The sequence below is a fragment of the Aedes aegypti genome, chromosome 2 (assembly GCF_002204515.2).
Source record: "Aedes aegypti strain LVP_AGWG chromosome 2, AaegL5.0 Primary Assembly, whole genome shotgun sequence".
Lineage (NCBI taxonomy): Eukaryota > Metazoa > Arthropoda > Insecta > Diptera > Culicidae > Aedes > Aedes aegypti.
In genome coordinates, this window is record NC_035108.1 from 45,772,930 (window position 1) to 46,333,710 (window position 560,781).

A 560,781-nucleotide genomic window follows, 5' to 3' on the forward strand; every position below is an offset into this window, starting at 1 on the left:
GCATTTTCGCCCCCCCAGAATCAGTTTTACAAATTTACAAGAATTCGCCCACTTTGGGAATCACTGCTCTACATAGTAATTCAATAGTAATTCTTTCGGGGATTTCGTCCAGTAATTCTTCCGGGAACTTCCTCCAGGAATTTTCTTGCTAATATTTTGTCCAGGAATCCCTCCAAGAATTATCGCCACTTATTCCTATGGAGATTTCATGGATTCATCCGGGACGCAGGGGAATTCCAATAGCAATTTATCCGTGGATTTCGATCCAGGACTTTCTCCGGGAATATCATTCACGAATTTCTCCGGGGATTTCATTAAGAAATTCCTTCGGATATTTTCTCCCAAAACTCCTTCGGGGTTTTTTTTTTCAGACAATTTATTTGGAAATTTGCTCCAGGAATTCCTCTGGAACCATGAATCACTTCGGAGATGACTTCAGAATTTCTTCGTTGTTCGTCTAGGAATAGCTTCGCTGTTTATCTAGGAATTGCTTCAGAGTTCCCCTTTAAATTCCTCCGGATTTCCCTTTGGATTTTTTTTTTCAGAATACTTGCCGGAAATTCCTTCAGAGCTCCATCTTTCACCAGGGACTTCCTCAGGAGATCTCCTCCAGGAATTCCTTCGGGGATTTACCCTAGAGCTCTTCAGTGGATTTTCAATAACATTTTCTACGATGATTTCGTCCAATATTTCCTCTGAGGATTTTTACATGAATTTCTTCAGGGTTTTTCCCCAAGAATCCCTTCGGCGATTTCCTTCAGGATTTTTTTCGGGAATTTTCACCAGGGATTCCCCCGAAGATTTTTTCCAAGAATTCTTCAAGGGACTCCCCGAGAAAACTTTCAGGGAAGAAGAGTTTCTCTGAGGATTTTGTGCAGATATTCTTTCAGGGATTTCCTCCGGGATTTTCTCCAGAAATTCTTTCTGGGATGTTTTCCGAGAATTCATCCGAAGTTTTCGTACAAGGAATTTCGCTGGGGATTTACACCAGGAATTTCTCCGAAGATTTTTTCCAAGAATTCTTCTGGAGATTTCAACGATTCCTCCGAGTGAATCCTCAAGCACTTCTCTGGGGATTTTCGCCAGGAATTCCAAAAGCAAATTATTTGGGATATTTCAAGGATTTCTCCGAAGACATCTCTCCGCAAGGGATTTCCAACAGTAATTCTTTCGAGGATTTAGTCCAGAAATTCCTTAGGAAATTTCATTAAGAAATTCCTTCTGTATTTCCTCCAGGAATTTCTTCGGAAATTTCAAGAATTTCTCCGAAGATATCCCCCACGAACTCTTCCGGACATTTTCTCCAGGAATTTTTCAGGGGAATGCCAGTAGCAATACCTCCTGGGATTTTGTTCAGGACTCCGCCTGGAATTCCTTCGGAACTCCACCGAGAATGCCTTGAAATTTCTCCATTCGGGAATAAGTGGGAGCTCCACTGGAAATTCACCAGAAGCTCCGGAGTTTTTTCCCGGAATTTTTCCGTAGTTCCTCCATGAATTCAACCGTACTTCCTTCAGGAATTTCCCTGCGAGTTACTCCAAGAAACCCGCTGGCAGTTTTCTACCGAATTCTACCCAGGAGTTCCTCAAAAATTCTTATCGGGAGTTCCATCAAGAATTCCTAAGTCCGTCTCCTAGGTTATAGTTCCTCCGGAAATTATTTGATAAGTTCCACTACACAAAACGCCAAGAATCCCAGGATGGATGAACTCTGAATTTCTACAGAAATCCCTCCAGGGATTCAGCTGGAATTTCACTTTGTTCAATCATCACCAACATGTTTGTTTTTGTGATCACGTTCGAAATGGATCGGAAAAAAAATACAACACCGGTGCATGCTCGTGTGGTTTGGTCTATTTTTACTGGTCTAATTAATTTTGACAGGTCAATTTTTGGAATATATTTGGAACAAAAAAGAGACCACCGGTGAAGTTGCCCTAAGGATATGTCTGGAAACGGCGATCGATTAACTGCCTTAGATATTAATATTTTATTACGTTTTGATACTTATATGCTTAATGTATCATTGTTTTTTGAGTTTATGGAGAGAGAAAAAGCTCACAAACTGTAGCATTAGCTGCCAAAATAGCGTTTTTTAGTTGTCTGTCTGTTATACATTTCGGACATCAAATATATATTTTGGACACCCTCATGTGAATATAATTTGGACAGGGGCTTTATCTCACTATCTATTCTATGGTTTCTTAAAAAGACGATCATATCATAATGCTTAAAGAGTTTACATGTGACTTATGCATTTTTTCGCTTATTGGATGTGTATATTAGTGATAATCAATAATTTCATTTAATGCAAGCAAATATCATCAGATTCACGAAATACGCCTGCAAGTATGCATGCATGCGACATTCCAGTGCGTTTCATCAGATGGCCAAATTATATCAACTGAACAAAAACCGTAATCTATTTTGGACACCACCTGATTATGCCTTATGTACTCATGTTAAGATTTTAGATGAACTAAGCTTTAATATTAGAAATATTTTATCTTATTGCCGCCTTTAAACTTTTTATGAAAGCCTATTCTGAGCGCTATTATTGCGTTTAATGTATGTTCTTGAAACGTACATCCTCTTGCATTCGTAGGTTTCACAGGTGTTCTGTTGATACAATTTACAATTTTGATGTTTTTGAAGCCAATTTTTAATTGTTATGAAAACGGTTGTCATTAATAAGTAGCATAGTGTATTAATAATGCAATACATGATTTTCCGTACATAAATTCCTCATCATCTCATTGTAAATGAGCATAGAACAACCAGCCTGTCCAAATTATATGCATGTCCAAGTTATATACGTTACCCTACTTGACACAAATAAATCCCGCGAAAACGTTGAAGCAATCGGAGAAGAAAAATCGTAGAGAAGCGAAGTCAAGCAGTAAATCATTTGAAGATAAGAAAAACTGAATGCACCCTAACCGAGGATGTATGATGGTGCGGTAGTCCGGTGAATTTGTAATAAATTAAATCATATTTGAACGGAATTTAGGACACCATGTTTTATTTTTTTGGCTACCGTTGAACGTTGATTGCAAATATGAGTTATATTTTACAAAGGATCGGATTTTCATGTGGTCGGTACATTCAACGTGGAGATGCGATACAAGAAACCAAATTTAGGAAACAAGAAAACCGTTTTTGACCATCGGAAATTTCGGAAAAAATTGTCACGAAAGAAGTACAAAGCAGCTGAAGCCTTTAATGAATAAATATATTTAGATTTTTGAATGTGAGTTGGGCCTAGCCAAAAAGAAAGCAAATTGTTTGTCTCATTTGCTGTAATTTTATCTTGCGGGATTTTCTCACGTATTTCTAAAATATTTTTTTCGTGCATAGACATAGAGTGTTTTCAACATTTCTCCAATATTTCTGAAAAAAATATCCTTGAGAGAGCGAGAGAGCACCAACGCACGGCGCACAGTTAAAATCAAAAGCACAAAAGAATTTATGGCACGTACAGAGGCTCATGAGCACTTTCACACTTTCCTTTACGAAAAGGTCCTCGACCGATGGGATTCAAACCTACGATCCTCAGTTTGTGGTTGAATTGAAAATGTCACACACAAGAATCTTGGAAGATGTCCTTGCGAAATCGATAGAAGAGTAAAAAAGATACCGGAAAATTTAAGGCTTTATTTAAAAAAAATATGAGAGCATCTATCCAGATGAGTGGAAGGAACGATATTATTGGCGTGAAAAGCGGGTTATCTCCCGCCTAAGAGTAGGACACACTCGTTTAACGCACGGGATGTCCATTTTCTTTCAAAGGTTGAACAATCAAGATGTGAACCTTATTGGCAAGCTCTTACAGTGGAGCACATCCTTCTAAAGTGCGTCCAATATGAAGAAGATAGAACTTCCACAAATTTGCCTACAACTATAATATTTTATGCAACGACTGCGATAAAGAAGAAAAACTACTTAGATTCTTAAGAATATCTGGATTGTCCAAATGTATATGAAATTGTAGCGAAAAGAACATGCGCTAGTATCTATGCACTAAAAATCGTTAAAATGTAACGCGAAAAAAAAAAAAAATTATGGCGAAATGCACCTAACGAATTATTTCTCAAAATTGGGAACTATTTTTTGAAAATAATATTCGTTACCTGTTGTTCTAAATGGTAATGGCTACCACGCCTACCAAATATGTTTTTTTTAAATTAAAACTTACATTCACGAAAAAATTGAAGTTAGATGCCTTTTCCCATACAAAATAAAATGAGAAAACTTCTGTCGATCAACTGTGAATATGAAAAAACACGTAATCCATTAGATTTTAAAAATTCTGGACGTCAGGTTGAAAGCCTCTGGACTTTTTGCCATAATTTCTGAGGTAACTTACACAGTTAAAAATAATGAAGATTACACGTCATGTAAACATAATTTATGCGATGTAAACATGACGTCATGTAAATTTCAGTTTGAAATCATATAAAAATGTGTTATATGTCATGTAATCACTCAGGATCCTGCTAGATTACATGACATATAATTGAAGTTTACATGACATATCATGTAAATATCCATGATATTCCACGCTCCAATTATGTGCATTATATGTCTCAGAAATTTACACGTTTCGTTCGACTGTGTAACGGGTAGTCCCTAGAAAAAAATGCAGATTGTATTTTTGAAAAAAATGTATATAAAATATAAAATAAAAATAAAAGTCCGGAAACGAATTATCCAATGGACTCCTGAAATTTGTTTCTATGTAATTTAGGAGAATGGAAAACAAATACCGGAATCAATTTGTGATGCAATTGGTCGGCGTAAGGTCAGAATGAACCAATTGACATTTTTCATATATTTTTGGCTTAAAGTTTAACACTTTGCAACTTTTCAACTTGTGTGAAACTCTGACTGAACCAAAGAAAAAAGTTCAGTGATTTGGTTCACTCTGACTGAACAATTTCTTGGAAAATAACATTAATATCTTAAATTCTTCAAGATTCAATATCTTCAATTTCGAAATCAGCGACATTAAGATAGCATGAAAACTATAGTTTTGTTAGGTCTGGGCATTGAAGACCAGAAATAATCAAAAATGCATTCAATCAGAGTGGACCAAGTGAAAATTCTGAGTACCGATCAAAATATACTTGTTAAAAAAGCGGGTTCTAGGATATTCCATACAGACACTGTATAACTACCAAACACTCTTATTGGACTCTGAATCGACTTAAAATAATTCAATAAGGGCTTATTCACAAATTTCATAACGCTGAAGGGGTTGGGTGGGTGTCCTCACGATGTTACGGCTCATACAAAATGTGTAGAATATTCATACAAGAAGCGTTACGAAGGGGTGGGTGGGTGTCAAAAATGGTAATTTTCAGCGTTATGAAATAAATGAATGAGCCCTAATCAATCATTTTACTGCTTTTTGACTTGGTCCAGTCTGTTTGCACAGCAATTTCTGGTCAACTATCCAAATATGGTAAATGACCAGAAAGTAAAATCAGATGCATCAAATGTAATGTCTATGAATTTATTAATTCCTATTGATGAAGAAGACGAAAAAAATAATATAAGAAATCACTTGAAACGTCTTGCTTTTTCTCGAATTCTTCAGAGCGCAGTTCATTTCTATTGTTAATAAGCATAAGCATTGATGACCGTACAATTCGTAGTTGCTACTCCGTGATTGACCAGAATAATCGAAGTTGCACAAGGAACCAAGAGATGTAGCTTGGGAGTAGCTTTTCATCTTCAATGTACACTTTCGAGAACTCCAGACCTTAAAAAGTCAATAACGGCGCCGGCCACGTCCTTACGGTCATCTGGGGGAAGGAAAGGAATGTTAGGGTGACATCCATTGTTACTAGAGACCGAGATCACCTCTGCATCTCCATGGTTGTCATGAGAAGGAGTTTTGTTAGTGAGGAGGGATCATAGCTGCATGATCAGGATTCACCTTGGTAAGTGATGCGATGCATGCAACCTCAGTTCAAAACATCACCCATCAGTACTCTAATGACAACGTGAACATACGAAAAGTCGACTCTTTTAGCGAACCATTCAAAGGTAATTTTTTGAAATGACAAAAATTAGGTAAAAGGAAAGGTATGGGCTTTTCAATGTTAATGTACAAGAGTCTATGTCAGGCCTGCCCAACGTACGGCCCGCGGGCCGCATCCGGCCCGCCGCTTCATTTTGTACGGCCCGCGAAGAGCTCTGAGATCTTCCTCATAACTGGCCCTTTTGCTGCTCTACCAGCTTGATATTAGAACATTTCAGGACTAATTGTTACAATTTTAGATTCTTTTATTTTGAAGATTCTTCACATTAGTTCATTGAACCTTCTAAATTTACTTGGTGTTAATGATTTAAAAAGCTTCTGTTAACAAATAATGATTTTTTATGAGAAGTAAACACAAGAAATCTTATAATAACTTTCTTAACAATCAAGAAACAAAACTGATTTTATATCAAGTTCCAACAAACATTGTCAATCAAAGTTTATGACCGAACCGCGTCTCACTATATCAGAATCACTATATCACTACATCTTGAGCATAGAAAATTATATCAAATATTAGTCGAATTAATAGGCTATAAAATCATATACAGAATTCACACATAAATTTCAAAGAAAACTCAGGCACGATTCTAACAAAAACGGTAGAGCAAGATTTTATTTGAAATCCCTGGAGGATTACAAAATATTCTAGCCATGATTATCAGCGAATATGGGACATTATTTTTAGAAAGGTAAATCAATTTCTAACAGAATTCTGAGCAGAGCAGACTTCTTCAGTTTATAGAACGAAATTTTAAAATGTGTATATGGTTGGGTTCTGACGAAGTGCTGAGAACATTTTTCACAGAATCCAATGCTTCATTCTTGTACATGTAGGGAATTGTTTCTAAAAAACAAGAAGGGATTCTCAAATAATATTAGATTAGAATCTGACAAAATCCTTTGAAAAGTGTGATTGAATTCTGAGAATGATTGTATAAAATCGTGGACAACATAATTACAGGGTTCAGGGCAAATTTTTCAAAAGAATCCTTGGTTGGATTCTGCCGTAATCAGGAGCAGAATTCTCACAAAATTTAGGGCAAGATTATCTCGTCTATTTGTAATATTTCCAAAAGAATTGTTATCACTTTTATTTGATTTTATTAACAAATTTTGAAATTGCTGTATTAAAAAAAGGTTGGCCCGCCTCGCGATATTGTTTCTTAGATTTGGCCCGCGATTCAGAAAGGTTGGGCAGGCCTGGTCTATGTCGACACTTACAGTGACGAACTGTTCATATTTTGTTAAGTTAATTCATTTAAGTAACATTCCCACCGTTGTCATAATAAAAAGATGTTCCATAATATACTTTTCATTTAAAATAAAAGCATGAAACGATCTCACCAAATTGATCATCATCCGTTCTTGATTGAGAAGCTGTAGCTACTTTAATCAGCATGCTCCTATCACAATACGAAAATATCACTCCGGCGAAGCGGGAACATAAACTCGATTGCACTCAGAACGCGTACGAACTAAAACGAGAAAAATAAAACTCCGGCGATGCGACGACGCAAAAGAAAAACGATTTTTCTAGTGAAGAGGAAACGAAGCCAATCCCAAACCCTCAAGACACGAATTTAGAGATCCAGACAGCATCAGCAAACGAGCATTTGATCACTTGATCCGCTGTCCGGCTCTCCAGACCCGTGTACCCGAAAATTTGAGTTTCCGGCCACGACCTCAAGCTTTAATTCATCTTCTGCTTGGGCTTTAACGAAACACTGCCCAGCAGAACGCGTGCTGAATAACCGTTTGATTTTCGATATAGACACTTTTTCTGCAAACTTCACCAGCCGTTACACTGGTTTCACCAGCCGAATCTAGTCATTTGCGGAGACGATAAGAACGTGACAGATAAATTTTTAACACATCCGTTCGCGCGCGCTGCCTACTGCGATCTCAGTTCATTTCTATTGTTAATTGTTAAATACATAAATGTCATAAATATACTGTCTGATCAGATTTACTGATGAAGCAAACTTTTATTTATTGGTTCGTTCTAGTTTTCTGCATTTTCGTTAATTCTATTTTTTTTGTATCTTTTTGGTCTCTTTTTTCATGTAACAGATCTTTAAAGTTCATATTTTCAACAAACTCAGTTCGGCTATCATGTAATTCAAACCCACTCAGCTTCTCGTAATGCAATGAACCCAATTAACCACTTGCCCGCTAATTCGCCTTTTTGGACTTTTAGAGCTATTACGATTCTTTTGAAAATTTTCCGTTCTGCGGTAGCCGCCAAGTTCTACCGCAGCTGTCAAAGTTCTACCGCAGGCTTGAAAATCATTGTATCATTGAACGAAACTATCTAATCAAAGTATGCTTGTAAAGTTCCAATCTTTGGAACGCGGCAGAAAACAACAGTCATTAGCGTGGTTTCCAAGGTATCATCGCAACCGATCGATGATACATTGTGAAAATCAGTAATGGGACGGCTGCGGTAGCTTTCAGTTCAACCGTAGAACGGAAAGTTATCTCTAAAATTGCAATATTATAGGCTAATAAACTTCGTATGAGCTGCAACATCTTAAGGACATCCACCCACTTTCGTCAGCGTTATTAAATTTGTGAATAAGCCCTAAATTTATGGTGGAATCCCTTGAAGAATTTCTAGAAAAAAAGAGAGAATATAGAAGGATTTATGGTGGAATAGTTGAGCACCAAACAGCGCTCCGCGTTGAAAATTAATCCAATTTGTCACCACCACCAAGCAAGCAATTTGAATGATTTTCAACGCGAACTGTTGTCAGATGCTCCAGTATTCCGCATTTGAAAATTCAAAATTTAGCTTCGTTTTATAATCACCTTAATGCTGACGAAATGCTCGCAAAAGTCTCGTGGGAATAGATTCGTCCTGTTATGTGCACACGCTAACTTGAATGTATCCATTAAATTGGTATCATGTACCCATTTTAATGATCAATATGGAAGTGTCAGAAAAAGAGTATTTTTCAATGACATAAAAAAGGGTACTTAAACCTCATTATGAAGAAATCTCTCTCATGAAAAAAAGAGTAAATATGATAGGTCGGAACAAAAAAAAACAACACCATTACACATACTTGTTTTAATTATGAATCGTGGTTTTACGGCCAACCAGCCGAGTGGAAGTTTAACAACTACCGAAAAGCTAAACATTACATATAATTTGCAATTGGATTAGATGGACAAATTGATGTGAAGATTTGCGAAAAAGTTACACGTCTTCTCAGTGAGAATCGAACTCGGGGAGTCGTGAGTTCGATTCTCACTGAGAAGACGTGTAACTTTTTCGCAAATCTTCACATCAATTTGTCCATCTAATCCAATTGCAAATTATATGTAATGTTTAGCTTTTCGGTAGTTGTTAAACCATTACACATGTTTGTTTAGCTGCCGCAAGAAAAAGTTTCTAAGAGAAAATTACGCGATTTATCGAGGAAACACTTTTGAATCAGTTTTTTATAACTTCAACAAGAAAATTTCTTTCAATGTTGAATGGAAAAATAGTGCATACCTTATTCTATCAATACGTACAGTTGTGTTCAGAATAATAGTAGTGAAAGCTGATTTTCATACAAAATGCTCAACTTTGGCATGCTGTAACTTCGTTTCCATATGAGCAATCGGCATGAAATTTTGGCAGTGAACTACAAATATACTCAATTTCATTATCACAAGTTTTTAAAATTTTCACACTACCGGCTAAAAAGTTAAGCACCAGGTGAAATCGCTCAAAATAATAGTAGTTTTAATAATTTTAATATCTGCTTTATTTTGAGATTTTGATATTTTCTTTATTCATCGTTTCAACCATTTCCACCCAAGCTATGAATGTATAAACAAGCCAATTTTTTACAAAATTGTTGCTGAACAAAAATTTACAAAAGAAAAACTACTATTATTTTGAGCGATTTCACCTGGTGCTTAATTTTTTAGCCGGTAATGTGAAAATTTTCAAATTTGTTCATAATGAAATTGAGTATATTTGTAGTTCACTGACAAAATTTCATGCCGATTGCTCATATGGAAACAAAGTTACAGCATGCCAAAGTTGAGCATTTTGTATGAAAATTGGCTTTCACTACTATTATTCTGAACACAACTGTAAGTAATACCGGAGGAAACATTGTGCTAAGATAGGCCTGCCCAACCTTTTTTAACCGCGGGCCAAATCGCAGAAATAATGTTGTGTCGCGGGCCACATTTTTAAACGCACAAATTTTCCCGTGAAGTCTAACAAAAATCAGTGAATGGAGTAAATTTTATTTAAAGAAATCGTCAAAAAAGAGCCCCTCTCAAAATTATATGATAATCAGGTCCAGAATATTTTTAAGAATCTGCACCAAAAATTTTGATTCTGTGAGAATAATACTCAGGATTTTTTTTAAATCGTATTCCAAATTCTGTTAGAATCCGACCTAATATTATTAGCATGAATAGGAATGTGCTAAAATCCTGATCAAACTTCTATAAAAAAAATGGTCAGAATGTCCAAGATTCTACAAGAATCGTGCCTAGGATTCCTTCAGAATCTCACTCAAAAATTGTTTTGAAATGCTACCTAAAAATCATTGAAAATGCTGAAAAGAATTTCAAAAGAAACCAGCTCAAAATTTTACTATAAATTCGTTTAGTGTTCTGTCAAAAGGTTACATAGCATTACGTTGGATTCTAGAAAATTATGTTTTGAATTCGTTAAAAATCCTGGCTTTGTAATCCTGATAAAAAAAATCTGTGAGTATCTTGCCAATGTTAAGGTCTTATTTGCTGCTGACAAGAAAAGTAATTGCCAATCTCGATACGTGGGAAATTATTTACATGAAATGGTCAAGAAAATCACTTATTTTTGATCCCAATACGCACTTGAGAAGAACTGTCATTTCAAATCAAGTTTCAAATGGGACTATCTGTAGGAAATTTGTTGCCTCATTCAGTCTTTTCTGTAGCGATATAGCATACTTAGCTTTATCCGTAAAAGCCATGTCCAGAATTCTTAAAAAATCCTGTTCAAGATTTTGTAAAATGCCACCCTTGCTTATAATCCTGTCAAGAATAAAAGTCGAAGGAAGTCATGGTAGAAACATTGTTGAAACACCCAGAATTTGAGATTTAGAATTTGAATCATTCATAAAATGAAATATGTAAGAAGCTTAAAAAAAACAAAACAATTTAAATAATCACTAAGCTAGAATATTAGTTTCAAGCTAATTGTAAATTAAATATGCTTAGAATGTTCTAACTTCGGGTTGGTAGAATATTCAACGGGTAAAATATGAGAATAATCTTCGAAGCCTCCGCGGGCCGCACAAAATGACGTCGCCGGCCGGATGCGGCCCGCGGGCCGTACGTTGGGCAGCCCTGTGCTAAGATCAAGGCTAAGATCATGATTTTCACTTATTGGTTTTTCTAGTTGCATATATTTGTATATTCTGAAAGACGCCCATGAAGATGATTAGCTTATTCAAGGCAATACTGAACGTTTATGTTTCCGCAAAGAAAAATGAAGCATATTTCAAAGTCCATTAAAGATGTGAAATAAAGGTCTGATTTTCAGTCTACCAATAGGGTAATGACTGTTTATTTTGTTCTCAAACGCTAACAGTTGGCGCCAGCAGCAAAAATTACAGACAACAACCTTTCGGACATTCAGTTTCTCTTACCGGCCGCCGAGCGACGACACTGTTGTTTGTATGTCACCCACTGATCGCGCTACGCTGGATTCTCGAATTTCTCAAACTGTCAACACAAGCGCATGGAAGAATGGTAGTCGGAGAACTGTCAAAACGTATGAAAAATAATGAAAATCTTAAATTGCTTGCAATTAGGAAACTGGATCAAAAAACTAATGATTAGAAATCAAGTGTAAAGTGAATACATAACTTTTTGTGTTTAGTTTATCTTCCGTGGTGCTTTCTTTGCTTCAGGATTTCGTTTTTACTACCATTGAAAAAGAGCCATCTATTGCCTTTTCAGTTTTGAATATCGCCCCATTACGCTTTTATATATTTGGGTACTTATAGGGACCCAGATAGCCGTAGCGGTAAACGCGCAGCTATTCAGCAAGACCAAGCTGAGGGTCGTGGGTTCGAATCCCACCGGTCGAGGATCTTTTCGGGTTGGAAATTTTCTCGACTTCCCAGGGCATAGAGTATCTTCGTACCTGCCACACGATATACGCATGCAAAAATGGTCATGGCATAGTAAGCTCTCAGGTAATAACTGTGGAAGTGCTCATAAGAACACTAAGCTGAGAAGCAGGCTCTGTCCCAGTGGGGACGTAACGCCAGAAAGAAGAAGAAGAAGATATTTGGGTACTTTCAAGTTAGCGTTTGTCCGAAGATTCGATTTTTGGCCACTTGGATATGCCACAGTGACATATTTTCGTCTGAACGGTGTAAATGCAAAGCGAAGTAAACGGATAACACCACACCAGCTTTGTTTACATTTTTGACACTAAAGTGCATCGCTCACGGGTGTATGTGTGCGTACGAAAGTGCAACCGAGTGCAACGCATACGTTTTGGTTTGACGTCTTCGTATTGTGATCTTCATGATTTGCTGAGAGTTAAGTGCAATTTCGTTGGAGGTGTTTTTCCAATTTTAAAGTTTATCATCCAGATTTTCACGGATTCCATAGGATCCGATAGCCACCGGGAACGATGATCAAGGCGATACTGGTGTTCAACAATCATGGCAAACCGAGGCTATCCAAGTTTTATCAATATTTTGTAAGTACCATTTTGTGAGAACCATTTTCACTATTCTGCGAAGTGAAAGAGGGAAATCGATACTTTTTTTGACTACGCTAGCATATTTTTGTCGTTAATGGGAAATTTAATAAAAAAAAATCGATTGATTTTAGAATGAAGACATGCAACAGCAGATAATCAAGGAAACGTTCCAGTTGGTATCCAAACGGGATGATAATGTGTGCAATTTCCTCGAAGGTGGAAGGTAAGTGTGGGATGATCAGGGCTGCAGGGCTGGTAGCAGGTCCCTCTAAAAGACTTCTTCCTCTTCTTGGCAGTACTTCCCCACTGGGACAGAGCCTGCTTCTCAGCTTAGTGTTCTTATGAGCACTTCTACAGTTATTAACTGAGAAATCCTAAGAAATTACTGGTTGAATTCTGGAAGATGTTCTAACTGGGAATCTTTTAGAAAGTCTCAGAGGAATCTATGAGAGAATCAACGGATAAATTTTAGTATACCTTAGGATTTTCATGCAGAATTTTTTGAAATTTTGTTCAGTGGATTTTTTTATAGAAATTCTGAGGTTCTTCTTCTTTCTGGCGTTACGTCCCTACTGGGACAGAGCCTGCTACTCAGCTTAGTGTTCTTATGAGCACTTCCACAGTTATTAACTGAGAGCTTACTTTGCCAATGACCATTTTTGCATGTGTATATCGTGTGGCAGGTACGAAGATACTCTATGCCCTGGGAAGTCGAGAAAATTTCCAACCCGAAAAGATCCTCGACCGGTGGGATTCGAACCCACGACCCTCAGCTTGGTCTAAATTCTGAGGTTATTTATATGATTATCCATTGAGAAAATCCAGGTTGAATTGATCAACAATAACACATAACATTAATTTCTTGTTAGAATTCTTTAAGGGTTCTGTAAATAAGTCATTAATTGAACTCCTAAAGAAGTCTTTGGACTAAAATGTGAAGAAAACTTTATGCAAATATCTGAATTATTTTATAATGAAATTTCTGGAAGAAATTATGCAAGAATAGACGAGCTTCAGTACTTAATGTTACGAAGAACTCAAAAAAATCTTAGATAAATAAGTATTGTTTGGGGATACAAACTCTTATCGTCTGATTTCTGTTTAGTTTCTTGGTGCTTTTTTGTATTTTTCTTGTTTCTATATTAGAGACACTCAGTCGGTAATAGCCTTGAATAATACTCTTGTTCTACAATTTTTAATCATGGTTTTATTTATTTTAGCCTAATCGGAGGTTCAGATTACAAGCTCATCTACCGACACTACGCCACACTATATTTTGTGTTCTGTGTGGATTCATCCGAAAGTGAGCTCGGTATTTTGGACCTGATCCAGGTGTTCGTCGAAACGCTGGACAAATGTTTCGAAAACGTGTGCGAGCTGGATCTAATCTTCCACGCGGATGCCGTCCATCACATCCTCTCGGAGCTGGTGATGGGAGGTATGGTCCTGCAGACGAACATGGCCGACATTCTGGCCCGGATCGAGGACCAGAACAAACTGCAGAAACAGGAAGCGGGACTTTCGGCCGCTCCGGCGCGGGCCGTCAGTGCTGTCAAGAGTATGAATCTCCCGCAACAGATAAAGGACATTAAATTACCTGATCTTCCCCAAGCTATTAAGGTAAATTAAAATGGTTCCCATTTTGGTAATCCCAAACTAATCATGCTTGACCAATTGAATCTTAACACTTTACTTCCCTTTTGCGTAAAAAAATGCCTGAACATCACTAGTAGAATGAGCAAATTCCTGTAATTTCTAATATAAGAATATTAATATTTGTTATACTGGAATTTAACTAATATAGAATCAAAATTGAACGGAATCTGCTCGTCTTACTAGTGATTTTCAAGTATTTTCTTTTTGCAAAGTGAGTGATAAAGTGAAATGGTAAAATTCAATCAGACATACTTATAACTCTTTCAAAATGAACGTGTAGTAACCATGCTTGCCGAATACTTTCAGGATCTTAAATTCTGACCAAACACGAACTTTGATACGTCGTTACTCACCAAGATAGCTTCCGACTCGTCCTACATTCCAATCGGCAGCAGTGGCCTCGATGGGTTCAACTTTGAATCGTACCAGTCGGAGCAGCCTCTGGCCCTGGCGGCAAGCGAGAAACACCAGCAGCAGAAATCCAGACGAAAACTGAAGAAAGCTGAAAGCCATAGCCATAGGATGGGTGGCGATGATGGTCAAGATCATGAGGATAAGGACGATGGCTATTACCTCAAGCTGGCCTAAAATCGCCGCTTTCCATGGTTAGTTAAAACGCTGTTCTACCCTTTGAACGATTTAAAAACAAAACCAACAATGTAACGTTTGGAATCTGCTACCTACCTGTTCGAATCTTGAACTGCTGCATATTTTTAATTTGGAATCTTATGTTACGGATGTCGGAAGTACTATTAATTTAATTAATGGAGATACATTTTTATAAGGTAGATTTACGGTTTTTTGCTTGTCCGAAAGTTCCATATATGAAACATTCTCGTCTCCATTCACCTGATGCGCAGAAACAGTCTGTGAATCACCATTGATCTGTTTTTCTATTAACCTAATCCATAAGTCTGTGAATCCGTCCTGATTTGAGTGTCACTTTCCCGACCACTTTGCTGGTCCGGATAAAAAGTTAAGCGATTATCCCGGGATTCTGAGATTTGTCACCTCTCCAAAAAAAAACTAGTATTTTCTTTGAAATTGGAGTAAAATTTCAACTTAACAGTGTCTCAACGTTTAGCCTTTCGGTTGTCGCGCAAATTCTTATAACGCGAGTAGTCGCACGTTGTACTTTGTACAACACCTTTGGTTTTTCATGTTCAACATTAAATACCGCGCGATCTACGTTAAATATATAAGAACCATCTTCGACAAAGTTGTTTGAGAGATCAAGGGCTGACATGCGGTGGTCATTGAGGTATGAAATTCCGCCACCAGGCGGCGCTGGTGTGAGTGAAAGTGTTGTTTTGCAAATATCCCAGGACCTGACCACTTAGAAAGATGGCGTTTTCGGTAGAGTTGTTCAGCAGCTCAAGGGTTATCATTCGAGATATTGCCACCAGGCTACGCTAGTGAGCATGAAACTTATGTTTTGCAGATATGTCAGAATCCTGACCGCTTAGATACAGTATTGGACAAAACATTTGCAACTTTTTCGATTTTCCATACAAAATGACCAACTTTGATAAACTATATCTCAGTTATTTATGGTCCGATTTGAATGAAATTTTCACAGAATATCAGACATAACTTGAACTGTAACATATATTTTTGAGTGATTTTTCCAATTACAAGTTAAAAAGTAGTAACGGTTATACTAAAGCGAATTTTTTGACGATTTTTCATAATTGACATAACTTAACATTCTTCTTCTTTCTGGCGTTACGTCCCCACTGGGACAGAGCCTGCTTCTCAGCTTAGTGTTCTTATGAACACTTCCACAGTTATCAACTGAGAGCTTACTATGCCAATGACCTTTTTGCATGCGTATATCGTGTGGCAGGTACGATGATACTTTATGCCCTGGGAAATCGAGCAAATTTCCAACCCGAAAAGATCCTCGACCGGTGGGATTCGAACCCACGACCCTCAGCTTGGTCTTGCTGAATAGCTGCGCGTTTACCGCTACGGCTATCAGGGCCCCACAACATAACATAACCCACATAACTTAACATATTGAAGGAATAGCTTCATCGTATGTTCAGCAAAGTTGTAGATTTTGACGAGATGAATAAGTTTGCTGAAGACAGTTTTTGTGTAAGGCTATCAGATTTTGAGATAAAAAGTTTTGATTTTTTCGTCAAAAATTACACTTTAGTCAAATCGTTATTACTTATAAACTCGTGATTGGAAAAATTATTCAAAAATATATGTTAAAATTCAAGTCACATCTGATGTTCTGTAAAAGTTTCATTCGAATCGGTCCATAAATAACTGAGATCTAACTTACCAAAGTTGGTCATTTTGTATGGAAAATCGAAAAAGTTGCAAATGTTTTGTCCAATACTGTAGATGGCGTATTCGGCAAAGTTGTTCCGTAATTCAAGGACTATCATTGAACGAGCTAGTTGATTTTAAATTTTGCCACCATTTGACGCAAATACCTTTGTTTTGTAAATACAGTCATCTCTCCCTTACTCGATATTGAAGGGACCATCGAGTTAAGGAAGTATCGAGTTACAGAACAAAAAAGCAGTGCAACTGCGTTCCAAGGGACCATCGAGTTAGCCATGAAAACCAACTTTTACTATGGTTCTCTAACTCGATATCGAGATACGGAATATCGAGTAAGGGAGAGTTAACTGTATCTCAGAAGCCTGACCACTTAGAAACTCTTAGGCAGAGGTGTTTAGTAGCACGAAGGCTATTTATTTATATCTTGAAATTTGACATTGATTTGATCCTTGACCAATGAACAACTTTATCTAAGACGCCATCTGGTCAGGTTCCTGAGATATCCGCAGAACAAAAGATACATGCTCACTAGCACCGCCCGCCTGGTGGCAAACATGTGAATCAACTAGTTGATACAATGGTATTCCTTAACTCACAAAACAACTTTGCCAAAGTATGATACTAATAAAGACATATAAAAAACCATGTTGAAACATTGGAACAATTGTCAAATAAAATAATTAATAATTTGAGGCAAAAATCGTTACAATCTTCTATTGCCACGATTAATGCGCTATATATTTAGGTTCAGTTAGGTTAAGTAAATTGAAAACGTGTTTTTTTTCTCTATAAGCAGGTGAAATCAACTCACCTGTAAAAAATCTGAACAGCTACGGCAAATGAAATGTAATATGTTGTTAACAAAATGTTAATAAAATCTTTAATTTGGTTTACCAAATTAGGATGTTAAACTGATATAAATCCACACGTTTGATCCGTGTGTTTACAATTATGGATCAATTCATTAACGTCTATTTCGATTTGTTGTGATTTTCTTACAAACTTCGTGTGTGTTACACATTCAATTCTTTAGTTTTGCTTCAAGGACTGATTCATCAATCGATAACATGAATTCCATAGTTTTCCACATAAGTTCCTGAAGCTTTCCTTTTCAAATTCGTGTGCGTCAGCCTATGGGTGCATAGATCATCACCCAACACGGATTCAGTGTGTTTTACTTATGGTTATCTTGTGTAATGATCATCATGTTCAAGTAGGTCGATTTGAAATCGATGAGCTTACTGTCGATTTCCGTGTTCTAAATTTCTAAATTGTCAGTGATCTACCCATAGCGAACTAAATTGCGGTCGGACCTCGTGTCGACGACAGTTATCATCATGTTCCAAAGAGAAGAAGCAAATTCTGAAGCTGAAAGTATTAGAGGAAAATTTGCGGATTAGTTTTTCTTTCTATAAGTGAAGATGTCCGAGTGAAGATGAGGATTTTATGCTTATTTTCTATAAATAGAATGCATTACTTCAGCATTGAATATAATGTATGGTGTTAGAGAAAATCGGATTCCACTAACAGTTTTTCCTAACTTACAGCTTCGAATAAAATGAAATATCCTAATCCCGGGCTTCCCAAATTATGGATTTGCGGCGCACCGCTTGTTGCTGACTCACTTGTTTGGAAAAAAACATTCAAGTGAGCTTGCGACAAGCAGAGGAGCCTCGAACCCATTTTTTGGGGAGTAAGAGTTATTTTATCAAATTTCTTCTTTCAGTCTTATGACATTCATGTTCTATCTCACGTGACTATCTAAAGCCACTACATTTCGAATTCAATAAGCAAATCAGTTGGGTTTCATGACTAAATATTTAGACATTCATGTTTGTTTCACATGACAACCTAATGTTGATACACATGTTATTATACCGTGAAGTCAATGCCGAAATCCATATGGCTATCACACTCAAGTCATGTGGTTTTCCTCATTGCGCAAATCTATGAGTAAAACACACGACCTTGACGTGTAGATTTTTCTCAGTGTAGTGTTGTCTGTTGTCTAATAACACAGAGCACAGAAATTAAAAAAAAAAAACTGCCGAAGTAGCCATTCTTCTAAATGGTCAGGAACCGCAAATCAAAGTAGATGTTTTATGCATGCTAGTGCCATCTAGCGGTTACATTCCGAATTTAATGAGGTATCATCAGATAGCGCACCAACTCCAGAACAACTTTACAGAAGACCCCAAGTTTTGAAATTATCTGAAATTTGATATATGTGGTAAGTGATCCATTAGTTGTGGGTGTTCCTATAGTTGCGGTAGTGCCGTTTGTATTGATTTCATTCAATGTTTCACATTGACCCTGCCGATAGACGTATTGGCCTGTCAATACACGAAATTTTTCGTTGAAATGGGTTACATGCATGGCCTGACTCATCACATAGTAACGCACATGCGCTAGTGTATATGCACGAAAAATCGCTAAAAGGTAACGCGAAAACTATTTGTATGGCGAAAAGCATCTAATGAATTATTCATTAAAATTGGGAACTATTTTCAAAAAAATATTTGGTGCCGGTTGTACGTGACGATAATGCCTATCAAGTCTACCAAATATTTTTTTATTAATGCTTTAATTTACGAAAAATTTGCAGTTAGATGCCTTTCCCAAACAAAATGAAACGAGAAAAATTCTGCTGATCAACTGTGCCATACCATTGCTTCAAAATTGATGAAATACCATAAAAACTGTTAAACTTTTTACACTAGACAAACAGACGTAACAGCTAGAACAATTATCAATTTAAAATATTGTCTCGTGAACATTCACGCTAAATGCTAAATACCTAAGTAATCATGGAGCATTATATCATTGCTTATATAAAGCAGCTGCGTAAGCCTAATTTTACATTTTAATTATTGTAGAATTGAGAATTGAACCATAATACATTCTAATTTCAACAATGAATATAGTGGATTGACCCATAAAATAATAAAATATGTGTGGACTTTTTGAAGACATTGTGTTCTTGAATATACCTTTTTGACATGCATTTCGCGAAATACTACTTATACTATAAATAAACTATTGTTTTCTCTTTTGATTGCTGGGAATACGCGAACACCATTTTTGCAGGATTGTTGTCCGTAGTCTTGCCACATTCCCTGGCCAGCGCACCCTTCCGGCTTTCGCAAACTTCTGGATACTGGGTTCGCCGTAGAGCCTAGCGAGCTCGTGGTTCATTCTCCGCTGCCACTTACCGTTCTCCTGCACACCGCCAAAGATCGTCCTAAGCACTCTTCGTTCGAACACTCCAAGTGCTTGCAGGTCCTCTTCCAGCATGGTCCATGCTTCATGTCCATAGAGGACCACCGGTCTTATAAGCGTTTTGTACATGGTACATTTGGTGCGGGGGTGAATCTTTCTCGACCGCAGCTTCTTCTGGAGCCCATAGTAGGCGCGACTTCCACTGATGATGCGTCTCCGTATTTCACGACTAACGTTGTTATCAGCCGTTAACAAGGATCCGAGGTAGACGAACTCATCAACCACCTCAAAAGTATCCCCGTCTATCGTAACACTGCTTCCCAGGCGGGCTCTGTCGCGCTCGGTTCCGCCTATCAGCATGTACTTTGTTTTTGACGCATTCACCACCAGGCCGACTTTTGTTGCTTCACGTTTCAGGCGGATGTAGAGGTCTGTCACCGTTCCAAATGTTCTGCCGACAACATCCATATCATCCGCGAAGCAAACAAATTGGCTGGATCTTGTGAAAATCGTACCTCGGTTATAGAATCCGGCTTTCATGCGGAGATACCTTCTAGCGCGATGGTGAACAGTAGGCACGAAAGTCCATCACCCTGTCGAATTTCCCGGCGGGATTCAAACGAACTGGAATGTTCGCCCGAAATCTTCACGCTATTCTGCACACCGTCCATCTTTGCTCTTATTAGTCTTGTGAGCTTCCTGGGAAAACTGTACTCGTCCATGATTTTCCATAGCTCTTCGCGGTCGATGCTATCGTAAGCCGCTTTAAAATCGATGAACAGGTGATGCGTTGGGACTTGGTATTCACGGCATTTCTGGAGGATTTGCCGTACAGTGAAAATTTGGCCCGTCGTCGAGCGGCCGTTGATGAAACCAGCTTGATAATTTCCTACAAACTCATTTGCTATTGGTGATAGACGACGGAAGATAATCTGGGATAGCCATCTAGTTTTCACATTCCTACCAGTTTGTCGCCCTTCTTGTAGATGGGGCATATGATCCCTTGCTTCCACTCCTCCGGCAGCTGTTCCGTTTCCCAGATTCTGACAATCAGCCGGTGCAGACAGGCGGCCAACCTCTCCGGGCCCATTTTGATGAGTTCAGCTCCAATACCATCCTTACCAGCGGCCTTGTTATTCTTGAGCTGGTTGATGGCATCCTCAACTTCCCTCAATGTGGGGTCAGGTTTCGTTTCCTTCATCCGCCGTGCTGACGTAGTCACTTCCTCCGCTGTCGTGACCCTCTGCGCCTGTGTTCTTCGTGCCATTCAGGTGACCATCGTAGTGGTGCTTCCACCTTTCAATCACCTCACGCCCGTTCGTCAAGATGCTTCCGTCCTTATCCGTACACATTTCCGCTCGCGGCACGAAGTTTCTCCTGGAACTTTCGCTTTTCTTGTGAGCGATGCAGCTGTTCCATTTCTTCACATTCCGCTTCTTCCAAGCGGCGCTTTTTGTCCCGGAAAAGGCGGATTTGCTGCTTTCGTTTTCTGCTATATCACTCCACGTTTTGTCGCATTCCTTGCTGCAGCATTGCAGCCCGCGCTGCATCCTTCTCCAAAACCTGCCTGCATTCTTCGTCGAACTAAGCGTTACATGTCTTCCTTTCCACGTACCCGACGATGCTCTCATCTGCGTTTTTGATGGCTGTTTTTATGTTGCTCCAGCAGTTCTCAAGAGGGGCTTCGTCAAGCTCGCCCTCTTCCGGTAACGCTGCTTCGCAGTATGCGGCGGCGACGTTCGGTTGGGCCAGTCGCGCTAGGTTATACCGAGGCGGGCATCGATACCGTAAATTGTTGATGACGGATAGTTTTGGGCGCAGTTTCACCACAGATAACAGATGTTCATGCTAGAACAATAATTTTCTGAAAACCTGTGTAAATATTCAAATTGAAACTCCTTACCATTAATTGTCTTACTCAGTTTTACAATCGGACTTCAACGTCTGTTATCTGTGGTTTCACCATAAGGGGATATGGACATTCCGATTTTGGTGCTTTGGGGCCTTTAATCTAATATGAGAAACTGCAGGATTTAACGTTTTTGTTTAGAACAGATATTAGAGTTTTTTGCGCGAACAATTTTTCGTTCAACAACTCGAGCAAGGAGAAATATTGATTCATTTTTCCCATTTGTCCCTACATTTTTTCATTTTTACATAATTTTGGAGCAAGTCAAAACTTAACTATTTTTAAATAGACAAATCAAAGAAAATAAAAACACAGTTTATTTATTCGCTAAATACAACAGCTGTGTTTTTATTTTCTTCGATTTGTTGATTCAAAAGGAATAAACTGCTCTTTCAGTTTTGAGTCAAAACTTTTGACTTTTGTACCATGGTACCATTTTTACTTGGGCCTTAAGGTGAAGATGAATCGAAGCCAAACCTCAAATTTTCAAGAGCACAAATCTGGAGAACTGAGCATCCGTTTAAGCTGAAAACTTAATCGATTGGTCACTAGCTGGTGGTGACCAATCGATTAAGTTTTCAGCTCTAACGGGAGTTCGATTCTTCAGATTTGTGCTCTTGAAAATTTGAAATTTGGCTTCGATTCATATTCACCGTAAATTCTGAAAACATGAAAGTGGCAGTAGAGATTTCTTGCGGTCCTTCTGAACAGTTCCGCCAGATTTTTTCATGAAACCTTCGCGACTGTAGCGCCACTTTTTCCATGAAACGACGTCCAGTACCTGGTACTAATCGTCCAGCCGGAGCGGGACGCCCGCTCGCATCGTTGTTTTCGTCGGCTGCCGCGCGATGACAGTTTGCATTTTTCACGCGCTTCAGTTGGCAACGGTCAGGAGCCCGGTACTTGCCGTTTTTTCGTTTCATCGCGAACCGCTCGCTGCTCGTCTCGTCGTTCGTTGGATGGTTTGGTTCAGTTACAAAAATCCATTACCTACTCTCGGTTCGTTTGTTGGTCGCAAAATTTTCCTGTTCCAGGAAGGATAACGACAGTGGTACGTGTTTTCCCGGAAAACCGTGTTCGTGACGACAGGGGAAATTGGTGCGGATTTTCCGCTGAATTTTGTGGCTGCAGCAGTGAAGGTAGTGGTGGTGAGTGCGTTGTCTGGTGGCCCAGCCTCAGAAATCTCCGGCATTGACCGCCGGGTGTTGTCTCGAGGAATACGAAGCTTGTAGTTCGGAATTTTGTGGGTGTGGATATTCCGAAGAAGAGGAAAAAGAAATCGGTGTAGTGGAAGAAACCCGCAGCTCAGCTCGCCTACTCTGTCGGCATTTTTTGGCGTGATACTCCAGGGCTGTGTCGCGATCATCGTTTTGTGGAATTTGATCCTTCCTTCGCCAACCAGTCGGTAATCAACCTCCTTGGATTGTGTGTTTGTGCGAAGCGAGGTGGGAGAGACAGAAAGAAGAAACTGGTTTGTGTGGAAGAATGGGCAGTAGACTGGTGCAAAGTTTGGAAATGTTGTTCCCTGATGGTCGTCGTTTATGGTAAATGTCATCCTCCCAAAGTTTAAACAAATATTTCTCGCATACTCTGAGATAACGCCCTAAAAGCCATTGGTAACCACGTGTGTAGCTCGTTGTTTCTGAGCAAATGAAAGAATAAGCATCCAAACCAACATTGCGGGCTGGTAGATAATGACCCTTTCTTCCCCATAGCGTTGTTAAATAACATGAAAATCCATTCAAATGCTCAGAAACAACGAGCTACACACATGGTTACCAATGGCTTTTAGGGCGAGATCAGAAGTTATGCGAGATTTGGACAAAATTTGGCTCTGCACACGTTATTTGAAATTCATATGGAAATCTTTATAGGAAAAGCCAAGCCCTGTAACACTATTTCTATATTTTGTAGAAAAGTTGACAAACAGTTAGGCCCTTTCATAATTTGTTGATTTAATGGATTATTTAAGTGATTCATAATTCTTGAACAAAATCAAACTAGTTTTATTCTTGTGTTCGAGACTCATTATAGTCTATTACGTGGCACACGTTTCAAATCTCATATAACAAAACTCGTGTAAAAATCAGCACTGTTACTTTAATAGGGCCTAAATGACATGAGCGATATCTCTTCATCGATCCTCTCTTTCGCTAATAACTTCGCTAAATTAAATAAATCTGTTATATTTCTTGTTAATGAAGCAAGATAAGTGATTCTTTATCCTACACCACAACAATATGATACGAAAAGAGAATCTGTTTTCTGCAATGATGCAAAGAGAGCAACGATGAAGGGAAATCGATCAATGCAGATAGGCTCTTATATAAAAAAACACAATGCTGACATGGTTAAATTCAAACATCATCGGCAGTTAGCCCTTTTATGAGTCTTTAAACCAGTTAGGCCCCTTTAAGTGAACATGGTTTCAGTAAGGCCCCTCCAGTTTGGTCCTTTATAGTTCAAATTAAGCCGTATATTAGGATATCTACAAATCAAAATTAGAAATATTGAATTCACGTTAATCTACGTTTTAACCCTACACACCTCTCCCCCCATGTGGGTACGTCACTACAATGGTTAAATATGGTAAAAGAGGCAAAAGGAACAAAAAGGCCACTCTGATTTTGATGGAAATTTGCAGTTAGGCCCTTTTAGGTACACCATTTTCTGATAGGCCCTTTTAAAATTTGAATAATATTGCCTCTAAAAATGCGTTTTGCATGTCTTTGAGGGGAACAGTCATACGAATAATGAATAATCGAGTTTGTTTACATTTTGCAACCTTTCCAAATGTTTCGCTAGATTTGTCATATAGACCCTAATCGCAAACCTCTCGTGGATTGTGTTCACTCAGAAAAAAATACTTATCGAATTACTGTATTTTTTACATTAATGACTATTTCCTATCTGCTGTCCTTCTGACTGGGTTCAAGCTTAGCGAAGTTTCAACCCAGGTGAATCGACACATAGCATAAAGATTCCCTGTGGAGTGGAAATAAGGCAGTCTTCTTCTTCTTATTGGCATTAACGTCCACACTGGGACAGAGCCTGCTTCTCAGCTTAGTGTTCTTATGAGCACTTCCACAGTTATTAACTGAGAGCTTTCTTTGCCAAAGTTGCCATTTTCGCATTCGTATATCGAGTGGCAAGTACGATGATACTTTATGCCCAGGGAAGTCAAGGAAATCTCTATTACGGAAAGATCATGGACCGACCGGGAATCGAACCCAGACACCTTCAGCATGTCTTTGCTTTGTAGCCGCGGACTCTAACCACTCGGCTAAGGAAGGCCCCAAAGAAAGGCAGTCATAATTACTAAAATTTAGTAGGATGTGACTGTCCGTATTTCTAAGTGCAGGGTAAATAGCGGGGCTGGCAGCAGGTTTCTTTTCAGACACTTGGGCTATGTATCAATGCAAGTCTCTAAAAGTCTCTAAACCCTCTATTGAAACCAAAAATGGCATTGTTTTATCCGTATTCTGCTGGCAGTGAATCTTGATGCAAAATTCTACAGACTCCAGGGAAACCTTCAGAGATTATAACGTGACTACATATTCAACAGGCTCTTCAAGACCCTCGTCTCAGATTCCTTGAGAAAAAGCTTCTTAGAAACTCCTTCGGGGACCTCTCCAGAAATTCTTCTAGAGATTCTTCTATTAATTCTCTAATAATTTCATCCAGTGATATTCCAAAGGATGCTTAAGAGGAATGTCTCCACAATTTGCTCCAGGAATACTCCAAAGCTACTAACCTCCAATAATTTCCTTAGGTATTATTTGAATTTTTTTTCCTAGACTATCTAGGATTCCCCCCACTCTAACCCTTCAATCGAATCCTCCAGTTGTTACTTTAGGAGTTTTCCAAAAATTTTTACAGAATTTATCCGGAACAAATTTACAAAAGTTTGTTCTAGAGTTAAAACCTACTTCAAGAATTCATTCACGTTTAATCCCAGAAATTTAAAATTCTTTTGGGGGTTATTCAAGAAAGCCTGTTAAGAACTCTCCCTGGCATTCCTCAATAAATTCAACTTGGGATTCATCAAAAAGCGCTTGTAGTATTTTTTTTAAGAATTTCTCCAGAATATCATCCAAGAAGTAATCTTGCTAGTATTTCAAACATTAATCAAGGAGTATTTAAAAAATGATCATGTAGTCATATAGTTTGCTTAAGGTTCCACCACTTGTTAATACTATAGCAATTTTTCTAGTATTCCTTACGATCATTCATACCCAAATTTCTTTAGGTATTCCGTCCGATGTATTTTGATGAATTATTATTATCCCGAGATTTGATTTTTTTCAATTATCAAAGCAATTTATCAAGGAAATTTTCCAAATCTTCCACAAAAGTCCAGTAGTTCTATCAGAGATCGTCGTTCATTAAGGGTGACTTTAGAATTTTCACAAATTTTATCAGAGGTAATTTCATAATCATTCTTTAAAAACATATTTTATATTTTCTGAAAAAAAATCCTTGGCATTTTCCTGGAACCTGAAAGGAACCTAAAAGACAATTTTACAAGTAGTCCCTAAATGCATTTCTGATGGAGTGACTATTGAATTTTAGAAGATGTTATAAACGGGAATCTTGGAGAATGTCCTAGAGAAATCGATGGTAGAATCACTGGATAAAACCCAGGAGGACATTTTCTGAAATGATTCTGTCTTGATGATATCTAAAATAATCTGGGCTTTGATAGATTTTTGATGGATCTTGGAGAAATGTCTGTTAAAATTCTATAAGAATCAAACTTTAATCTTCTGGCTCCTAATAAGGTTTTGTTTTGTTTTCTTGGTCCCTGTTAGGTCCACGTTTACTCCCAGAAATCTGAAATTCCTTTAGGGGTTATTCAAGGAAACCTATTAAGAACTCTTTCTGGAATTCCCGAATAACTTCAACTTAGGATTCATCATGAAGCACTTGTAGCATTTTCACAGTAATTTTTCCAGCATATCAACCAATAAGTAATCCTGCTAGTATTTCAAACATTTCTCTAGGAGTTTCTTAAGATATGACCATGACGTGTTCAAAAGTTTCTTTAAGGTTCCCTACCAGTTAAAGCTCCAGCATTTTTTCCAGTAATTCATCCGATCATTTGAACACTAATTTCTTTAGGGATTTCGTTTGGGAAATATTCTAAAACTTCCTCAAGAGTCCAGGAGTTCTTTCAGAGATTCTCATCAATTAAGGGTGACTTTAGAATTTAACAAGTTTCATCAGAGGATATATCAGGATTTTCTTTAGAATTATCTCACTTTTCTTCCAAAAACTTATAATTTCTGAAAAAAAAACTTTACATTCCTGGAGCCATTCATGGAAGAACTTCTGGAAAAATGTTGGATAAAAGTTATTGAAGATTTCGTAGAAAAAATCTCAACGAATTACTGGAGGAATACCTGAATAAATGTTAGGAGATATCTATGGAGTAATTCCTGAATGCATTCCCAGAAAAATTCCTATCTTAAATCTTGGAGAAATCCTGAAAGACAGTTTGCAAGGAATCCCAGGAGGAGTTTCTTTTGAATGTTATAAGATGTTATACTTAAACGGGAATCGGGGAGGATGTCCTAGCAAAATCATTGCAATAATCACTGAATATAACCATGCAGGACTGAGCAAGCCTGGAACACGGCTATATAAAAAATATAAATTTTCGTTCCAGTCCATTTTTAGGATTGCATTTGGATCCCATAACAACTATGCAAAACTTCTGCTCGATCGTTGAAACTATATTTTAGCGCCAGCCGTTTTTTACCATGGGGAAACTTGTGCAATGAAAAATCGCCGGAGGTCGCTCATTAACCTCTTTACAAATTCTAAACACAGACTTCGATAAGTATTTTTATGACGAAGAATATTGCCGAAGGCCGCAAAGCAATCCGATGCTTGTGAAGAAAGTTATTAACCATTGACTATTCGGAAATTTTTCCCAATTTTGTTATTATTGTTATTCCTTTCAATCACGTCACCTTCACAATAGCTTTTCATTGAAAAACTTTTTTTTTAACAAGTGTCGGATTGTTTCGCGGTCTTCGGCAGTATTCTTCATCGTAAAAATACCTATCGAGGTCTGTGTTTAGAATTTTTATAGATGATAATGGGCGACCTCTGGCGATTTTTCTTTGCAAAAGTAAGTTTTCCCATAGTAATTTCCATACAAACTTTGAACGGCTGGCGCTAAGATATAGTTTCAGAATCTTCGGAAAAAGTCCTGGTAATCTGATAAGTTTTTTCGGTGGTTATCCCGGTTGAATTCTTGAGGTACCCATCTAAAAATATCTTGCAGGATTTCCTTAGGGTCTGTCCATAAACTACGTGGTCTTGTTTTGGAGTTTCAAACCCCTGCCTCCTCCCTTGAAGCGTTGCGTGTATCTCAAATTCTCGTATCTCATGCTCTAGATTTTTCACGCTTGAGTTAAGCATGAGTTACCCATCCGTTTGACTCATTGGCTTGTATTTCCAAAGTTAATTGACAAAGATTTATTAACGTAAACCACTTATTCTTTGTTTTTTTGCAACAAATATGACCAACCTTTTTAATGTAAAAAATAACATTGGGTTTTGACTGATTTCCGATGGGTTTAAACTTCAATCTTCTAGCTCCTAATAAGGTTTGGTTTTGACTTCTTGCTCCCTCTTAGGTCTCTTTATAATCCCTATTTTTCAGAGCAGAGGCTTCTAAGGTCCTATTTTTAAGGCACTCAGTTGCTACCAGCCCTGAAATTGTTATTCATTATTATTAAGTTGGCTTGCATGTAGCATGCTTCATCAACTGCATGACTGTTAAAAGATACGCTGATTTGGTGTCCCAGCAAATTTATGTTAATTGAAAAAGTTAATCCACATCTTCCCATTCAGTGGTGCGAAGTGTAAAGGGGAAGCCTCTCATTTATTCTCTATTTTTGAATAGGTATTCACTTAAACCATTCACTTATTAATTTCTTCAGGTATAATATTTGATTTGTTCCAACAAAAAGCAGTAACATTTTATCTGTGATTGTACAATCCAACTAGTAGCATTCAAAATTTTTAGATCTGAAGGCATTTTCTTGGCAAGGATTAATTATGTATCTGGATACCTTATCAGAAAAAAATGTCATCAAATCACCTTTGAATGCTAACTTCTCTGCAGTAGAGCTTGAAAAATCATTCATGATAATAATCAGATTAGTTAATGAACAGTATTGAACAAAAAATTGTCTGAAATTTCATTTAAAAGCTCTGTAAGCTTGCGCACTGAGTATCTTATAAATCATTTGTTGTGTTGTTGTCTCTTACATTTCCTTTGTTTTATATTAACAAAGTCTTGTGGAGGTTTCATCGCAATTAATCCATAGGTGGCTCCGATCTGGACCTGCAGGATTGAGTATTTTGATGTTGAAAGAGTTTTAAACGCATACTCTAATGTTTTGTAGGGTCGATGTACTAATAGCCGCATAGCTAAGAACAAATATTCGTATATAATCGAAAAATAACGCTAGCTTCATTATTTTTACATCATCTAAAAGCTTTTTATCTTGGTTTTGTAGGAAAAATATGAAAACTACGAAAACTCGTTTGTTTGTATTTATTATTGCTGTGCCACTATAGGACCACATGTGCCTATAGTAGCACTATTTCTAATTTCTGTTCTTATAGTAGCACTAGCATCACGACGTTGGCAAAATACAAATCAAAACCGCATTTTTACAAAACTCTTATATTTTTCATTTAAAGTGTGCAGCAAAAACTTTCGTTTGATGTAAAAGAAGTTCTTAATTCATCAATAATTTCGTATAATAAAAAATAGTTTCTCTCAGTAGTGCTAGTATAGGAACAATGGGTTTACTATAGGCGCAAGGGAGCTCAAAATTTAAGCAAAACTGATTATTATGATTAATTTTCGAACAAAATCAAGCTGTGTATCAATAGTACTTAGATAAATAGCTCCTGACCTTCGCGTCAAAAAATATTGTGAAACGATTTATAGCAAAACGGCCGTGAAAATCCACTAGTACGACTATAGGGGATTGTCTACTAATGAAACACCGACCCTATATATCAATACCACTATCTGGGTAATGAAGTTTTTAATGTTACTTTAGAAGTGCAACAGTTTTAATAATACTCTGAGATTGTTACGACAGTCTAACTCTTATTACCAAAAATAATTAGATTTTGTGACATGAAGTTTCTTACAACATAAAAACGGTTTTCATAGAATGGCATTCATTCCCAACTTATTGCTTTTGTTGTTTTTTCTTCATTTTATAAATAACATATTTTTTTACAAATCCAAAAAGCATCTCATTTTCTGAAAATGAAAGTGTTTGCTTTTCTTTGTACTTCAAAAATGAAACGTCATAAAGAAATATTTGACTAAATTATTTTTTCATATAAAAGCTACCTTCAGTAATGGCGATCTACTCTAGGTTATATTGATCTTTTAAATTGTAATGGTGATCTAATCTACGTGAATATCAATCTACGTAATGACTCTCGATAACATTACCTGTTCATATCCAGCGTGAAGTTAGTTGAATTATCGATAACTTATCGTTATTATCCAGATATGGTCTTCGGCAAAGTTTTAGTAGGAAATATTTGACTTGAAAAGAGTTTATGACCTCTGTCATAGCAGCTATGCCATAGAGAGGAAGGAGTGAACACAAAAGGTTAGCCTTTGCCATAAAAATTTCCATAAAAACTTTAGACGACGTGTGCATAGAGGAGGGATGATTTTTATAATTGTTCATGTCGTTTTTGTTACAAGTTTGTTCGACGAAATTCATTGTCTTTAAGACGTATAAAACCACCATAGTAGTTAGGCTCAAATAATAGTCCTTAAGATTTCGTACTACAAGTGACTCACAGTAAGAACACACATTAGGAACAAATCAGTAACATTTAACACAGAATAAACCCTCGTAGGTCCAAGCTAAGTAACAGTTTGTGTCAATACAGTTTGAACCGCAATATATCAGTTGAGTTTGTGTTGAAGAAAACGATTTTTTAATAAGTGCAATAAATCTTAAATAGACATTTTCTTTCTTTCGACGGTTTGGGATTAAAAACTTCAACATATGCACCAGTCTAATGGGCAGCCAGGTAGGGTGTGGATTCCGCGGAGAAGAAACGAAACGCTCGTCGGTTCGCTGAAGCAGCTTCACACAGTCATGTTTTTGCAGACGACAGTCAAAAGTGCAGCAATTTTTTTTGGAGAAGACATGCGAGGAAACTGCTGGATATAGTTTTACTGTGTTTGAGGTGTGTATCCTACTGGAAATAGTTTGGAAAATTGGTAATGAAAAATCGGAAGTGAAAAAAAAAAACGTTGCAAGGAATCTGTCGTGAAATTGTGGTGTGCCTAGCGGAAAGCCAGAAGCGGCTAGCAGTAGACAACTCTTTCGGAATTGGAGTTTTCTTCCAGGTCGTTTTCTTACTATCAACGTACGTGAAGTGCTTCGGGTGGACTGTGTGTGGAACTTGTTTGTGTTTGCCCCTTGTTAGTAGTAGTTCTTCTTAATCGGAGAGCGAGGAGAAGGTAACAAAAAACATCAAGCCCTTGGCGTGTGACATTCCGTGACAAACAAACTGTATCTGCATCTTGTAAGGATATTGGACTCTGACTTGATATGGTGCACAAATTGATTGACTAGGGCGTGAGCAGATGATTTTCCTCGTCGTGGAGTGGGAAAACATGACTAGACGACGATGGGTGGATCGTCAGCAGGGGGTTGCAGCTGCAACAAAATACACTGACACAGTGCAACAAGCAATGTTGCTTTAGGTGATGGTGTGTGTGACAACGTCGTTCTGGAGAGACAAACGGTGTTTCATTCAAGAGATTTCTCGAAAACTTATTCAAACAACCTCAGAAAGTAGGCAAACTTATGTCGCATTTGTTTTTGAATGTAGGATGGAATTATTAAAACCAGGGTTCTGAATTTTCGTATCAATGATGCTAAATCTACGATTTTTCGCACGTAAGGAGAATGCTTTTTTCGCTTCCTCACGTGAACATCTTTTATCGCTCACACTAATTTTCCCTGGAGCTACGATGGTGGATAACCGAAAATCACTCCACTCCAGGTATAATATATTTTTTACTCCATCATATTTTCGCTCATCAACTGCTCCCGAGAATTATCACTATGTGGATAAACAAAAACTAGTGCCGGCGACGGGATTCGAACCTAGAACATTGCTAAAAACAATCGCGATGCGTACACGCTAACCATACTACCACACCAACTTGACGAAAGGAGTGGTTATTTTGGTGCATAAAAGCAACTGCTGCTTGTGGCCATGCATACAGGAAAAGTTCTCCATGGATCGGAGAAAGAGAAAACAAACTTTTCACAGCTGCGATTATCTATTTTCGCTTTGTTTTGTGGACGGATAAAATCGCAAGGCAGCTAATCGCTGAAAATTGCTGTGAGGGATAAAACCATTATCGTGAGAGTGAGTGAGAATTCGGAAGCCTGATTAAAACCCGTTCTGAATCACAGTTTCAAATCTCAAACCTGTTCACTTTTGAACAAATTTTTCGATACACACTGTGAACAAACTGTTTTCGATACCCACCTTTGGTGCAGCATAGTTCCCGTTAGGCCTCTGCAGTTTGGCCTTTTGAATCAATATGGTTTCAGTTAGGCCCTTTTGCGAATAATGTGAAAAAAATAAAAAAATGCACACAGAGGCCAATCTGGGTTTGATGGAAATTTTAAATTAGTTTCACTAGAAAACCAAGTTCAGACATAAATTGAAATCAATAAACAGATGACGAGTCTGCAAATGATACTCCCGAAATTTATCTAAGATTCTGGTATTCGCCTCCTCGAGCGGTCCCAGTCTGTTGAGCAGGACACGCGACAGTATTTTGTACGCCGAATTCAGCAGGGTAATCTTTCTGTAATTGGCGCACTCCAGGAAGACACAAGGCTAGAAAAAACCCCAATTTCTAGAGAGACATTAAAAAATTTATCCAATTTGTTCCACTGCTCATGATGCCGTGCAACAGCAAACACGTTGAAGCTGTATCACCGATACATGATAGGAGTACCCATTCCACCAACACTAGACCGTCATCATACTCTATGGGCACGACCCGGAGCGATGAGTCTGCTTCTAAACCACAAAATCAGTCCGTGAATCGGTGGAAGCTTGTGTGCTCGTCGGTCGTCGCACAGCAGATTCGACGTTACAAGGTACGATACGGGTCGCCGCTAAATTCAGTGAATCATGCATTTGATTATTATTGTATCGACGATGCGATGTCAAATAGGGGGACTGGGGGTAGTTTGCCCACGTTAAGGAGAACAGCGATTTTAGATGTGAAAAACATTATTTTATGCACTTTTTTAACTATGGTCGGATAGATAAATATGTTTTCTACCAAATAGTAGAAACGGCTATCCATTTTAACTTTTCTGGGGTTTAGAAATTAATTTTTAAAAATTGCTTGCTTAACTGCATATGTATTGTTTTGCGGGGTAAAACGCCCCGCTTGACTTCGGCGTTAGCCATGCTGTAAACGAACGCACACAATCATGCTTGTTTATGTGCTGCATACATCCGGGCGTTTGTTCAGATGTTATTGTTCAATAATAGTATACATGCTGAAGCGAAAAATGTACATTTGTAAGGCTCCAATTTTTGCGTAACTTCAACGTGGCATTACGTTTGGTAGAATTTGAATTCCAACGGCTGTTTTGGTGTTATGAAATAGGGGTGGGCGTTTTGCCCCCAGAGTTGATTAAAGTTTAGGTCCTTCAATAAGCTTTTTGAGGGCAAATTTAACATATGTTTTGGGCGTAATACAAACTACGACAGTGCACAAGTTGGCTCTCAGCAATAGTTTCAGAAATTTGGTTATTTATCGACCTAAAAAATGAAATTGAAAATCGCACAAAATTGCAACGAAAACAGCGAAAAACGTTTTTATACGATTTTATCGATTTGGTTGCGAAAAACACATAAACACATATTAGAAGAAGCATTTTTATCCATTTTCTATGATCTAGGGTGAAAAAAAGCATTCTAAAATACATCGTTCGTCCAAATCGATGGTGGCGCGTTTTGCCCCCTATGGGCATATTACCCCCAGTTCCCCTACACCTCTAGCCTAGAAGTTGCTTTCAAAACTCGTCATTCAGTGATAGACTTGTAGAACTAGATTGATATTACGTATTGATCGAATGCAGCGCGAGAGTGCTCAGCGAACAATAAGTATCGAATCTATCCTGCATACGAGTGACTGGATTTAGTTTCGAAGCATTCGAATGAGACTACGTTTTCCTGCTGGTTTTACGTGCAAATTGAATGGGGAAGAGATAAACCATAATCGTATTCCGTATTCTACACCCGACAGAGTAAACCTTCCTTAGCCTAGTGGTATCGTCCGCGGTTACAAAGCAAAGCCATTCGATTCTCGGGTGGTTTCATAATGCAATTTTCCTTCACTTTCCTGGGCATATAATGTCATCGTACATGTCACACAATATATAAATGGAAAAATGACAACTTTGGCAAAGAAAGCTCTCAGTCAATAACTGTAGAAGTGCTCAATGAATAGTAAACTGAAGATCAGGCTTTGTCCCAGTGGGGACGTAATGTCAAAAAGATGGAAACAGGGCTGCTACCAGGTCTCTTTTTCGAGACATATATATTATTCTACACAAGTCTATAAGAAATCTTTATTTTTAATAGAAGATCTCAAATGTGTCTATATTAACATAAATGGTATCTAAAATCACTATTTTCGTTATTCTGCTTATCGTTCTCGATGGAAGCTTAAGGAATTATTTGAGTGATTTCTCCAGAGATATTTTCAGGAATTCCTCAAGAATTTATTCTATGGATTACTCCATCAGTTCGAGCATTTACTGAAGCAGTTTTTCAACATACTCTGAGGAATTCCTCCACAATTTGCTCCAGGAAATCCTTGAGCACTTCTATGCCACAACCTCCAACTATATACTCTGGAAGTTTCTCTAAAAATTATACCTGGATTTGATCCAGATATTTTCCGCAAACGCTTAAACTAATTTCTCCTGTTATTCTGAGGAATCTTCCATAGATTTGTGCAGGTGCTCTTTTAATTCACAATGTTTTATTCCAAAGATTTTGAAGAATTTTTAACAAAAGCTTTTTTTTAAGAAGCCCTACAATAATTCTTACACCGTTTTTTTCTATTATTTCACCAGACCATTCATAGTTCTCCTAAGAATTGCTCCAAAAATTTCAAGGGAATTTAAGAAAATCTACTAAATTAAATGATAGCATTCAGGAATACTTCAATTAATTTGACTTTGGATTCCTCATTACGTTCTACCAGAAATTTACCAAGGAATCTTTTCATCAGTTTATCCTGCAGCTCTTACAAATATTTCTTGAGTAATTTCACACTAGTGGTCGTCAAAATATGCATATCTGTCAAAAGATAATACAATAAGGGCGGAATCAAAAGGTGGAATACTCTAATCTACTTTTCAGATTCTCTTTATACAAAAGCTGTTACGTGGGAGAGGGAGGAGTCCTTAAATAGTAATTTTTGCGTTGTATGAATGGTCTCAATGAGGCACTATGGGCAGTTTCCATAAATACTAGAGTGCGAACATATTTTTGGCGTCGCATGTCGTATTTATGAGTTTTGTGATAAGCACTTGATGTTTTATTTCTGAAAAACAAGTTTTCTAGACAAACTTTTCAATAGGGTCTATAGTAGAGTAATGAGTTTTGTCACTAATGATGCATATAGGACACTTATGCGATTAACGTCAAGGAACCCATTATAAATTTTAAAACATACACATTCTTGAAAATAATAAATAAATACTGTGGACGTAATTCTTATGACTGAATGACATATGACGTAAGTAATGGAACGTCACAAAACGTGTCCTGAAAGATGCATTGAACAAAAAATATAATTTTTCGTGTTAAAAGACACGAACACGATGGAAATTTGTGATCCTAATTTCCAGAATCAGACACTAACGTATTCAAAATTTGACACCAATTCACGTCATTCGGCTTGCTTCTTTTATGTACATCCCAAAAAAGGGTAAATCACATGATATTTTGGGAATTTGCATAGTAATTATGATAATAATCATTTTACGATATTCAATTATCTTCTGAAATAATTTCTAGCTGCAAATATGTGCAGCTAAATTATTCACGATCCTTTAGTTTACATCTTAAAATACCCTTAAAAATAAATTTTAGCCTGGGACAACTTGGGATTTTTTTATCAGTGTAGTCCTCACATTTCCCCGAACTTATGTACGAATGTCATTTCATTTTATTTTTTCTGAGACTGTTTTTTAGTAAACTTTCTAACAGTGTACAAAGATCTCTTTGATGTATTAGGATTATGCAGTATATTTCATTCAACGTATACTTAATTCTAACTTTGACATACTGTATCAATGAAACTGCAAAATATCTCGCTCTTCTGGAATACTTAATACAAGTATTCAAAAAACGTCTAACTATGAGAGTTCAAAATGTCTTCTAATAGAAATCATATGCAAATTGATACGAACATAAAATGTATACAAATAAACCTTCATCACGCTAAGGGTGCGACTGGAATCCTCTGTCTGAGGTTTATGAAAGAAAAATTAAGCGTAGCACTTATACAACCTTGGGCTCATAAAAACCACGTTCTTGGAATTCCTATGCAAACAGGTAACATTATTTTTGATGAACGCAGTTCAAGACCGCGCACAGCACTATTACTTAAAGGGGGAATTAAATTCGTACCATTGACACAATTTATCACCAAAGATTTAGTTGCAGTTCAAATGGAGATTTCCACAGCCCGGGGTAAAACTGAAGCTTGTATAGCTTCTGCATATTTTCTTGGGGATGTGGACACAGTACCTCCTCCTGAATTGGCAGCTTTCGTAAGATTTTGTAAGAGTAATAATAAACATTTTATTGTCGGCTGCGATGCTAATTCCCATCACACAGTTTGGGGAAGCACCAACATAAATAAACGAGGCGAAGACCTTTTCGAATACATATCTTCGAACATCATCGATTTATGTAACGAAAGAAATCAGCCTACATTTGCAACAAAAAACAGACAAGAAGTATTGGACATATTCTTCTTCTTTCTGGCCTTACTTCCCCACTGGGACAGAGCCTGCTTCTTCTCAGCTTAGTGTTCTTATGAGCACTTCCACAGTTATTAACTGAGAGCTTACTGTGCCAATGACCATTTTTGCATGTGTATATCGTGTGGCAGGTACGAAGATACTCTATGCCCTGGGAAGTCGAGAAAGTTTCCAACCCGAAAAGATCCTCGACCGGTGGGATTCGGACCCACGACCCTCAGCTTGCTCATGCTGAATAGCTGCGCGTTTACCGCTACGGCTATCTGGGCCCTGCATTGGACATATCTATGTGTAGTTCAATAATTTCTACAAATATCAAAAACTGGCGAGTTTCAGATGAAGAATCTTTACCTGATCACAAACACATAGTGTTTGAGTACAGAGCCAGCAAACAAATCAAAGTGACTTACAGAAAGCCTAGGAATACCAACTGGGAGAAATATGAATAAATGTTAAATTTAAGCAATAATATCTTATTGAATGACAATTTAGATACAACAGAACAATTAGACAAAATTGCAGAAAACATAACTGGAAAAATTATTCGTGCGTATGAAACTAGTTGTGGAAGAATGCTCTAATAGAGATGTTCCTTGGTGGAATAAATTTGTGGAAAACTTAAAGAAAAAATTTCGGCAGCTTTTCAACCGCGCAAAAGTTTCTGGGCAATAGGACCAATACAAAAAGGCCCTTACAACTTACAACAAAGAAATAAGAAAATCCCGTAGAAAAACCTGGAAGTTCTATTGTGAAAACATAAAAAAACTCCGGATGTAGCAAAATTACAGAATGTTCTTTTCAAAGACCATTCAAATGGGCTGGAAAATTTGAAAAAAAAAATAAATAAAAATAAACGGTGGTTTTACTGTTGATACAAAAGAAACACCTTAAATAATGATGAAAAGTCATTTTCCAGGATCAAGATTAGTAATGAGTGATAATAGAGAATGTGATAAAGTTGGAGAAAACTCTATGCCTAATAGGACTACAGGCAACAACTTAAATCTACCGGATACTATCTTTACTCAATCTAAAGTTGAGTGGGCAGTGCATTCTCTCGAATCTTTCAAGTCTCCAGGAAGAAATGGTGTTTTCCCTGCACTTCTACAGAAGGGTGGACAACTACTGCTTGACTCTCTCACAACTATCTTCAAAACTAGCCTATGTCTTGGCCATATACCTAAAACATGGGTCTCCTTTATTCCTAAAGCAGGGAAAAGAGACAAAACAAAACCAAAATCGTTTAGACTAATAAGTCTAACATCTGCAATGCTTAAAATCGTGGAAAAGATAATAGACGAATACATAAAGTCAAAATACTTACAAAGAAATCCTATCAGTAAATATCAATTTGATTCAATCCAATAATTCTACAGTCACAGCTCTTAATGAACTGGTTACAAAAATAGAATCCACGCTTCACAGGAAAGAAATAGCTCTTATGGCATTTCTGGATGTTGAAGGTGCGTTTGATAATGCGTCCTATAAATTTATTAAAAATTGTATGGTGAAAAGGCAATTCGATCGTTGTATCAAAATTTGGATTATGAAAATGTTGAATAATAGAGAAGTATCTGCTGAATTGGGAGAATCTTCAATAACAATAAAAACCACTAAGGGATGTCCTCAAGGAGGTGTATTATCCCCTTTGTTGTGGTCGCTTGTTGTTCCTCATTAAACTAGTAGAAAAAGGCTTCGAAGTTATTGGGTTTGCAGATGGTGTGGTAATAAAAGTTCGTGGAACGTTTGATAATATAATCACTGAATCAGGGGGTCCGAATATCTCACCAGGATCGATAATTTTCTACAATGATGGCTCGAAAATGAATGAGAACACCGGGTCTGGAATAACAAGCCCAGGTGTGGATATTTCAATTCCAATGGGAAGATGGACCACTGTTTTCCTTGCAGAAATTTATGCCATTCTAGAATGTGCATCTTTGTGTCTGAGAAGGAAATACAGGCATGCACGAATTTGCATATTTTCAGATAGTCAAGCGGCGCTGAAAGCTTTAAAATCATTCACAAGCCAATCAAAATTGGTATGGGAATGCATAACACTGTTCAAGCAATTGTCCAATAAGAACCAGGTTAAATTATACTGGGTACCAGGCCATTGTAGAATTGAAGGTAATGAAAAAGCTGATTTACTTGCAAGGAAAGGGTCAAGTGTCCAGTTCATAGGACCAGAACCCTTCTGCGGTGTATCCAAATGTTTAATACAAATTGAAAAAAATGGAAGGATCAAATGATACAGTCAAACCTTATTGCAACAGAAACCTTATGGCAATCAAAACTGGTCATTCATAACTCCAAAACGTATATAAACGGGTATACCACAATAGATCAAATTCATGGTCGCAGTGGTTTAAATCCCAACACCAATAAATAAAAAATAAAAAAGTATTTACTACGGAATGGTCTACAAGGAAAACCTATCAGGACATTTTTTAGATTATTGGCCACCTGATCACCCATAGTGTGAAAAGCTTATCCTTCTTTAAAAATTACAAGTTAAAAATAAATAAATTATTCAATGAATTTTCTGAAGCCATCACTGAAACATTTTTAAAGACTTAAAGGTTAATTTCTGTTTGAAATATTTAAGATATCCTGAATCATAATTTTGAAGGAAGAAGAGCTGGATAAATTCCTGTGGGAGTGAGGATTTTCTTGAACAATTTTTTTGAAGAACTTTTTTTTCAAAGGACTTCTTGGCCGAATCCCTGAGGTAATTTCTGGATTTATCCTTTAGCAAATTTAAGGTCGAATTCTTGATGGTATCTGAATCGTTATTTTTAGAGGAACTTCTTATGAAGCCCGTTACATAATCACTAAATGAGCGTCTGAAAAAAATAGCGAAGTAACATCTGAAGTAAACTTTGAGCAAATATCTGATTTTTTTAGTGCTTCGTAGAGAAAATAATGAAAAATACGTACGGTAATTCGATAAGTAATACTTGTATCAATGTAACAAAGAATTTAAACAAAAATCCAAGAAACATCCTTAGAGAAATCGCGCAGGACCAACGTAACAATGAGAGATTCTCACTTCTCTTGGTTTCTTTCGATTATAACAGAGCAATACTTAAACTTTTATGAAGTTATTCACTATAGTTCGAAAAACTATGTCCTTGGCTGCAATAAAAGTGTGGCTCAGTTTTTGATAAAAGAGAAAGTAAACAATGAGAAAACTTCTCAATGTTAGATAGGTCCTTTTAAAAAGCTACGCGAGAAATTTTTGGAGCAATTTTTCTCTGAGAAATTCATTTCTTATCTTTTGATATTTGCTAGTTTTATTGGTTTCTGTTTGATCCCTTTTTTCACGCAAGAAATCTCAAAAAAACGTATTTTCAAGACACACAGTCGCTAACAGCCCTTGACAGACCAAACCTTAAACTACTCGTCCGTGTCGTGAGTAGCGGATGAACATTCTTCGATCGTCCGTCGCCGCCAGGATCACGCGAATACCTTTGTGGAAACTAAAAGGTAAACCGCTCCTCGAAAGGAGCTGCGTATGATGACGAAACGAATTGTGGTGGGATGAACAGCCAAAGGTGGAAGACCGCAATTTGCTCCTTCTTCAACACATTCACCACACCGATCGACAACATCTGTCGTCGTCTTCGTCGAAACGTCCAGCTGCACTGTAGTGTTGTTGCAAGCCTGCCACCAGAGCTCGTTTAGTTCCCTTAAAGTTGACGGATTTCGCCCAAATTTTTATAGTAAGTTTCAAAGAGTCCAAACGCACAAATTTGAAAGTGTTACCGAAGATTTTTACGGTTTGATTCTCCTCATATAAAAATGGACCACCTTAATGATGACGGAGTGGAATCGTATAAGTTCTCGATCGTGATCGTGTGTTGGTCGCGTACCTACGTCAAGACGAGAATCTCCATTTAAGAAATTGTCCGTATGGGGAGGACTTGCTTTGGAAAAAGTCGCGCGCTTGGAATGGAGCGCACAGCACACAATCGCGTTCGGTTCGTTGATTTTGTTCGATGACCGAGCGAGCTTACACGCAGAGAGCTGACTAGTGACGCTGATCACTCCCTCCCACAGAACTACTCGGGAAGCCATAACGAGAGGTTGAAAGTTCGATCGGACAGAGGCGTGTACAGTGAGGAATGTTTTTATCACACGGTCGACAAAACTTCCTAGCCAATCAGATTATGCTATATGTAATTCAATAATTTAAATCCTACGGATTTCATAAGTTCACGTAATAAGTGTAGACGAATTTTCGTTTGATTTGATATGCTAATACATCAAAAGAACTGATTTTTTCGGTATTTTTAGTATCAAAAATTTGAATTTTCGCCAAACAAAAATTTGGAAACCGTTATCACGGGATCTTGTAATGTCAGTTGGTTCAAACATTTTGTCAATCAGGCGATTTTTGACCGAGATACAGCAGGGTAAAATTAGCGTCCCAATAGGCTAGGTGATTATAACGTTCCTGAATCATGCTACTCTTGGAGATAACTGAACACTAGTGTCGAAACACATGAAATCCACACAGAATTAAGTAAATAAGATGGGTCAAAGACCATTGAAAGAAAATCTAAAATCAGTTTACACGTTACTGTGAACCAGTTGCTTGAACATTTAGTTACCACTTCTCTACTATCATCGTATTCCGTGTAATGGAGTACTTATGTTACATTGAAGATTGTATGTAAGTGCTATTACTTCAATATCTTAATGCGAGTGAGTTTTCCAGAAGTTTTTTTAAATGGCAAATCTGGCAAAACAGTTTTTGGTTATCCAATACGCATTTTAAAATCAATTAATCAACTCATAAAACGTGGTGAAGATGGATAAATAATGACAAAAATTGATGAGCTCAGGTTAGATTCTTGTATGCTGGACGAGTGCTTTACCAACTAAGCTACCGAGCGACTTGGTGACCCAATAGCTCAGAAGGCTACAAGTTTTGAATTCAAATCTGAACAGTTCACGCAGATACCTTAAACAAAATTTTTGGAGAATCTGAAGCAGCAGGTGAAACAGTTTGGAATCAAACTTCTGAGATTGCACTAAAACTTCAAAGGCACTAATCTCGCGAAGGAAGCATCCCACAACAGCGTGCATTTTATTTTGACCTTGTGCATTAACAGAAAAAAAATAAGAAGATCGGTAACGTTTGCCTACTATTTCTCCTTTTGAAAACGTGAGTAGGGGCACAAGTCATTGTGACAAGGCCATTGTGACGACCATCTTTGGATTCCGAGATGTTTCACCTTAAGGAATTCAGGCAATGTTTGTCGAGAGATGCTTGATAGATTTCCATTTACATTCATAGTAAATTTTTAATGAGATCTTTGTAGGAATCTCAACAGGAACTAAGGCAACAATTGGCCAGTTTTTTGAAAGATCATTAAAAAGATAATTTGTAGATTGCTTATAAGGTTTTTAGGGGATTCTAAAATAGGTCCTTAGCTGATTTTTTAATTCTTAGTAGATTCGTAGCGGTTGGCAAAAAGATGAGCCAAAAAGAATGTCAAATTTCTTGGGAGATCTATTGAAATTTTGGGCAAATTTATTAAGAATTCCGTTTCATGGTTCCTGGAGTTACCCACGATATGGATTCTTGATGAAGCCTTGCCTGTATTACTAGTTTGAATAGTTATTAATCTATGACAGAGGTTTGTATGGATTTCTGCAGATTTACAGTGATTTTTTCCAATCATTCTCGACAAATGAGGAAGATCTTTAATGGATAAATAAATAGCGAGGTTCTTTAGGTATTCTTGAGCAGATTTTTGCTGAGTTCTTGACGAATTTCTTGGCCAGATCTTTACTATATTGTTTGGAAGATGCTTTTTCGGATCTTCTTCTTCTTCTTTTCTGGCGTTACGTCCCCACTGGGACAGAGCCTGCTTCTCAGCTTAGTGTTCTTATGAGCACTTCCACAGTTATTAACTGAGAGCTTACTATGCCAATGACCATTTTTGCATGCGTATATCGTGTGGCAGGTACGAAGATACTCTATGCCCTGGGAAGTCGAGAAAATTTCCAACCCGAAAAGATCCTCGACCGGTGGGATTCGAACCCACGACCCTCAGCTTGGTCTTGCTGAATAGCTGCGCGTTTACCGCTACGGCTATCTGGGCTTTTTCGGATCTATTGTACTGATTTTTCAAAAATTATACATAGCTTCATAGGGGTATAGTAAAATGTTTTTGACGTGATATAGCCAGAGATAGATCTCTGCTTCGATCGAACATGAGTTTCGCCAAAGGAATTTCTATAGGAGTCATGGCTCACATGTAACGCATAATTCCGAAGGCATTCTCTAAAGAAAATGAGTTGGCTTTTGAACTTTGTCGTTTTGTGGAAATATATTGTGAATTGAAAAACACTGAGCAAAAATTTGTTCATATGATTGCCAGATCTTTTTGTTCATATTTCTACACATAATTTGTATATTATTGTTTAAAATTCTTTTAAAATTCATACCGTTTTGAGCTCACAGTACTTTATAAATTTAATCAAAAATCATAATTTTAAACAATAAAATCCTCTAAACATGACCATTTTGTACGAAAACAGAAATATCAAGTCGCAGGATTATTTTGTCATCAGTTTTTAATTGTTTAGAAAAATCCGAGAATTGAAAAACTGATTTTGAATGGACGCCCTGTCAATGCATTTTCTGTGAACTTCTGAATTACTAGTGAACCACCAGAAATTTTGAAAAAATATTGGAAGGCTTTATTTCTGATTTTCCTTGAAGAAGTTTTGTCAAAATTATAGAAGGTGTTCCTTCCTATCGTATGGCGCGTATTTTAATATATACTTAAAAATTTGTGGCCATGTGGGTAGCGGCGTTAGCTGTTAAGGTTCTATTTAGAATCATGCATTTTCAAAAACAAAAAAGGCAGTTTTCTTCCGAATAGACAACAAATCTTAAGAAATAAAAATGTCCGTTTTTCCATTTTGATAATCACGACTAATGGACGTTCTTGTTTTTAGTGATTTGTTGATCTATCGAAAGAAAATTGCTTTCAAAATTTTGACAAATGCTGAGCCTTGAAGCGTAATGTGAGTGCCACTAAGTGTTGGTTTGATGTCCGTTGAACGAACGGAACGATTTAGTTTGTATTGAAATGATAGGCGCGCGTGTGTAGTATACATGAGAGATGGATGCATGTGGGTTATGAAAAGGGTCTCATGAACTGTGGGGATGTGAGTTCGAAACTTGTAACTATCTAAGTTATTGGGTCACCAAGTGGCTCGGTAGTTTAGTTGGTAAAGCGCTCGTCTAGCATACAAGTGTCCTGGATTCAAATCTCAGCCGAGCACGTGGATTTTTTTTGTAATTTCACCCATATTTTATCCATCTTTACCACGCGTAATGAATTGATTAATTTAAAACTATGTGTTGATCACTGAAAAACATTATTAGCTTGGATGATTACCACGTGATCACTCATTCTGCAGTGATTCTGGTTGGTCATATTAAAGTGATATTGATAGCTCCATAGCGACATTGAAGTTTCAGCACATCAGCCTTCCTTCCTTCCTTTCAGGCATAACGTCCCCATTGGGACAGAGCCTGCTTCTCAGCTTAGTGTTCTTATGAGTACTTCCACAGTTATTAACTGAGAGCTTACTGTACCAATGACCATTTTTGCATGTGTATATCGTGTGGCAGGTACGAAGATACTCTATGCTCTGGGCCCAGACAACCAGAAATCGCACGAAAGTTCATGTTACAACTCGTTTATTCATACTAATTACATCAAACTCGCAAAACACCGTTGATAAACTCGTCAGATTGATGAGCTTCCTCGCATAAAATACTTCTTTTCTGAGTTCATTTGTACATTTTGTTTCGTCCCGTATACTCGTACAAAGTAAGTCGAATCAAACCGTAGCAGCTGTCAAATCGACATTTGTTATCATAAGTTAACTCGCATAAGATCACAGGTTAGTTCGGTGGAATATTTATACACTCGCATTGTATGTTATTATTCACCACATAACATATGCACGCATATCGCCTCCACTTTTGTACGTGAAGGCCTTTTCGCGACATCTTATAAGTGAAATGTTGTACATACAAAGCCTCCAGGTGATTTCGTTATACGTACATTTTGGTTGTCTGGGGGGAAGTCGAGAAAATTTCCAACCCGAAAAGATCCTCGACCGGTGGGATTCGAACCCACGACCCTCAGCTTGGTCTTGCTGAATAGCAGCCATCATCTGATATTCTGATAAGGATTACTCTGGAAAGCAGCCATGAATGCTGAAGGTAACCACCATTTCAACGTGGTCTTCTCGTGGCGTAGTTGGTAACGCGCCAGTCTAGCGAATGGGTAGTCGTGAGTACGATTCTCACCGGGAAAAAAATCTTATGCATTTATTTTTTAAAAGAAAAAATGCATTTTTTTAATTTATGAATGTAAAAAGTATGCAGGGTGTAAGAAGGTTTAAAACATGTTATATAGTTCAAATGTGTCTAGAGTGTCCATTTCTTGGCCATTTTGCTCGTCCCGGGATTCGGGACTAAAATAAATGCTTATCCCGGGAAATCCCGGGATTTATCGAATTTTCAATAAAACTAGCATTTTGGTTGAAATGGAAGTACAAATTTAACAAAACATTTTTTTCAATGGAACAAACAGATAATTTAACTTTAATATATATAAGACTTTCTTATTCTGATGAAGTAACCTAACAAAAATCAAAACTTAGCTTGACTAATTACGGGTTTGTTATGGATTTTTTTTCAAATTCTCTATAACATTTGTGAATGGAAGTATGATAAAAACTTAAGTCATAATTTTAAAGCAATTCGCTTCAAACATTTGAAAAGTCATAAAAACTTCAGAACAAAAGAAACGATTAAAGACATTAAAGATCATTGAAGATATTGTAGATCATGCTAAAAGTTATTTACTGAAAATAATTGACTGAAGTTTACTGCCGTGAATCGCATGTCAGTCTCATCTAAATTTATTAAAACTTTGCAAGCACACAAATTAAAATATGAGTTTCTTACTTGGGGTTCTTGCACAAATTATGTCACGCTTCAAGGGGGGGGGGGTCAAGCAAAGCGTGATAAGCCTTACAAAATTTTCGGAGGACTTATCAAAAACCGTGAAAAGGGGGGGGGAGGCTGTTAGAAAGAGTTGATATTTAGCGTGACATAATTCGTGTACCATCTCTTGGTAAATTGATCTTTTCATGAAAATAATTACTCGTTCATTCTCTTTTTCATTATGCTTTTCATTGTTTTTCATTGATATTTAGTGGTTTTCATCAAATTCTACGTACATTTCGGGAATCCCGGGATGTCAGAAATAAAATCCCGGGAAACGGGAAATCCCGAAATTTGTCAAATCCCGGGATTTTTTGTCCCGGGATGGACACTCTAAATGTGTTCAACGAAAAGTGGGATAAAATGCAAACTTTAACAACCCAGGCACGCCCCTGCCCACGTAGCTGAGCGAACCCATTCTGCGGTTCGCTCTCACTCTCTCCCTATCACACACTGTCACCGAGTGTCTTCGTCATCATCGTCGCGCGCGGGGTCTCTTTTAAGCAGCGCTTTGAACGACGAATGCGACGACGCTTTTGCTTCGGTCGTGGTCGCGGTCGCGGTCGCTCCCCGGCACGATATCGCATGGATGGATACCCAACCCACCCTTTTTTATCCCGAGCCGTGAGCACTTAGTATGCGTGAGCCAGTTGGCCAGAAGAAAAACTGTCGGGTCGGAAATTTTAAATTTCAGTTGAATAAGTGCCAAGTGACCGAGCAGAAGTCACTCTGCTCTCCTCTCGTGTGTTGAAGAAACCTCTGCACTCTCAAACCCTAGGCCTCTCCTAAGCCCACACGGTGACTTTGGTGGTGGCACCAAAAGCTTACAACCTAGACGACGCGTATTAACTTTCCGCTAGCTCTAGCTCTGTTGGTTAACTCGGCCGCAAAGCAGAGACACTCCTCGCTTGTTAACAGTCGGTGTACATATTCGTCAAGTGTTGGACGCGAAAGAGCAGAAGAGCTGAGCTGTGTATTAATCTTTCTGTGCTTCGGAGAAGATCCGGGTTTCCACTACTCCGAGTTTCAGTTCGTTGTTTAATTCGTGATTAATTGTGTTATTTATCGAGAAAAAACATTCTTTATTTCGTGTTATTGTTACGTGATTATTTTATTCGCCAAACGCACATTCTACCGTCTGTTAAGTTTCAGTATTTATACGCAACCGCAAGTGCCTTTAGTATTACAATTCGTTTATTTTCCCAACCTGTGCAACCTGTTTTGGATATTAGTCAGGTTCTGCCATCCCAACAATAGTAATAAAGGAAAAAGTTTCAAACTCAAGTCAACAAACAAAACATCTTTAAGAAGCCCACACCAACACACAAACACGGGCAAAAAGTGATCTATCTACCACTCCACAATAATCCGTATTCGTTGTCGTCGTCGGCCTTTTGGAAAATCTTCCAGACGTCGTCCAGCGTGTCAGTGAGTGCGCGATTGTTATACATTTGTGTGGTTTTTTTACTCAATTCTTTTTCAACAGAAGACGAAGACACAAGGAGAAAGAAAATCGAAAAGAAAACGGCAACGAGCCACACACAGCAAAATAAGAAATAAGAGTTCTGGTGGAATAACAAAAAAAAACCTAAAGTGCGCGAGAAACACCCGAATCAAGGAAGAGCAAGTGAGCAAACCTCCCCAAAGGGAGAAGACATCAGCCAGTGACTTGTTTTCGTGCCTGTGAGCCTCCCGGAAAGCGCGCAGAAAGTGAGTGTCCAGAGAGAAGGAGAAGAATCGTAGAAACCCGTCGTAGGCACAACTTCGAAGACCAAGCACGACTTTTCGGAGTTTTAAGTTTTCGTTGTTCGCTGTTGTTACTGTTGTTATTGTTGCATTTTGTCGCTTTGACCACGGTCAAGTCGAGGATCGCCTCCAACACCACCATCATCATCGCCAACGACAGCAGCACAGATTGAAAGATGGCAGATGATTTGCGGGATCGCAACGACCCGGAGCTGAAGTATCTCTCCGTGGAGCGCAACTCCTTCAACGATCCGGCCACGCAAGCCGAGTGGACACAGAAGCGGCTCGTCTGGGTGCCGCATGAGACACAGGTGAGTTTTTTGTTTTTAGCTTAATTGGGTTGGGGTTTGGAATTCCGAGTCTATTCAATTAATGAACAGGTTTAAAACGGAAAAATACAATGGAAGTAACTTACGACCATTGAAGTATACTCTATAGGGAAAACATTCCTGGAAGAATTTCTAGTAAATTACCATTCAATTGGATAAACTCCTGAAGATTATAAAAAAAATCCTTCACATCTAAGATGGAATCCTTGGTGGCAATTCCATTAATTTCTCAATCATTCATATACAAATTTTTGAATAAATTTCATCGGAAGGTTTTTAAAATTTTCTAGTGAACCTTTTTGTTACGGGTTACTTTTTTATTTTCTCTAGAAACATCTCCCGTTTTTTCACTCAGGTATTCCTGGATAAACTTCTAGAGGACTTCCTCTGGTAGTTTCTCTAGAAACTGCCAAGAAGCGATTCCTGCACAAATTTCTTATGGCTTCCCTAGAGGAATCTTTCGAATAATTCCTGGAGGTATCCTTAGAGAACTTCCTGAAGAAATTTTTTTCGTATAATATCTTGTGGTAATTTCTAGGAAAATCCATAGAAGAATCATTGGATACAGAAGAAGATAACTGCATATTTAGACAAAATTCTAATGAATTCTTGAAGGTAGAATAATCCTTGGAATCTTTTGAATTATGTCTGAAGGAAACTTTGGACAAATGGCTGATATAAATTCCGCTTGAATTGCTGGATAAAATCATGAAAAAAAATACCTAGGATAGCATCGTCACGAGGAATCCATAAAGAAATTATTAAATATGCATTCTGAAAAAAAATCTTAGGTATTGCGCATTTCTTTCACCACTGGACTATAGCAGAAGTTTTTATAAGTGCGGAAACGCTAATGAAAGTGCGCAATTGCATCAAATCGGTTAGGTGTCTTCGGGGGACTTATTCTTCGTAAATCAAAGAATAAGTGCTCTGAAGACACCAGCAGGATTCAATGCAATCCCGCACTTTTATTCACACTTTCGCACTTATGAGGCCGCAATTCGCAGTCCAGTAGTGAAATAAATACACAATATGTCTATAAAAATATAACAGATTTGAAGCGTTCTATAGTTTCTGTTTGGTCTCAATTTGTTTTTTGTTCGTTTCCTGATTAGCCTGTTTTTGATTGGCATTTGGTCTCTTTTTTCAGGCACATGGTCTTTTAAGTTCACATTTTTTTTAGATACTCAGTTGCTGTAAGCCCTAAAAATTGAATCGGTGCAAACTTAGAAAAAAATAAAATAATTGCAACAAAGTTCGTCAATATTTTGCAATTTGTAGGTGACAGGTGTTAGAGTAAGGTGGGGCAAAAGTTCGACCTTAGTGGTATAATCAAAGTTTCCTGGAAAACAGTAGCAGTTAAAACAAAACAAATACCATACAATGAACCTTCAACATATTGGCTATAATTTTGCTGAACAAACTTGTGTCAAAATCAGTGGCGTCTCGTCCTAAGGTGCACTTGGTGCACTGCACAGTCAAAGATTTCAAACTAACAAATTAAATATATATTATAATTCTCAATACTTCCAACATTCATAATGTGTAGTTGCTTGAAAATGTTGTTTGATTTCTTCACCTTCAACTGGTCCATCGCCCTCAGTGAACAAACCGTTTGATTCTCCCCCCCATGGTCCTGCTCAACCAGCAAGCGAAAACAGCGAAGCAAACAAGACAAACTGCCATGCGTCTCCATCGTATTGCAGAGAATGTTCATTTCAGTCGTGCACTCTTTCTTGTGCACGAAAATAGCGTGTATGGACACAGCAGGAATGTGCATTTCTCGCGTTCAGTATCATAAGGGCGTAACTACAATGATCGATTTCTCTTCATCGATTTTCTCTTTGGTCAATTACTCAGCCGGGTGATTGTTTTGGACTGCTATTTTCGTTTCAGTAGAAAAAACTCATTGTCCTTCATCATGTTACATCGTAAAATGTAACCAAAATCGATTGAACTTCGTGCACTAATCAAAAGAGAGAATCGACGAAGAGAAATCGATCACTGCAGATACGCCTGTATGATACTCAACGCGAGATTTGTATTGACATTTCTAGAGCAACAGTGGCGTTGTATAGGTAAAATCTGGTTCACTCCAATTTGTGCACCCGAGAGAGAAATTGCCCATGACGCTCGCATTGGTTTGCAAGAATTGAGAAAGCGCGCGCAATTGGAGTCACGACGTGTGCTGTTGGAAGAGAAAGCGTCAACGCCATACATGCTTTGTGTGTATGTATGTTGCATGGAGCTTCCGGGTGTCGCGCGATAGTAGGCGCAATATTGATTTGAACCAATACTATATGTTATAAACATATTGGCCAAATTGATTATGTTTTATCTTATTAAATACACAAAATTCATGTGGCTTTGAATTGATTTATAAACTATGTGTGAATATAGTTTTTCTTGCTCAACAGACCGGCAACTGATAAATTGCGGTGGGCGTAAAGTGGGTTTCAGCGTTCAACAGTCAGTCATCATTTCACTTGAAAGCTTTGATGTATCCACAAAAGTATACAAAGAGATGTACCAGCGCTGGACATCGTCAAAAAGCTAAGATATCGTGGTACAATTGACAAGCTGTAAATAATAAGAATTATTATATAGAATAACAACGTTAGGAATGATGGAGATTCGGAATTTCGCGAAAGCCACGAAATCCACGGAATTTATCCTTCATCGCGAAACTTGGAAAATAACGCGTAAATAGTTGAATTCTGAAGGTTTATATGATGATGTCAGAAAAGTTCAGGTTTTTGCTCATAAGAATGGTTTATTTATTTGTAAGCCGAGTTTCTTATAAAAAAATGTGCTAATCGTTTAGTTTCAAGTTAAACGTCTTTCTTATTGCTTTAAATTTGATAATATGATATTAAACTTCTTATCTCAGTTCGCAAAATACGAAAAATGATTGAAATTTATGCATATAAAGGTCATTTTTACTGTAAATATACATTTTTATGTCAAATATTATCAAACTATGGGACCGCGATTAATACGCAAAATTTTTCTTTCATCGCCTTGGTATCAGCGAAATTTTGAGAATTTTCCTTTTCCCTAAACATTGTATATTGGAATCATCCAAAATTCTTAAAACTTACAACTAGTGATTGAAACGAAGAAAACAAACAAAAAATACGTCCAATAAGCAACAAATACAATAGCTTCCAGACACTTCAAGATTGCATACAGTATTGTAAATTACATTTTAAGGTGTTAATAATAAGAAATTACAGTTTAAGCTGAAATACATTTTAAAAAATCAATTGAAAAATTCGTATTTATAATTCAAAATAAACGGTTTGTGCGAGTCAGTGCACAGGTAATCAAATTCCTCACGGGACGCCTCTGGTCAAAATATTTACTCATTTTTAGTTATAACAGTTTCAAAATTGATTGTCTTATCCGAACTTTTGTCCCACCGGTGGGGCAAGAGATCGAATTTAGTGTGGGGCAAAAGTTCGCTGGCTAAAACACAAAATATTGATACTTTTATGACAGGCATACTTTATACCAGCCGTAAACTTAAGTTTAACGAAAAATACACACTAAATTTTCATAAAAAATATGCCCAAAACCGAGTTAATTGTAATATACTCAAAAATAGCAGTTTTTCGCAAAACTAAGTGGAAATGTAAAATTTTGGTGACAATTTTCACACGATCAGACATACTTAAAAAAATTTGAAGATAATATGTGGGTTTTAGGCAATTTACAAATTTTTCCGTGATTTTATACATGGGTCGAACTTTTGCCCCGCTGTTTCGAACTTTTGCCCCACTATGGGCCAAAAATTGTTTTCAAGCGTTTATGCAAAAACTAATACACCTCAAAGCAACCTTATTATAGGCCTAGAAACGCCCTTACATAAAATATTGAAAAAGATTTTATCTTCAATTGGTTCCATGCAACGAAAGTTTGACCAAAAATTACAATATTTACGTCGAAAAACAACAAATAGCCATAACTTTTGCAAATCTCAATCGATTTTTATGATATTTGGAGTGAAAGTCTCTTACTTGAATAGCATTCGAACCACCATGACATTTATACAGTGGCGTCTCGTCCTAAGGTGCACTTGGTGCACTGCACAGTCAAAGATTTCAAACTAACAAATTAAATATATATTATAATTCTCAATACTTCCAACATTCATAATGTGTAGTTGCTTGAAAATGTTGTTTGATTTCTTCACCTTCAACTGGTCCATCGCCCTCAGTGAACAAACCGTTTGATTCTCCCCCCCATGGTCCTGCTCAACCAGCAAGCGAAAACAGCGAAGCAAACAAGACAAACTGCCATGCGTCTCCATCGTATTGCAGAGAATGTTCATTTCAGTCGTGCACTCTTTCTTGTGCACGAAAATAGCGTGTATGGACACAGCAGGAATGTGCATTTCTCGCGTTCAGTATCATAAGGGCGTAACTACAATGATCGATTTCTCTTCATCGATTTTCTCTTTGGTCAATTACTCAGCCGGGTGATTGTTTTGGACTGCTATTTTCGTTTCAGTAGAAAAAACTCATTGTCCTTCATCATGTTACATCGTAAAATGTAACCAAAATCGATTGAACTTCGTGCACTAATCAAAAGAGAGAATCGACGAAGAGAAATCGATCACTGCAGATACGCCTGTATGATACTCAACGCGAGATTTGTATTGACATTTCTAGAGCAACAGTGGCGTTGTATAGGTAAAATCTGGTTCACTCCAATTTGTGCACCCGAGAGAGAAATTGCCCATGACGCTCGCATTGGTTTGCAAGAATTGAGAAAGCGCGCGCAATTGGAGTCACGACGTGTGCTGTTGGAAGAGAAAGCGTCAACGCCATACATGCTTTGTGTGTATGTATGTTGCATGGAGCTTCCGGGTGTCGCGCGATAGTAGGCGCAATATTGATTTGAACCAATACTATATGTTATAAACATATTGGCCAAATTGATTATGTTTTATCTTATTAAATACACAAAATTCATGTGGCTTTGAATTGATTTATAAACTATGTGTGAATATAGTTTTTCTTGCTCAACAGACCGGCAACTGATAAATTGCGGTGGGCGTAAAGTGGGTTTCAGCGTTCAACAGTCAGTCATCATTTCACTTGAAAGCTTTGATGTATCCACAAAAGTATACAAAGAGATGTACCAGCGCTGGACATCGTCAAAAAGCTAAGATATCGTGGTACAATTGACAAGCTGTAAATAATAAGAATTATTATATAGAATAACAACGTTAGGAATGATGGAGATTCGGAATTTCGCGAAAGCCACGAAATCCACGGAATTTATCCTTCATCGCGAAACTTGGAAAATAACGCGTAAATAGTTGAATTCTGAAGGTTTATATGATGATGTCAGAAAAGTTCAGGTTTTTGCTCATAAGAATGGTTTATTTATTTGTAAGCCGAGTTTCTTATAAAAAAATGTGCTAATCGTTTAGTTTCAAGTTAAACGTCTTTCTTATTGCTTTAAATTTGATAATATGATATTAAACTTCTTATCTCAGTTCGCAAAATACGAAAAATGATTGAAATTTATGCATATAAAGGTCATTTTTACTGTAAATATACATTTTTATGTCAAATATTATCAAACTATGGGACCGCGATTAATACGCAAAATTTTTCTTTCATCGCCTTGGTATCAGCGAAATTTTGAGAATTTTCCTTTTCCCTAAACATTGTATATTGGAATCATCCAAAATTCTTAAAACTTACAACTAGTGATTGAAACGAAGAAAACAAACAAAAAATACGTCCAATAAGCAACAAATACAATAGCTTCCAGACACTTCAAGATTGCATACAGTATTGTAAATTACATTTTAAGGTGTTAATAATAAGAAATTACAGTTTAAGCTGAAATACATTTTAAAAAATCAATTGAAAAATTCGTATTTATAATTCAAAATAAACGGTTTGTGCGAGTCAGTGCACAGGTAATCAAATTCCTCACGGGACGCCTCTGCATTTATAAGATTAGTTTTGAATTGAGCTAGAAATCTTAAAAAGAAACTCTTACCCCACTCGAACTTTTGCCCCACTTTACTCTACCTAGTTTGTTGCAAATTTTGTATTATAATTACGATTTTCTTCATGTTGTAGAACAAAATAATTCCATCGCCAAATATGCAAACATCGTTTTTTTTTCCAAAAAAAGGCTCAATGATATCATTGCACGGTCTGCACCCGGTTTCGCTGTAGTAATGTAATCTGTCCAGAAAATCACGACAAACGTTACACTCACTTAATTTTCTCTGAACTTCGCATGTGTGTTGAAAGTGTGAAGCTACCAAAGCGTCGTTTTATCTACCACCCGTCGACTATATACCCTCTTGATATCAAGCGATCAGTAGAGTTTCCAAACATTCGGTTCCTTGTGCTCACGATAAGATAAGGGGTAAATGCCGCTAAATGTGCGAGGTGTTATCATCCCAAGCGCAAACATCACTTTCAAGTTATGAAACATCCCCATGAATGAAATGAAACCGATAACAAACACGATGAAATTTTGCGATGATATCGATTTGCTTCTTTCTACTTCGAAATCGGAAGCCACGAACTTGATTGATGAGCTAATTGTGACATTTACGAGTGAGTCGGTGGACAATTTTAAACTTTGATTTGTTCTGCCAGAGTTCGGTCCCAACACGGACGTCCAAGTTTGATCATCAATCGACAAATTGGTTTGAAATGTTCATCCCATGCGAAAAGAAGGGAAAGTCATTGACTAGTCAATAAATTATTATTAAATCATGAGTTGGCGTCTGGTTTGATACCGGCTGCAGTTGAATATTTAGCATTAGTGTTAGTGCCGTCGACATCATCTGGTTGCATTCCTCGGAACGAACAGCAGGGGCACCGGATGCTGCTGCACATGTGCAATCTCACTCTCTTACTCTCTCTTTCCTAGTCGATAGTCAAACAACTAGTAAAACTCTCATTCACCGGCCGGGTGTTCTACTATACAACATTTTATCGCCGGCGTATATTTTCTGTTTTTCTTTTTCTGTAGCCAGGATTGGTAGCGACATTAAGTCTGCAAAATAGGAACTTTAGAGACCTCACGTCCGAAAAGAAACCAGAACAGTAACGGGCGAAATGTAAATGAACGGATTTATCAGAAAAACAGGCAATTCACTAAGGTTTTTTTTAACTTTTTTTAATTTCAATGATTTTTTTCAATAATTTTCATCTGTAATTAAAAGTTCTTAGGAGTTCGTTAAGTAATTTTTAACAGACTTTCTAAGAAATACGTCCAAGAATTTCGTAAAAGACACCTTCAAATATTCAACCTGAAATTTTTCGAAGGATAACCTCAGAAATTGCTCAAAAGATTGCACCCGATTTTTTTCAAAGGTATTATTTAGAAATTTCTCAAGAATTACCCAGTTTCTCCAGGAAATTTGGATTAAGTGTTGTATAATTTGCTGGTATGAGAATTAGAACTGTTGAAAGTTTTCATGAGTTCAAAAGTTTCATGACCAGTTCAAAAATGTTTCATGGATTTCCTGGAATGATCCTTGCTAAATTTTTGGCGCAATCCCTGTGAGAAACCATTGTGAAGGAATTCCTATAAAAAATCCTGGAAGAAAAATTGGAAAAATCGACGTAGGAACTCCTGAAGCAATTCTTGGTAAAATGTCTTAAAAAAGCCTAAACGAATTTATAATCTGAAACTTTGGAATTGACTCTTGTGAATTTTCTCGACAGAATATGTGGAAGATCTCCTATAGTAAATCAGTGGAAGAATTAGTGGAAACTTCTTTGGTACAAAATCTTGGTAAAACTTTTAGAGTAATCCATGCGGAATGTACTGGAATTAGTAGTTTCGGAATGCTCAAGTATTTTCTGGAGCAAATTATGGAGAAACTCCTCCAAGAATCCCTTGAAAATCGCTGGAAGAATTACTGGGTGAGCCGGAACAATATAAAGAATAATTTCTGAGGTGATTCGTGGAGGAGTCCTCAAAAGTATTCCAGAAGAATTTTTTGAAGAAATTATTCAAAAAAATCTTGATAATTTTTCTCGAGAAATCTGAGAAGACATTCCAGAAGCACATCGAGTTAGAGTATCTGCAGGTTTCTCTGAAGCCACCAGAATGTTGGGTCAAGATTTAATTTAAAGACTTGATTTTAGAGAGAATTTTGTTTTAACAAGAGACTTTTCAGAGACTTACATTAACGTAGTGACCAAGTCTCGAAAAAGAAATTTGCTGCCAGCCCTGCAGCAGCAGAACGAAAATGCCGGAAGCAATCTGTTCTCTTCGTTGATGCTGCTTGCTGTTGCAACCGATTTCAGCACATTGACCTAGGTTAGTTTGTATTGGTTGCAACATGATGTTTGACACCACCCCTCGTTTCGGTGGGTGGTTTTCGCATTGCAGGACACATGACCTTTGCGGACAGATGATTTGCCTGCCCAATGCCGGCCTAAGGTATTTCCCCATGACGATGGCCCTGCAAAACTGGACGACGACGCATCGTTTGCTAAAACTCAACCCAAACGTTGTTACTCATATTCCGGTGTTCTCACACGCAATTTTCCGCTGACTTGCCGTGTCTCTTCTTACCGATGTTTTCGCGTTGCGGCTTTCCTTGTTTGCACTCTAGGCCCCGGTTGAAACGTCTGAATCAGCACGGCAAATAATCGCGGCAGCAGATGATGACGCCAACTATACGGGGTGAAATGTACGAAAAGCCGCTCATTTGGCAAAGCCCAGCTCTTGAGGCAGCAAACTGTCTAATTCGTATCTATTCATCGTGTCGAACTCGATTGGTGTGTTGCCATGATGATGAACGCTTCTCGAGTACCTAGCACAACTCTTGACAATTTTCGGATCAAGAGAGGTGACTAGGAGAAAAGTCTGAATAATTCAGCAATATCAACACGTGCCGGAAGATAAGTGGCTGTGGCAAATATTATTCTTCCATGATGCAACTTACGGTTAGAAAGAATGGATTACCAGAATGGGTACCAGAGGATTTGCAATAGCTACGCGATTGAAAAGCGTTACAGTTTTATGCGGAACACTCTATAACGTACTAAGCCAAGCATAATCTCAAATATCACTGAAGCGACTGATGACGTCATCGAGAGGTGTTTAGCACGGCAGTTGCGTGTAGTGTGGTGTAGTGGAACGAAAGCTTATGATGAGTCATCAGTGTTGAATTCGAGTAGCTTTCTTTGTAGTCTGTGCAGTGTGTCCATCCATCCGGAATATCCGGAATTACATATGGAATATAGGAAATACCCGGAAAAGAACAACCCCGGGAAAATATGTATTTCAAACATAAGACTACAGATTTCTTTTAATTTCAAGCATTACGGGCGAAATATCTTCCAGAAGGTGAACATCTGCCTACCACTCGTATTTCCTACTAGCACTTGCTTTTGGTGAGATGGTAGAAAGATAGTTCTATGAAACATATCTAGAAGGGTACCTAATGATTCCTGGCAAGGTTCTTGGCGAGATTCTTGTTAGATTTCTATTCAAATTCAGGACAAATTTATAATGCAATTTTTGCTGGAATCCTAACGCGATTAAAATCGATAATTGACCAGTTTCTTGAAAGATTTTTCTGAGAGATCACTGAAATTGTTATTAGTAGATTGCTAATAAGGTTTTTAGTGGAATCTAGAAAAGATCCTTGGCTGATTCTGAAGTTTTTAGTATATTCGTAGAAGTTGATAAAAAGTTAAGCGAAAAAAATGACTTATTTCTTGGGAGAAATATCTTCTTAAATCCTGGACTCATTCAAAAAAAGTTCCGTTTGGTAGATATCTGAGATTATTTATGAAATTGATTCTGGATAGAGCCTATTTTGGATAAAGGTACTAGTTTGACTATGACGAAGTTCTTATGAGGCCCCTGACAAGTTTTTGTATGAATTTCTGCAGACTCACAATGAATTCTTCCAATCATTCTCAACAAATTTCATCATATTCATCTTCGATGAACAAATAAACAGTAAGGTCCTTTATGTACTCTAAACCAGTGTTGTGGAAAACTCAATTTCTCATAACTCACGCTTGAGATTTCATCACGCAACTCAGCAGTCAAAAAATCACGGATGAGTTGGCTCACCTTTTTGACTCATTGTCTCGTATTTCCACAGTTTACTCATACACGGCAATCATTTCTTGTTAGTCTGGTAAAATTATAGTAATCCTTTCTAACGTAAACAACAACATTCGAGTTTCACGAGTTTTTGATGGGTTTTGCGACTGAATCATTTTTTACGGTTTGGGTTGATTGAGTGATTTTGCATCAAAATCTCAAGCGTGAGATTTGCGAAGCAGATCTCTAATGAGTTTGCTCTCACGGGAGAGCGTATTGATTGAGATTTGAGTGTGAGTCTATCAACACTGCTTGGCTATTAAACTTTGCTCTTTGTGGAACTTTAGATACACAGAGCAGAAATTTATTAATGTAATTCCAAAATATTTCTGAACTTTCTAGGGGTAGACGGCCTTATAGATACTCCAAAAAATATTTTACATATTTATGTCTAAAATTCTTTCAAAATTCAAACCGTTTTAAGCACACAGTATTTTAAAAATGTTATTAATTATAATTTATAAATAAATTAGATCAAGTCAAACTTGTTCACATTTTATGCAAGTCGCAGGATGATCATCCGTACTTTTAATATATTGGGCAGCTTGGAAATATCCGGGAATTGTTTTCCTGTGTTTTTAAGGAGTACTATGAAGTAAAGACATTGAATTTGTTGTTAGGCCGCATAAAACGTATATCAGTCTGAGATATTATTGCGAAAAAACAACAATAACAACAACGCTCGCGTTTTTTTTTTCGAATTATGAATTATTTCGTCGATGACGAGACGACGACCTGCCAGAGTTATTATACGGTGACGAACTTGACGTCAGCCCTATCAGAATTGAATTCGGAGAGAATTGAGAATATCTCTAATTTATCCATCTATGTAACAATCATGATCCACAACACATCATGAGAGTCTGTTAATCATCTTCTGCTACATCTCTGATTAGATTGGGTGGATAACATTGCATGATAAAATCCATCAAACTTGTAAAAAACACAAGGCGATCATGGACCGATACAGATGAGATATTTTTCTTCGCTTGCTTTGATCGTGCTTTAAAATCAAACGACAGCGAATTCCGCAATACCTGGTCCTGGCACAAATGTAATCCAAAAAGTGAACGAGAATCTTAATTTTGTTACACACTAATGTGCAATTTGTGTATTTATAGCCATGGTGGGCCAAACAATACTCTCAGTTAATAGCTGTGGAATGGAGCATAAGAGCACTAAGCTGAGAAGCCGGGTTTGTTTCAGTAGAGGTGTAACACCCGAAAAAAGAAGAAATTCGTTTGAATATTCCTCGTGAAATTCCTCCAAGAAAAGGCTCTTGGAATTTTCGTAGCATTTCATTCAGAGATCCCACAAGCCAATAGATTTCGAAATATAATTAGAGAACTTACTGTGTGAAATGAAGTATTTAGGAATTACTGGACAAATAACTTCCTGAAGTCTTTCATGGGAAACTACTGGTATAATCTCTCAACATTACTAAAGGAAATCCTGAAACAATCTTTGCAACAATTCTGAATGAATGTTCTATGGGAAATCCTAAAAATTCTGAAGAGTAATTTCCAAAGATATCCTTACAGAAATAACAGGTTGAGTTCTTGAAATTCTTGAAAGTTCAAGAAATCCCAAAATCTATTCCTTCAAAAGGTCCTATCTAACATTGAGAGATTCTCTCCTCTCTCGCTTTTTTCGAATATGAAAGACAATGCCTTGGCTAGCGTCCCATACAAAAAAAAAAAAAAACAGCTGAAAAGGTTAATGTGGCTCAGTTATTGATTAAAGAGAAGGTAAACGGATGTCAGATCTTAATATCAGATAGGTCTTTTTGAAAAGTTACGCGAGAATTCTGGATGGGCTGAGGACTTTCTTGAGGAACTTCCGGAAGAATCTTTAGACAAACTTTTAAACGAATGAGGAAGCTAGTATTTTCTGGAGGTATCTTCAAAAAAAAAATCTTGATTGTATCCTGAACGAAAATCTTGGGGGAATTCACTGGATAAATTTCTTCACTGAATCTCTCTGAAGAATCCTCATTAAAACATAGGAGTAACTTCTGGTCCTTTTTGACTCGTGTTTAGTCTCTTATTGGTCTTTTTTTCAGCCTTGAGGTCTCTGAAGTTCCTATTTTTAGACACTTAGAGCATGTTCAGCAGAGCTGCAAGAAATATGTAGGGTAAAACCACCGGTTTAAGCCAGCCCTAAGAAAAAATATTTTGAAAAATATATGGAAAGCCCAATATGTACTGGAAATACGTTAAATGAAAGCTTTCAGTCCATATTATGTATGAAAAATATCTTATCTTAGCATAAACCTTATTTTTAATGAAAATCGCATTAGTCGATAAGTAGTATTGGACAAAAACATTTGCAACGTTTTCAATTTTCATACAAAATGATCAACTTTAGAGGGTTATATCTGAAACCTTCATGGAACGATTTGAATGAAATTTTCCAAATTCTTCAGACAAACATATATTTTTGAGTGATTTTTCCAATCACGAGTTCAAAAACAGTAACGGTTTGACTAAAGTATTATTTTGATGATTTTTTATAATTGATGGTATCTTCAGCAAAGTTGTAGATTATGACGAGACAAACGAGTTTGCTGAAGTTTTTGTGTAGAGCTATCAGATTTAAAGATAAATAGTTTTGAATTTTTCGTCAAAAATTTCACTTTAGTTATATTCAAGCATGTGCTAGAATAAGGGCGTAAATTGCATGATCGATTTTGCTTCATCGATCCTCTCTTCTGTGACAAGATGGAAATTTGTCAGCATTTTTCCACCTTAGGACGCAAGATTGCATCGCTGGCAAGCGATCTGAAGTGAAAAAATGTTAACAAACTTGCATCTTGTCGTTTTTATTCTCAGAAGAGAGAATCGATGAAGAGAAATCAATCATGCGACTTACGCCCTTATTCTAGCACACGCTAGAATTGTTATTACTTTTAGACTCATGTTGGAAAATATATTCAAAAATATAAGTTAAAATTCAAGTTATGTCTGATGTTCTGTGAAAATTTCATTTGAATCGGTTCATAAATAACTGAGATCTAGCTTACCAAAGTTGGTCATTTTGTATGGAAAAAAATGCATATGTTTTGTCCAATACTGTAGACCACCAGAACACGCTCAAAAAATAGTTCTGGAAAACGTGAACTGTCAAAAATACACCATGAACTACCATCAACGGTCACATAAACATGACCTAGTTCATGGTGTATTTTTGCTTGTTGACGAGTTCACGTCTGCTGTTCACGGATACGAGAACGGATTTTTTTCTGTGAACCAATTTCGGCCACATTCTTAACCTCGATTCCTAAACTCGTCATTCATATTGATTTCTTATGATAGTAGTCAAATTAGCAATACTTTGGTCGAATTAGGTAGATTGGAGTTGAAATTATAAGGAAAAAAAATCGAGTTGATTCGGATGAATAAATGATTGTAATTTTAACATGTGAATGTGTTTTTACCAAATAGTTCATGCTAATTTACTGTGTAAAACGGCGAATAATCCAATTAGCGTTATGACCGAAACCGGTGCTTCAACTGTAACTCACCATTCGATTTGTAACTCTGGTGAAGATGGCCTTAGTCGCTGCCTGATGCAGAGAAAAAAATACAAACATGTATGCTTAAACAGCCTTTAATTAAAATTTTTATACTAACGGTTTGCCCAGTATCACACCTGCAGCTAGAAAATTCCTTCTGAGGAGACAATAATTTCCTAATCCACAAATATGGCAACGTACGATTCTCGTACACCAATGTTTCCTTTCCGATACAATCTTCCAATCGATCATTGATTAGCAGATTTGCCAGATTCGATTCCCACCAACCTGCCAGCTCCGGGTAAGTGGATCAGGTCATAGGTGTTAATTAACTCCAGCGAAGTACCCAAATAGCAATCACATCAAGGCTGCTGTCGGAATGACTGGCCAGTGTGACTCATCTAACTTGTATTTCGGTCATCATGATCGATCGTTTCTCGTGTGTACGATTTATGGCCTGGCCGTAAAACCAGCATCGGTTGTGGCTACGAAAGGCAAGCGGTGACATTCGCCCTAACTTTGGCCGTTGTGTGATAACCGATGGCGGAACTAGATTCCTGGCGACGGATATGAGTTTGTTTTTCTCGTTGAAGGTCAATTGGCGTTACTCAGAAGCGCCATCTAGATCTCATTGTGCGAAAACGCACCTAAATGCGAACAGATGTTCTTTCTTCCGAGTGCCCGAGCCTTGCCATGTGGAGTATGCCACGCTCACTGACAGCAGGGTCTACCGTGAAATAATCATCGAACCGTGGATTGGTGAAATCTGGGCACAGGAGGGTGGTACCGTCGAACGGGGTGAATTTGGATGCTCAAGCATGTGGGCAAGTGGCCTTATTTGGCGTGGAGATTTCTCGGCGTTATCTTGTGCTAATTGGTTTTAAAATGGTCTTCATGAAGCGTAGCACAATTTCATGTGAAATTCCAGGACAGGAAATTATTAGCGAATTCAGACATTTTTAAGACTTGCCCAATGCTGTCACATTACCACAGCGCCATAAAAGGAAAAAAAAGGTAAAGCTGACAGCGACGGCGCCCCGTGTCTTGGCTTACGACGCGTCGAGACACATCGAGGGAAGGACGGACATGGAATCAAAACGTCAGAGTAACTAAATACTTCCATACAGGGCAATCTCGCGTGAACTCGCGTCTGTACAGCGCAAGTGACTGAGAGAAGGCCTTGTGGAATCTCGTTTCTTTTTTTTCTCTGTTTGATGGTGCTGCGCCTTGTAGAGTACCCCTCTCGCCGTTGTCTGTTATAACCAACCTGTCCCTGGGCCGTTTTACCCCACTGCCCAGGGGTGGTAGCAGGTCTAGTTTTAGAGGCTTGGTGTCTATTTTAATGCAAATCTCTGAAGGGTCTCTATTTTTAATGGAAGGTATCTAAAGTTTCTTTTTTGATCAAAATGGTTCCTAAAGCAAAATATTGGATCTTTCTCCTTGCTTTGAATCTTAGTGCATAATTCTAGCAGTTCCAGAGAACGGAGACTCTCACGCGATAATCCACCAGGAATTCCTTTTCAGATTCGTTTAGGAAAAAGCTTCAGGAATTCTTCTAGTAATTATTTCAGAGATTTGTTTTGGAATAAAAAAAACATCAAGGATCTTTTGAGTTTTCGAAAAAAAAAAATGGTTCAAGATTTTTTAGGAAAGCCTACAATAATTTTTCAAGGACTTTCTACGTCGATTTTTTCAGTTTTTCTTACAGCCATTTTCATATGAATCTATCACCGGTTGATCTCAGGAATTGCTACAAATTTTCTTCTAGGAATATTCCAGGAAATTTCATAAGAGATTTGTTAAGAAATTTATTTAAATTTGTGTTCATGAAATGCAACGAAATTTGCTTCAGTAATTCACTCAAAAATGTTGCCAGATGCTGTTTCATGATTTTCGGTATCGATTTTTCACTAACTCTTCCACCGATTTCTACAGTAGTTACTCTAGTGGATCTTTCAAAAATTTCTACAGTTTTTACAAAAAAAACCTCAAGGATCATTTTAGTTTAAAAAAAAATGGTTCAAGATTTTTTTAGAAAAGCCTACAAGAATTCTTCAAGGACATTCTACGTCGATTTTTCCAGTTTATCTTCCAGTTATTTTCATATGAATTCATCACCAGTTGGTCTCAGGAATTGCTACAAAATTTCTTCGGAGATTATTCCAGGAAATCTATTTAGAGCTCTTGAAGAAATTCCTCCATTTAGCTCCTCTAGCACTTGTTCTTCGAAATTCACCAACATTCGTCAACGAATTAGTCGTGCGAGTAATTTTTCAAATTAAATCTACTAAATTTGTTCCAAATTTTATCTAAAATTTCACACCAGGATTGCGTTAAATGTTTTTTTAGGTAATCTTGCAGAATATTATCAGGTATTCGATTGATTATTATTTCAATACATATAGTGCAATTTATTTAGAAAATCTACCATGACTTCCTCAGAAATTAGAAAGTTTCTTCATGAGTTCATCAGGAGTTTTTAAAAAAGGTTTATTGCTTTCGGTGTACCTATTTTACCTAATTAGTTTCTAATTAAATTTCTGGAAAAATCTTCAAAAATACATACGGTAATATTTGTCGCAAAATGCATAGAGAAATGTCTGGCTGACTTTTTTCAAAAAACATCTAAAAACTTTTTATCTTACGGTTCTCGTATGGTCTCTGTTTGGTTCCTTCATGGTGTTTTTTAACATTCCAGTTCGGACTCTTTCTTTAAGTATGAGGTGTCTGAAGCTCCCATTTAAGACTCTCAGTCGCTACCAGCCCTGCCACTGCCAGAAGATGTACTTTTACGTGGAGCCGATTTAATCTGCATCCCCCTCTTTGAAAAATTGCTGCGGTGCGTTTACCCGCGTAATGTAGGTCGGAATTCCAATACCACCAAGTTTTCGTACCTATCTTACTGCGTTGTTTGTTGTTTTTGTTAATGGTGATGATGATGACCCCTTCAAAACTGAAGACCGCAAGCGGCGCGAAAGGTTACACGACGATGCCGCACAGTGGTGCCGTACGTTGGCCGAAAATCGAAAATTTGGCTTGTTATTCACTTCCATAACTCATTAGTCAAATATGATTTCCAAAATGTAGACACATAATTTTCAAAACGTCTCTGTCGGATACTTACAGTAAATCATGGTATAGATTTTCCTGTTTTTTCAATATGTGTAAAAATCAAGTAACATCTGCACTTTGTTTTTTTTTTCTTTGTAATCCAAATTCAATTGCATTTAAAACAATTTAAAGTACTATCTAAGCCTTATTGTAAGAATAGTTATTTAATTATCACTTCTGACACACACATATAAAAGTGTTATATGACATCTTTAAGAATTCAACCAATAATTTCTCCAGGGATGCATCCACAGCGTTTCGTTCAGTTCAGGAATTCTCTATGATTTCAACCAGGATTTTTTTATGATTTCAACCAGGAATTTCTTCAGGGATATCTAAGGCTAGCATCCAAGAAATTTTCCGGGTATATCAATGATATATTTTTCTAACTAGTTTTATAGCATTATTTTTGATATTTAAACTGAATTGATTTGTGAATTTCTGATGACGTTTTGCGTCACATACTTTGTTACAGGGTTTATGACCGTTTCGTAGAACAGATGGAACCACCGTGCGCTGTCGCGATCCGGATATTCGAGTTGAAACTGAAGTGTTTTTTTATTATTTCTGTCTTCCAGGGATTCGTCGCGGCCAGCATCAAAGGCGAACGTGGCGATGAGGTCGAGGTGGAGCTTGCCGAAACGGGCAAGCGCGTCCTTGTGCTCAAGGACGACATCCAGAAGATGAACCCGCCCAAATTCGACAAGGTCGAGGACATGGCCGAGCTCACCTGTCTGAACGAGGCGTCCGTGCTGCACAACATCAAGGACCGATACTACTCCGGGCTGATCTATGTAAGTACACGATTGGATAAATTATTTTCTGCAATGAATTCAAAAGAATAAGAACAAACATCACGTTTTGGTCCAATACAACCCTAAGATTGTGTTTTAAATTTTTTGGGTGCCTGCCTCAAATATTACATATTAGAAAAAAGTTAGAAAATTTTAAATTACTCGGCTATTTCAATCAAAAGATGTAGTGGCTTGACTTTTAAATTGTCGAAAACACTCAAAGTCCTCAGTAAGGTGAACTGATGGTATACTATTTTAACGTAATTCGAAAAACAGTGTTGCCAAATTTTCTATTTAATAAAAAAAGATTGAAAATCTTTGAAAAGTAACTGATTTAGCTGATTGATATTCAGTTCATAAGTGAAGAAAAACATTGGTGCCACACTATCGATACCGAATCATTGTAAAATTTCCGTAAGATTTCGAAAGAATTGTATTTAGGTATGTCTTCAACATTTCCTATTGAAAAAACATCGACTAGCTTCAACCTACCAGAGCCCCAAGCAAATCCAGTTGGTATAAAAAATTCCTCAAATTTTAGGAACCTGACACTGAGATCAAATCAAACAATTATGTTTCCTTTTTAGGAAGAAAGCAACCTTTAGCATCGCCAGTCACCCCGTCCGTAACTTAAAGCTAACCTTTCAAACCGGTACCACTCGATCGGTGTGGTGCGTTGTCGAAGACATCGACAATTTTCTTGTTTTTTTTTTCCTTCATCTCCTATCGCTGCTAACACACGTTGTCCGTCGATGCGATTAACCAATTGACAGGTATGGGCTCGCTCATATTATAATGATAGTTAATCCGTATCGCTCGTGTAGCACCAACAACGGCAGCAGCAGGTTAGCAACATTTCAGTCAACTGCTACTTACTACGAGGTACACTCCCGTGAAAAAGTTTGGGGTCACCCCCCAAAAAACATACAAATGTGTTCTATCCATATCTCTGTCGTCACGAGTAATCAAAACTCTCTATGGCTCATTTCATTGGTGTTGACCAATTAAATAGATTTTAAAGCACCACACAGGATAATGGAGCACTACAACAGGTATTCAGTAGAATATTCAAGAATTTTTGGTAACATTCGTTCTTAGAATGTTCAGGAACTTTAAAAATGTTTAGTGACACTACAACAGCATGAAAAGTCAAGTTACTTATGAAACGCAGTCAAAATTCAGGTCAATCAGTTTGCTGTGAAGTGCGATACTTCAAAGTTGACAATTTTGTATGAAAATGGACTTTGTGTACTTTTTTCTTGCCAGTATTGTACATTATAAATTCTAGAAAGGCCATGTATAGTTTCAGCTTCCAATTCCGTTGATATATGAATATAATAAAAAAGACTTAAACCCCTACACTCAGACAAATTCACCTTAAGGAATCGGGTTGAAATTGATAAAGTTGCCTTATGTAAACAAAATTTCGAAACAAAAAAGTCTGATATCTTCTGCGAAATGTTAGGTGCAAACCTTTGCCCCGCATTAGTCTAGTAGAAAGTAATCACAGAGTTATGGAAAAACACTTAAGTATGTTTTCAGAGGGTGTCCCCAAACGTTTAAACAGTAGTGTATGTTCAAATCCGTCAAACCCAATTGGAAGCACCCCGACAAACGCATTGGGGCTCATTCGGGGGTAAACGCGGCTTATCTTCAGAAAACGAACGACCTTCGCCGAACTAGCTTCAGTCACTCACGCGCAATAAATATGAGAGTGAGCCATACCATGCAGGATGACCAGCAATCCTCAAACACGTTTGATGGAATGTGTGCGCCTCTATGGATTGCATTCCTCGTCCTCCGAAAATGTCCGTCTCTCGAGACTATCTTACGTAATACCTCCTAGGACCTCCTTTACGAAAACAATGACGATCGACCGGTCACCATTCGACTGCACCTTATTGTGCCGGCTTTTTATGGTTGAAATGATTATTTAGGACTCGCAGGAGATCCTGTTTTGTTTCGGTCACTTGCACCGGGGAGGCCAGACCCTGCCAGTGTGAACATATATTTTCACATATCGCGCCATAAAGTAATGTTAATTGCAGCCCTTCTCCACTCCTGCTAACCCCTGACTCTGTTTCAGGGACACCTCCTTAACAGCGCACAGAGGTTCAGTTTTCTAAAAAGCTGGCGAAAATCCAATTAGCAAACATGTTACGTAAACATTATCTACAATATCTGATCATTCATCTGCAATACCAGATAGTTGAGAATACAAATGAAAATGTTTAAAGAATCGTTTTTTTATCAGCAACTGTCTATCTGTCTGTCAAACTAAGGAATCGATTGGAGAAGAGTGCTCTTGCCTAAGTTTGCCTAAACATTCGTTTTATGAAAAATTTGATAGCCTCAAAACAGAATCTGCAGCCATAAAACTTGTTCCTCAACACTTTTTATGATCAAAACTTGTGAAATATTGAGCTTGCGTAAATTGTTACCATTATTTCTCAAATCTGGACCACTGCGTAACACCGTTCATTTATTTGGGACCTCTGCTAGGTTGTGACTTTTGTGGAATTCAAGTATCTTTTTTTTCTTGCGCACATTCGTCCATACATTATGGAACTTTTGTCAACTGTTTTGGGCATAAAGGTGCGTCGTCGTAACATACAGAAATCGTACACACAGTGTGTGTCTCTCGGGGGTGATGTAGTAAGCACTAGCCTAGTGGCTACCAACAACTCGGACTGGTTTTGACTGTTTTTGGGTATCTGTGTCGAGCTAGCGGGGGGATAGGTTGCCGGGGTCCCAATTGCCTGGGGACCTTGGGATTTAATTAAAATAAAGTTGCAAAAAGTTTCTGCGGTTGATAATTTATGTGAGATCGATTGAAACGTAAATTGTGAATGAAGGTAAAAGTTGCTGTGCGTTTTCGTGATTGTTGTATTAATGAAGTATGATCATAAAAGCTTTCAATAGTCCAACACTTTATTGTACAATTTTAAAGGAAATATCAACTTTACAACCTTCCTGATGCATGATACAAAGTTACACATTGACCACATTCAAATGTGGCCAATTATTTCGAAACGTTCTCAAAAATCCATTTTTTTGTTGGACACAATGAAATTATACCAGGACACGCAGAATCATTTTCGATTAGATTAGATTCAACAGATAGGGGCCCAGATAGCCGTAGCGGTAAACGCGCAGCTATTCAGCAAGACCAAGCTGAGGGTCGTGGGTTCGAATCCCACCGGTCGAGGATCTTTTCAGGTTGGAAATTTTCTCGACTTCCCAGGGCATAGAGTATCTTCGTACCTGCCACACGATATACACATGCAAAAATGGTCATTGGCATAGTAAGCTCTCAGTTAATAACTGTGGAAGTGCTCATAAGAACACTAAGCTGAGAAGCAGGCTTTGTCCCAGTGGGGACGTAACGCCAGAAAGAAGAAGAGAAGAAGAAGAAGATTCAACAGATCGAAATTCATGATTTTAGAATTTAGAAGTAAAACTGTCGACCAGTAAGAACTTTTAATCGCTATCACATTCCTAAAATCGGTTTTGATAGGGCTTTAGAATTTCTTCTTTCATCCAAGAACTTCTCCTCCAGAGGTTCCGTCAGAAATCCCATTAGGACTTCCTACATGTTTCTAATTCTAATTCCACCAGGGATTCTTATATGAACTCGACCAGACTTTCGTCCCAGAATTTCCAAAGGGATTCTAACAGAAATTCCACCAGGGATATTCTTCGGTATTTCTACAGAAATTCCACCGGAGATTTCTTAAGTAATTCCTCCAGGAATTCCAATGGGAATTTCTATAATAATTTTACCAGAAATTTGCATAGATTTTCCTCCAAAGATTTTCTGAGGTTGTTCACCAGACATTCCTCCAAGAAATCTACCAGGGGTTCTTCCGCTAGGGATTTCTCCAGGAATTCCACCAGGGATTGCTCTACAATTTCCACTAGAAAATTCTTTAGTAATCTTACCACAGATTCTTCCAGTGATTACATCAGGGATTGTTCAGGAATTCTTCCTGTGATTTTCTAGGAATTTCATCAGAAATTTTTCCCAGAATTCTGCCATGAATATCCTTAGGAATTCCACCAGGGCGTCTAACAGAAATTGAACAGGAATTTCATTATGTATTCCACCAGAGTTTCCTTCAGGGATCGGGTTTTTTTTTTCCAGGAATTTCACCTGGGATTCCTGCAAGGAACCAATGGAAATTCTTATGAGAATTCCATCAACTATTTCTTTAGGTGCTCCACACCCTAAGTATATTGACAGCTATAGAAGGTATGCTATTCACGCCTGTGCATTGGTATTAGTAGATAGTTATGAACTTTTACCGGATTTGTATGAAATTTGTTATATTTTAATGCAATTTAAGTAAATTTAGGTATTTAGGATAACAAAATATCAATAATTTAGCAGAATAATTTGTTACGTATCCGATTGGGAGGTCATTTAATGCATTTGTTCTATTTATGAGGAGTATTTTTCATGTTTCTCATCACAACCCATTACCTCTCTCAGAAATAACTAGCAGTGCAAGTTGTTTTTTTTTTAATTTTATATACAAGAATATATTTACTATATGTACATAGAAAGGCCTGATTGTACGGAATGCAGGAGTTGAATCTGATATAATTTGGGAAATTTGACCGAACGTCTTGGTCACATGAGGGGCCCAAATACAAAGGAGTAAGAGTGACATTTAGGTCGGTTTTGAGTTACGTATACTGAAAAGTTTCAAGCTTTACAACAGTGTTTTCGGAAGATTTTCGATAGACCTTTTCGATCTTTTAGATAGGTATAATAAAATAAATAACACAAGGTACATTTGCTTGTTGTTTATTGTTCAGTATAATTTAAATTTCGATAGTTGTTCAAAACTTACATTGGGATTTTTTTTTTATTTTCTTCCGCTATAGTCCTGCTATCTGATTCTCGGAAGTGCTTGGAACATACGAAAAGATTCGTGGTATTTGTTTTCACGTTTTAGCCCAAAAATGTTAGTCATCGGTTTCTCTGCACATTGATCGTTGGAACTCTATGGAAAGTAACCGGTTTACATGGTTCTGTTTTATGATATTTTGGAATATAATTTACTCCTGCATGTCGGAACATGACAATTCGATAGTATGATGGTGAAATTTAAGCGCTTTTCTAGTATCAAACCGGTGAAAACTGGCTCTGCAAAAGTTTTCGTAGCTTGATCGAAAGAGTAGATTTGTCTAAGTATAATACAAATTGATAGCGCTTCAATATCATAATTTTGACGTTATAAATGATTAATGAAGATTTAAATCAGTAGACTCAATGAGATTTCAATTCAGCTTGTCCCGTAGGAACATTTGCCGAGCAATGATTTAAAAGCGATTTCCATACTTACTTCAAATTTATTTTAAAAATAGTTCCAGGGCACGGAAAATTATAACATTTTGGATTCTGGCTCTATTTTTTACGTAGAATCATGATATGTAAAAAATATGGACACTTCTAAACAAACCAATTGAATTAATTGAATTTATATTCCGATTTCAGTACAAATCTGACGGATTTTCATAACTATTTTATCTGTGTGAGTGTTTTCATGTAAGATAGACAAAAATGCAGCATACCTTTAGTAGCTGTCAAAATACGTTGCTCCACACCCACCTGAGATTTCTTCAGGAAATCCATCAGGCAGTTCACCAGGAGATTTACCAGTGATTCCTTCAGAAGTTCAACCAGATATTCTTTCAGACACTACACCAAGATTTTCTCTGAAGATGTTTCTAAAGATTCCTTTAAAATTTCCTTTTGAGATTCTTTCTCAAACCTACCTCAAGGGATTTTTCCAGATATTTTTTCCAGGAAATTATCTTCCTTGAAATTATACAGGAATTCTTTCGGAAATTCCTTCAAGGATTCGTCCAAGGTTACCTCTAGGAATTTCCTGCATGAAATCCTCTAGAATTGCTGCATAATTCCTCCAGTTATACTTTCAGGAATTCCTTCTGACATCTTTCGAAAGATGCTTGTAATTCTTCAAGCAATTATTATTTTATGGATTACTCCATAGATTGGAGAATCTTCCGGACTTTGTTGTAGGTATTGAGGATTTTTGGAATTTAGCAAGAGATTTTATCAGAGATCTTACTTCCAAATTTTCAGATATTCCTCCAGAGATTTTACAAGATGTTCTTCAAACTATTCCTCCTTCGGAATTTCCTGCTTACATATCTGTATGAATTTCTCTAGGTATTCCTTCAAAAGTTAGGGGAAATCCACGAATTCTTCCAGGGATTCCTTCATGAATTCCTATAAAAATTGTTCTAAGCATTACTCACGGAATTCATTCCATTATTTTCAGAAATAACTGAGATTCTTCAAACGTCTCTCAAGAGATTCTCCCAAGAATTCTTATATAAATTCCCCCAGGGATTCCTGCAAAAACTTTCCCAGAAATTTCTCTTTAAGAATGCTTAGCTTAGCTTAGCTTAGCTTAGACTGACTACACATATCAATGGTTGCTATTCCGTGATTGACCGAAGTCAGTGAAAATGCACAAAGAATCAACTAGAAGTTCGGCTGGGATTGGCCATAATCTTCTTCAGTGTGCATAATTCAGTGCCTCTATTTATACAGGGTCAATAACGGCGCCGGCCACGTCCTTGCAGTCAGGTGGGATTAGGGGAAGGAATGTTAGTGTGTAACCTTTGCTATTTGGAGACCGTGTTTGCCTCTGCATCTCCACAAAGGTTACTGGAAAGGATGTTTGTTAATGGGGAGGATCGTTGGGTCAAAGGATTCACTTTGATAAGTGATTAGACCATGATAAATAGTTTTTTGTCAAATATAAATATGCTTTAATGAAAATATAATATTTTCATTTGATATGAACAATTTCTATGTAAAGGAAAATTATGCCGACACTTGATGTGACGAACCATTCAAAGTTTGTTGAACAAATATCTAAATGTAACATTCCTACAGCTGTCAGGACGAAAGCATGTGTTATTATATTTTACTTATTTGAAAAGAAACAAAAACTCGATTGGTTGGAACATCATAGAACACTCTTATTCTTATGCCGACACTTACAGTGGCGAACCATCCAAAGTTTGTTGAAAAAAGTGAACCTTTCGCAAGTCTACACTTGTAGTGTCGAACCATTCAAAGTTTTTTTTTTTATAATTACAAAAATAAAGATAAAAAGAAAGGGGTGTTTCGTAAACAAAAAAAATGTTTAACATATATAATTCATGAATTAAAGTTTATGTCGACACTCCTACACGTCCTACCGTTGTATCGATTAAATGTGCAGTCATACGTATTTTATAGATTAGAAATAATAGCATGAAACGAGCTCACCAATTGATCCGTCATCCTTGACTGAGCAGCAACAATCCACATTCAGCTTAACTCGTTTGCTCGGCTATATAAAAGCACTCAGAGAAAATAGGCGCACGACCCGAGAGGGAAAACAACTGACGACTGCTTGGGCTTTCTTGACGCACTGCCAAGGAGCAATCGTCAAGGTCGAAGATCAAACAGAACTAACCGATCGCGGAACTTTTTCACTTCACTCGACCGACGCACGACATGTTTGATCCTGCCCTCGTCACTCACTCCCGCAGAAGCAAGCGTCAAGGCCGAAAGATCAAACAGAACTAACCGATCGCGGAACTTTTTCACTTCACTCGACCGACGCACGACATGTTTGATCCTGCCCTCGTCGCCCGCTCCCGCAGGAGCAAGCGTCAAGGTCGGAAGATCAAACAGAACTAACCGATCGCGGAACTTTTTCACTTCACTCGACCGATGCGCGACATGTTTGATCCTGCCCTCGTCACCCGCTCCCGCAGGAGCAAGCGTCAAGGTCGGAAGATCAAACAGAATTCAATATGAATTCTTTCCCAGAAATTTCTCTTTAAGAATGCTTCTAAAAAATCCTCCCGAGTTTCCTTCTAGACTCTTCCTGATGGAATTCCTGGTGGACTCTATATTGGAATTTCTATATAAACTGTTGACCCGAAAACTGAAGGATACATTTTTGACCCAAATGCTGAAGATGCGAAATTAGGGATTCGTACAAGAATTCATGGAGATTTTTTTGTAGAACTAGGAGGAACTAGGAGAATACTTGGAAGTATTAATAGAGGGATTATTTGTACAATGCTTTTCTAGAGATCTTTTCGAAGGAATATTTGGAGGAAGCTCGGGAAAATTCATGAGGAAACATTGGACGATCCAATCCATTGGAAGAATTCTTTCATTAGGCACTCATGAAGAAATCGGTAGAAAATTCGCTGGTTGCATTTATAGAGGAATTCTAGTGAAAACTGTGAAATTTTATTGAATGATTTCTTATACAATGACCTGATAAAATGTCATCATTGAATGATCCATAGAAGAACTCTTGTAGAAATCTCTGAAGGAATTGATGGTGGTATTCCTGTAGGATCTCTTGGAGGAATCAACCGCATTTTAGTAGATTGCATGAAATCTATGGAAGAACTCCTAGAAAATATTTGGATAAATTTCTGATAAAATCGGTAAAGTAAATCTTGGAGGAATTCATGAAGCATTTCATGAGTAATTCATGGAAGAAATATAATCTTAAGTTGAATTTTCTAGGGAATCCCTAAAATCATTCACTGGTAGATTTTACAAGAGAATTGGATAATTTACCGAAAGAATCACGGGGGAAACCCTTAAAAATTTACACATATAATCTCTGGAAGAATTCTTGAAGGCCAATCTGAATCGATTCAAAGAATCCGGTTCCGGTCAAAAGTTGTTATTCGAGAACGGTTTTATTAATTAATACTCTTCTATAAGAAATTATGAATTTCGTTGTGTCTAATAATATCTGTGCGTTGTATAACCGAATTGTTCTTACAATTGCTCTGTCGGTCAAGCTACAAAAAACTGTGATTTTTTCTTCACTAAACAATCCAATTCTGGGTATTCAGATAAAACCATTTTTTAACAAAATCGTCCAGGCTCTTGCAAATCGGAATAAAATCATGAAATTTGAAGTGTCGTTGATAGTTTCTTTTTACTCGGAAATGTCGGCCAAAAATATTTCCCATTCACAAGGAAAATTAATGAAGAAAAGTTCTGAATGCCTTCAATATTCCAACACTTGAAAACATGAATACGTACGTAAGTAGAGTAAGAATTTTCGAAATTCTTGATCAATCGCCACCGAAAGTGATATGCCTCCATGACATACTTGATTCCTTTCAATACAGATCACCAGACTATTTCAACCAAATCGTATCGTTTTGACGTTTCGGCCTGAATTTTTACTAAATTTCAAACAAACAAAAATGGACTCGACCCCGGAAATCAAAATTACTCCGTCATCTCCAAGTCCCAGCTTGGAATCATTTGAAACAGCTTCCCCTACTTATACCGAGTGGGAGCTAACCCCGTACCAGTTCACCAATCCCCCTCTACAAGCAATAACTTCTATGGGTCAGGATTCCGGAAACAGTTTCAACGTAATAGCATCCATCCGATTGCCACAGTATCACCTATTGGTCGATCACACTCTGGGAGTCGCGTGGAAGAGCTTCTGCAATCAGCGGAAACACATAGGCCAAATGACACCTCAACAGCTTATTTGGGCAATCAAGGTCATCGAATCGCACCAGAGCAGGCACAGCCAATACTCGGAAGATATGCAAATGGTGATTCAGTATTTGCAGGAGATTGTCCTAGCCATGAGTGCCGGTGGATTACAGATCTCATCCGACAATCCTGAGGAAAGTGGGAAAGATTTATCGTCGATGCTTTTGGAAGTTGCTGCCCCCTTGGAGGATTCCTTTGTGTTGGCGAACATGACGCCGAGAAGTCTTGCAGAAGTTCCTGTCTCATTTCTAACCCCAGCAGCAGCTTCGACGCCGGTGTTGATTCGAACATCAACTCCGACAGTTGGCGGAAGCGGAAATGAACTGGTTGAAAGTTTGAAATCACTGCAGGATATGCTGGTCTATTGGAAGAAGCGACAAATGCGATGGATAAAAATCAATGTCGAACAGCTGAAAGCGATCGAACAGATGCTCACTTCAACTGGTACTGGGGAAGATCAAAATGAACAACGATTGAGTGTAACAAAATCTACTGGTAGTAACAATCCCTCGAAAGGTAGAACTGGAAATGACAATTCCAGCAACAAAATCAAAAGAAGAAGCTCTTTAAACTGTTGGTAGCTTGACTTATGTGGCTTACATTTTAGAATGTGAATTGAAACTAGTCAGAATAAACTATTCACGAAAAAATACAACCGAAAACACAGACTATTTTTCCTTAATCGATATTTCAAAATTAGATGGTCGCCGTAATCCAGGGGAAATTTGGTCACAGGGGTGAATTTGATCAGGTCGGTACCTGGGAGGGAGGCACAGATACTTCACACGAAATTTGATACTAGTAGTTTACGGAACAAGTTGCAGAACGATGATTTTTACAGCACGAGTCGTAAATTTATCCTACGAGGCTTGCCCAGGAGGATACCCTACTAAGGGTACATAACAAAATTATATCAGCATATGTTATTATGATATAATTTTTTTTCGAACATAGGTTGTTATAAACTTGATGCAGGATGTTGTTAAAATAACTAAAATTATAACAAAAAGTGTATGAATAGTAACATAAACATAACAAAATGTGTTTTAATTCTATCAAAAACATATCAAAACAAGTTATAATGTTTGATACAAACTATCAAAATTATAATACTGTTCGATATACGATAATATTGTATATTATTGAAATGCATAACTATGTATTTATTTTGTTATAAAGTTGTTAAAAATGAACAAAAAAATATCTTAAAGGGAAATAAAACACATTATGTTATATTTCTGTTTTATTATGTTCTATGGACAACGGAGCCTAACAAAATTATATCATAATACGATATGCATATCATATTCTAATAAAGTTTTATTATATTTTTGTTACAAGCCTCTAGTCGGGTAATTACGACGAGTGCTGCAAAAATCGAATTCTGCAACGAAAACAGTTGCGTAATGAGAAAGCGTTGTGTAATGAATCATTATTGCTGTTTGCATTTGACGTGCAAATCCAGTATAACTGCGCTTTTTTCAATTTCTTTATTAGTATCATTCCAAAACATTAAATTCATTATTTCTTATATCTAGACGTTCTGTGTTATTAGGCAACACTATCATCCTAATTTGGTAAAACAAATCTAAGATTTTATTAACATTTTGTTAACAACATATTACATTTCATTTGCCGTAGCAGTTCAGATTTTTTACAGGTCAGTTGATTTCACCTGCTTATAAGAGAAAAAAAAACGTTTTCAATATAATTAACCTAAACATATAACGCATTAATCGTGGCAATAGAAGATTGTAACGATTTTTGCCTGAGGAAGCCTCTGAATCATTTTCAAAATTTTATTTATCTCTGCAGAGCTTTCTTCCTGGTATTACAACAGCTAGTTCATATTGGTACAGCATACAACATGGCTGGCCTGAAAATTTGACAAAAATCAAAAGCTTGTTCTTAAGACAAAGTGAAAAGTACTGTTTTAGTAGCACTAAAAAGTACCGTTTTTAATTTTAGCACTGAAAAGTACTGTTTATGTAGCACTGAAAAGTACTGTTTTATTGCTTTAGGTAGTTTTTAAGAAAACTTCCAAGAGCAGAGAGAATTCGTGTACGCACAGCACGAAGGTACGATGCGCACTGTCTAACTGCGCTTCAAACACGGTTTCACAAAGCAACCAAAGGATACTAAGCAACCATGATCCATATCACCGCCAACCTAGCAAAGAAAACCAAACTTTGACTTCGCCTTCCTTGTTAAAAATCTTACCGCATTTGGTGTTCCCGCATTTGATATTTGCATTTCAAATGCACACAGCAATACAACACTGGTTTCAGTTGCGTAATGACTATTCCCGCACTGCATACTTCAATGCAGGAAATTAGGCCGTTTCATGACAGATTGGCGTGAATAAAATCAGCCTATTACGATGAGAAATTGCCAAAAAAAAGTTCCAAACTGCAAGATAACTCCAGTTTGCTAACGACAATCAAGGCAGGCTTGGTGCAAATCTCTAGTTTTCATTTGTTGTGTACCTTCGATCTTCCTGGACAAACATTGAAAAAGGGCCACAATTTTCTATGCGTTCAATTATTATCAGTCTTATTGAAAACAGTAAAAAGAGCCTCATTCCAGTACGTTACATTCAATTAGAATAAACGGTACCCTCGTGACGTTACTTTTGAATGTGCATGAATTGATTCTAATTCGATTTTTGCTACTTTTGATGAAATGCAAAAATATGCTTTGGCTAGTTATGCGCTTTTATCATGTTTGTCCATTGTTTAAGATCCGGGCTCACAGAGACAGTTCGTGACAGCATGATCTCGGCTCACTGTGACGTAGAGAAATTTTGTATTGGTTTCTCCCTCCCAGGTCGGTACCAAACAGCATTTCTTCTAGTTTATAGTTATGTAATGATGATTTTGAACTATTTAATTTTTATTAAGTTCAACTAGGGACCATTAGCTTTACTTCCCTTCTGAAGGAATTCGTCACTATAACCTTTTGCGTCATAAATATGTATGACCTAATAGTTTGAGGGAAAAGATGCACGAAACTTCGAACTACAACTTCCTTAAACTCCAACGAGTTCAAGTAAAGCTCCTATGCATGATCCTCAATATCTCTCCAAGATTGAGAATATCCGGGGGTCACCATCTGGTCGATTTCTTCCGGATACATATTTTAAAAGGATTTGGATAAAGATCAGTCACAACGAGCATAAATCTGTCGATACTCATTCAACAGTTTCGCCAAAGTAGTGTGGTTCGCCAATTAATGAACATGCCATAAGGAATACGAACGAACAATAGGCGAATATATTTTTTTCTGAACATCTTTAAACATTTGACAGTTAAACGGGGCGAAGTTAATCAAAAAATAAGTATGATCAGAGGCGACTCGTAACCTCACTTTCTACTTGTTCTACGAATCTAAAACTGATCAATTCGGGTCATTTAGCTTATGAAGCGAACAGTAAATAATTGGAATCGTCCTTTCTAATAAATCTTTACTCATTAGATGCGGATTTGTTGCTGAAATTCAAGAATTTCTACTCGTGCAACAGGTAGATTTGAGGTTAGGGAATCGCCACTGAGTATGATTATTAAATACAGTAATGACCCGATTTTGTCAGCCCCCGATTTTGTCTACCCCGATTTTAGCACCCTTTTTGACCTGATTTTGTCAGCCTAAAATTTATATTTATTTTAATTAGACTAAACACATCTATACTGGCAATATTGGGTGCATAAAGTCAATTATGACCTTGGCCACGTTTATACAATCATCTAAAAATCGAATTATTGAAATTTGAAATTCTTTTTAATTATCCACGAAACTTATCACTGCTAACTTGGATTACGGTACATAGAAAATGGAAGTAAAAAAATAATGTTTATATTAACAAAACCATAAAACTAAGTCCTTAAGTTAAAATAAAACTTAAAATCAGTCGAAAAATGTTATCCCGATTTTGTTAACCCTCAATGCAGCATGGGGCTGACAAAATCGGGACATTACTGTATAATGTTTTCAAGTCTACCAAATTCTACACAATCTATGACGACTTCAAAGTGAAGATTTTTCTTTTTATCTGTTAGTCCTGATTACGGTAGCTGATGATGTTGTGTTCTTCTTATGTACACTAATCCACATTTTACAGTATTATTGAGTTCATTTATGATTGGATTATTTTTCCTCCATTTTTTTACAGTAGCTTCTGAAAGTCATTAACAACAAATACACGTGGTAAGAGTATGATATCTTTCCACACAAAGTTGTGTAACCCTAATGCACCTATCGCATTTCATGTCATTAGGCGAGGTGCGTGCACTAAACTGTACCCGATTAAACCCACATCGATACACCGCCCTCATGATCAACTGACAGAGCACTCCGAGAGCCGGCATGAATTCAATTGTAGACGCAACAAGTTGTTTGACATCGACTCCAAATGGGTTGAAGCGAGTTACAATATAGCAATTCAATTAGAACTCATCTCGGATCGAAAAGTAACTTGCTGGTTTGGTTGTCAATGCTTCAGTTACCTTAGTTGTAGAGAGGCAGCAAAATTTTGCCTCCCTTGGAGAAACATCTCCACAGTACACCAGTAGCTACCCGAGCAAAGCTTGATATCATATTGATAACTAATTTTGATGCTGGGATGTCGCAGATTTTCATAATTCAGTTTGTTGCCATTTTGATCGTTTTAATGAGTAAGATATCAAAGCTGAGAAAATGATGCTTAATTTTATTTGATGCTAAAAACAAAACATGATTTAGCCTTACTTTCTTTTTGATATCGGATTTTGCTCGGGTAGGTTTACCCTTGGCGAATTTGTTTACACAGCTGGTACCCCAAAACGGCAATTTTCCGTTTTTGCTGGCGATGATCGGGGTGCGATCTCATCATCATCGAGTGATTTCGAGCACGAGTATGTGTGTAAATGTTGAAAAAATAAGAAGTTTTTAAATGAAGCAGCTCGAGAGCTAAGTTTGAGCTAAGCTAAGCGTATTTGTTCAGTACCCCAAGCTGTGCGGTTGCGTCATGAGCGAGCGCTATGTGGTTGCTGTGTGGATGATGAATGTGAATTCGAAGTTCGGGTCTGGAGACGTGATCCGAATGGTTGAAATTCCGGTGACAAATTGTCACCGACAATCGCCAGCAATTCGCCGTTGAAATGTAGCACTCGAATGGGCGTGGGATATGTCGACGATGAGTGTTGAGAACCAATAATCATGACTTGTAGGTTAAATAAGTATGGGTCGCAGATAAAACAGTATTTTGCCCTGTCCACATCAGAATCAGAATGCTGCCTTGGGGAACACCAGCTCTTACTGGACGTCTTGCTGACAGATAACTTTGGATTATTCTAACAATGTATGTTGGAAAATTGGTGTTTTCTATTTATACAATCAACCCTTCATGCCGAACATTTTCAAATGATTTTTCTATGCCTAGAAGAGCAAGACCAGTAGAATGGTTTCAGATTTGTTAGAACGAATTAAATTTGTTACACGTAAAAGTTGATGGGTGGTCGAATAACCCTGTCGGAATCCGAACTGTTTATTGGCTAAAATTGAATTTTCGTTGGTGTGTCCATCATTTTGTTCAAAGTAATATATCCAAAAAGTTTACTCATAGAGGAAAGCAAGCTGATTGTAAGATAGCTAGAAGCTTTGGCAGGATTTTATTATTATTATTATTATTATTATCTTTATTAAAGAGACTTTCAGCCGTTTTTGGCAGGATTTTTGTATGGCTTTAAAATCGGTACATTTGGCATAAATAAATAAACTGAAAACATTTGTTAAATATATCAATAAAAATGATAGGCTGCTTTCTGGAAGTTTCCTGATGTAAAAATTGCATCATCGCTAGGGGTTTTCATATTTTTGAATTTTTAGATAATAGTTCTCACTTCTTCCAAATCAGTTCCCCAAGAATTGTCGAAAACGTTCTCTTGATTGATAATGCTTCCGAAATCTTGAATGACTGGGACTAGTGAGTACTAAATTAAAGTCGAGAGCGTTTCAAACAGCGCAAATTTCCCATATGGCGATGATCATGCATCTGGTAACTTAAACAAATTTTACACTTTAGAAATTTATTAGAATGTATCATCAAGGTACTAATAGTATCCAAACGGCATCGGCAAACATCGTGACCGACTTTAATTAAATTCCGGTTGGTTCAAATACACTGAGCGCATCACTTCCCGTTCGAAACAATCGAAAGCAATTTAAGTCACCGAAACAAGTCAGTATCAAGAAATTCAAACCGAAAGAAACTAGTGCATGACGACGAGTTTATCAGAGTAGAAGTTCTAACTAGAGCTTGCGAAGTACAACGCACACTCCTGTTGTGTCTACGATGGAAGTAAGGCAGCTAGAGAAGTTGGAGGTGGGCCCCGCGTAGCAAGCCATCGGAATGCAGGAATCAATTGATATGACAGAGCGCTGGCCGCTGGTTCAAGATATGGATGGATCGTAGTGTAAAGTGGGGCAATAGTTCGATCTTAGTGGAATAATCAATATTTCCAGAAAAACTATAACAGTTGAATAGAAACCGCGCACTGGACCTTCAACATGTTAACTACAATTTTGCTGAACAATATTTTGTTAAAATATTTGCCCATATCTACCACCAAAATTAAACGTCTTAACCCTCTCTTTCCCATGGTAGCTCCAGAGCTCCACTAGTTTTCGACGAACTGGAGACAACCCGAATTAGATGAATACTTAGTAATAGTTACTAGAATATGTTTATATACTCATCAGATTAATCCAAAAGTAAACTAATTGTTTCAATATTAAAACTATTGATAAACAATCAATTTACTATTGAAAAACAACCAAAAACTTTTTTACCGAATTCGAAAAATTAAGACCATTTGCAACATTGTTTGTTCAAGTACTTTTGATAAAAACGCTTTTTTCGTAAAGAAATAGTCGATCAAAGTCGTGGGAAAGAGAGGGTTAAACGAACTTTTGCACCACCAAGAGGGCAAGGAGCTCGAATTTAGTGTGGGACAAAAGTTCTCTCACTGAAATCCAAAATATCGATACTTTTGTGGCATAAATACCTTTTACTAGCCAAGTTTGCATACAAATACACAGCAAATGTTGATCAGCAGGGTTATCTGTAATACACCCAAAAAAGGCGTTTTTTTTTTTGCAAAAGTATGAAAAAATGTAAAATTTTTATGTTATTTTTTCGCGCCATCAAACATATTCCACTAAACTTCAAGGTAATATGTAGATTTTCAGCAATTCACATTTTTTTTTCGTGAAATGTATTATGGATCGATCTTTTGCCCTACTATGGGTCAAAAATGGTTTCCAAACATTGATGCCACAATTAATAAACCTCAAAGCATTCTTGCGATAGGTCCAACTACGTCCTTACAAAAAAACGTATAAATTACATTTCCATTTTGCTCCATGCAAAGAAAGTTCGACACAGTGGGGACGGGCCTGGTGTAGTCGTTAGAAGTCACACCTCTCACGCCGAGGACCTGGGATCGAATACCATCCCTGAGATAGTCACTCATGACAACAAAGTTATAGTGACGACTTCCTTCGGAAAGGAAGTAAAGCCGTTGGTCCCGAGATGAACTAGCCCAGGGCTAAACATCTCCTTAATAAAGATAAGTAGAACAAAAGTTCGATTGATAATTATAATTTTGACGTCTGAAAACAAAAAAAAAAATCAATTGATGTCCATAAAACTTGTAATGTTTATCTCTTACTTGAATAACATTCGAACCACCATGACATTTGTAACATTTGTTTTCAATTGAGCTAGAAATATAAAGTAGAAGCTTTTGCCCCTCCTTACTCTAATAGCAAAACAAGCAGACTATGCATAAGGTGAAGGAATGTGTGAAAACAAAAACGGCAAACGTGGGGCGGCGCGCGCGTACGTTCGAAGAAATGCAAAAAAGAGTTAATGGAATAGTTTTGTGCAGTCACAAAAGGAAGAAACAGCTTAGTTTGGGACCTATCGGACCGATACACATGCGCACCGGTTGGAAACCACTTTTTGTTGCGTATTCGGTTCGGGGATTAGTAGAGCGAAAGATAGCCCTCGAAGCGACAGAGAGAGAGGAGAGGTGTGATAATGATATTCAAAACACATTCCCCGTTTTCTGTTTGGGTTTCGCTTTGGAGTGTTCTTATATCAGTTACGCTCACACAAATTAATTAGCATAAAACATATCACGTCGTATTCCAGAGAGAGATGGAGTCATGCTTTTGGAGAGTTCGCGAAAAACTCAGGAAACTGTGGCTACCTCAGACAGGGTTAGTAACAGGTATCTTTTTTTAGTCTTGGTCATATGATCCAGAGATATCTTCACAGACTATTACGCGACTGTCCCTCGCGTTCTTCAGGGATTCGTTCTTAAATTATTTTAAGAAAAGCGTAATAAATTCTTCCAGTGTTTACTCCAGAGATTCTTCTGGAACATTTTCAGGAGTTCGTTCAGACGATCATGGCAAAATACATACAGTATTACGAGCAGTAATATTTGTTGTAATATCATGTCTCCAAAAAAGTCTTAAAAACATCCTTGGATAAATCTCGATTACTTTTTCAAATCGACGTAAGTAAGTTTGATAAAAAGAGCCGCTTTTAGTATTTTTTCGCCGTGTACATCGCATAAAAATTTAGCATGCAATCAGCTCGCATTCTAAAAATTAAGGATTTTCTATTACTTTCCCACAAAAATTTGATGATTGTTCTATTCAACTACTTACGACATTTTCGTAACAGTGTAAAACCAACTCAAGTACAATGGATCCTCCAAGAGTCGAACTTCTATGACTCGATGCCGTGTGATGAAACTATACTTAACCCTCTAATACCCAACCCCGCCTTTAGACGGGGTACACTTTGGAATTTTGTGTATTTTTTCGTAGCTCAGAAATCAAAATGATTTTATTTGTGGCTTTAACGGTGACTCATAACATGCATATAAGAAAAGTTTTTTATAACTTTTGAAACTTTTTTCTATTTTTGAAAATTGTTTGAAAAATTGTGTTCCTATATAACCTTCAAATGCCTGGGGTTCATTTAACGTGTAATATAAAAATGCGAACCTTTTTTATTTTTCTACGATCAACCTATTACAGAAGAAGAGCTTGGTGGTATTAAAATAATTTTAAACCTGTTTTTCCGTTGATTACACGGAAAATAAAAAATATCACAGAAAAAAAAATAAAAATTTCATATTTTTAAAAGTACCGTGAAAACTTAAATTTTTATTATTGCCAAAAATCAGTAACCAGAAGAGGCTTCAAGAAAAAATGAAAAAGGATAGGGATGTTCAAAAATACAAATTATAAAAATCAAAAACCAAAATTCACAAATTCGTGAATAAAAATAAATCATTGCCCAAAACGTGTTTAGAACGATTTTAGATAACGAAAAATGATATTTAGATCGAAAATAAAAATTTGGGTATTAGAGGGTTAATCTAAATTTTCATAATTTCTACGAAGGTCCCCTCAATCAGCTTTCCAGAGCATTTCTGCTCCATGAGTCAATGGTCCTTTCAGATATCAACTTTTTGTGGTTTGACTGTAGTATTCTGTTTTGATTCGTGCTTAAGTCGCTTCGTCTCTGCATCAAATAACGGAGTGCGGTGTATGTTTTGGTTAGGTTTCGAAAGATGAAAATCTAACTAAAGTCGTTTTGTAAATCCGGAAATTAAACGTGTGAAAACCGTTTGTTTACAATGGTTACAATTTCGTCTTCGGAATACGATGAATCGTTATTGTAAGTTCGTTTACTATTCGAAGGTAAAGCTATTTCCTTACTTTTTCGAACAATATTTGTTCCGATCTTTTGCTTGTCTTCTGGTTGCTAATTGGTTTCTTTTTAGTTCTCTTGGTTCTAGTCTGGTCTCATTTTGGTTCCTATTTCAAGACACTCAGTCGCTACCAGCCCTGCTATCATAGGACAAATTGCACGCCGATCATTCAATACCTGAGAAGACCCATTTCAAAAACTCTCCTCTTAACAACTCGTGTGTGAGTTGTGTCAACGCTTTCGGCAAGGTGGAGGCGTTAGTCGTTCGCTGCGGACAGTTAACGCAGCGAATGCCAATTAACCGAGAAATCAGCCGATTTTTTACGATCTCTTTGTTGCCAACACGAGAGTGGTTTTGAAGAAGATATGTTACGGTTTTTGGAATTTCCGGGCCTTTTACGACCTATTGTCCGGCTATCCGGCTATCTACCAACTACTCTGTCCTAAATGGTAACCGGACAGTTGATTCTTTTACATTTTTGATGTTCGAAATGTCATCAAGTTTCGGATTTTGACAGACTTTTGACAAGGTCGTCTCGGAAGTCTGTTTTGATCTACTGATTGATACAGGTCACCACAGACTACTATGCATAGCTGTGCATGACTGCCATCTAAGGTCTTACCGTTTACGTAATTAAATTTTGCTCCAAATGTAAACACCGATCCGGCCAATCAGCGCTGCTAAACCGAGCACATTCTTCGATAATGAATGTGTCACCCGCGCGCCATATGTAGATCATCGTCTAACACGGGCACGGTTGTCCACGGTTGGATTTGTCTGATTCGATCGTGCTTGTTAGTCAGTTTAGCCGGTTAGTTTTTCGTTCGCAGTAATTGAGCTGCATTTTTTCACGCTGTGCTAATGGCTTTCAGCAGAAGAATCGTATTACTCTATGCTGAGCTGCACGAAAACGTCTCCGATTCTAGCTCAAACCAAACAAAACAGTTCACAGTCATCGTATAGTGATGGGTCCACAGTGGTCCCCAGACCGTTATTATCAGAAAAACAACTCCATCTAAATTGTGCTCAACAATCGATTTCCATAGCTTAACTGCATATCGGGACGAAATTTAAAAAAATGGGTCTGTTTCGAAGTTTCGCCCTTTTGATGGTATAATTCCACAAATAGACACGGTTACTCCATAAGGGCTTATCTGACTTCATAGATTTCTCTTCATCGCACCTGTATTTTGGTAATAATTTCACCAATGTTCCTAGCTTACGATGCAAGATTTAGCGATACTAAAAAAGTATTACAAAAGGTAGATCAGTATTCTATAATAACGCGAAGAGAGCAATGCTGAAGATAATTCGATTATTGCAAGTAAGTCCTAATGAAAAATCAATGTCGAAATTCTAAGCAAAATAGTAATATTCATACAGTTTTTTGTCTACCGTTATTATCGAAAGAACGTGACGGTAGTTCTCGGTGCATTTCGAGAGTGTTATGCATTCCTTGCATACGTCAAGGTGTTTAGGGCGTTTCAAGTCATTTAATTATTTTTAGATTTTCATACAAAGTATGCAAAAATCTTATGAATGGCTTATATATTATTGTGCTTATTCTGTGCGGCATGTGAGTCGAGACGAGTCGCTCTCACCTCGAGTGACATGAGACGACTAATGTCAATCAAATGGGAGCGAGTCGACAATTGTCACCTCATTCGACTCGTCTCACCACACGCGCCGCGCAGAATAAGCATATAGTGCTAGGTCGAAATTTGATGTTCTGCACATATAAAAAGCAACCCTTATAATTTAGTTATCTCTAACCTGTGGCATTGCTCACATTAATTTTAATAACCAAAAGCAAAATTCTTAGAAGTTGCAAAATTAACAAAGATCGTACTAGCAAAAAGTTGAATGTTCGAGATTCTACAGCTTGGAAGAACTTTGGAAAGATGTACAAGATTCATGCTCGTATTGGATTCAGTTTGAGTTTCCGAAAAATCCACCATTTATTTTTTATTTGGGATTGTCTGTGATGACGGATTCCTTTCATCGTTACTCTCTTAGCATTATTTCAACTGATTATCTGTTTGAAGCATTTTTTGTGTTATATGCTCAAAGACCACTGTTTTTGCTTGATGCTTTGTGAATTTCTTAAATTTGACGAATTACTACTGAAGTGAGTATCGATGAGAAGAAATTTATTATACCTGTACTGGTTAGAATCCCAGATAAACTGAAGATTTGTTTTCATTTCAACATTTCAATTGATCGCAAACTGTTTCTTTCTATCAATATCAACCACTGTAACCAGTTAAGAGAGCAAACTACATTCAACTCGAAAATTTGCTTCGGCCCAGCATTACAGTTAAGCTTTAGAAACTGACTGGAGGGCACAGATTTGATGGAGATTTTTTCCTTCTAATAATGGTCTAGGGAACACCGTGGGACCCCAAGTCAACCTGTCGGCCGCTGTCGCCGGAGGGTGACTTGTGCGATTCAATGGGTCACTTACGACCACCCTTTCGCTTGTCGTATTTTTTTTTCTTAGTTCGAGTTTTGAATTCAATCTTGAGCGCTCAAATTGAGCCAGGTTTCCGTTTTTGGTCATCCTCTAATGACAAAGTCGTTCGAACTGTGGCACCACAAAGTAGGTAAGCCACCGGTGATTTGGCCGAGGGTTGTCCAAACTGGCCTAGCCCACCCTATTGAATGATTGCGGCTACTAAGTATAACCAGATCAGCCAAAACGTTCACAAATATGCCACAAATAACAACAACAACAGAGCCCTAATTGTCTGTCGTTTCTCATGTGATTATCTCAGTTATGGATTCGCATTTGGAACGCCGTCGGACACAAATGCAGCAGCAGAACCAGCAGTCGTTGATCGTTGGTTTTACTGATGAACCATAAAGAAACATAAATACACTCGAGTCTTTAGACTCGGTGATCCATGTATGGGAAGATGGTAAATGTCTACGCGATGATTTATCTGCAATGGCTGAGTCATGTGCCATCGCTATCCAAAACGAGTTGGTTGCGGAGGATTTAGAATAATCGGAAGTGGCTTACATGACGAAATGTTTGAGGATTTTAGTAAAAGAACAAGGCATCATTTTTAGTATTAATTTTAGGTACATGACTGCTTTGACCATAAATAAGGTCAGAGAATTATACGCCTTCAATCAAATATTTTTTTTTTTTGACATGAAGATGCGTGGTGCAAGATGGTATTAAAAATCGTATAGGGTTCTCGAAGTCATAAATACTTCCAGTTAAAAACAATAAGGTTGTGTATATGCTTTGACTGGCTACTACAAAATGTAAGTGTTATCCTCATTTTTTTTGTACAAAACCCCAGGAAAAATATCGAAAATGTTTTTGGAAAACGTATCTTTTATTTTTACTTGCCCAAATCTCCAAAAAAAAGTTTCGATTTTTTAAACAATTTTCTGGATTGTTGTTACAGTCAACTACCCTTAACTCGATATTGAAGGAATCATCGAGTTAGGGAGGTATCGAGTTATAGAACACAAAACCAGTGCAAATGCAATTCAAGGGACCATTAAGGTATCAATGAAAATCAACTTTTACTATGGTTCTCTAACTCGTTATTGAGATATAAAATATCGAGTAAGGGAGCGTTGACTGTATAATGTAGCTAAATAGTAGGATGACTATCTAGAGTTCAATAATGAAGTAATTTCGTGGAAATTATGATTAACGAACTATTAGAAGATCTCCTGTAGAATTTTATGAGAAAAAAACTGAAGAAAATCGGTAATGAAATTCTTGTAAATCTTCAATAAAGCTTGATAAGATTTGATGAGAACCTTAGTACAATAATTTTCTTTACGAATTACTTGAGGGATCATTGGTGGGTTCCTAACGAGATTTACGAATGATCCCGAGAGATCCCCCCGCAGTGGTAAAAGCGCAGTTACTCTGCGATACTAGGCAAATGTTCCCGCAGGTTGAGGATCTTTTTTGATTGCAAATTTTCTGGACTTTCCAGGGCATTTCTGCCCACATGATACACACTTCTTCTTCTTTTTCTGGCGTTACGTCCCACTGGGACAGAGCCTGTTTCTCAGCTTAGTGTTCTTATGAGCACTTCCACAGTTATTAACTGAGAGCTTACTATGCCAATGACCATTTTTGCATGCGTATATCGTGTGGCAGGTACGAAGATACTCTATGCCCTGGGAAGTCGAGAAAATTTCCAACCCGAAAAGATCCTCGACTGGTGGGATTCGAACCCACGACCCTCAGCTTGGTCTTGCTGAAAAGCTGCGCGTTTACCGCTACGGCTATTTGAGCCATGATACACACATGCGATAATAATAAATTGGCAAAGAAAGCTCTCAGTTAATAACTGTGGAAGCGCTTATTAGAACACTAATCTGAGAAGCAGACTTTGTCCTAGTAGAGGCGTAATACCAGAAAAAGAAAAGGATACAAACTTACGATCAATTCTGTTATTCAATGCTGACCACAATACGGCACGCTTAGTATCAAAACGCGTGTTCTGAATTGGTCGTTCGCTGCTCTCCAGTCAAGTGCTTTCATCCAAAGTCTCGAATCCAATTGTGGTGCACCGCATTTATCTGTGCATTTTCCGGACTGCCATCAGCGATGATTCTGATATAGGCGGCAGCAGCCAAAGTCCGTCCGTTTTAAATAAATCAATTCGCGTCGTAATGCAATACAATTTCACGCCACTCCGGGCCAGTGAAAAGCAAGCGCGAGTTGTCTGTCAGCTAATGTGGGTGTGCGTGTGTGTGTTTGTGATGCCGCGCGTAGAAAGATTCGAGCAGCTGATTTGAATAATGGTGCATTAATTTATTCACCCGACTGTCATATTAATTGTTGAATATCGCGGACCGATAGAGCAGACGACAACACAATGATGGTGCAGCACCACCACCCAAGAGTTACTTCCTGTGGAAGTGAATTGAAACACACATAGGATGGACGAGAGTTCGTAGATGTGCATCGTTGACTTGCGTCTTGCATCTTGTAATCGACGACTGCTCAAATGGCTTTCTACTTACTTGAATTATCAGCGTTGTCGGTTTCGGTAGTGTCATGGTCGCACAACCATATTGTAATGCAATTTGTAGAACAAAGAGCAAGCAATACGTCCATGCATGCATATGGGATCAAGACTCCATCATTTCTGCTTCCATTCCTAGCATGGTTATATTACTTTAGAAGTCAACCGTCTGCACATATTTATCTGTATTTACAATAATTCTATAAAAGGAGATCTTTTTCTAGTTTTTATGACATCATTCTGTAAATTTCTTGGACACGCCGTCACAATTCAGAGAAGAATAACATTGTCTGTATTGAAAGTGTAGAAAAATAGTATAAAACGAGCTCACCAATTGATAATTAATCTTTCTAATGTTATTTACTTAACCGATCGCTACATTAGATTCACAATGCTTATGTATCTTTTTCTTTCTTTCCAGGTACGTATTCAATTTTATAACTGATGTAAACCAGGTAATCTTCACAAATATCTTCAAACAAGTTAAATAGATCAGTAGGGTGAAGCTGATCAATGTGTCACAAGATTTCATTTTTTTCCAAATGATTACGTACTTCATTTGAAAAAAATGAAAATGAGAAATAAGCGTAATCTGTCTCACATCTTAACCTTTTTTTATTTTGTTTTTTTTTTTATGCGACAGGTAAAAAGTCGTGATTTTTCATCTAAATCAAAATAGACGCCATGCCAATAATCAAACATAACATTCTTCTTGTCTCTGGCGTTACTTCCCAACTGGAATAGAGCCTGCTTCCCAGTTTAGTGTTCTTAAGAGAACTTATACAGTTATTTACAAAAAAATGATAATATTAAGGAATTGGCATCATTCGGCTAATCATAATTCATGTTTTTACCTAAAAATCAAAATTATATTCTATCGCTGACGTATTATAACTTTTGTCAGGAGTTTCTGAAGCAGTTTCTGCCGGAATGCCTCCTGTGATTCTTACATAGATTCCTGCAGTAAAATCTTTACTGGAATTTATACAGGAATTTCTTTGAAGATTCCTCAGGGAAATTATTAGAAATTATTACAAAGATTATTTCAAGGACTCCTTCAGATTTCTCCAGGAAAATCTGTACAGGAATTTTTGTAAAAATATCTTCGAGGCTTTTTGCAGGTTCTTCTTCTTTTTGGTGTTACATCCCAACTGGGACAAAGCCTGCTTCTCAGATTAGTGTTCTTATGAGCACTTCCACAGTTATTAACAGAGCTTTCTTTGCCGATTAACCACTTTTGCATGTGTATATCGTGTGGCAGGTACGAAGATACTCTATGTCCTGGGAATCGAGAAAATTTCCTATACGAAAAGCTCCTCGACCAGCGGGATTCGAACCCTCGACCCTCAGTATGGTCATACTGAATAGCTGCGCGTTTACCGCTACGACTATCTGGGCCTAGGTTATATTACGACATTTTTTTCTAGGATTACTTCAGATATTTCTTCAGCGGTTTCTCCATAAATTTCTCAGCCAGTCCTCTCGAGATTTCTCTAGAAATTATTAATGAGATTTAATCCCGAGATCGCTCCAGAAATTCTTCCGAAGATTCTACCAAAAATTCGTCTAGGGATTCAACAAGAATAACTTTATTTATATATGGGCATTCCTAACGAGTTTCCTTTAGGAATTCTCACAGGGTAAATTCCTACATGAATTATCCTCAAGATTTTCTCAGATGAACCTGGATTCCGCTTGAATTTTCTCCAGAGATTCGTTCTTGGCCTTAAAAAAAATCCTACGGGAATTCCACCAAGAATTTCTCTAGACATTCTTACAGAGATTCACCCATGAATTTCTCCACAGATTTCACCAAAAATAATCAGTATTCTTCCAGGGTTTCCTCTTTTTTAGAGATTCCTCCAGAAACTTCGTTCCTGAAGAAGTTTTTTGAGAAATCCCTGGATAAGTTCCTGGAGAAATTATCGGACGAACCTCTGGAAAAAATCTAGAGTAATCTCTGTCAAATTGCTGGAAGAATTCCTAGAGAAATACTTGCAGGAGCCTGATGAAGGATTCCCGAGGAAATCTATGGGGGAATTCCTGAAGATATCCCCTGGAACATCAAATATGCTTTTGGGATACCTAGCCTTTAGTTTTTTCAACGGCTTTTTTATAATAAAGACTGTGTAGACGAAAAGTATATTTCATTTAAATATACAGTCGATTCTATACCAGCTCATTCTTGGAACAATTTTTTGAGAAAATTTTGTAAAGATTTTTTTGGAGCAATCATTGGAGAAATTTCTGAAGGAAATTCTGGAGAAATCTCTCCAGGAATTCCTGTAGAGATTTTCCTAGATAAGTCTTCGTAGGAGTTTCTGAAGAAACTTCAGTAGAAATCTCTAAAGGATTATCTAAGTTAATTACTGACGGACTCCTGGAGGAATCCCTGGAGAATCCTTGAAGGTATCTCAGGAAGAATCACAGTGCAGATTTTGCTGGTGGAATCGCTAGAGAAAACCCTGGAAACCCAACCCCCATGTAGAAAATTTTCTGGAGAAATCCCTGGAATAATCCTTGGATAATTTTCTGGAGAAATCCCTGGAATAATCCTTGGATAATTTTCTGGAGAAATCTCTGGATACATCCACGAAGATATTTTCCAAACGGAATTGATGTAGAGATATTACTGGAGGAATATTCGGATAGATTTTCCCAATCTAACCGCTGTAGAAATTCTTAGGATAATTTCTGATGAAATTCCTGCAGGAATTCATGGGAGAATTTTCGGAGAAATTTCAAGAGGATCTGGTGGTAACTCTGGAAGAATTCCTGAAGGATTCTTTAGTTGTAGAATACCTGGAGGAATTCGGAATGAAATCCCTGGAGGAATATCTGGTAGAATCCCTGGAGCGATCCGTGGAGGAATCCCGGAAGAAATCTCCGGAATAATTCCTGGACGAATCTCGAGATGACTACCTGGGGATATCTTTGTATGTATCCGTAGAATACTCGGAGAAAATTTAGGAGAAAATCACTGAAGAACTTTCATGAGTAATCTTTGGAGAGATTGTCCTAGTGTAACTCCTGGAGGAATTCATGAAGATATTCCTGCATGAATCCTTGTAGAAATTTTCCTGGAGGAATCCTTGGAGAAGTCTGAAAGATTTTCTAGATGAATCTCTAAAGGGATATTGTGAGAAATCGCTTGAAAAATCCCTGGAGAAACCTCCGGAGAAATTCTGGAGTATTCTTGAAATAATTCCTGAAACAGATCCTGAAGGAATCATTGGAGAAATGTCTGGAAGGATCCCAGTAAAAAAAATGATGGGAGGAACATTCCTGCAGGAACTCCTAGTGAAATCTCTGAAGGAATCCCTGTAGATATTTTCTTGCGAGAATACCCCTTGTCGAATCCCTGGAGGAACTCCTGGAGGTATTTCAGGAGCCCTATCAGAACCGGTCTAAAATGTCTAAAGCCAACAAAAGATTTCTGGCAAAAGCTCTTGGGACAATCTTTGGAGGAATTTCAAGAGGAACTCTTAGAGGAATCCAAGGAGTATTTTTTGGAGGCGTAGTACGAATTTCGGGAAAAATTCCTGGAGAATCCCTGGAGAGTTATCTGGAGAAATCATTGGAGTAAGTCAAGTAGTGATTTTCCTGATGGTAACTCTGGAAGAATTCCTGAAGGATTCTTGAGTTGTAGAATACCTGGAGGAATATCTGGTAGAATCCCTGGAGCGATCCGTGGAGGAATCCCGGAAGAAATCTCCGGAATAATTCCTGGACGAATCTCGAGATGACTACCTGGGGATATCTTTGTATGTATCCGTGGAATATTCGGAGAAAATTTAGGAGAAAATCACTGAAGAACTTTCATGAGTAATCTTTGGAAAGATTGTCCTAGTGTAACTCCTGGAGGAATCTTTGAAGATATCCCTGCATGAATCCTTGTAGAAATTTTCCTGGAGGAATGCTTGGAGAAGTCTGAAAGATTTTCTAGATGAATCTCTAAAGGATTATTGTGAGAAATCGCTTGAAAATCCCTGGAGAAACCTCCGGAGAAATTCTGGAGTGTTCTTGAAATAATTCCTGAAACAGATCCTGAAGGAATCATTGGAGAAATGTCTGGAAGGATCCCAGTAAAAAAAATGGTTGGAGGAACATTCCTGCAGGAACTCCTAGTGAAATCTCTGAAGGAATACCTGTAGATATTTTCTTGCGAGAATACCCCTTGTCGAATCCCTGGAGGTATTTCAGGAGCCCTATCAGAACCGGTCTAAAATGTCCAAAGCCAACAAAAGATCTCTGGCTAAAGCTCTAGTGGAATCTTTACAGAAAATGTTTTACGTTTGTGCTGGAGGAATTCTTAAATATTAAAGAACGATTAATGGAACCTCTAAAGAAATCTAGGAAAACCTTGAAAAATATATGATTGTATGGATAAATTTGTACAAGACTAACTGGATGTACGTCTGGAGAAATCTTTGAGTCGATCCCTGGAAAAATTCCAGAAAATAATGTTTGAACATTTCTTCAAATTGTGAGCATTACTAAAAGTATTACAGAAAGAGTCCAAGGTCCAATTTTATTTTTAAAAATCCCGGGATTTCCCGGGATCCCGGGACAAAAATCAAATGTTTCCAAAACGACTACAGAACAATCAGAGCGGGTTTTGAAGCAATGTTCAGTTTTAAAGAGTAGTTTTATAATAACCGAACCTGTTTTTAAAGGTGAATTCTTCTTCTTGAATTCTTTTAGGAAAACAACAATGCAATCTTAGAAATTCATCAAAGTTTCACCTATCTGCAATCAAATTTAATGGTAATTTGTTTAAGTTAATTTGAATCGAAAATCAATCGTGATGCATAAGGTGTAGGTAATACCAATCACTATCAAATTTTGCAAAGAAATCTTTTAAAATCCACTCTCACGATTATGCACCCTATTTAGATTGTTGTGTCATATGGAATCTTCATGCTTTTAAATGATTGGCATAATAGCCATGTTAGACGTTAGAGCCACATTAGACCAGGAAAAGTGTAAGGCACTTCGGGCAAAATGAAACGGTTACGGGAAGATAAAAAAAAAATCAACCACCAAATCAATTGTTTACAAATGGAACAAACCGTAGAGAAACCTGTTATAGTTTATTGAATATTACGTAACTAACATGCCGAAGAAACACAAGTTTAAGCATTAGTGGTCTTAAATCTCAATAAAACTTTTGAAGAGTAAGCTGAATGCAATAACTAAAATACATTCTTGCATCAACAGTCACAAAAAAAACATGTCCCTTGTTTTGAGCCATTATTTGAAAAAAAAAAAAATACAACAGCATTTTCTAGTTAAACATGAAATTTCGGGAAATCCCGGGATTTACGAAAATATCCCGGGATTCGGGATTTTTTAGATCCCGGGATTTCCCGGGATTTTTGTCCCGGGATTCCCGGGACAAGACCCTCTAGATGAAACTGAGAAAATTCTTGGTTGAGAGAAGGCTATGGCAGAATCCCCGCAGGATCGTAGAGAGCTACATATTACTGGAGGGATCTCTCAAGAAATGAATTCGAATGTCTCTGGAAAAATCCTTGAGGGTAATCTTTGAAGGAATAGTAGGAGAAACTATGAAAGGAACACAAGCGTTCTTTCGGGTATCTTCAAAAGAATTTATGGGGAGTAAATTTTGGATAGTTTTGATTAATTTGATCAATGAGATTTCTGGAAAAAAATCCACAGGAATCATGGAGTGCATGGAAACTGAGAGATTGAATAAATTTACTGGAGAATTCTGAAAAAAATTTATATGAGAGTTTATCAAGAAACCACTGAAGAACTCCATTAAAAGATCTAGAACTATCATTGAAGAATTTTTCAAGCAATGTTTCTGAACGAAAATTTGTTGGAAGTCCTGGCGGTACTGCTGGAAAAGTCTCTGGATAAATACTTGATCAGCTTTTTGGACGATTCCTTCAAGGAATTGTTGCAAGAGCTGGACAAATTAAAATGTCTCATAGAGAACAAAAGTTCTCTGGCGAAAGCCATAGTGGAATCCTTGGAGAAATCGCTGTAGGGATTATGGTAGAGATTATCTTAGAGAGGATTTTCTGGTAAAATCCCTGAAGTATTGTTCGAAAGAATTTCTGGAGAAATCTCTGGAGACATTTCGAGAGGAATTTTCGAAGAATTCTCTGGAGGTATTCCTGAAAGAACTCCTGGAACCCCATTAGAATTGGTCCCAAAATTGCAATTGACGTTATAGTTTGTCAGCGATAAAATGTCGTTTTAAGATAAACATGAATTATGAATAAACGAAAAAACCGAATTTAGTACTATACCATATCATTCCGCTAGAGTTTGAATCCTTTGTATACGCGTATTTCGACCTCAACTGTAAGGCCGTCTTCAGTGTACTAGACTCGACTTAAGTCGAAAGAACGAATGTCGGTTCAAAAATGATGTTTCAGAGCGTTTCAAAGCCATGGGTCATTTTTGACCCGTAAAGTATAATGTGTAGCTTTTTCTTAATGCATTAGTGAGTTTAAATCAATTGTAATCGATTAATGAAAATTATTGTAGTTCTACCTACAGTATTGAGGGTACATTATAAGGTACCGCTCATCTGACTGGTACGAGACTCCACAATTCGGGTAATTCCAAAACTTGAACTTATTGATATCCCCGAAATTTGCACATACAAACCGTTTGACATCTTCTAACATAAGACAGACATTCTTGACGTGAGAAAAACTTCCACAAATCATGCCTTTAGCATCCATGTGACAATGTTTGGTATCGTGGCCTCATTGCTAGCACCTGCGAAGGGTCCGACAAATTTCACTGGCATGTCGCGACAATTGTCCCAACAATCATCAAAAGGACCTTTTCATGGCGCCTTCGTTGATCTTCTCCAATTTGGCGCCTGTCTCAGTATGCGCGAAAGCGCGTTGTCTCCAATAAGCTGACGGATGAATGACCGCCTCTAAAATGAGGCTAAGCCGCAGGGTAAGTCACGACTCTTGGCGCCCATTGAGGTCCTCATTATTTGCCCTCAAAAATCCACCCAAATGGTCGCATTTATCGTCTTTAGGTCCAATTGTGCTGCTCATTACAATTATGATATCGAACGGCAAACTTGATAACAGCAGAAATAAAACCTTCAATTCAGGTGTGTAGTCCTTCGGTTGAGTTGACCGCGCAAAGTATTGTGGCAACGAATTGAGGACGGCTATGTCTACGCCACGGCGACGATCACTTGTTTCCATATTTGGTCAAAAGCAAATTGTGGCGTGCCTTGCATGGCGTCAGTTATCCATTTTCATAAATGCATTCTCGCGCCCGGGTGCTTTACTCTGACTTGACTCCGGCTGACTACGCTCTCCGAGGGGTCTCGTACTTGAAGGCTATCGATGGCCGCGATGTTGTCGTCCTCTCGGCGCAGTTTGCAGCACGCGTAGTGATTTTATCTGCAAAAATTGATCCATTTTTGGCTCGAAAATCGTACCATTTTGGACCGATAAACATCCACGCTGTGCTCTTCGCAATGCGAACAACAAGCGCGGTGCACGTACAGTGCTGTTCGGAATAATAGCAGCGCATGAACTTCCTGGAGAAATTCTTAGTAATTTGTGTAAATTCAAGTAATTTGTAGAGCGGTTTTCAGATAAATTCTTGTAGCAATGTCTGCAGAAATTAATCTAGAAATTTTAAGGGAAATTCTTAGGGGATTTTGGAAGAATCCCCGTACGATTTTTTGGAGTAATTTCTGCAGACATTCCTAGATTTTGTCTCGAACAGGATCACTGGAAGAATTCATAGAAAACTCTATGGCGCAAATCATCAATCTTTTGACAACTTCCCGAAAAAAAGGTTGAAGCTAAGAAGATTTATGATGAAATCTATGCAAAACCCTGAATAAAACGTTTAATGCAATGCCTGATCAAGCACCTTAAGAAATTTTCAGATATATCTGTAAAGAAACCACTGGAGAAATTGTATCGAAAAAAAGTTACGTTATATAGATGTTATTGTATATTGAATGTAACATGTATTTGAAGTTCTGTGAATTAAAAATCATCTTAATCTCTTGTAAGACAAATCTAGAGCATGTCAAGGTCGATCATTTTGTATGAAAATTGACATGCGCCGCTATTATTCCGTCCAGCACTGTGCATATTTCACGTATCAATTGAACTCTGTTTATATTTCAGCACTCATAAAATCATTTATTTATATTTCAACATCGGCCAAACAACCACGGCATCGGGCGGCAAACACCATTTACAATATATTTATCATGGGTTCGTTCCGTGAAGCAGTTTGAGTTTGAAGCGAAAGAGTGGAATCTTTTTCGGTGGAGGAGGTCGCGCCGATACACTTTCAGTTTGCGCCAAATTTAACAATAAGCGCTCTTTACCTCTCCTCCCCTCCCAAAAAATGCTCAATAGTAACAAGGCGGCGTTTTTCGGCTTCGACTTTGGTATGAAGCGGTGTCCGTCCGAAGATAATTGTGTTATTTATAATTGTTTTATTTGTGTTATTGTGCGATTTTTTTTTCTTCTGGCTTTTCGGAAAACAAGATGAGCAAACTTTCTTGCCGCAACTTCCTTTCTTTGCAGCGGTAGATGAACGAAACGTTAACCGGGCGGCGAAGGAAGTAATAATTTCACGCTTTGGACTGGATTTCAGCCGCCAGGGGGTGATGTCATTCGGTCCCAAAAGTCAGTTTGTCACGAGGTGGATAAACGTCATAACTTTGGTTTTGCGCATCAATTTGTTTCCAACGCAGAATAGATGAAATATGGAATCACTTGCATCTATGTATGTAGAGATATATGCACAAAGAACAGACCCATCACGAAAAAAAATTGTCACATTTAAATAAAAGTTTGTATCAGAAGATTTCATTTCAAAACTCTTCTAACATACACGATTAATTCTCGCATAACTTATGATCTCGCCCTAAAAGCCATGTGTGAAGCCCGTTGTTTTTGAGAATTTGAATGGAGTTACACGCTATTTAACAACGCTATAGTGAAAAAAAAGGATCATTCTCTACCTGCCAATGGTATTGGTTTCGATGCTTAATCATTAATTTGCTCAGAAACAACGTGCTACATACGTGGTTACCGGGTGCACGACGTTAGGCATAAATACGTTAGGCATAAAGACGTTAGGCATAAGTACGATAGGCATAAATACGATAGGCATAATGGACGTTTGGCATAATAGATGTTTGGCATAATGGACGTTAGGCATAATGGACGATAGGCATAATTTTCAAAAACAAAAATAGAAATTAGTTATTGGAAAAGTGTACTGACTTTTTTTTCATAATTTTGAAGGGCTTCAAAGATCAAAAGCATGTCCTTTGAAATGCGATTGCCTTGCATTAATCCCATAGTTATGAATCCTTTGAAGTAAATTTCTAGGACAAAACTAGATTGAACGATCATCATTATGATTCTGTATAGGGCCTTCATTAGCTTTCTGGCGGCTTCTTAACCATAGAACAAAGCCATGCTGAAGGGGGTCGTTTCGTTTTCTTCACTTTCTTGGCCATGAAGCATAATCGTCTATCGTGCACAAATTAGAAAGCAAAATGGCTACTTTTGCAAAGCAATCTATTGGTTAAAAGTTGTGAAAGTGTTAGAACACTAAGAGAAGAATTTGTGTAGTTGAGTAATGCCAAAAATAAGAACGACGCTGTACATGACCTACTACATATCCTTTGGGTTTGGTTCTACACATATAACTGGCAAATTTTTCATTAGAGATTATCCCTTATTTAAATTAAAGGCTGTTCTTTATACTTGCAATGTCTACAAAATTATTGGAGTCAGTGCTGCTAATGTCTTAATCAGAAAATTTCCCTTCTTCTATAAATAAGCTGTTCTTTTGAGACACTAATGTCATCAGTGCTTAAAAGATATCCATCATATATTTTCCCTTCTTTTAATCATAGGCTTTTCTTTATACTGGTGGAAAAGGCTGTTTGAGAAATCACCTTCTTCCAATAATATGTTCTTATTTGTATTCTTGTTGTTTTAATATTTATTGGAATTGTAGATGAAAGTATTTCCATCATAAATTTTCGTTTCGACTTGCTGTTAAATGATTATGTGGAACACTGGGTAATCAGATAAGTTGCTAAAGCTCTTCGCAACAGAATCGGTAATATCATTGTGATCCTGAATGCATGCCATGCTCATTGCTGGAGCTGTGCTATGTTGAATTTGAACTTGACTTTTGTAACTAAAATAAATATTTAATCAAATTTTACTTTTCAATTTCGACAAATTTCGAATAAATTGATTGAAAAGCATCGAAATTTGTTAGCAGAAGAGGCAAAGGAATTGTTATCACTACATTAAATTGATGAACAGACAGCCAAGAAGATGATTGTCATACTATCATAAAATTATTGTTGAAGATAATGTCACCTATCATAACATAAATTCTTGACATGACTCTCGATTGTTGTATTCAAGGTAATCATTTGCATTAGAAGTACTAATACTTATAAGGAAGATTTTCCTTCTTTAGAATTAACGCAATTATGTAAGAGAAATATAACAAAAACTGTCATATACTCACTAAATAAACATCTTTAGAAACGAATAACACATTGGTTGCAAATCGCAAATATAAATTGATACTTACAAAAATGGATGGAGCTGGGTTTAAGAACGATAACAATAACCATGACAACAATTTTCTTCCATATCTGTCATTCGGTTCATTGTCAAATTTCATAACACCGAAAAAAGTAATTTAATACCAGTCTATCAATCCATCCTACGCTTTTTGTATGCACTTTGCACTTATTTATGAGCTGTTACACGTTAAGGACACCCACCCACCCCATCATCGTAATGCAGGCCTGCCCAACCTTTTTGGCTCTTTTTCGACATAAATGGTTGGTGCATTCGCAAGAATAGACCAATATGAAAAAAATAAGTCTCAAATGAATGCTTTGTAGTATATCTGTCTAATCCATGTTGAAAATTTTAATATCAAACTCTTTGCTAGCGTCAGTCCGACCCGCGGGCCGGATCATTTTTTGGACTTAATTGCATCGGTAGCAGAGAGGTCAATATAAATTTTAAATTTCCAGCATGGATTAGACAAATATAGTACCCAGCTTTCATTTGAGACTAATTTGGTTCACATCGGTCGATTTTTGCAAACGCACCTACCATTTATGTCGAAAATAAGCCAAAAAGGTTGGGCAGGCCTGTCGTAATGGAATTTGTGAATGAGGTCGAACGGTTTTCGATATAAGACGTGTTTCAAATGGCACACGCGCAAGTTATTTTATGCCAAACGTCCATTATGCCTAACGTATTTTATGCCTAACGTATTTTATGCCTAACATCCATTATGCCTAATGTCTTTATGCCTATCGTCCATTATGCCTAACATCCTTATGCCTAACGTCCTTATGCCTAACGTCTTTATGCCTAATGGGGTATACTCGTGGTTACCAATGGCTTTTAGGGCGTTCTCCCAGATTATGCGAGAATTGTTCTGAATTATTGATTTGATCTTGAATGAATTAGTGAAGTAATTTATGGTGGAATTGTTGTACAAACATTAGAAAAATGCTTGGAAAAAAAACAAACAGAAAAAAATCTTTGAAAATAACCTAGATGAATCGCTGAATCAATGTCTGGAGCAATGTCTAGGACCCCTAGAAGAATTCATTCATCATCGGAAAATCATTTAATTCTGAAGAAATTTTTAGAGGATGATTCTAGAATAAATTCCTGGAGAAAAATGACCTGCAGAACAATATCTGTAGGAATCTTGGGGTCGATCCTTTGGGATTCTTCAAGAATCAAAGAGAAAGTTTGCTCGGTTTTCAGTTCTTTTTCTTCTTCTTGGCATAACGTCCCTACTGGAAGGACTCCTGTTTCTTAGCTATGTTCTTATGAGCACTTCCACAGTTATTGACTGAGAGCTTTCTTTGCCAATTTATCATGTTTTGCATGTGTTTTTCGTGTGGTAAGTACAAAGATACTCTATGCCCTGGGAAGTCGAACACATTTCCTTTACGAAAAGATCCTCGACCGGTGGGCATCGAACCCACGACCCTCTGTTTGGTCTAGTTGAATAGTTGCGTATTTACCGCCACGGCTATCTGGGCCGCTTTGAATTGAGAATTCTACTGTTTCCAAGCATTTCCATTGTATTCTTAGGTAAATTTTTCATCTAAAAAAAACATAATTAGTTGAAGATTGGCTTGTTATTTAATACCGTTCAATTTGTATGGAATGAAAAATTGCTAAGAAAACTTCGCACTTAATTTCCTCAAAACTAGTTTTTTGGCATGTACATTCCTTGGCGTCTAACCCCCTTTAAGTTATGAACTGGAAGAATTTCTGAAATTAAATCTTTAAAGTACCCTGTAGAGATTATCTAGAGTGATTATGGAAGCAACATCTGGAAAACTTCTACTTGAACGAAATCCTGAAGTTCTGCAGGAGTTTCATTTGTAGAAAGAAGAAGTTTTTTCTACTACCATTTTCGAAGACATTGAACGGAATAAACACATATGCCTGCTTTTCTTATTTTAGGCGTTCTGATAGAACACGATTTAAATTCAAACTAAGTTCAAAAATAACCCCTGTTGAGTTTTTGTCGACTAAGTGAACGACAAACATGATCAAATGTGTCAAGGTTCATATTTGGACTCATTTTTTAAATTAAAGTTTAAATATTATATAGCCGTTGTTTGAGCGGGAAATTTTGCTAAGGTAGTTGCAAGAAAATGCTCTTTTGTGTTATTAAATAAAAACAAGATTTGGTTGAAAATTTCAGGACCCTATTTCTATAATTCTTAGCAACATCCATGGTGGAAAACATGTAAGGATTTCTTAAAGAATCCTTGGAAGGGCTTTCGAAAGAATTTGGTAAGAGTTAATTGCTGGCAAAATATTTATATTAGGAGGCAGAGGCGCCAACTTCATTATAATATTGAGGGAGCAAAATTTTACAGTCATATGTTTGATATTTTTGTTACGTTTTTTGTTTGTTTGCTTGTTGTTAAATTACGAGAATTTATATTTTCTTAAAAAACTATAACGATTTAACTAAACAAATACAGATATCATACAAAAAGAATCCATAGCATTTTTTCGGCTTAGCAATGTTAACCCCTACTAACATTGTAGAATTTGACATTCGACCGTTTCCAATTCGTGTTCAAATTTGACCAATTTTTCAAATAACAAAGATTACATACATGTATTTTCTGAGATCTCTGGAAATTTGTTTGCCGACTACTCGGCTGTGCGAATCTCAGTTAAAATTAGCCGAGATTCAGCATTCTAAACTAAGTGTGTATTTTTTCATAATTCATTCATTTGAATATGCTTGCAATTTTTTTAAGATTAATCGTATTCATCGAGCCTTGAAATCATTTTTTTTATTTTTAATGTTCCAAATATGTTTTTGTACTTCAATAGTTGTTATAGCAAGTTAATAACGAAATCTAAATTTCACTTTTTACAAGACAATTGACCCAATGTACTGTGTTTTATTTTCTCGATTTCATGCGCTTTTTGAATTGTGCCCAAACCGTTGATTTTAGCGATATAGTTTGTTCGGAGAAGTTTCTTGGTATATTAAAGCGCAACTTTTGACGAAAAAAGTTTTTTGATCAATCCACCTAGCAGTGAGATAGAAAAACTATTTTTTTAAACATTTAGATAGACATATGGTGTCTTCGGCAAAGTTGTAGAATTGGCAATTTGAAACAACTTTGTCGAAGGCACGATTTTTCTATCTCTTATACTTTTTGAGATATATGCCGTTGCATGTGAATGGCCCTCAAAAATCATATTTTTTATCATAACTTTTTTCCAAAATTTTTAACATTTTTTGTGTTTTCTACAAAGTTGTTTGTCATAGAGTTTTGCGTCGTCCGATAAATTTGGCTCACGGTTTCGCGCATGTTTTCGTCGCCGGAGATTTTTTTTTTTTTTTCCTGTTTTCAAGCGTCTTGCTGGGTAGTGCTTCGTGAAGCCCAAGCAGGACAGTTCAGTTTTGCGTCGTCCGATAAATTTGGCTCACGGTTTCGCGCATGTTTTCGTCGCCGGAGATTTGTTTTTTCCTGTTTTCAAGCGTCTTGCTGGGTAGTGCTTCGTAAAGCCCAAGCAGGACAGTTCAGTTTTGCGTCGTCCGATAAATTTGGCTCACGGTTTCGCGCATGTTTTCGTCGCCGGAGATTTGTTTTTTCCTGTTTTCAAGCGTCTTGCTAGGTAGTGCTTCGTGAAGCCCAAGCAGGACAGTTCAGTTTTGCGTCGTCCGATAAATTTGGCTCACGGTTTCGCGCATGTTTTCGTCGCCGGAGATTTTTTTTTTTTTTTCTGTTTTCAAGCGTCTTTCTTCGTGAAGCCCAAGCAGGACAGTTCGGTTTTGCGTCGTCCGATAGATTTGGATCACGGTTTCGCGCATGTTTTCGTCGCCGGAGATTTTTTTTTTCTCCTGTTTTCAAGCGTCTTGCTGGGTAGTGCTTCGTGAAGCCCAAGCAGGACAGTTCGGTTTTGCGTCGTCCGATAGATTTGGCTCACGGTTTCGCGCGTGTTTTCGGCTCCTAAGATTTTTTTTCTGTTTTGGAGCGACTTGCTGGGTAGGTATTTGGAAGGCACAAGCAAGACGGTTTGTTTTCGGGACGCCAAGAAGTTTTGCTGTCAGTATCAGTTTTGTGTTCAGTCGAGGATGGATTACCAACTGGTGAGTTCGTTTCATTCTTGTGATAACACATATTTTCTTGAAAGCGTAACTTTTAAGTAATTTTAAAACAAACTTTGTATGGTTCGTCACTATAAGTGTCGGCATTATGTTTTTTTGTTATACGATTTCAATATACATATATTTGTCTCTTTTATACGTTATTAAAAATTATCTTTTGAATTGTTCGACATTGTGAATGTTGACGTATTTTTTAAAACTTGTAACATATCGAGACAAAATGCACAGTAATACTCATATGTAATTTTCAAACAAACTATGTATAGTTCGTCACTACAAGTGTCGGCATTATTCCTGTTTCATATAATTTAAAATATATACATGTAATTTTCAGTTTTCGTCATTAATAAAAACATCTTTTGAATAGTGTAGTGTTTGATCCTTCGACCTTGACACTTGCTCCTGCTGGGGCGGGTGATGAGGGCAGGATCAAACATGTCGCGCGTCGGTAGTGTAGCGGTGAAAAAGTGATCGGTTCGTTAGTAGTGTTTGATCCTTCCACCTTGACGCTGGCTCCTGCGGGAGCGGGTGATGAGGGCAGGATCAAATATGTCGCGCGTCGGTAGTGAAGCGGTGAAAAAGTGATCGGTTCGTAAGTAGTGTTTGATCCTTCGACTTTGACGCTTGCTCCTGTGGGGGCGGGCGATGGGGGCAGGATCAAACTTGTCGCGCGTCGTTCGCTCAGAGAAATGAAAAAGCGCCGCGGATCGCTAGTAGTGTTTGATCTATTGATCGCGTCGCTTGCTCTTGCGTGGGCGAGTGACGAACACTTGTTCGGCGTTTAATGCGATTATCGAATTATTTCGCGAATCCGGTTAGGCGTGATTATATCATGGCTCGCATCACCAAACATTGGTGACTCCCAGATCTTTACCTTATCCCACTAACCCAATATCCTCTCCATGACAACCGTGGAGATGCAGAGGTGATCTCGGTCTCTAGTAACAACGGTAGTCACACTAACATTCCTTCCCTTCCCCGATGACCGTAAGGACGTGGCCGGCGCCGTTATTGACTTTTAAATTTGAGCTCTCGATTTGTGCACATTGAAGAATGGTAAGCTAATCCCAAGCCCCATTCATTAATTCCCTGTGCAACTTCGATTGTTCTGGTCAATCACGGAGTAGCAACTACGAATTGTACGGTCATCTATGCTTATGCTTATGCTTATGCTTTCTACAAAGTTGTTTGTCATAGAAAAACCCGTGTTTTTGCTGAACATATCATACCCCTATCTTTTGAAGTAACAAAGTTATTCATGAATTACTCTTTTTTCAAGGGGTAGTTTAGGCCTGTATAACTGCCTTCGGCGCAAAATGGCGCAGACAACTCTTACAAATCATGAATGTACCATATCTCCCCTTTCGGTATTTGATAAAAACTTTTGTCTATAAGCGTCTTTGCATGGGTTTTTACTATCAAACAAATAAGCCTTAATAAAACGAATTCGACTGATAATTCTTTTACTTTAAGAGATAGAGAGGTGCAATGTTCAGAAAAAACGCGTGTTTTAAGATGTTTAACAACTTTGTAGAAGACATGAAAAATGTTGAAAATTTAAGTAAAAAGTTTTGAACAAAAATGATTTAAAACGAGTTTTTTCATACAAATTTGCAAATTTGTGTACTTTATGTTAAAAAACCGTAACTCTTTTACAAGATTTTTAACATTTTTCATGTCTTCTACAAAGTTGTTAAACATCTTAAAACACGCGTTTTTTTCTGAACATTGCACCTCTCTATCTCTGCATAAAGTAAAATATCCTAGAGCTTACATTGGAAAAGTTTGAATTTATGACTAAAGGTTGAAAGACAAAAGGTCTAAAAGATAAAAACTCGAATGACAAAAATAAAAGAGACAAAAGGTCGAAAACTTTTTTGTAAAAAGGAAAAAAAAATCCACCAAGCAAATCACGGTCAATCTTTTATCCTTTCGACCTTTTGTCTTGCGACCTTTTGTCCTTTCGACGTTTTGTCATTCAATCTTTTGTCCATAAACCATTTCTGATACTTTGGAGAATACAGTACTGACCCGATTTGATTTGGACAAACGAATTTCATAATATCTGGAGTATCAGTAAAACGTGCTTCATTACTTAGCAACCTGACAATTATTGGATGAAATTGAAAAACACAGCCGAGTTCACGAAAAAGAAACTAGGTGTGTAGGTTCATTCATAAATTCCTCCAAGAATTTCTCTTAATACTACTTTGAAAATTATTCTATGAATTCCTGATGTAACATTTTTTCAAAAATATTCATGTAATAATTTTATAAACTATTGTTCCAGAAATAATTGGATACATTAAAGAGATTTTTCGAAGTATTTGTTCAAGATTTTTTTCATGCGTTCCCTCTTGAACTCGTCCAGAAACTACATCCGGAATTCCAATGAAGTAATTTAAATTTTTAAGGAATGACTTCATTTACTTTAGCTTCTTGTTACAGTCTTTCGTGTTTTTCTTCAGTAATATCTCGAAATATTCCTTTAAAATTTGCTCCTAATGTTATATCGGGATTCTGCTATGAATACCTCCATAAGCTTTTGATAGGATCCCTTAAAAATTACATTTTGTTGAATACTATAAGATTTTTTTTAAACAACTCCAGGTTAAATTCTTGATGAAATGTCTGTAAAATTTCTCAAGTAATTCTATAAAAAATCTTTAAACACAAAAGTGTTGATGAATTTTAAAATATTGTTTAGTGAAAATTAATATCTATTAAAATCAATCTCCAGTTGAAACATTAATAGACTTGAAGGAATTCCAAGAAGACGTTCGAGGCAATTACTGATGCCACTTTGAAGAAATTGTTTTATGGTTCATTTCAAAAGGGTGCATAGGCAGTGCATAAAGATCGTTTTGGGAGATTTGGGAATGAAATTGTGAGGGTTACTCTTCTCCCCCCTGATAAACAAAAAACCTGGCTACGCCCATGTCTCTCGTCCCCTTAAATGTTTATGTAGGTTGTAAACGTGGTAAATAAGCAACTAGGGAAAGTGTACCTACCAGTTATGGCTATAGTAATTCCCTATTTGGCCATATTTGTTTTCTCGAAAACTTTCATATTTAGAATATTTTTGAATGTTTTAACATCAAGATTCATTTGATATCAAACTACTAAAACACACAGAAGGATTAAAAATTTGAAAATAATCAAATTATCACGTATGGCGAAATAGGGAACCATTATGTCCATAACTGGTACACCTATCCTATTAATACGTCAAAATTTGAAAAACAGAAACAAAAAATATGACCCGATTTTGTCAGGTTCCCTATTTTGTCAGCCTAAAATTCATCGAGGGGCTGACAAAATCGGGTCCCTACTGTATACTGAAAAAAAAATCTCTATGAATTGAACAAGGAATTTTAAAAGTTTTTCGATGTATTCAGAAAAAAATCTATTGAAATACTTGAACACCTGGATGAAACCCCTGAAGGAATTCCTAAATAAAAAAATCTATTCTCGTATCCGTGAACAGCAGACGTGAACTTGTCAACAAACAAAAATACACCGTGAACTAGATCACGTTTATGCGTAAACATGATGGTAGTTCATGGTGTTTCCAGAGCTCTCTTTTGAGCGTGTATACGTGAATGTGTGTCAGGAAAATAGTCTGGGGCATTACGTGGAGTAATTTCTAGACAGATTCTCAGAAAACTACTTTGAGCAGAGTCTGAAATTGATATAAGTTTTTCAAAGAGTTTCTCCAGGAATACTGGAGAAAAGGCGCTTAAGCCAAGGCTTTTGAGCCAGGGCATAAGGGATAAATACCTGTGTCCAATCCACAATCACATTGGGTGTGCTTTAACATTCTTAGCAACGCCACTCCCAATGATTTTATCTATCCCCCTGAAATGAAACGGTTGGTACGGTCTCCGTTTCTACAATTTTTATTCAAATATTTACGTTTATCACATTATTCATACGTGGATAATTTGATAGCCGTATTGTATATGAATTATCTTCAAACCCAAGTCTGCACAGAAGGCCTGGCCATTTCAATATTTGTACCATATCATGCTGCAAATATTAATGCTGACAAGAAAATACTGGGAGAAGTTTCGGTATTGTATCTAAATGCTTTTCAATATTGTCTGTCCAAGGACTTAGAATAGAATAGAGTTTCTCCAGGAATACTGTCGAGAATTCCTCAAGAAATCCTCTAGAATCCCCCAAGGATGCTTCCAAGAATTTTTGCAGGGATTTGAACAGTCTGAAGTCGTATAAAAATGCGAAGTTTGATAAGTTTCTTTCCATGAATTATATCCAGTGGATATGTTGTCCTGTTTGTCAAAATGTTTGAGAAAATTTTATCTAATTAATTTCGTCAACACATACTTCTGTTCACTAAACTACTTTTTATTGTATTTCTTTCCAGGTACGTACTAATCCTCATTATTGATGTAACACCAGGTAAACTACAATCCCACTCTGGGAGGATACAACAATCGAAAAGAAACGCTTATTGTTGCTTGATTTGTCTACAATATTTTCTATCAAACAAGTCGCACGCTGTCATAGAGGCCTTCCGTTTTGAGTGCGAATACTTTTCATTTTGCATTTCTTAAAACTGAGAATTTTAAATACCTTGAATGGCAGAAAATTTGATTTACACGGGTTTAGGTTACGTCGAAAGCACTTTTGAACTGTTGCAAAATTTTGTCTATTTCGAAGGCAATCAAGATTCTAGTAGGAAGTGCTGAAAACATCTGGAGCAAGTTAAAAATCACTTTAATAAAGAAAAAAAAATCTGGAGCATGAACATTTTTTAGTGCAATCAGATAATTCAGATCAAACCTTAGGAAGTCTGAAATTTGTTATCTCATGTTACAAATTTTCGATGAGCAAAGCATCGGGATCTGATTTTTGGGATCTCTATAGAAGACAGAAAATTGTAAAGCCAGTAACTGCTAGATCTCCACGTCTAGTGTTTTTTTTTGTTTTTTACAAGGGGGAAATCTGCAAACAGATCCCCTGAGAAGATAACTCAGGGAATGCGGGGATGACGCACCAACGACGACCCGCTAAAACCAGCCTATGCACTGTGCATGAGCAATTCATTTAGAATTGCTCAAGTGGTGAACAGTGCATCGACATGACCCTTGGACTCAGACCCTCATCTCCCCGGAACCACCTTACGGTATTTCTTCGGGAAGGGACCAGTGCATATAGCACAAAGCGTGTAGCAGAAGTAGCCTAGGCAAACTGCTTCTCCTAGCCGACTTAAACAATGTTACAAGGGACCAGCCTCGGCAGGGCTAATCCTCTGCAGCCAACTCTTGGTCGGCGCGCCATAGACGCTGCAATTCTAACATAATGTGAGTGACAGCCGTAGTTACTGCATTCCAGCACTCGGCATCCGCACACATTCTCTCTATAATATTGTCGGGGGACGTGTCCCCTCCGCATGTAGTGAGCATGCGACCTCTCACAACAATGAAACGGGGGCAATCGAACACGACATGCTCCGCTGTTTCCTCTACACCAGCACAATTGGGGCACGCAGGACATTCTGAGTGCCCGAACCTATGCAGGTACTGTCTATAGCAACCATGTCCTGACAGAAACTGCGTCAGGTGGAAGTTCACTTCCCCATGGCTTCTACCATACCAATCTGACACATTTGGTATTAGTCGATGGGTCCATCTACCCTTAGTGGAGTTATCCCATTCCTGCTGCCAGCTTCTGAGCGTTTCCTCTTTACACGTGTCGCGGACTCCTCTGGTACCCCTTTGGTTGAAGCATTGAACATCTTCCTTGATGATGAGCCCGATGGGCGTCATCCCGGCTATGATGCACACGGCCTCTTTAGATACCGTCCGGTATGCACTTGCTACTCTTAAGCACATTATCCTGTACGTGCTTTCCAACCGCTTTAGGTTTCTGTTCGTTCTAAGCGCTTTTGACCAGATTGGTCCTCCATACCTTAGTATGGATAGCGCCACGCTTGCCAGCAGCTTGCGTTTGCTGGCAATTACAGCAGAGCTGTTAGACATCATCCTCGAAAGCGCCGCTATAGCCGTAGATGCCCTTTTACAGGCATATTCAACGTGGCTAGCGAAGCTCAGCTTGTCATCGATCATTACCCCAAGATGCCTAAGGGATCGCTTGGACTCTATTGTGCAATCACCTACCGAGATAAGCGCCCGTTGCTCGGACTTGCGGTTGTTGACCACCACCACCTCAGTCTTGTGACGGGCCAGTCCTAGTTTCCTAGACTTCATCCATTACTCAACCAGGGAAATAGAGTGCGCTGCTGTCAACTCTACTTCCTCCATCGATTCACCATAGACCACTAGGGTGATATCGTCGGCGAAGCCAACAATCTTAACACCCGTCGGAAGGGGCAGCCTCAGTACGTCATCGTACATCGCATTCCATAACAGCGGGCCCAGGATTGAACCTTGAGGTACTCCCGCGGTAATTCGCGGTAATTCGGTAACGTCTAGTGTTTACTGTCAGTCTACCGGCCTGTACCCGACAAAAACAGACTGTATTGTCACAATTTCCAGCGCTTTGCCATTCCGTTGCAGGACAGAAACAGAACGTTTAGTACTACGCTTGCCGCACGTGTGGGAGTGGTCAAACAGGCGACCGGCTTCATAGCACGCAAGTTTTCACGTAAAGCGCCCCAAGACAACGATGTACAGTGGTTCAGATAAAAAAAAATCATGTCAAAAATATATTATGTTGCAAGTTTTGATTATGACAAGTGTTATTGTAGAGGGGCCTTCCGTAGTCGAGTGGATAGAATCCGCGGCTATAAAGCAAAGCCCTGCTGGAGGTGTCTGGGTTGATTCCCGGTCGATCCAGAATCTTTTCGTAATTGAAATTTCTTTGACGTCCCTGGGCATAGAGTATCATCGTACCTGCCACACGGTATACGAATGTGAAAATGCTTAATCAGTTAATAACTGTGGAAGTGCTCATTGAACACTAAGCTGAGAAGCAAGATCTGTCCCAGTGAGGACGTGATGCCAAGAAGAAGAGGTGTTGAGGTTGCAGACCCTATTTTGGGCATAATAACTTTTTTGGATTTCGTATAGCAAAATTTCTGTGTTAATACATTTTGACTCTGTTTTCAACTAAAATATGTTCAAAAATAGGATTTCTGTCAACTTTCAAGAAAACTAGACCACTATGCGACGACGACGTGCTTCCATCAATCGTCGCCCAGGGAAAGAGAGCAAAAAAAAAATGCACTTCTCACGTAATTGCATATTTAATGACCACACAAAGGCGCGCGTATGTTTGTCATACCATTCCCTTACCAGTTGGGATAGCAGCATGTTGGTCAACAGCGAATTCTTGCTCCACAAATCGCAGGAAGGTTGACGTCATTCGGCAAGCAATCATTTTAGGATATGACCCCACGATATGCAAAAAATCGAATGTCGGGTTTTTGCTTGGTGATCAGCGATAAGACCTACTTCCAACGGACAGCACGATTTGATAGCGGGAATAAAAAAGATTCCATTCTTCTGAGTGAGTGTGTATATGATGGGCCACTTCCACTCAGTCAACCTCATCGAAGAGTATTTACCTTGTGAGTGTTCTTCGCGGTAAGAATGACTCATCGGGGTGATGATAAATATGGTTTGAATTCCGAGAAGGTCGTACAAAGAAGTCATACATCTCGGAGGATATGATTTGAAATTATGGCACACTAAAACCTCCATTTACGTAATAGGTTGGGTACGTAAAAATAATAACTTAAATGGAACTCTCGCCTTCGAAATTCCTTTGAAATTTTGTAGATTGACATCAAATAGACTAAACTGAGATTTGTATGACACACCTTGTAAAAAACGATGTCACCTCTATGCTAATTTGCTTGGGTGTTCGAAGTCAGCCCTGAACTTCATGAGAAACAATCCGGGTAGACTGATCTACCAAGATTTTGTACAAAGACTGTTTAAAGTTATTTAAAAACTATTTGGAATACAGGTCATCAAATCTACAAGCGCATCAAGAGACTCTCAGAGTTTTGCAAACAAGGATAGTACCCATTCGGGCTCATGTAGTTAAGTTCTACCATGTTTTGAGTTCAACAGCTATTTCAGATCCGACGGATCTCTGGTTCTATCTGTAGATTCGAAGGCCTCTACTCAAAGACGGTTTTGGATAACCGCAAGCAATTGCTGAACTCGAAACTTGATAAGGCATATTGTATTGTGTTCTAGGGTAAACTTTATCCATAAACGTCAGAAAATCACTGGTTATGCGTGTAGAACTAAAGTCATAATACGTAAATAGAGCCTAAGTAAATAGAGGTTTCAGTGTAGCAGACTGATTTAAGGTGTTTTGTCTTTGCCACAAACGGAGTTCACATTCTTGTTCGAAGACTCGAAAGCAAGGTCCTCTCCCGCATTCAACAGCAAATCACAACAAATCACACATCACATTTACTGCCTCCGTCTGACACACGGTGTACGGAAATTGGACTCAAACAAACAAGAAAACTCAATCGAATTCGCTACTGGTCTGGTAAACTGCTTGCTGCGAGGTTGACCCACATTTCGCATTCGCGCGAACTCCTGGCCATACAAATATATTGATGGTCGCCGTCATCATCGCCATACAACCGTGGTGGTGCTTTCCCTTATAAGGAAGCCAGTTTCTGTTGTCGGTTTGGCTCCAGCACCTTTGCTGGGAGCTGTGCATGGATGGCGTTACCATTAGGATCCATTAAGGAGCGTGCAGATCGTCAAGGTTGAACTGTTCTAAGCATATCGACAGTCAATCGTGGAGTCTCTCCCTACACGTTGAGTGATTAACGCCGTGTCACTCCAAGAGCTCTGCTGTCTCCTCTCTATAGGATAGTGATTTATTACTTACAGGAAACTCAAGGCTGTGCGAAATGGCACAGGATCGACGCAGTTCAGAAGCTTCCACAAGTAGCGTAGAACGTGATTTCATTGTTTTCGTCCAGACACTACTTCATTAGCTGTTCTTCCCCCTACGGCACGTGTGTGGAGGTGAATAGCATTGCGCTAAAATATCCCTAAGAACAAACACAGCATTCATATTGCTGTGGCGCTCGGTAGGGTGGTTCAAATAGCAAACATTTGTGATGTTTGAGGGTCTCATCTCGTATTTCCAGGGCTGGTAGCGGGTCTCTTCTTAGAGACTCGGTCATTATTTTAATACAAGTCTCTAAAAAGCCTGTATTGTTAATAGAAGTTCTCTATTAATCATAATGGTCTCTAAAATCTCTTTTTGTGTCTATTCTGCTTGCATTGAATCCTGGTGCAATATTGTAAATGCCCCAGAGTTCTGCTTCTTATTTTTTCTGGCATAACGTCTTATCAGAGAAAGAGCCTGCTTCTCAGTTTAGTGTTCTTATGAGCACATACGCAGTTATAATTTGAGAGCTTTCCACGCCAATTGACCATTTTGACTCAGCTTGATCCTGCTGAATAGCTGCGCGTTTATCGTCACTGCTATCTGGGCCTCTGAACTAGCGTTGGGCGGTTTTAAATCGATGTTGTCAAAATCGATGTTTGCTTTCCGATTAATCGATTTTTTGAATCGATGTTTGGAGTACCTACAATCGGGTGAATCGATTCTCTTCATTCGATTTTTTGATTCGATTCATTTTGTTGAAATCGTCATATATTTCTTAACGAGTTTGTGGAAAAGAAAAAATATTTTGAACTAATCTTGAAGTAGTAAATCTGTTCAATTGATTTTCGAAACTGATCAGATTGAAATAAGTAGAAATCGAATGCAAATACATTTGGTCTCATTTCAACCTTCATAAATGTCAATTGTCATCCGATTCGAATCGATCCGAAAACATCGATTCAAAGGATTCGATTAAATCGGTGAATCGATTCGGCAGTTCAAATGTGAATCGATTCAGTAACATCGATGTTCTGGACAAATTTGCCCAACGCTACTGAACCTTTTCCTATTTCTTGGATTGTTTTTGCTCTACTTTCATCTTTATGATTCAAAGGGTTAATGGACAAAAGGTTATAACTTCGAAAGGTCAAAAGGTCGAAAAATATTTGCTTGGTAGGAGTTTTTTATTCTTTGAAAAAATACTATTGGCTTTTAGTCTACACTTTTTGTTCTTCGACCTTTTGTCCTTTCAACCTTTTGTTATAGAAGAACATGTTTAGATCGGAGGATGATAAGGTTGTTCTTGCATAAAAATTCTAGTATGTTTAGATATTTTTTCCTAATTTCTCTATAGTAAATTCCGTACTTACATCGTCTCTGTACCTTTATATCATAACCGAAATGGCTGAAAATTTGACAAAAACTGACTTCATCATTAATATTATAAGGAAAGTGGGAGATTAGATTTTCAAACTTTTTTTTTTGTAATTTGAACCGCCCTACTGTGGCACACACACACCACACCCACACCGTCATTGATGGCGACTAAAAGAATGAAGTGGTAGAGAACACAGAACCATCAAACCAGTCGAACTGAAAACAAATTCAACATTCCAGTCCGGTCAGTGTCGTTCTCGTTTGAGTCGTCGTCGACCGAGACGTCGTTATGACTCTTACTATACTTCTTGATCGTCGTGGAGAGCACGGAGAGAGTGTGAACACGATAGCGAAGCAATCAACAGCCAATGGATGGGTGTGTATGACTTATTCATATGGGTGCTCGCGAAACTCGGTGTGGAAGCATGTAAAATTCAGCTGGATTTTCGTTCATATTGTACTGGGAAGATAGGCGTCTGGCGTTGTAACAATGTCGTCTGGGAAGAACAATAGATGAAACATTCTGTAAGGCATGGAATGAAGTAGGTAGTATATGGTCAAACAGATTTTTTCCCAAGGCATTAACAGTTTTTTTTTTCAAGACACTTTAAAGCTGGTGCTTAAAAGAAAATACAGTTTCTACAGACCTTCTTGCATAAAACTTCTGTTAGAGGTTGTGTATAGCTTTTGGCCAATAATCTTCACAGTAGTATTTCCCCACTGTTTTGAAGCTGTGAACCCTTTTATTGGGGCGATCCATTAATTACGTAAGGGGTTATGGGGGAGGGGGGGGGGGTTGAGATTTCTTACGCGCCTTATAAATTATTTTTAATTTTCATACAAAAAATCTTACCATGGGGGGAGGGGGGTTGAAAAACCGCCAAAAAGGCCTTACGTAATTAATGGACCGTCCCTTATTATTCCCACATAATATATTTGAAAACGAATTTTTATGATCTGATATCGAAGCATATAAAACGTACGATTTTTCAGAATCATCAGCTTTGTATCGGATGAATTTATTTGAGCTTCTAATTAAAAACTAATCAAACTGACTGACATCACTATATTATCTCAGTAGATAACTGCCTCGATACTCAACAAACATCTTGAAAAATACATCAAATGATCTTGCTGAACATTTATAAAAAATAACGAGTAAGAAACCTGTTCGAAATGTAAGGAGAAACGCGTCAAAGAATTAAGAAGGAATCTCATCAGATAGATAACGGCTATGATACTTTACCAAGACTCTCGGCTCTGCTAAGGAACTTCCAATAAGATTTTTTTCCAAAGATCCTACAAACATCGTGCAAGCCAGTATTTAATAGATTTTCTCAGATATCCTTCAAGGATACATATGCTAAAATTTGCGAAGATGTCATAATTCACCAACTATCACCTTTGGAGTCTTCTATGAATGTGCAATATAGCCTGTAAGTGGGATTCATGACAGCTCATTATAAAAGATTATTCTACTGTAAAAATCTCTCATAAATCCTCCAAGAATCACTACAACCGATGTCTCCTAAAAGACTCACCTGGAATCCGCCCTTTTTGATGAAGAATTCCACTATAAATCTGAAATTAGGTGGCATCTAGCGGTTTGAAACAAATCTATTTGACATTTCTTTTTTTTTTGTTTCTTGAATCCCTTGAAAACTCCACAGAATATTTGAAAGATCCCAACTGGAAGCTGGCAAGCATATTTGGTGAAGTCTTCCAAGAAATGAGTAATAAAAATGCCAGCAATTTCCCTTTAATATATCCAGGATCGATTGTAGAATTAATAATATCCGCAAGTAACCAATTAGTACTTTAATTTGCCCTGCGTGTCAATACAGTGCTATGATACTGCTGACAAGCCCTATATAATATACGGCCTATATAATATAGTCCTATAAGACGAAAAAGACGAATTAGCGAGCTAGTGGTTACTTGGGTCTTTCTGTGAAACTACAATTGGCAGAGAGACATTAAATGTTTGTTATCAGAATTTAGGTATTTGCATAGAGCTGATTAAGGTAAAAGATTTTGCATTGAAATAAAAACCCTCACACATAGGTTACAAAAGCCTCGCGTCCCCTGAGACGTCTCGCGGCGGTGGTCCTTCGACAATCGGTTGACAAATCCTGCTCAACTGCCTTTTCCAAAATGGATGTACAGATTCTAACAGAGAAGGTTCTTAGCGTTTCTAGCAAAGACATGTGCTTTTCAGCTTTTTAAATAGAAGCTTTTCATTTATTACCCACAAACGTATTGCAACGTTTTGCAGATACTAGCTTCGGAATGATAAGATGCCATGTTTTTGGCTGAAAAGCTTTCCAGTTTTTGACCGCTATGTTTTTCAGCATCTGGTAAAAAATCTTCCCAGCCTCTAGTAAAGAAGCTTTCCTGTCTCTGACTTTAGTAAAGCTCTTCAGCTCCTGGAAGGAAGCTTTCCAGCATCTGGAATAAAGTTTTTCAGCTTTTGGTAGGAAGCTTTTCAGCTTCTGAAAGAAAGTTATTTAGTTTCTGGAAGAAAGCTTTTCTGCTACTGTAAGAAAGCTTTTTAGCTTGTGGAAGAGAAGCTTCTCAGCTTCTAGAAGAGAAGCTTCCCATCTTCTGGAGGAGAACCTTCCCAGCTTCTGCAAAAGAAACTTGCCAGCTTCTGGAAGAGAAGCTTCCCAGCTTCTAGACGAGAAGCTTTCCAGCTTTTGGAAGACAAATGTCCCAGCTTCTGGAAGAGAAGCTTCCCAGCTTCTGGAAGAGAAGTTTTCCAGCTTTTGGAAGAGAAGCTTCCCAGTTTCTGGAAGAGAAGCTTCAAATCTTCTGGAAGAGAAGCTTCCCAGCTTCTGGAAGAGGAGCTTCCCAGCTTTTGGAAGAGGAGCTTCCCAGCTTCTGGAAGAGCAGCTTCCCTTCTTCTGGAAGAGAAGCTTCCTAGAAGAGAAGGTTCCCAGCTTCTGGAAAAGGAGCTTTCCAGTTTCTGGAATAGAAGCTTCCCAGCTTCTGAAAGAGAAGTTTTCCAGATTCTGGAAGAGAAGCCTCCCAGCTACTGAACGTGAAGCTTCCAATCTTCTGAAGAGAAGCTTCCAATCTTCTGAAGAGAAGCTTCCAATCTTCTGGAATAGAAGCTTCCCAGCTTCCGGACAAGAAGTTTCCCAGCTTCTGGAAGAAAAGCTTCCCAGCTTCTGCAAGAGAAGCTTTCCAGCTTTTGGAAGCGAAGCTTCCCAGTTTCTGGAAGAGAAGCTTCCCAGCTTTTGGAAGAGGAGCTTCCCAGCTTTTGGAAGAGGAGCTTCCCAGCTTCTGGAAAAGCAGCTTCCCTTCTCCTGGAAGAGAAGCTTCCTAGAAGAGAAGGTTCCCAGCTTCCAGAGGAAAAGCTTTTCAGCTTCTGGAAAAGAAGCTTCCCAGTTTCTGGAATAGAAGCTTCCCAGATTCTGGAAGAGAAGTTTTCCAGATTCTGGAAGAGAAGCTTCCCAGCTTTGGGAAGAGAAGCTTCCCAGCTACTGGACGGGAAGCTTCCCAGCTACTGGACAAGGATTTTCCCAGCTTCTGGAAGAAAAGCTTCCCATCTTCTGGAAGAGAAGCTTCCCAGCTTCTGGAAGAGAAGTTTCCCAGCTTCTGGAAGAGAAGTTTCCCAGCTTTTGGAAGAGAAACTTCCCAGTTTCTGGAAGAGAAGCTTCCAATCTTCTGGAAGAAAAGTGTCCTAGCTGCTGGAAGAGAAGTCTCAGCTTCTGAAAGAGAAGTTTCCCAGCTTCTGGAAGAGAAGCTTCCCAGTTTTTGGAAGAGAAGCTTCCCAGCTTCTGGACGGGAAGCTTTCCAGGTTCTGGAAGAGAAGTTTCCCAGCTTCTGGAAGAGAAGCTTCCCAGCTTCTGAAAGAGAAGCTTCCCAGCTACTGGACAAGAAGTTTCCCAGCTTCTGGAAGAGAAGCTTCCAATCTTCTGGAAGAGAAGCTTCCCAGCTTCTGGACAAGAAGTTTCCCAGCTTCTGGAAGAAAAGCTTCCCAGCTTTTGGAAGAGAAGCTTCCCAGCTTTTGGAAGCGAAGCTTCCCAGTTTCTGGAAGAGAAGCTTCCAATCTTCTGGAAGAGAAGCTTCCCAGCTTCTGGAAGAGGAGCTTCCCAGTTTCTGGAAGAGAAGCTTCCAATCTTCTGGAAGAGAAGCTTCCCAGCTTCTGGAAGAGGAGCTTCTCAGCTTTTGGAAGAGGAGCTTCCCAGCTTCTGGAAGAGCAGCTTCCCTTCTTCTGGAAGAGAAGCTTCCTAGAAGAGAAGGTTCCCAGCTTCCAGAGGAAAAGCTTCTCAGCTTCCAGAGGAAAAGCTTCTCAGCTTCTGAAAAAGAAGCTTTCCAGTTTCTGGAATAGAAGCTTCCCAGCTTCTGGAAGAGAAGTTTTCCAGATTCTGGAAGAGAAGCTTCCCAGCTTTGGGAAGAGAAGCTTCCCAGCTACTGGACGGGTAGCTTCCCAGCTACTGGACAAGAAGCTTCCCAGCTTCTGGAAGAAAAGCTTCCCATCTTCAGGAAGAGAAGCTTGCCAGCTTCTGGAAGAGAAGTTTCCCAGCTTTTGGAAGAGAAGCTTCCCAGTTTCTGGAAGAGAAGCTTCCAATCTTCTGAAGAAAAGTGTCCTAGCTTCTGGAAGAGAAGTCTCAGCTTCTGGAAGAGAAGTCTCAGCTTCTGGAAGAGAAGCTTCCCAGCTTTTGGAAGAGGAGCTTCCCAGCTTCTGAAAGAGAAGCTTCCCAGCTTCTGGAATAGGAGCTTCCCAGCTTTTGGAAGAGGAACTTCCCAGCTTCTGGAAGAGAAGCTTCCTAGAAGAGAAGGTTCCCAGCTTCCGGAGGAAAATCTTCTCAGCTTCTGGAAGAGAAGTTTCCCAGTTTCTGAAATAGAAGCTTCCCAGCTTCTGGGAGAGAAGTTTTCCAGATTCTGGAAGAGAAGCTTCTCAGCTTTTGCAAGAGAAGCTTCCCAGCTACTGGACGGGAAGCTTTCCAGGTTCTGGAAGAAAAGCTTCCCAACTTTTGAAAGAGAAGTTTCCCAGCTTTTGGAAGAGAAGCTTCCCAGTTTCTGGAAGAGAAGCTTCCAATCTTCTGAAAGAAAAGTGTCCCAGCTTTTGGAAGAGGAGCTTCCCAGCCTCTGAAAGAGAAGCTTCCCAGCTTCTGGAAGAGGAGCTTCCCAGCTTTTGGAAGAGCAGATTCCCTTCTTCTAGAAGAGAAGCTTCCTAGACGAGAAGCTTCCCAGCTTCCGGAGGAAAAGCTTCTCAGCTTCTGGAAAAGAAGCTTCCCAGTTTCTGGAATAGAAGCTTCCCAGCTTCTGGAAGAGAAGTTTTCCAGATTCTGGAAGAGAAGCTTCCCAGCTTTTGGAAGAGAAGCTTCCCAGCTTCTGGACGGGAAGCTTTCCAGGTTCTGGAAGAGAAGTTTCCCTGCTTCTGGAAGAGAAGCTTCCCAGCTTCTGAAAGAGAAGCTTCCCAGCTACTGGACAAGAAGTTTCCCAGCTTCTGGAAGAAAAGCTTCCCAGCTTCTGGAAGAGAAGCTTCCCAGCTTCTGAAAGAGAAGTTTCTCAGCTTTTGGAAGAGAAGCTTCCCAGCTTCTGAAAGAGAAGCTTCCCAGCTTCTGCAAGAGGAGCTTCCCAGCTTTTGGAAGAGGAGCTTCCCAGCTTTTGTAAGAGCAGCTTCCCTTCTTCTGGAAGAGAAGCTTCCTAGAAGAGAAGGTTCCCAGCTTCCGGAGGAAAAGCTTCTCAGCTTCTGGAAGAGAAGCTTCCCAGCTTCTGTAGCTTCTGACAGAGAAGTTTTGAAATTTCTAGTAGAGAAGTTTTCAGGTTTCTATTAGAGAATGTTGCCAGCTTCTGTCTGAGAAGTTTTCAAGTTTCTAGTAGAGATAGTTTCCAGATTCTGGCACAGGAGATATCTATATTCTGAAAGAGATGCTCTCCTGCTTCTGGAAATAAAGCTCGCTTTTTAGTGTGTATGAAAAGCTTTGTGCTTTCCTTTTATTATGTGGGTACTATTTTATTCTACTCAAAGACAAAATATGAGATATGGTCGCACAAAACAAAAAATTCCATTGCCTGGTATCGAAACAAGAACTTTGAGATCAGGGCACTCGCAATTCACTCACATGTCCATCGACGCTTTAGAAATTTAAAATCTACTTGGTCAATAGATTAAGCGACCAAACTTGTCATTGAATCCCTCATCCCATCATATAATATGATGAAGCATATTCCGGATTTCTCTCACCACACGTTGTGATGTGACTCATCGAATACTTTCGAAACCAATCATTAGCATCAAGGGTTATAAAATCAGTACCGTTGTAGACGATTGTATCTCTTTCCGAGATTACTAAGCAGTATTGGTCATTTGTGGCTCAAGGCCAATTTTCGCTCTGAAGATTGAACTCTTCACGATAATCGCTAATCTAGTTTGTAATGTGCAATTAGTGGATCATGCAATAAGTGACCTAGAAGTATGCGCGTATTGTGAATTACGTTCAGAATTGAAGATGACGTTAACCGCCTTAATAGCCCATAAGGCACTAAACGCCAACACTTTGTTGCAAATCAAACTGTTCAAATCCCAAGGATTAATCTAGATGACGACAACGACGACGGCGCCAAATTCGGATCAAATACTTCAACCGTAGCAAAAAACGCATTAACCCATTAGGAAGAGGCCCATCAACGGTAGCTCAGAGCGTCTCCATCGGTGGCAGACTTCGCGTTCTGAATCAGTCCAACTTGCATCATTATCTAAGCTAATTGAGCTGCAATTATAGGTGCCCGTTCCCTACCGTGGCCGTTGTCGTCGTCTCGATGCATTTAGTATACGGTAGACAGGGAAGGCGATCGCAGATGGTTTTTGCGGGAGCCATCAGTCGTCACGACAAAGTCCCTTCATGTCCGACGACGCCAACTGCTCTGTGTGGCAGACAGTAATCGCGTACCCCGCGTACCGGTATTTGCACTTCTAATTGAATAATATCTCTATTATTTTTGCCGCATTGCTGGCCGGCCACCAGTGAGAAACTTCGCCAACTGATTGACTCGTCGTCCGTGTCACAATCGCAATCGTAAAGGTTTGATCACGGTGTGTCCTAGATGGTTATTATAAAATAAAATCTCCATCATATCTTTGGTAATCAGTCGATTTCTTATACGGGTAGAAATTTGAATCCCAAAATCATGCTATCATGATTCCAGAGCGTTTTCGTCTCAAGAAAATACACGATGATTTGGACTCATGATCCGACTGATCCCTCGGAATCATGAATCAAATGCGTGAAATCATGTCTCGCGCATCCATAGACAGGCATTGCAGAATTCGTTCTCAATTGATTTCGAAGCACGATCAAAGCAAGCGAAGAAGAACATCGCATCTGTATCGGCCCATGATCGGCAATGTTTCGCAAGTTGTAAAAAGCTTGATAAATAGCAGTAACGAAGGAGTCCCAAAGAAAGAACGATTATAAAATCCATTTTCCCGCTAATTTACCATTGGGGGTAGGTGTTTTATTATACTAGCATGATGAACAATCCTCGAACATCCGATACCAATAGTGTTCCCAGGTTTGAAGCTTGTTCAGATGGGTTTTATCATGCACGGTTATCCACCAATATAATCAGAGCTGTAGCAGTATACGCTAAACATATTCTCATGATGTGTTACGGATTATGCACTGTTACCGAGAGCTATGAGTGAGAGAAACTCTCAATTTTCTCAAAATTCAAACCCTATTCATACATGATCGAAAAATGAACAACATTTATGTCATTCAAGTGTGATCAATGTTTGAACACATTTAAAACACCATGTAATTCTATAAAAAAAATAAATGATTTAGATAATCGACTAGTGAGCACAGATTTGTCAGTGATTTATTTTTAACAATAACAGTCTGGGGAGCACCGTGATAATGCGTACGACATTGAACTCCGTTCGCAAACGTCACACCATCGTCTAGTGTCTAGTGTCTGGAATTGCGATAAAAGCGATTGATTTATCGTCGAATGTGCACACGGGGAACGGCTGTTTGGTCTTTTTTTATTCTGCGATCCATACCGGTTTATTGACATTGATAAAGGAAAGTTATGAAGCGAAGTAAAATATTGGCATTCCTACGAAGAGGAGGATATGGCATTGACTTGGATGGAATTGTTGGACGGTTTTGTAATGTGATGCAATCACGAAGAATTTGAAGCCGAAGAATGAGTGGAATGGATTTTGTTGAAAGTTTTCCGATGTTTGATGCCTAGATTGAGATCTGGAAAGAATTTTCATTTATTTGAAATGTCAATCCTCACCAAGCAACGAACAGATACGCGTATTTCGGCTACTTGCACTCTTCTTTAGTCAGTCGGAAACCGTAGATAAATTGCTAAAAACATCCTTTCTAGAATCCCTCTCGAAAAATCACTTCGTGGAAAAAATCCTTTTAGGATAATATTCCCTGGAGAAGTATTGATGTATCCGTGAAATATTTGGAGAAATCTTCTCGGACCTATGTGGTGGATTCTTTTGGGGATCTTTTTTTTGTAAATGCCTGGACACATTCTTGCAGGACTCGATGTTCGAATTCCACAAGAAATCCCTGAAAAGCTCCTGTGAACTTTACTAAAACTATTACTGCGGAAATGCAGTTAAATATATAATAGATCTTTTGGAGAAACGCATGGAACAAGCTTTGTAAGAATTCATGGAGTAATCTTTAAATAAAGTTTTTGGAATAGTCCTGAAAGAATCTTTGAAGGAATTATTTTTGAACGAATCTCAATAAGAAGGAATTTTGGAAAACATTTTTGGCAGGATATTTAAAGAAATCTCTTGGACCATTTTTTGCCAATTTTACATGGAATAACATAGGTGACAAATGCTACGTCATTTCTGATTGACCCTGGTGATCTTGTAATTAAGCGTATCGTTTACTCATAATACCACCCTTTCCCATTTTCCAATCTCCTAGTATTTTCTCGTGGAAGTGCAGAGGACTCAACGGCTTGCGTAGAGCCGTCAATATTCCCTTCCCATATCAAATACACATGCATTCCGACAATAGAAATATTAGTAGTAGAACGCTAGTAGCGTTGTTGTCACAAAACTGATTTTAATTATGATTACCTTTAATTATGGTTTTTCATTGATTGTTCAATGCCTTGTCGTTGTTTATGTTTTTATAATTAATTTGACACTTTGATGCCCGGTACTCAGGCTGTCAGTTCGTGGCAAACTAGATGTTGGTAACACGAACAGCAGCGACATTGGCATTCTTAGGTTAATGCTTCTACTATTCCGACGCAGCAGACGGGAGTATTGCTTAGTTAGTACAAACAATGGGAACTCCAGTATATGCACATTGAGTGTGGGTGCAACTTATCCCGAGCAGCATCCGTTGATTTCTCATGGAAGTTTAATTCTTGCTATAACAGAATAGCAACTATTAGCTGTCAATCATGCTTATGCTTAATCCTTGAAAGAATCACTTGAAAGATTTCTGAAACAATATCAGGTTTATTTTGTGTAAAATATTTTAGAGGGAACGCAGAAAGACTCGCTAGAAAAACGTATGGAGTATTGCCTGGAAGAAAGCTTAGAATGTGTTTTTGATAAATGTCGAAATTTTTGAACTGCAGAGAACGTCAAAAAATCATTAAGATTATTATACCGGTTTCCATATAAAATTACCAAGTTTGGTGACTTGGGCCTTGGCTCCTAGAGCTCCGATTGGGCTTTTATCGAAATTAGGAAATAACTTTGTGCAGTGAAAAATTCACAGCATTTTGATCACCCCCTTTCAAATTATCGCAAATGCCCCATTTTGTAAAAAATGCTATTTTATTATTTTGAACTATTTTTAAAACAAAAAGATTCAAAGCAACGTACCCTCTGGCAAAAATGTTTGATTTAACGAGAGAAACATGTATGTGTAGAACAAAATGTTCCTTCAAATTAATACTTTTCAAAATATATCAGAAATAGTTTTCAAAATATATCAGATCAATCGGAGCTCTAGGAGTCAAGATCCATGTTTCCAAACTTGGTCCTTGGTAATTTTGTATGAAAAACGGCAAAATGATCTATTTTTCGCCGGTCACTGTAATTTCGCGATAAATCCTTGAGCCCGCAGGTATTCCTAAGGGACCACTGGAACAAATCTTGAAATACCTGAAGTAGTTCATGGAGGGATCTCTGGAACAATTCCTGAAGAAATCTCGGATACATTCTTGAGGAATTGTAAGAGGAATCCCTTACAGAACTGATATTTAAATCCTTTTGAAATCTTTGAGAAATTCCTTCAATTCCTGAAGAAATAGTCAGTTGAATTAAACGATATATCTGTGAAACTCTTCATGACGAACAATTGCCTTAGTAGTTCTAGGATGAATCTCTGGAGGAATTCTTAGAACAATCATTTTTTGGAAAAACTACTGGATTTAGTAAAAAAGTATTAGAAATATTCGTAGAAAAATCAATGAAGATATTTCTGGGGGATTCCTTGAAGAGTCTTCAAAGAATACCTGGTCGTATAGTTAGAGATATTTGTGGAAGAACTCCTGGAACAACCCAAGTCTTTAGGAATTCTTATAGATTTTTTGATACCCTGGAGGTGTTTATGAAATATTTCAGGCTTATTCCCTGAAGAATTTCCAGCCACAGTCTTCGAAAATATATCTTGAAGCATTATCGATAGCAAACGTAGAAGAATTTCAGAAACCCCTGGAGAAATCTCTTGGCGATTTTCTATCCCACCATAACCTAAATGTTTCCTATAGAAATTGTCATATGAATTAAACGATATATCTGTGAAACTCTTCATGACGAACAATTTCCTTAGTAATTCTACTATGAATCTCTGGAGGAATTCTTAGAACATTTTTTTTTTTGTTGGAAAAATTACTGTTGGATGCGTTGGATTAAGTAAAAAAATATTAGAAACATTCGTAGAGAAATCAATGGAGAAATCATGTTTGCGTGACTCAAGAATCAAATTATGTGTTTTTACTTGATGAACCTGATGATTTTTTTTTCGGAAATGTTCCAGCACGTCACAATTTTTAGCTACACGTTGCCAAAGTTGTATAAAACATTGGTTTCATTGATGTTTTCATGAGAGTTAAGGTTTTTGGAAATCTAATGGAGATTATTATATCGCTTTTTTCAACATTCTTGCAGTCTTTGTATAGAGACTTCGTTTTGGAAAATACAATACTCTTTTGAAGCATCAAAAAATTATTTGTCGATTATACTGTAGATGCCCACAGTATTGTGAACTTTGATGAATGCTTATCATGATGTTCGAATTATGTGGAAAATTAAGCAATTAAATTGCCATACAAGCTGATAAACTTGCATGGAAGTTGGCTGAAATAGTTAAATTTTGGTATTCTCAACAGCCAATATCTCAAAATCTAGACAATGTATGATATCTATGAAAACGGCAATTGATTCAGCATACCTTAGGTTGATAAATATAGGTATTTTGGTGCCTTGGAGATAAACGTGTTCCTCAGTGTAATGAATCGGCGGCGGCGCACGAGTCTTCGGTGAAGTCTATGTTACATAAAACCTGTCAACGAATACAGTTCAGCCCAAAGATCGACCAGGTATGATAAGTTCGGCATCGTTTGTTAAGGTGGCATGACAAATCACATCCAATCTACCACGGCTGCGACACACGGATGCGGGGGTAGCTCAAAAGATCGCGTTGATTAAAGATCGGTGGAGGCGTTACAACAGCTGCTGCCGGCCAAATCGTGCGATTCTTGGTTAACTCCAGTATCTATACCATTATTGAACAACCGCTAACGATTGTTCGTAAAGAATCAGAGCAAGTGACTTTTCCAATTATGACTAGCCCGTTAAGGTGATTCCACTTCCGAAACGGTGAGATTGTAATTACGTCAGTCGGAGCTTGTTCTTTTTGATTTAACAGCCCTGCTTAGATAGGGCCTGTGAACACTTCTACTGGCATTCAGCATTTTCGATCCCGTGGTTTTTCTCTTCAACCTCTAATGTAATTCCAACAATTGACATTGACCGTGCCAGTGAAAAGTGACGTCGACAACATTGACCACAGCACGCTGTTTGCCATCGCCCAAACCAAACAAAACATTTCTTTCACACCCAAACCCCAACGCAACGCCACAGGTCTGTCTGTACCACCTAAGGTCGCGTGAGATCATAATTTAGCTCGCTTCCACCGGCGCACGGAGGTCCAGTTTTTAGAAAGCTGGCAAAAATTCAATTTCAAAAAGTTTTTTTTCAGTTGAAAAACAAATTTAAACGTATGTCGAATGAACTAGAATCTTCTGTTCAACCGTAAAACAGAAAGTTATCTCAAAAATGACAATACTAAAACTTTCCAGACAACCAAAATGTACGCATAACGAAATCACCTGGAGACTTTGTATATGCAATATTTCACTTAAAAAATGTCGCGAAAAGGCCTTCTACGTACAAAAGTGGAGGCGATATACGTGCATACATCATGTGTTGAATAATAGCGTACAATGCGAATGTATAATGTTTTTACCGAACTAAGCTGTGATCTTATGCGACTAAACTTATGATAACAAATGTTGATTTGACAGCTGCTACGGATTGATTCGACTTACTTTGTACAAGTGTACGGGACAAAACAAAATGTACAAATGAACTCAGAAAAACAGCGTTTTATGCGAGGAAACTCATCAATCTCACCAAGTTATCCACCGTGTTTTGCGGGTTTGATATTATTTGTATGTGAGCTTTTATCCGATTTCTGGTTGTCTGGGTTGTACCTCTGTGACTCAAAAATAGTTTACAATGCTTAATATGAAAAAGCGGTATGAAATTTTCAAGGAAATTGTTCCTAGATATGCCATAAAATGTCATAAAAAAGGACATAACACGGAATTTCACTAATTTAGGGTTCAAAAAGATGCAGTAATGGTAATAAAAAAAATGTTTAGTTGATAAACAAATGTAAATCTTGCTGTTGTCTAAGCTTTTAAGCATACAATATGCAATATAGTATTACTGAAAGTCACCACATGTGGAGATTTTTCGAACCTCGTACAAAAAAAAACATATTTGGACAACTGTGCCCCGTTGTCGTTACTGTTGGGTTTTGTGATGCTGTAAACATGTGTCGCGGACCGCAGTCAGCATCATGATCATCATCATCATCATCGAATCTAAAACCATCATCGCGTCAAGTTGCACCGCGGAAAACCGGCGACGACAACGACAACGATGGGTGAGAATTCTGACTGACAAATGGATCGAAATGTGGGGATCGCTGACATTACAAATGGAGCGCACGCGATCAAGATCGTCACTGATCCCGGGGCGTGAGGTGGCCGTTTAGCGTAGTCGTTGTGGCTTATGTTTAACGTGATGCTACAGATCGAATTAGATGCTATTTACGTTACTGGTTGGTTTGTTGCGGAAGTTTAGGGCTGATGTCGGTCGATTTGAGGTGATCATTAAGTTCATTAGCTTTTTTGTTTATGTTTATAACTTTAACGAATCGGAATCATAGTTGTAGCTTCCAACTAGAGTTAGGTAATTTAATTCTCATCCGTTAAAAGATAAATCTTCTATTCAATGAGTTTCAGATCAAGTCCCCCAAAGTTCGAAAATTAAGTTAAAATATGAAAGCTGCAGAATATCATACCATTTTGCGGCGAGAATTTGCAGCAGACATGATCGGTGGTCCAAAGGCTTTTTTTCTTAGTCTCGGATGAGCCACTGCGACCATTATTTAGACCTATCGTGGCAGAAAAAAGGGGCTTTGTACTAGCAGCAAAACGGAATCAAGCTAGAAAATTTGTTTAGTTATCAGCATACACGTGAGTCCTTGAATTACCAGTTTAACAGTTTAACAGTCCATGTTGAGTTAATACTCATTATTGTAGTCCTGGCTTCAAATTTACTCTCGGGACTGACAAACTGCGAGTCTTTAACTACCACGAAAAGGTGATCTACCCGCGTTATGACCAATCGCTTAAGGTCACGAGTTCAATCCCAGCCCTGTACTTTCAATGAAATAAGCCTAAACGTTGACCCAACTTATTGTAGCTTCCCACTGCGAACATCCAACGTTCAGTGATGTTTATGAGTGGATGGTAGAGTGTCCATCCCGGGATTTGACAAATTTAGGGATTTCCCGTTTCCTGGGATTTCATTTCTTACATCCCTGGAATCCCGGGATTCCCGAAATGTACGTATAATTTGATGAAGAACAATGACATTTTGACATTTTGAACAATGATGAAGAACAATGACATCAACCTTATTTGATAAAGTAGAAAAGCATAACGATTTGAACATGTTTCGATTTTAATGAAACTTTCATAATTTGCTTTTCACTCCGTTACTTTTTCAAGAAAAGTATAAAGATGACCAAAAAACGATTCATTTTTGTGTTACACGATGCGAAAATCTGCAGTGGGACTGACATTTCGACATTTCGATTTTACTGGACAAAAAGTGATTTCTCGTTAGTGCAGCTGAAAGATCATTAGAAGGTACCTATAATGAAAACTGATATCAACTCAATCTTGAACAAAGTGCAGATGGGACTGACTTGCGATTCACGGCAGTAAACTTCAGTCAATAATTTTCAGTAACAAACATTCAGCATGATCTACAATACCTTCAATGATCCTTAATCGTTTCTTTAAGTTGTTATCATACTTCCATTCATAATTGCTATAGAGAATTTGAAAAAATCCATAGCAAACCCGTAATTAGCCAAGCTCAATTTTTATTTTTGTTAGGTTACTTCAACAGAATTAGAAATGTTATTTGCTATAATTAACATATTATTTTTAGCAAGGGGTCATATGCCCCATCTACAAGAAGGGCGACAAACTGGAATGTGAAAACTATCGTGCGATCACTATCCTGAATGCCGCCTACAAAGTGCTATCCCAGATTATCTTCCGTCGTCTATCACCAATAACAAATGAGTTTGTGGGAAGTTATCAAGCTGGATTCATCAACGGCCGCTCGACAACGGACCAAATCTTCACTGTACGGCAAATCTTCCAGAAATGCCGTGAATATCAAGTCCCAACGCATCACCTGTTCATCGATTTCAAAGCGGCTTATGATAGCATCGACCGCGAAGAGCTATGGAAAATCATGGACGAGTACAGCTTTCCCGGGAAGCTCACGAGACTAATAAGAGCAACGATGGACGGTGTGCATAATAGCGTGAAGATTTCGGGCGGACATTCCAGTTCGTTCGAATCCCGCCGGGGACTTCGACAGGGTGATGGACTTTCGTGCCTGCTGTTCAACATTGCGCTAGAAGGTGTCATGCGGAGAGCCGGGTTCAATAACCGAGGTACGATTTTCACAAGATCCAGCCAATTTGTTTGCTTTGCGGATGATATGGATATTGTCGGCAGAACATTTGGAACGGTGGCAGACCTGTACACCCGCCTGAAACGTGAAGCAACAAAAGTCGGCCTGGTGGTGAATGCGTCAAAAACAAAGTACATGCTGATGGGCGGAACCGAGCGCGACAGAGCCCGCCTGGGAAGCAGTGTTACGATAGACGGGGATACTTTTGAGGTGGTTGATGAGTTCGTCTACCTCGGATCCTTGTTAACGGCTGATAACAACGTTAGTCGTGAAATACGGAGACGCATCATCAGTGGAAGTCGCGCCTACTATGGGCTCCAGAAGAAGCTGCGGTCGAGAAAGATTCACCCCCGCACCAAATGTACCATGTACAAAACGCTTATAAGACCGGTGGTCCTCTATGGACATGAAGCATGGACCATGCTGGAAGAGGACCTACAAGCACTTGGAGTGTTCGAACGAAGGGTGCTTAGGACGATCTTTGGCGGAGTGCAGGAGAACGGTGTGTGGCGGCGGAGGATGAACCACGAGCTCGCTAGGCTCTACGGCGAACCAAGTATCCAGAAGGTTGCGAAAGCCGGAAGGGTGCGCTGGGCAGGGCATGTTGCAAGACTACCGGACAACAATCCTGCAAAGATGGTGTTCGCGTCGAATCCGGTTGGCACAAGAAGGCGGGGAGCACAGCGAGCGAGGTGGCTTGATCAGGTGCAACAAGATCTGGAGAACGTGGGCCAAAATCGAGGTTGGAGAGATACAGCCATGGACCGAGTAAATTGGCGTAACATCGTTAACGAGGTTTTATCAAATTGATTAATGTAACACCAACTAAATAAATAAATAATAACATATTATTTTGAAAAGTTAAATTATCTGTTTAATTCATTGAAAAAGAAATGGATCGTTAAATTTGTACTTCCATTTCAACCGAAATTTGTTTTGTTAAGAATTTGATAAATCCCGGGATCCCGGGATTTTCCGGGACAAGCATAGATTTTTGTCCCTAATCCTGGGACGAGCAAAATTGCCTGGAAATGGACACTCTAATGGAGAGGTATGTACAAATGTCAAGTATGTATCCAACTGATTTATTGAAGTATGCGCCAATCTTGTATGAGAGCTAGAGATTCATCCTAAATCTCTGTCTTAGGTAACAGATCGAAAGGATGCAATTCTCATACATTGAGCTTGAATTGTACCATTGCTCGAACTTGTGAGGCTTGCTCAATACTAATGCTAATGATTCAAGGCGAGACTGCAAAATATCTTGGTTCTTGGCTGATTATATAGGAAATCCTACTTAAGGTGATTATACAACGAAGCCACACCTCAAATTTTCAAGAGCACAAGACTTGAGAATCAGACAGCGCTCCGCGTTGAAAATTTATCCCATTGGTCACCACCAGCAAGCAAGCAATTTGATTGATTTTCAACGCGAACTGTTGTCAGTTTCTCCAGTTTTGTGCACTTGAAAATTCTAAGTTTGGCTTCCTTTTATAATCACCTTAATATTTCAACCTTGCGAAATACTTGCTTGGGTTGTCTACAAGATCCTAGATCGAGCTATGATAGCATATTTAGCGTATCCCTAGCGAGATTTTAGTCGTATTCCGGTGTTGATCCTTGGTTGATTTCTAGGGAGATTCGACGTTTCCACGTGACTTTCACGTAACTGATTCAAAATTTCATACTTTGCCAATTTAGCATAAGAGCTTGTCAGTAATTTGAAAAGGAATTTGTCACGTTCAGGCTTTAGAAAATTTAACGATCATTGACACACGAGCCATAATTTTATTCCATTTAACCGCCAGTATTATTCACATAACACGCATAACATGTATTGTTCGTGGAAGAAAAAGAGCCACGAAAGAAAAAAGACAGACACACACCCATCCACTGTTTGGCATCGAGCTCTGCTGCCCATAACTGCATATTTGTAACATTCGACAAAAGTAGGCATTGAGTAAATGGAGCACTAAGTATGCTTTTTATGGCAGTATGGGAGGAAACCTAAATTTCTAAAAAATACCAAGACCTCAGAAGTGTTTATTTGAAACTGAAACTTTGTACAACTCATATCACATACTGGGTGAATAGTCAGAAAATAATTCTGGTAGAAATGACTGTTATGCTGTTACAATTGCCAATGTGACAAAACAACTTGGAATTTTTTTCGAATTTTCTAGAACAATCTCACAGATTCTAGTAAGATGATCGTAAGTATTTATTATTTGATGACTCTCCCCGGTACTAACTCGAAATTGTCCAAAATGTCGAATGTGACAAATATGTAGTTATGGGCAGTCTGTGTGTCACCACTTGTAACATTTGCTGACACACCGAGCTGTTATGGTTCTCGAACTGTTACACTCTCTGAGTATGATTTGATTAGCTTATTAGGATCAAAATCCAACCAAGTTTCTTAAGAGAAATCCGTATAATACTGCCGCAACTTTTCGTCAAAGATTAATTTATCTTCCAAACCATTTTCTTGTAATTGAGATTCAAATGGATTTCTTTAAATGTTTTCCGGTGAGATTTTTGGAGATCCTTGACGGTTTCTGGGTTATTCTAACTTCTGATGCCCAGCTCAAAAGTGAATACTTAGAAACTGAGAGAGACTCGCGAAGAGGAAAAATATCAACGTCATATGGGTTCATTCAAATATTACGTAACGCAAAATTTGCCAATTTTAGACCCCCTCCCTCCCCCACGTAACAGGTTTTGTATGGGAAGTTTTAAATTTTTGTATGGACCGTAACACTATGTTGCGTTACGTAATATTTGAACGATCCCTATGCAGCCCAGATTCCCCTCTCACGAAACGTCAAATGCAGCCCACCGTTTTTATGGCTGAAAAAGTGCAAAGTATTGTGTTCAAATTAAATTGTTATTAAAAACCTCAGTCAGCGGAGCAGTTTTTACCAAAGTTGCTGATACATCTAAGCAGAAGATTAATTATTTCTAATGTCTGCTACGTTTGCTGGCTTGAAATTTCACTCAAACGGCTATTTATGATTCGATGTGATGCAAACTCAATCATTTTTTGCTGAGAGGTTCATGTGAGGGTTTGAACGGCTTGCGCATAATTGGTATAAACACAAAGGGGAATTAGAAAAAAACTCAGCAATCACAGAAAAAGAAGACCGTCTTCGCGAGTCTCGTATCAGCTTAGAAATGCGTTGACATGATGTACTACAATGTAAAATGTTGTTGTCCTGTCAATCAAATACTGTATCTAAATGTACAAAACCGTACATTTCAATAAATGAAAACGAATTAAGTAGGGTCGATGTACCAATAGCCGCATAGTTAAGAACAAAAATTCGTACAAAATCGAAAAATAACGCTATCTTCATTATTTTTTCATCATCTGAAAGCTTTTTATCTTGGCTTTGTGGGAAAAATATGAAAACTACGAAAACTCAAATGTTTGCATTTATTATCGCGTGTGCCACTATAGGAATACATGTGCCTATAGTAGCACTATTTCTAATTTCTGTTCCTATAGTAGCTCTAGCATCCCGGCATTGGCAAAATACAAATCAAAACCGTATGTTTACAAAACTTCTATATTTTTCCTACAAAGTGTGGATCAAAAGCTTTCGTTTGATGTAAAAAGTTCTTAATTCATCAATTATTTTGTAAAATAAAAAATAGTTTCTCTCAGTAGTGCTACTATAGGAACAATAGGTTTACTATAGGCGCAAGGGAGCTCAAATTTTAAGCAAAACTAATTATTTAGATCATTTTTTGAACAAAATCAAGCTGTGTATCAATGGTACCGTTTTGATTCATATTACGGACAGCTCTACTATGTATGGGAAACATTTCACACGAAATGTTTCAATTTTTGCCGTTCAAAAGTTCTCAATTTCGAGGCTCGTTTTAGTAAGCTTTTTCCATAAATATCATTGACAAATTATAATGCCCAAATACCTTAGATGTCTCTTTAGTGATTCGACGATTTCAATTGATGATTTGACTGTTCCATTTATTCAAGTTGCGGAAGCGTATTCTTTACCCACCATTCGAAAGTTAAGGGCTTCCGACGCTCGATAACGCTAAGGAATCATACAGAATGGTTTATTGTGTATGCTCTATGCTGGGTTATACTTCACTGAGGCCTTAAGTGTCCGTAATATGAATCAAAACGGTACTTATATAAATAGCTTCTGACCTTCATGTCAAAAAATGTTTTGAAAAGGTTTATAGCAAAACGGCCGTAAAAAGCCACTAGTGCGACTATAGGGGACTGTCCACTAAGGGAACACCGACCCTACTATACAAAAGAATACGCGTATACTTTTTAGTTTTGATCTCCGTACTTTTGAACCCCTTATATTGTTGAAACAACCAAATGATCCCAAAACTCCGCCTAGAGTTTTCTTCGTTGAGTTCGAATGTTACGAATCCTACGAACGACCTCAAAACTCACTCGTGCTCTGAAGCGTCCTCGATCAAGGTCGATCAGCAGACCATAGTCTGCAAGTTTACACCACGTGACCCACTTACCACTGGCACTTGAAAATGGAATGTTCTTCTAGAGTCACGACGCCCATCATCCCGGGCAAGATTCCAATCAGAGATCTTCAGATCGCCACCAGATGGTCGATTATATTGCTCTCGAATCACTGGACTACCATAAATGGTCCAGTGCAGCCGTAGACCCCTTTGTTCCTCGGGCGCTCGATTTCTGTAACCATACCCAAACGATCAGCCAAATGCGTTTACCACAAAAACCGGCCATTGAGCGCCATCATTGTCGCCACCGTCGTCGGTTGATCGTTTACACATTTATTTTATTAGCTATGGTTACTTTACACGATGTGGTGATTTATTGTTTCCAACTTTTCACACGTCAAAAGCGGTGGCCATAGACGGGGCCAACTACGCGGTGGCCTGGACAGAGCGGTTGAGTACTCATAGACCGAATCGTCCATATTGTGCTGAGCTAAGCATTTGGCGCGATGTGAGTTGCCGATCGAGAAGTGACGATGACGCGGTCGGTGCGCCTTTTATAGAGAAAGGAATGGATGCATTTGTGTTTCCAGTTCCAGCCGGCTCATGTTGCATAGAGTAAGGTGGGGCAGAAGTTCGATCTTAGTGGAATACTCAGTATTACCAGAAAAACTACGACCTTTGCAAAGATTTAAATAGCGCATAGTAGAACTATTGACAGTCGCAAAGAGCTATGGACCATTGAAGGTATTTCTATTGGCGGTAACCGCATCAAAACTAAGGCGCCACCGTATATTAGATTTCACATTGTGACAGCACTGCTGTTCTGTCAAACACATAAGACTACGGTTGCGCTATCTATGCTTTTCATAGCTGCCGTTTCGATTACTTGAATGGTCTTTTATGGTCGAGAATGGTTTACTCGGGAAACTTACTAGACTGATCATGGCAACAACGGATAGTTTACAGTTCTGTGTAAAGATATATGGTGCGTTATCAGACCCGACGACAATCAAAGCATTTCGACAAGGTGGTGGTATTTTCTGCCTCCTGTTCAACATTTCGCTAGAAGATGTTATGAAACGGACAGGCTTCAACATGGGGGCACGATCTTCAACAAACCCAGCCAGTTCATCTGTTTTCTGACGACGCGGACATTGTTGTAACAACGCTCTTGATAGTAAGAAAAGGTTCGAAGGCAAATACGTCGAAGACGAAGTATCTGTTGGCTGAACTGAGCGCGATAAAGCTCGCATTATCAGAAGTGTGACTATCGACAGAGATGAGGATGAATTTGTGTACCTGGGATCATTGATGATAACAACTGAAACAGAGAAATTCGAAGACGTGTTATTGCTGGAAGTCATGCTTACTACGGACTCCACCTTGCGGTCTGGTAAACTTCACCCCCGTACTAAGTGTACAATGTTCAAGATGCTGATAAGACCTCTACGGGCATGAGACGGAACGATTTAAAGGTCCTGCTGGCGCTAGGAGTTTTTGAGCGACGTTTGATTAGGAAGAACTTTGTCGAAATATGTGAAAACGACGTAAGAAAGAGAAGAATGAACCACGAGCTTACGTGACTCTACGGTAAACCCATAGTATCCAAATCTCCCAATTGATAGGGAACGTGCTTTTGGAGCCGGCCTTCTGTTACTTCTTACATGAGTAGCAATGGAACCACCATATGACATTTATGACATTTGTTTTTATTTGGACTAGAAATGTCATAAAGAATCAAGCCCCATTCGAACTTTTGCCCCATTTTACCTTATAGCGACACCGGTATGGAGATTGATATTCATGGTCTAGCGATCGGTAGAATGACGCTACTGTGACGCTACTAGAAAAGGTTACTGTTGAGTGTAATTTTTCTGCTCATAGACTCTGACTCTCAACTCTCTTCAATCGTTCGTTTGCGAGAGGCTATGATGATGATATCATGTGAAGCGTTCCTCTTGTATGCCTGACTATTTACAAGTTAGTTTGAACCCCGGTAAGGAAACAATGACTTTTACAAGTGCCATCCATCGTCGTGGGGGCCCATGTTCGGTGGTCCGAGTGGAGCGTGACTGCGATAATGATCATCGACCAAAGTCGCGTAATATGTGCGTCTCTAATCATATGCAAATATTGTGTTGCGATGCAAAACCGGACAGATCAACGGGGGAACGGGCTCGCTTTGGGGTGCTCTCCAGGTGAAGTTGTCGAGGTAAAAATTCCGATGAATCAGACGGTTCAGCGATGACCCGCTGTTATGGTTGGGTATGCTGGCAGAGCCGATATTTCTACGATGTTTAAAATAACTGGGTCCCAGAGATCCTCAGAAAAATTCTTAGTCGTTTAAATTTGTTAATAAATTTCTCCAGAAAATCCTGTAGAATCTAGGGTTTCGAGTGATGCTTTTTTTCTCCAAACGTTTTGTAAAATGTCATTGATGTCAAGAGAAAATTCCTCAATAAATTACTCAAGAAAATCATTGAAAGGATACACTTGATAAATTTAAAAATACATCAAGGATCGCAACATGCCATGCGCGCGGGCGGCTGCGTTTTGAAGTATGTGGCCCGTTTACCTCGTCCGCGTTATTTTTTTTTTCTTTTTATGTTCCGCTGGTGAAAATCAGATTCGGCGGATGGTGCTACACCACGTGCAAATGTTCTGCATCTTTCTTAAGAAGGTGTTCAATCAATCATCCTTTCCCATTCCCCAGCTTTCGCAAGGACGTGGCCAGGACAGCTCTTGATTATTGGAGGATGCGTCAATCTTGTCTAAGAGTTAGAGGTTAGTCCCAAATCTCTGACTTTGGTTACGGACGGGAAGGAGGCAACCCTCATACAATGGTCTAGGACTGTACCACCTACGAATTTGTGCAAAATGCTTAATGCTAATGCTAATGCTAAACCCTACGAAAAATACATTAATAACATTGTAGATACCTTTCGGAACGAATCCCTGGAGAAATTCCTGAAGGAATATTTGAAGTTTATCTAGGAGATACATACTAGTTGAATTTTAAAGAATATCGGAGGAATCTGTAAGAATTACTGGATGACTGATGATTTTTTTGAAGAATCTCTGGGGGAAACTAGTAGGGAGTCTTACGGCTTCGGCACCATTCGACTATTATCGGCAACCAAATTTCAAACGCCAAATACACAACATTTTTCTATCAAAACACATCAATGAAAACATTCAGATGATTCTTTGTTCTGCTCGCTTCCCGCTGACGAGATTTCCGAGACTGAGCAAACAATATCTCCAGAGATGTCATCAATTCAAATAAACACGCCTCAAAATGCGACTGATTTGGAGCTGTCGAAGAGATTCACCAGCAGATCTTATGGGAAAGTTGCCGAAGAGAATGAGGCTGCCGACAATAGTCACTGACAAGAGATGTTCGCAGCGTTGTAAAAACTTTTCTAAAAGCATTTTGACAAGTCTGTCGGCATGAATCGATAGAGGATTGAGCAACGCATAAATGTAAGTAGACAAACACGGAATTTGTCTGCTGATGTCCGAGAAAATAACAAAAGAAGCGCGGCATCGGCTTAGACTGCCGAGAATACGTAAGTTCCCCTATGTAATTGCTTATATTTTTTAGTTAAATTCATTCAAATATCCTATACAAAAACTTGGAAGAGTTCCTAGAGGAAACTTTAAAAAAGTTATCGGATGAATTCCTGTGGAATTCTTCAGAGTAATACCGGAGTAATTTCTCAGGGGATCCGACCAGACAGTTCTCTAAGGTACTATCTTATCTTACTCGTTACATGTAGTATTTTTTCATAACTTTTTTTTTTTAGATTTCATAAGAAATTTATTCAGGCTCAGTTTCCTTACGATATTATTCGCAGTGTTTCCTTCAGGTATTAGTCACCGATTTTTTTTTAACCCGTATACTTTTTCGATTTTCCATACAAAATGACCAACTTTGGTAAGCTATATCTCAGTTATTTATAGACCGATTTGAATGAAATTTGGACAGAACATCAGACATAACTTGAATTTTAACATATATTTTTGAGTAATTTTTCCAATCACAAGTTCAAAAGCAGTAACGGTTTGACAAAGTCAATTTTTTGGCGATTTTTTATAAATGACATAATTAAACATATTGAAGGAATAGCTTCATGGTATCTTCAGCAAAGTCGTAGATTTTAACGAGGTGAGCAAGTTTGCTAAAGACAGTTTTTGTGTAGGGCTATCGGATTTTGAGATAAATAGTTTTGAATTTTTCGTCGAAAATTACACTTTGGATAAACCGTTATAATTTATAAACCCGTGATTGGAAAAATCACTCAAAAATATATGTTGAAATTCAAGTTATATCTGATGTTCTGTGAAAATTTCATTCAAATCGGATGATAAATAACTGAGATCTAGCTTACCAAAGTTGGTCATTTTGTATGGAAAATCGAAAAAGTTGCAAATGTTTTGTCCAATACTGTAGGCCTGAGTGAATGCAAAAATACTGAAACCCTCACCGCTCAGCGAATTCTCAACGGATTCAAATGATTTTTGTCAGTTCACTGGCCCACATATCTAGTTTCTGGAAGTGGCCAGAGGAACTCGGAAATATTCCTGAGGCCGGATTTATTCCGGCGAGTCACTGGGTCAGGTCGGGTAAAAAAGGGCTATTTTTTGGGACATGCCAAGTTACCTTTATTTATTTGCAATGACAATCATTCTAACTTGCTTAAATCATTAAGATCTGATATTCAACATTATAAATGAAGAGCTTTGCACCGTTTAAAATATACCTGATGTGGCCATTCGGATGTAATGCCCGGAAGAACCGGCTGTAGATTTGTTGGATACTAAACCGTTTCAACTCTCGAAAAGTAGGAATCAAACTTAATTGTGCTCTAAAATGCGTTCCCATAAGCTTAGCACAGATGTTCAGATACAAATTGGCCACTTTATTGTAAGTTTGAGGCGACCCGGGACCCAAAAATGGCCATTTTTAGGATAAATCAAATGCAGGACTCATAGTTATCCAATTCAATCGTTTCTTAAAAGGTTTACACTGATGCAATTTTCTTGAAATTCCGTCAAGTAGTGGCCACATTATAGCCGATTCCGGAAATTATCTGTGACTTGAAATTTGCCTACCTTCAGGGGCACAAACGCAAAGTACCCCTTTCTCTGACCATTTCAAAAAACTAGATATGTGGGCCAGTGAACTGACAAAAAATCATTTGAATCCATTGAGAATTCGCTGAGCGGTGAGGGTTTTAAAATCGTTTCTGTCATTCAGGCCTATACGGGTTAATATTTCCATGATTCTTTCAATGATTTCTTTTGAATCAATTATTTCTTCTCATCCAAGAAATTTCATTTAGATTTTTTTCCATCAAGAATACCTCAAGATTTAAAATAAATATTCTGCTGGCTAACCCTAAGTCTTCCGGGAATTAATCCAGTGACTCATCCATTGATTTGTATTCCTAGTTTTTAGGACCACTCAGTCGCTCTTAGCTCTTTATTCTTTAAGGTAGTCAACAACAAACTCTGAAATACCGATAACCAGAGCAAATCTGTGCCCCGACCAACCTTCCCTTCGACAGCTATGCAATTAGCAGGAATTCGCTAGCGGCTTATACGGTCTTTAGTGGGTGTGCAAAGGCCAAATAAATTTCTGCTTCATCAATGAACTGCATTCTGGTAAGAAATCAACCAATATTGGATGATTTATCAATCGGCCCAGTCAACAATTTGACAGCTATATTGAAATTGGAAATGAATTATACACTAGACCATTTCACAAAAATCGAAATGTTTGGGATTCAACCAGTCACCCCCTTAATTGCAATACTAAAACAAACTACCAGACAAATTTTCATTCAATTTGGAGAAGATTAGGAGGTGCCTCAAACCGAATTTGTGGTTTTTTAGCTATTTTTTACATTCAACAAATTCTAACGAGAATTTGGAAAAACGAAAATCAAAACAAATACCACCATTTGAACGTATTATTAGTACTTTACAACTTTTGATAACACTGTATGCCGATTAGAGATGGTTTTGACCTCATTAAATTGATTTCTGTTCATTAAAGTACCTGTAAAACATACATTCCTCTACAGTTTTTTTCTGCGGGATTGTTAACCTCATGCCTAATCATAAAAATTCAACCGTAGTATCATTCCTTTGCCATTTCTGAACATTAGTAGTACATCATTTTCGTATCCGAATTACAAATAAATTGTAAAAAATCGTCGGAAATACGACATTCCTCATTTCCCGGCATTTAGAGCTACTGCCAAATGGTACAATTGACATGTTACAAAGTTGAACATAGTAACTTTACTTTTTCAATGATGGATGATGATTGAAGCCAACATCTAGCAAATGTCATCAATGCAGTCGTGCTCACCACCTATAAAATTTCACAGAACACTTTTTTTTATAGTAAGGATGGTAAGCAACATATGGGAGATTGGATTCTCAAACATTTCTAAATTTTGAACCGCCCTAATATACATATCAATAAAGGATTCCGATCAAGTTTATCTAGATATATGATTTTGATTATACATTGATATACGATGTGTGGTTTGCTGGGGGGAGTCTTCATTCAATCTCAAGTAAACCTCGAGATTGGCAAGAAATGCTTCTTTGTCTTAAACATATGTTTGTTTTGTTCGCCTTTTCTTTATGCGAAATCCACATCAACAAACTGTCATCGAATGGATTTCAGAGAGAAGAAAAATGTTCTTGTTCTTCAAACGCCCCTTTCGACATTGGTCGTTAGCAGGAGATTAATTTGATGAGTCTTACACTCAAAATTCGGTGACAGTGATATGCTCGTGAATCAAAACATGTGATTTGCGTGCGGATTCCGAGAGAGTATTCGAATTCCTCAGCCAGTAGGGCGGTATATGGCAGCTACACCCACTGCGCCCGTCGGATTATATTTATAAGTATTATAAAAACAGGGGAAATTGCCATCATCAAAATAAATTAAGTCGCGCGCGGCGCGGACATTCATCGCTCGGAGCGCAGACTTTTTTTTTATTCGACAGAGCAGAGAAGAAAGGTGGAAACGACCAATTTACGAGCAAAAATAATACCACTTGATTAACGCAGATTTACTCCTTAGCAGACATTGTTGTTGTGGTTCGGGACGACGTGTTGAGCCGTCCATCCCGACAAACATCAGGAAGACATAGAATTTCTCCTACCCCAAATGGGCGGGATGAGACGCCACGCTCTATGATGACCCGTTCAGAAGAACATGGCAATCACATATCAAACTCCGCTATTATTATTTGCATAAGTATGAAGGACCTATTAAGTCCATATTATATATCATAATATAATTAGCGATTGATAAGCAATTTTTTTTCTTGGTAAAAATATGATTGATTGTGGAGTTTCCACGAAAATTTGAAAAGCTTGGTTTGTGATTGAATATCATCCTGATAACATGTTTTGCTATTATTTGTGTATTCAATATTTACTCAATAACTTATTGAGCTTTTAAAAAGTACTTACAAAACTGTGTTATACATTTACTATTGAAATACTTCAAATTGTTTTTGTGCAGGTGTTATTTATAGAAACTTATGGTATTGATTTTCAATATTTTGGTATTTAATTCGAATACCATGATAGTGGTATTCGTTCGCGATGTTTTTTCTGCTCGGGAATATTTCGTTGCGTCGCGTCGATCGCGTGCATACCAACGCCAACCGGGATCTAAGAATAGTTGCACTTGATGCTTGAAATACTAAACTGTTGAAACGGCTTGAAATAGTTGCCGGCGACCTTTTGGGCGTTCCATACACACATTGGTAATTTGTACTGGCACTGGATGGGATTTGCAGGCGACGAAGCATGTTGTTTTGATATTAATATTTCACCGCGTATATGGGATGCCTCTGAGTGCGTGATAATTGGCACCCATTCAAGTTCTTGAAGAGTGCTTCGAGTGTGACTACAAATTAGTAATTATATTTTATTAGGTTCGGAATGTGGGAAGCTCAATGCAGGATACTTTGCGCGTTATTTGACTTAGTCACCTGATCGTCCAAATTTTTCACAGTCACAAAATAAATATCTCAATCCTCTAGATCCTTCTTCAATCGTGAATCACAAATCGGTGGGGTCTTACTTGGTTCCCCTTAAACTATGCATTTGATACAAACAGTTGTTTCGACAGTACATTTCAGCGATGTCAACTTCATGACCACGTTAAGAATTTTGAATTCTGTTTTGCTTCGTTCTATTGTGTTTCGATTTCAAATTTGTCACAATATTGTGTGTTGACGTACGGTGACAGACAGATGACAGATTTTTTAACAAGTACTTCAAAAATAAAGTCTGTTTTACATCAGAAGACAATGTATCGTGTGGTCACTGTGGGAAATGGCTAGAAGAGATTTGTCGACCACGCTTCGTTTAGGAGTATTGTGAGTGATGGACATATTGGGTAATGGAGATAAACGCGTGTCAATCATCAGTCAGTGATCGCTGGGACATTGTGTGTTAAGGTTAATTATAGGTACTTACTATGTGCTATGTACAACTAATGCAATGCATATGCAAGCCCTTCCATGTTTGTTGGATTTTATGGAGAAATCGAACAAAGAAGTTTAAGTAGAATCGATCGAACAATTTTTGCAGTTGAATGAGGAATTTAAGAAAAAAAAATAAATCTATGTTTTTTTGTAATTCTTGGGGAAATTTTTATTGAAATCAGTTTTGACAATTCCAGAAGAAATGTCTCTGATAAATCTCTAAAAGGAGTACTGGTTATGCAAAGGTTCAAATCCAAATTCCTCGAGATAAACTTGTCACTTTTTCTTCAAAAGTGTTGACAAAATTTCTGGATTGTTTTCAACACACCAAATTGTTTTCGCTGAAATCAGAAATTCTTTACTAAATTTTGCCGAACTCTATTATTCAGCAATTTTCTGTAAACATTTGAAGTAATTTATACAGACATTTATGTCCTCCTGAATGCCTTTCCAGAAACGACTCCAAAAATATGGTTATTAATTTATTACTAGGAATTGCTAGTTATTACTAAGAAAGTGTTACAGAAGCTTGAAAGTTTCTAACCCAGAAGCTTAATTGCTTCTTTTTTCAAAAGCTTTCAAAGCTCTATCAAAACTTCACCTCCCGAAACTTGAAAGATTTTCTCCCTGAAGCTTGCAATCATTATTTTGAGGAGCATAAGGTACTTTCAGATGCTTGAAAGGTTTCTCTCACATGTTTCTTCCAGAAGCTCGTAAACTTATATTTTAGAAACCAGGCAACTTATTTTTCAGAAGCTGAGAAGCTTTCACTAAAAACCGGGAAGCTCCTTTTCCAGAAGCTGTAAGGCTTCTTTGCCAGAAACTGTGAAGCTTCCCTTCCAAAATATTAGGGTCGATGTACCAATAGCCGCATAGCTAAGAACAAATATTCGTATAAAATCGAAAAATAACGCTAGCGTTATTATTTTTACATCATCTGAAAGCTTTTTATCTTGGTTTTGTGGGAAAAATATGAAAACTGCGAAAATTCATATGTTTGCATTTATTATCGCTTGTGCCACTATAGGAATACATGTGCCTATAGTAGCACTATTTCTAATTTCTGTTCCTATAGTAGCACTAGCATCACGGCGTTGGCAAAATACGAATCAAAACCGTATTTTTACAAAGCTTTTATATTTTTCCTTCAAAGTGTGGATCAAAAGCTTTCGTTTGATGTAAAAAAAGTACTTAATTCATTAACTATTTCGTATAATAAAAAATAGTTTCTCTCAGTAGTGCTACTATAGGAACAATAGGTTAACTATAGGCGCAAGGGAGCTCAAATTTTAAGCAAAACTAATTATTTCGATCATTTTTTGAACAAAATCAAGCTGTGTATCAATGGTACTTAGATAAATAGCTCCTGACCTTCATGTCAAAAAATATTTTGAAAAGATTCATAGCAAAACGGCCGTAAAAAGCCACTAGTGCGACTATAGGGGACTGTCCACTAAGGGAACACTGACCCTAGAAGTTTCTTTTCCAGAAGCTTGGTAGCTTCTTTGTCAGAAGCATGACAATTTCTCCTACACCAACCTGGAAGCCTCTTTTCCAGAAAATGGGAAACTTCTTGTATGAGCTGGAAAGCTTTTATTAGAAACTAGGAAGCTTCTATTAGTAGCTGGGAAACTTCCTGTGTTTCTCTTTCAGAAGTTGAGAAATATTTCTTCCAGAAGCTAGGAACTTTCCTTGTAAGCTTCTCTTCCAGAAGATTGGGAGTGTTTTTTTTCTACAAGTTGGGAATTTTTTTCTACATAAGCTGTAAAGGTAAAGCGTCTATCCCAGAAGTTGGGAAACTTATCTTTCAGGTACTCAGATGATTATTTTCAAATTTGACAACTGCGGTTCCAAAAGCTTGGAAACCTCTCTTCCTGAAGCTTGAAAGCTTCTCTTTCAAGCACTAGGAAGCTTTCTTCTTCATAAGCTATTAGGCTTCCAGACCAGTGGATTACAACAAAGTTGTAACAGATTTTGCTACTGAGTTAGCGCGTTTTTTCTAACAAAATATGTTATATTTTTGGCTGGTTAGTAAATATCAGAAATTATAACACAATTTCCTCTACTCTAAACAAAATATGTTATAATTTAAACACAAATGTTACACAGTTAGATTTTCTTTCGTTGTTCGGTAAATTTTGTTACCGAAAACGTACTGTAAATAAATGTTAAACTGATGTTTCGGTAGTTCAAACGAGTTTTACCGAAAAAACGTAAACAATTAGGAGAATTAAAAGGATATTTGTTTGTTTTCACCGAAATCGTTATTTCAATTACCGAGAAATTTGTAAATCGTTTAGATTCACCGTAGCCAGTAAAAGTTTACCGTACTTCAGTTCCTAGTGCTACAGCGCCTTACCGAACAATTAGTAATTTGAGATTTTTACCCGCCATGTTTATTTGTGGAACCAAGAAAATACTATGAGATAAAAATCCACTGTCGGGCATCGTTGAATGGATTAAGGTAAATAGTTTCGATTATTTCTTTGAAGATCACAACACCTTGCCCTTATTATTATTATTTTTTATCATCCTATCCAATTCTGACTGTCTACAAAAATGAACAATGCATTCGGTAATTGAATTAATATAACAAATCGTTCGTGAATGATTACCGAACGATTTGTAATATTTTGACAGCTGCATTTTGATTTCAATTACGGATTGTTCGGTTATCATTAAGTTTACCGGAAGCATTACCGAACGCTCAGCGGTTTATATTTCGGTAAAAAAATTACCGGAGTCGGTGATATTTTCTAAGTGTGTACTCATTTTGTTTCAAACCAAACAATATAACTCATTTTGTTATTTCCCATAACAGAATTATAACAAAATCTTGTAAAAAAATGTGTTATAATTATTAAAACAGCCTTTGTTATTATATCTGAATTCGTTTTAATTACGTGTAATTTCCTCTATCAACTTGAAGTGCTTCTACCAAAACTGAAACAAAATGTGTTATTTGTAACAAATCATGATATAATTGTGCTAAAATTTTGTTTTATTCCACTGGTTGGGTTTGCTTTCAGCTTGATTCCAAAGAAAATTCCATTAGACTTAATATCTTAAGTCGATGGTCCTTTTAATATCGAATCATCAAGGTTTTCATATTTTCAAAGTAAAAATTATCTAGGATCGATGTACCAATAGCCGCATAGCTAAGAACAAATATTCGTATAAAATCTAAAAATAACGCTAGCGTCATTATTTTTACATAATCTGAAAGCTTTTTATCTTGGCTTTGTCGGAAAAATATGAAAAGTACGAAAACCCGTATGTTTGTATATATAATCGCTTGTGCCACTATAGGAATACATGTGCCTATAGTAGCACTATTTCTAATATCTGTTTCTATAGTAGCACTAGCACCACGGCGTTGGCAAAATTCAAATCAAAACCGTATTTTTAGAAAAAACTTTTATATTTTCCCTTTAAAATGTGGATCAAACGCTATTGTTTAATGTCAAAAAAGTTCTTAATTCATCAATTATTTCGTAAAATAACAAATGTTTTCTCTCAGTAGTGCTACTATATGAACAATAGGTTTACTATAGGCGCAAGGGAGATTAGATTTTAAGCAAAACTAATTATTTAGAATATTTTTTGAACAAAATCAAGCTGTGTATCAATGGTACTTATTGTTGGATAAATAGCTCCTGACCTTCTTGCCAAAAAATAATTTAAAAAGATTTATAGCAAAACGACCGTAAAAAACCACTAGTGCGACTATAGGGGACTTTCTACTAAGGGAACACCTACCCTACAAATTGTTATAATCAATAAGTGTTAAGACATAACCTGTCACAAAATATTGAAACGTCTTCTAGATCCTTATAATACGTGCTCCCAATTTCATCATCCGTTAAATACCCATCGTGATTGTTAGTTCCAACAATTTTGCAAATACGTAGCCTCTGTTTACGAGCTGACAACGATCTTCTTCTGTCCGTTCGTTCGTTCAAACGCGCAGAAATGCTGTCACATTACAACCTACTTGCTAGTTACGCACCTTGAGCATCTTTTCTCCACAGCAGCCTACAAGTTTATTTATTATTATGGTTTCTCCCTTCCACTCTAAGTCACTAGTTTGGCCGTGCCGGAATCTTCATTATAATAATCTACACTCACTCGAAGGGTGCAAATTGCTACCGCGTTGCGCCGTTGTTAGTCGCAACTGCTACTGCAGCAACCTTCAGTAATTACATGCATAGTATAGGAGAACTAGGTGTAAAATGCGCCGTCGGACTGGAATGCGTCTCCGCAATATCTACAAGATAAAATGTGTTTTAGTCAAAGTTGATTATGAAATTATAGATAAAGATTTTCTTTCTACATTTCCTTAAAAAAAAAGGAAAAATCAAAAGCGCTTTGGGCAACCTTGGGAATAAATGATATGGGGCAAAATGCGCCATACTCAATTGTTGCTCTGCAACCATCGGCCGCAAGTTAAGCCGCAAAAACCCAGACTCAAACAAGATATTGAACTGCATAGTATGTGCTGCATACATTATAATTTAGAAAATAGATGGATTTTGCCATTAAAAATCCGTTTAGAGCTGGGCAACGCTATTCCGAAAATCGTTGACTAAGGTTTCCCTTCTTAAAAAATTGACTATCTTAGGTATGATTGATTCATTTCAATTACTGTGTTCAGCAATTACAAGCTTATGTATGTGACTTCCATGTACATCCAATTTATATCGTAATTCACAGCCACAAATTGAGTTTTGCCTTAGGGGGCGCATATTATTCCGTCTTCCCCTAATACGAACGTGCCAACCGGGCGCTCTTTGGCCGCCCGCGCTTTTGCTTTGGGGCGGCCTCTAGGTTGCAAAACCAAAACAAAAAACACAACCTGAAAAGGAGAATAAAATAATAACAAAATGTCCATTTAAATTAATTACGCTTTTCTGTTTGGCTCTCTGGTTAAGCTCTGCACAGCTATGTGGCCGTTTTGAGTCGGATGAAAGAAGGGCCGCCGCCGCCGCTCATCGGTGATAAGCTGGTCCGCAAAGTAGTATTATTCGATTGGAATCAATTAGATCGGTTTGTTTTAGTAAATAAAGTTTCGAGATGGAGGCACATGCCACTTATTGAGCAGTTGATAGTTGGCACTGGGCTCAATTAAATGTTTGATTAATTCTGTTAGTATAAATCAGCTAGTGGTGTAATTCGGATCATTTTATGTGATAAGATTAACGGTAATTGCATCATAGTAAGGAAAAATGGTTCAAATTCTAATTTAAGCTCAACAGCAGTTTACAATGTAATAATCAGGGATTGAATCCTGAGAAAATCGAGAGAAGCTCATTAATAGAACATATAAAAACAAAAAATCAACTAGATTCCCGCTCACGTCTTAGTAAAATCTAGTTAACGCCTGTAAAACCTTTCTAACAATTCTGGAACTCAATTTTTGCCCACATAAAACATTCTCTTATAATAATAATTTTCTTGGGGGAGAGGACATAAATAAATTTGAATTGTTAATCATGGAAAACATTGAGAGGAAATAAAAAATTAAAAACAGGTACATCCTTCCATTGCACCTCTACTGGAATCTGCTATGCCCCTCTGAAAAACTCTTCAAACAGTCCTGGAACTCAATTATTGTTCTATTAAACCCTCTCGGACACTTGGACACAGACAATAAACTCCTCCTGAACTTCATAAGGAAAAAAACCTTCCTATAAATTATTTTTAAAGGACCAGGATTTCAATGTTTGTCTCCTTGAACTCTAGCGGAGATTAATGAATTCCTCCTCCTGGACCTAATAAGGGCATGTCGACAGGGGGTCGTAATGGTTATAACACGGATTCCAGATGATTTGAAACAGAATTTAAATTATTTAAGAGGGTATATAAAAGCACACAATCTGCTAGTTTGAGATTATTTTTATTCTCAAATGTAGAAATGCAGCTTTAAGATTTCATATGAAATCTGTAAATTTATCAGCACAACCATACATGTTTGCTCCTTCGCTCGACCTTCAGAAAAAATAGCCACGGTCCGGTTCGCTCGTAATAGGCACCGTGCCAAATTTAGCCGAATTTGCGCCCCCTAATTTCCAATTACACTGCCCAGTTTAATCCCAACACTTTCGCTAATGAAATACTATAAATCAATGAATCATTCCTTACCGATCGCTTTCAGCAGCCGGTTGTGTTTACCGCATCGCTTTGTAGCTGGTGGAGTTTTTTCCCCACTTAATAGTGAAATTAGTGGGTTTTTATATCCTGAGTCATCCCACCGAGGACAAAACGATATCTGTGATCGCCGTGAAGGAAGGAGACACTTGTAACAAGGGTTACAGGTGTACTTTTCAACGTAGCATCATCATCATCAAAATCAATCACCGCCAATTCTGAGCCAAACCAACCACAGTACAGCGAGACCGACGGTGGTGGTGGCGGCGGCGGCGGCGGCAACGGGTGCGACGAACAGTAGCAACAACAACAGCAGCCAGAGCATCCAAGCACGCCAGCAGTTTCGATAAGTATATTCGATTCGCTCTATTGTTTCCCCCTTTCCTCGTGTATCACGTGGTTGTTGTTTTTCTGCCTAAATTCCCAGTGGTTCTCAAACTACGGTTTACGGACCAAGGTGATCAACCTTTTTTTTTTTTTCACGTTATTTTTTTTTTCGGTTTATTTTTTTTTTCTTTTTTTTTTTTTGGTTATTATTATTTATTTTGAATTCAATAATCCTAATCATTTTGCATCTCCGAACAAACATTGTTGAGTTGAAGGTTGTTTTTCGCTTCGCTTTTGTCTCTCTCCCGCTGTTGTGATTCTTTCGACCAAATAGGGGAGGTGTGTACAAAATAGTCCACTAATCGATTAAGTTTTTTTTTTCACATTTTTTTTTGTTTTTTTTTTCACGTTATATTTTTTTTTGTTTTTGTTTATTTGGTGGCGGTTGATTTATATCCCGCATGGACGAATCGGATGGAGGCGATACGCCTCCTAAAGATCTCGTTGCTCGAACGCGGTTTTATCAACCATCTTCGGCTGGGCCTTGGGTTGTCTATTTCCGGCGCAAAAATAAGATTTTGAATGTGCTCTCGATCTCAAGAGAGCTGACGCGTAAATATCCTGGGACCGTTATTCACCAAGTGAAGCAATCCAAGCTGCGTGTAACTGCACCTAGTTACAAAGCAGCGAATGAGATTGCTCAGCATGAAGCTTTTACTGTGGAATATTATGTGTATATTTTGGCCAGAGAGGTTGAGGTGGATGGGAAAATCATCGACGCGAGTCTGACATGCGAAGACATTAAGACTGGAAAAGGCGTTTTTGAGAACCGGTCCATTCCTGATGTGGCTATACTGGATTGTAAACAATTACAATCAGTTTCCATGGAAGGAAATAAGAAAGTGTTTTCGCCGTCAGCCTCGTTTCGTGTAACTTTTCCTGGTTCCGTTCTCCCGAAATTTGTTTGCATTGATAGTGTTTTTTACCCAGTGCGCCTTTACGTGCCAAAGGTATTCAATTGTACCAACTGCAAACAGCTTGGTCATAGTGCTAGCTTTTGCGACAACAAGCCCCGTTGTGGCAAATGCAACCAAGCTCACTTGGAAGATGCTTGCACACAGGAAGCTGAAAAATGCAGCTACTGTCGTGAGGATCTTCATGACTTGCAGAAATGCCCGGCATACAAAAGGCGCATTCGAAATGAGAGTCGCTCCATTGTGAAGCGCTCCAAGAAGACATATGCGGAAATGGTTAAGTCTTTAAAAAAGTCTGCAGAAGAGTCTTCATCAGCCATCCCAGTTGGTAACTCTTTTCAAGAGTTGTCTTCCGATGAAGCGAACGACGACGAAACCGATGGGGGAGATTCTTCGGAGGTACACGCACCCGGAAAAAGGAAGTCTCCATCTTCTCCAGGACTGCGCCGTAAGGTAATGAAATCTTCCCTCAAAGGTTTGCCTAATCCCAAAGGAAGTGGGGCAAATTTGAAAATACCGAAAAACCAGGTCTTTGATGCTTCCGTCCCGTGTTGCAGCAAAGATCTGCCGCCCCTGCCTCCACCGACTAAATACACTTCGAAAAGAAGCTCTAGACAAGATAGCAAGAAAAAAGCTACCGAAGTCCCTCGCTCTTCCTCGAAAACCCCCCGGGCTAAGCGAGGACTGATAACTTTTACGGCCCTTGTGGATCGCATATGTAATGCTCTCGGAGTTTCAGACTCATTCAGAGGCATACTCGACCTTTTTCTCCCCGCAATAGAAGAATATCTCAGGGAATTGACTATCTCGTGGCCCCTCCTTGCTTCGATCATATCTTTCGATGGCTAATTCATCAAGTGAGGTACAAGATATGATCACTGTGCTACAGTGGAACTGTCATAGTCTAAAACCTAAATTAGACACATTTAAGTTTTTGCTTCACAATTCCGATTGTGATATATTTGCACTTTGTGAAACATGGCTTTCTTCCGAAGATAATCTCAACTTCTACGATTTTAACATTATTCGCCAAGATCGAGATGATAATTACGGGGGTGTGCTTTTAGGGATCAAAAAGTGCCATTCATTCTACAGAATCCCCATCCCGACTCATCCAGGCATAGAAATCGTTGCTTGCCAAATAAACGTAAAGGGTAAAGATCTTTGCGTAGCTTCTGTTTATATTCCTCCAAGAGTTTCAATAAACCGCCGTCATCTTTGGAATACAGTCTCCATGCTTTCATTCCCGGTTTTAATACTGGGTGATATGAACTCACATGGTACTGGATGGGGCGAATCTTATGACGATTATAGAGCGGCTATTTTCTATGACTTATGCGACGATTTCAACTTGAACATTTTGAACACAGGTGAAGTGACACGTATTTCATCCGACGGCAAAGAAAGTCGCATTGACCTATCTTTGGGTTCAAGTTCATTATCATTCGATTGCATGTGGAAGGTTATCGATGATCCCCATGGTAGTGATCACTTGCCCATAATAACCTCTATCAGAAATAATTGTGAAAGGTCAGAACAGTCAATTCAGGTTCCTTTTGACCTCACTAGGAATATCGATTGGCAAAAATTTGCATCAGCGGTAACTTTGGGTATCGAATCATTCAACACTCTCCCACCGTTGGATGAGTATCGATTCCTAACAGAATTGATTTATAAAAGTGCATTAGAATCACAAAAACAACGAGTTCCAAGTGCATCCTTCAAAAGACGACCAGCCACACCTGGTTGGGATGATGAATGCACTCAGTTGTATCGAGAAAAATCTAATGCCTTCAAAGCTTTTCGTAGATATGGTACCTCAGAACTTTATTTAGAGTACTCGAAGCTCGATAAAAGACTGAAGAATCTTATTAAAGCGAAGAAGCGTAGCTATTGGCGACGTTTCATCGATGGCCTCTCTCGAGAAACTTCAATGACGACGCTTTGGAGAATGGCTCGCAACATGCGAAACCGCTCATCCTCAAATGAGAGTGACGAATACTCCAATCGTTGGATATTCAACTTCGCAAAAAAGGTCTGTCCTGATTCAGTTCCAGCTCAACCGCCATTCTGGGAAACCCAGAGAGACGATGCGTTGGACAGACCATTCACTATGCTGGAATTTTCTATGGCTCTTCTTTCATCAAACAACTCCTCTCCGGGACGCGATATGATTAAGTTCAATCTTCTTAAAAATCTCCCTGATATCGCTAAAAGACGGTTGCTTGACCTGTTCAACTCATTCATGGAACACAACATTGTTCCACCTGAATGGAGACAGGTCAAAGTAATAGCTATTCAAAAGCCTGGGAAACCAGCGTCTGATCATAATTCGTACCGCCCGATTGCTATGTTATCATGTTTAAGGAAATTGTTAGAAAAAATGATCCTATCTCGACTTGACCACTGGGTCGAATCAAACAATATGCTTTCCAGTACTCAATTTGGCTTTCGCAAGGGCAAAGGAACAAATGATTGTCTAGCGTTGCTTTCATCAGATATTCAACTAGCCTTTGCTGACAAGGAGCAATTGGCTTCGGTTTTCTTGGATATTAAGGGCGCTTTTGATTCAGTTTCCATAGAAATATTGTCAGAAAACTTGCACAATAGTGGACTTCCTGGAACATTAAATAATTTCTTGTACAATCTGTTGTCAGAAAAACACATGAGCTTCACTCTCGGTCAACTGACAACTTCCAGAATTAGCTATATGGGCCTTCCCCAAGGCTCATGTTTAAGTCCCTTGCTTTATAATTTTTATGTTAAAGATATTGACAACTGTTTGGAAGAACCATGCACGCTAAGACAACTTGCAGATGATGCTGTGGTCTCTATGAAGGGCCCACGAGCGGAAATCCTGCAAAGACCATTGCAAAATTCCCTTGATAATCTATCCACTTGGGCTAGAAATTTAGGGATCGAGTTTGCGCCGCAAAAAAACTCAACTGGTTGTATTTTCAAGGAAGCGGAATCCAGCCCAACTAAAGCTTAAGCTATTGGGAGCAGACATCGACCAGTCTTTGACTTCAAAATACCTTGGGGTCTGGTTTGATTCAAAAGGCACTTGGCGAACCCATATTAGGTATGTAACGGAAAAATGCCAACAAAGGATCAATTTTCTACGAACAATCACCGGAACATGGTGGGGTGCTCACCCGGATGACCTCATAAAACTCTATAAAACAACCATTCTCTCTGTTCTAGAGTATGGCTCTTTCTGTTTTCTCTCAGCAGCAAACTGCCACCTGATTAAATTGGAACGAGTTCAATATCGTTGTTTGCGTATCGCCTTAGGGTGTATGCACTCGACACATAATGCGAGCCTAGAGGTTCTGGCAGGGGTTTTACCACTACAGAACCGATTCTGGGAGCTCTCGCTAAGAATACTTATTAAATGTGGTGTGAGCAACACACTCGTCATCGAAAACTTCGAAGAATTACTTAAACTGAATACTCAGTCGAAATTCATGAGAGTTTATCTCTACTATATGTCATCTGACATTAGCCTTCCGTGTTATAACCCTCCACGTGTACGCTTCACCAATGACAGTTCCTCTGTTGAATACGATCTGACCATGAAACAAGCTATTCATGGAATTCCAGATCAACTTCGATGTATAACTATCCCACGTATTTTTAATGCAAAGTACCAGAATGTCGATTCCTACAGGAGATATTTCACTGACGGGTCCCGTATCAATGGATCCACTGGCTTCGGTGTCTTCAATGAAAACTCTTCCGCCTTCCGAAAACTTCAGGAACCTTGCACGGTTTATGTTGCTGAGCTGGCAGCAATCAACTTCGCTTTGGGGATGATCTCAAACATGCCCGCAGACCACTTCTTCATCTTCTCGGATAGTCTCAGTTCTATTGAGGCACTCCGATCGATGAAACCTGTTAAGCATGCATCTTACTTTCTTACAAAAATAAGAGAGCAGATGTGTGCACTGGTCGAAAGATCATATAAGATTACCTTTGTATGGGTCCCCTCACATTGCCTAATTTATGGCAATGAGAAGGCGGACTCTCTCGCAAAGGTGGGCGCTGAGGAAGGTGAGATTTATGATAGACGAATTTCACGAGATGAATTTTTCCATTTAGTACGTCAAAGTTCTCTTCACGGTTGGCAAAGCGATTGGCTAAATGGCCAACTGGGACGGTGGTTACATTCCATAATTCCTAGAGTTTCCTTGCGAGCCTGGTGGAAAGGTTTGGACGTAAGTCGAGATTTCATTCGCGTGATGTCAAGACTTATGTCCAACCATTACTCGCTAGATGCACATCTACACAGAATTAACCTCGCGCTGAGCAATGTTTGTAATAGGTGTGGTTCCGGTTATGATGACATCGACCACGTAGTTTGGCAGTGCCCGGATATGGACGCCTCCAGAGCGCAACTTTTGGATACCCTTGCGGCCCGAGGTAGACAACCCTATGTTTCAGTTAGAGATGTGTTGGGCACCCGCGATTTCATTTATATGGTCGCAATTTACGATTTCCTTCGCCTGTCGTGTATAAAAGTTTAATTCTCTTGTCTTCTCTTCTCCAGTTTTTTTTTTTGTGTGTTGTCCCCTTTGTGTTGGATTGAGGATCCTGGCCATCCGGCAGACGAAGACCGGCAAGAATTTGGTACCAACGCCATGATACGTTAATCGAGCTACCACAATATACCTCCCGGATGAGCAGCAGAGAACCCTGATCCCAATCCCTACCTTGTCCTTCCTCCAAAATTGTGACCACTAACCTCGAGTTGCCACGAGTACCCTGGCTCCATCCCGTACTAATTTTGGTACTAAAAAGTGAATAAATTGTAAATAGTACAAAAAATGAGTTTCGGCTCCGTAGAGCGTTAAACGCGATTGAGCCTCAAATAAATGAACTAGATAAAAAAAAAAAAAAAAATCAATGAATCAACTTCCCAACGCACATCGCGCGTACCAGCCCCCGTACTCACACCCATGCACCGTCCAATTATCTATTTTTTACTCATTTCTTCTACCACTTTTCCTCTTCCTCTCTTACAGACATACTCCGGACTGTTCTGCGTGGTGGTCAACCCGTACAAAAAGCTGCCCATCTACACCGAAAAGATCATGGAAAAGTATAAAGGCATCAAACGGCACGAGGTACCGCCACACGTATTCGCCATCACAGACACCGCATACAGATCGATGCTGCAAGGTAGGTTCCGTCACCTAGCCCGGATCAACGGCGGCGGTCCATGTCCCTTAGGGTGCGGCTTTTGTTCGAAAGTTCCGGAAACCATAAGTTCGTGTGATCTTCGGAACTTAAATTACATAAAGTGAGCCTTAAAGCCTTAAAGCTTGAGCCAAAAATATTAGGTTTCAGATTTAATTTAAGGTTAATTTTCATGTTTTAAAATATGCGATCGTTTGGTTTCGAAAACTTTTGAAAAATAAGCCGCACCCTAATGTCCCCTTATTGATTATTGACTGACTGAATGACTGGCTGTTGATTGAAAAATCCAAATCCCACTTGACAAACGTGTGCGGGAGGGAGGGCTATCACGACGACAAGCAACAAGCATGGGAACGAAATGATTCGAATCGAACTGCAGCCATTGCAACAGTGGCAACGGAAACAGATATGGTGAATCGAGCGCTACCAAAGAGATTCGATCCCCTGTCCAGGGCTGGTAGCAGGTTTTTTTTTCACAAAGACTTGGTCACTATTTGTCTCTAGAATGTTTTTATTTTCACCGGGAGGTCTATCTGTTGACGAAAATAGTCTCTAAAGCAGTCTTTCCAAATGAACATCGAACACGTTGGTTCAGATGGTTTCGTACTCTCCTTGTACACCCGATTCTGTTTTTGCACAAGGGTGCGTACCGTGCAAAAACAATTTTCGGTTCAAAATTTCAAAAACCGTGCATAGAAAGTAACTCCATTTCTCGACGTTTCATGCAAAAATAAGGTTTTGGCGTAAAAATTTTATGGAAACTTTTTTTACACGGTCGTGTAAAAAAAAATCCGTGCAAAAACAGAATCGGGTGTACTCTGTTTTCGTGTTCAAACCGGAACACTCGAACCTAAACCTAAACCCTTGCTAAGGTGAACATTGGTTTGAACACTCATTTCATTTGTTTCTCGGTTGCAATCGCGGTCCAAATTTTGATACAAATCCTCGTTTGCTTCCAAGGCAGAGAACGATAGCCCAAAACCGACAGACACAAAACAGTTCAAATCAACGCTTATCAATTTCTACTTATCGTGTATGATATAGTTAAATCCTTGTTTTTTTTTTTAAAAGTTAGCCCTAAATCACTATCAATTTGCGTGATTTGTGCTAACTTAAGAACAACACGACATTCACGAAACGCGACGCGAGACAAGACATAACACTTATAGCCCTAAATGTTACTTCAAATATAAATCTTAGTTGATCTGCTTAAGTAAAACATTGAATACATGTCATACATGGCCTCAAGGGTCTTGCAAGTTTTATCAAGAAGTTCCATATATGATTATAGAACAGTTCTCGAACAGTCTGCTTTGTACCAATATTATTTGCACTAAAGTTTGAACCGAAGTACACATGTACCGGGTACAGCCTGGTTTAGAGTTGAAGTGTGTTCGCGGTTCAACACAACTTGCAAGGTTTGAACCAAAGTTGAACATTGGTTTTGTTCATGGGAAGACTGTCTTAAAGTCACTTTTTTATGAATGATGATTTTTTTTCCAGAATTTGCTCCAGGAAATTCTAGAGGACTCCAATACTTTTACATCAAGTCAATTTCTCAGGGATTACACTGAAATTTACTCCAATGTCCATCCCAGAACATTCTCCAGAGATTTTTCTAATAATTCTTCCAGTTGTTATTGTAGATGATCTTTCAATGATTCCTTTACATGTTTATTCGTAAGTTTTTGAAGATTTTCGTTTGAGAACTTTTCCAGCAAACCTTACAATATTAATTTCTGCCGGAGTTCCTACACAGATTTTTTCAGTTATTCTTCTAGTCATTCTCATATAATTTTCCAAGAAATTGTTCATTGCAGGCATATCTCAGGTACTCCTTCACTGATTATTCCAGTAAATTTATTAGGAACTCTTCCAACAAATCCTCAATAAATTTGATCAAGGATTCGTCATGAAGTTTCTTCAGAAATGTCGCCAGCATTTCATCCAGGAATTACTTCTGCAGTTCCTCCAAATATTTCTTGAGTATTTTCTTTTACATGGATTCTTCAAAAGCTCAACTTACTACAGCAATTATGCTAAGGAGTGTGGGTTCGATTCCCACCTCAGGCCGAAAAACTTTTCGAGAAGAATGTTGTTTTTTTTTCTTCCAGCACTTTCAGCGATCATTCCTACACCAATTTCTTCAGAGATTCCGAAATTTCTTTAGAAATTCGTGCAGAATTTTATTCAGGGATTCGATTGATTGTTTTTGCAATAGTGGTATTATTGTTTTATTTTCTGCAAAACCTCCAAGACTTCCTAATGAGTCAGGAGCTCTTTCAGAGATCCTTGCAGTAATGAATTTCTACAGAAGTATCAGCAAAGATTTATTTGAGAAACATTTCTGGATTTCTGCAATCATTCCATGGAGTTCTCCTTGGAAGAATTCCTGGATAATTTTTCAAGGACTCCCCTAAGGAAGTCTCAGTTCTCAAAGTCGAGAGGAATATCTGAGAAAATACAGTAACTCTCCCTTACTCGACATTTTGTAACTCGATATTTTCCCTAACTCGATAGAATGCGCGGTCTCTTTAATCTAGCATGGGGGTCGTCCATAAACCACGTGATCATGTTTCGGGAGAGGGGGAAGTCTGGCCAAAGACTCATGTATCGACATTCTGTACCAAAACTTGATGATGATTCTGTTCAATGTATAAAAAATCAGTTTGTCTCATTTCGAGTTGAAATTGATCATGCATCAATTAGTTGATTATTTGTTTAAGAATAACTATACCCTAAATTCCTACCAATTCTAGATTTACGGAAATAATTAATAATTAAACTTCAAGAATACCGCATACAACGCCTAAATGTGGGCTGGTATTGAACACTATTTTTCTAGAAATAATTGTTTTTCAACGCCAATAAACTTCACAACACACTATTTGACAATAGACGAATTCCTTGCCAAATCTGTCAGTCACAGAACTCGACCATCTTCGGTTTTCGGTAAGTGTTTTCCATAGAAAAATCGATCATTTTAGTTTAGACTCAAGAATAACTTTTGAAAATGGTCTATAAATTTTTGCATGCATATTATTTGAAAAATTCAAACTACGTGATTTTAATGAAAAATGATCTATGAATAAGTTGTAGCAAACCATTTGGACTACAAGAAAAAAATATACACTGAAAACATATTTATTGTGTTTTTCATGAAAAATTCAAAGGTTAATCTTAAATTACACAAAAAATCCATTTTTATTATTTTTTCAATTTTCACCATAGAATCTTGATGAGAAACAGAAGTTAGGGACAAAGTTTCATGATGGAGAAATTTTTAACAAAAAATTTTTCCTAAGAACAACTTTAAATCAGTTTTTTATATTTCGATTTTTTGTCGTTTTGATGATGCAATAAGAACCTTGAAATCCTTCTAAACCAATAATTATCATGATCATTTCTCTAAGAGTAGCCATTTTAGAATTATATCTAGTTCAATGCAAAAAATGTTTTTTTAAATAATAAAGAATCGCGGATAACTCATGAAAATGGCCTTTTCATGAGTTATCCGCGATTCTTCATCAAGAAAAATATGTTTTCAAGAGTATAGACCATATATATTTCGATTTACTTATTTTTCTTGATGGAGAACTGCGAATAACATATAAAACTGACCTATTTTATTTTTTTAATTATTATATTTTTGATATAATACGAAAATGGCTGCTTCTAGAGAATCATTATGGTTTAGAATGATTTCAAGATTCATGTTGTACCATCAGAGCATATTTGTTTTGACAAAATAACAAAATATTGAAAATCGATCAAAAGTTGTTCTTAGAACAACTTTGTCCCAAACATCTGTTTACTATCAACATTCTATGGTGAAAATTTAAAAATATTAAAAATGGGGTTATTGTGCAATTTGAAATTTAAGTTTCACTTTTGAATTTTCCATTCGCAAAACAATAAATAATTTTTCAGTGTACATTTTTTTTCTTGTAGTCCAAATGGTTCGCTACAACTTTTTCACTAGAATAAACAGTTTTGGAGTTAAAATTTTTCAAACAATTTGCATTGCTTATAGGCCTTTTCAAAAAATATTCTTGATTCAAAATGATGATTTTTCTATGGAAAACACTTATTCTCCCATACCGAAAACATGTGCAAAATTTAATCCAAATCGAAGATTATCGAGTACGATTTTAATTTTTTTTTTTCGAATTCTTTAAGAGTTAACCCATTAATATCCAACCCCGCCTTTAGACTGGAGGTACACTTTGGAATTTAGGGTTTTTTTTTTCGTAGCTCAAAATTTAATTTTATTTTTGGCTTGAGTCTTGAACCATAACAGGCATATAAGGAAAGTTGTTTATGATTTTTGAAGCTTTTTTTGTATTTTTCGACAATGTTTCTAAATTTGATTTTTTAAATCTACAAATGCCTTTGCAATACAAAAAATCGTGCCTTTTATATTATTCTACAATTAATCTATCACAGGAAAAGAGCCTGGTGGTGTTAAAATAATTTTAAACCTGTTTTCCCGTTAATTACACGGAAAATAAAAAATGTTCAAGAAAAAAAATTAGTAACCAGAAGAAGGTTCAAGAAAAATGGAAAAAGGATAGCAATGTTCAAAAATAGAGAATAAATAAAAAATCAAAATTCATAAATTTTCCAGTAAAAATGAATCATTGCCCAAAACGTGTTAAGAACGATTTTAGATAACGAAAAATGGTAATTTCAGAGGGTATCCTTAGAAAAAAATCAGGTTGATGTCTTGAACGTATCTCAAAGGAGTAGTTAAACAATTAATTGAAGAGATATTAAGGAAAATAATGAATTAATTCATGAAATAATTTTAAAAATATTCGTAAACAAACATCTGGTCTCTGAGCAATCCTGATGAAAAATCTTATCTTCTGGTTCCCTCCTAATTTCTTGGTTCTTGGTCTCTTCTTATTCCTCTTCTACTTTTTCTTCTTACTGGCGTTATGTTCCTTCTAGCTTAGAATCAGTTACTCAGCCTTCCACAGTTGTTAACTGAGAGCTTCCTTTGCTAATTGGTCATTTTTGCATTCATACAGGAAGCCGGAGCCTACTCTTGGCACTTAAGATTCACTTAGGAAGTGTTTATTTTGAAGCTACTGAGCTTATATTTGGCCACAATTTGTGCCGTATTTAAGTGCTTCTTGTTGCAAATTTTCAGACAATTCGACCGATAAAAACCCCCCATGCCAAAGTGAATCATGAAAGTGCCCAAGTAGCCAATCGAAAAGATCCTCGATCGGTTGGGTTCGAACCCACGATCCTCAGCCTGGTGTTGCTGAATAGCTGCGCGTTAACTGCTATGGCTGGGTTGGTTGGTCTCTTATTGATAACCTTTTTCAGTCATGAAATGCTTCAAGTTTTTTTTAAGATACCCAGTCGCAACCAACCCTGCCTGTCATTGTAAGGGTTGTGGACCAATTCTGCGCGTTTAATTGAGTCGTAAGAATCGTACTTAAATGCTGAAGTTTGCTCTACCTCTCCGTCCGGTGCGGTGTTGTGACGATTTCGCTTGCGTTTGCACAAAGAATCGTTTGTTGGTAAACCGATCTACGTACGTAAGGATGGATGAGGGCACGGGAATTGCTGATCATTATCCGGCGCTTGCCGGTTTTGTTTCAGCATCGACCAGAGGGACTCAGATAGCCGCTGCGGTAAACGAGCAGTTATTCATCTAGCCCTAACTAAGGATTGTGGATTCAAATCCCACCGGTTGAGGATTTTTTTCTGGTTGCTAATTTCCTCGACTTCTCAGGACTCAAAGTAAACGAAGATAATATTAATGCTTGTCGCACAATATACAAATTCAAAAATGGTCAGTTAATAACTACGGAAGTGCTCATGAGAATACGTAAGCTGAGAAACAGGCTCTTCCCCAGTTGGGACGTAAACCCAGGAAGAAACAGAGAAAAAGGTCCCACTTCGGTGACGCGGGAATGGTCACACCGAAACGGTGGAAAGTCACACCGAAACGGTTACGGCCAAGGTGGGCGGTCGCTCGGTAAACAATGGACGGTTTTGCACATTGTAGATATATCAGATAAAGGTGGGTACGTAGTCGGGTACGGATGTACTGTGTTTGATCCGCCTAGTTGACTACGGATTGATGTCATTCGATGCTAGTGACAACAAAGTTGCGATTTGTCTTCCTAGGTCTCGGATATCATTAGCCACATAGAAATCAATTATACATCAAAGTCAGTAATATGCAGTTAAGAAATTAGTTCACAATTTCTTCAACAAACTCGTCATGGAATTTTGGAATTCCGACCGAAATTTGTAGTAAAGTCTGCGTTACATTCAGAATACAGTGGTTTTCAATCAGAATACTATGGACAGTATACCGAATGTTTAGCATAATGTTTCCAATGTTTATCATAAGTTCTCATACCATAACTGTAAAAGTGCTTATAAGGTGAAGGTGAAAAGAAGCCGTAAGCTGATAATTAGAATACAAATTTTCAGTACGAATGGCTTTCTAGTTCTCCAGATTTGTGCTCTTCAAAAATTGGGGCTGTGACTTCGATGCATCTTCACCTTATTGACATTGATAAGTTGAATACCCAACTCTGCCCTAATTAGGATATGATGTCAAGAAGAAAAGGAAACCATTCACGACGTATGCTATATCGCAGTTTACTGTCAATAGCAACTGATTGATGGGGTCACCGTAGTCAGCCATGTCATCCAGGATTAATTTCGGTCATGTTATGCAAACATAACCGCAAACATTCACCACTTCCAAAATAAGAAACTCGTTCCACAATCGAACAGCGATCGATTGCGACCCACTAATTATAGCCAGACAATGCAACAGATTGCATCGCAGCCAGAAACGCATCTAACAAAGACAGGTGCATACAAGCAAAAAACAACAACTTGATGACTTGTCACTAAACATAACTAGTTAATCGTTTAATTGAGCTATCGGTGGACGGATAGCAGCAGCGCGTGTGGTCAATTGAACGAGGGCAACAAGTTCAAATCATTCAATTTCAGAACATTCAAGGCTATTTGGTGGCTTCCAAATAGGGATTTGAATTCTGAACCCCCATAATTAGGAAAAATATCGATATGCATCGGTGTGACTGTCAACGATACGCCCCTTCCGGTCCGGTATCAACGGATCCTAAATTCAATAAACTAGTCAATTAGCTGATTCCGTTTTTTATTTGAGTCAATCTTGTTCAGAGATTCCCAACCTTTTTGGTGATACGCCCCGCTTCTCCAGTTCTTTAAACATTAAGGGGTCTTGTAATGTATGTTCTTCAAACTCGAGACATTTTAGAACCAAATAAGTTCAATACAGCTCAAAATAAGGATCCAATTGAGTTTTCAACAATCACTGCGAAGAGAAATTTTCCAAAATTATATCCAGTACAATCTGTCAAGAAATATGTTGCAAGTTTAGGAAAAGTAAATCAAATCGTAGCAAATCAAAAGACATTCTTACCATTGACCCACTTAAAAGTCACTCTGGAATCCGTGTAAGGAATCGACTATGATCCTCTGTAGAGATTCGTAAAGTATCTTGCCAAGACATTTCCCTGAGATTTCGGTTAGAAACCAAAATCCCAACAGCAATTGGTTAAACTCTATCGCAGGAATTCGTTAAAACCTGCCTTTAGAATCGCATCGAAAGGTTTTTATAAATTTTATTTTCATTGGTGTCCTCTGAGAAGTCGTCACGGTACCCTAGAGGCTCTCGAACCACTGGTTGGGAAACCCCGATCTGGTGTTTTGTGACCATATGTTCAGAAAATAACTCTGCCTGCAGATTTATTGAAGTGTCACGAATTTCACCTCACCACCATCACCAAGTGTCAAGTTGGGGCTACGGATCAACCCCCCTTCAAGGGTTATTAATCGAGAAAAACTATTCCCAAATAAGGTCATTTTGTCATTTGAATAAAATCTGCTCAGGTAAATCCGCAGGCATCATCACAGCCGGGTGAATTACTGTCCACATGAATATTCAAATAGGCTCGAGTTCGACTTTATACTACAGTGACCCGATTTCAGTCGGAATGTCCATACAAGGAACTGCCTTTGCGCGAAAGAAGTGACGTTGCGAAAAGGTTTTGTACATATCTACAGCGAATGTGTCACTTTTTGCGCCGTTTGGCCGTTGACTGCTGGCGGGAGAGACACGTCATAGGAATTAAGCGATTAATTTAAGCGGGTAAACATTAACATCTTTGCTTATTAGTTAGCCCTGTAGCGTGCGCTGGACCTGCTCGAATGGTCGGCTTTGCGCGACTAAAATGATTGCACTATGAGTAATCAGGCGACCAAAATTAAAAAATGGCTTGTTCTGATTGTTTTTTTTTCACATTGGATAATAGTTACTTATACCTAGAGATTCGTGGAATATCAGAACACGATCTTTTGTAGTTCTCTTAATAAAACATGCCCAAGTTAAATTTTGTTAAAAAGTTATTTGTTGAATGAAATCTTCGAAATGTTAGTAATAATTATAACATAGTTTCCCAAACTGTGAGTTTCTTGGGGGAGTCACAAAAACGATCGTTTTTTTTTGGCCCGAATGCTTCTTAGAAACTTGCCAACTGTTTCACAATAGTTACCAAAATAATAATTTCAAATTATGCAAAGCCTCAATTAAATTTACAGGAGAGCAGCAAAGCTGTGTGTTTTACCATAATAATTTTAAGGATTCTGCTGCAATCTTGTCACTTCGAGGCTTTGCAACAATCTCAAGCATGCATTTGAATCTTGATGGTTCGAGTAGAATACAGAAGAATCTTTGAATACAAATCAGCTAACAAGATTTGTAAAGTATTCGACCAAAAAATACTGAATGAACATCCAACAAATTTGAACATTGCAACTAGGTAGCTGTAGAAATTTATCAATAACTCAAAAAATATTTGAAAACTTTCAATTAGCTTTAAACATTTTCATTGGCTTGTTTACTCTCCTAAAATCCAAAGTATTTACCGATAAACCGAACATTTTTTGCCAAACAAACAACGACTTTCAAGCATTTTAGTTATCTTAAGTTTTCTTCAACAATCCTCAAAAGTTAACAAAAAATGTAAAGAATTTCAACAAGTTCAAAAAATGTTAGTTGGTTGAACCGTTTTTTAAGCTCTTTCTGAAGGAACGCTTAAGCCAATAACTATCGAAGAATTTACAACGTTGCAATGGCATTTTAGCAAACTTCGAATTTTCAAATGCACAAGTCTGAAGAATCTGACAACATGTGACTTTCAGTGAAGTCTTCGTAACTCTATTATTTTCAGCCAGGCTGTGTTTAGCATATTTCTTCAGCCAGTGGCACAATTGTGCAGTGCAGACATATATTATTACTTAAAAATTCAGCTTTAAGTCGCTTACGCCTTTTTAAAATAATAATATTTTTCACTCAACCTTTCTCTTTTTATGTGGTATGAATTCAGAAGAGCACACGAATTTTCGGGATAGAAAACTTTCGAAAAATTAGCAGCCCCCAATGCTAGCTCTATCACAGTTGGGACGTAACGTCATAAAGCAGAAAACTACAAAGCGTTCATATGAATGACTAGCTGTTCTAACGTCGAAAGAGAAATTTCGATTAGATGAAATGCGGCATACTGCAGTGGGCTGGTCAGTTATTATGGATGTACGTATACAGGCTTCATTTTAAGAGATATGCTAAACACTGTCTGGCTGAAAGATATGCTAAACACTGCACTCTTCAGCCACCTGACACAATTGTCAACCAATTTCAAGACAATTGTCATTGGCTTTAAAGTTGAATTTATAAAAAGTGTAAAATATTTTTTTTTGGGGATAAATAAAAAATTAGGGGAAGTGGTGGTAAAATGAACACCGTATCTTTTACCAAGAAAAAAACAAATTTCAATGAATTTTTATCACGCACGGACGATTTAGAGCATAAATCAGAGTGTTCGGGTTGATAAGAAGGTCAATTGAAGTGAAAATATCAACTAAAACAAAGATTTTAGAAAACCACGTTTGAAAATTAGAGCTCACTTAACTTTTTGCTCAGAGGTCTTGAGGTTTTTCAGTGATGTAAATATCGTTGTGATATGATGTCAAATTTGAAACTTTTAGATTTATTTTTGAATGGGTTACAAGCATTTATAGATATATTTGCGGGAAAGCAATGATTTTTTTTTAATATTAGTTTTTCTCACGTTTTTTTGCATGATGTTCATTTTAGCACCAACAGCTAAATGACTACCCACATAGTGCAGGTAAAATGAACATTTCCATTGTTTGTTGCTAGCGTTAAAAATACGTAAAAATTTAGCTATTTTAGTCTGAATTCGTGTTGCTGCTTTAGATAACATCCCTAATTATGATCTTATGCGGTAGAACGATACATATTCTTCGTTTTTCTATCAGAAACAAGATGATATCCTTAAGGTGTTCATTTTACCACCCCTTGCCCTACTGGAAAATTACTAAAAAGAGAAAAACCCCAATCAGCAATACTGGGATGAAGATGAAATAAAGATTTTTCTTTGAAATTTTGGAGTCAAATTTGGTGCATTTTATTGTTTTCGAGAATTTCCAGAGATCCTGAAAAATTCCCGAGAAATTACGATTTTATCTCCCGTTTCCTTTGAAAATCTAGCCAAATTACTATCCGGAGATCCGATTATCCGGAGACTCGATTATCCGGTGACTCGATTATCCGGGACTCGATTATCCGGAATTTTAGACTCGATTATCCGGAATATATATATATTTTTTTATATTTTGTTTTTCAGTTTTCATACATAATTTTGATATAATTTAGTATATCAATATACAATATGAATGGTTTAGCAAATTTGGACTTACGTAAGAAAAGCGGGACTCGAAATAAAAATTTTTGTGTATGATGGTCAAAAATTTACTTTTCTTCTAAAGACCCCTAATTGTCCTAAAAATAAACTGCTTCATAAAAATGAAACGATGGAAAAAGATAATATTTAAGTTATTTTATCGCAGATTTAAATTTTTCTTTTAGTGTTTCGTTTACCCGGAGAATTTGATTATCCGGAGTGAAAAGAAAAATCGATACTCCGGATAATCGAGTCCGACCTGCACTACCCAGTTGACTATGTAAAGATCCCCATACAAAACGTCAACTTTGTTTTCTCCTTTAATCAACTTTCCCGGTGGATTTCCACAACAAATATTCTTCACAAACACGTTGCCGTCCTTGAACGATACAAAGGTGAAAGAATTACTTAAATATGTCAACCCTTTCTCAAGCTGATCCGTGACATACAAACACCATTCCATTTTTATTTTTATAGATAGATACCTGTTATGTTTTATAATTATTTTTGCAACGTTAATCAGCTACATGATCTATGTAATTCATTATTTCAATATAGACCTATTATTCTTCTTCTCACTTCTTGCCAACTGACACCCTGGCATAAGTTGTGGTTTTATGTCCGCCTATTTTTGGTACCATAAGGACGCCATTCACCGCGCATTGAATTATTTTGAAAAATCTGAACAAATTTTCGCAATAAAAGTCATCAACATGTATTAGTATACCAGAATGAAATTCATATGATTTAATTTTATATACTACTTATAAAAATAATTTTAGGCTGTTTAAGGCGGTAAAAATGAGTTGAACAATGATTTTATTATGGCAGATCGAAAAATGCTTCTTAGCTGTCACGCTTTAATATGTTGTATACAAAGTATATACTATACAAAGTATAGTACAAAGATAACAACCAGCTAATGCAAATAAATTAATTCCAACTAGTTGTGTATATAGAGCCTCATACTTACAAGGGAAGGTCACGATGGTATTACACGGGGTTTGCAACCGGACTATTTTTGTTAGATTCTACATGTCGAAATATGAAAAACCCCAAAGCCTTTCGGGTGATGGACCAGTGGTGAAGCCAGGAGGGGCTCTGAAAGGGGCAACGGCTTTACTCCTCTTCCAAAAAAAAGACGTAGTTTTTATCAGAAAATCCCGACAGCGTCGACGGAAATTAATACCCGACTGACTGGGATCAAAGGCAATCACGCTTACAACTAAACCATCGACGCTGCTATAGGCCCCATGCTAAATATTGTCTCAAAAACTTGTTTTTTTGAAAACAAAACATCAAATTTGTATCACAAAACTCAGAAATATGTCAAAAAGATAGCAGACATATTTTTGACCACCGAACTATATAAAATCTTCCCATAGTGAACTGTCGGTTTTTTCCTATCTTGAGCTAGACGCGTGTTAAACGTCGTTTAGGCATGCGCTGTTTTTAACACTTTTTGTTTGAGCCTTCGCGTCGACGTCGCGGTGACAAACGGAACGTTTGACGGCCCGGAGGAGGTGCGCAATTTACAGAGAGAGCCCCATTATGCTTGAGACCCCCAGAGCCCATAGGTGCCCCGTCTGAGAGGTGTTGATTGGTTAACTATTTTGCGGCTTGTTGGGAATAGCAACAGGTGTGTCTTTACAATGTTGTGCCGCGGTGCCAAGGCACCGGAGATTTAAAGCAGTTATTAGGTTCGTGACGGATTATGAGAACTCGTTTGAGCGATGAAGTGTGATAAAGGCGCGATGGCACCCTATGGGGATGTTGACGGCGGTATTGAATTTGTGATCTGGTGAATACCGCAGAAATATAGCCAGCAGCCAAAAAACTTTTGAAGCCCAATCAACCGTTGCAGCTAACGGGCAGCATTCAACAACACCATGCTGAAACGGACGGGTTCGAATTCGAATTCGAAGAATTCACATTCCACACATTTTACGAATCAAAGTTCTATAATAATCTAAAATCCTGAAGAACTTCCTCCGAAAACACAAAAAAAAATGTTTCATGACTTGATTGAGCCAGTAAAGAAAACTATCCCATCTGTATCGGTCCATGATCGGCAATGTTTCGCAACTTATAACAAGCTTGATAAATAACAGCAGGGAACGAGAGCCTCAGAGAGAGAGAGCGGTTATGATACTAATTTCTCTCGCCTAATTACCATTGAAGTTACGTGTTCTATTTTACTTGCATGATAAACAATCCGCAAATATCCGATAGTAACAGTGTTCCCCAGGTTTTGAGTTTGTTTAGATGGGTTTTATCATGCATTATTATCTTCTGTAGCTGTAGCAGTAGACGATAAACAGACTCTCATGATGTGTTGCGAATCATGATTGTTACCGCGAACGATAAGTCAGAGATACTTTCAATGTTCTCAGAAGTCAACCCCTGCTCATAACACAGAAGCAGGCTTTGTTCAAGATGGGACGTAACATCAGAAAAAGATGAAAAAGAGTAGTAAAATTAAACTTTCGGTTGATTCTCGAATTTGCCTCGAATAAAACATCAAAAATTCCCACATCCATATCGGGCCGTCAGTGATATTTCCCTCATCAAGGTTTCTTGGAACAAAGCAAAACCAGCACATTGATTGCAGAGACCAATTGCAGAGAGAAACCGTTCATAACTACACGGCCGCAGGGTCCGAATCGGAACAGAAATCACAACGCGAAAGATTTTTAATGATCAAACTCAATTAGCTGAGGCGCGATCGATCGGTCGATCTCGTGGCCGCCTTCGAGGTTGACTCATTTGTCGCCGAGAGTCTGGGACGGATACACCGGGGGCAGGTCTCTCACTACAGTGCATATCTACCCGTTGATGATGATTACTCGAGTCGACGAAATCGACAAGAAATGAGTGTGTTTGCAACGTTTTAATTAAAACCATCGTCATCCGTTGCGGGTAGTGCACAATCTGGCACACAACTAGAGCAGGGGTTTATAAAACGTATGATTAACGGAGCAATTTTATGGAAAAAATATTTTACCCAATCGTGTGACAGGTACGAAGATACTCTATGTCCTGGAAAGTCGAGAAAATTCCGGCCCGAAAAGATCCTCGAACGGTGGGATTTGAAACCACGACCATCAGCTTGGTCTTGATGAATAGCTGCGCGTTTACCGCTTTGTCTCAATCTCTCCCCTTTTAATTTTAAATAATTCTCTGAAAGGTTTTTCTGAAGTGCCGCGGAGAACTTGCGAATGCACCAAGTGCTCCGGGGAGCACTATCTGAAAACCTTTTCTCTAGACGAACGGACATATGGGACTTTATGTGAATGATCTCCGCGTCCGTCCGGCAGCAGCCAGCAGTGAGTACCCAAAGGCCACGGAGGATCCCCATGTATGGAAATAATTATCGAGTTGTCGCACTGATAGACGTGAAAACACCATCATTTCGTTTAGGGGGCAGAATATTGCGGCTACGCGTAGCAATTTTCCAAAGGTCCCCGGCGCGTCGAGCTGCATTTTTCCTTGCGATCTTGGAATCGCTGACCCCCGAAGTTCGAAGCGTATTGTGGCGTTTATCGAGTCGCTGTTATTGTCGTCGTTCTCTCAGTTTTTTACCTTAGGAGGTGAAGGGACGTTTCCCGTTGTTGCCCGCTACCAACATTGTGATGCACTTCGATTAAATTAATGAGTTTTTAATTTGCTGCCATCAAATCTGGCGGCGCCGTTAAGAATGATCGTTTTGCCTGGGGGCGAATTGATTATTACGTACACAGTACGTTTGCCAAACCTGGGTCTTTATATACTTAGGCGGCTTTTGTATTGGTCGAGAGTAAAAGCTGGGTAATCACGGTTCGTCTTCATTGTTATTGCGGCTGCAATTATCTGCCAAAGTCGCGAGCAACCCACCAATTTGATGACATACCTTTTTGATAAATATGGTCAAGGTCAGTGAAGGTTATGTGCAAGTGTGGTGATGATTTACCTCTTTATCTGCTCAAGTGCAATTATTAATGCCCTAAACTTTTCTTCTGTCTACGTCTCGATCCTCGATGATGCCGTAAAACGGGGTTACTTTGATAATACAGTAATTTTTCGATTATATCACGGATCAACATATTTTTGGTTTGATATAATAAAACAATATTTTTGTGCAATATGACTTTTATCAAAATTTGAGCTTTATGTTGCAGAAATAGAGGGAATGAAAAAAAGCACGTGAGAGATGGGTCAAATAGATGTATGTTGGTTGTTTAGAGTTATTATTCAATGTAAAATGTATGAATTTCGTACAATTATTGTGGCGTGATAAAATCGAACAGAAAACCGTGCTTAAATCGAGAGTGATATAATGGAGCGATATTAAAACGAGCAGTGATATAATCGAAAAAACTACTGTATGAGTAACTTCGATAGCCTGGGTAGTTTTCCTGAATCGATTTAGTGACTAGATTCTCACTAGATAGCAAACCAGATACATAAGTAAATACGTAATTGAAAATGTTGACATCTGAGCGTCATGACTATTTGCTCTACGCTCTCTATTAGATCATTTTTTTAAACCAGGTCTGCCCAACCTTTTTGCATCTCTGGCCATATCTCAGAAACAATGTTTTGCTGCAAGCCAAGTTTTCTTAGTACACAAGCAATTCCAATATTTTCGAAACTCAGCCAATAAAAAGGAAATCGAAAAATACCCGTCCACGATTTTTTCAAAATCCCTTACAGAATTCTGTAACGAACTTGCCAGAATTCTATGAAAAATGTTCCCAGGATTACGCCAGATTCTAACTAGATAAGTCCTTTCTGTAAGAAGGATGTCCTTTCTGATGAAAAATATTTTAACTAAACAAATGTCAGAAATTTAACTAGAAAGAAAATGAGATTCGGACAGAATTGCATGAAGTGTTTTTTAAACCCCTGCTCGGGGTTATTGGAGAATGTTTTTCCTTAGTACCGCTACTATAGGAACAATAGGTCTACTATAGGTGCGAGGAAGTTGACCTTCATGTCAAAAAATATTTTGCCTTAGGTACGGTCCATAAATGACGTAGCATTTTAGGGGGATGGGATAGTCTTTTGTGACGAATTATGTATTAGGTATGAAAACATAGGCTACGATGAAGGAGGGTGGTGTCAAAAATTATCCAAAAAAGCTTTGTCATTTATGGAGAGCCTCCTTTAGTCAAACTAGTGTGGCTGTTTACCGTCGTTTGCAAAATAATTTTTATTTTTATGAAAATCAGGATTTATTTTTGAAAGTACCATTGACTCACAGCTTGATTTTGTCCAAAAAATGATAGAAATTAATAGTTTTCAATGTTTTTATTAAAATTTAAACTTCTTTGCACCTATAGTAGCACTACTAAGATAAACTAAGCAAAGGAAGTTAGTTTTTTACATAAATTGAAAGCTTTTGATTTATTTTTAATAGAAAAAAGTTAAAAGAACGAAAAAAATAAAAGTTTCGTATCATACATCGAATTGTAGGATATTTAATCAAATTGTTCGTAGTGAAGTGATGATTCCAGTGGAAAAATCCAAATTTAGATCAATTTTATGGTTCCGTTTAAGAAAATATCTAACATCAATCATCGACAAAGGATTACCTGTATCCAATTCCCGGTGTATTTTATTTTGTACAAGCTATAATCATTCAATTCTTTTGAAATGATCTAGAATGAAAATTCCTAGACACCTTTTAAGGGGGCAGGATCCGTCATTGATTTTGGAATTTTCAAAAGCAGTGTTTTTCTTTCAAAATTAAGAAAAATTTTACAAACATATGTTCACTGTATTAAATTCTCCAACCGAAATACAGTGAACTCGTTTTCGTCGAATAATTTTCAGTTTTGATCAGAAAAACTTTTCATAATTTCACCCATAATTTATCCATCTTTACCACGCGTAATCAGTTAACACTTCAGTCGTCGCGCTGTTGTATTTTATACAACACTATTGAAAAAAAAACTCGATTTTCATTCATAACAGCAGCGCCGATGGTTCTGAAGGTGACAAACCACGCGACGACTGGAAGGATAATTAATTTAATAACCAAGCGGACTGGATTACCGAACATCTCAATATATGTGTCAATATAGAGAAACTGTTTTTGAAGTTTCGATGAAAACGATGATTATAACGACGGATCGTTAATCGTTAACGGTTATATAGCGTGATTTTCAGAACATTCCATACTTTTCTGTTAGAGAGAAATTCCACTAAAATATCAAATAAAATCCGTTCAAAATTTCGTTCAAAAAGATTTATAAACAAATTTGACAACAGTTTACGCATTATTATTATTATTATTATTATATTTATTAAGGAGATTTTCAGCCCTATGGCTGGTTCATCTCTGTACAGTTAACTCAGAAATCCATCGAGAAATCTAGAAATTAACTCAAATATGCCCCATACGCTTCGTAAAGAATACAAAAAAATTAAGTGGGGAAACTGTAGATAAATAGAAACCATTGTCTACATCCTTACTGGAGGAAGGAGTGAAGAACTAGCCTAATGAGTTTAAATTCACACAAATAAAGCCAAAAAAAAAAATCTTACTGGAGGAACATCAAAAAGGGGGCGTTCAAATTAGAAGCGTAATTAAATCTGTAATGTCCATGCACTTATGTACACATGTAAGGCCGGTGATCATTATCTGAGTTTTCACAGATGTCTCCTCAGCGAGTGCAGTGTTTCCCAAAAGGATTTCTAATGTATCATTTACTCAGATGTGTACAAACATTTCTTAAAATCTGTACAAATGTTCTAGAGATGTCTTTACAGATATATAAATCATTATCTTCGAAGATATTTAATAAAGGGCTCCGAAGAAGTCCACTAAAGTCTCCAAAGAGGTATCTACACAAGTTTTCAGAGAAATCTTCAAAGTACCTGATACCTGATACCTTCTGATACCTATACCTTTTTTCCAAATCATTCATTGCGAACTTGATATCTCCGTAACTCGATGGTCCCTTCAATATCGAGTAAAGGAAAGTTAACTGTATCTGTAAAATTGTTGCTCCAAAATAACTTGATTTTTTCCATCAGGCTTCTGATTGATGATGCTTTTAAAGAAAAAGCCTTTTTAAAAATAAAGAATAAAGATTGTCTAATTTTCCAGCCAATTTCTAACAATCATTGATTTTGAAAAACCTCCAAAAATCGATCGTTCTAAACGTTGTTCCTAATTCGTGTGAAATTTAATTATTTTAGTGGCTTTATTTGTATCACAAAATTGTACAACATTAGTCGAACGATGTACAGAAAACCGACTAGAATTTAATTGATAAATTAAAAAAATACAGCATGCACAAGGTGTCCACTTTATAAAATGAACAGTCCTTACTTCCCTTCCGAAGGAAGTCGTCACTGATTTTTTTCTGTGACTATCTCGGGGATGGGATTTGATCCCAGGTCCTTGGCGTGTGTTCTAACCACTACACCAGGTCCGTCCCCCTAAAGTACTATGTTTTCCATTATCAAAGTCGTGCCCATACTTTCTGGGACACCCTATATCCCCAGGAATTCTAAAAACTTGAAAACGAAACATGCTTTTCTTCTTTTTGACGTTACGTTCCAAACGGGCCTGCACTCTTAAAAATAATGAAAATCACTCCGGACGTAATTCACATTATGACTAAATGACGCATGATGTAAATGATGAAATGACGCAAAAATGGGTTCTGAAAGATGTATTGAAAGAAAAATTTAATTTTACATGATGAACGACATGAAAACGATGCCGCTATGATTGACATTTCCCGAATTAGACACCATCGTATTTGAAATGTAACACAAAATCACTTCATTTGGCTCGCTTCTTTTATGTGCATCCAAAAGACGTAAAATCGCATGATTTTTTCGGAGTGTGTGCTTCTCACAAGTGGTTTCCAACCGAACTATTTTTGTTAGATTCTACATGTCAAAATATGAAAAACCCTTAAGCCTTTCAGGTGATGGATCAGTGGTTTAGCCAGGAGGGACTCTGGAAGGGGCAATTTTGTGTGTAAATAATATTATTGAGTTAATTGGAAATTTGTCAAGAAGATTTTTTCCATTATTTATTATGATGGTAGTGAAAAGAACTGACTTTAATATACGTTTATAATGTATTTTTATGCCATAGGCGTAACCAGGATGGGTTTTTCTTGACATACTATTCCTATAGAACCAAATTTATTTTGGTGTCAATATTCCGTTCACTTCATGGATTCTCATTACTTTCATAGCACCTTTGCAAGCACTTTCTTACTACACAACGGAAAACACATTAAGTTTATCTAGGGATCTATGATGAAATGGTATTATAAAACCATGAAGTGAACGGAATATTGACACCAAAATAAATTTGGTTATATTGGCAAAGTATGGCAAGAAGAACCCATCCTGCTTACGCTTATGGCATAAAAATACATTACAAACATACATTAATCTTTGTTCTATTTGCTACCATCACCATAAATACTGGAAAAACACTTCTTGACAAATTTTCAACAAACTCATTAATATTATATACGTACAAAATTGCCTCTTCAGAGCCCCTCCTGGCTACACCGCTGGTCCATCACCCGAAAGGCTTTAAGGTTTTTCATATTTTGACATGTAGAATAGGCCGTCCCTTATTTTACGAAAATGCGAAATGTTATAAGTTCGTCATTGTAAAGTGCTCGTTTTGGTGAGAAAAAAATCAGGTACAAATTTGAAGTCCGTACATGGACGTTAAGGCGTCCCCCAACGGACATGAAGGTATTAGGAGTAGATGACCCCGTGCGCAAAATCGAGCTCGCTGCTCTAGTGCACGTAGCATGAGTATGAAATGCCACCAATAACAAATTGTTCTGCGCGCGTTGATAATCAGCATTGAAGTTTGTTTTCTTTGGGATGATTCAAATATTACGTAACGCAAAATTTGACAATTTTAGACACTCTCCCTCTCCCACATAACAACTTTTGTATGGAAAAATTGAAATTTTTGTGTGGACCGTAACACTACGGAAGACTCCCTCCCTCCCCCTGTCGCGTTACGTAATATTTGAACGATCCCTTTGAAGTTATGAATTTTATGTCAGCGTGCAGTGTTATGAAGATATCCACAGTATAAAATATTATTTAACCTCAAATTATATGCTGATTATCAATTTGTTACTAGTGGCTTTTCGTACTCATGTTGCGTAGGGGGGCTGGGGGCAAGAAGGACACCTTAAGGTATATAGGTTCAAATCATGGTTGATAAGCACAATTTTTGAAGATTATTCCAGTGTAGGGACAAGCTCAGCTCTTGTTCTAAATGATGTTATCGATAGATTTCAAAAATATAAGAAACACATGATGATTTGAGATTTTTAAAAATGTCCCTTCTTATGAGGTTTTTAAACGAGGCACGGGGCAAGAGTGCCACTCGTATGGGGCAAGAAGACCACCAGAGCAAAATGCCACAAATTTTGTATATTATTATTTCTCCGCCTAAAGGATAAATTGTAGAGTAAGTAAAGATAAAACCTGAGGGACAAAAGTTGACTTATAGTTAATAAGTAATTTTACGAAATTAATTTAGTTTTCATCTTATTTGACTGTAACAATAATAGTAAAAATTTTCAGAAACCATTTTTGAATGTCCAAATTGGTTTATTTTGATTTTATTTAGTAGGAAACATTGATTGAATGCAATATTAAACAAGAAAAATAAAAGTTCATTTGATTTTATATGAGAAAATTGCGGTGTCCCTCTTGCCCCATAAGACATACTGTTATTATATATGTAAAATTTAATGTCAAAAGGACTTTTTCGAAAAAAAAATCCTCACAGCTATATTAAACAATTGAAAATCATCAATACTGTGCGGAAAAATCAATATGTTTTGTATTTATTGGGAGTCAAACCTTGTTTTCCAGCCTTACATTCTTATAATATTTCGCATATTTTGTGTTAGTGAGTTAAAGACATTTTTCTAATTGTTTGTACTAAACATTTTCAACTGTAATATTTACACAACCCTCAATTAGTACTCAATTTATACTTATCCTGCGTTAAACATAAAAAAAAATATTTGAACTACGTGAAATTAGAGGTGGCACTCTTGCCCCGGGTGTCCTTCTTGCCCCATGTCCCCCTACACTAGAGCAGCGAGCTCGATTTGGCGCACGGGGTCATGTACACCCAATACCTTTAGGGTCGTTGGGGGACGACTTAGCGTTCACGTACGGGCTTCAAATTTTTACCTGATTTTTTTCTTAACAAAACGAGCACTTTACGATGACGAACTTTTAACATTTCGCATTTTCGAAAAATAAGGGACGGCCTAATGTAGAATCTAACAAAAATAGTCCGGTTGAAAACCCCGTGTAACACCATCGTGACCTTCCCTTGTCAGAGTAGTGTTCTTGTGGGCCCTACTCAGTTATCAACTAAGAGCTTTGCCATTCATTCGATCATGTTCCCATTCATATATCGTAAGTCAAGTAATCTCCAATTCAAAAAGATGCTCGAATTGCGGGATTTGAGCTAACGACTCTCAGCATGGTCCTGCTTCTTCCTGAACAACTACGCGTTAACCTCTACGGCTATTATGCCCGCTCTCAAACATGTATTTGCTACCAAACCTCAAATTTTAGAAAACGGTGCATACTATTTTTTTTTTTTTTTTGATACATTCAACATCTCAAGTATCATACGAAGTGTGGTTATTCCGCTGCACTTTCTGTGCAATTAACATTGAAACATGCAACGCTACTAATCTGACCGACTCACGTGTTCTGAGGTACAGCTTATAGTGTCTCATTATTGTTGAACGTTCCGGTCAGTCTACTGAACCGTCAGACAGTCCATCATTTATAGTTTGTAGCTACGTTCGTGACTGAAGGTGCGATAATGAAAAATTCCATTTCGATGAATCAGCTGCTCTCCGTTTGGTAGCCGTGTTTGCTGGCTGAAACTTGAGGGGAGATTGATGTGCTCTGAATTTATTGCGAGAAGTAGTATGGAAAGAATATTTACGATTGTAGGCTGATGAGACATGGGGTCTAAGCGTGTATCTGAATCTTCGATATGAAATTAAGTGCTTTTTGACAAATATATTGTATCAAAAAATTGAAACTAACATGATCTTTTTAATTAAAGATTTTTAAATATGGAGTTAAACTTGATGCCAAGATTGTATTCAGTTTGTACCTTCTACTTCTAGTAAATTGAAGAGATTTGAATTGGATCTTATAAACTAAACCTCGTTGTTAACTTATTTTCGAATCTTATCCCATATCAACGTCGGAATGCATTGAGCAAACAATGCTCAATAAATCGGTCCAGATTCCACATGTTGTCACTCACTTCTAGTCGTAGAAAGTACCTTCCCCAGCTCTATCATGACACTTGCGAGATAGGAATTTGCAAAACAAATATACTTTGGCATCGTACTCGTTGACTTACTTGTTGTTGAAACTACGCTACTCTTTCCATGTTCTGTAACACATCCCTCATCTTACTATTCCATAGTAACATATTTACTTACACCCACTATTTCTCCCATCTCGTTTCCATTCACAGATCGAGAAGATCAGTCCATCCTGTGTACGGGCGAGTCCGGTGCCGGTAAGACCGAAAACACAAAGAAAGTGATACAGTATTTAGCGTACGTTGCAGCATCCAAACCGAAGGGATCCGTTGCGGTAAGTAGCAGATGGTTTATTGGTTCTATTTTTTCGCGTTCTTCGATATATGATTTCTAGATTCAATTAGCAAAGGAACGTTGGACAATTTTGGGACTTTGTAAGATAGTTTACTCTTTTAGTTAGGTGTAAGATACAGCTCTTAGGCATATTTAAGTAAAACAGGTGTTTAGGTTTTAGTTCGAGCCCTGCAGGAAGGACGTAACGCCTTGTAAGGCAAGTCTTTTCAGTGTAAATAATTCCTATTTAAGGTATGTGCCTTGCCAGATTAGTCTCACCTCTTGAGCATTACAGGTTTGCCTCCGAGCCTGCAGATGTTGGTCACGCTTAATTCAGCTGTCAGGTACTGTGTCAGAAAGCATTTTGCTTACGTGCGCAAATGCTGTCTGATTTATTAGCAGCACCCATCCGTGGTTAGCCATGTTTGGGGATGGATACGGTTTTTTTTTTCGTTCAATTCCAAAAAAGTTCTGTAGTGAGTTTAGTTTTTAAGCTGTCCGAAAGGAAACGAATCATTCGCACGTACTTGTTAATATCAATCTATGTGGCTACATACACCCAAGACTTATTGTGTGGTCTTCCGTGGACTCTTTTTTGGGAAGAATCATCTTCTGATCAAACCACTTCAAGACATCTGACGATAGCTTTGAAGGTCTGTTCAAATAACTATAGATGGGTATCTGTCAATTTCTGATGCACTCGAAGTCGTCATTGTCAATTGTCATCAACACAAATTTAAATTGGAATCGAACTCGTAGGAGCAATTGAGATATATGCATTCTTATTCAAAACGTAATAGATGTAATTGGCGTAATTGTGCTATATCAGAGGTTCTCAAACACAAAAAGGCGATTTAAGACATTTTAAAAGCATACCGTAAATCGGAGTAACTTTGATGATGCGGATAACTTTGACAGTAGGGGACTCACAACGTACTAAACGAAATAGCATAATTTCTGTTAATCAGTTAAGCTAAACAAATGTAGTAGTAAAGAGTATTAGTGTGACACTTCATCTCAGAACTATTTTTGTTGGAAGCGATAACATATGAAGCTTTATTTTCCTTAATAAAAAATGATGAGATTGTAACATTTTTTAAACACTTACAAACAATTTGTTTTACGATCATTATTTGATGAAATTTTGAACGGATCGTCGCTTATCCCTGACCGCCCAGTTATAGTAGAACATGAATTCGGCCTCAAATATCTTTGCGTTAATCATGTTACGAAAAGGAGCAATTTTTGGTATCGAAGTAAGTAAGTTCCAATGCTAAACGCCTAGAGGTATGCAATGCCATATTTGCTCCAAGTAATTCATTCATTTTGTTTGAAATATATTTGTTTATATCCAAAAACGTTTGATTTATGTTGAATTCAATGTCTAAATGTTAATATCAATCGACATTTTTTAACAAATATTATTTGTCACGAATGTTTGAACTAAAAACACTTTAGCAGTCGATTGTTTCTATAAAATCCAATCAAGTTTCAACTGCCATGATGCCAAACAGTAGTTTGATTGTCGATTTTCATGTGTTTACATACCCAGTAACAAAGATACCCCAAAACCTAAAATAGACTTTCGATTATATGAAAAATTATTAGTCAATTTTAAATTAATCGTTAAGCAATGCTTCAACTGAAATCAATAACTGAAATACTAGTACTTGTTTCAAAAATGTAAAATAAAAGGTTTCGAAACCGAATGCAGAAATATTCAGATTTGCTTCCAAAAAACTGTCAAAGTTATCCCGTTTTACGATACTTTGAAGAGCCAATAGGATCTACTCGAGGAAAGTTAGGGTCCGTCCATAAATGATTTAGCGTTTTAGGGGATAGGGAAGTCTACGAGTTTGTTGCGAACCATGTATTAGGTAAAGGAAAATAGGCTACGATGGGGAGGTGGGGTGTCAAAAACTGCAAAAAAATGCTACGTCATTTATGGACGCCGACTTAAGATATTAAGTTTAGGATTGTCAGGAAAATTGAAAAAAAAAAATGATTATTATGAATATTTATCACAATCTGCTAAATATAATACGCGCTCTTTAAACTAATAGACTTTTTAAACAAATTTAGTCAACTAGTTCAGTCTATAGATAAAATCGACTGTTCAATGAAATTAGTGCAAATTCATGCTAAGGAGACTTTAACAAGCGGGTTCTTTCGTAAGCGTAGGGTATTAAAGTATGAAAGTAAACTATGAGAAGAGTTTTGACCTCTCGTGACGTAATAAAATCAAATTATAAATTCTAAGCGCAAGATTGTGGTAATTCGTGGTGATTGGTCATTCGGGTTAAGCGTCCTTTTATTATGCAACGCTAAAGCTTATAATTACTTACCCTCTCTCCCCATCCGTAACGTTTTTTGTATGAAAAAAAAAAAAATCAAATTGTTGTATGAGTCGTAATGCTTGGGCCTACTCTCCCCTCCCCCTAGAGCGTTACGTAATCTCGGCGTCTAATGCGTTTCGGGGAATGGGTCGTTCAGGGTGATGGGATTAAGTATAATGCAATTCGGGATAATGGGTTATTCGGGTAATGGATTTCGGGGATATGTTATGAAGTCCCGGTAGGAATCCTGGAATTCAGTTAGGAATGTTGAGATGGAAGAGAATATCATCACCATCCAGTGGGAATCGATGATATTAGTCAGGATTTCCTCTGGAAATTCCCATATATGTCGCAAAGATAATAGTGATATAATAGCATATTAATTGTAGGCAGCATATTTTTCTTCGGCAGCCATCCCATAAGAACTGCGGGTCAATTTGTTGCTCTATTATCGGCAAATCGCAATCTGCGTCTTTTTGTCTTCAATGGATCATTGAATGTAGTTTTTGCAAGTGCTCCCCGCATCAAAACAAAGGCGCCACTGTATATGGGATTTACCATTGTGACAGCATTGCTGTTCTGTCAAACACACAAGACTACGGTGGCGCTATCTATGCTTTCCATAGCGGCCGTTTTGGTTATTTTAATGATCCATTAATGACAACTCAAAATGGCGAAATCATATGTTCTGTCTTCAAAATTTGATCAGCATGAAGCTGACAGAACAATACATTTATATGAGTGTAATTATTGATGTGTTTTGTTATGAAAACGCAGTCAATTTGAAGTTTCAATTGTGGGGCCCAAACGCCAAGGTGTGTAAGTAAGTGACATTTTGGTATTTTTGGGTGATTTTTCAGTCCAAAAAATATTAACATAATTCGTGGAAGGTTGGTTGGCTTGTTTTTCTGGCTCCCATACATGTTGTATGGAATGAACTTTGAAACTTCAAAATTGATTTTCTCAAAACTAGGTATTTGTCACTAAAACCTCTTTGCTTTTAACCCCTTCAATTGGTTGGATGTCAAAACGTCGAAACACAAAACGTGGAATTTCAAAACGTCGAGTGCTGAAACGTCAAAAGAAGAGGGTTAGAGGGACACGAAAGTTTCTTGGAAAATGTTGTGCCTTGGGATACGAGGTTTTGTCATTCAACATTTTGTCCCTAAACCCATCTGACACGACTCGTAATAAACTGCATAATAGAGAAGTAAACAAACAAAACCTTAATATCATCATCGATGGTAAACAGCTTTGCAATTGCGATAGGCGGATTTACGAGTGAATACTAGTACTCTTGGAAAGTGAGTCAAGTCTCAGTGGTAATAATTCGGTACCGAGTATGCATTTAATTAATGACTGCAAACTCTTGAAAAGGTTCGCATTTCATTACCTAGCTCATTGGGTCTATAGGATGGCCTTAGGCTCAAGCCAGCAGACTGTACTGTATACTGTCTATGTAATGACACAGTTCTATATGTATCTTGATACCATCCCATCTAGATGCTCCCTTCTACATCAAAATGTGCTAAATTAATTGTATTTACTTTGGCAAACAAAATAATGGATTGGACATATAACATATTAGAGTAATATCCGAATATAACCTATCCCTATTTATTTCTTTCTTCCTGAAGAAGATATTATTGAACTCTGGTTTCACTTGTTTGAGAAAGAGTTCATATTCATTTCCAAGTTAAAGATAAAACTCATGACTCTTGTTGCCCATATGGTTATTTCGTGTTCGATGCAACCACAACGAATCGACAATAAATCATGGTCGAACCTGATACTATCAACACGTGAATTTGTAGGCTGCCATTAAAGATCGCGGGATTAGGGGTTGGCCAGATTTTAGTCAACACTATGGGCCCATAATCGTCACGTATGCTTGAAGAAGCCAGTTTTGTCAGCAATATGGAATTTCTTCTTTTGGCAATCGCTGACTTGTTGTGGCATAAATATCAGCTTTTTTCCTAGATATGGTTAGACTACTGCCCCGTCACCATCAGCATCGCATAACCCAGACGGAGAGCGCCACTCGCTTCGGTGCAAGAATACTTAATAAATCACACGGACAGATGTAACCGGACGACGATGCCCATCCACATATGGCCAGAGGGCCCTTCCCTCCATTTTCGGACGGTTTCTCAGCTCAGGCTCTTGTCGTAAATTGAGTAATTAAAACTAGTAAACCTTTTCGGCGCAGCAAAGTGTGATGTTTGTCTTTACTGGCGAAATCGACAATAATTGAAACGATCCATCCAATGCAATGCAATCGAATATGGGACCGGTTGTGGCTCAATCGAACATGCTCGCAAAAGTAAACACTCTACAATCGACAATCGACCGAAGAAGAAAAAAAAGCTCCCTTTCAGCAGTCTATAGCATCAAGTATCACTTGCATGGAATCTAACGATTCGTCTGCGATTGAGAAATTTAATATACCCATCAATGGGATGCTGCTGCAACAAATTCATTAACACGAATGCGTTTGCCATCATCGTGAGATAATGTTCGACCACAACGACGTACAGTGGCTCACTAATATTCTTGCTTGCTTTCTTTAGTGCTGAGTATTATCCGAGTGCTGGATTCATAATATGAATATTTCGATTTTTCAAATTATGTGAACTAAAGACATGTCAGCTGAAATTACACATTTCAAACTTTTTTTTTTATCCAAACCAATGTTTTGTGCTAATTCTGAGCCAATTCTAACTCGACAGGTTTCATACCAACGTAAAAGAATTATTCTATGTTTTCAGTCGTATTTCAAATGTTACCCAATGTTACAATAAATGTGTCACATTGAGTAAGTCTTGTAATTTTGCCCAACATTTGTACGGTATGCTGTCACTGTACGTAATGCGGTGTCTTTGCAATAGATATCACCTGCACCAAGAGATGGAGATCCGAAATAGTAAACAAAGTAATTCCATTAACGCTCCGTATATACATCCCATCTGTCATGTTCACCAGTCTCATTTTCATATTTATTTCGATTCGTCCTGCCTTTACTTGGTTCTAGCTAGCTATCGATGCAATGCGTGTGGCTTCAGTCCAAAGCTTTTAGCACTGCTTCTACAACTTTTCGATGTGTAGAAAACCGCACCGCAGCAGCGGAATTGGAAATCATTAGGAACGAATAATTTATGAACATGTTAAGTAGGTATTAATTGATTCGATAGTAATTGCCTGGTAATCGGCCTATCGGTTCCCACACTATACGATTAGTCTGTCGCACTGTTTGTAACCTACGCGGTGTCATTGGGTGTGAGAGTGTTTTTAGCCCGCAGTTGGATCTTCCTGAGTGTATCCAAAAAATAGGAGAAATTATAGATCTATCAATTACTTTACACACAATTCAAATCGTGGGTGGTTCAAAAACTTGCGTACTTCCGAAAATATTCTTTATGAAAAATGTTCGAATTTCTCGTACATAGTACACCTATCTAATTCCGGAGAGCAGGTTATGTTCTATTAGAAGTGATTGCCAAGAAAGGAAAGGAAAAAAACTGGAAATCGAGTGAGTTGTAAACCTTTTTTGCGGGTCTCGTGGCCGTGCGGTTAGTGTTGCCAAGCATTTAGCCGTATCGAGTCAAGAGGTGTGGGTTCGTTTCCCGCTTCAGTCCGGAAAACTTTTCGTCAGGAATGTATTTCGACTGTCCAAAGGGGCGTTGCATGCTAGTCCGTTGTCTAGTGTGGTGCTTCCTTCAAAAAGCAAATCGTCCACTGGAAGCATTAACGTGTCCTGTCTTTTTAGAAGAAAACCTATCTAATCATTCAAATTAAAATAGAATTAAACTTTTAGCTTGTTCCGAATGGTATTAAAATTCGTCAAAAATGGCAACATCTACCCTATAACCAATTTTCCACTTCGCTACTCACGATATCGACAAAACCAACATCCAAAGAAATGCAACGGTCTTTGTAACAGCTGATCAAGTGCGAAAAACAAACGGTCATCTGTCAAGCTGCGCTTAATTTGCATTATCAGATTTTTTTTGCTTCGCCCACCTCTCTTCAATCTGGCCGCGAACGCGTGCGGGTGGCAAAGTCATCAAACGACACACTCGGACACTGATTAGATGTGAGTTGGTCGATTTGTCGCTGTCAAGTCGATAAATGCAGACCGAAATGGTGCACTGGCATTAGCATGAGACTGGGAATTGCTAGATATCAATTTGAAAGCAAGTGTTGTCCTAGTGAAGTGGAATCTAGATCTTGTCAATTGATATGTTTATTGAATTTGCCTCAATTAGAGAAGTCAACTAGAAGCAGACAAAATGTTTCAAAATAACCACCAACAGTCGTTAAGACAGAGTTTAGATAAAACAGTTATTAAGGGCAACATATCTATTGGTCTGTGTTCAGACAAACTGAACTAAATATCAAAATATTTGCATTATTTGCTGTCATAATAGAACCTTATTTATTCAATGACATATCAGATGCTGTTTTGCATCGAAAAAAATCAGAATTGATGGAGTCCTCAACATATCTTTAGAACGCCAAAAAAATCATGTAGTTCGGTCTGAACACCGATCATATGTAGTTCATAAATCTCCTGATTATGTAGACACAAAACTTGGTAGAACTTGATGCAATGAGCCTGCATATGTATTATGCTTGTTCACAAAGTTGCGCACCATCATCCGTTGCGCTTGTAGACCTATATTCCAAGTATTGCTTGTAGATGTACTAAAAATGTAGATGATTATACTTGAACCAGCCTGTATGGGTTGTTCACAGTCCTTCGAAAGATCACTGGTTACGCTTGTTGATTTGAAGGCCTACACTGAAATAGGTTCTTGAATGACCTTTATCGGTCGTTGAATTCAACTTTGATGGAACGTATTTTTATTCAGAAAACGCTCTACTGATGGAACATACACTTCGTAGTTGCTACTCCGTGATCAATCAGGATAGTGATATTGCACAGAGAACCACTCAGATGGAGCTTGGGGTTTATCATTTTACCATGTTCAATGTCCAATCACACTATCCTTAATATTTCTAGAATGATAACGGCGCCGGCCACGTCCTTATGATCATCAGAGAGAGAAGGGAATGTTGGAGTAAAGTGAGACAAGAGTTTCTGTTTAAGATTTCTAGCTCAATTCAAAACAAATCATATAAATGTTCGAATTCTATTCAAGTAATTTCACTACAAATAATGAACATCGATTGAGATTTGGAAAACTTATGGCTATTTGTTGTTTTTTGACGAGAAAATTGTAATTTTTGGTCGAACTTTCAGTGCATAGAACCAAATAAGGATAAAAGCTTGTTCGAGTTTCTATGTTCGAGCGTTTCTTGGCATATCATAAGAATGCTTTGAGTTGTATTAGTTTTTCCATAAAATCAGCGGGGCAAAAGTTCGATTCATATGTAAACTTGCGGGGAAAATTGTAAATTGCATAAAATCTACATAATATAATATTATTATCTCCAAATTTAGCGATGTTTGCCTGTTCGTGCGAAAACAGTCACCAAAATTTAACATTTTCACTTAGTTTTGTGAAAAAAATTAGTGTATATTTTTCTGTAAACATAATTTTATGGCTGGTATAAAGTATGTCTTTCATAAAAATGCCGATATTTTGTGTTTTGATCAGTGTACTTTTGCCCCACACTAGATTCCGGCTCTTGACCAACCGATGGGACAAAAGTTCATTTTAGACAAACAATTTTGAAACTGTTACAACTAAAATTGGGTAAATATTTTGACACAAGTTTGTTCTCCAAAATTATAGCCAATGTGTTGAAGGCTCACTGTATGGTACTTATTTGTTTTCAACTGTTATTGTTTTTTCTGGAATTTTCGATTATATCGCTAAGGTTCAACTTTTGCCCACCTTACTCTAATTAGATAGCCGTAGTTACTAGGAACCCGGAGAATCTCCTGTATTTCCCACAGCTACCTATTTTGACCTATTTTGTATAAAGACGTTTGGCATAATAGATGTTTTGCATAAAGCAGTTCCGTACAAGAACAGGTAGCAATTTAGCATTTTCTTTATGCGAAACGTCCCATGGGGTACTCGACCGCATGGATACCACTGTGTTTATCGGTTGGGTCGATTTTTTGAATTCTAGCAATTGATAAAACCAATAATGTTTGCTTCAAAATGACATAGAGAGATAGTAAGAGATAGCTATTGAGAAAAAAATGTTACAAATATGAGAAAGAGACGGGCCTGGAACAACCTTTTGTTTGAGAAGCAGAAGCGATAGCTATTAGACGATCATTGACACACGAGCCATAATTTCATCCCTTTTATCCGCTTGCATCCATACAATAAGCATGACATTTATCGCCATGAGCGAAAACAAGACAGACACACACCACCCACTGGTTGGTGGTAATTACTGTGTGTCACCACTTGTAACATTTGCTGACACACTCTAATTCTGATCAAGAAACAGAGGCGAATATTTTCCATTTTCTGTGCTATGTTTGCAACCAGAGTGGTGTTTGATGATCCATGGATTATGATTAGGTTTTTAAAACCTGCATTATCAGAAAATATGAAAGTTATTACAAATTGTATGCAAAACATAAATAAGCCGAATGGCTCGATACTGTTGTAGTTTGTGAGGGTTGCTGCTTTTGAACGCTCTCGCGCCACGTACCAAACGAGGGAGTGAATGTTTACGTTCATAGGGCTCTCCGATTGCTATGTGCCACGAACTGTTACACTCTCTGAATATGGTTCGATCGGCTTATTCGAATCAAAATCCAAACACTGAGAATAAGAATCCTCTAGTTTGAAATTAGTAATTGAGAATTCTAGAGCAATTCGATAATTCTCGAAAACTTATTCTAACAGACTCAAGTCAAAAAAGTATACAAACTTACTTTATCGATTCTACGTGTTTCGCAGACGAAATTCTACACGTTGCGCTCTGAACCAACTCGATTTTTCACTTTTAAAACGTTTAATTTCCGGATTTACAAAACGACGAAAGTAAGATTCTCAACTTTCGCAACCTAACCACTACTTTCGCCGCCCCGCTGTATGGAGAGACAAAGTGACTTAACCACGAATCAAAACAAAACACTACTTGAGCCGATTTTACACTGGTAGAAAAACGTCGAAAGTAACTGAATAAATCGGCTTATCATTTTGTAATTTTTTTTTGTGGGAAATAACAGGAACTCCCTAGTTTTTTTAACGCGAGCTTAATGTATGCAAAATTTAAGCGATGTACACGGCGAAAAAAAATTAAAAAGTTGATTAATTTTAAAACAGTTTTAAAAGACAGGTTGTGATTCTTCTGAATTAATTTTCTCAAAACCATATGAAAGTTACTTACGTCGATTTGAAAAAGTAATCGAGAATTGGATTTTAATGACACTGACGACTCCCCAAGCAGAACAATAAAATTGTTTCCTTTTTTAGTAAAAGTAGGCCGTTATGTTGCTAATCCTAATGATGAAAAGTAGGCTGATAAGCAACGGAATTGCACGGAAATGCGAATTACGCAATTATGGTATCGGCCACGTCCTGGCAACAAGACATCTTAGCGGTCGCAAATAAATAAGTGTCATGGCCTTCAAAAACGACTAAATGGAAATCATCAATTATGATTATTCTGTGTGAAGAGGTTCACAGAGTACAATGACAAATCATTTTCTATTAAATCCTTCTGATATTCCATCCTAAAGTCTTCTGATCAGTTATACGCTTCCAATCGCAAAACGCAACATACTGTTAGCCATCTATACTTTGGTAGCGCAACTAGTCAGATGATGAGAGATTTGATTTTTCACGCATCCATCACATGCCGCTGGGGGAAAAATGTTTTATTTTCCTGATATAAGACGGTTCACAGTGAAACAGTTAGGCGGAAAAGGTAGGAATATCCATTCTCTATGTTCTACATACGTTTGTTTTTTGTATTATTGCACCACTTACATAAAAATTGAGATCCGGCTGGTAGGAGCACTAGTTTGAGGTTGGAAAACCAGGATATGTGAGGTTAGTTTCATTGGAACTTTCGCCTGAGCGATTTTTGCGCTTGAATAAAACACGCTTCGGGACATTCTCCGCTGCCCCTAAAAATACCATTGGGAAGATAAATGAATTCTCTACCATTGGATCTCATTCAATTTCATACATAAGTAAAGTAAGCGGTGAAAATAAATATTTTGTTCCGAATGTTTTGAAACCATGAATGAGTTTGACATTGCTCTCGTCAACCATCATCATGACGACAGCAGCACACCCCACCGGACGAATTGTCGTATTGGGAGCGAATTGTTCTCCATCATTATTCATGTTTGATTTTACTTTTCGCAGCGCAAGCAAGCTCCAGGATTGATGCAATGTTTTTGACGACGACGACGACGACGACAACAACAACCGGTCCTCTCGGGTTTGTCGGTCTTCGTAAAACCGGGGTTGAGGGAAGAAAAAAGACGAAGAAGAGAGAACTGACTCGAGACGAGTACGCGCGCTCCTTCGCTTGTTATATAATTTGTTCCATATCGGGAAAAATAGAATGTATTACCCCGCGCCGGTACGCGTAGTAACAAGGGGGAAACACATGAAGGGAGGAAGGCCAGGAAGGAGGACGAAAAGGGTGAGTCGAGCACCTTGCCTTTTATAGAATCTTGCAAAATCTGGTCGCGCACGGTTGCCTGACGAGGTACGGAAGAGGCTAGGAGAGGAACCACGATGTTTTGTAGTTTAGTGGGTCTCCTCCGCAGCCGCGGTCCGGAAGGTGGTTTCCCTTTTCAATGTTTTTTTTTTGTAAGGTAGCGCAGGCGGCCAGGAGCGTGGCTGGCAACTAAAAGTCGTTATACTCTCTATATCGATGCATGATGCCGCACAAATATGATATTAATAACGATTGGGTGCCAGGCAATCGGGGGTACCAATGAACATGATGCACTTGGACACGGATGGGGGGGTGCTCAACCCTCATTAGCTATGATTGGTGTTTGATTTGATGGAAACTAGCGTAAACTTGTTTGGGATTGGCTCTAATGAGGGGTAGGCTTGTTGGTTTTGTTTTGCTTATTAAGCTTTTGGTTTTTTTTGCTAACAGCAATAAATGTTATGATGTTATGAGAGAATCCAGGTCTCTTATATTTGTTACACTATAAACATTGACGTATGAACCAGAGAATCCATCAGCCAACAACCCCTTCCAAAAATGTTTTATAATGTTGAACATGAAACAAAAAATCAATTTTCATGAGACTTGCTTTTGCAGACTAATCTTAGGCTGATACAAATATTAATTTTCTTTTATGTCACCCCCCTTCAAAAATCCGAAAATTTTGAAGGGGAGAAAAAAAAAGATTCATCATTTATTTGAGATCAGTTAGGTTTTTAAAGTAAAAAACAAGTAAAATAATGATCCAGAGGACGTTTGAAAAAAGTTTAACAACTATCGTTAAAAATTAAAATTCGAAAAAATAACTTTTTTTTTCATTTTTTTTTTTTTTGTTCCTTATTTATTTTTATCCCCCCCTCGAACCTTCCAAGTGGTCTCGGACATAAAAGAAATTTAATATTTGTATCAGCCTTATATGTTGAATAAAAAGCTAACGAATTCATAATGTAAAAAAAAATGTTGGTTGTGAACTTTTTGGGCGATGGTACGCGCAGTTTTTTCATATTTTTTGTACAAAGTACAAAAGCGTGTCAATTGATGGATTAGTTGGTTTCAAATATTTGTAGTTTTTTGAATAATTTTGTTGAAATCTGCGATGGTCGATTACACGTGCTGTGACGCTTGGTGTGGAATGACCCACACAGTTAAAAATATGTTGTAAATTTCAATTTATTTTCATGCACATATCTGGAGCATCAAAATAAACTGAAATGTCAACGACAAATCGCTTTTTTTTTCAATTGAATTCACTTTAAATTTACATGATCATGTGACATTCAAGCATCTTTAGTTGAAAATTAAACGTGATGCTGTAACAATAGATGCATTTGATTCACTTTTACTATACTCTTCTGTTTACGCTCCATTGAAATTTAAATATTTTTATCTGTGCAAGTCCAATCTTATTTATTTCAGGAATAAATTTAGTAGGGTAAAAGCAGGTTCTGGCCATAGGTGGATTATACACCATTTTACAAAGCAGATTAGCATGAAACATGTCGTGTTAATTAGAATACAATCACACGTTAGAGCAACATTTATTCATTCGTCCAAATCGATCCAAAAATATAAGAAAACAAGAATTTTCCAAATCCAAAAATATAATTAAAGTTAAAATTTACCATATACCTAATTTGGCCAGGGTATTCCTTATTTGGCCACTCTCAGGAGAAATCAACCTGATTGGCCAATTTGGGAACCTAAGTTGAAAATGTGGCTGAAACGGGTTCTGGTGGCCAATATTAACCAACGTGATTTTCAATGCAACATAAGGTTTCTTCTTAGTTCCGATATTTTTATACATAATGAGAGATTTCATTTGACGTATTAGCAGTATGGTAACCCGGTATGATACGCCCCCCTTAAGAAAAAAAAAATCTTTGTCAAAAGTACTATCACTTATGGAAAAACAGCACCAATTGACTTATTTTCTTACAAATTGTGTAAGACATGGGTCATTGAAATTTGTACTGGGCAACGATGATTGTGGCTAACCCGTCTCACGATTAAGATTTAAAGAAAGTCAGTCGGTTTTGCTCTAACATGGCTAAAACAGTATCAGCCTGTCTGCCTCAGTGGGGACGTAATGCCAAGAAGAAAAAGGTCCAGCAAACTTTGCCATTGCTCCGAATTGCCGGACACTTCGAAAGCCGGACACTTGTTTTTAAAGGTATTTTATGACTGAACTCCGATATTTTTCGCTTGGGATCTATAATTTTGACGTCTTCTACAAGCTACATTTATACAAGTTGACGAAACAATAAATTTTGGGTGAAGATGGACGGTGTCCGGGATTCGAAGCGTCCGGGCAATTCAAATCGACACGGTATTCTTGAAAAGTGCTTTATTTGAACCTTAATTAACATTGTTTTAATGACTGCAATTTTTCAAATATTCTGAAATAAAACTCTATTGGTAAATCCAGATGTTCGATTAAGGAACTCTCGGTAGAATTCATGGTGTAAAAACTGGAGAATTTCTGTATTTTTCAAGAATTCTTTGGGATAATTTCTAAAGGAGATTCAGGGGGAACTTTTTAAGCAATTATCCTTAAGGTGAAGATGAATCGAATCCAAACCTCAAATTTTCATGAGCACAAATCTGGAGAACCAAATATACGTTTAAGCTGAAAACTTAATCGATTGATCACTAGTTTGTGGTAATCAATCGATTAAGTTTTCAGCCCAAACGGGTGTTCGGTTCTCCAGATTTGTGCTCTTGAAAATTTGAAGTTTGGCTTCGTTTCATCTTCACCTTAAAAACTCCAAAACAAATCATGAACAAATATTCGATTGAATACCTTAAGCAATATTTAGACATTTCAAGAACAAGTTTTAGATAGATTTTTTTCAGTTTTGTCTTTCTGTATAATTGGTAGGGGCGATCCATTAATTACGTAAGACAATTTTTAGGGTTTTTCAACCCCCCTCTCCCCATGGTAAGATTTTTCGTATGAACATCAAAAATAAATCGTATGGCGCGTAAGAAATCTCGAACTCCCCCACCCCCATAAACCCTTACATAATTAATGGATAGCCCCAATGTTCCTAAAAATTCCATCAAAATACCTGAAATACTGCTCATAGCTCGTTCAGATGCTCCTGAAGCTCAAAAAACTTTACATATAAAAAGTCAAATGAACATCTAACTTGAACGCGAATTCAACATGTAAAGCTTCCGGTTAATCTTCGATCATTTCAGCAGGAGTTTCAGAATAAAATCTTTGAAGTATTACGACAAAAATTTCTAAGGAAATTTAATCAACACTTCTGTATGAAATATCATATGAGCCCTACCTTCAGTTTTAGTTCGTTTTACTCTAGGAGTTCTTTGAATTCCTTTCTTCCAGACTCAATCTAATGTCTTCAAATTATGCTTAATACAGTCGACTCTCCATAACTCGATATTCAAGGGACCATCAACTTCATACGAAAATCACTAAATCGAAGGAACAAATTATCGTATTTCCTATGCGTGTTTGATCACTTCTGTAAGAAAGCAAAATTATTTTGTAGGCAGTATTTTGCATACTATTTTTTTTTCGAAATGATCGAAAAATCACGTTATTTTTATAAATTAGACCAAGTTTCCCCAAAAAAGAATGATTTCAAAACAGATATCGGGTTCTGGAGTGAAATTTACCTCTAGTGAGACATCGACTAATGGAGATATCGAGTCATAGAAACACCGACTTATGAAGAGCACGAAGTATGGAAATTTGAAGGGATCGAAAAATTCATCGAGTTATAGAATGTCGAGTTGTGGAGAGTCGACTGTATCTTCAAAAAAGAAATATGTTTGCACATATGACATCTCTTTTGATCAATACTCCTAAGAAATTTGTTGAATAAAATCAAGGGGATATTCTTTCGGTTTCCCGGAAAATCTCTTGACATTACCTTAGAGGAGTTAATCTCGGGGAAGGTTTCTGCAGAGACACCTGATAATATGTATAGAGATATTCTTAAAAAAATTCCGCTGAAATTTTCTGAAGAATTTTTTTTTTAGGTAATTCTCCACTACTACTACTACAATAGATGATTTTCTGATCTGTCAGCTTCCCCCTGATAAATTGTTCTAGACTAAACAACAATAGCACAACAAATTAACCGGCAGTTCTTTTAGGAAAGCATGCTGAAAAAATAAGAAGTTCGAAGCGTTGTAAAAGCGCTTTTTGAAATTGAGGAATGAATACTGAAGATTCTCCTTACGGATGTTTTAAAGCACTTTTTGAAGGAATTCTTGAATTATATCGTAGAAGAAAAAAGGTTTGATGTGAGAATGCAAATACTTAGATTAGATAGGGAAAATACTATTTTTCGACCTACAAGAATTTTGTACCAATTTTTGTATTTCCATCAAAGTAGGCCTAAATGGTATAAGAGGGTTGAAAATTAGTCCTAGGTAGAATATAGTGGCTTTTCCCCTTACAGTTAACAAGACAGATTTTGGATCACCATTGGATAATCGACGACTTCCAAGAAATCGAAGGGGCACATCTGGACCAAAAAGAAGGCTTGCGGTTATCTACCAAATCGGTGGCACCAATAATAAACAGCAATCATCGTAAAATATCCAAACCAAAATGATTTCCTTCGCAATACCAAACATGGTACTGTGCGATATTGCTGCATATGGCGACCCTAATTTACCGGAATGAGAGGCTGCGGACGGACGGATAGATACGAGGGGGAGGCCCGGGCAAAGTGACATTACCAAACTGGCACGCCATCTCACGCATACGGGAAGCCAACAATTAAAAGTCCAAGCCATCAAATCGCGTTGTTTATCTGCTGTAAGACGTGCAAAATATGGTCATTTATGGCAATGCATACGGCGCCTTCAAGGCCCGGTATATGATCGAAAGGACCGGTCATCCGGCGACGACAATGACGCCATCAATCTGTCAAAAAAACGCAACGTCCCGCCAATCGGGTGAAATATGATATTTGTCACACGACGACTGAAATATCCTCGAACCATATGGGCAGGATGATCAAAATCGATTACGAATGCGCGTAAATCGGAGTGGCCCCCGACATAAATCGTCAACTCGCGTCGCACCAACCCATGTCCAATGTCCATATTTCAGAGTTTACATTTTGGGCATGTCTCGCGCCGTAGTTTAAGGCACCGCAATCGGGGAACGGTTATGGATTGGCCGCATTCACAGAAACAGCGTTCAATGGTTTCCAGTAGTTTGTTGGATAAATGGCCATAAATATAAGCTGGAGCAATCGAGCCAAGAGTACAATGTTCGCTATCAACCAGTGGAGGCCAGTTTTTATCATTGTATAAATAAGCCATTGCAATCTGGAAGAGGCCTTTCAGAAAGTACAGTGCACGCTGTTGCATGCCGTGTGTCTCCGCAAGGAAAACAAAAATCAATCAACGCAGCTTAATGTTGGAAAGGACCATTGCAACAGCAGCAACAGATGATTCAGAGCGAAATTTGTCCTTTCCTTTGCATCACTCGTATTTCAAAATGGCAAACAAATCAGTCATTCGGACGAAACGACCGAATAAGACGAATATCTTCTGGATGACCGATCGACGCATTACGATTACCCAATATGGAAGCAATCTTTCCATTGATGTATTAATTGACCCAAATGGCAGATTACGAAAATAATTCCATCTGCAAAGGTTGAAACAATCAGTTGATCACAAGCAAGAGTGATTCACTCATTTTGAGGATGTCCGTAAAAAGTGATGGAATGCCTAATCACATTCAATGTTCCATCCTTTTTATCCTACAAACTAAAAATAATAATAGAATGGATAGGGATAATCGGAGTGGTTTCACCAATGAAGTGTAATAAGCACCCCTTGAAAATCGCATAAATTTTGGAAATTTATTCAAAAACTGCATGTGATCTTAATTCTGACATGTTAATGAAGCAATTAAATCAGTGATATGAACTTACACAAAAAGACATTAACAATCTTCTAAAAATCTGCCCATATGGCCAGCAGACTTCCATTTTTGATTTTGGTATAATGATGTTTGACTTTAATCTTTGTGCAAGTAGGGGGAGATTATGGGTAATGGGAGATTTACCGGACACTTGAAAAACATATTTCCAAAAACATTCGCAAAAAATAATGAGAATTCGACTTCAATTTGTGTGAAAAACGTTATTTAGTTTTTATTTTTGTGAATATTGAGTACAATATAATTTAAACCTGCTGTACGTGCAATGATTCGTTTCTATTTGAATACTCATTTTTGGTCAGACAAATGCAAATGCTATAAACTCAATGCTGCATACTAGTGTAAAATATAAATTGTAATGTCGCCAATGTATATGTTAGATTTTTGAGTAAGTTAAATTTAGTTAAGTGCTAGTCCTACCTACGAATATTTATTCCAAGTGCATAACGTTCAAATTATGTTTTTTATTTCGCTCCTGTAAAATAAACTTATTTTTCTAGTTCACGTAGTTATGTATCTTATAAGTTAACCTTTTTGGTTTTGTTATTCCTATATTTTTTTCTTCTCTTCTAATTTCATATATAATCCCGACCCACGCTGCCAAATCGCACGTCAAAACCATCCTGCACCATCAAAACAACTACAAACACATAAACACACATCCACCAACGATCATCTGTATTGTTTGCTACCGTATTTGAAACTCTTGTTTCACACAACTACTCCTACACTTTTCCCAAATCCAAATTACGAAACCTCCTACACATCTTTCGCATTACTATTATTGTTCTGTTAATGGTTTGTGTGAATGGGCCTGATGGAAACGACTACTACCACCAACACTACCTTTTGAATCTACTACTGCCGCACTATCACAAACGATCTGCCCTGATTTCCGATATGAACAGCCGTCGCCAGCACTTATAATTGTAAGTATAGATTTTTCCTACTATTTTTATCTGAAAAAATATATAAAAATGACCACATCCGTCACTAATTACGCTCTATTGTATTTCCATCTTCATTCTTCTCGTTTTTGGCACCCTAAACAAAACAACAAAATTTTGCAAACACACAAACACATATTCAATTCACATGCCATATGTCTGTCCGCATATCGTTTACCATCAATCGTGTACCACATCACAAAATCGAAACATCATCACGTCGTGATTTATGTCCGCCGTCTGCGCGCGCTGCCTGGCTGTGTAAACCGTAAAACAACCCAATAACAAATGCGCTATTGCTATAACGCTTTCGCCAAAATGCAACACCACGTGCAAAACATTCATACCGCCAAAAAACAACACGCACACAACAACCCAAACGAACGATCGCGAAAAACTACAACGAAAAAAAAAAAAATGAAATCGCTAAACGAACGAATCGGCAGGGTGGTCACTCATCAAGCCTATCGGTAATGTATAACTGTTTTCAGATTCCCACTTTCGATTGGTTTTTCGATCCTGTTTTCGCCTTGTTGTTTATTGTTTCGGTTTTTGTAGTTAGAGTTTGGAGTTCAGCTTAAAAGTTAAACATTTTTTTCTGTTCGTTAGAGATCTGATTAGAAATATTTTGTTAACTAACACGATGGCTTGTCAACAAAAAGATGCACTAATTGGTTGTTGTAAAAAGTCGTATGATAGAAGTGAAAGAAAAAAAACATTGGGAATAGTAGTCTTATATATTGCCTGTACCAGCATTTGCTATGATAGTTTATAACACTTTACTGGACAATTTCCTCGAAACAGCTAAAACATTAGCGTCGTTCCTCAGAAGCTGGAAAGCTCCTTCTCAGAGGCTGGATAGCTTCTCCTCAGAAGTTGGAAAGCTTCTCATCAGAAGCTGGATAGCTTCTCCTCAGAAGCTGGATAGCTTCTCATCAGAAGCTGCTCAGAAACTGGATAATTTCCTCTCAGAAGCTGGATAGCTTCTCTTCAGAAACTAGAAGGTTTCTCCTCAGAAGCTGGTAGCTTCTCATCAGAAGCTGCTCAGAAACTGGATAATTTCCTCTCAGAAGCTGGATAGCTTCTCTTCAGAAGCTAGAAGGTTTCTCCTCAGAAGCTGGTAGCTTCTCCTCAGAAGCTGTTAAGCATCTTCTCAGATGCTGGATAGCGTCTCCTCAGAAACTGGATAGCTTCTTCTCAGAAGTTGCAAAATTTGTGCTCAGGAGCTGAATAATTTCTTCTCAGAAGTTGTATAGATTCTCCTCAAAAGTTGGACAGCTTCTCCTTAGAAGCTGGTGAAGCTTCTCCTCAAAAGCTGGGAAGCTTCTCCTCAGAAGCTAGGAAGCTTCTCCTAGGAAGCTGGATAGTTTCTATTCAGAAGCTGGAAGGTTTCTTCTCAGAAGCTGGTAGCTTCTCCTCAGAAGCTAAGTAGCTTTTTCCCAGAAGCTGGATAGCGTCTTCTCAAAAGTCGGATTCTCCTCAGAAGCTGGATAGCTTCTCCTCAGAAGCTGGAAAGCTTCTTCTCAGAAGCTGGTGAAGTTTCTCCTCAGAAGCTGATGAAGCTGCTCTTCAGAAGCTGGTGCAGCTTCTCCTCAGAGGCTGGTGAAGCCTCTCCTTAGAAGCTTGTGTAGCTTCTCCTCACAAGCTGGTGAAGTTTCTATTTAGAAACTGGTGAAGATTCTCCTCAGAAGCTGATGAAGATTCTCCTGTGAATTTGATGAAGCTTCTCCTCAGAAGTGTAGCTTCTCCTTAGAAGCTGGCGGAGCTTCTTCTCAGAAGCTGGAAAGCTTCTCCTCAGAAGCTGGGAAGCTTCTCCTCAGAAGCTGGGAAGCTTCTCCTCAGAAGCTGGGAAGCTTCTCCTCAGAAGCTGGGAAGCTTCTCCTCAGAAGCTGGGAAGCTTCTCCTCAGAAGCTGGGAAGCTTCTCCTCAGAAGCTGGGAAGCTTCTCCTCAGAAGCTGGGAAGCTTCTCCTCAGAAGCTGGGAAGCTTCTCCTCAGAAGCTGGGAAGCTTCTCCTCAGAAGCTGGGAAACTTCTCCTCAGAAGCTGGGACGCTTCTCCTCAGAAGCTGGGACGGTTCTCCTCAGAAGCTGGGAAGCTTCTCCTCAGAAGCTGGGAAGCTTCTCCTCAGAAGCTGGGGCAGCTTCTCCTCAGAAGCTGGGAAGCTTCTCCTCAGAAGCTGGGAAGCTTCTCCTCAGAAACTGGGAAGCTTCTCCTCAGAAGCTGGGAAGCTTCTCCTCAGAAGCTGGGAAGCTTCTCCTCAGAAGCTTGGAAGCTTCTCCTCAGAAGCTTGGAAGCTTCTCCTCAGAAGCTGGAGAAGCTTCTCCTCAGAGGCTAGTGAAGCCTCTCCTTAGAAGCTTGTGTAGCTTCTCCTCACAAGCTGGTGAAGCTTCTATTTAGAAACTGGTGAAGCTTCTCCTGTGAATTTGATGAAGCTTCTCCTCAGAAGCTGGGAAGCTTCTCCTCAGAAGCTGGTAAGCTTCTCCTTAGATGCTGGTGCAGCTTCTCTTCAGAAGCCGGTGCAGCTTCTCCTCAGAAGCTGGTGCAGCTTCTCCTCAGAAGCTGGTGCAGCTTCTCCTCAGAAGCTGGTGCAGCTTCTCTTCAGAAGCTGGTGCAGCTTCTCTCCTCAGAAGCTGGTGCAGTTTCTCCTCAGAAGCTGGCGCAGCTTCTCCTCAGAAGCTGGTGCAGCTTCTCCTCAGAAGCTGGGCAGCTTCTCCTCAGAAGCTGGGGCAGCTTCTCCTCAGAAGCTGGGGCAGCTTCTCCTCAGAAGCTGGGGCAGCTTCTCCTCAGAAGCTGGGGCAGCTTCTCCTCAGAAGCTGGTGCAGCTTCTCCTCAGAAGCTGGTGCAGCTTCTCCTCAGAAGCTGGTGCAGCTTCTCCCTCAGAAGCTGGTGCAGCTTCTCCTCAGAAGCTGGTGCAGCTTCTCCTCAGAAGCTGGTGCAGCTTCTCCTCAGAAGCTGGTGCAGCTTCTCCTCAGAAGCTGGTGAAGTTTCGCCTCAGAAGCTGGATACCTTCTGCTCAGAAGCTGGATACCTTCTGCTTAGAAGCTGGATAGATCTACCTCAAAAGCTGGACAGATTCTCCTCTGAAGCTGGATAACTTCTCCTGAGAAACTGGATAGCTTCCCCTTAGAAGCTGGAAAGCTTCTTCTCAGAAGCTGGTTCAATATTGAAACTGGGTGTTGCAATACTCGGTGAAGCGATTCCGTACTTTGATGTAACTAGTATCTTTCAAAGTGGGAGCTGATTGGTTTCTATTGTTCACTATTTACATTCTGCAATATATTTCGCCATGGTATCAAGTTGTGTTTTTGACATTCTGGGTTCAATTGCGCCCGACGAACAATTTTCCTAAACCAAACAGCAGGTAAAATGCAGTTTCCCATATGTTTGAGCTGAAAACCCCATATTAACTTTAATTCAAAGCGCCAGCTCATAGAACAACCATATGAGCTGAATTTTCAGGAAGTTTTCCTCTAATCCTAAAAAATGATCCTAGGAAGTGCATCGTGAAATTACGCTACTTTATTTTCCCCAATACTGTTCTGGGCCAGTCTAATCTACACTATCTACACTGTTCGATGTAGTGCCATTTCCACCTTTCGAAAGCTGCGTGCCCGTTCGTTAAGAGGTTCCTATTCTTATGTCTACACATTTCTGTATGGGAAACGAAACTTTATTATAGGTATAGATTAAAAAACAAAGATTCCTTCGTATTTCTCAAAAATGATACAGCAACTCAATCTCTTCGTCCTCCGCCTCTTATATGTTTGTGACACTAGATATTTCTCCATGTCAATAGACGAGTCTGAGTTGTGCCTGAGGCACATCTCGACTACTCTTTTCCCATCTTCAAAAGATTGGCAACATGCGGAACTTATTACAGTTATATAGTAATAAACATTACTAGCAGTTTGATATTATTAGTTTACCGAATGTATTATAATGTATAACAATATGGAGCATGGTGATGATTTTAATACACAGTAGTTGCAATGATTAACAATTATATTTTAACAGGAATGTCTAATATTAATTTTCATTATGATTCATAACAACCCCTTGGTAAATACTTATTAGCTTATAAATATTATATTTTCTAAACTATTCTTTCTTCGTCTACAACAAATTTATATTCGACCCAACAGGGAGAACTGGAACAGCAACTCCTGCAAGCCAATCCTATCCTGGAAGCCTTCGGTAACGCCAAAACCGTGAAAAACGACAACTCGTCGCGTTTCGTAAGTATCCGCTCAACAATTACAAAATGCCCACTAATCTCTTCAAATGCAACCTCCCTTCCCCTCCCAAACAGGGTAAATTCATTCGGATAAACTTTGACGCGTCCGGGTACATCTCCGGTGCCAACATCGAGACGTACCTGCTCGAGAAGTCCCGTGCCATTCGCCAAGCGAAAGATGAACGAACATTCCACATTTTCTACCAGCTGCTGGCCGGGGCCTCGCCCGAGCAGCGCGACAAATTCATCCTGGACGACATCAAGACGTATCCGTTCCTGTCCAATGGTAGCCTGCCGGTGGCCGGCGTCGACGACCACATCGAGTTCCAGGCCACGGTCAAGAGCATGCACATCATGGGCATGACCGAGGAGGACTTCAACTCGATCTTCCGCATCGTCAGCGCGGTGCTGCTGTTCGGTTCGATGAAGTTCAAACAGGAACGCAGCTCCGACCAGGCCACCCTGCCGGACAACACGGTCGCACAAAAGATCGCCCATTTGTTGGGTCTGAGCGTCACGGATATGACCAAGGCCTTCTTGACGCCCCGAATCAAGGTGGGCAGAGACTTTGTCACCAAGGCACAAACCAAGGAACAGGTCGAATTTGCGGTGGAAGCCATCGCGAAGGCTTGCTACGAGAAGATGTTCAAGTGGCTGGTGAACCGAATCAACCGATCGCTCGATCGAACAAAGCGTCAAGGCGCTTCGTTCATCGGTATCCTGGATATGGCTGGTTTCGAAATCTTCGAGCTGAACTCCTTCGAACAACTGTGCATCAACTACACGAACGAAAAGCTGCAACAGCTGTTCAACCACACGATGTTCATCCTGGAACAGGAAGAATATCAACGCGAAGGCATCGAATGGAAGTTCATTGATTTCGGACTGGATCTGCAGCCAACGATCGATTTGATTGACAAGCCAGGCGGTATCATGGCTCTGTTGGACGAAGAGTGCTGGTTCCCCAAGGCTACGGACAAGACATTCGTGGAAAAGCTGGCCACCGCCCACACCATGCACCCGAAGTTCATGAAAACCGACTTCCGAGGAGTGGCCGATTTCGCCGTCGTGCATTACGCAGGAAAGGTCGACTATTCCGCCACCAAGTGGTTGATGAAGAATATGGATCCGCTGAACGAGAACATCGTTTCCCTTCTGCAAGGTTCGCAGGATCCGTTCGTGGTCCAGATCTGGAAGGATGCCGAAATCGTCGGAATGGCCCAGCAGGCCCTTACCGATACCCAGTTCGGAGCCCGCACCCGCAAGGGTATGTTCCGTACCGTGTCCCATCTGTACAAGGAACAGCTGGCCAAGCTGATGGACACTCTTCGCAACACCAACCCGAACTTTGTTCGTTGTATCATTCCGAATCACGAGAAACGCGCCGGCAAGATCGATGCTCCTCTTGTGCTGGATCAGCTACGTTGCAATGGTGTCCTGGAAGGTATCCGTATCTGTCGCCAGGGTTTCCCCAATCGTATTCCATTTCAGGAATTCCGACAGCGTTACGAACTGCTCACCCCGAACGTCATCCCCAAAGGATTCATGGACGGTAAGCGGGCTTGTGAGCAGATGATCAAGGCCCTCGAGCTAGACAACAATCTGTACCGTATCGGTCAGTCGAAGATCTTCTTCCGAGCGGGAGTGCTGGCACATCTTGAAGAAGAGCGCGACTACAAGATCACGGACTTGATCGTCAACTTCCAGGCGTACTGCAGAGGATTCCTGGCCCGCCGCAACTATCAGAAACGCTTGCAGCAGCTGAATGCCATAAGAATTATCCAGCGAAACTGTGCTGCCTACCTCAAGCTGCGCAACTGGCAGTGGTGGAGATTGTACACTAAGGTGAAGCCATTGTTGGAAGTTACCAAGCAGGAGGAGAAACTGGTCCAGAAGGAAGACGAACTTCGGCAAATTCGCGACAAGCTGGACAATCTGTCCAGAAGCTCGCAAGAGTACGAGAAGAAGTTCCAGCAAGCGATAGAGGAGAAGACGCATCTGGCGGAGCAATTACAAGCGGAGATTGAATTGTGTGCCGAGGCAGAAGAAGGTCGGGCTCGGTTGGCTGCTCGCAAGCAAGAACTGGAAGAGCTGATGCAGGATTTGGAAGCGCGCATTGAAGAAGAAGAAGAACGTGTAAATGCCCTGTCGAGTGAGAAGAAGAAGCTGCAGATCAACATTCAGGATCTGGAGGAGCAACTCGAGGAAGAGGAAGCCGCTCGCCAGAAGCTGCAACTGGAGAAGGTACAGTTGGATGCTAAATTGAAGAAGATGGAAGAGGATGTGGCCTTAACGGAAGATCAGAACCAGAAGCTGCTGAAGGAGAAGAAGATCCTCGAGGAACGTGCCAACGATTTGTCGCAGACTCTTGCCGAAGAGGAAGAGAAGGCCAAGCATTTGGCCAAGCTGAAAGCGAAGCACGAATCGACGATTGCTGAACTGGAGGAACGTTTGCTGAAGGATCATCAACAGCGCCAGGAGTCGGACCGCTCCAAGCGAAAGATTGAAACCGAAGTGGCGGACCTGAAGGAGCAGATCAACGAACGTCGCATGCAGATCGAGGAGATGCAACAACAGTTGATCAAGCGCGAAGAGGAACTGGCCCAGACGCTGGTTAGAATTGACGAGGAATCGGCTGCGAAGGCTGCTGCCCAGAAGGCGCAACGCGAACTGGAATCCCAACTGGCCGAGATTCAGGAGGATCTGGAAGCAGAAAAATTGGCTCGTTCTAAGGCCGAAAAGCAGAAACGTGATCTGAACGAGGAACTCGAAGCGCTGAAGAATGAACTGCTGGACTCTCTGGATACCACTGCTGGTGAGTTTGTTGGCTTTTTTTCTAGTTGAATCATGTTTCTTGATGCATTTATTTCTTAAACAGCTCAACAAGAACTGCGCTCCAAGCGTGAACAGGAGGTGGCCACGCTGAAGAAAACCTTGGAGGACGAATCCGCCAACCATGAGGGCCAGGTGTCCGACATGCGCCACAAGCATGCCCAGGAGATCTCTTCCATCAACGAGCAGCTGGAGAATCTCAAGAAGGTCAAAGGTGGCTTGGAGAAGGCGAAGCAAACGCTGGAGGCTGAAAATGCCGATCTGGCTACCGAACTGAGGAACGTCAACCAATCGCGCCAGGAGAACGACCGCCGTCGCAAGCAAGCCGAAACCCAAATTGCCGAGTTGCAGGTATGTAACGTTTTCGAAAATATGCAATGTTTTCCAAATTTTTCGGTTAAGTTTTGCCTTTGAAATCTCTTATAAGTTTCGATTCAATCTATTTTGCATGCAAACAAACGAATCTTCCGTTTTTGAATCTTAATTTCTTTTGGATTTTTGTGGGTTTCAAAGGACGAAGTTGAGTATTTGCACGTACGGTTTCTACTTCATATGCATCTGTTTGTGGCGAGAAGTCGATTGCTAGTGCTTCTAATGTGTCTCTTATTTCACAAGGTTAAATTGGCCGAAGTGGAGCGGGCCCGCATGGAACTGCAGGATAAGGTAACGAAGTTGCAGCAAGAGTCGGAGAACATTACCCAGCAGTTGGACGACGCCGAACTGAAGGCTTCGGCAGCAATCAAGAGTGCCAGCAACATGGAGAGTCAGCTGACGGAAGCGCAACAGCTGCTCGAGGAAGAAACTCGGCAGAAGTTGGCGCTGAGCTCGAAGCTGCGACAACTGGAAAGCGAAAAGGAAGCCCTTCAAGAGCAGCTGGAGGAGGACGAGGAAGCCAAGAAGAACTACGAGAAGAAGCTGGCCGAATTGAATTTTACCATCCAGGAGATGAAGAGGCGTTCCGAGGAAGATTGTAAGTGTTAGAAATCATGTAAATAATGTTTTGGTAAATTTCATATATTCATTCACAGCCGACATTGCCAAGGAACTGGAAGAAGCGAAGAAGAAGATGAACAAGGACATCGAAGTCCTGCAAAGGCAAATCTTGGAACTGCAAGCTACCAACGATCGGCTGGATAAGAGCAAAAAGAAGATCCAATCGGAGTTGGAAGATGCCACCATTGAGCTGGAAACGCAGCGCACCAAGGTGCTAGATTTGGAGAAGAAGCAGAAGAACTTCGATAAGGTCCTCGCAGAAGAGAAGGCCGTTAGCGAGCAGCACGCCCAGGAACGCGATGCCGCTGAGCGAGAAGCGCGTGAAAAGGAAACCAAGGTATTGTCGCTGACGAGGGAGCTGGACGAAGCGTACGAAAAGATCGATGACCTGGAGACCAAACGGAAGGCACTGCAAAACGAACTGGATGAGTTGGCTAATACACAGGTGCGTTGTTAGTAATGAACACTTTTTGGAGCGTTTTATTAATTAATACGTTAATTACAGGGAACAGCTGACAAGAACGTGCACGAACTAGAAAAGGCCAAGCGAGCGTTGGAGAGTCAACTGGCAGAACTGAAGGCACAGAATGAGGAACTGGAAGATGACCTACAGCTCACCGAAGACGCTAAGCTGCGATTGGAGGTCAACATGCAGGCGTTGCGGGCGCAGTTCGAACGGGACGTGCAGGCCAAGGAGGAACAATCCGAAGAGAAGCGACGTGGTCTGGTGAAGGCTCTTCGGGATATGGAAGCCGAATTGGACGAAGAACGCAAACAGCGGGCCGCTGCCGTAGCAGCCAAGAAGAAGCTCGAAGGTGACCTGAAGGACATTGAAGCCACCTTGGAGATGAACAACAAGGTCAAGGAAGATGCTCTCAAGCAGGCCAAGAAGCTGCAAGCTCAGGTTAAGGATGCCATCCGGGACGCCGAGGAAGCTAAGGCCGCTAAGGAGGAGTTAGCGGCCGTTAGTAAGGAAGCCGAACGCAAAGCGAAAGCTCTGGAAGCAGAAGTCATGCAATTGTCGGAGGACTTTGCCAGCTCAGAACGAGCAAGAAGGGCAGCCGAAGCAGAACGGGACGAACTGCTGGAAGAAATCAACTCCAACTCGAACAAGGGCTCCCTCATGATTGACGAGAAGCGACGGTTAGAAGCACGAATTGCCACCCTCGAGGAAGAACTCGAAGAAGAACAGTCCAACGCCGAACTGCTGGTCGATCGCAACCGCAAGGCACAGATTACCATCGAACAAATTACCACCGAACTGCAGGCGGAGAAATCCAACTCGCAAAAGTTCGAAAACGTCAAGACCGGCCTGGAACGGCAGAACAAGGAACTGAAGGCCAAGCTGTCCGAACTGGAAACCGCCCAACGCACCAAGGTGAAAGCTGCCATGGCCAGTCTGGAGGCCAAGATCGCCAACCTGGAGGAACAGCTGGAGAACGAAACCAAGGAGCGGCTCGGAGGGCAGAAGGCGAATCGCAAGCTGGAGAAGAAGATCAAGGAGCTGACGATGAACATCGAAGACGAGAGGCGGCACGCCGACCAGTACAAGGAACAGATCGAGAAGGTAAGGTGTCCTCGGGCAAAAGCGTGAATTTAGATTAACAAACCATATTTTATCCGAATCTCTAGATGAACAACCGTATGAAGATCCTGAAGCGAAATCTCGACGAAGCGGAAGAGGAAATTCAGAAGGAGAAGACCCAGAAACGCAAGGCCCAGCGAGAGTACGAGGACATGCTTGAGAGTCACGAGGCGCTGACGCGGGAAGTGAACTCGCTTAAAACAAAGCTGAGGTGAGTTGTTTCTTCATTTCTTCGAATGACAAATTGATCACTTTCTAAATTTATAATTTCAAAATCTAAAATTGTACAGTGCTAAGTGAGATTCCCCGAAGGCTTCCTTTCGTATATGTGAGGAAAGTAGCGCAACAGTCACCTCTTCTGTATTATATTGAGCAAAGCAAATGGAACATGTGTTCCGAATTCTACGATTAGTAAGCTGTATCAGTGTTGTTCCTGATTTAGTGTGATAGGGTAACTGTTAGATGTTCAGAAGTTTCTTTGGCAAACAAAGAAAAGGTAATTCAATGACCCTTGAGTGAGTTTCGAGTGTGCTTCCATGACCTGTCACCTGTCATTGTGCTTTAGGATATCCTGATACATACTTGCACGAAGCATTTTTTGTGGTCCCACCTTATTAAAACCCTAAAGTTAATTTAATAGCGTATTAATGGAACGTTAACTCTTAGGCTTGCTGAACTAATCCATTGCATGTGATTTTACCCTTATCGTGTTGAGCAAGATGTCCTTTATCACAAATTTACTGCCTTTCTGTAAAGTTTGTGCTTCTGGGAGAAGTTTTCCTAGCTTCCGGGAGTTTTCCGATGTATTGTATAGTACCTTCTGTAATTTCTGAGAGATTGTGGAAGATTTTTGGAATTCCGCGAAGACTTTCGAGAAACTGAGAGAACTTCTCTCAGTTTCTTGAAAGTCTCCGGAATTCCAAAAATCTTATGAGCTTCTGGGAAAAGCTTTTGTAGCTTTCTCAGCTTCTTTTCGTAATTCTTGGAGAAGCCTTCCGAACTGCCTGGTAGTAGTTTTAGAGAAAAACTTTTCCACCTTCTACCTTCTTGGGTCTTCTGCGAGACGTTTTTGAGTTTCTGCTAGGAGATTTTGGAACTTCTGCGAGTCGTCTTTCGAGTTCCAGCGGAAAACTTTTCGAATTTGTGCGGCAAACTTTTTAAGGTCCTCATTTCGAGGTTTTGCAAGTAGTTTTCCGATCTTCAACGAGAAGTTTCTCGAGCTTCTGTGAGAAGTTTTTCGAACTTCTGCGAAAAGCTTGTCAAGTTCCTGGGATAAGCTTATCCGTGCTTGCGAGAGAAGCTTTTAAGCTCGTGCAAGAAGCCTTTCGCGCTTCGATCAAACGCTTTTGGAGTTTCTTCATGAGGCTTTTCTAGTCACTGCGAAAAGCTTTGCGTGCTTGTATAACTGAGATTCAATGAGCAGTCTTTCTTGCTTTTGAGAGAAGCCTTTGAAGCTTCTAAGAGAGACTTTTAAGAACAAACTTCTGCGAAAAAAATCACGAACGAGTTTCTACGTGAAGTGCAAGAAGTTTTTCGATCTTCTGATAGAAGCTTTCCTAGCGAGCCTCTACAAGAAGCTTCTTGAAGTTTTGCGAAGAGTTTTTAACTAAAGCAAGAAGCCTTCTGTACATTTGCGAGAAGCTTTTCGATCATTTCCCGTTTTAGCTAGAAGCTTCACCACCCTTTGCGAGAAGCTATTCCGGATTCTGCGATTTTCGAGCATCTGAGAAAAGGGTTTCGAGCTCTTGGAAGAGGCTCAATGTAATGCAGAAGCTTTCTATTCGAACTTCTGAGAGCAGCCTTTAGAACTTCCGAGAGATACCTTAAGAACGAGCTTCTGCGACAAATTTTACGAACGAGTTCCTACGAGAAGCTAGTGCCAGAAGTTCTGATAGAAGAGCTTCTTATAGAAATTTTCCCATCGAGCTTCAACGAGAAGCTTCTTGAAGTTTTGAGAAGTTTTTTTTTCTGAAAATTAGCACGAAGCTTTTCGAGCATTTCTGTTTCTGCGAGAAGCTTTACCACCTTTTGCGAGAAGCTATTACGACTTCTGCGAGAAACTTTTCGACCTGCTGAAAGGAGATTTTCGAGCTTTTGAGAGAAGCTCTATATAATGCAGAAGCTTACTGAAATTCAATGAGCAGTCTTTCGAACTTTTGAGAGCCTTAAATAAACACCTTAAAGAACGAGGTTCTGCATGAAATTCTTCGACGTGCTTAGAGAAAAATTTCGAGCACCAGAGAAAAGGTTTGCGAGCTTTTGAGAGAAGCTTTTCGAGCCGCTGAGAGAAGATTTTCGAACATCTGAAAGAAGCTTGTCGAGCTTCTGCCAGAAGCTTTTGTAGACTTCTGTTGGAAGCTTATTCGAGCTTCTGGGGGATGCTTATGCGAAAAGTTTTTTTTTCTAACTTCCGTAGAAAGTTGCTTAAACTTCTGTGGAAAGCTTTTCAAACTTATGTGAGAAGCTTTTCCAACATCTGCGGAAAGCTCTTCCAGATTCTGTGATGGAAATCTTTTACTAGAAGCTTCTTCGTGAAGCTTTCTTAGCATCTGCGAGAAACTTTTCGAGTATGAATGAAATGCTTTGCCGAACTGAGAGAACCTTTTTGAGCTTGAGAACATATCTAATAGCTCAGAGAAGTTCTGAGGAAAGCTTTCTGAGCTTTTGAGCTTTCCGACATTTAGGATGAAGCTTTGGAAAAAGCTTCCTAAGCATCTGAACAAAGCTTACTGAACTTTTATGAGAAGTTACTCTAGCTTAGTGCCTTTAGGGAGAAGTTCCTCGTGCTTCAGCAAGAAGCTTTTCGAGTTTTTCTAGAGAATATTCTTGAGTTTCAAAGGGATCAGATTCTTGCGATTCTATAACATTCCCCAGAAAACCATTCCCCCGAAAACCATTCCCCAGAATTCCGTTCCCCAGAATGAACCATTCCCCAGAAAATCGTTCCCCAGAATGAACCATTCCCCAGAAAATCGTTCCCCAGAATGTAACATTCCCCAGAATTCCATTCCCCAGAATGCACCATTCCCCAGAAAGCTATATGAATATTCATTTTTTTTGCCGTAGCGGTAAACGCGCAGCTATTCAGCAAGACCAAGATGAGGGTCGTGAGTTCGATTCCCACCGGTCGAAGATCTTTTGGGGTTGGAAATTTTCTCGACTTCCCAGAGCATAGAGTATCTTCGTACCTGCCACACGATATACGCACTCAAATTACGGCGGGCGTTCCTCAGGGCTCTATTCTCGGCCCGACTCTGTGGAATATCATGTACGATGGTGTCTTGAAATTGAATCTTCCCAGGGGCGTGTAGATTGTTGGCTTCGCGGACGACGTGGTGCTATTGGTAGTCGGTGAATCAAGAGAGGAGGTGGAGGTACTCGCCACCGAGACGATCGAGACTGTAGAAGATTGGATGCGGGACAAAAAGCTGGCGATAGCTCACCACAAAACTGAAGTGGTTATGATAAGCAATCGTAAGGTTGTGCAGCAGGCAAAAATCACGGTTGGTGATTGCATCATCGACTCGAAGCGAGAAGTTAAGCATCTGGGGGTGATGATTGATGATCGACTTAACTTCAACAAACATATCGACTATGTATGTGAAAAAGCAGCGAAGGCGATAGGGGCGTTATCCCGGATCATGGCAAATGACTCTGCGATTAAAAGCAGCAAGAAGCGGCTGCTAGCGAGCGTCACAACATCGATCATCAGATATGCAGGTCCAGCATGGGTGACTGCACTTAAGACCGAAAGGAATCGATCGCGTCTGAGCAGTACGTATAGGTTGATGGCTATGCGGGTTTCAAGTTCGTACCGCACCATCTCATCGGAGGCAGTCTGTGTGATAGCAGGGATGATACCTATCAGCCTTCTTCTCGAGGAAGATCGCGAGTGCTACACGGACCGCCACACAAGAGGAGTCCGAGAAAGAGAACGTGCTGACACCATCAGAAAATGGCAACATCAGTGGGATCAAGCTACGACTGGCAGATGGACACATCGTCTTATCCCAAGTCTGTCGATGTGGATAAGAAGACCATATGGTGAAGTAAATTTTCAACTGACGCATTTTTTGTCTGGACATGGTTGTTTCAGACAATATCTGCACAGATTCGGTCACACAAGTTCGGCATCCTGTCCCGAATGCAGCAACACGGAGGAAACTGCGGAACATATATTTTTTGCATGCCCGCGGTTTAGCCTGGAACGAGAGGAGATGAAAGCCATTCTTGGTGAAGATGTAAACGTTGACAATGTCATCCAACGGATGTGCAACGACGCGGATAAATGGAATGCGGTGAACAGGATAGTAACGCAGATAATGTCGGCACTACAGCGGAAGTGGAGAGTAGAGCAGCGACATGAAGCGTAAAGATCAGTGCTTGGCTTCAGGTCGTCGGAGCGCCAACGAACCGGAAGCCATTCTCCAACCGGAATCGTCGGACCGACTTCGGCACTTGAATGTCAGCCTGACGAAGAAAGAAGAAGAAGAAGAAATTAGTGCGGTATGGCCTTGGGTCTTCGGGGCGCCGATGAACCGAAAGTTATCCCCCAACCGGAATCGTCGGACCACCTCTGCAACCCGGAGACGAAGACTGCGCGTGAAATTTCCCCTGCGATATCCGCCGGTAGACGGGGCCCCACAGTGCGGCAGTTTTCCCCCACCGGAACTAGTGGACAACCTCCGTCGCCGGGGGGAGACAGGAGGACCAAAGAGAGCGAGAGGGAGTCAGCCTAAGAAAGCAAGAAACAGAAGCGGAGAGTTTAAAGTATGGCGGCGTTAAAAAATTGAAGCCCCCGTTTCCCGAAGTAATACCATGAGGTAGTTCCGGGGGACACATAGGCTTCTTTCCAAAAGCCGATTATATGTGGTGTGATTGAGTTTTTTCCCCTTTTTTTCCTCTTTCACAACAACTCAAGCGAGCTGGAGTAGTTATAGAAGACATACGAATGAGAACCACAGAGCCAAATCCCAATCGGCGCCAAGACAGCCGTGGATGGTGAATGTTTCTAGATTTTGCTAGGAGTGCGAGAAATCTATAAAAAAAAAACACGATATACGCATGCAAAAATGGTCATTGGCATAGTAAGCTCTCAGTTAATAACTATAGTTATATAAGTTATATAAGTTATATTGTTTTTGTATTGTATTTTTTATTCGGGTATGGAAGTGCTCATAAGAACACTAAGCTGAGAAGCAGGCTCTGTCCCAGTAGGGACGTAACGCCAGAAAAGAGGAAGAAGAGTCACTTATGTGACAGGCTAAGGTCTGATGTGACAAAACAAATATGTAGGTAGGAGGGTTAGGGACATAATGAACACACGGGGCGAAATGGACACCCCCTTACTCTCTGGGAATATGCATATTTCAGCAAAACTTTATAAACTGTACGAAATCTGTATTGTATATGAACGTTTTGACGGCATAAAAGTTTACGCTTTGCTTCATTTGTCCTCTGAAATTCTACTATATTTTTTTCTCAGCTTCAAATTAGTTTATAAGCAAAGCAGAGGAAGCGGTGGATTTATTTTAGAGCAAAGAAACATATTTCCATTCTATGTAAAATAAGCATTTACCTAATGTGTCCAATATGCCCCTAATCCCCCTATTCATGAGTATTTTGCATATTACAGTCATCTCTCCCTAACTCGATATTGAAGGGACCATCGAGTTAGGGAGGTATCGAGATGCAGAACACAAATTTTTCAATTTTTGAAATTTTTATTATTTTGACAAAGTACATTCAAAATAGTAAATTAAATGTGAAAAATAGTAAATTTTTAGTACATTTAGCAACGTGACACTTTTTGCATAATCTTCAAAAATTCATTTTTTTTATCATCTGGAAATGACTTGCCAACCTTCATTTAACTATCACTATAATCATAATTATCAAATTAATGAGATTTTTTAACATTTGGAGAATATTTGAAAATTTTCATGGAAATATCGAGTTAGAGAGGTAAACTTGCATAGGAAACTGAAACAGATCGCATCGAGTTAGGGAACATCGAGTTAGAGAGGTATCGACTTACAGAGGGATCAAAGTATGCTAGATTGAAGGGACCGCGCATTCCATCGAGTTAGGGGAAATATCGAGATACAGAATATCGAGTAAGGGAGAGTTAACTGTATTATAATACACCCTTTTTTAATACATTCCCATAAAATATACAGACTATATATTTATTTTTGCATATATAGTGATGCACCCTTCTTTCAGTATTATCTCATTAATGATATAGGCAAAATATATCGATGGAGAGCCCATATAGCAAAAGGTCACTTGGCATAAAATAATTTGGTATAAAGCCATTTGCCATCCAGCCATACTTATGCTGCTTCTTTTCAAAGAGGATGTCCTTCATGTCATGCCAAATGGTCATTGGCCAAATGACCATTATATCAAATGGTCCTTGATCATTTAATCAATCATGCCAAATGCCTTCTTGCCATTTGGTATCCTTACGGAAAATTTTGTCTATATCGTCAACAGGATAAGACTGAAAGAAGGGTGTATCACTATTTCGTGCAAAATTAAACAAGTCATTTGTAATTTAGACTTGATGCAAAGAAGGGCGTATCATTTTAATGTGCAGAATAGTAAGTTTTTTTCTGCCGAGTTTACGTAATCATTATATTGGAAACGTATAATATGATACTACGAACGTCTTTATTCTAATCGGTGTAGCCCTAAAAAGTAAGAGATGATGCACCTTCTTAAAACATTGATGAAAAGCTGCATACATCACTACATTTGATAAAAATTGGACATACATGTGAAATTATACATTTGGAATCTACTATACCGAAATAAGGGTGTAGCTCTATTTTGTGCAGAGTAGTGATGAGTTGTATATTCTTTTAAATAAATATTGGATATTGTGTTTCCCCATAGACTGATCTCTCAGTTTTCATAAGTGCCAATAAAAGTGAAACTACTGTGATAGTTCATTTGCAAATGAAATTTGAATTATGCGTAAAGTGTTCATAATTAGCAGCACCAATGCTAATCTTCTCATGTACTTGTAAACAACTTTGTATGGAGTTTAATTTTCAAGTTTTTTAAATAGATTATTTCAAAACTTTAAAGTAGGTATATAATTTTCTGGGGAATGGTCCATTCTGGGGATTGGTTTTCTGGGGAATGGTTCATTCTGGGGAGTGAAATTCTGGGGAATGGTACATTCTGGGGAATGAGATTCTGGGGAATGGAATTCTGGGGAATGTGTTTCGGGGGAATGGTTTTCTGGGGAATGTTATAGAATCATTCTTGCTTATAATTTAATAGTTTTGTTTGTGCATTACAGTTTTTTTTATGGTTTAGTAAAAAAAAAATAATTGCCCCTTCGAAAATGTAAGAATTTGCGTCTTTACTTTGCCAGGCTAAACATCTGCAAACCCCAATTAACAAGGCTGTGTGATACGATTTTCTTTCTTCGAGTTTACAATAACCTTTCGTTATTCTTCCAGACGCGGCGGTCTCGGTGTGAGTTCGACCCGGCTGACGACACCGAAGCGCGAGAACGACTCCATGGTCCAGGATGAGTCGCTCGACGGCGAGGACAACAGCAACTGACGACTGCCGAGTACGTCTTCCAAGTATCTTTCCAACTTTTATTAGCCACGGAAAGGGTGAGGGAGGTATGTAGGTGAACAAAAGAAACGAAACCGGAAGCATGGGTGGGAGAGAAGTTTCAGGCACAATCGCAGCAGCAAAAAAAACGAGATTGAGAACGAATGAGAGCGAGTGTCTTTTTTTAAACTGTGAAAATAAAGAAAAAAATGCGAATGTGCGACAAAAGTTGAGCGATGCAAAAAAAACGTGAAACTATTGGTAGGGAAACCCATTCATTGTTGTATTAAATATTTGGATAAAATCTTATTGAAGTGGGGTCGGTTTCTGTAAGGCCTACCCTTTTTGCATGTATTTAGGAGAAAGTTTATCGAAATAGCAGACAGCGGAGGAGAAGAGAACACAGCAGTAATGAAAATAAGGAAACGTATTTAGCGAATAAGTAATCAACATTTTCCTAAATCAAAACAAGCAAGTAAAACGATTAAAACCTAAAGCAAGCAAAACGTAGACCGATCATTAGAAAACTTCATAAAAAATACCATTTCATAGAATCTACCATTATACCGGTAATGTATCGAACTTACACAAGTGAAGCAAATTCAATCATTATTGGGCGAAACATATAAACACAAATAGCAAACAGCAATTCAGCAGCAGCAGCAAACGGAAGAAAACGAATGGTGGGACATATTTTTTTACAAAATCAGTATGTTTTATTGCTTTCAAAATGGGAGAACAGAAGGATACGAATCAACATTAACAATTGAACCGATGAGCATTTAAATACGTTTATATATGTTACGAAAATTTATTGTTTTTAATTATTATTATTAAAATAATTAATGCCTATTTCTCTACTATTATTTGTCGTCGTCATTAAGTTTTTCGCAACTTATTTCCTCTTTTTTATCTATTTCATTTTTGCGCGATTATGGTCAAGATTTACTTATATATTGAAACGCAACGCAACAGACAACAGACTCGTACACTCTCAGATACGGCCAAGCACGATACAATTCCATTTCTAATAGCACACACACACATACACATTCACTCGTACATACAGAACACGGTATGTTTGAAGAGAACATGCCTCTTTCCGGTTGATACAGAGAAAAGAAAATGTTTTAAAAACGACAGGAAAAACCACGCTGTATCTGCTTAAGTAATGTTCGCTTTTTATATTGATTAACAAGAAACGTCTCTAGTTGAAACAGAAAAATCCGTTAAATAATAATAAAAAATATTGCTATTGAATATAAAAAATGCATTTTTTTTTGTAAATGATGACATTCTTTCTTCTGAAATCAAATGCAGATTAACTTCTGCGTCCATGAGTCCTCTCATGGCGTAGGGGTAACGCGCCCTAACTAGAGATCAGGAAGTCGTGAGTTCGATTCTCACTGAGAAGACGTGTAACTTTTTCGCAAAACTTCACATAAATTTGTCCATTTAATCCAATTGCAAAGTATATGTAATGTTTAGCTTTTCGGTAGTTGTTTGAGGATTTATTTATTAAATTCTTCAACAGGCTTTGTAGCCTCAATGGCAATGATATTGTTTAAAGAGTGTTTTGGTAAGCCCAAGCAAGACGCTTCGTTTTCGGGACGCCGGGAGTTTGTTTTTGTGTTTCGTTTCGCGCACTTTGCTGGGAACAAGAAATTCGAAAAAGAATACTAGGGGAAGTTCTTTGGGTATTAGCTTGGAAACCTGAACGCAAAACTAGGAGAGACCTGGACGTTTCAATTCATTAAGCAAAATGCAATCTCACTTTATAAGTTAGAAGTTCGCGTGTTTGTGCATCTACAAACGAGCATACGATAATTATGGGTTTGAAAAAGGTGGGACTAGTCATCAATATAGAACCGTAACGGATGTTCATGGTAACAAGTAAAGATAGAGGCAGTCTAATTGAATAGCTCTTGCTCTTACTGTGGCTGTCATCAATAGTTATAAAATTGCAGTTCTCATGTTGATGCTGCTATATTTTATGTACTTCTTTATATAATTCTCACAAAAACTGCAAATCTTTCACAACTACACATAAAGGGAGCAGACGATAATTTTTGTAGACGTTGTTTCTACAATTTGCATTTTGGTTGGTTTAATTTATTCATCATATTCTACAATTATTAAGTGGCGTTTTATAGTACTTTCTGCGATTCGTTTCCGTTTTCAGCGTACGTGTCCGGGAGTTGCTTATGGGTATATTTAGAGGGATAATTCTATGAGCAATGCTGCTGCTCAGCGGATGAGAAAGCAATCCAAAAACTCAATCTAAAAACTAAGAAATGTGACCAGCGAATGTTTCGACAGCGACAGAGAGCTTCTGGTTTCGCGTCTTCGTTTCAGTGATGGGGGTTTATAAAATCAATGGCAATGGACGCGTTAATAGCCTATTCTAAGCGCTCGTTAAGTAGTAGGATCAGGTTATAGTCAGTAGTTTAAATCCGCGATAAATGCTGCAGAAGGTTGCACGGCCAAATCGTCTCCAGGCGTTCTTTGACGAAGTGAAACGGCAAGGAGAACCAGTTCAGAGTGGTGCTGGCAAAGATTCCCATAGACTCCGGGTACTGGTGGGTGAGCAGTGCCAAAAGGGCCGTTATCGAGCAGAGACCGGCCGTGAAAAGTATGAAGAAGGGCAGTTCCTTTTTAGGATAGACGGACACTTCGTGAAATGCGGGCAGGAGTTCGCGATCGGCACACTCCGTGCAGGTTGGATACGGGTAGAAAAGGTGGCCACGTTCCAGCGGATATGGAAGCATACGGAAGGTTCCCTCCCAGGTGCAGTGCAGCAGATTGAGTGCCCCTTCGACGTTTTTCCAGTGCTGCAGATGGAAGAATGCGTACGCCAGTGCTTCCGAATCGCCACGTTTTAGGATGTGCTCTGGAGGTAGAATCAGTTGCTTCATCTCCAGCAAGTATTTGGGTACATGAGGATTGAACTCTACCGCCCGGTGAATGGCTTCCACGGCACTCATTTCAGCGGCAGTTAGACCCCGTTTGGAAGCTATGTCGGGTGAAAATTTCTCAGCAACGACTCGAGCTTTTAGCAAAGCTGCCGTATAGCAAATCGTCGCTGATTTCGGCAGTGAGATGTCGTCATATTTGGCCAGCACTGCTTGGCAGTCTGCATAAGCTTGCATTTCCAGCAACGCCTCCAGTAGGTTCTCATGAATGTTGAGCACATTCATGATTGGCGGAATTTCCTTTGTGAGATCACGGAACATTTTGACCGCCTCTTTTAACTTCCCCAGCTTTCTGGCACACATGGCTAGACGCCTCTTAATATAAATCAGTACGTTGGTGTCCCTTCGGAAGATTCCCTCCATGATGGGGCCTTGATGCTGAACGGCTTGAGATTTCTTATAATTCGCTTCCGCCACCTTCAAAGCCGTTCGAAGTATTCGTTCCGCTTCCAGGATAGTGGTTGCTTCCTCTTCGGCCAACAAAATGTACGCTGGGGCGCAGTTCGCATTGAGTTCGATGGCATTGTTGGCGGCTTTGATTCGGACGACCGGATTGCGCTCGCGCCACGCCGTCTGCATTATTTCATATTCCGCCTTGCCGGCGTCTCCTGAAATTCAAAATTTAAAGAACCGTATCAATCAGAGGAACGTACTGTCTACTAGGGAACGGTTATTTTTTTTTTCAAAATTTCTCCAAAATCTCCAAGATCATCTCATTTAGTGACTTTTGTCCTAAGGAATTCATTGCGTTTAAGATATCTTCACGAGTTTAAACTAAAATTTTCCAAGGATAATCACAATTTTTTTTTTCAGGGATACCTTCAAATATTATTTGCGAAATTACTTAACTAACCTCTATTTGAGAAATCACTTAAGCAAACCTTAAAGCTTACTAGAATTCATCCAGTGATTTATTCATTGATTTTTCTATGATTACGTCCAAAATTCGCGTTCCAGACATCTTCGAGAATTCAACTGATAACTTCTAAGGACTTCTTCTAAAATTGTTTAAAAAAAAAACTTTGAAGGTCCATAGATAAATTACTCGAGGAACTAGTAACTAAACAAAATGCTGGAGAAATTCATAGGAAAAAATAGGTTTTGATGTAGAAGATTTCATAATAGGTTTCCTTGAATTTTTAAAGCAATACCAAATATAGCCCGTGTATGAGTTCTTGAGATAATCCATTTGAAATAAATGAAGGAATTTTTGAAAAAATCGCAGAATGAATTTGAAGAAAATAATAAAACTTTAAAGATTTTTTTTATAACACTAATGTAGGATTTCTTGGAAAATTTCGTATAGTGAGAACTGGAGAAATCAATGAAAAATATGTGGAAAAATGTCTGGAGAAGTCCCTGTGGGTTATTCCTGTAGAAATTACTGGAGTACTCAAAGATTTTCTGGAGCAAATTCTGGAGAAGGATGAATTCCATAAATAATTCCATCATTCCTGAAACTGTTCCGCGAGAAATCTGAGTATACATTTCTTAAGGTGAAAGTTCACTGCGACCGCTAGAAGGTATTTCCTAGTATTTGTGATATGAATGAAATATGTCAGCAGTATATGTAGTAGTGATATATTGATATATTTGAATTCAAGATCTTAGAACGTTGTTCAAATACATAGCAACAACCCTAGCAACAGCTGACTGACAACCGCAAAACAAACAAACCGGTGTAATACATCCGATTCCATGGGAACTTTTTACGCGTAGTTTGTTCGAACACAAAAGTGAAAAACTATTAGTTTTCTATGTCTGGGAAGTACTCCAGTCGAAAATGTAGAGTGTATAGAGTATTCCATCAAGAATTTGAAGTGCTGCGGTGTATGGAAGGGAAGTTATAAACGGAAATAGTTTGTGATGTGAGAAAATACAAGTGTTGTGAGAAATTCAATAGCATTCGCGAAGTGATTTTAGTTTTGCACAAAACTAATGAATTATTTATTATAATGATCCAGAATATCTCCCGACACAAAGAAAACTCACTGTTTTAATATGAGTAGCAAAATATGCTTATTCTGAACAGGTTAGTTGGTACATTTTTTATTTTAATTGAACGCTCGCTGTGGCTGTGGTAGAGTATGCATGAGGGGAAGCGTTCTGAGGGAAGAAAGAAGAGGGAGTTGACGGGTGCCATATTTGCTGCCATCTTTGAACGTTTGGGACAATGTCCTTAAGAACTTGTGAAATAGTCGCGTAAGAATTATTGAAGTTTTTCGGAGCCTCTCATTTTGCATCAAGAATGATCGTGAAAAAAGTGCACCAGGTTTGGTCATGACAACTTTTGTGGACTTTCTAGAGAATTTCTTCAAGAATTGCATTCAAGATACCTTCATGAATCCAATCTGGAAATTTAAAAAGGATGAATCAAGCAGTTACTTCAGAGATTCCAATCCCAAGTCCTTCACGTGAAGATACATCGAAACCGAACCTCTAATTTTCAAGACCACAAATCTAGAGAACCAGACAACCGTTCGCATTAAAAATTTGATCGAATGGTCACTCGCTGCCAATCGATCAAATTTTCAGCGTTAACAGTTATTCTCCAGATTTGTGCTCTTGAAAATTTGAGTTTTGGCTCTGATGATCTTAAGGAATTCATGCAGTGATTCTTCCATCAATTTTTTTTAAGTTGCCTCCATGTTTAAGAATTTCAACCATTAATTTCACAAGAGATGCTTTCCTTCAAAATTGTCGTTCAGGACTCCTATAAGATTTTAACCCAAAGTTTCTCTAAGGATACCTTCAGAACTTGCTCCGGAGTTTCCTCCTATAATTCCTTCCAAAATATGTATCTAGAAATTCTTTCAGGGATGTCTCAAAGGGATTTTTCAGTTATTATTGGTGAACTTCCTCTGGGAGGAATTTCTAAACAAAATATTTAAGTAATAATGTGATGAAACATCTGGAGTAATTCCTGGTCAACTCTTGCAAGCACCTTTGAAAGAATTGGTGAATCTTTGAGGACAGGGCTTGTAGCGACCAGACAGCAAAATTATAGTGCCTTCTGTTAGCGTGGCAATAACGACTGGTAACCCTATATACGGTTGATCAGGGAAAACTAGAAATCCTTTATAAGAGAGATTCGCGGAAGCTGACATTTCTGTCAAAGTGTGAGCCAATCGAGCAGCGAGAGCTGTCAAAGTGTGAGCCAAACGAACATGCGTTATGTTTGTTTTGAACTTTTCTTGAGGAGTAATGTAATCCGCTTGAAATTATTTCGGTGAAAGTAATTTTGCATAAAGCAAAATAATGAAATGTTTTACTTTTTTGAATTTTTGTCAATGCGATTTTTAGTTTTTGATTTTTTAGGCTGTTTATTAGTTTTAAGGCTGGTTTGCTACTGACAAGAAAAGGAATCGCCTATCTCGATACGTGGAAAATTTCTTCCAAGAAATGGTCCAGAAAATCGCATTTTTCTGATCGCAGTACGCAGTTGAGAAGAAATGTCATTTCAAAGGGGGCTTTTTGTAGGAAATTTCTTGACCCATTCAGTCAAGGAATTTTTTTACTTTTCTTGAGCGAAACAGCATACTTAGCTTTAATATGCAGCTCAAAGATCTATAACGAAACAAAATACACTTTATAGCAATGAGGAAGTCATGTCCGTGTTACAATATTATTCTCGACGCCGAGCAAAATCACACTCAAAATAATCCAAACGTCATTGTTACGTGAAAACATACGTGGTTTTTTTTCCATCGCACTTTTCACGTAGCTCTTACGTTAATCATAGGTAGCCCAGAATGAACGCATGAACTTTTGAACTTCGTTCATTCCACTGGCGCTACATGTAAGAGCTACGTGGATTTTCCGGTAGCCTTTACGAAGCGTTTCAATAGGACCTAGATGGTTTTGCATTAAATTAACTAGAATAAAGACCAACCTTATCTCTAATAGGCTTTGGAAGCAAACTAATTCCCAATTGGAAAATGTAAACAAAACTAAAAGATTGTGATATTTTTATATTCAATCTGAGCATTGTCAATCTTGTTTCCCAAATGTAGTGAGTTTGTTCTGTTTTGTTGCAGCCTTCGCGTGCTATAATTGATAGAGGTTATAAATCAGGTGTAAAATATGAAGTAATAGAGGGGTTCTTCGGTATTCAAAGCATATTTACCTTAAAATCAATCTAACACAGGATTTGAAACTCAGCAGCTTCTGAAATTCTGCAAAAATCGAGCGGGCGCCATCTTAGGATTTGCGCTCAACACCGAATGTACGTACAATATGCAGATGTCAAAATGAACTTAGGCACCTACGTGAATTTCACGTAAGTGCGATAGGTAACCTTAGTAACAATAACCGGTTCATTATTTGATAGTTATGAACGGCTTAGTGATCTTTATGTTAGTCAGATGAAGTGGAGGCAAAATGAATTTGGAATGATCTACGTGATTTTTCACGTAGCAATGACGTTTGGATTTTTTTGAGTGCAGCACTGCTGGTCTGTTGCCAAATCATTCCATTTTACTTCCGCTTATCTCTCTATAAAGGATCACTAGGGAAAACGTTGAAGAAAGGTGAGCGGTAATGAGAGTGAAGTAGTTAGAAACAGGTCAGTTGGACAGACGGTTTGAAACCTAGCGGAAAGAAGCACTGAGAATTGTAAGTAATTATGCAATATTGTTATGAAAATGAATTCTAAATAAATCTGTTCTAGTTTAAGCTGATCAACAAGAAAAACCCGACTTTCGATCTGCTCTAAAAACAGTGTTGTGATTGAATCACCCTTAGCGCTCCAACACCTTCAGTGACTAAAATAATCAAAATACCGGGGACGTACCATATTTGACGCGGTTAAGAAAATTCTAAATTCAAACTCTTGTCAAATCGTCTAAATCTATCCGATTTTGTTGAAATTTGAACCTATGCTAGCTCAACTATTATAAAATTAGGCTAAAATCAATAAAAAAACATTAAACGATTTTTTCTTCATGTTTGATTGACTTTTTGTGAAACACATTAGGTTCCTTAATTGACGCATCAATTCTTCAATGTGCCTAATTTGACGCACTATGTTCCTTATTTGACGCACTTACAAATAATTGCTAAAGTTTAAAATATACAAGAGTTTCAGTATTCAATAGTTCAATTAAATGAAAAAAGCGTTTTAGAGAGGACATAAAAGTTAGAACCTTCGGAAAATGTTTTGAATGACGTCATCCGGTACTCACTTTTGCTATGCGTTTAGTTAGTGTAGAAAATAAAACCGGCGATTGAGTTCAATCTATAGTTAAGCATTATTGTTTAGTTTAATGTATTTTCGTCGTGATATCAAACAATGGAAAGGTTTGAAAACTACGTTGCGCTGGAACGGGGAAGGTAGTTGCTAAAATAAGGACAAATTGGTCAAAAACTAGAACGAAAACAACCGGTTCCAAAAATTACCGTTTGATAATCTTCGTTACTTATAACACGTGAACTACGCCTACTTGTCCCATGTTCTATGTCACCCTTATGGACCCCGGGACAAATATGCGTAGAACCAACGGCAGTATGAGCCTCGAAATAGATCGAGAACCATATATGGTTCTCGTACGTCATGTTATTAGGGGGAAGGAGGTGCTCTGCAAGATGTGACGAATCATACAAGTTTTTGAAGGCTCCATATAAAAAGTGTGAAGTAGGGCGGATGGGCGGGGTTTTTGTAGAAAATAGTATGTTTTTGTGACACGTATCTCATGGACACCCCCTTGTATAAGTTATACGAAACAAACCATTGAACCTACACCTCACCTCTTGACGCATTTATTGAAGCTTCCTTGAAACATTAGGGGACACCCATAAACCGCGATAAATTGTACAATTTTCAACCCCTCTCAACCTTGGCCTCATTTATTTTATGAAAAGTGCGAATATTTTGTATGAATCGTTGCGTTTCCCTGAACCTCCTCCTCTTCCTAAAAACGTAATCTATGAATGACCCTTTACATGTGATTACATAAAGCCTTGGGTTGTTCTGCGGACGGTTTTTTGAATGCAAGCCCCATAAATATTTATTTTCCTATTTCCGATTCAACAAAACATGCTGAACAAAATAGCAAATAATTAGGAACATTGTGTGCCTAACTTGACGCACAAGATTTTCATACAAAAATATGTCTTAAAGCTTAAAAGTAGAAAACTTTCGACGTCAATTCATGAATAAAAGAATATTACTGACTGTTGTTGATAATATTGGTGTAAAACAGCACAATAATTTCACGAAAATTGATCAACAATAGTTAGCATATTCACTAAGGAATGAAAAAATTGACGCACTTGTCAAATGCATTTTCAAACAAATTTTATTTTTTAACTATTATCAATGAAATATAAACTTTTTTCGATTGGAATCCATCAATAACATGTAAATAAAGATTAAGCAATACATTTTCGAGTGCTAGTCTGATCTAGAATTAATTTATGATAACATTAATTAGAAAATGCGTCAAGTTTGGACCCGCGTCAAATATGGTACGTTCACGATAGTGACCTCAAAACTAGTAGTTCAAAAAACGGGTCTTAAAAGTCGATGGATTTGGAACTCCGAAGAAAGAAACTTACGAATGAGTAAATTTCAATCTATTTAACAGGCTTAACAGGTCAATTTTTGCTTAGCCATAATCATGAAGGCATGAACTGTGCAACAGTTTGCGTGTTTTTTAACTGTGCAGTTTTTTGGTAGTTTACCGTATAACGCATAGGTTCCCAAACTTTTCGAGTGCACGACCCACCTAGCCGTCAGGCATATTCCTCGCGACCCACCAGGTGCAAACTGTTGTGAAATAAGTTTTCCGCTAAAACTTTCGAAGTCTATGGTTGATTTGTCGGATAAGGTATGCATCAAGAACATTTAAATTACAGAGTTTACTATGTTGCTCACTTGCCCATGTCACTAATTCTAATGTAATTCACCGTAATACATTTTTGATGGAAATATCAATGAACTTTATAAAGAAATTCATGAATCAAAAAAATAAGTTTTTAGACTTCTCAACTGGAAAGTTATCAATTCTGTGATATGTCTTCCAGTAATAATGATAACATTTTTTAAACAAATATTTCCAATTCCACTATTGGCTAAATTAAGTGTATGTTTCATAAGTTTGACACAGAAATGTAGTATGTAAATCTCGATTTCAATCAGTAGTAGCTTGTGCAGTAGCATTGATGTGAAATGCTTCACAGTATACGCACAAAACTTTTCTTCGTGAAAAATAAGGTTTATATTTAACAAAATATTTTGACAGCTGGGTGTTATATCGAAGGAGTTTCTATTTTCTAACATCTTTCCAATAAAAATTTAAATGTCACATTTAGTGTCTTGATCATCAGTACCTAACGATAGTCAGGCATTCTAACAGAAATGCTGAAATAAATAAATGAGAATAATTTCAAACTGTTTAAATCAATTCCAAGAGACATTTTAAAATGTAGTAAAAATTTCTAACAAAATTAATACACATTGAGATTTTTTTCGCGACCCACCAGAGAGCAGCTCACGACCCCCCTGGGGGTCGCGACCCACAGTTTGGGAAACTATGGTATAACGAATTTATTGCCCTATGTCTATGCCTCTACATTTTATCAGGCAGGGAAGAAGTGCAAAATAAATTTCACGAAAAATTGCTTTTGGCATGGCTGGACACATTCTTGAAAGAGTTTAGGGGGATATGTTCGATGTTGGTTGCGTAAAGGTTTTGGTATTGTTAAAAAAAACATTGATAAAATTCAGATGACAGAAATTGCTGGCACTATACAAAATTTGAATAATCAGACAAATTCTTGGCGCATTTGTTTCGAATTTTCAACTGAATTTTTATATTACTATTAAAATAACAGAACGTAACTAGTTGATTTAGGGGCCCAGATAGTCGTAGCGGTAAACGCGCAGCTATTCAGCAAGGGAAGGAAATTTTCTCGACTATCCAGGGCATAGAGTATCTTCGTACTTGCCACACGATATACACATGCAAAAATGATCAATTGACACAGAAAGCTCTCAATTAATAACTGTGGCAGGGCTCATAAGAACACTAAGCTGAGATGCAGGCTCTGTCCCAGTTAGGACGTAACGCCAGAAAAAAAAGATGAACTAGTTGATTTTTTGTTAAAAATCCTGGAGTATAAAGAATTATTTCGATACATTTTGGTTAAAATTATAGTTATATTTCTGGCTTATATACTGAATGATTCTGTATAAATTACTTCTTGAGGAACTTTGAAATCTATTTTAGATTTCAGCTGAAGACTAGAAATCCCATGAGCAGTTCATAAACAGGTCTTACATGACATTCATTCTTTTTTCGGCTAAAATTTGTCCAAATTGAGCTTAAAACCGATTACGAAATTTTGCCAGAACAAATTTCTTCTAGCTTCCTATTTCTACACAATATTCTCCAGAAATTTCAACATAAACGTTCTCTTTTCTTGATGCTTTAAATTCGAAAAGCAACTCCAGCTTTTTTTTTCTTTTTGTCATTACCAAAATAGTTACTTTAGTGACCTGTTACCTCTAAGACCTGCTACCTCTAAGTAGTAATACTTTTGACTCAAACTTTAAGGTCTCTCTATTTATGTGATTTTAATTCAGAAGCGCAACATAAACTTGGTTTTTGAGATCTTTTGAATAATAAACCTCACCCTACTGCCCACTTACCTTCACAAGTGAAGAAAGTCTGATGATCCTGCGCCGACAGATTCATATCGTAGAACGTGAGCGGTTCCTTCTGCGTGGCCCAATAAAACCGCTGATACTCGGCACCCCGCAGCAGGTTCAACGGATTGCGCCAAACCTTACATTCCGGCATGTTCTGCGTGGTGGGCGTCGTGTTGCTGGTAACACTTTCCGATGTGGTCTCCCCGCCGCCGATCCATGGGCTGATATGATTGATGGACACTTGCTCTGCAAATCAAGGAAATCCCATGAAATTCCGGCAACAGCCTGAATTTGAACAGTGACCTTACCGATGAAAGATGTTCCATACTTGCGAAAATACCACCATTCAAAAATCAGTATCAGGCCGGATATCAAGCTGGAAGTGCCGGTGAGAGCCACGTAGAACTTCGGTGTTACTGTAAAATATGAAAGGAATTAACAGAAACAAGGTAGTGGCCAAGACATTCAGATACTTACACGTACTGAGAAACACGGATGAGTCCCACATCCTGCAACCGGGAGCTTCCCGTGAGGTTTGCCTAACGGGAGCAGCAGTAAAATGCAATCACGCTTTACGATCGATATCAGTCCGAAAAGACCAAACCGCTTGCGGCAACGGTTGATACAAACACTAAATCAGCACTATTAGAACTGAGTACTCGAAAATCACCGGTAAAAATGCCAAATTTGTTGAATTATTCGAAGCACCACAACACCGAGGGTGAAAAGTTTTCGGGAGAAAAGCGAGAATGCAACTTCCCGAAGAGATTGTTTTCACTGCCTGATGCAAATGTGTCAACTGATGCAGCTGGTATGCATTTTCTCACTGACACTGGCGAAGTATGATGAGAGGTGAGATTGGAGAGGGATTTTGGTAAAAAGAAGTTTGACGTTTGAGAGTGATGCCGTGTTTAAATACTGCACTCTTAAATTGATTTGATCAAATTATCGAACATTCATCCAAATTTTATTCGTCATCAAACGTCAACATCCCACCGCAAAATCGCTAGTGTTTGGAGGGGATTTTAACCTCCAAATTGCCAAATAACCTCCAAATCATCACCTCCAAGTTAGTTAGCGCGTCGATCGTCGCAAGTTTATCGTTAAACAGTCAATATCGAATTCGTTTTGAACCTAAAGGTGTCGGCCAGAGTAGACGCGTAACGCGAAGCGACGTGAAAATCCTTTGGAGTTTGACATTTCATTATTAATAATTGTTATTCCTTCCCAGGCAATTTTCGCGTCGCTTCGTGTGACGCGTCTACCCTGCCCGACACCTAACACGAAAACACAAGCAAGAAATGTTGGGTGAAAAATATTCAAGAAGTAATAATAAGTAATTTTGTAGAAGTCACTTGACATTAGCTGTAACGACGAATGCAACCATGATAAATATCTTTACTTCTATAAAAGTTGAATTATTTTACTACTGTTGGCACGAATATCCGGTAAGTTGGGGGACAATCCATTCAAAATACATATTCTATGCTTTTCACCACTAATTGAAATACAGTTCGTTTAATTATTTTTGTATTGTACAACAATACACGAATTGCTAATCAAGACAATACATGAACAATATATCGTATTGTATTTTCAAAATGTATGTATGAGTAAATATCTATATTTGTATTGTTACGATACTTAACCGGCCACACATTATATTGGCAAAATCTCATATACAATACAGTGAACTGATCAAAACAATATATTATACTGTAATTGTATTGTCATTTTACAATATACTGTATTGTATTTCCAATATATTGAATGGTACTGTTTCAATACGTTATATTGTTTTTGTATTGTATTTTTTATCCGGGCCGCACCATCGCGTCGTGGTATGGACCTATGCACAGGATCACTATTTGATGTTTGAGTGGTACCCAATTATGTGACCCGCAATGTGACGATGGAAACCAGTGAATTCAGCACCGCTTAAACGTCAAATTAGTGAACTCGTGCATCGGAAAAATTGCACCAATGACGCAGCACGCAGAAGAATTTCTTTATGTTGAGATTATCTCGTTAATTACTTTTACTTACGCACAGTTAGTTGTTTCGAAGTAAAATTAACTTACGCCAACACTAAATTAACGTCAAATCAAATACACACACTTCATTGATTCAGCGATCCACTTGTACCTATTCGTGATCAAACGTCATCATCCCACCGCAAAATCGCTAGTGTTTGGAGGTGATGTTAACCTCCAAACTGCGAAATTATCACCACCAAGTTAGTGCTAATACCCTCCGTTATATGAATTATGGTGGCGTGTCGATCGTTGCAAGTTTCTCGTTAAACAGTCAATATCAATTATAACTTGGATAATTACCACTATCCGAAAACATTCACATCCCTAGACTTTAAGTCATGCTCACAAATCTACTTACTTTTACCTTGTAAGGATTAGTATAGTTGATAAGATGACCACCTCTCACTCAGGGGACCACGTATCAAGTTTGCCGACGCGCACTTTATTTTGATTGTTGCAATGTTTTTTTAAGATCGATAAAGCAGCAGCGAATCTTTTCAGATATGTTGATAAAGCAGAACAAAATGCTGAGTGAACATTGCAAAATATTATAAACTCAATTAAATTTACTTTGAGTCAACTAAATTGGGTCCTAAAATTTTTAATGAAATATTGTTTTTATTTAATAACACGAAAAAGCATGTTATTGTAACTACTTTAGCAATTTTTCCCGCTCAAATAATGGCTATAACATGTTTAAACTTTAATTTAAAAATTTGATTCATAAATGAACCTTGACACTTTTGATCATGTTTGACGTTTGCTTAGTCGACAAAAACACCACAGGGGTTTTAGTTCGACCACTGGGGTTGTTCCTATCTGACATTTCGTAAGGGACACGGAAAACAAAATACACCCAAAATTTGAGTTTAAGCCAAAGGATGGGACAAAATCTAAAAAAATATTGTTTGGGCTTAAACCAACGGAAAACATTAGAAAATTGAGTAAACATGTGTTTTTGGCCTAAACTTAAGCGTTTGGCACTAAAATTGGGACAGGGCTTTAGGACCCTATTATAGTTGAATTTTGACGTTTGACGTATGTATATTCAATAAAATGTATAGTTGTTAACAACTATACGGTATAGCTGTTTTTAACAATATGCTGTCTAATCAACTATAAGCCATTTTACGAGACGTTCGAATGACGTTTTCTGGCGGGCCGCTCATTGTTGTTGTTCAAAAAACTAGCCTGATATCTGAATGGCGCTGGTCACATTTTTGTTGGCGATGATGTCCCCGTCTCTTTCAGCGCATGTTTCTACTCGGTTTACATGTATTATGTTACCTGTAAATAAAAAATATTTTCTCTGCCTGCTGATTTCAATTTTACATGCGAAAATTAAAAACTTTGTTACACTGCCACCAGCGTCATTGTTGAATAAGCTCCTTCCAAATGTAGCGCTAGAAGAATCGTAAATAAATCGGCCCGTCAGAAACTTTCAAAGCTGGTAAACAAACGGAAACCTTATGATTCGAAACGTCTCATAAAATGGCTTATATTTATAGTTATCTCTAGATTAACCGTAGAATATAGTTAACTTGACCGGAAAAATGATTACGAACACTATATTTTGTTCTCCGTGAACACTACTTAAAAAGTGCTGGTGGAAAATATAAACAAAGATCAACTGTTCCCAGCAAAATCAAACGGCAGTATTTTCAACCAGCAAATTTACGAACGTGTTCGTGACACCGCTCGGCGAGAGCTCAATGGGAAGAAAATTGAGTAAATTAAATGCAAATTATGGTACATTTTTACTTACGTGTAGTGGAACTGAAAATAAAGAGGAATATTATTTTCCGTGTATTATTTTCAAGTTTCTTTTGCGCAGCTTCGCGTCGCTACGAAAAACAAAACCAAAACAAAAAGTTCGTCTCGTCCTTCCGCCGTCTTACCAACACCCGACGCGTGGAGCAAGAGCCTCTTCTTCTTTGGCCGGGTTTCTTTTCCCATCATTCGTTTGTTTGTTGCGCTCGCTTGATTCGATTATTCGATATCAGTCTTTTGAGATCCGTTATTCGGTCCAGACGCGTTTGCGAGTTTCCCGTGCGTTTTTTGTGTCCACCCGTCCAGTGTAGTAGGTTCTTCGAATCTTTTCGGTCCAGATTCCTCCGCTTGAAATCCCGCGCGATATCTACCCGGCCAACCAAGCGTGTTTCCCCCGCGGATCCGCCCGGTGTCCATCATCGTGAGTTCAACAGTGTTTTGTGCAATCGTCGGTTTTTTGTGGTGTCTTTTTTTTGCTACTCTGCTATTCAACGCGAGTTTTGCTTGTAAAGCTTGAAAATCGCTGTGTCTGAAAGCAATTAAAACGAAACGATAAGGAAAAAAACCAATCCGGCCGGGTTGGAACTACCGCAGCGTTTCAACGCAATTACACCGGTGTGAAGTAACCCAAGTTTGATTGTTGATTTCAAAATCAGCAGTTTTTTTTTACTGTGCAAGCAATAGACTTCTGGAGACATCCGATTCTGTCCGCGGTTGAAAAGTGTTTTATAGGAGAGTTGCAGTTCCCGGTTTCTGTTACGATCAAAATTTATATTGTTTCCGAGAAATATTGAAAAGTAAGCATAGTTTTAAGGTTTTCGGTGGGCTAAATCGATCCATTTTAGGCACTCTGCTTCTTACAGTAACCAAAATTCATATTCGTACAGGGCACTGATTTCACATCAAGTTACAAGGCTGGTAGCAGCACCAGGTCTCTAGGAAAGGTTTAAAAAACTCTAGCGAAACATTTGAAAAGGTTCTATCTGCAAAATGTAAACATTGAGAAATTCTCGATTGAAGATTCTGTACCATATTTTTTGTTCCTATTTCATACCCACTGACTCTTTTACTTTTTTTTATTCTTTGTTAGTATCATTCTCAAATTACGTCCATTTCTTATATCTAGGTGTTCCGTGTTATTAGACAACAATATCATCCTAAGGGGCTGTCCATTAATTACGTAAGGGTTTATGGGGGGAGGGGGTCTGAGATTTCTTACGAGCCATACAATTTATTTTCAATTTTCATACAAAAAATCTTACCATGGGGGGAGGGGGGTTGAAAAATCCCGAAAATTGTCTTACGTAATTAATGGACCGCCCCTAATTTGGTAAAACAAATTTAAGATTATATATGAATTTTGTTAACAATATATTACATTTCATTTGCCGTAGCAGTTACGAATTTTACAGGTGAGTTGATTTCTCCTTCTTATACGAAAAAAAAACGCTTTCAATTTACTTAACCTAACTTAACCTAGATATACAACGCATTTATCGTGGCAATAGAAGATTGCAACGATTTTTGTCTAAAATTATTAATAATTTTATTTGACATTTGTTCCAATGTTTCAACATTGGATATTCTATGTAACTCATTTGTACCATACCAGAGAGGAAGCTTCAGAATGATTTTCAAAATTTTATTTTGAATTCTCTGCAGAGCTTTCTTCCTGGTATCACAACAGCTAGTCCATATTGGTAAAGCATACAACATGGCTGGCCTGAAAATTTGTTTGAATATCAAAAGCTTGTTCTTAAGACAAAGTTTTAATTTTCTATTAATAAGGGGATAGAGACATTTTTCATATTTATTACATTTGGCTTGAATGCACTCAATGTGATTTTTGAAAGTTAAATTTTTATCTAGCATGAGCCCTGGATACTTAACTTCGTCTGACCAATTTATTGGAACCCCTCTCATCGTGACAACATGTCTACTTGAAGGTTTCAATTAAAGAGCTTTTGGTTTATGTGGGGATATTATTAGTTGAATTTTGGAAGCATTAGGAGAAATCTTACATTTTTGCAAGTATGAAGAAAAAATATCCAATCTTTTTTGCAATCGACTGCAGATGACACGCAGGCTTCGTCCTTTGGCGGAGAGGCCTGTGTCATCCGCAAACAAAGATTTTTGACATCCCTGAGGTAACTCAGGTAAGTCAGATGTGAAAATATTGTATAATATTGGTCCCAAAATGCTGCCTTGAGGAACACCAGCTCTTACAGGAAGTCTTTCAGACCTGGAGTTCTGATAATTAACATGGAGATTTAACAGATAACTTTGAATTATTCTAACAATGTGTGTTGGAAAATTAAAGTTCCTTAATTTTACAATCAAACCTTCATGCCAAACACTGTCAAATGCTTTTTCTATGTCTAGAAGAGCAAGACCAGTAGAATAGCCTTCAGATTTGTTGGAACGGATCAAATTTGTTACACGTAAAAGTTGATGAGTGGTCGAATGTCCATGGCGGAATCCGAACTGTTCATTGGCAAAAATTGAATTTTCGTTGATGTGGGCCATCAATCTGTTCAAAATGACCTTTTCAAAAAGTTTACTGATGGAGGAAAGCAAACTGAATGGACGATAGCTAGACGCTTCTGCAGGATTTTTGTCTGGTTTTAAAGTTGGTACAACCTTAGCATTTTTCTATTTGTCAGGAAAATATGCTAATTGAAAACATTTGTTAAATATATCAACTAAGAATGATTAAGCTACTTTCTGGAAGTTTTTGAGCTTTTTCTCAAATTACTAACTAATTTGTTTTCCTCTTTCAATAATGGTATTGGCGTCTGAGGTTTTTTTTTTCAAAATTTCAGATAATTTCCAAAAGGGCTTAGAGCCAGGGTCCAATTGAGAAATTTTATTTTCATAATTTTTGTTTCTTAATTGTGAAAAACGTTTCTTGATTTCTTTCTGCAAATCCATATAATTTTCATAGCAGGATCGCGAGTGCGTTGAAATTGCCTTCTCCTCACGTTTTTAAGACCGATCAAGAGTTTAATATCATCGTCTATAATCACGGATTCAAATTTTACTCCACATTTTGGAATTGCAATGCTCCTGGCTTCAACAATGGAGTTTAAAGAGCATTGTCAATATCAATTTTTGTTTGTAAAGAAATGTTATCATCAAGATTAGTGTCAACATATGTTTCATATATATTCCAGTCGGCTCGGAAATAATTGAAAGTGGAGGATTGAGAATCGCTTCATAGGCTATTTGAAATGTAACAGGGACATGATCAGAATCAAAATCAGCATGAGTAACTAATTGGCTACAAAGATGACCATATCAATCGTAGATGGATTTCTAGAAGAGGAAAAACATGTAGGGCTATCAAGATATTGAATTGAGAAATATCCTGAAGAGCACTTATCAAGTAAAATTCTGCCGTTGGAATTACTTTGAGAATTATTCCATGACCGATGTTTGGCATTAAAGTCACCAATGACAAAAAATGTGACTTATTGCGAGTCAATTTTCTCAAGTCAGTTTGGAGCAAATTAAATTGCTGTCTAGAGCATTGAAAAGGCAAATAGGCAGCAATGAAAGTATATTTACCAAGCTGTGTTTCAACAGAAACACCTAATGTTTCAAATGATGAAAACAGTTGATGTTTTATACGCCTATGAATGATAATTGCAATCCCCCAACATGCCCCATCATGTCGATCATTACGATAAACAAAAAAGTTAGGATCGTTTTTCTAGTTTTGATCCAGGTTTTAAATATGTTTCAGTAATAACTGCTATATGCACGTTATTAGCTGTAAGAAAATTAAACAGCTCGTCCTCTTCACCATTCAAAGAACATGCATTCCAAGTTAAAATATTTAAATTATTATTTATTTCATCCATTAACTTACAGAAGATGATTATCTAAAGTCTTACAGCTATCGAATAACGCACGGATACTTCAATTTCAACTTTCAGCACACTAATTTTTGCACCAAATTTTCTATTTATTTCCTATATACAAAATTACTACAGTAACGAATAATATATGTTCATTATACGAAATGAAATTTTTGAAACTACAATTGCAATGTGTTAAAATGAAAATAGGGCAACAATATTTCATTTGACGCAGAATTTAGTTGTTTTAAAAATATACCGAATTAGAAACAAACCGCCAGATTGATTGATTCAATTCAAATTAGGATTGTTGATTCTAATCTGTAGATTCTTAGATTCAAGTCGACAATATTATTCGGCGTGTGTGTAGTATTATTTTTCAACGTTTTTCGTAAACGACATTGCAATTTTGATGTTTGTTTGAAAACTTCCAGCTCGGTTTCGGTCAAATATATTTATGTGGCCTTTTTTATTTTAAAAATGCTATACATATTATTTAATTATTATTATGTGTTTTGATAAGAATATGTTCTTATAAAATAAAATCAGCAGAGAATTGATTAGTTTACCTTATGGACTTGAACCTGGAAAATCAAATTTATAGGGAAACTTTCCCTGGGAAAGAGTTAGCTCATTCTACAGCACCATAATATAGGTAAAATCTCCAAATTGTCTGGCCTCGGGGCCCCACATTTGTAGATCCGGCTCTGAGAGTCTGCAATGCTAAAAGTTCTTGTTTTGCACTATTATAAAAAAATGCATATTAAAATGACGAGTTCCAAAATCAATACAATACCAATATCAACACGAAAGCTTGGTAGAATTTCTGAATTAGACCAGACAATGCTGAACATTGACGCTTTCAGATCAATTGATAAGCATTACAGTATTTCGTAGAAATTAAATAAAAAAAACGCCTATATTTTTCTGCTTACTTACTTAGAACAAAAATGTGCGCTTCAATCAGATAAGTTCTTTCCGAATAATGAATGATTAAACAAGTTTTCAAAACCGTGATGGTTATGACAAATATTTGGAAGCGTTAATGATCATCATGAAATGGAAACCAATTTTAAAATTAAATTAGATATTTTGGTTCAAGTGTTTCAATATTTTTTAAGTTTTAGTCATCGAAAATTAACTATTCCCTATAACTTTTCATTTATTTACTTTAAAGTGTGTATTTCTTGAACCTGGAGTACAAACCCTATGTTTTTTCTAAAAATGTAGGATTTTGATCGACTAACTGGATTTTATAGCAAAAGCTTTGAAAAAATGGTATTTTAAATATATTGTTTTACACTCTAAATATTTTCACTTATCTTCTTCTTCTTCTTTCTGGCGTTACGTCCCAACTGGGACAAAGCCTGCTTCTCAGATTAGTGTTCTTATGAGCACTTCCACAGTTATTAACTGAAAGCTTTCTTTGCCGATTGACCATTTTTGCATGTGTATATCGTGTGGCAGGTACGAAGATACTCTATGCCCTGGGAATCGAGAAAATTTCCTTTACGAAAAGATCTTCGACCAGCGGGATTCGAACCCACGACCCTCAGCATGGTCACGCTGAATAGCTGCGCGTTTACCGCTATGGCTATCTGGGCCCCAATTTTCACTTATAAATTGTCTGAATAGGGCAAATTTTAGACACCAATTCGATACTTTTTCAGTGTTCCAAGAATTGTTTTCTTGTCTAGTGAAGCGTGACATGGTTTGTGTATGACCCCAAAAAAATTCTGGCTCATGTCAAGATCGTTTGAGAATATCTATAGATATTCGACGAGACGTTTTTGAACAGCTGATCGCTTATTTTATGAATGAATTTTTGACAGAAGGCGGTGTCATAATGTGTGAAAGTAACAGCAATATCATCAGTGTTGTCGTTTCGTAAAATGGACTATAGTGAAAATCTTGGGAAACTAACTGTAGGAAATCACCACATGACTTTATCATAATGAGCTTTTATTGGCTTTTTTCGGTGAAAGCGATACTACTCAAAGTGGAAGGGAGCAAGGAAAGTAATGAAAAAATATGATGAATAGAATCGCAAGCGAGCGATGAGAGAAATGAATAGAAGTTGAAAACGAACAGAGGGCCATATATGAACAACACAATCGAAACGACAAATCGTTGCCTAACGTCCTGGTCTTGAACGGCTTGATGTTGTAGCGTTGGTCACTACTAACACTAGACAGGCAGAAATTTGTCGCCTCGACCTGTTAACTATATTGTTCGGCGGATGTTACAGTTCTATCGATCGGTGGCATATTTTCGGGGATTCACATGAAAGTCGAGAGGCCCAGATAGCCGTAGCGGTAAACGCGCAGCTATTCAGCAAGACCAAGCTGAGGGTCGTGGGTTCAAATCCCACCGGTCGAGGATCTTTTCGGTTGAAAATTTTCTCGACTTCCCAGGGCATAGAGTATCTTCATACCTGGCACACGATATACGCATGCAAAAATTATCATTGGCATAGTAAGCTCTCAGTTAATAACTGTGGAAGTGCTCATAAGAACACTAAGCTGAGAAGCAGGCTCTGTCCCAGTGGGGACGTAACGCCAGAAAGAAGAAGAAGAACATGAAAGTCGCGTTACTTATTGGATTTTTCACGCCTCGTCGCATATGCCCCAAATTCGCCCAAGTGATTTTATTCGAGCCGATGTTTTGTAATTTCTTCGCCAATTGGATTTTATTTCCAAAGTTTAATCACCGCATAACTTTATCATAACGAGCTTATATTGGCTTTATTCGGTGAAAGCGATACTACTCAAAGTCAAACGAAGTTTCTCTCATCGCTCGCTTGCGATTCTATCCATCATATTCTTTCATTACTTTCCTTGCTCCCCTCTTGACAAGTTTCTGGAACTTCCATAGTAATTTCTTGAATACTCTTTGGATGACCAGTCCCATCGTGTTATATAAAGCACGAGTATGGTGGTGCTAGTGATTTCCGAAAGTACGATCACTCTTGATATAATCTATCGAAGTATAGCGGAATTTCTTGACAATTTTCAAGGAAATTCCTTAAGAACTCCCATAGTTAGTTTCTGAAAAATGATTTGATCAAATTCCCTCTGATATTTGTGGCATCAATCATACAATTAGTAAGAGCAGATTATGACGATTGTCTGAAAGTTATTTTTGCAGGATTCTTAAAGAAATTCCGGTCAAATATTTGAAAGAATTTTTGCGCGATGAAACCATTTTTAAGAATCTTCAGTTTCGTCTGAAAACTTTTGCTATTAGTTTCACTGCGATGCAAAAAAAAAACTGCACAAATTAACAAAATGTTGGCTGTTTATCAATTTGTTATCTAGGAAAGTAGTATCTCACTGGTTGTAAAGAAAAACAGTTTGGTCTATTTTTGTCAAAAAATATAAATATAAAGGATATTCATATATTTCAATATGAATGATGATAAAAGTTGATCCAATAAATGATTCTTAAGACAATAGTAGGTTTCTTTTTAGAGACTTGGTTTCTATTCTAATGCAAGTCTCTATTTTTAATGGGAGGTCTCTTTTTCCCAATTCTACTTGCATTGATTCCTGATGCAAAATTTCACAGGCTCCAGAGAAACCTTCAGAGACTATAACGGGTCAAACAGGCTCTTCTAGAACTTCGTCTCGGAGGGAAAGCTTCAGGAATTATCATAGTGATTTGATTTAGATTTTTTTTCAGGGTCTCCTAACGGGATCTCTCCAGAAACTCTTCTAGAGATTTCTCTACCAATTCACTTACAAATTCTTCCAGGGATTTTTCAAAGGATGTTTAGCAGAATTTCTACTGAATTTGCTCCAGGAAATCCTTGAGAACTCCAAAGCTACTACCTTTTGGTAATTTGCTTAGGAACTGATTTTTTTTTCCAAAACTATCTAAGAATCTCTACCAGGTATTGTTCTCACTAATCCCTCAACTGAATTCATTGCCTCACAGATTTATTTTACAGAAAAAAAATCCTTGGCATTTTCCTGGAGACATTGCTACAAAAAAAACCTTTAAGATTTATTTGAGAAGATCTCAAAGTATTACAGGAGGAATTTTTGCAGAAACTTTAGAAGAAATCTCTGAAGCAATTGTTTAAGGTATTTCTAGAGAAGTCTTTAGTCGATATCTTATATAAATTCTCAACGACAGTTTTATAGGAATCCCTAGAAATTCTTGGCATTTCTGGAGAAGTCATTGATTGAATTTTAGAACATGTTTTGACCGAAAACCTTGCAGGATGTCCCAGGGAAATCGATGGATTAATAAGTGGATACAATTTTAGAGGAGTAAGGACTTTTTGAAAGAATTCTGATGATTCTTGAAACAATCATTGGAGAAATTCTATTTTTGTGGTTCTCCTTGGGGAAATCCAGGTTAAATGCTTGAGGCATCCAAAACGTTTTTTTTTTTTTCAAGAAATTGCCTAGGGGTATTATTTGAACATATCTGAATAAATTTCAGATGAAATTCGTAGAGAAAATCGAGAAATTCCAAAAAGAACTTAGTTCTTGAAATGTCTGCTCCGATGCTAAGATGAATAAAACTCTTATCTTCTGGCTCCTATTGGGTTTCGATTTTGTTTTCTTGGTTTCCGTTTGGTCTCTTTTTCGGGCTTTTAGTGGTTCCTTTTAGGTCTCTTTTTTCAGGTAAGAGGTCTCTACTTCCTAAAGACGGAACAGTCTTAGAGGTAACAACTGGCATGCAAACGAGGAAGTTAGAAGCAAAGGGGTGTCAGTGATAAATAACCTAGTTTTGAGAAAATCAACTTTGAAGTTTTTCAGCAATTTTTCATTCTATACAAATTGTATGAAAGTCAAAAAACAAGCCAGTCTTCAAAGAATTATGTTGTTTCTTCTGATGAGCAGAAAGGTCACCTGAAAATATCGTTAGAACTCTTGGAAACAGTAGAATATCCTCAACAAAAAACGGACACATTCCTTTGCGTTTGAGCCCCTCAAATATAGTAACTTTAAATTTCCAGTATAAAATTTAATAGCGGTAAAGCTTTTCTTAGCTTCACTGTGCACAAAATATTTACCAACGTTTGTCATACCCATGGTTTCGACGCGCCTCTGATCTTCGTTATTGATAAAGTATTTTGAGGTCGATATAGGTATTATTTGATAGCTAAAATTTTTACCAACATGATGTGAAAACAGCGTTCTTTACTAATATTAATTTAAGTCCCTGTAAGTCAAGTATAGGTAAACTGTCTACCCCCGAGCTCACTCGAAGGAAAATTTGCCCTTGAACTTTCTTCTTTCGTGTTTGGCTGTGCCCGTTCCCCATTGTAATCACCATATCGAGCGAAACGCGACGAAACCCACGAAAACAAGGCGCCCAGTCATCGCCCAGACCGAGTCAAAACATTGTTTGTGTGGGTGTGTGTTCGTGATCCCCCCGGTGCGATTATGCTAGACGAGTCCAAATCGGCGAACCTGCTACTGCTGCAGACCGCGAGTGATGGGAAAACTGTGCCACCACCGGACGGAGAGCCAAAGTTCTCGCTCTTGAAGCAGCAGCTGGAAAGCCAGCCAGAACTGGAGGCCAAGGGCGGCACAATGACGATGACGATGGCTACATCAATCACGACCACTTCGACGACTGGAAACAACAATAGTCTGATTGATTCGCGAGGCTGTGCCAAGCCACAGAAGAAGGTAAGAAAGACTTAACGCAATCTTATAATATGTATGAGATTCTGCTTTTCTTTCCATGTACACTATACAGTATTGGACAATACATTTGCAACTTCTACGTTAAATCTGATTTATTTGAATGAAAGTTTTGACGAAAAATTATAAATGATTTATCTGAAAATATGTATGCTCTTTAGAAAACTTGTTCATCTCAACTAAATCTACAAAATTTTTAAGATATCATGAATCTAACTTCATTTTTCTCATATCTTGTAGTTATCTATTATGTGATGGTTAGCTTCATTTATTGCTTTTAAACTCCTGACTGGAAAAATGACTCAAACATATATGTCGAATAAGTTATGACTGAAGAATCGTAAAAAATCATAAAAAATCGGGTTATAAATAATTCAGATCTAACGCTCTAAAGCTGTCTACTTTGTATAGAAAATCGAAAAAAAATCAAATGTATTGTACAACACTGTATGTAGCAGTTTGGTAGGAGAAGTTGACCTTTTTCTCCGCTCCACATGGGATGGGACATGGGGTATAACGGGATCCAGAGGGTGGGAGACCCTACATGAGCCCGATGGTTCTGGATGAATGGATGTGGAGCTAAAAGGTGCACGAGAGCGTCAATGTAGCGAAATGTTTACTCACTGTCTGGGTGGGAAGACGGTGAAAATAAAAACGATGTAATGATGAGCAAACATTGATACAGTTCTTCTTGTTAAAAAAAAAACAATTTCCAACGAGTTGGAACTATGCAGTTTTCTATCGAATCGATGAAAAAACGCAAATTATTGGTATACATGATCACTAAATCTATTTGCAGGATTTGAGCGTGATAATATCGAGTTATTAAGATATAACAATCAAATCGCCGAAGCTGTTTCCCTTACCTTGGAATGATTAGCATTCTACCCTATTTGATGTATTCAATTCAGTATACATATATCTAAAATCACATGCATCATTATGAAGTTACCGTTAATAAACGCTCAAGCATTGCTTCTTGTTCGATAACTATGATAAGCGAGGACATGATTCCTTTTATATCTTTTTGTTGTTAAATATTGATGAATAGTTAAATACTCAAATTGGCCGTCACGAGCCTATTTATGTTTCATTCATGCAACAAATGAGGCACCAAACAATAGACGACGGCACGTATGAATACCAAAATCAAATCGAACCGATTTCATTAATTGAATATTCATTTTTCCTCACGCCAAAAAGTAACACCCAACGAGGTGAATTTGCATTCCAACTTTATGAAATCATCCGATAAATTTAGTGTTTTATCAGAAGAACATGCTCGCTGATCAGCTGAATACCCCGTCTGATGACCTTCAACCGCTTCTCTGGGACATATATCCACCGAATCTGTCAGTTTGAAATTAAAGTCTCACATTTTCGTTTCATCGCACCCGGTGCGGTGCGGTAGTTTTGTTGATGCCGTAGTTCCGCGGCAAGTGCATTTCACGTGACCGATGCATCCAGCATCCACAGCAGCAGTAACCGGTTTTGTGTTCCACCTGCACCGAGCCGCATCAAATAAAACGCGAGCATAAAGACGATTGTACCCCTATAAAATAGTACAGAGCTGGTAGCGGGTCTCTGTTCAGGGACTTCATTTCTATTTAGATGTAAGTTTCTTTCTTTTCAGTTTTCTCAAGAAAAAACTTCAAGATTTCAACTAGTGAGTTCTTTTGAACTTCCATATGAGCGCCCCCTTAGTGCAAGCTTAGTTTAGTTTTTTTTTTGCTATATTATTGCATATAATGGTTTCTACAAATTTACTTCAAATGATCATTTTGGGTGATGAAATCTTCAAAAAGTATCTTGGTGGTGAAGCTTAAATATTTACTTATTTAATAAACATTATATTATAAGGTTATTTTCAAATCCTGTGGGTTAGCATTTATTTACTGTAAAAATAAAGAAACATTATATATCAGTGTATTTTCAATATTTTGATATTTTTGGTAGAAAAAAGTTGAGGAAAATAATTTTCTGTACAACTTCTAAGTTGTCTACTCTGACAGTTTCAAATTGAAATAAAAAAAAAGTTAGAAATAATTTGACGTAGACCTAAAAATAACTAAATTTAAACATCGTCAATTTGCGAATCACGTGGGGCAAGTGAAAAGTTTCTCATTAAAGATTGAATTTGTGTTTGCTCTTTATTTGCTATAAGTAAACAAGGTTCTTAATTATCATAGAAAAACAGAACGTGTTGATAATTCAAGAAACACTTTACTCAAAGCGATACAAGTTTTCATAAATCATAGAACTTCTTTAACAGAGGTTGCCAAACATTACGATATTAGTGTGTCTACTTCGGACAGCCAAATGAAAGGAAGACGTTGATTGAAAAGCTGCAATATAAGAGAACGCACAGAAATCCCATGGAATGTATAGACATTAGGTAAAGCTAGTTTGGTAAAGCAATACCAAACTAAGGTATTCCATACCACATAATTTTCAATACTTACAATCTGAATGAGGTATGAATGAGCCCTGCATAAGAGGTAAAATACCACAAATATTGCCTTCTGCATATTCTACAAACACCAAGCTGATAATTAGATCAGGTATTGTAATACCTACACACTTAAATTATTTTACGGATTCCTGTAAAATCTCAACAGCTGAACAGTTCGGTGAAATAAATTAACGGAGTACGGTAATTTTTTACAGTTTTCCGTGAAAAATCACCGGAATCCGTAAAATTTTGACGGAATTACGGTGTTTTATTTCACCGAACTGTTCAGCTGTTGAGATTACGGTGAAATTCGCCGCATGAGCTTAGTGTGTAAATAATACATTATGGATTTTCATATTAAAGTGAAATTTTTCAATAGTAGTTCAATACCTCAAGCAGTCCTCAATGGCTATCAAATACTAAAATGAAGTATTTTAAATTTGTTTTTTCCGATACTATTTTTTTTTTGTTTAGAAAGACTTTACCCAGAAGAGGCATTTGTCTCTAATACCATTATAATACCAAAATAAAATATTGACAACTGAACAATACCTAAATACGGTATGATACCAAAATATGGTAAGGTACCCCGGGGCAAGTGAGAATAATTCTTCTATATTTTTCAATTATTTTTGAAATACCAATTCAAAATAGAACAAACAGAGATGAAATTTGAAATGCATCATGAGAACGATTACTTTTCTATTTCAATAGAACTTTATATGTTATCTCTATCAAATTTAGTAGTTATTCCACCCCATTAAGTGGTTTTCTTCCATGCATAAAAATAATAACAGAACATGTTTATAATTTCGTCAATTATTGAAAGTTTGTGTGCTACTTTTATTCAATAACTTATAAATTATATATTTTGAACATATTTTATTCTTTTTTACGCTTTTATGGAGGAAATTTCTGTTAATATTAAGTGCGATGTGACATACTATTAAACAAACATATTCTTTTTAAAGCGTTACGTATTTTATGGTTGATCCCTTATGTACATCAAAAATGTACTCAAAATTAAAAATCTATGATTTATCAATACTATGACTGTAATGGTTGACGCATGAAACTGAATGTGTCCCACTTCCCCCGTTTAGCGAGGTGGCTGCGTCTAATGGCTCATTCTAAAACTTTCTTCTAAAGTTTTCACAATTTCGAAATTATTCGATCAAATTCATGCACACACCAGCAAATGTGTTGATTGTGTTGATTTGAGAAATATTGACATTTGAAAATGTTATTGAATAATTTGTTTGAACTATCGTTTTTTATGTCCCACCTGCCCCGGAGTACTTTATGCATAAGTTATTGCAAGTTATTTTTTCCTTCTCGGGAAGTCACGCCTCTTCAGCTAACTGTTCCTTTTATTGTGGAATTACATGCATTGCGTATGCAAAAGCACACCGCAATAGTAGAAACAAATCAATTAAAGGTCGTATCTATCAACTTTTAATGGAATTCATAAAATAAGTTTCAGAGTTGTCAACATATAATTCATAACTTAGTCAGTAGTTAGAGAAATGCATGACCCGCTGACTGGCTTCTTCTATACTGTATTATGACAAATGTTTGCACAATCTAAATTACACTTTATTCTCAATAAGACCAAAAAGGTGTTATCCACCGGTGAACTGCATTCACTTGGTCCAATATTTTGACACTGACGGAACACGTGGGGTGCATTGAAAAAGATACCCCGCTCAAGTGCCAATATTCCTGGACCGAATACATGCAGTTCACTGGTCCGGTAGATAAAGCCAAAGCGTGTGGTGAGATTGAGACGCGGAATACTTATGGATATCATTTGTATTTTTGAATACTATTCATGGCAAAATTTTGAGGATTTTGAATAGTTTTCTAGCGGAACTCGAAGATTGCTAGCGATATTCTGGTAAGTCCTAATATACTTGTGAGAATTTCCATCGGAGACTTGAGAATTTGCAGCAATATTCCAGCGGAAGCCTAAAATTATAAACGAGATCCTCAAAATTCCTAGTGAGACTTCAGGCAGATGTCAATTTCTATCCGATCCCAAGCAAGATCCTGAGAATTCTAGACAACATCCAGCGGATTCCTACCAAGCTACTTCAGAGTCCTAAGTAGCGGATTTCTGTGGGTTCTTAACAAACATCTAAACATTCTTATTGGATTATTAGGGTTTCGTTGCAGGATCCTGCGCAAGCTCAATTTCTAAAACACAATTTAAAATCGAAGTGATAAGAAGCTTATTTGTACGGCAGAGGTCTTCCTTAGCCGAGTGATTAGAGTCCGCGGCTACAAAGTAAAGCCATGCTGAAGGTGTCTGGGTTCGATTCTCGGTCGGCCCAGACCTGCCATACGATATACGAATGCGTAAAAGGCAACTTTGGCATAGAAAGCTCTTAGTTAATAACTGTGGAAGTGCTCATTGAACACTAAGCTGAGAAGCAGGTTGTGTTCCAGAAAAGACGTGAAGCCAGGAAGAAAAAGAAGAAGAAGTACTATATTTTGCTTGGTTTTGAATTTTGAATTCTGTCAAGATTTTATTAGAAGGTTTCATTCGCGATTTTCACCACAATGTTGTCAACAATCAAAAACCTTGATTTATTCCACATATTTGTTAATATATGCATCAAGTAATTTGTTTCGTACCTTTACTTCAAAATCTTCAATGCATTTTGCCAGTAAGTTCCCTATGCCATGTAGTCACAATAATCCTATATGATCTTAAACTGCTCAGGATTGTATATTTATATCTATGAGTCAATCATGTAATGATTTATTCGCAGTTTTAGGGTGATGAAATGTATTTACTGTTGTGTATCCTGCTTTAGAAGCCTCAGGTATCACATGAGACCTTGGCCCTATTTTGAAACAACGCCAGTTTTCGAAATTATTCACGTTTCTCTGAAAACTATATTAAAATCCTGATATAACCGGTTGCTACTACAGTATTGCCAGATCAGCAGCACTCACACAAGGTATTAATCAGACGACTGCTTGGGAATAACAGACATCCTCAATGTTAAGTGCTGATGATCTTCTATTTTTAGGCAACAATGGTGCCTGCCACGTCAAGATGCAGACCAATATCAGGAATTGATGTTGCATTGTAGACCGTGGAGTCCTCTGCATCTATGCATGTTCATGTGGGAGTGTATGGGTGTTAGAATAAGGTAATTTTATGGCAGAAGGACTTCCTTTGGTTAACAGATTGCCTATGTATCAGACGTAAGGAAAAGCGTGTTATAATGATGGAAAAAATAGAAGCATAGGAAACCAGTTTTTTGTCTGTCTGTGGTTCTACGGATTAGTATGAACGGAAAGATTAAGTGTGATAGATTGAGAGTGAAATATAGAAGAGTGATACGAGGAAATGGACGAGTCTAGTATTGAACCCATGACCAGAAGCGATCGCCATTAGACCACCAATCCCTTCTACTGAATTAAACAGAATCCTAAATATACACATACAGCAATACTTGTCGCAATTCAAAAAAAAAAAAATACTATAAAAATGTCCATACAAATAAGTCTGACCGGAACTTTTATGACAAATCCTTACAAAAACTCTTATCTTATGATTCCAATTCGGTCTCTTTTTGGTTTCTTTTTTTTCAAGCATGAAGTCTCTAAGGTCCCGATTTTTAAGACCCTAAGTCGCTACCAGCCGTGAAAGTAGAGATATAGGTAGGCATCTACCTACAATCGTAAAAAAGAGCGGAAGACCGCGGTGCCGTCTCATGTGCCATCGTGCTTGTGATGCGGGTCGTTCAAACCTTGCTGCATAGACGGTAAAGTCGGATGCGTTTATGCTCGTTTAGTTTAGTTCCAGGAAAATCGGTGCACGCGGAAACGTGGACCCGTTTTGGGTGGCACATCACTCGGCTGGAAAGGGTACGGAAAATGCAACCCGTCGTCGTCGGATTGAAAAGTAAATATAACTTAAAGGTTGGTTATATCATGCGAGAATTGTTATTTTTATGTGATCTAGTTGAGATGTGAAAACAGATGCTGTAAAAACGTATGATTTGAATAATTAATTATTCAAACCGTACGATTTAACTTTAAAGGATTTTTTTTTTCAAACCTCAATTTTGTTCGTCTATGGACTTGCTGTTTTATACAAAGCTGTGGGCGTATAATTGTAAATAATAATTTTCTCTTCTTGTATCTTGTTTTTGTTTTGCTCCATGTAATAAAAGTTCGATCGAAAATTACAATTTTCACGTCTAAAACCAACAAATAACCATAATCTCAATTAATTTGTATAATGTTAGTATCGCTTACTTGAATTGAACCACCACTATATTTTTTCTTCTTTGAATCGAGCTTGAAATCTTAAAAAAAGAAACTTTTGCCCACTTTACCATGATAAGAATAGTATATATACAGTTTTTGTAACACTCACAAGTGAGAACAGTTTCTTGTTTCTAGATCTTAGATACCGTATTGTAGAATTGTATGAGATATTTTCATGACATGATAATACTATATTGTGAAAGGTACTCTTTGACATTGGTAATGCTGCTCATATTCGATCTTTCTTGAAACGAACTGATACCAGATAACTTCGCAAACAAATATGAAAATCAAAACAAATAAAAACAGAGCTTGAATAATCATTATAATAATTAAGCTGATCCATAGCACAGCTAATACATTGAGGCACGTATCGCCTACATTAGGGATCGGTGCATTAGTTCAGCTAAGCTGCATATAATCCCTCGCAGCAGAGATAACAATCACAAAAGATAATACCAGAAAGGCAAGGAAAAAACGCAGAGTTGAATGATATTTACCTGCCAGCTTGGCTCTGCCAGACAGAAAATCGTTGAATGGGTGCTGGCTGATGCATGGATGGAATAACTAAAGGAAAAGTGTTTACCATTATTGCTCTGTCGGGTAATAATTTCCGAGTAAAATGAGGCATTTTCGATGCAACGTAAGTCTCCACGGATCGACTGACTATCTGTGAGAGCTCCAAATTGCATCCAATAATCGAACCAACGCAACGTTGTGCAGATTGCGATAGTGTGGCGTTGGCGAATGACATTCATCATCATCACTCAGTCAAGCGGAAGAAGACGACATCGAAACTCCTTCGGAGAATGGTTAACATTAGGGAGGTCCATTTTTATGTGTGAAATATAAAAAAATAAAAATCTTAAGGAACACAGTAGCTTTTGGTGGTCCAAATGAACAAATTTGGGGACGTAACTCCAAACGTTAGTAGTTATGGGCCGCCCTAATAACCATGTTTCACGCTCCAAAAAGACCATAAAGCTACAGGTATGTAATCTGGGCATGTGCATCACCATTATATCGATCGATTCATTTCGATTCGACAGCACTACGCTATCAGCTCTCGGTATACCTATAGGCTAGTTGAAATGTCGAATCAAGTTGTTTAGTTCGATAAGATAACAAACGAAGGCGACGGCGAACGACTGAAATATGTGATAAAATGTTCAACAATGTCATTATCACTTTCTACTTCACTCCACAGACAACGAGGAGTTGCTCAAATCGTAGAAAAGTGTGATCTCACTTGCTCCGTAAAATGATGCGTTTATCACGCTTCTAGAAACGGTATTCAATGCGAACAAAAATGTTCCTCTTCAGAGAGAATGAAGGCCATTTGCATATACATTATTCGCCCCAAGCGTTAATTTAAATATCCACAGTTTTTTTCGAGAATAAATCCCTTCTCACCTGCAAAAGTACACAGTGGTGTACTTGCACCTTTGGAGCAAGATGCTTTCTTACAGCGGCCCAAGATGAGAGGTAACGATTACAGCAGCGTGTAGAAGACACATGTTGTACGTCGCCCTAGGCCATAAACTAATCACAGAGCGGCGGCAGTGAGCACTTCGTCAGGTTTTAAGTTTGACGCGAATCCCCTGATGAGTCGAAAGCAATTCATATGTGGGCTGCGAACAACATCAGCGAAGAGCATCCATGGGAGGCAATTCAGCTTCAAATAGCCTGTGACAATACAAAAAAGCAAATAGTGAGAGATGTAACCGGAAGAAAGTGCACACGGTGTCATGTGTTGATGACACCAAGGAAAAAATACGACATTTTTGAAAACATAAATATAATTTAACAACTCTAAATTCACTTCTATAGAGAATGATTTCCCATTACAACTTAACTTAAAAGTATGGAAATGTTGTGATTCTTTATATTTAGGTGTTCACTACTGTAGTTTTTTTCTGTGTCTATCTGAAATGACAAACCTACTAGAGGCATACCCTAGTTAAGTTGTTCAAGATGAGGATGATACTGATTTTAAATTTTCAAAGTACTCACCGAAAAGATCCTACAATTTCCGATTTGATGTGTCTTGAAACATCAGTTTTACTCCAGACTCATAAATACCTGACTTTTGTGGATATAAATTTTAAGATACCTAAATTATAGCCAATGACCGGATTTCCTTTTTCTCATAAACAAGCTTTAAAAAGATTTACCTTAGAAAAACAGCTATAACTATTGATATTGCATTCAACCTATTTGGATAATCAATGTTCGAACCTAAATATTATAATGACTGCTATTTTTTTCGGAGAAATGGCAAATCTAATAGTTTCGACTCAAGTTACAGTTTCACATATTTCTGACATAGTAATTTGTGCAAAAACCACACAAGCGGATTTTTTTTTCTAACCTACTTGCAAACGTACCCCGTAAACGCTTTTACCATTGTTATAAAACCCCTTGTAAATCTGTGTTATTGTTGGTAAAAATAAGCACTTATTTATTGATAAAAAATATAAAGCATTTCTCGAAAACTTATTCAAACAAACTCAAGCCAGAAAAGTTAACAAACTTACTTTATCAGTCCTACGAGTTTCGCAGACGAAATTGTACACGTTCCGCTCTTAACCAACACTATCGTTCACTCATAGAACGTTTAATTTCAGGATTTACAAAACGGCGTAGGTAAGATTTTCAACTTTCGCAACCTGGCAAAGGACGAATCAAAATGAAACACCACTTGAGTCGATTTTACACTGGTACAAAAACGTCGCAAGTAACTGAATGAAACGGCTTATCACATTGTCATACAATTTCTGTGGGAAACGATAGGAACTGCCTAGTGTTTTAACGCGAGCTGATTGCATGCAAAATTTAAGCGATGTCCACGATAAAAATAAAATTAAAATAGGATTCATTTTAAAACAGTTTCAAAAGACAGGTTGTGATTCTTCTTAATCAACTTCCTCAAAACCATATGGAAGTTACTTACGTCGATTTGAAAAAGTTGTTACTTACGCAAACATAGTTGTTTTGAAGTATAGTCAACTTACTTCAACATTAAATTTCTGATTCTACTTTTATTTCTTAGTAGATTCGTAGTGGTTGGCGAAAAGCACAGCCATAAAATAGTCTGGGGAATTTCTTCGGAGATCTACTGAAATCCTGGATAGATTGATTAAGAATTCCGTTTGGCGGATTTCTGAGGTTATTGATGATACTGATTCTTGGTGAAGCCTTTTCTGGATTACTGATTTAACTAGTCCTTGCTATATACGAAAGTTCTTCTCATACCCCTGACGCGATTTTGCATAGATTTTTGCAGAATTACAGTGAATTCTTCCAATCAATCCCTGTAAATGTATTGTAAGATTATTCATGATTTCATGGCAAGATCTTTGATGGATAAACAACAAGGTCCTTTAGATATTCTTGGCCAGATTTTTGGGTGGTAGGACATTTCCCAGAAAGCCAAACCCCAAAACGACGTTCCCCAGAATGAAGTTCCCCTGAATCCCATTCCCCAGAATGGGACATTCCCCAGAATCAATTTTATGCATTTTTAAAGAGCGGTCATGGCCAGACCCGACCAAAATATTAAGGGAAAAAGCTGTTTAACAATTTTACAACTGTTTGTGCTACTTTTCCTCGAATTTAATTTTCCCAAATGCCAGCTATCCGAATGACCTGTTTCACCGAAAGCCATTTCCCCGAATGACCCGTTTCTTCGAAACGCAATGCAGTTCAAACAGATGCAGTAATAGTCCTTAGGGACCGGGTGCTGAACTAGAAAGAATGATAAGCAATCAAAAGAAGGAGATATCATAGATTAAAAGATCATTCTCGACTACACACATATTGCAAGCATCGCCAATGAAGTAAAGAAGGGTGCATATCAGATGACCGGTTCGTTCAACACCTTGAACGCAAATACTTATGACAATTATGAGAGCTAAAAACTTTTCAGGGATCTAGGATATTCGGGGAGCTTTAATTCGGTAAACTGACGTTTGGAGAGACGACATTCGCGGAAATGAAATTTGGGGAAAAGTAGCAACACCGCTTAAGATAAGCTACTCTTACTGTTACATATTTCATATGTTTTATGATCAAACTTGACTCAGCCTATTGGATTTTTTTTTGTTTTCATAGTTATTCTGCCTTCTTTTGAAATTGGCTGTTCTTGTTATTTGTATTTTCGAAGGGTGATTTGTAGTAATATTCCCTATATTCACAAAATAATTTTATGGAATTTGTTTTGCTTTCATAGCATATTCTCCCTTATTTTGAACATTGGCTGTTCTTCCTAGGTTTATTGTCTTCGTAGTTATGCAGAATGAAACACAATTACACTAGAAATCTTCCATTGACTTTGATTATTTATTTTTACAGCAAAACTTAATATGTACAGAATATCATAGTCTATGTGCACTAAGGTGGCCCATATTAGTAGTTTATTGTAGACTACTGTGAAAATTTCCACTCTAAAGAGGAGATAAAAGAGCTTGGAGTTTGTAAGAAGAAAATCGGTTCTAATTACACTTTCGACCAGATGTGGCAATGTCCCGGTCCCATTCTGGGGAATATCCCATTCTGGGGAATGGCGTTCTGGGGAATGGGTTTCTGGGAAATGTCGTACAATCAGATTTTTGTTATGATCTTGACGAGATTCTTGACCAGATGTTTGATAGATTGCATGGAAGATCAAATTTGGATTTATTTCAAAAAAATTAGCCAGTTTTATTGAAGAACAATGAAATAGTTTTGGAAATATCGTTCCTATTAGAAAAGCATCTCCTCAGATCCAACATGAGTTTCATCATATCGAGAATTTCTTCAAGGACCAGCCATTGACCATGTCTAATGCATAATTCCGAAGGCATTCCTAGAAAGTATTAGGTTTGTGCCTGAGCTTTGCCTTTTTTTGGAAATTCAGTCTACGTTTAGATACACAGAGCAAACATTTGTTCATATAATTTCAAAATCTATCTGAACTTTCTATAAGTCCTAGGAGGTGGACAGTTTTTTAGATATTTCAACAAATAGGTGATATATCTTTGTCGAAAACTCTTCCGTAATTCAAACCGTTTGCAGCTCGCAGTATTTTGTATATTTTATCAAAAATTATTTATAAATCTCATAAATAAGTGTGATAAGTTTCTCCAAATGTTATCATTTTTTTGTGTTTATATAAAACGAAATAACCAAGTCACAGGGTCATTTTGTCATTCTTTTTTGGATGAATGAGAAAGAAGCGGGAATTGAAAAACCGATTTTAAATGAACACCCCGAACTTGAAGACATACAAGATTCAGATCTGATTCACCTTATGGTTGAGTTTTGAGTCTGATTCACTTCATATTCAGGTGATTGCGGTCCAATTCACTTCATATTTAAGTGATTGCGGTCCAATTCACTTCATCCACAAGTGATTCTGAAACGACATTCAACATATTGAAATGATTTTCATATCCCAGGCTGGCTCATTCCATATCAGGCCATCTAGAACTGACTCACTTCATATTCCAGAGACTCAGAATTGGCTTACTTCATATTCGAATGATTCAGGTCTCATTGATTCACTTCATATTCAAGTGATACAGCACAAGCTAACGTATGTACAAGTGGCTAAGATCTGATTAACTTCTTATGAAAGTGCCTCACTTAATATTCAAATGCTACACTTTATATTGAAGTGATACAAAATTGGCGACGTAGCGGCAGAATTTTGAATTTTTATTTCGGATATCCTCCTGGAAAACGTTGCCGAAGACTCGAACCTCCTATTGTCAGAAGACCGAGATAAATCTAGTAAAAAATGCTCAATTTTACGTGTTTACTAGGGTTACGTAGCGACAGAATTTCTAACCCAACTTTTGACCTTCCGGATGTTCTTGACTATTTTTTATCAGTGTTTATTAGAGTAGCCTTTCGCTCTTGGCGAGTTCGCCATATTTTCTGAAACTTTGCAATAAGAAGCAATTAAATATGTCGCACTTTATGACTAAATATGAGCTCCTAGCTTTTTCAAAACCCTCCTGACGAAGTGAATCAAAATTGTCAAGATTTGGAATCGGTTCACGGATTGAGATTCCGAGGACATTTTAAAATTCACCTGTTTTAGGTGATGCTAAAATAATCCATCAAAATAATTGCCTCAAAAAAAATTGATCTTCGTCCGAAATTTTTGAGAAATTTCCTGATTTCACCAATCATCTGTTTAAGAATTTGACTAATGAGTAATGATACCTCAAGAAAAGTCATAACAATTATCTCGAAAAAAAAACTTTGATCTCCTTAAATTTATTCAAGTATTTCACCTGACATTTCCCTATGGATTAATTTGTGGATACCAAGATTTCATAGAAATCCTGAAACAATTGGTGGGACAATAGCTGAGAACTCTCTGGAGAAGTTCAAAGTACTCTCTGTTTCTTCTGGTAAGATCTTTAAAGTAAAAATGGACAGGTTCGTTTTTGGCAGATTTTTTGCAAGATCCGTTGCGAATTTTTCCGCTGGCTGTACAAGCTACTTCTATTCCTTAATAATGTGGAGAAAAATCCAAAAGTTCAAATAAAATCGATTTTTCGGCTTCTACATGGCGACCGTGACTTACCGCCTTCGTATATTTCAAATATTTCCGATAGATTGCTCATATTCCTAGAAAATTATAGCACAATAAAGTCATTTTCAGTTCAAAATTAAATGCTTGAAGTTACGCAAAATATAAATAGTTCTACAGAAAACCAAAATGCACTGCCGTTACAGCATGAAACCTATGAATTCAATCCCAAAACCGCTGCGAGTAAAACTAATCGCAGTGATTGTGGTGACTATCCATCAATCCACAGACTCACTTCAAATGTTCATGTGAGGCACTAAGTTAAAAGGTCGTAACCCCCCGCGGCGGTCAGTTGGTCAGTGCAGTCAATCAGTGATCACCATCTGTGCCACCGTAGTCTTCGTTGCCGTCGTCGTTGTCGTCTTCGCCATGCCCACCGGTCGCGTAATCTAACCAAGAAGCCCCTTCCTTTTCTCGTTCATCAAGCGTGAGCTAATTGTATGGGGCAATCGGGAAAAGAAATGCAGAGAGGTAGAGCTAGAGAGAAGCACCGTACTCATTAGGGCGGTTCAAATTTCAAAAACGTTTGAAAATCCAATCTTCCATATCTCTTTTACAATTCTTACGTTAGAATTAGTCTTTTGTAAAAATTTCGGCTTTTTCTGAGGCCGTTTCAAGGTGACCATAAGACGATGTAAGTTTGTTTTGAAATTACTATGAAGAAATTTCGATTTTTTTACCCGGTTTCTTGAGGTGACTTTCCGTAAGGGATTCCTATGTATTTCTATAATCCATTTGTTTGACTGGAAGTATTAGTTTCTTTTGCAACTTTCTTTATTAAGGTCTGAAGTATGAGTTTTTACTATGAGAAATAAATTACATTACAATACTAAGGGCTGATTTCTTCACCTTCACTTAAGCTGTAAACCACGTTTACCCATAGGGTTAAACTAGGTTTAGGGCCTAAGCGGTGGTGAAGAAACCGCTTATAAGGTGTATGGAAGATTTTTCAAAATTTCTTCATAGTAATTTCCATATAAACCTTCACGTTCTTGGGCTACCTTCAAATCATCACCGAAAAACCTGAAAATTTCACAGAACACTGTTTCATCGTAGTGATTTGATTTTCAAACTTTTTTAATTTTTGAACGGCTCTAGTACACATTGTGATGGGCCGTTATTGGTCGACGACCCGTGGCGGTACGATTCGGACTCGCTCGCAGTCTACCATACAAGACGGGGAGTGGTTTTTTGAATTATAGTTTAGATGTGCGCTCGATTTACATGAGGTCAGGAGTCATGATTGTGGACTCCATCGGAGCTATTGTAGCAAATCGGTTTTTTCGGAAGCAACTTTCGTTCGTGCGATGCTCATGATTACATCAATCATCGCCATTATCGTGACGAGTCGGGTTTCTATGAACTCGGGAAAAAAAGATCGGCAAAAAAAAACTGGTCAAGATGTGGAACTGGTGAATCGCCGATAAACTGACCTAATGAAGACTACAACGTACACTAACACTGTTCCTGATAAACTTTATCCATCAACTCGTATCGACAGTTGACCAGACTTCAAGTCCTGTCAATTTGACGCAGACGGTCTGACGCCAGTTAAGTTGTGGCCTTCTAATAGCTAGAACTGAATGATTCCGTGTTAGCACTGTAGCGTGCATCAGTTGAACTCGTGGCAGGAGTTCATAAATGTACTAGTTATGCAATTAAATGTAGAGTTATACCGTGCCATCGTACCTCTTGTAGCTATACTGTATAGCGTCGTTGGGGATACCATTATCATTTATGGCGCCAGTCATCGATTTGTGATAATAGCCTATGCAATAGTGCAACAAAATGGTGGTTCACGACCATAATATCGGTTCACAAGCTTGTCTATACATTAGCTAGCTTGGGTAAAACAAAATCGTGTTTAGACGCTCTATTGATTGCTACTGTATCGAGTTAGTGCGGTCATTCTTCTGTAACGTCTTGCAACCTTACGTTGCTGGGCTAAAGATAAGCATGTTGCATTATGGATTGGCCACATTTGTCAATCAACTTGTGGGCTACTTTATTCCATATGATTGCATGTTTCTAATAGAGTTGTTTGACTTTTCGGATGGTTTCAATTTTTTTCTACATTCTTTATCAGTAGGATTTATGTAGGCTCAGTCATTTGTTGGAGAACCCTGTGTCAACCTCAAACAAAGATTTTTGACACCCCTGAGGTAACTCAGGTAAGTCAGATATGAAAATATAGTATAATATTAGTCTCAAAATGCTGCCTAGAGAAACACCAACCCTTACTGGAAGTCTTTCAGATTTAGAGTTCTGATTATTAACCTGAAGTGTACGATTTGACAGATAACTTTGGATTAGTCTAACTATGCAAAGAAAGCAATGAAAAGTGCGCAATATTGGATTGCCTAAATTTATCAATCAACTTGTGGGTTACTCTATTTCATATGATTACATGTTTATTATAGTGTTGTTTGACTTTAGGTAATGATTTATCTGTTTTCAGAATTCATGGCTCATCAAATTGAATAGATTACCGCCCAGCTAGACCCTAATTCCGTCGCAATCTAGTTTTTGAAATTACCTCCAAATCCATAAAAGAAGCTCCCAAACCGGCTGGATCGGTATTGTTAGACGTCCAATCTTCTCAGAAATCAGCACCGAAAAGCACTATTACAGTCCACATTTAACGATCAATTTGTGTATTTCCATCATCCGCAGCAGCGGGTAATGATAGGAATTCCAAAACATTAGCCCATCTGGCTGCTACTTATGACCACCAACCAACCACCCAACAATTCCATAACAGCACCAGACGCGAATACGATACGCACAACAGACCGCGCAGAAGAGGAGATGGTGATCTGCAATCACCGCCATCATCATCGTCGTCATCATTATAAACCAGTGATTCCTAACTTTTTGGAGAGGTTGCCAACAAACTTCCGAAAGAGGATTTCGTAGAAAATCTAGGCATCCAGCAGTCAAAAACTGTGGAAGTGACCTAATTTCCATGCCAGGATTTCGTTAAATTTCTACAGGAGATTATGTAAGATTTTATTGATCCTGTCAAAGATACCAGATATCCTTCAAGATGTTGGAATCTTTGGAAAATTATGCCATGCATGTGTCAAAAAAGAAAAATAAACAAAGATGTGACTAAGAACTCATTGATAATCTGGAAAGTTATTAAAGAAGATCTTTGAATATCGAAAGAAATTCGAGAATATTTTGAAGGTCAACAATACTTCGTCAAGGAACTCCTCAAACATTCTTGAAGAACCTCGCCATGAATTCGGCAAGTATTTCGTAATAAAATTAAAAAAAGTGCCTTGAGTAAAAAGCTTGGTGATGATACCTTCTTTGGCAGAGCGTAATTGACAATAAGATTGATTGCTAAACAAAGCAAATTTTGACTGTATTAGGGTGCCGGTACCAATGGTTGTAATGTACCAGTAGATTGGACTATGGAATAAAACGTACATTTTTTGATAAAAACGACATGTGCTATTTTTGGTGGATAGATCGCCTCTAGTTTAGTCGATTTGCCAAATTTCAGCTTTTTATTTCATCAAAAAGTCATATAAATAATCAAGTTTACACAAAAAATTTGCTCCCTTGCACCAATAGTTGCCGTCGTGCTCCAGTAGTGGATCAACGGATGGAAGCAGTTTTTAAAATGGATGTAAAAAAATGAAGAAAAGTCCCAGAGATGTTCTTAATGCTTCATTCGAAAGATATTAGTTGCTGTTTGAAGGGAAAAATGTTAAACCTGTGTAAAAATTTGCCTTTTTGTTCAAAATTCCTTGTATAATTCCCAAACGTCTACTACTGGAGCACTAGCGCAACTACTGGAACACGTGTACCAATAGTGGCTCAAGCGATTTTATGTTAAAAAAATAGTTTTATCACTCTTTTTATATTTTTCCCATATAGTAGAAGTTGAAATCTTTCTGTTGACGCCAAAAGATCTCTGCTAAGGCTTTTCGTTATTTTGTTATGATTTTTTATAGCTTAGGTAGTCCACTAATGGCACCGGCACCCTAACAAAAAAAAAACAGTTTCCACAAACTTCGAAGAAGCTGTATAGCTTTTGAATTTGATTATCAACTAAGAAAAATAAACTTTTTGGTAATGCTGACCCCCTGAGAAGTCGTCACGTCTCTCTAGTGATCCGCGGAACCGGTGGTGGTCCGCTAACCGTCAGCACCGAACGGGGTGCGTTTTGATCTTCGGTGGGGTGATCGACGGAACAGCTGCTGGGAGGCTTTTACACCAAATTTAAATAAACTCAAGAAGGAAACGCCAATCCACCATTTACACGTTACTCGCCGATCACACGTGTTCATCTCGTATGGAATGATGAATTCAAAACAAACGCCGTCGTTTGTTTGGCTTTCTTGTACAACAACTAGTTATTCTGAAAGGTTCTCGTTTCACTTTGGAATCGAATGATGTCAGTCGAAACAACTTGAAGAGTTGAACTAATGACTGTCTGTAGTGAGGTGTAAATATTCCAGTCATTAACATAATTTTGCCTTCATTACAATGGAACAGTTAGTGTCCAAATTTCGGTCTTTGAATTAATTTACGTTCAAAAGATATTCAGAAAAAATGGAATATTGATCCTCAATTGCCGGTGAGTTCGGAAGGGTGAAATACCTCTATTATATAGATAATGATATTAATAATATAGTCACAGTTGCTATTCGTCTAACCTACAAGAAAAGTCATATTTCCCCTTATTGGATTAATCAATGTTGTTTGTTTCACTTCGGTACCCTACTCATCTAAGAGAAGAATAGCTAGATGGACAGGCATTCAAAAAAGCGATAAAATTATTGAAGTTAACGAATGCAGTCCACGATTTGCAGCGGTGAGCAGGGGAAACAAATCGGGCTTCAATAGTAGACGCAAAAAAAAACTACAAAACGCAAACAACGAAGAGCTTTTATTTGAGAGGCTTGGTACATCGCATTTAAATCATAAGAAAGGAAAGATCAGATACAATGGTAATCGCTGCATGTGTCCCCTTTTGAGCATGATGATCTGCGTAACATAAGACGACCTCTAAAATACGTTTTGAAGAGTATCCAATCTTATATCTCTCAGTGATCTATTGTATTCAACAGCACTTCAACACAAACGCTACTGGAATTGGACAGCTTTTAGAACTGATCCCTATTGTATTTAGGCCAATCAAAATGATTAAGCTTTCCAAGTATGTGTAATTTCACATTTCCATAGCCATAGATCCAACTTTTGGGATTGCCTTTCACACAAATGAATTGTAGTGTCTGGTATCAGACAGATAAACGAGAACGTTTATCGTACCCGTACTTCTGAAGGCAGAATCTCCCAACAGTTTTCATTCTTAGCAATCGCTTATTTTTGAGGAATTTTCGCAATACAGTGAATCCACAATTAAGAATCACCCACAATTTATGAATCAGCTGCCTTTAAAGGACAAAATAACAGTAAAAAATAGCACAAAACATCACGGAAACATTTTCGCTTATAATTTATTTTGAGTAAAATTGTTTACGTGATGTTTTGTGTTGATTTTTGTTGTTATTTTGTCATTTAAAGTCAGCTGATTCATAAATTGTGGGCGATTCTTAATTGTGGATCCACTGTACTAGCAAAGCTAGAAACTTTCACCTAACCCAGCCATATGAGATGCTAATACGGTTTAGGCACTATGGTCTCACCCTTCGGTCTAATACGGATGTCTCGAGTGTGGTATAAAGAAAAAAAGGGGACGACTTTGCACCACGTCACTTTTATTTGGCTTGCTCTACAAGCCCGATGCCCCTGGAACTACTTCAAGGGACTGGGGACTTGTTGGTGCCTCAACGCCTTTTCGTCACCTCTTGAACTGGCTGCGATTTGTCTCTGCCATGTCACTTGCATTTTGGGGCCGGCCACACGCCTGGGCCATGTGAGACTTTTTTCATGATAGATGCTCCTGTGCTTGTTGGTTCTCTGGACTCCACTGGCTGCTCGTTATGCTCTTCGGGCGGACCGGTTGGATGCCGAGATCGGTCTTGCGATTCCGGTTGAGGGGTGACTTCCGGTACACAAGTGCCCGTCGACCCAAAGCCGGCGATTCATCGTGATCGATACTACTCGACTTAGTTCCCGATGGTGGAGCTAGCGTATGCCGATGGAGAGTTCCTCAACGGAGGAATATCGAAGGGAAACTTCCGGTTTACAGGCGCCCCGTCGACCATTTGCCGATGTATATTCGCGGTCTACTCAACTAGTCTACCCCGACCGTTAACTCGATGCTGGTAGATTTGATGCCGAAGTCAGTCGTGCGATTCCTATGGAGGAAGACTTCCGGTTCGCAGGTGCCCCGACTACCCATTACAGATACTACGTGACGGCGTCTACTCGGTGTTTGGGTAATCTGAGCAGTGTGGCGACTCTGCGTTCCCGAATCTATGGAGATACTTTCAGAAACATCCATGACCTAATAGGAACTGTGTCAATAGAAGTTCACCTCTCCATGCTTCCTATTCATCCACGTCGACAGCTTTGGGATGAGCTGGTGAGTACATCTTCCTTTCTCCGCGTAGTCCCACTTGTGCTGCCAGTTCTCCATAGATCCAACTCTGACCATCTTCCGTAAGTTTCTGACGTTTCTTCGTTGGTAGCACTCGATATCCTCCGTCAAAGTGATACAAATGGGGATCGTACCGGCTATAACGCATACGCATACGTACTCGCAACTCGCACTGTCATCAGTCGAAACGCTCTGTTCAGCTTATCGCGATTCCGCTATACTTCCAGTGCCTTGCCCCAAGCAAGAACACTATACCGCATTATCGATGACGAGACGCCTCGTACTTCTGCTTGGACCGCCTAAGTTTGGTATGATTCTCCCTATTGCATTCATGGCCTTCTCGGAGTTTTCGCTTGCGTGGATGTAAAAATTCTTTCCAGGAGTTTTCCAAGCGTATCCAGCAAGCAAATGGGCTTAAACGAGGCTGGATCTCTCAGTGACTTCCCTGGCTTTGGCAGCAGTATCAGCTTCTTGATCTTCCATATTCCTGAAAAGTTACTTTCGTCAAGACACTTCTGCAACATCTTCCTGAACATGCCCGGATGTGCCAGGATGGCAGCTTTCGGTTCGGTATTCCGTCTGGACCAGGGGCTTACTTCGACTTTACGTTTTTTGTCGCTTCTACATGCTCACTATTAGACACTTGCCGGTCCTCGTCTTCGTCGTACGGCTTCGGTGACCGGGACGTTGGATCGTGTTTCGGGAAGAGTCCTTCCACGATCACCTACAGCTTGCCTGGGCTCATCTCATCTGGCGTCTAAGGGCCCTTGATCTTTGCTTTGCTAAGCTTGATATCCCGTTTGAGTGCGATTCTAGCTTCTCGAAAAGCCGTCCTTCGCTCTCTTCTCTCCATTTCCGTTCCTGCTCTCTGGGCCCGCCTTCTAGTTCTGAGACAAGCAGTGCGAAGTGCTTTGGGTGTGTCTTTCCATAAGCAAGCTGGTCACCGTCTGTCCCTCAACTACAGTTTTGTGACATAGTCACATCACAAGCAGGTACCATCATATATGTTAGTTCGGTGGCGTCGATATCTTCGTTATTGCCGTCTTGACGAAGTGCCTCAACGAATAGTTAAAGGCTTTCGTCTTCCACTCGCTAGTTATTCTTCTAATTGTTGCCCCAGGGTGACCGATGCGTTAGAGAATCGCTTGATCGTCGCTACAAACTATCCAGTTCATATTCACCGACAATGTAGGACTGCAATACGTAACGTCGATGATAAATTCCCTTCCGTTTCTCCAAAATGTGCTCACGGAGCCTCCGCTAAGGCTTCCTTCAGGCGTTGTTCACTTTACTGCCCCACACCACAGCCAGTGTTGATAGACTCACACTCAAAATCTCAATCAATACGCTCTCCCGTGAGAGCAAACTCATTAGAAATTTGCTTCGCAAATCTCACGCTTGAGATTTTGATGCAAAATCAACTCAATCAACTCAAACCGTAAAAAATGATTCAGTCGCAAAACCCGGCAAAAACTCGTGAAACCCGAATGTTGTTGTTTGCGTTAGAAAGGATTAACATAATTTTACCAGACTAACAAGAAATTATTGCCGTGTGTGAGTCAACTGTGGAAATACGAGACAATGAGTTAAAAAGGTGAGCCAACTCATCCATGATTTTTTTGACTGCTGAGTTGCATGATTGACAACTCACGCATGAAAAATCTCAAGCGTGAGTTGTGAGAAATTGAGTTTTTCACAACACTGACCACAGCTCAGGCATTGAAGTCTACTGATTCTTATCTGAACGATTGCCATAAATGATTGATGCAATAATCAAAACCGCAACTACAGCTTAGGCCAGGGTTTCCCAACCGGAGGTCCGCGGACCCCTAGGGTGCCGTGACGACTTTTCAGGAGGTCCGCGAAGCCATCGAGAATAAGTGCCGGTTTTCTTGATTAATGAATAATAGTAAGATACCTTTTTGATTCATATTACGGACACTTAAGCCCAAGTCGAAGTGTGAGCCATCTGAAAGCATATAAATTAAATCAATCTATAAGAAATCTCTGCGTAATTATGCTACCAGAAAACTTACCTCTCGAATGGTACGAGAAGATTTGAATTCCACAACTCCAATAAATTTAAATAAATAGAAATGTGTGTCCTCTTCGTGATTCTAATTCCGGACACCACCTCACTTTTGCTTCTTATTCCGGTCGCTTCGATCCGAATTCCGGACAGCTCGTGAAAAGCAAAGTTGGAAATGTTAAATCGTTAAATAAACACTAGCAGCCGTTAGAAAAACGTCAAAACTAGTTGAGCATTGTAAATTTTCATGGTTTGCTTGATAAAACGAGTCTCCAAATTGTGAGCTTTTGAACGGAAAATTTTGAAACATTTCAATTAAAACCTTTCCCATACAAAGTTGAGTATCCGGAATTTGAAGCTTTCCGGAATTTGAATCAGAACGGTATCTCATACAAGAAAGCATATGATGTATCAAATATTGTTGAAATATTACTTTTTTAAACTACGCAAATATTGATAAACTACTTTTGAGGTCATCCTATCAATAAGATATTGCACACGAGAATTAATTAAAATTAATTCTGCACGTAGTCGGTCTAGTTCTACTTCTTAGACGCTGCTCAATATTCCTGTAGTGTGAGCTTGAAAGTGCAATCGGGATCGTTTCTAGAGGTATTCATAGAAAATTTTTGAATAACAGTCAGTGACAAAGAATAGTTACCAAATGTTGTTTCCATACAAAACGCTCAAGTGTAAGGATCTGTTTCTCAGCTTCTGGTAGTTAAAATTAGCTGAAATTTGAATGGCTAACTACAAAAAAATTTAAGTTCTGTCTGTTGTCAATTCATTATACTGCAGTCATTTTCCTAAGAATTTCAAAGGGTTGTTCAAATAAAAAAAGTAAATAACCTAGAGATTTTTTAATTTAATTCAAAAACGGTGTGTCAAATTAAATTACAGAATCTCTCGGTTACTTACCTATGTCTTTGAACAAACCTCTGAAATTCTCAGGAAAATGACTCCAGTATAATGAATTCACTACAGACAACATTTCGAGAAATTTGAAGTTAGACATTCGAATTTTAGTCAATTCAGAATAACAGAACCTGAGATACAGAGCCTCGAACTTGGGCATTTTTATGGAAAGCAGCATTTGGTTGCTAACTTTTGGCACTGACTGTATTTGCTTGCTAATTCTTGTCAGTTATAATTTTCCAATTTATTGGTGAGATCTTCGAAAAATGTCTCTGAACCCTGTCAATAATCGGCCGGATTAAAAAAAAAATCATTCACTGTTTCCATTCAAACCACTTCGGCTGATATTTGTAATAGTGATCATTGGTAGATTTCTGCGAAGTTACTTGACGGATATATGAGATTTTTTTTACCTAATTCATCCTACGGCCGATAAGTTGCTCCTGAGAAGCCAATCAGAAAGTCCCTTGAAATATCGATAAATACCATGTTTTGCGAGGTCTTCTTGAGCTTCTGATGAAGTCCCTGAAAAAATCTTGTGGAACTTTTCAGACAATCGTGTGAAACTCAAGACAATCTTTAAAGAACTCCTGTGAATATTTTATTACTTATTTCCGGCACTTATGATTTACTATGGCAGGAGATTTTTGGAGATTTATTGAAAGCTACAGGGCTCATATTTGCAGCAGTGGTATTTGTTTATAAATAAATCATACTGCCCTGTTTCAAACTACCGAGAAACCCCCAATGTCAAAATAAATTATGGAGTAAACAAAGTCCTGCGTCAAAAGATGTGTGATAGACTGTTGGTGAAAAGAAAATCTTACTAAACTACTCCAAAGAATCATAACATAATCTTTACATTATCTGTGGAGAATTTCAAGCGTGATAGTTTGATATGCCTGCCAAGTGACAAATACATATATCTGACAAATCATTCTGAGATCTTGGGGTCCGCGGTTTGTTTGTAGAACTTCAAAGGAGGCCGCAGCTTCAAAAAAGTTGAGAACAACTGGCATGAAATTTGTTAAAATTGTCAAAATTTTCAAGCCTTAAAAGCCGATTCTGCTTGAGAGAAGAATAAAATAATGAAGGCACGTATAATTTTAATTGTCACTAGTTCATTTTAAAATCAAGTTGCTTGGGAATTCGAAAGCATTCTCAATCAAGAGAACGTCTGAGATGAAACTTTTGGTACCGTCGTTGGGGGTGACAATGGGTCAAAAAGGGATATGTGCGATTTATTTTTTGAATAACTATCGCAATTTAACTCCAATAAACTTCAAATTTGGTGTGTATGTACTTTGATGGTAAATTAACAACTGTGCAAAACATTAAAGACAAATGTTTATTCACAGCGGCACGACAAGTGAATGAAAAATGACCCAATCTCACCCCATAGAGGGGGTGACATTGGATCACTGTAATTGAAATCACTTGTTTTTGAGAATATGATTTCAAAACCATTCACAACTAAAAAATATTGACAAAAAAACTATGCAAACAAGACAAAAAGATATCTAAGATGTTTTACAAGTATGATAAACCCACTTAAAAGAAAGATTATACTGAAAATTGAAGAGCTATGAGAAAAAATATGTAAACCCAACATTTATCGTCAAGTTTACATAAATTTTCTTGGTTTTTCCCTCAAATTGTCGTCAAAGTCTCATCCCCATTGCTATAAAGCCCATTAAGTTTCCCCAAAGGTGTACTGAAACAGTGATTATTTTAAACCTTCGCAAATAGTTAAATTTCAGTGCGACATTCCACGATCAATAATTTTCAGGCAGAAATTGACGTCATAATCCCAGTATTTCAGCGATCCAACTCATTTGTACTCCCGTGAGATGTGTCTATAATATGAAAACACTGATAAATAATCAAATTTAGAAAAAAAACACCATTTTGATAAAAATTTACGATGCTGCTGCGCACGAAACACAGTTGCTGGTTTGAAAAGTTGTCAAAATGCGTTGTATTGTTATTCAATGCACGGAATACTCAATTAGACTTGTTTGATGTTTCAGAGATGCTTATTTAGAAAGAATAAACACATCTTAATGAAAAAAGAGAACACCCGGCACCGTAAAATGTCAAAAAAGTGAACTTGGAATTTCATTTACTATCGTTCTTGCTTGACCCAATCTCACCCCCATTTTCAATGTTTTAGACATCGTACCGAAAAAAAAATGATTTTTTGTGGGAAAATCAAACAGATTCCGGAAAATACCTGTGATGTGTAATGAAAAGACTTTCAACATTCTACTAATACAACGATAGAGGCTAGAGTACATGCGTGATACTTTGTACAGGAGAAATTTAATGTTGTAAATTTTATCTAGTTTCAACATGCCAGTTTATTGATGTAGTAAACAAAAACTACTATTTCTAAAATTGTTTATTGTTATGAATTATGTGCAATAATATGTTCCCTAACATATGAATTATTAATTTTAGTAATATCAGCGTTATTAGCTGAAATATTTCACAAAACATATTTTTCCGTTTTGACCCAATCTCACCCCCTAGACCCATTGTCACCCCCATCGACGGTATTTTCATTAAGTAACTTCTAAAATCTACCATAGATTCTAGCTATCATCCAACTAGCTTTCTTTCCTTGATCAGTTACCAGTTAATAAAGTATATTTGAAGAGAATAGTAGCATTCGACAGTATTTGGCATAGAGGTTTGATGTAAAAAAAAAAAAAAAAAACATCATAATTCAAAGTTTTCTGACAAATCGTACACTTCAGGTTCGTCATTCTTCTTCTTCTTTCTGGCGTTAGGTCCCCACTGGGACAGAGCCTGCTTCTCAGCTTAGTGTTCTTATGAGCACTTCCACAGTTATTAACTGAGAGCTTACTATGCCATGACCATTTTTGCATGCGTATATCATGTGGCAGGTACGAAGATACTCTATGCCCTGGGAAGTCGAGAAAATTTCCAACCCGAAAAGATCCTCGACCGAAGGGATTCGATCCCACGACCCTCAGCTTGGTCTTGCTGAATAGCTGCGCGTTTACCACTACGGCTATCTGGGCCAGGTTCGTCATCACAACTCCAAATCTGGCAGACAGGAATGTAAGAGCTGGTGTTCCGCAAGGCAGCATTCTGGGGCCAATAGTGTACAATATTTTCATATCTGGCTTACTCGAGTTGCCTACGGGATGTCAAAAATCTTTGTTTGCGCCAAAGGACGAAACATGCGTGTCATCGTTCCTGATCTTCTTATTTCAAGCTTTCTGCTAGTGCACAAAGCCAAAATAAAAAGTTAATTCTTGTTGGATGCTTCCTTTGCGAGATTAGTGCCTTTGAAGTTAGAAGTTGTTTATAATAGCTTAATTTGATATTGTTATCCAACACAGAACACCTAATTAAAAGAATATATGTAATCTTGGAAATGGTACCGATTAAAATAAAAAACAATGGTTTGTCAATGAAAGGACCACAGAAAATAGTTGAACCAATTATTGGTAAAGTCAAATCAATTGTGCAAATTAAATTGTGATAACGAACCTCAGAATAATTTACTGAACTATTCAAGTTTCTCCGTGATGGCTAAATCTCTAAGTGGGTTGTAAGAGTCATATTAAAAAAAAAAAGTTTTATTTGCACCATCTTCCAAATTTTGCCACGAAAATTTGTTTAAGCATTGAATTGATGTCATAACAATCATTTTGAAATGGTATACTATTATTTGTTGTCCTTGTATTATTAGTTGTACTATTATTAGTTGTCCAATCAACCATAGTGAGACGTGGTCCATGCCATTATAGCTCATAAGAAATAATGCTTACTGATAGTTATTCATAGAAAGTGAAGAAGCGTATTCCAAGCTCTGCGCAAGTATAACTAATTCTGGTCATGCACGACATAGCGAATACATCAGGTACATACTTCAATCCAAGCTATTCCTCTACGCTGACACCTTTCACTAGGAAATAACCCTTAATAATTTTCTTTGACTCTGTCACCTACCCCAATAGGAAAGCGAATGACATTGTAGTAAAATCATCCCTGTCGAATTATGCTCGGTCGGTAGGCAGGGGTACCTGTTGCTTTCACATGACTAAGCAGTACCGAGTGACGCCAGGCGCCTTCACGATTTAATACCCCTCGATTCGTGCAGGACGGGTCTATGGATGAGTGTTGCATGCAAATTAGGAAGAACCCCGAGCACGACTGCAACACCACTTAGTTCATAAACTGCAACACGCGAAAGCATTTCGTGACGGTTGTGGAAAAATTTGACCAAGACCATATCCGTCATCATTATCATCATGATGATCATCATCGTCGCCCTCGGCATTATAAATTGGTCACTGTGTTGTGAGGCTTCCCAATTTGAAATGCATAACATTATTATAACGAAATTTGACCACCAATTGGGTTTTTGAGGGGTGTTGAGATTATTTCATTTTCAGATTTTTCTTTCAAAATTGGCTCTTAAACCAAATTTTCAATAAATTTTGATCCCCGGAATTGTTTTTGAAAAATATTTGAAAAGTTTAATCCAAACAACATGACGTTTACTGCACCATGTTCGTTCAGACAACTTAGTGTTTAACATCGCACCATGGCGCCTCATTTGAAATTCGTAAACGAACTGTGCACGACAAACCGAAACTATTCAGAGTTATGGTTAAAGGCGATCTGTCATTATGTTATCCGTCTTTCAATGAGAGAAATTTTATTTTGCGATTTTTGTTACTTTCTCTAGATTTAGAGGTGCAAAAAAATCTGAAAAAACAGTGTTGTGCTCGGCAATCGTGAAGTTACCATGTGGAAACGAAAATTGACAACTTTCGGAAAATTTCAAAAATGCCAACGATATCAAGCGTTATTTTTCAAGAGGTCTAGAAATTTATATCAAAATTATAACAAAGTCAATTATAATTATAAAAAATATGTTTGCTTGTTGTTTTATACCAGAATTATAACAAAATCTGTTTAACTTTTTATAATGTAACCAAATTTGTTATTAGATGTTTTACATCCTGTTTATTCTAACAAGTTTTGTTATTATTTTTTCAGTGTAACTAAGTTGATTGTATCTCATTTTGTCTTAAATATGTTGTGCACTAATGATCGGGATGCCCATCGTCACTCTTTAGCGATGGAACGATTGGAAATGTTGTGTGGTTTATGTATTCATTCACGTATGATTGTTTCTGATTTCGAAAATGAAAACAGAACGGTGGGCTCTTTCTGGACCGAACGAGAAGTGAAAATTATGAGGATGGCACGTTTGTTATGTGATGATGATTGGCGTTGCTGGTTCAGTATGCAAAACTGCACGTGGCGATATGCTTGCATCAGATAGAACAAGGTTTCTTATGTTTTTTGCTTGTGGCAAACGATTGCCAAGTTTTGGTTTTGGTTCCGTCCAGGTAACAGATGATTCGTAACCTTGACACAGTTTTTTTTTTCAATTCTTGGTTAATTTGCGATTATCTCCGTAGCATATCCTCCTGGCTCCATTTAATTAGCAAAATATAGGGAAGAATGATGCAAGTTTGCTGCAAAAAAATGTTGGGTTGTGAATTTGAACCTTTTCCTTAAAAATGATAATTGGTAAATTGCTAAAAGACAAAAATTCTAATTATATACATGTGTGTTCATCGAATAGAATGGCAAAAGTTTATTGCCCCTTGAAGGTTGTTACAGTTCTTTGTCCTTCTTTTCGATTCAAAGTTTCACATTTCTTCATCGTGTTTCCACAAATGGTTTCGTGTGGCGAATCTTCTTAACTTCCATACTTCATTCGGCAGATTGTGCCCATTCCCAAATTGTCGAAATTCAGTTTGCGTGCAACTTTTCTGCTCCCGAATAGTGCAACCCCACAGCAGGTGGCATCATTTTAACCCATTAGAGAGAAGAAATAACTTTACTGCTGCGTTCTCGCAGTTCAGACGAGAACAAAAGTCAGAGCTCCAAGAAGCATTTTCGATGCGAGCAAGTGGCTGTGCACGAGCCATAACCGGGCATATATTGTCTGGTGAGGGAATCGCATTTCGTATTCCGAGCACATTCGTATTAATAAATATTTTAATAAGCGTGATAATATTCGATGCGATGTGGGCTGGCTGACCACAGTCTCGCACTCAGCAGTGTCGAGTGGAGTTCGTCTGATTACGTCAAAGCACGCGCCGTTGCGGAATGGTAGAATGGGAGATATTGTTGAATGATTGCGTACACGAGCATTGCAGTTGGTGACATATTAAATCCACATCGGACATATGTTCGACATGTAATGAACCTAGTACAATAATAGTGTTCGTAGAAGTATGAAATTATAATTGTTAGGCCTGGTAAAAATACTCGTAACGATAGATATCCAGAGGGAGTTATTCATTCCATAAATATCAATTTAGAACATAAATGTTTCGAAGAATGACCTAAGCAATGCATAGTTCCTAAAAATGACCGAGGAAGATCTATATATAAAGCATTGGAAAGATCTATTTTAGTGCTACTGTTACATTTCTTTAGGCAGATTCAAAACTTCTGACAAACTGCACAGCACGGGAGATGCACACTGAATATTTCAAATTGCGACGGCCTGGAAAAATACAAAATTTACTGGAATTATTGGGACTAGTTACACTAAGTATGGCAGTCAACGACAGGAATGATGTGTAATTCCCATTATTTCAGAACTGTGTTAAGATCCGCTTCATAATGACATCTGTGTAACTGAAAGAACGTGGAAAATGGGAAGGTTTTGTGACCGCTAAAATCAGTGGCGTCCTTGTATGCAGTTGTTACAAACATCCAAAGTGGAAAGTGTAGCAGTTCAGTCAGATGTTGGACCAGGTAACCAACTAGTTAATTAAATGAATACCATTGCATGAAACTTCAATATCTAGATAGTAGTGCGGATTTGCAGATTATCTATTGCAAGCGGATATATCCTGCAGGAAACTGTAGCAAACTTTGATGTACGATTTTGTTACTAAAACTTTCTCAGCAGACGCTCCCGGAGAGACGGGAGGGGTCATATATTCGACCTGACGTTCTACAGTCGTACACTGAAGGTGAACATGAGTTGGAGAATTTGCGAGTAGTACACCCATAGTGACCACCAGGCCATCCGCTACCGCATAGGCCAAAGAAATCGGATGGTAACACCGAAAACGATGACCAGTAAAAAGAAGTGGAAGACGGAAGTCTTCGACAACGAATTATTCGTTGGTGACAGCTTGTAACACCATAAAACCACGGAAATTGGAGTCAAAGAGCAGACGACTTTCAGCTTACTTAATCAGCATTGTATGGTCTGCTTGTTTCAGAACTGGAAGACGGACTACAGAGATTTAAGAGCTGACGGATAGAAGAAGTGAGCTGTCCAACAAGCCATCGCCGCATTCAAACAGAAGGTTAATCAATAAAATCGCTACCTTATATTGTACTGACTGTGAGGTAGATACCAATCAGTTATACCGTTTTGATTCATATTACGGACACTTAAGGCCTCAGTGAAGTATAACTCATCAGAAAGCGTATCAAATAAATCATTCTGCATGATTCCTCCGCGTAATCAAGCCTTCAAACCAATAAACTTTCGAATGGTGGGTGAAGATTTCGATTCCACTACATGAATAATTTTAAATAAATAGAAATGTGTAGACATTTCATGATTCTTATTCCGGACACTTCCTTACTTTTGCCTCATAATCCGGACACTTCGATTCGTTTTCCGGACAGCTCATGAAAGTCATAAATAGAAAAGCCAAACCATCAATTGAAATGGGCAAACCACTGGAGAGGCATCTAAGGCAGTTTAGCATTATAAATTTTCAAAGGTATCTATGGATAATATTAACTAAAACGAGCCTCGAAAGTAAGAACTTTCAAACGGCAAAAATTGAAACATTTTATTTTCTTTGCTGTCTTTATAGAGCTCGGAAAAAAAAAATTGAAACATTTCGTGTGAAATGTTTCCCATACAAAGTAGAGTGTCCGGAATAAAAAGCTATCCGTAATATGAATCAAAACGGTACACATCAGCAATCAGCTCCGCCCAAATCTAAGGAACCTCGGAATCGATTTGGTGTTTTCCAGCAGAGACAACCAGCTAAAGACTTCGTTTTGGCTCTACCAAAAATCCGGTTAACACCCTGAACAAGGCTGGCGTTTGCAAAATCAATTGTCCTCACTGTCCTTACAATTGAGGTCGCCCGCGTATCTGTCAAAGGATACAAACTGTGGTGAAATTAAATGATATAGTACTAAATTCGGTTTTCATTTATTTAGAATTATTTACACTAGAAAGATGAAAGGTCGTAGACAATGTGTTAATATGCTTCTTCATGCATACTTGTGTTCTCTGCAAAAAATCGTGAAAGCCGGAAAAAATGTTTTTATTTTTCATTGCAATCTTGTGTGATTTTTAAAGGTTTTTTTCAAGTCAATAATAATAACCAAACTTCTGAAAACTAATACCGAGAGCCACCTTGTGCACTCCCATTGCTTGTGTTTCTTGCAAAAAAGGATTGAATTTATCCATTAAAAAGCTTATTTAAAGATCTAAACTTAGATCAACTCAGTCGTTTGAATTCAATTTCTACCAAACGTAATGCCACACTGAAGCAGTGTTGTGAAAAACTCAATTTCTCACAACTCACGCTTGAGATTTTTCATGCGTGAGTTGTCAATCTTGCAACTCATCAGTCAAAAACTCATGGATGAGTTGGCTCATCTTTTTGACTCATTGTCTCGTATTTCCACAGTTTACTCACACACGGCAATAATTTTTTGTTAGTCTGGTAAAATTATAGTAATCCTTACTAACGTAAACAACAACATTCGGATTTCACGAGTTTTTTGCCAGGTTTTGCGACTGAATCATTTTTTACGGTTTGAGTTGATTGAGTTGATTTTGCATCAAAATCTCAAGCGTGAGATTTACGAAGCAGATCTCTAATGAGTTTGCTCTCACAGAAGGGCGTATTGATTGAGATTTTGAGTGTGAGTCTATCAACACTGCACTGAAGTTACGTGCAATTTGGTTTGGTGCGGTATATTTGGCTTCACATTTTTCATCACTCAAAACCTGAAGTATGCTCGGTAACACAGCATAACAAAATTGACATTTTTGCGTGTCTCAAGGATCAAATATGTGTCTCTAGTAGATTTGGGGTTGCTGAATCTGACGCCATTCTGAGAAATGTTCCAGCACGTCACAATTTTTAGCTACAAGTCGTCAAAGTTGTATAAAACTCTAGTTTTATTGATGTTTACATAAAATTTAAAGTATAATTCATCAAGCTTTTTTGTGATCTAATTAATCAAGTACGCAAGAAAGGGCTCAAACTTTCATTTTAGATATAATTTGGTTAAAATTACACGAATAATTAAAGATTTAATCGATTTTTCAACATACTGCTGTCTCCATACAAAATTTTTCTTTTCTCTTATATGGGAAAATATAATACTTTTTTAAACCGTAAAAAAATAACTTTTCCGCATCGAAAGTATTATAAACTTTGTTGATAAGTATTGTTATACACATAAAGTTTGAATTCTGTATCAAATAAAGCAAATAAATTTCCTCACAAGCTGGTAAACATACAAGTTGGCTATAATAGTCATATTTTGCATTTTCAACAGCCAATATCTCAAAAACTAGACGTGCTATGATATTTTTGAAAACGGCAATGGATTCATCAACTCTTAATTGAGTGAATAGCGGTATTTTGGTGCTTGAGACAAAAATGTGTTCCGCTGTGTAATAGTTGGGACGTAACAATAGAAGAAAAATACCTATTAGAATGCACGAGCCTTCTTTTTGAACACACAATTCATATCTTCTAGCATTGATTAGCACATGAAGGAGTAGAATTTCAGGACCCACTATTATATTGAAATCAAACCCTCTTTCCATCTGCGATTTCGATCTGAGATGCTCACGCCTTTGATATTTGTGTGCACCACTGCATAATGCTCCGAACAAATTTACGATTCAATAATGATCCAACAATCATTCAGCAAAAAAAACACGAAACAACTCATCTCTCTAACAATCAAACAGCACTCGAAAATGATTTGTGACAGGTGGTCACTAGACGCCTAGAGTCCTGATCCATTGAAAAGGAAAATGAAATTTGAGCTCAACACACATCAATAATGCCGACGAGATGAAATTGCTTTGCTAGAATAGGTATAGGAACGAATTTATCGAAAAATGGGATACGAGCTTAGAGTCCAGCCCAAATTTGGCGTGACGGATGGTTAGACAATATTTTATTGGGCGATGTAGGATTATTTGCTTCAGCATGGAAACATTAGATCCTTGTCAGTTAGGTCAGGAGGTTGAAATTAAGATAAATTTGATTCAAGACATTTAAGTATGCTCTGTTCCGGATAATAATGATCTGTTTTAATTATGGATGATTGCCAACATTAGGATTGAAATCCTAATAAGATTAAAATTAGAGTAGGGGACCGATCATAAGCAGAATTGTGTAGATGAATATGATTAAGCTTTAAGTCAGAAGTTGGCTCAACAATGTTATTATAATTTCATTAATTCTGTGAACGTACCATATATATCCATGATAATAATGCCGCCGTCAATGTTCAATAACTGCTGACATCCTTCTTGGTACGTCCGTCAACAAGACATTATATCTCTACCAAATTATAATAAAAATCATCGCTGTCAGCATCTGTAAAAATCCTTGCCCTCGGGACTTCCAGATTTGGCGCTACAATTGTCTCCTTCGCTTGAATGCACAATAAACGAATCGATACCCATCGTCACAACCATGACACCCCTGTGTGTACTTGAATTGGTCACTTTCGACGACGATGGAGTGATAATTGCATTTTCTGTACAACGACACTGCCAGTAGTCACGATGTCAGAACCCTGAACGTTCAATTTACCAAAAAAAGCCTAACCAGCGAAAAATTCCACTGATGTGATCGACGAACTAAAGGATATTTGGCGAATCTAGCTGGCCAAAAGTTACTTTAATAATTCGTTCAGATTTTGAAATGGTGTTCTGCATATGACATATAAACAGTTGTGGAATACTTAGTTTTTCATATTTCAAGTCTTGTCTAGTCTGTGCACGCGCTGAATCACCTAAATATCAGAGTTTAATTTCATAATCTAAAATGAGCTTAAAGAATGAGAACAATGTTCCGAAATAGTTTTGGGCAGTTAGATTGTCCGAATAACCCTTAGTGCAAACGTGTCAATATCCAATTCAACTTCAGTTGTCGAAAGGAAATGATTGTCGTTCGCAAAACGTTCACATCCTGTATGAATACCAACCCGCTTGAGAATCGAAAGCAGTGCACTTGCAACTTCGATGCGAGGATTATTTTTTAAATCATTTATCTCGATATAAATGGGTGGCGATTTATTGGTCTGATGCCGGTCGTCTCATAAACCGTAATCGGATCTGATGATGATATAGTAGACTGACTACCCGTTGATTCGCTGCACTTTTACGCGGCCGATCTTTGCAACCGAGCAGACGACCACGATTTTCAAGACCATTTCGGGGTTATTGCCGGACCATTGGACTGGAATGACTGATGATGCGGCATCTGTTGCCATTGTTCATTGCCAGTGTCAAGATCATGCAGGATTTATTGCTGTTCCCTTTGGTGGAATCGGCTTATTGATAATTCCAATCGTGGCCTTTCGATGGAGTATTACTGAATTGACTGTTGGAAAATGAGTCATTTTGAAAAGATAATTCGTTTTTGCTGGTTGCAGAAACTATTAGCACGCAACGTGATGGAAATAACAAACTTGTTCATAGACAGAATATAGATTGTGAATAGGTTCATTTCAATAAACAGAAGTTCGAGCTTAGATAAAAAAGTTTTTGTTATAATAGTGTGTCCAATACTCTCAAATAATATTGTTATACCTAAAATGATGAAGATTTCCAAAAGGTTTGATATAATGTTAATGTTAAACATGAAAATGAAAATTTGAATCATTTTTTACGTTTAGATTTCAGTGAAACAGATTAATGTGAATTAGCAAAGTTTCCAGAAAAGTCGGTAGACCAGTTTTGACAATAAACAATAAAAAGTTTTTCAAATGATGTTTTAACGTGAGAGCCAGTCACTATTGAAGAACATTTCACTTTAGATATGTCTGGGAACAGTTCGTCCCCTTAATGCTACAACTAGATAACTCGAAATTTGGAGTTTTTGATTTGAGTACAACAAAATATTGGTCTTAACTAGCTCTATACCTGTGGTTCAAAGCTTATAAACCTGTGGTTCAAGACAAAACAGTTATAGTGTGTTGTTCAATCTAAATATCTCAACTTAGAACAAACTTATTATCTGCTAAAACTAGGTAACTCGAGTTGGGTAGAGATCCTCCAGTATCTAGATCAGGCCTGCTTAACCTTTTTGAACCGCGGGCCAAATCGCAGAAACTATTTTGTGTGGTGGGCCACATTTTTAAATGCATTCGCATGAAATCTGACAAAAGCCAGTAAATTAAAAAAAATCTTTTGGAAAAATCGAAAAACAAAATATCCTGCTGGATTTCAAATTTCTTTTTGAAGTTTAAGTTCGTTTTGGAATCATGCAAAAATCTTGCCAAGGATATTGTGAAGAATCTTTCCCAATTTTAGATAATGTGAGAATAATGCTCAGGATTTTATAAAAATCATGCTCAGAATTTGCCAGAATCCCACCTAGTAGTACTCGAAATCCTGCATAGGATATTTTGAGAATCATGATCCGGAATGTGTGAAAATCCTGATCAACCATATGCGAAAATCTTAGTCAGGAGAAGTCTGTTCAGGATTTTATAATAATTGTGCCTAGGGTTCCTGCAGAATATCACCCAATATCTTACTTTGAAATGTTTGAGAATGCTGTCCAGGATTTCAAAAGCAAACTGCTCTGCTCATAATTCTATGATAATTTCAGATTATATTAAAAACTTACCTTGGATTATATTGTAACCTGACCAAGATTTTTCCTAGAAGCCTATGGAATCCTATTAAAGATCTTAGAGGATCCTGACCATGTTATCGGTGAAACTATTAGTATCTTATCGAAGATTTTGTTATAAATACACTAGGCTTTTTACACAGGGGTTACGGAATCCGTGTAAAAAAAACCGTGTTAATTCTGGGATCCGTGTAAAAATAACCGTGTTGATTATGTAATCCGTGTAAATAAGAAAAAAAGCCGTGGTAATTCCGAAATCCGTGTAAAAAAATACCATGTAAATTCCGAAAGTCGTGTAAAAAGAAAACGTGCAAAAAACAGGTTACATTTTTTTTTAATCCTGCCAAAAATTCTGCATTAATCTCTTTCAGAAGTTGTTAAGCTTCATTTCTAGGAATTTCTGAATATGTCCGGAATTGATTCCCTATTGGTCCAGGACATTTGTATAATGAAAAAAAAATAGAAAAAAAAAATAAAATAGAACGTGGAAAATGAAAAAAAAACACCGTTACTAAGTGGTGTCGAAATAGCTATGCTTAGAACACTAAGTTGAGTAGCAGTCCCAGTTCGAATTTAATGCCATAAATAAAAAGAAAAAGATATCGAAATTAGTTGAAGTCGATATTATGAAAATCTGCAATAAGTTTCGAAATTATTTATGAAAAAATGCACTTTTAGTTAGGTCAGTTGACATAAAAAAAATCAAATATATCTCAAGTTAATCACGTAGGACAAAACATACTTTATCCATTTTGATTGTTTGCTGAAACATCTGGATTAATGGCAAGTGTTTGATTTTCCATATGATTTCTAAAGGAATGCCTGATGGAATAAAGCAGAAACTTCAAGAGTTTATGAAGAAATTCCGTCATAAATTTCCAAGGAAGTTCGTCACACATAAAACTAGTTGGTGGGGTTTGTAGCTGTGCAGTCAGTGTCGTTATACACTACATAAAGGGTGTGGGTTCGATTCTCGTTTCAGTCCGAAATACTTTTCTTAAGTAAAATTTTCCAACTGTGCCACTAGTCTCTGCAGGCCTGATTCACAGGTTTATGTGCTTCTAGTGATCCAATTGACCCGAATTATTTATCGGAGCTTGTAACTTTGCTCAGCTGGAAATTCGCAATTCATATACAAACAAATCTTCCGGATTATTCTTCCGTTTCCGGATATGCAGAAGTCTAGAGCTTTTGGAAATTCCGAAATAATTGAAACAAAAATTACTTTAAGTTTTTTGTATTTCCAAAGATTCTTTTATTAATTCATTTTCATGCGCAGGATTTTGTAAGAAAAATACCATGTCGTTTCTTTTTATTTGTTTTTTTATTGTTCTTCAAGAATTTCTCATTAATATTCGTTTGAATTCGTGCCTTCATGAATGCCTTCATAAATTCGTTTTAGGATTCTCAGAGATACTTTCCAGGATTTTCTCTAGGAAAATGATAAATCATTAGGGCAAAGTACCTCAATATTGAGTGTAGTTCATTACTTTTGAGCAGTGTTGTTCAGACTCATTTACCCGAAAATAACATTTTCCGAACTACGAAGCCACGAACTACTACAACCATGCTCTATCCTCCTAAGATAGAAAAGCAGATGGTTAAGCTTGAGTACTGCACACAAAATCGATCAAATTTGATCCCAGAGAGCCACAATTCAATTTTCGGTGAAATGAAATGAGTGAGTGAGTGAGTGCGAATCATTTCACCGAAACTTGAATTGCGGCCCACCGAGATCGAAACTGTCGGATCCCATGTGCAAAACTCAAGCCCAACCACCTCTCCCTCCATCTCAGGAATACAACGCACAGTTATTACAGTTCATGGCTTCACAATTCGAATTTCGGGGAAATGAGTCTGGTCAACACTGCTTTTGAGCGGTTGCGTTCAATAAGATCTGTTGTGATGCATGTATTAACATTCAAGTATATTTTTATTTGAAACTGTACTGGTTTATTTTTATCAAATTAGGTATATAAACAAAATTTTGACAACATGCTATAATAATAACAGTTTTAAGATGTCAAAAAATGCAGTTTTTGATTTCGGAGTGAAGTTGATCAATCATTGCGATAGGTTTCCAAAAACTAAAGTGATATGGAGGAGATTTCAATGTAAATTTCAGCGTAAAATCATGCACATTTACGGAACGCTACACACTAAGAAAAAACTTATATTACACATGCAATAAATTGCAAAATATAGCAAAATATACGATGTAAAAATTAAATGTCGTTAATTTTATGGTATTTGAACTTAAAAATACATTATTCTTGTAAAATTACGTCCTATGTGACTACAAATGTGTGTGATCCAAACAATTTTCAGTTCAATGCGACGGAAAATTACGTTATTTGTATTTAAAATGTCGGGCACATTCTTCTTCTTACTGGCGTTACGTCCCCACTGGGACAGAGCCTGCTTCTCAGCTTAGTGTTCTTATGAGCACTTCCACAGTTATTAACTGAGACTTACTATGCCATGACCATTTTTGCATGTGTATATATATCATCGTGTGGCAGGTACGAAGATACTCTATGCCCTGGGAAGTCGAGAAAATTTCCAACCCGAAAAGATCCTCGACCGGTGGGATTCGAACCCACGACCCTCAGCTTGGTCTTGCTGAATAGCTGCGCGTTTACCGCTACGGCTATATGGGCCCCATATGACGTAGATTTCAATAATATTTGAACATGTAGATTTGTCGTACATTTACACTACAATCATGTAAAATTACATGAACATCATGTAAATTTTCAAACATCTTGAAATCCACTATGAATTCTAACCGATTACGGGACAATTCGCATACATTTACATGCTGTTGATGTAGTTTTACACGTAATGTTTCTGTGTACTTACTAGATGGTAATCGAATCTGAACCAAGACTCAAACATCTTGTCGATAAACATCCCAAGTAACAATTCCACAGCAATTTGGCATTCGTGTGGATTTATTAATGTTTTATGACAGTTACGTGAATGCTAGGAAAGGTAGAGGCGACATTTAACGTTGCTAGAAGATTATATTTTGTGAGTCAGCTGTAAGTTGTTTTCAAAACCTTTTGGAGACAAACTATAAAGTTAAAATTTTGTTGATACAAGACCAGCTTTATTGCAGCATATAATACCTCATTTAAACTGCTAGTGGTGGCTGAATGACACTTATTTGTGACGGCTATGATAAAAGATTGATATAATACACCTTGTTGTCATAAAAGCTGTTTTTCAACTGATTGACTTGCACTTGAATATTGATAACTTACCTTATTTATACCTTTGAAATCAGTATTTGGGCTCTTCAGATGTATTGCGAATGCATTGCGATGCATTGCAAACACTTATTCCTGATGGAAAAACGACAAACTAATGTCCGTTTCATTGTTTTTGCGAATATTCTTTATAATAACATACCCAAACTGTCAAACTTTGTTGAATGCTGCTTAGTTGCCATAAAAAGCCAAAAAAAGCTGAATCATCTTCAATCAGCATTTATAAAGGCAATTTTACATCCACAAATTCCGAATGCTAACTATGTGCCCTTATTTGTGTATTTATGATGATAAAACAGCATTTGTCGATGGCAATCTATCAATTATGGTTCCGCCATATTAATTTCACTCCGGTTGCCACAATTTAATTTTTTCTTATCATGTTGTCTCCATGAATTCGCTCATAAGATGATATGGTGTGATGATTAAACTGACTGAATATAATTTAAAGCACAATAACTGACCAATCAAACCAAAAAATATTGAACCCCTTACCTGGCGATTTATTTTAGCAATTGCTAAATTACTAGAAATATTCCACTTTCAAAGGGGCATAGGCAAATTTTCTTCTCTTCCATCACATTTCACAGTAAATCTCACTCGGCACTATATCCAAAGAAATCACTTCAAATAAAAAGCACTACGAAATAAATTATCACAGACGTTTTCATTCTTATTTTGTTTTGTTTACGTTGTAAGATCGACGTTATGATAAAATCATTTTCAAGATGAAGCCACATTCATATATAACAGGTGGCCTCAAAATTGCTACCATTAATGCTGTTTTGCTTTATTTGTGTGACATAAATATGCACTTCATAGCCTCTATCAGAGTGGGCCAACTAGTCACGTTTTAATCTACAAGAGGTTTTGGGGGATGCGATGAAGGCAGCAGTGCCTTGACCGTGGTTTTATGGGCGTTCATTTATAGCACCCTGGAAGTAATTCGTAAAACTAAAATTGTTACTTGGGATTAAACCTCTAAAAGTAGACAATTTTCCTTTAAATTGGCGGCCTGTTCACGGAACAGAACATTTTTTCACTGAAAATTATTTTTTATCCTCAATTTAAATTCGCAAATGGGTTCAGAAAACAAGTCTGAAATGTATGGGACAGTTTATTTAAATGAGGTCTTTATATGGCCTTGGCAATAGTCGATTGTTTGGAGATGAACCCTTCTACAGTTCATCAAACATTTTCTAAAAGGCCTTTAACAAACTTTAAGAAAATCAAGAGTAGCTATCAGGCATCGCAGACATTTTGATAATTGAAATCGAACTTTAACTCTCTTGGTCGACTATGTCAGTATACGTAAGCGTAGTTGTGGTATGCTTCATAGATTGCATACTAGCAACAATCATATTTCATTTAATTATTTTATGCAGATTATGCAAAATCTACAGATGTACATATCCCACAAAGATATCAGGAAATTTATATATTATCATTGAATACCTGTAGACACATTTAAAAAAGAAGATTGGATTCGTTGTATCACTCTTTCTGTAGATTAGTGCTTTTCAAACTGTTAGTAGAAGGCTTGATAGAAGTAAAACCAATCATTTTGATAGCAATTTTTTATCTCTAAATACAGATAAACAAACGTCACACTTATAACGAATAAAGGAACCAGATTACCAATGATTAAAATCGACACAGATATTTAAAATAGCAGTTTTTTAAGAAGTTGTGAAACAACAGTGAAAAATATCGAAAAAAAAAAACAAAAAAGATATTGTGATTTAAATAAATTGCGGTAGAAAAAAAGCTAATCGTAGTGGGTTTTATATTAAGTTCATCATTGGTGAAGCCTATAGGTTACACCGAAAGCTAATGGGTCGACCAATACAGTTTCCGCCTTTGGCACTCCATCGGAAGAAGAAACTAACATCCAATGGACTGAGGCAAGCTTCACGCTCTACTAAATTTACAAACAACATTCATTCGGAAAAGATCCCAGAGAGCAAAACAAATCTACAATTGACTGAAGTTGCCCTTGCTGCCACTGCTGAGGTTGTAAATTGAATTTCTAATCAATGACACTTATTCAGTAGCAGTAGCACTGAAATCCAACGGAAGATACTCAATTTCTTTCTTTCGCTATCTTTTCTGGCTAAAGAGCCTCCCACCCACCGGACGTATGAATGGATCAGTTGCAAATGTGTAACAATTGTAGCATTTGCAAGCTTCTCTCTCTACATACACTGCCCACCAAAAGTATGGAATCGCATTAAAAAAAGGGTTGTAAATTCAAGTTCTGTTTTAAAACAAAAAAAAGTTGAAATTTAAGAAAACAAAAACAAACTGTGTGTGAAGAGCGTAGGCTAGTCTTCGTGCGTTCAAATGTCACTAAGCTCTGCATGTTGGAGCGATCCATTACTTTTGACGGGTAGTGTAAGGCAACATCAACAGTAGGTGATGATGGCGCTGTCCGTTTGGTTGTATGTAACCATCATATACATATCATCATCATTTGCCCGGGATGGGGGCCTACATTTGAATCACACTGACAGTGCTTCCGAAGGGTGAAAGTGCTTGATACTTCCGGTGATCGAAACTGCGAGATTGATATTAGTGCTGTTGTGCTGAGCGGAGGCTTAACAAGTATATGTACAGTTTTGAAACAATCATAAACCTCTCTTTGTTCGATTAATCTGGTGAGGGGTTCACCTATTCGAAATCGCAAAATCCGGAGCTGAGGATGCATTTTTATTAATTCAAATTTATTGTTGAAGAAGATATGCATTCTCGTTGAAATAAATTGAAACATTCATTTGTTTTTTTTTTCAGAAGTTATTTAATCAAATTGATTGACCCCTTGTCACACAAATTGAGATTCATAGCAATGATGACACCGAATGGATAACACCTTTCAGTCCAGCTCGAAGTTCAATTTGCACTTTTAATCCATCCCATTCATATTCAAATCCTAATCCAGTGTGCTATTTCATTGTGTTTTTGCTACCTCCTACTCGAATAAGTTTCTTACAATCTGACCATAATAAATCGCAATCAGCTAATTTTCCGTTTCTGTTTCTATGTTTTTGTTCCAGGTAATTCAGCATTAAGAGAAATCGCGAGACTAAACTAGAGCAGACTCATGCTGCTTGAACTGTTGGATAGAAATCATTATCGAGACCTAACGACCTGTCGGGTGTGCCCATGGTGAAAATCAGTTTCGACCAGTTCAAAATCATAAATCACTGTCATGTTTCTACTGATGACAGGCAGCGGCGTTGGGGTTGGTGAAAGATTTCGGAGTCTGTTGATGACAACTTGGTTGATGTTTTTTTTTTTGTGATCAATTACTCTGAATAATCATGGACGAATGCGGTTTCCAATTGGGCACACATAATTGTTTGAATGCACAGAAATATCTAGACTTAGAAAAAGTTCAATCTCTTATACAATACGAACGCTAGATTTACATTTATACTCTCTTAACAAAGTTGCATAAAATTGGACGCTACTGGACCAATATCGATTTTCATAAATTTCTTGTCACACTGAAATCTCTCATATTACGAAGCATCTTCGAGTGTCATACACTTTGCGAAAAAGCAATATAACTTAACAAAGGAGAATTTTTCATAATGTGTTGAAATTGTTCAAATTGTTGGTCCACAAGACGTGTAGTCGAAGTGCGCTTTAGAATTATAACATGTATTTCAAGTTTTTTTTTTCGTTTATGAATTCAAAATCAACAACAGTTTGCCGCTACAGCGATTTTACTAGGAATTTCGCTACCATATTTTTTAGGCCGGTTCCGATAGGTTTGTAGGAATACCTTCAACAATTCCTCCAGTAGTTCCCCCAGGGATTCGACAAGGTATTCTTCTAAGGATTATTATTAAGAATTGGAACATCTCTACGAGAATACCTTTAGAGTTTTCGCGAAGAACGTGCAGGAATGCTTCTAGAGATTCCATCATAGTTCCTCTAAGTAGAATCTTCCATGAATTTCTCCAAGGATTTTTCCAGAATCTGTTTCTGTTTTTCTTCTAGGATTTTAAAGCAATTTCTTCTGGTATTCCTTCAGAGATTTCTCTAAAAACTCTTCCATAAACTTTTCCAATGATAGCTCCAGAAAAAATCTCTACAATGATTCTTGCTGAGATGTCTTCAAGGCTTCCTTTCAGGGGTTGCACGAGGACATGCAGGGATATCCCTAAGTAGTCCTCACGAGATTCTTCCGGAGATTTGTTCAGGAATTCCTCCAGATATTCTACCGGGAATTCCTCTTGATGTTCTGCAAGAAATTACTGCACGAATTCCTCATGAATTTTCTTCAGCAATTTTTCTAGAGACACCACCAGTAAAAAAAAAATTACATGAATTACTCTAAAGATTTCTCCAGATATTCCCCAGGAACTTCTCCAGAGATTCGTACTGTGCCTCCATAAATCCACCTAGGATTCCTCAAGGAGTTCCTCTAGAAATTTATCCAGCCAATTTATCACAAATTATCCCAAGAATATCCAGTGCTTACATTAGGACAATCCCTATATAGATTCCTCCAGTAAAACCTCTACATTAATTCCATTTGAAAAATCTCTTCATGGATTTCTCCAGGGATTTCTCTAGAAATTTCTCCGTGGATTCCTCCCAGGATTATTCTAAAGGTTTTTCCATGGATTTCTTCAGAAATATCTTCTCAGGGTTTTTTTTAATTAGGGATTCCTCCAGCAAAACTTTACAGTGATTCTTCCTGGGAAACATCAAAGAACTCCCCCAGAGATGCCTCCAGCGAGTCCGTCAGTAATCAACTCAGATTATCATTGAGAGTTTCCATCAGCACCTAAATAAATTCATGGAATAGTTTATGTAGTGATTTTCCTGAACTTACTGAAGTAATGTTCTGAGGAATTTCTATAAGAATTCGTGAAGTGATTTCTTGTAGAAACACTGGAGGAATTTCTCTTGGAATTCCTTGTAGAATCTCAGGTGCGATCAACGGAGAAATCCCTGAATAAATCTCAAAAAAATTCCTTGAGGAATCTCGAGAGGACTACCTGAGGAAATTCCTGCAAGTATTTCTGGATAAATATCTGGAGTAATCCTTGAGATAGTCGTAGTGTAAACTGGAGAAAACCTTGAAGACTTGTTTGCGAAAATCACTGTAAAGATTTCCCTGGAGGAATCCTTACAGGAGTCTCTTGAAGGATTTTTGGAGTAATATCAGTAGAAACCGCATGAATAATCTTTAGAGGAATCTCTGAAGGAGTCCTTGGAGTCATCTCCGAAAAAAATCTTGGAAAAGATCCCAGAGGAATGATTGGAGAAATTCATGGAGAAATCTCGGTGAAAATTTTACTTGAGGAATCTATAGAGGAATCACTTGTGGCAATGTCTGCAGGTACTCCTGAAGAAACTCCTCCTGAAATCGCTAGAAGAATCCCTGTGGAAATTCCTGGAATAATCTTTGGAGGGATCCCTGGAGGTACTGGAGAATTGCTGAAGGTATTTCTGGAGTCCTATCGGAACCGGTCACAAAAATCGAGTGACGAACAAAAGTTCTTCCTGGAGAAATCTCTGGCAAAATCCTTTTTGGAATTACTCCCGAAATTGCTATGCAGATTACGGTAGAGATTATCTTAGAGGAATTTCTGGTAAAATCCCTAGACGAATTTTCCGAAGACATCCTGGAAATATTTCAAAAGAAATTCTTAAAGAAACTTCTGGAGGTTTTACTGGAGGATTTACTTAAGCCCTATATGAACTGGTTCCCAAAATTGTGATTTCAGCATTTTTCAGCAAGACCAAGATTTTCAGCAAAACCAAGTTGAGGGGCATGGGTTCGAATCCCATCGATCGAGGATTAACATTTACTAATATGGAATAGTCTCGTTAGAATCTCTGGAGTCTCACGAATATTTACCAGGGTTCACTGCAACGAGAAATAAGTGACTGTAAAGACCATTTTGCTAGACAAACAGACTATAGAGACCCTTCATTATACACAGAGACTTTAAAATAGTGACCAAATCTCTGCTACCTTAACTCTGTGAGTTGAACACAGTGAAATTCAATCTTATCCTATATCAGAAACACTAAGGTTTAAACATGTTCCTTTTTATTTCGAAAAAAGTTAAAACGACTTTGCTTCAACGTAATTAACCACCACCATAATTACACGGTTTTAATACGACTGGCAAAAACCGCTGCAGTTTCCTCAACCATAATTCAAGTATCAGCCGGCTGCTGTGTCGTCTTCAGGTAAAGATCTTGATCTTGCACAGCAAGCTACCAGACCTTGTCCATTCCTAGTTGCATGCATGTCACCCTTTCGATTGCGTTTAACCACGCACCCAACACAATGAGCGACGAAGGCGGAAATCGCTCTACAGAGCCAATTCAGACGACGACGACACTGACTTCTTAATAGAGTCTCACTTAAGCTAGAAGCTGTAGAATTGCAGCGCTCAGCTGCTGCTGCTCGGTCAATGGACGTTAATTAGACATAATTAAATCCGCTTTGCATCATATGTGCGAATGTGATTCTGTTGTCGCTGAAGACAGCGAAGAAGGTTATTTTGAAATCCTAGGGGACATTAACAGATCTGCCTGATTGAGGTTGTGAACTGATACTGAAGCTACTTTTAGAAATAGTTTCACTTTGTTGTTCAAGTTTTATTCCGTTTTCTGCACTTGGAGTATTGTATTCAGAAAAATTCATTATAATACAATTTAACATGAAAAAATGTTCAGTGTTTGGCAAATTCTAGCAATGATCAAGTAAATATTTCTTGATTGAGATGTGGCATTTAATGCTTGTTTATTGTGATTCATTTTACTAAGAATGTAAAAACATACTTTTAAACAGTTTTTCATAAAAAAATAATCAAAAATTTAAGATTACCTCACTTAAATGTCTCACAATCGCTTGATTACTGTTTCTGGCATATTGTCATTAAGTTTTTTATTTATTTTCAATTGCGCTTTACTATTCAACATGTAAATAACGTATTTGTAGAACAAGTCAAAAGTGCAAACATTATTTACAGGAAAATTAAAAAAACTAAAAAAAATGCTAATGACTTCTTGACGAACATTATTATTTGTTTCTCGGTGGTTTTTCCATGAGTTTTCTCAAGAATTTTCAAGAGTTTCGTTATGTACTCCCTCTTAAATTCTTTAAAAAACTCACTCGTAGCTCGGCCAGACAACACTGTAAAGAATTTTGCAGAAATAACTCGTGGGTGAAGAGCTACTGCTAATACTAATAATACTGCGTAAAAAAATATTTTCGCGGGTCCTAAGGACCACATTATATGTCTCTAGTAATGGATAATAGATCTAAATTCGTTTTTAGAAATGTTCCAGCACGTCACAAATTTGTGCTAAAGATCGCCAAAGTTGGTATTACTGATGTTTACATGAATTTTCATGTATGATTAATCAAACTTTTTAATAATCCACCAAGTATGCAAAATACGACTTCAACTTTCATTCAAAATGAAATTTGGTTCAAATTGCTCTTTTTGATTATGACTAAATTAATTTTTCAGCATGCTTGCAGTCTTTATACTAAAATTTCCGCTTCTCCTATATACCATACATTCTAAATCAGTGATTCTCAACTTTTTTTGAAGCTGCGACCCCATTGAAGTTCTACAACCAATCCGCGGACCCCCAAGATTGAATGCTTTCGAAACCAATGCTCATGCAAACCTCCCAAAGATTTCAAAATGGATTTGACAAATCTTGTAAGTACAAAAAAAAATCATCAATAGTTCACCAAATATGTTTTGACTTAGGATCATGTTTTTGTTTACTACCGTCGTTGGGGGTGACAATGGGTCAAAAAGGGATGTGTACGAATTATTTATTGAATAACTATCGCAATTTAACTCCAATAAACTTCAAATTTGGTGTGTATGTACTTTGATGGTACATTAACAACTGTTCAAAACATTAAAGAAAAATATTTATTCACAGCGGCACCACAAGTGAATGAAAATTGACCCAATCTCACCCCATAGAGGGGGTGACATTGGGTCACTGTAATTGAAATAACTTGTTTTTGATAATATGGTTGCAAAACCATTCACAGCTGAAGAATATTGATGAAATACGATGCAAACAAGATGAAAAGACATCTAAGATGTATCACAAGTATGATAAACCCACTTAAAAGAACGATTATACCAAAAAAATGAAGAGCTATGAGAAAAAATATGTAAACTCAACATTCATCGTCAAGTTTACTTAAATTTTCTATTTTTTTCCCTCGAAATGTCTTCAAAGTCTCATCCCCATTGCCATGAAGCCTATTCAGTTTCCCCAAAGGTGTACTGAAACAGTGATTATTTTAATTCTTCGCAAATAGTTAAATTTCGGAGCGACATTCCACGATCAATACATTTCAGGCAGATGTTGACGTCATAATCACGATATTTCAGTGTTCCAACTCATTTGTACTTCCAGGAGATGTTTCTATAATATGAAAACACTGATAAATAATTAAATTAAAAAAAAAAACAATCCATTTGATAAAATTTTACGATGTTGCTGCGCACGAAACACAGTTGCTGGATTGAGAAGTTGTCAAAATGCGTTGCATTGTTATTCAATGTACGGAATCATCAAGTAGACTAGTTTGATGTTTCAGAGATGCTGTATTCAGAAAGAATAAACACATCTTAATGAAAAATAAAACTACCGGCACCGTAAAATGTCAAAAAAGTGGACTTGCAATTTCATGTACTGTCGTTCTTGCTTGACCCAATCTCACCCCCATTTTTTATGTTTTAGACACCGTACCGAAAAAAATAAAATTTTTGTTGAAAAATCAAATAGATTCCGGAAAATACGTGTGAAGTGTAATGAAAAGGCTTAAAACCTTCTACTAATATAACGGTAGAGGTTAAAGTACATGCGTAATACTTTGCACAGGATAAATTTTATGTTGCAAATTTTATCTAATTTCAACATACAAGTTTATTGATATAGTAAACAAAAACTGCTATTTCTAAAAATGTATATTGTGATGAATTACGTGTAATAATATGTTCCCTAACATATTAATTATTAATTTTAGTAATTTCACCGTTATTAGCTGAAATATTTCATAAATCATATTTTTCCGTTTTGACCCAATCTCACCCCCCAGACCCATTGTCACCCCCATCGACGGTATATTGGGGTGCCCTTTGTGAGCACGGAGATTGGGACGTGAAACAAAATTGGAGAAGATTTTGAACGTTAATACCATAGTTGTTTATGAACAATAACGATTTTAGTATCAATGGATCAGAAATTCATCTAAGAATCGACACTATTTTTGTAGTTTTTGAGTAACTCAATAATTCATTTTGACAAGGTTTCCTCGGTGAAATAGGTTGAAACTTAGCAGTATGATTTATTTATGAACGGTGCATATTGTTGCAAAATATTAGCCCAGTAGCATTGAAGAAAATTCGTTTATCAGACGGAGTGGTTTGAATGAAACCAGATAAGGTTTTTTTTAATCCTGCCGATAACTGCCAGGGAACAAAATAATTTTTTGAAGGTCTCACCAATAAAATTGCAATCATAACTCACAAGGATTAAGAAGCACATTTTTTTATAAATTTCCTATGGATACCTCTAGAAACGATTCCAGTTTCGTTTTCAAGCTCACACTGCAAACACATTGAGCAACGTCTGAGAAATAGAATACGAATGACTGCGAGAAGAATAATTAATTCTCGTATGCCATCTATTATTGTTGAAATTACATCATATTTGCATAGATAGTTATATAAAAAAAATATGTTCAATAAAATTAAACTCGATACATTGCATGCTTTCTTGTAACAAACTTAGTATGAGGAGATATCTCACATAATGTGAGTCACATTTATTCATCAGTCAATAAAAACGCTACTTATTCTTAAAGTCTTCACGGACCCCTAGGAGTCCGCGGACCATCGGTTGGGAAATCCTGATGTAAACCATCAAAACTCTTCTAAATCATCAAAAAGTATCAAAAGTTACTTCGAAAGAAGCATCGAAAGCAAAATTAAATTAAGTTTCGTTTAAACACATTTTTGGTAAGTGCTTGGAGGTGCTAAAATGAATACTACCAACAGTTTTTGATGGAATATATTCAAAGACTTCTTCAAAAGAGTATTCAATGATAACACTCAAAATCACATTAAAAAAAAAAACAATTTCTAAGGTATTAATTCTCACTGAAATTCTCTCAGAACCTACACAGGCATCATCTTTAGGATTTTTGCTAGTGCTTCCTTGGAGGAGCTCAACAGAGTTTCCTGCCAATTCTACCAGTTTTTTGGCATAAACTCCTTGAGGATTTCTTTCTTCCAATCGGGCGAAAACCATTTATAAAGCTTTTTCATGCTTGTTGAAATTTAATTTACACTCGAATTATTTTTTTTTTAGGATTTTTCCATTATTCCTACAGGAAGCATTTCAGGAATGCATCAAAAATTATATCACGAATTTCACTAACAATACCTCCATACATTGTCCCCCAACAATACTCGAAAAAATACATGAATTTCTCCTTGTATTCCTTTACGAATTACTCCAAGGATCCTTTAAGGAATATGTCCTGTTGTTTCAGGTATACACCTCAAGTGTTATCCAGGAATTCCTTCTGGATTCCTTCAAGAAGTTAACAAGAATTCCTCAGATTACTGGCAACCTTTTACCTGTAAATTTTTTTTCAAATGGTTCTTTCAGGAATTATCTGTTTTAAGAGGGGTTCAGGGGTCCTCAGAGATTTTAACCAGAGTTTCCTCCTATGATTTTTTCTGGATATTGCTCATCCAATAGCATTAAGTGTTTAATCAAGCATTCTATCTTCAGTGTGTCCTGAAATAATTGAGGTGTTGGCTAGTAATATGTAGAAAAAATTACAGCTGTGATTTCTAATAGCGTTTTGGCTCCAATTCCTTAAATGACTCATATTTCAAACAGTAGTGATTTCAAAGTAAGAAATTATATTTACGCTACTTTTAATTGTGGAGGACTTAAATCATAGAAGAATTGATGTTTCTGTGAAAAAAATCGAAGGGTTTTCTTAAAAAAAAACACTAAATCGAATGTTCGGAATAAAAGTCATGTTCGGAATTTGAGACATTGAGACAACACGAAATTTCTTTAGTTTTTTTTCCTTTTTTAATTAGGAATTATTATCCAAGATACAATTTTGAATAAATGACAAAATTCTTGAATTAATCTCTAGATTACTGTATAGTTTCTGGAGTAATTCAAAGTGGAATTTTTCGAATAATATTTATAGGAATTACCGATGGAACCCCTGCAGACATTTGAAAAGAACTGAAAAAGTCTAGGCTTCACCAGAATTGGAAAAAATCTACAAGGAATATATAAAAATATCTACTCCAGACTCTCCGGAAAAACCTCTGTAGAAATCATTAATGCAATTCCTGAAGCAATTCCAGATGAAATCCCTTGTGCCCATCACTCGAAATATGACTGCAGGAGCTTTGTGATGAAGAGCATAACTTTTAGTTATGCGTGGAGGAATCGCAGGTCCAAACTCTGGAAAAAAAACCCATGAAGTAATCCTGGAAGAAATAGATTGAAAAAATCCTGGTGGAATTCTTGTAGGAATTTCTAAGGAGATTGTGGGACGAATCATTGGTTTCTCTATAGAAATCCCTTGGAGCAATCCTCGAAAAATTATTGTAAAAGCTTCTGGACAAATACCCAGAGGAGTTCTTTCAGGCATCTTTGGAAGAAATAATGTAATGTAGTTCATGTGGGTTCCTGAAGATATTTGAAAAGTATCTGTTAAAGTATCAGTAAATCCTGGAGCAGTCTTTACAGAATTTTCATTGAAAATATTCCTCTACATCATGAAGAGATATCTGGAAAAAAATCCTGCAAGATTTCTACAAAAAAATGAGGATATGCAAAGAGGAATTTCATACAGATAGTTATAATAGTGGAATCTCTTGAAAATATTCCTTGATGAAATTCCTGAAAAATACGCCTAAATGAATTCTTAGATATATTTGAGAAGCACTGTGTGAATTCCTATAGAAATCGGACACATCCTGTGGAGACTTCTTGAAAAAAGGTCGCAGGTGTAAACCTGAGGGATATTTTGAGTAATACAGATGAACATAAACAAAAAAATAATTGTAACAAATACATAAATATAAGATACATATGGAATCACATAAAACTGTTTAATATGGACATTTTCTATGTAATTTTATTTGAAATTTTTCTAACATGTCTGTTGCGTAGCTTTAGAGACCAAATAGAACTTTTGGTTAGGAATGCAAAATAAGTTTCCCTGTGGATGTTTCTATATAGTAGTACTATGTAATTTAGAAAATAATGTAAGTTGAGTGTAAATTTTACGTTTTTCAGTAAGGAATCCATAATACACAAAGGGCCTATTACTGGCATCGTTTGCTTATATGGCCAATTACGCATGTCAGTCCCATGTTTGTAGGATTGCCTATTCATATTGAAAAACAATTTGTTTTTGCGTTCATAAGGCATGGTACAATGAATCTGTTCAGTCAAAACTGTGCATGTGTTTTGCTGAGATGTAGATTCTTTCAGAAATGTTTAGTTTCTAATATGGGCTTTATCCCAAGATCTTTTTCAGCCCTCTTCAACTCTAGCAACTATCAATAACGGAGACGATATCTTTGAATAGCGTAGCACAACAGATGCAAACGATTTATTCTAATAAAAACCCAGAACATACAATTATCCACTGACTGGCGGGCGACAGACTGCCGACAAATATAACAACATAATAACATATCTACGCGAGCGCAGCTGCAGAAATGCTTCGACAGAACTGGTACGGAGTATTCACAACGCATTCTGAGTGCACTACGTACTTTCTCTTGCCCCTACCATACCATTTCAGCGCAAATTAATACGATGATGTTGTCCAAGACCCAGTTGCTCACATTAGGTGTCAGCCGGGTTCAGTAAACAACGGCGCTTAAATGAGTTTTTTTTATGATTTCATTTGTCGTCCATTAGTGGGATGATAGTCGGGTTTGAGTCATTCTTTCGTTTGGGTGGGTCAGAGGATTAGAGCAACTAAGCAAATCTTACCAACATGGATTGAATGGATTGATTCCTGTTATAGGTATCATGGACAAACATTCTCGATTACTATGACCACAGGAATGAAGTTCCTTTTTATTCAATTAATTTATAGTACTTACCCGATTTTGTTAGCTTATTTTAGCATAGTTGCCACCTTCTTCCAAATCAGTGCCTCAAGAATAGTCGAAAACGTTCTCTTGATTGAGCATGCTTTCGAAGTCCTGAGTAACTTGATTTACAATTGGACTAGTGTGTTCTAAATTAAAAATATCTGCGCTTCCAAACTGCAGAGCAAGTTTTTGAATTTTTTCACAATTAGTTAGTAATGGTTTGTTTTCTCCTTTCACAGTAGGAATTGGCTTTTTAGGTTTTTTTTTTCTAAATTTCAGATAGTTTAAAATAGGGCTTAGAAAATTTTTGTTTCTCAATTCAGAAAAACGTTTTCAAATTTCTTAAAATGTAAAAATACTCAACTCGTAAGACCCACTCAGCTGATTTGCCCAGTTCCATCAATTTCCACACACATTTGGCTCCAGTAGTCACTTGTGGGATCAGCAGCTACCGGCAGTGAATGCCGGAAGGTGTCTTCCACATCTACACACGTTTCCCATTTGCCCGCTCAGTTCGCAGTTATACCCCATAACGGCCAACCAGCATACCGCCCCGGCATTACTGTAAGTATTGTCAGTGAGTGACTGGATACACCATTACATTCGACACCAGCGAGAGCATCAAAAGCCCCATAAACCTCTGCACGGGAACTTTCTCACCTCGTACCCGATCGTAAGCGTTTAACAAAAGTATTACAACCTTAGATATTTATTTCAAATCGATGAAAAAGTTATGTAAATAGCTGGTAAGATGTTAAAGTTATCCTGTAACAAATTTAGTGACATTTTTCATATGCTATGTACATGAATTCTCGGAAAATATAACCATAATGTTATAATGTTGATATAAAATAATCAACAAACATACTGTTTATAATTACAGCCGACTTAGTAATATTTTTGATATGACGTTTACAGTCCATTCAAAAGCAAAATTTAAAAATATAACTTTTTTTTTCATTTATTTATTAGTATCATTTCAAACATTATAAATGTAAATGTATATCTAGGTGTTCTGTGTTAGACGAAATCATGATCCTAATTTGATTAAACTAAATTAAGCCTTTATTAACATTTTTCAACAACAAATTACATTTCATTTTCCGCAGCAGTACAGAACTTTTACATGTGAGTTGATTTCGCCTGTTTATAAAAGAGAAAAGAAGCTTTCAATAAACATAACCTGAATATATAATGCTTTTATCTGGGCAATAGAAGATTGATTGCAACGAATTTTGTCTAAAATTATTTATTATTTTGTTTCGACATTTGTTCTAATGGTTCAACATTGGATACTCTATGTCGTTATGGAGGAAGCTTCAATATCACTTTCAAAATTTTATTCTGAATTTTCTACACAGCTTTTTTCATGGTATTACTACAGCTTGTCCATATTAGTACAGCATACAACATGGCAGGCATAAACATTTGTTTGAAGATCAAAAACTTCTTCCTAAGACAAAGTTTTGATGTTATGTTAATAAGTGGATAAATACATTTTATGTATTTGTTACATTTTGGCTTGAATGTCCTTATGTATCAATCCACTATAATTTTGTTATTCATTTCTGTTCGGGTACCTAGTCGTACCCACAGTCGTTGTTTTACTGTCTGATTGTCTAAATCAGTAAGCACCATGTACACGACTGGAGCGCAAAGTGTATTTCGTTCCGTACCAACCTGCTTCTTTTGCTCCGGTTTGTTTTTGCCATTCATTGCTTTATTTTTTTGAGGTTAGTCTGTTATGATGAACTTTTGCAGTGCAACGGATCGGATTTGAAGATCGGAATTGCGGCAAACAGTCAAGCATCAACCAAAGAACCAGCCCAACCAAGCTACCGACCGAAATGGCTTAATGATGTACGGGACCCTTTTTCTTTTGCTTCGTTGTAATTGTAATAAAATCGTATGGGCACTTCGAATTAATGATGCATGGTTGATTCCACAGGGTCGTTTAGATGGGAAATCGCCCTGAATATCATTCAAGTTATTATCAGTTAATTCGAACTCCTTTAATGTTTATTCGAAACGCAAGTTTTTATAATTATTATAAAATTAACAATTATTCCACGTTAATGTAAAAACAAAATTAAATCAAACTAACAAAATCAAAAACACTGATGTAATAGTTTAATGAATTACTCTTGAAAAAGGTCTAATACACAAAGTGCTGCAGTGTCGAGCAAAGCAAAATTTATCGTTTCAATTTCCCTAGACTAAGAAAGTCACATTATCACTGTTGTGGCGGAAATTCTTTGTGAACCCAAATTGCAACAACTTGTTAATATTGGTAATACTGAATAAAGGAAATAGTCAGTAGTGTTCCATAGAAGAGAAGAGTTCGGGAGGCCGTTTCTTTGGTAGTGCGGAGTGAACACCAAAATGTATGTTATTGTATAAATTAATGACCAAATAGGGAACCACTATGTCCCTAACTAATACACTTTCCCTATAATTTGTTAATATCTGTAATGAATAAACAATTTTCAGTATTGAAGCTGTGAGCATGGAAGCTGCTGTCAAGTTTTGCGTGTTTCTGTCAAAGGTGACTCTCCCCAACCATAACCGTTTCAAATCTTCCAGTTAAACACCTAGAAAAGAATTTCGTCATGTTACTCCAAGTAACACGTAAAAAATTTTCCCATACCGGGAATCGAACCCGGGCCTTCTGGGTGAAAGCCAGATATCCTAGCCACTAGACCATATGGGAGAGGCGATGGAATGGTAACAAAAGACCAACAAAAACCTTGCCTTCGAACTTATTTACGCATCAATCATATCCATTCAACGAACTGCATGCACAGCGGAATGGATGAATGAATCAATTCGTAGAAGAGAATCGAATGAACGTGGGAGAGAACGCGCACGCGCTTCTCTTCTTACCGGTGTTTCAAAATATTACCAACGCTGCACAACTGTTAAGTGGATGACTAGTTCATCTACTCGCGAAGCAGTTTCTGATGTTTTTATTCATTCGGATGGAGGGGTAGCTTCTCAGGTAAAAATATAGAAAAGGAAAAACTGAAGGAACTCAACCAATAATTTATGGAAGCTGGGTAGTAGGTATTTGGCAAACATGTTTAAGTTTAGGTGATTGTTCGATTTGTCAGTAAAATTTTGGACTTTATTTTACTATTACGTCATCTGAATGTATATTTTGGTTGTGACTCTTATCTTCAATAAATGATTTCCAAATTACAACAAATTCTTTATATTATAAAACTGAATCGAAAAATATTTTCCACTAATCATTATCTGTCAAACTATGCCAAATATTGTCCTTTAAATTAAATCATGACCACTTATAATAATCATCATTGCAAAATTATTGACTTAATAATGTCACGACGTAATATAAAGAAGCATATTGATTTGAAATAACATCAACGAGTTACAATATTGAGAAAGCACGCACTGATAAATCTAAGTTTTAAGGAACAAATGCATACCTTTGCATGTAGTATACATAGCTTGACGACATAAATAAATAAGCATTATTCTTTCTTAAAACTTGCTCAAAGTCGACTGATTAAGAATTCTTCTTTGTATTGTAATTGACGCGATTGAGTTTTATTCGACTTTGTGTTTTGATGCTCTGCCTCTGATGGGATTTTGGCTCTCGGTAGCCACCAGTCCCATATTGTCTAGTGGTTAGGATATCCGGCTCTCACCCGGAAGGCCCGGGTTCGATTCCCGGTATGGGAAACTTTTTGTTTGAAACAATCCTTTTTCAAATACAGTCAACTCTCCCTAATCCCATATTTTATACAGTCATCTCTCCATAACTCGATATTGAAGGGACCATCGAGTTAAGGAGGTATCGAGTTATAGAACATAAAACCAGTGCAAATGTGATCCAAGGGACCATCGAGGTACTCTTCACTGATGTAAACATCAAGTTTGGTTGAAAACATGTGACGTCACTCCTATCGTACCATATACCATCCGGACCACTAGATCATTTTTTTTGAAAATTTGTTCGAGGTGGATAGGAATGACGTCGTCAAGTAGCTGTCAGTTTTCGGAATATATTACCTTCTTAAATATAGTGAGTTCTCTACCTCGATATCGAGTTTCAAAATATCGAGTAAGGGCGAGTTGACTGTATCTCGATATCAAGTTAGAGAACCATAGTAAAATTCGATTTTCATGACATCTCGATGGTCCCTTTAACCACAGTTACACTGATTTTGTATTCAATAACTCGATGGTCCCTTCAATATCGAGATATGGAGAGTTGATTGCATTAATTTTAAGAATCAATAATAACCTGTTGGCATCGGTGTCATGCTTTTTAATAAGCATTAATAATTGATTTCCGAACTATTACCTTCAAGTTTAAACTGACATCAGTTCGAACTGATCAGACCCTTATAAGTATTCTTCGTTAATCCAATATCAGTCAAATGTTGGCATCGTGTTCTCTACTAGAAAATTATAGGTATTGATCACTGCTGTTTCTTTAAATCTTCAAGTCCTGATTTACAAAAGTTTGATCGTTCTGAAAATACACACATAATAAAACATTCATTGATACTTCAATACTTTTATTGATCCTAGAAATAGAAATAGAAATAGAAGTCCAGTTGTGAATCAAAGATAAGGCGATATCAAAAGAAATATCAAAACATGCTTTTACTAGTACACCATTCGTTTACCTCACAGATAAATTGCTGTTGTAGTACTTTGATCCATAGCATTAATCTGTTTGATTCATAATAAGGGCTCGCTGATCTACATTTGCGGGAAGGATAAACTTTAGAAAACTGTTAACTGTCAATCGTATTTGTACCAAAAAAGTTTCCCATACCGGGAATCGAACCCGGGCCTTCCGGGTGAGAGCCGGATATCCTAACCACTAGACAATATGGGACTGTTGAATTGTAGTTGCCAAAAGCTAAATATAAATTGAGAGCCTCTCACAAGCGTTTGTCCTCGATATATCGTTTCGTCGAAAAAAAAAATAGGTGTGGAATTGGTTACCATTGATTACCGCCCTACAGAATAAATTTGTTCACACCTCTAGAAATGAATACCTACTCGCACACTCCAAGAGAGTAACTCACCGAATGACGAAATCACGACGAAGCCAAAGGAAACACGCTAAAAATGGGTTGGACATAGCTTGTGTGGCACATACATAAAACAAGCGAAAATATGTTGCTTAACTGTATGCAACGCATTGCCTTCCGCAGTAATTTTATATTGTTGAGAATTCAGTAATTGAACAGATTTTATAAGTTGACCCTCAGTTTGTCTTGATCACCCTAACTATCCATTTCTAATATTTATTCAATACAATATTCTTTATCACGCCCGTGTCTATTGACACTCTTGTAACTTAACACATCTGATGTCATTCTTCGTAACTTTACAGCCAACAAATGAATCTTGAAGTTTTGCTTACCGAAACTGCGCCTCAAGATTTGCTATAACCGGTCGATGTAAGTATAAAGCAACGGAAACAGTGATAGCTTACCCCTTAGCTCTTGATTCGCCATAGACAGCCACACCTTCCTCATTCCGTGTACAGTCATTGACGAACCAAATTCTGTTTTTCCATATAAAAAGTTAGGGGATCTGTATCACAGCCTCTGGTAATCTAAATTTGGTTAAAATTAGAAAATGACTGAAAATGAATGAAAAATAACTTAAATTTAATGAATTCACTACTGATAGAACTTAAATTTATTTCAATTTCGTCATATAAATTTAAACCAATTCAAACTAACAGAATCTGAGATACGGACCCCCAAACTTGGGAATATTGTATGGAAAACACTTTTTTTTATAAATAATGTTTATCACTGACTGTAGTATTGCACAGCTTAAGCCAGTCTGGTTCCCGTAGCTGTGCTGCGGAAAAACGATTTCATGTGTAAGCAAACAGAAAGGTGGAAAATTGAAACCCACCACCCGAGTCAGCTTTGTAGCGAGAGGCACCTGCCCTGAAATCACAACATAATTAAAGCGCGGTATTTTTTTTATCTCATGGACATGGGCTGATCAAACACGGGGGGAGACTAGTTCGCAACTCCTCGCGCGATTTCTGTGTCCATCGCTATCCGGTGTGCAATGTAGTAATATGCAGTTCGAATGCAGGGCTGGTAGCAAGTCTCTTTTTAGAGACTTGGTCACTATTTTAATTCGAGTCTTTAAAAAGTCTCCATCTTCCCATGTAATCAGTAGCCCGTTGATTTGCCTTTTTGACCTTATATGGCTATTAACCGATTTAATTAATTTTAATTTAATTTTAATTTTAGCGTTGCGTATTGCAAAATTCTAAGGGCTTCAGAGACTCTTAAGCGACTGTTTGACAGATTATTCAAGAATTTCGAAGATTTTCTTCGATAAAAAGCTTTTGGCACCATTCTAGTCATTTCTCCAGAGATTCCTTCTGGAATACTTTCAGGACTCTCTCAGGGATCTCTCCAGAAATTCCTCTAGAGATTCCTCCACCAATTCTCTCTGAAACTACTCCAGGGTTTTTTTTCTGGAATGACTAAAAGAATTTCTTCTAATTTTGTTCAAGGAAAAACTTGAGCACATAAACGCTACCACCTACAGTTATTTCCACGGCATTTAATCTGAAAATTTTCTTAGATATCGCGCAAGGATCTCCTCAAGATATTTTCTCTCTACCGTTATTTTCTCGATTATATCACGGATCCAAAAAAATTCTGCGTGATATAATGAAAATGTTGTTTCTGCCATATAATTTTCATCGAAACTTGAGCTTTAAGTTGCAGAAATAGACCGAATGAGATGAAACGCACGTAAGAGATGGGTCAAATAGATATTTGTTGGTTGTTTGGAGTTATTTATCAATGTAAAATGTATGAAATTCATACAATTATTGTGGCGTGATAAAATCGAACTGAAAACCATTCTAAAATCGAGAGTGATATAATGAAGCGATATTAAAACGAGCAGTGATAAAATCGAGAAACTACTATATTTTTTCAATTTCTCCAGTTGTCACTCTAGGTCCTAAGAGATTATCCTTAGATTAATACAGGAGCCCGTCCAAGAAAATTCGTAAAGATTTATTCAATTTTAAAGAAACTTATTTAGATTTTTTCCGGGAAAGTTTACAAGAAATCTTGCGTCGATTATTTCAATTATTCTTCCATGCATTTTTATATAAATTCTTTCCCTGAAAATATAATTCATTTCAATCGTTCGTTAGAATTACGTAATCGTTCGTTCTACGAAACAGTTTCTTGTTATGTATGTAATCAGCTTCGTTATTGAACTCATTCTCATTCATTAAAGGTTTAAGAACAGTAAATACTATAGAAAATAATCTAGTTATACTCAAATTTCTTTCGGAGCTCCCTTTGATGTTCTACAAGGAATATCAAACAAAATTATAACAGATATTGTCCATTATAACATGTTTGTTTTTATTTTCAATAATTACCTTAGCAACTTATCTAGAAAATCCTCCCAGAGTTCCACAATAGTTCAAAACTTGTTTCAGAGATGCTTAAAGGAGTTCATTACCTAAAATTACTTTAGAACTTACAGAAGTTTCATCACAGGTTACTTTTAGTAATAGGTTCTGTTTTATTTCTAATTTTTCCGATACTATTCCAAAAATTTACACGACGTTTCTCTAAAGACATCCCTGGAAATAATCTTTACAGAATTGCTTGGGATAGTTCTCAAAGAGTTACAGGAGTAATTCCAAAAGAAATCTTCAGAATCTGTGGAGTTTTTCCTGAAGGTATTCTTAGATAAATTATTGGTTGAAGTATGAAGAGAAATAAACGATAGTTTTGGAGGAAATTTCTGGTGGAAATCTTGGAGATAAGAAAAAGAATCCTAGGGGAAATCGATGGAAAAAACATGAGCATGATCGACCGCCCGCAGTTGCTACTCCGTTATTGCAAGAACAGCTGTACTTACACAGAGTACCAACAGATGCTACTCAGGATCAGTAGCAGTGGCGTTTCGAGGCCCGGTGAGGAGTCATATTCTGGGGCCCTTTAAGTCAGTGGCTAAGTGTCTTGAAATATGAACTTTATAGACTCCATGCATGAAAAAGTTGATCACAAACCACGTTTTAATAAATATTCCTTAGAGAATCCAACCAGACATATCTCAAAGGGTCTTCTTAAACATTTGTATGGGGGTTCATTGTGAAGTTACATCAGGTACATGCATTTAATGTTTTTTTTCATACATTTTATCAGTAGTTAACTCATATATCTAATTAAACTTTCTTTCAGCTATTATTTTGAAGATTTCTTCAGGAGTTCATTGAGCAATTCCTTCACAAACTCACCAAGGAATTCTTCTCAGACTTTTGTTTGGGATACTTTTAGGGATTAAATAATCTTTACTTCAGAGATTTTTTCAAAGATTTGTTCATAAATTTCTCAAGGAAGTGATTTTTCACAAACTCATCCATTCCTCAAAAATATTCCGAAATTTCCCCGATTTTTTTAATTATTTCACTTGAAATGTATCTAAATACAGTATGGCCCATAAAAAATGCGAAAATTGTTTGAAAGTGAATATAGCATCCACAAGCGTTATTTTCATTGTTTTTGATAGTGAATGTAATTTCTGATTATTAAAGTATATTCTGACACAACTTCGCTATCCTGGACAATTTTTGTCATATTTTTCTTACTGTCCTAAATAATATAATAAAGCAAATAAGTTCAAAAGTTTTGTCCGCCCAAAGCTAGAAACAGCGTCTGATTGTCGTATACTCTGGTGATAAACTTTCCACCTTCAAAAATCACACTTCATTGTTGAAAATTTTAGTTTGTTTGGTATCAGAGGATGGAGGAGTTCTTAGAGAACGTGTTTTTCATGATCACAATAAAATATTTTGCCAGGGTCATAGTTTTGAGGCCATTTGCGTCTTATAGGTTTGATATGCCTTTATTTTTTGCTAAGGTTGAATAAAAAATAAATACGGAGGCCTGTAACAGATTTTTGAGGATGAAATTTGTTCCTTCGGTTAGAGACAACTTATATCAATACTAGCTCATAGGTTTTGAATAACACGGAGCCGCTTATCACACTTATATGCATATTCAATATAAGCTCTCCAAAATGAGTCGTTTTTTTCAAAACATGTTTTAGTCCTCAATTACCCAGGTATGAACAAAATTTATCATTTTATTTGGGCGTATGCTGGAGACAAGGTCTGTGAAGTATCTCAAGCCATCGTTGATGTTTTAGAAGCTTTCATCACACATATATTGAACTCGACGTCCACATGATAAAATTTGAAGGTATGCTTCAAATTCCTCTCTGGTAAGGTGAAAGTAACAGATAAAAATCATGTCCAAAACGAAAAACTGATTCTTAATAGATTGAACAATACAAGTAATTAATAATATTTATGTTTCATTCACATTTTCTATGTAAAAACTACCATATAACATGATATGAAGATTTTCGCATTTTTTCATGGGCCATACTGTATAGTTTTACGGTAAAAATAAGGGGAATTCGGGAGCTCGCTGACAATTTTTTCAAAGCAGCTCGCAAACTTCGTTGTATGAGTGCGAATCAGCTTAAAGATAGAATCTATTCTATTATTAGCATTACAATTACAAACAATTCTTCACAGTTTACTTACATAATTTGATTTTAGGCTCACTATTCAATTCACTCGTAACATCTGCATGGATTTTCCTGTGGTAGTAACTTTTAGGTTAAAATATAAAATTTCAATAGTTTTTACTAATTTATTTTTTGAATTTGTTTACCGGCAAAATAGACCGATATACCGGTAAACAAATTCAAAATATAATTATCACTGTCAATACCTTTGTAAGTTTACTAATTTACTGTGATGACTGTTGTGATGATTAGTTTATTTTTGATAATTTAATTCATTTTAGTACTTTGAATGGTAGCTGTTAATTGATTTAAAGATATTAATCAATTACTTTAATTATCACAGTGCACAATCACAAATTAGACTGGCATGATTCATTCTTAATAGAATTATTAATCCTAGTGCTCAGAATACTTATATCTTGCTATTTCAATGTTCAATTTTAATCCTTAGTTACAATGTCATCACTGGGCATGTTGGCAGCTATAGATACCTTGAATAATTTCTCCCATGTTTCCTCCAGCTATTCTTCAACAGTTTCTTCCAAAAAATTTTGAGAGAATTCTCACAGGATTTCTCTATAAATTTCTCCAAGAAGATGTAAAAAACTATTCAGAAACAATTGGAAGAAACTTCTGAAAAACGGGAGAAATTTATAAACTAAACCCTAAAAATATTACTGATCTTAGTGAAATGCACGTTGAAGTAAATCCGTACAAGGGAGAAGTATTTTAAACATCTTCAGATTTATTCTGGATACTTGAAAAAGTTTTGGATGGGCCTCTAGAAAAATTCATAAAATGAAACCAAATGAAACCCTGCAGGATTTCCTAGAAGAAACCCCTGGAAAACCTCGAGCGGAAGAATTCCTATTAAAGTTCGAGAAATAAACCCTGAAAAAATGGAGCGATTCCTATGATAATCTGTGGGGTAGATCTTAAAGAAGTGGTTCTAAAAATGACTGGAAGTATTGACAAATTTAGATTGAAAGAATGTTAGTATGATTTTTTGGATACATTTCTACATGAATTTATTCAACCCTTGAACGAATCATTGCAAATATTCTATGAAGTAATCCTGTAGGTATCTTTCTCCAATTATTTACCTAAAATAGTAATAGGTGAGGAAACCGACAGAAGAATTTTTGAAAGAATCTTTCTAGTAAGAACTTTTGGGAGAATTTGTGGAGTACAAACAAAAGGATGTTAAACTGCTGGAGGATTTTTTGAGCGAATTCTGGAAGAATCCCATTAAGCATATCTTGAGAAATCATTTGAAGATTTTCAAGGCGAATGCCTGGAATCATCGGTATAGGAACCTTCATAACACCTTTAGGTAGGATCCCTGGAAGAGTCTCAATCAATCAATAAAAGAATCCCTGAAGCTTTTCCGTATCTGTTTACCTGTGGAATCAGTGTTTGGATTTCGATAAGAATAAGCCGATCGAACCATATTCGGAGAGTGTTACAGTTCGCGAACCATAACAGTTCGTGGCACATCACATTCGGAGAGCCTTATGAATGTAAACATTCACTCTCTCGTTTGGTACGTGGCACGAGAGCGTTCAAGAGCATCAACTCTCACAGACTGCAACAGTATCGAGTCGTTCGGGTGATTTATGTTTTGCATAAAATTGGTAATAACTTTTATATTTACTGATAATGCAGCCTTTAACAACCTAATTATTATCTATTGGACCATTGAACACCCCTTTGGTTGCAAACATCGGGGCCAAACAGTGGGTGGTGTGTGTCTGTCTTGTTTTCGTTCATGGTTCGTTATCTTCCACGAACGATAAATGTCATGCGTGTTGTATGAATGCAGGCGGATAAATGGGCTGAAATTTTGGCTCGTGTGTCAATGATCGTTAAATTTTCCAAAGCCATAAACTTTGTGTGGAACAATAAAAGTAATCGCTGTATAAACAAAAGTTTACATCATGATTCATCGCAATGCGAAAGAAGAAAAAAATGGCTTTAGATACTGCTTTCCGTAAAAAAAGAACTTTCTAAAACTTGTATGCACTTTATCAAAATATGTTTTGGTAGGTACTTTTCAAGAATGTATAAAATACTGTATACAAACATACGTTTTGAAAGGCATGGGGACCAACTTGGTTCAGAATATGGCTCATTATGAAATGGTTGCAAACGATTTCCTAGCTTTCTCAGGTTGGAGTTACAGAGGGCCCCCAGATATTCGATGATTAACAGAATAATGTATTCTTGAATCCAAAAACACGATGTTCTTTTGAAAGCTATTGTTCTATAAAGTTGAAACGCTACCTCTATCAATATACTGGATGCTGTAGGGGCTTCTACAATTCCCAATTCAGGTCTTCTTCAAACCTGATCTTCCTTTGTTGTATACATTTTTGTTTATGCGGACCGCACCTACTGCACCCCCCTATCTACGTTACTGATCAGTAGCATCGTCAATATGTAAGTACTGGTGCCCTCATTATTATAACAAACAATAACGGCGCCGACTGCGTCCGAATGCAGGTCAATTTGGGGATGGGAGGAAAATTTTGACGTGTTACTTGCTTAATAGAAGCCGAGGAGTCCTCTGCACTTCCACAAGAAAACACTGGGAGTTTGGATATGGAAAAAGATAAACGATAAAGATATAAGTTGAAATGAATACTTATCGGATGACCGATAAGGATAGTGCGGTTACTTGAAAAACTCAATTTCTCATAACACACGCTTGAGATTTTTCATGCATGAGTTGTCAATCACGCAACTCAGCAGTCAAAAAATCATGGATGACTTGGCTCACCTTTTTGACTCATTGTCTCGTATTTCCACAGTTTACTCACACACGGCAATAATTTCTTGTGAGTCTGGTAGTTGATTGAGTGACTTGCATCAAAATCTCAAGCGTGAGATTTGCGAAGCAGATCTCTAATGAGTTTGCTCTCACGGGAGAGCGTATTGATTGAGATTTGAGTGTGAGTCTATCAACACTGCCGAACACGATCCTGATTTCGCTGTTCGCTCCACAGAAGCATGCAACGGAGAATCGATGGTAGAATCAGTGGATAAATTCCAAACGGATTTTGAAGTTTCTCCAAACTTATCTGAAATAATTCTTCGGGACTTCTTGGAATCTCTGATATAATATCTAGGGTTGTCCTTTCAGGTTGAATTCTTGAAAGCAACTGGAGAAAAAAAATTCTTGGAGAAATTCCTTAGAAAGTCCGAAAAAGAATAATCAAATTAACTTCTGAAACAATCGTTGCAGAATGTCTAAAGGAAACTTTGAGCAGACACTTGAATTGATTTGTGAGGTTATTCCTGGAGAAACTCGTGAAAAAACTAATGCGAGTCGTAATGCCACGAGGAAAGGAAAAAGTCTTCGAAATATTCTTGAAGAAATGTCTCTTCTTTTGGTTCCTGCTATTTATCCTTGTTTAGTCCTTTTATGGTGTCTGTTTGCACTGTTTTTCAGGCAAGAAATTCTAAAAGTTGTTATTTTGAAAATACAGTCGCTACCAGCCCTGTGAATGGAAGCATCATAGGCAAGGTCGGTCCGAGTTATACCAAACCAATGTTTCGTAATCTGAATCGCTTAGTTTCGAGTGCAGGCGCGGCGCGGAAAGAAAAACAAACTGAAACGTTTATGAAAACAGGAAAAACTCGTCATCGAAAGCATCAACAACAACTACACAGCCAGTCAGTTCCTAGACATCTCTGTAAGGTGCATGAGGCGACAGCTATTATAACCACGACGACGTCTTTGCTGATGACGGTACTGGGTGATGCCTTCGGGGTAAAAAGATGTATTATCATATGAGTAAAGTAACACGGTCTTCTGGTACCTACCTACAAACATGCTAACACACTGGTTACTTACCAGTTGTAAAGACAACGACCTGCTGAGATAGATGCACATTGATAAGGTGTTAGCCAGCAAACATTCGGCGGTGTCTTTGCGGATACCGGTAGGCGAGATAAAAATCCATTCTCTGCAAGAGGCAAGTAACTCCTCCTCTTTCCCTAAGATATCAGCAAAGCCGAAGAGATAAGTGGCGTCTTGAAGATCAAAAGAAGTAAATAAGAATATGCAGATTTTCCATCAGGCTGTACTCACTTGACGATGTGTTATCGCAGCTCATCAGGTCCGGGTAGAACGTGGTTCCATCAGTGTCAATCAGTGAGGATTATTTTGTAATTTAGTTCTAATTGGAAACAGATTAGAATCTCTCAGACTGGTCGTTCTCATTCATGGAGTTCGTCGATCGTTGAAAGTTGGAACTGGATATGTACATTCAAACGGAAACAGGTTCGGTTCATCCGAACTTATTGAGAAAAACACTGTAATTAAAATGTTAACTACTCTTGGAAGTTCAAATGCAGCTAATGGCAACTTTCAACGATAGAAGTTCTATAGAAGAACAAAGTGGGGCAAGGTAGTATTTCTTATAATTTTAACTTTTGAATTCCATAATATATTGACAATAAAAATAAAATAGTACAAACATTTAAAAAGTGAGGATTTTTTTAGTGATTTGGTCACTATTTTATATTTTGCATACCATTATCTGAACATTACACTTCTTACCTACTACAATGTCATCAGAACATCTTTGCAGTTTGACGAAATTCACGATAATTGAAACATAAGTAACGGAAAACAAGTGCACGTGAGCACAATCTTTAATTGAACCCCTTTCCATAAACCACTCAGAAACGGTGCCATCCAAATTTCAACAAAATAAAATTACGCATTACTACGATGCCGTAACGTGTTGCATTTTCCATGGGGAAATCTTCACTCCAATTTAGAGCGCTTGGGAATTTCATCCACCACCACCACCATTATGTCAATCACCCTCTTTTCACTTCTGTGCCATGGACATACAAAACACCAAAACATTTCCGGCAAATGATACGAAACAATGCGCGCTCCCCATCCATCCATCATACCCTTTTCGGGAAAATCCAGACACCGCACTTGTCTAGCTAGCAGATGCTCTGACTCTTTGTTGTCTGACGGAGTGTTGAAATTTTCATAGGCCTGGAAAGTCGTACGCATTTTACAACCTCTGCGGAAAATCATCCATGCAGGACAATCAAATCTTCTAGGGTCTAGGACGGACGACGAAACGGTGAATACCACTTCACTATACACTACCGTGCGAAAGTTTGGGGTCACCCACTAAAAATATAAAAAAGTGCTTCAAGCATACCAGGAACTACATTTTTATTGAACTTGAGTGAACCTTAAATTTTTGTTCACAGGCTCTTAGTTTACGGTGCAAACTTACAGAAAATCTTAGTGATCTTGACTGGTATTTTGTGAACTTATTTTTGGATTTCGGCCATAGGATTGAAACGTCGGCGATGAATTAAAATTATCATTATCAATTGATTGTGACTGCAAGCCGAAATCCAAATATAACTTCCAAAAAAATTTTTGATCTTTCAAGGTATCATATCAAAAAATCATATATTTTGATTTTTAAAGGAAACGGAACAACTAACTGAATTAAGTATACCTCTGGTAACTCTCAGCTTTCAAATTCGTAAAACAAATAAATGATTGATATAGTATAACCAAATGTACTATTTTTTCTCTTCTTTTAAAGCTCATGCGCCATTCAGCATTGCGGAGCCGAAACTATTCGAATATTATCCATAATTTCAGTTTTGTTTCTTATCCATCAACAGTTATGTTTTTTTACGCTGTTTATTTGTGCGATTTTTTTACCGCGTAAAAAACGCGTTGATTCAAAAACCGACGTAAAAAACCTGAGTCCAAATTTTTTTCCACACAAAACAATCCTTAGCAAAGTTTGAGATCATATTGAAAACTAATTTTGATGTTGTGATGTTGCGAAATTTGATAACTCAGTTTGTTGTCATTTTGGTCGTATTGACGGTTAATATATCAAAACTGATAGCAGAAAAATGTTTCCATGAAATCAAATTGAAAACTACTTTAGCTGTCACTGAAAGCAAATTGGAAAATGTCTCGGCTATCATTGAGAGCAAATTGAGAACTCACTGAGATATTCATATTTTTGTTTGATACCGAAACAAGCCTGCGACAAGATTATTTTGCATTATTTTGTATATCATCATAGCTTTTATAGATGAAACACCAAGAAAAATATTGTTGTATAAAACTGTTTCTGCAACAAAAAAATTAAAAAGATGGCAAAACGAAAACGAAAATTGATATCGAATATAGTAGTTGATATCAAATTATTACATCAACTTGATGCTGAATACAGGATATGTTTTCGACTTGCTTATTTTTTGATGTTGGACTCGGGATGTTCTACATAATGATTCGTATGGTCATAATATATCGAAAAACGAAGTCTTTTCTATGTTAATTTTTTGAATTGACGCGGTTTTTTACGTCGTTTTTTTACGCGGGACGTCAACCAACTTAAAAAAGAACCGGTGTCCGGTCATTTGGCCGAATGTCGTTTGACCGAATTACGAGCAAAAAATAATCAAATTGCTACAACGCTGATGTGTAGGGTTCATAAATGTGGCCCAGTAACTGATCAGCTAATTAGTTTTTTGATTTTTAATACATGCTCTCGGAGAATGATAAAATCGCCCCGTTTATTCAAAACGATGTTGTGAACTCCACACATCGCATCAAAACTCTAAGCTAGTGGTTGGTTCGTCTGTGGGTTACCAACGATATGGTTTTAGACGATATCATCTGAAATGTTTCCTTCTTTTAAACATAGGCTATTATTTCGAGTTGTACTGGTTTCATAACTATTGGAAAGAATTTAGCTTATATTTTAATTGGAAATTTTACCTTCTTCAAATCATCGGCAGTTCCTTGTAGTTATACTGATTCAACGATTATTCTTTCTTTTGATCATAGGCTCTCTAGAGAAAAGTATGTTTCATAGTTACTGGCAAAAAGGTTTATAATACGTTCAAAAAAAGTCTAATTAAAAACAAGGGTTCACTTAGGTGAGATGTAATTCTCCTCCAAGATCAAGATTGCAACGTGTGAACTGTTGCTTGCGTATAGCAGTAAACTGAGCTACTCGATGAACTTACGTCAAAGAAGCTCACTGTTCCTCCGTCGTGAAAAGAAGAAAAAAAGAAGAAAACTTGTGATTGCTAGAACTATGAAATATTTACTTTGTACGATTCGAGGGTTCGAAGCACACCAATCCTGTAGAATGACAAATAAGTCGTAAACCGTTTTAGTTTCTGTCAAAAGCTGACTACAAATGCGATAGAGCGTTTATTCTGCACGTGTTCTACTGGGCAGTGCTGCATTGAAGCCAGGGCTGCCACATATACAGATTTATCTGTATTACACAGATTTTTTTATTCTGACACAGATTCAATAGGGTCCTAAAGCCCTGTCCCAATTTTAGTGCCAAACGCTTAAGTTTAGGCCAATAACACATGTTTACTCAATTTTCTAATGTTTTCCGTTGGTTTGAGTCCAAAAAACATTTTTTTTAGATTTTGTCACACCCCTTGGCTTAAACTCAAATTTTGCGTGCACTTTGTTTTCTGTGTGCCTTTCAAAATGTCAGATAGGAACAACCCCAGTGTTAAAACTAAAACCCCTGTGGTATTTTTGTCGACTAAGCGAACGTCAAACATGATCAAAAGTGTCAAGGTTCATTTATGAACCCCATTTTAAAATTAAAGTTCAAGCATGATATAGCCGTTATTTGAGCGGGAAAAATTGCTAAAGCAGTTGCAGTAACATGCTCTTTCGTGTTATGGAATAAAAACAAGATTTTATTAAAAATTTTAGGACCCAATTAGTATGGAACACAGATTTTCTTTCATCGATTTTTGTATGGACACAGATTTTTTTGTATGGGACACAGATTTTCTAACCTGGTGGATACAGGTTTTCTATCAAATCATCTGGCAGCACTGATTGAAGCAGTAAGTTCGCGCGTTGCCGTCGAAGTTATTTTTTCGGTTTATTCTGCACGTGTTCTGCTGGGCAGTGCCTCATTGAAGGCCAAACAGAAAATTCGTTTATTTTTCCTCGTCGTTTTTTTTCTTCGTTCTATTTTGCACGCATTCTGAGTGCTTCTCAAAGGCCCAAGCAGTCTAGTTCGGGTTTTTGCATCGCCGGAGTGATTTTTTTTTTGTGAAATGAGCATGCTGGTTACAGTTGGTTACGGTTACTCAGTAAGGAATCGACAATCAATTTGGAGAGGTCGTTTCATGCTTCTATTTTGAGTGTACAATATATTCTTAAACGTATTTTTATCATGACAACGGGAGGAATGTCACTTATATGAACTGATTTAACAAAATATGAACAATGTTTGGAGTTCTCGAAAGTGTACATTGAAGATGGAAAGCTACTCACAAGCTACATCTGTTGGTTCCATGTGCAACTTCGATTATTCTGGGCAATGACAGAGTAGCAACTACGGCCATCAATACTTATGCTTATGCTTAAACCTGACTACAAATGCGATGGAAAAACCTCTGCTGAAAGATGTTACCTTCTTTCAGCACTGATTGTTTCTTTAACTAATACTAAAGAGCTAATTATTTGTAAATCAACGTTGATTTATCCTTCCTTAAGAATAAGCTTAATAAGTTTTTCTAAATTCAATGCAAAATGCAATGCAAACAATTTTGTTTAAGAAAGCAGAAGGAAATTTGAACGGCATTCCTCTAGAAATCACCATCACCCCACATAACACACACGGATAGACTGCGCAAAGGGTATAAAGTTCCCCTCCACACACGGTTGGCAGCAGCAATAACAACAACAGCAGCAGCATCGCACATCTGTCAAGCTCTACACTCACTGAGCGCCTTCCAGTGAGTGACCAAGCGCATCGCAGTGAGTGACCGTCGCCAGTCCAACATACACATACATCATCAATCATCATCGCCGTCATCGTCGTCATCATTTGCGCCTGGAAACAGCGGAAATGTTCTACGCGTTTCTAGAACATGTGGTGCGGGATATAAATACGCGTGATGTGCGCGGCTGAAAATCAGTTATATTTTCAAATTCGAAAAGTGAAGTACTAGTGAAGTGTAAAAGTGTAAAGTAAAAGTGAAATAAAGTGAAGTGTTTTAAAAAGTAAAACTTGCCTAGTGTCTTCTTCGCGTGCGGAAAGTGTCGTTTTCGTACATTTGGTCCTTCGAGCCGGATCGCGCGGATCTAGCAAGTCAGAAGGCAAGGCAAGTTTCGCGTTCGGTCGTAGTGTAAGTAGTCGCGTCGCGAGTCGTTTTAGTGTGCGCGAAAGTGTGATAGTCGCGGGACCGTCGTGACAGTGTCCGTCGCAGTCAGCGGAACTGTGGGTCTCGACCAGTCGACTAGTTCGTCGTTCGTCGGTTTACTTGGTAGCAAGACAGCTACAGTGCCCGATTTAGTGCTTCGGCGCGCGTCAGTCGTCGGTTGTTAATCCAGTCAGACACAAGCAGCTGAGGATTTCAACGGCGTCACCGGCCGGCGGTACATTTGCATTTAGTTTGGAACGACGTATCGCAACAGCTTTCGGCATGGCGGAGCTTAAACGACAGCGTGGAGTTATTCTCGGACGCCTGACACGGATCGAAGTATTCATCCGAGACATCGAATCCAAGCCCGGAATCACAGCAGAGTTGGTTCAGGCACGACTGGATGTCGTCAATCAGTGCTGGGATGAGTACGACACCATACAAACTGCCATCGACGCGGAGGAAGGAGTAAACGTCGAAGAGGAAGAAGAAAAACGTGCCTCCTTTGAGGAAAGGTGCATGAACGCAAGAGCTGCATTGCGTTCCATCATCGAGAGGATGCAGGGTCCAGCAATAGCGGCTGCAAACGTGCACAGAGGCCAGGCCTTGATGCCTATTCACCACCAGCAATTCCCCATGGTGCAACAACCAGTAGCTGTACGGTTGCCTACATTGGAATTACCAACGTTCAGCGGTGATTATCTCGGTTGGCCAGCTTTTCGCGATGCTTTTGAGGCGCTTATCGACAGAAACACGCAACTGTCTGACGTTCAGAAGTTGTTATACTTAAAGTCGAGCCTCAAAGAGGAAGCAGCGTGCATGTTGGATGCGATGGATATCACCGATGCCAATTACCGAGTGGCCTGGGATTTGCTGATTGAGAGGTTCGAGAATCGTCGGATAATCAAGCAGAAACATCTGAAGGCATTGTTCACCACGAAGCAAGTGTCACAAGATTCGCCGAAGGAGTTGCGTCGCTTGTTGACTGAGTGCCAGCGAAACATCAATGCACTGAAGCAACTCGGTGAGCCAACCGATCAGTGGAGCACGATTCTGGTGTATCTGATCTCCAGCAAACTCGATGGAACATCACGTCGTGATTGGGAAACCCAAACCCAACAAGAGGAGTCACCAAAATACGAAGACATCGTCAAATTCATCAACGGTAGATGTCACACACTAGAGGCGTTGGCAACGGACAAAGAAGAGCTTCGCAAATCCAGTCGTTTTAAGCCACAGCTATCTCATGCTTCTACGAGTTCTACTGGCTGTAAAATCTGTGAGAGTGGTCAAAACCATCCACTGTGGAATTGCAAGAAGTTCATAGCCATGAGTCCAGAAGCTAGATTCGACGAGGTGAGAAAGTGGAAGCTGTGCTACAACTGTTTCTCGTCCAAGCATGTAGTAAGTAAATGCGAATCCAGAGGTTGTAAGTCCTGCAGTGAAAGGCACAACACCTTACTACATGGACAGCAACATCATCAGCAGGAACATCGGCCATCTAGCCACGTGTCATCGTCGTCAGAATCTGTCCCTCAGGATCAGCGCATCGTTAATGCGAGTATGGCGAGTCAGGCAAATCACAGCATGCAATCATCGAGTGATATTTTGGCTACTGCTATGGTCTGCATCTACGATCGAGCTGGGAGCAAACTACCGTGTCGCGTGCTGTTGGATTCCGGATCACAACCGAATTTCATAACGCAAGCCTTTGCTCGGAAACTTCGGTTGAAGGAATACAATACATCGACCACCGTCCACGGAGTAAGTGGAGTAGAAGCGCAAGTTGGAAGGCAGGTGACGGCTACCATCGAGTCTCGTGTGAACGGAAAGCAGTTTAACGTTCCACTGCTGGTGATGAACAAGATCACGAATGCGGTACCATCTGAAAACATTCAATGCGATGATTTTTCCACTAGAAGAGAAGAGTTGGCAGATCCGACATTCAGCAGACCAGGAAGAATCGATGTTCTACTGGGAGCCAAGCTTTTCTTCAAGCTTTTGCTTCCGGAAAAGATTGAAGTTGGTGACTTCATTCTGTGGAGCTCTGAGCTAGGCTGGGTAGTTTCCGGAAGCTGCAAGCAGTATTCGCGGGATCACGTGCAATCGAATGTGGTTACTTCGATGACTGATGCTGATCTGCTGCAACAATTGGAAAAGTTCTGGAAAGTAGAGGAGCTGCAAGTTGGAGTAAATGGTGAGGCCAAATTGGATCCAGCGGAAAAACACTATCTCGAACACGTCAGACGCTTATCAGACGGAAGGTACGAGGTGAAGATCCCATTGTTTCAGCCTCCTTCAATGCTTGGTGATTCTAAGGAACAAGCCTTACGAAGATTCCATGCTTTAGAGCGCAGGCTACATGGAAACGACCAACTTCGAGAAATGTATACAGATTTCATGAGAGAGTACGAATCTTCCGGGCACATGAGTGTTGTTCCTGACGGCTTGGAAGAGGTGGGTTTGTTAGTAAATTACCTCCCTCATCATGCAGTCCTTAAGCCAACGAGTACTACAACTAAGCTAAGGACTGTTTTCGACGCATCCAGCAAAACATCATCAGGTTTTTCACTCAACGATATTATGATGACTGGGCCGAACATCCAAGCAGATCAGTTCTCGCTTTTGTTGGGATTCAGATGTTGGAGATATGTTGTCACAGCTGACATTGCCAAGATGTATCGGCAGATTCGAGTAGACCAGCAATCATCGAATTTACAGCGAATACTGTGGAGAGAAATACCATCACAACCACTGAAGGTGTATCAGCTGAACACAGTGACATATGGTGCACGCGCTGCTCCATTTCTTGCTGTTCGTACGCTGCACCAGCTAGCCGCAGACGAGAAAGACACCTATCCGAATGCCTGTCGTTCTCTTTGCAAACGATTCTACGTCGACGACTTGTTAGATGGATCAAACAGCAAACAGGCTTTACTGAAAACGAGAGATGAGTTGCTCGCAGTGCTGCATAAGGGCGGTTTTGAGCTGAGGAAGTGGAGTAGTAATGATCCAGAATTGCTGAAGGATTTACCGGAAGGCTTGGTGGAAAAAGGCACAATGTGTGAGATTGACGACGGCGAAATCGTCAAGTCTCTGGGATTGAGCTGGGACACCAGGAATGATCAGTTGACATACCGTATCCATCTAAAACAGTTCCAGGTTTACTCTCGACGTACCATCCTTTCTGCGATTGCATCTCTGTATGACCCCGTGGGATTGATAGCACCGATCATCGTAGCAGCTAAAACTTTGATGCAGCAGCTTTGGCTCTTAAATGTCTCCTGGGATGACCCACTCCCAGAACATATCGTGCAGAAGTGGCAACAATTGTATACTTTCGTCTGCTGTGTGCCAAATCACGCGTAGTACCATTGAAGAAGGTTACACTGCCACGGTTGGAATTATGCGCAGCAGTTTTATTGTGTGAACTCCTGACAAAGGTTCTAGATTCTGTGGAATTGAGTGTCGACAGCAGTTTTTTGTGGACGCACTCCATGATAACGCTTCAATGGATCACCGCACCTTCAAATCGCTGGAAAGAGTTTGTAGCAAATAGGGTCAAGAGAATTCAGAACTCCACTATTGGATGTCACTGGAGATACATCAGTGGAAAAGACAACCCAGTCGACATAGTATCACGCGGACTTGCAGCAGAAGAACTTATGGATTCAACGCTCTGGTGGAGTGGCCCAGCATGGCTTGTGAACCGATCACTTTGGCCTGAACAGCCCGAGCTTCGAAATGAGGAGGCGCGTAAGGTATGTGCTGTTGTCGTAACAGAATCGATATTCTTCGAGAAGTACTCTTCCATGACGAAAATGAAGAATATACACGATCAGTTTCGAAGATATGCCTCCTGCTCGATCCAGACTCAGATTGTTGAAGGCGAGCCTTCAAGGCCGGCGGTATGTTTAGAAAGCAGAAGAAATTTGAACGGCATTCCTCTAGAAATCACCATCACCCCACATAACACACACGGATAGACTGCGCAAAGGGTATAAAGTTCCCCTCACACACGGTTGGCAGCAGCAATAACAACAACAGCAGCAGCATCGCACATCTGTCAAGCTCTACACTCACTGAGCGCCTTCCAGTGAGTGACCTTTTGCGATTCTCATCGTAATAGGCCTGTTTTTTATCACGCCAATCTGTCATGAAACGGCCTACTTTTTCTGCACTGAGTTATGCTGCACTGAGTTATGCTGCACTGAAATCAGTTGCGTAATGAATCTTACCAAACGCCTTTTCATCACGCAACTATTTTGAGTTGCGTAATGAATCACTTCATAACAATTTTCATAAATTGCTCAATATTGTTGAATGCACCCCAATATGGCTTCTGAGACCCTCAGATGGTCTTCAACGAAAATGCAAAAAATATTGTACGTTGCAGAACTCTGTTTTTACAGCACTTATCGTAATTATTGAACTCGTCAAGCCTCGTTGGATAAATTTACAACTCGTGCTATAAAAATCATCAATCTGCAACTTGTTCCGTAAACTACTAATACATGCTTATCAGGTGGCTCTAAGCTTTTGCACGATACACGATACTGAGGGGTGGACCTGCTTTTTTGTTTATGTATTGTTCTAAGATTTTCCGTCAGAGTTTTGCAAGTGCTTTTCGATGGAGATTGTAGTTCCACATTGATTCAAAAAAAAAAAAAAACAAAGTTCGTTATAATGTTGAACAAAAAAAAATGATCGAGTACCTTAGCCGAGTGGTTAGAGCCGCGGCTACAAACAGCCATGTTGAAAGTGTCAGTCTAGGTTCGATTCGCGGTCGGTCCATGATCTTTTCGTAATGAAAATTTCCTTGACTTCCCTGGGCATAAGAGTATCATCGTACCTGCCACACGATATACGAATGCGAAAATGGCAACTTTGGCAGAGAAAGCTCTCAGTTAACAACTGTGGAAGTGCTCATTATTGAACACTAAGCTAAGAAGCGGGCTCTGTCTCAGCGAGGACGTAATGCTAAGAAGAAGAAGGAAAGAAATGATAAGAAAATTAGCCACGTTTTTCAGCGTAATTAAAAAGAAATGTTACAACGTCAAGTAAACAATCATTAAAAAATGATTAAAATACCTACAGAGTAAGATTTGCCTTTCAAAGTAGCCATAGTGAGTTTCAATTCTAGACACTTAGAAAATATCACCTACTCCGGTAATTTTTTTTACCGAAATATAAACCGCTGAGCGCTCGGTAATGCTTTCGGTAAAGTTAAGAATTACCGAATAATCTGTAACTTTAATCGACACACAGCTGTCAAAAATTTACAGTATGTTCGTGAAACATTAGAGTAAGGTGGGGCAATAGTTCAACCTTAGTGGTATAATCAAAGTTTCCAGGAAAACAATAGCACATGAAACAAAACAAATACCATACATTGAATCTTTCACGTATTGGCTATAATTTTGCTGAACAAACTTGTGTCAAAATATTTACCCATTTTTAGTTATAACAGTTTCAAAATTAATTGTCTTATTCGTACTCTTGCCCCACCGGTGGGGCAAGAGTTCGAATCTAGTGTGGGGCAAAAGTTCGCTGGCTAAAACACAAATTATCTATCTTTTTGTGATAGGCATACTTTACACCAGCCGTAATCCTAAGTTTGACGAAAAATACACACTAAATTTTCATCAAAAAATTGCCCAAAACCGGGTTTATTGTAATATACTCAAAAATAGCAGTTTTTCACAAAACTATGTGGAAATGAAAAATGTTGGTGACAATTTTCACACGATCAGACAAATTTAACTGAATTTGAAGATAATATGTGGAACCACCATGACATTTATAAGATTTGTTTTGAATTGAGCTGGAAATTTAAAAAGAAACTCTTACCCCACTCGAACTTTTGCCCCACTTTACTCTACCGAACGAAATGTTAAATAAATTACCGAACGGTTTGTTCATAACAGCAGGCAGTCGGAATAGAATGGAATCATCGGAAAAAATAAACACAATGAATTTTATATTGAAATCAAATATAATGAATCGATTTGTTTCGCGAATTATGCTGTTTTCTTTGGATGACGGTAGGCCATTGAACACCGTCAGCGAGCTCAGGAAGGACTTTGAACTACAATCCTGGTTGTTTACCCCTTATGAAAAAAAACGGTTCCACCAAATCAGTCATGGGTATTTGCGACGCTGCAATCCGGGATCGTAAATTAACAGTTGTATACTACAACGAAAACATTTTTTTCCATTTTAAAAATAGATTTTTCATAAAAACACTCAGGTCATACTTACGGAAAAGACGTACCGGACCCTCATCGCGCTGCTGTAGTAAAAAAAACAGATGCAATATGATCTTGTCGATTAACACTTAGAGACAAATATGGTGGTCTCAGAATTTTCAAATTACCATTTGTTCGGTAAAGCATTGAGATTATTGAACTGAAGTACGGTAAAAACTTACAGTCTACGACGAATCCAAACGATTTACAGTTTTTTCGGTAGTAAAACGCCGATTTCGGTATAAGTGGAGGAATATTGTTTTGATTTTTTTTATCCATTTAAGGTTTTTTCGTAAATCTCGTCTGCATTACCGAAATTTCAGTTAAATATTTATTTACAGTACGTTTCCGGTAAGAAAATTTACCGAACAACGAGAAAAAAAACTAAGTGTGTACATGTCATAGATATATGGACAAAACACTTTTGTATGTTTTTTGAGGTGGTGACCCCAAACTTTTGCACGTAAGTGTACATCGTTATCGTGAAAGCAACTTGTGGCAGACTATGCGGAGGTAGAGCAGAGATGGAGGCATATCATTACCTCTACTTGTATTGCCTACCCCCACCCCCAGCACAGCTCTACAAACCATTCATGCTTGATGAACCATTGAAAGGGATACCCCCGCTATAGCCACTCGACTCAACGCCCGACTCCGAGCAGGTTGTTTATTTTTCTTTGCTTTCGCAGAAATCGGAGGATCCACTTCCTGGGGGGAGATTTTGGCGGATTCTGCGCAGATCCGGCGATGAGTCATCGCCGGGTTTTCAATAGCAACAATGATGATGCCGGTGCACAAACGTACTCACCGGGGATGATTTGGTGGGGGGTATACATATCGATACATTGATGTTGAAAGTCGAGAAAAAGGCTATCGTATGCATGCATGAAAATTGGTGACAGCTTACAAAAATAAATCGTTCAAATAATCGATCTATGAGGTCTACTATTTTGAAATTAGGGGGTTTTGTATATCGTATTGATCGCTTGATATCCCTGTAATTATTTACCCTTATTTAAGTAAACCAAATAAAAATGCGGAAATCAATAAAAATCTAACAAGTCAAAAAGCGCTTACTCTATGTGACACCGTCCTCCAATACCTTGTTGAATTACTTCCCGCTCTTTAACTAGCAATAAAAGAGTGCTCCAATAACCTATTTCCTGTGACACTCCGCACTCTTTCACTACTCAGCACATCATTGCATTAAGGCTCCCCCAAATCTACGCGACTTTTTACGACGACAGCGACAAAAAATCGTCGCGATTTCTTTGTTGTGTCGTTGCAAGCACTCTTCTATGAAACCATCTTGACTGACACGACGCGAATCGCTGCGAAATCGTGTCGCTGTGGCTTAGATGCGCTTATCAAACAGTGCATGCAGCGAAACATCGGCGAAATCGCGACGATTTTTTGTCGCAGTCGCCGTAAAAAGTCGCTTAGATCTGGGGGAGCCTTTACTGTTGAACCTAATGACCGAAAGCGAACGCCCAAGACCCGTCGAAGTCTCTCGATTTTCATCGCCTACGACCATAAATCTTACTTCGTGACCGATACGATAGGAGGAACCAAAGCCATCGGTTAACGTTCTCCAAACACAGGAAAGTCATAAAATCGACAAAGCCGTTTCGTTCAACTAATTACATGAAGCGCAGTCACAGCGATGACGGTATTTATTTTGCAGGTTCGCGTTGTTCTAAATAATGAAACGTCCATGGAACTTACCGAGGTCGGCAGCCGGCGCTCCATCAGCCATCGATCGATCGATCAACTCAGATACGTCAGACGGCCAGCCGACCGACAGCCCCACCGCAAACAAGGGGGGTCAATGTCAGTGCCACGCTGCAGAGCAGGTACCCTTCCGCAGGGCTGGTAGCGAGTTCACTTTTATGAATAATCGATTACACTTGCTATGATTTTTTTTGAATTTATGGGTGAAAATGGTTTCTATAAATTATATTATATTATATTATATTATATTATATTATATTATATTATATTATATTATATTATATTATATTATATTATATTATATTATATTATATTATATTATATTATATTATATTATATTATATTATATTATATTATATTATATTATATTATATTATATTATATTATATTATATTATATTATATTATTCAAGTAACTGATCAATGTTACCTTGGATTACTGTTTGGATAGGCGAAGGATCTTCTAGCAGCAGTTTATGTGTGCAGCTCAAAGCTAAAAAATATAATTTTATTATAATTGCTGTTGGAAAAGTCATGTAACATTATGTACATTTAGTCTTGGCTATACCAATGCGTTTCTCTTCGGGAAGTTGGAGCTGAAAGTGCTTGTTGCCGCCGCCTGAGAGTACCGGTAACTAATTATAACTATAATTCAACGAATCAAGGTTTTAACATACCTAGTAGCATGAATTTTATGCGCACGGTGGTACTCTTAACGAGACGCTGAATCAACTCTACATATTAGAATGGCATTATTAGAAATGAGATATAGCCTGTTAGCATATGTGAGCCGTATCTTTACCTGATACACAGAAAAGCTGAGAATCCAATTCACATAAGTTTCACTCTTTGTATCGAACAAATTTAAATGGATCAAATTCACTTAATTAGATTAACTGATTAGAAAAATAGTAATTTGTATCTAACTTAAGGTTTTTCACGCTAGCACATCGTGGCTTTTAACAACAGCTATTGTACTATGGCAATTCATTGTTGACTTCGCAGTCTTCTGTGCGACGAGTAGGATTCTGCACCCCGCGCTGACGAGTGCCATCCGTGTTGCAAGAACAATTACGCTACATAGAAAATGGAAGTAAAAAACAATGTTTAAATTTTAAAATCATAAAACTAGTCTTAAGTTAAAATAAAACTTGAACCTGTCGAATTTTTATTCCCGGCTTTTGCTCTTTCCAGATTTTGTCAATCCTAAATGCAGCATGGGGCTGACAAAATCGGGACATTACTGTATTGGTTAAATTTCACTTAAAGGCTTATACTTTATACCAATGCTTAAACTATTGGAAGCTTAAACATCTTTCTTCTTTCAAGAAATTCAAAACTGTTTGGTCACTATTTTCTCAAAACTGATCACTAAAATAACTATTTCTTGTACCACTTCCCGCTACCAGCCCTGATTCTGCCTAAGTGGAGTTGTAAAGCAAATACACACAAGCGGTAAATACGGCACCCAACCCAAAAGCGTGCAGGTGTTGTCTGTGCACAAGCACGACCCTTTGGGGGCTTGGATTGGGGCTTTGATGTTTACGAGCAAGTGAAAGTTGATTGATTAACAACGGCGACGCGATAGGCGGGAGTATCCAGGAGAAACCCCATCACGACCCGATGGTGGATGATCTGTGCAAACTTGACAGGTTTGCAATATCCAACAGGCTTTGACAGCAGCCAGCAAGAGCCGGGAGAAGGTCAAATACCACTGACTGGCTCAAATTTCCCAATCTATTGCTAGTCACGACAATGGCCCCGTTCCTGCTTTCGGCGATGAATCGCATTCACCGTAAAGGAAACTAGAGGCCACCGAGCCGTAGTCTATCGTCATGGATCAATTATTCAGCTGAAGACAAGCTGATGAAGGTGATTGCTTTGGGCTATGGGAGTCCCGATAGATGGCCGGTGGCAGTGTTCGCTGAATAACTAAGTTGCTGATAAGTCAATACTGAAATATTGCTTTTTGACTATTTTACAGTGCTTCGGAAAGCCCAAGCAATCTGTTTCGTTTTTTTCGTGGCGACTCGTGTTTTGTGCGACTGCGAAGAGATATTCGTTCAGTCGAGGATGGATTGCCATCTGGTGAGCTCATTCCATGCCTATGATAACACATTTATATCGAGACGACGTTACGTTTATGTAGTTTACAAATAAACTATGGAAAGTTTGTCACTACAAGTGTCGACATGAAACCTTATTTATGTTTCATATAATTTAAATATACAAATAACTTTTTTCATCATTACTAAATACAACCTTTGAATAACTCAACATTATGAACCGCCAGTGCGCATCGTACCTTCGTGCTGTGCGTACACGTATTCTCTCTGCTCTTGGAAGTTTTCTTAAAAACTACCTAAAGCAATAAAACAGTACTTTTCAGTGCTACAAAAACAGTACTTTTCAGTGCTAAAATTAAAAACGGTACTTTTCAGTGCTACTAAAACAGTACTTTTCAGTACTATTTTTTCTACTATTGATCCCTTTACGATCCTTGTTTGGACCCGTGCCTTCGATTTTTCGTTGGACCCGTTGGCGAAAGCTAGCGGTGGTAATCCTTCTTGGACACCGTCTTGGGAAAAAACCTTTCGAAGGTCACGTCTTCTTTCGTTTATTAATTAAACATGGTATCAACAACAAACAAAAGGAAGGGTGAATCTCTAAATTCACTACTTCCTTCCAAAAAAGTGGGTTTTAAAACTGTCACTACACGTGGCAAGAATGGAAGAAAGGACGCTTCCCCGGATTGCGAAGTTTCTTCCAAGGGTGAAATGAATAATTGTATCGAAATGAGCAATCAGTTCGATGCTCTAGACAAATTTTCCGAACACCAAATCGAAGCAGCCTCTAGCCCAGGCTCTTTGATTCAAGTGAGGAAGCAAAGAGTGCCGCCTATCGTGGTCAGTTGTTCCGAATTTGCGGGATTTAGGCAGGAGATCTTGAACTCCATTAGGGGAATCAAGGTTTCCTTCCAAATCGCAAAGAAAGGAGACTGTCGCGTTTTGCCGGAAACTCTTAAAGATCGTGAACTTCTTCTCAAACATCTTGAAGAGAAGAAGCATAAATTTTTTACTTATGACGACAAAACTGAACGTTTGTTCAAAGTTGTCTTGAAAGGTCTCTCAAGTGACTATAAATCACCTGAAGAGATCAAAAATGGAATAAATGATTTACTTGGATTTTCCCCAGTCCAAGTAATCATTATGAAAAAGAGAACCCAATCTGGCATTAGTCGGAAAGGGCTTTCTCAAGAATTTTATTTAGTTCACTTTAACAAAAAAGAACTAAATAATATTAAAGCTTTAGAAAAAGCAAAACTTTTGTTTGATGTCCGTGTGACATGGGAACATTTCCAGAAACCTGGAGGAAATTACCAGAACCCCACTCAGTGCCGTCGGTGCCAAAAGTGGGGTCATGGTACAAAAAATTGTCGCATGGATGCTAAATGCATGATTTGCGGAGGTTCTTCTCACGCCAAAGACGTCTGTCCAGTGAAGGAAGATACCACCAAATTCATATGCTGTAATTGCGGGGCTAATCATAAGTCCAATTTTTGGAATTGTCCTTCACGCAAAAGGGTCATTGAGGCTCGTGCCAGGCAGATGAAAGATAATATCCGTTACGATAACGGTCGTTTCCGGAATTTGCCTGGTAGAGTATCGAACAATGCTCATTTTTCAGTTAACGATCGCTTGATCATGAATCATACCCATCAGGAAGATCATAATCATGCTCATTCACAAACTAATTTTAATCCGTCGGGTAGCCGTTCGAATCTTTCAATTTCGAATGTATCTACCCACGGTAAATCCTTTGCCGATATCGTAGCAGGAAATTCGAACTCCTCCCCTGTTCGATCCATGGGTACCGATTCTACTTGTTTCAAATCAAATGGAAAAAACCCTACCGCCACAGGTAACTCCGCTTCTTCGTCTACCGGAAATTCCAATGGGAAATCACATGACATGTCTGCCTCTGATTTTAATTTTCTAACTGAACAATTGAATCTAATGATTGATGCAATGTTCAAAGCCACCACTATGACTGAAGCAGTCCAAGTAGGTGTAAAATTTACCAATCAAATTGTTATTGGATTACGTTTTTCTAATGGATCCAAATAATAATTTAAATATTTTAAATTGGAATGCTCGTTCTCTGAATGGTAAAGAGGACGAGCTGTTTAATTTTCTTACGGTTAATAACGTGCATATAGCAGTTATTACCGAAACGTAATTAAAACCTGGATCTAAACTAAAAAGAGATCCTAACTTTTTCGTTTATCGTAACGATCGACTTGATGGGGCATGTGGGGGAGTTGCAATCATCATTCATAGGCGTATAAAACATCAACTGTTTTCATCATTTGAAACTAAAGTTTTTGAAACTTTAGGTGTTTCTGTTGAAACACAGTTTGGTAAATATACTTTCATAGCTGCCTATTTGCCTTTTCAATGCTCTGGGCAGCAAGTTAATTTGCTCCAAACTGACTTGCGTAAATTGACTCGCAATAAGTCAAAATTTTTTGTCATTGGTGACTTTAATGCCAAACATCGGTCATGGAATAATTCTCAAAGTAATTCCAACGGCAGAATTTTATTTGATGAGTGCTCTTCAGGATATTTCTCAATTCAATACCCTGATAGCCCCACATGTTTTTCCTCTTCTAGAAATCCATCTACGATTGATTTGGTCTTAACCGACTCTAGCCATCTTTGTAGCCAACTGATTACTCATGCTGATTTTGATTCTGATCATGTCCCTGTTACATTTCAAATATCCCAAGAAGCGATTCTCAATCCTATCAGCTCCACTTTCAATTATTTACGAGCCGACTGGAATATATATAAAACGTATGTTGACTCTAATCTTGATGTTAACATTTCTTTAGAAACTAAACTTGATATTGACAATGCTCTTGAAACTTTAACAAATTCCATTGTTGAAGCCCGGAGCATTGCAATTCCAAAATGTGAAGTAAAATTTGAATCCGTGATTATAGACGATGATCTTAAACTCTTGATCCGTCTTAAAAACGTGAGGAGAAGGCAATTTCAACGCACTCGCGATCCTGCTATGAAAATTATATGGCAGGATTTGCAAAAAGAAATCAAGAAACGTTTTGCTCAATTAAGAAACAAAAATTTTGAAAATAAAATTTCTCAATTGGACCCTGGCTCTAAGCCCTTTTGGAAATTATCTAAAATCTTGAAAAAACCTCAGAAGCCAATACCAGCATTGAAAGAGGAAAACAAATTATTACTAACTAATTGCGAAAAAGCTCAAAAACTTGCTATGCAGTTTGAAAGTGCGCACAATTTTAATTTAGGACTTACTAGTCCAATTGAAAATGAAGTTACTCAGGAGTTCGAAAATATTCTCAATCAAGAGAACGTTTTCGAAAATGCCTGGGAGACTGATTTGGAAGAAGTGAGAACTATTATTAAAAAATTCAAAAACATGAAAGCTCCTGGCGATGATGGAATTTTCTACATCCTCATCAAGAAACTTCCAGAAAGTAGCTTATCATTTTTAGTTGATATATTTAACAAATGTTTTCAATTAGCATATTTTCCTGACAAATGGAAAAATGCTAAGGTTGTTCCAATTTTAAAACCAGACAAAAATCCTGCAGAAGCTTCTAGCTATCGTCCAATCAGTTTGCTTTCCTCCATCAGTAAACTTTTTGAAAAGGTTATTTTGAACAGAATGATGGCCCACATCAACGAAAATTCAATTTTTGCCGATGAACAGTTCGGATTCCGCCATGGACATTCGACCACTCATCAACTTTTACGTGTGACAAATTTGATCCGTTCCAACAAATCTGAAGGCTATTCTACTGGTCTTGCTCTTCTAGACATAGAAAAAGCATTCGACAGTGTTTGGCATGAAGGTTTGATTGTAAAATTAAAAAACTTTAATTTTCCAACATACATTGTTAGAATAATTCAAAGTTATCTGTCAAATCGTACACTTCAGGTTAATTATCAGAACTCCAGATCTGAAAGACTTCCTGTAAGAGCTGGTGTTCCCCAAGGCAGCATTTTGGGACCAATATTATACAATATTTTCACATCTGACTTACCTGAGTTACCTCAGGGATGTCAAAAATCTTTGTTTGCGGATGACACAGGCCTCTCCGCCAAAGGACGAAGCCTGCGTGTCATCTGTAGACGATTGCAAAAAAGTTTGGATATTTTTTCTTCATACTTGCAAAAATGGAAGATTTCTCCTAATGCTTCCAAAACTCAACTAATAATATTCCCACATAAACCAAAAGCTCTTTATTTGAAACCTTCAAGTAGACATGTTGTCACGATGAGAGGGGTTCCAATAAATTGGTCAGATGAAGTTAAGTATCTAGGGCTCATGCTAGATAAGAATTTAACTTTCAAAAATCACATTGAGGGCATTCAAGCCAAATGTAATAAATATGTAAAATGTCTCTATCCCCTTATTAATAGAAAATCAAAACTTTGTCTTAAGAACAAGCTTTTGATATTCAAACAAATTTTCAGGCCAGCCATGTTGTATGCTGTACCAATATGGACTAGCTGTTGTAATACCAGGAAGAAAGCTCTACAGAGAATTCAAAATAAAATTTTGAAAATGATTCTGAGGCTTCCTCCCTGGTATAGTACCAATGAGTTACATAGAATATCCAATGTTGAAACATTGGAACAAATGTCAAATACAATCATTAATAATTTCAGGCAAAAATCGTTACAATCTTCTATTGCCACGATTAATGCGTTATATGTTTAGGTTAAGTTAGGTTAAGTATATTAAAAACGTTTTTTTTTTTCTCTTATAAGCAGGTGAAATCAACTCACCTGTAAAAAAAAAAACTGAACTGCTACGGCAAATGAAATGTAATATGTTGTTAACAAAATGTTAATTAAATCTTAAATTTGTTTTACCAAATTAGGATGATAGTGTTGTCTAATAACACAGAACACCTAGATATAAGAAATGAATGTAATGTTTGGAATGGTACTAATAAAGAAATTAAAAAAAAAAAAAAAAAAAAAAAAAAAAAAAAAAAAAAACCATTATGAACCGAAACGTACTTTTTTATTCTTCTACCATTATATTTTCACCACGAGACAAAAATGCGAAACTAGTTTTAAGTAACAGTCGTATTTTTCTCCTTATCTGTAGTTCACATCACCGACTAGAGGTGACTCCCAGATCTTTTTCCTCCCTTACTAATCAACACCCTTTCCGTGGTTATTGTGGAGATGCAGAGGTATTCTCGGTCTCTAGAGGCACCGATCATTACACTCTAGCATTACTTTCCTATCCTAACTGACTGTTAGTACTTGGCCTGCGCCGTTATTGATCAATAATATTAGAGCTACTAAAATGTGCACTGAAGTAGCAACCATTGACACAGTACAGTAAGTTTCTTTTTCTTGGCATTAACGTCCCCACTGGGACAGAGCCGGCTTCTCAGCTTAGTGTTCTTATGAGCACTTCCACAGTTATTAACTGAGAGTTTTCTTTGCCAAAGTTGCCATTTTCGCATTCGTATATCGTATGGCAGATACGATTATACTCTATGCCCAGGGAAGTCAAGGAAATTTCCATTACAAAAAGATCCTGGACCGACTGGGAATCGAACCCAGACACCTTCAGCATGGCGTTGTTTTGTAGCCGCAGACTCTAACCACTCGGCTAAGGATGACCCGAGTATACAGTACAGTAAGTACAGTAAGTTTATGCTCTGCTATTTTAAACACCATGATTTACATAATAGAGCATAATTTTTCAGTGTCTAAAATTACGTTTAAATTGAGTTGCTAATGAACGCCTTTTTCTGACAATTTGATGACAATTTCAACAAAATTAGCATTCGTAATTGGGTGTTCGGAATTTGAGACAAGTACCATTTTGTTTTCTTCTAATACACTAATACACGGACACTGCCACTTTAGACTGGCCCACCTTAGTATGGGAGAAAAATAAAGTTGTATAATTCCACGGGGCACCCACCAGGATTATTCTTTAGGGTTAGAGGAAGACTTCCTGAAAGATTCAGCTCATTTGGTCGTTCCATGAGCTGGCGCAATTGAATTGAAGTTAATATGGGATTTTCAGATCCAACATATAGGAAACAGCACATCATCTCCTGTTTGAGTCAGGAAAATTGTTGATCGCGTTCAATTGAACCCAGAATGTCAAAAACACTACTTGATACTATAGCAAACAATATTGTAGAAGGTTGTATGATGATTAAAATTGATAAAGTTGGTGTTTTAACTATCTGAAGTAGATTTGCAATATTGCTTAGTATTCCTTCAACTTAGCTGGGTGGTAGCCACTAAGCGCATCATAGCCACCTATGACGCTGGGCGAGCTGTGGCACAAGGTGCATGCACATGTGTGATTGTACGGGAATGTTGATCTAAGCCTAACTTTCAACAACTGAAAGCTTAATGAAAATGAGCTTAAATCCAGATACAACCTTCGGTAACTATGTTCTTTAGCGTATCAACTAGTGAATTTGTCATTCTGGGCTCAATTGAACGCGATTAACTAGTGTACGACACGAAACAGTGACATAGGATCAATTTTCAATATATTTGAAACGAATATTCCATACAAACTTTGAATTGAATGCGCCAGCTGGGGGAGCAACCAAATGAGTTGTAATTTTGAGATAGCTTTTTTCTTACCCTAAGGCACATATCTAGGGGGTGCCCCGTTGAATTTTACAACTTTTTTGTTTAAGGGCCAGTCTACTGCCACTTACTATACGTCCATCGCAATTTCCCACCTGTTGTATAAGCGATTCAGGTGAAATTTAGTAGGTAATACGCATTGGCGTAGGAACAGGAGGGGGCTCAGGCCCCCTCCAGAATTTTAAATGATAATATGAATACAAATATAAAAAAATCAGCCATTCCATGAAAAACCGATCTAGTGGGTCTCCGAATTCAGTGCAAATTTGCTATTTTGTTCTTTATCCGAAATATGGATACACGTATTTTTGGATTTTTTGATTAGGGTGACCATTTCCGAAATAGGGTGACCAGCAAAATCGCGATTTTGCAAAATTTTTATTTTAAAAAAATTATAACTTTTGAACCGTTTGACCGATTTTTAATCTTTTTGGACGAAATGAAGGCTAAAGATTTTGACTTTTCGGGAAAAAATATAAAATTTCACAAAAATTGTGTTTTTTACATGAAAAAACTCAATAGTTTCCGTTTTTTCGTGTTTTGAAGGCCTCGGGACCAAAGGAACTATTGCTGCTTTCATTTTTTCTTAAAATTTCAGAAAATTTTACGTAAACTGTCAAATTTTCAGCGATGTATGTTTTCTAGTTTTTGAGATATATATTTTTTGAAAATAAAAAAATCAGTCATTTTTCATCGGCACACACTGTAGATCTCAGCGCATTAGATTTGTAATGTTTAAAAAAAATCATAACTTTTGAACAGCTCAACCGATTTCCAACCTTTTTTTAAAGATTTTGACTTTTCAGGAAAAATATAAAATTTCACAAAAATTGTGTTTTTACATGAAAAAACTCAATAGTTTCCGTGTTTCGTATTTTGAAGGCCTCGGGACCAAAGGGGCTATCGCTGTTCTCATTTTTTCTTGAAAGTTCAGAAAATTTTCAGCGATGTATGTTTTTTAGTTTTTGAGATATATATTTTTGAAAATAAAAAAATCAGTCATTTTTTATCGGCACACACTGTAGGTCTCAGCGCATTAGATTTGTAATGTTTAAAAATAAATATAACTTTTGAACAGCTTAACCGATTTCCAATATTTTTGTATGGAATGAAAGCTTAAAATTTCAACTATTCAGACAAAAATGAAAAATCTGATAAAAATGTGTTTAAACATGATATATATATAAAAATTTCTAGTTTATTTTAGAAATTTTCATATATTTTAATGTAATTTTTTTTCAAAGTTTTCTATTTTTTCTATTTTTTCTGAAAAGTTGAGACCTTAAGCTTGCATTCCATACAAAAATATTGGAAATCGGTTAAGCTGTTCAAAAGTTATATTTATTTTTAAACATTACAAATCTAATGCGCTGAGACCTACAGTGTGTGCCGATAAAAAATGACTGATTTTTTATTTTCAAAAATATATATCTCAAAAACTAAAAAACATACATCGCTGAAAATTTTCTGAACTTTCAAGAAAAAATGAGAACAGCGATAGCCCCTTTGGTCCCGAGGCCTTCAAAATACGAAAAAACGGAAACTATTGAGTTTTTTCATGTAAAAACACAATTTTTGTGAAATTTTATATTTTTCCTGAAAAGTCAAAATCTTTAGCCTTCATTTCGTCCAAAAAGATTGAAAATCGGTCGAACGGTTCAAAAGTTATAATTTTTTTTAAAATAAAAATTTTGCAAGATCGCGATTTTTCTGGTCACCCTATTTCGGAAATGGTCACCCTAATCAAAAAATCCAAAAACACGTGTATCCTTATTTCGGATATGGAACAAAATAGCAAATTTTCACGGAATTCGGAGACCCACTAGATCGGTTTTTCATGGAATGGCTGAATAATAATTTACTTAATTCCAAAGTGAAGCAAAATCTTCTGAATCATATGAAAAATATTCTTCAGTAGTTATTTTATTCAACAATAGTGGGAAAACCTCGCTTGTCGTACAAAGCATCAGGCGGTTCTGAATCGGTAAATCGTGCGACCATCGAAAGATTAATCGTCTGGCTTCTTTGCAAAATACTACTTAAAGGCGTCAGTATCCTGGAAATTCGGTTAATTAATTACTACGTTCTACAAAGAAAAAAAATTACAGTTTCAAGAATTTTTGTTTTATCAAGTTCGTTAAGGTATATCGAAGAGTGGCTTTATACCTTTTGCTACAAACCTCTTAGAAATTAGTCGAATAAAATTGTGAGATTTGTTCATGTGCAAGTTGATCCCGAAATATGTTCCTGGATAATTTATTTATTTATAAAAGTGTCTCAGCAATTTTTCGAAAAAATCATAGATTCTGTCCAATTTTTTCATATGTTATTGAAGACTTTTCCATGAAGTATATCAAAGTCCTTAAGAAATATTTTCAAAATACATCGTAAATTGCGTCATGTATTCCCCTCTTTTTCTGTAAATTCTACTTCAAATCCCTGGATTGTACAGGCATTATCTATGAAAAGTATTTTTGGAATGTCTTTTGGCTTCGAATCTTCAGAGAAAATTTATTGAAAAACCCCAGGCATACTTTTACTTTCGAAATTAGCATAGCTGTAAAGGAATATGTGGAGAAACATTTAGAAAATAGAAAGTGGGTAGGGATTTATTAAGAAACACATTATAAAAATTGTGAAGATCTTCCTTGAATCATAACTTTAGAAATAGTTTCATCAAGTCTACACGATATCCATATTCTGGAATTAAATTGTAATTCCAAGGCGGAATTCCATGAAGCGGAATTATCCAGAAGCCAAAAAAAGGGATTTTGCTAGATTTCAAGAATAATTTCTAAAGAAGATTCTGGTGGAGCTCCTTGAGTAACTTGTTTTTTTTTTTTTTGCTTTAAGAGATTTCAATTATCCTGTAGTTATTTGCCTCTAGAGAAAAAAATATAGATGATCATTTATCTTTGGTTGTTTTCGTTATCCAACTATTGTTTCTGTTTTAAACTGTTTTAAAATTGTGTTGTTTCTCCTTCCTTCGCATAACGTTTTCCTGGACAACTTCGTGTAAAAAAAAATCATACTCTTAAAAGCAACATTTTAAGGAATTAAAAAAAATCAATTCTAGGAATTTTCAAAAAAATCAAGAGTTTTATACGTATTGTTTCTGAATTGTGAAAGTCCATCAGGAATTCATCAACGAATTTTCAAAGTAATGCAAAAAAATTCTAAGTTTCTTGAAAAATACCGCCATTATTTTCACGTTAAACTTCTACGGTCCTACCACAATAGTTAAAATATTTCCTCCAAAGAGTTTGTTCTGAATGTCTGCAAGTAGGAAAAAATAGTTTTTAGATTAATCTGTTCGCTATACAATCATCATGCTTCGGAGTTCATGCAAAACATTTTCTAAGATGTTAGATACAAACACCTTCATTAAAAATTCCATCCGTTTTAACATACATCATTGTCCATTATTAAAAGCGTTTGTTAAATAAATTATTAAAAGTTATTTGTTGTAGTTAATCCTACAAAACAAAAAACATCATAGGATTTTCTATAAGGTTCATCGTTATGAATGACGTCAAAAAGTTTCAAAAATTCTACGTTGAATTCTTGAATTTCCCAACAAGAATTCAGTTTTTTTTTCTTCTTCTTCTTCTTTCTGGCGTTACGTCCCAACTGGGACAAAGCCTGCTTCTCAGATTAGTGTTCTTATGAGCACTTCCACAGTTATTAACTGAGAGCTTTCTTTGCCGATTGACCATTTTTGCATGTGTATATCGTGTGGCAGGTACGAAGATACTCTATGCCCTGGGAATCGAGAAAATTTCCTTTACGAAAAGATCCTCGACCAGTGGGATTCGAACCCACGACCCTCAGCATGGTCATGCTGAATAGCTGCGCGTTTACCGCTACGGCTATCTGGGCCCCTTTTTTTTACCAAATTCAATTTAAACTTAAATAATAAAAAAGGAGTTAATGAAGTGATTCTTAGAGTAATTTGTAAATATTTGCATTAAAAAATATTGAGGAATTTCTGAAGTAGTTTTCGAGCTATATATGGAGAATGGATAGATTTTTAGATATTCTTTATAGAAGAATCCTTGAACCATTCGGAAAAAAAAATATGGAACAATTGTTAGAATATAAAAGAATACCTAATGGGATTCCTGGAGAATATTTTTTGAGAAGTTTATGTATGAATTGTAAAATCCTATTGTAAATCTGTTGAAAAATTTCTTTCAAAAAAATCCCAGAAGATTTGATAATAATACTTAAAGTAGAAAACCTCTGGAAAATGCTTGGGTGCACAAGGTGTTTTTGAGGAAATTGTAGAAATTTGTTGAAGGACTGTGGAGGAAGAATCTGGAATGCAAAGTTGGAAAAACTGTTAGTGCACTCTAAAGAATTTGTGGAAACAATCCATTCTTGGTGATCTTGAAGAATGTTTTGCTTAATTTTAAAACTTATTTTTGATGAGTTAGTTTACCTTCAAGAAGGTTCAAAATGCGGAATTCTTCAAGAGATTCTTTCGAGCAATTTGATACAGATTCTTCGAAAAAAAAATAAGGTCAGATTAGAAAACCTAAAGAAACTCCAGGAAAAAAAATCTGTTAAATAATAACTACTAATCCTGGGAAAAATTTCCCGTACAAGTCCCAGCAGGAACTCATTGAAAACTGGTAAAAGCGTTCTTGAAGAATGCACTAGAAAAGTACGGTTATAGTTTATAATGAGATCCCCGATACCTTAAAAGTTCGTGCGAGAATTACAAAGAGATATGCCTGGTGAGTTCTTCGGAAGAATTATTGAAGGATGTTTTTACTGGATTAGACAACAAAAAAATTACAAGTACCTATCACTGATATGCAGAGATTCGAGACAAAATCACAAACAGATAAAATCAACGCTAATTTATGCACACTACGAAATTTGTGAAAATTATTATTATTGCGAGTGACTTTACTTTGATAAACCAAGAATTTGCTAGGCCCCCCCTAGGCCCCCTCCAGAAAAAAATCCTAGCTACGCCAATGGTAATACGTTCATATTAAATCTTAGCTACAAACAAATAATCAACTTCGTCTCATTAAAAACTTTTGCGAAATTGCGGTGGGAAAAAAGTTAGTGGCAGCGTTTTATAGGGGACTTGACTGTAATACATACAACTTTTTAGAATATAGTTTTTGTTTAAAGTTGCGATCCAAAGCATCAAATGCTTTTTTTCGGAACTCTTTAAACGGTTTTCTTGAGTTGTCTTCTAAATGAGTGTGATCATCTTTTCTCCATTTAACCGTTTAACCACTCAGACTGTAGTGCGAAATGCAAATTTGAACAATTTGAAAATGCACCATTATCAAAAATGCTTGGTCGTTTACAAATTGCACAAAATCACCCAAGTTTCGACCATTGACCGTCAGCAATTTCGAAAGGCCACTGAATGCAATTAATTTTTCACGTCGCCATATTCGACGCCTTGAGAATGATTATCCGGGGCAAATGCATCATACACAATCTCCTTCAACAAAATGCATATCACAATCACCGTTGTTGGTTCGCGATCATCAACCATCGCCCCAAAGAGTCATCCACGTTTTCTGGGTTAAAACCAGCAAATTCGTTGCACTGCATTGAAACAAATTCACTCGGCACTGACGAAAGGCGTGTACAATTAATGTTTCACATATGTTTTTCATGCACATATCATGTGTGCCGCGGATTGCTCTGCAATTGCAAACCGGACCCGCCCGCCCCTTGTTGATCGTGGTGATTGCTCTGTCTTGATGTGGCATCACCAGGGCCGGATTTACAGGACCCAGGCCAGAAGTATGTAGGAACTTTTTCAGAAATCTTTTTTTTGTAGCTGAAAGATACATATTATGGAAACTTTTGTGGTCATGATTTGGATTATAAGAGTAGTAATTACCACAAATTTGTTTCAAACTGTATAACAAAGCTCAAAGATATTATTAAGTCATAGTATTTCAAACCTTAAAAAACAACGGCAATTTTGATTCTCGTTATTCTCTATTACATTATTATCTTTCACAAGTTTCATTTTAGTAAGGTGGGGCAAAAGTTCGACCTCAGTGGAATAATAAACAGTTACAGAAGACACAGTGAACCTATAATCTATTGCCGGCAAATAAACTAATGTTAGAAAATTTAACTATTTTTACATCACAGTTTTGAAATTGATCTATACATGAACTTGCGCCATGGTGGGGCAAAAGTTCGCTGAAATCACGAAAAATTAGGATAAAATGGGGCAAAAGTTCAACTCTATTAGCATTATGAATTATGAAATGAGCTACAAATCTCAAAACTTTCGACCCACTTGAACTTTTACCCCCAAAAAATGGTTCTCAAAGCTGTGATCAGCTGTCATGAACTCGAGAACAAACATAAACACACCGTGAACTAGAATATATTTACATGAATGTGTTGCCCGATTTCGAGAACTTTCATGGGCCAATGACGATAGTTAATAATGTACTTGTTTTTAACAGTTTACGTTTTCTTATACAAAAGAAACATTTTTGGGGCCCCTTGAAGAGGGCACTTGCAGCCTTTGTTTAGTGTGCCCAACGGACCCATTTGATTTTGCTGGGAAACGTTCTGTAACCTGTTATCCGTTTCAAAGCGTTACCCTGCAAAATCAAAGGGAGCCGTTCGGCACACTTTTGTTTGCTGCAAGCGCCCTATGGTGGCGTTCGAGGGCTTCTCTAAATACGACCCTGATCATCTCGAATGATGAGCTGCAATCGCAAAAAAAAAAATGTTTTGTCGATGATGTGCAATTAATTAGGCTCCCGCGCGCGCTCGGGCACAAAACCGATCTCACACTTATCCTATTAGGAAAAATTGAGAGCATGCAAACCGGGTGCCAGAGTTTGTTGCTCTTAACCTCACTTTTACCGTTCCGAGCTTCGCACGTAACCAGATTGAGTCATATATGAAGAGCGATGGATGGATGATGTTGCTTCTCTGCTCGATTGCTGCTGTTTTGCCAAAAGTGAGGCCAACAATGAAGACACACAAAAAGCCTGGTATGTGAGTTTAAAGATCATCGTCTTTGCATAACTTTACCACATTAGTCAGTCGCTAGTGTAGAAGAAGTGAGTTGGCCAGGAGCTTGTAGCTTCCGGCGTTTCCAAATTCGGTGGAATTCAAAGCTGAAAAATAGCTAATCGAAGTTTTTGACCGACAGTCATTTGCGTTAGGTACGGAGTCGGTAAAAATCAACATACACATTGCTGTGGGAAATTCCGGACCGTTAGTAAAATTTAAATGAAGGATTCGCCCCTCTCTAGAGACTTTCACAGGTTCTTCAAAACTAGCTTTAGCAATTATTCAAGTGATTTCTCCAGATATTTCTTCTGGAACACTTCTATAGACTTTCTCTGGGATCATTCCATATCCTTCAAGAATGCATCTGAAATTTCAGTAACCCTTTTAAAGATTTTTGCAAGGGTTCATCAGGATTTTTTATAGAAATTTCATCAGATATTATTTTTAAAGGAATTTATACAACAATTTCTGAAAAATTTCCTTCTCAAATTTTCTGGGAATATCTGTGAAAGAAATAATAGATATATTTTTGATGACTTCCTTAAGAAACTCGATGAATTTCTGAAGGAATACCTCAAGAAATCTTATGAGGAACCTCTGGTGTAATTCCGAACGTATGGAGTCGTGGAGTAAATCCCGGTTGAAATCTTAAGAACAATTTTGAAGCAATCCTCTGGAATCCCTGAAAGCATCATTAGAAACATTACTGGTTGAATTTACTGATCTTAAAAGATTGAACCAGGAACTGCTTCCTTGAAACCTGGATAACGGTTTCAAAGTGGTCAATTGGAATCTACATAATGCAGCTCACCCAGCCAACCAGAATGTACATATAACGAAATCACCTTTTGCGTTATGCGATGCTTATAGGTGCCAAGTATCACGTATACAATGTTGCGAAAAGGGATTATGCGTACAAAAGTGGAGACGATATTTGACAACTGCTACGGACTGATTCGACTTACTTTGTACGAGTATACAGGGCGAAACGAAATGTGCATATGAACTAAGGAAATAGCATTTTATGCGAGGAGACTCATCAATCAAACGATTTCATCCACCATGTAACGTGAATGTGATACAATTCGTATAAATAAACGACTTTGTTCGTTATCTGTTATGCGACTCCTGGTTGTCTGGGCAGCTACAGGATGCAACAGTTTTTTAAATAATGCACTTTACCCGAGCAAAGGTGAATAGCAAAATGATAACAAATCTTGTTACCTGGTTATCATCATCACCTCAATATAACAAAAATGAGAATCCAAATTTGTTTGTCGAATGACAAAGTAATAGTAAATTATGTTATCATTGAGTTCAAGTTGATAACTAAATTTGCATCATCATATAATTTTGAATTTTATGGTCATAAATCAGTGAAAAATTTTAAGAGATGAGCGTTTCAAATTAAAATTTTACTCCAAATAATTTTACAGAATTTTGTATGATGAAAAGTCAACTTTGTTCAATAATACACGCTTCATGAAAATTTTATAGAAAAGATGTCTGATAACATATTTTGTTATCTACCTGTTATCAAAAATGCCTGTCACGGATACAATGATAACAACTGTTGTTATCATTCGTTTATTATTGATAACATAATATCAAAATGATAACAGCGATAATAAAAGTTGTTATCAATTTGATATCATCCAGTTATCCGACTTTGCTCGGGTAATGTGTCCTATGATGAATATGTGATGACTAAAATAATCTTTTAGTCTAGAGGTTCGATTTCATCGTTATGAAGCTATTAAATGTTAATAGTCAGCTTGGCTCGTATTGAAAATCTACTTTTTTTAAATGGTAATTTTTAATCACCAATTCCAATGCCGAAATAGCTCTGTAATCAGGTGGTCTTTCATAAAATTTTTCAAAAGCCATTTAATTAGAAACATATACGCGTTTGGGTCGCATATCAAAAATAAATTAAATTAGAACTGAAAACGAGTTTTCCAGCTCTCTTCTAGGGAGGTTGGTAACGGAAGAGTTAAGAACAATATTTCAACTATCTTTATGAACATTAGCCCCACTGTGTATCGGCTGTGCACAGCAATTCTGAAGTATGTATCTTCTTCAAAGGCTCACACCTCGAGAGCACAACGCTAGAGCAAATATTTGTGCTTCGGGGTTCCGCAATGCGGTAACCACTGCAGCAGCGGCTGTCTGACTGACTGACCGACTGTTTTACTGACTGACTGAGTGAAGAGCAATCTACCGATCATCCGATAAACATTCAGATCAATTGAACACGATAGGTCGGTTGCTTGCTTGGGGCTGTGAAGAGTTCGACAAGCCTTGAGTTGCGTATTACTTCTCGTTTCCTCCGTCCCGCTGATGAACGCGACTGCGTAGATCAACAGGTAAAAATGCTTACATTATAAGCTCCTCACATTAAAAAATTTAGAAACTGTCTAAGTGCATTGTAACAAGAAGCCATGAATACCAATTTTCAGGTATCTTTCCAATTGTAGTGTTGTAAGTCGTTTCCGTCCGAGTTCTGAACATAATTATGTTCTGGTCAGCTTCCTCGTAGGAAGCATCTCAAATCACAAGAAGCGCATTGTTGATCTATTGAGACCCCCTACAAATGTTCTAATTGTACGAACCTCAACAAGCACCGTAATAACGCTGATGGGTATAATAGACCTACAACCAACGACGACAAATTGGTCTCCTTGGAAGTCCAAGCCATTCGATGGCGCTACCGCTAGAACATGTGCCTTTTGGCATACTATGCATCTACCTACATGTTCCAATGGCTCTAACAGTGGCGAATGGCTGTAGGGGATTGTCAGGCAAGATGGTCGCTTAAGCATTGACCTATGTGGAAATGCTAGATTTAACGAATTTTAGCAGAATTGAGTACACCAATTCTATGTTATCACATAAAACAATAAAAAAATTAATATTGTAAAACGATTTGTAATCGATTGTTCTGTTGATTGTTTCTGTTAACAAATTTAACTCTAAAATGGATATTCACTTAGATACTTACTTACTTGATTGGCATAAAGCCTTTTGGAGGTCCTGGGTCAATCGCTTCAAGTCGTCCTGGACGTAAAGCGACCTTAAATCCTCCTCAATTGCAAAAAAACATCTGGTGCGTGGTCTGCCTCTGAGGCGACGACTGGTTCTCTTTTGAATATTAGTTTAGCTCGATGTTTCTCCGACATGCGAGCTTCATGCCCAGCCCACCGCATCCTGCCGTGTTTTATACGTATACATTGTTAACGGGGTGTTTGCGTCATTTTCTCCATATACTTGGTATAACACGTGATAGGGAGCTGGATCCTATTCAGGGTGTCTTCTACCTGGAAAAACCTGGAATTTTATTCAACCTGGAATTCTCAGGGAAATTCGATCACAATCAGGGAAATTATTTGAAGGCAGTAATTCATCGTACAATATTTTCACGACAAAGGATTTTTGCGTCAAAACGCAGAGCAACCATTATTTGCTAGAAAATTCGCTTGAATTGAAAAAAATTTGGCTGCGCCGCTATCAAAACGCTATTTGACGATCATTTCGAGTTTGAAATTTTGTCAACTTACCAAAACATGATTGACGTTTTCAATATTTTTACATGTAATCAGTAAAGGATTAACTTATCTAGGGCCGGTGGCAGGTTTCTTTTTAGTTAATTGGTCTTTATTTCAATTCAAGTCTCTGAAAAGTTACTATTTTTTATTAAAGGTCTCTAAAATCTCTATTTTCACCAAAATGGCCTCTGAAGTTTTTTTATCTTATCTTGCTTGCAGATGCAGATAATTAATATGCTGAATTTCTTCTTATATTTCTTAAGCACAGTTTCAGGAATTATCCTAGTGGTTTTTCCAGGGACTTCATTTAAAATACTATCAAGAACTACTACAGGGTTCTTTTCAAAAATTTCTCTACCAACTCTCTACTCTTATCCAGAGTTTGCCTTAGGAAATCCTTGAACACTTCAACGTTATTACCTCTTGTAATTTTCTCAGGAATTACTTTGAACAATTTTCCAAAGACTATCCCAGGACTTCCTCCAGTTATTTTTTTTCACTAACTTTTCAATCGACTTCTTCAGTCGTTACTCTAAGAGATCTTCAAAGATTTCTACAGAATTTGCCAAGAAAACCCGCAAAGGTAAATTCCAGAGATGTTGGTACATTTAGTTCTAGGTTTTGTTTTCAAGAAAACCTACTTTAAATTTCTACGCCATTTCATCTACGGATATTCCATGTTTTATGATTGAGTTTTCCTAGATTTTATTCAAGAAATTTTTCCAGCATTGCAACCAAGGATTACTGCAGTTCTTTCAAAAAAATTTCTATGAATTACTCAAAATCTCCCCATGGAATATTCATTTTAGGTTCCACACCAGTTAAAGCTACTGCATTTTTTTTTTCAAGAAATCCTCCGATCATTCATACTTTTTTTATGGATTTCGTCCTATGTTTTTTGAGGAGTTCCTTTACAAAATCCGGCGGAATATTATCCAGAGATTCATTTATTTTTTTTTTTCAATTATATTAGCAAAAATCTAAAGAATCTTGTGAATTTGGGTTCTTCTCGAAATCCTTGTTCATCAAGGGTGACTTAAGAACATACGCAAATTTATACAGAAGTTACCCTAAGATTTGCTTACAATTATTTGATGACTTCCCAAAGACATATTAGGAGCAATCTCTGGAATAATTCCACTAAATTTCTCTAATGGTTAAAATCTCAAAGAAATTTGTAGAAAATCCTGAGAAATCCTTGGAAACATCTGGTTGAATATTCCAACAAGTTTTAAACAGGAGTCCTGGAGGATGTTCTAGAAAAACCGGTGGTCCTCCATTTTCTTGAAAATGTATCAGAAATATTATGTTAACGACATATCTGTTGGAATTTCTGTTGGAATCCCTGAGGAATTGTTTGTGGTATTTTTTTGGAAAAATCCAGGTTTTATTTTGAGCTATTCAAAACATTTTTTTTAGAAATTCATTGAGAAAATTATTAGAGAGATTTCATGGAAAATAATCACTAAATGAAGTTTTGAAGAAAAAAAATCGCTCATATAAAGTTATACATCCATTCTCTGATAAATGTCTGGTCGTATCAAACTCTTTTCTCCTGGTTACTGTTAGGTCTCGTTTTTTTTTATTACCGTTTGGTCTCTCTTCGGTCTCTTTTTGGTTCCTGCTTACTTTTTTCAAAAGAGACAGTTAGTCGCTACAAAAACTGCTTCATGCACAATTTTCAAAATTATTGGAAGATATTTGATTTCATTACTAAAAAATCCAAGAAGACGCATATTGATGCCCTTAACAGTTCCGGTCAGTTCACGATGATGAACAGAGCTTTTATATGCAATAAAAGATTATTGACAAATAAAATTCATTTAAATAAAACTTGAACTTTGGTACTTGTTTTTAATTATGAATCGTGGTTTACGGTTAACCAGCCGAGTGGAAGTTTAACAACTACCGAAAGCTAAACATTACATATACTTTTCAATTGGATTAATTGGACAAATTGATGTGAAGATTTGCGAAAAAGTTACACGTCTTCTCAGTGAGAATCGAACTCACGACTCCCTGATCTCTAGTTAGAGCGCGTTACCCCTACGCCATGAGAGCACTCATAGTCGTAGAAGTTGTGTGCTATTTCATCACCTAAAAAATAATGCGCTCTCGGGCTAGGCATTAGATATAAATAGAAAGCATTGTGTTTGGATGGGCATCTAACTCATCCGAAAGTGGTGCACTTTGCGAAAAAGTACCACGTGATTATTGAGCTGAAATCGAATTCAGGTTAACTTCTGCGTCTATGAGTCCTCTCATGGCATAGCGGTAACGCGCCCTTACTAGAGATCAGGAAGTCGTGAGTTCGATTCTCACTAAGAAGACGTGTAACTTTTTCGCAAAATTTCACATCAATTTGTCCATTTGATCCAATTGCAAAGTATATGTAATGTTTAGCTTTTCGGTAGTTGTTAAACTTTGGTATTATTAGCACCTTCATTAGGGTGGTTCAAAAAATCTTTTTTGCTCCACACCGCTTTTTCGATTCTAGAATAAATTCTGAGTGTTCTCCCAAAATTTGAGCTCATTTGGATCAAAATTGAGACTGCACAACCCCTTCAAAGTTTGTATGGCAATTACTATGGGAAAAGCAAGCAATTCATTCAATCGGTTATAGTGTTTGTCCACGTGTTCTCAAAGGTTAGAGCAACGCTGATTGTGTTAGATATATTTGTCAGCTACAACTTTGCCGAAGACCGTTTTTTTATCGGTTGTCTCAGTAATTAGTTATTGATTTTTGTATGAGTTGAAAATCTTTTGCTATAATTAAAGAGCTGCTCTGAAGGCATCACTGGATATATGCAGTAAAACATAGTAGCCATGAATAATTCTCGATTACTTTTTCAAATCGACGTAAGTAACTTTCATACGGTTTTGAGAAAACTAATTGAGAAGAATCACAACCTGTCTTCTAAAACTGTTTTAAAATGAATCATCTTTTTAACATTTTTTCGCCGTGTACATCGCTCAAATTTTGCATACAATCAGATCGCGTTCAAAAACTAGGTAGTTTCTATTATTTTCAACAAAAATAATTATAACAAAATGATAAGCCGTTTCACACAGTTACTTTCGACGTTTTTCTACCAGTGTAAAATCGGCTCAAGTAGTGTTTTGTTTTGATTCGTGGTTAAGTCACTTTGTCTCTCCATACAGCGGGGCGGCGAAAGTAGTGGTTAGGTTGCGAAAGTTGAAAATCTTACTTTCGTCGTTTTGTAAATCCGAAAATTAAACGTTCTAAAAGAGAATAATCGAGTTATTTCAGAGCGAAACGTGTAGAATTTCGTCTGCGAAACACGTAGGATCGATAAAGTAAGTTTGTACACTTTTTTGACTTGAGTCTATATGAATAAGTTTTCGAGAATTGTGTGTGCTATATTTCGCGCCAGATGCAGCAATGTTGCCTGTTTTGAAGATAAATGAGCACTGCTCAAGAATTTTCGATTGGATATACCTAAATCAATAACTAATTTCTGAGACGTCCGATTGCGATGCGGTCTTCGGCAAAGTTGTAGCTGATAAATGTATCTAACAGTTTCAGCATTGCTCTAACTATTAAGAGCGCGTAGGTAAACACTATGGCCGGTTGAATGAATTGCTTGCTTTTCCAATAGTAATTCTCATACAAACTTTGAAGGGCTTGTGCAATCTCAGTTTTCATCCAAAAAAGCTCAAATTTTGGGAGGACACTCAGAATTTGATCTTGAATCGAATGAGCGGTGTGGAGCACTCTAACCTCCATATTAGAATATTGAATGTTTGAATAGATTCAGCACGCGTTAAAAATGTCTAGAAGTGTATAAATTGCTATTAAATCCAAAACACTTTAAAAGTTGTCATTATTTTGTTTTAGACATATAAAATTAGTGTATTACTTGAACCTAGAAATATTTTGTGAAATCTGGAAAAACCTGGAAATATCAGGGAATTTCATTTCGGTTAACGAGTAGACACCCTGCTATTCTTGGTACTTTTGATTCACTTTGGCAGTTGGGTTTTTTTAATGCTACTGAGGCCATAACATGCGTTGTACTGAAGTGCTCTTTTATACTAAGTTTCAGACAATTCAGCCGAGGAAAAACCCCCCATGCAAAGTGAATCATGGAAGTGTCCAAGTAGTTCTGCACCCTATTTCCCTTAGGAACCAAACTTCATTACGGACATTGGTCTGATATTCATTAATTGAATAAGGGGATGCATAAACAATGTTTAACTTTTTGACAGCAGTTTCATACAAATATCTTACTGGTAATCTCTTATTTCTAACAGGGGTGGCCATCTTACCCCGAGTAAAGCCAAAAGTTTGTTTATTCATTTCTTTTTGAAGTTACCAAGAAACAATGTGTTTTAAGTAAAACAATGTATTACAAAACATATGCTTGTATTTTAAACATTATTAATACCGTTAATTACACAATACACCATAATTTGAAATGCTCAGATCTTAACAAAAATTTATGTTTTGATCAAAAAAGGTTGTAACTCAAATTTAAAAATATTTTTTTGTGTCTCCAAATTTCTGAATTTTGCGTTTTACAACATTTTTTATCATTCATTATACTAAAACTCTTATTCCAAGGAGAATTTATGGCAAATACTGATGATGCTTATCTTGCCTCATATGACCGTTATGACCGTCTTACTCCATATTCCCCTAGTGTAGTTGTTGTTGTTGCTGCACGCCACACATTTTGGCTGTGTGCCCCCTGCCAGAAGCAAGGTGGCTTAATCAGCTGCAGCAATTGCGATTGATTCTATTAAACCGACCATCCTCCACAACGATGCCAACCAGCCACAGTGTGAGCTCAGACCCATCGTGTACCGTTCCGAGCAAATTAGTTATAAATTGAGTAATTATCAGGTTGATTAGCATCGCGGTGCAATTTTCGTAACAAGATGGGAAATTTCCTCTGATGCGAGTGATTTGGGCTTCCAGCGACTTTTTTTTGGTAAATAGTTCCGGCTGTGAACAATCACAGAGTAGACAAATGGCGGATTCTGCTACCTAACTATATGTGTACAATTTGCAACGAAGGAACAAAATCGATCGAAATATTGCTGTACAGGTGATTTCGCTAATGACAGGCAATAATCCGACGACGACGGAAACAAACTTCATTCGATCGTACTGATTGACGAATTACTTGGCTAGGATGACCGTGGTAATATTTTTTACGCGGTATGATGAACATTATCTTGAAGTTTTATGATATAATTGAATTAGGAATTCAAAATTCAAAAGTCCATTACGGCGCCAGCTACATCCATGCGATCATCGGGGAAAAAAAGGAATGTTAGTTCATCGCCTATTCATGCCACTACTCTACTATGCTCCTTTCCATGACAATTGTGGGGATGCAGAGGTATATTCGGTCTGTAGTAACAATGGTATTTTGAACTAACATTCCTTCCCTTTCCTGACGACCGTATGAATGTGCTCAGTGCCACATTGGGCCAGATATCGCAAAATTAGGAGGAAAACATTATTTTGACTATGAAGATGATTTTTTAGAACAAAAGTGTCTTCGGCAAAAATGTTACATATGAAGAGGACTACACTTTGACATTGAGTGACATTAGGGTGGTCCAACAAAATACGGAAATATTTTTGCCAACTGTTATGCTTTTCAAGTTAGCACTTTGTAGTGTTGTACACAGCTAAAAAAATGTTGTAAATTTAAGTTTATTTTCATGCACATATTTGGAGCATCAAAATAAACCTAAATTTCAACGACTAATCCATTATTTTCCAATCGAATTCACTCTAAATTTACACGATCATGTAATATTCAATCATTTCTAGTCGAAAATTAAATGTATATTCATTTAAGTTTACATGATGCTGTAATAACACACGAGTTTGATTTATTTTTACATTAGACTTCAGTTTACATCACATTGAAAATTAAATATTTTTTTCTGTGTAGAAAGTTGTTCTTTGTTAAATTTTGAACTACTTTGCCGAAGACGCTAACCTTGTAAGTCTAGTATAGCACTTGATATGGTATTTTCAATGATACAGGGTAGGGTGGCCCATGAAAAATTGATATTTTGCTCATAACTTTTTTATTTCAAATTCTATCAAAATAACGTCTTCTACAAAGTTTTAGAACTAGTTGAAACGCGTATTTTAATGAATTAATTGATTCTATGCATTCGATTATGAGATATGACCAATTTTATACAAAAAAGTCATATTTTTCAAACGTCAATATCTTGAAAAGGGGGAAAACGGGGATGCAGTTTGTGCAGGATCTGAAAGATATAACTTAGAGATTCAAATGGTATATTGTATCTCTGGAGGATATTGGAGGAATTACAGTATAATTTTGATATGAAAACGAACATTTTTAATTTACCGATATATTTCAGTGAAATATTTTAATGAATCATTCTGGCAAAACTGAGTACTCACAATACAAGTCTGTTCGCAATTTGAGACCAAGTTGGAATTTTAAATTTCTAACGCAATTTCGAGGTGGATTACTAGAGGTATACTGGTTACTTGTACTATGCCGAAATAATAAAACATCAGCTGTTTTTGGACGACTTCAGTAAATTTCAAACCGTACCAATTCAGCGAAAAAACAATTGAGCTGAGCGCAAAGGAAGCAAACCCCCTAAAACCGTTGATATTACGAAATCGGATCGCTTGGCGCACAAAGTCGTCATTAAGGGGCGGTCCATTTATTACGTGAGACAATTTTTGGGATTTTTCAACCCCCTCTCCCCCCATGGTAAGACTTTTTATATGAAAATGAAAAATAAAAGATATGGCGCGTAAGAAATCTCAAACCCCACCTCCCTCCATCCCTCCCTTACGTAATTAATGGACGGTCCCTAACGGCCAACAACCGCCTGTGGATCGTCTCTGCGTAAATTAATTTGGCTCAAGTGCGAACGGTTGCACCACCCAAACCGTTCCAAGGGAGCCGCAAAATGCCGCGCCGCTATGCTGTGCCGGTTAATTGAAAAACATCATTTAACAAATAAATATTCATTACGAAGCGCTCTCAAAGCACCCAATAAGTAGTGCGAGCGCCGAAAAACAGTCAGAAGTGCACACAATTTTCTCAAAAGCCCAATAGGTGCGAGTTTTCTTGTTCGGGGCCAAACTGTTTTAAAGTATCGACTTTTTGCACTCCGGTTACCTACTGTTCGATTTTGTGTGGCTATGCAAAAGAAACATCCTCAACGGTGTGCAACCCAAATTCGCCACTTCGCTTGTGGGCATTACCGCTCATTTTTTTTTGTTAAGTTTAGTTTATCTTTCGTACAACACTCTCGTGAAGGGGAAAATCCCACATGGTAACTGCCTAGTTGGGCCACCAACTTGGAGGCTTGTGCAACTCAAGTATGTAGAACATTTTTTTTTCTAGATTTTCCTACTGAAGTCACTTCGAGTCCGTTAGGCTGCAAGCTTTGACCGCGAAATAGGAACTGCTGACGCACGTGCTCCCAGTTCACCCATTCCATATAGTCGTCATACGGTTTGTACGGTTTTATTTTTCACCTCTTCAACCAGAAGTGGCCCTCGCCATCCAGTAGATGGCCAAAGAAGACTCAGGGCACACGGAGTCAATTACCGGCGGCGCGGTAACGTTAGAGTGAGTGGCTAAACTTGATGGAATCGAGCTGCCCGGTTTACGTAAGTGATGTTTTCTCACTGTCCGTAAATGGTTCAGTGTTAAGATGATTGCCCACTCGATGTATGGTAAAACGATGGAGCAGTGCGGGCATTAACATAGACGTATGTGACATAATGCACGAGGGCGCGTGATACGTATCTTGTTCTTTTGACCTCGCAGTGACCTAATAGGACTAACTGCGATAATAAAATGCTAATCAAACATAATTGGACATGCGGAAGAAGTAGGTATCAATAAAATGCCATTACTAGAAATTGTGAACTTTAGAGACCCCATGCCCATATTAAAAGACATCAAACAGAAATAAAAAAAAAATGAAACTAGAGATAAAAGTTCCAGTTGCGCAACCAGAGGAACACGGCTCCGCTCAAATGTCAAATAATGTACCCATGCATCGGTCCATTAGAACTGAGAGTTTTATAAGCGGTTTCTTCACCACCGCTTAGGCCTTAAACCTGGTTTAATCGTATGGGTAAACGTGGTTTACGGTTTAAGCGAAGGTGAAGGAATCGACCCTTAGTCCTCTGAAGAATTTGTAAAAAAAATATTACGAAATTTTCCTACCATTACCTAACTTGAATCAAGGGCGGTTCAAAATGTAAAACAGTGCGAAAATCCAATCTACCACAGCTTTCTTACCATCCTTACCATAAAAATAGTGTTCAGTGAAATTTTCAGCTTTCTGTGATTTAAAGGTGGCTCAAAGACAATGTTGGTTAATTACTATGGAGAAATTTGGATAAATGTTCATAACATGTTATTACTGGAATGTAAGTACAAATTTATTATCCCACAGTGAAAACTCATTCTTCAAACTATAATAACGAAATTTGATGAAGAGATTAATTCAATCAGACGGATAGGAGAAGAGATATTCATGAGTTTGTTTGTTATTATTTAGCTTAATAAGGGATAATAGCCCTGCAAACATCTAAAAAAATCCCAAACAAAAGTAGCTTGAAAGGGATTTATTTCTTCAGAAACATCATTCATAAAGATTTGAAGAATGAGTTTTACTATGGGATGATAAGTTTGTACTTAGTACTAACATTTTTATTTATTTATTTGATTTCACATCAATTATCTTGATAAAACCTCGCCAACAATATTTCGCCAATTCACTCGGTTCATGGCCGCTTCTCTCCATCCTCGACTGCGACCCACGCCCTCCAGGTCAATCCACCAAGCTCACTGCACTCCACGCCTTCTTGTTCCAACCGGATTCATAAAAAAAACATCTTTACAGGGCTGTTGTCCGGCATTCTTGCAACATGCCCTGCCCAGCGTATCCTTCCAGCTTTAGCTACCTTCACGATACTGGGTTCGCCGTCACACGCCGTTCTCCTGCACGTTGCCAAAGATCGTCCGCGTTCGAAAACCCCAAGAGCTTGCAAGTCCTCCTCGAGCATAGTCCACGTCTCATGCTCGTAGAGGACTACCGGTCTTATGAGCGTTTTGTACATCGTGTATTTAGTGCGGGGGTGAATCTTTCTTGACCGCAGTTTCTTCTGGAGCCCATAGTAGGCACGACTTCCGCTGATGATGCACCTTCGTATTTCCCGACTTACATTGTTGTCAGCCGTCAACAAGGATCCGAGGTAGACGAACTCGTCCACCACCTCGACGATATCCCCGTCTATCGTGACCCTGCTTCCTAGGCGGGCCCTGTCGCGCTCAGTTCCGTCAACCAGCATGTACTTTGTTTTCGACGCATTCACCATTAGCCCGATTTCAGTTGCTTCACGTTTAAGGCGGGTGAACAAATCTGCCACCGTTTCAAATTTTCGTTCAGTAATATCCATGTCGTCCGCGAAGCAAACACATTGTCCGGATCTCGTGAAAATCGTGCCTCGACTGTTAAGGCCGGCTCTCCGCATGACACCTTCAAGCGCAATATTGAACAACAGGCACGAAAGTCCATCGCCCTGTGGTAGTCCCCGCCGAGACTCGAACGAACTGGAGTGTTCGCCCGAGATCTTCACGCAGGTTTGCACACCGTCCATCGTTGCTCTAATCAATCTAGTGAGCTTCCCGGGAAAGCTGTTCTCGTCCATGATCTTTCATAGCTCTACACGTTCAATACTGTCGTATGCCACCTTGAAATCGATGAACAAATGGTGCGTATAGCTATAGTGATAACTTCCCACGAACTCGTTTGCTATTGGTGATAGACGACAGAAGAGAATCTGGGATAGCACTTTGTGGGCGGCGTTTAGGATAGTGATTGCACGATAAATTTTAGAATTCCATTTTGTCGCCCTTTTCGTAGATAGGGCATATAACGCCTTGCTTCCACTCCTTCGGTAGCTGTTCCGTTTCCCAGATTCTGACTATCAGCCGATGCAGACAAGCAGCCAATCTGTCCGGGCTCATCTTGATGAGTTCGGCTTCGATACCATCCTTATAGCGGCCTTGTCGTTCTTGAGCTGTTGAATGGCATCCTTAACTTCCCCCATCGTAGGAGCTGGTTGGTTTCCACTGTCCGCTGTGGTGACGTAGCCATCGCTTTCGCTGTCCTGACTCTGCGCCATTCAGGTGTTCATAGTAGTGCTGCTTCCACCTTTCGATCACCTCGCGTCCGTCCGTCAAGATGCTCCCATCCTTATCCCGGCACATTATAGCTCGCGGCACGAAGCCTTTGTGTTGAGCTTCTGATAGAACTTCCGTGTTTCTTGAGAACGGTACAGCAACTCCATCTCTTCCCGAGCAGAAGAAAATAACTTCTGAATACCAAACTAAGGTATTCCATACCAGATAATTTCCAATACTTACAACCTGAATGAGGTATGAATGAGCCCTGTATAAGAGGTAAAATACCTGAAATAATATCGCAAGCACCAAACTGATTAGATCAGGTATTGTAATACCTCAATAATACTTGGTGGATTTTCATCATGGGGTAAGACACTCATTAATATTGGTATTAATATCCGTTAATATGGATTAATATATATTATTTTTATGGTATCATCGAGTTACCTACGATTTTCCTAAAGAAATCTGACAGAAGTATCTTGAATTTAAGTCAATGTTGGGGGTTTACAAACAAGAGGCTAGGGATCGTGGATTGTATGTCTTGCCGATCTGACATACAATAGGAGACAAATCGCATCGGAATCGAGTTGCGGAATGGCCCGGTGATCATAGAAAGATGTGGGGCATTGATGACAAAGGAGCTTCACTGAATGTGATGCATCGTACAAGGTGCCAGTCTCCTTCTAGCCAGATTACCAGATGGATGTTGGCATCAAACAGTGTGGTCTATGTTGCATCGGACGGATTTCTCATATATTTTGCTCAGACGATCTGACGATAAACACAACATAAATAATCAATTTGCCTTGGCAACTCCGGCAACATGCAAACAGCAAAACTCCATGCATACTTGATAATCTTCTCAATATCAATATTAATATCATTAATAAATATTAATATTTTAATACTGGATCTAGTGTCCTGCCCCATGATTTTCATATAAAAGTGAAATTTTTCAATAGTAGTTCAATGCCTGCAGCAGACCTCAATAGCTGTTCAATACCTCAATGAAGTATTTTTCATTGTTTTAAAGATTTTTTTCAATACCATTATAATACCAAATTGAGGTATCGACAACTGAACAATACCTAATTTTGGTATAATACCAAAGTATGGTATGCATAAGTTGTTGGGTAGTTATTTGTTCCTCCTCGGGTTGGCATTCCACCTCTTCCACGCGGCGCTTTTTATCCCGGAAAAAAGAAACATAACTTTAGTGACGTTTTTGGAAACCGGTACATCTGAAAGTCCAGATAATTTCGAAACATGGGGATATAGAATTTTAAGAGAATTGCATCATAATTGTGCCCAAATATCTTAAAAAAATCCTGCAACCATCCTTGCAGTTCAAGATCAATGGAAATTATGTGATTCTATTGAATGACGTGATACTTTACAGAACGTTCCGCCGTACCATCGAGTCCAAGGTCAACGCTCCGCTTATCGAACTCTAAATTCCTGGCTGATTATGATTACTTCCTCCCATGGCTCCATTTCCTGCGCCGAAAATTAGTGTGGAGCACAGCAACAGCTGAAAAGTTCTCATTCTTGAACCGAACTCGCTGGCCACATGCATTTCCACCTTTTATCAGCCGGTTCGTTTCTTTCGGTCTCTATACCCTTTGCCTATCTCTCTGTAGAGTGTAGTTGTGCTATCTCTTCAATGTGGTAAAGTGAAGAAAAGCATTCACCTCCGATCGAGTTTTACTTGTACAAACATAGCACTTCGAACGCCACAGCTGTTTGGGTTTGAAACTTTCCGATGGTCTTTTATCATATTTTGCTTCTTCGTTATTTGGGGTTCTCTCATTCTACAGAAGCTTGCAGCTATATAATGTCTACCGAACTGACGAAAGTAAACAGGAAGATATTACCCTGGTGGTGCTTATCTGTATTCACTGATGGATCGAAGTTCATGTTTGAGTCTGTTCTTTTGCACTTTTTTTTTGCTCTCACTGACATAAAAGACATTCAAGACTCACCTAAACACCATACGCAATCAGCAATTCTTTGCAAAATTTTATGGATCGATAGGATTTCAGTAAGACCAAACATTAAAAATCACTCCATAATAATTTCTTAAAGTGCCTCAAAACAAATTCTCTTAGAATTAATCACAAACCCGCTCTACCGGCAGCTTCATTTTTATCCACAAAAAATGTTCAAACAGCAATAACTTTTTAGACTTTTGATATTTTTGCATTATTTTTTTAGATATTTTTTTTTTCATACTAGGGTAGGTGTACCAGTTGTGGACATAATGGTGCCCTATTTCGCCATACGGGATAATTTGATTATCTTCGATTTTTTAATAATTCTGTGAATTTAAGTAATTCGATATCAAATATATCTTGATGAAGAAACATTCAAAAATATTCAAAATGTGTAAGTTTTCCAGAAAACACATATGGCCAAATAGAGAACCACTATAGCCATAACTGGCATACTCTCCCTAGTTGTTTCTTGTCAATTTATCAAAAAAAATAAGTAGCTTCTCTAAAAAAACATAAACATTGATTGAGTTCTTTCCAAGAAATCTTAAAATTGCAGAATGCATTTTTTTTTCTAAGTTTTAAAGATCTTTATACGACCAGAAAGAAAAATGTTAATTTCTCTAAAACGGTTGCATCAGTTTGCGTCATTTTTTCACAACAGACTCACAATACAGACAGACAGCGAATACCCGAACATGAGAAAGATATTTAACTGTATCCTAAGATATTTAACGGTCATCCTCTAAGAAATTTCGAAATATTTCCGGATCTAGATGAGCAATGATCAAATCGATACAGATCCAAAAAATAGAAAAGTTTATTGAAGACTTGTGAAACAAATATGCAAAAATATTGAAAGACAAGAAAGTTATTGTGATTTATTGCTGCTAGCAGAATGATTGATTTTACATAATACTTTTCAAGATCACGTCATCTTTTCCTAGATTTATCCCGGAGCAAGCCGAGAAGTTTTTAGAGTTTTCGGTTAATTCGGGTTATTAGGTAATAAATCGATAATTTTCAATATTCGGACAAATGTCTTCGGGCAATTCGTTATTTGTTTTGAACATGAAGAGATAACATGTTTTATACTACCTAATGACCTCTCTATTCTAACTTTCCCCACTGGTTGTATTTATGAATCAATTTGAAAAGCATAATTTAAATTAGATATCTGGATTTTAATCCATATTTCATATGATGCACTCCAATCAAATAATGTTTTGAAAGCGAATACATTATTAATCTCTTTTTATTTTCTTTGCCTCATTTCAGGTTGGTATTCAGATAAATCCATCAGAAGTTATTTGATACATACAGAGTAAGTTCAATCCAACACCGTGTAAATTCCGACGCAGATTGTTAAAACTGAATCAATTAGCCCCCCAAAAAGAGCACATCTCAGTTTGTCTGCTCACTTCCTGAGCATTATTCCGTTCCGAAGACCGAAAAAGCCGGTCGATGTTGTTTGTACAATGTTCATGCATAAGTCTACAAGCATAATAACAACATAACTAAGGCGCTACCAACAACAACGACAGTTGCTGGAACAACTTCATCGAGAGCGTTTCGGAGAGTCATAGAGCCCCGCGGAGAACGTAGAAGTGTTCATGCGCTCGATACGTGCTCTTCTGAATGAACCACGCTTCAGCTCTGGACAAGATTCCGTCACTCTCGTCGTAGTCAGTCGGGGATGGTTCAACACTTCACCCAGTTTCTCACTGAACTGCAGCAATACAGTGAGCGGAGACACGTTCAGTTCCATTCGTAAGCTCGGTCCGGTCGGTTCTCTTCTTCGGCATCAACAATTGTAAGCGCGGTTTCATCGCAAAACGGATCATATCGTAGACACAGTAGGAATACGGATATAGCTCCAACACACTTATAGCCTATAGCGGCCCTATAGGACATTCCCGGTGTGGTGACAAAAAGGCCCGTCCGAGCCTTCCTTCGTGGTTTAGTGTGTGAGTGTCTGGTGCGAAATACGGCATAAGGGTCACCACCCACAAGTACACCCTTGCGCGTCGTAGATTGGCGTAAAACGTACGAGATTTTTTCTCTTTGCTTGCAGTACAATAATTGCTGTTATATTGTTGTGGTGAAGAAACGAAGAAGCCTCAAGTGAATATAATTTACTTCCTAGTTCATAATAATCTAGTTTAAATAGGTCTCTTCAAGTGATTCTAGTTTTCATCACCCTCTTTGCCCATTTGTGTGTTCGTTTTAGAATAGTTAAGGTGCACCTTATATCTCTCTCGAAAAAATCGAATTGGCAAAGTTCAGAAGAAATTCTCGCAAAGCACATTGTGACGCATCCTAGATAATCTGTGTCAGCAGAGAAAAAAAAGTAATCAGTTAAAAATCGTATAAGTGTACATATAGATAGTGAGAACAGCTGAGGAAAGCAAAAGTTATGAGTAGTGTATGTGTATTTTGACATCGTTTTCGGTGCACAACTCGTTGCAGTTTTGGTTGCGATACCTTTTGGCTCCTTTTTTTTGTTGGTTTACCGTTTTAAGTTCAACACATCCACAACTGAGTAACCCAATATATGCATGCGTCCTTGTCCTCGCTCTTTTTCTTCCGCTGATGTACAACATCCGCAATAGTTTGTGCAGTGGTTATGCACCGATGTCGCTTTCATCGGCTGGAGCTGTATGTGGTAGTACATAAAAGTCTTGATATGATGCGGCGTGTCCTCGTGGTCAGTTTTGCGCCAGCTATACGCGTATAGCACACAAGTATGTATGATGTGATCACCAGTACTGTAAGCTGTAAGGGAAACTAGTGCAGGAAACGTGAGTCCTTGGGCATTCCGGACGGATGAGACTGGAAGTCTCGTTATTCGGTTTTGTGGAAGTGATTCACTGGTGTGTTTGAATTTGCGGGTATGATTTTTCAGTCAGGATGTGCTCACACTAAGAGCACATACAATTACTGAAAGATGCATATTTCGATCAAATGTACGTTATTTTTTTCGTTCATAATCAGCGAAGGCTATGGGACTGACAAGAAAATTTCAAATTGCTCGTTTTTAAGCATATAGGGGAGGTGTACCAGTTTTGGCCATCCTAAGGAAATACAGTGAGAGGCAAAATAAAGTGCCCACCTTACCAGTTTTCGAATTTCTCTCATTGATTTGGTTCAAATTAAAGTTAACACACCTAAATCTTTTGTGATATTTTATTTTTGATGTTCTTTTAAAGTTGCACTTACGAAATTTTGATTAGAAAAAGAATTTTACTTAAAGAAAAAGAAAATCAATTTGTATTGAAAAAAAAGTAGTGACAAAAATAAGTGCCCACTTCCTTCTTGGCCCCAGAAAAGATGATTTAAGAAAAATAAAAAGCAATTTAATAGTTAATGTGTCCTCCTTTGGCCTTAAGGACTTGCTGGAGGCTCTTCGGCATGCTTTTCACCAGGTTTTGTAGGTGTTGTGGATCTAGTTCTTCCCAGGCGCGCTCCAAGGCTTCAAAATAATTATTTTTGTTGGTAACACCAGTTTTTTCAACCCTAGCATCGAGAATCGCCCACAAATTCTCGATGGGGTTGAGGTCTGGGCTTTGTGGAGGCCATTCCAGCGGTTTAATCCGACAAGACCGGAAGAAAGACTTGGTCTTCTTTCCAGTATGCTTCGGGTCGTTGTTCTAGAGAAATATGAATTTCTCTTCAAGGCCCGTCTGGATCAGCGAAACCTCCAGATTTTCCAGCAAGATGTTAATGTAGGAATCTGCCGTCATTATTCCGTCGATTTTCACGACGCTTCCTACTCCACTCCATGAAAAACACCCCCAGACCATCACATTTCATCACATCACACTTCCATGCGTCACCGTTCCTTGGATGTGGCGCTCCTGAAGCTCGAGCTGTCTAACCGAGAGCGGCGGGCTCGTGTGTGATGCAGAGCACCACATCCAAGGAACGGTGAAGCATGGAGGAGGAAATGTGATGGTCTGGGGGTGTTTTTCATGGAGTGGAGTAGAAAACCTCGTGAAAATCGACGGAATAATGATGGCAGATTCCTACATTAACATCTTGCTGGAAAATCTGGAGGTTTCGCTGATCCAGACGGGCCTTGAAGAGAAATTCATATTTCTCTAGAACAACGACCCGAAGCATACTGGAAAGAAGACCAAGTCTTTTTTCCGGTCTTGTCGGATTAAACCGCTGGAATGGCCTCCACAAAGCCCAGACCTCAACCCCATCGAGAATTTGTGGGCGATTCTCGATGCCAGGGTTGAAAAAACTGGTGTTACCAACAAAAATAATTATTTTGAAGCCTTGGAGCGCGCCTGGGAAGAACTAGATCCACAACACCTACAAAACCTGGTGAAAAGCATGCCGAAGAGCCTCCAGCAAGTCCTTAAGGCCAAAGGAGGACACATTAACTATTAAATTGCTTTTTATTTTTCTTAAATCATCTTTTCTGGGGCCAAGAAGGAAGTGGGCACTTATTTTTGTCACTACTTTTTTTTCAATACAAATTGATTTTCTTTTTCTTTAAGTAAAATTCTTTTTTTTTATCAAAATTTCGTAAGTGCAACTTTAAAAGAACATCAAAAATAAAATATCACAAAAGATTTAGGTGTGTTAACTTTAATTTGAACCAAATCAATGAGAGAAATTCGAAAACTGGTAAGGTGGGCACTTTATTTTGCCTCTCACTGTATATTGTTTATACAATAATCAAAAGACCCTTGGTAACTGTCAATACATTAAACGAAAGCTTTCAATCCATGCTCAGCAGGGAAAATATAAAAACTGATCAGAAACTTTGTTTTTGTATTAAAAATGAGGGTGGCGAATACTGGACTACTTGCACCAGTATTCGCCACGATTTTAATTCCTGAATTCGCCACCTACGTTGATTTCTTATGGAGGGTGGCGAATCAGGAACACCATGGCGAAAAATAGATGGAAAGGAGCAAAAATTTTAGGAAAAATTATTTTTTTCTATTATTTTCTGAGAAATTTTTGCGGTTTCCAAGAATGTTTCCGTATCATCTTAAAGCAATTTAGCGAACACTAAACAATTGTCGTGAAACGGTAAATAAGCCGGGGTGGCGAATAACTGGTTCATCTTCCCTATCAATATTTTAGCATTGATTTTTTTTTTTAAATCGAGGGTCGTTGCACTATTATTTCTATTTATATGAGTGATCGGATATCATAGTTTTGATGGATTGGGAACAAAGTTATTCCAGAACATTACTGGGTCAAGTGATGTAAAAATCGCATAGTCTTCCTTTCAGGATTGTTAATTTATTTGGAAACTAAATATGTTTGTACGAAAAGTGTGCAGACCCGTGATTTACGATAAGTTACGATAAGCTTGGGGATTAAGAAATGTTTTTTTGTAATTCAGTCCTCTTGAACATACAGAAATTATAGTTATAATCTTCATGAGTTCCTAAATTACTTACAAGCACGTATTGGCTACACTCGGTGATTCACAGCATTTGCATGACTTACCAGACATGTCAGCAACATGAGATAAGATATTGGAGGTCATCCGAATCATTCTGGTGTTCGGTTTTTATGATCTACCCACTTTTCTAACATATATATTTATGCATTTCTTGTAATCTTAAGGGCTTAAGTAAGAGCACACTATATGTGTGGTCGTTTTAATACCCATCATGATTAATTGTTCAAACAAAATGTTTTGAATACAATACATGCTGTGATATTTTTTTACAATCTGTGAGTAAAATAACAGGTCAATCAGTGCGCTAAAACGTGAGATTAAAGACGTTACCATTTGTATGAGAAACAGAACTAACTGTATGCTGTCCATCGACCTGTTGTAAATATTAGAGCATTAGTCAATTTTAGAATAACTCAGATGTTTTTAATCCTTGTTAGTTTTTCGAGTCAAATTGATATGATATTTTTGTGAATTCTTGTTGGCATATATCACCAGAGGTTTCTAGAAATACACGATAAATTTTAATTATTTAGCTTAGTAATTCGATTAATAATTTATTTAGACCGTACTTGATCAAAACTTACTTGATATCTGATACTTGATACCTGATACTAATAGTTCCTTTGCAGTATGTAATTACGTCAAAGGATATGAAACAGTTGTTCCGAGTATTCTTCTAGAAAACGTAGAAAATTTTCTAAAATTGCTTCTAGTGCTTTGTTTAGGAAAAACTTTAAAAAAATCTCCAGGAAGTCTAATTAACGAGTTTGAGAAGCAGTAGACATTCATCCTTGAATTATTCCAGATATTCTTTTCTTGGACTTTTTCTGGAAATTATGCACACAAGTTATCAGGCACTACATTTTTCATTTTGGAATTACGTACCCACTGAGAAAGGGTCTGCTTCTAAGCTTAGTAAATTTTGAACAAATTCTGTGACAGTTGCTGGTGTAATTCCAAAAGGCAATTGAGATACAATATTCAACTACATTTATTGAAGAAATTCATTGGTAAATCCTTCGACGAATTTCTGGCTAAATTGTCTAGGAATCCTAAAATATGTATTATTTTACAGAGCATTTTTCTGGAATTCCGATGGTATGCCAAGAATTCTATAAACAATTGCTTGTGGAACTCCTTACCAACTTACTTGATACTTGATGGGCTACAATTCGCTAAGATGAATCTGCGCCGAATGGATGAGTCTTCTCCACTGGGCTCGGTCCTGGGCCAATCGCTTCCAGTCGCCCCGAACGTTAAGTGCCCTTAAGTCCTCCTCAACCGCAAAAAGCCATCGTGTGCGCGGCCTGCCACGAAGTCGGCGGCCTCGTCCGGGTTCTCTGTTGAATATTATCTTTGCTTGTCGTTTTTCCGGCATACGGGCAACGTGACCAGCCCAACGCAGCCTGCCGTGTTTTATGCACTTGACAGTATCCACCTCTTTATACACTTGGTACAACTCGTGATTCATGCGACGCCGCCAGATGCCGTTTTCTAGTTTACCGCCGAGTATTGTTCGCAGCACTTTACGTTCAAACACCCCGAAAGCTCTCCGGTCGACTTCCTTCAATGTCCATGATTCATGGCCATATAGGACAACCGGAAGGATCAGTGTCTTGTATAACGCGAGTTTTGTTTTCGTTTGCAGGCTACGGGACTTCAGCTGGTTACGGAGCCCGTAGAAAGCCCGACTAGCCGTAGCGGTAAACGCGCAGCTATTCAGCAAGACTAAGCTGAGGGTCGTGGGTTCGAATCCCACCGGTCGAGGATCTTTTCGGGTTGGAAATTTTCTCGACTTCCCAGGGCATAGAGTATCTTCGTACCTGCCACACGATATACACATGCAAAAATGGTCATTGGCATAGTAAGCTCTCAGTTAATAACTGTGGAAGTGCTCATTACAACACTAAGCTGAGAAGCAGGCTTTGTCCCAGTGGGGACGTAACGCCAGAAAGAAGAAGAAGAAGAAGAAGAAAGCCCGACTCGCAGCTGCAATAAGTCTTTTCACCTCGCGGGTAACATCATTATCGCATGTCACTAGTGTTCCAAGATACACAAATTCTTCCACCACTTCAAACTTTTCACCACCTAGCACCATTGCGCTACCATTAACACGTCCGGACCCACGTTGACCACCAGCTATCATGTACTTCGTTTTTGTGGTGTTGATCGTGAGCCCAATCCTCGCTGTCTCCCTCTTGAAAGGCACGAACGCCTCTTCCACTGCCCGACGGTCAATCCCGATGATGTCGATATCGTCCGCAAAGCCAAGGAGCATATGAGAACGTGTGATAATGGTACCGCTTCTCTGCACACCGGCTCTCCTGATAGCACCTTCGAGCGCTATGTTAAACAGCAAGTTAGAAAGAGCGTCACCCTGTTTCAATCCATCTAAGGTTACGAACGATGACGAAATCTCGTCCACCACCCGCACACTTGATTTCGATCCATCAAGCGTTGCACGAATCAGTCTAATCAGCTTTGCCGGAAAGCCATGTTCGGACATAATTTGCCACAACTCGTTTCTCTTCACTGAATCGTACGCTGCTTTGAAATCTACAAACAGATGATGAGTCTGCAAGTTGTACTCCCGGAATTTATCTAGGATTTGACGCAGGGTAAACATTTAATCCGTCGTTGATCGGCCCTCTCGAAAACCAGCTTGGTATTCGCCGACAAAGGACTCCTCATACGGTCTCAATCTGTTGAACAGAATTCCAGACATGATTTTGTACGCCGAATTAAGGAGTGTTATCCCTCGGTAATTGGCGCACTCCAGTCAATGCCCTTTCTTGTACAGAGGGGAAATGAGACCTTCCAACCAACTAGTAGGCATTTGTTCTTCCTCCCATATCCTCAATATGATACGGTGAAGGAGTTCGTGCAGCTGCTCACTTCCGTGTTTGAGAAGCTCGGCCGGGAGCTCGTCCTTCCCAGCAGCCTTGTTGTTCTTCAGCCCATTGATAGCTTTTTTACTTCATCTAGCGTTGGAGGTTCCACAGCCTGTCTATCGTCATCGATTTGAATTCTGCTACCAGATCCACTTCCATTATCTGCGTTCAACAATGACTCAAAGTACTCTTTCCACCTGGCGGCCACCATTGTTTTATCCGTCAGCAAGTTTCCTTCACGGTCGTTGCACATGGCGGGAGACGGCGCTGTTTTTCTCCGCACATCATTTACGGACTCGTAGAACCGTCGCATGTTGTTCTGTTCAATAGCTTCTTGCGCCTGAGCAATTACTGCCTCTTCATGCTCCTTTTTCTTTCTGCGATGGATCCGTTTTTCGGCTGCCCTTGCTTCCTTGTACCGCTCTCTGCTCTGACGGGTACCAGACACCAGCATCCGGCTTCTAGTCAAGTTCTTCTCGTTCGTCATTCTCTGGCACTCCTCGTCGAACCAACCGTTCTTTGGTCTCCGTTGAGCAGTACCTACCACTTCTCGCGCTACTGTGCTCACCGCTCCGTGGACTGACTCCCACAGATCGCTGAGGTTGACGCTTTCGTCGATTTCGCTAATCCGCTCGTCGAGCTTTTGATGGTAGTCCGCTGCTACACCAGCTGCTGACAGGCGTTGGATATTGAAACGCAACGATTGTCGATTTTTAGAACTCGAAACGGTTGATAATCGCGCTCGAATTTTGCTTACAACGAGATAGTGGTCTGAGTCGATATTAGGACCCGTGAAAGTTCTAACATCGATGACATCGGAAAAATGTCAGCCGTCTACCAGAACATGGTCGATTTGGTTGCAAAGTTCGCCATTTGGGTGTTGCCAGGTGTGCTTGCGGATATCCTTGCGTGTAAAATAAGTGCTGCTGATGGCCATCCCCCTGGTTGCAGCGAAGTTCACTAAACGTAGGCCGTTGTCGTTGGTAACAGAGTGAAGGCTCTCTTTACCAATGATAGGGCGGAAGAAGTCCTCTTTTCCGACCTGCGCATTAGCGCCGCCGATGACAATTTTCACGTCGTGTTTTGGGCATTCTCCATAGGTCTTGCCGAGACATTCGTAAAACGCGTCCTTCACGTCATCGGGTTTGTCATTAGTCGGTGCATATACGTTGATCAGGCTGTAGTTGAAGAACTTGCCCCGAATCCTCAATACGCAGATCCGCTCGTTGATCGGCTTCCACCTAATAACGCGCTTCATCTGCTTCCCGATCACTATGAAACCGACTCCATGTTCAGCTTTATCGCCACCGCTGTGGTAGATGTTGTATTTGAAAGCGATGTTAGCGATGGGGTCTACCGCTCGGAATTCACGTTCTCCAGATCTTAGCCAACGCACTTCCTGAATTGCAGCCACGCACACGCCAACTTTTCGCAATTCACGAGCCAAAAGGCTCACTCGTCCAGGTTCATTTAAGGTCCTGACGTTCCAGGTACCGAGCTTCCAATCATGATCCTTATTTCGTTTCCAGGTCGGTTGCCGAAAATAACGTTCGTTTCTTCTTCTTTCTCCATTTTTCGTGGTGGATAATGAATTCGGTATGCTACCTTACCGGGGTCGCGCTACCTACATCACGTTGATGGGACTGCCATCTTAGGTGTAGCTGACGTGATACAGCGTTTCATACTCAGCCGCTGGATGCCAGAACAGACGCTGTTTGAGCCGCACCTCCTGGTGTACAGACGCTCAAAACGCACCTCCTCACTCTAGCTGATGTCAGAAGGACAACAGTGCCCAGGCTGCACTACCAGCTAAGTACGCAACCTTTAGCTGGCGGTCTTTGTCATCATTTGACCCGTGGAAGCGCGAGGTAGGAACTTGTGAGGACCAGAGCTGTGTTGGTCGCTCCTTCCTGATTGTCGACTCACCATTTTGCAGCCCGGAACTCCTTACCAAGCCTTTGGAAATTCATGCATTTCCGCAGGATTACTTACAGGCAGTGATGCTTAGAATAAATCCTAGAAGAATTCGAGAAGGTATGCATGAATGGAGGATTCTCAAATATGTTAGGAATTGTCGTAAACTTTTTAGAGGAATTCAAAAATTTTTAATTTGGTGAAACCGAAAATTATGTACATGCAAATGTTTTACGACTTACTGGAGTAATTTGTAAAGGAATATTGCAATCCTTGGAAAACTCCTGGAAAAAAATCCTGAAGGAAAACTTGAAATAATATTGAAAAAAAAAAATCTAGTGAATGTTTAAGAAAAAATCCTTAGAAAATTCATGAAGGAATGACAAGGAATTATCTGGTACAACTCATTGAGGGACTATCATCATACGTTCTAAAATATTTTCCTAGAAATCATGCCAGTGTTGAGCCATTCAATTATTAGAAAAGTCTGAAGGAAGGCAGGTGTTTACAAAAGTCTGTTGGAACTGACCAGTTTACTAAAAAAAAGTAAGATCCTTCAATGAAAATGGATACATTTGAGCAATTCTCGCTGAAACCAGGCCGCCATCGGCACCCATCGTTAGAATTTCAATTTTATGTCTCTGATCGCTAGCTTTCGATAAAACTTAAGGGTTGTCCTTTTTGTTTTCTCAAATTGGTGGACCCCTCGTACGCCAGCTAGCTAAACAGTTTGCAAAAAAGCCCATTTTTTGATAAATCTTGGGTATTTCTTCACGTGATATGTCTCATATTTCCCTTGGAACACATACCAAACTTAATGGCATCGTATAGAGAAAGGATATAGCTTTCATTTGAAGTTAAAGAAATCCGGCGGCCATTTTGAATTTGGCCGCCATCTTGAATTTTGTTAGAAAAATCGTCTTTTCACCATTAGCGCACCGCTCGTTTTGAATTCTGAGATCACCATCAGAAAGCTGAGGAAAAATTGCGTAAGATAGGCTACAGAAACTAGGTGTGCAATGGTATTTACCCTATGAAATGAACGATTTTCTAAAACATGTTCCACGATTTTGACGTATATGGCGAGTGCAATCAATGCAAACATCATTTTTTGTACAACAAAGATACAAGTTTTCAATAGTTGGTGTATTTTTCGAGTCAGATGAAGAATAGGAGTATTATTTTGAGTGAAAAAATCTGGCGGCCATCTTGGATTTTGACGCCATCTTGGTTTTAAGTAGTAGAATGAGTTTTCACCTTGATAACTTTCAACATGTTGAATTTTAATGCCACCGTTACACTTACTATTCTTCTTGTTCTTCTTTTTCCTGACGTTACGTCCCTACTGGAATAGAGCCAGCCCCTAAGCTTCAAAAGTAAATTAACAAGTAGAATTTGTTAACGCTTATTTGCCACCTGAATGATTGTTCTGCATATCTGCGAGTTGAAAAATAGCATTAATTCTTTCATTTATTTGGTCTAAAACCATTGATAGAAATGAACAATCTGTTGAACAGCTAAAATAAGATAAGAAATAAAGAATCTGTTTGTTTTTTAACGGAGATCTTTAATTAATTAAACATGAAGAGCGCTGAGCTGGTAAAAAATCATTCTACTGCTAAAAACTAAGATGGCGTCGAAATCCAAGATGGCCACCAGATTTTCCAAACTCAAAATGATTCACCTGAGTTTCGGCATTACGTCCACATTAGAACAAAGCCTGCTTCTCACCTTTCAATTTCGCTATTTTTCACATGCATGTTGGGTGTTAGTAAAAACAATACTTTATGATTCAGAAAATCAAGGATTTTTTTTGCTTAAAAATTTAAAATTTCCATTCTAAATTAATGCACTTTTGGAAATGTTTTACGTTAAAACTACAGATATTACCACAAAACTTACTAATGTCCCAACGCACAATTTATAAACTTCATTCGATGACAAAAAAAGCATACGGTAAAAAAAAAATTTGTTTATTTCAATCAATGTTTTTGGACGGTTTTTATTCATTAAATTTATTTATTCATAATAACTGAATTCAAAGATATGTCGAAGAAATATTCTGTTATTAAAAATCGTATTATAAAAGAAAATTCCTATTTAATAACCTGTATTTATAACTAATAAAGCTGAGTATCAGGCTCGGTTCCACTAGGGACGTAACGTCAGGAAAATGAAGAATAATAAGAAGAAGAGTATACGTAACCTTGTTTTTATTGGTAACCTCTAAATTCGACATGCTGAGTGCTATCAAGGTGAAAAATTCATTCTACTAGTCAAAATCAAGATGGCGTCAAAATCCAAGATGGCCGCCAGATTTTATCACTCTAAATAATACTCCTAATCTTCATCTGACTCGAAAAATACACCAACTATTGAAAACTTGTATCTTTGTTGTACAAAAAATGATGTTTGCATTGATTGCACTCGCCATATACGTCAAAATCGTGGAACATGTTTTAGAAAATCGTTCATTTCATAGGGTAAATACCATTGCACACCTAGTTTCTGTAGCCTATCTTACGCAATTTTTCCTCAGCTTTCTGATGGTGATCTCAGAATTCAAAACGAGCGGTGCGCTAGTGGTGAAAAAACGATTTTTCTAACAAAATTCAAGATGGCGGCCAAATTCAAAATGGCCGCCGGATTTTTTTTTAACTTCAAATGAAAGCTATATCCTTTCTCTATACGATGCCATTAAGTTTGGTATGTGTTCCAAGGGAAATATGAGACATATCACATGAAGAAATACCCAATATTTATCAAAAAATGGGCTTTTTTGCAAACTGTTTAGCTAGCTGGCGTACGAGGGGTCCACCAATTTGAGAAAACAAAAAGGACCACCCTTAAGTTTTATCGAAAGCTAGCGATCAGTGACATAAAATTGGAATTCTAACAATGGGTGCCGATGGCGGCCTGGTTTCAGCGAGAATTGCTCATTTATCTCTTCATCAACTGTAGGCTGATTTTATGACGAACTTCTTAAAAAAGATGTATTAGAACAGTCACTGAAGAAACTTCAGAACACATTTAATGACGAGCTTTTAGAGCAACCTCTGGGTAACTCTTGGATAATGTACTGAAACTTCGTCGCGAATAATCTTTGGAGAATCGCGAAGGTTGCTCTATAAAGAATTCCTAAACAATTTCAATAAAAAAACTTGTTGAATTTGTTGAATAAACAAATCCTGTAACAATCATCTTATTGGCGTCTTCCAGTAATGTCGCCAATTTTTCTTCCAGAATTTCATCATGATCAATCCAGGCACCTTCTCTAAGAACTTCCAAGGATTCTTCTAATTCAGCCATTCCATGAAAAACCGATCTAGTGGGTCACCGAATTCCGTGCAAATTTGCTATTGTGTTCCTTATCCGAAATAAGGATACACGTATTTTTGGATTTTTTTTATTAGGGTGACCATTTCCGAAATAGAGTGACCAGAAAAATCGCGATTTTGCAAAATTTTTATTTTTAAAAAATTATAACTTTTGAACCGTTTGACCGATTTTCAATATTTTTGGGCGAAATGAAGGCTGACTTTTCGGGAAAAATATAAAATTTCACAAAAATTGTGTTTTTTACATGAAAAAACTCAATAGTTTCCGTTTTTTCGTGTTTTGAAAGCCTCGGGACCAAAGAGGCTATTTCTGCTCTCATTTTTTCTTAAAAGTTCAGAAAATTTTACGTAAACTGTCAAATTTTCAGCGATGTATGTTTTTTTAGTTTTTTAGATATATTTTTTTGAAAATAAAAAATCAGTCATTTTTCATCGGCACACACTGTAGATCTCAGCGCATTACATTTGTAATGTTTAAAAAAAATCATAACTTTTGAACAGCTCAACCGATTTCCAATCTTTTTTTGTGGAATGAAAGCTTAAGGTCTCAACTTATCAGAATAAATAGAAAAAAATAGAAAACTTTGAAAAAAACATTTTTTTACATTAAAATATATGAAAATTTCTAAAAAAAAAGATTTTTTTATATTTTTTCACGTTTAAACATATTTTTATCAGATTTTTCAATTTTGTCTGAATAGTTGAAATTTTAAGCTTTCATTCCATACAAAAAGATTGGAAATCGGTTAAGCTGTTCAAAAGTTATACCTTTTTTTAATATTACAAATCTAATGCGCTGAGACCTACAGTGTGTGCCGATAAAAAATGACTGATTTTTTATTTTCAAAAAAATATATCTCAAAAACTTAAAAACATGCATCGCTGAAAATTTGACAGTATACGTAAAATTTTCTGAACTTTCAAGAAAAAATGAGAACAGCGATATCCCCTTTGGTCCCGAGCCTTCATTTTGTCCAAAAAGATTGAAAATCGGTCGAACGGTTCAAAAGTTATAATATTTTTAAAAATAAAAAATTTGCAAAATCGCGATTTTTCTGGTCACCCTATTTCGGAAATGGTCACCCTAATCAAAAAATCCAAAAATACGTGTATCCTTATTTCGGATAAGGAACAAAATAGCAAATTTTCACGGAATTCGGAGACCCACTAGATGGAATGGCTTCATGGAATGGCTGAATTGTTCTAATTGTTGTAGGAAGTATTGGGATGACGATAAGTTATGTCATGCACTCTAGCAATTTCCAAAAATAAAAAAATCTCTTACAAAGATTGTGCTTTAATAAGTTTCAATGACTTCTATGATATTTTATGAAAAAAAAAACTCCAAATATTTATCTTTAACTCCTTTTTTCCAGCAATTCCTATAGAGATTCGTTAAATATTTTTTCAACTATTCTCTCTTAAACCCCCTCACACCTAAAGATCTGAATTACTGGATACAGCAAGGGATTTATCAGGACAACTACATATTATATTTAACAAAAATCATCCCAAAATGCACCCCTTCTTTTTTGTGACCTTCAGTAAATTTTCTTACTATGAACTAAATGATGAAGAAAAATTCCTGGAAATCGTTTACTGATACCCCTGAAAACATTTCCGCAAAATCTTGCTGGGATTCCTACAGAAAATTTGCAAGAATTCCTCAGATAAACGATGATTATTTTTGGATTTGTATTGAAATTTCACCAGGTGTTTTGTAGAACACGTATGAAAAGATCTCGCTTATCTTACACAGCATCAGCGAGGTGCTCCTTTCGGTGGTCAATCGTGTAACAACTGGAAAGTTGAATTATTGAATTATTCTAAGGTATATAAGTATAAAAAATCGGGATTTCAAATGATAGAATGATTAACGGCTTTGGCACCATTCGACTATTATCGGCAACCAAACTTCAAACGCCAAATACACAGTTTTTAGACAGCTTCCCGCTGACGAGATTTCCGAGCCTGAACAAAAAAATTCGCCAGAGATGTCATCAATTCATATGAATATACCTCGGCTCCGCGGCTACAAAGCAAAGCCATGCTGAAGATGTCTGGGTTCAATACCCGGTCGGTCCAGGATCTTTTCGTAATGGAAATTCCCTTGATTTTCCTGGGCATAGAGTGTCATCGTATCTGCCTCACGATATACGAATGCGAAAATGGCAACTTTGGCAAAGAAAGCTCTTAGTTAATAACTGTGGAAGTGCTCAAAATAAAAATACGCTAAGAAGCAGGCTCCGTCCCAGTGAGGACGTAATGCCAAGAAGAAGAAGACACCTCAAAATACGAGTGATATGGAGCTGTCGAACAGATTTGCCTGCATTTGTTATGTGAAAGTTGCCGAAGAGAATGAGGTTTCCGACAATAGTCACACTGACAAGATATATTCGAGGCGTTGTAAAAATGTGTCCAATAAGTTTTTATCAAGTTTGTCGGTGTGATTCGATAGAGGATTGAGCAGCGCATAAATTTGAACAGAAAAAATACTTAATTTGTCTGCTGATGTCCGAGAAAATTAAAAAATGTCGAGAATACGTAAATTTTCCTATTTAGGGAAATTTCTGGTATTTTTTAACATTTTTTTTAATGCTTTTAGAAAAATTCTTATATTACCCAATCAAAAAGGATTACGACAATCATAAAAACCCGTGATATTATTTGAAAAAAAAAATCTATAACGATATGGGTTGTAGATTTTATCCACACTCAATTTGCTGAAAGTATTACAACAATTATAACAGGGCTTGATATTTTGGAGAGTAGGTACATCACACACCCTGGAGTCGAGATGTCTATAGGTAAGAATTGTAGAGGTAACGCTTAACGGGTAAGATTGTAAATATGTTGATACTCAGACATGGAATAAAAGAGATGTGCTGATGCTGAGCTGGTAGCGAATTCAGAGTCTGTAGCATGCGGTTGATTGGAAGCCTGATTATTCTTGCGTAGTTTTATGTCAACAGATATAACTTTAACTAAGTTATGATGAAATAAGTTGCAATAAATGGAGATTTAAATAAGGAATTTAAGACGATATGCCTGAAGTATTTTCTTGAATGTCCATACAAATAGTGCATCTTTGTTGTTTTTTAAGTTAATACAGATAAATTTATTTTAAAACATTATTTGTTATACCACATGATGAATCTCCTGTTCTGACAATATTGCTTGAAATAAAACTGTTTTAAATTCCAAGCTAAGATCAAATCTCTCCGAGGATCAAGTCTACCCTAACTACAAGCTCGTTGATGGATTCCACTGAAAAATAACAATAAATGTAACATACATTTGTAATGTTTCCATTTTTCCGTAACTATGGGCCACCCGAATATACATACATACTTGAAGGCACTTTAAATGAGGTTCATATCGATACTTTATAAATTGATCTAGAAATGTTTTTTTTTTTCTATTTTCTGAATTTACTTTGTTTCTAAATCCATTATTGTAACATGAACCGGAAGGCCTAGCGTCAACGGCACTAAACATGCCAACCACGTTGTCTTCAATCAATATTTATCCATCATCACACAACTTCTGATATCGTATCGAGTCAGGACAGGAAGACAATCAGGAAGCTGATACAGATTGACAAAAAAGGCGATTGAAAGCGAAACGCGTCATCAACGCGAATACCCTGTCTTTCTTTACATGGCGGCGGAAGGGAATATACGGGTCATGGCACCTGCTGTCTGTTATTCCAACCGATACCCGGGTCTGCCGCTGGTATACCATAAACTATTGGATCAATTTCCTGGCTTATCTTTTAGTCAACACTGACCGTATCAGATGGAGAGCCGCGTCCCGTATTCCTCACCACATGATTCACGCTCACCGCCGCCGCGCAGTGGTCTAGAGTTATGAAATCATGACAAAATTACATATTTCTAATATAGTGTTTTTCCCATGAAAAGTATTGTAGAACACGATTTATTTTTAACAAAATTGTTGTTTTCATACATACCTTCTTTTGTGTCTCAAACAATTCATGCTTAGACATATTTCTCGCTTAATTTCTGATATCGCCATAAAAGCCATTGGTAACCATGTGTGTAGCTTGCTGTTACCGAGCAACCGAATGGATTTACACTTTATTCAATAGTGCTAAGATGAAGAGAAGATCTTCTTCAATCTCCCAGTGGTGATAGTTTTTATTTCGGTCCATTCATTTGCTTAATAACAACGAACTACACACTCGGTTACCAATGGCTTTTAGGGCGAGATCATAAGTTATGCGAGACTTAGACAAGAGGAATCTTTTGTAACCGATTCCTTAGTCTTGGATAAGCGGTTTTCTCTACAATTTTCATTTTAAACTAGCGGTCCCGGAAAACTTTGTCTAGCCATAGTAGGCTGTTGAAAACTTATATTATATAAAAAAAATCCCATACAAAGTAATCTTACTTCCATTTTTTTTCGGCTATTCCGATGGGATTTCCTGAACTTACTCTTCACATAAACACGTCTGAATAAGTGAACTCGTGACATACAAACACCATTTCATTTTTATTTACTATCAACTCTCCCCTACTCGATGTTCCGTACATCGCGTTAGAGAACCACAGTAAAAGTTGATTTCCATGGCTACCTCGGCCCTTGAATCACATTTGCACTTGTGTTGTGTTTTATAACTCAATACTTCCCTAATTCGATGGTCCCTTCAGTAGCGAGTTATGAAGAGTTGATTGTATATAGAAGATAGATAGATAGATTATCGTGTGTATTATTGGCTATTTAATATTATAGGTAAATTTTTGAGTATGCTTTTCAAGTTCTTTGAAAATTGCTTTCTTAGCTTTCTGAAAAAACTGGACCTCTGTGCACCGCGCCCTGCGTTGGTTCGTTTCGTTTGCTGGTGCAGTGAAAGTCATCAAGTGCCTAGCTACATCTCGTTGATAGTGGTTGAGTCAGTTTTTTTTGCTCTCTTCTGTCGCTACAACATCAATTGGATTTTTTCTTGATGCTTGCGATGCCCCCTGGCGAGGAATTTCTGTGAAACACTTGTCGTTTGGGATTGTTGTTGGCACATGCTTGCTGATCGAGGTGGAAATCAGTTTTTGTACAGTCACCCAACATAAAATCGGCGTGCAACAGAATTTAAATTAGAATTCCATTTCATCTGTTCATTATTATTAATATTTAATCTACTCAAACTCTACAAAACAAGTTAGGGCCTGCCGAATAATTATGTAAAACAATTGTTTAGATTTTTCAACCCCTACTCCCATACTATTTTGTTTCTAGCTACTGATCGGGTAGCCGTTAGATCTCTTCTAAATAGAAAAAAAAAATGTTGGTCTACTTTGTATGAGAATCCGAAAATCAAGCGTTCAAACAAATATTGGGTAACAGTTTGATATTTATGGGCCACCCTAATGCCCAAAGTCAGTTTTTGGCTACGTGAGCTGAAAACTCATTAAAGGTTCGATCCTAAAAAAATCTGCTCGATACCACTTCGGCAAAAGCTTATCGTCAGGAAGACAAAAGCGTCACATGCAAATTTGGCAATAAAGCATACTTCCCATATTCTGCTGAAAACTGCGTTTCCAAACAAAGCTGCGTAGAATATAAAATAGCAATCATCATCTTTTTCGGCGGAGATCTATTCGTCCATCAAGAACTGCGTCAATGCAAAGCTAAAACCAGCCAGCGGTTCATTTATATTTGATGAACCTGTTGTCTACGGCGCGGTTTTGCTGCCGGTCGTGCATGAATCCATCCCAAAGGATGCTGCTGTATGTTCCACTATGTATCTACATAAGGGTGAACCCTTTTTTATATGGAAAAATCAAACTATAAAAATCTTCAATTACATTTCCTAAATTTGTTCTCTTCTGGGGGTTCAGAATGCACTGTGAAAATTTCAACTTTTATGGCGGGCTCTGTTAAATAGGATAATTTTTATAGCTTGATCATTATGGGCCACACTAATATACATACATGCAAAGATATTTGATGGAACCGGCGTTTAGAGGCTCTCTTTTGTCATCTCATGTTTATCTCAGCAGCTGCAGTACGGCGATTGGCAACCGAGATGTACATGTGTAAGAATGTCGAAGCCTTTTCTCAGAGTATCATCTGCTGTGGTATAAAATTTGATCAAGGAACATCGACCAAACGGATCAATAATTGGAAGTTATGTTTGCAGATGTGGAAAAGGGAACCAACCGAAAACATCATATTTGATTGTTAGTTACATTGCATGACGTTAGGTTTACAGCAAGAGTAATTTGATTGAATTCTTCAAATTATTGACAAAAAATATTTTGAAAAATAACGCACTTACTATAAAAAACACAAAGATAGATAGGGAAAGAGTTCCAGTTATGACTATAGTGGTTCCCTATTTGGCCATACGTGTTTTCTCGAAAACTTCCACATTTTGAATATTTTTTTATGTTTTAACATCAAGATATATTTGATATCAAACTACTTAAACACAGAGAATGATTCAAAATTTGAAGATAATCGAATTATCAAGTATGGCGAAACAGGGATCCATTATGTGGATAACTGGTACACCTAACCTAGTTGTCTTTAAACATTTCTCTTTACTTTGCACAAAGAAAAAGAAATACTAAAAATCACTATAAGGCGAGCCAATAGCCGAGTGGTTAGAGTCCGCGGTTACAAAGCAATGCCATGCTGAAGGTGTCTGGGTTCGATTCCCAAATGCTCGGCTGTCTTACCGAGCTCGGCTGTGCGAATCTCGGTTTTAAAATTTTAACTGAGACTCTACTAACAAACAGTCCGGTTGCTTTGCAACGATGAACGACTTACTGATACTCGGGTTTTATTTCCTGAGATCCCAGAAAATATGTTTGACGATTACTCGGCTGTGCGGATCTCGGTTAAAATAAGCCAAGATTCGGTATTCTAAATTAAATATGTATCTTATGTTGTAATAAGTCCCCTTGTTCGAACTATGTTGGAGACACTGCAATGGAAGTCTATTAAGCGACTTATTATTTTTAATGTGCTTGTACTGTTATAAAAACTGACGCTCACTGGCAGATTACTTGTCTAAAATTTTTATAAGAGAAAAAAATTTGCACCAGTACAAAACAAGGAATATTGAAGATTAGCGTGTCGTGCCGTTTACAATCAATAAATTACATTGGAAACATTCAATCAGTTGGCAATGGATGTGAAGTTCTTATAAACTATTAATGAATTTAATCAAAAATGTTCTGGATTTAAATAAGCCTAGATTAAGATGATAAGTAATGATTTTTTGTAATTTTTATTTGTAACAATTTGTAATTTATAGTAAACTACTACTACTACTTACATAAATCCAAGAGTAAATCAATAGAAATAAAAAAAAATCTTTGAGAAGTATTTCTTGATATCCTCAAACAGCTTCTGGAATAGTTCGAGAAATTTTTGCCCAAATTATTGTCAAAATGAGCAAGATATAGAACGAAATTACTGAATGCATATATACATACCAGCGATACATCTGGAAGAATTTTTGGCCATACTGTAGCCGACAGGGATTGAATTCTGAGAGGATTGAGAATATCTCTCACATATCACTCTCTGTAACAATCATGATCCACAACGAATCATCATCTTGGACTACAGCTTTGATTAGATTGTAGGGATAAGAGTGCGTGATAAAATCCATTTAAACAAGCTCTAAACCCGGAGGGGCAGTATTGCTGTAGGACGTTAGGAATTTTGATATTGGCTTTGCTTTGTAGCCGCGAATTTTATCACTATCGATATTATCGATTTGAATTTTTTTCTTGCGGTAAAAAATGAAGTTGCCGGTTGAGGGGTTAAGGAAGAGCTGCCTCATTCAATTGAAATCTTTGTCTAACATTACCAAACTGAATGTTACTGACGAATTCCATGTCAAATCGGTCAGTCACAGAACCCGACCATCTGCGATTTGAAGTAAATTTTGCACATGTTTTTGGTTTGATACAATAAGTGTTTTCCATAGGAAAATCGATCATTTTGACTCGAGAATAATTTATGATAATGGCCTATACTTACATTATTTCATGCAACTTATTCGGAAAATTCTAACTCTGAAACTGTTGATTTTAGAGAAAAATGTTTCATACAAAAGTTGTAGTGAATCATTTGGTCTACAAGAAAAAAATATACACTGAAAAAATATTTTCTGTTTTTTATGAAAAATTCAAAAATAAAACTTAAATTTTAAATTACACAAAAACCCCATTTTTAATATTTTTCAAATTTTCACTATAGATTCTTGATAGTAAATAGATGTTTGAGACAAAGTTTCATGATGGAGAAATTTTTAATAAAAAAGTTTTTCTAAGAACAACTTTTGGTCTATTTTAAAAATTTGGGTTATTTGTCAAAATAAACACGTTTTGATGATACAATATGAATCTTGGAATGATTCTGAACCATAATGATTATATGAATAATTGCTCTAGAAGTAGCCATTTTCGAATTATATCGTGTTTGATGCAAAAAACATTATTTAAATAGTGAAATCGGCCATTTTTTTAGTTTTATCGCAATTCTCCATTAATAATTATACGTTTTTGAGAGTAAAGACCTTATTTCTTTCCACTTACTTATTTTCCTTGATGGAGAGTCGCGAATAACTGATGAAAATGGCCTATTTTAATATTAAAATAATATTTTTTAAATTAAACTCGATATAATTCAGAAATGGCTACTTCTAGAGAAATCATTCATATAATGTGATGTGATTCAGAATAATTTAAAGATTCTTATTGTGTCATCAAAACGTATTAATTTTGACAAAAAATCAAAATTATGAAAATTGGTCAAGAGTTCTTAGAAAAACTTTTTTAATAAAAAATTCTCCATCATGAAACTTTGTCTCAAACATTTATTTACTATCATGATTCTATGGTGAAAATTTAAAAAATATTAAAAATGGGGTTTTTTGTGTAATTTAAAATTTAAGTTTTATTTTTGAATTTTTCATGGAAAAACATAAATTGTTTTGTCAGTGTCATTTTTTTTTCTTGTTGACCAAACGATTCACTACAACTTCTTCATAGAACATTCATCCGAACATCAACAGTTTCGGAGTTAGAATTTTTCAAATAAGTGGCATGAAAAAATGTATAGGCCATTTTCAAAAGTTATTCTTGAGTCAAAATGATCATTTTTTCTATGGGAAACACTTATTGTATCAAACCAAAAACATGTGCAAAATTTAATCCAAATCGAAGACTATCAAGAGCTCGATTTTTATTTTTTTCGACTTATTATGGATGGAAATCGTCTACTTCGTTTCACAAAAAGTGATAAAACATAAGGAGAAAAAGGTATAACTTTTACAATTCACGTATAAAAAAAAACACCACACCCCTAGCAACCATACATAATGCAGAGTCCCATCAAAGGAAGCGCAAAGTCGCATCGTTTCGACCGTTTCTGCAATATCTCGAAATAATTGATGAATTTCGATTACCTTTTATGAAACATTATCCAACTTTGTTCGTTTCCACCGTGTCTATCGCTCTACCCATCTGTCTGTGATCCATCGTCCGCTCCGCCTCACTTACATATATCCATCTGTGTTTGTACCGGTGGTATTAGGTACCTTCTCATCGACTTTGGGTTGAAATCTCCTCTCACCTTGCTGATTGTGACGACTGCTCTTCGTCCTCGCCGTTTCGTAGCTAGGTCATTATTATAGTTTACGTTACTATTTTCGTTATCTGTTGCGAGTGTTGTAACTATCGGTTCGGTCGATTCCTTGTATAGTTTGAACCATGTACAGTACTGGACAATACATTTGTAACTTTTTCGATTTTCCATACAAAATGGTCATTTAAGGGTTAGAATTGAGTTATTAATGGATCGATTTGAATGATTTTTTTCAGTTCTTCAGAGGTAACTTGAATTTCAACACAAGTTTATTTTTTCAATGATTTTTTAGTTTAAGTGATAACGGTTTGACTAAATTGTTTTTTTTTTTTCTAGAAATTTTTGAAAATTTACATTGCTTGAACAATTGAAGGAATAGTGTCACGGTATCCTAAGCAAAATTGTAGATTCAAAAGAGTCGAACAAGTTGGTTGAACACAGTTTTTAAGTAGAGTTTTCATATATTCAAATAAATCTCGCGTAACTTTTTAAACGGACCTATGTAACAATAAGTGGTTCTCTCCTTTCTCGTTCTTTTTCGATTATAGCAATGCAATACTGAAGCTTTTGGGAAGTTTTACACTATAAATCGAAAGACATTGTCCTTGGCTTGTGTTTCATACAAAAAAAACGCAACAGACGAGGTTAATGTGGCTCAGTATTTATTAAAGATAAAATAAACAAAGAGAGCTTCTTAATGTTAGATAGGTTCTTTTTATAAGTAACGTGAGAAATCGTTTGTAAATTTACATCAAAAATTTCATAACTTTTGAACTTGTGATTAGAAAAATTACCCTAAAATATATGTTTGAATGCAAGTTATACCTGGTGCAGTGAAAATTTTATTCAAATCGGTCCATATACAACTAAAATCTAGCTAATTGATAATTTTGTTTGTAAAATCAAAAAAAAATGCAATTGCATTGTCCAACACTGTACACTACCCGCCATAAGTATGGAATCGCATCATCTAGTATTGCAACACCTCAATTGAATATTGCAGCACCCCCCAAAAAGTTTAGCATCACCCGTAAGCTATTACACTAACGACGCAATATCTTGGAAACCTTACTTTCTAGAAAGCTGCGGTCTTCAGCAAAGTTGTTCAGAAGCCTTACGGCGTTCATCAGCTGAAATTTTTAATGCGCCATTTTGCCGCTACGTGGCGCTAGTGTGCATGTAAATTGGTCATATTTTAGACGGCTCTGGCTCATGAACCTGACCACTTAGAATGTTCGTGTCTTCAGCAAAGTTGTTCAGAAGCTTAAAAGCAATCTGAGGCAGCACTGATTGATTAGCAATTTTGCCACTACGTGGCGCTACTGTGCATGTAAATTGGTCATATTTTAGACGGCTCTGGCTCATGAACCTGACAACTTAGAATGTTCGTGTCTTCAGCAAAGTTGTTCACAAGCTTAAAAGCAATCTGAGGTAGCACTGATTGATTAGCAATTTTGCCACTACGTGGCGCTAGTGTGCATGTAAATTGGTCATATTTTAGACGGCTCTAGCTCATGAACCTGACCACTTAGAATGTTCGTGTCTTCAGCAAAGTTGTTCAGAAGCTTAAAAGCAATGTGAAACAGCACTGAATGGTTAGCAATTTTGCCGCTACGTGGCGCTAGTGTGCATGTAAATTGGTCATATTTTAGACGGCTCTGGCTCATGAACCTGACCACTTAGAATGTTCGTGTCTTCAGCAAAGTTGTTCAGAAGCTTAAAAGCAATGTGAAACAGCACTGATTGGTTAGCAATTTTGCCGCTACGTGGCGCAAGTGTGCATGTAAATTGGTCATGTTTTAGACGGCTCTAGCTCATGAACCTGACCACTTAGAATGTTCGTGTCTTCAGCAAAGTTGTTCAGAAGCTTAAAAGCAATGTGAAACAGCACTGAATGGTTAGCAATTTTGCCGCTACGTGGCGCTAGTGTGCATGTAAATTGGTCATATTTTAGACGGCTCTGGCTCATGAACCTGACCACTTAGAATGTTCGTGTCTTCAGCAAAGTTGTTCAGAAGCTTAAAAGCAATGTGAAACAGCACTGATTTGTTAGCAATTTTGCCGCTACGTGGCGCTAGTGTGCATGTAAATTGGTCATATTTTAGACGGCTCTAGCTCATGAACCTGACAACTTAGAATGTTCGTGTTTTCAGCAAAGTTGGTCAGAAGCTTAAAAGCAATGTGAAACAGCACTGATTGGTTAGCAATTTTGCCGCTACGTGGCGCTAGTGTGCATGTAAATTGGTCATATTTTAGACGGCTCTGGCTCATGAACCTGACCACTTAGAATGTTCGTGTCTTCAGCAAAGTTGTTCAGAAGCTTAAAAGCAATGTGAAACAGCACTGATTTGTTAGCAATTTTGCCGCTACGTGGCGCTAGTGTGCATGTAAATTGGTCATATTTTAGACGGCTCTAGCTCATGAACCTGACAACTTAGAATGTTCGTGTTTTCAGCAAAGTTGGTCAGAAGCTTAAAAGCAATGTGAAACAGCACTGATTGGTTAGCAATTTTGCCGCTACGTGGCGCTAGTGTGCATGTAAATTGGTCATATTTTAGACGGCTCTGGCTCATGAACCTGACCACTTAGAATGTTCGTGTCTTCAGCAAAGTTGTTCAGAAGCTTAAAAGCAATGTGAAACAGCACTGATTGGTTAGCAATTTTGCCGCTACGTGGCGCTAGTGTGCATGTAAATTGGTCATATTTTAGACGGCTCTAGCTCATGAACCTGACCACTTAGAATGTTCGTGTCTTCAGCAAAGTTGTTCAGAAGCTTAAAAGCAATGTGAAACAGCACTGATTGGTTAGCAATTTTGCCGCTACGTGGCGCAAGTGTGCATGTAAATTGGTCATATTTTAGACGGCTCTAGCTCATGAACCTGACAACTTAGAATGTTCGTGTTTTCAGCAAAGTTGGTCAGAAGCTTAAAAGCAATGTGAAACAGCACTGATTGGTTAGCAATTTTGCCGCTACGTGGCGCTAGTGTGCATGTAAATTGGTCATATTTTAGACGGCTCTGGCTCATGAACCTGACCACTTAGAATGTTCGTGTCTTCAGCAAAGTTGTTCAGAAGCTTAAAAGCAATGTGAAACAGCACTGATTGGTTAGCAATTTTGCCGCTACGTGGCGCAAGTGTGCATGTAAATTGGTCATATTTTAGACGGCTCTAGCTCATGAACCTGACAACTTAGAATGTTCGTGTCTTCAGCAAAGTTGTTCAGAAGCTTAAAAGCAATCTGAGGCAGCACTGATTGATTAGCAATTTTGCCACTACGTGGCGCTAGTGTGCATGTAAATTGGTCATATTTTAGACGGCTCTAGCTCATGAACCTGACAACTTAGAATGTTCGTGTCTTCAGCAAAGTTGGTCAGAAGCTTAAAAGCAATGTGAAACAGCACTGATTGGTTAGCAATTTTGCCGCTACGTGGCGCTAGTGTGCATGTAATTGGTCATATTTTAGACGGCTCTAGCTCATGAACCTGACCACTTAGAATGTTCGTGTCTTCAGCAAAGTTGTTCAGAAGCTTAAAAGCAATCTGAGGCAGCACTGATTGGTTAGCAATTTTGCCACTACGTGGCGCTAGTGTGCATGTAAATTGGTCATATTTTAGACGGCTCTAGCTCATGAACCTGACAACTTAGAATGTTCGTGTTTTCAGCAAAGTTGGTCAGAAGCTTAAAAGCAATGTGAAACAGCACTGATTGGTTAGCAATTTTGCCGCTACGTGGCGCTAGTGTGCATGTAATTGGTCATATTTTAGACGGCTCTAGCTCATGAACCTGACCACTTAGAATGTTCGTGTCTTCAGCAAAGTTGTTCAGAAGCTTAAAAGCAATCTGAGGCAGCACTGATTGGTTAGCAATTTTGCCACTACGTGGCGCTAGTGTGCATGTAAATTGGTCATATTTTAGACGGCTCTGGCTCATGAACCTGACCACTTAGAATGTTCGTGTCTTCAGCAAAGTTGTTCAGAAGCTTAAAAGCAATGTGAAACAGCACTGATTGGTTAGCAATTTTGCCGCTACGTGGCGCTAGTGTGCATGTAAATTGGTCATATTTTAGACGGCTCTAGCTCATGAACCTGACCACTTAGAATGTTCGTGTCTTCAGCAAAGTTGTTCAGAAGCTTAAAAGCAATGTGAAACAGCACTGATTGGTTAGCAATTTTGCCGCTACGTGGCGCAAGTGTGCATGTAAATTGGTCATATTTTAGACGGCTCTAGCTCATGAACCTGACAACTTAGAATGTTCGTGTCTTCAGCAAAGTTGTTCAGAAGCTTAAAAGCAATCTGAGGCAGCACTGATTGATTAGCAATTTTGCCACTACGTGGCGCTAGTGTGCATGTAAATTGGTCATATTTTAGACGGCTCTGGCTCATGAACCTGACCACTTAGAATGTTCGTGTCTTCAGCAAAGTTGTTCAGAAGCTTAAAAGCAATGTGAAACAGCACTGATTGGTTAGCAATTTTGCCGCTACGTGGCGCAAGTGTGCATGTAAATTGGTCATATTTTAGACGGCTCTAGCTCATGAACCTGACAACTTAGAATGTTCGTGTTTTCAGCAAAGTTGGTCAGAAGCTTAAAAGCAATGTGAAACAGCACTGATTGGTTAGCAATTTTGCCGCTACGTGGCGCAAGTGTGCATGTAAATTGGTCATATTTTAGACGGCTCTAGCTCATGAACCTGACAACTTAGAATGTTCGTGTCTTCAGCAAAGTTGTTCAGAAGCTTAAAAGCAATCTGAGGCAGCACTGATTGGTTAGCAATTTTGCCGCTACGTGGCGCAAGTGTGCATGTAAATTGGTCATATTTTAGACGGCTCTAGCTCATGAACCTGACAACTTAGAATGTTCGTGTTTTCAGCAAAGTTGGTCAGAAGCTTAAAAGCAATGTGAAACAGCACTGATTGGTTAGCAATTTTGCCGCTACGTGGCGCTAGTGTGCATGTAATTGGTCATATTTTAGACGGCTCTGGCTCATGAACCTGACCACTTAGAATGTTCGTGTCTTCAGCAAAGTTGTTCAGAAGCTTAAAAGCAATGTGAAACAGCACTGATTGGTTAGCAATTTTGCCGCTACGTGGCGCAAGTGTGCATGTAAATTGGTCATGTTTTAGACGGCTCTAGCTCATGAACCTGACCACTTAGAATGTTCGTGTCTTCAGCAAAGTTGTTCAGAAGCTTAAAAGCAATGTGAAACAGCACTGATTGGTTAGCAATTTTGCCGCTACGTGGCGCAAGTGTGCATGTAAATTGGTCATATTTTAGACGGCTCTAGCTCATGAACCTGACAACTTAGAATGTTCGTGTTTTCAGCAAAGTTGGTCAGAAGCTTAAAAGCAATGTGAAACAGCACTGATTGGTTAGCAATTTTGCCGCTACGTGGCGCAAGTGTGCATGTAAATTGGTCATATTTTAGACGGCTCTAGCTCATGAACCTGACAACTTAGAATGTTCGTGTCTTCAGCAAAGTTGTTCAGAAGCTTAAAAGCAATCTGAGGCAGCACTGATTGGTTAGCAATTTTGCCGCTACGTGGCGCAAGTGTGCATGTAAATTGGTCATATTTTAGACGGCTCTAGCTCATGAACCTGACAACTTAGAATGTTCGTGTTTTCAGCAAAGTTGGTCAGAAGCTTAAAAGCAATGTGAAACAGCACTGATTGGTTAGCAATTTTGCCGCTACGTGGCGCTAGTGTGCATGTAATTGGTCATATTTTAGACGGCTCTGGCTCATGAACCTGACCACTTAGAATGTTCGTGTCTTCAGCAAAGTTGTTCAGAAGCTTAAAAGCAATGTGAAACAGCACTGATTGGTTAGCAATTTTGCCGCTACGTGGCGCTAGTGTGCATGTAAATTGGTCATATTTTAGACGGCTCTGGCTCATGAACCTGACCACTTAGAATGTTCGTGTCTTCAGCAAAGTTGTTCAGAAGCTTAAAAGCAATGTGAAACAGCACTGATTGGTTAGCAATTTTGCCGCTACGTGGCGCAAGTGTGCATGTAAATTGGTCATATTTTAGACGGCTCTAGCTCATGAACCTGACAACTTAGAATGTTCGTGTCTTCAGCAAAGTTGTTCAGAAGCTTAAAAAGCAATCTGAGGCAGCACTGATTGGTTAGCAATTTTGCCGCTACGTGGCGCAAGTGTGCATGTAAATTGGTCATATTTTAGACGGCTCTAGCTCATGAACCTGACAACTTAGAATGTTCGTGTTTTCAGCAAAGTTGGTCAGAAGCTTAAAAGCAATGTGAAACAGCACTGATTGGTTAGCAATTTTGCCGCTACGTGGCGCTAGTGTGCATGTAAATTGGTCATATTTTAGACGGCTCTGGCTCATGAACCTGACCACTTAGAATGTTCGTGTCTTCAGCAAAGTTGTTCAGAAGCTTAAAAGCAATGTGAAACAGCACTGATTGGTTAGCAATTTTGCCGCTACGTGGCGCAAGTGTGCATGTAAATTGGTCATATTTTAGACGGCTCTAGCTCATGAACCTGACAACTTAGAATGTTCGTGTCTTCAGCAAAGTTGTTCAGAAGCTTAAAAGCAATCTGAGGCAGCACTGATTGATTAGCAATTTTGCCACTACGTGGCGCTAGTGTGCATGTAAATTGGTCATATTTTAGACGGCTCTAGCTCATGAACCTGACAACTTAGAATGTTCGTGTTTTCAGCAAAGTTGGTCAGAAGCTTAAAAGCAATGTGAAACAGCACTGATTGGTTAGCAATTTTGCCGCTACGTGGCGCTAGTGTGCATGTAATTGGTCATATTTTAGACGGCTCTAGCTCATGAACCTGACCACTTAGAATGTTCGTGTCTTCAGCAAAGTTGTTCAGAAGCTTAAAAGCAATCTGAGGCAGCACTGATTGGTTAGCAATTTTGCCACTACGTGGCGCTAGTGTGCATGTAAATTGGTCATATTTTAGACGGCTCTGGCTCATGAACCTGACCACTTAGAATGTTCGTGTCTTCAGCAAAGTTGTTCAGAAGCTTAAAAGCAATGTGAAACAGCACTGATTGGTTAGCAATTTTGCCGCTACGTGGCGCTAGTGTGCATGTAAATTGGTCATATTTTAGACGGCTCTAGCTCATGAACCTGACCACTTAGAATGTTCGTGTCTTCAGCAAAGTTGTTCAGAAGCTTAAAAGCAATGTGAAACAGCACTGATTGGTTAGCAATTTTGCCGCTACGTGGCGCAAGTGTGCATGTAAATTGGTCATATTTTAGACGGCTCTAGCTCATGAACCTGACAACTTAGAATGTTCGTGTCTTCAGCAAAGTTGTTCAGAAGCTTAAAAGCAATCTGAGGCAGCACTGATTGATTAGCAATTTTGCCACTACGTGGCGCTAGTGTGCATGTAAATTGGTCATATTTTAGACGGCTCTGGCTCATGAACCTGACCACTTAGAATGTTCGTGTCTTCAGCAAAGTTGTTCAGAAGCTTAAAAGCAATGTGAAACAGCACTGATTGGTTAGCAATTTTGCCGCTACGTGGCGCTAGTGTGCATGTAAATTGGTCATATTTTAGACAGCTCTAGCTCATGAACCTGACCACTTAGAATGTTCGTGTCTTCAGCAAAGTTGTTCAGAAGCTTAAAAGCAATCTGAGGCAGCACTGATTGGTTAGCAATGTTGCCGCTACGTGGCGCTAGTGTGTATGTCATTTGATCATATTCTAGCAAGCTCTAGCTCATGAACCTGATTACTTAGATTGTTCGTGTCTTCAGCAAAGTTGTTCAGAAGCTTAAAAGCAATGTGAGGCAGCACTGATTGGTTAGCAATTTTGCCGCTATGTGGTGCTAGCGTACAGCTGAGAGAGGAGACAGCTCACTGACAGTTGGCATGTTTTCTTGCCTTCTTAGACTTCTTTCTTTAGTTCTTGGGTTGTGCACAACGGTCTAATGATCTTATTTTGGTCAAAATCATTCACTCATTGTTGTTCAATGTGAAAAAGGTATGAATAAAAAAATCAATAGTAGTTTGCCAACACACGACTATATTTAAGTATTCAACTTTTTAAAATGTGCAGTCATCGAAAAACATCTAGAAAGTTTAATTACCTTTACCTAAATTCTGACGGTATTTTACGCTTTGCTCTTCAAATGTGTGGTTTTCCAGTGTCAGTTTATGACAGGTTCCCTTGTCTTTTGGGAGCTCGCAATCTAAGCCATCTGTCTCCTCTCTCTCAGATGTGCAGGTAGATTTGGTTATATTTTCGCGGGCTCTAGCACATGATCTAGACCACCTAGAATGTTCGTATCTTCAGCAAATATTTAGAAGAAGGCATTTTCTACGAACCTGTTTACTTAGACAAAATTCAAAACATTGTGGAATATAATACAGTGAGGACCCGATTTTGTCAGCCCCTCGATGAATTTTAGGCTGACAAAATGGGGAACCTGACAAAATCGGGTCATTTTATTATGTTCCTGTTTTTCAAATTTCGACGTGTTAATGATTGCTTGTGAACCGCGTCAAGAACTTGCATGGACTTTTAAGAGTTCATTAAAAAATTACGACCCCCTTTCACCTCCACGTAACAACTTTTGTATAGAAAATTTTAAATTTTTCTTTGAACCGTAACACTATGTAAGACCCCCTCCCTCCCCTGTTGCGTTACGTAATATTTGAACGGTCCCTAAGGGGTCGATGATCATTGGCGTAGCTAGGTTTTTTCATCAGGGGGGGGGGGATGGCTTGAGAAGATCGATTCTTAACATTTCATTCACGATTTTCACGACAAAACGATCATTATACATTACACTCTTTTTGCATGAAACATAAAACTATACAAGATACCCTCCGTATTTTTTTCATAGTAAGCCAAGTAAAGTCCTAAACGCGTCTTATTTCAATGTTGAGTGACGGGTCTATTTAAAGTCTTGCAGATTTACCTATTGGAAAAATTCCAAAGATTCGTTTCGTTGTGGTCCCTTTGATCGGCAATTTTGCTTTGTCCAGTAAAACAAATGGAATCAACCTGAGTTCCTAGTTATACATGATTGATGAATTATCTAAAAATTTCTCACAGAACACAGAAATTCCTAAAGATGTTCATATTAAAATTCCTCTTGATTTAGAAACTTCTTCGAAATACAGTAAGGACCCGATTTTGTCAGCTCCTCGATGAATTTTAGGCTGACAAAATGGGGAACCTGACAAAATGTGGTCATTTTATTTTGTTTCTGATTTTCAAATTTTGACGTGTTACATGGTTACATGGACTTTTAGAAGGGCGATGGACTTAGACGTAGCCCGTTTTTTTTTATCAGGAGCTCCCCCTCTCTCATATTGATAATATCGATTTTTAACACTTAATAAAAGGCATTGCCATTGCCCCCTCTAGCTACGCCCATGCAGATTTGATTTGATAAACGATTCGAAAAATTTATGGCAAGAAGTTTTTCAAAAAGCTGATTGTTTTGAATACTCCATAAGTTTTCCAATCTATCATCATGCAACAATTATATAAATATGAGTGCTGGAGACAATCTTTTAAGAATACAAACACATGATAAATTCCCGTAATATTGTTTTTAGCATCGTCCAAAGAGGAGGAGGCATTCCCATTGCCCCCTCTGGCTATACCCATGCGTGCATGACATTAAACATCATCATCATTTTTAATGAAAATATGGTAGAACATGGCGAAAACAATTTTTTGATAAATTTAAAACAAGCTTAAGGAATCGTACACAGTTTAAATTAAAAGTTATTTCCAACATTCAGTTCAAATTTCGGATCCATCATTTTTCTAAAAGCAGAGCCACCCTCGTCAATATTGCTAACCAATCAGTGCTGTCTCCGATTGCTTTTAAGCTTCTAACCAACTTTGCTGAAGACATGAACATTCTAAGTGGTCAGGTTCATGAGTCAGAGCCGTCTAAAATATATGTGGGCTTCGTAGCCGTGCGGTTAGTGTCACCAGGCATTTAGCCGCATCGTGTTAAGGAGTGTGGGTTCGATTCCCGCTGCAGGCTGGAAAACTTTTCGTGAGGAATGTTTTCCGACTGTGCCACTGGGCGTTGCATGCTAGTCCGTTGTCTAGTGTGGTGCTTCCTTCAAATGACTAAAGTCCACTGGAAGCATTAACGTGTCGGTGTCTATTTAAATTTACATGCACACTAGCGCCACGTAGCGGCAAAATTGCTAACCAATCAGTGCTGTCTCAGATTGCTTTTAAGCTTCTGACCAACTTTGCTGAAGACACGAACATTCTAAGTGGTCAGGTTCATGAGCTAGAGCCGTCTAAAATATGATCAATTTACATGCACACTAGCGCCACGTAGCGGCAAAATGGCGTATTAAAAATTTCAGGTGATGAACGCCGTAAGGCTTCTGAACAACTTTGCTGAGGACCGCAGCTTTCTAGAAAGTAAGGTTTCCAAGATATTGCGTCATTAGTGTAATAGCTTACGGGTGATGCTAAACTTTTTGGGGTGCTGCAATATTCAATTGAGGTGTTGCAATACTAGATGATGCGATTCCATACTTATGGCGGGTAGTGTATATGCTATGGAAAAATTCAAGTGATGTTAAAATTCAGCAGCAACACAATCACTGCAATCAGTGCTTGGCCTCCTTTGAAAGTCAGGGTTGGTTTCAAGCGAGCTATAGAAGGTTGCCCATTGTCCCAGAAGCACCACCGTGTTGTCTTTGGTATACTCATCGAGGCCTGTTTGAACCCCGGAGGCTTCCTAGATGTTGCTAAAATTAAGCAAGTTCGAGGTTCGCATTGCGGCAGGTGATAATGTTCGCAAATTGTAGAGAGGGATGGCGGAATATGGCGCGGATATTGGGGGCCATTAACTTGTTATGCATCTTTTCCTTTATCTCCGTATTAGGTTTGGGTCGATAATTTGGACACTTTTCGAGCGGTCGTTAGTTTTCTCGTTAGTTGATTTTCGAGTTGTTTGTTTGCGTTGCGAAGAATTTGGTTTCCTGAGTTGGCTGCAAGCTATAAATTCTATTTATAGGAGGCAATGAAACACGATATCTACTAGCAAAATCTTATCCTTCAACAAATCTCAGTTGTATCGTAAAACTTTCTAATGAGCTTTTTCCTAAACTTGTCCTTTACTGGTGTCATAAACCATCAGTAACCAAGTTCTCTTTGGTGAAAGGTCATTAAAAATCAGGATGTCCTTAATTCACCTTAACGGTAGAAACAGTTTGGAATTCAACATCGATATTGCATTAAAACTTTAGGCATATTATGAAGATAATAGCATATAACAGCTCTAGCAGAAAGCTTGAAAAAAGAATCAGGTACGTTGGTTTACTTTATCTTTAGTTTCATCAATGGATTTTGAGATGACTCATCTTAAAATTAAACAGAAAAATACTGTGGTTTTTATTGTATTTTTATCTTAGAAAGCTCTATCGTCAAAACATGTGTACAGAAAAAACGTAAATTGTTTTTAGCATATTGTAGGTCTACCTGAATACTGGAAGGTTATCATACTTAATGTAGTGAAATGTCTTTCTAACTCAATTAACAATCAATTTTGTTTGCAATGTGCTGATTAAATGGTTCGAATTTAGCAACAAAAAATTTGCGGGAGTGTTCAAAAATCGATCGGACACTGCACTATGTTCCAGAAAGTAGTTTTACGCGGAAAGATGCATTTTGAGCTTTAGAATGAAACATTAGACGAAAACGGTCTTCTACAAAGTTGTTTGTATTAGTTAAGTCCTTTGTTTGGTGTTATTGAAAATTATGGTGGACCACATTTTCATAGAAATGAGGTGACTAACTTTCTTATTTGTAGAAATTATATTGTACGTGCTTCAACAAAGTTGTAGACCAAAAAAGCAACTTGGTCAATTCATAGATCACTATGTTTTACTGTAGATATCCAGAGATGCTTGCAGAGCAGCTCAATTATTCTAGCCAAAGATTTTCAATTCATACATATGTAAGACAACAACTAATTATTGAGGCGTCCAATCTGAAAACAGTTTCCGGCACAGTTGTAGCTGATGAATGTATTTAGCAGTATCAGCACCATACAAACCCTCAAGAGCACATGGGCAAACCCTATAACCGATTGAATGAATTGGTTGATGTCATACAATCTTTGAAGAGTTTGTGTGCAGTCTCAGTTTCCATACAAATGAGCTCAAATTTTGGGAGGACGCTTTGAATTTGTTCTAGAATCGAATGAGTGGGGTGGAGCAAAATGTGTAAAATGTTGGCCAAACGTAAAAGAGTAGTTTGAAGCGTCAAAACGATATTTATTTTAGTAGTAGTCGAGCTCAAACTGGCTATTATCTTTTAGGTTCATCAAGTACCGGTGGTACGTCATTCGTCACTAATCAAATATAAAAACCCGAATAAATGCACTAAGATGTCACAGCTTACATGGCTGTTCTCAAACCACGCCTCCGAACGTTATAATCCCATTTCGTTCACTCGCATTTACTGCTGCTGTCAACTAAATGGCCAGACACTAATCAAATTGAACCACAAGCTTTCGCCATCCAATCTCAAACCGATTGCAGCTTAGCTCGAACTCGAACGCAGTTTGCAGTTGCCAAAACTTGCGATAACTGATTGCTACAATGAATCTGTTGGACCATTCATCAAATGGAACTATAAAACCAGTGTCATAAATTTACGACCCGCAAATTGTGTTATGTCGTAAACTGCGATGATTTCCAAAGAAGCCATAGCGAGTGCGAATTGTACTCTAATTTAGTTGCATTGCTCGTATATCAGATTTTTATTGCGTTGTGGAGACTTTAATTTCATTTCATTACTTTATTTTTTTTATTAGTTTCAGTTCACTTTCGTACAATTATATGATTTACTTATCATTTTTCGTTTTTCTGTTTTCTTTCAGATTATTTACGTTCCAGTTTCTGTTTGTTTGGACTACTTTTACTTACATTTCTTCGATTGAATGAAACCCATTGGCGTACCGATTTTCGAGTGTCACAATAGCCGCTTCTATTTACTGATTAATTGCAAGAAGAGCACCCCAGTGGGAGACAACAGATTTAGTGACCGAATTCGATTCGAATAATCCGCGGTGAGCGTGACTAGAGAGTCATCGCGGCAGACATGAATCGCACCACTCGAATGAATGACCGTCTAGCATAGTGCCATTGCGGCACTTCAATCCTATGTACAGTACCCATAGGTGGTGCCCAACAGTGACGCGTCGCGAAAAGTACGGCACCCAGCGAGCGGCGACAAAAGTGTGGTTGATTGTGGTTTGAACTCCAGTCGAGAAGAAAGCAACGCGAATCGGATGCGCGAAAATTGACCGCAACGCTAAATAGTGCCGACTGCAATAATTACACTAGGGTACACACTGTTTCACGCACTTTGACCATCGGCAATAGATTCAACAGATTTTGGTCCGCTGAAACAAATTTTGTTATAGTTTAGCTATGAAAAAACACACGATGAGTTACATCTTTGTTTAATTTAAAACATACTGATCCACTGGTCGGGTATTCTAAGCATTCTAAGCATATAGATTAGCAGATGTAATAAATTATTGTGGAATCAGTGGAGCAAAATCTATTGCAAATTGTTGAAGTGCATGAAAAAGGTGTTGATTTTGTCGCCCAGTGTTATCGGTTGTAATTTGACTGTTCCAATTCAGCTCCCTTGCGGTTCATTTGGTCATGGTTTGGGACGTTTCGTCGAGGATTGATTTGATTCCAATGGGAGGTCCCATTTCAAGCAATTCCCTCGCTACGACGATTCGTCTTGATACCTTTCGATCTGTGAAAGTTCAAGGGCCTAACATTATTCTCAAAAAGAAAAAAAGCGAGAATGGATCTTTTTAACCCCCCTCTTTAAATCACCTGCTTGGTTTCAATTTTTCAGTTCACTAGACGTTCACTACCGATAGTTACAATATCAATCAATCCCCATAAAACTTATCATTGAATGTGATACCATTTGTTGTGTGCTATTCCTGCCTTCCCCCCTCTACCTGAAGTTTGAAGCGATCCGAAACGAATTCGCCGGCAAGTGGAAAGCCCTCCTGGAAGCTGGCGGTGGCGGAGGCGGTGCCTGTGGATTGAGCTTGAGCGATCCGGAACAGCACGTGGCAGGCGACAGCGATAACGACGGCGACAACGACAGTATGACCAACTCACAGGTACCTATATGAGATACTTTTTACAACGGGGTGTTTACACAACTTGCGAGCTCGTGAGTTCAATACAAAGGTGGTTGATTTATAAGCAATTGAGTGATTAGAATCTGGAAAATCGTGCAGTGATTTATAGTGTGCTTATGATTACGTTTTACAGAATATAATAGAGAGATAAGGAATCGTACGCGTGAGTAGATTTACGTTTATCAAAATAAGACTCAAGCTGATCAATAAGAAAGTTTTAAGTTTCATACGTCCACTTGAATGCTATAAGGGTACCAAAATTCATTTATGAAAATTAACAAACTTTCATAGGAATAGTTTACAGTTAACCCATATAGGCCTGAGTGAAAGAAAATAAACCAAAACTCTCAGCACTTAGCGAATACACAACGGATTTCAATTATTTTTATCAGTACATATACTAATAATCTGGTTTCTAAAAATGGTCAAGGTCTCTCGGGAATGTTCCTGTGTGACCTGACCCAGTGACCCACCAAAATAACACCGACCACAGGAATATTCCCGAATTCCTCTGGGCATTTTTAAGAAACTAGATATGTGTACCAGTATACTCACCAAAACATATTTGAGTCCGTCAAGTATTTGCTGAGCGGTAAGGGTTTTAGTAATTTTGCTCTCACTCAGGCCTATACGGGTTAATTTTAGTCGTTTCAAACCAAATTTCAAATATTTTTCTGAGGTTTGTTCATTTTACCCTGTTGTTAGACTGAAATTGTGGGTGTTTTATCTACAGTACTTGATAGAACAAAGAACGCATTTGCAGTTTTTCATACAAAAATGGTCAAGTTTGAAGGCCTGGATCTCTACTTCAAAGATTCTAAATAACTAGTAATTTATACCGCAGCTCATTGAAAAAACCTGAATTATACTCAGCAGAAAACTCAAAACGTTTCAAGTTTTAAATTTTATGAGAAAACTGCATTACTTCTGAAATAATTTGAAAGTATTCGATTCCGTCGTTTGAGGTAAGATTGTACTAAAAACCCTTATTTTTTATTTATTCCTTCTTGATTTTCGTAATTTTACTTAGAATATTTTGCTAAATAGGAGAATAAGTTCATGGGTAAAGTATTTGCAAATGCTGAACATTTTGAACATGCTGATCAATTAAAATTCGTTTGTTTTCATTCGAATATGAAACATATCCCAGGTAACCATAAGCCGTATATCGGGCCCTTTCAGCCATATACCGCTAATATAGTGCTATTTAACGGCTTATTGGCATTATATTGGCCGTAAATCAACATTTTGGCCCAATATACGGCTTATTGGTTACCTGGGATGAAAATTGCCCCAATCAAGGAGTAGACATTGGGCCATACAAACTAGAATCGATACGCAATAAGAACAAATCAAGAGAATCGACTTCCGCTCAAGTTTTCTAGAGCTTTCCAATAACAATTGATATGATGGACATGAATGTGAAATTTCAAAATAATATTTATTCGTCTAAAAGTGAGATGTCACCCCCGAGGACGGTATTACTGAACAAAGTTATTTCATAAACTAGGTTGTCTCTTCAAATTGATCAATTTTTCAGAAGAATAAATTGCTCTAAATATGTCCATTTTAAAGTTGTAGCGTGAAGAAAGATTTTCAGTTTCGATCACAAATAGAACCTTCCTCAGGGACTCAATTTCCACAGATTTTTCGTCTAGTGTTGTTCTGTTGAACATCTATTGTGTGGTCAGAGTTTTTTCGCGCAAATGGAAAACTCTGACCACATGACAATAGGTGTTCAACAGAACAATACTAGACAAAAAATTGTGTAAATTGTGTTCCTGAGGAAGATCTTATATTGGACCGAAACGTTGGACAAGAATTAACAGCAGTACATATTGCTGTTTGCGTTTCAAGACTGGGTTTCAAATGCGGTAACACAAAGTAATCAAAGGATACTTAGCCACCATAAACCATATCACCGCCAACCTAGCAAAGAAAACCAGTTTTTGACTTCGCCTTCCATGTTAAACATCTTACCGCATTTGATATTTGCGTTTCAAACGCACACAGCAATATTTTGATGTTATCAAAACTTAAAAGCCATCTTTACGTTATGAACTATCGAAGTCTAAATCTGCAATTTAATAATCATTGCTAATTCAAAATTTTACCATTTATATTGAAATTAGAGTTTAAATTTGGTTTTTTAATTTCAATATATTTTCAAACAGTGATGAAAATTTCAGATCAATCGGAGCTATAGAAGCCCAGATCCAACCCTCCCAGCTTGATCATTTAATATAGAAAAACGACTAAATGCGTACATGCTGTTGACCCCTCAACGGCAGCTTCATTTTTTACCGCAATAAAAATATTCAAACCTCGATAATTTTTTTGTTTCGCGATATTTTTGAACCATTATTTCACAAGTTCTAGTTTTAGAATCTGTGTCGATATTGTTCATTGGTCAACTGGATCCTGAGATATTCCGAAATTCATTGGGGGACCGACATGTAGCTATAACCCGAGTAAATATCTTAGATCACCAATGTTAGAAACTAACATGGACATTTTTGAGAACTTGTTAAAAAATAGTGCAAAAATATCGATAAACAAAAAAGTTATCAAGGTTTGAATATTTTTATTGCGGTAATAAATGAAGCTGCCGGTAGAGGGGTTAATAAAAATGTAAAAAATCGTGCATCTAACAAAATTTTGCAAAGAAATCTAAAACTCTGTGTGTTATGGACGAACTTGGTTGTAAATTAAAATAACTACTCTGGAAATCGTTAGATAAAAAATCATTTTACTCCCGTTCCTTCCCGTATCATAAGGACGTAATTGCATTGAACTATTCGACGAAGAGAAATCGATCATTGCAGATACGCCTGTACACTAATCGCTAGATTTGCCTAACAAATTAAAATTCACAAATGCAACATTAAAAGTTAAATTTGCAAGAACTATTTTATATGTGTTAATGGATGTCCTTTTTTCTTTAGCGCGATTTTCTAATGGATCGTTATACACACTTAATTTAGAATGCCGAATCTCGGCTAATTTTAACCGAGATCCGCACAGCCGAGTAGTCGGCAAACAAATTTCCTGAGATCTCAGCAAATAAAAGCCGAGTATCAGTAAATCGTGCTTCGTTGCTAAGCAACCGGACAATTTGTTAGCTGAGTCTCGGTTAAAATCGGGAAACAGAGATTTGCACAGCCGAGCTCGTGAAAAAATCTAAGTGTGTATGTTTCCTCTTAAAATCAAATTTTTTGATAGATTTTTGTATAGGAATCAGAAAAACGAGGAAAAATGCATTTAAATTTTAGACAAAAGCGTCTGCAAACCGTCGCACAGTGCGTTGAATGTATGGGGATGTGGGACAAAAATCAAAACTGGAAGATCAAGCCATTTGAGCACCTTGGTATGTAAGGGAAAAATGTTTCTGGTCAAAAGAGCTACAATTTGCATACATGTCATATAATATACGCGTAATCGCAAACCTGTCATAAGCGCCAATTTCATTATTTTTCAAGAAAAACCATGCAATTTGTACATTTATTGCCCATAATGATGTAAGACGTTATTTGCAAATATGTCTCTTCTCACTCGTAGCTGCAAAAATGACTTATACGCCTTCATGCAGTTTTTTCTTTATTTTTTCAGTTTTTTATATTAAGTTTGAATAGAATCTTGGAAACCCCATTCAAAATTCATCATTTTAAGCATAAACTTGCTCTGGTGTAATGTCTGGTTAAGCCGAGACCATATTGCGTTGCAAGATTTTCGAAGTTTTCATCACAAACAACTCATTTTCATATTTGTGCTGGTTAAGGAGTATACCTAAAAACAGCCAAAAATCTCGAAAAGTTGCTGGGAGTTGCAGCTGTGTCTTTCAAACCGTTTAGAGGACACATGTCTGTGCGTGATTTAGAGTGGAACTCTATGGAACTTTTTTTGAATCTACAATCCAAATTACATGTTAGCAGTGCTGTTAAATGTCAAAATTTTGGAAAAACAAAATAAAATGCTTATAGCACTTTTGCATGCGTTATATCGCATTAGCAAACATTGGCAACCAATAGTAATTCGGAAAAGGTCACCGGAAAAAAACATTTTCCGATTACTTTTTCCACTAGGAACGATGATATTAGCAATATTCAAATGTCAAAGCCAGATGAAACTCATGACATTTAACAGCCCTGCATGTTAGTATTTCATAGCCTACTCAACGTGCCAATTTCTCATATTCAAAGTAAAAATTGGTGTTCTTATCACATCAAATATACTTTACCAACCTTCAGCTATGTTAGTAATAATAGTAAGATTACCTCATTGTTTTTCAAGTGAGCCATAGAGAGTTTCAAATAGTAAACGCGTAATTACAAAAAGATGGACAAAACACTTTTGTTTTTTTTTTGGGAGTGCCCTTAACTGTAGATACTACTAGAGTAAGGTGACCAGACGCAATTTTCGACATTTTATTACTGCGTCAAATCTCATTGTTTGACTAAAGTGAGCAATTAGATCATGATTTATACCTAAAATGCAGTGGCGACTCGCAACCTCACTTTCTACCTGTTCTACGACTCTAAAAATAGCTATTTCGACAAATTTAGATTATAAATCAAAAAGGTAATTATTGAAATCGTCTTTTCTAACAAATCTCTACTCATTACATGCAAATTTGTTGCTGAAATTCAAGAATTTGTATTCGTGGAACAGGTAGATTTGAGGTTAGGGAATCGCCACTGCTTAAATGTTTGTAGAATACACATCCAATACAAATAATGTTCAATTGGGAACGAGATCTGACAGGGGACATATATAGTCGCTTTATACTAGAGTGTGCGTTGAAGTAAGGTTTAAGTGCTACATATAATATCATTTTTCTGAGAAAAATCGGAGTGGGGGTTGCTTGATTCTTCAGATAAATATTACAGCTCAAATTTCAAACATGCATTTTTGACCAATGTTAAAATTTCTTGTGAATCCTAACACAAGTAGTCGCGCGTTGTACTTTGCACGATACCCTTGGTTTTTCATGTTTAACATGGAATACCTCGCGATGTAGAATAAATATAGAAAAAAACATCTTCGACAAAGTTGTTTGGGCGGCATCCACAAATTACGTAACGCTCTAGGGAGAGAGGAGAAGTAGGCTCGGGCTTTTCGGCTCATACAAAAAATTTAGTTTTTTCATACAAAAAGCGTTACAGAGGGGGGAGGGGTTCAAAAATTTCCAATTTTTGCGTTACGTAATAAATGGATGCTATCTTAGAAGATCAAGGGCTGACATGCGGTGGTTATTTAGTTACGGAATTCCACCACTAGGCGGCGCTAGTGTGCATGAAACTTTTGTTTTGAAAATATCTCAGGAGCCTGATCAGATTTTGTCACCAGGTAACGCTAATGACCATGAAACAATTGTTTTGCAAATATCTCAGCAGCCCGTTCATAAAAGTCAACGCTCACATAAATTTTTAGATGAATTCTTGTACAAATTATTGAATGATTTTCTAAAGATTCCTAAGTATTTTTTTGAGGAAAATTGTATTGTTATGTATGGAGAAATTTTAAGTTAAACTCTCTAAAGAATCCTGGCATGAATCTATGAAGAAATTAAGGGAGGAAATTCATAGATATTATATTTCAAAGTTATTTTTTAATTAATTCTTGGTTGAAATCTTTGAATATTTTTTTTCATGTGACATCAGAATTAGTTCCTAGGAAGAAGCATTAGCATTAGCATTAAGCAATTCGCACAAATTCGTAGGTGGTACAGTCCTAGACCACTGTATGAGGGTTGCCCCTATTCCGTCCGATACCATAGCCAGAGGTTTGGGATTAATCTCAGGCTTTTAGACGAGATTGGTGCATCGTCCTACGAATGCTGAGGGATGGGTAGGGATGGTTTGGTGAACACCTACTTATGAAAGATGCAGAGAACTCTACGACCTCTCATAGGTGTTACGGGATGTTGTGGAATTTTAATGGAAATGGTGGCGCCATGGGATACGTCTGGTCAACGTTTTGGCGATATAATTGCCGTCATTGGTCGTCCATCACCACGGTTGATCGTTCGCTGCGTTTCGAAGATCCTCAACTTTCTTCAAGCGGTTGATCTCAGAATTAGTTCCTAGGAATTCGGTATAAATTCTGTAAGGAATTACTGAAATGTCTTCGGGGAAATACCTCTATGATCCAAACTTTACCATGGGGGTTTTCGCCAGAATTCGGGTCTCCATATTTTCAAAAAAAAAAAAAAAATTCATGACTCGAAAACTCAAAGATCATGATTGGTCTTCTTTAGATCATAGCAGTTTTCAGAATAAGAAACCGGTTTAACAATTTATTTCCCACGACTATTTATTTAAGCATTTTTTTATATAAAGTACTTGAACAAACAACGTTGCAAGTGGGCTAATATTTTCGAAATCAGTTAAAAAAAAATGTCAATACAAAATTGATTGTATTTCAATAATTTTCTTTTTAAAACAGTTTTTTGACCTTTGAAAGAATCGGATGAGTATGAATTCATATTCTAGTAACTGTTGCATAGTATTTATCAGATTCGGCTTGTCTCAAGTTTACTGAAAATAAAAAAGTTAAACATATCATAATAAAGATATCGAGTTATAGAAATATAGACTTATGGAGAGCATGATGTATGGGATTTTGAAGGGACTGAGAAATCAATCGAGTTATAGATTATATCGAGTTGTGGAGAGTCGACTGTAGTTCTTAACACTGTATGTTTTCATACGCCTGATACATTGTTAAAAAAAAACTCCTTAACTGAGATATTTTTATAAAGCTTATATATTTGCAAAAATACGAAAAAAAAAATTGAATTGGCGTTTGCAAACTCTAAAGATTTACTGACTTCATACAATCAGTCGAAGCATCACGTGAGATTGCTTTAACTTTATGGATTGTTTAATTCAGGTCCTTAAATCAGTCCTAAGAAGTTGATATACCTTGGGTGCATCCATATTCCAAGTGGTCATCTATGAGGGGAGGGGGTCTGGAGAGGACGAATCTATGACAAAAGGTCGAAAGACAAAAGGTCGAAAGGACAAAAGGTCGAAAGACAAAAGGTCGAAAGGACAAAAGGTCGAAGAACAAAAAAGAAGGGACAAAAGGTCGAAAATCTTGTTTCAAAGAAGGAAAAATTTCCCACCATGCAAATCGTTTTCGACCTTTTGTCCTTTCGACCTTTTGTCTTTCGACCTTTTGTCCTTTCGACCTTTTGTCTTTCGACCTTTTGTCCATAAACCGGAGAGGACACGAATAGTTTATAGGGGAATCACAAAAATGTTCGCAGGTTGATCTTCTAAACGTTTTCTTGAACGTCAGATTTTTATTCAATTCGCCTTTTTTTTTAGTTGTATGGAACAAACTAAAAAAATAGTAGGAAACGATTGTATAATTTTCTTTAACTTAATGAATGAAAACTCAACAAAAATATTGACATGTGCAAAGAATTTTGAAAGATCTAAGTACTAACAATTTGTTACTTTCTTCCCCTTGCAGCTATGGTTCCGCGGAGTGCGGCCCTCCAAGTTCCGGCACGTGTACGGTCTGCCCACGCGGAAGGAGTGCTGCTACACCGACATCAGTGTGGTCCGCAGCGGCAACGATGGCAACTTCTGCGCCATCAATCCCACATTCCTGGCCATCGTGGCCGACACAACGTTTGTGGTCATCCCGATCAACCAAACCGGACGAATCGATTTCCAGTGCTGTAAGGTGATTGGACACACCGGTCAAATCTTGGACCTGAAGTGGAATCCTTTCGATGACAATATGATAGCGTCCGCTTCGGATGATTGCACAGTAAGCAGTAGATAAGCTGTTTTAAATAAAATGAGGTTTTTAACAATATAAAAATACGTTTGCAGATCAAACTATGGAAAATCCCGGAGGGTGGATTAACGAGCAATCTGAGCGAATGTTCCACAGAACTCGTCGGCCATAAGCGTAAGGTGCTGCACATCGAATGGCACCCAACGGCGGCCAATGTGCTGATTAGCGCTGGTTTCGATCACTTGATTTGCGTGTGGGATGTGGGCAACTCCGACAAGACCCTGCTGAACGTGATCCATTGTCACGTTGACATGATCTACAGTTTGGCGATCAATCGTGACGGGTCGTTGATAGCGACCACCTCCAAGGACAAGAAGCTGCGGGTGATTGAACCGCGCAGTGGAATCGTTGTTTCGGTAAGCGAAAGTTTAGGGTTCTGGTCTTTGGATGTACATTCACATTCTACAAATTTGCCCGGAAACCCATTCCCTAGATTTCCGTCCCACATAATGCACCATTCCCCAGAAAACTATATATTCTTGTTTTTTAAACCCTTTTTTTCCCACAACATTGATGGACTTTTCCATTACGAAAAAGTGTTTTTATATAAAGAGTTTCAACAAACAATGTTGCAAATGGTTTAAATTTTGCGAAATCAGTTCAAAATTTGTTTTTGTTTTCCAACGGTGAATTGTATTTTCATTAATAGTTCTACCATTGAAACAGTTAGTTGACTCTTGGATTGATTCGTTACTAGTGCTGAAATGTAGCTTTTTTCAGCACTGGTTCATTTGGTAGCAAAAGTAGACCATTCTGCAAATAAAAAGCAAGCTAATATGTAACGAAATTATAAAAATAATAGTTTACGGAACAAATTGCAGAATAATGAGTTGCGCAATGAGAAAACGTTGCATAATGAATCATTACAGCACTGGTTTCAGTTGCGTAATGACTATTCCCGCACTGCATACTTCAGTACAGGAAAGTAGGCCGTTTCATGACAGATTGGCGTGATGATAAACAGCCTATTACGATGAGAAATTGCAAAATAGTAGTTTACGGAACAAGTTGCAGAATGATAATTTTTACAGCACGAGCCGAAAATTTATCCTACGAAGCTTGCCGAGTAGGATAATTACGACGAGTGCTGTAAAAAAGTTATTACACGACAGATTTCAGTTGTGTAATAACTTTTTTGCAATTTCTCATCGCAATAGGCTTTTTTTCATCACACCAATCTGTCATGAAACGGCCTATTTTCCTGCACTGAAGTATGCAGTGCGGGAATAGTCATTACGCAACTGAAATCAGTGCTGTAATGATTCATTACGCAACGCTCTCTCATTACGCAACTGTTTTGAGTTGCGTAATGAATCATTACACAACAATTTTTCAGAAATTGTAAAATAATGGTGAATACATTCCGATATAATTTCTGATGCCCTCAAGTGGTCTTCAACGAAATTGCAAAAAATGTTGTACGTAACTCGTTGCAGAACTCGATTTTTACAGCTCTCATCGGACGACTCGTGCTATAAAAATAATCATTCTGCAATTTGTTGCGTAAACTACTATTACTGAATTACGATATTTTCAGTTGTTGGATTACGTTAAAATTCATCGGAATCTGATGAGTGAGCCCGATTTTTTAAAACTTGGATGTATACACAGTTATCTGGGCATTTGTGCATTATGTGAATTGGTATTCTGAGGAGTGGAATCCTGAAAAATGGTTCTCGGAAAATGTTATAGAATCCTACAATCATTATTAATGTTTCAGGAGGGCATCTGTCATATGGGAACGAAATGTTCGAAAGCGGTTTTCCTGGACAACGATCGCATTTTGACAACTGGATTTTCCCGCCATTCAGACAGGCAGTATGCCGTGTGGAATCAGCATGACCTGAAGAAACCTTTGGTGCAGGAAGTGATCGATAGCTCCAGTGGAGTGGTCACTCCATACTTCGACTACGACACCAAAATGATCTACCTGGCGGGAAAGGGAGACGGCAACATTCGGTACTACGAGTTGGTAGATGAAGCACCATATGTGTACTATTTGAACCAGTTTCTGTCTGGACAACCCCAGAAAGCGCTAGGATTCATGCCAAAGCGTGGCGTGAACGTCGCACAATGCGAAGTGTTTCGGTTTTATAAACTCCACGCAGCTGGAAATATATGCGAACCCATTTCGATGATAGTTCCGCGTAAGTCAACACTTTTCCAGAGCGATCTCTATCCGGATACGCTGGCCGACATACCGGCGATTGGTGCCAAAGAGTGGTTCCAGGGACGGAACGTGCAACCCATGCTGAGGTCAATGAAGACTGGTAAGTGTATCTTGGAACTCGATTTAGCATCTAACATAATATGTGTTCAACCTTCTATTTTTAGGCGAATCCATTCTGGACGCAAATGCCAATCAGAAAACCCGCAACAGTGAAAGCAAATATGCCACCATCCATCACACCAGCAGCAAGCACAATGTCCTCAACAACCACCACGGCAATCACAACGGAAATAGCAATAACCATAGCCATAGCAATGGCACCAATGGCACGGCACTCAACGGCAGTAACTACACCAACGGTAACAGCGTAACATCCCTTACCAACGGTGGCAAAAATAACAAAGAGAACGAAATCGATAACCGGAAGTTCGACAACAACACGAAGAAGTTTGCTTTCCTGTCCCAGCCCACGATACCGGACTACAGGCCCCAAGCGGTAACTAACGTAATACCGTACCAATGTCCCGATGGTCTTTGATCTGTTTGAGTCTTCCCAATATCGTTACAGATTATCGAAAAGAGTCAGAAGACCTCAACGAACCAGAGTACAAAGTTTCACCAGCTGCAGGCAATCTTCGGGCAGCATCAGACGGCCAACCACAAGGACATTGCCAACCTGCAGAACAACCTGCTGAGCAACTCGAGGAACAGCTCGCGGAACAGTTCCCTGGAGAACATCAACCTGTTGAACTCGGAGAATGAGGTAGGATATTTGAACTATAGGAGTATGCTCTCAAATGTTCTCGTAATGTTTCTCTAAATATTAATGGTTAGGTAATTTCCTTTTTAAAGCTTTTTTTAATCTTTCTGGGATATCCAGGCGTTGATCCAAAATATCCAAGAGTTGTGAGAAGTGTCATCAGAAATAACTCTGGAAATATCTTTAAGAGTTTCATTAGAAAATCAACTTATACTAATCTCTTCTGTAGGGATTATCAAGAAATCCTCCAGAAACTTCTCATGACATTTTCCCCTAGAATTCCATTAAGAATTCATTCAGGATTTTTTTGAGTGGCTCTTCTACTCGCAGAGTTATCATACAGAGTTGTTCATACTGGGGGAGATCCCCTAGTACCGGACAGCATCCGATACCGAACAAAGTCGAGAGATTGTGTTTTTTTTTTGAATTATGAATTTAGTGCCTTAAGTGTCCGGTGTATAGGGGGATCCTATTATTGTTTATGATCTTCATTAGAATGCTTACGAGTGTTCCTCTAGAAAGATCGAAAGGATTTCTCAGCTAAATTGACAAAGATAAACCATTTGGATTCCTACTAATATTTTTTTCAGTCCGGCCTTTTTTTCTCAGAATTTGTGTAGGAATGCTTGAAGAACTTTTCCCAATGCCATGGTGATTTTTCAGAAGTTCATCAAAATCCTCCACGAGAACCTCGTTTTTTTGTTTTTGCTTTTCTGCAGTATATGTTCGATTTTCAATTAAGGATACACTTAAAAAAATATCATATAATCCAAACAGGTATTTTTTTCTAAAGAATTTTGTTTGGATTTCTTTTTAAATTGCTCCCTTTATTCCTTCAAAAATTTCACTATCAATTTTTACACGGATTTTCTAAAAATTCTATCTTAATTTTCATACAAGATTTTTCCAAGAATTCAACCAGAAAATGCTATATCAAGAAATACTTCAGAGATTTCTCCAAAATTTTCCCAAATACATCTTGTTTATTCAGGGAATATTTCAGGAATTATGGATGAGATCCTGGAGAATTCCAGCAGGAACTCTTAAAGGCGATAAAGTATAGAGGAACACCCACTTCCCCAAATGACGGACATAATTTTTGAATGACACCAGTGTTTGGATTTTGATTCGAATAAGCCGATCGAACTATATTCTGAGAATGTAACAGCTCGTGAACCATGACAGTTCGTGACACATCGTAATCGGAGAGCCCCATGCATGTTATTAATCACTCTCTCGTGTGACACGTAGCGAAAGAGCGTTCAAGAGCAGCAACTCTCACAGACTACAACAGTATCGAGCCATTCGGATGATTTATGTTTTGCATAAAATTGATAATAACCTCGATACCTCTGTATGTAAAATTGATAATAACTTTCATATTTTCTGGTAATGCAACCTTAAACAACTTAATTATAGTCTATTGGTATATCAAACACCCCTTTGATTGTAAACATAGCACAGAAAATGGAAAATATTCGCCTCTGTTTCTTGATCACAATGATAGTGTGTCAGCGAGCTTAAGCGACTAACAGACACCCTCAGTGTATAAGTGCTGATAACCTTCTATTTTTAGGCGATAATGGCGTCTACCACGTCAGAATGAGAGGAAAGGGGGGGGAGGAATTGATGATGCATTAAACTAGCTCCCACAGTAGACCGTATATACCACTGCGTCTACGCCAGTTCATGCGGGAAGGTGTAGGGCTGGTATATTTTTTTGCAATTTCTCATCGTAATAGGCTGTTTTCCATCACGACAACTTGTCATAAACGGCCTATTTTCCTGCTCTGAATTTTACAGAGTGGTAATTGTCAATACCTAACTGAAATCAGTTGCGTTATGACTATTACAGAAAGCTTTTTCATTACTCAACTATTTTCAGAAATTGCAAAATGATAGTGCTGGTAATGAGATGTGATTTCTGGTACCCTCAAGTGGTGTTCGACGAAATTGCAAAAAATGTTGTACGCACCTCGTTGCGGAAGACGATTTTTAGGCACTTGTAGTAATTATCCAACGCGGCAAACCTCGTTGGATAAATGTACAACTCGTGCTGTAAAAATCGTAATTCTGCAACTTTCTGTGTAAACTACTATTACGAGAGAGGCTTGCTGTTTGGTTAGCAGACTGCTTATGTATGGGTTCTAGCGAATGCTGTTTACTGTGATATATCAACTATGATATGTTAAGAGTGAAAGACAGAAGCAAGTGAAATATACAAGTACAAAGTACGAGGGAAGGGACGGGTCTGGGATTGAACCTTCGACCTTCTGCATCTTCTACAAATATCTCGATTTTTATTTATGCAAGAAATAGTGAAAATTTGTGTTATATGTTTGGATTCATTTTTTTTAGATATCACTGAAAACTTATTTCAGGGTTGCTTTTGAAATAAATCCTCTAAGTCCTACAAAAAATTCATCCAGTAATTACGCCAGATATTCTAGGCATTTTCCCCAAGATTTTGCTCCAAGGCCTTCTTTTAAAACTTATCTAGCAATATTTTAAGAACTTCACTAAGATTGTCGTTCGGGATTTTTACAAGATTTCAACAAGAAACTGCCCCAAATGTATCTCAAGAAATTACTCCAGAGACTTCTACAAAATTCCTCTCTTTATGTACATCTAGGAATTCACGCAAGGAATATTTCAAGAATTATGTTGATGTGACATCCATTGTTACTAATGACCGAGTATACTTCTGCATCTTCATGGTTGTCACTGGAAAGAGTTTTGTTAGTGAGAGGGCTTAAAAGCTACATGATCAGGATTCACCTTGGCAAGTGATGCGATTCATGTAACCTCTGTTTAAAATGTTATCTATTAATGCGTCGACATCTCAAACATCGAACTATTCAAAGGTTTGAATCTCGAAATTTTATTAAACATGAATAAGCGCTTATGTCAACACATAAAGTGTGGAATCATCATTGTTCAACAAACACATTCTTCAACAAATAGTTGGTAATTCATCCTCGACTGAACAGTCACAATCATGCAGGAATATAGCGCGCGAACTGAAAATAATCACTCCGAGCGCGCGAAAAATGAATCGAACAACAAGGCCCAAGTTGTCTAGTCGAAGCACTACCCAAGCGAACGATGCCACCAAAAAATATACTTCGAGCGCGCGAAAAACGAATCGGACAGCTTGGGCCTTCGCAAAGCACTCATATGTCTCAAGAAGATCCCTTATAGGGAGAAACTTTGTTTGAAATCACTGGACCAATTACATGATTTTGAATGCATTTCTGTAGATATCTCTGGACGACCTGCAGTAATTTTATTGGAACTATTTTAAATTTATAATTAAACAATGGACAATATCCGGAAAACCATGGAAAAATTCTTCTGAATTTTTTTTGGAGGTTTTCTATTAAAATTTCAAGGTTTCCTACATTAATCATTGAGGTAATTATGAAGAAGTACACTGGAAAAAAAATATTGCAAGTAATCCTTAAAATATGCTATAGGAAGCTCATGATAAATGTCTGGACAATCATTGATAGGCTTCTTGTAAGATTTCCTGGTGGAATCCTTTAATGAAATCTTGAACTCCCGGAAAAACCATTGGAATCTCTAGAGGAATTCCTGTAGGAAGAAATTTATTGTGAGTACTCCGGATAAATTTCTGGATAAATCTCGAGGATTTTTATGAACATATCTTTGGAAGATCTTCTGTACAATCATTGAAGATAGCAGAGCTACGGTTCAAAACGGAGGGAGTATTCCCGAAAATATCCTTGAAAGAATTTTGAGAGGGGTTTTCTGTGCAAATGTTTGATTTCCAGAAAAAATCATGAAGACTTATCTGTTAGAGAAATCTATACATCGTGTTATCTCTGGACACAATGTCGGAAAAATCCCTCTAGAAGTATCTGCAGAAATAACTTTCTTGTGGAATCCCTTGATGAATCCCTTGATACATTCTCGAAATGTTCAGTGGATACTTCTCTCCCGATGTTTTCCTGGAGAACACATACATATCCAGGAAATGTGGAGATTTTTCTTGAGAAAGTTTTTGAATACTCTCTGATGTACTTATTAAACGAAATAAGAAAGAAGTATGGGGAAATCACTGCAAGAGTTACTCCAAAAATCACTAAAAAACACTGTTAGTGTTTGCCTTTAATGAATTCTGGAGCAATGCCTGTAGAACCCCCATATAAATTCGTATGACACTTCTGAAGGAATGCGTTGAAGAATTTCGTATTCTAATTATTAATGATAATCTTATTTCGTGTATGAATCTTTAGAAAATATTCTAATGAAATCCCTGGGAATCGGGGAAAAACTATTGTAAGAATCTTTGGATAACATAATGAAAAATTTCTAGCAATAGGGCAAACGCTCCTTTAGTGGAGGTAGTGTGTTTGGACATGTTTCTCATAAATAAATGGCTATGTGATATTTTTATATGGTGTACGATGCGAAAATGATACAAGCAATCGATTTTTTTTTTTAATTCAATCGTAAAACCGTTTAAAACAATTATGTTGTTTAAAAAGGTTGCTCCTTTGCACCTATATTGGTGCATCAGTACCCATAGTGGAGGGTCCCATAAGAAATCAATGGTTTGCGCCAGTAAAGGAACCATTCTTAAAACATACCTCCACTAAAGAAACAGTGTTCCTATTATTGGTGCAAGGCTTTTTGCAGGGAAATATCAAATAAATCGTGATTTTTATACACTTTAATGATAGAAGGATTCGAAATCTATCGACTGATATGTTAAAATCACATATTTCATGATGTTAGTACCATGTTTTAGCAGTTTTCCCACTAATGGTACATTTGCCCTATTACATTCCTTGAAAAAAAAACTGGTAGAATCGCTCGTGAAAACCTTGTAATAGATATAGGAGAAATTACTGGATGAATCTATCTATGCAGTATTATTTCTGAATCGCTGAAAAGACATTGAAGGAATTACTCTATATATCCGTGGAAAGAGCTATTGTTTTGACCTGATTTTGTCAGCCCCTTTTTGCGGAGAACTTTTTGATCTCACGGTTTTATTATCAAATTTTCTCTAAATATTGTTCAACTCAGTTACAGTTATTATGAATATGCATAACATAGTGGAGGAAGAATTACTTACTTGTTTTCTTGTTGAAGAAGCGCTGAAAAACGTTTTTAAAAAGTGGCTGACAAAATTGGGTCATCTATGTACTAGAGTATCTCAGAATTAAAAATAAGCAGGAGGTAAAATCACTTTGTGGAATCGCCCGAAGAGTTTTTCATAATTCCTGGAGATATTTCTGGACAATAAGTGGATGATCATAGCTTTTATATACATTATAATCGAGGGATTTCCGGTAAAATCCCTTGGAAAATTTCTAAATATTTCTCTTGACAATACTCTAAAAAATCCTTACAGATGTTTCTAAAGTAATTTTTGGAAAATAATGGAACCTTTTCAGATTTGTTACCTGAAACCGCTAAGAGATTTTCTGAGGAAATCCGTGGAGTAACAACTGGAAAAATTTCTTCATGAATCTTTAGGAGAAATCCCTAAATGATGCCCATGAAAATGCTTTAAATTTTTCGGTCAAATATTTTCGAAAATTTCTGGAGAAATTTCGCTAGAATTTTCTGCAAAAAAAAAATTCAACATTCTTTGAGAAATCGCTGGAGAAATCACTAAGAAAATTGCCGTAAAAACCCTTGAGGCCTTCCACACAAAACTTTGAGGGGTTCCAGAGAAACTCGTGGAAAAATGTCTATAAAGTTATACCAGGGCTTTCTACAAGGCTCCCTGGAACAATTCTTGCTGAAAATTTCATCAGAAACTATTTTAGATATTATTCCATCAATTTCTTCCAGTGATTGGTCTCATATTTTGAGAATTCTTGAGAAAACTGCTGTGTTTACTCCAGGTATAATTTCTATCGTAAATCACTCTATGAATATTAGTTGTCACCTGAATTCCTTGAGAAAATCATTAAAAAAAACTTGTTTTTGATGATACCACTTTTTCTGAAATGTTTTTAGTGATATCTTCAGAAATTTTTCTTAGCATTTCACAAAAAATCATTCAGATTTTTCTTTATGTATTTCGCCTAGAATTACTGTATTTAAGATAGTTGCAGAAATACATCGCAGGAATGGTTTTTATAATTCCTTCGATAATCCGTTCAAAAGTTCTTCTTCCAAAACATTTTCAGAAGAATCTCAATCAACGGCATTAGAATGGCGTTTTCACGATAGTTCTCCAGTTCATCGTCTCTTATGTACATGGTACAGCTTTCACACCTACGGTAGCTGTTTTGCCTCCACGATTCTTTTTTTTTACCAATTCATTTATTTAAGGCTCTGTCGCGTTTAACGCTTTACGGAGCCGAGATTCATTTTTGTACTTTTTTACAATTGTTTAACTTCTTAAGTACCAAGTTTAGTCCGGGTTGGAGCCAGGGTACTCGTGGCAACTCGAGGTTAGTGGTCACAAATATTTTTAGGATGGGCTAGGTTGGGATTGGGTAACAGGGTTCTTTGCAGCTCATCCGGGTGGTATTTCATGGTTGCTCGTTTGTCGTATCATGGCGTATACCAACTTCATGTAGGTTTTCGATTGCCGGATGGCCAGGAACATCAATCCAACACAAATGGGACAAAACACAGAGAAAAAAAAAACTGGGGAAGAGAACACAAGAGAATTAAACTTTTATACAACACAAGCGAAGATAATCGTAAATCGACAACATGTAGACGAGATCGCGGGAGCCCAACACATCTCTAACTGAAACATAGGGTTGTCTACCTCGGGCCGCAAGGGTATCCATAAGTTGTGCTCTGGAGGCGTCCATATCCGGGCACTGCCAAACTACGTGATCGATGTCATCATAACCGGAACCACACCTATTACATATATTGCTCAGCGCGAGGTTGATCCTGTGCAAATGTGCGTCTAGCGAGTAATGGTTGGACATAAGTCTTGACATCACGCGAATGAAATCTCGACTTACATCCCAACCTTTCCACCACGCTCGCAAGGAAACTCTAGGGATTATGGAATGTAACCACCGTCCCAGTTGGTCATTTAGCCAGTCGCTTTGCCAACCGTGAAGAGAACTTTGACGTACTAAATGAAACAATTCATCGTGTGAAATTCTTCTATCATATATCTCACCTTCCTCAGCGCCCACCTTTGCGAGAGAGTCCGCCTTCTCATTGCCATAAATTAAGCAATGTGAGGGGACCCATACAAAGGTAATCTTATATGATCTTTCGACCAGTGCACACATCTGCTCTCTTATTTTTGTAAGAAAGTAAGATGCATGCTTTACAGGTTTCATCGATCGGAGTGCCTCAATAGAACTGAGACTATCCGAGAAGATGAAGAAGTGGTCTGCGGGCATGTTAGAGATCATCCCCAAAGCGAAGTTGATTGCTGCCAGCTCAGCAACATAAACCGTGCAAGGTTCCTGAAGTTTTCGGAAGGCGGAAGAGTTTTCATTGAAGACACCGAAGCCAGTGGATCCATTTATACGTGACCCGTCAGTGAAATATCTCCTGTAGGAAACGACATTCTGGAACTTTGCGTTGAAAATACGTGGAATAGTTATACATCGAAGTTGATCTGGAATTCTATGAATAGCTTGTTTCATGGACAGATCATATTCAACAGAGGAACTGTCATTGGTGAAGCGTACACGTGGAGGGTTATAACATGGAAGGCTAATGTCAGATGACATGTAGTAGAGATAAACTCTCATGAATTTTGACTGAGTGTTCAGTTTGAGCAATTCTTCGAAGTTTTCGATGACGAGTGTGTTGCTCACTCCACACTTAATAAGTATTCTTAGCGAGAGCTCCCAGAATCGGTTTTGTAGCGGTAAAACCCCTGCCAGAACCTCTAGGCTCGCATTATGTGTCGAGTGCATACACCCTAAGGCGATACGCAAACAACGATATTGAATTCGTTCCAATTTAATCAGGTGGCAGTTTGCTGCTGAGAGAAAACAGAAAGAGCCATACTCTAGAACAGAGAGAATGGTTGTTTTATAGAGTTTTATGAGGTCTTCCGGGTGAGCACCCCACCATGTTCCGGTAATTGTTCGTAGAAAATTGATCCTTTGTTGGCATTTTTCCGTTAAATACCTAATATGAGTTCGCCAAGTGCCTTTTGAATCAAACCAGACCCCAAGGTATTTTGAAGTCAAAGACTGGTCGATGTCTGTTCCCAAAAGCTTAAGCTTTAGTTGGGCAGGATTCCGCTTCCTTGAAAATACAATCAGTTGAGTTTTTTGCGGAGCAAACTCGATCCCTAAATTTCTAGCCCAAGTGGATAGATTATCAAGGGAATTTTGCAATGGTCTTTGCAGGATTTCCGCTCGTGGACCCTTCATAGAGACCACAGCATCATCTGCAAGTTGTCTAAGCGTGCATGGTTCTTCCAAACAGTTGTCAATATCTTTAACATAAAAATTATAAAGCAAGGGACTTAGACATGAGCCTTGGGGAAGACCCATATAGCTAATTCTGGAAGTTGTCAGTTGACCGAGAGTGAAGCTCATGTGTTTTTCTGACAACAAATTGTACAAGAAATTATTCAACATTCCAGGTAATCCACTATTGTGCAGGCTTTCTGACAATATTTCTATGGAAACTGAATCAAAAGCGCCCTTAATATCCAAGAAAACCGAAGCCAATTGCTCCTTGTCCGCAAAGGCTAGTTGAATATCTGATGAAAGCAACGCTAGACAATCGTTTGTTCCTTTGCCCTTGCGAAAGCCAAATTGTGTACTGGAAAGCATGTTGTTTGATTCGACCCAGTGATCGAGTCGGGATAGGATCATTTTTTCTAACAATTTCCTTAAACATGATAACATAGCGATCGGGCGGTACGAATTATGATCAGACGCTGGTTTCCCAGGCTTTTGAATAGCTATTACTTTGACCTGTCTCCATTCAGGTGGAACAATGTTGTGCTCCATGAATAAGTTGAACAGGTCAAGCAACCGTCTTTTAGCGATATCAGGGAGATTTTTAAGAAGATTGAACTTAATCATATCGCGTCCCGGAGAGGAATTGTTTGATGAAAGAAGAGCCATAGAAAATTCCAGCATAGTGAATGGTCTGTCCAACGCATCGTCTCTCTGGGTTTCCCAGAATGGCGGTTGAGCTGGAACTGAGTCTGGACAGACCTTTTTTGCGAAGTTGAATATCCAACGATTGGAGTATTCGTCACTCTCATTTGAGGATGAGCGGTTTCGCAAGTTGCGAGCCACTCTCCAAAGCGTCGTCATTGAAGTTTCTCGTGAGAGGCCATCGATGAAACGTCGCCAATAGCTACGCTTCTTCGCTTTAATAAGATTCTTCAGTCTTTTTTCGAGCTTCGAGTACTCTAAATAAAGTTCTGAGGTACCATATCTACGAAAAGCTTTAAAGGCATCAGATTTTTCTCGATACAACTGAGTGCATTCATCATCCCAACCAGGTGTGGCTGGTCGTCTTTTGAAGGATGCACTTGGAACTCGTTGCTTTTGGGATTCTAATGCACTTTTATAAATCAATTCTGTTAGGAATCGATACTCATCCAACGGTGGGAGAGTGTTGAATGATTCGATACCAAAGGTTACCGCTGATGCAAATTTTTGCCAATCGATATTCCTAGTGAGGTCAAAAGGAACCTGAATTGACTGTTCTGACCTTTCAAAACTATTTCTGATAGAAGTTATTATGGGCAAGTGATCACTACCATGGGGGTCATCGATCACCTTCCACATGCAATCGAATGATACACGCAAATAAAACCGTTCTCAAAAAATAGGCACTATCAGTCACGAATCCAGGAACAAGGTTATTTTCGGTTTACGAAAATACACCATGGACATAAATCACAGATTCGGGAACAAAGTTCCACAAATCATCCGTAACGCCTGCTGATCTTATCACATACCGCCTAAAGAAATCATAGAAACGTGATATTTGTTCTGACAAACAAGAACTTCGTTCACAAGAACCAGAACATTGTTCTGGATCGCGTTCGGCGTTCTGCGATCCGTGATTTTAATGACCAATTTTGATTTCCCTTCCACTGCCCATTTTATGGAAGATTATTTTCGGACATTTTCTTCAAATTAGCACAAAATTTACCATTATGGCACAATATTTGTAAATGAACAGGTTGTCTAACTTTTAACAGCCCAGAAAACTGCATAATTTGAAGGGGTAGCATCAAAAAATGTACGTCGTTTGTCCCATTGAACAGGCAGCAACGCACTCGAAATGAAACGTATCAGCTACGAAATCGTTCCATTTTAGCAGCAGGCTTCTTTTTTAGCAGGAACAACGTCTGGATAAGTCATATTTAAATAATATTCCAGCCGAATCTAAACATTTAGCTGAAAAAAAGAAAGTTTCTGCCAAAAAATGAACTGCAGTTTTGCACTCGGGTTTGTTTTGTTGACTACTAGGTTTTGCGCATGCGTTATTATGTTTGACAGCGCGCGTGAACAGAGTTCGCGCTGCCAGGAACCAAATCACAAATATTAATTTTTGGATTTACGGTATCGTGATTTTGAAATCATGGTGTTGGGAGCGTTACGAAACAAGGATGCCAGAATACAGACAAGAAGTTTGTTCCCGAAATAGCGAAAACAGTTCATGAAAATCAAATGTGTTGAATCACGATGACAGGATCTAAATCACGAATCTGCATAAGGTGTGCGTTCTGTTTCGTATGATATTTTGTTCACGAATATCAGAACGGATTTTTTTACGTGTAGTGAACTTGATCCCAAAGACAGGTCAAGACGGCTTTCTTTGCCGTCGGATGAAATACGTGTCACTTCACCTGTGTTCAAAATGTTCAAGTTGAAATCGTCGCATAAGTCATAGAAAATAGCCGCTCTATAATCGTCATAAGATTCGCCCCATCCAGTACCATGTGAGTTCATATCACCCAGTATTAAAACTGGAGATGAGAGCATGGAGACTACGTTCCAGAGATGACGGCGGTTTATTGAAACTCTTGGAGGAATATAAACAGAAGCTACGCAAATGTCTTTACCCTTTACGCTTATTTGGCAAGCAACGATTTCTATGCCTGGATGAGTCGGGATGGGGATTCTGTAGAATGAGTGGCACTTTTTGATCCCTAAAAGCACACCCCCGTAATTATCATCTCGATCCTGGCGTATAATGTTAAAGTCGTAGAAGTTAAGATCATCTTCAGAAGAAAGCCATGTTTCACAGAGTGCAAATATATCACAATCGGAATTGTGAAGCAAAAACTTAAATGTGTCTAATTTAGGTTTTAGACTATGACAGTTCCACTGTAGCACAGTGATCATATCTTGTACCTCACTCGATGAATTATCCATCGAAAGATATGATCGAAGCAAGGAGGGGCCACGAAATAGTCAATTCCCTGAGATACTCTTCTATTGCGGGGAGAAAAAGGTCGAGTATGCCTCTGAATGAGTCTGAAACTCCGAGGGCATCACATATGCGATCCACAAGGGCCGTAAAAGTTATCAGTCCTCGCTTGGCCCGGGGGGTTTTCGAGGAAGAGCGAGGGACTTCAGTAGCTTTTTTCTTGCTATCTTGTCTAGAGCTTCTTTTTGAAGTATATTTAATCGGTGGAGGCGGGGGCGGCAGATCTTTGCTGCAACACGGCACGGAAGCATCAAAGACCTGTTTCTTCGGCAATTTCAAATTTGCCCCACCTCCTTTTGAATTAGGCAAACTTTTAAGGGAAGATTTCATTACCTTTCGGCGCAGTCCCGGAGAAGATTGAGACTTTCGTTTACCGGGTGCGTGTACCTCCGAAGAATCTCCCCCATCGGTTTCGTCGTCGTTCGCTTCATCGGAAGACAACTCTTGAAAAGAGTTACCAACTGGGATGGCTGATGAAGACTCTTTTGCGGACGGATTTAAAGATTTTACCATTTCCGCGTATGTCTTCTTGGAGCGCTTCACAATTGAGCGACTCTCATTTCGAATGCGTTTTTTATAAGCCGGGCATTTCTGCAGGTCATGAAGTTCCTCGCGACAGTAGCTACATTTTTCGGCTTCCTGTGTGCAAGCATCTTCCAAGTGAGCTTGGTTGCATTTACCACAACGGGGCTTGTTGTCGCAATAGCTAGCACTGTGGCCAAGCTGCTTGCAGTTGGTACAATTGAATACCTTCGGCACGTAAAGACGCACTGGGTAAAAAGCACTGTTAATACAAACAAATTTCGGGAGGACGGAACCGGGGAAAGTCACTCGAAACGAGGCTGACGGCGAAAACACTTTCTTATTTCCTTCCATGGAAACTGATTGTAACTGTTTACAATCCAGTATAGCCACATCAGGAATGGACCGGTTCTCAAAGACGCCTTTGCCAGTCTTAATGTCTTCGCATGTTAGACTCGCGTCGATAATTTTCCCTTCCACCTCGACTTCTCGTGCCGGCACATAGACGCAATATTCCACAGTAAAAGCCTCATGCTGAGCAATTTCATTCGCTGCTTTGTAACTAGGTGCAGTTACACGCAGCTTGGATTCTTTCACTTGGTGAATAACGGTCCCAGGATATTTACGCGTCAGCTCCCGAGAAATCGAGAGCACGTTCAAAATCTTCTTTTTGCGCCGGAAATAGACAACCCAAGGCCCAGCCGAAGACGGTTGATAGAACCGCGTTCGAGCAACGAGATCTCTAGGAGGCGTATCGCCTCCATCCGATTCATCCATGCGGAAAAAAGCTTAACCGCAACCAAATGGAGAAAAAAAAATAATAATAAAAAAAAAACAAAAACAAAAAAAATATGTGTAAAAAAAAATTATTAATCAGTGGACTATTTTGTACACACCTCCCCTAAATGGGTAAATCAAATTCACAAAAAAAAAGGAAAAAAAAATTAACCAATCAGTGGGCTATTTTGTACCCAACTCCCCTATACGGGCAAAATTTCACCGGGAGAGAGACAGAGGAGAAGCGAAAAACAACCTTGAACTCAACACTGTTGTTCGGAGATGCGAAAGCAATTCAATAGATAATGTATACTTATCCGTTCTACAGCAGGAGAACGTCCACGCGCCGTAGGTAGTAGACCAACCGGGTCGGCCTTCTGCCTTGTTGTTGTTCTCGGTGCGGGAGAAAAATCAATCACCGATAATTGATGATGGGCGATGATTTTATTGCGGTGGAACTATACTAGTTTCACTAGTTCGCTTCCTTCGCAAAGCGCAATCGTCTAAGCACTCACTTTGCACAAAACTGAAACTGGTTTAACTCACTAATTAAACCAAAAACCCACGCGGGCGGTGGGGAAAAAGGCCTAAATGAACTCTGCAAAAAGTGCCGTACGATGAGACCGGGATCCTGTCGACCGACTCGTTCAAGCGCTAAGCAAGGAATGATCTCCACGATTCTAACTGTTGCCGATGTAGACATTCTACATGATTGTCCTTTTCCAACTTGATGGCTTTCGATTTGATTTCATCTTTTTCCGTCGACTTGTTGTTCCTGACTGTTGAATTACTTCCCTTCAAAGTGGCAACTAGTCGGACACCATTGTCCGTTGGTTTGATTCGTGCGGGTACACAGTGCCATTCATATGTTCATCGTGACACTTCTTCCATTTTTCACAAAACGTTCATTTGATGGTCGTGACCATCATTTGAAACAAATTTGATGATTCGTTTTGCTGTAATCTAATAAAGATATTCCATTTCAGCTCCGAAAAGCGTTCAACAAACAGGCCGAGGAAATCAAGAGTCTACGAAAGTCCCTCAACAATTCCGAGAAACGAGTGCGGGAGCTAGAAGCGGAAGTCAAACGGTTACAGCTCCAACAGAAGCATTAGAATCGATAACCACGTGGTAGATGAAATAGTCCGTAACCGCTACGGACAATTCAACTTAGTAATACTTACACTATTAATCCTCAATTACTGAACAATACACTTACCACTTTATATACATATTTTCGTCGCTCTCCAAAACCGCAATTGCTTAATCCGCTACCACTAAACTTGTACAACCATTTCAATACGAAGCAGGTAATTCGTATTTACAGATAAAAAAAGACGACATTCATTACGATTGTATATCTACTTACTACAACAGTTTAGTATAATACGTATTATGGGAACGTCAGTCTATGTTGAGCGAAAAGAGAAAATGCATTTCCAGTACCACTGAGCATTTCATAGCGTTACAAAGAAAATTTTCGCATCTACAGGAAAACAGTCCGATAAAAGTAACTGAAAAGACTTAATCATCAACAAATGTACACTTAAACAGCCGCATTAAAACCAGAGGAATCAACATAACAACCAATACAAATAGCAAAACATGGCCAACATAAACACTCCCAAACTAAGACAGAGTGAGTGCGCTATGCTTTTTTGATTCAACTATGCGAAATTTTTGTTTCAATCAACTGCCGTGCGCTTAATGTGGCTTGTAATTGCAGCATACCATTTGGGAATGCTTGGAACCGGTACCCATATTATCAATTGTGAATGGAAAGCAAACAACCAATTTGGGAACGCAGAGGAAAAAAAGCAAAAGACATGTGATTTTTGATTTACTAAGAATAGTGAGTAATGTAAACGCAGTAGCAAACGAGAAAAAAAACAAGCCGTCAAATAATAATATAAATGTAGCTTAAGACTAGTGGATAGCGTTGTAAGCGTATATATATTTTTAAGAAACCTATTTGTAAGTAAAATAAAAATGAAACAAACGCAAAGACAAAGTCGGGTAAGAAGAATCGAAAGAAGATCGCCACACATACAAAAGAAAAAAAGTTACAAATAGCAAATGCGGACAAATAAGAACAAACAACACACACAAGAAGACTAGTTACCACGCATACAAACCCACGTCAACAGAAAAAGGGGTGGAACAAAGAATAGAACATTAGTAATCGAACGCTCACATGACACATAAACCCAGCTTCAAGATTGGAACCAGGAGAGTATTATAATCGATGTATTTGCGGATTCAAAGTGCTATGTGATTTTAGTTGTCCATGGTTTTTAGGTCGATGTGCGCAAGTTGAGTTGTAAGAATTGATCGTTTTATTGAACAAATTCGTTTTCTCAGCCCCTCAGTGTAGGATTAAGTTTGATATTTTGTTTTTATTGTCTCCATATACAAATAAGGGGGTGAATTTGAAGTTAACCCGGTAAATGTTAATTTTTTCTCCTGTTATTTTTTTAACTGTTCAAAGCTGTCGAACAGAGCATGGACGACGCATGTTTGAACTAAGCTTTCTACGTGTTGTGCTTTGTTGCTGCAATATCGTTAATCACAGATTCTAACTAATTCCAATGCTCTGTTCGACATCTACAGGGGTATTCCAAAATCAGATGAACGATACCCCTTAAGGTCAGCGAGAAGAGCATTGAACTAATTTTTATTCTAGGAAGACGAAAACTTCTTGGAACATTGGGGAATCCTTCTTGGAGATCCATAACAAACCATGTGGAGATGTGGTTCTTGACGGATTTCACAGTTCTGTAGATATTTTTGCGGAATCATTGGTAAATTACTAATGGGTTCTTTGGTAGTTTTGTATCGAGATCTTTATGAATTTTGGTTCTGATCGTAAATAAATTAATTTGTAGACACTTGGCGACATTCTTGATATATTGTCAAGGAAATCTTTGGCGGCTTCCCGATGCGATCCTTGAAGGATTTCTAGAGAAGTTCGTATCTGAGAATTTCTTGTATGATTTCTGTCATGATTCGTGTTGGGTTTCTGGCTAAATTATATTTTTTACTAAATTACTAAAATTAGGCAATTCGCCTGTTGAATCCGTAGTTCCATGGCATTAGAAATATTTTTAAGATTTTTTTCTTCTTTATTTCGGATGAAAACGTTAATCGGTTTGCCGCACAGTTCATCTCGCTGGCCATTCTTTGTTATATTTTTAAATAACCTTTGCGTACACAAATAAGTGTTACCTTTATTCCCTGCAGAATACGACCGCCTATTTGGTAAACTTGAAAAGTAAACTGAAATCTGAAACAAAATGTAGATCAGAATTATACTACACATAACGCGAAATATCATAAGCCTGAATGAAACTGACGGTGAACGTGGTTTCTCACTTTGGTAGAATCGAAAGAAATCCTAGAATGGTTCTTTGCAAGATACTTGTTGGAATTACGACTACATTTTTGGTGAATACCCTCGAAGGTTCTTGGATTATCCTCGATCCTTAATAAACTTTTTATGTCTGGGAGAAAGAATTATTGATCTTCTTGTAAAATTCCATGGGTATTTTTTTTTTTGTAGATTCCGTTAATCCTGGCTCTTTTTCTTGCAAATTCCGTTTGAGTCTGGCTGCTTGGGCACGTCATAAATTGCTAGCCTAATCAATTGTTAAGGGTATCTCATTGAAACCTCACTGCAAACGATGCCTACACGCTATGTCTAAACCAGCAGAAAATGCAAATCGAATGTACCTCGGATTTTTTCCCGCTGGACATCAGTATATGGTCTATAATTTGATAATCGGAAGCTATCGGTGAAATTTTTCCCATACATTTTGTATGGGCTGAAATTTGTAGGAAAACGTGATTTTCATTAATTTTCATAGGCTGTATATGAAAAAATAGCTAAAATGTGGAAAAAAAAAATCAAAATTTCACCGATGGAATATTTTAAAACCTTCTGATTTTGAATATATAACCCAATTACTGAACTGTAGTGGAAAAAAATCCGAGGTACATTCGATTTGCATAATCTGTTGGTTTAGACGTAGCGTGGCCCTGGGAGGGAGAAACCAATACAAAATTTCTGTACGTCATAGTGAGCCGGGATTCCGCTGTCACGAACTGTCACTGTGAGCCCAGATCTCAAACATAAGACGAACATGGAAAAAGTGCGTAACTGATTAAAACACATTTTCGCATTTCATCAAAATTGACAAAAATCGAATGAAAATCAATTCATGCACACAATGCAAGCAATGTCACGTGAGCACCTTTCAATCTGATTGAATATAAAGCATTGAAAAACGCATCGTTTTACTTTTTCCATTGAAAATGAATATTTAGTGCATAGAAAACTGTGGCCCTTTTCCCATGTTTGTCAGGAAAGATCGAAAGTACACAACAAAAGAAAACTAGAGATTTTCCCCAAGCCTGCCTTGATTGTTGTTGGCAAGCTGGAGTTATCTTGCAGTTCAAACAAACTTTGTTCTATATTTCGTGTGTAGTATCTGTGCCTACCTCCCAGGCGTGGCCTACCTGCGATACTTGTAGAAATGATGCAGGAATTGTGTTTCTCCGGTACAATGGGCTGCCCTTCTTCAGTCTCCAACCAGAACAATAAGAGTGGGATTATAGATATGTTTGTTATGAATTTCAATTACCATCTATATTATTTCGCATTACGCGTTATACATAGTGCATTCTGTTCTTTCTTGCCTTTGGCGAGTTTTAGTGGAAACACCTTTTTTTTCCCGCTGTTGGTCCTTTTTGTACTGAGACTGCAAAAAGCTCAATCCTACCTAGTTCATGTACAAGCTATGGTTAGGATCAGGGATGGGAAATGTACTGTAGCAAACATTTACCACCACGACATTCACATTTTTCTACACGACCATCAGAATCCAAAGCAAACCATGACCGTTCAAAACAAAAAAATGTCACGGCTCTTCAAAATTGTAATCTTCTTCTTCTCAACGTTTTGCATTTTTGCTCGATGAAGGCAGCATGAAATTGAACTTGTTTATGTGTATCGCAACGGAATGATTGCGCTCTTGCTATTAGCGCTAATAGATTACAATTAAAAACACAAGCGAAATATTAGCGATTGAATTATTTAACAATATTTTCAATCATTTACCTCGAGATGACTGCCCGAAAATGGTCATAGAGGAGAGACAAAAACAGTCAAGCAGTGTGTGAACCGTTGGCAGCGCAACGTCTAATGGTATTTATGCTGCTGCTGCTTTGTGTTTTGATTGACTGGCAGAATCGATGAACCGTGGTAAATAATGGTCACAGTTCCCCAGCCTGATTAGGATAACTGAGATCGATTTTTGGCATAAGAGAATATAAATACTTTTTTTTTAGATAAAAAAGAACCTTTGCAAACGTAATATAGCTGTTCTTGGAGTGACATCAATATTAAATTTGAACTTATTCTACTAAAAATTAAGCGAAAGTTGCATAATTATTTCTAAAATTTCAAAATACTTAAGTATTTAAGAAAAACTAAACCGAGCAATGGCATTTCCGCTTTATATCTTCCAAAACCGTATTGTTAACTCGTTAAATATCCTAAAATCTTTAAAATCTTTTTCATCTAAAATATATGTGATCTGTAAGCGCTGTAAGCAAGAACAGGGAAAAATCTGTGTAATTACAGATAAATCTGTGTATGTGGCATCACTGTGCGGAAGTTCACTTCCCATGGTTTCTACTATGGATCAATGCACGAGTTCACTAATTTGACGTTTGAGCGGTGCCGAATTCACTAGTTTCCATGGTCACATAAATAACACGGCACCGCTAAAACGTCAAATAATGAACCCGTGCATCGGTCCATACCAATCTGACACATTTGGTATTAGCCGATGGGTCCATCTACCCTTAGTGGAGTTATCCCATTAATGCTGCTAGCTTCTGAGCGTTTCGTAGCAACCGAAAGACAGAAAAGACCAAAGGGTGAAAGTACTGAAAGGCAGAAAAGACCGGAAGGCAGAATCGGCCGCAAAGCCTAAAGTACACGACATACTTATGATTGTGGAGGATTCCAATATTGATTGATTGTGATATGTAAAAGTGTTAAGGGGATCTTAAGGGTTACCAAATTCGCAAATTATGGCCGTTTACAGTTGGGGCGTAAGTGGGGTTTGGACCCTCAGATCGCTTTGAAATGCATCATGTTCTCCTGGTTAATTCTCCGCTTTTCGGTACTTTCTGCTTTCGGTTCTTTCTGCCTTCCGGTCTTTCTGTCTTCTGGTTTTTCTGCCTTGTGGTGTTTTCGGCCTTATGAAATTCCGCCTTGTGGCATTCTGGCATTCTGTCTTGTGGTTTCACACCTTTCAGATTTCGGCCTTTTGTCCTCAGCTTGTTTATTCAGCTTAAAAAAGGCTGTATAAACAGCATTTTAGCAGAATAAGCTGTTATGCAGCTTCCAATGTTACTTGGGCAGAACGTAATTTTGTAGACACCTGTGATATCTATTTGGCAAACATATTCCTCTTTGTGCGAACCAACACGCTCAATTACTCACCTAGGTCCTGAGTCAAGTTCAATTTAGTTTTCAACATTTCTTTCGTTGCTTTTTCAGCAGCACTAATGAGATAATGAGGTTTGTTCAGAAAAAATAGGAAAAAACAGCAAGTCAAATTGTTTCATAATAAAAAGTATCCGAATATCAGTCCCAGAAACGATTGGTTCGACGAAGAGTGCTAGATGGTTTTAGAGGAAAATAATGCAGCGCGGGCTGCAATGGCTAAAGTGGAAACAGCGAACCCGCCTATTCCGGGACAAAAAGCGCCGCCTGGATGAGATGGAATGTTAAGAGATGGAGTTGCTGTATGCTTTTCCAGAAACGCGGAAGTTCTATTAGAAGCTCAACGCATCCCGAAAAGGCTTCGTGCCGCGAGCTGATATATACGGGGATAAGGATGTGAGCATCTTGACGAACGTTCGCGAAATGATCGAATAGTGGAAGCAGTACGATGAACACCTGAATAGCGCAGAGAATACCGGTACAGAGGATCAGGAACCTTGAAACCAATCATCAGTTAAGGATGCTCTTACAACGCCCCAGAACATCGAGGCCGCTAGCAAGAATGGTATCGGAGCCGAATTCAAAAAAAAAAGATGACAAACTGGAATGTGGAAACCATCCTTCAATCTCTATCCTAAACGCCACATGCAAACGAGTTTGTGGGAAGTTGACAAGCGAGTTTCATCGACGGCCCTGCTCGACAACGGGCCAGATATTTTTCGTGCGTCAAATTCCCAAAAAATATCATTAATACCAACTGTTCATCGTGCTTACGCACCACCTATTTATCAATTTCATTGTGACTTACTACAGTTCTGACCTTATAGAGCTATGGAAAACCATGGACGAGAACAGTTTCTTCGGGAAGCTCAAAAGATAGATTAGAGCAGCGATGGACTGTGTACAAAACTGCATGAAGATCTACAGACATTTTGTTGTTTCTACTTTTCATGAATTCGAAAATATGCTTGCTCCAAGTTGTTACATGATTGCTTTAATTTGTCTACATGAAATTCCTTTCACTGGAAGAGTTAACATTTGTAACGATATTAAACTGATGACCGTCTTGTAGTTAGTGCTAGTTATGAGCTAAGTCTACCCAAGTTTTAGTCACTTGGTGGACACTGCTCTGTTTTTCAGATGGACATATGAACTAATATGTGAAGTGCAATCAACAGCGCGTAATGGGTAAAGTAATATACATACTTCTGACCAGATAGTCAGAATACCATCAAAGCTTCGGCCTCTGAAACCTGAGCGGCGATGTTAGTTATCGCATATCGAACGCGAAATATAATAAGCCTGAATGAAACTAACACTGATCGTGATATATCTTTTCGGTAGAATCGAAAGAAATTCATGCTTTTCTTTTTTTACTGTTTTATTCAAAATTGTTTGACTATGATCTCACTAAACTCAATGTCTCGCTGTTTGTATAAGAGGTAATCTATATTAGCAACTAATATGAGGACGGCTTAGGTTTAAGAATCAGTTTGAAGAACCAAGTCAAGACGGAATGTTCGTTAACTTATTACTAAATGATTGCTACGCGATAAATGTGTACGAAATGCAATTGCGTCGGAAATGAATAACAGAACCCGGATTCAAAAGCTTTTAAAAGATGATATGGCCGTTCGCTGTCATCATTACGCACCATCAATGCTGCCTAGCGAACCGTGTCACGATGGCCAACGCGCCGAGCATCACAACACCGAGCGTGAGCTTTCGGAAGCCCGAGAGACTGGAAGCACCGTTGCAGCCATCGGTATCGCAGGTGAAGATACAAGACCGGTACTCGATCTGGTCACCCGGATTGCGCACGTAGTTGCAGTAGTTGCCCAGGTCGCGCGACGAACAGTACCGCTTGGCTCCGATGCCACCTGTGGGATGATATTGATATGTTTTTGTTATACCATCATATTTGAATCAAGAATACAATTAGTAGAGTCATGCCACACAGAATTTAGAAAGTCGTTAGTATTTGATAGCTCAACATTAAATTAACTGTGTTTTATTAGAAACACGATTAGACATTTTTTTTTCTCTATAATCCAGGTATACTTTACACTAGTATTACATAATCTCAACATATTGGGGTCATTTGGCGTAATGCTGTTTAGCACAGTTTGCCAAAATAGTCGTTTGGCATAGGTAGAGGTATGAAGTATCGTCTTTGGGGGTGAGAAAGTCAAAAAAGGATATGTACGTATTATGTATTGAATAACTATCGCAATTTAACTCTCAAGAACTTCAAATTTGAAGTGTATTTTTTTTTGATGATACATTAACAACTGTCTAAAAAAACAATGAAACATAATTGTTCACCAAGGCCCTATAAGTGAAAAACAAATGACCCAATCTCACCCCATAGTTGGGGTGACATTGGGTCATACAAATTGAAACCGCCCAAGGAAAATCTCTGAAGGAACTTATGAAATTGAACTTTTGGGGAAATATCTAAAAGAACTTGGGGACAGATGCCTTTAAGAGTTCCTGCAAATATTGCAGAAAAAACTCCTTGAGAAATTACTAGAAGAATTCCTAAAGCTTGTCCTCTAAAAATCTTATAAGAAGTTCCTGAAGAACTATCTCGTTAGAATCTTTGAAGGTTTTTCTAGAGTTTTGGCTCAGGATTCACTGCCATGAGACAGGAGAAATTTTGACTTTTTTGATTTAGAAATTTAAGAGATCTTCCATTAAAACAGATACTTTTTATATCAACTCGCATTCAAATAGTGGCCAAGGCTCTGAAAAGAAACCTGCTACCAGTCCTGCAATTATACCAAACAGCTATTATGCTAAAAGGGGTAGGCCAACATATTGAGTGTTCTATAACAAAGCATAAGCAAAACTACAAAAAGGCACACAACGTAAAATGATGCAAACAAGACACACAAAACACGCAAATTTCTCAAACTATTAACCGTGCATGGCCGTCGATTTGACGCAGTACTCCGCCTCGAACACGTGGTCGCACGGTTCCGGCTTGAATGGAGACGCCTCGTCCGCCACCAACATATCGGAACAGTACATCGAGTGGGCCGACGAGCACTGGTAGCAGAGGATCCCTAGCGCTGCGAGCGAAACGAAATGAAGAAGAACCATAACCAGAACAGTTGTAACGGTTAGTGCGATTAGATGTTTTAGGGTGATTGTGTAATTCATGCTATTGTTAAATATGTTATAAAATTCAAATTAATCCCATGTCCCAATATTAGTTAACAGCGAGCTCCAAGCACCCCAGCCATGCACCCAGTTCTGCCAACCGCCATTTTTTGCTTTGCGTAACAGTTATCCTTATTCCTTATTACAAGTCGATGATGAGTGCAGTGGTCGAGCGACGTGAAATACCTTCGAAGCGGCCTATGTGCTTGATGCAGTACTTGGCGCCGTATACGTTGGAGCAGTCCTGCGGCTTGATGTCCGGGGTGTCGAAGCGATCGAACCACTCGCTGCACTGGAACGGTGTGCTGGAATCGGTCGCATTGCACACGTAGCACTCAATTGCTAGAGCTAGTATGGTGGAAGAAGATTGATTATAGGAATTTCCTTTGACAATTTATTCAAATTAAAGATGACTTGACGTTTCTGTTTGTTTAAATTTTAACTAGGTAGGGTCGGTGTACAAATAGCCTCATAGCTGAACAAATGTTCGTATAAGATAGAGAAATACAGCCAGTGACATTAGTTTTTACGTTATCTTGGTAATGAACACTATGAAAAGTCATATTTTTGTATTTAATATCGCTGGTAAAACTATAGGAACACATGTGCATAGAGTAGCACTATTTCTAAGTTATGTTCCTATAGTATGACTAGCTCCACAACATAAGCAAAACAAAAATCAAATCGTATTTTTTTTAAGTTTAATTGTTTTGACAAATTTAGGTTTTAATTTCTTCAATATTTCTTGTTTAATAAAAATAGTTAATATTAGTAGTGTCTTAGTCAATATGTCTACTATAAATGCAAGGGAGCTAAAGTTTTAGGGGAAACAAGTTGTTTCTATCATTTTTGGAACGAAATCAATCAATGACGGGTTTGGTGGTCTATTGGTTACCGCTTCTGCTTCATAAGTCATGGATTCAACCCCAAGCCCGTCCCTTGTACATTGTAGATGTATCTTTTACTTGGTTCTTTCTTCCACTCTTAATCTATCACAGTTGATCTTCATATGTAGCTTTGTTCATTCATTCTTCGTTCATAGCATTTGCTAGAGCCAGAAACGGACAAAAAACCGTTTCCCTACGCTTCCATAATTCAATCATTATAGCACGCCTTTCCTTACGCCTGATTCATAGGCAGTCTGCTAACTGTAGTAACCGACACATAACTAATCGGCCAAACTTGAGCCGAACCGACAAATAAACACACTATAGCAAACACCGTCCGTTCGCTACAAAAGTTGTCACCAAACTGGATCGAGTTGTTTTCAAAACTGGCTTCTTTCCCGCACAGTTCTCGTTTCGCCCGTTTCGCCTAATCTGCTTTTCGTTCATTTTCGCTCGTTGTTTGACATCTCTTGTACACGCTTAGCATAATACAAGTAGAATCAAAAACAATTTACTTTATTTTTTTTATATTTCAATCTATAACAACTCTATTCGCCACATTCGCCCTCTTCTCCACACTTATGATTATAATGTAGTTAAACTTATTAAATTAGTTTCTTACATCCAATCCAAAACCAATCCTTTTTTTAACCAAAATTGGAGACTAATCAAATCAAATTTTTTTCTTAATTCCAATTTAAATGTAATCAAAATTCAAACAAAATTCAATTGAAATTGTATTTAAATCCAAATTCATAAAATTCTAAACCAGATGAAATCCAAATTTGATTCCACCTTAAATAAAATCCAATCAAAATGAAATACATTCTAAATCACATTCAAATGCAATTGAAGTTGAACGAAAATCCAATCCAAATACAATCTAAATCCAAACCTAATCTACTTTTTACATTGCTCGAAAAGCTCTTTCCGGCAATTTGCATTCGCTTTAGAAAAACTCTTTACCAATTTTGTATCGGAATACTCTTTTCTCGGCAATTTGGATTCATTTTGGAAAACTCTCTTTCCAGAATCCAACTCGAAAAACTCTCTTTCCGGCCTTGGAGAACTCTCTCTCCCTAATCCATTTTTCACATTGCTCGGAAAACTCTCTTCGCAGAAATTTGGAATCATTTTGAGAAACCCAAGTAACACCGAAAACATCTTTTCGAATAACAGATAGCAGATATTGTCATATAAGTGTTTAAATGGTGAAATCATAACATCTTGTGCTATATAAAAGCTATAAAATAGCTATCGGAAAACAAATCACCTTAAAACAGATTAATCCAAAAGTGACAACTGGCCCTGGTTAATTTTACGCTCTACAAACATGTAAATAACATTATAATGACAAACAAAATCAATCGGTTTGATAATATCAACGGTAAAGGTATAAAACACTCAGAAACTACTAAAAACAGAACGAAAACTCTTCAAAGAGTGAAAGAGATGTGGTCACAAAGAGTACAGCAAATAGGCAAAATAAATATGTTTCACGGTGAACTCAAATTCTGCCAGCTTCGTTTGCCTCTTTTACTTGGATTGGATGTTTTAGAGATATAATTTATGAATTTTGCTACATCTGCCTAGAAAAATATACGCTAAAAGCGTCACTTCCCGAATATTTTAGCACCGTGATTGGCACATCACATAGTTCCGAACGTATTGTATACAACGGGCACCTGTTTGTCACCGAATCAACATAATTTCAAACTTGCGATTGTAGCTGGAAACACAATATCCCAAAGATAAATTTTTCACTAGTATTTAATAATATAAAGCTACTTTTTCCTTTGTAAATTTGAGCTCTCGATTTGTGCACATTGAGGAATGGTAAGCTAATCCCAAGCCCCATTCATTAAATTCCTGTGCAACTACGATTGCTCTGGTCAATCACGGAGTAGCCACTACGAATTGTGCGGTCATCTAAGCTCATGCTCATGCTCATAAAGCAACTTTTTTCTCTATGTGGGCTACAATCATTGTAGTCGAAAATGTCTCAAATTTATGAATACTGTCTGAATAAAAAAATACTACAGCGCGAGTTACGTCCGTCACCATTACTGCAAATTTTACAATGTTGACATTCGTAAACCGATGTTTGACGTTTGACAGATGAAAATCTATCCACTTAGCAATAAGCTATATTTAAGTTTTTTGGGTGTTATAACTATTATCGAAAAAACAAAAACAAAAGGTATTTTTAGAGTATGTTGAAAATATGTTCTCAAGATGTATTTTAAACGTTATTAGAAGATAATCAAGAACCTGTAGTTAAGATGCACTTTAGACATTATTACAACGTTATTTAAACTTATTTACGAATCAAAACAAAAACATTTCACATTTTGTCAAATTAATAATCCAGATTACAGTACCGGTCGAAAATTTGAATCACCTTAGCATAAAGCCCCATATCGATCATATTAACCAGATTAATTTGATTAGAAATCAAGATTTGATTTCATTGATTGCGCAATCTTGACATGAGCTATATCAAAATTGAGAAACAATTTGGAGTGTGAGCAATGTGACCAGATCAATAATAGAGTTTGAAAAAATAATTGAATCGTTCGAATATTTTCGGATGGTGCTGTAGGCTCAACTAACAATCAGCCATCATATTTTTCTATCGAGAATTGGAGCGAATTCCACAAAACAGCACAGTTTTGAAGGATTTGTATTACAAACATTGATTATTATAATAGCCCATGAAACATTGAAGAGTGAAAATGAAAGTTTCACTATAAATTTTGAATCGCATATTAAACTTCCCAAATGCCACTGGATATGATCCATTTTCATTTTTCTTCATCTTAATGATAATCAAATTTAATTTATTTCTTAACATTTTTCAGGTTCTGATAGCCATGTTTTTTATGACAATTTTGTTTTTATTTTTCTGTTAGTTCCTTTGTTTTGCATGTTTTTAGACATTGGACATTCTGATCAGATATTTTGTGATACAAGTGTGTCTTTCAAGTTATATAACGTACAAATAACGTCATAACAACCAAAACATTTGCCTGCATTATAAACTGATCATATTGTGTCATATATATTTGGTTTTCACTTTTAAATAGCTCAATTACAACAAATGAAATATGTCGCTATATACACTTGATTTGTGAGTATTTTGTGCTGAAAAATAGCCTAATTAGAACAAACGATCATCACAGCTCATAAACTCATCTTTATTATGTTGAGAATATGTTCATAAATCGTCAATTGTATGTTATCATTAATAGTTTTCAGACCTATAAGATGTTATATAAGCCGCCATTTTTTGCGCTGTTTTAGCTTTACAAGTGTTAGATATAAAGTAAATACTGCTGAAAAAATACAACGGAATATGTTCAAAACCTGAATTATTTACTCATATATAACTAGCTGTGTTACTTGGGAAACTCTCTTTCCAGAATCCGGCTCGGAACTCTCTTTCCGACCTTGGAGAACTCTCTCTCCCTAATCCACTTTTCACATTGCTCGGAAAACTCTCTTCCCGGCAGTTGAGATACATTTTGGAAAACTCTCTCCCAAATCCGACTCGGAAAACTCTTTTTCCGGCTTTGGTGAACTCTCTCTCTCTCCATAATCAACTTTTTTTTACATTGCCCGAAAAACTCTCTTCCCGGCAATTGGATTCATTTTGAGAAATTCTCTTTTCAAAATCCGCTCGGAAAACTCTCTTTCCGTCCTTGGAGAACACTCTCTCCATAATCAACTTTTCACATTGCTCGGAAAACTCTCTTCCCGGCAATTTGGATTGATTTTGGAAAACTCTCTTTTCAGAATCCAGCTCGGAAAACTCTCTTTGCGGCCTTGGAGAACTCTCTCTCCATAATCAACTTTTAAATTTGCTCGGAAAACTCTCTTCCCGGCAATTGAGATTCATTTTGGAAAACTCCCTTTCCAAAATCCGCTCGGAAAACTCTCTTTTCGTCCTTGGAGAACTCTCTCTCCATAATCAACTTTCCACATTGCTCGGAAAACTCTCTTCCCGGCAATTTGAATTGATTTTGGAAAACTCTCTTTTCAGAATCCGGCTCGGAAAAATCTCTTTACGGCCTTGGAGAACTCTCTCTCCATAATCAACTTTTAAATTTGCTCGGAAAACTCTCTTCCTGGCAATTGAGCTTCATTTTGGAAAACTCTTTTTCCAAAATCCGGCTCGGAAAACTCTCTTTCCGTCCTTGGAGAACTCTCTCTCCATAATCCACTTTTCATATTGCTCGGAAAACTCTCTTCCCGGCAATTTGGATTGATTTTGGAAAACTCTCTTTCCAAAATCCGGCTCGGAAAACTCTCTTTCCGTCCTTGGAGAACTCTCTCTCCAAGTTTTTTATTTTATTTACATTGGCTCGGAAAACTTTCTTTCCGGCTCTGGAGAACTCTCTCTCCATAATCAACATTTAGTATTGCTCGGTAAACTCTCTTCCCGGCAATAAAAATAAATTCGATGTTTATCTCCTGTAGAGATAAACACAACTTATGATTAACCGACTGCGCCATGTAGTAACCGAAACATAACTAATCGGCCAAACTTGAGCCGAAACGACAAATAAACACACTATAGCAAACACCGTCCGTTCGCTACAAAAGTTGTCACCAAACTGGATCGAGTTGTTTTCAAAACTGGCTTCTTTCCCGCACAGTTCTCGTTTCGCCCGTTTCGCCTAATCTGCTTTTCGTTCATTTTCGCTCGTTGTTTGACATCTCTTGTACACGCTTAGCATAATACAAGTAGAATCGAAAACAATTTACTTTATTTTTTTTTATATTTCAATCTATAACAACTCAATTCGCCACACTAAGGACTGTTCATTTAAGTAAGTGGACACCTAAATATTAACATGTTGGTGTGAAAATTCCATAAAAACAAATAAAATTTTGTTTCAGTGTGTATCCAAGTGTTTATTTTGACAGCAGACAAAAGTTGACATAAAAAAATTATAAATTCCAAGCGATGGGTTGAATTGACACGGCGACTCGCAATTTTTTTCTGCACAAATGGTGTACAGAAAAACTGTCGTTCCGAGATTTGGCTAAAATCGCGAAGTGTCCAAATTGAATTTTTTCAACGCTTTGGCCAAAACAGATATTCCTGACGACGTACGATACATCCCAACAGAAAAATTTGGGAACAATGATTTGTTATGGCAAGCAATTTGCTCCTGCAGTATGAAAATACTACATATTTCACGACGGGTTCAATCAACAGCGAAAATTACAGAACTGAATGCATTAAAAAATTGCTTCTGCCCATCTACTGAAAGCATACCATGCCTCCATTGTTTTTGTCAGACTAAGCATCGGCTCACTATGCTTCAGCTACTTTGGAGATGCTCAAGAAGGAAAAAGTCGAATTTGTAGAAAAATGATCGAATCCATCAAATTGCTCAGAACTACGCTCCATTGAAACATATTGGGCAATAATCAAACGACATCTTAAGAAGGATGGAAGAGAAGCAAGCTCCATCGATTTTTTCAAGAAAATGTGGTCACAACGAACAGCAGCACAACGAAAAGTTCCGAAAAAAGTTGTGCAGAACCTTATGGGAGGTATAATGAGAAAAGTAAGAGCGTTCTCCAGCAATGCTCAATAAATGTTCAAATTTATGTGAATTTGGTCGAAATTACGTTGATTTCCATGTATTTTAGGTAAACTCATGAATTTGTTCGAAAATAAACAGTTTACTGTAAAAAACACGTGTCCACTTTCTTAAATGAACAGGCCTTAACCAAACAGCAAACCTCTAGGCAATAAAATTACCACCCCCACACCTTCCCGCATGAACTGGCGTAGATGCAAGGCTATATTCGGACTACTGTGGGCCAATTTCAAATGCATCATCAATTCCCTCCTTCCCCTAACTGGTCTGCATTCTGACGTGGCAGGCACAATTATTGCATAAAAATAGAAGTTCACCGAGGATGTCGAATGCTCAATAGAATCGTTCCAGGAATCTTATCAGAATCCTATCTGGATGCTCATCAAAATCATTCCAGTGTTTTCATCAGGAATCTCATATGAAACCTTTCTTGATTCTTACTAAAACCTTTTCATTTTTTCTACAGAATATTTCTAGGGATCTCATCAGAACTCTTCCAGTCTTTTGATTATAATCCCTCCTGGATTTTCATCAGAATTCTTCCTGGATTTTCATTATAAATCTTCCAGAATTCACATTCAATCAATCAACGATTCTCTCCAAACTTTCTAGGATTCTTATCGGAAACATTGCAGAGATCTTACGTAAAATTCCGCGATTTTCAAAGAGATTCTTCCAGGAATTTTTTATTATAAAATTTCCAAGATGCTCATCAGAATCATACCTAGATTTTCATCAGAAACTTCCCAATATTAAAAAAAAATGAAAACCCGAATTTAGTACTATACCTACCATTTAATTGTCTCTACTAATCGTGTCTAGTACAAGAAGACGGCCTTAAAATTGAGGTCGAAATACGCGTATTTCATTTAGGATTCTCTTCAGCTTTCTTCAGGATACTCACTAGAATGATTTCAGAATCCTTATTGAAATAGTTTGAGGACTCGCACCCTTCCATAAAAAAAAAAGGTTTGATCTTCCAAATTCAAACTTTGTTACTAAGCCTGAGTTCCTGCATAATGGTCGACCGGGTCTAAATACAGTCGGGTCTCCTATTAAACGCATTCCTATAACGTGCACTCCTATTGCACTCACTCCTATAAGACACGCCAGAACGTTATAGGAGACCCAGAGCTTATGGGATTTCATCACCTTGGGGGTGTTGTTGAATATCTCTATGCCAAAAGAGATAGCACAGTACTGTCTTCGGCGATGTTTCAGTGCTAAGTACGATCTACCTTTAGGAGTTGAAGATCATCCTTTTAGTTGAGAACTTGGCCGGTAGGGGCGCTTTTTCTGATTTGCACTATATGAACCATGAGGGATAAGAATGCAAAATTTTGTAACATATGATATCTCTAGATCCTGATGTTTTGGAAGGTGTCTTCAGAAGAGTTGTTCAGTAGCTCAAGGGCTAACATTATTCGAGCCGAAAGTTTCGAAATTTTGCCACTAGGCGGCGCTAGTGAGCAAAGAATTTTTGTTTCGCGGATAGCTCAGTAGCCTGACCACTTAGAAAGATGGCGTCTTCGGCAAAGTTGCTCAGTATCACAAGGGCTAACATTATTTGAGCCGAGAGTTTCTAGATTTTTTATATACGTAGAAATTGGGAGAAAACGTATTTTTATAGGATTCAATTATCGTTATGAAAAAGAAGGTTTATATTTTTAAAATATTCAAACAAGAGTGTAGTGTAACTAAAGTGATAAGGCCAGTCCTAGTTATCTCATTAAAATTGTTAGCGAATGGATTTCACAATTTATTAGTAATGACTGACATTCCAACCTAACTTCATTTTTATCCAATCCATATCTTTGAAAATATGGAGAAATAAACATACATTTTTTTTCGGTTCATATAAATAGCTAACGATCACACATTTGAGTAGTAAACGGATCCTCACTCTTTCTCATATCAAATAATTGATCAAAAAATCTTCCAATCCATCGAAAATACTAAGATACTAGCCACACTTTTATTCGATTATAAAATATGATGTATGTATTTTTCTCTAGGCACTTTTACTTAAATGTGAAAATGCGAGGAAAATCGATAGCCGTTATCATACTGAACAACTTTGGTCAGGCTACTGAGCTATGCAAAAAAAATGGTTTGCTCACTAGCGCCGCCTAGTGGCAAAATTTCGAAACTTTCGGATCAACTAATGTTAACCCTTGTGACACTGAGCAACTTTGTCGAAGACGCCATCTTTCTAAGTGGTCAGGCTACTGAGCTATCCGCGAAACAAAAATTCTTTGCTCACTAGCGCCGCCTAGTGGCAAAGTTTCGAAACTTTTGGCTCAAATAATGTTAGCCCTTGTGATACTGAGCACCTTTGCTGAAGACGCCATCTTTCTAAGTGGTCAGGCTACTGAGCTATCCGCGAAACAAAAATTCGTTGCTCACTAGCGCCGCCTAGTGGCAAAGTTTCGAAACTTTCGGCTCGAATAATGTTAGCCCTTGTGATACTGAGCACCTTTGCTGAAGACGCCATCTTTCTAAGTGGTCAGGCTACTGAGCTATCCGCGAAACAAAAATTCTTTGCTCACTAGCGCCGCCTAGTGGCAAAGTTTCGAAACTTTTGGCTCAAATAATGTTAGCCCTTGTGATACTGAGCACCTTTGCTGAAGACGCCATCTTTCTAAGTGGTCAGGCTACTGAGCTATCCGCGAAACAAAAATTCTTTGCTCACTAGCGCCGCCTAGTGGCAAAGTTTCGAAACTTTTGGCTCAAATAATGTTAGCCCTTGTGATACTGAGCACCTTTGCTGAAGACGCCATCTTTCTAAGTGGTCAGGCTACTGAGCTATCCGCGAAACAAAAATTCGTTGCTCACTAGCGCCGCCTAGTGGCAAAGTTCCGAAACTTTCGGCTCGAATAATGTTAGCCCTTGAGCTACTGAACAACTCTTCCGAAGACATCAACCTTCCAAAACATCAGGATCTAGAGATATCATATGTTACAAAATTTTGCATTCTTATCCCTCATGGTTCATATAGTGCAAATCAGAAAAAGCGCTCCTGCCGGCCAAGTTATCAACTAAAAGGATGATCTTCAACTCCTAAAGGTAGATCGTACTTAGCACTGAAACTTCGCCGAAGACAGTACTGTGCTATCTCTTTTGGCATACGCGATATTCAACAACACCCCCAAAGTGATGAAATCCCATAAGTCCTGGGTCTCCTATAACGCAGATTCCTTTTACGCCCCCCAACCATGTGTATAATAGGAGACCTGACTGTACTGTTATTTAGCTTTCGATAGATTTACCCTTAGGAAATATTTGTATTTTATATTTCTCATGATGGGAGTATCAATTAAATTTGCATTTTTGCGCCACAAGATAATTCTGTCTTAAAAATATTTGTATTCCGAAACCAAATACCGGAGTTTCTTAAAATAAAAAACTCAAGATGGCCCCTATACATTTAGCATGTTCCAACTTTCTTCTTGGCATTACGTCCTCACTGCGACAGATCCTACTTCTCAGCTTAGTATTCTTATGATCACTTCCACAGTTACCTGAGAGTAAGGTGACCAGACGTCCCGCGTTTCGCGGGACAACGCAATTTTCAACATGATATTACTGCGTCAAAACTAATTGTTTGACTAAACTGAGAAATTAGATCATGATTTAGACCTAAAATGTTTGTAGAATACACATCCAATACGAATAAAGTTTAATTGGGAACGAGATCTGACAGGGTGCCGCGTTTCGCGGGACATATGCGGTCGCTTTACCTGAGAGCTTTCTTTGCCAAAGTTGCCATTTACGCATTCGTAGGCAGGTACGATTATACTCTATGCCCAGGGAAGTCAAGGGTTACATTACGAAACCATTACGATACATTACGAAAACATGCTGGACCTTCAGCATGACTTTGCTTTGTAGCCGCGGACTCTAACCACTCGGCTAAGGAAGGCGCCATGTTCCATCATTATATATTCAAATTTTCTGAAATAGTGTTATTTTATGCTTCGCATAATGTGTGTTTTCTGATAATCAAAGTCGGTCTTTTGAAACCAAAAACGTGGTTCTGAAATTAGACTTAAATTGATCACCTGTATTCAAAATGAGTTGGCAAAAAATATGATTTTATATGATTATATGATCACATACTAAGACTTCCATTCTCCTACAATTGAACATGTCAGTGGACAAGTGATTCAAAAATGTCCCACATGAGCTCGCAAGACTTGCTACATACTATATCCATATACTTTCACATAAATACATTTGAAGTATATTGAAATTTTATCAAGAATCACTGGTGGAATAGGAGGTGTACGCTACATTTTCGACCGTATATCGGGATTAGCCACCGGTATCCAAATCTTTGTGGATGCATTTGGAGGTGCAACTAATCCACCACATAAAACTGTTAAAACATTGAGATTTGACCAAGTCTTTTAAGGGTAGAGTGAAACTGATTTCAGAAGGCTGGATTTTCAGGATATTATCTTATTCCTAACCCGCTGTAGTAATGAGCTGTAGACTCTCTTTACGCTTATGTATTTTACTGTGCCCTTTTTAGGGCGCTGTTCGAACCCATTGTGATATGAAGCAATATGCTCTCATTTCACTTATTCGCTATTTCATCTAATCTTTCCCTTTCAATTTAGATCAAATCAATTCTCTTAACATGCCTGTAGTCTGCAAATAATATTGTTCGAATTTGACGTGTGGAATTTTGCAATTCCTAGGACATGGTGATCAGTACGAAAACTGGAGCTATAGAGTCAGATTGTTTCTGGATGCTCTGACCGAAGTGGCTCCGCGCTCCGGGCTGGTGCGCAAGTTAAAAACGGCTGGAGCTTTGTTGGCAGAGGGAGATTTGGTATCGCAGTTGTTCCTGACACTACCAGAATCATACGACCCGTTAGTCACTACATTGGAAAATGTACCAGAGAATGAACTCACACTGGATATAGTGAAGCAAAGACTATTGTCTGAAGAATCGAAGCGTTCGGACCGACAAGGCAGATGCGCGGATGATAATCTTGCGTCGTTCACGGGAAATTTACAGAACCGGAAGCAGATATTTGATGGAAAATGTCACAAATGTGGAAAACGTGGACATTTAATGAAGGATTGCTGGAAACGATTCGAAGATGAAGAAGAATGTTCTAATAATGCCGTAAGTTTTGTAACTAATGTTTCGGAAAAATGTATGAGAATGAAACTAGATTCCGGATGCAGCGACCACTTAGTTTGTGAAAAATCAATGTTCACCAGTCTTCGCAAGTTGGAAAGCCCCGTTGAAGTCCTAGTGGCAAAAGATGGACAAGCTATGCAAGCGAAGATGGTTGGAGAAATTCGAGGATTGAGAAGCAACGAAGGGATCGAGATAATTTTGGAAAATGTTCTTTACGTGCCGGATCTGCGAGAAAGTCTAATTTCGGTGCACAAGATGAATAAAACTGGTATCGACGTTGTATTCAAGAAAAACGATGCTCTGATCAAGAAAGATGGTGTACTGCTTGCTACAGTGAAACTGAAGGGCTGGAGCTTTTCAAGAGTATCCGCGAAGGTTGCTATTGCAAACGAGTTACTGATCTGTTAGTTCGAGATAAGCCCAATGAATGTAAAACGCATATAGAAAATGTCGTTGAAACTGATAAACCAATATCTGGAAAATCAGAAACACTTGTAGCTGTGAAGCAGATATCATTAAAGCAACGTGAACGAAGGCGCCCAGAAATTGGTGGTCCAGAACATCAGGTAAGAGTACAGGTACTACGAAATCATCACAAACGGTGGGAAAAAATCCGAGGAACATTCGATTTCTATAATCTGCTGGTTTAGACATGCGTGCGACAAACAGAATTCCTCATGAATCTGTCCAGGGTTTCAGTAGATCTCCCAAACAGAATGTCAAATATATTTTTAGCTCAGCTGTTTGCCACCATCTACGCTTCTACTAAGAATTTCCAAAAAGATAAGAAATGTTTTTTTTCTAGAATCCGCTAACCTTTTCATGGATCTTCCAGAAAGGACTTTCAAGAAACTGGCTCGATTTTCGATAGGTTTCCATCAAAGATCTTATTGAATTAATCAACCTTATTAAAAAAAATGCTATGAATCTAAATGGAAATCCAACAAGCATCTCACCAAGATCCTAACCAGGGATCTCGGAGTACCCTTCTAGAAATGATGCAAGGATGATAATCGTTAACTATCCCTCTAGCAACCCACCAAAAGCTAGTTATGATGCGAACTAACAGTTAACAGACAATCTTACACCTCCTAAAAAATCTAGTTTCGCCTAGTGCTTATTCTTATGCATGAAATACATATTTTCCCGGTGTAGTCTCCAAATTCCCGGGTATTTTCCGTACTTTTTCGAGTCATTTGTGATTCCCGGGTTTTTTCCGCTTTTCCCGGATAAATGGACATCCTGTGATTGGCACTGCCAAAGTAACTACTAGCCCGCTAATTCTCCTTTATGGCTTTATATTGTTATTATACGGCTAATATAGGGTATGTCAGCTGTATAATAGCACTATATTAGCAAGCAGGGCGAATTAAAGTGCAATTTGATTACTTGGGTGAAGGCCTATATATGGCACAGTACCTGGCGTTAACGCAAGCACAGCGAATGATAAAAAAAACAAGCAATTAGCATTAGAACAGAATCAGTCTTCTCATGATATTTTGCGTGTTGTCATTTTATTGCAAATTTATTGCTTTATTGCATTAAAGAAGCCATAGCGCTGCTATTCGAAAATTGTCAACTGTTAATCAGCACTTCATATGCATACTTTGTAGATCGCTTAACGGACTTCGATAACCTTTTCCTCCTAGTATAATTTTTAATTATCTTTGATTAAATTTATAGAGTACAATGGATTACCGATTAGTGGTCTTTAGCAAAACCTATATAAACTTTGAATAGCTGATGCTAAATAATAGTTTCTCCACTCAAGCTGATATATAACATAGTTATTAAGAAACTTAATGGAATCTTAAAGACTGGAACAAAAATCTGAATTTTGTCCCAAACATAACATAATATATGACTGCTGAATAAAAATGTTCTCATCCCAACCCAAAAACGTACTAATGGACCCATTTCAAAAAGTACATCCAGCCAATCCCAATAAAAGCTAGCTATTTCGCAGCTCTTATCAAAGGACTTCCACCTCGTTGAAAACAATGAAAAGGATTGGAAGGGGGCGTGAAAATTCATCAGCACGGTTGCGGTAGTTGTACGGTTTCTCCCCAACTGTCGATTTCCGCTCTCTTTTCTACACTGTGTTTAAAAATGAAATGAACAACTTAAACTAGGAGAATGCAGCCAATACTTTTCCACATTTAAACTTGACAAAACAAATGAATATTTGAATATTCAAAACACAGTACAGTTTTAGCTAACATTCATAATAACTCTAAACAATCGAAGCAGAAGAGAAAGTACCAGAAACTCAAATAAAAACTTTTGATAAAATGCTGCTGGAGGGTGTTCGCTCCAGTTTCATACTCCATTAGTCATCATCATCAGCGAGTTCGCTTCAACGCTTTTCCCACAATTCCTGGGGGAGTTCAAGACATCCGAATGCGGCAGGACGCATTAAACTCATGTCAACTCAAAAATAATATAAATAATTCAGAAAGTTACCCATGGGGCGTTGAGCATATCCGCGCACTGCCAATCACTCCTCAAGCTAAAGGGTCGATTGGAATCCCCTTTCTGTGGAAAATGTGATCGACAGGGGTGTGTGCCACCCTTTTCCACGTGTGCTATGCACACGAACCCTCCTGTCGAATTCTACGAAGGTTCTTAATGAAATTCACCCTTCGGTCAACTGCCTAGGGGTCACATCGAAAGCTACCACTGTCTAATAAGGTTAGCGATTAAATCGTGATAATCTGATTACTTTTTTCCAACCGAGTCAAGTTGATATGGATGGCCTTTTTTCTGCTTTCGATGATTCAAGACCAACAAGTGAGAGAGCTTTTATCACTTCTATCGTGGAATGCAGCAACGGTTGGCTGATAGCGTTTCGATAATTGTGCTAAATTCAGCACAATTTTATCCGCTCCATTAGTGAGCGTGTCCTTGAAGGGATGATTATTTTTTCCTACGCTCCACATAATATTTTTTGCCCATTTCTTCACCAAGTAACCGTGGTGCTTCAAATGCCGGACTGAGTTCTAATTTAATTATTTCCATGTTTCTTAGGGGTCTATTTTGTAAATCGAGCAGATTCATGTGACTCGTCTGTAATCAGTGTCGATCAAAGTAAGCAGGCATATTTCAGATGTCACTCGTCGACTGCCATAATAATCCAGTCACATAGAGTGACAATTGTCGAGAAACTCGAGTGACAGAGCCGTGTCGAGCAAGTTTTTTGGTCGACAGTGACTCCAGTCGAGTCATTTTGATCGACTCGACTTATAAAATAGACCCCTTAATCATATCATTCTTCTTCTCCTTTGGCACTGCGTCCTCACTGGGACAGAGCCTGCTTCTCAGCTTAGTGTTCTTATGAGCACTTCCACAGTTATTAACTGAGCGCTTTCTTCGTGTGGCGGGTACGATGGTACTCTATGCCCAGGGGAGTCAAGGAAATTCCCATTACGAAAAGATCCTGGGCCGACCGGGAATCGAATCCAGACACCTTCAGCATGCCTTTGCTAGGTAATCGCGGGCTCTAACCACTCGGCTAAAGAAAGCCCTAGATGACATTGAATGAAATAATAGCATTTTATTTTTGAGTACCATCAGTGCACCAGTATCCGCTCATGCCCCTATTTCCGCTCACTACTCATGCAAAAAATTAAACAAAATTTTAAAGAAATGTCGATTTTAGTATACAGCATTCTTTATTCTTTATTATTATCTGTTTACCGTGAGCGGAAATGCAGTTACAAATGCTATTAAATATTTTTTTATGCATTTTTTTCAAAATCTTTTTATTTTGCCGACGATTACCTATAGTTGGAGCTACATTGTGACATAAAAATAGTTCTGATCGACCCAATAGTTATTTTATAATGAACGTTTAAACACATGACTTCCCTTAAATGAGCGTAATCTGGTGCACTGATGGTATGTGAATAAATTTAGAATCCTAAACTGCTATTATTTTAAACAATTTCACTTAGTATCTCATTTTCCGACAGGGACTAGGGAAAATTCGAATATATTGGTTACAAAATTGAACATTTTTGTAGTTCTGTGGAGAAAAAAATCAGCTCAATTGCTTCTGAAGGGAACAAAAATAGAGCATGTCAAAGTTAACAAATTTGTATGATAACACTGCGTAACAAAAACAATATTTCTGCGTATCTCAAGTATCACTAGGCATTTTTTTAATAGGCTTGCAAATTCCATACAAAGTTCGTTTTTTTTATATGGCGATATAGCATACTTTTCTAAAGTAGCAACAAGTAAGTTTTGAAAATATTTTTAGCTTCGTTTTCAATGACCAATATCTTAAAAATAGGACGTGCTACACGGCAATGGTTTCAAGAACCCTAAATTAAGGAAATAGCGGTATGACGCTTGAAACAAAAAAATATGCACTGTAATAAATTAATGAAATACTTAAAAGGATACTAACAAAGAATTGAACAAAATCAATGAATTCCAGTATCCCATCCATTACGGTACCGTAGAAAGAAGCCATCGCGCGGAACCTCGGCCGTCACGCCGGCGATCGCTCAAAACGCATTTCCGCGCTATACCTATACGGCTTTTTTTTCTATCCTGGCGCACAACTTCCCATCATCACACCATCATCATTATATGACGAAGGAAGGAAGAAAAGTGCCTATCACCGTCAAGTACCGTGAGAAGTATTTGAGCTGCGGTAGTGCTTTCCTCTCTGCCTTATATTTTTTACTGTAAAAGTGGCGGGGTTTTCACTTTCGGTATGAGGTAAATGTGCATAATTCTATATCGGTCGAAGCAACGCTGTCCTACGGTGCAATATTGTTGATGTTGCTAGATTGTCGTCGCGGAAGACCAGCCGGCAGTAAGTGCACTCTTAGTAGGTACGCCATTATTTTCAATAAAGCCATCATGAACAACATAAACCGTGCTTTACAGAGACTGCACCGGAAATTGCAGAATCCTCTGTTTTCTATTTTAAAGCACGATGGCATTGAACTACATTTCCTCTATCTTGTTTTATGCGGTATTCTTTATCGCCATTCAATTATAAAATTAAGAAGACGAAGACGAAATCGAAGGCTACACTTACAATATGATGATGGTTGATAAAGACTAGACTTAAACTTGTCATAGGGGTAAGTATCTATAGGAGGGTGTCCGGCCATTTGGCCGAACGCCGTTTGGCCGAACGCCATTTGGCCGAATGCCATTTGGCCGAAAAGGTCATTTAGCCGAATGCCGTTTGGCCGAATCATGAACAAAAAAAATTGCTACAACGCTGATGTATAGGATTCATAAGCTTTACCCAATAACTGATAAGCTAATTAATATGTCGATTTTTATGATGTGACAGGACGTCATGTTTGCCACTATATGAGCTCAAGAGAATGATAACATCGAACCTTTAATTCAGGACGAAGCTGTGAACAACACACTTCGCGTCAAGACTCTGAGGTGATGATTGAATCGCCACTGGATTACCAACGGTGTAATAAGGTTTCAAGTGTTTTTATTAATTTCATCAGAAATTTTTCCTTCTTTTAAACAAAGGCTATTCTTTCGAATTATACTGGTTCCATTACTATCGGTAATAGTTTAGCTTATATTTTAATTGGGATTTTTTCCTTTAAATAATCGGTAGTTCTTTGTAGTTGTACGGATGGAATGATTATATGCATTACACTTGCTCTAATTTTCATAAGAGATTTTTCCTTCTTTTGGTCATAGGCTTTTCTTTCAAGAGAGAAATATTTTTCATAGTTATTGGAATTAAAACTTATAATAAGTTTTATTCAAAACATATTGTTTTAGCTCAAGGGTTAACTTAGGTGAGGTGTTATTCTCCTCCAAGATTAAGATTACAACATGAGAACTGAAAACTGCACCGTTGCTTGAGTATAGTAATTAACGACTCGACGAACACTTACGTCAATGTAAAGCACACTGTTTCTCCGTTTTGAAAAGAAGAAGCCAAGACTTATTGATGCCAGAATTACGACATATATTACTTAGTACGGTTCGAGAGATCGAAGCAAGCCGTTCCAGCAGAAGAACGAATAAGTTTTAAACCGTTTTAATTACTGTCAAAAGCTAACTACAGACGCGATGCCAAAACTGCTGGTAGCTATTACCGTTGTCATCGAAGTGAACAACTGCTTACATTTAGGATCTTTCAGCACTAACTGTTTCTTCAACTAATACTAAAAAGCTTATGTATATCAATGATGATTTATCTTTTTTAAGAATAAGCTGACTAAGTTCATTGGAATTCATCATAAATTCATGCTAACTGTAGTTCACTTTTGTTTTCAATTTCGGCCAAACGGCATTCGGCCAAATGACCCTTTCGGCCAAATGGCATTCGGCCAAATGACCCTTTCGGCCAAATGGCGTTCGGCCAAACGGCATTCGGCCAAATGGCATTCGGCCAAATGACCCGGAACCCTATAGGAGTTACCATTGCTGTATCCACAGGGGTTTTTATTTGGAAACTCCCCGAATGCGAACTGTCCCAACTGTTGAAAATCCGTGCGTTCTGTGAATTCTTGGATAACCAAGAATATTTGTTGCATTCAAAACATTGCCAACAGGGAGGCTTTGCCGAACACACCACTCTACTATATGCCCAGAGTCACGTTATATTCCATGTTGGTCTCTATTTAAGCAAAATCTCATATGCTACATCTTGCATATAACATTTTTTGAGGCGCTTAAAAAGCTCGGATTACGTTCTAGTACAAGATTATATCAAAAGGACGTTATCAGAGTTGTTTACCACTATGCATGAAAGTGCTCTATAACACAATAGACTGGCCCAGCTCAGTATGGGAGAAAAATAAAGTTGTATGATTCCACGGGGCACCCCCCCGGATTATTTCTTGGGGTAAGAGGAAGCCTTTCTGAAAAATTCAGCTCATTTGGTCGTTCCATGAGCTGGCGCATTTGAATTGAAGTTAATATGGGACTTTCAGCTCAAACATATGAGCAACAGCACATCATCTACTGTTTGGTTCAGGAAAATTGATAATCGCGTTCAATTGAACCCAGAATGTCAAAAACACTACTTGATGTAATAACGAAGAATATTGTAGAAGATTGTACCATGATCAAAATTAATAAAGTTGGTGTTTTAACCATCTGAAGTATATTATGCAATACTACTTGTATTTCGTCAACATAGCTTGTAGGTAGCCACTAAGCGCATCATAGCCACCTATGACGCTGGGCGAGCTGAGGCACATGTCGCATGCATATAAGTGACTGTACGGGAGTGCTGATCTAAGCCTAACTTACAACAACTGAAAGAGTAATGAAAATGAGATTAAATCCAGATACAACCTTCTGCAATTATGTTCATTAGGGTATCAACTAATGTATTTGTCATTCTGGGCTCATTCGAACGCGAACAATTAGTATACGGAACGAAACAGTGACATAGGATCAATTTTCAATATATTTGAGACGAATATCCCATACAAACTTCATATCTAATGCGCCAGCTGGTGGAGCAACCAATTGATTTGAAATTTTGAGAGAGCGTTTTTTCTTACCCCAAGGCTCATATCTAGGGGGTGCCCCGTAGAGTTTTACAACTTTTTTGTTTAAGAGCCAGTCTAATAACACAAGCTTCTGTGTTGTAGTCCTTAACTTGTAATTTCAATGTTCATTTTCTCAATGTCTACTTTTTACATATGGAACACATATATGCGAGTTTGGGCAATATTTCATGAACAAGCTTAAGAAGTTACTACAACCAGAACCGTTTGCAATAAAATAGTTCAGAAGATCAACCCAAAACATTTAGCCGCTAGTCGAGTTTCTTGAAGGGATAGAAGCGCCCAAGAAACATTTGCCTATTTTATAATCATTTATTAAGCAATTTTTCACAACTACATACTGAATAGTTGCTTTATTATATTACTTTGCAGCTGCTACGCACACATTGTTCAAGCAAATCTGGCGAAATTATTAAGCTTCTTTTCATTTAGTGACTGTAATCATATATTGTAATGATGTTTATTCAGGTTTCACTTAGCTTAATAAGGACTGTTGATTTAACAACGCTAGTTTAACAAACTACATTATTGCAGTTTAATTCAGCATAATGTTTAACAACATTTTTATTATTTCCAAGTGAAGCCTTTGTTCAGGCGTTGTTCACACAAATTTGTAGAAGTTATAAATCGCGTCGTTGTTTAGGCAAATATTTTCAAAGCTAAACGATCACATCTGGTGGCTAGTAGGAGAACCGGCAAAAAAGAGGTTGGATTGAGAACTTACCATGTGCAGCATAAGAAGGACCACACAATTTACACTTTTTCTCGGAATAGTTATTTTGTAGACGATCAGAGATCATTGAGAAAAAGAATAAACTTTTTTTCCTTTGAAAATGTACAGATTCGGTCAGTGCTCATGTACGATTAGTGGGATAAAATTGGAAAATTGGTGTTTGGCAACATAGGTTATAAACTTCCGGATTCTTTGTTAGTGGTTAAATTTGTTGTGAAATCACACGTGTGGCAAGAATAATGGTACAAACTGAATATTCCAATGGAAAATAGGTCAATAATCGATTGATTATGAACTAATTTTTGGGTTGAAGAATTGAATTTTGGACGTAAACAAGCATTTTCAGTGACATTTCACTCGTTCTTCCCCAGCGACCTCTATGACGGTGGCGCATTATATTTGGCTATATTGACTTTATTAAATCGCTTTATAAGCATTCATCTCAGCTTTTATTCAACTGCCACAAAATTGATTGAAAACAAATAAATGACTAAAAATAGCTAACACTGTATATATCAAATGTAGTGTATACCTTTACTATGAATTAATAACCACTTTTAATAATTACCTGAATACTGGATTCAAACTCGAGACCTTCCCATCGTCCCATCGTCCATCTTGGACTCCATTTGATCGAAAAGTGGTGACAATGATAAGATGTGTAAGAAACAGGAAAATATTTTCCATAGATCCAGTCAGTGTGCCTACCTCGCGGAACGTGAACATTATCGGTCGTACATTTAACTCTCTGAGAACAATTCAATTAAAGCAATAACAATTATCAACAATGTTTGAGTTATACAAAACTCTTTTCAATGAGCGTTCGATGCCATAAACATTTTTTTTTATCAAAGTGTCGATATTTTGTTTCAATGTTTTTTTTTGTTTGTTGTATACACACTCAATCACGATTTGCTTGTTCGGTAATTTTTTATACTAGGTCATTTTTTCATTTATTTAGTTAACATCTACACAGATAACACTGAATCAACAATTTCACGCCACAATACTCGGTTCGTGGCCGCATCTCTCCATCCTCGGTTCTGCGCCACGCTCGCCAAAACGATACGCACTTGATCCGCCCACCTAGCTCGCTGCGCTCCACGCCTTCTTGTACCAACCGGATCCGAAGCGAATACCATCTTTGCAGGGTTGCTGTCCGGCATTCTTGCAACATGCCCTGCCCATCGTATCCTTCCAGCTTTGGCCACCTTCTGGATACTGGGTTCGCCGTAGAGTTGGGCGAGCTCGTGGTTCATCCTTCGCCGCCACACACCGTTCTCCTGCACACCGCCGAAGATCGTCCTAAGCACCCGACGTTCGAAGACTCCAAGTGCTTGCAGGTCCTCCTCGAGCATCGTCCACGTTTCATGCCCGTAGAGGACTACCGGCCTTATGAGCGTTTTGTACATGGTACATTTTTGCGGGTGTGAATCTTTTTTGACCGCAGCTTCTTCTGGAGACCATAGTAGGCCCGACTTCCACTGATGATGCGCCTCCGTATTTCACGGCTAACGTTATTGTCAGCCGTCATCAAGGATCCAAGGTAGACGAAGTCGTCGACCACCTCGAACGTATCCCCGTCTATCGTAACACTGCTACCTAGGCGAGCCCTGTCGCGCTCGGCCCCACCAGCTAGCATGTACTTTGTCTTGGCCGCAATCACCACCAATCCAACTTTTGCTGCCTCGCGGTTCAGGCGGGTATACAGGTCTGCCACCTTTTCAAATGTTCGGCCGACGATGTCCATATCATCCGCGAAGCAAACAAATTGACTGGATCTCGTAAAAATCGTACCCCGGCTGTTGAGCCCGGCTCTCCGCATAACACCTTCTAGCGCAATATTGAACAACAGGCACGAAAGTCCATCACCTTGTCGTAGTCCCCGGTGGGATCCAAACGAACTGGAGTGTTCGCCTGAAACCTTCACACAATTTTGCACACTTTCCATGGTCGCTCTTATCAGTCTCGTGAGCTTCCCGGGAAAGCTGTCCATGATTTTCCATAGCTCTACGCGGTCGATACTGTCGTATGCCGCCTTGAAATCGATGAAAAGGTGATGCGTTGGGACCTGGTATTCACGACATTTTTGGAGGATTTGCCGTACAGTAAAGATCTGGTCCGTTGTCGATCGGCCGTCAACGAAGCCGGCTTGATAACTTCCCACGAACTCGTTTACTACGGGTGACAGACGACGGAAGATGATCTGGGATAATACTTTGTAGGCCGCATTTAGAATGGTGATCGCTCGAAAGTTCTCACAATCTAACTTGTCGCCTTTCTTGTAGATGGGGCAGATTACCCCTTCCTTCCACTCCTCCGGTAGTTGTTCTGTTTCCCAGATTGTGCCTATCAGTCGGTGCAGATAAATGGCCAGCCTTTCCGGACCCATCTTTATGAGTTCAGCTCCGATACCATCCTTACCAGCAGCTTTATTGTTCTTGAGCTGGTGAATGGCATCCTTAACCTCCCTCAAAGTGGGGGCTGGTTGGTTTCCATCTTCCGCAGTACTGACGAAGGCATTTCCTCCGTTGTCCCGTCCTTCATTGCCTGTGCTCTCAGCACCATTCAGGTGCTCGTCGAAGTGCTGCTTCCACCTTTCGATCACCTCACGCTCGTCCGTCAGAATGCTCCCATCCTTATCCCTGCACATCTCAGCTCGCGGCACGAAGCCGTTGCGGGATGCGTTGAGCTTCTGATAGAACCTACGCGTTTCCTGAGACCGGCACAGCTGTTCCATCTCCTCGCACTCCGTCTCCTCCAGGCGGCGTTTTTTCTCCCGAAAGAGGCGGGTCTGCTGTAACCGTTTTCGTTTATAGCGTTCCACGTTCTGCCGGGTCCCTTGCTGCAGCATGACCGCCCGCGCTGCATTCTTCTCCTTCAAAACCTCCTGGCACTCCTCGTCGAACCGATCGTTCCGTCGACTCCGTCCCACGTACTCGACGTTGCTCTCAGCTGCATCGTTGATGGCTGCTTTTACTGCTCTCCAGCAGTCCTCAAGAGGGGCTTCGTCCAGCTCACCCTCTTCCAGTACTGCAGCCTCGAGTTGCTGCGCGTATGCCGCTGCGACATCCGGTTGCTTGAGTCGCTCTAGGTCATACCGGGGCGGCCGTCGGTACCGTACGTTGTTAACGACGGAGAGTTTTGGGCGCAGTTTGACCCAAGGTATTTAAAAGTACAGGTACAGCAATCTAAGCAGTCACTGGAAGCGGGGAGTGGTGAACCGAGAGGGGTTAAAAAGTGACAGCTGGTGAGTCGGTGGGCTGGTCGATATGTTTGTGTATTTTGCCCTCCAAGAGTTTCTAACGTATCCATAGAGATGTTTATGTTACTGAAAATTGTTGCGTATGACTTGGGAAGGTAAGTAAGATAAAATTTCTGTATTTCATCAATAAACAAAAACTTTGTTATTTCAGATGCTATCATTTTCGATTTCTGGAATATGGCTGTGAACACCAAACACCGTAGTGTTTTACTTACTACTTTGAAAGATTCCGGACACGGATGTTTTATATCCGGGGGAAATACGTCGTTCAGGTATTGAGATTAACATTATTTTTATTGCAAATGGTTTGTGCTACATACTTTTGCTTTTCCTAAATTGTCCATTTTAGGGCTTTTATTATCGGCTTTCAGGAATCACCCTCAATGGACCCTGAACGGACATGCACCTATTGCTTGTTAGGTGAAAGCAGTGGTGGAAAGAATCATACCGTTTACACAAAATGAACCAATATTAGGCAGGATCCACGCTCACACGCTCACGAACCAACAGCGACGGATTTGTTCACAGATTCTTGCGTCGGAGAACCAGAACAAAACTAATGTAAAAAGAGCGTGATTGCTGGATGAGCAGAGTCTGCTCACAGCCGTTCTTTTTTCCACCGATGCGGTAGCATTTTTCTGTCGAGCATGAACAGACTCTGTGCTCCGTTTTACAGCACTGGGTGAAAGAAAATAAAATATTAAACAGGTGAAGAGAGAAAACAGAATAACAGGATGAACGACGCAGGAAATGCAGTGGTTTATTTTAGAACAAAAATGATGAAAGTGATGAATGTCGTTGAAAGTAAATAAAAAAGAGAAGTGAAAAGGAGTTTAATAGAAAAAAGTGTTTGTGTTTTATTCAACCGAAATTATATGGTTCTAGAAAGCCAGAGACACGACCGTTGTTTTTCAAGGTCGTCTCATGATGTTTCTTTACGTTTACTGAACAAAACAAACTGGAGGGAGGAAAAAGCTGAAGTGATTTCATGGCATGCTGAGGCTATTCCATGAAAACAAAGTGGCCAGGTGTCAAATGCTTTTACAATATGGCGGATTCAGCAATTTGACACATTGCATTACCTCTCTTATAGATACCTTGGTTTGACCATCACCAGATAGTGGTCGGAGTCGATGTTAGCGCCACGATAGGTCCTGACGTCGATAATGTCGGAGAAGTGCCGACCATCAATCAGAACGTGGTCGATTTGCGATTCTGTCTGCTGTGGTGATCTCCAGGTGTTTTATACTAGGTACGAATTGGAAAAATGCGAAATATTATAAGAATGTAAGACTGGAAAACAAGGTTTGACTCCAAATAAATACAAAACATATTGATTTTCCACACAGTATTGATGATTTTCAATTGTTTTATAGAGCTGTGAGGATTTTTTCGAAAAAGTCTTTTTGACATTAAGTTTTACATATATAAAAACAATATGTCTTATGGGGCAAGAGAGAAACCGCAATTTTCTCATATAAAATCAAATGAACTTTCATTTTGCTTGTATAATATTGCATTAAATCAATGTTTCCTACTAAATAAAATCAAAATAAACCATCTTGAACATTCAAAATGGTTTCTGAAAATGTTTACTATTATTGTTATAGTCAAATAAGATGAGAACTAAATTAATTTCGTAAAACTACTCTTTTAACTATGAGTCAACTTTTATCCCTCAGTTTTTATCTTTACTTACTCTAGAATTTATCGTTTAGGCGGGGAAATAATAATATACAAAATTTGTGGCATTTTGCTCTGGTGGTCTTCTTGCCCCATACGAGTGGCACTCTTGCCCCGTGCCTCGTTTGAAAACCTCATAAGAAGGGACATTTTCAAAAATCTCAAATCATCATGTGTTTCTTATATTTTTGAAATCTATCGATAACATCATTTAGAACAAGAGGCGAGCTTGCCCCTACTTGAAATAATCTTCAAAAATTGTGCTAATCAACCATGATTTGAACCTATATATCTTAAGGTGCCCTTCTTGCCCCCCATCCCCCCTAGTCGAAATTTAGTGACAAACTCAACTATTTCAAACAACCGAAAAGGCTCAGCGCGATTTTAACTGCCCACGTTGGTAAATTCATTTGGTTTCCACACAAGAGGTAAATTCATCTGCATCATTGAGTTTGCCTCTAGTATTCAAACCAAACAAATAATTATGATTTTTTTCACACATTTTTCGATTACTTCCACTGAGATATGAGCATACCGTAGATGTTTATTCTCACGATTAAGTTGTTATTTGTATTGATTTTTGAAAAAAAAAAACCGTATCCAGATGAGCAAAGGGGAAACTGGAAAGCCAGTAAAAACGCTCTACAATGTTACTGATATCAATCAAAACATATTTTGGTTTACCTGGTCCGGTTTGGTCGGACGAGGCTACTTTTGATTCCAGGGGCTACTTTGGACACTTACCTTTTGTATTTATTAATAGCGTAAATATTAATCTGAGCAATTTTGTGTTTCAGCATTTTTTTAACCAATAACAATTAACAAGATAACATATAAAAAAAAGTCTAAATAAATATTCACAAGGTATAAACATTGGCTAGGCAAACATTGTTTGAATTTTACCCATGTCGTGGAAACTTATTAGGAGCATCATAAAACTGTCAAATCGTCATGTTTCATAAAAATCTTGTGTTTTGTTTTGCTTGAAATTGTTGTTTCATTAAAATAATTGATTTAAGGTCTTATTTTTACCACTTTTAATTTATTATAATGTTTTAGTTTGAATATTTTACAACATAAAAAATTAAAAATAAATGTTTGTAAAAGTTAATAGACATAAAATACACATATTTCAATACGTACTAATGACAAGTTCGCAACATAATCTCTAAAGAAATATTTTCCGTCATGTTTTACATGAATTTGCAGTACAAAACAATTGCATCCTTCAAATGCTAAAAACAAACTACTCTTAAGCCAGCTCTAAACTGCTAAGAAGCTAAAAGCATATTACAAATGCAAACATAATTCTTTACGACCTTGCAAAACTTTACTTCATAGATTGCGTTTTTAATGAAAACAACTTACTGGTATTAAATTAGTTACTGGTAATAATGTGATCATTCTACATATCGTTCGTATAACAGTAAGAATAGAAAAAAAAAACAGTGTTTGTACATAACATCGCAGTACCTAGTAGTTACATCGTTCGTTTATGTCAACTTAAAAATCACGCATTCGTAACTGATAGTTCCATTTAACAGGAAGTTGTAAGATTAAGTTTCATAATGCAAACTTAGCATAGTGACTGGCATGTGTTTCGCTGAAATTTTTTATACATGTGTGATTGTTTCTAGCTTTGCAAATTTCTAAATTATGTTTATCAATGAAAAACGTTCAATAACATCACAGTGGACGATAATCTATAGAATCAGTTTGAAAGTTATCAAATTGTGAAAATGTCCAAAGTAGCCCCTTTTTTGTCTTGAAGGACACACTTCTTCTTCTTCTTTCTGGCGTTACGTCCCCACTGGGACAGGGCCTGCTTCTCAGCTTAGTGTTCTTTATGAGCACTTCCACAGTTATTAACTGAGAGCTTACTATGCCAATGACCATTTTTGCATGCGTATATCGTGTGGCAGGTACGAAGATACTATATGCCCAGGGAAGTCGAGAAAATTTCCAACCCGAAAAGATTCTCGACCGGTGGGATTCGAACCCACGACCCTCAGCTTGGTCTTGCTGAATAGCTACGCGTTTACCGTTACGGCTATCTGGGCCCCACACGACACACGTTTTTCGTTATTCAAGCATTTTTGTTATTTCTTAATGGATTTGCCTCATACTTTGCACATTTGTTACGTACATATACAACTTAAATATAGGTAAAAATTATCAATATCTATCCATAATTCTAAAAGTTACAAATCCTTAAAGTTAAAGAATGTGGAAATAATGTCAAAAGAAGCCCCGTAATCGTAAAAATTATCGAAAATTCCGTAGTTCCAAAACCCAGTAAAGTTTTACTGGGGTCGGTAATATGAATTGGCTGTGTAGCTAATGTTGCGTTCCTTTGCGAAAACGTTCGCTAAAAGCTCACTTCCTCACTGTATCTCCTCCGTTAGTATATTCATTAGAAACGTTGCAAACGTCTCCCAAAGCGAACGAATTCGATAATCCAATCGCACTAATTGCTAGTTCTGCTTTTGGGTAGCAGACGAATCATCTTCTATCTACATGTCGTCCATTGTCCACCATCGTCCTTATTACAGGGTTGGCCCTTGGGGGTGATACACAAATGATGTTTCGCTAAATTTGGCCATTGTCGATACCCCTCCCCCTCATTGGCACGTTTTATGTATGGATGCTTCGAAAATTTTGCTAAACTTTCTACGGCCCTCTCCTCTCCCCAGCTCGAATCGTAACGTAATTTGTATAGAAATAGACCGATGCAATTATTAGTACGATGCGAAGAAGCCATCGCGTGTGGAACGAATGGAACAACGACACAAAGCCGTATCCCGTCAACCCCATCGCCGGATTGGGTCAAGCGTTGACTAGGGGTAGACGGCAAAAGATGAGCAGCATCGTAAAGCCTGCTTAAACGTTTTTGTTTTGGTAAAATTAGTAACCATCTCCCTATTTGACATTGTTAATGTAACGTTCAACCATCAAAAGTCTTGATTAGTTAAAAATAACTCTCTCGCTTTGATGTCTACATGTACATCTCATACATCCGAAGGAAGTTCAGACTGCGAAATGATGATACCATGTGCTTCGGGGTAATCGAGTTCAGTTCGCCTCCGAGCGTCGGGGTCTCTTAGCGCCTATCTAGCGAATAGGAAGTCGTGGGTTCGATCCCCACCGGAGCACGTGCTTTCTTTTCGCAGTTTCGATTTCAATTTTTAAATTTGACACGTATATATGACGAAAAATATACATGTAAACCTCAAATCTTCAAAACCTTATAACAGCAAAATTCCTTAGACTGGAATTGCCTAGAACTTGACAATTAATTAACCGTGCAAGTGAAAAATGGTTCTTGTAAATTAATTTACAGACATTTCATAATTAGTTTAATTTGTTATTGATTATTCAAAACAACTAAATTATCTTTTGGGATCGAGACAAAAAAATGGATCATGGGTCAGTCACCAATCCTATAATCTCAATGTTTCTGTAGGCTATTTTAAGACTTACCATGTTCAAAATAGATAATTTCAACTCGTGGTCATTATTATGGCGATAATTTTATTTTTCATTTAAGATTTTAAGCCGTGATATCAATTTAATTAATTTTAGGGGCTTTGGCAACAACGTCACATACAAAGAGTGCTCATTAGTGCCGGACAAAATTCAGATTCTCGCTCAGTCCACTTTTTGGATTGCATTTGGGTCCTATATTTTAGCGCCAGCCGTCCAAAGTTCGTATGGGATTTAGTACGGGAAACCTTATTTTTGCAAAGAAAAATCGCCAGAGGTTGCCATTTCAACTCTATAAAAAATCTGTACACAGACTTCGATGGGTATTTTTACGATAAAAAATATTGCCGAAGACGGCGAAACAATTCGACATTGAAAACCGATTGGCAAGGTAACGTTGATTAACACGTAAAGGACTAACAATAATAACAAAATTAGGCAAAATTTAAGAATAATCCAAACTTAAAAACTTCTTTCACATGCATCGGATTTCTTTACGGTCTTCGATAATGTTTTTCATCGTAAAAATACCAATCGAAGTCTGTGATCAGAATTTTTGTAGAGGTCAATGGGCGACCTCTAGCGATTTTTATATGCAAAAGTAAGTTTTTCTATATGAAATCCCATACAAACTTTGAACGGCTGGCGCTAAAATATAGTTTCACCGATCGAGCTGATATTTTCCACAGTTGTTATGGGACCCAAATACAATCCAAAAAGTGGACTGGAGAGAGAATTCATATTTTTCATATAACCGTGTCCCAGGCTAGTGCTCATCTTGCCGCGTCTACCCCTACAAGTAACTGAATGCAAACGTTTAGTGAATCAAAATCACCATGGAAACGGATATTAGAATTATACAACGGGGAAAGGTTCCACAGCACCATCGTACTAATTCGCTGTGAGCTACTTGAGATGGAAATAATTAATCGTCAATTCGTATTTTCCTTAACTAGGCTTATGTATTAAAATCTACAAAAATCGAATAGTATCGTCCAAAGCTAACTTCTTATCACTATGACAGCTGATCATATCTAACTTGATCGCGACAATCTTCCACATACATTGAAAGCTTAATAGGGTTTTTATGTATTTGTACAAACATCGAATTCTACTGAAACGTCAAGATCATCCAATAGGTAATCACTGTTCAACTATGAAGATTTAAATGATTTAATGATCCCTATACATCCATGTATATAAACTTACCAGTTCTGAAAAGCGCTACACCAAATAGGGCCCCCACCAGTAGACGATTCATGTTTCGTTGAACGTTTTAATATCCTGTCCTGTGAGATCAACTTTTATGGGCGTGTTTGGCGACTTGATCGACCCCAAATAATAATCCGTCTGCAAACCTCCTTTCTTCGGGGTTTTGTGGAAGATTCCAACGACTTAGTCTGCTTTCTTCACCACACTTCACAAGATGCGTATTTAAATTATATTTAACATGTCCAAAATACTGGTAATTTTACATAAATAATCTACTCAATTCGGAAAGATCATATCTTCAGTACTGTTTGATTTAAATGCACACCTACGTAGGTGATCGTGTTACACATACCACAGCAATATTGTTCAACATTATCGCCACCGACCGCGAATCCTCTGTCCAGGTAAGAGCATACACTGCGGCACACCTTCCATACACACGTGCGAACGGACCAAAACAAACCCGAAGACTGATTCACCATCGCTGGTTTGATTGGTTGGTTGGTTGTTGAATCACGCTCACGTCCGTACAGTAGTAGCTGGTTTCATTCATCAGGCAGGCAGTCTGGATTCACGAGGCGATTGTCGATTACGGTTCATTCAGAGGAATTTCACCCACATCCCCATCGTATACTTGCTGCAGTAGGAGATGCAACGTGTTCATTACTCGTTTGAATATTCAAGCTTACTATGGGCCAACAAAGAATAAATGGGAAAAAAGATTGCGAATTTAGTATACTATTGGCTATTTTGATATCCGAGAAATTATCGATTGCTTTAACAATATGGTAGGTATTTGAGAAACTTAAAAGTAGATGGCACGGTGTGCCAGAAACCGTTATTAACGCAAAAAAATGTCCAAGAATTTGGCACCTACCATTCGAAAGATATTGTACTCAATCAACTTCTCCATGAATTTGAAAATATTTTAACGAGGGAATCGAAAATTATCGTGATTTGAAGGTTTTGAGCTGTTTTGTAAGGTATTTATACATACTTCAAAATTTTCCACACCAATGCCTCATTATTAATTTGTTAACTAGCCAAGTAACCATCAGCTTTGCATTAAGCATTCAAAACATATGATATCTAAGCATCTTCTCTGAAAATTTGAGATGATTTCTTCGAGGAAATCAAAAGTTACAATTATTTGCATAGTTACCATTATTTCTATGAAGTTCAAATAATAGCTTATTTTTGAGGCTTTGCTATTGAAGTACATAATTTACAAATAAAAATGTTTATAGGTCTGACATTCGGCATTCAAAAGAAATAGTTTACTAAATACACTAGTTGACTAGCATCTTCGAAGTTAGTTTGAGAAATCTTCATCAAAAGAAAATGTAACAAGAGTACTTTGAAGTTTTGGAAAAGCGAATTTTGAATATTTTTAATTAGTTCGTTCAATGTTTTCACCAACACTAAACCCAACAAATTCTTGTTAATATGTTAATCAATGTGATTAAAAAGCGTGATTGACCGCCCGCTGCTGCTTCTTTGTTATTACAAGACCAACTATTCTTGCACAAGGAACCGACGGATGGTACTCAGGATTTGTTGCCCCACCCTAAGTATGTAAGTAATGGAATTCTCATTCCCTGTACTAAGCAATATCGGCGCCGTCTGCGTCCTAATACAAGTCAATTTGGGTTATGGAATAAATGTATTACGTGTTGCCATCTATGAGGAAGCTGTTGGAGTCCTCTGCACTTCCACAAGAAATCATTGGGAGTTTGGAAAATGGAAAGGGGTTATATTACAGGATTCGTCTTGGTAAACAAAACGCATAATTACAAGAGTTCTAGAGATCATCGTATCATATTTACGGGTTACACCTCTCCAAACATAATAAAGCCAACAAAATAATAAATTAAATTAAATAAAAAGTTATTCTTTCATATGTACAAAACTTGACTGACTCAATATGACGACTTTGATGACGAATCATTCAAATATTTAATGATGCTAATCATGCAACATCAATCTGAAACGTAATCTATCAGTATCTAAAGGAAAAGTCGATATTTATAGCAAGTACAATTCAAGAATCTTGTGTTATTATGTAAAACTAAACCGAATATGGGACTTGTTGCATTTAAATATTTCAAAACATGAAACAAGGTTTATTTCGATAATAACCGACTACGAACTATTATTTGAACAAATATAAAAACTTATCCCCTTTGTTGTCCAAATAAATTCTGAACATTCATATTTAGCCCTTTTAGAACAGTAGCATAAAGCGATCTCACCTGTTGATAATCCATCCTCGACTGAGCAACCACAACCACTTTCAAATTGTTCAGGTTCACCAATACGCTTATTTGGGCCATAAAAAATCACTGCCCAGCAAAACGCCGAAAATTAAATCAAATTTTCAAAAAACGAAGACATTTACTTATGCTGTAACGAAGCACTGCCTTTCTTGGATGAAATATACAAGTTCAAAACAAATCTGTTAAGTTAATTTGTGTCGCAATGATAAAATGCGTGTTGCGAACATTATATTAAACGATTGAAAAACAAATCTTAAGGACAGGTCCAAAACTAAAAAATACTTCAGTTATGTCGTCTTTTGATAAAGTTTTGTCAAACTAGCTGCGAAGTTGCTTGACTACTATATCTTTTGAATACCGAGTGTCAGTCCTATAAACATTGTTATTTGTAAATTATGGACTTCAATATAGCAAAGCCTTATATAAGCTCTTATATAAACTTCATAGAAATAATGGCAAATTTTCAAATAATTGTAACTTTTGATTTCCTAGAAGAAATCATCTCAAATTTTCAGAGAAGATGCTTAGATATCATATGTTTTGAATGCTTAATGCAAAACTGATGGTTACTTGGCTAGTTTACAAATTAATAATGATACATTGGTGGGGAAAATTTTGAAGTATGTAAAAATCCCTTACAAAACAGCTCAAAACCTTCAAATCACGATAACTTTCGATTCCCTCGTTAAAATATTTTCAAATTCACGGAGAAGATGCTTGAATACTATATCTTTCGAATGGTAGGTGCCAAATTCTTGGACATTTTTTTGCGTTAATAACGGTTTCTGGCACACCGTGGATGGAGTACCTTGAACCTTTTAACCCTCTAATACCCAAATTTTTATTTTCGATTTAAGTATTATTTTTCGTTATCTAAAATCGTTCTAAACATGTTTTGGGCATTTATTTATTTTTATTCGAACATTTTTAAATTTTGGTTTTTGATTTTTATAATTTTTATTTTTGAACATCCCTAGCTTTTTTCATTTTTTCTTGAAGCCTTCTCTAGTTGTTGATTTTTGGCAATAATAAAAATTTAAATTGTTGCAGTATTTTTAAAAATTTTAAATTTTAATTTTTTTTTCGGAGCGTATTTTATTTTCCGTGTAACTAACGGAAAAACAGGTTTGAAATGATTTTAATACCACCAGGCTCTTTTTTTGTGATAGGTTAATCGTAGAAAAATATAAAAGGTACGATTTTTTATATTACACGTTAAATGAAGCCCAGGCATTTATAGGTTATATAAGAATACAATTTTTCAAACAATTTCCAAAAATTCAAAAAAGTTTCAAAAGTCATAAAAACTTTTCTTATATGCGTGTTATGAGTCAAGGTATAAGCCAAAAATAAAATCATTTTGATTTCCGAGCTACAAAAAAATACACAAAATTCCAAAGTGTACCCCGTCTAAAGGCGGGATTGGGTATTAGAGGGTTAATTCCGCCCCTAAATACTTATCTTTGACAGATACGCGTATTACGACTACCACTTGCAGTCTTCTTCAGTGTCAGTTACTCGAATCCACTTTTTGGAGTGGTCTAGGTGTTTGTCCAAAGAAGCGCTAGGGATTTTGTTTTTTAATTATTAGAGGGAACTCCTGAAAAAAAAATCCTGACGATATTTATAAACTAAATCATAAAGATATCACTATCACTGATGTAATATGTGATAAATTCTTACAAGAGAGGAGACTTTCAAAGATCTACAGATCTTTTCTGGATTCTTGGATGGGTCTTCAGAGAAACTAATAAAGTAATCTTCAATAGGCAAGGATGGAAAAAAGTCATCTCTAGGGACAAACAACACAATATTTGAACGATCAAAGAGGGCCGTCGCTCTTGGGGATTTTTTTTATTACCGTACGGGTTTGGGCCGAAGGGTCTCAGATTTTCATGAAACTTTTTCCACAGGCAGGGCTCATGGATATATGAAGAAATAAAAATTGAGAAAAATTCAGGGTCGCCTATTTTTCCGGAAAACTCAGGTGGAAATTTTTTGTTTTCCATTGACACTACTTACTTTGTAAAATCATAACTCAAGAACGAAGCATCGTAGAAACAAAGTTTTTATATGAAAATTTAAGCAAATTTTCTCAAAAATCAAAAAAAAATATGAACTGAAAAAAGTTTTCCACAAAATTTTCCACCGTTGGGAAAATTCGTAAAGAAAAGCCGGAAAAACTATGCCCGAACTCGTGGAAAATTTTCAAAAAAATATTTTCGAGAAGGTAATTTTATAAGCTTTAATCACTGAAATTTTTGGAATGCACTTTTTTTTCGTTTTTGAGTTATGGCCAATTTTGTGAAAAATGTCCAGATGTGCCATATAAGACTTTTCTTTGAAAAATCATAACTCAAGAACGAAACATTGTAGAAACAAAGTTTTTATATGAAAATTTAAGCAAATTCATAAAGAAAAGCTGGAAAATCTATGCCCGAACTCGCGGAAATTTTTAAATAAAATATTTTTAAGAAAGAAACTTTATAAACTTCAATTCTGGTAACTTTTAGGATGTAGAGGTATTTGGGAAGGCCCAAGCAAGACGGTTTGTTTTCGGAACGCCAAGAAGTTTTGCTGTCAGTGTCAGTTTTGTGTTCAGTCGAGAATGGATTACAAACTGGTGAGTTCGTTTCATGCTTATGATAACACATTTTTTCTTGAAAGCGTAACTTTTATGTAATATTAAAACAAACTTTGTATGGTTCGTCACTATAAGTGTCGGCATTATGCTATTTTCTTATACAATTTCAATATACATATATTTTTCTCTTTTTGACATTATTAAAAATTATCTTTTGAATTGTTCGACATAGTGAATGTTGACGTATTTTTTAAAACTTCTACCATATCGAGACAAAATGCACAGTAATACTCATATGTCATTTTCAAACAAACTATGTATGGTTCGTCACTACAAGTGTCGGCATTATTCCTGTTTCATATAATTTAAAATATATACATGTAATTTTCAGTTTTCGACATTAATAAAAACATCTTTTGAATTGTTCGACATTATAGATGTTGACCTATTTTTTAAAGCTTCTACCAAAAACTTCTCGAGACAAAAATACAAAACTAGCTTTAAATATAAGTCGTATATTTCCCCCTTGTCCATGGATCGCATCACCGACCAGAGGTGACTCCCAGATCTTTTCCTCCCTCACTAATAAACACCCTTCCCGTGGTGATTGTGGAGATGCAGAGGTATTCTCGGTCTCTAGAAGCAACAATCATTACACCCTAACATTCCTTCCCCATCCCAACTGACTGTAAGGACTTGGCCGGCGCCGTTATTGATCAATAATATTAGATCTGCTAAAATTGCACTTCGAGAGTAAGCGGAAACTCCCATCCCTTATTCATTTGGATCGTAGTGCAATTCTTACCAGTTCCGATCAATCACGGAGTAGCAACCATTGACATGTACAGTCAGTCTATGCTATGCTATGCTATGCTATGCTTCAATTCTGGTAACTTTTGGGATGTACTTTTCTTTAGTTCCTGATCTATGGTCAATTTTGTAAAAATTGCAAAGATTTGCCATACATGCCTTTTCGTTTAAAAATCATGACTCAAGACTCATCATGACTTGTCGAACCGGATTCAAATTATCTCAAAAATATGAAATTTTTGAGATGGAATCAGTTTCCCAGGACATTTTTCACTGTTTATGAAAACAAATAATGAAAACCCGATTAGCTATTCCAGCTTTCAAACAAAGTATATTTGAAAAGAGCAATCAATAAGATCCAATCCTACAATATTTTTCAATACGCTCATTTTTCGTTCCTAAAACATAATCAAATATTGCTAGGATGAGCTGTTTGAACCATATATTTACAAATTTATAAGTTCATAAACAAAATTTCTTAAGAACGAAACTACATAGAAACAAAGTTTCCTTCAATCAGAATGTAGGCAATTTTTTCCTGTTAGGTAACTACAAAATTGACAGTTAAAAAAATGGGTAGACAATATGACAAATAGGTATTTACCAATTCAAGTTTAAAGCGTTGAAATGGCTTGAGAATCATAAGTTTACCAAAAACTAACAAAGAGCAGTGAGAAAGTGCAAGTGTTGTCTATCAGCTGTATATTCCTCGTTATTAATTTTTGGAAAGTGAAAAAAGTTTTCCCGAAGCTGTTGAAATGGACAAAGTTCAATATTACGAATACAATTCTTTATGCTGTAACCCCTTCGGACTGGACGGCCACAAATCAGTAAGGACAAATCTACGATCGATCAGCCAAGGCCTCATCAGTAAGCTTCATTCGAATGGAGTTCGGTGGATTACGGAAAAGATGAAAATTTGCGTGAAGTGCTCCATTACCAATGACCAGAAGGCTCTCGTAACGGATCTTCCAGAAGCAATGGCGTTTGAGGAACAAGTTTCACCACTATCTTCGTTGGCGTCGCCAAAGGAAACTCCTTCCTCGGGTGAGACAGTTGGTTCTATAAATAATGTACAAAAAATACAAGAGCTTGCTAAATTCTTGGAAATTTCTTTTCAAGTAAAATCTTCACGTTTGGATGCTTCTAATAGTAACTATCGCAATGCTTCTATGGACGAAATCTTCAATCAAATTTTGAGTAAAATAAAGACTTGGTTTCCGCCTAATATTGTTGATGTTACAGAGGATTTTAATTCCGTTTTATTAAATTTGAACTCAGCTGTTACAAAAGCCGAACCTGACAAGCAAATTGAACTTCTAAAATTACTTCCTAGGAATTGGTCATGCTAAAGTTAAAGCTCATTTTGACGTGTCTCAACACGTTATAACTGAATCAAAAAAATACAATTTAGGGATTCAACCACTTTCAAAAGTAGGACGACCCTCGCATGGATCAGATGTCCAAGACATAGTTTCAAATTTTTACCTAAGGGATGATATCAGTCGGCCATTTCTTGGCTTGAAAGATACCATATCTATTATGTTACCCAATGGAGTGCGCCAAAATGTTCAAAAACGCCTTTTGCTTGACCCTTTGGATACTTTATACAAACAATATTTGGAAACCTGTAAGAGTGAACAGGAATCTGTCTCATTCACATCGTTCTGGAAACTTAAACCAAAACAATGTGTTTATACAAAGGATTCATCGGTCATGAATGTTTGTGTTTGCATGTTACATGAGAATATGAAATTCATGGTTGATGCATTGAAAAAAAAAAAACTAATTGCTTTGAAGTTCATAATACAGAAAAAAAACTTAACGCCTTTTTGACTAGTCAAATGATATGTCCAGATAGTACAGATGATTGTTACTTGAGGTCCTGTGAGGATTGTAAATTAAAGAAGTTAGATTTTGTTGCCAATCACTTAGATGAAAACAACGTTGAAGAAGTTAAGTATTGTTTTTGGATTATTTCTCCTCGTTGTGAAATTATCAACAAAGAGGAAAATGTAAATGATTTTATAGAAAACTTGAAAAATCTCACAGAGAAGTTTCTTGTGCATCAATTCAAAGTAGATAAACAAAATGAAATTATAAGAGCTAAAAAGGAATCACTAGTTAAAAACAAAGAAATAATGTGCCAGATGGATTTCGCGGAAAATTATTCGTGCGTAACACAAGATTCCATTCAAAGCCATTACTTTGTACGACCTCAAGTAACAATACATCCATTTGTAATTTATTACAAAGACAAATCTTCGATCAAAGTCTTAAATTTTGTTGTAATTGCTGACATAAAAAAGCATAACACGACATCAGTTTATGCTTTTCAAACAATTTCAAGATTGAAAAATAAATTTCCTGAGCTTGAAAAAATCATTTATCTTTCTGATGGTTGCGGAGAGCAGTACAAAAATAAATCAAATTTCAAAAATGTATGCAAACATGAAAATGATTTTAAAATTAGAGCAGAATGGCACTTTTTCCCAACCTCACATGGAAAAGGTCCATGTGATGGTATCGGTGGCAATATTAAGCGAATGGCTAGAGATGCTAGTATTAGAAAGTCAGCGGAAATTAATAACGCCAAACAATTTTTTGACTGGGCTGTGTCGCAAAAGGTGAAAGACCAATTTAAAAATGATTGGGAATTTATCTATTCAACTGAAAATGACTATTCAGAGGCTGAAAAAATTCTAAGATTTTCTAACCTTGTTCCAATTCCTGGAACAAAAAAATATCATTCATTTATTCCAAAATACGAACGAAGCATTTTTGCGAGTGAATTCTCAGATGCACATGAAAACCAAGAAAATACAGCATGCTTTTTTCTTAATACTACAAAGAAACGAAAATCTTCTGGTGGTAGCAACCAAAGGCAATCTTCCCGGTTGAAAAAATAGATAGTTTTAAGATAAAATGTAAGTTATGTACTGAATAATTGAATAAATAAAATTAAAGAAAAATATAAAAAGAATCTTATTTGTTCCATAGAAAAGAAAGAATCCCTTGGAATGGAAAAGAAACAGTTTTTTTCAGCTTTGCTTAACGGTGTAATGTTTCATGAAAAATATAATCCAATCCGACTTATACTTCATTAAAACCAATCCCATATCGTTTCTTTAAGATCTTTTAGAAAATTTGCAATTGATAAAAAAAACCTTGTTTTTCTGATGCTTCGATTGAAATATGGGTTTTCAAAGAAAAGGCTAATATGGTCATTTTTCACAAAATTGATCATAACTCAGGAACAAAAAAAAGTACATCCTAAAAGTTACTGAATTGAAATTTATAAAGTTTCTTTCTTAAAAATATTTTAATAAAAATTTTCCGCAAGTTCGGGCATAGATTTTCCAGCTTTTCTTTATGAATTTCCCTAACGGTGGAAAATTTTGTGGAAAACTTTTTCCAGTTCATATTTTTTTTTGGATTTCTGAGAAAATTTGCTTAAATTTTCATATAAAAACTTTGTTTCTACAATGTTTCGTTCTTGAGTTATGATTTTTCAAAGAAAAGTCTTATATGGCACATCTGGACATTTTTCACAAAATTGGCCATAACTCAAAAACGAAAAAAAAGTGCATTCCAAAAATTTCAGTGATTAAAGCTTATAAAATTACCTTCTCGAAAATAGTTTTTTTGAAAATTCTCCACGAGTTCGGGCATAGTTTTTCCGGCTTTTCTTTACGAATTTTCCCAACGGTGGAAAATTTTGTGGAAAACTTTTTCCAGTTCATATTTTTTTTGGATTTTTGAGAAAATTTGCTTAAATTTTCATATAAAAACTTTGTTTCTACGATGCTTCGTTCTTGAGTTATGATTTTTCAAAGTAAGTAGTGTCAAGGGAAAACAAAAAATTTCCACCTGAGTTTTCCGGAAAAATAGGCGACCCTAAATTTTTCTCAATTTTTTTTTATTCATATATCCATGAGCCCTGCCTGTGGAAAAAGTTTCATGAAAATCTGAGACCCTTCGGCCCAATTTGTACGATAATAAAAAAAAATCCCCTCTTGCACCAGCATGATTTCAACAGCTCACTACGCATGCGTGGACCGGATATGGGGCTCTGCACTGTTATGATTTTGCATGAGATTTTGACGTTTACTGGCCTTGTTGTTTACTAATTCTATGAAAGTGTGAAAAAGCGAGGAAGATTTTTGTGCAGAGCCCCATATGAAGCATCTGATGCACTGTGTGTCGTGGGACAAAGAGTTTATCGGATGTTGTTACAAGTAGCGATCAACTTCAATCAATGTCCGAACAGTTTCAGGATCACAAAGAGCATGTCCGGAGGTAAATCACTTAGTAAAAGCGAGAAAAACCTCGAAATGATAGTACTTTGATTCGCGAACAATTAATCGCTAGCACACTTGCACCACGATGCGTTATTCGCGGAGCGTAGTTTGTTGTGATAACTTGACGACAAACGGTTAATCATTGTTGCTTTGATCGCAGGATAAAGAACACCGCGATGCATCATGGATTTTATCATGATCACTAGATTCCCATCCTTGTCAGTAGGTCTTCAGAGAAACTAATAAAGTAATTACCATAAGAGCTTTTCGAGGAATTATTATATGATTTCTCGAAATAATTTTTAAACAAATTTCACCAATCATAGAATAAAGCATTGTTGTTTTTCTGGAAAATTTCTGTACTGAAATTGGACTGCTGAAGGGTTTTCTAGGGCAAATTTTAAAGGAATTCCTCTTTACATTTCTCACAAATCATTTAAGGAATTTCAAGACAAATTCCTGAGAGAATTGCTAGAAGAATCTTTATAGCAATTTATGGCGGGATCCCTGGAGAAGTCTCTATTCTAGTCGTATTCGCGAAGAAAGTTCTGAATTAATCCTTAGAATTCCTGAAGATAAAAGGCTATGAATGAGCCTATGGAGTAGGCGCGTAGTAATTTTTGGATCCTTAAGAATTTACATTAAGATTTATTGCAAAAGGGACTTTAGATACTATTTTGTGAAAACAGATACTTTATTATATCCTTGTTCACGTTATCGTAATATGCTTTGGTACTTTCCAATAATGTATACTGTGTAGCGGACTTTGGGGCAAGTGTGCCATAGGGGCAAGTGTGCCACCCCTGCTTTTTATAAAAACTACAATATATATTTTTTTCTTTGAGCTTAACAATATGTTCCTTCGTAGTTTACAATATAATAATCAAAATATGATGAACATTGCTCTATTTTACACGTATTTACATCGATTTTTGCAAAGACAACCAAATTTGAGTGGATTTTTATAAGATTTCGTTGTTTCTAAATAGCATGGTAAAAGGTAAATTATTACCAGATTTTTCTAACGTACTGTACATCGTGAAACTATTCAAATGTGTAAGTTATTGTGGCATTTGAACGAAAAAAGGATTTAGTTTTACATACAAAATCCAGTTTGGTTGAAATGTATAGTTATTGGGGCAAGTGTGCCACCTATTTGGTAAACAAAAATTGTTGAAGTTAAATTTATAAAAATGTAAACATCATCAACAAAATCATAATAATAAACTAAAATGAGGCACCGGTAGTAGTTTCTGTAGTATAGTAGGCGAATAACTAACATGTTTGCCCCCCAAAGTGATTTTATCTCAAAATATTTAATAATAACATGTTTTTCGGCTTATTCAGTACCGTTTTACATATCTACATCAATATTTTACCGTTATTTAGTGCTGATCTACTTTAATATTATACATATTCGCCATAATATAAGGGTAATACATATATTGTATTGAATGGAGTCAAAAATAACCATTTTAGTTATTCGAATTGAGTAATAGGGAGTTACGCTTGTTTTGAATCTTGTTATAAAGCCTCCCCTTATTACGGTAAACATAAAATTATTTTTTAAATTATCGATTAGCGTCTGCTTTTTAAGTAATATTAATAGGAAATAAAGAAAATTTCATTATAAGTAGAATTACATGCGATGTTCATTCGGTGGCCGTCTTGCCCCATATGGGTGGCACACTTGCCCCATAGTGTCGAAAAATTAGTTTTTTTGGAAGATATTTGAGAAGCTCCAAAACTAATACTTTTTGAAATTATTTTCATTTCAAATGGCACAGTGGTTACGAAAAGATGTGAAACTATGATCATGAGGCTAAATTGGTGGATTTTATAAGCTTCGGGCAAAGTTAGAGAACAATTTGCTTAAGGTGGCACACTTGCCCCAAATTCCGCTAAACATATTCATTTCGGTCAGGTCCAGGATATGGCTCATAATAAAATGCTTTAAACCAGTTCCTGACATCCTAAGGCCCAAGTTGTAGAGGGCCCCATGATATTCGATGATTAACAGAATAATGTACAGTATTTGCAACTTTTTCGATTTTCCATACAAAATGGTTAACTTTGATAGGCTTGATCTCAGTTGTTTAAAGACCGATTTGAATTAAAATTTTCACAGCACGTCATATATAACTTGAATTTTAACATATATTTTCGAGCGATTTTTTCAATCACGAGTTCATAAGCAATAACGGTTTGACTAAAGTAATTTTTTTGACGCAAAATTATAAAAGATTTATCTGAAAACAGGTAGGGCGTCTGTACCAGTGATAGAGGCAATAGTAACGGGGTGAGCAATAAAAAATCGCCAAAAATAACGGAAGGTCGTTTTTCATATCTGAATACGTCATTCGAAAGCTATTCTAATATATATCACGTAAAAAATAATCATAGAATGATAAAATCATTGAATCTTCTAAAAAATAATATTGGTGTTTGCTAACTTGTGTTCCTATTATAGTGGTTTACATTGATCTTCCATTGAGACTCACTATTACAGGAACGCCCCACTATTACTGGTGCAAAGGGGCAAAAAAGTTAAGGTTTTTAATTGTTTTCTACTATTTACTTACTGATATACAATTTTTTTTATACACATGCATATTATTTTAACATGTTAGAAAAATACACATAAAAATATAAGGGGTCTATTTTGTAATTTAGGCGAATTCACGTGACTTGTCTGAAGCCATTGTCAATCAAAGTAAGCATGTATATTTCAGATGTCACCCGTCGACATCCATAGTAATCCAGTCACATAGAGTGACAACTGTCGATAAACTCGAGTGACAGAGCTAAGTCGAGTGAAATTTTTGGTCGACAGTGACTCCAGTCGAGTCGTTTTTGATCGACTCGACTTATAAAATAGGGCCCTAAATTGCCTATAACACGCTTAAAACCGCACTACCACTATTATTGGGACACACACTATAACTGGATCAGCCACCCTAAGCCCCACACAAAAACTATCTTCGCAAACTTGTTCATATTATCTAAATAAACAACTTTGCTGAAGATAGCATAAAGCTATTCCTTCAACTTTTTATGTTACGTAAATTATTAAAATTTGTCATAAGAAAAAACCTTTAATCAAATGGCTGAAGACGGTGTCCGTGTCTTTTTAATGGGTATTTTTGTACACATTTTCAACCTAAGTAGCTCTCATTGTATGGGTATATCGCGTTTACCCATTATAGAACAACTGGAACTTCAAAAAATGGGTATATTTTTTCCCCACTTGCTCGCCAAAAAGGAGTACAAAAATACAAATACATCTTTTTAAAAAAAATCGTTGCTGGTGGTTTTACTCAGTTATGTTCCAGTTTTCTAGATCTCATCCATTCCTCAACTATGGAGTTGAGTACGCTTCGGTCAACTCTACTTCCTCCATCGGTTCGCTATAGACTTCTAAAGTGACCCGTCGGGAAGGGCAGTCTCCGTACGTCATCGTACATCGCATTCCATAACATCAGACCCAGGATTGAACCTTGAGGTACTCCCGCGGCAATTCAAACGCTTTTCTGTCCATCATCTGTATCATACAGTAGAACCTTCCGTTAATAGTTAACCTTTCCAACAACTTGTTATACTCTCCCCGCCAAATATTATACTAAGGTACCGCGGGGCAAGTGGGTAAATGGGGTAAGTGAAAATAATTGGTATATTTTACTGAATATGTGAATTATCGTTTTAAACTCATGCGTAAACCTTTGAGGCCATTGAGAACATTACGATAGGTAAGAAATTTCTGAGATTTTTCAGCCATTATTGCATAATAGAGCAAAATATTGTTAACCTGTCAACTATCACTCCATAACAAGTTGGCGGCGTGCAATCTTATTTTAATATTTTCAGTGGAAAAAAGTTGAGGAAAATAATTGTCTGTACCATTTCTAAGTTGTCCCCTCTGATAGTTTTGAACCGCAATAAAAAAAGTTTTAGAATTAATTCGACATAGACCTAAAAATAACTAAATTGAAACACTGTCAATTTCCTAATCACGTGGGGCAAGTGAAAAGTTTCTTATTAGAGGTTGAATTTGCGTTTTCTCTTTAGGTAGCTATAATTATACAAGGTTCACAATTATCATAGAACAACAGAACGTGCTGATAATTCAAGAAAAACTATACTCAAAGCGTTAAATGCTATTATCATGGCCAAATCATGGTTACCACCTATGGGGCAAGTGAAAAGTAAGGAGACATTTTTCAAAAACTTAGAGATATTTTGGCCCAAAAATGTTTTCCCTTGATGAAAATTTTCTTTGAATTCCTAAATGAAATCTCTTATCATGTTTGATACTCTCTTTTTTTTGTATATTTTTTGTTTTTAATTTCAGATTGACCTCACTTTGGAACTGGCATTCTACGTGATGATCCTTGTATTGGCGATTTCGGTTCTGTAATGGATCCATTCCGGATGAACCTTTAGATTTAAATTTCTTATTTTATAATGTTTTAGAAAAGATAAAGAGGTTTTGTGCCTTTTTGAGAAGATTTTTACTTAAAATTACTCAAAGGGGCTTTTCCCTCTTTCAAAATTATTATTTAAAAATAAATAAATAAATAAATAAATTTTTCAAAAACTTTTTCTGTACTTTTTTCTTTAATTTAACATAAAAATCAATTTCAGTATACTGCTTAAATTTGGTAGGAGTCAAGCTAAAAAATATACACGACCTCATTTGTTTTAATTTAAAGCCTCTAGAATTTGAAGAATCCCAACTATGTGAAATCCATTACCCACTTGCCCCACGGTACCTTATAGAGAATTGGTTGATGATCGAACTTTTGCCGAAACAGTGGTGTGCGGCGGCGAAGAATGAATCACAAGCTCGCCAGTGCGCATCGTACCTTCGTGCTGTGCGTACACGAATTCTCTCTGCTTTTGGAAGTTTTCTTAAAAACTACCTAAAGCAATAAAACAGTACTTTTCAGTGCTACAAAAACAGTACTTTTCAGTGCTAAAATTAAAAACGGTACTTTTCAGTGTTACTAAAACAGTACTTTTCAGTACTATTTTTTCTACTATTGATCCTTTTACGATCCTTGTTTGGACCCGTGCCTTCGATTTTTCGTTGGACCCGTTGGCGAAAGCTAGCGGTGGTAATCCTTCTTGGACACCGTCTTGGGAAAAAACCTTTCGAAGGTCACGTCTTCTTTCGTTTATTAATTAAACATGGTATCAACAACTAACAAAAGGAAGGGTGAATCTCTGAATTCACTACTTCCTTCCAAAAAAGTGGGTTTTAAAACTGTCACTACACGTGGCAAGAATGGAAGAAAGGACGTTTCCCCGGAATGCGAACTTTCTTCCAAGGGTGAAATGAATAATTGTATCGAAATGAGCAATCAGTTCGATGCTCTAGACAAATTTTCCGAACACCAAATCGAAGCAGCCTCTAACCCAGGCTCTTTGATTCAGGTGAGGAAGCAAAGAGTGCCGCCTATCGTGGTCAGTTGTTCCGAATTTGGGGGATTTAGGCAGGAGATCTTGAACTCCATTAGGGGAATCAAGGTTTCCTTCCAAATCGCAAAGAAAGGAGACTGTCGCGTTTTGCCGGAAACTCTTAAAGATCGTGAGCTTCTTCTCAAACATCTTGAAGAGAAGAAGCACAAATTTTTTACTTATGACGACAAAACTGAACGTTTGTTCAAAGTTGTCTTGAAAGGTCTCTCAAGTGACTATAAATCACCTGAAGAGATCAAAAATGGAATAAATGATTTACTTGGATTTTCCCCAGTCCAAGTAATCATTATGAAAAAGAGAACCCAATCTGGCATTGTTCGGAAAGGGCTTTCTCAAGAATTTTATTTAGTTCACTTTAACAAAAAAGAGCTAAATAATATTAAAGCTTTAGAAAAAGCAAAACTTTTGTTTGATGTCCGTGTGACATGGGAACATTTCCAGAAACCTGGAGGAAATTACCAGAACCCCACTCAGTGCCGTCGGTGCCAAAAGTGGGGTCATGGTACAAAAAATTGTCGCATGGATGCTAAATGCATGATTTGCGGAGGTTCTTCTCACGCCAAAGAAGTCTGTCCAGTGAAGGAAGATACCACCAAATTCATATGTTGTAATTGCGGGGCTAACCATAAGTCCAATTTTTGGAATTGTCCTTCACGCAAAAAGGTCATTGAGGCTCGTGCCAGGCAGATGAAAGATAATATCCGTTACGATAACGGTCGTTTCCGGAATTTGCCTGGTAGGCCTGGTGGCCTAATGGATCCAAATAATAATTTAAATATTTTAAATTGGAACGCTCGTTCTCTGAATGGTAAAGAGGACGAGCTGTTTAATTTTCTTACGGTTAATAACGTGCATATAGCAGTTATTACCGAAACGTATTTAAAACCTGGATCTAAACTCAAAAGAGATCCTAACTTTTTTGTTTATCGTAATGATCGACTTGATGGGGCATGTGGGGGAGTTGCAATCATCATTCATAGGCGTATAAAACATCAACTGTTTTCATCATTTGAAACTAAAGTTTTTGAGACTTTAGGTGTTTCTGTTGAAACACAGTTTGGTAAATATACTTTCATAGCTGCCTATTTGCCTTTTCAATGCTCTGGGCAGCAAGTTAATTTGCTCCAAACTGACTTGCGTAAATTGACTCGCAATAAGTCAAAATTTTTTGTCATTGGTGACTTTAATGCCAAACATCGGTCATGGAATAATTCTCAAAGTAATTCCAACGGCAGGATTTTATTTGATGAGTGCTCTTCAGGATATTTCTCAATTCAATACCCTGATAGCCCCACATGTTTTTCCTCTTCTAGAAATCCATCTACGATTGATTTGGTCTTAACCGACTCTAGTCATCTTTGTAGCCAAATGATTACTCATGCTGATTTTGATTCTGATCATGTCCCTGTTACATTTCAAATATCCCAAGAAGCGATTCTCAATCCTATCAGCTCCACTTTCAATTATTTACGAGCCGACTGGAATATATATAAAACGTATGTTGACTCCAATCTTGATGTTAACATTTCTTTAGAAACTAAACTTGATATTGACAATGCTCTTGAAACTTTAACAAATTCCATTGTTGAAGCCCGGAGCATTGCAATTCCAAAATGTGAAGTAAAATTTGAATCCGTGATTATAGACGATGATCTTAAACTCTTGATCCGTCTTAAAAACGTGAGGAGAAGGCAATTTCAACGCACTCGCGATCCTGTTATGAAAATTATATGGCAGGATTTGCAGAAAGAAATCAAGAAACGTTTTGCTCAATTAAGAAACAAAAATTTTGAAAATAAAATTTCTCAATTGGACCCTGGCTCTAAGCCCTTTTGGAAATTATCGAAAATCTTGAAAAAACCTCAGAAGCCAATACCGGCATTGAAAGAGGAAAACAAATTATTACTAACTAATTGCGAAAAAGCTCAAAAACTTGCTATGCAGTTTGAAAGTGCGCACAATTTTAATTTAGGACTTACTAGTCCAATTGAAAATGAAGTTACTCAGGAGTTCGAAAATATTCTCAATCAAGAGAACGTTTTCGAAAATGCCTGGGAGACTGATTTGGAAGAAGTGAGAACTATTATTAAAAAAATTCAAAAACATGAAAGCTCCTGGCGATGATGGAATTTTCTACATCCTCATCAAGAAACTTCCAGAAAGTAGCTTATCATTTTTAGTTGATATATTTAACAAATGTTTTCAATTAGCATATTTTCCTGACAAATGGAAAAATGCTAAGGTTGTTCCAATTTTAAAACCAGACAAAAATCCTGCAGAAGCTTCTAGCTATCGTCCAATCAGTTTGCTTTCCTCCATCAGTAAACTTTTTGAAAAGGTTATTTTGAACAGAATGATGGCCCACATCAACGAAAATTCAATTTTTGCCAATGAACAGTTCGGATTCCGCCATGGACATTCGACCACTCATCAACTTTTACGTGTAACAAATTTGATCCGTTCCAACAAATCTGAAGGCTATTCTACTGGTCTTGCTCTTCTAGGCATAGAAAAAGCATTCGACAGTGTTTGGCATGAAGGTTTGATTGTAAAATTAAAAAACTTTAATTTTCCAACATACATTGTTAGAATAATTCAAAGTTATCTGTCAAATCGTACACTTCAGGTTAATTATCAAAACTCCAGATCTGAAAGACTTCCTGTAAGAGCTGGTGTTCCTCAAGGCAGCATTTTGGGACCAATATTATACAATATTTTCACATCTGACTTACCAGAGTTACCTCAGGGATGTCAAAAATCTTTATTTGCGGATGACACAGGCCTCTCCGCCAAAGGACGAAGCCTGCGTGTCATCTGTAGTCGATTGCAAAAAAGTTTGGATATATTTTCTTCATACTTGCAAAAATGGAAGATTTCTCCTAATGCTTCCAAAACTCAACTAATAATATTCCCACATAAACCAAAAGCTCTTTATTCGAAACCTTCAAGTAGACATGTTGTCACGATGAGAGGGGTTCCAATAAATTGGTCAGATGAAGTTAAGTATCTAGGGCTCATGCTAGATAAGAATTTAACTTTCAAAAATCACATTGAGGGCATTCAAGCCAAATGTAATAAATATGTAAAATGTCTCTATCCCCTTATTAATAGAAAATCAAAACTTTGTCTTAAGAACAAGCTGTTAATATTCAAACAAATTTTCAGGCCAGCCATGTTGTATGCTGTACCAATATGGACTAGCTGTTGTAATACCAGGAAGAAAGCTCTGCAGAGAATTCAAAATAAAATTTTGAAAATGATTCTGAGGCTTCCTCCCTGGTATAGTACTAATGAGTTACATAGGATATCCAATGTTGAAACATTGGAACAAATGTCAAATAAACTAATCAATAATTTCAGGCAAAAATCGTTACAATCTTCTATTGCCACGATTAATGCGTTATATGTTTAGGTTAAGTTAGGTTAAGTATATTAAAAACGTTTTTTTTCTCTTATAAGCAGGTGAAATCAACTCACCTGTAAAAAAACTGAACTGCTACGGTAAATGAAATGTAATATGTTGTTAACAAAATGTTAATTAAATCTTAAATTTGTTTTACCAAATTAGGATGATAGTGTTGTCAAATAACACAGAACACCTAGATATAAGAAATGAATGTAATGTTTGGAATGATACTAATAAAGAAATTAAAAAAAAAAAAAAAAAATCACAAGCTCGCCCAACTATGGGATGGTACACAAATTATGTCACGCTAAATTTCAACTTCTTCGCCCCCCCCCCCTTTGTCACACTTTTTGTATGAGTCCTCCGAAAATTTTGTAAGGCTTGTCACGCTTGGCTCGACCCCCCCCCCCTTGGAGCGTGACGTAATTTGTGCATGATCCCTATACGGCAGACTCAGTATCCTCAAGCTCCAGTTAGTACAAGAAGACGTGGAACACGCACTCAACGACAACGGCGATCGTGGGGGGGCGATGACGGGATCTCGTAAAAATCGTAACCTGACTCTCCGCACAACACCTTCTAGCGCAATATTGAACAACAGACACGAAATTCCATCACCTTGTCATAATCCCCGGCAAGATCCAAATGAACTAAAGTGTTCGTCTGAAACCTTTCCATCGTCGCTCTTATCAGTCTCGTGAGCTTCCCGGGAAAGCTGTTCTCGTCCATGATTTTCCATAGCTCTACGCGGTCGATACTATCGTATGCCGCCTTGAAATCGATGAAAAGGTGATGCGTTGGGACGACATTCACGACATATTTTGAGGATTTGCCGTACAGTAAAGATCTGGTCCGTTGTTGATGGACCGTCAACGGCTATTTTTTGTCTAGAATCCATAATTGAGACGTGTTCTACATTCTCCATATTTTTTGGGTGAGTTCAGTGTCTATGATTCGAAGCGTAACTGGACAATTAAAATCAACACTCTTTCCCATGGTAGCTCCAGAGTATTATTGATTTTCGGCGAAAATGAATTGAATGATACCAACAAGTTAAGTGTTCAATTGTGAAAGTTAACCAACAACGCGTCCTACTAGGATTTCGGATACCGTAATAATTCCACCATTCTCTCCACTTTGCGTTACTCAATTTATTGTTTATTATCCGCTTTTTACTCCTATTGCATATGAACTCCAACCTTTCGACAGCATTGCTCTCGTTTTTTAGCACGTTTTCACACGTCATAAGGATACATTTTCCTAGCATCAAGCAAGACCTGTTCTTCGCACATCCATTCACAAAACTAGCTACTCTAACGCCACACCGCGCACAACGACACGCTCTCTCTCTCGCATTGAATCCAAACCGATTATACTGACTCTATCGTCATCCTAAGCCGGGCATGCTCCTTTGAATGCGATTTTTCGACTCTTTGTGTGTTAGTTACCTTTTAGTAAAAACAAATCTTTCTATGCGGTGTGTTGTAGATCTAACAAATAGATGTTCCGTTACTCGAACGACTTTTCAGTTTCTACATTCAAATAGGGTGCTACCAATAGTGGTAGTTCTAGTTCTAGTTTTTATCATTACTCTAGTGTGTATGTTATTCTCTGATTATACACAGAAATTCCAATCGGTTTGCTTAAAACATCTATTAAAGATAGTGATTACAGAGTATGCTAGAGTTTGGGTGCACGAATTTGTTGAGACTTTTCCAAATCGTAACGTGGAGTGTTGTGCACATCAAATGATAAGGAGTTTAAATAAATAAAAAATCGAGGTGTATAAATAAATATTCGTTCGGTGAAGAAAACAGTAATTTTGGATAGTAGCAAGTTTGAAGGTTTATCTAAATGTATTAACCAATTTTTCGTTATTGTTGAGGAACTTTATTGCCAAGCTGATCGTTTTGAAACTCAACCAATCAGTGACGAAAATTGAAATTAAATATTTCAGTTTAATTGAAAATGCTGTTTAAATTTCTTCCGTTATGGCAAACTATGAAATGTATGAATAATATTGTGCTTTATTGTTATGAAAATTCACAAAAATGGCAGTAACAGGCTGTATCCAAATACCTAAATTCCATCCCCAAGGTACATTCCCAAGTTCTCTTACAGTTCAACACAAAAAAAAACAAAGAAATTTAATGTCTGTATATAAATAAAAACCAATAAAAAACAATACTCGAAAGCATATATGTTCTTCCAGAATCACAATTTCCGCTAACCCGGAACACAAGCCTTTATTACTCATCCGCTGTCAAGATTGCAACGCTCTAAGTAAGTGCCGGTTTTACGCGAGTTTTCTTCCGCTTCAAATTCGAGTCAGTCTTGAGCGAGCGTTTCTTTTTCAGCAACTTCCCGCCATCGTTGGATTTGGAAGATTTTCCCAGTTTGGCTTGCTGCTTGGCCGATGTGGCTTTGCTAAACTTACTAATCTTACCCGCCTTACCTGTGTCCTTTTCGCCTCCTGACGAAGAACCACTTCCGGAGTTTATCGCAATGGAACTGCTGCTGATGGGAGTTATTCCTTCACCGGAAGCCACACCAGGAGACCCAGCCGCCGCTTGACTGTAGGTCGAGATCAGCTTGGTAAGCGCTACGGCTCCACCGGATGTAGTCGTGGGTAGTGTGTACGAACAGCACGGAATCGCATCCAGGCTATCGTCACAGTCCAGGCACTCTTCCAGCAGCTTCGATTCCGACTTGACCTTCTTCGAAAGTGGCAAATCTCCCAGCGATGGTGGAGCAGCTAAGAAATTCGGCAACGAAGTAGCTGCAAGGTTACTCTTGAAACACAGGTCGAACCCATCGACTACACTTGCGTGCTGGTGGGGAGGGGACACTTTGATCTTCTTTCGAGGCACTTGGTGCTGATCTTTGTTCCGCATAAGCTCCTGCAGCTTTTTCCCGCTGGTCACAACAGCACCAGCAACGCCAGATTCACACAAGATTTTGCTCTTTTTGACAACATCCTTTTTGCCAAATCCCTTGCCGCCAGCGCTGCTTGTTTTCCGGGAAATCTTCCCCGAGTGTCCCTTCAAAGAACTTCCCTTGAGGAACTGTCTGCCACCGCTGGACGTAGCAGAGCAACATCCGGATGCGTTACCTCCGAGAGGATCACCGGTTCCTTTTCCGTTTCCGTTGCCATTCCCACCTACTGCGCCAGCACCAGGTGGACTGCCTGTACCGCCGCCAGTTCCGCTAATCGACCCACTAGATGGGACTCCTATGTTTTCCCATTGGAGGGCGTTCTCCTTGGCGATCTCCAACGAACTGGACGATTGATTACTGAGTCGCTTGGAGTGTGGCTTCGGGACCTATAACGAAACGGTCAGAGCGGAGAAAAGAGAAACAGACGCGAACCGTCGCTTTTAAAAGGTCTTGAACTTTTGGTTCTAGGGTTACACCAATATACCAATGGAAAACCAACTAGTAGAGATAGGAGAGGGAAGGAAAGACGAATCCATCTAAAGAGTAGTAGCAAAAGTTAGAGTACAAGACACTGTATACCGAAGATAATTGATAGAAAAAGACTAAAAGGAAAAGATGGTGTATACGAATAGATTAAAAAAGAGTAAGCAAACCAAAGAATCTAACAATTTCGCTTTATTTGAACACTATTTTGCTATTTCGGGCAACGTTTTCTGTACACATTTATTTAACTTGTTTACGATATGTTTATAGTGTAGTTACAGAACAACTTTATTTTTCATTCTTCTCGGTATGCCAAAAAATGTTTAGTGTTTCGTTTTAACCACGGGTAACCAAAAACAGACGCCGCACCAAATTTGTGAATAGGGAAAGATTTAAGATTAGCGATAAATAATCAATCTACTGCAAAATAATAAAGATAAAGAATATACTGAGGAGGGCATCATGCGTTAGTGATTAGAGTAACTGAACAATGCACCATTCCCTTAATCAAAACTGTAAAGCGATAATTCGAAAAATAAAATAATAAATTTAGAATTGACAATTAACTGCAAAGCGGTATGAATTTAGAGATTTGCGAGATTCCAATTGATTCACAATCGTGCTTGCGTCCACGCCGTATCCAACGAGATTGACTGGGATCGGGAGTGCCCACAAGTGTTGTATCACGTTTTCTTCGTTTGGTATGCTGATAATTGTAAAAAAGAGCAAGCTTAGCAATTAAAGCGTTCATAACAAACATTTCTGATCTTTGATGGATGTTCAAAACAATATGTGCCAATGAGATAAAACAAGCATATGAACATTCGTTGGAAGGAATTGGTAATTGGTACAGATCTTTTTAAAATTCGTCCCGTTGATCAATTTCACCCCGAATCACGGTATAATAAGAGAATTTTGGAATCCAAAAACTCTGAGGAAACCTTTCGACAGCTAAAACTCAATTGAATATGCGTAATAAAAGTCAGAATAGAATGTAAAACTGCGTCTAGGGGACATAACCGATTTTGAGGGGATGCAAGAGGGCTGGTAGTGGCTTACTATCTAAAAATTCGTAGAATTAGAGACCATATGACGAAAAAAGACCAAACAGTGATCTTCAAAGACCAAAGAGGAACTATAAGTTTAAGTTGACTTGCATTTAGTTGTAGGGAATTGTTAGGGGAAGCCCAATCGAACTACCAGCAAACACGTTATGAACACACTAAAACAGTAAAATGCAAACTTTCAAACAAAACCAAATTTAATATGAATATCATGGTAGCAAAATCCATGCAATAAATAAATAAATATTCACGAAGCAAACAAAGCGGATTAAAAAACAATATAAAAAGAAAGGTTTAAGTATGCTGTATAAATTTGTTCTGATGTTCAGTTTGAAAGTGTATCAAGCGAATAGCATGTAATAGCAACAGTTAACAATAACAGTTAAGTAGAAGAGTAGATGGTAGTGATACATGAAGGTAGTCAGGCAGCGTAGCAAAGGGCACTCCGGGGACAACACATTACCTTGTTGGTGACACGAGCCTTCGACGAACCGCGTTCGATTTCGATCCGAAGTGTATTGCGCATTCCCTGCAGCGTGCGGAACTCCGAGTTGTGTATCCGCGTCTGCGGGTTGGAGTTGGTCAGATCCAGTATCGATGGACCCAGAGCTCGTCCCACCTGTGGAAGCGATAGGGGAACCACTTAGATGTGGGATTTTGGTGGAGATGACAGAAAGACCATACCTCCTCGAACACAGCGGGTGTGTACTTTGGTGGAACCGGTGATTGAACTTTGGCAGTGGCAGGTTCCTTCCCCCTTGGAGGCAAAATGTTAACACTTTTGCCAGTGTTGTAGTTACACTCTAAAGTGTAGCTTTTGATCAATCCAGTGCACTTGTAGATAGCCACTCGACCAGAACCCTCCTTCGATAAACCGTCCCGTTTGCCCCTGTTAAATATTATCAATCATTAATTATCTCAAAACACATTCAAATCAAACCTCTTACTTGTAGTACATATTTCGCTCGCTAAAATTACACGCATCGTAATGGAAGTGTTGGGAGTTCATGCTCATCAACCGAGGAAGTAACATGCACTCGACGGCTTCTATAGTGCTCGGCAAATGGTTGCCGTACATGAACACGCCCTTCTTGGAAGCGTGCCCGTGCAGATCAATGTAAAGGAACATATTGCTTCTCTCCTCGTAGATCACTTTGTCATTCTTTTCGTCTAGCTGAGCCAGATAGTCCAGACTAATGTTAAGATTCTTCTGACTAGCCGGGTTGAGATACTCGTTCCGGTGGGACCTAAAATGGCTGTACATTTGGGGCGTCTGTGGACGCATTTTACCTTCCCCGCGTTTGTGGTGCAAAACGTTGGCCTTCTTGACACCCAAGGTCCCCAACGCTGACTTTGCTAAGGAACTTTGCGCTTGTTGTTGCTGCTGAAGTTGTTGCGATTGAGGCTGAGTCGAATTGACACCAAAATCCTTCATTTTGAGCATGTTCGGAGTGGTGCCAATCAGATGCGGTTTATTTATCACATTCTTGAATGAGGACGCCGATCCCTTCCGACCGGTGTCGACCTTGGCTGACACCAGTGGTGGTTTCTTCGTGTTGATGTGCGCGATTGTGCTCGCATTAGTAGTGGTGCTGTTGGCCATGCTGCTGGCAGTGCTGAGATTCGACACGCTGCGAACTGGTCGCAACGCCAGGCCACTCTCGGTGACCACGGGCAGCAGATCCGGTATCAGCTGCTCGGTGAACACTTTCGGTGGTGGAAGTACCTCGTCGGTGGTGGCGATCGGATCCGAGTCACTCGATGGGAGAACATCAACTGGATTGGAGGATGGGGATGATTCGGCCGGGTCCGAGTTACCGCCAGATGCGGGGGTGGAAACTGTGGGCTTCGAGATTTCAGAGCCGACCAGCGTTGTCGAGGAAGAAGATGACGAAATAGTGCTGCTTTTCGAAACGGTTTGTTCACCGAAACCGGAGTCCGAAGTCGAAGCGTTGTTCTCTTCGTTGGATTCGGAGTCTGGAAATAGGAAAGCCCCTTTAAATAAGATTATGTCTTGTGCCATAATCTTGATATTGTTATAGGGATCTATGGATAAATATTTGTGTTCGATATGGCGCATGTGTTGTGACTATGAAACGTAATGAAATGAATCGCTCTCTTTTTGCGATATTGGCTAGGGTATTGCCTTCGCTAGCTAGAATACTTGAGTTTTTGTGATGAAGTGAGTTGTTCATGAACAATACTGCGGTCTGGCAAAAAAGACGATATAAACTTTGCCGTTTTCATTGTAGGGGAAAAGCACTAATTTTCGACCTACAAGAATTTTGTGCCAATTTACGGATTTCCATACAAAGTAGGCCTAAATCGTATGAATAGGTCGAAAATTAGTGCTATGTGGAAAATTGGTGCTCTTCCCCTATAGAGCTAGGTATTCACTTTTTAAATTGCTTATATCACTTTATGAAACATACATTTAGTAATTGCTACTCAGTGACATATTAGGTTAATTATATTGCACAGAGAACACACAGATGCAGCATGGGTTTACAGTCGTTCGGCATAATAGCTGTTTGCCATAATGCCATTTGGCATAATAACCTTTTGGTATTATTGTAAAAACGTTGTATTTGATAACATTTCTTCTATTAAGCAAAGGGGTGTTGATAAACTGTTCGCGATAGTACGTTCCATTGTCAGCGATTGATAGGACATGCTACAAATTCTCGTCCGAGGCCATTATATCCAGGATTGTATGGTCCCGGATATTACTATACCACTGCAGTTTTTTGCTTTTCAAATTATGACAAACGACTATTATGTCAAATGATTTTATGCCAAACGGATAGACCCCTCGTAATGATGAATATGGTATTCGACCGTAAGGATACTAGTGTGATAAGCTGGTAAGTCTATTTATTCAGTTATAGCTACATATGGACCTGATGATGTTTGATGTCATTATCAAGGATAATGCAAAGAGATAGAGAAACATGGCTGTCGGGAAGAATATTGAAATGGGAACCTGTGAAACAGTTAGCCGCCAACCAGGAAGGAGGGTCCAACTTTAACAACTCCAGGAGAAGAGGGTTCTCACAAGTCCCTACCTCACGCTTTCCAACCCCTGTTTTTTTCTTAATTTCACCGTGCGTGAAGTTATTCGACTTTTTGGACGCACTAACACGTCGGAACACTTCAAGAACCTAGCTGTGAAAAATCAGCTTGACTCGTTCGCAAGTTATTTCGTGACATACACTCCCGTGCAAAAGTTTGGGTTCACCCCCTCTAAAACATACAAAAGTGTTCTGTCCATATCTCTGTGATTACATGTCCAATTGAAACTCTCTAAGCCGCATTCGAAAGGCAAAGAGTTATTCTTACTTCGTATGTATTTTTCCAAAAACATTTTTTTGAATTTTGTATACTAAATTTTTAATTAAAGTTGTTACATTTTTCAAAAAACACCCTAAAAAATCATATCTAATTTCCTCAGCATTGGGTCGACCAAAATTTCAAATCAAAGTGTCATTAGAATCGTAATCTTATATTCCTTGAAGAGACCCCACGAAATTTTGGAGGAAAAATCTGGAAAGTATTCAAAATCAATGAAACAGTCAGTCAAGTCATCGTGCAAAAGTTTGGGTTCACCTGATCCGCACGCACATAATTTTTGTCAATATCTCGGCCATTTTTCAACCGATTTTAATAGTTTAAAGCTTTTTTGAGCGCAAATAATGGCGCGTACATGATTGGTCTGAGATTTCACAGATTTAAGTAAGTTCAGGTGAACCCAAAATTTTGCACGATACACCATACTGAGGGGTGAACCCAAAATTTTGCACGATGACTTGACTGACTGTTTTATTGATTTTGAATACTTTTCAGATTTTTTTTGCCAAAATTTTATGAGTGCTCTTCAAAGTACATAAGATTACGATTCTGATGACACCTTGTTTTAACATTTTGGTCGATCCAATGCTGAGGAAATTAGATATGATTTTTCAGTGTGTTTTTTGAAAAATGTCACAACTTCAAGTACAAATTTAGTATACAAAGTTCAAAGAATGTTTTTGAAAAAATACATACGAAGTAAGAATAACTCTTTGCCTTTCGAATGCGGCTTAGAGAGTTTCAAATGGACGTGTAATCACAGAGATATGGCCAGAACACTTTTGCATGTTTTTTAGGGGGTGAACCCAAACTTATGCACGGGAGTGTACAAACACCATTCCATGTTTATTCATATAGAAGATTACATTATAGATTGTTGGTAGATCCTTATAAGAAGAATATCTTATTTGCAGACGAAACGTAGCTATTTTAAAATGGATAGTCATTAGGCCAAATGGCCACTCAGCAATACGTTTATACCAAATGCTTTGTGACAAATAAGCTACGAAAAATGTTGATAATAATCTCAACAATTTTGAGACTTTTAAGTTATTTGTTCCTTTACACTTTCGATATCGAAGACCTAATCGGAAATCATCAAATGTATCGATCTTCGCATAATTGTTCCATGTTCAATGAGATTTCCTGGAAACATGGGATAGTTATCCATTTTTCATTATTGTTATTGCGTCCAATTCTTTCTAAGCTTCAAGGATGTCACTGGCGAATAAACGTGACTGGACACCTACATTTAACTTCATTACTTTTAGATGAAACAAGTGATTCGGGGAATGCGAACATACAGAAAAAGCAGCACAATCCTATATGCCATGCGGACACCCCAGGAAAAGATATCCAGTTTATCATTTCTCAAGGCTTCATTATTTAGTAAGAATTTATTCAGTAATGCTGTCACGGATTTCTCTAAAAATTCCTTCTAGATTTCCGTACAGCATACCTTCTTGAATACAACCATACAATTTTTATGATGCCTTCAAAAATTACTCAAGAAATTCCATCAAACACCTTCCTGGAATCTCTCAAGGAAGTCCGCTGTTCTCCATGAATGAATTCAATAATTCAAATAATCAATTTTTTCCCAGGAAATCATATAGGATTTTTTTCAGAGAGTTTCTTAGGAAAATACCTGACGAATTCCAACAAGGATTTCTGAAGGAACTTTTGGACTCTTGAGAAACTGTTGTAGAATTCTTTTTTGCTTAAATTATTATCCCACAAATCATCAAATGATACCCTGGGAAATATTCTAGAGAAATTGTTAAAACACAGATTTTTTAAAGAAATTTGCATTGGAATGGTTGGAGATATTACTGTAGCACTTCTCACTTGTGGAATCCCGAAATGTACTTATTGACAAATCCATGGAGAATTCACTCGAGCAGTTGCTCGTATAATCTTTGAAAGAGTGTGCTGCTGTACAAATCTTTGTAAGACATTCTTGGACGAACTTCATGAGGAAACCAAGCACGAATCTATAGATACATGGGAAAGTCTGGAAGATCACCTGAACGAATCTGGTACAAATTTACTAGAATGGTGTCTGAATGATTTCTCTGGAGTCATTTCTGGCAGAATCCAAGGTTATTTTGGAAGAAGCCACTGTAGGAAGATATCAGCATTGGACTGGCGATGGATCTTGTGAATAAAATTCTGGGAGAATTCTATTAGACATCCCTCGAGAAATTGCTACGAATCACTAGGAGGCTTGCTGGGAAAATTTCTAGAATGATCCCTAGAAATGTCTCTGATCTGGAGGAATCAATGAAGTCAAATCCTGAAGCTTTTTCTCAAGGCATTTATGAAGAAATCCCCCAGAACCTGTGGAAGAGTTACGTATGAATATCTTGTATCTTCTAGGGTCCATTATTAACAACAGATGGCAAAGAATGCCATCTCCACGGAAAATATCAGGAAGTGTGATATGCGATTCAGAAGCAATATTCAAATTGAGAGATCCGAACCGGTTTGGTCTTAAGGTGAAGATTAATTGAAGCCAAACCTCAAAATTTCAAGAGCACAAATCTGGAGAACCGAACACCCGTTTGAGCTAAAAACTTAATCGATTGGCACCAGCGAGTGACCAATCGATAAGGTTTTCAGCTTAAACAGATGTTTGGTTCTCCAGATCCGTGCTCTAGAAAATTTGAAGTTTGGCTTCGATTCATCTTAACCTCAAGTTAGTTCATTACATAAGGAAGAAAAGGGGATATATGCTTTATAGGGTTCCAATGCATAAAAACCCTTCCATTTTTATGCTCAAATAGAATTGCACGACGGACGAGAGCGCAGATGAAATAGGTACTTGCTAATTGATTAATGAAATGAACGACCAAGTTTAACCTTCAAATGAGTTATCATTGCAATTGAGTTAGCATATTCATGATAATTTTGTATGATCCACTATATTCATTCGACTCATGCAGTGTTGATGACAGCTAACGAGCAATGCTCCTAAGGGAGCTGTGTATGGGAAAGTGCGCTTCGTACACTAGTTCACTAGTTTTGTTTTGAAACCGGACAGCGAATCTCAAAAACCGATTTGTGAAAATGGTACAATTGGTTGCTGTTTTGCCTCGCAGTGGACATGCAGAATATGGGTTGCGTTAAGATGTTTAGCAAACGTTTCAGAACAAGGCAAATCACGCGCATGGGTTCTAAGCTAAGAAGGGAAAAGCTAATTCGCGAAGCAAAGCATGAGCTTGCTGAACAAACGACAAACCATCGGCGCAGTTCTTCTCCATCGATTGGGAAATTTCCACAATTAAGCTGCTGGTTTGACTCAGCAGCAACAAAGTCGGTCGACTGGTATTGATTGCGTTGGTGCTTGGATCGTTGGATTCTTCTACGACCGGCGTTAGAACTGAGGAAGCATTATGACATACAATCGGAGGCAATGGGCAACGGGCAGATTCGATCATGGCCTTACGTCGCCGGAACACTTTATTTAACAGTTTTGCAGGCCACGGCGTGCTTGCTGCGGTATTGGTTGTTTGGGTCGAGACTTGGTGGAACAGAGACATGGATCGGGTTGTGGGTTTTCGCGTTTCACCTGTTGTGTTTTGTCGCTTTGAGATACCACCGCCGTTCGTACAGGAAGGAAGACTGGTCTGTGGTGTTAGTTTAGGGAGACGCGGCGTTTTGTGTTGAGATTTGTTAGAGCGCGTGCGGGAAGATTTACCGGTTGTCGTACCTTTCTTAATCGGTGGACACTCCTTACTTGGGGTGCTAGTTTCTACATTGGCAGCAGTGGATGTTTCCTCAAGTGGAGAAATGGCTACGATCTCTTCACTGCTGGAGTCGGGACTTCTCAGTAATGCCGCCTTTTTCTCAATCTCCAGCTCGTATGGTTCCGCTTCGTCCACTCCGAGGTGATAATACCTGGAAGAAATGTTCAACAAAGTTAATATCAATCACGGTGTGTTTAATGTACTTAAAAGAAAATCTCTCCAAAATAGCCCAAAACCTTAAAATCAGTATTACTTTCGATTCCTTTGTGAAAATATTTTCCAATTTACTGATTACACACTCTAATACTATATATTTCAATTGGTGATGCCGAATTGGTAGATATACAGTGTTCCAAAACAATTCGAAGTTCATTAAGCATACCTTATAAGTTTCCTTGCGGCATAAATCGACGGCTGGGTTTCAACGTTCGGCGTCAAATAAACTCGATTCAAATTGTGCCCACGGGTGTCCGATCGGTACAAACCATTGTACACACCATCCGGATTTAGAAAAGGGATGATTTTAAATACGTACATCCTCCTGTAAAGAACAATAGTTTCAATGATAAGTAATACAAAAATGGTACCAACTTCTACCTAAGCGTAATAGACACGACGCTCTTCCGATCGAGTAGCGTACTGAGAAATCCGTTTAGCACAAAGCTGGCCGGCGTTTCGCCGGGATGAACACGCGACGAGATGAATACAACTTTCTTGTTCTTGAACGTATGGCACCGGGGTGTCTTGTCTTCGGGAAACAGATTCCGCAAGCGTTCCTCTCGGGTATTCTGGATACCGTGGAACGAGGTGATCGTCAGCAGTTCGATTCGTCGCTTCTCCACCGAATGCGTCAGCAGTTCCCGATAGTAGTAGATGTCATCCCGTGGATCGAGATTGGTGGCTTTCAGGTCGTCCTCCAGGGTTGGAGTATTGAGCAACTGCTGAAAGCTTGGTAACTTGGTCTTAGCTTGATCAACTTGAGGTGGTAACTCGATTTTAACCTTATTCACAAGGTTGGTGATCTGTTGCATGGATTCCGATGTATTGTTGTCGTCGATCGACATGGCCGTTGGTACATCACCATCGTCCAGATGCTTCCCACCAGGATCGCTTACTTTTGGCACGATTCCTTCGTCACTACCAATCCCATCACGTGCCGTATCGTCAAACGATTCCGGGCTGGACCGTTCGACTTTGGGAGTTTTGACCAGTTTACCCTTTTTGCTACTGTGATGAGGCTGAATGTGATGATTGACGAAGGATGGAACCAGTTCCACCGGTCCAATCGGAATCGAAGCATCATACTTTTGTGATAGTTCCTGTGCGATCTGATTCATCTCGAACGGATGACGCCCGTAGCGCTTATCGAAATTACCCAACTGTTCCAGCAGCTCGTTGTAGGTGAACGGGAACGTGAATGCGTAATAGGTTTTCGTTTCGGCTGACTCAGGTGCTCTGTGTAGGAACGATATGAAGAACACATCGTTGGCAATCTGGAAGAGACGAGATGGGTCAGAAAAGATCTGGGTCATTTTGAAATTCCCGCTTTTTCCCGATTTTCCAGTATTTCAGTTTTTTTAATGATCTAATTATTAGAGCTAATTCGATATCTTATTTTTGATTTTATCCGTAAAACAATAAAATACGAAAGCAACTTTAAGTTTCAACTTGTTGCTTTTTATTAAATTGCATTTGTTACTGCATCTAAGTGTTCCTATTTCCGCTCACGGTAAATAGGTTTCGTGACGAACTAATTAAAAAAATGCATTATTTCAAATTTCGTTATTTATCCTGATATTTTTTATGGTCAAACCAAAGCTACTACTGCAATCGACATTGCATTGCATTAAAATTTTGTTTAATTTTTTGCATGAGCGGTTATTGGAACACTCAAAAATACCTAGTGATCCAATAACCGCTCACGAGGTGTTGTGTTTTCAATATAAAGAATTATTTTATAAAATGAAAATAATGTCAGACGACTTTATTCGACAGTTGTTAATATTGCTACAATATATCCGTACGAAAAATGTTGGTTTTTGACAAGAAAATTTATTGTTTACACTAGTGAGCGGAAATAGGGGCATGAGCAGATACTGGTGCACTGATGGTACTTTGAAAACTATCATAAACATTTCTTAACATAGGCAGTGCTTCGTGGAAGCACAAGCAATCGTGTTTTTGCTTTCGTTTCGTCTTGTGTAATTCGTGTTAAGCCTCGATTACACTACGCGTGCAATGCACGAACGTTTGCTGGAAAAAGTTCGTTCAATATTCGCGTAAACTGTTCGAGCTTCTGTAAGAATATTACACGGTTCGAGCAAAAGTGTATTTGGTTCTACTATTGATGGTCATAGCAACCAATGTGTGGCTAATTCATAGTTCGTCAACATGTCACTTCAATTGGCTACTGTTGCTGTATTCAAAGTATTTTATAAGCGGCGTCGGTGATGTAGTGGTAAGCGTGATTGCCTCTCCCTCCAGTCGGTCGAGTATCAATTCTCGTCGACGCTGTCGGGAGTTTCTGTGGCATAAATTCTCTGATCACGTCTTCCTTTTATTTACAAACGGTTTCTTTAAACTAATCTTTCTTTACTTTCAGACAATTCTAAACATTTTCCGAGCTTTCAGGAATATATCTAAAAGACTCTTCAAAAAATCCAAGCAGGAGTGTTAAGGTTGTTGAGTATGCAGGAATGACTTGATAACAATGTCGAAAAAATCCTTCAGAAATTTCGTTGAAAACTCAACATTTTCCTTCAGGGTCTCTTTCAACCAATGCTGCAGCAATTCCTCCTGAAACCCATCTACTGATTTTTTCCAGCGTATACTTCAAGTTAGCTTCCAAAAAGTGTAGCTGGGATTTTATATATTTTTCATATGAAACTACCCAACAAATCCGTTAGAAATTTCCTCAATAAATCCTCAAGAGTAAATAACAAAAAAAAAAATCAATGGGTTATACAATCTATGGCAGTCACTTCCAGAAGTGACCTAACGGATTCTTCATGATATTTTAAAGCCAATCATCATGAACTTCATAAATAATTTCATTGAAGGTTTCTTCCAAGAGACTTATGCGGAAATATTCCTGCAAACTTCCAGAAGGACCTGGCATTCCTATAATATTATTTCGAGAGTTCTAAAAAGTTTTCAAGAGTTTCCTCCAATGCTTTACGCTGTTGTAAATCTTTCCTTCTGAAATTTCTCCTAAATGTTTTCCTAGATTTTTCCCAGAACTGTTTAGAGCATTCCCATAATTATCCTAAGCTTTGCTACAGAAGAATTATTCTTAGATTTGATTTTACAAATACCACTACTAGGCTTTTAACCAAAAATAACTAGAAAGATTTTTCTTAGAAAGTTACTTTGCTATGAGTTCTTTCAGAAACGAATTATTTACTTCCAACATTCAATTTTAAACGTTTTTAGTTAATTTCTATTTAAATTTATTTGGAATATAGAATTTAACATCACAGATCCCGAGTTTTACAAGGAATTGTTCCAAAAATTTATTAGGGGGCAGGATCCGTCATTACTTTTGGAATTTTGAAAATCAGTTCTTTTTTCGTTTGAAATCGACAATTGAAGTTTTGATCATTACGATGATGGGATGGACGCTTGAACGTCAACGGTTTACAAAGTTCATAAAGACGTCTTTCTCAAAGCCTAATTCCTAAAAGTATTTTGATTCCAAAACAAAAACACATGAATTTTTCAACATATATTTCCACGGAATACTCCACTACTTGTTTCCTAGTTTACCCCGCATTTTATTTTACGAAATTGTAGTAACAACTCTCATAGTAGAATACTTTTTAAAAAATGCTCCTATGCGGGATGACTTGCAATACTTACTTTCCAAGAAATTTAGAGTTCTGAAGAACGGAATACTTTTGTTGTAGGACTACTACATAATCAAAAGGGTGATGATTCATCAATCAACTACAAATATCCGGTAGAAATATTGCTCAGTATAGATAAAGTACCTTGATTATTTTATTTTTTTTTTTTAATTTCTTCATTAGTATTATTCCAAACATTAATTCATTTCTTATATCTAGGTGTTCTGTGTTATTAGACAACACTATCATCCTAATTTGGTAAAACAAATCTAAGATTTTATTAACATTTTGTTAACAACATATTACATTTCATTTGCCGTAGCAGTTCAGATTTTTTACAGGTGAGTTGATTTCACCTGCTTATAAGAGAAAAAAACGCTTTGAATATATTTAACCTAAACATATAACGCATTAATCGTGGCAATAGAAGATTGTAACGATTTTTGCCTGAAATTATTAATTATTTTATTTGACATTTGTTCAAATGTTTCAACATTGGATATTCCATGTAACTCATTGGTACTATACCAGGGAGGAAGCCTCAGAATCACTTTCAAAATTTTATTTTGAATTCTCTGCAGAGCTTTCTTCCTGGTATTACAACAGCTAGTTCATATTGGTACAGCATACAACATGGCTGGCCTGAAAATTTGTTTGAATATCAAAAGCTTGTTCTTAAGACAAAGTTTTGATTTTCTATTAATAAGGGGATAGAGACATTTTACATATTTGTTACATTTGGCTTGAATGCCCTCAATGTGATTTTTGAAAGTTAAATTCTTATCTAGCATGAGCCCTAGATACCTAACTTCATCTGACCAATTTATTAAAACCCCTCTCATCGTGACAACATGTCTACTTGAAGGTTTCAAATAAAGAGCATTTGGTTTATGTGGGAATATTATTAGTTGAGTTTTGGAAGCATTAGGAGAAATCTTCCATTTTTGCAAGTATGAAGAAAAAATATCCAAACTTTTTTGCAATCGACTACAGATGACACGCAGGCTTCGTCCTTTGGCGGAGAGGCCTGTGTCATCCGCAAACAAGGATTTTTGACATCCCTGAGGTAACTCAGGTAAGTCAGATGTGAAATTATTGTATAATATTGGTCCCAAAATGCTGCCTTGAGGAACACCAGCTCTTACAGGAAGTCTTTCAGATCTGGAGTTCTGATAATTAACCTGAAGTGTACGATTTGACAGATAACTTTGAATTATTCTAACAATATATGTTGGAAAATTAAAGTTTTTTAATTTAATAACCTTCAGATTTGTTGGAACGGATCAAATTTGTTACACGTAAAAGTTGATGAGTGGTCGAATGAAGGACCTTGATTATTAATGCTTCATTTTCTCATAGCATTTAGTTTCTTACAAATGAGTGATCAACATTTTCTTGTATTGGTTCGAATATTCTGAATGCATGGATAACGACTAATGAAAAATATCTAAATGTTGCCAGGGATTTCATTTACTTTTACTATTGTGGAATCTTTATCTGAAATCCTTCAATTTTTCTCTGAATTCATTCAAAATAACATAAGGGATTTCAACAAGTGTTTCACCATTTCATCAAACATTTTAAAAACTTTTTTAACCTAATGCATTTAAAAAGTCATGAGATTCCTTCAGAAATATCACCAAAGTTTCCTTCATAAATTACTCCAGGGATTCCTTTGAGAATTCCTCCAGGGATTTTTTGAATTTTTTCATGAGTTTCTAGAATAATGTCTCCAGGGATTTTGAAACGATTCATTCATAGATTCCTCCTGGAAAATTTTCCATAAATTACTCAAAATCTTTACAGTAGCAATATCTCAGCGATTCTTCAAGGAATTTTCCCACTAATTTCTCCAAAAAACTTTTAAGGAAGAATTTTCAATCTCAACCGTATTTTCAGACCGGTTCCGGTAGAACTCCATTACTCCAGGAATTTCGTTAGAGGCACCTCTAGCGATTCCTTCAACGATTTTTTCCAGAGGCTCTTCCAGAATATTCTCTACAGGGCTTCTTCCAAAGATTTTTACAGGTGTTTCTCCATATATTTGTCAATTTCTCCAACGATTACTCCAGAGATGCCTCCAAGGATTCCTTCAACAATTTACCCAGGTAATCTTTCAGAGATTCCTATAGATTGTTTTTCACAGACTCCTCTAGGGATTACTCTGAGAAAATATCTACAAGGATTTCATCTGAGATTTCTTCAGCAATTTCTTCAGGAATTTCTCCTCCAGGAGTCCATCAAGAAAATTCAAGAACAAATCTTCAGAAAATGAGTGTTTGGAAAAAATGTTTGAGGAATCCTTCAAATGAATTGTTTGAGGAATCCTTCAATGAATTCCGGAGGTTATTCCTGATGTGATTACTGAAGGATGGAAAATCCATGGAGTAATTCCGGTAGTGATTTCGCTAAAGATTTGCTGAATTCATGGAGGAAACTCTTGAGGAATTCACGAAAAAAATACTTCGAGAAATCTCTGCAGGAATTCCTGGTAGAATGTTTGTAATGTATGGAATTATTCCGGAGATTGTTTCAGGGATTCCTGCAGGGATAACTCTGCAGGAATCCCTGAAAAAATCTCCGGAATAATTCCTGGTGTAAGTTCGAGAGTACTACTTGGGGATAACCCTGCTAGTATCCTTGGAGCAATTCATCGAGGAATTTCTAAAGAAATACATTATTCAATCCTAGAAGAAGTTGCAATGGTGTAACCCTTGTAGAAATTACTGGAGAAATCCTTGGTGAAAAGAATCCGTGTAGAGATTATTCTAGAGGAATCCTTCGAGAAGTCTCTCGAAGAATTTCAAGAGAAATCTGAAAATTCCTGGAAGAATTTATGGAGAAATCCCTGCCCAGCTTCTGGAGGAATTCTCTGAGAAATTCCTGATGGAATCTCATTAGAAATATTGCTGGAGTAATCTATGAATAAGTCTCTCGATACATCCCTGCAGTAACTCTAAAGATTTTCCTGGAATCTTTGGTAGAATTCCTGGAGGGACTTCTAGTAGAATTTCTGGAGCAATTTCTAAAGGTATTCCTGGAACCCTATCTTAGCCGGTCTGAAAGAATCTGGTTGCGGTTAAAAGTTGTTTCTGGAGGAAATTTTTTTCTCAATCCTGCCAGCTTCTCATTTCACCAAGGCCCTGTTAGATACCCGTTGTTGAACAGGACATTTGGTCAATGATCTCATAGGGGCATTTTCTAGTTGTTAAACAATCGAAAACTGTTCACCGTTATACGAATTCTTATTCATTTAATTAAAACGATAGAGATCGCAGTTAGTTTTCGGGTTTCTATAGCTTTCTGTTATTTCTGATCCAGCTTTAAAATCTAACCGGATTTGTTTGAGATCTGGCCATGATTCTTCGTCATGCCAGGTCACAACCCTCTTCGATAAAAGGGCACATAAGATCGTCAGATTAAGAATCTTCTGTTGGATAGCATTTACAAAAGAAGGAGAATCCCCTCTATTGCATATATTTATGTTGTTAGACGATATCTAGTTTAAGAAATCTTCTCCTCGTTTTTTTTATTAGCGATGCTACTTCAAATTGTATGATGGGCGTTTGCATCCTACCTTTTTATAAATTGGGCATTGATTTTCTTACAGTAGACGACAAAATATAATTGTTGTTATTCCAAATGACAGTAATGCCAATTGACCAGTGTGAACCAACCGAGTGGAAATTGAACAGTGGATACTCACCGAGTACGATGGCTTATCCTTGATCCGCTCCCAACGACCGCCCGGGCCAACTTTGGTAACCGGGTGCATACCTTGGCTGAACAGCTTTGCCTGTTTGTTCAAATTCATCACATTGAACTTGACTATCTGGTTCGGACGGCCACCTAGACGATTTCAAAGATACATTTCAGTACTCTCTCCATTCCCACACATAAATCGTAACCAACCCGTCACAGCGAAGTAGAACCATGTCCTGTTCTGATTCTCGTACGGCGTTCCGGCGCAATCCGGGCGCGTCCAAAGATTGAATTCCACCTCGACAAAAGCTGCCGAATGGTGATGTGGCTGGTGACTGGTGAGCAACTGGTGGTGCAGCTCCGGCGTAGTCCCAGTCGTCGTTACAGAGCCAACAGCAGGTTGCGGAGAAGTTGGTTGTGGAAAGTGATGGTGATGGTGGTGAACAGCTGTAGGTGAGTTACCTCCTCCTCCTCCTCCTCCTAGTATCAGGGACCCGCCACTAGACAGGATGGTGGGCGGTGGGCCAAGAAGGGTGGTGCTTCCCGGAGAAAGCGGTCCACCCACGTTGGCGCCGGCATTAGATACCGATAGGCAACCGACACTGGAACTAACATTGTTACCGATTATGTTCAGTCCTGGCAGGGAGAAGGGAAGAATGAGAAAAGTTTTACTTTTTCTGTTTTTCATGATTCGATTTTTTATTTTATTAGGTTTGAATGGCACTGGACGAGCGTGCGCTGAATTGTTCAAAACAGGGTTTATGAGTGGGATCTATTTTGGTTTTTATCGCAATTCACAAATCAGGTTGGTAATAGAGAGCAGCAGAGTGAGATTTTTTTTCAAACGTATACCTAGTAATATTTGCAGTTATAAATTTTATATTTTATTACTTTTGGAAAAACTATGCCCTAGGAAGTCGCGAAAATGTTTGGATTATCGGAAGAAAGTTAAGGATATCCATAAAATAGGTTAGGAGTTTTGAGGAGTTTCCTACGAATTCTAAGTAAAGGTATTTGCAAAAATCCCTGGATAAATGCTAAAAGGACATTTTTTGAGCCATGAAAGAATATCTTTAGCAATAATTGGAAAATGAACCTGAAGGATATTCTGGAAGCATCTCAAAGGGTTCTCTGGAGGAATTTCTAAAATAATGTCTGTAGTTTTTCTTCGAAGCCATTCGGGAGAAATTCTTGAAGAATTGATTTATCAGGAAAAAAAACTGCCTCAAATAACATACAGCTGTTTTCAATTTTTTTTCGCCAAGTGATCATTACAGAAATATGCTTTGCTTTCAAAAATACTGCGAGATAGACGGAACTCCAAATTTGTCAAAAATGACAAGTTTTAAGTGTTGCCTTCTCAATACAGCAAATCGACATTCTTATCACATTTTAAAAGTATCGAATCGTTAAATTTAATGAATTGATTGAATTTTTATTCTTTTATAATAGAAAATAGAGCAAGTTGTAAGCACAGTACGGTAATAAATACAAACAATATATACATATACTTGGGGACGAGTTTAAAAATGTTCGGCTGCACAAAGTCGGTAGCCTAAAAAGTTTTGAAGACAGTAGAACAGTTCAATCTACCATACCTACTTTCAAATAAAAACCCTGTCCACTAATCAACCGATACCATCGACCGTAACGAAGATAGGATATATCGTTCTACATCAATGAATTTCCAGACTTTCCAAATATAGAAGTGCAAAACTGAAAATTGAGCTGTATACTGTACAGTATACGATCAAAACCGATTTCATTAAAAGATGGTTTCGAAGCGAAGCTCTATCAATAGAATCTATTTAAATTAATTCACCTAATTCTCGTGGGTTTTGTTCTGCCACATGAAACCTAACCATAATTCACTAGATATTGCATGTTCCCAACCACAAACGATATCATAAAAAAGCAAAAAAAAAAACGAAAGTAGGTATAGTCAGTCGACATTGATGCCGCCGAAGACAAGACATTTTTCTTCGTGGTTTGCCCTCGCAAGAATGTGTGTATTTAGGTGAAACCAATAATCGCTTGCGGTTTTATAGTTCATGTCGAAAAGTTTGTGAGGTAGGTTCCGTACCGTCACGAAGGATGTCCATAAACCAATAGCACGAAACGCGATTGGTTCTATTGAGACATATTATGACTTTCGGTAAGTACATAGACCGATTATTCTTGATTATAATAACGTCTGAGCGGATTCTTTATGAAGATGTTATCGCGAGAGATCGATACAAACAACAGTCGGGGGAGATGTTATTAACCTCTTTTGGTTTGCTCCATCGATGTGGTTTAAAATTCTTTGACAGAATATAAAATGGGCATCAGGAAATCAAGATTATTTAATCCTAAGGATTCACATAGATGGTCCATAGTCTGTGAGCTTTGGCTAGTGCCCAAAAAAGACCAATTTTTCTAACGTAACATCTAAGTTTTTTTTTGAAGATTCTCCGTCACATAACGTCAGGTATTAGAGATGAGCATTTTTATTTTATTTTATACATTGATTAATTTAGATATTTGAATTGCTTCCTTCAGGTATTACTCCTAACTTTTTTGCAGGAATTTATCCAGTGATTCTTTCACGGATTTGCCTAGAAGTTTTTTCAAGATAATTTCAAGACACCCTTAGACATACTCTTTCAATGTTTTTTTTTTTAAATTTTCTTGAAGAAGTTCTTCGTCTCCCAAGAATTTTCTTCAAGAATTCGAACCGTAATTTTTCCATTTTTGCGGAGCGATGTTCTGGGCTTCACATTTGCAATTTTCGAGAACTTTCTCTACACATTCGTACATTATCGAACAGCAACCCTAAAATAAATTTGGTTAAGTGTTGAAAAGGTTACAAAAATCCCTATAATCATGGAGAACTTCAGCAAACCCTGAACTACTTTATGGGGAACCCTAGAAAAATTACTTTAAGAATCTCAGGGTGGTTTTCGGGAGAAATTCCTGGAAGAAATTTACTGGAAGAGTCCACGGATGATTTTTCGTAAGAGATGCTGTGGAAACGGTTAGAAGAATTATTGAAAAAATCAGCGTTCTAACTCCTGAAAGAATCCTCGTAGGATTTCTTGGAGAATTTTCTAAACGAAGGTGTGAGTGGTGGAGTGCTGAAGCATTTCCTTGACAAATTCATTTGAACATCCCTTGAGAAATCAATGGAGGAACTTTTAGACGATCCACTAGGAGAATTGCTGAAAGAATCTCCAGAGAACTTATGTGGGGATGCATGTAGCAGTTCCATAATGTATCGATGACGATTTCTTTATTTCATGCATCCAGACATGATTTCATGCATCCAGACATGATCCAGACATTTCTTTAAAAGTATATTCAAGCCAAATGTTGGAGAACTCCGCTCAAAATATTTGCAGTGATTACTTCAGAAATGTTCCTGTTGTTCTTCTATGTAGTTTCCCTGAGAAGATTTTTTCAGAAATTTCCGTATGAACTTCTACAGGTTCTGTAGGTTTCCTTACAGCAAAATAATTAGAGGGATTTTTTGGAAAAACTTCATGAGAAGAAACTTTCTGATTATAATTCCTGGAGCTGTGATATCCTTATTAAATCCAAAAATCGTAACCGTACCTCCAAAACTCATACGGAGCGATAGCTGTGGTAAATCGGACCGCCAACAATTATTTAAGCAGCATTTTTACATTTGAGAAATTCAAATCAATCAGTTTAAACTTTGAGGTGTTTAAAATTAACAGTTTTGGATTATGGTCTTTTAACTCAATGTGTGAAAAGGCGTTCTAAGTTATTTTGTACCAAATAGACTATTGCATCTGGAAAATTAAAAAAAAGACTTTTGAGCTCATTTGTTTGAAAAAAAAAAAACAATTAGGAGTGGCGAACACACCAAGGTCGAAAACTCTGTGGAAGTGATATCGTAAATTGGGTTCTAAAATGTTTAATGAATTCTTGTTTTTATTCAATAATACGAAAGAGCATGTTCTTGCAACTACTTTAGCAATTTTTCCAGCTCAAATAACGGCTATAACAAATTTAAAATTTAATTTTAAAAAACTGTTCCAAATATGAACCTTGACACTTTTGATCAAGTTTGACGTTCACTTTGTCAACAAAAATGCCACAGGGCTTTTAGTTTTAACACTGGAGTTGTTCCTATCTGACATTTTGGAAGGGACACGGAAAACAAAAGATACCCAAAAATATGAGTTTAAACCAAGGGGTGTGACAAAATCTCAAAAACAATATTTTTTTTAATGAACTTTAACCAATGAAAATCATTTATAAATTGAGTAAACATGTGTTTTTAGCCTAAACATAAGCGTTTGGTATCAAAATTGGGACAGGGCTTTAGAACCCTATTATAGTATTTTTTCTAGCTAAGAAATCTCGAATACTTATTCAAATAGACTCAAGTCAGAAAAGTTAACAAACTTACTTTATCAATCCTACGTGTTGTGCAAACGAAACTCTACACGTAGTGTGTTTTTTTGGATGAGGTGAAGTTGGACTTCTAAGAATTTGAGTTTTTTGAATAGTTAACTTATCGGTAGAGGAACAGTTTAAGTGCAGTGAATAGGTAATCGAGCTACAATTTCAACGCTATACTTTCATGAATTGTGTACATTTTGTCAGTATCGCATAAATCGCAAATCTTTCCGGATATGTATAGATATATTGACGAATAAAAGTGGGGTTATGTTTCGTAAAATTTGGAAATCGAATAAGCTAATTCCAGCTTGCTGTCGTTTAAATGATGCAAATTTTGTCAAGAATCTAATAATAAACATTTTTCTTACGTTTTCATCACAATTAAAGTTGTCTGACAAAAACCAGACAACCTTACATTTTTTGTCAATTCTGATAAGTTGAATTCGTTGATCATTGTTTATAATCAATCTTTTGGACCACGGGAATACATATTCGTGATCAAACGTCAACATCCCACCGCAAAATCGCTAGTGTTTGGAGGTGATTTTAACCTCCAACTTGCCAAATAACCTCCAAAACATCACCTCCAAGTTAGTTCCAATAACCTCCGTTACATGAAATATGGTGGCGCGTCGATCGTCGCAAGTTTATCGTTAAACAGTCAATAAAAATGGATCTTTGGTCAGCCACCCATCCTGTTGATCTCAGTGTTTTTTTTTTTGTGTTTGTGAGGCTTATGATACTTAAAATAAGTAAATTCATTTCGTAATCAATTAACGATGATAAAAATTTTAACAAAAAACACCGTGCGATTTTGACAACAGACGCGCCTGTTCGGAAGGAACATCTAAGGATTTCTGACATCTTCTACTAAATGATCCTCAAGAGTTTCAAGAGTACAATTCTTACAGGTACAGGAGGTCGTTGGAATTTTCATAAGAATTACATTGCGATTGTAGTTGCTGTTCAAGAATCTGTTGCGATTGATGTGAGTGCTAAAGGCGGTAAGAGGTTTGGAATAAGGAAATTGTAATCATTCGGCATTAAGGTCTTCCTTAGCCGAGTGGTTAGAGCCCGCGGTTACAAAACAAAGCCAAGCTGAAGGTGTCTGGGTTCGATTCCCGGTCGGTTCAGGATCTTTTCGTAAAGGAAATTTCCTTGACTTCCTTGGGCATAGAGTATCATCGAACCTGCCACACGATACACGAATGCGAAAATGGCAACTTTGGCAAAGAAAGCTCTCAGTTAATAACTGTGGAAGTGCTCATAAGAACACTAAGCTGAGAAGACTCTGTCGCAGTGGGACGTAATGCCGAGAAAGGAAGGAAGGAATTATCCGGCAGCAATATGCTTTGAACTATTCAAAAATGAGCTGGGCATGATAGAGATAGACACTATTGTACGAAGAAATAAACTAGCTGTTTCACAAGGATTACGATCTAGGATGCTTCAGCTTGCGCATGAGAATAATCGAGGAGAATCAATTATGAAAATACGTTTGAAGGACCAAGCATGGTGCCCAGCAATGGATCGTGAAGCCAAAGATTTTGTAGCGAAGTATGAAGGATGCCAACTGATAGGATTCCCAAGTAAGCCTCTTCCTATGTGTAGACGAGCACTTCCTTCAAAACCATGGATCGATGTGGCTATAGATTTTATGGGGCCATTTATCTTCTGGAGAATATTTCTCGCAATGCCCTAAAAGCCATTGGTAACCACGAGCTACACACATGGTTACCAATGACTTTTAGGGCGAGATCAGAAGTTATGCGAGATTTGTTGGTAATAGTTGATTATTTTAGTGGATATACGCAAATGGAAGTTATGTCAAAGTCAACAGACTTGATAAAATATTTACTCGATAAGGGTATCCAAGAACCATTACCCTGGATAATGCGAAACAATTTATTGGAAAGGATTTAGAGGAATATTGCAGCATACATTGCTTTCATCTTAATCATTCAGCGCCTTACTGGCCACAAGAAAATTGATTAGATGAAAGACTGAACCGGTCATTTATAAAAAGGCTGCTGATTAGCAATGCATTGAAGAGAGACTGGAAGAAAGATTTTTGAACAATTACTTCCTAATGTATTATACGACTCCGCATTCAACTACCGGAAACAAAATTGTGCTACGGTTGCACAATTAGAATTGCTATCCTCCATTGACAATATAGAAACTACTACGGAATTGTCGGATTATCGGGATCAAGATAAACTACATAAACAATAGGATAAAACAGAAAGGATAGAAGACATTATCAAGAATTGGACATCTGTAGCGGAGACATGGTGTTGATGCAAAACCTTCTACCAGCCAACAAACTAGCAACTACATTAGGTAAAACGAAGGATTAGGTGTTGGAACGTAGAGGTATTGGGGAAAACCAAGACACGGGTGTAAAACACGAATGAAACATTGCACATTTGAGGATAATTAGCATTACACAAGCGTTGACTTCTCCTTCAGATTTGAATTGTGCCAAATTATTAAACTTCTGGAAAGTGTTACAAGCGCTAATAATCTAGCGATAAATGTATGTTTCTCAGATTTTGGAAAGATCTGCTAGTAAGAAACTTTCTGAAAGAATTCATCAAGGAATATTTGAGTACTCTCTCGATTCTCCATAACTTGATATTCTTTAGCACGATGGATTTTTCAGGCTATTCAAATTTTCATACACCGTGCTCTCCATAAGTCGATATTTTCATATCTCAATGTCTCCACTAGTCGATGCCTCGTGAGAGGTTTTCTCTCCATAACTTGATATCTTTTTTAAAATCCATCTAATTTGAGAAAACTTGGACTAATTCTTGTTTGTAGGAGATAAAATACTTGCACGTTGCAATGAAAGTTAAAAAATATGAAGATGCAGTCGACTCCCCATAACTCGATATTCAAGGGACCATCGACTTATAGAATTATCGAGTTATACAGTCATCTCTCCCTTACTCGATATTTCGTATCTCGATATCGAGTTAGAGAACCATAGTAAAAGTTGATTTTCATGGCTACCTCGATGGTCCCTTGGATCGCAGTTGCATTGATTTTGTGTTCTGTAACTCGATACCTCCCTAACTCGATGGTCCCTTCAATATCGAGTAAGGGAGAGATGACTGTAGAACATACCGATACCAAAATTTTTAAAATCAAAGATTCAAATTTCTATATTTTTAATACTTTTATGATCACTTTTGCAAGCAAACAATATCATTTTATTGATAGCATTTTGAAAAAATATCTTTCGAGACTTTTTTCAAAATGTTCGAAAAATCCTTTTACTAAAACATATTTTTTTTATTTTTATGTTTTTAAACTTTTATTACAACTTGCAAGTCCTTTATTCACTGCCAAACCAGAAATGGTCTATGTCTCCCTATACAAAAAAGGGTTTTAGATGGATATCGAGTTATGGAGGGAAATTTTCCTCCCACGTGGCATCGACTAGTGGAGACATCGAGTTATAGAAATATCGACTTATGATGTATGGGAATTTGAAGGGACCGCAAAATCCATCGAGTTATAGAATATATCGAGTTATAGAACATCGAGTTGTGGAGAGTCGACTGTAACAATATCGATTGTCAGTAAAAATTACATGATTTTTCGAGCATTTAGAATTTTAGAATTACCTAAGGAATAAAAAATCATAACTCAATAACGAAAAGCCTTGACAGAGTTATTTTGGCTTCAACAGAAAGATTTCAACCTCTACAAGATGGGAAAAATATAAAATGAATGTTAAAATTATTTTTGAGCATAAAATCGCTTGAGCCACTATTGTTACACGTGTTACAGTAGTTGCGCTAGTGCTCCAGTAGTAGACGTTCGGGAATGATATAAAGAATTTTAAACAAAATAGTTCATTTTAACATAGGTTCAACATTTTTCCCTAGTAAAAGCAACTAAAATATTTCAATTGAAGTATGGAGATAAGCTCTGGGACATTTCTTCATTTTTTCAAATCTATTCAAAAAACTACTTCCATCTGATGAACCATTACTGGAACATAACGGCAACTATTGGTACAAGAGAGCAAACACTTGCAAAAACTTAATTGTTTCTATGACTTTTTGATAAAATCGACTAAACTAGAGACGATTCATCCACCAAAACAAGCGCATGTTGTTTTTATAGATAAATATACGTTTTATTTCATAGTCCAATCTACTGGTACATTACAGCTATTGGTGCCGACACCCTAATAGTTTTTAAAATACTATCATCAATATAAAATTGCTATCTCACATAAGTGATTATAAGTGTATTATAAAAATACAGAAATTTGTTCCTATGTTTTAGGATTTTTTGTATCGGTATGTTCTAACTCGATAATTCTGTTTAAAAATCGATGGTCCCTTGAATATCGAGTTATGAAGATTCGACTGTACTTCTTCATGAAAATTTCTAAATAGAATTACCGGAGAAATTTTTCAAGCAACTCTACAACAATTTCCTTGTATGGTAGATGATACCTTCTAGGTATAAGTACTGTTTGAGATTTGCCCCACGATTAATCATAAACGTCATTGCCCCAATTGGCCCCACACCAATACTAACGCAAGAAGCAGATAAAAAATAAACTTTGCGACACCTCTTCCTGCTCTCATGTATCATCCTCAGAATCTTGCAGGCGATCGTTTACAACAACCCAACCCGAGAGCCTGCCGTACAACAGTGCCAAACAATAAAAGAGAACTTCCATCCAAGAGCCCATTGGCTCGCCGTCGTCGTCGTCGTCAAAACAAAAATCCGCTGATTGACACATTGCATTGGGGGGCTGGATGCATTTTTTTTTCAGCTGATCAAAGGTGGCCACTTACCTTCACAGCACCGGACCAGTTCCACTCGGCCCAGGTTCCCCGAATCGAACTTGGAGTAAAACGTATAGCCAGCGCACTCGAAATTATCAACCATTTTCTTTTTTCGAGTTGCTTCATTCCTTTCCCAACATAAAAACTGCTGCTTCTCTGCTGGTGCTTCCAGCCAGTCACGTCAGATTTTGACTCCCTTTTTTCTCACCTCCCCACGAAATGCACTCCAACACAAAAACTCACAGCACACTTTGCTTTCTTCTCTGGCAAAATCAGCCCCACCAATTAGGATCACACGCTTTTCCGATTCCGATTTAGGATTTACCCCCCCTAAAAACACTCCCGACGACCGACCAGAGGAGCACCGATTCTTCCGATTCCTCCCCAAAAGGCAGGAAAAATCTTCGGCCACAAAATTTTCCTTTCTTTTCACCCTTTTTTTTGCACACACAGCTTACTGTACTGTCTCTGGCCAACACAAAAACATTACGTCATTTATAGCTGCAAACGCACACACTCAAACTAGCTTCCGTGTCCGACTGCGATTCGAGTTCCCAAGGTTTCCTTCCGTCGATCGCGAGAGCTGGCGTTGAACTGATGGGAAAACTCTCTCGCCCAGCACAGCAGCAAGGAAAAGCTGGAAGCCAGCGGGATGAGTTGAAAGCGGAACGGGGGTTCGGCTGGGTGAGATATAAAATCAGTTACCCACTTGGTGAATATGAGCCTCTGTACGTGCCGGTGCCATAAATTCTTTTGTTCTCATGACTTTTACTGTGCGCCGTGTGTTGGTGCTGTCTCGCTCTCTCTACAGGCAACTTGAAAACAGAGCGCACAGTAAAAGTCAAACGTTTTATAGCATGCACAGGCTCATGGTTATCGGAAGGTATGCGGAAACTCTCCGAAACATGTTGGGGCTTGTTCACAAATCTCATATCACTAAAGGGGGTTGGGGCTTGTTCATATATTTCATAACGCTAAAATTGGCCATTTAAGACAGCCACCCACCCCTTCGTGGCGCTTTTTGTATTGACACTCTACAATTTTTGTATGAGCTGTAACAATATGAGGACACCCACCCACCCCCTCCTGATTTGCTACTTAAGCTAAGTATGATGTTCCGCTCAAGAAAAGTAAAAATTTCTGCCCAAAAAATGGTCAAGAAATTTCCTACAGTGAGCTCCATTTGAATTGACATTTCTTTTCAACTGCGTACTGCGATCAAAGAAAAATGCTCTTCTTGAGCATTTCTTGCAAGAAATTTCCCACGCATCGAGATAGGCGATTACTTTTCTGTTGAAGTGCATACTTCGCTTTAGGGTTTATTCATACATTTTATAGGCCGGTTTGCTACTGACAAGAAAAGGAATCGCCTATCTCGATGCGTGGAAAATTTCTCCCAAGAAATGGTCAAGAAAATCACTTTTTTTCTGATCGCAGTACGCAGTTGAGAAGAAATGTCACTTCAAAGGGGGCTCTCTGTAGGAAATTTCTTGACCCTTTCAGTCAAGGTATTTCTTTACTTTTCTTGAGCGAAACAGCATACTTAGCTTATAACGCTAAAAATAATTATTTTAAGCACCCACCCACACCCTCGTAACGCTTTTATATGAGTGTTCTAAAAATGTTGTATGTACTGTAACACGCCAAGAACCCTTATATGAGTCTCTGCATTTGTCACAAATTATTTTGTTCTTTTGACATTTAAGCCCGGTTTGCTACTGAAGAGACTAGCCTATCTTGATGCGTGGAAAATTCAGGCAAGGAATCCTCCAAGAAAACACATTTTCGTATCGCAGTACTCAGTTGAAAAGTAGTGTCTGTTCAAGCTAGGTATGATTTTTCGCTTAAAAAAAGTAAAGAATTTCCTTGACTTAATAGCTCAAGAAATTTCCTACAGAGAGCTCTCATTGAAATGACATTTCTTCTCAGCTGCGTACTGAGATCAGAAAAATGTGATTTCCTGGACCATTTGACTCCTGGGAAGAAGTTTTCCACGCATTTCTTGAGCGATTCCTTTTCAGCAGCAAATTACCCTTTACTTTGCGCCTTGTGTTGGTGTTGTCTTGCTCTCTCCTATGGGAGTGCACTCGGAATTTGGATTGTTTTTTTTTTTCAGTTCTTCTATGGACATGTTAGCCCCGTGTATGCACCGGTCCTCTACCGATGTAAACAAATGCAAATACTAACCTGTAACATGAAACGGCCTATTGAACGGAACTAAGCCAAACGTAATATCAGTTAATCTCTGCCTGAAAGCGAGCCTATTTGCGACAGCCATCTCAAGTGACATTGATAGCTGAAATGCTAAAATGCTCAGTTTTTTCAATTGAATAAACTGTTACAGCTATCAATCTTACTTGGGTTTGGCGCTCGTAAAAAGCTGGATATACGCGAGAATAATAAAAATAATTTAGTTAAAAAAACACTCAAACTGAATCTTCATACAATAGGGTCCTAAGGCCCTGTCCCAATTTTAGTTCCAAACGTTTAAGTTTAGGCCAAAAACACATGTTTACTTAATTTTTAATCTTTTTCGTTTGTTTATGTTCACACAAACATTGCACTATGGTCCAGGAATCAGTTTTACGCGGAAAGATGCATTTTGAGCTTTAGAATGAAACATTAGACAAAAACGGTCTTCTACAAAGTTGTTTGTATTAGTTGAGCCCTTTGTTTGGTTTTCTTGAAAATTAGGGTGGACCACATTTTCATAGAAATTGTGTAACTAACTTTCTTATTTGTAGAAATAATATTATACATGCTTCAGCAAAGTTGTAGACCATTCAATTTCAAGCAACTTTGCCAAAAAAAGTTTTTTTGTATCTTTTAAATTGACCGATTTAGAGCTTTTTTCCTACGGCGACATAGGGTGGTCCGAACAAAACTGGTTTTCTGGCTCTAGAGTTTTCAATTCAAATTTCTCATCAAAGTAGTCTATGAAACACTTTTAGAGCTTTGAAAAATGCGTAATTTGGTGAGTGAAGTGACTCGCTATCTTCTTCCGTTTAGGAGTTATTGTTGTTTTTATCTCAAAAACATGCCTACTTTGATTGTGAATATCTCTGATTGGGGCAAACATAAAAAATATCTTTTGACGGCATTCAAAAGACAAAATAAAATTGTATATTATATCAAAAAATTACAGATGTGTTATTTTTGTAACTCTAATAAAACGTCTTGAAAGTCAAATATTTTTTACCACAAAAACTTTAATAACTTTTGAACTGAAATAGATATCAACAATCTTTTTGCATGAAAATTTGCGTTTTGTTAAGTTCTAAAAGTCGTTCATAGACGACTTTGACGAGAAAATAATATTAAAAAAACTAGAGTTGAAAAACTTATTTTTGTTGGACCACCCTGCGATGATTAGGAAAAAATGCTCTAGATTGGTCAAATTTTGAGCTACAGAAAAACTTTTTTTGGCAAAGTTGATCAAAATTTCAAGTTCTACCGCTTTGCCTAAGAGCATATACCAGTATTTTTGCAAATAAAAAAGTTGATTATATTATATGTGTAATATTGTGGACCACCCTAGTTTCAAATGACACAATATGTAAGCTTACATTTTAAGAAACAATTTTGTAGAAGATCATTTTTGTCTAAAATTTCATTTTCATGCTCAAAATGCAAAATAATAAAGAAATACATACTATGAAAATCTTCAAAATAGTTTTAGAGCCCTATCTTTCTTATTTCAGGTTTTTCGTCAAAGCGGTCTATGAACGACTTTAAAAACTTAATAAAACGCAAATTTTCATGCAAAAATATTGATGATATCTATTTTAGTTCAAAAGTTATTAAAGTTTTTGTGATAAAAAATATTTGACTTTCAAGACGTTTTATTAGAGTTACAAAAATAACACATCTGTAATTTTTTGATATAATATACAATTTTATTTTGTCTTTTGAATGCCGTCAAAAGATATTTTTTATGTTTGCCCCAATCAGAGATATTCACAATCAAAGTAGGCATGTTTTTGAGAGAAAAACAACAATAACTCCTAAACGGAAGGAGATAGCGAGTTTCTTCACTCACCAAATTACGCATTTTTTAAAGCTCTAAAAGTGTTTCATAGACTACTTTGATGAGAAATTTGAATTGAGAACTCTAGAGCAAGAAAACCAGTTTTGTTCGGACCACCCTATGTCACTGCAGGAAAAAAGCTCTAAATCGGTCAATTTAAGAGATACAAAAAAACTTTTTTTGGCAAAGTTGCCTAAAATTTAATGGTCTACAACTTTGCTGAAGCATGTATAATATTATTTCTACAAATAAGAAAGTTAGTTACACAATTTCTATGAAAATGTGGTCCACCCTAATTTTTAATAACACCAAACAAAGGGCTTAACTAATACAAACAACTTTGTAGAAGACCGTTTTTGTCTAATGTTTCATTCTAAAGCTCAAAATGCATCTTTCCGCGTAAAACTGATTCCTGGACCACTGTGCATTGTTTTATTGTTTTTGAGATTTTGTCACTCCCCTTCACGGATAAATCAGACTACCCAAAAAATAAGTTCTTTTCACTCAAATTTGGGTAAACTGCATTTAGTTTTTACCCACGGTTGGGTTGTTTTGCCTCTCTCGCAACAGCAATGTTGTCAAAAACAGAGACAGACGCACCGACCCATCGTCGAAGTTCACTGGAATAGGCCAAATTTGGATTCTTTCGAGTTTACCCAACATTAAGTTGTTTTAACCCACTACGGAGACTTCGAAAGCTAACGCTGGGTAATTTTTTTGCACTGGGTTGTTTTTTCGTTGATGTCAAAGGAGAACTACCTAACGATAGCTGTATGTCAGTTTACTCAAATTTGGGTTATAATCCTATTCACATGACGTCTAAAATGAGCTGATCGGGAAGCACTTTGACAGTTCTTCTATGAAAATGACAGGCCCGTGTTAGCACCGGTCCTCCACCGATGTAAACAAATGCATAGACGGATCTGTCACATGAAAAGGTCTATAGGCCTTTTCATGTGACAGGTCGGACTATGCATTTGTTTACATCGGTATAGGACCGGTGCTAACACGGAGCTGTCATTTCCATAGAAGAACTATCAAAAAGCTTCCCGATCAGCTGATTTGAAACGTCTTGTGAATAGGCCTATCCCACGGAAGAGGCGAATTGCGTCAATAGAAGTCAAAGTTGGGTTGATTTGTGGCTCCGTGTAGGCTTAAACTCAAACTTGGGTGTATTTTTTTCGTGCCTTTTCTGAAATGTCAGATAGCAACAACTCCAGTGTTCAAACTAAAAGCCCTGTGGTGTTTTTGTCAACACTGCGAATGTCAAACATGATCAAAAGTGTCAAGGTTCATTGATAGACCCAATTTTTAAATTTAAATTTAAATATGATATAGCGGTTTTTTGAGCGAGAAAAAATGCTAAAGTAGTTGTAGTAACATGCTCTTTCGTATTATTTAATAAAAACAAGATTTCATCAAACATTGACAGAGGCGTCGCGTCCACATGTGCAACATGTGCACTGCACAGGTGGGAGCTCGTTCATCCTAGCCACCTACAATATGTACTATTTTTAAAGTACAATTCAATAATTTTCTTAATAAAATTTAATTTATTTCTTTTCAATTATCTCTCATTGATAGCTTGCAACGGAATTTTCATCTAGCAAAATATCTGTTGTTAAATTTTTGCTATGCAAATAAAATGAAAATGCTGTTTCGACGCACGATCTGGGACCTAAGTTTTTCTTCGCGCTCATCGCGATGCATGCTACGCAACACTTTGTTCCACGCTACACTTCGTTGCTGTGACGCTGAAAACCAACGCGTGCACTCTCATCGGGAAACGCGCTGCCTTGTATCGTACACGCAGTTCTGTCTATGTGGTAGAAAGCATTTTGAACTGCAAATGCGAGTGTGTAAGTAGCAAAAGCGCAAACTCTAGCCGGTGCACAGTCTTGCTACATCAATCAACTCGATCAGTGCAAGCGTGCGGATGAGAGAGATAAGAGAAAAATCAATCTACGAGAGAGATATATTTCGCTTGCTCTTTTTTTACTCTAGCGCCTTCAGCATTACTAAGCTTGGGGTATGAAAGCAGATTAGGTGCGATTTTTCCGATTTTTCAGGCGGCTGTCGATAGGAAGTTTTTTCAAGCTTGGCACTCAGTACTCGCGCTGCTATTTTCTGTACAGTACTGGTTAAAAACCTCGCTTTTAACAGTATAAGTGCGGTGGTACTTGCAAGCGATAGTCAATCAGATGACAACCTGAAAATTAACTAAGAGTGGTTGTACAATCATCGCCAGCATCTTGACGCTTGTGGTGTGTTTTAAAAGCGAGCATGTTTCACGATGCCTGCACTCAGTACACGATGCTACCGATCTTTTAATTATATGTAAAGATATGTAAGCTATGATTACAGCAATATTGCGCTTTTCTTGCACCACTGGACTATCGTAGAAGTTTTTACAAGTGCGGAAACGCTAATAAAAGTGCGCATTTGCATCTAATCGTGAAGGTGTCTTCGAGGGACCGTAATTTCGGGTGAAATTGATCACTTATCAATGCGATTGTGGTTAGTTTTCAAAACAACTCTACATAATAAATTTTAGGTTCCTGAATCCGAATATGCTTGCCAAATTCTTGACAATACAATATTTATAGAAAGAATGAATATTTAAATTTCAAGAATAACGCAGAAAGCACCTAAAAGTATGCAATTTCCTAAGGAATTTCCTGATATCTAACAGGAAATCCATTTATTTCAACCATATCAGCGAATTGGTACGAGTTTTGGTTATGCAATCTAGTTTGGGGATATTGCTTAAATATACTCACAAACTTTCAGGATTATGCCATGTCCAAATCCTTGTCTAGAATTAGAAGTTTATTGACGTTTGTCAATACTGCACCGTATATGGTTTTGAAATTTTGCATTATTTTCATAGAAATGAACATTTTTGAACGCAAATAAAACTTCACAACACTCAATTTGGACATACTTACGACAAACAACGTTCATTCACTGCAGGTTACATTGATATTTGTGCTCCATTAGGAAGAAATAAAATCGAATGTCACAGTGATCAATTTCACCCTACTGATCGATTTCACCCGAATTTACGGGACTTATTCTTCGCACATCAAAGAATAAGTGCTCTGAAGACACTACATGATTTGAAGCTATCCCGCACTTTTATTCACACTTTCGCACTTATGAGACTGCACTTCGCAGTCCAGTGGTCAAAGAAATACCCAATATTAGCTAGAATCCATCATACCGAAACCTAAAATTATTTTCATACTCAATTTAACAATTTTACCATAATGATGACTAATCGTTAAAATTGAAAAATTGTTTGTTGAGTTGAAAAATTAAACTAAACAACTCGATTAGTCTTAAATATGTTGAATCAACTGAAAGATCAGAAGAAAATTGTATTCGAAAACGACGGTCAGTGACCACTGGTTTATTAACTTAAAAAATGGTTTGAACCCAAGGTACCCAATAATGACAAACATAAAATGACACTAAATTATAAGTGCACAGGTTGATAATTAGACCACGCGACGCCTCTGTTAGGACCCTATTGATATACGAAAAAGGTAAACCATAATCCAACTCAGCTTAATTTTTGACGTTATGTGTGTATTGAGGGTAACTTCTTTGCGAGTTATCTCCACCGCCGAATGTGGATTTAAGATGAGTACCGCAATATTATGGCGCTAAAAATGTACTTCAGAGACTAAATTTATTGGAACCCGTTAAAGACAATCACTGAAGTAGAATGACAAGCGTTTTTCAGTGCACTGAAGAACGCATGAGCATGAAGAGTATAGCCTCTCTTCTACACCACAGGTTAGAAATAACAGAATATCCTGAAAATTCAGGCTTCTGAAATCAGTTTCACTTAACAAGTGTTTACCGAGTAACCGGCATCGCAGTTATGCGAACAATTGAGAGTTACATATCAGATAATACAAAGTTCCATAATCGGAATCACATCTTCCACACACAATTGAGTCAGCACGCTGAATATTTGCCATGTGATAGTTGATTCGGCAGTGGCCAATCAATGCTCTGAACAAGAGAGTGCAATTCTGCTATCACAGCAAAGACAAATTAAAGACCTTCATGTCCCTTGCAGTTTCTCAAAATTTTATGGCTCATAAGGTAATATAGAATGCCGTGAAAAGTGTACTGCGATGTGTCAAACTTGGATACCTTTTGCACTACCGAGGGTCCAAATGCAGTACTAGAAGTGGTACCCAATCTGAGCCCGAGTGCGACGCACCTGATCACAGCCTGTGATGACACTCCTGATTTCTGAAATTCATGCACCCAACATAGGCTATTTGATAAGATTCACGCTTTCAAACTACCTGTAGTGAGAAGAGCCACGTGGGTTTCACTAAATTCAAGCCTACTACTATTACCGTTCCCAGCCCTGATCGTTGCTGTTCTCTTACGTTGAAGATTGATCTGAGCTATCCTAACCGTAGCCACTACCCAAACTAGGCAGGATTAAGCCAGGTGAGTTCCACTTAGGTTCAGATTGGGTACCACTTCGAACTGCATTTCGTCCCTTGCTACTCAAGCATGGGAAACACTCACTCAGTTATTGCGTTTTCCTCATTCGCTTCCACGCAGAGTCGGGAGCGAGAAAGCCATTTCTTTAACCAAGCCGAACGTTTCAATTTCCAGTGCCCATTCTGCTTCTTCGGCGAGTACTGATCGAAACAAAAAAAGGCAACGGATTGAGTCGCTACCGATTCATTTGGATTCGAGTGCTGATGAGCGTTCATTGACTGGCAATCCACACCACGGAATGATTCAGTGAGTGGGAATCCGCTCAGTCAGTTTAATGCATTCGGCGAATGGATGCTAAATGCGTTCACTCGTGCCTCGCAGATACAAGTGTATTGGTATTGACTTCTCTTCGTGTTCTTTCCGATTCTCGCTTTTCAACAATCGGTTTCGACGCTTTCATGTTACACTCCACCCGGTACGGTTCAGCTCTCACTGAATGTTCGGTAGCTGCAGATTTTTTGCTATTTTTTATCGGTGGCGTTCGGGTGAGTGAGTGGATTTTCCCATGCTTGTTGGTACTGCAAAAAGTACCCAAGTTTGACAGATCGTAGTACACAGGTCCAAACGCAATAATAGCGGAACGGCAACGGAAAGCGGAAACGGTTCGCTAGCTTGAACTACAACAAGCTTGTCGATTCAGTGTTGATTCAATTTCACTCGTTATCATCTCAATTAAGTTGGTGTAATTCTGGGAGGGAGGCATCGATACTACACACGAAATATAGAACAATGTTTGTTTGAACTGCAAGATAACTCCAGCTTGCCAACAATAATCAAGGCAGGCTTGGGAAAAATCGCTAGTTTTCTTTTGTTGTGTACTTTCGATTTTTCCTGACAAACATGAAGAAAGGGCCACAGTTTTCTATGCACTAAATATTCATTTTTATTGGAAAAAGTAAAACGATGCGTTTTTCAATGCTTTATATTCAATCCGATTGAAAGGTGCTCACGTGAAATTACTTGCATTGTGTGCATGAATTGATTTTCATTCGATTTTTGTCACTTTTGATGAAATGCGAAAATGTGTTTTAATCAGTTACGCGCTTTTTCCATGTTAGTCCAATGTTTGAGATCTGGGCTCACAGTGACAGTTCGTGACAGCGGAATCCCGGCTCACTATGACGTACAGAAATTTTGTATTGGTTTCTCCCTCCCAGGTGTAATTCATACTGGCGAACCGGTTCCGCTATCATTGCGTTTGGGCCTTAACGTGTGAATATTATATGAGCCTCTGCATGCCATAAAACGTTTGACTTTTACTGTGCGCCCTGTTTTCAAGTTGCCCGTGGGATAGAGCAAGACAGCACCAACACACGGCGCACAGTAAAAGTCAAAAGAACAAAGGAATTTATGGCACGTACAGAGGCTCATATAAAATACTGGTTGGTTGAGAGATGCAGTTTCGGCCAGTTCGTATTAGGGACCGTTCACATATTACGTAACACAACAGGGGGAGGGAGGGTGTCACTGACGCGGTAGTTTTATAATTTACAGATTCAATTATTGGCAAATTAGCAAATTGAAATTGATTCCGATCGACCTCCAGTCGGTCAATAACCTAGGAAACAGAAAACAAACCCGACCCAACATATGGGCAACGATAGAAGTGCATTGACATCAAACCTGACTCTGGAGAAAGATAGAAAGACAGAGGCAGGAAAAGGTTCCATCTCAAAATTTTCCGAACTAGCTATTTGACACCGTAAGTACGCCAGTCTTAGACAAAAGCAGCACCCGCGCGAAGAAAGGAATAATAATAACCAAAAACGAATGCACGTTAGCTTATCTGTACGCACCCTGAATGTAGTACTGCAGCTCGGACGGATGCACCGATCAATGCGCGTGGGAATAGTATTGACGAGGCGGGCGGATAAGCGCAAGAGAAAAAGACACAAATAGAAAGGTCGTAAATTGCGACGATAATTACCCTTTGTCAAGAAGGCGAAGATGTCTCCCTTTAGGTGGTAAGTCAACTTACCAGAAAGAAGTTGAGCAATGTGGAAAAATCCACCATTCTCGCTTTGCTTAGGTTCTACGGAACCGGCAGCGATAACCAAAAGGCCCCTAGGGACGATCGCCGACAAGATAATAAAAATCCCAAAACAAATCCAAGGGAATGAAAATGCGCAGCCGTCTCATAGCGAGGGAGGTCTGATAGCGCTAGGATTGGTGCACCTCGAAGTTGATTATTTTGAGCTGGCATGCATTTGTCGCGTATGGACTGGATTAGGTCCCGGGTTTGGAAAAGTAATAAAAATCGACTGTACTTGCGCGTGTGAGGTAGCATGGGAGGGAAAATAGAATAATTTAGTTTGATAAGTAAGAATTCTAGCATCTCTTTTTCACTTTAGAGTTAAGTTTGGGTAGCCAGACCCAAGGCCTCTATATAAGCGGAATGAAGCTAGAAAAATACAGGATTGTCTTTTGAATACTCGATGCGACCAGTCGATTAACTTGAAAGAAATCTTCTCTCCTCTTCTTTTCCTTTCTTAAAGTTTGAATTCTATAAGGTTCTGAAGACGGACCATAGGCCGCTCCCCTAATCATAGCGGTACTAGGCCCTTCCCAACCTTATTTGAAGGCAGAACTTAATCTTTAACGTGTCGGAATTCTCCTAGCTTATGCCAGGTGATATGCCAATACTGCAAAGACAAAGGGAAATAATTGACCACCTGAATCAAGTCTCAACCCTGAATCAATCTTCTGAAGACGGAACATAGGCCGCTCCCCTAATCATAGCGGTACTAGGCCCTTCCCAAGTTTGATTCAAGTGAGAGATCACAACATCAGCTAGACACGTTTGGTTGATGATAGATTCACTACACAATTTCACATCGACACTGTCGCACCGAAGAGTTCAAACCTTCGCGGAACGTAACATCGGGTTACGGATTAACTCGGTGTGCTTCGGGTCGGAAGCTTAGGCTTCAGTGCGCGACAATTTGGTGGCTCCAGAGAGGAGCAAAGTTCTCAAGTGCAAGTGTGGTGAGTACCAACAATACAGGTGAGTCAAGGGTTAGCGACACCCTAAAGTTCGCAAATTATTGCATGCTTAAAGTGAAGTGGAGAAAAAGTGAATTGGAAAGCAATTTTCTTTTAATATCACAAAGAAAGAAAAAAAAAAAAATAAAAGAAATAAATTCTCTCGGGATATACCTTAATTTTTCCTTCAATGTCGGGCGACGCGTTGCTCAAACAAATAAAGGACGTCGCGGAGGAGTTTAACGAAAGGGACCGACAGTACCAAAAAATTCAAAATTCACAAAGCCATAAGCGTTGGATGAAAACTCCCATCGCGCACGGCCAAATAACTGAATCTAGGCACTACAAGCTAACATTGTGGCCTGGTACAAACAAACAAAAAGAGGTGCTGCAAACTGTATCCAAATTTAGATACGAACAGCCAAAACGTTTAGCTGCTAAATATCAAGCAGCATTAGCAAAGATTTAAACAATCTTAAACTAAAATAAATTATCGGTTCCCTTTAAACACCAATATCCGAGATAATAAGAACAAAATAAATACATCGACATTCAATAAGTCGACAGAATAAAAGACTCCGGTCTTCACTTCTCGGGAGGAATAAAGACTCCGGTCTACTTCAAGGGGAAGAATAAAAAAAAAAAAAAAAAAAGAATAACCGAGGGTCAAAAGAGCCTTACGGAACAAATTAAATTCGGGGTCAAAAGAGCCTTACGAATAACCGAGGGTCAAAAGAGCCTTACGGAACAAATCAAATTCGGGGTCAAAAGAGCCTTACGAATAACCGAGGGTCAAAAGAGCCTTACGGAACAAATTAAATTCGGGGTCAAAGGAGCCTTACGAATAACCGAGGGTCAAAAGAGCCTTACGGAACAAATCAAATTCGGGGTCAAAAGAAGCCTTACGAATAACCGAGGGTCAAAAGAGCCTTACGGAACAAATCAAATTCGAGGGTCAAAAGAAGCCTTACGAATAACCGAGGGTCAAAAGAGCCTTACGGAACAAATCAAATTCGGGGTCAAAAGAGCCTTACGAATAACCGAGGGTCAAAAGAGCCTTACGGAACAAATTAAATTCGGGGTCAAAAGAGCCTTACGAATAACCGAGGGTCAAAAGAGCCTTACGGAACAAATTAAATTCGGGGTCAAAAGAGCCTTACGAATAACCGAAGGCCAAAAGTTCGCCTTACGGAGACAAAGCTTAAAAGCTAACAAATAACAAAAAAAAAAAAAATAAAATAAAAGGGTGACCACCACAAGACGACTCAAGTCGCAGTCATGATACGAAATAAGAAATTCGTCGTCAATGACAATGGGCATTGCCGATTGTGCACCAGCCCAGATGGAGATGACAGCATGGTCGCATGTGATCAATGTGACCACTGGTTCCATCAACAATGTACTGGTTTAAAAAATCTACCAAAACCAACTATGAGAGAGGTATTATCATTCGTAATGAGTATTTACGACCCAATGGGATTAATATCTCACCTTACCATTCATGGAAAAATATTAATGCAAAAATTGCATACCGAAATGACAGATTGGGATGAGGAACTATCCCCTCAATCTCAACAACAATGGAACAAATGGCTTACGAATATAGCTCAAGCTAAGGATATAAGAATACCTCGGTGGATATTATGTAATCAAGCAAAAACGTTTGAACTACATGTATTCGTAGATGCATCTGAGTATGCATTTGCTACAACCATATATACCAGAGGCGTAGGAGCGTACGGACAAACCGTGAGCGTAAAACTGGTAACAGCAAAGGCTAAAGTAGCTCCCGTACGAAAATTATCTATCCCACGCTTAGAATTGCAGGCAGCGGTTCTAGGTGCTAGATTAGCACAAACAATCCTAGAAGAATTACGCATAGTTCCAAGCAGAACTACTTACTGGTCAGATTCACAAACAGTCCTATCATGGATTCACTCCGACCATAGAAAATATAAGCAATTCGTGGCTCATCGTGTGGGCGAAATACTAGATGTAACAAAAACAGACCAGTGGCGTTATGTACCCACTGGGCAAAACCCAGCTGATGAAGGAACAAAGGAAGTAAAGGGGAAATCAAAATGGTTAACAGGACCATCCTTTCTGTGGAATGAAGAAAAGGAATGGCCCAAATCAAAATTTAACTCGAACACTCTGGAAGAAATAAAGGATGTAATGTTGGTACATGACTATGATCATAAGTCATTCGATTATATAAACGAATGGCGCTACTCCAATTGGAATAAATTGGTAAAAAATATCACATATATAAAGAAATTTACCGATTGGATAAAGAACAAGCAAAGTTTTGATCGAATCATTGCCTATCACGATAGAATGATGGCCGAATACGCAATAATACGAAAGGCTCAATGGGAATCATATAAAAGTGAGATGAACGATCTCACGAAAAATTGTGATCTGACGATTTCAAGTAATATTGCTACCTTGATACCAATGTTAGATGAGTATGGAGTAATGAGAGCGAGAAGTCGATTGCAAAACGCAATTGCTATACCGCGCTCGGCTCGAATGCCTATAATATTACCCAATAAACACTACATATCAAAATTGATAGTGAAAAATTACCATGAACGATATCTTCATCAAGGAGATAATGTCGTACTTGGAGCAATTCGTCAAAAATATTGGGTAATAAAGGCAAGGGCATTGCTGAAGAAGATTAAAAGAGAATGCCAATATTGCAAAAACAAACGAGCTGCACCAGTAGCACCGCAAATGGCACCTCTGCCTCCATGTCGTACGGCAATGTATGCGTATCCATTTACACATACTGGGGTCGATTACTTTGGACCAATAGAAGTCCAAGTAAAACGTTCCATAGAAAAACAATGGGGCGTGATATTTACATGCATGTCCACTAGGGCAACCCATGTTGAATTAGCCGAAAGACTGGATACTGATGCTTTCCTCGTATGTCTGAAGAATTTCCAGAATCGTAGAGGAAAGGTTCAGCATCTTTACAGTGACAACGGTACGAACTTCATTGGGGCCGAAAAAGAAATGAAGGCCGCCATAAATGAAATAGACAAGAAGTTCGGCGGGAGCATTGCAGCGGCAATGGAAATAAATTGGACGTTTAATCCACCCGCAGCTCCACATTTTGGAGGGGCCTGGGAAAGATTAATCCAATCAATAAAGAAATGCTTAAAAGCAATGCCAGAGTGTACTCAAATGCGTAAGCCTACTATAGAAGAATTAAGATCTGCTCTCATCCAAGCAGAATTCATATTAAATTCTAGGCCGTTGACACACATTTCATTAGACAACGAGGACGAGGAACCTCTAACCCCTTTTCATTTTCTGATAGGAAGGGCCGGCGAATATGCGCCTCCCTATTCTATTCCCACCGGATGTCTGACTAAAAAACAATATGAGAGAATAAACCTATACTCTCAACATTTTTGGGAAAGGTGGCAAAAGGAGTATTTGCCAACCTTGTTGAAACGGAACAAGTGGACGAAGAAAGTTGAGCCACTAAAGGAAGGAGACGTTGTATTAATAACTGATAAGGAAACACATCCTGGAAAGTGGCTCAAAGGAAGAATAGTTGAGGTAAGACGGGCAGCCGATGGACAAGTTCGATCCGCCCAAGTCAAAACTATTCAGGGAATTTATTCTAGACCAGCTACAAAGATAGCGGTCTTAGACGTCATGAGAAAAGAAGACGATAGGAAGGAAGAACCCAAAGCTTCCATTAATCATGTGAAGGAAATATCTACCAAGGAACATGGCCAAATTAACAAGCCAAAGCCTAAGCTACAACCTCCAAAAACGAACAACAAAACTCAACTTCCAATACAAGCCAAGAGGATCAAACATCCTAAAATAAAAGACATATGCATCGTGAATCATCATCGCGAAGTACATGCCCACCAGGAGATGGAATTGCCGACTTCTTCGAAGGCAACTAGGAAAAGAAAGCTTACAGAATTAGAATGGGCTAAAAATTTACAACAAAATAAAATACTTAATCCAGAAAAGATAATGAAAACCACGGAACCGGAACCTTCCCAAGGAAGCGCGAAATCAAACTTCGATTCCTGGGGAAAGCGGCGTAAACTTGATGTTGACAAGATAAAAGAAATGCGCGACCGTTGGAATGACAAAGCAAGTGAGGAAAAGAGCAGCCAGCGATTACAGAAAAGCGAATCTCAAACAAGGAAAATTAGATTTTCATCAGGAGGAGCCCTTAAGGCATTAATGATGTTATTTTGCATAGGGACCGTTTTCGCATCGGAGCCCTCAGGATTAATCGCCTATGACTGCGCCAATCCTGATATAAACATGACCAGTTATTCATTATTAGATGTAGATTCTTGCATACCCACCGTCAAAAATCTCACTACCACTGAAGTACCTATTCAAGTGCTTCAGAGAAGCGCAAAAAGTAGCGCCATGGTATATCAGTGCAAGGTTATAATCAAACGCATTGTTAAGCATTGTGGAATACACTCTCATACATCTGATTATGAGAGAAGGTACGCCTATATAGTGAGGGAATTTACACCTGAAGAATGTAGACGAATACATTTACTTGGGACCCTCCCACTAACGGTGAATGCTGGACTTAGCGAACTGAAACGAAATCATACAACTAGAGGTGAAACTCTAGTAGTTGGAAGTGTTTGGTCGAGTCACTGTAGCGGTGGAGTATATAAAACTCCTGAATATACATGGCTAGATGCTTTAGTATATTTTGAATACGAAGTTTCATTGTACAATTATGTAGCTACAGTAGACCATGAAAATGATCAAATACTTTTACGACATGGAATAGTATGTCCATACTCGCATGGAAAATGTTTGGATTCCGAAGATGGGTATTCAACTTGGGAAGTAAGTCTTGATCGGCGGTGTGAGGACACCGAATTTGAGGTCATTTACGAAGGTACAGTAAACAAGACGACAAATGAGGATGGTGAAAAGAAGAGTAACCAGGCAGTATATACAGCCATTTCAGATTCGCACCTATTTTCAATTCGAACAAAACAAGCAACTCAGATTTGTGGTTACAAAGGACATGCTACTGATCACCCCAGAATATTTATTTTGGAGTCATCATCGTTTAAATCACCTTTTAGTCGCAGACCAGCAAGTGTAAGAAATCATGATTTATTCACGTATTTTAATTCTAAAATAACGTTAGTAGAAAATTATATTGGGAAAAGATTGGATGATGTATACAGGACCGTAATGACGGAAATGTGCAAATTAGATAAAGCTTTGTTAGAGACGAAATTAACATTAGCAAGAATAAATCCCATGGAATTCGTTACGAGTATAATGCGTCGTTCCGGATTTTCGGCAGTTGTGGCAGGCGAAGTTCTTCACGTATTACAGTGTAAACCTGTATACGTACAACCTTTTGCATCAGAACGATGCTATCAGGAGCTTCCAGTAAAATACGGAAATGACACAATGTTTTTAACTCCTGTTACCAGAACGTTGCAGATGAGGGGAACAGAAATAGAATGCACTCCACTTCTTCCCGCTAAATTTCAATTTGGGGGAAGATGGTATACCTTCGATGGTAAAATAAGAGAAACGATTCCTCCTCAGAAGCTTGCAACAGAAATTGTCACTAAATGGCGCTACACACCATTACCAAATTTAATGGAAAGTGGCATTTATGATCAGGAAAGCATCCAAAAGATGCGTACCATGATTTACGATCAAGGAGATCGTCGGATAGCATCTAATGTGGTTCATAAGATGCTGACTGGACAAAGCCCAAATCGACAAGGGTTCCATTTCGAAGCCTTAGTCTCGGAAAAGATAATTGATAACGTTATCAATAAGTATTGGAATAAAATTATTTCATTGTCTACTGCGTTAGGGAACTTTACATCGACAATGATTGGATTATATTTACTCGGTAGATGCATCAAATTCTTAATTGATACAATCATGCATGGTCGTATACTCTACGACATTTATGGGTTTGGATGGCAACTCATTGCCTCATTTTGGGATTCTATGACGTCATTTTTATCTCACCGAAATACTTTGAGGAATATTAACAGGAAGAAGCATGAGGTGGCGGGCACCGAGCTGGAGGAGATCCGTGTGACGCTGCTACCCGAGAGTCAACAGACGTCCCAACCTGAAATCCGAAAACCAACCAAACTGAAGAAATCAATTGTCAACCCGAAACAAGGCAACTCAACAACAAGCCAAGATGACAAGACCGAAGATAAACCCTAAGATGAAGGATCATTCCGATCCTACTGAAGTTATAATCCGAAAAGACGACTAGGGGTCAAACCGACCCTTAGAACAGAAGAAATCAATCAAACCAGGGGCTCAAGCTATTACTATCGCAGCCTCATTAGTTACCTATCAACACGGCTGAGGGCTAACCAGCTTTGCCGAAATATCACAACCCAAAGATAACACCAACTCAGCGACAAGTCACAATCAACACGGCTGAGGGCCAACCAACCTCGCCAAATATCAATACTGAGGACCAGCCGGTCTCAGATCTACAAGTAAAGGGCACCCCAGTCTTAACAATTGCTGAAAGATAGCAATCTACACCTGAGGGCTAACCCGGCCAAGCTCAATCACTACAACCGGCAACAGACAACAAATCAACATGGAGAGTCAACCGAAGTAGGAATAAGAAGTGACAAACAATTAAAACGTTATAAAAATAAACACATATATAATATTAATGAATTTATACAATTATTACAATTATTATAAACATTTATATGCAGCAATGCAACATATTACCCATACAAAACATATATACAATTTATAAAAATTATATGAAAGAATCAAAAATCATGCAATCATGCAATTAAGTAAAAAAAAAAAAAAACTTATACATGTCAAGTACATTAAGATATTCATTATTGAACATTTTATACAAACATTATATGGGTAAATACGGAGATGGACCAATTAAAAAAGAAGAAGAAAAGAACACAAGTACAAATTGATATCAATGCAAAATAAGAGGAAGTAGTAATTAAACATACAGAGAGGAACGAACACAAATAAACAAACAAACAAACGGCACGATTAAAGAAAATGTAAATGGATTCTTGAAAATTATGCAACTACTTAGACTAGGTAAAGGATTCTACGATTCTTTACGGCTGAGGGAATGTCACTGACGCGGTAGTTTTATAATTTACAGATTCAATTATTGGCAAATTAGCAAATTGAAATTGATTCCGATCGACCTCCAGTCGGTCAATAACCTAGGAAACAGAAAACAAACCCGACCCAACATATGGGCAACGATAGAAGTGCATTGACATCAAACCTGACTCTGGAGAAAGATAGAAAGACAGAGGCAGGAAAAGGTTCCATCTCAAAATTTTCCGAACTAGCTATTTGACACCGTAAGTACGCCAGTCTTAGACAAAAGCAGCACCCGCGCGAAGAAAGGAATAATAATAACCAAAAACGAATGCACGTTAGCTTATCTGTACGCACCCTGAATGTAGTACTGCAGCTCGGACGGATGCACCGATCAATGCGCGTGGGAATAGTATTGACGAGGCGGGCGGATAAGCGCAAGAGAAAAAGACACAAATAGAAAGGTCGTAAATTGCGACGATAATTACCCTTTGTCAAGAAGGCGAAGATGTCTCCCTTTAGGTGGTAAGTCAACTTACCAGAAAGAAGTTGAGCAATGTGGAAAAATCCACCATTCTCGCTTTGCTTAGGTTCTACGGAACCGGCAGCGATAACCAAAAGGCCCCTAGGGACGATCGCCGACAAGATAATAAAAATCCCAAAACAAATCCAAGGGAATGAAAATGCGCAGCCGTCTCATAGCGAGGGAGGTCTGATAGCGCTAGGATTGGTGCACCTCGAAGTTGATTATTTTGAGCTGGCATGCATTTGTCGCGTATGGACTGGATTAGGTCCCGGGTTTGGAAAAGTAATAAAAATCGACTGTACTTGCGCGTGTGAGGTAGCATGGGAGGGAAAATAGAATAATTTAGTTTGATAAGTAAGAATTCTAGCATCTCTTTTTCACTTTAGAGTTAAGTTTGGGTAGCCAGACCCAAGGCCTCTATATAAGCGGAATGAAGCTAGAAAAATACAGGATTGTCTTTTGAATACTCGATGCGACCAGTCGATTAACTTGAAAGAAATCTTCTCTCCTCTTCTTTTCCTTTCTTAAAGTTTGAATTCTATAAGGTTCTGAAGACGGACCATAGGCCGCTCCCCTAATCATAGCGGTACTAGGCCCTTCCCAACCTTATTTGAAGGCAGAACTTAATCTTTAACGTGTTGGAATTCTCCTAGCTTATGCCAGGTGATATGCCAATACTGCAAAGACAAAGGGAAATAATTGACCACCTGAATCAAGTCTCAACCCTGAATCAATCTTCTGAAGACGGAACATAGGCCGCTCCCCTAATCATAGCGGTACTAGGCCCTTCCCAAGTTTGATTCAAGTGAGAGATCACAACATCAGCTAGACACGTTTGGTTGATGATAGATTCACTACACAATTTCACATCGACACTGTCGCACCGAAGAGTTCAAACCTTCGCGGAACGTAACATCGGGTTACGGATTAACTCGGTGTGCTTCGGGTCGGAAGCTTAGGCTTCAGTGCGCGACAGGAGGGGGTCTTAAACAGTGTTACGGTCCATACAAAAATTTAAAATTTTCCATACAAAAGCTGTTACGTGGGGGAGGGAGGGGGTCTAAAATTGGCAAATTTTGCGTTACGTAATATTTGAATGAACCCTTATACTTCGGTAGAAAAACCTACTTTTACCCACTGTGGAGTAAAACGTCATCAAAGTGTCAAACTGATAACACGGCGGTGGGCGCATCTCGTCTTCGATGGAACGCATTGAAACGAAACATACAAATTCGCGATCGCGACTTCTAACTCGACAACAAAAAATTACGAAAACTCGCTAGTGCTGTTGTTTTAGGGAACCGTTTTATTACGAGTAAGTTTAAGTTTGTATCATTCACGTTTCACTATTTTACTTGTAAGTTAATTATTCTAAAGTATAGTTATAGTAATATACTCGAATCTCGACTATTTAAAGAGGAAATTCTTGTTTGTCGAAGTGCCAACTACCTATCGAAATTACATAATAACATAATCTGCGTCACCTCTCTCTGAAGTCTTGGCAATAATTTACGTTATCAGATCGTTGCCAATACCGTTGGGGTGCTGTTGCTTACCTAATATCAAACGACGTGCCGCCTGGTGAAAGTGACAGCTATTTAAACTTCTGTGTTCTTCGTCCACAGGAAATCACCTAAACAAAAATGAGTCTCCTGAAGCTAACCGGTTCCGCATTGGCCAAGAAGACGGCGGCCCCTTTGGTGACCGCAACGCGGGCTTCCTCACACTTCGTTTACACGCCGGACGCCAAGGCCCCGATCGAGGGTCCCACCAAGAAGATGAACATGTTCCAAGCCATCAACAACGCAATGGACATTGCCATGGAACGAGACAATTCGGCACTGGTCTTCGGAGAGGATGTTGCCTTCGGGGGCGTGTTCCGTTGTTCGATGGGACTGCAGCAAAAGTACGGCAAGGAACGCGTTTTCAATACTCCGCTGTGCGAGCAAGGCATTGCCGGGTTTGCGATCGGAGTGGCCAATACCGGAGCGACAGCCATTGCGGAGATGCAGTTCGCGGACTATATCTTCCCGGCGTTCGATCAGATTGTGAATGAGGCGGCCAAGTATCGCTATAGGAGCGGAAATCTCTTCGACTGTGGATCGTTAACGTTCCGGGCACCTAGCGGAGCCGTGGGCCATGGAGCTTGCTATCACTCGCAGAGCCCAGAAGCTTACTTTGCCCATACGCCAGGCTTGAAAGTGGTTGTTCCACGAGGACCAAACAAAGCCAAAGGACTCCTACTGGCCTGTATCAAGGAGAAAGACCCCTGCATCGTTTTCGAACCAAAAACGCTCTACCGAGCAGCAGTGGAAGAAGTTCCCGAGGCAGCATTTGAATCACCACTCGGAAAGGCCGATGTGCTGCGAGTCGGCAACGATATGACCCTGATCGGTTGGGGAACGCAGATCCACGTGCTGAAGGAGGTGGCCGATATGGCCAAGAAGGAGTACGGAGTGAACTGCGAGGTGATCGATCTGGTGTCCATTTTACCGTGGGACAAGGAAACCGTTTGCAATGTGAGTATTGAGTGGGAATCATTGATTTTTATTGGCCTTGAGGTTAGATTCGTGATCTAACTCAGGGTGTCTACTACCTGCAAAACCTGGAATTATCAGAAAATTTTATTCAACCTGGAATTTCAAAATTGTTTTCAAATTAGTAATACCATCAGTGCACCAGTATCCGCTCATGCCCCCTATTTCCGCTCACTAGTGTAAAAAAAACGAACATTTTTCGTGCGATGTCAAGTCCTTTAATGTTTTGATCATTTCTTTTTATTCAGTATAAAACATTAACATATGAAACATGGTTGGGAAACATTGCAATTTTTTACAATTTTTTCGACTATTCAAAAATAATAATCTTTGTAGGGAAAGAGCAAAAATTAACGAAAAATAATACATTTCTCAAGTAAGCAGGTCTCTTTTGTCTTGTTCACTATGTTAAAACAAGTCTCTATATAGTCGATTTTTAATCTAAGGTCTCCACAGTGAATCAAAATGGTCTCTGAAGTCACACGCGTTCTGAATGATATTTTTATCAGATCCCGAGAAATGGCTCAGGAATTCTAGAGATTCCTTCTGTAATACTTTCAGGAATGTTACCAACAATTTCTCAGGGGATGTTTAGAGGAATTTCTTCAGTATTTGGTTCAGAAAATCCTAGCGCACTTAAACGCTACTACCTCCAGTGATTTTTATAGAGATTACTCTGAAAAAAAAAAACTAGCGGTTAATCCAGAATTTCCTCCACATGTTTTTCACTGGTTCTTTCACCGAATTTTCCAGTTGTTACTTCTAAGAGAAAAAAAATCGTTTCGGCATTTTTCTCCAAAACAGCCTACAATGATTCCTGAGCCATTTTTGTTTCACTTGTTCCAGGCATTTTTATAAGGATTATTTTAAAAACTCATCTATCATTAATTTCAGGAATTGCTCTAAAAACTTTTCATTATTCGATGAAATTCATCATAAACTTTTGCAAGAATTCTTCAATAAATTCGACCTGGTATTCCGCAATAAGTTTCGCTATAAATTTCATCAACATAAAATGTATTTTCTAAATAATATTTCCATAACTCCATGGATTCTTCACAACTTCATTCAAGGTTCCACACCAGTTAATACTACAGCAATTACTACAGTCCGATCATTCATAGGGAGCAGGATATTATTCTTGGCACTTTTGATGCACTTCGGCAGTGGGGTTTTTTGAAAGCTACAGCGCTCATATTTGGCCGCAATATGCGTCGTACTGAAGCACTTCTTATTGCAAAGTTTCAGACAGTTCGGCCATGCCAAAGTGAATCATGGAAGACCTCAAGTAGCTTTGCACGCTACATAAATTTCTTCAGGGATTGTTTCCGAATTTTATTGTAGGACATCAATAACATCCTTCAGAAATTGAAAAGTTTTTTACTCATTTAATTCTTCAATTTACTAAGAAAATCCTAAAAACATTTTCATCAAGAATCCATGAGTTCATTCAGACATCAAGGCATACTTAGAATTCAGACAAGTTTCATCAGAGATTACTGCAGGATATTCTTTAGAAAATCCTCGTGGATTTTTTCAACATTCTCTACAAAAAAATCTGAAAACTTTCCTCGGCATTTCCCTAGAACCATCCCTTGATGAATGATTAAAAAAAAACTTCGAGACTTCATTAATAATTCAAAAAGAATTGAAATAATTCGTAACTCTTGAAGATGCTCTAAACGGAAATGTTGGAGCACGTACTAGGGAAATTAATGGATAAATTTCTGGAAAACTTGGAACTTCCTTGAAAAATTAAACGATTTTAGGAGGGAAATGATCCTTAGAAAAAATCCATGAATTCATAATCATCCAAGAATTGCAAAGAAATTTCGTGAAAAATCACAAATCAAACTCCTGAAGAGAACTTCTGAGTAAAATGTAAAATAAATATATAGTAGAAAAAGCATAGGGGCGCAGATAGCCGTAGCGGTAAACGCGCAGCTATTCAGCATGACCATGCTGAGGGTCGTGGGTTCGAATTCCGCTGGTCGAGGATCTTTTCGTAAAGGAAATTTTCTCGATTCCCAGGGCATAGAGTATCTTCGTACCTATGTCCCAGTTGGGATGTAACGCCAGAAAGAAGGAGAAGAAGAAGAAGAAGAAGTAGAACAAGCATGATATACTTGTCGTAATGTTACTTGGAATTCCAAAAAAGAGTATTTAAAATTTTCTTAAAGAAATCATTGTTCAAATGTGAAATTGAACTCTCATGTCGAGCTTCCTGTTAGATTTATTTTTGATTTCAATTTTAAAGCTAGGTACCGTAAAGTGCCCTAATTCAGCGCAGTGCCTAATTCCGCGCATTTCATACAAAATTATTTATATATGGAAATACACATTGATATTTCAACAACTTTCAATGCTATTCGAGGCTACTTTGATTTATCATAAGTTTGAATCACAAATAAAAGCAAATAAGGCATTTTTTCGCGGCATAAAAAAATAATCAGTGAAGGCCCGTCGGAGTAGACGTCATTTTTCTAATTTTCTTAGCGTTCGTGCTAAGACTGTAGAAAAACAACAAACGCGATTTCTTTATCAAAAATATTTTATTATTTATGCAATAATCCATGGAACTACTTGCTACAGATATGTTTCATGGTGCTTCTATGAAATCTTATCAAATATTACCATAATTATTGAGTTTTATTCAAAAAAGTATTGCGCGGAATTAGGCTACGTCTTTTTTCTATAATGCCGTAATTCCGCGCACTGTTCTTCGTATAACAACAGACAAGTAAAACATGTTATATCCGTCTTCACATCTGTCTATTTCTCTGAAAAGTAACTTCATGCATACATACGTTTCATGTACAAGCGGAATATAGGAAAAACCCACTTAGGCAGCGTCCATAAATGACATAGCATTGTTTGACCAATTTTTGACACCTCCTCCCCCTTCGTAGCCTTTTTTTCCATACTTAATACATGGTTCGTAGCAAAATTGTAGACTTCCCCCTCCTCCTAAAATGCTACGTCATTTATGGACGGTCCCTTACAGGGAAAAATACCACGTGGTTTATGCACAGCTCCAAAAAATAGTCCATACATCTGTGCGCACAAAATTGACTTAGCATAATTAACCACACATAACATTGCCAATGTACACTTGTTTATGATTCTTATTTATATTATACAATCCATATAGAATTATTGAAAAAAAAACATATGTCGTAATTTGTAGAAGACCCCACAAATTACGACACATTCTCTCATTTCCCGAGACGATACGATCCCTACATAACACAGCGTAACAAATATGACATTTTTGCGTGTCTCAAGGATCAAATTATGTGTCTCTAGTAGATTTGGGGTTGCTGAATCTGGTGCCATTCTCAGAAATGTTCCAGCACGTCACAATTTTTAGCTACAGGTCGCCAAAGTTGTATAAAACACTGGTTTTATTAATGTTTACATGAAATTTAAAGTACAATTTATCAAACTTTTTTTAATCTAATTCACCAAACATGCCAAATAGAACTTGAACTTTCATTTCAGACATAATTTGATTGAAATTGCACGATTAAATTTCGATTAAATCGATTTTTTCAACATGCTTGCAGTCTCCATACAAAATTCTTCGTTTCTTCTATATGGCACAATACAACAATTCTCTAAACCATCAAAAAATAACTTTTCCGTATCGAAAGTATTACAAACTTTAATGATAAGTATTGTTATACACTTAAAGTTTGAATTCTGTGGTAAATTAAGCCAATATATTACCTTACAAGCTGGCAAACTTGCATGCAAGTTTGCTGAAACAGTCATTTTTTGCATTTTCAACGGTCGATATCTCAAAAGCTAGACGTGCTATGATATTTCTGAAAACGGCAATGGATTCAGCAACCCTTAATTAAGTGAATAGCGGTATTTTGGTGCTGGAGACAAAAACGTGTTCCGCAGTGTAATTTACGAAGCCTCCATACAAAAAGTATGACAATACGGAGGAGAGGGATTGAAAATGGCCATATTTTGTGTGACGTAATTTATGGATGACCCTTAGGTTCTTCTGAGGTTTCTTTTTTGCTTAAAAAAATTAAGTTTCAGTTACCCGTGGTATTAGTGCATACCATTAATTGATTTGCTTAAAACTTCCAAGCAATAATTCGAACTAGTCCTTGTATTGTATCAACAGTGCAGAATACAAATAGGGGTAGTCGGGGCGGTTTCGCCAATGAGGTGGAATGATTCACATTGGCGCGGGAGTTTTCCAGGGGCCTTCCTTAGCAGAGTGATTAGAGTCCGCTGCTACAAAGCAAAGCCATGCTGAAGGTGTCTGGGTTCGATTCCCGTTAATGCCAAGAAGAAGAAGATGAGGTTTTTTTCTCGACCAAATTGTCTAAAACTATGCAATAAGAAACATATTTATGTCAAATATGAGCTCAGTAGATTTCGAAAGAGTATTTCATTTCTAAACTTTCCAGTTCGGTGAATAAAATATTTAAATTGTTAGATTCTATGAGATAATTTCACAACATAAAATAGGGTGCTCATATCACCCCATCGACGAAAAACTCATTCGTGATTTTTTTTAAGACTACGGAAATCGTGCATATCTAGTGTATTGATCTAAAAATTGCAATACTAACGACTTTTCTTAAGATGGCCAAATTGCCCCACTTTCCCCTAGACAAAATTCACACGTACCAATGCCACGGTATTGGTTATCTTTATTTCATGTGATAGACAAAAAAATAATAAAAAAAACTGAACGTAGAGTAAAAAGTTACGGTTCATACAAAACTCTACTTTTTCTCATACAAAAAGTGTTACGGAAGGGGAGGGGGTTGAAAATTTTCAATTTTAAGTGTTACGTAACGAATGGATGCAGCCCCTCATCAAAATTAATGTTAATTTGATTGTATCATGAGCGCGCGGAATTAGGCATTCTTCTGCGCGGAATATGGAAAAGCGTTTAAAAAATGCGCGGAATTAGGCAATTTCAACGAGTGAACTATTTCAAAAAATTCACGAATGTAAATTATGAATACGGTCTAGTTTATATTTTTCCCATAATCTAGAATAGATTTGCTAGCGATCCACACATAAAGCTTTTTTGTTGATGCAATACTATTTTTTAAGTAACCATTTGAATCGTTTTATTCCTTAACTGCGCTTAATTACGGCACTTTACGGTATGCTGTTCAGCTCAAGAAAAGTAAAAATTTCTGCGGAAATAAATGGTCAATAAATTTTCTACAGTGGGCCCCATTTGAATTGACATTTCGTTTCAATTGCGTACTGCGATCAAAGAAAAATGCTGCTTTTCTTGAGCATTTCTTGCAAGAAATTGCATCGCATCGAGATAGGCGATTACTTTTCTTTTGAAGTGCATACTTCCCATAAGGAAAGGGTCTTTAAAGTAACTACCTGAAAACATACAAAACGACCTCAAAAATCAAAACCACACAACACAAAACAGATATTTTTTTTAACCTTCGGCCTGTCGCGCTGTTGTACTTTGTACAACAGTTGTGATTTATATGCTATCATTTTGCAACAAAGATATCTATCGACACCAAACCAAAATGTATTCCTCAAGAATCATCTTAAGAACAATACTCGACAGTTTTAATTCACAGTATGGCCCTTTATAATGCGGTAAAATCAACAAATGTACATAAAAGTCGCATAGTAATGAACGCACTATATACGGTTCGAGTAAACCACAGTTTGAAATTGGTATATCTCAAAATCCAGATAATTTAGAAACTTGGGGTCTTTAGTAAAGTTGTTGTGGAGGTGCAACGCTATCTGATGCTACCTCATTTAATTCGGAATTTGACCGCTAGGTGGCACTAGTGGGCATGGAAGTTTTACTTTTGTTTTGCAAATATTTCAGGATCCTGACCATTCAGAAGGATGGCGTCTTCGGTAAAGTTGTTTAGTAAGTTAAGGACTATCATTGTTCAAGCTAGTTGATTCAAAATTTTGCTACTAGGCGGTGCTAGTGAGCATACAATTTTTGTTAGCAGATATCTCTGGAGTCTGACTACTTAGATAGATAGTGTCTTCGGCAATTTTTTTTTTTCAGTAGCTCAAGGGCTATCATTATTTGAGTCAAGAAATAGGATATTTTGCCACCAGGCGGCGCTAGTGAGCATGACATTTTGGTTTGACGGATACTGCAGGATCTTGACTTTTTAGACAGGCACATTCGGCAAAGTTGTTCAGAAGCTCAGGGACTATCATTATTTTTCAAAATCTCGAACTTCAAGGATTACACAAAGAAAGAATTTGATCTGCTGAACAACTCTACCGAAGACGCCATCTCTCCTGAAATATTTGCGAAACAAATATGTTATGCTGACTAGCGCCGCCTGGTGGCAAAATTTTGAATCAATTAGCTCGAACAATCATAGTCAATGAGTAACCGAACAACTTTGCCGAAGACGCTATCTTTCTAAGTGGTCAGGATCCTAAGATCTGCGATACAAAAGTTTCATGTTCACTAGCGCCGCCTAGTGGCAAAACCCCGAATTTCTTGGCTAGAATAATGATAACCCTTGAGTTACTGAACAATTTTGCCGAAAACGTCATCTTTCTAAGTGGTCAGACTCCTAGGATATTAGCAAAACCAAGGGTGTTGTACAAAGTACAACGCGCGACTACTCGCGTTACAAAAATTCGCGCGACTACCGAAAGGTTAATTATCGTTAGATTTTTTTTGTTTAAGTGTTTCGAAGCCGAACTCCTATCCTTGAAAGTAAATTTTCAGTCATCTGAAAATGAAAAAAAAAACACTAATTCGTGTATTTTAGAGAATTTTATAAACCTGGAATTATTATTTTAAAACCTTTTTATCGAGGAATTTCATTTATGGCATTGAGTAGGCACCCTGCAAATGGGTTTACACACGAAAACTTTCTAATAAAAGAATGATGTCTTCAGAGAAGTTGTTCGAGATGTAGAGACCCTTCTTATAAAAGTATTATTGTTGTGATTAATCCTCCTGGCAGTGAAATAATTTTTACTTTACAATTCTGAAGATACAGCAATGGGGTCTTCGGAAAAGTTGTGCATAATTTCACTACATGGGAATTTGCTTATTATTCTTTAGTTCTACCAGATTGTATCTATTGATTTTTAAGATTCAAGGGCCATGGCTTTAGGACATTTGGTCGATTGACGCTTGGTCGAATGACATTTGGTCAAAAGTACATTTGGCCGAAGAGACATTTGGTCGAATGGACGTTTGGTCGAATTACTTTAAAACATTTCGTCGATAGATTATTTTGTAACAATTGTTCGGAAATTCGTTTGGTTCCACAAATTCAAAACCGAACTAGATTTTTTGCACAATGGATGAACATTAGTTTATTTTGGGCGAACATGCTTTCATCAGAAGGTAATAACGGGTCTACCTTCATGACAATCATTACCTGTGCTTTAAAAGTATATGTACCTATTGTTCATTTATTATTCCTTCAAAGTATCATTCTTTGGAAAAGTTTATCCTGACTATTTTCATGGCTCAGTTATTAATATGTTAAACGTAGTTAAATTTATTATTCTTTCAAAATGTCATCGATCTTCATTCATAACTGCTGATCTTTATCTAATGACAACTTGCAGTGTGGTGTTACCGTCGATTGACATTTTGCTCTAAAATAAACGTGAATAAGTAGGGAAAATGATTGTAAAGTTTAGCTTGAACAACGGTGAATTTGAATCGGCGGTGGGTGGCTTTTGCAACGCAAAGCTGGCGGTAGGCAAGCACTGTGAAATATGCTAGCAAGCAGGTAAATACCTAGCTGGTAAAAGTCGATACTGTTCAAACTCAAAATTCAAAATTGTAAAATCAAGTTTGGCTTGAAATGTCGTACGGTGAGCTTTACGAAGCATGCAAGCGTTGTTATTGTTCAACATTAACGGGAAAAAAAAATCAGAAAAAATGAGTTTTTAGTGTGCTGAAAAACGATGCAAATCATTTTCAGGAAAATGTCTCTGAAATAATCCATGAGCTGAAAACATCCGCTACTTTGAAAAGAGCAAGTTTACTTTCATTTTTCACAAAGGTACCAAAAACACGTCCCGTAAACATTTTACGAATTACTGCAGAAGAAGTCTTGTGCAGTGTGGATATAGATGGCCAGCCTGATGTTCTGTGGATTGATAGGGATATAATTGAGTTTGTTTACTACCTACATGAGTTCAACGATGAATTCGACGTTCGAGTGATTGCTGATATTCCGCAGTAAATGAGGTCACACTAAATATTTCTTGAAAAAAAAATCTGAAAACATGTTGCATATATTTTGTCGGTTATAGCTGTAAAACTTAACGTAGAAATACATTGTAGCAAAAGTGTTTGGACTATAGTTTGATTTTAACAATGTTGAAGATTTATTTCAACTGTTGATTTCTTGCTAGATTTTAAATATAGTTGTAATTCTCATACGCTAATCGTATTGCCGAAATAAGCTGATATCACATGTTCAAACATACTTGTAAGTCTTGATTTTGTAAACTATATGTACTTTTTGTTTGCAATTATTTGCTAACTATTGGTGCCTTTTCCAAAAGGGTCCTAAAGCCCTGTACTAAAGTGTCCATCCCGGGACATCCCGGGACGAAAAATCCCGGGATTTGACAAATTTCGGGATTTCCCGTTTCCCGGGATTTTATTTCTGACATCCCGGGAATCCCGGGGTTCCCGAAATGTACGTAGAATTTGATGAAAACCACTAAATTTCAATAAAAAAACAATGATATTTTTCTTCACTATCAACCCTATTTGATAAAGTAGAAAAGCATAATAAAAAATAGAATAAACGAGTATTTATTTTCAGGAGAATATTAATTTCCCAAGTAAGAAACACATGTTTGTATTTGCTAGTTGCAAAGTTTTAATGCTTTTCTTTTCAACATTAGCCGTTTTTATAAGCCTATGCTGAGATAAAAAAATTGAAAGTACACCTTAGCTGCCGCAAATCGCAAGTCAGTACCATCTGTAGAAAGAAGGCATTGAGAAAATCGACTGAGAAGTTTTCAATCTCGTTTTCCATACAAGTATTCGAAAAAATTCCAGGAGATTGGAACATGTTTCGATCTCAATGAAACTTTCATAATTTGCTTTTCACTCCATAACGATTCTTTTTTGTGTTACACGATGAAAATTGATTTCTCGTCAGTGCAGCTGAAAAATCATTAGAAGATATAACGAAAACTGATATCAACTCAATTTTGACCAAAATGCAAATGGGACTGACTTGCAATTCACGGCAGTAAACTTCAGTCAATAATTTTTAATAGTTAACTTTAAGCATGATATACAATACCTTCAACGATCTTTTATCTTTTCTTTTGTTCTCAAGTTTTTATGACATTTCAAATATTTGAAGCAAATTTCTTTAAAATTATGACTTAAGTTTTTATCCTATTTCCATTCATATGCGTTATAGAGAATTTTAAAAAATGCATAGCAAACCCGTAATTAGTCAAGCTAAGTTTTGATTTTTGTTAGGTTACTTCATCAGAATAACAGAATGCTTCATCAGAATAAGAAAGTCTTATCTGATATTCCATTTGCTATAATTCACATGTTATTTCAAAAAGTTACGTTATCCGTGTAAAATTATAAAAAAAAATAAAATATTGTGTTGCTAAATTTATACTTCAATTTCAACCAAAATGCTTGTTTTATTGAAAATTTGATAAATCCCGGGATCCCGGGATTTCCCGGGACGAGCATTGATTTTTTTCCCGAATCCCGGGACGAGCAAAATGGCCGGGAAATGGACACTCTACCCTGTACCAATTTTGGTGCAAAACGCTTAAGTTTAGGCCAAAAACACATGTTAACTTAATTTTTTGATGTTAATCGTTTGTTTAAGTACAAAAACTTGTTTTATGTTTTTTTTTTAAATTTTGTCACACCCCTTGGTTTAAACTCAAATTTTGAGTGTATTTTGTTTTCCGTGTCCCTTCCGGAATGTCAGATAGGAGCAACCCCAGTGTTAAAACTAAAAGCCCTGTGGTGTTTTTGTCGACTAAGCGAACGTCAAACATGATCAAACGTGTCAAGGCTCATTTATGGACCCAATTTTCAAATTAAACTTGAAATATGATATAGCCGTCATTTGAGCGGGAAAAATTGCTAAAGTAGTTACAGTAACATGTTCTTTCGTGTTATTAAATAAAAACAAGATATTATTAAACATTTTAGGACTCTATTGTAAGTTGAACAAAACATTGTGGGCATTTTAGATGAACTTTTAGCAACATCTTTGCGTCGTAAAACCTTTTGCCTTTGTAACCTATTTTATTTCCAATATTGTCTTCCTCTTCTTGGTATTGACGTCCTCATCGGTACAGAGCCTGCTTCTCACCTTATAAGCGGTTTCTTCACCACCGCTTAAGCCTTAAACCTGGTTTAATAGTATGGGTAAACGTGGTTTACAACTTAAGCGAAGGTGAAGAAATTGGCCCTTAGTGTTCTTATGAGCACTTCCACAGTTATCAACTGAGAGCTTTGCCAAAGTTGCCATTCTGCATTCGTATATCGTGTGACAGGTACAATTATACTCTCTGCCCAGGGAAGTCAAGGAAATTTCCATTACGAAAACATCATTGACCAACCGGGAATCGAACCCAGACACCTTCAGCATGACTTTGCTTTGTAGCCGCGGACTCTAACCACACAGCTAAGGAAGGCCCATGTCATAGTGTCTCTGGGGATCAGTGGATTAAATTTTCAGCACAAACGGTTGTCTGATTCTCTAGATATGTGCTCTTAGAAATTCGAGGTTCAGCATCGATGCATCTTCAGTGAATTTTCACCTTAAAACCCTAGTAAAATTTGAGCAAATATCAAGACTGAAAAGGATTTATTGGAAATCGTTTATTTTTTACGTGTGTATTGATGGTATAGTTATTCCTGTACATTTAGAGAAATTATCAATCAAATCAACGATATCACTAACATGCTTCTGTATATCAGTCCCTAGCTTTCCTAGCTCGATACTAACATTAATCTTCCATTTGTCCTCGCAAATTTTATGCATTATTTGCTGAACATCGGTTGGTGGGTTGTCCTTCAGTATCTGTTGGCAATGTCGATATTCATCCAAGAGGCGAGATCCAGACTGAACCATGTATTGCATTACCTTAATCACATTTTGAAAGTCAATTCGTCCAATGTATGCTGGAGATCTTGTGAAGAGAATAGAACACTTTTTATACATTTCTTGAATATGGGTCTACTGATTATACCGATAGACAATCAACCCTGGGTTGAGTTGGGATGTCCGAATTCGCCAAAGCACAGCAAACTACCAGAATCGTGATTGCAAATACGGTTTTCATGATTGATCTCATGCTTTGCAACCCGTCGAGCATTCCAATTTATACTAAACTATAGCTTCTCACTTCCTTATCGACATTGACCTTCAAACACTTCAGAATGATGTTCCGTTCGAGTGCTGTCTCACTTCCGTAGCAATTATAATCTGACCTCGTTTTCCCTCCTCCTCTCTCTCTTTCTCAACTTCCAGTCCGCGAAGAAGACCGGCCGCGTGTTGATCGCCCACGAGGCACCGCTGACGTGTGGATTCGGAGCAGAACTGGCCGCCACCATCCAGGAGGAGTGCTTCCTCCATCTGGAGGCACCGATTGCGCGGGTTACCGGCTGGGACACCCCCTTCCCGCACGTGTTCGAACCGTTCTACATCCCGGACAAATTCCGGTGCCTGGCCGGGATCAAGAAGCTGATCGATTATTAGGAAAGACTGGGTCTACGGATTTGTAAGCTTAATACTTATCCAACATGTGGTGGATATGGGCAAGAAGAGAGATTTTCACTAGTTATTGTGACGCACTCCAATCTGATTTAATCAAGGAACATGATGCATTTATTAGATTTTAGGATGGAATACTGGTCGTACTTTACGTGTCTTTATGGATGTTGTGATTCTAGGAGAACCTAACACAAAATGTGCTCTCAGGTTGCAAAATAAATGTGCCTTATTTTAAAATTCGATCTTGATTTGGTAAGTTAAAACTCATCCGAAAGTCCATTCTAATAGTTTCTAATTGTATTTGTATATTTTATTTATATTTAAAATATTTCATCTCAGAAAAATTCTCGTCTTAATGAATAATGATCAGTAATCCAAATGTCGTTCAGTTGGTTCGTCAAAATTGAACAGATCTTCAACAGCAATATTACAATGAAACTGCAAAAATGGCATGCCATTTTTGATTATCTATTTTTGTGATTTTTGTGATTGGTATGTTTTATTGAAAATTTATTTTAGAATCTATACAATTTCGTACACACAATGCCTATAAATAATGCGAGAACGAAATGCTGTGAAAAAAAAATTGAAAACAATAAACAAAACTTTATGCAAAGCTTATTTTTACATCCAAAATCTTATAAGATTTTCGTAGTAGCATCTACGTTTCAGATTTTTATCGTGGTTTTCACGGTAGTGGCTAATCGAAGCATACTTTATGAGGTCCTAAGGTTATCGAGATCAAAATCTGTTTTTTTAAATGATTTAATTTCTCAAATGAAAGGTGGCCCATTTTACCCCGTATGACCATTCTGCCCCGCCTTCCCCTATACAATGTATACATACTTGGCAATTGGATGTGTCCATTCGAACCAATTCCAAAGTATATGTAACACTGCGGAACACGATTTTGTCTCAAGCACCAAAATACCGCTATTTACTTAATTAAGGGTTGCTGAATCCATTGCCATTTACAGAAATAACATAGCACGTCTAGTTTCTGAGAGTTTAGCTGTTGAAAATGTTCAAATTGACTGTTTCAACCAACTTGCATGCAAGTTTTCCAGCTTGAATGACAATTTATTAGCTTAATTTGCCTCAGAACTCAAACTTCATGTGTATAACAATACTTATCATCAATGTTCATGATACATCCGATGCTCAAAAGTTATTTTTTGTTGGTTTAGAAAAGTATTGTATTTTGCCATATAATTTCGTATGGAGACTGCAAGCATGATGAAAAAATCGATTTAACTTAAATTTAATCGTGCAATTTCAATCAAATTATATCTGAAATGAAAGTTTAAGTCCTATTTTGCATGCTTGGTAGATTGGATCATAATATTTTTTGATAAATCATTTTTTAAATTTTATGTAAACATCAATGGAATCAGTGTTTAATACAACTTTGGCGACCTGTAGCTAAAAATTGTGACGTTCTGGAACATTTCTGAGAACGGCATCAGATTCCCCAAATCTACTAGAGACACATAACTTGATTCTTGAGACACGCAAAAATGTCATTTTTGTTATGCTGTGTAATGTCTTTATTTTCGGTACTTATTTCTAAGGATTTTGAACTAAAGTCACTTGTTTTGATAATAAAGTTGTTATTTTCAATTAATTTGAGCAAAATTGTCATTAGTTTTTAGGAATAATTTGTTAATATCCTAACATAATAGATATGGTATCTTTCAAGCCAGGAAATGGCCGATTGATATCATCCCTTAGGTAAAAATTTGGAACTATGTCTTGGACATCTGATCCATGCGAGGGTCGTCCTACTTTTGAAAGTGGTTGAATCCCTAAATTGTATTTTTTTGATTCAGTTATAACGTGTTGAGACACTTCAACATGAGCTTTAACTTTGGCATATGACCAATTCCTAGGAAGTAATTTTAGACTTTCAATTTGCTTGTCAGGTTCGGCTTTTGTAACAGCTGAGTTCAAATTTAATAAAACGGAATTAAAATCCTCTGTAACATCGAAAATATTAGGCGAAAACCAAGTCTTTATTTTACTCAAAATTTGATTGAACATTTCGTCCATAGAAGCATTGCGATAGTTACTACTAGAAGCATCCAAACGTGAAGATTTTACTTGAAAAGAAATTTCCAAGAATTTAGCAAGCTCTTGTATTTTTTGTACATTATTTATAGAACCAACTGACTCACCCGAGGAAGGAGTTTCCTTTGGCGACGCCAACGAAGATAGTGGTGAAACTTGTTCCTCAAACGCCATTGCTTCTGGAAGATCCGTTACGAGAGCCTTCTGGTCACCGGTAATAGAGCACTTCACGCAAATTTTCATCTTTTCCGTAATCCACCGAATTCCATTCGAATGAAGCTTACTGATGAGGCTTTGGCTGATCGATCGTAGATTTTTCCTTACTGATTTGTGGCCGTCCAGTCCGAAGGGGTTACAGCATAAAGAATTGTATTCGTAATATTGAACTTTGTCCATTTCAACAGCTTCGGGAAAACTTTTTTCACTTTCCAAAAATTAATAACGAGGAATATACAGCTGATAGACAACACTTGCACTTTCTCACTGCTCTTTGTTAGTTTTTGGTAAACTTATGATTCTCAAGCCATTTCAATGCTTTAAACTTGAATTGGTAAATACCTATTTGTCATATGGTCTACCCATTTATTTAACTGTCAATTTTATAGTTACCTAACAGGAAAAAATTGCCTACATTCTGATTGAAGAAAACTTTGTTTCTATGTAGTTTCGTTCTTAAGAAATTTTGTTTATGAACTTATAAATTTGTAAATATATGGTTCAAACAGCTCATCCTAGCAATATTTGATCATGTTAAGGAACGAAAAATGAGCGTATTGAAAAATATTGTAGGATTGGATCTTATTGATCGCTCTTTTCAAATATACTTTGTTTGAAAGCTGGAATAACTAATCGGGTTTTCATTATTTGTTTTCATAAACAGTGAAAAATGTCCTGGAAAACTGACTCCATTTTAAAAATTTCATATTTTTGAGATAATTTGAATCCGGTTCGACAAGTCATGATGAGTCTTGAGTCATGATTTTTAAACGAAAAGGCACACTCAAGATAATAGCTCCCTTAAATATATGTGCAATTGCATATACAGTGCTCAATTTTTGCTTTTCATTAGATTTATTTGCCCCACATACTCATCATATTCTCATCGAATACTTTCTATCTGAGTAACATTGAAAGTATGTGCGAGATTTACTTATGTGTATTCCATACCACATGGTATAAACGAAGATGGCCGCCGAAGAAGTGTTACATCGTTTGCTCTCGATAACTTGAAGGTATTTATTCAAATAGATATCGTTTAAAAAACATTTAAAATGATAATTCATCAAAATATAACGTCTGCGCAGGTGTGGAAATACTTTTCAATCAACTACAACGACTGCGGGTTTTTGGAAACAGCTAGCAAAGAAGGATGGAACTTTAGCGAGAGCAAATTGAACGAGGTGTCGTAAAACTATTTATTTCCTAATATTTTTTACAGATAATATGCATTGAACTTTGGAGTAACGAAAAATGTTTCTGTGTAACAATGTTTCCAATATAACTGATTAACAGAACAAAATTGTGTACCATGTGTTTTATGTAAGAAGAAACATTTGAAACACCTTAAATTAATCAAGGTAGAACAATATATTCCATTGAGACATCCCCTGAAAAGTATGTGCCCGGTCTATGGATTGTATGTGCAGACATCATTATTTCAATGAGAATAAAGATTGGCGATCATTCATTGATTTCGCACATACTTTGCATATGCAAACCCCCATTGCAAAAATCCATGTAGGTTTGCACATGAATCAAATGAAGACATTATCTTGAGTGCATGTATGGCAAATCTTTGCATTTTTTTCAAAATTGACCATAGATCAGGAACTAAAGAAAAGTACATCCTAAAAGTTACCAGAATTGAAGTTTATAAAGTTTCTTTCTTAAAAATATTTTATTCAAAAATTTTCGCGGGTCCGGGCATAGGTTTTCCAGCTTCTTCTTTATGAATTTCCCCAATGGTGGAAAATTTTGTGGAAAACTTTTTCCAGTTCATATTTTTTTGGATTTCTGAGAAAATATGCTTAAATTTTCATATAAAAACTTTGTTTCTACAATGTTTCGTTCTTGAGTTATGATTTTTCAAAGAAAAGTCTTATATGGCACATCTGGACATTTTTCACAAAATTGGCCATAACTCAAAAACGAAAAAAAGTGCATTCCAAAAATTTCAGTGATAAAAGCTAATAAAATTACCTTCTCGAAAATTTTTTTTTTTGAAAATTTTCCACGAGTTCGGGCATAGTTTTTCCGGCTTTTCTTTACGAATTTTCCCAACGGTGGAAAATTTTGTGGAAAACTTTTTTCAGTTCATTTTTTTAGGATTTTTGAGAAAATTTGCTTAAATTTTCATATAAAAGTTTTGTTTCTACGATGCTTCGTTCTTGAGTTATGATTTTTCAAAGTAAGTAGTGTCAAGGGAAAACAAAAAATTTCCACCTGAGTTTTCCGAAAAAATAGGCGACCCTGAATTTTTCTCAATTTTTTTTATTCATATCTCCATGAGCCCTGCCTGTGGAAAAAGATTCATGAAAATCTGAGACCCTTCGGCCCAAACCCGTACGGTAATAAAAAAAAATCCCCAAATCCAAAAGATGCGTGTAATTTGGAACTAATTTTCACAAAACTATGATTGAAGGATACAATCTTCATATAATTTAAAAATAATTGTATGATATAATTATACCGTAAGGACGCCATTCACCGCTCATTTAACAGCATTTCAACACATTAAATTCTGTCAAAAATCGGTTTTTCGATATTTTTCGCAACCTTTTGCGCTAGACGCAAGATAAAACTTTTGTTTTTGTAGGAAAGAAGTTGAAATGTGAACAACGTATAATGGTACCGAATAACACATATGCCTACAGATGTATCGTAGGGCGCCATTCACCGCTCATCCTAAGTATGAGGCTCTATATACACAACTAGTTGGAATTAATTTACTTGCTGGTTGTTATCTATGTACTATAGTACAACAACGTATAGCGTGGCAGCTAAGAAGCATTTTTCGATCTGCTATAATAAAATCATTGTTCAACTCATGTTTACCGCCTTAAACAGCCTTAAATTATTATTTTTAAATAGTATATAATATTAAATCATATGAACTTCATTCTGACACAATCCATTCGGGTATACTAATACATGTTGATGATTTTTATCGCGAAAATTTGTTCAGATTTTTCAAAATAACTCAATAAGCGGTGAATGGAGCATGAGCGGTGAATGGCGTCCTTACGGTATAATATGTAATTAAAAATAAAAACTACTTTAAAAATCGAAGTTTATTAGTTATTTTAGGCAAATAAATCGTAAGAAGCTATTTTCAATTTGCTTATCAACGGATAAACACACATAATAATAATTTTGATTTGAAAACTTGAAAATTGAATTTGTATCTAGAATAGTTTAAAATGCTTCAGACATAATCTGTGCTTCAGAAGTATTTCAAAGCTCGTTTTCCATTAAAAACCAAGTGCAAAAAAAAATTGATCCAACCTTTTTCTCTGCGTGCACATTTAAAAAGCTCTGCTCGCGCGAAAGCTCCCTGCCGTCGCTTGAAACCCGCTCGCCTAGCGGTAATTTTCCTCCCGCCAGACTGACAGTTCGGCATAACGGTAACGTTCCACCTTCGCTTCCACGACGGCAAAAACTTTGTTCTGTCTGTCTCTGGTCTGGTCTGCCTTGACTTCGCTGTCGTCAACTTCTCATTCACTAACTTGGAGTCGGTACGTTCGGTTGTGTTTTTCTCAAGTGCAATCATTATTCTCTCCCTCTCTCTGAATCTCTGCGCCTTCGCCGAGGTGGCACTTTTTCATATTCATCGCAGTGTGGTGTGCTTAAAGGTGGAAAAATGGTCGAAAAAACGGGGGTTTTCTGCACGGCCGGTGCCGGATTACGGCGGAAGTGTGATTTGTGTCGCGAGGCACTTCCGGTTGCGTAGTTTTCCGCCCGTGGTGGACCGCGGTTCGTGTTGGAAAAGTGATTTTTCACCACCGGGAAAGTGCGGACCATTCCGGAAAACCATATTGCAGTGATAAATCGGGTTTCGGAAAGGATGGACGAGGGGAAGGGCGAGGGGCGGTTCGGTGCGTGCTCGTGTGTGTGTGCGTGAGAGGAGAACCGTTTATCGTCGTCGGATCCGCGGTCGGTTTTAGTAGTAGTGGAGGAGAGGTCCCGTTTTTTTTGCCGTCAGGGGCGGGCAAGATAAATGGCTGGCGAAGACGAAGGAGCACATCAGGCAGAGTGTTGTCCGAAAACAAGGAATAAGAAGAAAGTTCTCTGTGACTGCTCGTTTGCCGTCGTCATCGTCGCAGTCGGCCGTCGTTTCTGTCCGTCGCCTTGGCAATGTGTTGGTCATTCGCTGCCGATGAGCATGTAGGGGAGAAGTGTTACCAGCTGAGTTTGTTTTTCATATCGGTTTGTTGGACATTGGGAAAACATGAATATTTTCAGGTCATTCTTCTGACTGGTAAAAACCTTTTTTTGTGTTAAGTATTCATACAACTTTCTATGACTCGAGTTTCAAAGGACCATCGAATTAGCACCTTTCATTTCTCTCCCTTGTTCGATATTCTGCATCTCGATTATTCTCGCATAACTTTTTAAAGCACCCTAGACGAATTCCATAAGATCAACGCCTAGAGGTATGCAACGCCTTATAAATGTTACGCAATTAACTTAATTTTGTTCGATTTATACTCTACTATCAAAGTAACCCCAAAACAGAAAACCGACTTTTGATTATATGAAAAATTATACATCCATTTCAAAATAAATCTTATGGCAATCTATCAACTGCAATCGATAGCTTGGATGCCATTACTTGTCTTGAAAATATAGTTTGTATTTGAAACAGCATGCACAAATATTCAAGTTTTCTTAAAAAAAAAATATCAAAGTTACTCCGTTTACGGTGCATACTTTTTGAAATCGCATCATATGCTTTGAATGATTATTCCTAATAAATCCGGAATAATGGGCGAAATTGATGCATATAAACTTAAACAATATATTAGAATATTCAGGATAGGATTTTGTTGACTCCACTAGAAATAAAAAGATTAGGAAAAATTCAAAAACGATTTGGACAAACAAGTAGAATGCTATCCTCTTGCTTAAATTCCTAACGATTTTTATCGTGACTTCCAACTGTAACTAAAGCTTTCTCAACGAAGTTTAAGGCTAGGTTCGAATGTAATTTATATATCTGCAGAATAAGTAAGAGAACTTATAATTTAAATGTTTACTTTGAAAACGGCTCTAACGATCACACTGCAGGGCTTAAGAACTTTAGAGATCTCTAACATGTAAAAAAGACCAAAGAGAGACCATACAGGAACTGAAAAGAGTCCGAAAATGGATCAAACAGAAGCAGGAAATAAGAACGTAAGCGTAATAGGAACCAGAAGGTAAGAGTTTGATTCTTCATCAAAGAATCAGGCCAGACATTTCTTTTTGTAATTGAGAATTCAGGTATTTTCCCAAAGATTTAGAGATTATTCCGAAGATTTCTCCAGGAGTTCATTAAATGATAATTTTCCGTAGAATTCCTCCAAGACTACTCGTAAGCAAGTGCTCCAAGATTTTTGTTTCGGATATCTCAATAATATAGTCTCGATTTTTCTAAGGATAACCACCTAAGAGGATCCATCAGGAATCTCTCCAAAGATTCTTTTAGATGTTTTTCAAGGAAGTCTTAAGTCTGCAAGGATTGTATTCGGTGATTTTTCCATCGATTTCCTTAGTATATTCTCCAAAATTTACTCCATAAAACTTTTGAAAGATCTCCTAGAGCAACAACTGTAGAATTGAGTTGAAAGATTGATGAAAAATATTTGGAGGATCTCCTAGTATAATCTTTGGGAAAAAATCGCTAATCCATGAAGAAATTACTGGAGGTAGTATCGTTGGAGTGCTCAAGGATTTTCAGGAGAAAATTCTGCAGAAAATCTTCTAAGCATCCTTCGAAAAATCACTGGAATAATTTCTGGGAGAATTGGTAGAGAAATCTTTAAAGAGATTCCTGTATGAGTCCCTGAAAGTATTCAAGATGAAATCTCTGGACAAATCTCTAGACGATTTTTTGAAGTTTTTCCTCGAGGAATGTGAGAAGAATTTCGTCTACTTCCATTAAAAATGGAGACTTTTTAGTGACTTGCATTAAATTAAAGACCAGCCCTACACTTTTTTTTCAACTCAAAACTGTCAAGTAAATCTGTATGTTCAACAACTTGAATATTAAAACATGAACAGAATAAGCATAATCTGAATTAAGGTGCTCATGCTTAAATGCATTTTGTTGTTGACAAATAAGCTCCAACAACAACGAATTCAACCTGTTAACGTATAAAATCTACAAAGACATATAAAATATTAAATAAAATATTAGTTACATTAATTCAAATTCAAAATTGGTTAACGCTCATAAGCAGTTTGAAGCATTTTTGAACGTTATAAGAACATCAAAAATATCCAGTCTATTTTAAAGCTTCAAAATGTGGAATAATGTTCCCACAAGACAATGGCCCCTGGGCCCCCACATTTGTGAATCCGGCCCTGCTTGTGCAAAAACATTTAAAAAGGGTTCAATAAGCCATTTCACGAGACGTTTCGGAACAGCTGATCGTCGCAACGGTGTCAATCTACAGGCGACCAGGGATTTTGTTTTGAAAAAATCCAGCGTGATTTTTAACAACGCCTCATCTTACCAAAATGGGACATGGAGAAAATGACAAAAAAGAGATCTTAAAATGTTCGTTACTGCAACATTACACCTAATTTTTGTATCATCTACCTCTTTATTACACATATCCATCTATCTATACAAATGAAAATGGAATTGTGTTTGTATGTCACGAAATAACTTGAGAACGAATCCATGGATTTGCCTGTTTGTTTTTTTTTCACAGGTAGGTTCATGAAGTGTTCCGACGTGTTAGTGTGTACAAAAAGTCGAAGAACTTCACCGGAAATTTGAGAAAAAATATATTATCAAACAACCAACTTCGGGACAAAACAAAGTTTGTATGAAAAGCTACGCTAGAAATGCACAGTCATCAACCATCATCATCGCGGAAAACTGATGACGATGAAGGTTTTCTCCGAGGTCTCCCGTCATTTGACCAGCTTCGTCATTCAGGCCCATTCTGGCACTCTAAATCCAGAAAAGTACTGGGATGTGTTCGTCCCCAAAGCAGAGGTATGAACAAAACTAGAGATGAATCGTATATTACCCAGGCCAAATATCAACAAAGTTGAGATTTTGCCAAATTTGTAGTCTGCCGAATAATGAATACTAAACTGTACTAAAAGACCTATATAACATTGAGGGAATTTCTCATCTCGCTCTCTTTTGATTGTAACAGTGCAATACTGCTAAAATATTGCTTTGATACTTTTGGCAAGTTTTTCACTATAGAGAACAATAAAGACAGCGTCTTTGGCTAGCGTTTCGTACAAAAACTGCAACAAATGAGGGAAATGTGGCTTAGTTATTGATTGAAGAGAAAGTAAACATAGAACCTCTTAATGTCCCTTTGAAAAGTTACTCAAGAATTCTGTTATTTGGCCGAATATTGATAAATTATACCGCAAATATGAAACAAATCTATTATTCCAATATTTTTAAAACTATTTGATATGCATTAAAGTTTAACTTGGTTTAACTTTTAAAGAATTTGTTCGATAGCAATTTCTCAAAAATTCCACCGGAGTTTCACCAGGAATTGCACCGAAGTTCTTCCATAAATTCTTCCGGAGCTCCTATAGAAATTCCTCTAGATTTGATCCAGCAATTCCTCAGTAGTTCCTTTGCAGCTCCACCGGGAATTTCGCGGATTTCTTCAATAGCAATTACCTTGGAATTCAGGAGTTCCTCTAGCAATCGCTCCCGAATTCATCCACGAATCCTCCGGAATTCATCTATGATTTTATTTAGATCTTTTTTTGGCATTACGTCCTACAGAGCCTGCTCCTCAGCTAAATATTTTTCAGATATCCTCCAGGAATTTTTTTAAGAGTTCCTTCTGTAAGTCCTTCGGGATTATTCCCCCATGTTTTCTTCATGGTTTCTCCAGTAATTACTCGGGAGTTCCTCCAGTGATTCCTTCGGAGTTCCTCCAGGAATTCCTTCGGAGTACCTCCAGAAATTCTTCCGGAAGAGCAAGGAATTCGTCTTTATTTTCAATGAGAATTCTTTCAGACTTCCTCCATGTTATACTCCAGAGTTCCTCCGTGAAATCGTTCGTTCGTTGAGAGTTCGTTTGGGAATTTCTTCAGAGTTGATCTGAAAATTTATACAGAGTTCCTTAGGGCTGTGCACAATATGCATTTATCGGTATCGGCGATAAAATTTTGATTCAATATCGGTATCGGTGATATATCGGATTTGAAATTATCGGTATTGAACCGATATCCGATTATTTTGAAAAAATGGATGTAAAAGCAAAATCGATAATTTTCCACATCAACTTTTGCATTATGTAGTGCATTTCTTGAATTTTGTGATTACGACATGCAATTCTCAGAGGACATCTAGAATTCCATTGAATCAGTTTCATTTGTTCAATATAATTAATGAAAATAATTCTGATTATCGGATCGGCAAATGTTTTATCGATATCGGAAAATATCGGGTCATGAGATATCGGATATCGTATCAATAATATAGGTCCGATAAAGTCTATATTATCGATAATATCGATAATTGCACAGCCCTAGAGTTCCTCTAGGAATTTTCCGCACTTTCCCAGGAATTCTTTCGTAATATCTCTATACATTCCTTCCTCCAACAATTCCTCTGGAGCTCCATCGGAAATTTTTCAGCAGTTCTTCCGGAAAAGTCTCCAGAGCTCCGACGGGAATTCTTTCGAAGCTCCGTCGGGAATTCCTTCGTAGTTCATCCAGAAACTCCTTCGGAATTCCTTAGAAGCTTGACCGGAAATTCCTCAGAAGTTCCTTCCAGAATTTCTCCGAAGTTCTTCCAGGGATTCCACCATAATTTCTAAGGAAAAATCAGCCGATTTGACTACTATTTGGTCTTGGAGTAATTCTGAATCACATTGCAGGACTAATATTAAAGATCGCATCTTGAAGTTTTTGTACTGCTACGGATATTCAAGCCGTACTAATGATTTAAGAACCGTTAATAATTTCAGCTACGTTAAAATTCATTAAATTTAGTGAACTTAGTCTAAAATCCCTCACCAAAGCTCACCTGGCAACACTTTCCGCGCGAGCTGCGGAATGCGTTTTCCAACATATTGCGGTGAATAATAGCAGAGAACATCGAAGCAAACTTTACGGTCCGTCGTATGTAACCACACCGCAGCTCCTTTCGTCGTCGTTGTCGTCGTTTAATCCGTGTGTGAACTCGCCCAGTTCGTATGTTTAATGCTCTCCGTTGTCGCGTCGTATACGTATTGGTGTCTCGCGACTCACGTCGGTATTGTCATTCGCGTGATACAGAAAAATAAATCAGTGAAATTCTCCGCTCGTTTATGAGATTAGTAGTGCGTATTTTGACAGCGAGCGATTGTCGGAAAGCGGAAAAACGTGTTTCTCTGATTTTCCTAGTCGTCCTTTTTTCGGGTGGATTAGCTTTCTTAATGCTACAGAATCGAGGCTCACGATGATTTCCAATCATAGTAAACCTTGATTTTGTAGCATTAGTCTGGCAATTCTAATCCAGTTTAGTGAAGACAGTGACCCTTTTATGTGCCATTTTTTCGTGACCACCTCGCGCGGAGGACCTTTCACCAAACTCAATCAGAGATAGAGGGAGAGAAAGTGGCAGAAGAAAAACAAGTTCGGGATCAGACAGAAGAAGCTAAATATTTTGTTTTTTTTTCTTCTCTCGTTTCCTTTTCGGTCACTGCACCTTGACTGGTCTGGTGGGCACTGCTTATTTTCGGTACCGTTCGGATCTGTGCTGGCTGACGCGCAATTACCCCACAGAACACGGCAAGCCAAGTGCATTCAAGCTGGAGTCTCTAACGAGGACAAATCTCATCTAGACCCGGATCTTTGGCATATACAGTACAGTAAGTATTGACATTTTTAATATTTGATAAAAAGTGATATGAGCAAAGTGGCATGGCATCATCAAGTGAAGCAAAATCACAGTGATAGTTTGTAATCGTCGGATCGAAACGTTGGATAAAAAAACAAAGGTGAAAGTCCTAGCAGCATCATTCGTCATCCTAATTTCATTTATGAAACGCTATGAATCTGTTTTGGATTAAAGTTGTAGTTAATAAAAACAAGAAAATTAAATTTTTCTTGTTATAATCGTCAATCTTTGAGTACTGTGCGCAAAAAAGCAATCAGCAATGGTTTATCAAATGTAACGATATCGATTCACATGGCTTCATTGCCGTTAGACCTTGAATCAACCCATTTTCATCGCTGGATCATCCAAGCCAAATCATTCAATAAGTCTCCAGTAGGCAATGCATCACTGCGACGTCATTATCTACGCGCGAGTTCGAAGGATGGCAGCACTGAAAAATTATATAGCTGCGAAAAAGGCGAACGAAACGAAGGCACATCGGCAAAAACTGTCGACGTGGGATCTTGTGGCTGTATGCTTTTGCTGCCCCAACGGACTCTCACGTCGTGTATTTATAACCGCAAATGACCGGTTCCCTCGAATCGTCTGTCTAATCAGACTTGCATTGGCATTTCCCGGCGTGGCGCACGTAGTCTACGACCGAAAGTTTCGCCAACTAATATACCCGCAGACGCCTCTCAATAGATGAGTGGGAAGGTCACAGGCGTTACCTTGTGCCTGCCACCACAGGGAATCCAAATCGAGGTAAAAGACCTCAAATGAAACATATACACTCGCAGCAAAGTAGAGCGTGGAATCGAACAGGAATGTCAATGGATCGCACCTCGTCGCCATCGAACGAGTCAAATTTGTTCCAACTGTCTCGACTTACCGGGGGATCATCAAATTAACGACGTTTTCATTCACCGACAAACGCTCATTAACCTTCCGGGACACTACGGTCAGGCTGCACAGGAGTAAACGAACCTACGGCTGAAGCCGACAATGACACGTCGATAGTGATTACGTGATGTTTTTGTTTTTCCCTTTTTCCTGTGCGCCACTTTCTGTACTGGTGCGCCCGGCATGCGAACACACTCAAACAGTTGCAAAAGCGAAATACGACTTTGTATGTGGAATGCGAAACGCGGATGTTTCGGAGTCGCTCGATCAGGTTGAACCAGAAGGGATCAAGTAGACGATATGAAATGCGGATAAAAAATCAAAACAGACAACCCGCAGATACCGTTCTTGGAATATTGAATTACATGCCAAGAGGAAACTTGAAGCTTTTCGCTTGGCCGGGAGCCGTCCATCTCATGATAAACCGGTCGATCACCGGTGGGCTGACGGCTTATCAGTTCCATGGAACGCATGCTTATCAGTTCGAAATGGTAGTAACGCGGCCCGTTTCTTGCCTCATTACTATGTTGGCTCTGCTGACTCGGCGCAGCTCATTATCTGTTTGCAAGTGTGAAACACTCGATACGGCACTGGTCTGACGGGTAGAGAAGCAGAAATGTACGAAGGTATATGAGCCCGATGACGACAACCCCATTCGCTGTGGTGGCTGCTTCTAAAAACGAACCGAAAATGATTGGTTGCTGAATAGAAGATTGTTCTGTGCCGCGTGCATGAGGTGCACCAGTCAATGGCGATCAACAGGGTGTAACATGCACGACTGGTAATAAAATGTTACACTTTATGACGTTATGGGCAGTTTGACGACGAAGTATGCGGCGGCTCCATTTAATCTCTGATACGGTTCAAGCGAATTTAGTGAAACGTGTAACACGTTCTGACTTGAAAGAAGAAGTGTCTATATTCTTGAGATTGATATAATCCAATCCAATTATTTTTAACATTGTTGGATATCAGAATTTCTTAATTCGATTTATTCAAATTGTTGATTGGATGCCCGTCCTACCTTCGTCAGTATCGAATGGTGACTGAGAAACACTGACTTTGTAGGCAATGAGCCTTATACGACATGGAGGCACTGCAGAACGAAATACCGCACAACAATTGATTATGGCTATGGATTGGATCAATAGCAATTCTGTTTAAGGCGCTCAGTCACGAGTGTTTATCAGATAATAGCGTCAAAAACGCGCAAATCTCAGGAATCGCCAATGCAATGATTTTGAACTGCAGAAGCCTGCCACCAAGCAGTTAAAAGTTTGGTGTTGATATGCGGGTTCAAATCAAGGAAGGACGCAGACGTTAGAATCCGACTTTTATCAAAGCTTGAGTCCTAATAAGCTGAAAACATCAACCATGATTACCGAGTGCTAACGACTTCGAATCTTAAGCACAACATAGCGTTGATGGAAACAAAAACGATTTCTTCCTTGGGTCCAAGCGATTTGGGACTCTAGGAAACATTCAAACGATCTGGTGATTTTGCAGCTAACGGCAAAACACCCCATTCTCTCTGTGGACATTGTGGCTCGATGCATTTCGTGATGGATTGTCAATTGTCTAAGCATTTTGCAAACAGTTTTGAAAGTCGGGCTAAAAAGAAGGCTACTGTGGTTGCTTCGCTACAGACACCAGCCACGAAGTTCAGTGGCCGCAGGAAAGAAGTAAATCTAAACCATGCAACAGGTCTGCTGTCCAAATCGGTTCATTATGGTCATCTTCGACCTCAACATGGACTGAGCTACAATTCAATTACGGTTTTGACATCGTCATCAGCCGTCAAACATCGCCAAGCATCAGGAGAATCTATCACCTATCGGATAACCATTGGACACAATAAACGGTAGGTCTGCTACATCACATTAGTTGAATATTTGAACCGCATCCATCGTTATAGTCAAGAAACGTATCTAAGAACAAGCCGCCTGTGCCGATTACTCCGATTACTGCCATCTTTCAACACCGGAAAAGATTTTCATCAAGCTGTCTGATAGTAGTTTTCAGCATAATCGATCTGTCTACCTACTTACAGCTAGAGATGGAGGACAAATCCAAAAAGTTGTTATCCATCGAAATGCGTCCATTGTGACTTATTCCGGCTTATTTTTATGATAAGAAATTTTGTTGCACAGCAAGACGCTCGAGGAACACAACCGTGATGTCGACCGACGCCGATACATTCCGTTAGGTGACGTTAGGAGTAGTTCAGAGAATCCGAATCAGAGAAACGACTGGTACGACGTCGAATGCGATCAGTTGAAGAATGAGAAGAATGCAGCATGCGCACGAGTGCGAACGAGGCACAGTTCAAACAAGCACGGAACAGACAATACTCGATCTTCCAAAAAAAAAGAAGTGCTTGCTGGCGAACGAAATCGCGAAGTGATGGAGGAGCTGTTCCGCTTTAATAACTCTCGGAAGTTTTACGAGAAGCTGAACAGCTCGCGCAAAGGCTTTGTGCCACAAGTTATGAACGTGAGGTGGTCGAAAGGTGGCGGCAGCTCTACGACGAGCACCTTAATGGTGATGTGGTTAGTAGTAAAGGTAGCACGGTAATAACTTTTTGAGCACGCACGGAGGACGACAGATTTCCGCCTCCAGATCTCCAAGAGGTAGAAACAGAGATGAGACGGTTGAAAAACAACAAAGCCGCTGGAGTAGACCAACTTCCGAGCGAGTTGCTAAAATACGGTGGTGATGCACTGGCAAGAGCGCTGCTCTGGATTATTTCCAAGATTTGGGAGGAGGAAGTATTAACAGAAGTGTGGATGGAAGGTGTCATGTGGCCCATCTACAAAAAGGACGGCAAGTTGGATTGCGCCAATTATCGTACGATCATAATTGTAAGCCTGTAAGGTACTCTCCCAAACTTTATTTCGTCGTCTATCATCAATTGCTAGAGAATTCGTTGGGCAATATCAGGCAGGATTTATAAGCTAATGTACAACAACGGACCAGATGTTCGCCATCCTCCAGGTGTTGCAGAAATGCCGCGAATACAATGCATCCACACATCATTTGTTCATCAATTTTAAATCAGTCTATGATACAATCGATCGCAATCAGCTATAGCAGATTATGCACGAATACGGTTTCCCGGACAAAGTGATAAGATTGATCAAGGCGATAATGGAGCGAGTGATGTGCGTAGTCCAAGTATTAAGAACATTTTGAATCTCGCAGAGGATTACGGCAATGTGATGGTCTTTCGTGTTTACTGTTCAACATTGCGTTAGAAAGTGTGATAAGAAGAGCGAAGATATACACTAGTGGCACGATCTTCAGAAAGTCAGGTTTGGCTGAAGACAAGATATTGTAACACGGAACTTTGGGACGATAGCGCATACGTACATTCGACTAACGGCTGAAGCTAGTCGAATCGGATTGAACATCAATGCATCGAAGACGAAGTACATGATACTACCTCGAGTTCATATTGACAGTGATGAAATCGAGGTGGTTGAAGAATTCGCCGACAACGTCACCAGCAGAGAAATTTCGAGAAGCATCGTTGCTGGAAATCGTGCCTACTTTGGACTCCGCAGAACTCTTCGATCGAGTAAAGTTCGCCATCGCACGAAGTAAACCATCTACGAGACGCTATCCTATGGGCACGGAACATTGGCCCTACGTGCAGAGGATCAACGAGCCCTTGGTGTTTTCGAACGGAAGTTGTTGCGGACCATCTACGGTAGAGTGTAAATGGAAGACAGAACATTGAGAAGGCGGATGAACCATGAATTTCACCAGCTGCTGGAAGAGTACAACATGACTTGTCAAGGAAGCAGTGTGGATCCTTGCTGATGCAAACATGAACGAAAAAGCGCTTCGATTAATCTGGCAGTCGACAAGAATCTGTTAGAACTTGATGGCTTCGAACTACGGAATTTTAGAACCATTTTTGGGAGTATGCAAGAGATCCAAGAATAAATCATGAGCTTTCCCAACTATACAATGGATCCCGTATTTTAAATCGAGCTTAATTTGAAAGGTGCGTTAGGCAAACGTCAGTAACTAGCAACATCTTTAATGTCGTTAAAAGGCCATTATTTGAACTACGCTGGCGAAACATCGAGCAAGACGTCAAATAGACCATTGATTACATAATTTTACATCTTATCAAAAATGACACTCATGCATCCAAAGTAACGCCAAGTGATTTTGGAACTCACAAAAAACTGACATCTACAAACGCTTCAGCATTTGAACGCATTATCAGTAGCGGTCGACAATCACATCCGATCGAAAGCTGCTATCACTAGAGCGGTTTTGGTAATTCTCGAAACAATCATAATGTGAACTCAGTGATTGGACGCATGCGCGATATGGCGATTATAACTTGCCCGACGCACCATTTTAAAACGCATGCAGTCAGTACAACGAGGTGCTTCATCATCATGACGTCCGCCACTTATCAAATGCGTATCGTTTCGCCTCACAAAGCGCAAGTAACCGGCGGTACGGAAAGCAAGAGATGAGCAATGCAAACATTCTTTCTCTCGTGCTTCGCAGTAACTTTGGTTTTTTTCTAGCTAGTGGAACCTGTTCGAGGGGGACATGTGGATTAGCTCATGATTTTCCCCGCTTCTTGAACTGTTGTTGCTGCCCGAAACACAAGTATGTATCGGATTCCTGCTGCCCACATAGCTGGATCTTGACCGTTTCGCATGTTGTTCTTCCCCACTGATTGGGGGAGCCTCGCACTAGTCCACCTCGCTAGCGCGAACGTCGATTAACTAGCTGTAATAGGTCCAATCTACATTTTTTACTTGTTCTCTGGGTTGCTCGATCTCAACGAGTTATTCTGGTCTTTTAACCATCTCGTCGATCCGCTAGAGAGCCGCTGTCGCACTCACACACATTCGTGTGCGACTTTGAGCCATCGCTACCTACATGTATGCGCGTCCAGATATGACGGGATTGCACGTCTTGTCCGCTTTCTTTAGCTTGCTGTTCGCATGTGAGCTGTTGTTGCTTTTGTTGATACACTCATCTGGGTGAGTGCCACGTGTTGTTTGGCGTGGATCGCTGTTCGTGGAGGGAGCACACGAAATCTATCCATTCGTCGCGATCGGGGTATGGGTGTGGCGAAGGATACGATGATGATGATGATGTCGACGACGACCACTCAAGCTCAAACTAGAACCATGGCGTAGAGCAAGTTCATTGACCTTGTAACACGTTGGATCTATTTTAATTGAAGATGTGTTTTTTTTGTTTCTCTCTTTCTCCACAGTGTTACTGTAAAGACTTGCTACGAAACAGGACTTTTCTCTTCAAGCAGTAAAACAAGCAGCAGTGATGGAGGATTCAACAGGTTTGTTCAATTTTGTGTAACGGTTTGATTTCCAAGGGTTAAGGTAATTTTGTGGATAGCTGTTTTGGACATTTAACTAGTTTGGTAACCTATCTCGTATAGTTAAGAAACGTGTTCTATATTCTTCTGTAACAAAAGTAGGTAAAGTAGGCCATGCACGTGCCTCTAATCTTTGACCATAACTCAAGCTCACTTCTTAGATATCTCCGTGATATCAAGATCAAGAGAATGTTTCCCAAACAGAAAGCTCTACGCTCATCAGCAATTGATTGCTTTTGTCTCACATCAACACCTTCAGTAATTCAGAAAGCGGAACGAATGCATAAATGATCTTTAAAACTATTAACTTAACGGAATACTTGTCGATAAACGTCAATATTCGTGCCTGGTAAGCATCTCTCGATGCTGGAGTAGCTGTCTCCGGATGCAGCTCGGTTTCCGGAAATTCTGCCATTTAGACGGTCGTAGAAGCTGTGGAGATGGCACGGAAATAAGAAAAGAGGAAACTGCTACTGTGGAGTTACTCATGGAGGTAAAAATGCTATTAACAATTTCAGCTGGTCTGCAAGTACAGATTGGAGACTCTCGAGTATCTTCGTAAGATTGTGTGAAGCTACTCGCAGACTCGGACCTCAGCTTGACTCTTAGGAATGCCATGTATGACGAAGTATTGAAGCTCAGGCATCTCCGGGACGTAAAGATTGTCCATTTCACGGATGACGTGGTTTTCGTAGTCATCAAGAAATCAATAGAGGAAGTTGAAATACTTACAACGGTGACAGCAGATGTCTCGAAGGAATGAGACTAGAAGCCTATGATAGATCGTTACAAGACCGAAGTGGTAATGCTAAGCAACCAAAAGCAAAGCAGCATACGAGAATTTCGAGTGGACAGTGCATGAGTACAACATCGTCTCAAAGCGGGAAGTAAAACATCTGGGAGTGGTAATGGATGATCAACTGAACTTCAACAGCTATGTCGATTATGCATGTGGGAGGGCAGCAAGAATTCTTAGTTCTTCGTTGGGTAACTAGCAAATCGAAAGCCATCCTTTAACCCCAATTGACGACCCGAACTCGGCATCCCACTGGCCAACTTGAGAGTTGCGCAATGGCAACAAATTACCACAGGAAAACTAAGCATAATGAACAAGCACATGAGCGACTAGAATGAGTTATCACATCGAAAGCCGTGCAATACCCCAGCAAGATTCAGCCGTCAAAGGATAGGTTGAGTTTTCGATGCGGCATCGTTAAAATGGCGTCGTTCAAACTAGGATAGAAAGAGAGTGGGATATTTTGTCAGTCCAGTGAGTTTTTCATAGAATCGTTTAATATTTTTAATAAGATTCCTCCAGGATTATCTCCAAGAATCACTCCATGAACTTTTTCAAGGATTGGTCCGAGAATTCCTCAGAGATTCTTCTAGGTATTTTTCAAGCGATTTCTTATTATGTTTCTTCAGAGATTTCTCCAGAAATTCTTCCAGAGACTTTTCCAGAAAAATATCTACTGGGATTCTTGCAGAGATGTCTCCAAGGATTTCTCCAGGGGTTGCACTAGGATAACTTCTTTTAAGATTACTCCAGTTATTTCTCCAGAAATCCCTTCGAGGATGCATACAGTGTATTCCACAGGTAGTCCTCTCGAAATTCCTCCAGGAATTATTCCGGAGATTGCTTCAGAGATTCTCAACGGATTGCTCTAGAGATTCTACCAGGAATTCCTGAAGGGATTCCATCAGGAATTTCTCCTGGGATTTTACAAGTAATTACTTCAAGAATTCCTAAAGGGATTCCTCAAGAGCTTTCATTCTTTCTAGATATAGCTTAAGCAAAATCGCTACAGGAAGTGATTTAAGGATTTTACAACTACACAACTATTTTAACAAAACCTCCAGGGATTAACCTAGAAGTTTAGCTAGAGATTTGTTCTGGGCCTGAAAAATTACCTTCGGGGATCTTTTCATGAATTCCTCTAGACATTCTTCCAGAGATTCCATCATGAATTCCTCCAGGAATTTTGTCAAAAATAATCCCAAGGATTTCTTCAAGCATTTTTGCTGAAACTCTTCCATGAAGATTTTTTTTTGAGAATCCGTAGATAAATTCCTGTAGAAATACTTGGCAGCAATCTTCCCATGAACCGAACCGATTTAGATGTTTGGTTTGAACCTTGCAACTTGTGTTGAACTGCAAACGGGCTTCGTCTCTGTACCAGTGTATCAAACCGAACACGGTACATGTGTACTTCGGTTCAAACTTTGGTTCAAACTTGGGTTCAAATAATGACACAAAGCAGGCAGACATGGAACGGTTGAAATCCACGCAGATAAATTTCTACGATCATATATGGAACTTTTTGGTTCAAATCGCAAGACCCTTGAGTCTTGAATAAATGTTTCATTTAAGCAGATCAACTAAAATCAATACTTTAAATAACATTTAGCGGTAACTTAATGAAAAAAACAAAGATTTTACTATATCAAACAACAAGACACGATAAGTAGAAATTGATAATCGTGGATATCAACAATTTTCTGTCTGTCGGTTTGTGTCATCGTTCTGAACCTTGGATGCAGCCGAAGATTTGCACCAAAATTTGAACCGCGGTTACAATCGAGGACCAAATGGACCGGTTTTCGAACCGGCGTTTGCACCGATGTTCACTTTACACATGTTTGGGTTTAGGGTTCAGTTTCAAGCGTTTCGGTTTGCTCACGAAAACAGAGTACAAGGAGAGTATGAAACCGTCTAAACCAACGAACACCGAACACGTTCGTTTGGGAAGACTGCTTGGGAGGATTTCAGGAGCAATTCCAAGAGGAGCCTATGGAAAAAATATTAAGAATTCCCTGTAGGATTTACGGAGGAATCCCTAAAAGAAATTCTGGTAAACAATCCTGGAGGAATCTCTGCAAAACAATCCCTGGAGAAACTCTTGTCGGTGTTTTTGGAGGAATACCCTGGAAAATCTCTGGAGAAAATCACTAGGGCAACTTTTGGAGTAACCTCTAAGGGTAATTCCAGGGCTTTTATCAGAAAAATCTACATGGGATTTCCCCGGGATTTCTCCAGGTTCTCACCAGCGAAATCTCTACAGTCATGCTTTCTACAGTGGATTCTCTAGGGATTCCTCCAAAGTTGCCTTCACGAGTCCTTCAGTAATTAACTTAGAGAATCCTTTCTACAGAAGTTAAATGAAATAAATAAAGACTGCGTAGCTGAAAAGCATGTTCCAGGGATTTCTTCAGGAATTTCTCCAGAGATTTCTTCGGGAATCCCTCCATAGGCTCATGCAAGAATTTTTCCAGGATTTTCTCCAGAGATTTCACCGAGGATTCCTTTAGAGATTACTCCAGATTTTTTAAGAGGTTTCTCCATGGATTGCTCAAGGAATCCCTCCAGGAACTTATCCAGAGATTTCTCAAAAAACTACTTCAGGAAAGGAGTACCAGCAGAATCTTGAAAAAAATCAGAGTGGAACCCTGAAGGACTTCTTGTTCTTTTGATGAAACCCTTGGAGGAATTCATTCTGGGTCATTTTGGAGACCCAGAACAAATTTATGGACAAATTTCAAAGGGATTACCTGGAAAAATCATAAGAATAATTCATGTAGTGAATTTAGCTTGGATAATTCCTGAAGAAAATTCATGGGGAATCTCTATAGGAATTTATGAAGCTATTTCTTGTAGCATCTCCGGGAGAATGCCTGGAGCAATCTCTAGAGAAAATCTCAGAAATAATTCATAGAAAAATATCGAGAGAACTACTTCAGAAATTTTCTCCAGTGATTTCTCCAGAAATTTCTCAAGTAGTTCTCTGAAGTAATCCTTTAAGAAATTGCCGTAGTATAACCTGGAGACAGCCTTGAGAACATATCTGCAAAAAGAGAAAGATTTTCCTAGAGAAATTCTTAGGAGCTTCAGGAAGAATTTTTGGAGGAATATAAGGAGATATCACTTGAAGAATCTCAGAAGGAGTGATGACTCCTGGAAAAGATTCCTGAGTATTGCATTGATTTGATAAAGATTTTATTGGATTAATGTATGGTGGAATCGTTGCAGGCATTTCGGCAGAAACTCCTAGCAAAATCGGAAATATCCCTGCATAAATTCCTAGAATAATCCTTGGAGGAACCACATGAGGAACTCCTGGCGAAATTCCTCTGAAGGTATTTCTGAAGGTTTATTGGAACCGGTCTAGAAAACCTGGTACCGGAAAAAGTTCGTCATGGAGGAATCTAATGGGTTTCGGAAGGAATCGATAATACATTCAATGGACGATATTCTGGAATAAATTCTAAAAACCATGAGTTACAGTCAACTGGTCTTATGCTAAATGACTTAATGCCAATAGAGGTAGCTATTTTGAACTGATAATATGGAAGGCAAGAAACGCAACAATGGAAAACTCATATTATTAGTTCTTAGTTTTATGTATTTTAGGCCAGTAAACATCCACAAAACTATCCTGACTGCAAATTAAAAACAATTAACTAATAGATTCACCTTCATTCTCTTCCGCAGTAGTTGACCAGCAGCCCAGCAACTCCGCGTACGAGAACAACGTTGCCTCGACGCCGGCTCCGACCCCGTGCTACGATGATCTGTTCCCGGCCCTGCCGGAGAGCGCCCCACCGCGCTTCAACAATCCGACCCTGTCGGCGGCCACGCAGAGTATGCGCGTCGGCAGCTCGGTCGTGACGCAGGTCTTCATCGTGCCGTCCGGCGAGCGCAAGTACGACTCGGACAAGTTTGGCGAGGGCGAATCGTTGCGCACCTGCCAGAACATCATGAAGGAAACCAACGCCCATATCGAGATCTCGAGTGGCAAGGACCAATCGTTGACCTTCCTGGTGACTGGCAAGCCGAACGAGGTGATCGAGGCCCGCCGTAAGATTTTGGTGCACTTCCAAACTCAGGCGAGCAAGTCGATCAGCATTCCGCGGGAGCACCACCGCTGGATCCTCGGCAAGAAGGGCGACCGGCTGCGCGATCTGGAGAAGAACACCGCCACCAAGATCGTTGTGCCGCGCATCAACGACGAGTCGGACATCATCACCATCTCCGGTACCAAGGAAGGCATCGAGAAGGCCGAACATGAAATCCGTACCACGTCTGATGAGCAGTCGCGTAAGGCCTTCGAGCGGGTTAACATCCCCAAGATTTACCATCCGTTCATCATGGGACCCCACAACGACAACGTCAGCAAGATGATGGAGGAAACCGGAGCGAAGATCAACATTCCGCCGCCGTCCGTCCAAAAGGATGAGATCATCATCACCGGCGAGAAGGAAGGTGTACTCCAGGCAAAGGCACGCATCGAAGCCATCAGTAAGGAGATGGAAAAGAAGTGTACCAGCGTCGGCGTTGAGGTTCCCCGTGCTCAGCATAAGTACATCGTTGGTCCCAAGGGTTCCACCATCCAGGAAATCTTGGCGATGACCGGTGTATCGGTTGAGATGCCGGCTAGTGACTCTCCCAACGATACCATCACTCTGCGCGGCCCCCAGGACAAGCTCGGAAATGCTTTGAGCGTTGTGTACCAGAAGGCGAACTCTGTTCGCACGACTACGCTCGAGTGTCCCCAGTGGATTCATAAGTATATCATTGGACGCGAGGGTGGCCATATCAAGGAATTCACCGCTCAGTATCCCAACGTACACGTGGAGTTCAACGAAGACAAGATCAAGATCGAAGGCCTACCGGAACAGGTGGATGCTTCTTCGGAAGCGCTGGAGAAAATGGTCAAGGATTACACTGGACGTCTAACCTTCACCGAAATGGTGGTTGATCCGATCTACTGCAAGCACATCATCGGTAAGAACGGAGCCAACATCAACCGTATGAAGGAGGAATACGAGGTCTTGATCAACATCGACGAGAAGGACTTGAAACCGATCCGCATCGAAGGACCGGCCGACGGTGTTGAGAAGGCCAAGCAGGAGCTGCTTGAAAAGATAGCGAAACTGGAAAACGAAAAGGAAGAGTCGATCGTGATCGATCATCGTCTGTTCAAGACGATCATCGGAGCGAAAGGCGAAACGATTCGGGAAATCCGTGACAAGCATAACCAGGTGCAGATTATCTTCCCCGGAGCTACCGACAAGTCGGACATTGTCAAGATCCGTGGTCCGCGTGACGATGTGGATAAGTGTCACAAGTATCTGACGAAGTACGTTAAGGAGCTGCAGAAGAACTCCTTCGTAATGGAAGTCCCAATCTTCAAGCAATTCCACAAGTACATTATCGGCAAGGGTGGTGCCAACATCAAGAAGATTCGTGATGAGACTCAAACGAAAATCGATCTTCCAGCAGAGGGTGACAAGAACGAGATGATTGTCATCACTGGCAAGAAGGACAACGTTAAGGAGGCTCGCAATCGCATTCTGAAGATCCAGGAGGAACTTTCCAACATCATCACCGAGGATATTCAGATCCCACCCAAGTACTACAATTCGTTGATCGGATCTGGTGGCAAGCTGATTTCCTCGATTATGGAAGAGTGCGGTGGGGTTTCGATCAAGTTCCCAAGTCCGGAGTCCAACAGCGACAAGGTGGCCATCCGTGGCCCGAAGGAAGATGTCGAACGAGCTAAGCAACAGCTGCTCGAGCTGACCAATGAGAAGGAGCTCTCTTCCTTCTCTGCCGAGGTTCGTGCCAAACCGCAGCACCATAAGTTCCTCATCGGTAAGAACGGCGCTTCCATCAAGAAGATCCGGGACCAAACCGGTGCTCGTATTGTCTTCCCGGGTAAGTTTGCTCACTCACAACATAATTTCGAACTGTTTTCGACTAATAACCCTTTCCCTTTTCCTTTCCAGGTTACAACGACGAGGACAAGGAGGCCATCATCATCATCGGCAAGAAGGAAGGTGTCGAAGAGGCCAAGGCCCAGTTGGAGTCGATTATCAAGAACATCGATAACATTGTTGAAGATGAGATTAGCGTGGAGCCGAGGCACCATAAGCATTTCGTGGCTCGCCGTGGCGAGGTGCTGCACCGTATTTCGGAGGAGTGCGGTGGCGTGATGATTTCCTTCCCCCGCTCGGGAGTGGACAGCGATCGGGTTACGCTGAAGGGTGCCAAGGAGTGCATTGAGGCGGCCAAGGCTCGCATCCTGGAGATCGTCGATGATTTGGAGCAGATGGTTACGATCGAGTGTATCATTCCGGCTCATAACCATCGCATTGTTATGGGTAAGGGTGGTTCCAAGGTGCAAGGAATTACATCGGAGTTTGATGTGAACATTAAGTTCCCGGAACGAGACGCGCCGGAAGCGTTCGTTGAAGGGCAACAAAATGGCGATGCAAATGGAGCGGAGCCCATTAAGACGACCGATATTATCAAGATTAGTGGTCGCAAAGAGAAGTGCGAAAAGGCAAAGGAAGCTTTGTTGGCTTTGGTCCCGGTCACTGAGGAGATTAACGTTGCATTTGATCTGCACAGATCGTTGATTGGCCAGAAGGGTCGTGATGTCAAGGAGTTGATGAATACGTACGATGTCCACATTGAGCTGTCTCCACAGGATCAGAAGCTGGACATCATCAAGGTCACTGGTGCCAGAGCGAATATCGAAGAAGCCAAGATTGCAATTGCCAAGCGAATCGAAGAGCTCGAGGCTGATCGCAAGGATCGTGAACTGCGTTCATTTGAAGTCAAGGTCGAAATCGATCCGGAATACCATCCCAAGATCATCGGTCGTCGTGGTTTCGTCGTTAATAAGATTCGTGCCACCCATGGAGTGCAGATTTCGTTCCCGAAGCAAGATGACCCTCAGAACAACATCATCACCATCCAAGGATACGAAAGTAACGCCCATGCTGCCAAGGATGAAATCTTAGGAATTGTCAACGAGCTTAACTCGATGCACCGCGAGGAAGTATCCATTGATGAACGCGTCCACCGTCGTTTCATCGGCTTCAAGGGACGTCGTGTCAAGGAGATCAAGGAAATGTTCAAGGTGGAAATCAGCTTCCCACGTCCGGAAGATAAGGATCAGTCGCTTATCGTTATTGCTGGTAACAATCAGGACGACGTTGAAGCTTGTCGTGATCATCTGCTCAACTTGGAGGAAGAATTCCTCCAGGACGTTGTTACCGCTGCACCACCGCAGCAAACCACTTTCACCCAGTTCCTGGAGGACTCAATGAGCAATCGCGAGGCCACCAAGAAGGGCTTTGTCGTTCAAGGTGCCCCATGGGAACGCAAGACTCCCAACACTCAATCGCAGGAGGACTTCCCAGATTTCGGTCTTGGATCGGCTCCAGCTGAACAAGCTCCCCAGGCTCCAATCGCTTCGGCCTGGAATGCGCGCCACTAAATGGCGGCCTCACATTACACTCACACAGCAATCTAGAACGGAGAGAGAGAGACAACAAGAGAGAAGTCAATTTTCCTCCTTCAATAATAAGAACCACACAATAATCTACAATTGTAATAGCAGCGACCGGTTTCGTGTCTGACTACAGAAAAAACTACTTCTCAAACTAATGCATCTATTAAGGGCTCGTTATTTTTGATCTCTCGCTCTCTCATACGCTTTTTTGTGAAAAAGCAAACCCCCCTTTTTCCACCAGTCTGAAGGAATGGAGAAATGATAAAACTAACAATTGAGTGAAGCAAATTTATACACAACTAAGACAAATATCATTGTTCGTTTTTTTATTATTTTTTTTCTGGTTCTACGTTATTTTTTCGCTAATACCAATATTGCGGGAATACAATACAAGACTAGTGCAAGTTGTACATAAAAAAAAGAAGATGCAGATAACGAGTAACAAAACAAGGAATTTTGATTCTTAGAGGAAGTTAAAGAAGAAAAAACGAAAAGAGAAACGTAAAACTGTGCAAACAAATGAATCCACACTACTACTTGCAGGACTAGATGAGACGAGGGAAAATTTATATTAAATTTCAAACGGTAGAAACCTCACCATTTAATTGTGTATGAAACATTATTATAACAAAATAATATATTTAAAAGTTTTGTATTTAGACAAAAAACGATTGATGTTTTTCTACTTGGACCTGTTACAAGAAAGCCCTTTTTCTTTCCCCCATTACGCTTTTCGTATGAGTCCTTCCAAATTGTGTAACGCGAGTCTGCATGGAGAAAACGCAGTCATTAGAAGTAACCTGTTATATGCCTATTTATTTATTTAGTTGGTGTTACATCAATTAATTTGATAAAACCTCGTTAACGATGTTACGCCAATTTACTCGGTCCATGGCTGAGTCTCTCCAACCTCGATTTTGGCCCACGTTCTCCAGATCTTGTTGCACCTGATCAAGCCACCTCGCTCGCTGTGCTCCCCGCCTTCTTGTGCCAACCGGATTCGACGCGAACACCATCTTTGCAAGATTGTTGTCCGGTAGTCTTGCAACATGCCCTGCCCAGCGCACCCTTCCGGCTTTCGCAACCTTCTGGATACTTGGTTCGCCGTAGAGCCTAGCGAGCTCGTGGTTCATTCTCCGACGCCACACACCGTTCTCCTGCACTCCGCCAAAGATCGTCCTAAGCACCCTTCGTTCGAACACTCCAAGTGCTTGCAGGTCCTCTTCCAGCATGGTCCATGCTTCATGTCCATAGAGGACCACCGGTCTTATAAGCGTTTTGTACATGGTACATTTGGTGCGGGGGTGAATCTTTCTCGACCGCAGCTTCTTCTGGAGCCCATAGTAGGCGCGACTTCCACTGATGATGCGTCTCCGTATTTCACGACTAACGTTGTTATCAGCCGTTAACAAGGATCCGAGGCAGACGAACTCATCAACCACCTCAAAAGTATCCCCGTCTATCGTAACACTGCTTCCCAGGCGGGCTCTGTCGCGCTCGGTTCCGCTTATCAGCATGTACTTTGTTTTTGACGCATTCACCACCAGGCCGACTTTTGTCGCTTCACGTTTCAGGCGGGTGTACAGGTCTGCCACCGTTCCAAATGTTCTGCCGACAATATCCATATCATCCGCGAAGCAAACAAATTGGCTGGATCTTGTGAAAATCGTACGTCGGTTATTGAACCCGGCTCTCCGCATGACACCTTCTAGCGCGATGTTGAACAGCAGGCACGAAAGTCCATCACCCTGTCGAAGTCCCCGGCGGGATTCGAACGAACTGGAATGTTCGCCCGAAATCTTCACGCTATTCTGCACGCCGTCTATCGTTGCTCTTATCAGTCTTGTGAGCTTCCCGGGAAAGCTGTACTCGTCCATGATTTTCCATAGCTCTTCGCGGTCGATGTTATCGTAAGCCGCTTTAAAATCGATGAACAGGTGATGCGTTGGGATTTGGTATTCACGGCATTTCTGGAGGATTTGCCGTACAGTGAAGATTTGGTCCGTCGTCGAGCGGTCGTTGATGAAACCAGCTTGATAACTTCCCACAAACTCATTTCTAATTGATGATAGACGACGGAAGATAATCTGGGATAGCACTTTGTAGGCGGCATTCAGGATAGTGATCGCACGATAGTTTTCACATTCCAGTTTGTCGCCCTTCTTGTAGATGGGGCATATGACCCCTTGCTTCCACTCCTCCGGCAGCTGTTCGGTTTCCCAGATTCTGACAATCAGCCGGTGCAGACAGGCGGCCAACCTCTCCGGGCCCATTTTGATGAGTTCAGCTCCAATACCATCTTTACCAGCGGCCTTATTATTCTTGAGCTGGCTGATGACATCCTTAACTTCCCTCAATGTGGGGGCAGGTTGGTTTCCTTCATCCGCCGTGCTGACGTAGTCACTTCCTCCGCTGTCATGACCCTCGTCGCCTGTGTTCTCCGTGCCATTCAGGTGTTCATCGTAGTGCTGCCTTCACCTTTCAATCACCTCACGTCCGTCCGTCAAGATGCTTCCGTCCTTATCCCTACACATTTCGGCTCGCGGCACGAAGCCTTTTCGGGAAGCGTTTAGCTTCTCGTACACGGGAAAAAATCGTGTAGTAAATTCATATAGAAAGCTGTGTTCAAATCAACTATATGATTATTTCTTTATGATAACAGTAAAATTGGTAACAATAATGGCATATTCGTTAAAAATACTATGGGTTCTTTGGAAATGTATTAGTAGCACTGACTACTATATGTTGTTAAAAGAACTGCCGCTTTATGCTGTCTAAATACTGTTTGTGCAGTAGTATTTACCATGCATATTACTGGCATCAAGATTTATTTTTCTTTCCATTTCTCATTTTACTATGTTTATGGTCGAATGAAACATGTTATACCGACAAATTTCAGCAGACTACATTTTGCATTAGAATTTACCACAAACATAGTTTTTCAGTGTAGTAGAGAACTTGACGTAGCGCCATTTTGTAAAAATCAAACTGCAATCGAGATCCGCCAGTCGCGCGTGCTTTGTTTTGGTTTACAATTTTATTTCTAAATTAAAATGAGTTTCTTGCAAAAAGTCGAAAAAATTGATGTAATTGTCGACGATACACTCGCCGATCCAGAAAACATTTCAGGTGAGAAAATAATAGTTGTTTTGTGGCCACGAAATTCAACTTTCTTCGTTTTTTGCAGAGGAGGACCGTAATCCGGAATTGGAGACGTTGATTGTTGAATGGAATTTGAGTCTAGCTATTTATGCAATTCTTATTCGTAAGTACTAATAATCTAATCTAATAAAACTTAATTTATAATAGTGCAAAATCCGTTCTGCAGAACATGGATACTCAGTCCAATATCTTAAGCAAATGGACGACAGGTCATTGGATGATGTGTTTTCGGTAGCCAAATGGACGGGGCACAAATTTGCGCTGCGGCAAAAATTAGTTTTGTGGCCAGAGAGTGTTCTGTACCAGTCGGCCGGAACATCGAGGGCATGCCAAAATGTATCCGCAGTAGCAACAGTTCCTTTCGGATCAACTACAGTGGCATTTCATTCGAACCCATTGAAGCACCGTTTGCTGCCAACCTCCGTAACATCGGAGTTGATGAATGACATTTTGCGCCGCAATGAAAAAGGAAAAATCGTGGCCAAATACTTCGAGATTCATCACTGCCTCGATGCCACCCACAGAAAATACCTCGCTCATACGGTCGTCGATTATTACATCGCCAATGATCTGTACTTCTCGCTACCGGATATGGCGAAATTCGCTCAGTTGATTGCTGAACGTTTTTCTAACGAACTACCCGTAAAACTCCTAAAAATATGATTGCTATTTGCAAAATTACATTTTTTTTCCAACAGGAAACATACTTCAACCCTAGAGACGTGAAGAATGAAAAGAAGCATCCCTCCGGCTTAATTTATGACCGGTTCCATAATCGCAATAAGAAGAAACTTATTAAGGTTAAATCCGAAACCGACAAGGAAAATATTTTCTGTGGAGTGAAGGCTGCTGCACTACAGCTATCTGAAGACGGTATGTAAATTACTAACTAATATGACTTGATGATAACTTACCATTTTTCCTAATAATTTTAGATATCACAACGCAAACAACGCTCAAAAACTGGTTGCGCAACAACTTTGCCCCAGCAGATGAAGTTCAATTGAAGTGGAAAAACTCGATCCTTTTGCGATTACGATCAATTATCAACGAATGTTATGTTGAAAAGTCCAACATCCTTTCTGAGTGGCCCAGGTTCGTTGATGAAGGTGGATATTTACTGGTAAGTCACTCAATTCGTCACTTTCATACCATCAAAACAGCCAAACGGACGTAACATGAATTAATTTCATAGTATACAGTCAACTCTCTCTAACTCGATATTTTGTATCTCGAGAACTATAGTAGAAGTTGATTTGCATGGCTACCTCGTCTCTTGGCTCGCATTTGCACTGATCTTGTGTTCTGTAACTCGATACCTCCCCAACTCGATGATCCCTTCAATATCGAGTGATGGAGAGTTGATTGTAGTAAAACAGCGTTCTAATTCGAAACGGCTAACTAAACACAGCATTTTTAGCATTGGGTTTAATGTTCGCATAACTGTGTTTTAAATTGATAATTGTGCTGCCAATGGGTCCATCACTGTATCAGTACCCGCTCATAATAGTCCAGTAAATCAAGAAACACGAAAAGCCGAGATTTGGTCGAAATTCATTTAATTGCATT

At 38.1% G+C, this 560,781-nt stretch overlaps 8 protein-coding genes, 1 long non-coding RNA gene and 3 other non-coding genes across 28 annotated transcripts; 7 read left to right on the plus strand and 5 right to left on the minus strand.

The window, feature by feature from the left end:
* Window positions 1-12,551: 12,551 nt before the first annotated feature.
* Window positions 12,552-15,207, plus strand: LOC5570504 (AP-3 complex subunit sigma-2). The gene is made up of 4 exons (XM_001659143.2): window positions 12,552-12,760; window positions 12,895-12,986; window positions 13,984-14,383; window positions 14,726-15,207. Exons 1-4 carry the CDS (start codon window positions 12,692-12,694, stop codon window positions 14,738-14,740), a joined length of 576 nt encoding a protein of 191 aa, XP_001659193.1. The 5' UTR covers window positions 12,552-12,691; the 3' UTR covers window positions 14,741-15,207.
* A 31,487-nt stretch (window positions 15,208-46,694) lies between these two features.
* On the plus strand, window positions 46,695-214,559 carry LOC5570505 (myosin heavy chain, non-muscle). Its single transcript, XM_001659142.2, has 14 exons — window positions 46,695-48,064; window positions 65,405-65,620; window positions 155,681-155,837; window positions 178,158-178,279; window positions 196,089-196,109; window positions 196,574-196,597; window positions 200,270-200,362; window positions 200,437-203,176; window positions 203,240-203,544; window positions 203,809-204,163; window positions 204,222-204,631; window positions 204,692-205,753; window positions 205,819-205,982; window positions 213,247-214,559. The coding sequence occupies exons 1-14, from the start codon at window positions 47,930-47,932 to the stop codon at window positions 213,350-213,352; spliced, it is 5,910 nt and encodes a 1,969-aa protein (XP_001659192.2). The 5' UTR covers window positions 46,695-47,929; the 3' UTR covers window positions 213,353-214,559.
* Window positions 214,560-215,319: 760 nt separating this feature from the next.
* LOC5570529 (protein ST7 homolog) lies at window positions 215,320-225,778 on the minus strand. The gene is made up of 4 exons (XM_021840737.1): window positions 225,449-225,778; window positions 225,280-225,387; window positions 224,972-225,217; window positions 215,320-216,929 (listed from the first exon to the last, which is right to left on the minus strand). The coding sequence occupies exons 1-4, from the start codon at window positions 225,477-225,479 to the stop codon at window positions 215,797-215,799; spliced, it is 1,518 nt and encodes a 505-aa protein (XP_021696429.1). The 5' UTR covers window positions 225,480-225,778; the 3' UTR covers window positions 215,320-215,796.
* A 3,218-nt stretch (window positions 225,779-228,996) lies between these two features.
* On the plus strand, window positions 228,997-412,797 carry LOC5570531 (coronin-1C). Of its 14 annotated transcripts, none has more exons than XM_021840741.1 (9): window positions 350,420-350,798; window positions 350,905-351,099; window positions 385,837-385,998; window positions 393,499-393,801; window positions 393,867-394,187; window positions 395,552-396,101; window positions 396,166-396,506; window positions 396,570-396,764; window positions 410,432-412,797. In XM_021840741.1, exons 2-9 carry the CDS (start codon window positions 351,091-351,093, stop codon window positions 410,558-410,560), a joined length of 2,010 nt encoding a protein of 669 aa, XP_021696433.1. In that variant the 5' UTR covers window positions 350,420-350,798; window positions 350,905-351,090; the 3' UTR covers window positions 410,561-412,797. The 14 variants fall into 14 exon arrangements, with proteins under 14 accessions (XP_021696431.1, XP_021696430.1, XP_021696432.1 ...); XM_021840742.1 differs by lacking the exon at window positions 350,905-351,099 and adding an exon at window positions 384,724-385,190 and having other exon boundaries at window positions 385,722-385,998; XM_021840739.1 differs by lacking the exons at window positions 350,420-350,798; window positions 350,905-351,099; window positions 385,837-385,998 and adding exons at window positions 228,997-229,574; window positions 237,810-238,285.
* Window positions 291,973-292,980, plus strand: LOC110675508. Its single transcript, XR_002499557.1, has 2 exons — window positions 291,973-292,165; window positions 292,230-292,980. It is a non-coding gene; the product is annotated as an uncharacterized LOC110675508 (long non-coding RNA).
* On the minus strand, window positions 293,107-293,178 carry Trnae-uuc. The gene has a single exon. It is a non-coding gene; the product is annotated as a tRNA-Glu (tRNA).
* Trnae-cuc lies at window positions 294,102-294,173 on the plus strand. The gene has a single exon. It is a non-coding gene; the product is annotated as a tRNA-Glu (tRNA).
* Window positions 295,270-295,341, minus strand: Trnae-cuc. Its single transcript has one exon. It is a non-coding gene; the product is annotated as a tRNA-Glu (tRNA).
* Window positions 412,798-417,322: 4,525 nt separating the features above from the next.
* Window positions 417,323-449,326, minus strand: LOC5570502. Of its 2 annotated transcripts, none has more exons than XM_021840752.1 (3): window positions 448,675-449,326; window positions 418,884-419,033; window positions 417,323-417,839 (listed from the first exon to the last, which is right to left on the minus strand). In XM_021840752.1, the coding sequence occupies exons 1-3, from the start codon at window positions 448,724-448,726 to the stop codon at window positions 417,616-417,618; spliced, it is 426 nt and encodes a 141-aa protein (XP_021696444.1). In that variant the 5' UTR covers window positions 448,727-449,326; the 3' UTR covers window positions 417,323-417,615. The 2 variants fall into 2 exon arrangements, with proteins under 2 accessions (XP_021696444.1, XP_001659187.2); XM_001659137.2 differs by lacking the exon at window positions 418,884-419,033 and adding an exon at window positions 419,311-419,472 and having other exon boundaries at window positions 448,675-449,159.
* Window positions 449,327-468,665: 19,339 nt separating this feature from the next.
* On the minus strand, window positions 468,666-496,490 carry LOC5570533. The gene is made up of 10 exons (XM_021840754.1): window positions 495,897-496,490; window positions 486,871-487,296; window positions 486,665-486,807; window positions 479,711-480,606; window positions 479,496-479,654; window positions 479,077-479,264; window positions 472,964-473,993; window positions 472,701-472,905; window positions 472,480-472,635; window positions 468,666-470,855 (listed from the first exon to the last, which is right to left on the minus strand). The coding sequence occupies exons 1-10, from the start codon at window positions 495,988-495,990 to the stop codon at window positions 469,812-469,814; spliced, it is 4,341 nt and encodes a 1,446-aa protein (XP_021696446.1). The 5' UTR covers window positions 495,991-496,490; the 3' UTR covers window positions 468,666-469,811.
* A 19,732-nt stretch (window positions 496,491-516,222) lies between these two features.
* Window positions 516,223-529,591, plus strand: LOC23687479 (2-oxoisovalerate dehydrogenase subunit beta, mitochondrial). Its single transcript, XM_021840755.1, has 3 exons — window positions 516,223-516,383; window positions 516,694-517,587; window positions 529,107-529,591. The coding sequence occupies exons 2-3, from the start codon at window positions 516,712-516,714 to the stop codon at window positions 529,332-529,334; spliced, it is 1,104 nt and encodes a 367-aa protein (XP_021696447.1). The 5' UTR covers window positions 516,223-516,383; window positions 516,694-516,711; the 3' UTR covers window positions 529,335-529,591.
* Window positions 529,592-535,062: 5,471 nt separating this feature from the next.
* Window positions 535,063-556,538, plus strand: LOC5570534 (vigilin). Of its 3 annotated transcripts, none has more exons than XM_021840756.1 (5): window positions 535,063-535,150; window positions 541,380-541,465; window positions 547,631-547,711; window positions 552,240-554,465; window positions 554,537-556,538. In XM_021840756.1, exons 3-5 carry the CDS (start codon window positions 547,696-547,698, stop codon window positions 556,033-556,035), a joined length of 3,741 nt encoding a protein of 1,246 aa, XP_021696448.1. In that variant the 5' UTR covers window positions 535,063-535,150; window positions 541,380-541,465; window positions 547,631-547,695; the 3' UTR covers window positions 556,036-556,538. The 3 variants fall into 3 exon arrangements, with proteins under 3 accessions (XP_021696448.1, XP_021696449.1, XP_001659185.1); XM_021840757.1 differs by lacking the exon at window positions 535,063-535,150 and adding an exon at window positions 535,228-535,267; XM_001659135.2 differs by lacking the exon at window positions 535,063-535,150 and adding an exon at window positions 540,907-541,013.
* Window positions 556,539-560,781: the final 4,243 nt, after the last annotated feature.

Coding starts and splice junctions, on each gene's coding strand:
- LOC23687479 (XM_021840755.1), top strand. CDS start 516,712: ATGAGTCTCCTGAAGCTAACCGGTTCCGCATTGGCCAAGAAGACGGCG. Junction 517,588..529,106: donor ACAAGGAAACCGTTTGCAAT/GTGAGTATTGAG, acceptor CTCAACTTCCAG/TCCGCGAAGAAGACCGGCCG.
- LOC5570502 (XM_001659137.2), bottom strand. CDS start 448,726: ATGAATCGTCTACTGGTGGGGGCCCTATTTGGTGTAGCGCTTTTCAGA. Junction 419,473..448,674: donor TGTAGCGCTTTTCAGAACTG/GTAAGTTTATAT, acceptor CCACCATACTAG/CTCTAGCAATTGAGTGCTAC. Junction 417,840..419,310: donor GCACATAGGCCGCTTCGAAG/GTATTTCACGTC, acceptor ATCATCCCACAG/GTGGCATCGGAGCCAAGCGG.
- LOC5570505 (XM_001659142.2), top strand. CDS start 47,930: ATGGCAGATGATTTGCGGGATCGCAACGACCCGGAGCTGAAGTATCTC. Junction 65,621..155,680: donor ACTACTCCGGGCTGATCTAT/GTAAGTACACGA, acceptor CCTCTCTTACAG/ACATACTCCGGACTGTTCTG. Junction 196,110..196,573: donor CGTCGCCAGCACTTATAATT/GTAAGTATAGAT, acceptor ACGAATCGGCAG/GGTGGTCACTCATCAAGCCT.
- LOC5570531 (XM_021840739.1), top strand. CDS start 238,037: ATGCTAGACGAGTCCAAATCGGCGAACCTGCTACTGCTGCAGACCGCG. Junction 238,286..393,498: donor GTGCCAAGCCACAGAAGAAG/GTAAGAAAGACT, acceptor TTCCCCTTGCAG/CTATGGTTCCGCGGAGTGCG. Junction 396,765..410,431: donor TGTTGAACTCGGAGAATGAG/GTAGGATATTTG, acceptor ATTCCATTTCAG/CTCCGAAAAGCGTTCAACAA.
- LOC5570529 (XM_021840737.1), bottom strand. CDS start 225,479: ATGTGGGACTCATCCGTGTTTCTCAGTACGT. Junction 225,218..225,279: donor GTATGGAACATCTTTCATCG/GTAAGGTCACTG, acceptor CTTGATTTGCAG/AGCAAGTGTCCATCAATCAT. Junction 216,930..224,971: donor GACTTTCTTCACTTGTGAAG/GTAAGTGGGCAG, acceptor TTTGAATTTCAG/GAGACGCCGGCAAGGCGGAA.
- LOC5570504 (XM_001659143.2), top strand. CDS start 12,692: ATGATCAAGGCGATACTGGTGTTCAACAATCATGGCAAACCGAGGCTA. Junction 12,761..12,894: donor CCAAGTTTTATCAATATTTT/GTAAGTACCATT, acceptor GATTGATTTTAG/AATGAAGACATGCAACAGCA. Junction 12,987..13,983: donor AATTTCCTCGAAGGTGGAAG/GTAAGTGTGGGA, acceptor TATTTATTTTAG/CCTAATCGGAGGTTCAGATT.
- LOC5570534 (XM_021840756.1), top strand. Junction 554,466..554,536: donor TGCTCGTATTGTCTTCCCGG/GTAAGTTTGCTC, acceptor TTTCCTTTCCAG/GTTACAACGACGAGGACAAG.
- LOC5570533 (XM_021840754.1), bottom strand. CDS start 495,990: ATGGTTGATAATTTCGAGTGCGCTGGCTATACGTTTTACTCCAAGTTC. Junction 480,607..486,664: donor AGGATAAGCCATCGTACTCG/GTGAGTATCCAC, acceptor CGTCTCTTCCAG/ATTGCCAACGATGTGTTCTT. Junction 479,265..479,495: donor GCCGCAAGGAAACTTATAAG/GTATGCTTAATG, acceptor CATTTCTTCCAG/GTATTATCACCTCGGAGTGG.